General features: G+C 47.3%; 1 protein-coding gene across 2 annotated transcripts; it reads right to left on the bottom strand.

Moving 5' to 3' along the window:
- Positions 1-213,986: 213,986 nt before the first annotated feature.
- KCNJ4 (potassium inwardly rectifying channel subfamily J member 4) lies at positions 213,987-527,292 on the bottom strand. Of its 2 annotated transcripts, XM_073644274.1 has the most exons (3): positions 526,728-527,290; positions 383,476-384,068; positions 213,994-215,770 (listed from the first exon to the last, which is right to left on the bottom strand). In XM_073644274.1, the coding sequence occupies exons 2-3, from the start codon at positions 383,499-383,501 to the stop codon at positions 214,468-214,470; spliced, it is 1,329 nt and encodes a 442-aa protein (XP_073500375.1). In that variant the 5' UTR covers positions 383,502-384,068; positions 526,728-527,290; the 3' UTR covers positions 213,994-214,467. The 2 variants fall into 2 exon arrangements, with proteins under 2 accessions (XP_073500376.1, XP_073500375.1); XM_073644275.1 differs by lacking the exon at positions 383,476-384,068 and having other exon boundaries at positions 213,987-215,770; positions 526,728-527,292.
- Positions 527,293-576,716: the final 49,424 nt, after the last annotated feature.

Raw genomic sequence — 576,716 nt, 5'->3', positions numbered from 1 at the left:
GCACCCCTATTAATCTTAAGCTTAATGTTTTTTAAAAATTGGTGTTTTTGCAACAGCTATTTCAGTTTGATATATGTAATTACAGTTGGACACAGTAATGTTTCTGCCTTGAAATTAGGTTTATTGTACTAACAGAAAGTGTGCAATCTGCATTCAAACCAAATTTGACAGGTGCATAAGTATGGGCACCCTTATCATTTTCTTGTTTCAAATACTCCTACCTACTTTTTACTGACGTACTAAAGCACTTTTTTTGGTTTTGTAACCTCATTGATCTTTGAACTTCATAGCCAGGTGTATGCAATCATGAGAAAAGCTACTTAAAGTGGCCACTTGCAAGTTGTTCTCCTGTTTGAATCTCCTCTGAAGAGTGGCATCATGGGCTCCTCAAAACAACTGTCAAATGATCTGAAAACAAAGATTATTCAACATAGTTGTTCAGGGGAAGGATACAAAAAGATGTCTCAGAGATTTAACCTGTCAGTTTCCACTGTGAGGAACATAGTAAGGAAATGGAAGAACACAGGGACAGTTCTTGTTAAGGCCAGAAGTAGCAGGCCAAGAAAAACATCAGAAAGGCTGAGAAGAAGAATGGTGAGATCAGTCAAGGACAATCCTCAGACCACCTCCAGAGAGCTGCAGCATCAACTTGCTGCAGATGGTGTCACTGTGCATCGGTCAACTATACAACGCACTTTGCACAAGGAGAAGCTGTATGGGAGAGTGATGCGAAAGAAGCCGTTTCTGCAAGCACGCCACAAACAGACTCGGCTGAGGTATGCAAAAGCACATTTGGAGAAGCCAATTTCTTTTTGGAAGAAGGTCCTGTGGACTGATGAAACCAAGATTGAGTTGTTTGGTCATACAAAAAGGTGTTATGCATGGCGGTAAAAAAACACAGCATTCCAAGAAAAACACTTGCTACCCACAGTAAAATTTGGTGGAGGTTCCATCATGATTTGGGGCTGTGTGGCCAATGCCGGCACCAGGAATCTTGTTAAAGTTGAGGGACGCATGGATTCCACTCAGTATCAGCAGATTCTTGACAATAATGTTCAAGAATCAGTGACAAAGTTGAAGTTACGCAAGGGATGGATCTTTCAGCAATACAATGATCCAAAACACCGCTCCAAATCTACTCAGGCATTCATGCAGTGGAACAATTACAATGTTCTGGAAAGGCCATCCCAGTCCCCAGACCTGAATATCATTGAACATCTATGGGATCTTTTGAAGAGGGCTGTCCATGCTCAGCGACCATCAAACTTAACTGAACTGGAATTGTTTTGTAAAGAGGAATGGTCAAAAATACCTTCATCCAGGATCCAGGAACTCATTAAAAGCTACAGGAAGTGATTAGAGGCTGTTATTTTTGCAAAAGGAGGATCTACTAAATATTAATGTCACTTTTCTGGTGAGGTGCCCATACTTATGCACCTGTCAAATTTTGTTTGAATGCAGATTGCACATTTTCTGTTAGTACAATAAACCTCATTTCAAGGCAGAAACATTACTGTGTCCAACAGTTATTACATATATCAAACTGAAATAGCTGCTGCAAAAACACCAATTTTTAAAAAACATTAAGCTTAAGATTAATAGGGGTGCCCAAACTTTTTCATATAACTGTATGTACTCTATAGCCATAATGCATGATCCAGTTCGCCCCAAAAGCACTAATCATTCCCTCCTGATCCACATTGTATATCCACTCGATCAAACATTCAGAAAAGAACTTTATGCAACCTTGGGCTTTCTCACTTTTCTCCCCTTCTCCATCTTGTATACTACTGTGTGCACTTGATGTGTTGCTGGAATTAAAAGAGAATATTTTTGTGGGTCTCTATGCAGTAGCTGTGGATAACGTTGGCAGGTTACTACAGAGGGTAGTCTACATTTTGGGATAAGGTTCACTTCAGAGTAAACTTTGTTTGGTCTTAGTGAGGGGAAATTTTCAAAATGCTTCCTTGCAATGTTATAAAAAGAAGGAAATGTCCCACTGTCAGATTCAATCTTTACAGAGGTATCCGTCTTTACAAAAGTTCTCCCCTATCTACAAAAATTAGCCTGTATCGATTGATTATCTGATGTTACATCTGTATGAATCCCATTGGGATCCCCCACCAATGTAGTTTATTTTGCCATGATTTTCATTACATAAGCAAAATGATGGTATTTCTAAAAAAAAGGGAAAAAAAGTTGTAATTTTGCTGCAATTACAAAAAATGTAACAAAAAACTGGACAAAAAATGAACTCATGCAAATACATTCTAAGCTGGAAACAAAATTCTAGAAATGTCATAAATTTAAAACTAGCAATTAACAAAGAGAATAAATAAAAAACAAAAAAGAACAGGTGTCCATAAAACTTGTGTAAAGGTGTAAAGACAAGGGTAGTAGTTGCTTTGTATATTTAAAATGCTGTGTAAACAGGTGAGTACACAGAGGGCCTGAATACATGATACACTACTTGTTTGAGCTCATGACTAAGACGAAAAAGCAAAAGGAACATGTTGCACTATTACACAAGGCTGTAAGTTACATGACCTACTGATATCACACAGTTGCAATTAAATTGGAGAGAAGTGACAATATGTAATCTTATATGTCTATATCTATATAATAGATAGTATTATGGTTTATCCATGCAGAGCTTTACATAAGTAGAGCAGCAAAGCTCTGAATCAAGAAAAGGGACTAAATAATGTGAATATGCTCACACAATATTTTAAGTTTTTTTTAGCTTACATTTTTATGAAATTGATGGCAGTGACTCTACGATACTGTATCTGTATCTTGCGGATTTTGTTTTTATACAATTTATTGTATTTTTTATCTGTGTTCCTTCTTTTGTTTTTGCTGTTGTTTTATTGTGTCTTTTTCAATTCTATATTTTCCAACAATTTTTTTTTTAATAAAAAAGCTTTAAAGGGGCTGTCCAGGATTATCACAGAAGTCTGCAGTCACTCTATGTGACTGCAGACTCGTGAATCCTCACATCCGGTGGTGGCAGCGAGACCAAGTGGTCATGTACCTGCGAGTATGTGATATGTATATGTGAACAGGTTACTGGGATGCAACACGCAGATAAGGATGAGGCGGAAGGAACCAACTAAAGCTATTTATTTTCCTACCACAGAAATGAAAATGTGAATTCTGGAAATAGTCAGCTGTTTGGGTACAGGAAAACAAACCACACAATATTGGCAATAATGGCAATAACAACAGTGCAACAATTTCAGTATCTTATTCTATGTTCTCTCTAGCTATTTCTCAGTGTGAACGGCGTTTTATGTTCTTCTACTGTAACTCCATGGGTGTCAAGCACATTAGAACCGTCACTGCAATATGTCCTTCAGGCTCTTCTGATTATTATATTGGCACTAGCAGGAGGTCACCAGTATTTCCCGCTAGTCTGCAAATCCTTAGTAATAAGTCACTTAGAACCCTATGTGTGTTCCTCAGACTAGCTGTCCCCTGTCTCTTCTGCAACCCAGTGCAAGCCACCGCACCCTGCACCATACATCTATGCTGGAAGTAGAGGCCTTGTTCACTTGGGTCTCCTGGTGACCACGGCAGACGTCCGGTCCTACACGAGGATCAGTGTTTGACCTTTGGTGTTTGACCTGCGGTGTCTGGATATCGGGTCTTAACTGGTGAAGACTGGACTTTGGGTGTAGTCTGGGCCTCACGTCTTGACGGGCATAGTCTGGGCTTTGGTGCTTGACTCTTGATGTCCCGCTTGTCTCAGTCTCCATCCACTCTTCGGTCGCTCTGCATCTGAGTTCCACCGTCCTTTCTATTTCACTTATTGGCACCAACTGACTTCCCGCCTTATCACTCCGGCCTTTTATATTTGATAACTGCGATACAGCTACCACCTGACCTGGTGTCCCCTTCTAGTTCATCCCTCCAGAAATGATCCCTCCATCTTCTAGTTCCACCTTATTCAGCGTGGTCAGCAGATGGCAACCACATCTTCAGCTCCCCAACCCCATACACTTTTGGCCGCATTCTGACTAGACGTGCATGGCCTCGCTCGCATCTAGTCGGAATATGGCTGGGAGTATGCATATCGCATACTCAAGGTCACATGACCACTTGGTCTTGCCTCCGGCACCGGAGACTCCTCACAGCGCGTGCTGCGTGCAATGTGAGGATTCACAAGTCTGCAGTCCCTTAGAGTGCCTGCAGACTTTTGTGATAACCCCGGACAATCCCTTTAATGTAAAATAAAATATGATTGTCCCACATTCATGGTCTGATTTGGGACCACGATATTCGGACCAGCCCTGTGTCTCCTGATGTGATCTTTTGAGTTCGATTCAGGAGACCTGCGGCCAGTCTGGATGTCTGTACTTGGATCGTGAATGATGGACATGTGAAACTGGCCTTATTCTGGGCTTACGTGTATTGACTGTGGCTGTTAAATGACTGCCGATTGCCTACATGCAAGCTGTTTGGCGGTCGTTTAATTACTTGATTAGACTGACTGACCGAACGTCCAAGTGCACAAAATAATCACAAATATTATGGTTCTGTATACACAGAATATAATTTTTCTTGGCAGCACATGTCAAGTTTACATACCTCACAACTGTAGCAATAAAAATGTTATGGCTCTTGGAAAAAAGGCAGAAAATAAGATCAAAAATCAAAAACAAAAAATCACCTTGTACTTAAGGGGTTAACCCACACAGCAGGTCAGACCTGACATATTCTGTGTGAGACATGTAATGATGCACAGCACTGCACTCCTCACTGATCTCACTGCGGGCATCTACTGTGATTCCAGATCCCCTCTCATAGGCGGATTATAATGAGGGCAATCTGGGCTACCACCCGGGGCCCCGGGGCTCCAGGGGGTCCATGGCCAGATTGCCCTCATTATAATATGTGCGGTGCTGCGGCACATACTGGCAGTCAGAGGCGGGGGGCCCCCGGACCGCTCCCCCCAGCAGCAGCGCAGGGCCGCTACTTCTTCATCGACCGGGCCAAAACTGCACCTGTTAACTTCCCTGTGTGCTGGCCCGGCCGCGTCACAGCTAGGAGACACGGCCCTGTGCGCGGCCGTGTCTGCTAGTGTGATGTCACGCAGTGCGCGCCCTGCACTGCTGCACTGGAGAGGAGCTGGAGGACTGGAGCCGAGCCGGGGGATGGTGAGTGTGTGTGTGTGTGAGAGTGAGTGTGTGTGTGTGAAAAGGCAGATATCATTGTGTAATGTCTGTTTATATGTATTTTTGTGTTTCATATGCGTGTATGTATATATGTCTGTATATGTTTGTGTGTGTGCGTGACTGCGTGCGGCCTCCTGCTGTGTAAAGATGGCACCGTGCGGCCTCCTTCTGTGTATAGATGGCTATGTGCGGCCTCCTGCTGTGTATAGATGGCTATGTGCGGCCTCCTGCTGTGTATAGATGGCTATGTGCGGCCCCCTGCTGTGTATAGATGGCTACGTGCAGCCTCCTGCTGTGTATAGATGGCTACGTGCGGCCTCCTGCTGTGTATAGATGGCTACGTGTGGCCTCCTGCTGTGTATAGATGGCTACGTGCGGCCTCCCGCTGTGTATACATGGCTATATGCGGCCTCCTGCTGTGCATAGATGGCACCGTGCGGCCTCCCGCTGTGTACAGATGGCTACGTGCGGCCTCCCGCTGTTTATAGATGGCTACGTGCGGCCCCTGCTGTGTATAGATGGCTACGTGCGGCCTCCCACTGTGTATAGATGGCTACGTGTGGCTTCCCGCTGTGTATAGAAGACTACATGTGGCCTCCTGCTGTGTATTGATGGCACCGTGCGGCCTCCTGCTGTGTATAGATGGCTACGTGCGGCCTCCTGCTGTGTATAGATGGCTATGTGCGGCCTCCTGCTGTGTATAGATAGCTATGTGTGGCCCCCTGCTGTGTATAGATGGCTACGTGCAGCCTCCTGCTGTGTATAGATGGCTACGTGCGGCCTCCTGCTGTGTATAGATGGCTACGTGTGGCCTCCTGCTGTGTATAGATGGCTACGTGTGGCCTCCCGCTGTGTATACATGGCTATGTGCGGCCTCCTGCTGTGTATAGATGGCACCGTGCGGCCTCCCGCTGTGTATAGATGGCTACGTGCGGCCTCCCGCTGTTTATAGATGGCTACGTGAGGCCACTGCTGTGTATAGATGGCTACGTGCGGCCTCCCACTGTGTATAGATGGCTACGTGCGGCCTCCCGCTATGTATTGAAGACTACATGTGGCCTCCTGCTGTGTATTGGTGGCACCGTGCGGCCTCCTGCTGTGTATAGATGGCTACGTGCGGCCTCCTGCTGTGTATAGATGGCTATGTGCGGCCTCCTGCTGTGTATAGATGGCTACGTGCGGCCTCCTGCTGTGTATAGATGGCTACGTGCGGCCTCCCACTGTGTATAGAAGACTACGTGTGGCCTCCTGCTGTGTATAGATGGCTACGTGCGGCCTCCCGCTGTGTATAGATGGCTACGTTCGGCCTCCTGCTGTGTATAGATGGCTACGTGTGGCCTCCTGCTGTGTATAAATGGCACCATGCGGCCTCCCGCTGTATATAGATGGCTATGTGCGGCCTCCTACTGTGTATAGATGGCTATGTGCGGCCTCCCGCTGTGTATAGATGGCGCCATGCGGCCTCCTGCTCTGTATAGATGGCTACGTGTGCTCAATATTAAGTCATACAATCAATGTAAGGCTATGTGCCCACGATGCAGAAATGCTTGGGATTTTTTTTGAGCGTTTCTGCTCTCCCTGGCAGAAAAAATGCATACGGATTGTACATGCGGATTGTACATGCGTTTTTCCTGCCAGGGACAAGCGGATGTGAAGCGTTCTTCACATGCATTTCCGCATGCGGGTTGTCAAGCGCTTGTGAAAGCGATTTTAGCATCACTTGGAAAGTACTTGACAACTTGGTCACACTATATAAATCCATGCAACTGGCATGGATTTATATAGTTTGACAGTAAAAGAATGGTAAAAATTAAAAAATAAATATATACTTACCTTCTGATGGCCTGCCGATGTCAGCGGCCGAGTGACCCGTCACATGACTAAATGACGTCACCACAGGTCCTTTAGTCTACCGCGAGCTGCCGGCAAGGCAGGACGCATCGGATAAAGACACCAGGGGCCATCAGAAGGTAAGTATAATATTTATTTTTTATTTTATTCTTTTTTTTACAGGTTCTATGGTACCCGGGTCCGGAGGAGAGTCTCCTCTTCTCCAGACCCGGGTACCATCCGCACATTGAACCGCATGGATTCCATGTACAGATGCAGTGATGCGGATTCCATGCGTTCCAATGCAAGTCAATGGCGGCGAAAACGCCGCGCTTCCGCAAAATAATTGGTAGTGCGGATTTTTCCACAATGATAACCCGCAGCGGAAATTTCCGCAGCATGTGCACAGCACATGCGGATTATCATTGGGGAACATGGCAGACCTTCTACCAAGCGTTTTTTTAAGCATTTCTGCAGCGGAATTGCCGCTGCGGAAACGCTTAAAAAACGCATAGTGGGCACACAGTCTAAAAAAAATTATTATAATTAATATATTAATATTGTGGCAAATTAATTTCACGTGAACTATCACATGATATATCACATGGGATTATGTGACATGTGATACATCAGGTGTGTGTGTGTGCGTGGGGGAGGGGGGGTGCGCCTTCTAAACTGCCCGGGTCCCTTGCTACTCTTAATCCACCCCTGTCCCCTCTCACTGCTGTGCCAGTGTGGGAGGAATAGAGCAGGGCTGTGTGTCATTACAAACACTTCTTGCAGCTCTCCTCTCACAACTTTGTCAGCTCTGCTGTACTCCCCTTTCCACCACACTGACAATGCAGTGAGAGGATATCTGCAAGATGAGTTTGTAGTGACTCCTGAAACAGCGGATTAGACCAGAGTGGATCGAGCGTTCCAGAAGGTTAGAGATGAAGGGGAGATTAGAGACAGGTCTGAAGTGGGCAACACAGTTCTGGTCGAGGGATTTTTTTTTTTTAGTAATGGGATTATGTTGGTGTGTTTGAAGGAGGACGGAAAGATACTGGATGAAAGAAAGTTAAATATTTCAGTTAGGTGGGTGGGGAGAGATACTGGAGGAGGTCAGAGGGAATAGGGTCACTGGTGCAAGTAGTAGAGTGAAAAAAAGTGAGGAGTAACTTCTTCTGTGATCGGTTCAAAGATGGAAAGTGAAGAGAATTTCCTGAATAATTTCTTTGAAATTTGGCGTTGAGGTTGGTGACAGGGGCCCGAACTTTAGGACTGAGGAGGGAGTGAAAAATGTCAAACAGTGGTTTTGGATCATTGGATAGAGAAGTGTAGTGAAGTCACTTGTTTGGAGTGATGAGGGACAGAGTTATTGGAGAGATGAAGGGCAGAGTTATAAGTTTTGAACATAAACTCATAATGGATGAAGTGTACTGTTATAAGTTATTTTCTCCACAGATGTTCAGCACACCTAAAGCACCATTGGACAAAAAAACCTATTTCCTGTGTGCCAGGGTTGCCGTCATCTGAAGCGGGTCGTTCTGCATGTAGGGGATGCTACTTCATCAAGAGTACTTTCCAGAGTCTTATTATAATGCGCTAAAGCTAAGTCAGGCCATGAGAGGGAGGAGATTGGGGCCAAGATCACTGTAAATTCTTCATAGGTTTGATGTTTGGTATTGGTGGCCTTCGTCAGGGGGTACCCCAAGGCAGGTTCAAAACGCGTCGGGGTGGCAGCATTGGGGCGCCCGCATGTGTAACTGTCCATATCAGGTAATGAAATTTTGAGTACGCTTTATGCCATATACTTTACCACATATATCTGTATGGTGAACCTTGCTTCCATTGAGAGACATGTAGTGTTTATGACTCGACCCCTGGGCCGTGGGGTACCCGGAACCGGGCCTTCTGGTGTACGGTGCTGATGGGGGTAGTAGTGGCAACCTGGTCCCGTGGCTCAGGGTGGTCAGACCAAATGCTGTGGCAGTCTATTTATAGAATTCTGAATATCCGACTATACCACCCGTGGATTGCGGTCAGAGATAACTGCCGCTGCGAGGCAGACCGCTGAGGCTGGTGTTGGTGTGCAGCACAGGGATAGGATAACTCCCCACGGGAAGAGTGTAGCCTCAGGGCAGTGTAAGTGGATGCTGGGGGTGATGGTGCAGGCGCAGCAGAAATCACACAGAGTCTAATGATGCAGTCCAGGGTCTTTTGCCCACAGTTGTTATCCAAGTCACTTCGTCCACCAGGCGAGGAGCTCGGTCAACCCCCAGGCAATTCAGGAGTATGGCACAGGACCCCCTTCTGTCCTTTCTCTGGCCTCTCGTGCCCCACCAGTGTCCTGACTTCTGTCCGGCTACCGCGGACCGTGTCGGGTAAGCGTTGGCCTTCACTTCCCGCTATCCTATATGGTGCCTTCCTAGCAGGTTTAGCGGGGGGTCGCACCAATAAATGGTCACAACCTCCGGTTCTTGGCTGAGGGTAGATTCGCCTCCACCAACTTAGGGATCCGGTACCTTTCCACAGCCTGACCCTTCCACCCGATATAATGGGGTATGCAACGGTTGCTGGCCGTTCTGCACTCTTAGGGTCCCTTCTGCCTTCTTGTTTCTGGAGCCCTTCCACTCCTCTGTCTCTACTCCTTCCTTCCTTCTCCTTCTTCACTTCTCCTCTCTGGCCCCAGCCTTCTCTCTAGGCCTGCCTCGTGGAGCTGAGCTCAGGCTGAGCCTCGGCTCCCTGTCAGCTCTCTCTCCCTCCTGCTCTGACTGACTGGACTGAACTGAACTCTCTGACTAAGATGGCTCCCACCTTTTATCTGCTTCTCTGTGTCTGAGCTCAGGTGACCTGCACCCAATGAGCTCCTTCCTGTGCTCCAGAAACTGCCCCCTATCTGCTCCTACACCACTGGGTTCTCTTCCCCCCTCCCCACTCCAGCCAGGGACATGGTCAGTTGTGCCCACAGCTGGGAGCACCGTCGAGCTGTCCCCCGGAAATGGGGTGAGTGTATGTGTGTGCAGATAACTGAGTCCTGGTCCACACTCCATCCTTACCTGGGAGTGGAATATCACACCTCTGGTTGAGGTGCAATACCCCTGTAGCAACCGAACCCTCGGGGCGCTACATTTATACTATGATATTCACTATCATTTGTGATATTATTATGGACACTTGCCACATTTGGCCTTGCCACTTCCTTGCGCACCTTGTTTTCTTGTTTGCTTGTCAAGCTTTTACATGTGTTTTCCCCCCTCCCCCCATCCTATTTTTTACCATTGTCAATATCAAATATTTTGGACTCTTTGATCGACACTTCCCTGCGGGGTTTCTTTTTGTACTGAGCAGAATCCGTAGAAGATCAGATCCAATGTGTTCCCACCATAAGCAAGCAGTACGATGCTGTCTGCTTATGCTAGGCCTACACCATGCAGGGGGAAAAGCAGAGGTGTATCTAGGTCTTCTAGCACCCGGGGCAAGAATTCAGTTTGGCCCCACCTCCCCCGCTCCTTCCCCAGCACATACGATTTGCACACTAAGACCACGGCCCCACTATCAGTATTCGGTCAGTATTTTTTCTCAGGAGTGGAAGCCAAAACCAGGAGTGGGTGATAAATGCAGAATTGGTGACTTGTTTCTATTATACCTTTTCTCTGATTGTTCCTCATCTGGTTTTGGCTCCCACTCCTGAGAAAAAATACTGACCAAATACTGATAGTGGGGCCGTGGTCTTAGTCACATGCCGACAAGCTGCACTTCCTAATTCTCTCTGAGAGAAGCAGGAAAAGAAGCTCGTTGTTACGTGACCGTAAGTATGAAAATCGCATATGAGTGAAGTGGCCAAATGATGACTGATGGAACCTGCAAGCAGAGCTGAATCCTGAGAGTCAGGATATTACACGCTGTTAGGATTGGCTGCTATAGGGCTTTATTTTATAATTAAAGATATCATCCAGGTTTGAGATGAAAGTCTGCAGTCACTGTATGTGACTGCAGGCTTCTGAATTCTCACAGCGCATGCACTGCACACATTTAGGATTCTCCCTTTCCGTTCTAAAAGTGGATGGTCATGTCACCACAAGTATGTGATTTGTATACTTCTGGCCACATTCCGACTAGACATGTCCTTCCTCGCTCAATTAATTTTCATTGAGTGAGGCCATGCATGTCTAGTCAGCACGTGACTGCATGTATACAAATCGCCGGCACGAGAGAATCCTGACAGTATGCAGTGCGCACAGTGGGAAGTCAGGAGTCTGCTGTCACATAGAATGACTGCAGACTCACCACAAACGTGGACAACATCTTTAATGCCCCTAACATAAATAATAAAAAAAAAATGTCAGCATCATAAAAAACATTTACATCCAGGCACCTGATAGATTACATTGTCTCTTTCTTTTCTTCCTCTTGTCCAGACGCCATGATGACTTTTCCCATCCACAGCCCGTCTCTGCAGACTTCCATCTTCTCCGGTCTTCTGCAGCACATCCTCACACTATGCCCTTAAAGATGGCAGAGTTATTATAATGCTCCTAAATAAAAATATCTGCCCTACACTGAGCCCCTGAATAAATAATCGACCCTCACTATATTCCCTGCACAAAATCTCACCCCCACACTGTCCCTCTTATGGCACATGCTCTCCACACTGCCCTCTCCTTTCCATACTGGGCCCCCTCCTCACAATGTCCTCACACTGTGTCCCCACTATAGGGCCCAGTCTCTGTACTGTGCCCCCTCATCACACTCCCCTCCTTAGCATACTGTTCCCTCCTGGCTGTGACCTTACACTGTCCCCCCATGCTACCCCCCACCCATTACTCAGTCTCTATTCTGTGCCCACTCACACTTTTCTTCTCCCATGCTGTCTCCTCACACTATTCCCCTCAATAGTCTCCATACACGTTTCCCCCTACCTCCTCATATTACCCACTCACACATCTCCCCAACTCCCCATACTGTGTCCGCACACATCCCATCACCCTTATTTCCCATACTGTGTCCGCACACATTTCCCCCTCGCTACCAATAATGTGTCTGCACCCACCCCCCACAGATTAAACATCTCCCCTCCACAATGAATAAATCCCCCCTCCACACTGAATAAATATGCCCCCTGCACAATGAATAAATATGCCCCCTTGCACAATTCGTAAATATCCCACCTGCCCAATTAGTAAATAGCCCCCCCTGCAAAATTAATAAATAGCCCCCGCACAATGAATAAATCCCCCCCTGCTCAATTAATAAATAGCCCTCTGAACAATGAATAGCCCCCTGCACAATTAATACAGAGCTCCCTGCACAATGAATAAATAGCCCCCCTGCACAATGAATAGCCCCCCTGCACAATTAATAATTTGCTGCCCTGCACAATTAATAATTAGCCCCCCTGCACAATTAATAGCCCCCTGCACAATTAATAATTAGCCCCCCCTGCACAATTAATAATTGCCTCCCCTGCACAATTAATAATTAGCCCCCTGCACAATTAATAGCCCCTGCACAATTAATAGCCCCTCCCTGGGCGGAACTTTCGGTGTCCTCAGCTCCATAGCCACAGGAGCACTTACCACCTAGGCTCTGCTCTCTCCTGTGGGCGCCGGCGAGTGACTTCAGCAGCATGATCACATGACCTGATCACGCTGCTGACATCGCTCTAAGCCGACAGAGAGAGCTTCAATTGCGTCAGCAAGATGCAAGTACAATCACTGGGAGCCGGCACACCGCAGCTTCTCTGAGCGGGCTGTCAGCTTGACAGCCCACTCAGAGAACGGCCGAATCCCGTTCCGCGGGGCGGCAGAATGCAGCCACCGGGGACACCTCAGACCGCAGAATTAGGCGGCCCGACAGCGCCCCCCGGCCTGCCCCTCCCTAGATACGCCCCTGTGGAAAAGTAACCGTCCCCAGAGATGAATTTTTGCTAACGCCCCATTGGTTTAAAGGGAAATTAGAATTCAAACTTTACAAGCCAAGGGTATGTGCACACGTTGCATTTTTGTTGTGTTTTTTTTCCACACAGATTTCATGCAGAAAATAAAGTACCAGCAAAGAGAATAAGAATTGTGAAGTCTGATGCACACGTTGCTTATTTTTTTCCTTGTAGATTTTCAGCAGATTTAAACCTGAATCATGTCAATTCTTGCAGGGTATTTCCCCCAAACTAATGAGATGGGAAAAATATGCAACAAAAACACATGTAAAAAACATACATTTGTTACACAGCATTTTTCCTGCCAACCCATCAGGATTTGCAGCAGAATTTTCTACTGCAAATCCTGAATGTGTGCACATGGCCTATATCTCCTCAATGGAGAGGAGAAATAAAAAAAAATCAAACTAAGTTTTACTAAGCTTTGCAGCAGTTTACCATGCTCAGACTGTTAAAGGTCCTTTTTTAATAAAGTCAGAAAGGAAATAAATAAGAAATGTGGTATTTGTACAGTGACTGGAAATATGTTACGCAATGAACATAAATCCCCCACAATGTTCACTTACTTTGCAAAAGAAAGTTGTTTTTTTGCAAAATACATAATCTAAAATAATGATCATGTACAAAGAAAACTTACATTAACATCAGTCCAGAATTCATGATGGGTCCTTTGTTTCTCAGGATATAAGCAGCCGCAAGTGGTGTCATAGGGCATGTGTATAAGGGATTTGAGAAGAACAGCAGTCCCCAGAACAGCACCTGCCAGTCAGGTATTGGAGATGTATTACTCCACTAGCAACCTTACCAAACTCAGAGAAACTGAAATTTTAGTGCGTCAGACAATTGCCATTAATTATTCCCCATTAGTTACATTGCACCAGCATATTCTACAGAGCTGTACAAATAGATGCCCAGTACCTAACATTAAAGGGAAGATTTACTATGCACTAAGTTTAGCAGCGCCATCTAGTGGCAGAACCTGTGCAACTGTCCCAAAGCACATATAAGGATTTTCCCACTATATACAGTTATTGCTCCCGTTTCCACAGGAGAGGCTACAGTGCGTGGATGCAGGGGCATACATAGAAATCATGGGCCCCCATAGCAGATGTTCTAATAGGGCCCCCCCCAAAAATAATTAATATTTGACTGCGTCACAGAAGAGCATATCTGACAACTTTGCAATCTTTACAAAGTAATTTCCCTCCTACTGAAGCCCTAGATTCCCCTTCCAATGCACCTGTAAAGTATGATGCCGACAAAAGTGCCCCACAAACACTATATCATACCCCCACAGCGAATTCCTAAACAGTACCCTCCACATGCACAGTATGATGACCCTACAGTACACCATCTCAACTCCCCCGGCAAAGTATGGTGACCCCAACATAGTATGATCCTCCAACCATGACACCCACACAGCTCTCCATGCTGTATAATGGACCTACATACAATATAATGGGTTCACACTTTTCTACACTGTATAATGTCCCGCATTATCCCTCCAAACAGTATAATCACCGCCACACAGCCAGTAACACATTATGATGGACCCCACACAAACCTCCACACTGTATAACTGCTAGCATACAGTATAATCACCACCATATAGCCCTCCATAAAGTATAAAGGCTTCCACATAGCCCTCCAAATATTATAATGACCCCCACATAGCCTACCATGTAATATAATTGGCCTCACATAGCCCTCCATATAATACACTGGGCCCTACATTGCCTTCCATATAGTATAATGCACCCCATAGTCCCCCATACAGTATAAGGCACCCCTCATAGTTCCCCGTACAGAAAATGCACTCCCCATGGTCCGTCATACTGTATAATGAACTCCCCTTAGTCCTTCATATAGTATAATTCATTCCCTATAGTCCTCCATACAGAATAATGCATTTCCAATAGTCCTCCATGCAGTATAATGCACTTCCTATAGTCCTCCATACAGTATAATGCAATTCCCATAGTCATCCATACAATATAATGCACTTCCCATAGTCCTCCATATAGTAGAATGCACTCCCCAGTATAATGCACTCCCCATAGTCCTCCATACAGTATAATGCACTCCACCTAGAAGCATGGGCTTTATTAATGTTTTAAAGACCGGTGAACAAGCCCCAAAGCATATGTCTTGGATATTGTACTGATACAGCACCTCAGCTATATAATGTACCTGGATACATGTTATAGGGAAAATCAGTAGTGTAAGACCTACAACTTGCTACATACTATTACTAAACTTACTCCACTATATCAAATCCAATATTACAACAAATAACAATATATAATTGCCAAATAATATCACCAGACCATGGCCACGTGTTACCACCACATAGATTGAATAATACCACAATACTGTTGATGAAAATCATGCTATACAAATACCATTATTACTACCATGTAGTGTCCATATAGTGCTACACACAAGTTCTACGCAAACCATATAAGTGAATAAAATCCATCCATCTTTTGTGGCGCTTTCTCTGAAGTCATCCAATTTCCTCATTCTTTTCCATCTGGTTGAGACTGTCATGAAGATTTCATCTAGTCTTGACTTTGTTCTGTAAAACTTGCCACGCAGCCATGTTTGGCTCATTGCTTTTATAGCACAAGGTCTCCATTCACTTAATCATCCACAGTGCCACCTATGGGAATATTTTCCCAGAAGGTAATCGTAGCCCCCTGTGTGGCATACTCAGTAATAGTACCCCCTGTTTGTGCCACTTTTAGGCTGTGTGCCCACTATGCGTTTTTTAAGCGTTTCCGCAGCGGCAATTTTACTGCAGAAACGCTTAAAAAATGTATTGTAGAAGGCCTGCAATGTTCCCCAATGCTGTGCACATGCTGCAGAAATTTCCGCTGCGGATTATCATTGCGGAAAAATCCGAAACACTACCAATTATTTTGCGGAAGCGCTGCGTTTTCGCCGCCATTGACTTGCATTGGAACACATGGAATCCGCATCACTGGATCTGTACATGAGGAATCCATGCGTTTTAATGTGCGGATGATACCTGGGTCTGGAGAAGAGGAGACTCTCCTCCGGACCCGGGTACCATAGTACCTGTAAAAAAAAGAGTAAAATAAAAAGTAAATATTATACTTACCTTCTGATGGCCCCCGGTGTGCTTGTCTTGGCTTGCCGGCAGCTCGCGGTGGACTCAAGGACCTGTGGTGACGTCATTTAGTCATGTGACGGGTTACGCGACCGCTGACGTCGGCAGGTCCTTTAGTCTACAGATCCTTGTGGTCACCACTGTGACCCACTGCAGCAATGGCCAGGCTTACCCTGGAGGAGCGAAACTAAGTGACTATCTGGTCTTCACAAGAGCCTTTGATGGTGAGGATAGGCTTGGGCCGCTAGGGTAGTTACCAGGTACCACTCCAGAGTAGTCCGCGGACCTGCAGCATCTGATCTGCGAGTCAGGGCACAGATACGAAGTACAGAATGTGAAGACAGATACGTGGTCAAACAATCCAAGAACAAGGCGGACAGCACAGGTTCTAAGTACAAGTCCGGGGTCAGAAGCGGAGAGGACAGACAAATGAGTAAAATGCCGGGTTAGTAACAGGAGAGTAAACACAATAATGCACCTTTTCAGGAACCTATTAACAAACTGCAGGTAGGACCTTAAGCTCAGGCAAGGTGTAGAAGGAGGAGCTACCTAATATATCCACTGCTGGAAGGGGATAGGCCAGGAAAGCTAAACTCTGCAGGACACAGCGGTTTTAAATTCCTGCAGAATCTGGCTGCGCCTCCCAATAGCCGGATGGAGACTCTCCAGCAACAGGAGGATGTAGCAGTGCTTGAAGTACTGCATAAGGTAGCTGAGCGAGATGTTCTGATGCTGGGAGGGGCAGAGCGGTTCACGCAGTGAATAGGACGGCGCTGACAAACAACGCAAGTCACGAGCATGACACTCACTTCTGACTTTATCCCATTTAGTGAATGTACAAGTTACAACGACTCTCTGTTTCCTGTCCGATAACCATTTTTTTTACCCATGTGCATATAATGTCCCCTAGTGTCACGGGTGTGCCAGGTGTAATAGACAGTCACTCTGGATCTGGCTGTAGAAGGTCACTGCGCTTGATATTGCAGACACCTTCTTACTCCTTCTTCCTTTAAGACCCAGCGACGACCTCCCTCCTGCTGCTGGTTGACCCACCCTTGCATGGGAGTTAAAAACTCTCAGTTTGCTCCAGGCAATCGCCGGTGATACTTCTACGTACCTTTGTGCATGCTTGGAGCACTAGCTGTTGGCGGGCTTCTTCTCTGGTGCCCTTGGAGGACAGCTGGCTTTACTCTTCTGGTGTCTGCTCAAGCTAAACTTATCCCCTTTGTCTACCTTGTTGTCTTTAGTTTGTAGTGGGGTCTGACCAGTGCTCACCCCTCACCCTCCCTATCTAGGGCCAAGCTCTAGGGACATACAGGGTTTAGGGTCCTGCTTTGTGATAAGTGTGGAACTTATATAGGGACGGTAGGGTAGGCAGGGTGCAGGGTGTTATTAGATCTGCCTAGGGGTCTCCACTCCCCCTTTCCCTAGTATTTGGGCTTCCTCCCTCTCTTCCCTTCGTGTTGCACTTAGTCTTTCCCACACCTTGCGTGACACCTAGTCCCTGCTTCAAGAAGTTCAGTATAAGGCTGTTATACGGTACAGTTTCAAATGCCTTTACAAAGTCCAGATAAATCACATCAGCCGCATTACTAACATCCAGATTTGCACTTACCTCCTCATAGAACATGTTGGATAGACAACTTTTCTTTCATGAATCTATGCTGGTTGTATGTTATTATATTCTCTGCAATATAGTTTTGCAGGTCAACCCTTATAAATTCCTCAAAAATTTTGATACCACTGATGTCAAATTTACTGGATGGTAGATGCCTGTGTGGCGCCCTGCTGCGCATTGGTGCCACAGAACCCAGAAGGGTGCATGGATGGACTTCTCCACAAGAGGCCCTCACTACATTCACACACCTCCACCCTACCACCTCAGACCAGCAGAAGGAGCCCGTTAGGGATATATATAGGGAGGGTGGAGCCAGGCAGCTCAGTCTAGTTCTAGTTTAGAGTTTAGTGTGCTCAGTGAGAGAGCAGCACGCACGCTGCTGTGTGAGGCAAGTTGAGGCCTACAGCACGCACTGAAGCCTAGTGAGGGCCCCGAGTGTGGCCGAAGGCGAGAGGAGAAGGAAGAAGTAGCAAGGGGGTAGAGGAGCATACCAGGCTCACCCCAATATATATACCGGACACCGGGTCTGCGCCTACAGGGACCCTTTACACCCAGTAGGAACCACCGGAACCCCTGGAGGACTACAGGTCCCAGGTTCACCAAACGCTGATTACAGTACCAGGGCTAGGAGTCACGGAGGCCCCAGCGTCCAGGGAGAGTGATCTCCAAAAGAAAGCCCTACCACCAGGTCAGCAGATGCAAAGAGAGACAGTAACCAAGCTAGGCCTAGTTCCAGGCAGGCCAGAAGCTTAGTGAGTAAAGCCACGGATCAGGATCAGGAGGTCCTATACCCGCTCACTCGGGAGAGTCCAAAAGTGCGCCCTTCGTCCGGAGTACCCTGGACCGTGCCTGCACCATCACCAGTAAAGGTACTGAAGCTTACCCCCGTGTGAGTGTCCGTCTTTCCTCCGGGACCGTCCTGCCATCTCTCCCCTGCACCACCATCCATTACACCCCACGCTGCCCTGGAGCTAGCTCTACCTGTGGAGAGCCACACCATCCCTGCTGCCGTAACACCAGCTCCAGAGGACTGCTCCGCAGCGGCGGCACCCCTTAGCCGCATTCCACAGGTGGCGTCATGAACACTTTAAATCCCTTATAAATATTCCCCTTTCTACTGACCGCCCTGGGTCACGGACCGGGCCAGCTACCGTGATATCCCCCAGCAACCAGAGGCCCGGCTGCCGACTACCCCACGGCCCAGGGGGCGCGTCACCTGGATCCACTGTCTTACCTTTCTTAAAGGGAACCTGTCTTTTCCCAAAACCCCAAAACGCTATTAAGCTGCATAACTGGGGTTAATCTGCAGGTTAAGCTGCATGGTAGCAGTACCGAAGGCCCAGCTACCAAGAAGAAATTAACTTTATTCCTGTAGTGAGATCAGAACTAAGGTTCACATGTGAGATAATAGGGCCAATTATGCTAATGACGCTCGGCTCAAACTGTCAGAGTTTGAACCGAGTGTTATCTGAGTGTGATCTGATTCTCTCGCATGCGAGAATCATAGCACAGGTGTGGAAAAGACAGAGAAATTAATTTCTCCTTCTTCACCATTGTCTGTGTGCGCGTACGTTGGACTGTACTCAGATGACATCCAGTTCAATGTTTCACACACACCCATAGACTTGTATGGATGCGCATGGTCTGATAACTGGATGAGCTCACAGCATGCTGCGATTGTTTTCTGAGGCCGAATAGGCACAAGAAAAAAATTGCAGATCTGCACTGCCCCATAGTATAACATTGGGCCGAGTACTATCCGATAAAACACTGTGTTATATGGCAGTGTAAGAGACCTCTTACACAGTACAGCAGAAGTGAACTTTATCCCATTACAAGCACATTTGCAACTGTAATTGTCCTCTCATAGTACATTCATTTTATAGACAGGCAGCATGGGGGGATGGTCAGTTCAGCAGAGCTGACAGCACTGTGAGAATAGAGCTGCAAATGCATTTGTAATGTGCCAAAATTCACTTCTGGTGTACTGTGTTAGTTCTAATCTCATTACAGAATAGAATGCCGAATAGAAATGACAGATGTTTAGGTATTAAAGTTGCGCAAAGATAGAGCTAGATAGATATGGGGTAGATAGGTAGATATCAATGAGATTTAACCCCTTCGCAACCCTGGGATTTTCCGTTTTTGCATTTTCGTTTTTTGCTCCCCTTGTTCCCAAAGCCATAGCGTTTTTATCTTTTGGTCAATGTGGCCATGTGAGAGCTTATTTTGTTTTGCGGGACGAGTTGTACTTTTGAACGACATTACTGGTTTTACCATATCTTCTACGGGAAAACGGAAAAAAAATTCCAAGTGCGGTGAAATTGCAAAAAAAGTGCAATACCACAGAGGTTTTTTTTTTTTTTTTTTACCACGTTCACTGAATGCTAAAACTAACCTGCCATTATTATTCTCCAGGTCATTACGAGTTCGTAGACACCAAACATGTATAGGTTCTTTTTTATTTAAGTGTTGAAAAAAAATTCCAAAGTTTGCTAAAAAAAAAAAAAAAAATGGCGCCTTTTCCGAGACCTGTAGCGTCTCCATATTTCAGGATCTGGGGCCGGGTGAGAGCTTATTTTTTGCGCGCCAAGCTGAAGTTTTTATTGATATCATTTCGGGATAGATCCGATGTTTTGATTGCCCATTATTGCATTTTATTGCAATGTTGGGGCAACCAAAAAAAACGTAATTCTGGCGTTTAGAATTTTTTTCTCGTTACGCAGTTTACCGATCGGAATATTTTTTGTTTATATTGATAGATCGGGTGATTCTGAAAGCGGCGATACCAAATATGTGTATGGTGTTTGATTTTTTAAAAATTATTTTATTTTGAATGGGGCGAGAGGGGGGTGATTTAAACTTTTATATTTTTTAAAATTTTTAAAATATTTTTAAAACCATTTTTTTTCACTTTTTGCTTGCTTCTATAGTCTCCATAGGAGGCTAGAAGCAGCACTTGTCTGATCGCCTCTGCCACATACAGATGATCAACAGATCACCTCTATGGAGCAGAAATGCTCCTGTGCTATGAGCGCCGACCACTAGGTGGCGCTCATAGCGATCAGCTCATGACAACCACAGGGGTCTGCTGCAGACTCCGGGTTGTCATGCCCACGCATTGGTGACCCGCGATCACGTGACGGGGTCACCGATGGGCGGGGCTAAGGCCGCGCTTCCGGCGCGGTGATGTTAAATGCCGCTGTCAGAGATTGACAGCGGTATTTACCATGTTAACAGCCATGGATGGATCGCGATTCCACCCGCGGCTGTTGCGGGCACATGTCAGCTGTAAGTATCAGCTGACATGTGCCCGGTTCAGTGCAGGCTCAGCGCCGGAGCCCTCACTGAACCGGGAGTTACAGCCTGGTGCGTACTAATACGTCACAGGCTGTAAAGTGGATATAATTAGTGACACGCTGCTTTCTGTGAGACTCAGCGACGCTGATGAGCGTTATTGTTACTGCTATTCACACTCACCGGATTCAGGGAACTCTGCGCTATGTCGGACCTGCATGGGAACATTTTTTCTAATAAATTGGTAAATCAGAGACAGTGTATTGTTTTTATTTCTTCTCTCTTTTTGTGTTTTTTCAGGTATCCATTTGTGGACCAAGTCAGATTGCCAGGACTACGTGAGACCTGCATAGGTTTTTTTTTTAAATAAATTGGTGAACCAGTGAAAGTGTGGAGCAGTGTTTATTCAAATAAAGTATTTTTTGATGTGTGTGTATTTTTTTTTATTACTGGGTTAGTAAGGGTGGTGTCTCATAGACACCTCTCCATTACTAACACCAGAGCTTGATGTCAGTTGTGATTCTTGACAAATCTCAGCTGACATCAACCCCAACAACCATTACCTAAATTGCCAGATCAACTGGCAAGAGCCGCGCAAAGCACCAGAATTAGCACATCTAATGTATGTGTCACATGTCGGACACAGAGATGTCACACTTTACGTCATCCGTGTGCTCGTGGGCAGGACGTATTGACATCCATGCTGCCGGAAAAAAAAAAAGATGATTATCAAAAAGTCATATAGAAAAATAATGGTATCACTGAAAACGTAATCTTCTCCCGCAAAGAATGCGGCCCTTTATATTCAATTTTTTTCTATGTGAGGCCCATATACCCGGTTGAATTTGAGATCCCTGGCCTAGTATATGCTATATTTCCAAGAAGCCACAGCAGACCCTAAAAACTGTGATTCATATTCATTATTCAGTTTACTCCTTTGTTGATGTAAGAAAACGTTGCAAGTTGCTTACAAAGTAGCATTTTGAGAAAACATTTTTTTTAAATTTACGCTCATAAAAAGTGATTTTATGGTGATTTTATGGCTAATGCTATGGTTTATTGTAATCCCTTTTATGTGAAGTAATGGCAGAATAGGCAGCTGAGCAAAGATAAGTTACAGTGGGCCAGCCATACAGTTGTGAGTTGTTTTAGGAGCAAAAGGGGATGCTTCCTTGGTTAGAAAATGAATTACTGCATTGCAAATTGTACCGTATATACAACAGACTGTAATTGTAGTGCATGTTTCGTATGCTGGGCACAGTAGAGTAAGATTTTGGCACCATCTGCTGCTTGTTTTTGGTACTTGAGGCATGGTTCAGCAAATAAAGAGGACTTTTCACCAAAGTTTTCATGATGAACTCAACATACAATGTAATAGTGGCTGCAGAATGGAATAAAACATTTTTTTTACATTTTGCCTCTCCATTGCAGAGATATTAGCAACCAAAGTATTTGGCATGTAATTAATTAATCTGTGTTAAGTTCAAGTGGGTGTTTCAGATATTTTTGACTGGAAGCGTGTCTTTCTTCCTCCTGTATGAATTGCCCAATCATAAGTAAGCAGCAACACAACAGAAAAAGAACACACCCTTACTATAGCTTAGGTTTCCTAGTGTGTGAGATGTAATGATACAAGTCTGATCTTCTAGTCTAACAACGAACATAACTAGAAAGTGCAGGGAGATTACAGCACAGATGACTCGCACCTTTCAGTTTGTATCCTAGACATGGCTGGAACATCCTTGATGCCGTAGAAAGTGAAGCAGATAGAATGGAGAGCTCAACTGCAGCCTGGTATGGCAGAGAGCCTAGGAAGGTACGGTTGTTGGTTTGTGGGGACCCTGAGACAGCAAAGGCTAAGTTTTGAGGCTGAGGCAATGTATAGGCTACACCTGGAAGTTTTAGTGAAGGAATACTGGACTTACAAAGTTGGGTCATGATTGCTGTGCAGAGGAGGGTGGTGATCAAAGGAAAGATAGCTGAAATGGAGAATCCAAGTCATCTATGTCGTATAACTTAATTGCTTTTTAAAATATGTGCCACTACATGTGACTGTGCCTCCGTTGAAAACAGAACATGTAATTAATAAGTTTTTCACCTGCTACTGATTGTATGTAAGTTCCATCAAGTTCATCAGTAAATCCAGTTTATTTTTATAACATAGGCTGAATTTTTACTTGTCTATGCATTACATGTGGGATTCCTACGTCATCTGATAGTATGCGGCCATAGAGTGAAACATCTGCACAGGTTAATAACATACACACAACCTGAGGAACCCATTTCCCTGGTGTCTAGGGTTTCAGTACAACTCGGCCCGTGTGACCTTACATGTCATATTTCAGATGCATAAAGGTGAAATAAAGAAATGAGAGAAAATTCTTGTTACAATCTATGGCAGCTGATAGGTAGAATACATTTTATTTTCTGACTTTTGGTCAGTCTTAAATGTGCCATATTTCTTCATGGGCTGCATTCACATTAGCTCTGGAGGGATCTAATCTTATTTCCATTATTGGCAACAAAAACGCGCACAGATTCTACAAATCAATAATATTATAAACTTTGCAAAGCGACCCTACTATTCTATAAAAAGAATTCCCTCTTCGGTAAAAAACTTCCAGTCCTTCATAAAAACTAATGGAACAAAAAGCAGATCAGCAAAATAGGTGAAAGGTCCTCTTTAAAAGCGACTTTTAAGAAATTTGTCTCAAATCACTCTGATTTTTTAAAGGGGTTTTCTACTACTGTGATATTGAAAGCCCGATTTAGTGGAACATCATCACTCTGTCCCAATTTTAGTGGTCACTCCTGGAAACCGCTGCTCAGCTCCTATTCAGATGGGGCTAGTCTACAACCCCCAACAGTGTCCATTAAACACTGTATACTGGTTACATCCAGTCATTGCCAGATCTGGTAATCGCTGATTGTTGAGGATTTTGGGTGTCACACCTCCTCCAATCTGATATTGATGGCTTAAAGGTAGGTGATCAATATCTTAGCAGTGTACAGCCCCTTTAAGACAGACTCATGAGTCGCAATCTCTATAAATGTGGGCTTATGTTTAAAAAATATAGGCTGAGAATACGATTCTCTGGCTCAGTGGTTAGCACAGTTGCTTTGTGGTGCTGGGGTCCTGGGTTCAAATCCAACCAAGGACAAAATCTGCAAGGAGTTTGTATATTCTCTCTGTATTTGTGTGGGTTTCCTCTAGTTTCCTTCCACACTGTGAAGACAGTAATAGGTAATTGAGATTGTGAGCCCAAATGGGGACAGTGATAGTAATGTCTATAAAGCATTGAGAAACTAATGGTACTGTATAAGTGAGTAAAATATACATTTTTTTCTATAGCTGTGACACAACTCAGTCACAAGGGGGCATAAGTGAATTGCAAAACATTTATTTTCAGTATTAGGTAATTGGATTACAAACTGACAATTTCCTGCAGACCTCTGAATTGGACGACAAAATATATATTCTTTATTTTAAAGAATGCCAAAAATTTTACATCAGGATAATAAAGGAGTTATCAAGCTCTTTAAAATTCATGGCCTATATATACTCAATATAGGTCTTCAATACTAAATTGGTGGGGATCAGATTCTCAACAGTCTGACCAATTGGCGTTTTGAAGTGTCTGCAGCACTTGGTGCAAGTGCTGAGGTCCGCCATCACGGCATTACTGCCCTTACTGCTGTATGGAGCTGGGTGAACAGCAGTAAAGAGCAGGGGCCCGGTCCAGGGTCCCCCCTCTTGTGCTTCTGCTCATCGGGCCGCGGAATATTGCGTGCTGGCATGCCGACGCCGGCGTCGTATATCTCGGCGCAGGGAACTTCTGCCTTGGAGCTCTCACGGCTGAATGGGACTCCCTCCGCCTCCTCTGTGAAGCGCTGGAGTCAGCGCGCACTACCCACTGACATCAAGTGCCAGGATGCCGGTCCGGAAGTGGAGCTGCAGGGATCGTATGAGAGGTAAGTATGAAATCTTTTTTTTAAATAGAATTAATTAAATGATCTTGAGGGGAGGGGAGCATATGATGAACTGGGACTGGGGAGTGGGCAGAGCATATGATGAACTGGGAGTGGGAGATAAGGAGACTATATGATGAACTGGGACTGGGGAGTGGGCAGGGCATATGATGAACTGGGGAGTGGGCACAGTTTATGATGAACTGGGAGTGGGGAATGGGCACTGCATATGATGGACTGGGACTAGGGAGTAGGCAGAGCATATGATGAACTGGGACTGTGGAGTGAGCAGAGCATATGATGGACTGGGGAGTGGGCACAGTATATGATGAACTGGGAGTGGGGAATGGGCAATGCATATGATGGACCGGGACTAGGTAGTAGGCAGAGCATATGATGGACTGGGACTGGGGAGTGGGCAGAGCATATGATGAACTAGAAGTGGGGAGAGCATATGATGGACTGGGAGTGGGGGTGCGGAGAGTGGGGAGAGCAAATGATGAACTGGGACTGAGGAGAGCATATGATAAACTGGGGCTGGGGAGAGGGCAGAGCATATAATGAACTGGGACTGAGGAGTGGGCAGAGCATATGATGAACTGGAAGTGGGGGGTGTGGAGAGCAAATAATGAACTGGGAGTGGGGAGTGGGCAGAGCATATGATGAACTGGGAGTTGGGGTGAGGAGAGCATATGTTGGACTGGGAATGGGGGATGAGGAGAGCATATGATGAACTGGGGAGTGGGCAGAGCATATGAAGGACTGGGACTGCAGAGTGTGCAGAGCATATGATGAACTGGAAGTGGGGAGAGCATATGATGGACTGGGAGTGGGGGGTGCGAAGAGTGGGGAGAGCAAATGATGAACTGGGACTGGGGAGAGCATATGATGGACTGGGACTGGGGAGAGGGCAGAGCATATGATAAACTGGGGCTGGGGAGAGGGCAGAGCATATAATGAACTGGGACTGAGGAGTGGGCAGAGCATATGATGAACTGGAAGTGGGGGTGTGGAGAGCAAATAATGAACTGGGAGTGGGCAGAGCATATGATAAACTGGGAGTCGGGGGTGTGGAGAGCATATGTTGGACTGGGAGTGGGGTATGAGGAGAGCATATGATGAACTGGGGAGTGGGCAGAGCATATGATGGACTAGGACTGGGGAGTGGGCAGAGCATATGATGGACTGGGGAGTGGGCAGAGCATATGATGAACTGGGGCTGGGGAGAGGGCAGAGCATGTAATGATCTAGGACTATGGGGTGGGGAGAGCAAATGATGAATTGGGAGTGGGGGAAGGGGAGAGCAATTTAATTTGGAGTGGGGATGGGGAGAGCAAAATAATGAATTGAGGGTGGGGTAGTGCAAATAATGATGAATTGAGCGTGGGGGTGGGGAGAGCAGATGATAATGAATTGAGGGTGGGGGACAACAAATGATGATGGATTGGGGGTGGGGGAGAGTAAATGATGATGCAGTGGGGGTGGGCGAGAAAGAGAGGACATGACAAAATGAATTGGGGCGGAGGAGGGCATGTAAATATAATGAATTGGGAGAGGGGGAGTTGAGGGTGACGGAGTGTGACTGGTAATGAATTGGGGGAAAGAGTACAGGTTCTAATTAATTTATATATTTATTAGGTGGGGAAAGTGGCTATTTATAGTTAATGGGGACGCAGTAGTAGATTACAATTTATATTTGGAATGGTGAGTTGCATAATAACTATATATTAATGTAGCGCCCCGAGGGTTCGGTTGCTACAGGGGTATTGCACCTCAACCAGAGGTGTGATATTCCACTCCCAGGTAAGAATGGAGTGTGGATCAGGGCTCAGTTAGCTGCACACATACATACACACACTCCTCATTTCCGGGGGACAGCTCGACGGTGCTCCCATTTATATATATGCAGGCACAACTGACTATGTCCCTGGCTGGGGTGGGGAGGGGGGAGAGAACCCAGTGATGTAGGAGCAGAAGGGGACGGTTTCTGGAGCATAGGAAGGAGCTCATTGGGTGCAGGTCACCTGAGCTCAGCACAGAGAAGCAGATAAAAGGTGGGGGCCATCTTAGGAGAGTGTTCAGTCAGCCAGAGCAGCAGAGAGAGAGAGCTGACAGGGAGCTGAGGCTCAGTCTGAGCTCAGCTCCACGAGGCAGGCCTAGGGTGAAGGCCGGAGCCAGAAGGGAGAAGAGGAGAAGGAGAAGGAAGGAAGAAAGGTGGAGAGAAAGAGGAGTAGAAAGGCTCCAGAAACAAGAAGGCAGAAGGGACCCTAAGAACCCACGAGATATCGGGTGAAGGGTCAGGCAGAATAAGGGTACCGGATTCCTAAGTTGGTGAAGGTAAATTATCCCTCAGCCAAAGACCGGAGGTCGTGATCATCTATTGGTGCGACCCCCTGCTACACCCACTAGGAAGGCACCACATAGGGTCAGGGAAACCGGCAACAGGTTTCACCAAGAGAAGGCCCGAGGCAGCTGGACAGAAGTATGGTCACTGGTGGGACACGAGAGGCCAGAGAAAGGATAAAAGGGGGTCCTGTGCCATACTCCTGAATTGCCTGGGGGTTGACCGAGCTCCTCACCTGGTGGACGCAGCACGGCTCGGGCAGTCATTGCCGGCAGAAGTGACTCGGATAACAACTGTGAGTAAAAGACCCTGGACTGCATCACTGACTCTGTGTGATTTATGCTGCGCCTGCACCATCACCCCCAGCATCCTTCTACCCTGCCCTGGGGCTACACTCTTCCCGTGGGGAGTTATACTATCTCAGCTGCACACACCATCAGCCTCAGTGTACTGCCTTGCAGCGGCAGTTCATAATAGCCACAATCCACGGGTGGCGTAGTCGGACATTAAATCATAAAAATCCTAAAAAAGACTGCCACTGGTTTGACCACCGTGAGCCACGGGATCGGGTTGCTACTACTACCCCCAGCATCGCACAGAAGCCTGGTTCCGGGTGCCCCACGGCCCAGGGGGCGCGTCAACTTTGGCGTAGTTGGCAGGATTGTGACCAACCCGCCACAAACGGGTATTGCGTGCCTGAAAAGAGACTGTTTCACTGAACTAAAAAATGGCGCCCGCCCCAGAAGAACGGACGCCATAATGTGCGCGCCAAAAGACAACAGGAAGCCACCTCCCATCGTGGGCCAGGTCCCAGAATGGTGCCAAAGAAGGAGCCCACCCCAACAGCCATGAGTGCGGCTGTAGAGATGTCCATCAAGGTGGGGGGGCTGCCCCTGAGAGTGATTGTCAGCAGATTGCCCCAGGACCACCCCCAACAGGGGCGGAAAGAGAAGAAAACCGCGGGGCAGGGTGTGGTTTGGATCAGTCTCGCCAGATCACACCCGGAGATGGAGAGCAGCGCCGGCTCCAGCACCCTGGCAAGCGGCCTGCTGCAGGCCGAGGCGTCCCCGTACCGCCTCACGGAGCTGATGGCTCAGCTCCCCGCAGAAGACCCTGAGTTCCTGCAGACTGCGCTGGAGGAGCTGGACCGGAGGATGGTCCGAGCGCAGAGGGACGTCATCGCCGGGTGGAGAGAGGAGATGGCCCGGCGGGTTGCGACCCGGCGGCAAGAGACGCTGCCAGCACCCGGCAGCGCGCTTGCCCCCGAGGACGGAGAGAGGAGGCCGAGGACGACGCTGCAGAGGAGGCAAGTAAGGCGGACGCCCCTGCCCCGCGTCCTGACGCCGTAGCCTTACCCCTAGATCCCGCCGCGGAGCCAGAAGTCCCGGGAGCCGCTGCAGCTTCCACGCTCCCGCCGCAAACACCTGGGCCTCAAGCCGCGAGCACCCGCCGAAACCCCCAGGCAGCATGCGGTCCTAAAACAGCTGGGACTGTGGTGAAGTTTCACCAGGCGAAAGGGTGGGGGTTCATTCGGGACTTTGCCACCGCCACAGACATCCATGTTGACAGGAGGGATGTGGAGGGTCACCTGCCAGCGGGTCACCCGAAGCGGGAGTTGTTCTCGGGAGATCGGGTAATATACACCTGACATCGAGGCCTGAAAGGATGGTATGCCCTCAATGTCCAGAGGGTGGAGGAGGAACAGTACCAGGAGCATTGCTACCCAGATGACCCGGACGGGTCTGAAGATCAGTATGAGGAGGAAGAAGGAGCAGCAGGAGGATACCGCTACTAGTGAGTGGCAGAGTACCTGTGTACATAGTTGCCCGTCAGGGTAAAAGGAACTGTTTGTGTGATATCACGTTGATGTGTGATGCAAAGTTGATCTTGATTGAACTGTCACCTGGCTGAGGACTGAGAGCAGCCATTCCCCTTTACAACCAGCCGAGGACTGGGAGCGGCCAATTCCCTGTAAATAGTTGCGTTTCTTAAAGCGCCCCCTACTGGTTTCATAAAAGTACAGCAACATCTACCTCTGGACAGAGTGTCCCACATGCTTGAAAGGTTGCTGAAGTTTTGCACTTAATAGAAAAATGGACACCTGGTCGCAAGTTGCACAGTGGCCAGTGAAGAAGAGAATCTACTAAAAGAATGTTTTACTTGAAAAGTTTATATGCTGCTAAAAGAGTTTTATGGTGTTTTATATGTGTGAAGAAAGTCTTATAATACTTGTTAAAAGAGAAAAATGTGCCTCCCATAAAGGGATGAGTTAAATGGTTATAGTCTTATATGCGAATGCATTCTAAAAATTTTGCATGTTTCTGAATTGTCTTTTGCTTTGTTCCAGCCCGAGGACGTGCTGTGGTTTACCAGGGGGGAATGTAGTGCCCCGAGGGTTCGGTTGCTAAAGGGGTATTGCACCTCAACCAGAGGTGTGATATTCCACTCCCAGGTAAGGATGGAGTGTGGATCAGGGCTCAGTTAGCTGCACACATACATACACACACTCCTCATTTCCGGGGGACAGCTCGACGGTGCTCCCATTTATATATATGCAGGCACAACTGAATATGTCCCTGGCTGGAGGGGGGAGAGAACCCAGTGATGTAGGAGCAGAAGGGGACGGTTTCTGGAGCATAGGAAGGAGCTCACTGGGTGCAGGTCACCTGAGCTCAGCACAGAGAAGCAGATAAAAGGTGGGGGCCATCTTAGGAGAGTGTTCAGTCAGTCAGAGCAGCAGAGAGAGAGAGCTGACAGGGAGCTGAGGCTCAGTCTGAGCTCAGCTCCACGAGGCAGGCCTAGGGTGAAGGCCGGAGCCAGAAGGGAGAAGAGGAGAAGGAGAAGGAAGGAAGAAAGGTGGAGAGAAACAGGAGTAGAAAGGCTCCAGAAACAAGAAGTCAGAAGGGACCCTAAGAACCCACGAGATATCGGGTGAGGGGTCAGGCAGTATAAGGGTACCGGATTCCCAAGTTGGTGGAGGTAAATTATCCCTCAGTCAAAGACCGGAGGTCGTGATCATCTATTGGTGCGACCCCCTGCTACACCCACTAGGAAGGCACCACATAGGGTCAGGGAAACTGGCGACAGGTTTCACCAAGAGAAGGCCCGAGGCAGCTGGACAGAAGTGTGGTCACTGGTGGGGCACGAGAGGCCAGAGAAAGGATAAAAGGGGGTCCTGTGCCATACTCCTGAATTGCCTGGGGGTTGACCGAGCTCCTCACCTGGTGGACGCAGCACGGCTCGGGCAGTCATTGTCGGCAGAAGTGACTCGGATAACAACTGTGAGTAAAAGACCCTGGACTGCATCACTGACTCTGCGTGATTTATGCTGCGCCTGCACCATCACCCCCAGCATCCTACTACCCTGCCCTGGGGCTACACTCTTCCTGTGGGGAGTTATACTATCTCAGCTGCACACACCATCAGCCTCAGTGTACTGCCTTGCAGCGGCGGTTCATAATAGCCGCAATCCACGGGTGGCGTAGTCGGACATTAAATCATAAAAACCCTAAAAAAGACTGCCACTGGTTTGACCACCATGAGCCACGGGATCGGGTTGCCACTACTACCCCCAGCATCGCACAGAAGCCTGGTTCCGGGTGCCCCACGGCCCAGGGGGCGCGTCAACTTTGGCGTAGTTGGCAGGATTGTGACCAACTCGCCACAAACGGGTATTGCGTGCCTGAAAAGAGACTGTTTCACTGAATTAAAAAATATCACCCGCCCCAGAATAACGGACGCCATAATGTGCGCGCCAAAAGACAACAGGAAGCCACCTCCCATCGTGGGCCAGGTCCCAGAATGGTGCCAAAGAAGGAGCCCATCCCCAACAGCCATGAGTGCGGCTGTAGAGATGTCCATCAAGGTGGGGGGGCTGCCCCTGAGAGTGATTGTCAGCAGATTGCCCCAGGACCACCCCCAACAGGGGCGGAAAGAGAAGAAAACCGCGGGGCAGGGTGTGGTTTGGATCAGTCTCGCCAGATCACACCCGGAGATGGAGAGCACCCTGGCAAGCGGCCTGCTGCAGGCCGAGGCGTCCCCGTACCGCCTCATGGAGCTGATGGCTCAGCTCCCCGCAGAAGACCCTGAGTTCCTGCGGACTGCGCAGGAGGAGCTGGACCGGAGGATGGTCCGAGCGCAGAGGGACGTCATCGCTGGGTGGAGAGAGGAGATGGCCCGGCGGGTCGCGACCCGGCGGCAAGAGACGCTGCCAGCACCCGGCAGCGCGCTTGCCCCCGGGGACGGAGAGAGGAGGCCTTGCAGCGGCGGTTCATAATAGTCGCAATCCACGGATGGCATAGTCGGACATTAAATCATAAAAACCCTAAAAAAGACTGCCACTGGTTTGACCACCATGAGCCTCAGGATCAGGTTGCCACTACTACCCCCAGCATCGCACAGAAGCCCGGTTCCGGGTGCCCCACGGCCCAGGGGGCGCGTCATTAATGGTGGGTGCACGTCTGTATTCAGCTGTGTAGTGTACAAGTTGGGGAATGTACTCTAGATAACTGTGTGTTATTTTATGCAGAGACGAGTCCTGACTGTAAGAAGTGATGGCAGTCTGCGCTGATGAAAGAAAAAAGCGAAGATGAAGGACTTCAACTAGAGACATCACTGGTGAGTCAGTGTGTTATCTGTACACTGACACTATACACTATATACTATGTACAGAGCTCCTGTGTATAATATCACTGGTGATCCCTGTATTACCTGTACACTGACACTATACACTGTATACTGTGTACAGAGCTCCTGTGTATAATGGCACTTATGGTAATATTGTGTTTTTTTTTATTAATGATCAGTATTGTAGTATTCGGTCACTATGTGGTGGTAATATGTGGTCTAGTCATGGTGTGGCGGTATTCCTTGTATGTAGTATTATTCGGTCACTATGTGGTGGTAATATGTGGTGCGGCTATGGTGCGATGGTATTTGTCTTTTGTATGTGATATTATTGGTCATTTTAAAACATTTATGTGACACGTTCCCTTAAAGAAAAATAAATAAAAATATACCTAAAAAGATTACTGGATATTTTAAAAATTTTTAATAGGTTAGAGTAGAGTATGCCCCTACTGGAAGAGTCTACCTTGTCCTGGTGGCGGCTTAAAAAATCTTTTGGCCAAAACAAAAGTTGCTGGTTATATATGTGATATTGTGTTCGATGGGAACTGTTAATGGGTGAGAATGTGGTGCAGAAGTGGAGTTTTTCCAAGAGTGGGCGGTGTGACTGTGGAAGGTTCGAGGCATAGAGGCAGAGTTGGGGTGGAGGCGGTGTCTCAACGGGGCCCGAAAATTTTGCCAGTATGGGGCTCTGAAATTCCTGGTAGCTGCCGTGCAAGTGCTGCTGTATTTATTCACTTAGAACACAGCTGCAATACCAAGTACAGGTACTAGAATAACCCCTCTAACATACTGTGACAAAATTAACTCTTGGGATCACCACTTTGTGGAATAAATAGTTGGCCTAAAATGGACTTTTTAATTTAAAACTATTCCCAATCAGCTCTATTTTCTCATATATGGCAAAGTACAAAAAAATCTTAGGCCATTTGGCTGCCTACTAGTCATAATAATTATTTATAATTATATTATTTATATTCATATGGGGTCACCTGGTTAGGTAGATTCTCTAAGCCTAAACTCTAGGTCTGGGTGGGCATCATGGACTAAAGGCGATGGTGCAACGGAGTGACTCCTGACAGATGACACTTGGATCAGCAAGAACGAGGATGGCAGGGTATGAAGAACAGCAGACAATCAAGTGGAGCAGGTAGCACAGATGATGCAGAGCCGCATGGGAAACGTAACATTATAAGAAACTGGTATCTTCTGGCAGAGAAGCAGTGAGTCACAGGAATCCAGTTTGGTATCTCCCGACAGGACAATGGTTAAACATAGGAAAATATTAGAAATAAATGCAGTCTCTTATCTTCCAGCAGGGCGATATTTAATAGCAGCAATGTAACTGAGAAGTGAATGCAAACTGTCGACACGCTTGGAGAAATGCATAATCTTGATTGCAGAGGTGTGGTGTGAACAGGACTTAGAACAAATTTGGTGTGTTGAGTGGCGGCGAGAAACCTGGCCGAGATTAGTGCAATGAGAGTCAGCCATAGGAAAAGAGAGCAAAGCCCGGCACTGGAGCCAGAACAAGAATAAAATGTAACCACTCTCACCTGTTTCAACTGAAACGGCTAATCCTGGCACAAGTAAACTGCAGTAGAGAAAATGTAGAATGAATAGATGAAAATACAGTACATGAGGTAACAGTACAATACATATAGCACTCTACTATACCTCACATGGATCTGTCAGTGCAAACAGTGTAATACAGTGCCAGGCAATTCTCTCTACTAGACCCCAATGTCATGCACCCATTCAAAGGCATTTTTTTCCAGTTAAATACACATGTTAATTTGCAGGCCTAAATCAGCATTGTCTGTATCACTTGTGTCAAAAGAGGGTTGTGAAGAAGATTGGAGATATAATTCCATGTCAATCATTGTATCCAATTTGGCAGAGGATTATAGAGCCCCTTCAGTGTGCAGTTGCAACAGGACACAGAGCAGCTGCAGGAGGAAGGGGGGGGGGGGTCAAGAGACTGTGAGTGACAAATATCACACCGCGAGCCAACTCAACTCAGAATAAAAGGACTAGCATGACATGTGGTCCCAAGCCATGTGGGTTTTCTTTAGTTGGACAGATAGGAGTTCCATATTGAGTTATGAAAATACTATACATCCTAGGCATACCTCGAATAGTTTCTTGAAATCCCCACGACATGGTGGATGTCCACCTGGGTCTCGACCCAGTCTAGCACATAGGGTTTAGGAGATACATGACACAGCCATTTGGAAACCCCTAGGGCCCCTGTGTTTAGTCTCCATGCGTAGCCGGGGCCCGACTGGATCTGATGACACCAGAACCGGCTCCCTAGGACCGTCCCATTCAGGAGTTATGACCCATCTTAGTTTCTGGAGTTTCTAGCTGCCAGGGGTGGAGATTTGGGTCCAGCCCAGGTGTCAGAAGGGGGGTGACTCAGAGGGGTTAAAAAGCCCCTGCAGCTTTTGGCCGATCGCTTTTTCTCTGGGAGGTCGCGACGACACATCGTGTGAGAGAAGTCATACAACAGAGGAAACCACAAACCTCCTATGTGGCAGCCCTTCCCCCGCAAGCCAGGCCTTTCATCTGACTGGTAACTGACTCTTAATATCTGCATACTTTTGTACCACTACGATTGTGTTTGCATCTCTGACCATTATGTATGTATAACCCTTATGTATATAGTGTATTGTCTAGTGTGCCCTTACGGCAATTAAATATATAATTTAACCTTGGGCTGCTCTTTTATCTCCATCCACGAATCCACATATCAGTTGTTTGGTTCAACTCACATGCTACCGGGGATGGTTTCTGGCCCAATATAATTCCGGTTATGGACCAGGGCTTATGTCCAATAGGAACTAGTGGCAGCTCTACTGGGCTGATAAGGGGACCTCGCAGCCTGTCAGTGGTGTAAGCGAGTGTGGTGCCACGTCAGTGACTGAGTGGTTCACCTCTTTTCACTCCTGGTACCTTCCTGAACCCGTGAGGACAGGGGATGTCTGTGTAGAACTGTACCAATCTGACCTTACGAGTCCCCGAGGGGGTTTGGAATGTCACGTTGTTGCAAAGTGCGGATCCGTATCACGTGATCAGTCTGACCTAATAACGATGTCAGGCCGGAGGCGCGGTGGGGATCCTTCACATGTGGTGGCAGCGGTGGGATTCTGCGGGATCGCTCTGGTGCCATTTGTCACAGGGGTTTAAAGTTATGATGACTGGCGAAAAACCAGCCTAAGGCTGTGTGCCCACGATGCGTTTTTTAAGCGTTTCCGCAGCGGCAATAACGCTGCAGAAACGCTTAAAAAACGCTTGGTAGAAGGCCAGCCATGTTCCCCAATGATAATCTGCATGTGCTGTGCAGATGCTGCGGATTATCATTGCGGAAAAAAACGCAGCACTACCAATTATTTTGCGGAAGCGCTGCGTTTTCGCCGCCATTGACTTGCATTGGAACGCATGGAGTACGCATCACTGCATCTGTAGACGCGGAATCCATGCGCTTCAATGTGCGGATGGTACCCGGGTCTGGAGGAGAGTTGACTCTCCTCCAGACCCAGGTACCATAGAAACTGTAAAAAAAAAAGAATAAAATAAAAAATAAATATTATATTTACCTTCTGATGGCCCGCGGTGCGCTTGTCTTCGCTTGCTGGCAGATCGCGGTGGAGTGAAGGACCTGCGCTGACGTCATTTAGTCATGTGACGGGTCACGCGACCGCTGACTTCGGCAGGTCCTTCAGTGTACCGCGAGCTGCCAGCAAGACAGGACGGATGGAATAAAGACTCCGGGGGCCATCAGAAGGTAAGTATATATTTATTTTTTACCATTCTTTAAAGTCACACTATATAAATCCATGCCGTTTGCATGGATTTATATAGTGTGACCAAGTTGTCAAGCACTTTCCAAGTGATGCTAAAATCGCTTGGAAAGCGCTTGACAACCCGCATGCGGAAATGCATGTGAAGAACGCTTCACATCCGCATGTCCCTGGCAGGAAAAACGCATGTACAATCCGCATGTACAATCCGCATGTACAATCCGCATGTACAATTCGCATTTACAATCCGCATGTACAATCCGCATGTACAATCCACATGCGTTTTTTCTGCCAGGGAGATGCAGAAACGGTCAGGAAAAAATCCGGAGCATTTCTGCATCGTGGGCACATAGCCTAAGGAATAGCTTACTATACAATGCATAGTGTATATGTCTACATTATAATGTAGTTCGCTTAAACACAATGTACAGTCATGATGACAAACAGCGTAATTAGAAGTCCTAGCACTGATAATGTATGGCGCTCCAACAGCGGACTCATCATGCAAAGAAGAAACCAAAATGTGCATCTGTTTCTTCTCAGTTTTTTTAAATAATGGATCTGTTACAAATGAATGAGAACTGTATATGTGAACAGAGCCTTACATTTCACTCACTTTTCTTTTATTTGCAGACAAGTGGTATATTCAGTGAAAATTATAAAATAGGATGAGATAATATCAGGGTAACTAATTGTATTTTTTTTTTTAATCAAAGTGGCATTGTCATATGGAAACAAATGTTACAATTAGCAACTAGAAAATGAAACTAGCCAGCACTTGAATTCCTGCATTGTTTTCAGTAGGCAGACTTAGATTACTTTTGCAAAGAAAGAACATTATGGCTTTGTACTTCATAATTAAAAACTTATAATAGAGGAAAAATATAAATTTAGAATTCACTGAAACATTAGATCTTTTAAAAAGGACATCTAATGTTAGTAAAAAGATAATGCTCATACTTCAAAGCATTCACATTTAATAAATCAACATGAAAAGGTTGAAAAAAGATACAAGTTCATCAAATCTTATAATTTCACTACAAATATTTGAAATCATTATTACAACTGTGGTCAACATTGATGTCTCCCATGAATATTAAAGGGAATATGTTATTAAATTCATGGTTCCCAGACAGAGGGAAACATGACCAAAGCCTGGCTGTGTGTTTGCAGCCAGGTATGTTTTATTCTGAAATGCGTTAGCCTATTTTCACATGTCCAGTAATAATCAGTTAGAACGGATTCAGCAGGAAGCTGGGAGGCACTAAGTATATACGGCACGCTCCCTAGTAGGGAGGTGCCTGAGCAACGTTCTCCATTTAGTAGTATTGTGCAAGTAGTGAGTTGCCAGGTCCCTGTATCCTGTGTTGTATGAGTCTGAACCTTTTCCTTTATCCCGTGTTGTATAGTCCTGAACCCTGAAGCTGCACCTGCGGTATCTGAACCCTCAACCCACATCTGTGGTACCTGAAACCTGAAGCCACACCTGTGGTACCTGTACACTGAAGCCACGCTTGCGGTATCTGAATCCTGACACTGCACCTGCGGTACCTGAGCCTGACACTGCACCTGCGGTACCTGAGCCTGACACCGCTCCTGCGGTACCTGAACCCAGAAGCCGCTCTGGCTGTACCTGAGCCTGACACAGCTCCCTCAGTCCCTGAACCCAGAAGCCACTACAGCGGTACCTGAGTCTGGTACTGCTCCTGCAGTACCTGAGCCTGACACAGCTCCCTCAGTCCCTGAACCCAGAAGCCCTTCCAGCGGTACCTGAGTCTGGTACTGCTCCTGCGGTACCTGAGCCTGACACTGCTCCACTGGTACCTGAGCCTTACCGCACTCCAGCGGTACCTGAGTCAGACACAGGTTTTGCGGCACCAGAATCCTGAAGCCACTCAGCGGTACCTGAGCCTGAAACTGCTCCCGTGGTATCTGAGCCTGACACCGCTCCTGCTGTACCTGAACCCTGAAGCTGCTCAGGTGGTAACTGAGCCTAAAGCCGCTCCTGCAGTACCTGAGCCTGAGGCCGCATCAGTGATACTTGAACCTGAAACTGCTCCCACAGTACCTGCATCTATAACCATTCTGATGGTACTAGAATCAGCACCAGTGTCTGTCCTCATTAGCATTCCAGAGTCTGTACTGTCGGAGCCTGTTCCAGTGTCCGAATCCCGTCCTGCCTGTGACTCTGAGTCTGTGTCCGTTCTGCGTGGTGACCCAGAACACATGTTGTCTGAATATTGTCCGAATCCTCTCCTGCCAGAGACTCTGACCGTGTCTGCCTAGGAGTGGTACCTGGCGGCAACCTGCAGCTCAAGTCTAACTCCACCATCAGGAGCTCTAGCAAAAACCAAGTAGTCACTCAGCTACGCCCCTCCTAGGTAAGCCGAGCCTGTGGCACAGAGGGTCTACGATCCAAGTGTGTGACAACTAATTTCAACTGGATCTGTTTTTTTAACATTGAAGTTTATCGATTTTTTTTCACCACTTTTGAAAAGGATCCGTTTTTTGCTCACGGGATCAGTTTTAAATAGATGATTACTTGAAAATTCACATGTCCAGTAGTATATGTGTAGTATATGTTAAATATGTATTTTTTACCTCTTTTAAGCAAAAAACGGATCCTTTTCAAAAACAGATGGCTGTTTAAAGGATCCGATTTCTATAGACTTCAGTGTTAAAAAAAGGGATACAGCTGAAGTCAGTTTTTACAGGTGGACAAAAAAGTTGTGTCTGCACAACTTTTTTGTCAACGGATTGCTGCTTGATCCATTCTAACTGAGAATTACTGGACAAGTGAACATAACCTAACTTTGAAGAGGCGGCAGGGGACTATGTGCACCGGCTGCCTAGTCTGAAGTGTTCCCCGGCTGGCTTCTCCCTGCCTCGATCCTTTTGACTGACAGACCTCTCTCTATGTACACACGTAGTGAGAGATCCGTCAGTCAACTGGAGCCGGGTGGGAAGAAGCTGGTCTGAGATCGCAGTAACCTACCATATTTTTCGGACTATAAGACGCACTGGACCATAAGAAGCACCTAGGTTTTAAAGGAGGAAAATAGGAAAAAAATTGAAGCAAAAAATGTGGTCATGATGCACTGTTCTGAGCAGGACATTACATTTAGAAAGCTTCCCAAGGTTCATGTGTCCAGAGTTCAGGACCCATTTCTTTGCCTGCCCTTATTCACTCAGGTCATTTCTGACACATGGTAAGGTTTTAATATTAGACAGTGTAGAACCGTCCCGAATATAGTCACCTTGCCAGGGTGGGATGACTTTTATGCTATTTTTGATCAAAAACAGTGTTACTAAGAACCCTGTGTTATTTAAATGCATTTTTGCTTTTTACTTATTTAATTACAGCAGGGTTTGTGTTCATTTTGTTTCTTGTAGGTTTTGTCTGTTTTATGGCCAATGTGAACATGCATTTATATGTTGCATGTCTACCAACTCAAACTCCAGCTCAATGTGTGTGTTTATTCTACACATTACCATAACACATTACATAGGGATTATACACATACACATAAAAAAAGCATAACACTATTCACATTACACATATGCATTATGGCGGTTATCTTCAGGGTAGGTACGGTGTAAGACAGCACACATGCTCACATTCCTCACCTCTTTGCACATGGTCGTCCTCGACCATCTGGAAACCTGCAAGGCAACCACCCAGCTCTAATGCATTAATACATTTCAACACAAAGTCTTAGTAACCTCTCTTCCTGAGGTAGATAGTCTCCATGGTCAGCCCACTGACCCCCAGGATAAAGAAGACAGTCATAATCCAGGGCCAATTGTCCATGGGCACATCTCGAGTCCTCCTTCTGTACTTTTGTTTGAACAAGAGCGGTCTCTTGGTCAGAATAGCACAACTGGTGTCCATGGGTACCTACAACAAGCGCCTTTTTGAGGCGCTTGCACAGATCCCCCAGCTTGCTCCATAACGACAGCATGTCTCAAGGTAAAATACCTTTATACTGATGACTTGCTATGACCGTTAGTCGATGATTTATTAGAAAGACGCTTATGTGCTCCCTCTAGTCTGCTTACTTATAATAGCAGTTAATAAGGAAAAAAATCTATACACCTTTTGAACTTTTGAATCATATAGGCGCCTATGTACTCTTTGTCATCCAGATTTGCCTATTATTAGCATTAATTGTATACATGCTGTCCCTTTAAACCTTCTGGAGAACATTGCTAGGGATCCTATGTGTCTTCCACTATTATGGGCATTTATTGCCTATTATTTTCTATAGCAATTTTATCAGTTTGTCTTATCTCACCTTTTATGTTTTTCATTTATGTGATAATATATTTCAAATAACATTTATTATACTTTTCATAAAACTGATCCCTCAGTTTTTTGATTTTTCGATTTTCTGTTTATAGGTGGCGCTATAGAGTTCAAATCCTCTTTTTCTCTGAAGAGGCAATTTGCATATCTGTTTATCTTTAAAACGACTACAATAACCCTTCAATATTCAATTATATAAATACTATCTTGGGATTTGTTAGTCAGGTTATATTTCACAGATAAAATCGTTTTTCTCTTTTTTTGGTCTAGAGTAAACAATGGCCTTTAGGTCCACACAATATTGTCTGATCAGTCCATGAGCACAGTCCATACGGTCCCACATCTGTCCTTTAGAACAGGGGTACAATTAACACATTCTATTGAGGAATACAATATACAAAAAGAATACAGTCGGTACTCAATTCACTTGAGTCCTCTGTGGTGCACGTGGAAGGTGGAAATCCAGCAGAAAATAAATGAATCCCGTGACTCACGTGAAAGTAGTTAATTCATTTATTCCGCCAATCTCGAGGTCCCAGGCCCGATGAATGGATCTGCATAGAGGAGTTGTATGGCAATCCACTGCCCTGAGTGATAGGCCTATGTGGGCCCTAGCAGCCCACTGCACTTGAACTCCGCAAAGAACTTGCTTAAACCTTCCACTACTACTATCCACACATAACCAGGAAGTACCTCTCCTTTTATTAACACTATTCCCCTCCCATCTGTGGGCCTGTACCTAATATTAATTATTCCTTATCTATTTCCTATCTCTGCAGTATATAACTAAAAATCATTGCTCCTTTTATCAAAAAAACACTTATCTTTATACATTATTATGAGGTTTCCACATTTGCCCCGCTATTCCACACATTACCATCACACATTTCATAGGGATTATACACATACACATTAAATGCATAAAACTCATAACATTGGTCACATTACACATATACATACTGCGGTTGTCTTCAGGGTAGGGACGGGTAAGACAGTCCACATCGTCACATCATTGTGCCAGGGCATGCAGAGTCCTAACGTGATGACTTTATCATGACACCTTCACCCGCCATGTCCGTGTGTCTCACTGCTTTTCTGTAGACCGCAGTCTTAAATCGACCTGCAGTCTACAAAACGTGGAGCGGGAGTGTAGGCCTGCTCCACCGCAGAGTTTAACTGTATCAGCAAGCTGCGCACTCCAATATAGTTTAGAGTGGCTATAGCACCGGGTGGGACCCTCTGAGTGCAGGGCCTGGGGCGATTCTAACGAAGGAAACAGCACTGTTTCCGAAATGCGTAAAGGAAAGTACCGCATCTCCAGGCATCCGTACCTTGTGAAGATTGTGACGTCCCACACCATCTGCTTCGGCACGCATATTCTAGTGTCAGGTTAGTCACCGGCCTGGACTCCCTGAACACTGCAGTGTACACCCACGCTTGGTGGCTGCAGCACAGACTAATTCTCAGGTGTTCTCCACTACAGTGGTTATCTACACCGGTCTGTACGTCAGTGAGTTCATAACGGACGGTTGTCACAAAAAGCGTTGATGTAATTCATGTCTGTTGAAACGGAACACTTGCAAAGCGCTTGGATATTCTTGTAATCCGAATGCTGGTACTATGTATACCAATCACGTTGTGTTTTTTCATTTTTTTATCCTCACTTTACTGGTTTTTAAATGTGGTTAACCTGGTTGTTTTTTTTCTTTATTTGAATCTAACAGTCCTGCATTGACTGATATTGTTTCTCTATACGTCAAATAATTCACTGCTATTTGTGGTTTACTGAGGGAGCGATCACAATTTACAAATTCATCACCACTTTTCTATCAATGTTTCGTGGTGAGTTGCTCGCCCCTTGGTGTCCACTTGAGCAGCTTCGGAGAGCCTGTAGTCATTTATGACTGGCCTTTTAGTGCAGTGGAATTTGTTTAATTACTTATGGTTTACCTAGCGAGCACACTGTGAACAGAAGTGTTTTTCTCTACTCGCAGCTTTAAGGAATTTTTCCATATTGAGGAAGCACGGGTGTCTCATACTATACTGACTGTGTCATTCAAACCTTAACAAAACAATTGCTACTCATTTAACAGATAAGAACCTTCCAGGATGTGGAGGAAAGAGAAGGATTAGTGAGAGAACCCTCCAAATTTTTGTTCAAAGTATGGCAAAGAAGGCTCGTACAACATCCAAAGAACTGTAACTGAGCTGGCGACATTTGAAGTAATGGTTTAAACCCATACCTTATGCCACACACTTAACAAAACAGGGTTCTATGGGCGAAGGCCAAGGAGGACACCACTGCTTAAAGAACGACACAAGTAAAAGTGACTGAACTTTACCAAAAGTTACAAAGGCAAACGACAAACCTTCTGGGAAAATGTTCTATAGTTAAATGATGTCAAACTAGAGCTCTTTAGCAATGCATACATACCAGTGTTATGTTAGAGACAACAAAATGTAGCCTATAAAGAAAAGTGCACCCTACCTACAGTGAAACGTGATGGAGGATGCATAATGTTGTGTGGCTGCTTAGTTGTTTCTTGGATTGAAGAGCTTGAGTGTATTACAGGATCAATAAAATCAAATAATTATTGGAGCATTTTGCAGCAAAATGTACTCACAAGTGTAAGAAAACTAGTTTTGGGTATAGCAAAATTGGATTTACAACAGGATAATGACACAAAGCACACATCCACAAGAATGGTTAAGAATGAAAAAATGGACTGTTGTAAACGGGGCAGCAATGAGTCCTGAACTCAATCCAATTGAAATTCTTTGGAAAGAACTGATATTGACTTTTGGGGAAAGAAACTCTGCAAATATTATCCTCTTCACACATCCAATATACTTGTAAGGTGCAGTGGCTATGGAGTTCCCACAAAGTTATGTACATGTACTATGCATGAGCAGAGCAGCAAGTGTCAGCTTTATATTATAGCTGACACCATTTAACCCTTTAAATTCTACGGTCAATAGCGACTGTGGCATCTAGATGGTTTTGAAAGGGAGGGCGCTTCCTTTTTCACTCCAACGGCACCCCTCCCTGATTGTGAATCCTAGCCAAACAATGGACTTCATATCTGGCAGCCATAGTGGTCTACTCGACTCTGCCATAAACACAAGTGTAAGGGTTTGCTTGCTGTCATGATTCCACTTTTTGTGTATCTGAATGCAGTGAATTTCTGTCTGCTGTTCAATCAGGGGCATGCTGAGCTGTCAGTCTTTGATGGACAGCTCAGCTGCCCAATCAGATTCTGGGCCGTGCTGAGCTGTCAGTGTCTTGAATGACAATTTAGCCATCTAATCGGAGTTAGGGTGTTGCCTGAGCTTCATCCATGTGTCCCCTTTTCGGATAATTACCTGGCTATTTAGCCAGATCTCTGCCTCAGACTTGTGCCAATTGTAGCTTTTTGCTCACTGGTGTATGTTTGCCTTGTTGCTCTGTGCTCTGATTTACTGCTGCCTCACCTTGGACCTCATTCTGACCATACGTTTGCTTTGACCCTTTGCTTGATCCACTGTCTTCCTGGTATTTCGACCCCTGGACCGTGACTTGACTATTCTTTTGTATCACCCCTCTGTCTGTAACGTATCCTCCTGGCTTCTGACCTCGGACCTTTCTGATTATCCAGGGTCTCAGCTTGTCCGTGAGTAGTGTCTAGCGCCACACTCGCACTGGTGAGTAGCCAGAGTATAACTCGGACGAGTGCTATCCGATGTTTCATCGCATTCATTCCAATGTTATACTATGGAGCAGTGCGGACTAGCGTTTTTTTTTCTCATGCCAAGTCGGAAAATGTTTTGCCAAAAGTAAAGAAAAAAGTACAATAATTCTCATCACCATGTCCAGGATGATTCGATCTGTAAAATTGTCTAGGTAATTAATCTGTATGGTGAACACTGTACACTGTAAAAAAAAAAAAAAAAAAAAGACAAAAATGTAGTTTCTTCATCACACTGATAGACAAAAATTGAATAAATAAATCAAAGGTTTTGGAATGGCGACAAGGCTCCCAAAATCCAATCTAGGAAAATCCATGCCCCCACAGCCAAATGGCCCCCCGTTCTGAGCCCTGCACTGTGCCCAAAATGCAGTTAATGTCGACATGTATGGCATTGCTTCAGAAGGGAAAACCAACATAAAGGGGTTGTCCAGGATCTAATGATTGATAACCCAACTAATGGTCTGGCACTCCCACAGATGAGCTGAAATCTGCCCCAGTAGCAATTGGAATGAAGCAATGCACTGGGGGGATGGGGGGGGGGGGGGCGGGGGACACAGTAGCCCTGTACATTGCTCAGTGGTGGCTGCTGAGTACTACAGTCTAACTAACACTGAAGTCAATGAACTGCAGTATTCGGCAGTGATCACTATGCAATCCATGGGCTGCTGTGTTCTACCCATACATTGTTACTAACATTCGGTAGAAATTGTGTAACAAACTGGTGCATCCATTTTGTCCTTTTACCCCTTGTGAAAATGAAAAATTTGGACCCAAACCACATTTAACTGGAAAATACTGTATGTATTTTTTTTATTTTCACAACCCAATGACATAAAATTATGTGAAACACCTGTGGGGTAAAATGCTCACCATCCCTCTAGATATATTCAATGAGGGGTGTGTAACATGGCATGGGGTGATAGCCTCAGGTGAGGCACCAGTCTTCCTAGCAGAAAGCAGTTACTCTTCCTGACACTATCCCCTCCCACTCTTCCTGACACTATCCCCTCCCACTATGGACTAGTCCCAAACATTAACCCTGAACTTACCCTAAAGTCAACTACCGCATTTTTTTGGACTATAAGATGCACCGGGCCATAAGACGCACCCCAAATTTTGGGGTGGAAAATAGGAAAAAGTATTTTTTTATAAGATGGGGGGCCATCTTATAGTCCAAATACGTATGTTACTTGGGGAGCAGCGGTGGCGGTGCAACTACGGTCACAGAAGGCATGGTCCCTCTGGAAGCCAGCAGAAGTGGAGCAATGCTGCAGGCCCTGGGTGGTAGAAGGGTGTGCCTCAACCGCGGGAGGTTGCAGCGGTGGTGGATCATAATAGCTACAGAAGCGGTGAGATGCTATGGGCCTGGTGTCGGCGGTGAGACAGAGAGCAGTGCACTCCTTTTCCGGCGGCCATCTTTCAGAAGCCATGGTCTACAGGTAAATGGCCGCCCAAGCCAGAGCATGTGCAGACTGAAATCTTGGCGGCCATTTCCCTTAGGTCCACGACTTCAGGAAGATGGCCGCTGGAGGCAGCGCATGCGCTGTTGAGATCTCGGCTGGGCCGAGATTCCAGTCTGCGCATGTGGTCCACGGCTTCAGGAAAATGGCTGCCATTAAAGATCTGCCTGGCCGCCAATACGGGTCAGCAGCATCTCACCGCTTCTGCCGCCGCTGGGCTCCTGAGGGAGGAACCCTGCTTCCTGTGATCCCACTCCACCACCGCCATAACTCCCAGGTAAGCTACATTTGGACCTTAAGACACCCCTCCCCCATTTTCCTCCCAAATTTAGGGGAAAAAAGTGCATCTTATGGTCCGAAAAATATGGTATATACTGTACATGATACACTATACATTGCATTACATTACTTATCTTACATTACTACATACTATACTAACAATAATTATTACAATACATTACAATTCACACGACACAATTTATACAAAAGATGCAAGACATTATTCACATTACAACACATATTGGTGTCTTCAGGGATAGGAATGTGACAGCAATTTTCCACCATCCTTACAGGTGCAATTTCCAAAATGGGGACACTTTATTTTTTTTTGCTACCCTGGCACCTCAGGGGTTCTGCAAATGTTACATGGCATCCTAAATCGATTCCTGACAAATTTGTGATCTAAAAATAAAATAACGCTCCTTCGATTCAGAGCCCTGCTATGTGACAAAACTATGGGTTCTGACCACATATGGGGTGTTGACAAACTTGAGAAATTGTGCAACAAATTTTTTGACCATTTTCTTCTATCAACCGTATGTGCAAATGAGAAATTTGAGGCTAAAGCCATAATTTATTATTTATTTATAAAATCCAGTCAAATTGAAAACTCACACACCGTATTTTTTGGATTATAAGAACCACTTTCCCTCCCCAAATTTGGGAGGAAAATGGGGTTGCGTCTTATAATCCAAATGTAGCTTACCGATGGGGGGTGGCTGCAGTGGAGCGGGGTCCCACGAGTCAGGGTGAGGCTATGCTGTGGGCCCTGGGCTGGGAGGAGGGGGTGTTCGGCGGTGCGAGACTGCAGCGAGCCCCAGGCTTTCACAAAATGTCTTCTGAGTCCCCGCACTTCCATCGTTTCCACTGCGGTGGACTCTGGCAAAATGGCCGCTAGAGGCAGTGCATTCGCAGATTGAGATCTCGTCTCCCAAGATCTTGTCTCCTGCCATCTCAAACTGCACATGCGTCGCCTCTGGCGGCCGTTTTCCCAAAGTCCACTCCAGTGAAAACTATGGAAGTGCTGGGACTCCGCCCAATATTTTCTGAAAGCCCAGAGCCCGCCGCGGCCTCGCACCGCCGAACACCCCCTCCTCCCAGTCCGGGGCTCGCAGCATAGCCCCACTCCTGCTGCCTCCAGCTTCCTGCAGCAGTGGCCCTGCCTCCTGGGACCCTGATCCACTGCAGCCGCCCTCCACGGTAAGCTACCACAAAAGTAGACTATAAGACACACCACCATTTTATTAAAAAAAAAAAATCATATTTTCCTCCCCAGAATTTAGGGGGCGTCTTATGGTCCGATGCTTCTTATAATCCGCAAAATACGGTAATTATACAGAAAATACGTACACTTACAACTTAAAAAAAAAATTATATGTTCTCCATAATCAACCCACCACCCATACCCCTTCCTTCCTTTCTTTTTTATCTTGTGGTATTCATTGCTGTTTTTTTGCGACAAATTACTTAAAATGGCGCACACTGTTCATGAATTTTGTGAGTCATTTTTTGTCTTTAACGTCCTTTGCCATATTCGGACGTTTTGTAAAATGTTGCAAAAATTGCACCAAAATATATGGTGTACATAAAATCACTTCAAGGGGGAATAGAACACATTTCTGACAAATTTTGCGACTTTTTGAATCAGAAGAAAGCATCTGGCGAACATTAGAAACAACTGGCAAACACATACAAAATAAACTTAAAAAAGGCTTACATTAACAGAAGAATAGAATATGGTGGGAAGAAGTGGTTAAATGTTCGGTGGGCTGAATATGCCCTTAGCAGCAGAGCAAAGCTCTGTTTGCTAAGATGTGTAGGACAAGCCCATAAATTCCATTACATGGAAAGTCCATTCCTCAGTGCTAGAATTGATATGCAAATAAGGCTGAAGGGCTATTTGTAGATCTGAAGCCTAGGTCACTCCAGCTCTATTCCCAGCCCAGTACCACCTCCTCCTGCTTGTCAGACACCTCTATGCTGTGTGACTTCAGGCAAAGGAGGAGGAAGGAATAGAACTGGAGTGATAGAGGCTTCAGATCTACAAACAGTTCTTCAGCCTCATTTGAATATCTTTTCAAAATGCTGATTTTTCAGTAATGGAGGAACGGACTGGCCATGTAAAGGTATTGCTGGACTTGTCTTTGAAAGAGTTATATGCCTATATAGATTGGGGTATGAAATCCTGTTGACAGATTACCTTTAAGAAATGAAAGCCGAAGAAGGATTGGCTGTTATGAGCAACAAGGATATTTTTTTTGTAGACAGTTTTGATAAATGAAGCCCATTATATTTTCAAATAAGCGTCTATTTATCAATGCTGTATCACTAGGATATTTTAATAGCCTGTTTAAATTGAACAAAAAGGTTGATGTGTCAACATACATGCAGTCATTAAAAAATAGAAATAAAGAAGAAATGTAGAGCCTGATTCATTATTGCATTCCTTTTTTTGTCTAGTTTTGGTGTTTGTCCCTTGATTTTCTAATTATACAAAGTTTTAAAGGGGCTGTCCACTACTTTGAAAACCCCTTTTTAATCCCTATGTTCCCCCCCCCCAGTAAAACAATAATACTTATACTATCTCCTGTACTGGCGCCATACCAGTGGTGTCGGCACTGGCTCTCCAGGGGATCCCATGATATTGACTGAAGGGATTGCGTGACATAACCATCAGCAGTGGCTTCACTCTCTTCTCCTACAAACGTAATTGACATCCTGAAGAGGTGAGAGAACAGCAGCAGCTCTCACTTCCTTCAGTTGTCTGATTTGTCTAGGCAGCAAGGATCACGTGACATAACAATGTCATGCGATCTCCGAGAGAGCCAGTGCTGACACCGCTGGAACGATGCTGGCACCGGAGGTGAGTATAAGTGTTACAACTTTACTGAGGTGAACATAGGGATTGAAAAGGAGTTTTCCGACTAGTGGACAACATCATCAAGTTGTACTGTGTGAGAAGAACAAAGAAACATATTCTATTTTAAAAAATAAGACAGATGCAATCAAAGTTATTCAGCTTCCATTGCAAATCAGGTTTATTAGAAAAATGTACCAACTTTTTGCTGTTTGCAATAAACCAATGGAACAAAAACAGTTTAAAGGGGTTGTCGATATAATCTAATGAAGAAGTATGAATACACTCACTGTGCGCTGCGGGAATTCGCTGGTTTCTGAGCTGGAAACGGCAGTGATGTATGTGTTATTCCTGGGCTGAAGCCGTCTAGTGACGTGGCCGTCCAGTGGTCGTGACCTGGCTCCATACAAGTGTATGGAGCGAGGTCGTGTCTATTAGACGGGCTCTGGCCAGGAGTATGTGTAGTGGTGTCCAAAGAACACAGCAAGGCAGGATTAACGTACGGCACAGCAGACGAGAAGGCTGAAACAAAAATTCCGGCTTCATTATGTACATTATGTTCCTGGTGTAACCGAGCAGTATTACGTCAATCGAGACCTTTGCTTTGTATATTGGATCTCTTTCTTCTGCAGTCAGGCAAACCTTGCTTCACTTTCACTGAGGTAAGATGGCTGGTACTCTGTGTTTTGTGTTACCTCATGTCAGCAGCCTTCAGGGAAAACGTTCTTCAAAAAGGGATGGATTTCTCTACTCTTGACACAGTCCTGACAACAAATCTTGATAAAGTCCACCTCTCTTATCTTTCCAGAGATTTACAGTTTCTTTTTTTAGCCTCTCTTTATCATGAACAGACAGGAACCTCTGCTCCCTCAGACACACACACACACACACACGCACGCACGCACGCACGCACGCACACACACGGGTGCCTCTGCTTCCTGGTTCATTTCCCTCTCTCAGCACAGACCAAGAAGTGGGAAGGGGGGGCGACTAGTCCACAAACAGAACAGCTAGAGGGTGGCATGTGACCCGCCCTCAGGGCAATGGGGTACTCGGCAGCTGGGCCTATGGATACTGGTGGGGGATATCACGGTGGCTGGCCCGATTCGTGGCCCAGGGCGGTCAACCAAAAAGGAGATTGGAACTTGGATAGAGATAAAAATAAAATAGTTTGTGACGCCACCTGTGGTACCTGGTAAGGATTACCAACGCTGCTGCAGACCTCCGGGGGGTGATGGGATGGCAGCTGGGATGTTTCTGCTCCCCACAGGTGGAGCGGGCCCCCGGGGCAGTGTGGAGTTTGATTGTGGGTGGTGATGCTGGGGTTTGTAGTGCAGGCGGGATGGCGCAGCAGGAGTAACTGACAGAGACAGGGGATTCGCTTCAATACCTTTACTGGTGCGGATGTCAGGTACGGTCCAGGGTGCTCAGTAGGACGGGTGCACTTCAGGACTTCTCCCCAGTGAGCGGGTATAAGGCCTCCTGGTCCGTGTCTGCCTCTCTGTAAGCTCCTGGCCGGCCTGCAACTGGGCCTAGCTTATGTGTCGTGCTGTTCCTTCTCCTGTCGCTCGGTAGTAGGACCTTCTGCTCCCTTTCTTCTTCTGCTGGTAACCACTCTCCCTAGATGCTGGGGCCTTGTGGTTCCTGGTCCTGTAATGGGTCTAGCTTCAGGTCTGCCAGGGACTTGTAGTCTTCCTGGAATGCCGGTGATCCCTACTGGGTATAAAGGGACCCTGTAGGCGCGGACCCGGTGTCCGGTTTGTATATCGGGGTGAGCTTATGATGCTCCTCTGCCCCCTCAACTCCTCTCTCCTTTCTCCTGTTGCCTTCGGCTACACTCGGGGCCCTCAGAACTCAGCAGCAGACGCGCTGCGTCTTCGCTGCTCTCAGCGTCAGCACGCTCTCAGACTCTGTCTCACTCTGACTAAGCTCTAAAACTGACTGACTGCCTGGCTCCACCCTCCATATATATATCCCTATCAGGGCTCCCTCTGGTGGTATGAGGTGGAAGGGCGGAGGTGTTTGTATGTAATGAGGGCCTCTTGTGGAGAAGTCCGTCCATGCACCCTGGGTCCTGTGGTACCTGTGCACAGCAGGGTGCCACCACATTCCCCCCTAGTACAATTCAGTACTCCTGGACTGAAGCATTTTTGTAACAGGTTAAAAACAATAATTATAATAATAACAACAAGTATAATAACATAAATTTACAACATTAACATTAAGTTACAGTAAGTCCCGTAACCTGGTGTCCATTTCACCGATGAAAGAACATGAGGGACCCGCCTGAAAACCCTCAACGTAGGCCCTGGACGTGGCTACAGGGCATAAGTGATCCAGGTGCTGGACCACGTCTTCGGCCACGCCAAACAGGTTTTTGTTCTGTAGTCAATTAAGGGGCACTTTGATAAGTGCAACTATTTATATGGACAGTTTTTGACTGCTCACAGTCCTCGGCCTACAAGTCTTTATACCCTGACAGGTAACTAAATGCACACATAAATTTCAGTTTATGCAACAAACAATAGTAGACAACACCCAACTGGGTAACTATTTATATGGTAGACACTTCATGCTTATTCCCTAAACCGGGCCGGGATTTGTCCTTGTGATCTGCGTGTGGACCTTCGTAGCACTGGGGTGTCACTAGTGTCTATGCATGCCCTCTCTATTAATCTAGCAGGTGTACATGCTGGTAGATTATAGAACTGCCTTAATCTCTCTATGGGACTGGCAAGTGCACTGTTCAATGGGCCTTCAGGCTCTGCTTCAACGGGTGATTCTCCTCTTACTGGGGACTCTTCCTGTTCCTGAGCAGGCTCTTCCAGGAAGCTTACAGGTTCTTCTGGTTGTTGATAGAAGTGTATCACCAGTACTATAACTGCTCCATCCAGTTGAGGCCAGTCCGCAGGGAAATTTCCTAGTACTGTGTGAAGCACTTCTTCCTTGGGTTCCTCTGGTGCTATAGGAGGCACTTCTTCCGTTGTTTTCAGTAGACTTGGGCACACTTTCAGATGGTCTCTTGAGACTGTTGCAGTTGTTTTACCTCCATCTTTGCTAATCAGGCAAGTTTTACTGTTGTCAAATCTGGAGTTCAGCACTCTGTAGGGCTCTCTTTCCCACTGGTCATCGAGCTTGTGACTTCTTCTCTTCCGCTTTAGCACTATGTCTCCAGGTGCCAAGGGTTCTGCTGGTGCATGTTTATTGTACTGTTCTTCCTGCCTCTCTCTTACTTGGTTCAGACTGTCTTCGACACAGGCCTGTACTCTCCTGTACTGCTCTTGCCGATTTGTATCCCAGTCTTCAGTGGACATATCTGCTTCAGGTTCTACCACTCCGAGTTCCAGGTCCATGGGCAACTTTCCGGGTCTTGCTCTCATGAGGTACGCTGGAGTACAATTAGTAGAACTCACAGGTATGTGATTGTACAGATCTACCAGGTCAGGTAGTTTGTCTGGCCACTGATTTCTTTCTTCCAAGGGTAAGGTTTTCAGCAGGTCTATGACGATGTTGTTCATTTTCTCACACAAACCATTGGTCTGAGGGTGGTATGGCGTAGTCCGGATCTTTTTGCATCCGTACAGGTGGCAGAATTCTTTAAACAGCTCGGCTTCAAAGGCAGGGCCTTGATCCATCAGCACTTTATCCGGGTATCCATGGGGTCTGCAGAAGTAGGCTTGGAACGTCCTTGCTGCAGTTTCTGCTGTCAGATCCTTGACAGGGGCTACTACCAGGAACCGGGAATAATGATCCACCATGGTCAGTGCATAGGAATAGCCTGACCTGCTGGGTGACAACTTGACGTGATCCAGAGTGACGATCTCCAGGGGCTGGGTTGTTTTGATGGACTGCAAGGGTGCTTTCTGGCTGCCGTAGTCTTTCCATCTGAGGCCACAGGGCCCACAATTCCGGCACCACCTCTCTATGGAGCTCCGCATTCCAACCCAGTAGAACCAGTCCTTCAGCAGGGTTTCCAGCTTCTTCCAGCCAAAGTGACCTGCTTGATCGTGGTAGGCTTCCAACACCATCTGGATATCTGTCCTGGGTACAACAATCTGCCACACCATTTCATGGGTCTTGGGGTTGACATATCTTCTGCACAGCTTCTCTCGGTAGATGAACAACCGGCTTCTTTCATTCCACAGTTGCTTGGCATGTGGAGGAGCATCCTTCTCCAGGTGAGAACCTTCCTGGGTGATCAGTCTTTTGATAAGGCTGACAACCGGGTCACTATCCTGGGTCTCCTTCCAACTGTCGTGGGGCAGATGATTCAGCGTCCTTCCCTGACGTCTTCTGGTGACGTGTTGCTCATGGACCACTCCGCTTCGGTGGAAAGCAGGTAATTTAACTTCCTCTAAATCATCCACTTCATCCTCGGTGTCTAACTGATGAGGCATCCTTGACAGGGCATCAGCATTGGTATTCTTGTGACCTGCCCGGTACTTGATGGTGAACTGATAATTTGACAGTCTGGCCACCCAACGCTGTTCCATGGCTCCCAACCTGGCTGTCTCCAGGTGTGTCAAGGGATTGTTGTCAGTAAAAGCTGTAAACTTAATTGAGGCTAGGTAATGCTTGAGCCTTTCAGTGATAGCCCAGACCAAGGCCAGGAACTCCATCTTAAAGGAACTGTAGTTTTCCAGGTTCCTCTCGGTAGGGCGTAGCTTCCTGCTGGCATACGCAATTACCTTCTCTCTTCCATTTTGCTTCTGGGACAACACAGCTCCCAGTCCCTCGTTGCTGGCGTCGGTGTGCAGCAGGAAAGGCTGGCTGTAGTCAGGGTAAGCCAGGATTTCTTCACCAGTCAGGATTTCCTTCATCACTGCAAAGGATTCGGCTTGTTCTTTGCCCCACTGGAATGGGGGACTCTTTCCTCTTTTGGACTGTCCTACCAGGAGGTCTTGTAGTGGTGCTACGTTTTTGGTATAGTCCTTTATGAACCTCCTGTAGTACCCGACCAGTCCCAGGAATTGCTGTACTTCTTTGATGCTTCTCGGCTCAGGCCACTTCTGGATGGCAGTGACCTTCTCCGGGTCTGGTGCTACTCCCTCCGAGCTGACTACGTGCCCCAGGTACTGAACCTTCTGCTTGAGCAAGTGGCACTTAGAAGGCTTTAGTTTCATCCCATACCGCCAGGTGCTTCAGGGGATTCGCTTCAATACCTTTACTGGTGCGGATGTCAGGTACGGTCCAGGGTACTCAGTAGGATGGGTGCACTTCAGGACTTCTCCCCAGTGAGCGGTTATAAGGCCTCCTGGTCCGTGTCTGCCTCTCTGTATGCTCCTGGCCAGCCTGCAACTGGGCCTAGCTTATGTGTCGTGCTGTTCCTTCACCTGTCGCTCGGTAGTAGGACCTTCTGCTGGAAACCACTCTCCCCAGATGCTGGGGCCTTGTGGTTCCTGGTCCTGTAATGGGTCTAGCTTCAGGCCTGCCAGGGACTTGTAGTCCTCCTGAAATGCCGGTGATCCCTACTGGGTATAAAGGAACCCTGTAGGCGCGGACCGGGTGTCCGGTTTGTATATCGGGGTGAGCCTAAGATGCTCCTCTGCCCCCTCAACTCCTCTCTCCTTTCTCCTCTTGCCTTCGGCCACACTCGGGGCCCTCAGAACTCAGCAGCAGATGCGCTGCGTCTTCGCTGCTCTCAGCGTCAGCACGCTCTCAGACTCTCTCTCAGTCTGACTAAACTTTAAAACTAACTGACTGCCTGGCTCCACCCTCCATATATATATCCCTATCAGGGCTCCCTCTGGTGGTATGATGGTGGAGGTGTTTGTATGTAATGAGGGCCTCTTGTGGAGAAGTCCGTCCATGCACCCTGGGTCCTGTGGTACCTGTGCACAGCAGGGTGCCACACATGGTTTCTTAAAGCCACAGTGTATTCAATGTCCGGCAAAGGCTGATCCCCTACATATGCATAACGCGTACATCACTGCTGAGAAAACAATGATTTTATCAAAATGACAGCAAGCAGCCCATTAAGTCAAACATCGCTGGAATCAGGGTGTCTGAACCCTACATTATACTGCACTCAGATGGAGCAGCAAAAACCTGGTGATAGATTCCCTTTAAAAGTTGCATTTTATCTTGAATTTGGAGAAACTACTTATATTAGTTGTATTGAGCTATTTCAATTGTTCTTGTTTGAATAGTTTATTGCAAATTTTGCTAATAAACCGAATATTAATGGGATTTGAATAATTTTGATAGCATCTTATCTGCATGCCTTATTAAACAGGTGTCAGCACGGTGGTTCAGTGGTTAGCACTGTAACTTTGCAGCGCTGGTCCTGGGTTCAAATCTCAACAAGGACAACATCTGCAAGGAGTTTGTATGTTCTCCACGTGTTTGGGTGGGTTTCCTCTGGTTTCCTCCCACACTTTAAGTTGTGTGCCCGAATTGGGACAGTGATGATAATGACTGTGAATCACTGTGGAAATTATTGGCGCTATACAAGTGTGCAAAATAAATAGAAGTTGCCGTTAGAACAAATCTAAATCTGATGAAGTAAATTACAATAAATGGCCATGGGTTGGGTGAATACAGAACCAGGGGACTTTTGGGCTAGTTGGCTCCATACGTATTTAACTTATCTAATAGACATTCAATTATTTCTTTGGTACTATCTGTGCAGGGGCGGAACTACCGCCCGTGCAGCCGGTTCATTGAACGGGGGCCCCGAGGGAGAGGGGGCCCCTTCAGCCTCCAGCAGGGCCGCCATCAGGGCATGACTGCCCTGACTCCAGTATGGGGCCCAGCCGGTAGGGGCCCCCTTGGGGGCCCCCCTCTTGTGCGTCTCTCTCCTCATGGGGCCCCCGGCCCCATGCTAAGCGCCGGGGCCGGGACATCTCAGCGCTGCGCTGCTGCGGCAGCGCTTTCATGATTCCCCTGACTTCCGGTCATGTGACGGCACCGTCACATGACCGGAAGTCAGGAGAACCTGGTGTCAGCGATTTGGACGAGCGCCAGGATTCTGCAGGGATCGCATGGGGGTAAGTATAACAAGTTTTTTTTTTTTTTTAAATACAATTTACTAGGAGTGGGGGGAATGGGAGATGCACATGTGGTGGAGGGGGATGAGAGAGGTGCACATGTGGGGGAGGGGGATGAGAGAGGTGCACATGTGGGGGAGGGGAATGAGAGAGGTGCACATGTGGGGGAGGGGGATGAGAGAGGTGCACATGTGGGGGAGGGGAATGAGAGAAGTGCACATGTGGGGGAGGGGGATGAGAGATGTGCACATGTGGGGGAGGGGGATGAGAGATGTGCACATGGGGGGGATGAGAGAGGGGCACATGTGGGGGAGGGGAATGAGAGAGGTGCACATGTGGGGGAGGGGGATGAGAGAGGTGCACATGTGGGGGAGGGGGATGAGAGAGGTGCACATGGGGAGGGGGATGAGAGAGGTGCACATGTGGGGGAGGGGAATGAGAGAGGTGCACATGTGGGGGAGGGGGATGAGAGAGGTGCACATGTGGGGGAGGGGGATGAGAGAGGTGCACATGTGGGGGAGGGGGATGAGAGAGGTGCACATGTGGGGGAGGGGGATGAGAGAGGTGCACATGTGGGGGAGGGGAATGAGAGAGGTGCACATGTGGGGGAGGGGGATGAGAGAGGTGCACATGTGGGGGAGGGGAATGAGAGAGGTGCACATGTGGGGGAGGGGGATGAGAGAGGTGCACATGTGGGGGAGGGGGATGAGAGAGGTGAACATGTGGGGGAGGGGGATGAGAGAGGTGCACATGGGGGGATGAGAGAGGGGCACATGTGGGGGAGGGGGATGAGAGATGTGCACATGGAGGGGTGAGAGCTGCACATGGGGGAATTGGGAGAAAATGAGCTGCACATGGGGGAATTGGGGGTAGGGGGATAATGAGCTGCACATAATGAATGTGGGGTGGGGGACAGTAAATGATAAATGATGATGGGGTGGATGGGGTGGGGAGAGCAGGACATGATATAATGAATTGGGGCAGGGGGTGCATGTAAATAATGAATGCGGGGAGCAGGAAGTATAGAGTAGGGGGCGTTGCGGATGCAGGAGTGTAACTGGTAACAAATTGGCGGAAAGAGTAGAGGTTCTAATTAAATTATATATTAAGTGCCTATTTACAGTTAATGGGGGCACCGTGGTGGATTACAATTTATATTTGGAATGGTAGGTTGTATAATAACTAACCATATATTGATGGTGGATGCACGACTGTATTCAGCTGCGTAATGTAGAAGTTGGGGAATGTGCTCTAGATAACTGTGTTATTTTATGCAGAGACGAGTCCTGGCTGGAAGACGTAATGGTGGTCTGTGCTGGATGAAGGAGAAAAGCGTAGCTGAAGGACTTCACCTAGAGACGTCACCAGTGAGTCAGTGTATTACATGTACACTTACACTATATACTATGTACCGGGCTCCTGTGTATAATGTCACTGGTGATCACTGTATTACCTGTACACTGACACTATATACAGAGCTCCTGTGTATAATGTCACTGGTGATCACTAGATTACCTGGACACTTACATTATACATACCATGTATAGAGCTCCCGTGCATAATGACACTTATGGTAATATTAGTAATGTGGTGGTAATATTAGTAATGTGGTGGTAATATGTGGTCTGGTCATGGTGTGGCAGTTTTTCCCCCTTCTGTGTGGTATTATTCGGTCACTATGTTGTGGTAATATGTGGTCTGGTCATGGTGTGGCGGTATTCCCTGTATGTGGTATTATTGGTCATTTTAAAAAAAAATGTATATGACACATTCCCTTAAAGAAAACTAAATAAAAATATATCTAAAAAGAGTATTGGATATTTTAAGAAAATTTTAATAGGTTAGAGTAGGGCCCTGCCAGAAGAGTCTACCTTATCGTGGTGGCGGCTTTAAAAATCTTTTGGCCAAAACAAAAGCTGATGGCTATGTATGTGGCGCCGTCACATGGCCGAACGTCAGGAGAACCTGGTGGCAGCGACGTGGACGAGCGCCAGGATTCTGCAGGGATCGCATGGGGGTAAGTATAACAAGTTTTATTTGTTTTAAATACAAGTAGTTAACTAGGAGTGGGGGGGATGAGAGATGCACATGGGGGGGGATGAGAGATGCACATGGGGGGGATGAGAGATGCACATGGGGGGGATGAGAGATGCACATGGGGGGGGATGAGAGATGCACATGGGGGGGATGAGAGATGCACGGGGGGGATGGGAGATGCACGGGGGGGATGAGAGCTGCACATGGGGGGGATGAGAGCTGCACATGGGGCGGATGAGAGCTGCACATGGGGGGGATGAGAGCTGCACATGGGGGGGCGAGAGATGCACATGGGGGGGTTATGTTTAGATAACTTTGTTGCCTTATGAAGCGCAGGGGGGGGGCCCAAAAAATTTCTTGCACAGGGGCCCACTACAGTCTGTGTCCGCCCCTGTATCTGTGTACACATTTTCTCTGCTTATTGTAGATGTACCTAAAGCCATTACAAGTAGCCATAACTTGAGACATGTAGTAGGTGTAAGTAGGTCTCTGACCGCCTTGTTTCCCACATAGACAGTGAGCCGAGGCATGCTTACACTGCTTCTGTCCTGACACATGTCCTTTTGCGTCATATGGATGGCAGCCAGTCACTTAACAAGCATGGTTCCTATCACCCATATGTCTGAGCAGTGTTTGTTTCATGTCATTATTTGATTCTGGTTTGATAAAGAATTTGTTCTAATATTTCTTAGTTCCCACCGCATTTCTTTCATTTTCTTTTTCCCTCACTCCACTATTTCCTCCTGCTAGCCCCTCCCCCATTTTTGGACCCTCCATCACGACATAGTGGCTTCTCTGTGATAGCGTCTAATCAATATTTTTCTTCTGATATTACAAATATGTTAATACCGCACTTATAGTAGAAAACATTTCCACTAAACCTCCAGATGTCTCTTCTTATCCTTTTTTTTCTTTAGTAAGACATTTTCTCTACTTCACGTTCTATTTTGCTTCTGTTCTCTTTTTCTCTGTACTTACTTCCTCTTCTGTGTTGTAACTTATGGTTAATATGTATTTTTTGCTGCAATAATTAATGGAGTTCTCCGGCCTTAGGCTACAAGTCTGCAGTCATTCTATGTGACTGCAGACTTGTGAACCCTCACATCACGTGCACTATGCACTGTGAGGATTCTCCGGTGCTGGTGCCAGGAGCAACAGGCGCATGAACACAAGAACGTAATACATGTGCCGACTAGATGGGCACGTGTCTATTTGCATACTTTCAGTCCCATGACTGCCCACTCCCAGTGTCGGCAGGGAAGAATTATGACACCGCGCACTGTGCATTCTGCGAGGATTCACAAGTCTGCAGTCACATAGAGTGAATATAGACTTGAACCCCAAGCCTGGGCAACCCCTTTAACTCAAGCTTTATATTCTTTAAGGTAAGTTATCACACTTACTGACCCATAAGATTAAATATTAACCAAACTGAAATCAACTTTTGGATGTTACATCTAAAATAAAAGGATGACACTTTATATTCCACAAATCATAACACATAGTAGACCAGATGTCTACTGTACATTCTCAACCTTCCCATATCTGCCCATGTAGCGTGTGTGATCAGTCCTTGCCCAAGTAATTTGTACCATCATCATTCCTGTGTCTTTGCAAAAAGCCTTCACTTCCCTTAGACAAAGTTAATATTTAACTGCTTCTTACTTTTCTGCCTCAAACACACAAATGTCCCTGTTCCTCTGCTCTCTTGTCTTAAAAAATGCTGTGGATTAGTGAACATATATTTAATAGGGTTCAAAAGCCAGCTCTTTTTGGTGAATGGAGCCGAATGATCCAGATCACTAAAAGAGCTTCTATGGATTTACCCCTCAGATCTATTTTTGCATATTCTGCTGTTGTCTCTTAAAGGGAATCTGTCAGGAGGTTTTTGTTACCTGACAGATCAGCATGTAGGCAAAGAGACCCTGAATCTAATGATGTATCACTTAGTTTTCTCCAGCCTGTGAGAGTCAGAGCAGGCCATGTTCTCATTCATTTTGCAAATCAGACTCTGCCATTAAAGTCTATGGGGATCCATAGAAAGCGGATGACACACTGAAGACAGACTGTGTACTTCAGAGTTCCATCTGTGTTTCATCAGTTTTTCACTGATCCGTTGTGAAGAATCAATGGATAAATAAAGCTCTTATTAGAGAAACAGCAGTATGGAACATTTGAGGAAACAGCGTTGCATAGTTAAGCAGTTTCTGTAAGGCTACAATAAGTTCACATTTATACAGTACTCTATGATGAGCGCTTTGTCAAGCTTCCCATCTAAATCCATGAAAAACATAATTCAGAGCAAACCACACTGGATCCATAATAATAATGGGCCAGACTGAGTCACTTTGGACTCCATTTGGCTTCAGTTCTGATGCTTTCATATTTTTAGGGGGTGACAAAAGCATAGTCTACCACGGAATCGTGTCAACCTAATTAATATGGACACTACTAGAATGAAGGCCAAGTGAAGTCTAAAGTGAATATAACTCTGAAGGGCTCTGTTAGAGGTTTTCATCTCAATCCCATTTTTCGATGGAAAGCCCAATGCAAGTGCTCAGCATAAAGCACTGCATAATTCTATGCCTGATCCTTTCCATCTCTAGCTACTGCATATAGACCAGTATAGGCATCTGAGCCCAGAATGGCTGAGATGGGAATACGCCTTTAAATTCCATAATAGTGTCTTTTTCTATGTGTATAAGTGGAATTGGAGTTGTGTGTCAGAAAAATAGATCAAAACCCTATTAATTTATGATAAAAAATACTGAAGATAGAATCTCTTTAGATAAAAAAATGAACACATTGGATCTCAAAGATGGACATTCCTATTATCTCCCAATGGATTAAGTAAAATCTCAGATCAAAGCAGTTAAAAGACTATTCAAGTGTGATGAGAAATGTGGTAAGTGGTCCATCTGCAAGGGTGTACAAATATAAGCTTCCTCTAAATTATTATAAGAATTAAGATTACTTTATTTCTCTTCTGTTCTCCTGAGAGGTATAGTAAAATAATTTGTATTTGCTAATGTTTATAATTAGTAATTTTACTGTATCTCTCAGAAGTACAGAAAACTCTAAGAAAACCATGTAAACCAGGAGGGCTAGAGGAAGTAACTAAACAATTAAAAGTGGCCAGATTAAGAGGGGCGAAATGACCGTGGTCGCAGAGGTCACAAACGGGCTTGTGAGGGTGAGGGGCCCGTCGACCCCAGCATGATCTTCAACTGGATGTGCATTCTCAGATGCACATTCAGCTGAAGTTTGTTGTGGCGCAGATGACGCGCCCCCTGGGCCATGGGGTACTCGGTAGCCGGGCCGGTTGGTGCTGGGGATGTCACGGTGGCAGTGACCCGGTCCGTGACCCAGGGCAGTCAATAAAAGGGGAAAAGTAAAAGGGAATAAAGTTTTTAGAGATAATGTTCATGATTCCACCTGTGGTATGCGGCTATATGGGGCCGTCACGGCGGTGCAGGTCCTCTGGAGCTGATGGTGACGCAGCAGAGTTGGTTCAGCTCTCCACAGGCAGAGCTTAGCTCCGGGGCAGGATATAGGGGTTTTATGAGGTATATGTTGCTGGTGCTGTGTAGTGCAGGGCTGGTGAAGGTGCAGCAATAATTCTAGGACACAGTGGGGAGCAGTTTTCAAGGTTTTACTCACAGTTATGACGCTGCTCCTGGTTACAACTGCCAGATTATAACCACCCACGTCGTCCTGCGTTCACCAAGGAAGGGGTTCAGCAGCTCTCAAGTATTTCAGGAGTACTTAAACGGAACCCCGTTCTATGTTCCTTTCTCGGTCGTCTTCCTACGCTGGCTCTCACCCTCCTGCCCTGCGCCTCACAATTAGTGTCCCAAGCCAGTAGCCTCGAACTTGTCGGGCGACCTGCAGTCCCCTGGACCCTATGCGGCCACCTTTTCCGCGATATAAATATGGTAGTGGGCAGCTGCACCTTGAAAGTACAGTAGCCTCCGGTTATCTAGCTGAGCCTGATTCTTCTCCACTAGTTTAGGGGCCAATCCCCTCTGTGGCCTGATCTCTCCACATCCGTGTAGATTCGGGCGCACAGGTGGCTTCCTGCACTCACTGTGCTCCTGGGATCCCCTCTGTTTCTGGAGCCTTCCCTCTGCTCCCGTCCTCTTCTCTCAGTCTTTCCGGGGCCTCTCAGACTAGGCCCGCACTCCTCTCTCCTGAGCGTAGCTCCTTCTGAACTCCCACTCCAGCTCTCTCTCCTCACACTGCACTCCTGCTCCGAGCACTGGAACAGGAGACTGGCTTCTTCTAGAACCTTCTACCTTCTTTTTATACTCCTTCCTGATGGTGCTCCCCTGACCTACTTCCTCCACCCACACCCACTACATGGTTCCCCCTCTCTCGTTTCCCCCCACTTCCAACCAGGGACAGGGCTCAGCATTGTACACTTGCATCTTGCCCCGCCTGCTGGTCTGGAATGGTGTAGTGTTGGATGCAGGTGGGTGGGTCCCGGGCAGTACTCCATCCTTACCTGAGAGTGGGGCACCACACCTCTGGATGAGATGCAGTACCTCTGTGGTGACTGAACCCGCAGGGGCGCCACACAGAGACCCGCCATGTCCATGAGGCCAGCAACTGACATCGGAGTGCACGTGACTAGGGTGCACGGCAGTGACGTCATGCGCTCCTGTTGCTTGCATTCTGAAGTCAGCTGCCTGCTTCAAAAGAGGACGCCGTGGGAAGCGGAGGGAAGGTGAGTATAATTGTTTTTTTCTATACATTAAAGAACAACGAGAGAATGGGGGACATATATATATAAACCAAGATGGGGAATATATATACCAGGATGGGGCCCAGAATGGGGGACATATACCAGGATGAGGGATATATATATACAAGAAAGGGGAACATACATATTAGCATGGGGGATATATATACCAGGATGGAGCTGTAACGGGTCTGGGAGGCGGAACCTCTGAGCTACTATACAAGGGGGCGGTCCTTGTAAGGGAGCGGGTGGCGACCAGGCAGGCAGTCACAGCAGGTGACCGGGACAGTCTCTAGAAGAACGGGCAGGAGGTCACGGCAAGTGACCGGGGCAGTCTCTGGATGAACGGGCAGATGGTCACGGCAAGTGACCGGGGCAGTCTCTGGGTGAACGGGCAGATGGTCACGGCAAGTGACCGGGGCAGTCTCTGGGTAAAGGGTTGGTACGACCTGTGGCGGCTGATGGTAGACGTGAGCTCCCAGGTGAGCAGGCGAGAGTCTCTGGATAAACGGGTGGTCACAGCATGTGACGGCGGAGCCTCCAGGAAGACCAACAGACAGGCGGCAGATGAGCGCTCCCAGGTGAGCGGGCAGAAGTCTCTGGACAGGCGGGTGGTCACAGCACGTGACGGCAGAGCCTCCAGGTAGGCTAGCAGACAGGCAGCAGATGAGCGCTCCCAGGTGAGCGGGCAGGAGTCACTGGACAGGCAGGTGGTCACAGCACATGACGGCGGAGCCTCCAGGTAAGCTAGCAGGCAGGTAGCAGATGTGCGCTCCCAGGTGAGCGGGCAAGCTGGTCCTTAGACAGACTGACAGGAGTTGTAAGGCAGACCGTCGGACCTCAGGCTAGCAGGCAGGTAGCAGAATATCAGGCAGGAATAAGACAGCAAGCTGGCAGGAATCTGGCAGGTATCTGGCAGGTAACTGGCAACGGGACCTGAGGGCTGAAGCAGAGTAGTGAACAGTGCAACAACATTGCTCGGGCACCTCCATTTTGGAGGAGGTGCCTTATATATGGTGAAGTCCTCCGGCCATTGGCCGGGGACTCCTTAGGACGGCGCGCGCAGCCCCTTTAAGAGGGAGGGAGAGCGCGCGCGCGCCCTAAGCACAGTGGCCGGGAAGGAGCGCGCGCTGCCAGCAGAGCGGGAGGAGGACGCCGGGCACGGAGCAGAGAGGTGAGGGGAACAGCGTCCCTGCCTAGCAGAGGGCAGGGACGCCGGCGCTACAGGAGCCCAGTATAAGGGACATATATATGAGGATGGGGGACATATACCAGGATGGGGGATATATATACCAGAATGGGGAACATACATACCAGCATGGGGGATATATATACCAGGATGGGGAACATGCATACCAGGATGGGGGGATATATATCAGGATGGGACCCAGGATAAGGGATATACAGTGGGTACGGAAAGTATTCAGATCCTTTTATTTTTTTCACTCTTTGTTTCATTGCAGCCATTTTAGTAAATTCTAAAAAGTTCATTTTTTTCTCATTAAAGTACACTCTGCACCCCATCTTGACTGAAAAAAACAGAAATGTAGACATTTTAGCAAATTTATTAAAAAAGAAAAACTGAAATATCACATGATCATAAGTATTCAGACCCTTTTTTCATACACTCATATTTAAGTCACATGCTGTCCATTTCCTTGTGATCCTCCTTGAGATGGTTCTACTCCTTCATTGGAGTCCAGCTATGTTTAATTAAACTGATAGGACTAGATTTGGAAAGGCACACACCTGTCTATATAAGACCTCACAGCTCACAGTGCATGTCAGACCAAATGAGAATCATGAGCTCAAATGAAGTGCCCAAGGAGCTCAGAGACAGAATTGTAGCAAGGCACAGATCTGGCCAAGGTTACAAAAGAATTTCTGAATTACTCAAGGTTCATAAGAGCACAGTGGCCTCCATAATCCTTAAATGGAAGAAGTTTGGGACCACCAGAAGTCTTCCTAGACCTGGCCGTCTAGCCAAACTGAGCAATCGTAGGAGAAGAGCCTTGGTGAGAGAGGTAAAGAAGAACTCCAAGACCACTGTGGCTGAGCTCCAGAAATGTAGTAGGGAGATGGGAGCAAGTTCCACAAAGTCAACTATCACTGCAGCCCTCCACCAGTCGGGCCTTTATGGCAGAGTGGCCCGACAAAAGCCTCTCCTCAGTGCAAGACATATGAAAGCCAGCATAGAATTTACTCAAAAACACATGAAGGACTCCCAGACTATGATAAATAAGATTCTCTGGTATGATGAGACGTAGATAGAACTTTTTGGTGATAATTCTAAGCGGTATGTGTGGAGAAAACCAGACACTTCTCATCACCTGGTGGTGGCAGCATCATGCTATGGGGGTCTTTTTCAGCTGCAGGGACAGGACGACTGGTTGCAATTGAAGGAAACATGAATCCGGCCAAGTACAGAGATATCCTGGTTGAAAACCTCTTTCAGAGTGCTCTGGACCTCAGACTTGGCCGAATGTTTACCTTCCAACAAGACAATGACCCTAACCACACAACTAAAATAACAAAGGAGTGTCTTCAGAACAACTCTGTGACCATTCTTGACTGGCCAAGCCAGAGCCCTGACCTAAACCCAATTGAGCATCTCTGGACAGACCTGAAAATGGCTGTCCACCAACGTTCACCATCCAACCTGACAGAACTGGAGAGGATCTGCACGGAAGAATGGCAGAGGATCCCCAAATCCATGTGTGAAAAACTTGTTGCATCATTTCCAAGAAGACTCATGGCTGTACTAGCTCAAAAGGGTGCTTCTACTCAATACTGAGCAAAGGGTCTGAATACTTATAACCATGTGATATTTCAGTTTTTCTTTTTTAATAAATTTGCAAAAAATTCTACATTTCTGTTTTTTTTCAGTCAAGATGGGGTGCAAAGTGTACTTTAATGAGAAAAAAATGAACTTTTTAGAATTTACCAAATGGCTGCAATGAAAGAAAGAGTGAAAAATTAAAAGGGGTCTGAATACTTTCTGTACCCACTGTATATACCAGGATGGGGCCCAGGATAAGGGACATATACACCAGGATGAAGGATATATACACAAGAATGGGACCCAGGATAAGGGACATATATACCAGGATGGGGAATATATATGTAGCACCCTGAGGATTCGGCTGCTACAGGGGTATTGCACCTCAACCCAGAGGTGTGGTATTCCACTCCCGGGTAAGGATGGAGTGTGGAACTGAGCTCAGAAAGCTGCATGCACTACACACATCCCATTTCCGAGGAACAGACCAACGGTACTCCCACTTAGAAATGTGCAGGTACGACCGAGTCTGTTCCTGGCTGGAGTGGGAGGGGGGTGGTACATCCCAGTAGTGTAGGGGCAGATAGGGGGAGCAGCCTGGGTAAAGATAGGAGCTCATTGGGTGCTGGTCACCTGAGCTCACACATAGAGGGAGTATTTAAGGTGGGCACCATCTAAGATCAGGGTCAGTCAGCCACAGTCAGTCTGTGAGAAGTCAGAGGAAGAGAGCAGAAGAGGAGCAGAGCAGCCCCAGAGAGAGTGAGAGTGGAGCAAGAAAGACCCAGAGGGGGAGACAGAAGGAACTCTGAGAACCCGAGTACAACCCTAGGGTGAAGAGTTGGCAAAAGGGTACCGGATCCCAAACTGGTGGGGGCTAAAGCATACCTCAGCCAGAGACCGGAGGCCGTGGGCAGGATCTGCCACGGCCACCCACCACATCCACCCTGAAGGCAAACCACGTGTAGGGTCAGGGAACCCAAGGCCAAGGGTCTCCCAACAGAAGGCCCGAGGGAGCTGGACCTAGGTGGATCCCTGGTGGGGACGGCCAGAAGAAAGGACAAGAAGGAGGGCTCAGGGACACGCTCCGGACTTGCTTGGGGGTTGGCTGAATCCAGGACCTGGTGGACGCAGCACGGCTCGGGTGGTCACTCAAGGCCGGAGTGACCGGAATATCTGCAGTAAGTAAACACCCTGAACTGCACAACCCGACTCTGTCTTTAATTATCATCTACGCTGCACCACCACAACCCCCATCCTCTGCACCTGACCCCCTGAGGCCATACCCCTCCCGTTGGGGGTTATACTATCTAAAGCTGCACCAACACCATCAGCCTCAGCGGACCCTGCTGCAGCGGCGGCCGTAGTGACCGCAATACAACGGGTGGCGTAGTCGACATAAAGAACTTTGTAACATCTGTAGGACTGCCACATACTCTGAGCTTGACACCCTGGGCACGGACCGGGTCACAGCCACTCGGAGACTACAACCCCCATCTGATCCGGCTCCGGGTATTCCCCTAAAGAATATGGCCCAGGGGGTGCGTCAACTTTGGCGTAGTCGGCAGGATCTCGTGCCCGCAACACCCGGGTACTGCGTGCCTGAAGAAAAGAACAAGTTTACCTCAAAAAGAAGTCTCCTGCCGGTTCCGGAGGGTCCCCGCCATCGGACCCCATCACAGGTCGTTTCCCGCCGGTTGTCCGCCATTAACAGCTTTTTCCCGCCATCTGCAGAGTTTCCCGCCACTGGGAGACGATTCCCGCCATTTCCAAAGGTTTCCCGCCTTGGAAGAGCGGACGCCATTATGGGCGTGCCAGAGGGTGGCAAGAGGCCACCTCCCATCGTGGGCCAGGACCGAAAATGGCGCCAAAAGTGGAAACCGCCCCCACCAACAGAGACTGTGATGCTAGAGGTGTCTGTCAGCGTGAAAGAACTGCCCCTGGAGCTGACAATCACCAAGTGGCCCCGGAACCGCCCTCGAAGTGGGAGGACTGAGAAGAAGAGAGCAAAGATGGGTGTCGCCTGGAGCAGTCTGGAGAGAGCGCACCCGGAGACAAGAAGCCTGGAGCAGAGTCCAGAAAGAGCCTACCCGGAGATGGAGGGAGAGCCAGGCAGCACCGACCCAGCGGTCAGGAGCCTGATGCGGGCCGCCACTCCAGGCAGCACCGACCCAGTGGTCAGGAGCCTGTTGCCGGTCGCCACTCCAGAAGGCCTGCTGGAGACAACGGGAGGAGAGCAGAGCAGCACCGACCCGTTGGTCAGGAGCCTGCTAGAAGCAACGACCCCACTAGGCTTAGTGGAGGTCCTGGCACAGCTCCCCCGAGATCGGGAGTGTGCACAGACTGCGCTGGAGGGCCTCGCACGGAGGATGGCCCGGGTGCAGCGAGAGACGTTGGCGGAGTGGAGCCGTGAGATGGCCCAGCAGACAAGAACCCGTCAGCGGAGCACGCCACCCGAGACGAGGAGACAGACCGCCTCTGAGGATGGCGCAGGAGGACTGAAGGCCGGAGACGGCGCCGAGAAGGGAGCCGAACGAAAGGAGGCAGGTAAAGGGGACGTCTCTACCCCAAACCGGGAAACCGCGTACCTGCCCCAGCTCCCCGTCGCAGAGCCCGAAGTATCCCCTGCCGTGCCCGTAACCGCAACGTCACCGCCACAGACTAGGCCTCAACCAGAAGCCGCAGCCGCGACCCCTGTGACGTCACACGCCTCGACCCCGAGCGTGACCAAGCAGGAAGTACCACCAGCCTGGTCGCAAGGCCTAGTACCCCCGGGCGCCGCAATACCAACAGCGCCCCCTACCTCCGCGGAGCCACCGGCCTGGTCGCAGGGCCAAGTAACACAGGGCGCCGCCGTCCTTACGGTGCCCTTTACTTTCAAAGTGCCCCAAGCCTGGTCGCAAGGCCTGGTCGACCCGGGCGCCACTACCATCAACGCGCCCTCAACATCTAGAGTGCCGCACCTGGGTGAAAATCTATTTGCCCAGCATACGTGCCCGAACGGGTCTGAAACTGAAACTGTCCACAAAGAAAGAGCAGGAGGACGTCGTCGTTGAGTACAGCAGAGTAGAAGCTGTATATAGTTGCCCGTCGGGGCACAGTGAACCGTTGCTGCTAATATAGTCCCCGTTGGGACCAGAGAATTGAACTGTTACCCGTATTTCCCTTAATCCCTCTGACCGAGGACTGAGAGTGGCCATATCCCCTTGCATATAGTTGCGCTTCCTAAAGCGCCCCCTACCGGTTTTATAGGAAAACCATTTTTCTAGAGAAACTGTTGCATTTTTCCCGGGCACACGTTGCACAGTGTCCGGAGGAGGAGCTAGAAGCAAGAGAAGTCTACGAGAATGTTATTTATGAAAAAAAAAAAAAGTTTTATTGCTGATATATATGTTTTATATGTTTTTATTATGTTGTTTATGCAAAAATTGTATGTTTTGGTGTTTTTATATCTTACAGCCCGAGGACGTGCTGTGATTTACCAGGGGGGAATGTAGCACCCTGAGGATTCGGCTGCTACAGGGGTATTGCACCTCAACCCAGAGGTGTGGTATTCCACTCCCGGGTAAGGATGGAGTGTGGAACTGAGCTCAGAAAGCTGCATGCACTACACACATCCCATTTCCGAGGAACAGACCAACGGTACTCCCACTTAGAAATGTGCAGGTACGACCGAGTCTGTTCCTGGCTGGAGTGGGAGGGGGGTGGTACATCCCAGTAGTGTAGGGGCAGATAGGGGGAGCAGCCTGGGTAAAGATAGGAGCTCATTGGGTGCTGGTCACCTGAGCTCACACATAGAGGGAGTATTTAAGGTGGGCACCATCTAAGATCAGGGTCAGTCAGCCACAGTCAGTCTGTGAGAAGTCAGAGGAAGAGAGCAGAAGAGGAGCAGAGCAGCCCCAGAGAGAGTGAGAGTGGAGCAAGAAAGACCCAGAGGGGGAGACAGAAGGAACTCTGAGAACCCGAGTACAACCCTAGGGTGAAGAGTTGGCAAAAGGGTACCGGATCCCAAACTGGTGGGGGCTAAAGCATACCTCAGCCAGAGACCGGAGGCCGTGGGCAGGATCTGCCACGGCCACCCACCACATCCACCCTGAAGGCAAACCACGTGTAGGGTCAGGGAACCCAAGGCCAAGGGTCTCCCAACAGAAGGCCCGAGGGAGCTGGACCTAGGTGGATCCCTGGTGGGGACGGCCAGAAGAAAGGACAAGAAGGAGGGCTCAGGGACACGCTCCGGACTTGCTTGGGGGTTGGCTGAATCCAGGACCTGGTGGACGCAGCACGGCTCGGGTGGTCACTCAAGGCCGGAGTGACCGGAATATCTGCAGTAAGTAAACACCCTGAACTGCACAACCCGACTCTGTCTTTAATTATCATCTACGCTGCACCACCACAACCCCCATCCTCTGCCCCTGACCCCCTGAGGCCATACCCCTCCCGTTGGGGGTTATACTATCTAAAGCTGCACCAACACCATCAGCCTCAGCGGACCCTGCTGCAGCGGCGGCCGTAGTGACCGCAATACAACGGGTGGCGTAGTCGACATAAAGAACTTTGTAACATCTGTAGGACTGCCACATACTCTGAGCTTGACACCCTGGGCACGGACCGGGTCACAGCCACTCGGAGACTACAACCCCCATCTGATCCGGCTCCGGGTATTCCCCTAAAGAATATGGCCCAGGGGGTGCGTCATATACATATAGCAGGATGGGGGATATTTATACGTATATATACCAGGATGGGGAACATATATACCAGGATGGGCCCCAGGATAAGGGATATATATCAGGACATATATACCAAGATGGGGCCAAGGATAAGGGACATATATACTAGGATGGGGGATATATACCAGGATGGGGCCAGGATGATAGTGATAGGTGATATGTACTAGGATGGAGGGTATATATATATATATATATATATATATATATATATATACACACACACATGTATATGTATATATATATATCAGGATGAGAGACGTATATACCAGGATGGGGGGTGGTGGAGCCCGGCCCATCGGATTCTAACCACGCCACTGCAGATTACAGTAGATAGGTGTTCCTTAATTTTTGGTAATGATATTTTTTTTCTTTTATCATTCTAACATGAGACAGCTTTCCAATCCAAGGCTTTCCCAATCCATGCCTCTAGAAACAGGCAAAGGCATCACTGCTGGAACTCTGAATATTGACCGAAATCCTTAATGTGTCTTCTGTCAATAAACACTGGAAAAAGTCTTTGACAAGGTCCTCTGGGGTTTCCTCCATGATATTTTGAAGAGCGATGGAATTAGGTGGATATAAGTTGTAGAAGATAATGGCACTTCAAGGTAGACCTTCATCCAAGGTTAAATTTAACAGCTCAGCATCTGCCCCATTAATAACTGGATGTGACTGGAATGATCTCAGACTTGCCTTAGTCATTGCACATCTAGTATTTTCAGTATTCTCCAAATACTTTGTTTGAATTATCCGAACAGGGGCTTTGCTAGTACATCACAAATACAGATGGTCCTTACATTATCAATGAATTTGAAGAAATAAACTATTTTTATATTTCATACGCACTTGGAATATTCCCCTCCGCTAATTGGTAAGGAGAGTTGGGTAAGCTTGGAGGAGGGAAAGAAATTCAGTAAAATGTTTCAGCAGGAAAAAAATGTTTTATATCCACATAGAAGAACAGTGCAAGATAGATATGTGTCAGTGCTCTCCACTTGCCATAGTGTGGCGCCCAGGGGATGGGGACTACTCGGCGCCCGGGCCTTGATGCCTGGTCTTGGGGGATGTCGCGGTGGTCGGCTCCCGGGCCCGTACCCTGGGGTCTCTCTTAAAAAGGGGGAATAGAAATATCAAAGTTTGTGACGCCACCTGTGGTGTCTGGTGAGGGTCACCAGCGCTGCGGCAGTCCGCTGAGGCCGGTGTTGTGGCAGCTTAGATGGTATTGCTCCCCACAGGTGGAGCAGGGCCTCAGGGCAGCGTAGGAGGGGGGATGCAGGACAGAGGGGACCCAGCCGGGTCAGAGCAAGAATGGGAGCACACAAGAAAGTCACTTCTGTACCTTTACTGGAATTAGTTCAGGGACACTCCGGAGCACTGTAGGGTGAGGGGTGCACGTCTGGATTCTCCCCAGTGAGCGGGTGTACGGCCTCCTGTTTCTTGCCTCATTGTAGTAAGTTTCTGACCTGCCTGGAGCTAGGCCTAACTTGGTTTCTGTCCTGCACCGGCTGACCTTGTGGTAGGGCCTTCTTTTGGAGAGCACTCTCCCAGCTTGCGGGGCCTGCGTGAGTCCTGGCTCTGGTATGTATCAGCTCTTGGGTGATCCTGGGACCTGAAGTCTTCCAGGGGTCTCCGGTTGTCTCTACAGGGGGATATACGGCTCTGCAGACGTGGACCCGGTGTCTGGCATATGTTTTCTGGGGTGAGCTGGTAAAGCTCCTCTGCCCCCCAATGCTATTCACTCCTCTAGCCTTTGGCCTGCTCGGGCCTTCACTAGGCTATACACACTGGGAGTTAGCTGGCTGCCTCTTCTGCCGCTCTCTGAGCGTCGGCAACGCTCCTGGCTCACTAACCTGAGCTGCTTGAGTCTAGACTAGCAGGAGCCTCGTGCTCCACTGCTGAACTATAGCTGTGTTCTCTAGACTGCTAACTGAAACTAGACTGAGCTCCACTGCAGACTGACCTGTTTCTGTGTCTCACTCTGCAGGAACTCGCTCTGTTCCCTAAGCCGACTTTGTTCCTCTCTGCCTGTCAGCAGGAACTGAACTGAAACTGAAAACTGAACTGAACTGCCTAACTCCACTCTCCATATTTATATCCCTATCCGGGCTCCCTCTGGTGGTCTGAGGTAGGGTGGAGGTGTGTGTATGCTGTGAGCGACCTCTTGTGGAGAAATCCTTTAATGCGCCCCTCTAGGATCTGTGGCACTCATGCACAGCAGGGCGTCACATTCCCCCCTAGTTAAACTCAGCACTCCGGGGCTGAAGCATATTTTGTAAACAATAATAAACAGTAACAATCTTTCCTTTATGGGAGGTTAGGACACTTTGAACGTTGCATAACCAAAACATGAATAAATATATATATACATTGCAAAAGCAGTTGGCAGTGAGCAACCAGAAAGTCCAAGTCTCTTCCGGAGTGGTTGCTCAAAGGGGCACTCCAGGGAATGCAAATATGTACAAGAAAGTCTTTGGGCCGCACATAGTCCTCAGCCACAGAGTGCTTAGATACCCATAGGGTAATGGAAAACAAATAAGCAAAGTGTCCATATCACTTGAATTGTCCATTCAGGAAAAAGACATAAATTAGATGCATATTTAAAGGCAATACACAGTATAATATACAATATACAATACACCATAATACCCCAGGGGTAACTATCTAAATTTGTCAGAGTTTTAACTATTCACTATACCTGACAGGGGGTTGACCTCTCGTGCTACGTGTTGATCTGTGTAGTGCGGTGGTCTGTGAGGTATCAGTGTCTGTATTATCAGTTACCCTGTCTGCTCTTCGTGTGGGTAAGTTGTAAAATTGCCTTAACCTCTCTATAGGACTGGCAAGTGTACCATTGGCTGGGCCTTCCTGCTCTACTCCTGCCGGGGATCCTTCGTCCGGGGATTCTTCTTGAGCTGGCTCTTCTGCGGCACTAGGCTCTTCTGCAGCACTTACAGGTTCAACTTGCTGTGGAGCGTCTTCTGGCTGTTGGAAGAAGTGGAGTACTGGGATTATGACTGCTCCTCCAATTTGAGGCCAATCTACCGGGAAATCTCCTAAATCAGCATGGATTACTGCTTCTTCAGGTTCCTCCTGGATAATGAGAGGCATTTCTTCTTGGGGTTTTAGCAGATCTGGACACAACTTCAGATGGTCCGTAGATACTGTTGCAGTTGTTCTTCCTCCATCTTTGCTGATCAAACACGTCTTCCTGTTATCAAACCTTGAATTCAACACAGTGTATTGTTCTCTCTCCCACTGGTCATCAAGTTTGTGGTTTCTCCTCTTTCTTTTTAGCACTACTTCACCAGGTGTGAAGGGTTCTGCTTGGGCACCTCTGTTGTATTGAGCTTCCTGTTTATCCCTCACCTGAGTGAGACTGTCTTCGACACAGTCTTGTACTCTTCTGTACTGCTCCTGTCTGGTCGTGTCCCAGTCTTCAGTGGTCACGTCTGCTTCTGGTTCTACAACACCAAGCTCCAGGTCCATGGGCAGCTTTCCTGGTCTTGCCCGCATGAGATATGCCGGAGTGCAGTTGGTGGAACTTACTGGTATGTGATTGTACAGATCTACTAGGTCAGGTAGTAGGACTGGCCACTGGTTTCTCTCCTCTAGTGGTATGGTCTTCAGCAGGTCGATGATGATGTTATTCATCTTTTCACAGAGACCGTTGGTTTGTGGGTGGTACGGTGTAGTTCTTATCTTCCTACACCCGTACAAATGGCAGAACTCTTTGAACAACTCAGCCTCAAAGGCCGGGCCTTGGTCCGTCAGCACCTGTTCAGGGTATCCATGGGGTCTGCAGAAACACGCCTGGAACATTTTTGCTGTTGTCTCTGCCGTTAGGTCTTTGATGGGGGCGACCACCAGGAACCTGGAGTAGTGATCCACCATGGTCAGAGCATAGGAGTACCCTGACCTGCTGGGGTACAGCTTGACATGGTCCAGTGCCACGATCTCCAGGGGTCGAGTCGTCTTGATGGGTTGCAGGGGTGCCTTCTGGCTGCTGTAGTCTTTTCTTCTGAGGCTACAGGGTCCACAGTTTCGGCACCACCGCTCAATGGAGCTGCGCATTCCTACCCAGTAGAATCGACACTTCAGCAGGGTCTCTAGCTTCTTCCAGCCAAAGTGCCCTGCCTGATCGTGGTAGGCCTCCAACACCATTTGGATGTCTGTCTTGGGGACCACTATCTGCCATACCATCGTATGGGTTTTTGGATTGACGTACCTCCGGCACAGCTTCTCACGGTAGATAAACAGCCGGCTTCTCTCGCTTGCAGAGACGCTTCCTTCCCCAGGGAGGAACCTTCTTGGGTTATCAGCTCCTTAATACGGCTGACAACCGGGTCGCTGTCCTGGGTCTCTTTCCAGCTGTGGTGAGGCAGGGGGTTTAACGTCTTCCCACGCTGCCTCCTGCAGGCTCGTTGCTCGTGGATCATCCCATTCCGGTGAAAGGCAGGTAGCTCAATCTCCTCCAGGTCATCCACTTCTTCTTCTGTGTCTGACTGGTGAGGCATCCTGGACAGGGCATCGGCGTTGGCGTTCTTGCGGCCCGCCCGGTACTTAATTGTGAATTGGTAGTTTGACAGCCGAGCCATCCATCGTTGCTCCAAGGCTCCCAACTTGGCTGTCTCAAGATGGGTCAAGGGGTTGTTATCAGTGAAGGCAGTAAACTTACTGGAGGCTAGGTAGTGCTTGAACCTTTCAGTCATGGCCCAGACCAGGGCCAGGAACTCCAACTTGAAGCTGCTATAGTTCTCTGGGTTCCTCTCGGTCGGGCGGAGCTTCCTGCTTGCGTATGCGATCACTTTCTCTTGGCCATTCTCCTTCATTGCTGGCATCAGTATACAGCAGGAACGGTTGGCTGTAGTCAGGGTAGGCTAGGATCTCATCGCCTGTCAGGATCTCCTTCATCTCCTGAAATGACTCGGCTTGCTCCTTACCCCAGTGGAACGGGGGATTTCTGCCTTTGGGGGACTGTCCTACCAGGAGGTCTTGCAGAGGGGCTGCTTTCTTAGTGTAGTCTTTTACAAACCTCCGGTAGTATCCTATCAGTCCCAGGAACTGACGCACCTCCTTGAGGTTCTTCGGCTCTGGCCATTTCTGCATGGCAGTGACCTTCTCCGGGTTTGGTGCTACCCCTTCTGGACTGACAATGTGCCCCAGGTACTGTACCTTTTTCTTGAGCAGGTGGCACTTTGAGGGCTTCAACTTCATCCCATACTGGGACAGTGACTCAAATACCTCCGCCAGGTGCTTCAAGTGGTCCTCATATGTCTTGGAGTACACTATCACATCATCCAGGTATAGTAACACAGTCTCGAAGTTGCAGTGTCCCAGGCAGCACTCCATCAATCTCTGGAACGTTCCGGGGGCATTGCAGAATCCAAACGGCATACTGTTGAACTCGCAGAGTCCCATTGGGGTGGTGAAGGCCGTCTTCTCCCGATCCTCCTCAGCCACAGCTACTTGCCAGTACCCACTAGTGAGGTCAAGGGTGGAAAAGTAATTTGCAGACTTTAAGGCAGCCAGGGATTCCTCTATATGTGGTAAAGGGTATGCATCTTTATGTGTAATGTGATTTACTTGTCTGTAATCTACACACATTCTCATGCTTCCATCCTTTTTCCTGACTAAAACTAGGGGAGCTGCCCAGGGACTACAACTATCCCTTACTACCCCTGCCTTCTTCATGTCGTGCAACATCTCCTTGGCTTTCTGGTAGTGTGCTGGAGGTATAGGCCTGTACCGTTCCTTGATGGGGGGATGGTTGCCTGTGGGGATGTGATGTTGTACCCCCTTAATCCTCCCAAAGTCAAGTGGGTATTTGCTGAATACCTGCGCGTATTCCTGAACCACCCGGTGTACCCCCTGTTTCTGGTGGGCCGGAGTGGTGTCTGTCCCAACATGGAGCTGTTGACACCAATCCTCCACCTGGGTTGCCGAGTCATTATCCTCCACTTCGTCTGGTGAGGTTAAGGACTCCGCCGTGTGAATGGAGTTGTTATTTACAGCATGTAACTTGACAACAGTGGCGTAGCATGGTAATCTGACCTCGTCTTCCCCATAGTTGAGAAGACGGACGGGCACCCTCCCATTGCGTACATCCACTACCCCTCTGGCAGTTAACAGTGTAGGTCTGTGCTCTGAGCTAAGGGGTTCTACTACCGCCTGGTAGCTCTGTCCTTTAAGACCTATTGCTGCTCTGCACCAGATAAGCATTTCACTCATTGGGGGAATCACAATGGGTATGGGGTCTGTTACCCGCACATTACCAATCTCACCACCAGTTAGCTTTACTTGCTGCTGGTACATCAGGGCTCGGATCTCCTTCTGGATCGCTCTTCTCTGCCCTGGTCTGGCGGCGTTAGCGAGCTGTTGGAGCAAAAACACCACTTCCTCCAAACAGTTACCAACAGTGTTAGTGCCTAGTACCATATTCAGTCCATTTTCCTCATTAGCAGTCTCTACTACAATGAGTCCCTGGTCCTTCAACTCCACTCTCCCCCACCTTGACCGCCACATTCTTAACCCCGACTAGGTTAAGAGGGAGGCCGTTAGAGGCATATACTGAAAAATCTGAGTTTGGGGGTGGGAGACTGTCCATGGACCAGTATCTTTTGTAAAGGACATCAGGCATAATTGTTACCTGAGATCCAGTGTCCAGCAGGGCAGGTATCGCAATGCCGTCCAGGATTATGGACAGGAAAGGTCTTCCTCCCACGAGCCTGCTGTGCCAGTCTGAGGGGCCTGCTGAGTCTATTCCTGGGTGTTGGCCCTCGGACCCAGGGTTTGCTCGTTTAAAGGACACTTGTGCACTGTGTGGCCTGCCTTCTGGCAGCGGTGGCAGACAAACTCTCGTTGAGGATGGCGCTGGTTGTTGGTCCTTCCACGGGGTGGCGTTGTCCTCCTCTGGGGCGGCGTTGTCCTCCTCCGGGGCGGCGACGTTCTCCTCTTTCCTCTCATCCAGGGGACATCCTCAGGGCAGTCGGCTAGCAGGATCTTTCCCTCCGTCTCTGGCTCCGTCCGTAGCTGCAGGGCACTCATTACAGTGGCCAGGTTTTTGGTCAGCTGGCGCACTTCTGAGCACAGACAGTCCAGCTCAGTAGGGGGCGCTGCTTGCACTTTGGCTTCAGCAGCCAGCGGGGAAAAGGTGGGTGCTGCTGGCGTTGGAGTGGCCTCACCCTGGTAACGTTGGATTGCAGTATCTGCTGTCTCCAGGGGTTGCAGTCCCCTTACAGCCATGTCCTTAAGGGTGTCAAAGGTAGCATCTGGATGATCCAAGGACCACCAACGCACAGTCCTGCTCTCCGCTTGGGACCTCAGCCCCCGGACAAATTGTTCTTTTAGCATTTTACTTTCATCAGTTATGCTAGTTGGACTAACCTGTTTTAGAGCTCGCAGGGCCCCTTGTAAACGGCAGGCATAATCCCGAACGCTGTCCTCCGGTTTCTGAGAGCATTGCTAGAACCTCATCCGGAGGTCTGCCTCAGTGCGGTCCTCAAAGGCAGTCTGTAACTTTTTGAAAATTGCGGACACTGACTCCTGGTCCGCGGCAGACCAAGTCTCTACTTCTCTCTCCGCAGCACCTGTCAATTGTCCCACAACAACTGCAGCTTTTTGTTTGCCCGTCATAGAATACATGTCCAGTATGCTGCATATTTTGCGCTTGAATCCAGACAGGGTGTCTGGCTTGCCGCTGTACTGGGGGAGCCACTTTGCTCCGGGCATGTACGGTAAAGTCAATGGTACAATAGGGGCTACAGGCCCTGGTGATGGAGCGGCTGTTCCGTCCTGCGCGGCGGCGTCCGCCGATGCATCATCGGGGCTGTCAGCCTGGGCCGCGGCGTGGGGCTGTTGCTGCAACATCTTGGCGCCCCCCCTAGTGAACCGGGGCCTACCTTCTTTCTGTAGGCCGAAGCTCCGCAGGTGACGGACTCCTTGTAGGACCTTGCGTCGCTTGCGTTCCACGTCAGAGTGTGCGTTGGGGCCTCTGCCAGGACCTGACTCTGCGTCAGTGCGTGGGGCGTGCCCTGGGTTTCGCGCGGTTACGCCCTTCTTCTTTCCACGAAGCAACAGGAAAAATGGCGGACAATGGTGGGAAACCTCCGAAATGGCGGGAAATCTTCACCACAGTAAGTTTTACGGTCTTTTAAGGCGCACAGTACCCGGTGGCAACAGGCACAACTCTTTCCGTTGCCGCGGGCACACAATCCTGTTCGTGATGCCAGTTGGAGAGATGTGGCGCCCAGGGGATGGGGACTACTCGGCGCCCGGGCCTTGTTGTCTGGTCTTGGGGGATGTCGTGGTGGTCGGCTCCCGGGCCCGTACCCTGGGGTCTCTCTTAAAAAGGGGGAATAGAAATGTCAAAGTTCGTGATGCCACCTGTGGTGTCTGGTGAGGGTCACCAGCTCTGCGGCAGTCCGCTGAGGCCGGTGTTGTGGCAGCTTAGATGGTATTGCTCCCCACAGGTGGAGCAGGACCTCAGGGCAGCATAGGAGGGGGGATGCAGGACAGAGGGGACCCAGCCGGGTCAGAGCAAGAATGGGAGCACACAAGAAAGTCACTTCTGTACCTTTACTGGAATTAGTTCAGGGACACTCCGGAGCACTGTAGGGTGAGGGGTGCACGTCTGGATTCTCCCCAGTGAGCGGGTGTACGGCCTCCTGTTTCTTGCCTCATTGTAGTAAGTTTCTGACCTGCCTGGAGCTAGGCCTAACTTGGTTTCTGTCCTGCAGCGGCTGACCTTGTGATAGGGCCTTCTTTTGGAGAGCACTCTCCCAGCTTGCGGGGCCTGCGTGACTCCTGGCTCTGGTACGTATCAGCTCTTGGGTGATCCTGGTACCTGAAGTCTTCCAGGGGTCTCTGGTTGTCTCTACAGGGGGATATACGGCTCTGTAGATGCGGACCCGGTGTCCGGCATATGTTTTCTGGGGTGAGCTGGTAAAGCTCCTCTGCCCCCAAATACTATTCACTCATCTAGCCTTCGGCCTACTCGGGCCCTCACTAGGCTATACACACTGGCAGTTAGCTGGCTGCCTCTTCTGCCGCTCTCTGAGCGTCGGCAACGCTCCTGGCTCACTAACCTGAGCTGCTTGAGTCTAGACTAGCAGGAGCCACGTGCTCCACTGCTGAACTATAGCTGTGTTCTCTAAACTGCAACCTGAAACTAGACTGAGCTGCACTGCAGACTGACCTGTTTCTGTGTCTTACTCTGCAGGAACTCGCTCTGTTTCCTAAGCAGACTTTGTTCCTTTCTGCCTGTCAGCAGGAACTGAACTGAAACTGAAAACTGAACTGAACTGCCTAACTCTACCCTCCGTATTTATATCCCTATCCGGGCTCCCTCTGGTGGTCTGAGGTAGGGTGGAGGTGTGTGCATGCTGTGAGCGGCCTCTTGTGGAGAAATCCTTTAATGCACCCCTCTAGGATCTGTGGCACTCATGCACAGCAGGGCGTCACAATAGTATACTCCTTTCCTATTAGGATACAAAGCCCACCTAGCACGGTTCAATATTCCAGCAATTCTCAATTGAAAATCTTCAGTAATGAAGAGACCGCTCCTTCTACAAAGCCCTGGTTGGCACTAAGTAGTGGGTGAGAATTATTTTTTTTTCACTTATTCCAATTCAAAATAATTATTTTTTCTTAGCTTTTCCTTCTAAAGCACATTGCTCTACATGGATGTCTGCTACTAGACTCTATTGTCAAAGCTAAGAAGATGCAATTCTGGTGAAGGCTAGAGAGATAACCCTGCGATTTTGGAAAAACAAAAATGTTCTTTAACCCTGTAAAATTAGATGAACCACTCAACCATTTCACAAAAAATGGATGCCTTAACTTCATCAAAAACTACAATGTCTTATTTAAATCCACAGGGCTTGTCTGAAAGGTCGACAGTATAAGGAATTGTATCTACCAAGGTACAATCCAAATGTATAGAAATGTGGCTCTTACTAAAGGATTAAAACCTTGACCTTTATTATAATCCAAAGCAATGCATTGCATAAGGGAAGGCTGTTTCCTTGCAGCCCGCTGTCTTTCTATGTTCTGTGCTGTATTGCACATAAAAAAGTTCTATATTTTAATCTTTGATCAGAGCCGCACGTCTAAACTAATGGATGTACTTTGAGAAGACGCTTCTATTTTGCTGAGCACTACTCTATCTCTGTGGTGCCTTCTTTACTCTGCGGCTCTCTGGTTGCTACACTTGAGAAGGAGCGCAGACCATTTGCTCGCCAGGTACATTTATCACTTCTAAAATTAGTTTTAGAAATGTCCCTAAACCCATTTTTCTAAAGCGGTGGGTAGAAAAAAGCCTTCATCTTTTTCATTGCATCATTGTGACGCGCCCCTGGGCCTGCTGTGTCGTGCGGCATCGCGCGCACGGGGGCTTACCCGGAGCCGGATCAGATGGGGGTAGTAGTCTTGTGGCGGTGACCCGGTCCGTGCCCAGGGAGTCAAACTGAGCGGCAGTATTTAGCAGTAGATGTTAGAATGTTCGACTACGCCACCCGTGGATTGCGGTCACGGAACCGCCGCTGCACGGCAGTCCGCCGAGGCCGGTGTTGTTTGTGCAGCTGAGAATGAGATGACTCCCCACGGGAGGAGTATTGCCTCAGGGCAGATCTGTTAGAGATGATGATGGGAGTGATGGTGCGGGTGTCCCAGTGCTGAGGGTGCAGGTGTGACGGCAGGAACACAGAGGCGGGAAGTGCAGTTTCAAAAGCTTTACTCACAGTTCTTTATCAGATCCTTGTGCACAGTAGGACCACCCGAGCCGTGCTGCGTCCACCAGGTCAGGGACTCGGCCAACTCCCAGGCGATTCCAGAGCGTGGTCCAGAGCTCCCCTCTCTTCCTTCCTACTGGCCGTCCTCACCAGGGACCCACCTATGTCCGGCTTCCTCGGGCCTTATGGGGCAAAACCTCTCTCCGGCTTTCCTGACCCTATGTGGCGTGCCTTCCTGGTGGATGTGGCGAGGGGTCGTGCCAAAGCTTGACCACGCCCTCCGGTTCCTGGCTAAGGATGATTGACCTCCACCAGTTTGGGATCCGGTACCCTTCTCTGCCAACCCTTCACCCGTTTTAGCTCACTCGTGGGATCTCAGGGTTCCTTCTGCTTGCGTCTCTGGGCCTTTCCTTGTGTTTTCTCTTCTTCCTTCCCTCTCTTTGCTTCAGGCCTGGCTCTGGAGCTGGGCCCAGACGGAGCCACAGCTCCCCCTCAGCCCTCTCTGGCTGAGCTCCTTTCTCCACTCCTCCAGGCTGAACAGACCCTGTCTAAAGATGGTGCCCATCTTATATACTCCCTCTGACACCCGAGCCCAGGTGACTAGCACCCAATGGGCTCCTACCTATGCCCAGAGTCCCTCCCCTATCTGCTCCTACACTACTGGGATGTTCCTCCCCCCCCCCCACTCCAGCCAGGGACAGACGCTGTCGTACCTGCACATCTATCTGGTGGGAGTACCGTTGTTCTGTCCCCCGGAAATGGGGTGAGTGTAGTGCATGCAGCTATCTGAGCTCTGTCCCACACTCCATCCTTACCCGGGAGTGGAATACCACACCTCTGGTTTGAGGTGCAATACTCCTGTAGCAGCCGAGTCCTCGGGGTGCTACATTCCCCCCTGGTAAACCACAGCACGTCCTCGGGCTGGAAAAGAGCATAACATTATAAAACATACAAAATTTTTTTAAAGTACACACTAACATATAAAACATTATAAAAAACATTATCAGAAAATATAACATTACAGGTAACTTCTTATATTATAATCTTAGCAGCATAAACTTTCAATATAAAACTCCTTCATATAAAACGTTCTTGTTCTTCCGGCCACGGTGCAACTTGTGACCGGGTAAAGTGCAACAGTCACTAATAGAAAAAAAAAAAACAGTTCCTTATAAAACCAGTAGGGGGCGCCTGAAGAAGCGCAACTATTTACAGGGTATGGCCGCTCTCAGTCCTCAGCTAGTGGGAATAGGAGAACGGCTGCTCACAGTCCTCAGCCTGATTGAGGATAGGGGCACACAGGAAATAGTTCCTTTAAACAGTTCCACACTAGTCCCAACGGGGACCACACTTCACTTAGCATATCGAATACCCATACGGGTAACTTATTTACAGTACTTTGCTTATGCTACTCCCCTTTAGTAGCGATGTCCTCCCCTTGTCCCCTCCTGAGGGTAGTCTTCAGACCCGTCCGGGTCCTCTTGATCTTCCTCATCCTGTATCTCCTCCTCCGTCAACCGGTGCACGTGAAGGGCGTATGGTCCTTTGGCACACTGGTGCCGGGTGAAGGTGACCTCATCACCTGAGTAAAGGTCACGTCCTCGGTGTCCCTCCGGCAAGTGAGACTCGACATCCCTGCGGGTGACAAAGACGTCGCCGGGGGTTCGGTGATCCCGGATAAAGCCCCAGCCATTCTCCAGCTGAAACTTTATCACAGTCCCAGTGGCGCGGGGACCGTGGGCCGTACGGGGGTTTCGTCGGGCCCGGCGTTTCTGCTCCGCGCTTTGGACCTGCAGCCGTTCCTCGCGGATCCGCCTCTCTCGCCGTTCTCTCCCGAAGACCTCTAACTGCTGACGGCAGCATTCCTCACGCCGGGCTGCGTCCGCCCGGGTCTCCTGGGTGAACCCCATGAGGTTTTCACCGGTGGGGTCCCATGCAAATTGGGCCTCCTCCAGCGGGAGCGGAACAATTTTGGCGGGTGCCGGAGCCGGGATCAGAGGCTCACACAGAGGCCATTCCTTCCGGAGTCGGGGGTTGACGTACTCCGGTGGCCAAACGAAAGGCAGCCCGTCCGGGCTAGTATGCTGTGCGAACAGATCTTCACCCAGGGGTGGCACGGTGGAGGTAGAGGGCGCTGTAGGGGCAGCGGCGCCCGGGGGCGCTCGGCCTTGCGTCCAGGCCGTAGGCATCCTGTCTGGATTCAGGTATGGCGCCTTCCGGGAGGAGGGCGCTGTGGGGACCGCGGCGCCCGGGGGCGCTCGGCCTTGCGATCAGGCCGGGGGCACTTCCTCTTTTGCCGCGCTCAGGGTCCAGGGGCGTGGCGTAACAGAGGGCGCGACCGCGGCTCCTGCCGTTTGAGGCCTAGTTGGTAGCAGCGGCGGTGCGGCAACGGGCGCGGTGAGTGGAACTTCGGGCTCTGCGACGGGGAGCTGGGGCAGGCTTACGGCTACTGGGCTCGGGGTGATGACGTCCCCATTACCTGCTTCCATCCCTGCGGCTCCCTCCGCGGCGTCGTCTCCGGCCTTCGTCCCTCCTGCACCATCCTCAGGGGCAGACATGCTCCACGATGCGGGTGGCGTCCTCTGCTGGCGGGTTCCAGCCTGCTGGACCATCTCCCTTCTCCACTCGGCCAGTGCTTCCTGCTGTACCTGGGCCATCTTCCGGGCCAGGGCTTCCAGCGCAGTCTGTGCACGCTCCCGATCTCTGGGGAGCTGTGCCAGGATCTCCACCAGGCCTTCTGGGGTGGCAGCCTGCAACAGGTTCCGGACCACAGGGTCAGTGCTGCTCGACTCTTCCTCCATCTCCGGGTGCGATCTGTCCAGACTCCTCCAGGCCGCACCCATCTTCTCTGTTTTGTTCTCTATCCGCCCCCCTTGAGGGTGGTCCCGGGGCAACTTGGTGACAGTCAGTTCCAGGGGCAGCCCCCTCACGCTGATGGACATCTCTATCATTGCAGTCTCTGCTGGTGGGGGCGGTTTCCGCTTTTGGCGCCATTCTTGGACCTGGCCCACGATGGGAGGTGGCCTCTTGCCACCCTCTGGCACGCCCATAATGGAGTCCGCTCTGCCAGGGCGGGAAATCGTCTCAGATGGCGGGAATCGTCTCCTTATGGCGGGAAACTCCGTGGATGGCGGGAAAAGGCTGCAGATGGCGGGCAAACGGTGGGAAACGACCCGAGATGGCGTCCGATGGCGGGAACCCTCTGGAATTGGCGGGAGACTCCTTTTTACGGTAAATGTGAACTTTTCTTCAGGCACGCAGTACCCGTCGGTTGCGGGCACGAAATCCTGCCGACTACGCCAAAGTTGACGCGCCCCTGGGCCTGCTGTGTCGTGCGGCATCGCGCGCACGGGGGCTTACCCGGAGCCGGATCAGATGGGGGTAGTAGTCTTGTGGCGGTGACCCGGTCCGTGCCCAGGGAGTCAAACTGAGTGGCAGTATTTAGCAGTAGATGTTAGAATGTTCGACTACGCCACCCATGGATTGCGGTCACGGAACCGCCGCTGCACGGCAGTCCGCCGAGGCCGGTGTTGTTTGTGCAGCTGAGAATGAGATGACTCCCCATGGGAGGAGTATGGCCTCAGGGCAGATCTGTTAGAGATGATGATGGGAGTGATGGTGCGGGTGTCCCAGTGCTGAGGGTGCAGGTGTGACGGCAGGAACACAGAGGCGGGAAGTGCAGTTTCAAAAGCTTTACTCACAGTTCTTTATCAGATCCTTGTGCACAGTAGGACCACCCGAGCCGTGCTGCGTCCACCAGGTCATGGACTCGGCCAACTCCCAGGCGATTCCAGAGCGTGGTCCAGAGCTCCCCTCTCTTCCTTCCTACTGGCCGTCCTCACCAGGGACCCACCTATGTCCGGCTTCCTCGGGCCTTATGGGGCAAAACCTCTCTCCGGCTTTCCTGACCCTATGTGGCGTGCCTTCCTGGTGGATGTGGCGAGGGGTCGTGCCAAAGCTTGACCACGACCTCCGGTTCCTGGCTAAGGATGATTGACCTCCACCAGTTTGGGATCCGGTACCCTTCTCTGCCAACCCTTCACCCGTTTTAGTTCACTCGTGGGATCTCAGGGTTCCTTCTGCTTGCGTCTCTGGGCCTTTCCTTGTGTTCCTCTTCTTCCTTCCCTCTCTTTGCTTCAGGCCTGGCTCTGGAGCTGGGCCCAGACGGAGCCACAGCTCCCCCTCAGCCCTCTCTGGCTGAGCTCCTTTCTCCACTCCTCCAGGCTGAACAGACCCTGTCTAAAGATGGTGCCCACCTTATATACTCCCTCTGACACCCGAGCCCAGGTGACTAGCACCCAATGGGCTCCTACCTATGCCCAGAGTCCCTCCCCTATCTGCTCCTACACTACTGGGATGTTCCTCCCCCCCCCACTCCAGCCAGGGACAGACGCTGTCGTACCTGCACATCTATCTGGTGGTGGTACCGTTGTTCTGTCCCCCGGAAATGGGGTGAGTGTAGTGCATGCAGCTATCTGAGCTCTGTCCCACACTCCATCCTTACCCGGGAGTGGAATACCACACCTCTGGTTTGAGGTGCAATACTCCTGTAGCAGCCGAGTCCTCGGGGTGCTACAATTGCATATTGTGTAGAGTATATGCAGTTAGTTTTCATATATTTGCTGAGAGCTACAGTGTGCAGCTTTATAAACCGTGTTCCACTCATTACTTGCTATAACATCAGATATTTCATGTCTTGTTGACGAGCACTTTTATCACTTCAATGTTGTAACGTTATAATGGAGAACCTCATAGTGTCCAGATTGAATGTATTCTAAGTCCATATAGTAAAAAAAGCTTTTAGATGATGAGAAACAGATCAAATTTTCCATCTATGAAGAATGAGGAAACAGTAGTGATGAGTGAGCACTAAAATTCTCGGGTGCTCGTTGCTCGGGTCGAGCACATTGGAATACTCGGGTGCTCAGTCCGAGCAAGGAGCCAAATGTAAGTCTATGGGAAACTCGAGCATTTTTCAGGCGGCTCCCCCCGGCCGTCTGCAGAGGGCCTAAAAATTGCCCAAATCGATGGGAACAGTGCTCAAATTACATGGAAACAGCATGGGGAAGACCCCTTGAAGCATTTCTGACTCCCAGGTCACCGCTGTCAACAACGTTGTCAGAGGTATTACGCCACTTTTATGGACTCACAATAAAACATACAAAAACGAAACCAAAATGGATTTTCCTGGGAAAAATGTTAAGGAACATCCTTTCCAGGGTAATGACTTGTATATAAGGCAAAATAAATAACCAAAAACAAAACTACTCCTCAACACCTTGGGCTATGTTCACACGTAATGTTTTTGATGCACTTTTGCATTGCTTTCAATGGTGAAAAATACATTCACCGGTAAATGTCATTTTAACATTTTACTACCTTATCTGGCCATGTGGTGTGTGACACATCATCAGACAAATCCTGTTTCATTTATGAAGGAGGGACTCTGAAAGTCACAAAGCCTATTTTTATAGGGCCATCAGGCGGCCCTTGCTATTCTTAAAAAGCCAGCAGTCGGCTATGCTTTGTTGTCCCCATTAATGAGTGGGTCTCCTATACTGTTATTGCGTATGCAGTGACTGCAAGGGCTGCCAAAAATTTGGACGCACCCCAATACTCCTTTGAAGAGACATAGAGGAGGGCCTCAGTAAAAAAAATGTTCCCATTATAAAGGAGTGGGTCTCCTATAGTGGTAATGCCCATGCTGTGACTGCAAGGGCTGCCAAAATTTGGAAAAAACCCAATACCAATTTAAAGACACATAGAGGTGGGCCTCAGTAACAACATGTTCCCATTAGAAAGGAGCGGTTCTGGTATACAGTTATAGGGTATGCAGTGAGTCCAACGGCTGCCAAAATTTGGAAAAAACCCCAATAACAATTTAAAGACACATAGAGCTGGGTCTCAGTAATGACATCTTCCCATTAGAAAGGAGCGGTTCTGTTATACAGTTATAGGGTATGCAGTGAGTACAACGGCTGCCAAAATTTTGGAAAAACAAAACAAAACAATTTAAAGACACATAGAGCTGGGCCTCAGTAACAACATGTTCCCATTAGAAAGGAGTGGTTCTGCTATACAGTTATAGGGTATGCAGTGACTGCAATGGCTGCCAAAAATTTGGAAGCACTCCAATGCCCCTTGGAAGAGACGTAGAGGTTGGAGGGCCTCATGAAAAAATGTTCCCATTATTAGGAAGTGGGTCTGACGCGCCCCCTTGGCCGTGTGTGTGTGGGGATACCCGGAACCGGACCTATTGTGGATGCTGGGGGTTGCAGTCTCCGTGACGGCGACCTGGTCCGTGCCCAGGGCGGTCAAACCAAACGGCAGTCTATATGCTGAATGTCTGACTACGCCACCCGTGGATTGCGGTCAGAGTGAACCGCCGCTGCAGGGCAGACCGCTGAGGCTGGTGTTGTGGGTGCAGCAGAGGGTAGTATAACTCCCCACGGGAGGAGTATAGCCTTAGGGCAGTAAATAAGGATGTTGGTGGTGATGGTGCGCGGGAGCAGCAGTAACCACACGGAGTCTGTCATGCAATTCAGGGCCTTTACTGTTAGTGATATTAAGGGACTCGTCCGGAATACAGGTTAACAATGGAGGCCTGGTCAGTCTGAGAGCAACTGGCAATCCCGCTGGTCAGGGGGAGTTTGTAGGCCTACCGTGCTGACTTCACTCTTCCTTGGCTATCCCACTGTAGTGTGGTCGTAGCCCACGTCTCTGAGTGTACCGTGTTGTTCTCGCCCGTATGACTGGTGACTCGGGCCTTCCGTACTTCTAACCCCTCCGGGGCAGTAGTGGTCCCTCTCGTGTGGCTGAGCCTCCGGGCTTCCTTGGGCCAGAGGACTTGAAGTCCCCTGAGTGGTGGTTTTCTGCTGCTGGGCTTATAACCCTCACAGCCTCGGACTCCAGTGTCCGGCTTTGTAAGTCTCTAGCCAGGATGAGCTCTGCTAGCTCCCCTCCTGGCCTCGTGTTCCTCCTCTGCCTACAGGGACTCCTCAGCCTGCTGCTGACCTGTCCCTATCTGCAACTTCACTGGAACTTGTCTCTAACTTCTCTCTCTAACCCCACCCCAGATCCAGTTTATAAAGGGCAGGCTTCTCCCCTCCCTGGACTGAGGCAGGAGGTGCTGCATGCTAATTGTCCCCAACCAGGGAACCTCCCACCTGCTCTCAGACATGACATTGCTGCCACTGTGGCGACCAGACTTGGAGTGCCACATTCCCCCCTAGTGAAATTTAGTACTCAGGGACTAAACACATTTTGCAAAAACACAACAGGTAGTAACAATACAGTAACATATATACAAGAAGTTTAGTCTTTTTAGGTCACGGCGCTCCCGTAACCAGATGTCCTTGTCACCCAAGATGCACTTTGAGGGACCCGTCCCAAACCCTCCACGTAGGCCCTGGGGTGGCTACAGGGCTTTGATGATCCGGAGTTGGACCACGTCTTCAGCCACCTCCACGGGTTTTGTGTTCTGTGGTCGTCTTCAAAAGAGGGCACCTTACCAGGTGCAACTATGTACAAGGTACAGTTCCGGCTACTCATTGTCCATAACCTGTTAGTCCATTGAACTAGAAAAACATAATTAGTAACCAGGTAACACAGACATTAAACATTTCCAACTTTTGCATCTATACAGGTAAATACGACATATTAGATTCTCCAGCGAGCGGGTACCTGACCTTTAGTGCTCCTGCTGGACCTACGTAACCCACTATCTGGTGGTACTCTATTTGGGTCCCCTGTTTCTACCCCCTGTGTACTGGGTGTGCTCGTGTCTGCACTAGAGGTGTTTGCAGATGTCACGGGTAGGTTGGGCAGCTTTCTGCGTACTCTTTGGCTCACCACGGGCATGGCAGGTTCACTACTAGCAGAGGGTTGATTCTCCTGAGCTGCTGGTATGTACTCTTCTGCCTCCGGGGCCACTTGCTCTTCCAACACTACTTGCTCTTCTGCAGGCCCTTGAGGGGCTGGCTGGAGAAAGGTAAGGACGGGTACCACTATAGCGTTGTTGATTTGTGTCCAGGACCAGGGAAATTCTCCGAGCACTGTACTGACCATTTCTTCCCTTTTCTCTGTGGGTTGGGGGCTATCTTGGTCTTCATCAACGCTTTGCAGCTGCTCGGGACACTTCTTCAGGTGGTCTCTGGAGACAGTGGCTGTGGTCTCTCCTCCATCCTTAGTGATAACACATACCTTTGGGTTTTCATGGCTTGAGGGCAGTACGGTGTACGGGTCTTTCTCCCACTGGTCATCCAACTTGTGGACCCGTCTCTTCCTCTTCAAGACCTGCTCTCCAGGTGCCAGGGGAGCAGCAGGAGCATGCTGGTTGTAATTCCTCTCTTGCTTCTCTCTTGCTTGAGACAGACTTCGCTCCACACTCTCCTGTACTTTCCGGTACTGCTGCTGTCGTTCTGTGTCCCAGTCTGCTTCTGGTGAGGTGTCCTCGGGTGTCAGGACTCCCATCTCCAGGTCAATTGGCAGCTTACCAGGTCTTGCTCTCATTAGGTAAGCCGGGGTGCAGTTGGTAGAATTCACTGGGATATGGTTATACAAGTCCACCAGATCCGGCAATTTCTCAGGCCACAGGCTGTGTTCCTCCAGGAGCAACGTCTTGAGCAGGTCTAGTACTACCTGGTTCATTTTCTCACACATCCCGTTGGTTTGGGGGTGGTAAGGCGTTGTCCCTATCTTCTTGCAGCCATACAGGTTGCAGAATTCCTGGAAGACTTCAGCTTCGAACGCTGGACCTTGATCAGTCAACACTTGCTCTGGATACCCGTGTGGGCGGCAGAAATGCTGCTGAAAGGCTCTGGCGGCCGTCTGACCTGTTAAGTCTTTGACAGGGACCACCACTAGGAACCGGGAGTAGTGATCTACGATTGTGAGGGCGTAGACGTATCCCGATCTGCTTGGAGCCAGCTTTACGTGGTCCAGGGCCACCAGCTCAAGGGGCTGCTTTGTGATGATGGGCCGCAGGGGAGTCTTCTGGCTGGCGCGGTCCTTCCTCCTTAGGTTGCACGGGCCACAGTCTCTGCACCATCTCTCTATAGCCCCTCTCATGCCTACCCAGAAGAACCGCTCACGCAACAGGAACTCCAGCTTCTTCCACCCAAAGTGCCCTGCTCCGTCATGGTATGCTTCTAGGACCATAGCTGCATCCCGCCTTGGGACCACTACCTGCCAGGTCAACTCATGTGTTCGAGAGTTGACGGTTCTGAGGCACAGCCTCCCCTCACAGCTGTTTGGCCTCTTCTGGAGCATCTGGATCAAGGTGGGCATCAGCCTGGGTCAGCATCTCTTTTACCAGGCGGACTGCGGGGTCACTATCTTGTGTCTCTGCCCAGCCGTGGTGGGGTAAGGGATTGAACGTAGCGGAGGCAGAGCACCTCTCCTTTACGCAGTGGGAACACTGGGTGATCCCATGACGGTGGAATGCAGGGAGTTCAATTTCTTCCAGTTCTTCTGAATCCTCTCCCCCGTCCTGCAAGTGAGGCATTCTGGACAATGCATCTGCGTTGGCATTTGTGCGCCCTGTCCGGTATTTGATAGTAAATTCATAATTGGACAGCCGGGCCATCCATCTCTGCTCTAGGGCACCAAGTCTTGCAGTGTCCAGGTGTGTCAATGGGTTGTTGTCCGTGTACACAGTGAACTTAGAAGAAGCCAGGTAATGCTTGAAGCGTTCGGTGACTGCCCACACCACTGCCAGGAACTCTAGCTTGAAGGAGCTATAATTCTCAGGGTTTCTCTCTGTGGGTCTCAGCTTTCTGCTAGCATAAGCAATTACCCGTTCTCTGCCCTGCTGGATCTGGGGCAGTACGGCTCCTAGCCCCACGTTACTGGCGTCGGTGTGGAGGATAAAAGGCTGGCCGTAATCAGGGTAGGCAGGATCTCATCCCTCATGAGGGCCATCTTCAGCTGGCGGAAAGACTCCTCCTCCAGCTTGTCCCACTTAAAGAGCGGCTTCTGACTTTTAGTCTTTGACTGACCTAACAGGAGGTCCTGCATAGGGGCTGCCATTTTGGTGAACCCAGAGATGAATCTTCGGTAGTAGCCTACCAACCCGAGGAACTGCCGCACTTCCTTTATGCTGGAGGGTCTTGGCCAGTCCTTAATCACCGTGATCTTGTCAGGGTCGGGGGCTACTCCGTCAGCACTCACCACGTGTCCCAGGTACTGTACTTTTGGCTTCAGTGGATGACACTTGGAGGGTTTCACCTTTAGGCCGTAGCCTGCCAGGGCATCGAACACCTCTGCCAGGTGCTTTAGATGGTCCTCATAGGTCTTGGAATACACAATGACATCGTCCAGGTAGAGTAGGACCGTCTCGAAATTTCTGTGCCCCAGACAGCACTCCATCAGCCTCTGGAAGGTCCCTGGTGTGTTGCAGAGTCCGAACGGCATACAGTTGAATTCACTGAGACCCATCGGGGTGGTGAAGGCGGTCTTCTCCTTGTCTGACTCTGCTACAGGAACTTGCCAGTACCCACTAGTGAGATCCAAAGTAGAGAAGAAGGTAGCAGATTTTAATGCAGCCAAAGACTCCTCTATCCTAGGTAACGGGTACGCATCTTTGTGTGTTATTCTGTTGACCTTTCTATAATCTACACACATCCTCATCGTGCCATCTTTCTTTTTTACAAGAACTAGAGGAGCTGCCCAGGGGCTACAGCTATCCCTGATCACCCCAGCCTCCTTCATTTCTCGTAACATACCCTTGGCATTCTGATAGTGTGCAAGGGGTACAGGCTGGTATCTCTCTTTTATGGGTGGATGGTCTCCTGTGGGGATTTGGTGTTCCACCCCCTTTACTTGCCCAAAGTCTAGCGGGTGTTTGCTAAAGACTCTTTCGTACTCCTGAAAGTGGAGTCAGTGCCCACGTGCAGCTTCTGGCACCAGCCCTCCATTTGCTTTTTAGAGCCGTTACCTTCCTCTGGGGGAGATGGAGGCAAGGGTTCCACGGCTTTTACAGAGTTTTGGTTAACGGTGAACAATTTGGCTAGAGTGGCATACCGCATCCTAAATTTCCCCAATATTTAGGATGCGGACGGGTACCCTCCCATGGCGGACATCAACCACCCCCCGTTCTGTCAAAATGGTGGGCCTACTGTCTGAGTAAACGGGTTCTACCATAGCTTGGTAGTCTCTACCTCTTAACCCGATTGCAGTCCGGCACCAGATCATCATTTCGCTTTTTGGGGGCATGGCGATAGGGAACGGGTCACTCATCCTAACGCTACCAATCTCACCACCAGACAGTTCTACCTGTTGCCACTTCATCAGGGCTCTGATCTCTTTTTGTAAGACACGCTGCTGGCTGGAGCTGGCATTCATTGCAACCTGCTGTAATATAACAATTATCTCTGAAAGACAATTTTCAATAACGTTAGTACCCAAGGTTATTTTAGGGTGACTTTCACGACGGTCAATGTCCACAATAATCAGTCCTTGCGCCGGCAGTTCAACTTTACCAATTTTGATGGTCACCTCTTTGAACCCCACCTGCGGCACGGGCTGACCATTGCTGGCGATGATGCTCAAGTCATTATCTGGGTAGTGGGTAAAATCCGTGTCATTCCAGTACCGCTTGAAAAGTACATAGGGGATGGTGGTTACCTGTGACCCGGTGTCCAACAGTGCACTCATGGGAATGCCATCCAGTACCACAGGCAAGACCGATCGTCCCCCCACATACTTGTCACGCCAGTTTGACGGGCTTGATGATCTTACGCCTGGGGGTTGGCCCTCTGCCCCAGGTTGGGCTCGTTTAAATTACAGTACCTCGCAATATGTCCTAGCTGGCTGCAGCGGCGGCAGATGGGTTGTCTATCCTGGTCGTAGCGGTCCGTCGGCTTCCCTCTGGACGGTGGGATCCTTTTCTGTCGGCGCCACGGGACGTCCTCCGGACTGGTAGCCAGCTGGATCTTTCCTGGAGAAGATACCTGCAACGACCGCACAGTCCTGGTTAGTGCGGCAACGCTTTTGGTCAGTTCTTGGACCTGATGGTGCAGGTCTGTAGACGGGGTACTATTCGTAGTCTGTGCATTGGCTCCTGCAGGTTCTATAGACTGGGGCGCCGCCTCCTGGTAATAAGTGATAGCAGGGCGCCTGGAAGCCGCAACGCCACCGGGTGCGGGTTCTCGGAGTACCCGGATGGCTCTGGCCTTAAACTGTGCAAAGTCTAACTCAGGGTTCTGCAGGGCCATTAGGCGTAACTGGGTTCGGTGGGCGCTGGCCAGCAGACCCTCAATGAATTGTTCAGTCAGCAGTTTATCTGCATTCTGCACACTGTCAGGGTCTGCCTGCTTAATGGCTCTCAGGGCCTCTTGCAAATTAAAAGCATAGTCTCTTATACTGTCTTGGGCCCGCTGCTTGCACCAGAAAATCTCATTTTGATCTCTGCTGAGGTGCGGGTATCAAAAGTGTCCTTTAGACGGGCTAAAATCTCCTTCACGGTCCCCTTGTCCCTGACTGACCAGGACTTTACTTCTCGTTGGGCCGCGCCGGTTAACTGGCCTATCAGTATGCTCACTTTTTGTTCCTCCGTCAGGGGGTATACTTTGAATAGGCTATACAGTCTCTCTTTAAAGTCGCTCAGGGTATGCGACTCCCCTGAGTACTGGGGAAACCAGGCCGCTCCGGGGATATAAGGCATCGTGAACGGCATTACTGCGGTAGCGGCCGCGCTGGCGGAGGCAGTTCCCTCCGCTTCCGACATCTTCTTCCCCCCTAGTCAACCGTGGCCTACCTTCCGTTGCTTTTCTTCTGTAGGCTGCGGCTCCGCAGGCAACCGTCGGGATTGAGGACCTTGCGTCGCGTCCTGGTGACGTCAGCATCCGCTCGGCTCCTTTCAGGACCTTGCGCAGCGTCTGTGCGTAAGGCGGGGCTCCAGTTCTCGCGCGCTTTCGTCATCCACGCCCCTCTTCTTCCCACGCGGCGTCCCAAAGATGGCGCCCGATGGCGGGAAAATGGCTGCGGATGGCGGGAAACTCCACCAAGGTAAGTATTACAGTCTTTCTTCAGGCACGCGGTACCCGTTGGTGGCGGGCACGAAATCCTGCCGACTACGCCAAAGTTGATGTGCCCCCTGGGCCGTGTGTGTGTGGGGATACCCGTAACCGGACCTTTTGTGGATGCTGGGGGTTGTAGTCTTCGTGGCGGCGACCCAGTCCGTGTCCAGGGTGGCCAAACCAAATGGCAGTCTATATGCCGAATGTCTGACTACGCCACCCGTGGATTGCGGTCAGAGTGAACCGCCGCTGCAGGGCAGACCGCTGAGGCTGGTGTTGTGGGTGCAGCAGAGGGTAGTATAACTCCCCACGGGAGGAGTATAGCCTCAGGGCAGTAAATAAGGATGTTGGTGGTGATGGTGCGCGGGAGCAGCAGTAACCACATGGAGTCTGTCATGCAATTCAGGGCCTTTACTGTTGGTGGTATTAAGGGAGCCGTCCGGAATACAGGTTAACAATGGAGGCCTGGTCAGTCTGAGAGCAACTGGGCAATCCCGCTGGTCAGGGGGAGTTTGTAGGCTTACCGTGCTGACTTCACTCTTCCTTGGCTATCCCACTGTAGTGTGGTGGTAGCCCACATCTCTGAGTGTACCATGTTGTTCTCGCCCGTATGACTGGCGACTCGGGCCTTCCGTACTTCTCACCCTTCCGGGGCAGTAGTGGTCCCTCTCGTGTGGCTGAGCCTCCGGGCTTCCTTGGGCCAGAGGACTTGAAGTCCCCTGCGTGGTGGATTTCTGCTGCTGAGCTTATAACCCTCACAGCCTCGGACTCCAGTGTCCGGCTTTGTAAGTCTCTAGCCAGGATGAGCTCTGCTAGCTCCCCTCCTGGCCTCGTGCTCCTCCTCTGCCTACAGGGACTCCTCAGCCTGCTGCTGACCTGTCCCTATCTGCAACTTCACTGGAACTTGTCTCTAACTTCTCTCTAACCACACCCCAGATCCAGTTTATAAAGGGCAGGCTTCTCCCCTCCCTGGACTGAGGCAGGAGGTGCTGCATGCTAATTGTCCCCAACCAGGGAACCTCCCACCTGCTCTCAGACATGACATTGCTGCCACTGTGGCGACCAGACCTGGGGTGCCACAGGTCTCCCATACTGTTTGCCTATGCAGTGAATGCAACGGCTGCCAAAAATTTGGAGGCACTCCAATGCCCCTTGCAAGAGATGTAGAGGTCGGAGGGCCTCATGAAAAAAATGTCCCCATTATTAGGAAGTGGGTCTCCCATACTTTTTGCCTATGCAGTGAATGCAATGGCTGCCAAAAAATTGTAGGCTCTCCAATGCCCCTTGTAAGAGACGTAGATATGGTGATATGGTAGATATGGTGGTGTAGGATGAGGATGAGGAGAAGGAGGTGGACAAGATCAAATAGACAAAATCAGGAAGCATATACCCATGTCTGGGTGTGAAGAGAGAGGTGCATGGGAATGGAGTTAGACCTTCCAACAAAAAAATACTGCATTTGAGTTTATGTTACGCTGCTATCATTCGGTGTTGAGAAGTCTGGCCCAATCCAGCCCTTGTTCATTTTTATAAGAGTCAGCCTGTCAGCATTTTCAGTTGACAGGCGGATGCGCCTCTCAGTTATAAGTCCCCTAGCGGCACTAAAAACCCGCTCTGACAAAACGCTAGCGGCAGGGCAGGCCAGGACCTCCAAGGCGAGGAGAGCCAGTTCATGACACATGTCCAGCTTGGATACCCAATAATTATAAGGCACAGAGGAATCACGGGGGACATTGGTACGGTCGGAAAGGTACTTCTTCAGCATCTTCCCAAACTTTTCCCTCCTTGTGAGACTACCCTGCGCATCAGGGCTTGTGCGATGGTAGGGTCTGAGAAAATTGTACCAGAACTTTGACAGTGTTCCTCTGCCTCTGCTGGATCGGATTTGTGTCTATTTCCCCTGTACTCCTTGGTTGTCCAACAAACTGTAACCTCTGCCACAAGCGTTTTCAGATGGGAATTTTTTTAATAGTTCCGCAACAAGAGCCCTCTGGTACTGCCCCATTTTAGCAGACCTGTCCACCATGGGAATAAGAGATAGAAAGTTCTCCTTGTAGCGTGGGTCTAAAAGTGTCACCAACCAGTAATGACCGTCACCCAAAATTTGGAGAACACGGGGGTCACGGGAAAGGCAGCGTAATATAAACTCAGCCATGTGTTCCAGACTGCTGACAGGCAAGACTTCCATGTCCTCACCAAGAGGACGACTGACCATGCTCTCCTCCTCCCTCTCCTCAGGCCATCCACGCTGAACAGACGGTATGACAGTTGTGCGGGTAGTACCGTCTATAGCTCAGGAAACTAGCTCCTGTTCTTCCTCCTCATCCTTCTGTTCGTCCTCATTGTGACCCAATCCACGTTGGGATGAGATGAGACTGGGCTGTATGGAATCACCCTGTATGGTTTCTTGCTCCATCTCATCATGCTCTGCCTGCAATGCCTCCTCTTTAATTGTGAGCAGCAAGCGTTTCAGAAGATAGAGAAGCGGGATGGTGATGCTAAATATGGCATCATCGCCGCTCACTATCTTGGTGGAATCATCAAAGTTTTGGAGGATGGCACTGATGTCTGACATCCATGCCCACTCCTGAGGTCTTATGTCTGGAGGCTGACCTGAATACCGACGGCCGTGTTGATGCTGGTAGTCAACAACTGCCCTCTGCTGCTCACAAATCCTTTCCAACATCTGCAACGTTGAGTTCCAACACGTGTGGACATCACACACCAGTCGTAAGCTGGAAGCTGCAAATGCTGCTGAAGCACGGCAAGGGCGGCGGAAGCTGTAGTTGACTTTCCAAAATGGGCACACACGCGGCGTACTTTGACAAGCAGATCCGGCAGATCCGGGTAGGTTTTGAGAAACCGCTGAAACACGAGGTTAAGTACATGGGCCAGGCGTGGTACATGTATGACCCCGCCTCGCTTCAGAACTGCCACCTAGTTCCGGCCATTGTCACACACGACCATGCCTAGCTGTAAGTTCAGCGGTGTCAGCCACAGATCTGCTCTTTCAGAGCTGTCCCCAACTCTTGAGCGGTGTGCGGTTTGTCACCTAAGTATATTAGCTTCAGCCCACCTCTTGCCACTTGGCCGAGGCAGTGCTGCAGTACTTCCAGCTTGTGACTGATGTGGTCAGATGGAGGCTGAAGTGGAGGAAGTGCAAGAGCTGTAGAATGTGGGGGCAACCCTGATTGCCCCAGGGCCCGCAATCCTCGGCGTCAGGAGGATGTGTTCCGTCCCAAGGTCCGACTGTGTCCCGGCTTCCACTATATTAACCAGTGTGCTGTCAGCGAGATGTACCATCCCTGCCCACAAGCATTTGTCCACGTGTCCGTGGTTAGGTGGACTTTCCCAGTAACTGCGTTGTTGAGGGCACGGCTAATGTTGTGGAACACGTGCTTGTGTAATACGGGGACGACCCACTGGGAGAAATAGTGGGGGCTGGGGACCGAGTACCGAGGGATGGCCGCCGCCATCAGGTTGTAGAAAGCTTCCATCTCCACGAGCCTAAAAGACAACATTTACAGTAGAGCGCAAGCATTCGCAAAATGTGTGAATTTAGTCGTGTGGCCTGTGGGGCGTTGGCTGCGTATTTGCGCTTGCGTTCCAAGGACTGAGGTAGGGACAACTGAAAAAAGACAGCAACAAATTTAGTAAGGGAATTTGTGGATCTCATATGTAATAGAGGGTACATCACTCAATTAGTTCAATAGACTCAAAAGAACAAAAAGTGTTTATAGTACCCAAAGTAAATATGGGAGGAGACCATGTGTTTATATGCAATTTACAAAATGTTTAATAATTATTAATACAAAAAGAAAAACACAGGATCCAAACCATAATACGTACAAAGTTACATAGAACAGACAGGGCAATTAGGGGGAATAAGACACAGATGGTGCCATTGTAAACCATCACAATCCATGGGTTAATCTACAAATGTGATACGCTTCACAGTACTAATATTGTCATGGAAAATAACAAAGTTTCATAAGTCTCACATGTTGGAGTAATATAACATTTTTGATGAGAGAGTAGCCCATATTCTTACAAACTTCAAATTCCAAACAAAGTACAATAGTGATATTTGTAAAGAATGGTGCTGTACCAGTAAACCAAAGGAGACAATTTACAAAATATTCCAAATAACTGTAGTGAACCAGGCAACCAGTATTAAAGTATTGCAATCATACCCAATAGATTGTGTGGCAGCACCAACAGTGTCAGGGAGGAGCCCCAACACGTGTTTCCGCACTTCCTCAGGGAGCTGTGGTGTGGTGTATGAGATAGGGTAACCCTTATATGGGGATCAAATGGATCAAATATGAGCACTGACTGATAATGACACATAACGCTGCATGCCGCTGGGCAGCGGTAACCATGGCACGGTCTCAAGAGGTGTCCCGGAAGGAGGAATTCCTCCATTGACGTCACATGATCCAGGACGCCGCCCCTTCGAGACCGCGTCATTGTCACATGACCGCGGCACCCCGCGCATGCGTACTAGTCACTCTCGAGTGAAGGGCAGACCGAGAAGAACTCAGAACCGCCAATAGTACAGGAAAGAGCAAGAAGTTAACGCCTTCTGTTCACTCAGGAGAATTACACAGCACACAGTTGGTCAAAAAATACTAGAAGTGGAAAGTATAGAGGCAAAGAAAGCACAAACAAGTGTATGTAATGGACCGGGCACAGAATAAAGTAAAGTATAAGGGAGACATTCAAAATGTAAAAGGCCAACCATATTAAGATAAAATGTCCATAGCAACAATATTATAGTCCATATCGTGGTGTCCTATATTTGCACAGAGAAAGCTCTGTTAAGTCCCAGTCCATGAAAAAGGCTTCTTTGCTCCACAGTGAGAAATGGGTCCACATCTGCAGGAAACCAGAACAAAGTGCAGAACAACTAAAATGAAAAATGAAAAACACACACATGTTAAAAATCAGACTAGACGAAAGGGCGGCATAATTGAACAGAACCAAAAAAAGGACTCAGTAGGACACACAATGAAGTAGGCGGAGAGCAAGAGCGGCGTCCAGACATGATTTACTCTCATCAAAACCGCCGCCAAAATTGGCAGTCCAGCCTGTGGTGAGGTTCATTTCTACATTTAATAATCAATGGCACGCCATCAGAGGCATCCTCGACAAGCACTGGCAGGTTTTAAAAACAGATCCAATCCTTCAAGAGGTTCTCCCAGAACACCCCTCAATGACAGCAACATATACTTGTTTGTGCTTTGTTTGCCTCTATACTTTCCACTTCTAGAGTTTTTGACCAACTGTGTGCTGTGTAATTCTCCTGAGTGAACAGAAGGCGTTAACTTCTCGCTCCTTCCTGTACTATTGGTGGTTCCGAGTTCTTCTCAGTCCGCCCTTCACCCTAGAGTGACCAGTACGCATGCTTGGGGTGCCACGGTCATGTGACGATGATGCGGTCTCAAAGGGGCGGCGTCCCGGATCATGACACGTCAATGTGTGACGTCAATGGAGGAATTCCTCCTTCCGGGACACCTCTTGAGACAGCGTCATGGTTAACACTGCCCAGCAGCTTGCAGCGTTATGCGTCATTACTGATCAGTGCTCATATTTGGTCCCCATATAAGGGTCACCCTATCCCATACATCACACCATAGCCCCCTGAGGAAGTACGGAAACACATGTCGGGGCTCCTCCCTGACACTGTTGGTGCTGCCACACAATCGATTGGGTATGATTGCAATACTTTAATACTGGTTGCCTGGTTCACAACTGTTATTTGGAATATTTTGTAAATTGTCTCCTTTGGTTTACTGTAACAGCCCATTTTTTGCAAATATCACAAATTGAGGTTTGTAAGAGTATGGGCTGCTCTCTTATCAAAAATGTTATATTACTCCACCATGTGAGACTTGTGAAACTTGTGAAACTTTGTTCTTTTCCATGACAATTAAATACTGTGAAGCGTGTCACATTTGTAGCTTAACCCATGGATTGTGATGGTTTACACATCTGTGTCTTAACTCCCCTAATTGCCCTGTCTGTCCTATGTAAATTTGTAAGTGACGCGCCCCCTGGGCCGTGTGTGGGGGAACCCGGAGCCGGGCCTGTATATGGCTGGGAGTTGTAGTCACCGTGGCGGCGACCCGGTCCGTGACCCAGGGTGGTCAAACCAGTGGCGGATCTGTTTACTTGGTTTTTAATGTTTAAATGTCTGACTACGCCACCCATGGATTGCGGTTACTGAGAACCGCCGCTGCGGGGCAGACCGCTGAGGCTGATGTTGTGTGTGCAGCAGAGGGTAGTATAACTCCCCACGGGAGGAGTATGGCCTCAGGGCAGCATGTCTAGATGATGGGGGTGATGGTGCGCGGGAGCAACAGTAATGACTCAGAGTCCAGTGATGCAGTCCAGGGTCTTTACTCACAGTTTTACAATCCAAGCCACTTCTGCAGGTAATGGCTGCCCACGTCGTACTGTGCTCACCAGGTGAGGGGCTCGGCCAACTCCCAGGTACCTTTGGAATGCATTTCAGGACCCCCTTCGTGTGTCCTTTCTCTGGCCCGTCGTACCCCACATTTGACCACATTTCTGTCCAGCTGCCTCGGGCCTTGGCGGGCAAATCATAGAATCATAGAATCATAGAATGGTAGAGTTGGAAGGGACCTCCTGGGTCATCTGGTCCAACCCCCTGCTCAAAGCAGGATTCACTAAATCATCTCAGACAGATGTCTGTCCAGCCTCTGTTTGAAGACGTCCATTGAAGGGGAACTCACCACCTCTCGTGGCAGCCTGTTCCACTCATTAATCACCCTAACTGTCAAAAAGTTTTTTCTAATATCTAATCTGTGTCTCCTCCCATTTAGTTTCATCCCATTGCTTCTAGTCTTTCCTTGTGCAAATGAGAATAAAGATGATCCTTCTACAATGTGACAGCCCTTGACATATTTGTAGACAGCTATTAAGTCTCCTCTCAGTCTTCTTTTTTGCAAGCTAAACATTCCCAAATCCTGCAACCGTTCCTCATAGGACATGGTTTGCAGACCAGTCACCATTCTGGTCGCTCTTCTCTGAACTTGCTCCAGTTTGTCTATGTCTTTTTTAAAATGTGGTGCCCAAAACTGTACACAGTATTCCAGATGAGGTCTGACCAAAGAGGAGTAAAGACCAATAATGACTTCACGTGATCTAGACTGTATGCTTCTGTTAATACATCCCAGAATTGTATTTGCCTTTTTTGCTGCTGCATCACACTGTTGACTCATGTTCAGTCTATGATCTATTAGTATACCTAAGTCTTTTTCACATGTACTGTTGCTTAGCTCTATTCCTCCCATTCTGTATATGCTTTTTTCATTTTTATTGCCCAGATGTAGTACTTTGCATTTTTCCCTGTTAAAAACCATTCTGTTGGTTGCTGCCCACTGCTCCAGTTTATTTAGGTCTTTTTGAATCCTCTCTCTCTCTTCTCTAGTATTAGCTATCCCTCCTAGCTTTGTGTCATCAGCAAATTTAATCAGTTTACCCTCAATTCCTTCATCTAAATCATTGATAAAGATGTTGAACAATACAGGTCCCAGGACGGAGCCCTGTGGTACCCCACTTGAGACATTCATCCAGCTGGATGTGAAGCCATTTACAATCACCCTTTGAGTTCGATCACTAAGCCAGTTATGAATCCACCTAACAGTTGCCTGGTCCATTGCATACTTGTCATTTTTTCAATAAGGATGGTGTGAGATACTTTGTCAAATGCTTTGCTGAAGTCAAGATATACTATATCTACAGCATTTCCCTGATCCACCCAGTCAGTGATTCTGTCATAGAAGGAAATTAAATTAGTCTGACATGACTTGTTAGTTATAAACCCATGCTGACTCTGGTTAATCACTTCATTCTTATCCAGGTACTTACATACATGTTGTTTAATAATTTGTTCAAAGATCTTTCCTGGTATAGAAGTCAGACTCACCGGCCTATAGTTCCCTGGGTCCACCTTCTTCCCCTTTTTGAAGATAGGAACAACATTTGCTCTTCTCCAGTCTTCTGGGACTTCTCCTGTTCTCCAAGAATTTTCAAAGATTATGGAGAGTGGTTCTAAAATTTCTTCTACGATCTCCTTCAGTACTCTGGGGTGTAATTCATCTGGACCTGGAGACTTGAACTCATTTATGTTAGCTAAATATTCCCTCACAATCTTTCTGTTTACAGATAACTTGGATTCTTCTATTCCTTTAAAAGGACAGTGAAGATCAGTTGATGTTACATTTTCTTTCTGAGAGAAAACAGATGCAAAATAGGAATTAAAAAGTTTGGCCTTCTCAACATCCTCTCTTACCATTTCTCCATTTTCATCCTGTAAAAATCCTATAGCATCTTTGACTTTTCTTTTACTTTTGACATACCCCCAAAATCCTTTTTTATTGCTTTTGACATCTCTTGCAAGCCTTAATTCATTGTCAGCTTTAGCTAACCTGATACATGCCCTGCAGGATCTGCAAACTGCATTATAATATTCTTTAGATATGCCTCCCTCTTTCCATTTAATAAACATTTCTTTCTTTCTTTTTAGCATGTGTTTAAGTTCTGTGTTCATCCATCCTGGTTTCCTTAAATGCTTCCCATTCTTCCTACTTTTCGGGATTGTTAACGATTGTGCTTTGAGAATCTCATTTTTAAAAATTTCCCATCCTTCCTGGACATTTTTGTCCTTACGGACATCCAGCCATTGGATCCCTCCTATTCTCTTTCTGAGTCTCTTAAAATCTGCCTTTCTAAAATCTAACCTTGAAGTTTGAGTCTTCACATGTCTTCCTCCTCTAGTTATCCAAAATTCTATAATAGCATGATCGCTGCCTCCTAGGGTCCCAGCCACTTTTACCTCCTCAACCCTTTCCTCCTTGTTTATAAGGATTAGATCCAAAGTAGCAAATCCCCTTGTTTTCTCCCCTACCTTTTGGAAGATAAAGTTGTCAGCAAGAGAGGATAAGAATTTGCTTGACCTGTTAGTTTTACTTGAGAGAGATTCCCAACAAATGTCTGGATAGTTGAAATCTCCCATGACCACTACGTCATATTTTTTTGAGAACTTGGTCATTTGATACATAAAGAGTTCATCCATATCTTCAGCTTGCCCAGGTGGCCTGTAGTAAATGCCTACAATGGTGTCCTTTCCGTTGTTCTCTCCTTGTATTCTTACCCAAACAGTTTCCACAGAACTCCCAGTCTCTGAAGCTTCAATCTCTGTGCAGATATACACTTTTCTAACATACAATGCGACACCTGTATGTTCCGTTTCCCTGGGCCCTATATGGTGCCTTCCTAAGGGGTGTAGTGAGGGGCCGTAACACGTGCAATGCCACGGCCTCCGGTTACTAGCTGAGAGTAGTTGCTCTCCTCCAATAGATGAGGGATCCGGTTCTCTTTCTTGGCCTGACCCCCCTACTCTGGTAGCGGCGGGCGTACGGTGGCGACTGGCCGGTCCGCACCCCTGGGGTCCCTTCACTCCACTCCTGGAGCCTCCTCCGTTTCTCTCCTTCTGTTTTCTCTCTCCAGGCTCAGGCCTTGAGACTTGGCCTGCCTGCGGAGCAGAGCCCGCGCAGAGCCCATGCTCCCTGCCTTCTCCTCTCCCTGCTCTCCCCTCTCTCATCTCTCTGACTCCAAGATGGTGCCCACCTTATATACTCCCCTTTTCAGTGCACCCAGAATCTACTCTCCCCACACACTATCGGGTTCCCCCTTTCTAGGTGTTCCCTCCCCCCACTCCAGCCAGGGACAGGGGCAGTTGTGCTCACTCTTGAGAGCATTGTCACCCTGTCCCCCGGAAATGTGGTGTAGTGCATGTGGGTGTTAGGGTTCTGAGCCACACGCCATCCTTACCTGGAAGTGAGATATCACACCTCTGGGTGAGATGCAATACCTCTGTAGCGACCGAACCCTCGGGGCGCCACACACCCCCCTGGTAAATCACAGCACGTCCGCGGGCTGGAACAGAGCAAAAGACAATTGATTTCAAGACATGCAGAATTAAAGTTTTTTTTTTGTTTGTTTTTTTAACGCTACTTGTCATAAAACTTTTCTCTTTTCAAAAATATTATAATACTTTTTTCACATACATAAGACATTATAAAACTCTTTTCACTTGCATAAACACATTTGTCACATATAAAACATTTCTTTAAGTAGAAAATATAAAACATTATCAGCAATATTTCAACAGCGAAGTCTCTTTAACAGGCCACAGTCCTTGCCGCGACCAGGTGTCCATGTCACCCAACAAGGTGCAATTTTGCTAAGTGCAAACTTTCAAACACCTTCAGGTGTCTGTTGAGGTATGAGTTTATAAAACCAATAAGGGGCACTTTAAGAAGTGCAACTATTTACAAGGGTTGGCTGCTCCCAGTCCTCAGCCGGATAGAAAGGGTTGGCTGCTCCCAGTCCTCAGCCGGATAGAAAGGGTTGGCTGCTCCTAGTCCTCAGCCGGATAGTTCACAGACCCTTTTCGGGTAACTTGAACAAATAAATGGACAACAATCCCAAACCGGGTGAACTTTTTATAATCCGCAAACGGGCGTGACTCTTCCTCTTCCACCCTGACGGGTAACTATTTACAGTTTCTGCTGCTGCTTTCTAGTAGCGGTGTCCCCCTTGTGGACGTTCCTGCTCCTCATATTCTTCAGACCCGTCCGGGTCCTCCGCGTAGCAGGATTCAGGGTAGCGGTGTTCTTCTTCCCGCCAAACGTTGAGGACGTACCACCCCCGCAGACCTCTGTGTCGGGTGTATGACACCTGATCCCCCGGGAACAGATCCCGTTTCGGGTGACCTGCGGGTAGGCGACTCTCCACATCCCTCCAGTTAACAAAGAGGTCTGTGTTTGTCGTCGGGTCCCGAATGAACCCCCACCCCTTCTCCTGGTGGAACCTGACCACAATCTCGGTGACTTTGAGACCGCGTGCAGCCAGGGGGTCTCGGCGGGTTCGGGTCTTTTCCTCCGCGCTCCGGGCCTGTAGCTGCTCCTGCTTTTGGCGCCGTGCCTGCTTCTTCTTCTCCAGCTGCGCTATCTCCCGGCGGCAGAATTCTCGCCTACGGGCTGCGTCCGCCCGCGTCTCTTGCGAGAACCCCATCAAGTCCTCCCCGGTCTGATCCCACTCTATTTGGACCTCTTCATCCGGGAGTTGGGGAATGGTGAATGGCTGCGGAGCGGGCAGGAGCGGAGGAAGCGGGGCTTTTGCCTCCGCGGACGTGTCCCTCCGGTGGCAAGGGCAAACCCATCCGCGTAGCAGGGGGACCGGCTCCCCATCAGGACGGGTAAGCTGACTATACAAGTCCGTGCCCAGGGGTGGTAACGTTGGGACCGGGGGCGCTAGTTGGGGGAAGGCGCCCGGGGGCATCAATCCTTGCGACCAGGCTTGGGGCGGGCCGCTTCCGGCCGCACCCGGGATCAAGGGGCACAGCGTGGGACGTTGTTCGGCGGCTGCACTCGGGACTTGGGGCCTAGGTGTAGGCGGCGGGAGCGGGAGAGGTGCAGTGACTTCCGGGGCTATCGGCTCCGCGACTGGGTTCAGGGGCAGGCTAGTGGCGCCAGGGCTTGTAGCAGGGGCGTCCCCCTTACATGCTCCCGTTGCAGCGCTGCTCTCAGCCTCCGGTGGTCTCTCCCTGTCCTCAGGGGCAGGCACGCTGTCGGGTGGTTGCGGCGCCACCTGCTGCCGGGTCGCGACCCGCCGGTCCATCTCCTCTTTCCACCCCGCGATGGCCTCCCGCTGTGCCTGGACCATTCTTCTGTCCAAATCCTCCAGCCCAGCCCGGAGGAATTCAGGGTCCTCTCCGGGGAGCTGGGCCATCAGCTCCGTGAGGCTGTATGGTGCCGCTTCGGCCTGCAGCAGGCCACTCGTGAGGGTACCGGGGCTGGCGCTCCTCGCCATCTCCGGGTGTGGTCCGCCAAGACTGATCCAAACCACACCCTGCCCTTCGGTTTTCTTTCCCCTCCGCCCCTGTTGGGGGTGGTCCCGGGGCAATCTGCTGACAATCACTCTCAGGGGCAGCCCCCCCACGTTGATGGACATATCTGCAGCCGCACTCATGGCTGATGGGGGTGGGCTCCGTCTTTGGCGCCATTCTGGGACCTGGACCAAGATGGGAGGTGGCTTCTTGTTGTCTTTTGGCGCGCACATAATGGCGGCCGTTCTTCTGGGGCGGGCGCCACATTCAACACAGTGAAACAGTCTCTAGGCACACAATACCCGATGATAACGGGTTGGTTTCGATCCTGCCGACTACACCAAAGTTGATGCGCCCCCTGAGCTGTGTGTGGGGGAACCCGGAGCCAGGCCTGTATATGGCTGGGAGTTGTAGTCACCGTGGCGCGACCCGGTCCGTGACCCAGGGTGGTCAAACCAGTGGCGGATCTGTTTACTTGGTTTTTAATGTTTAAATGTCCGACTACGCCACCCGTGGACTGCGGTCACTGAGAACCGCCGCTGCGGGGCAGACCGCTGAGGCTGATGTGTGCGCAGCAGAGGGTAGTATAACTCCCTACGGGAGGAGTATGGCCTCAGGGCAGCATGTGTAGATGATGGGGGTGATGGTGCGCGGGAGCAACAGTAATGACTCAGAGTCCAGTGATGCAGTCCAGGGTCTTTACTCACAGTTTTACATTCCAAGCCACTTCTGCGCGTAATAGCTGCCCATGTCGTACTGTGCTCACCAGGTGAGGGGCTCGGCCAACTCCCAGGTACCTTTGGAATGCTTTTCAGGACCCCCTTCGTGTGTCCTTTATCTGGCCCGTCATAGCCCACAATTGACCACGTTTCTGTCCAGCTGCCTCGGGCCTTGGCGGGCAAATGTATGTTCCGTTTCCCTGGGCCCTATATGGTGCCTTCCTAACGGGTGTAGTGAGGGGCCGTAACACGTGCAATGCCACGGCCTCCAGTTACTAGCTGAGGGTAGTTGCTCTCCTCCACTAGATGAGGGATCCGGTTCCCTTTCTTGGCCTGACCCCCCTACTCTGGTAGCGGCGGGCGTACGGTGGCGACTGGCCGGTCCGCACCCCTGGGGTCCCTTCACTCCACTCCTGGAGCCTTCTCCGTTTCTCTCCTTCTGTTTTCTCTCTCCAGGCTCAGGCCTTGAGACTTGGCCTGCCTGCGGAGCAGAGCCCGCGCAGAGCCCATGCTCCCAGCCTTCTCCTCTCCCTGCTCACCCCTCTCTCTTCTCTCTGACTCCAAGATGGTGCCCACCTTATATACTCCCCTTTTCAGTGCACCCAGAATCTACTCTCCCCACCCACACACTACCGGGTTCCCCCTTTCTAGGTGTTCCCTCCCCCCACTCCAGCCAGGGACAGGGGCAGTTGTGCTCACTCTTGGGAGCATTGTCGCCCTGTCCCCCCGAAATGTGGTGTAGTGCATGTGGGTGTTAGTGTCCTGAGCCACACTCCATCCTTACCTGGAAGTGAGATATCACACCTCTGGGTGAGATGCAATACCTCTGTAGCGACCGAACCCTCGGGGCGCTACATAAGTATTATGGTTTGGATCCTGTGTTTTTCTTTTTGTATTAGTAATTATTAAACATTTTGTAATTTGCATATAAACACATGGTCTCCTCCCATATTTACTTTGGGTACTATAAACACTTTTTGTTCTTTTGAGTCTACTGGTACAAGGACGTGGACATGGTTTCTTATGGTGCTAGCTGAGAGTGTGCAATGACAGGTGCAGGGCAGGAAGCCTCTTCGCATGCGCCATGGACAGGAGATTGCCGTGTACGCACAACAGCGGACCCATAGACACTGTTTATGGAGCCTGGCGTTCGGCCCACCTAGTTGGTTACTTTGCTGTCATGTGACTGATCATGCTGGTGGTGGTCAAGCTGCTAGTTTTGCTACCGCTGCTGATGCTGGCCTAGCAGATGGTAGAAATGGCCCTTTTGGGGTTATTTGCAGAGTCTTTAAAAAAGAACCAGACTCGGGAAGACCTAACAGTTATACTGGCAACTTCCGCCGTGTTGGTGTTACGGGGAACACTTGCCCGCCTTGTGTCTGCGGCCACCACACTGCTTCTTCCTGCCTGTTGTGGTGCTATGCCTCCCTCCCCCTGTGTGCTGCTGTCCTCGCTCTTGCATGTCCCCCTGCCAGGTTGGGTCAGTGACTATATCGTCCACCACTTCGTCTTCCTTTTCCGCACCCTGGTCCTCCTCCTGACTTTCTGGCAATTGTGTCTCATCATCATCCACCTCTTGCAACAATAATTGCACTTTCCCACTGTCGCCTTCGTGTGACCGTGGCTGCTCAAATATTTGGGCATCACTACACGCGTTCTCCTCTTGCCCCACTTGAAGCTGGCCGGGCGAGAGGCCCGAATCTAAAAATGGAAAAGTGAACATCTCTTCGGAGTCTCCAAGTGTGGGATCAGTTGTCTCCGGGCACTCAGCATGGTAGGAGGAAGGAAGATCAGGGTGAGGAATATGCGGTCCAGACTCATTGCTACTGAGACTTGACCATGTGTAAGACAGGGTGGTGGTAGTCGTGGCTAAGTGACTGGAAGCATTATCTGCTATCCAACCAACAACCCTTTCACACTGCTCTGTGTTCAATAGTGGTGTTCTGCGGTCCCCTACTAATTGGGACAGGAAGGTCGGGGACAAGATGTGGGTGTTTGTTGTGGCACAATTTCAGCTTGTCCATGGCCTTGGCCTGGGTCTCTGCATGCTCCATCACCATCACATCCACTTCCTCTTCCTTGCCACGCGCCTTGCCCATTTTAAAGGGAACCTGTCACATCCTATCTACTATCTACACTGCCCCCATTGCTTTGTTAGTGATGCAATGGGACATAGGGATATGCCAATAGCCCTTCGTCAGGTCAAGGGTGGTGATATACCTCGCTGGTCCCAGCCTCTCGATGAACTCGTCGCGGGGGATCGGGTATGCGTCGCACTTGGACACCTCATTCAGCCGGCGGTAGTCGTTACAAAACCTCCACTCTCCGTTGGGTTTTGGCACAAGGATGATTGGGCTCGACCAGCCACTCTTTGACTCCTCTATCACACTGAGGTCTAACATCCTCTTCACCTCATTCAAAATCACTTCCCTGCATGCTTCGGGTATCCGGTTCAGCTTCAGATTCACTCTTACATGTGGCTCTGTTAGCACGTCATGCTCTACCACCTGAGTATGCCCCGGCAACTCTGAGAACAGGTCACGATTCCACTGTAGCAGATCTCGACACTGTTGCTTCTGGGCCGGGGATAGAGTCTCTGCTATAGTTACCTCTTCCACCTGGCCTTTGGGAGCGGCTCTCAGGCAAGGAGTTTCCAAAAGGTTCCTGGTCCCACCATGGCTTGAGCAAGTTCACATGATACACTTGGTGCCGCTTTCTTCAGCCAGGCTGGTGGACTTTATAATTAACTTCGCTGACTTTCTCCACCACCTCATATGGACCTTGCCATTTGGCTAGGAACTTCCTCTCGACTGTGGGGATTAGCACCAACACATGGTCCCCAGGCTGGAACTGCCTCAGCCTCGCCGATCGTTTATAGACCCTTGCCTTGGCTTCCTGCGCCTTGACGATATGCGTCTTCATGATCGGTATCACTTTCGCTATTCTTTCCTGCATCTGGACGACATGTTTAGTGATGCTCCAGTGTGGCGTAACCTCGGCTTCCCAGGTTTCCTTAGCGATATCCAGGAGCCCTCGCGGATGTTGTCCATACAGTAGCTCAAACGGAGAAAAGCCAGTAGAGGCTTGTGGATCTGGAACCTTCCTTACCAAGAAGAGCAGGAATGGCAGCAAGTAGTCCCAGTCGCGTCCATCCTTCTCTACGACCTTCTTGAGCTTCGCTTTCAGGGTCTTATTAAAGCGCTCTACTAGGCCGTCTGTCTGCGGATGCTAAACAGAGGTTCGCAGCTGGTTAATCTGGAGGACCTTGCACAGCTCTTTCATTACCTTTCTCATGAATGGGGTCCCTTGATCCATTAGGATTTCCTTCGGAAGACCGGTCCTGGCAAATATATCGACAAGTTCCCTGGCTATGCATTTGCTCGATGAGTTCCTGAGCGGTACCGCTTCTGGATACTGGGTCACATCAGAATGTATTGGTGGCCTCGGGCTGATTTGACTAAGGGCCCTTCTAGGTCCATAGCAATCCTCTCAAAGGGGACCTCTATCACCGGTAGTGGAACTAATGGACTATGGAAGTGGGAAGAGGGAGCTGTTATTTGGCAGGTGGGGCAGGACCTACAATAGTCTAGAATTTCTCGGTAACACCCTGGCCAATAAAACCTTCTCAATATCCTCCCCTGAGTTTTTTCGACCCCTAGGTGTCCCCCCAGAACATGTGAATGGGCCATATCTAGTACCCTCCGTCTGTTTGGCCCTGACACTAGAAGCTGTTCCACTATCTCACCACCCCTTAGTTTGGCCACCCGATATAACAACTCCCTCTGAACTGCAAAGTGGGGGAACCTGGTGTCTGCCCCCGTCTCTTGAGCAACCCCATTACATACAGTGACCTGGTCAAACGCCCCCTTTAAGGACAGGTCCCGAACTTGAGCAGTCCCAAAGTTCTCTCCGGACACATCTAACTCAGGAGGGTCGGCCTCCTTGGTCACCGTCTTGCCCTCATTGGATGCAGAGGGAACTCATCCACTAGAGACTGCATTGGGGGTTCTTCCACAGGGACCTGGCTTTTTCCCACGCTACTTAGTCCAGTTCCCTTTCCCCACAAGTCCCAAAACAAAGCGAAATCATGGCCCAGTATGACGGGATGTATCAGGTCCTTAACCACCCCGACCTCCTGGGACTGGGAACCACAGTCTGTTCCCACTGTCACTATGGCCAGGGGGTGGTCCTTGGCATCCTCATAGATGCACCGAACACCCACAATTTTGGAAGGGACCAACTGGTGGGGAAAGGTAGCTCTGATTAAGGTCACCAGACTTCCAGAGTCTAACAGTCCAAGCACCTTTACTCCATTAATGGATACGGCACACACTTGCGGCCCCTCGCCGGGTCGACAGTCCACATTGCAGGCTGGATAAGCATAATAGGAACATTGTCTGCCTAGGCTGCAGTCCATGGGCTCAGGGGACATATGACACCGGCCGGCTACGTGTCCAGGGTTGTGACATCTCCAACAGGCTATATCCTTAACAACGGTCCTTGCGGCACATTCAGTGGAAGTGGGACGCCCCCCAGTTATGGCTCTAAACCCCTTCTGTGGTGATCCTGGCCCCTTTTGGGTATCCCAGTATGGGGAAGTGACTATATCCAGTTTCCCCAGGGATTTCTCCACCACCTGGTACCTCTCTTTCATGCCAATGAATGTCGTCTGCATTCTGGGGATCGCACTGGGCAACCCAAGTCTGTACGACTTGGGAAGGGAGTGCATGAATCTATCAATCACCACCTGCTCGACCATTTGGGCCAGAGTGGAAGATTCTGGCTGCAAACACTTCTGTATGAGATGCAGTAGGTTAAACATCTGCGAGCGAGAGGTTTGTCGCCGGCATACGCCCAGTGGTGGACTTGATGGGCACTCCCAGGCGTGCCAAGATCTCTGTCTTTAGTTTGGCATATTACTTGGCATCCTGCAATGCCAAGTCATAATATGCCTTTTGGGGTTCACCCGACAAATATGGTGCCAGTACTTCCGCCCACTGTTCTGCTGGAAATCTCTCCCGATCAGCCACCCTCTCAAAGACTGTCAAAAAGGCTTCTACATCATCCCCGGGGGTCATCTTCTGCATGGCCCGTCTGACTGCCTTCCTGACGTGTGAGTCATCAGTAGGCCCTGGGGGTGGGGTGGTTGCTCTGCCCTGGATGGCATCCACCAGAAGCTGTATCTGCTTTGCTGCTCCTGCTGGTGTTGCTGCTGCGCCTTTTGCTGCAACTGGATCTGTTGCAGCAACAGTTTGGCCGTTTCCTGTTGAGCTTGCTGCTGCTGCAGGATCTGATGCTGTAGCTCCTGGTATTGCTGTAGCTGCTCCCGATGCTGCTGCTGGCTCAGCAAGTGTTGCTCGTGCTGCGCTTGTTGGCTTTGAAGCAGGTGTTTGAGGAACTCCTCCATGCTGCTGGACATCTCTGGCTGGCTGACAGCCTTCACCCAGGACATCCACCATTCTCTGTGGCAGGTTCACGTGTTCCTGGAATCTTGCCCGCATTCTCCACCAACTGTGATAAAGCGACTTGCTCGGCTCTCCCAGAGGCAGACACAGGACACACATCTCGTGTTAACTTCCTGCTGGTTTATTTAGATAGCATAAGCTCCAGCAGGGTTCCACAAAAATAAACAGGCCGTCTCCAGAGCAATGGAAAAACAAAACATAAAGTATAACAGAGTCTATTAGCGAGCGAGACATTGCCCTCTCCGGGTAGCACAGTGAAGTCTCACTGATCACCAGTCCTTCGGTGTTACTCTCTGGCTTCACCAAATACAGCCTGGAGACTTCTCTCTTCAGACCACACACTACAGAAAAAAAACAGTGACTGACCATTTAAAATCGCTGAGACACACCCTGAGGGGAGGTAGTGTGAATTGCTTCCCACCCTAGTTGCTATTCACAAAAAAACACACCCTTTAAGTGAGTTAACCCCCAGCATATAACATGCTGGCAGAAAGTTTGTAGGTATCAGTTCACACAGGCTAGCATCCGGAGTGACACATACCTCCCCTCGTATATAACATGTGACTCTGTCACACAGGATTAAGATCCCAAAAAAATTAGCCCTGGCCCCTGATATCTGGGGCTATGTCTCCAAATATCTGTAACAACAGCAGCAGATAGAACGTGCAATGGACCCTCTTGTGCTGCATATTCTGCCACAAACCCTGCCTGCCTTGCTTTTTAAGCAAATAATCAGGATTAAGATAAAAAAAAATATCCCTGGCCCTTGATATCTGGGGCTATGTCTACAAATATCTGTAACAGCAGCAGCAGACAGAACGTGCAATGGACCCTCTTGTGCTGTATACACTGCCACACACCCTGCCTGTCTAGCTCCTGCTATCACCACTGAATATATGCAGCTGGATTAGTCCTCAGAAGGACTGTTAGTTTAGATGGATATATAGCTGTGGAATACATCACTAAAACAAGCACCAATTCTATCCCTCACTCAGCAGCACCTCTTCCTACTCTGCCTGTTTCCAGGGTAGGCTGTAATGAGCCTAGTATCACCAGGTCTTAAATAGACCCGATGACGCTATGCAGCCAGCCAATCAATGTAATGCCACAAACAACATGACTACGGTATTACACTGCGTGGCAGGCAATCCCTGCATGTTCACTGGCTCTCTAAAGAGCGCCAAACATGCAGGGCGGGGACCAGAGCACCCGCCGAGCAACCCAAGAAATACTCGCTGAGTGCCGAGCATGTCGAGCACAGTGATGCTTGGGCGAATACCGAGTAGTGGCGAGCAGGGAGTAGTGGCGAGCAGGTTCGCTCATCACTAGGAAACAGCATTAATTCCCATAATGATGGAAAGTGACACTTTAGTATGAGCTGTTTTGTATAAATATTAAATGTTGATATATATATATATATATATATATATATATATCAGTTTCTTCTCACTTCAGACCAGAGCTGAATTTCCAGCTACACTGCTCAGTACTTTGTCTTGCATGCTGCAGTTGGTTCTCTTGGTGTGTTACAAATTAATAGAAGAGCATAATCTCCTTTTTTCATGTGAGCAGCATATAAGGGACAGCAAAGTGATAGCTGTGACCACATTCAGTGCAAATAATGCTGAGAGGTCAGAATATTTTGCCCATATAGAGCCATATATTGCCCAGACAAAAAGTGGTCTACATTGCATCCTTCTCTTTGGACCTTATCTCTATCACCTCTTTTCTTATGCTTTAAATGTTTTCTAAAATTTTCTGCCTCGTTACATATTACATAGTTAGCACACTTGGAAAAAAAATATTGTAACATCTGTGCTGGTTCCTGTCCCTTTTGTTCCTGCTTTAGCCAATAGGCGGTGCCGTGCTTTTGTAGCGGGTGATGCGTGACATCATCGGTCATGTTTAATTTCTGGGACTTTTGGTGCAGCTAAGTCATAGAGCTATGGGATTGTCTGGCTTTTGATGACCCCTTTCTGAGAGCTTTGGGCAGCGCTGTCTGCTATTTAAACTCCTGGGTCTCTGACTTCCACAGCCAGCCAATTAGTTCTGCTACATGCCTTGTGTGCTAGTCCTTGCTTTTGCTGGTTTCCCCGATTGCTCCTTTTTCTGATCTCAGCATGAATTTTGACGATCCTCTTGTCGTACAGTTCTGTTCCTGATGTGACCTCTTGGCTCCGAATACACAACATCTAAACATTACTTTAATAAGCTACCCAATTTATTATTATATAGAAGCACAGGTAAATTTATGAATGAGGGTAATATGTAATATTTGCATGTAACTGAATAGTAGGCTCCCAGAGTCAGGGTTACAAGTTGGCCCTTGTCTCCCCAGTCCGACACTGGGGAGAGACCATGATTCCAGTGATGTGTCACTAACTTTACTGTTTTCTTTATTTCTGTAGTTTTCTTTAAATCTCTGTTTTATCTGCTGCAGATCTACTAGTTGCTCTGAATGCTGAACTCTATATAACCCCGCCCACACCACCGATTGACAGGTTTCTTTATATACTGTGCATAGGCAGAAAACTGCTAATAGATGGTGGGGGCATTTTTGGACTACATGGCAGTAGGTTTACTAGTCCTCTAGGGATAATCTTCTGCTGATAAAACAGTGATTTTATAAAAACTATAGGAAGCAGCCCAGTAAATGACACATTGCTGAAATCAAGGTCTCTGCCCCTACATTATGCTGCTCTCAGCGGCAAAAACCCTTCAAAGAAAGTGAAGCTCCTGGAGTATTAACCAAATTTTTACTTATTTTCATGGATACACCGGGATTGCAGCATATGAATAAGTATCGAGGGCAACAACCTCTTACAGGACATAATTCACAACAGTCGAGTATAACAGCACAACTTAAAGAGGTTGTCCACTACTATACATATTGCCCCCATGGATTTAAAGAGTGGAAAGAAGTGTTTTTGTAATTACCTTCTGTTGTCATTCTTGCCTGTGCGCGGCGCTATTGCTATAGCTCAATGGGGGCATTATGTATAGTAGTGGACAACCTCCTTAAGCAGATGAGCAGGTTAAATCTGCACCTATACGGCCCTGCTTTAGTGGTAATGCAGGGGAGGCACAGTCACTTTAATTTTTCCTTGATTTGTATTCTTGCAGAAATTTAATGGAAACATCTTTCAAAATATTTATTAATAACACTTTGGTCGAAGTTAAACTGAATGTTCTGTTTAGTGAGTACGTGGTACCTTTTTGAATCTCCAGAATATGGCCAGTAGTGCAATCTAAATTTTGATGTGTCTGTGGAACAGAGAACAATATGTTAAAGGGTTGCCCACACCTCTAGTGTTACTGGATTGTTTTTCTCCTATAATTGTTTTCCTACCATTGTTCATATTAAAGGGGTAATCCCATCCCCAAGATCGTATTCCAATATATAGTAGGTGTAATAATAATAATATTAGCAAATACCTCCAATTAGAAATGTAGTATAGTTCTTCTGATTTGCTATGTCTCTTACTCCATGTGCAGGGCATTGCAGTAGCTTAGTACGGCCACTAGTAACTAACTAACTGTTGCTATATGAGTGCTCATAACCATGGATACCTAAGCTACTGCAATGCCCTTCATATGGGATAAGCGACATAGTGAATCAGAAGAACTGTACTACATTTTTAATTGCATATGTTTTACTTTGAAATGTTACGGCATTTCAAAAAGACATATATAGAAAAGGAGCTAGGAAAGGGAAAACCAGGTATCTAGGTGGGTCCCCATCAGATTGCCCTCATCCAAAACAGCTTGGTTGACATGTCCTGAGGATAGGCCATCAATATAAAAGTGTCAGACAAGACTTTTAATCCGGCAATAAATGTATGAATTTTTGATTTTCACAATTTATAATTTTAGTGTTTTGGTTTTTTATTTTTCATTTATTGGTTCTCTATGGAATTAAATGTCTGACAATTTATCATAGTATTTAGATTCTTTCCTCTCACATGGATTAATCAATAAAGGTTAAGTTGTATATATAGTCTGCACATGCTGTCTTGACATTTGCTCAGTCAGAGGCTTTTTACCTGAGCAGTACAGAACAAGTTTTTTTCCTTTCTTGTGTCATACAGGAAAAAATTATTGATCGTCACCGGGACACCGGGAAACGAAGGAAGTGCAAACCCTGCTCCAAAATAAAAAATTCTATTTTGTTATAGAAACTATTGTGATACAGAATTGCCTTCTTATCACTTTCCTCATACAGACTTTCCCATTGGTGTATCAGTATTTGTCTAGAACAAGGGTCTCAAACTTGGCTGGGTATCTGGGCCGCACATAGAAAAACGTTGAATTTCACGGTCTACATTCTTTGCAGGATGAGAAGACATTTTTACTGATACCATTTTTTTTTTCTATACACCTTTCGATAATTTTTCTTCAACACTTTTGTTGTGTTTTTTATTTTATTCTTTTCAACAGCATTAATTGTATAGGTTATGGTACAGTTTTATAGCTTGGGTCATTACGGATGCGGAGATTACAAATGTGCACTTTTTTGTTCACTTTAGTTTGTACATAAAACAGCATTTCTAGTGGCAAAATAATTTTTCAGACTTTATTTTGAATTTTTTTTTTTACAATTTTTTTTTACCATTTTTTGTCCTTCAGTTGGCCCCATACAGTAATATTGTCTTACAATTAGCACCATATAGTGATTCTAGTTAACATATTGTAGTAATGTCCCCTATCCTGGTTCTTATCTTGTGGTTATTTCCTTATCCCGGTTCCCATCTTATAGTTATGACCACATTCTTGTCTCAGTCCTGTATTAATTAGAGTTGAGCGCACATGCTCGACACTGCTCGGTACTCGCCCGAGCATCACGCTACTCGGGATGTTCGGCGAGCACCGAGCATTTCCGGGTTACTCGGGCTGGAGCTCGGGTCTCCGCCCTGCATGTTTGGCGCTCTTTACAGAGCCAATGAACATGCAGGGATTGCCAGCCAGTCACGGTAATGCTGCAGCCATGTTGGTTGTGGGCATTACAGTGATTGGCTGGCCGCACAGCGTCACCTCGAGTATTTAAAACGGGGCGCCGCCATCTTGGACACAGTCGCTCCGGATTAGACAGTGTAGGGACAGCGCTGCTGATTTAGGGAGAGATATAAACTGCGAAATAGTTAGTGTAGGGTCTGTAAAGGCTGCCAGAACAAACAAACAGTCCTTTTCAGGACTAATATCCATCCCAGATACCAGGCAGGCAGGCAGGCTGTATAGGAGACACAGTGGTTATACCAGCAAACGCTGAATTACAGTCCTGTGTGCTCCTGTTGCTGAAATTGCTGGACTTAGCACCAGGTGTCGGGGGCCAGGAAAAATCCTTTTTTTTTCATCTAAATCCTCCATTTTTTTTCCTCCTTCACACTTTACAAATACCCGTCTTATTAACCTTTTGGTGCGTCCCCCCCCCCCCAAAAAAAAGCGTGTCTCTGATTTTTCAGACACAAATATAACTGTTGAAAATAGTCTGGTGAAGGCTAGAGAAACAGAAGTGTTGTTTTGCACTTCCACGGTTCAAACCTCTGTATTATCCATTTTGGGCCATATGTATCTAAAAAAAAAAACAGTTTGAGTGTGTCACTCACTGTTCAGCCGCAAATATCTCTATTTAAAAAAGTGTGGTATACCCCAGTAAACAATAACTGTGGTTTTGCCATCCCACGGTAAAAAATCTCTATTATTCAGCTTTTGGTAGTTTTTTCCGTAAAGAAAAACAGTAGTGTCTCCTGACTGTTGTGACACAAAAATATATCTGTTGAAAATAGTCTTGTGTAGGCCCGACATCCCAGTGTGGTTCCGCAGTTCCACGGGTCAAATCGCTGTACTATCCAGTTTTGGCCTTTGGTATCTAAAAAAAAGCAGTTTGAGTGTGTCGCTCACTGTTCAGCCGCAAATATCTCTATTTAAAAAAGTGTGGTATACCCCAGTAAACAATAACTGTGGTTTTGCCATCCCACGCTAAAAAATCTCTATTATTCAGCTTTTGGTAGTTTTTTCCGTAAAGAAAAACAGTAGTGTCTCCTGACTGTTGTGACACCAAAATATATCTGTTGAAAATAGTCTTGTGTAGGCCCGACATCCCAGTGTGGTTTCGCAGTTCCACGGCTCAAATCGCTGTACTATCCAGTTTTGGGCCTTTGGTATCTAAAAAAAAAGCAGTTTGAGTGTGTCGCTCACTGTTCAGCCGCAAATATCTCTATTTAAAAAAGTGTGGTATACCCCAGTAAACAATAACTGTGGTTTTGCCTTCCCATGGTAAAAAATCTCTATTATTCAGCTTTTGGTAGTTTTTTCCGTAAAGAAAAACAGTAGTGTCTCCTGACTGTTGTGACACCAAAATATATCTGTTGAAAATAGTCTTGTGTAGGCCCGACATCCCAGTGTGGTTTCGCAGTTCCACGGGTCAAATCGCTGTACTATCCAGTTTTGGGCCTTTGGTATCTAAAAAAAAAGCAGTTTGAGTGTGTCGCTCACTGTTCAGCCGCAAATATCTCTATTTAAAAAAGTGTGGTATACCCCAGTAAACAATAACTGTGGTTTTGCCATCCCACGCTAAAAAATCTCTATTATTCAGCTTTTGGTAGTTTTTTTCGTAAAGAAAAACAGTAGTGTCTCCTGACTGTTGTGACACAAAAATATATCTGTTGAAAATAGTCTTGTGTAGGCCCAACATCCCAGTGTGGTTTCGCAGTTCCACGGGTCAAATCGCTGTACTATCCAGTTTTGGGCCTTTGATATCTAAAAAAAAAGCAGTTGAGTGTGTCGCTCACTGTTCAGCCGCAAATATCTCTATTTAAAAAAGTGTGGTATACCCCAGTAAACAATAACTGTGGTTTTGCCATCCCACGCTAAAAAATCTCTATTATTCAGGTTTTGGTATTTTTTTCCGTAAAGAAAAACAGTAGTGTCTCCTGACTGTTGTGACACAAAAATATATCTGTTGAAAATAGTCTTGTGTAGGCCCGACATCCCAGTGTGGTTTCGCAGTTCCACGGGTCAAATCGCTGTACTATCCAGTTTTGGGCATTTGGTGTCTAAAAAAAAAGCAGTTTGAGTGTGTCGCTCACTGTTCAGCCGCAAATATCTCTATTTAAAAACGTGTGGTATACCCCAGTAAACAATAACTGTGGTTTTGCCATCCCACGCTAAAAAATCTCTATTATTCAGGTTTTGGTAGTTTTTTCCGTAAAGAAAAACAGTAGTGTCTCCTGACTGTTGTGACACAAAAATATATCTGTTGAAAATAGTCTTGTGTAGGCCCGACATCCCAGTGTGGTTTCGCAGTTCCACGGGTCAAATCGCTGTACTATCCAGTTTTGGGCCTTTGGTATCTAAAAAAAAAGCAGTTTGAGTGTGTCGCTCACTGTTCAGCCGCAAATATCTCTATTTAAAAAAGTGTGGTATAACCCAGTAAACAATAACTGTGGTTTTGCCATCCCACGCTAAAAAATCTCTATTATTCAGGTTTTGGTAGTTTTTTCCGTAAAGAAAAACAGTAGTGTCTCCTGACTGTTGTGACACAAAAATATATCTGTTGAAAATAGTCTTGTGTAGGCCCGACATCCCAGTGTGGTTTCGCAGTTCCACGGGTCAAATCGCTGTACTATCCAGTTTTGGGCCTTTGGTATTTAAAAAAAAAGCAGTTTGAGTGTGTCGCTCACTGTTCAGCCGCAAATATCTCTATTTAAAAAAGTGTGGTATACCCCAGTAAACAATAACTGTGGTTTTGCCATCCCACGCTAAAAAATCTCTATTATTCAGCTTTTGGTAGTTTTTTCCGTAAAGAAAAACAGTAGTGTCTCCTGACTGTTGTGACACAAAAATATATCTGTTGAAAATAGTCTTGTGTAGGCCCGACATCCCAGTGTGGTTTCGCAGTTCCACGGGTCAAATCGCTGTACTATCCAGTTTTGGGCCTTTGGTATCTCAAAAAAATGCAGTTTGAGTGTGTCGCTCACTGTTCAGCCGCAAATATCTCTATTTAAAAAAGTGTGGTATACCCCAGTAAACAATAACTGTGGTTTTGCCATCCCACGGTAAAAAATCTCTATTATTCAGCTTTTGGTAGTTTTTTCCGTAAAGAAAAACAGTAGTGTCTCCTGACTGTTGTGACACAAAAATATATCTGTTGAAAATAGTCTTGTGTAGGCCCGACATCCCAGTGTGGTTTCGCAGTTCCACGGGTCAAATCGCTGTACTATCCAGTTTTGGGCGTTTGGTGTCTAAAAAAAAAGCAGTTTGAGTGTGTCGCTCACTGTTCAGCCGCAAATATCTCTATTTAAAAAAGTGTGGTATACCCCAGTAAACAATTGTGGTTTTGCCATCCCACACTAAAAAATCTCTATTATTCAGGTTTTGGTAGTTTTTTCCGTAAAGAAAAACAGTAGTGTCTCCTGACTGTTGTGACACCAAAATATATCTGTTGAAAATAGTCTTGTGTAGGCCCGACATCCCAGTGTGGTTTCGCAGTTCCACGGCTCAAATCGCTGTACTATCCAGTTTTGGGCCTTTGGTATCTAAAAAAAAAGCAGTTTGAGTGTGTCGCTCACTGTTCAGCCGCAAATATCTCTATTTAAAAAAGTGTGGTATACCCCAGTAAACAATAACTGTGGTTTTGCCTTCCCATGGTAAAAAATCTCTATTATTCAGCTTTTGGTAGTTTTTTCCGTAAAGAAAAACAGTAGTGTCTCCTGACTGTTGTGACACCAAAATATATCTGTTGAAAATAGTCTTGTGTAGGCCCGACATCCCAGTGTGGTTTCGCAGTTCCACGGGTCAAATCGCTGTACTATCCAGTTTTGGGCCTTTGGTATCTAAAAAAAAAGCAGTTTGAGTGTGTCGCTCACTGTTCAGCCGCAAATATCTCTATTTAAAAAAGTGTGGTATACCCCAGTAAACAATAACTGTGGTTTTGCCATCCCACGCTAAAAAATCTCTATTATTCAGCTTTTGGTAGTTTTTTTCGTAAAGAAAAACAGTAGTGTCTCCTGACTGTTGTGACACAAAAATATATCTGTTGAAAATAGTCTTGTGTAGGCCCAACATCCCAGTGTGGTTTCGCAGTTCCACGGGTCAAATCGCTGTACTATCCAGTTTTGGGCCTTTGATATCTAAAAAAAAAGCAGTTGAGTGTGTCGCTCACTGTTCAGCCGCAAATATCTCTATTTAAAAAAGTGTGGTATACCCCAGTAAACAATAACTGTGGTTTTGCCATCCCACGCTAAAAAATCTCTATTATTCAGGTTTTGGTATTTTTTTCCGTAAAGAAAAACAGTAGTGTCTCCTGACTGTTGTGACACAAAAATATATCTGTTGAAAATAGTCTTGTGTAGGCCCGACATCCCAGTGTGGTTTCGCAGTTCCACGGGTCAAATCGCTGTACTATCCAGTTTTGGGCATTTGGTGTCTAAAAAAAAAGCAGTTTGAGTGTGTCGCTCACTGTTCAGCCGCAAATATCTCTATTTAAAAACGTGTGGTATACCCCAGTAAACAATAACTGTGGTTTTGCCATCCCACGCTAAAAAATCTCTATTTTTCAGGTTTTGGTAGTTTTTTCCGTAAAGAAAAACAGTAGTGTCTCCTGACTGTTGTGACACAAAAATATATCTGTTGAAAATAGTCTTGTGTAGGCCCGACATCCCAGTGTGGTTTCGCAGTTCCACGGGTCAAATCGCTGTACTATCCAGTTTTGGGCCTTTGGTATCTAAAAAAAAAGCAGTTTGAGTGTGTCGCTCACTGTTCAGCCGCAAATATCTCTATTTAAAAAAGTGTGGTATAACCCAGTAAACAATAACTGTGGTTTTGCCATCCCACGCTAAAAAATCTCTATTATTCAGGTTTTGGTAGTTTTTTCCGTAAAGAAAAACAGTAGTGTCTCCTGACTGTTGTGACACAAAAATATATCTGTTGAAAATAGTCTTGTGTAGGCCCGACATCCCAGTGTGGTTTCGCAGTTCCACGGGTCAAATCGCTGTACTATCCAGTTTTGGGCCTTTGGTATTTAAAAAAAAAGCAGTTTGAGTGTGTCGCTCACTGTTCAGCCGCAAATATCTCTATTTAAAAAAGTGTGGTATACCCCAGTAAACAATAACTGTGGTTTTGCCATCCCACGCTAAAAAATCTCTATTATTCAGCTTTTGGTAGTTTTTTCCGTAAAGAAAAACAGTAGTGTCTCCTGACTGTTGTGACACAAAAATATATCTGTTGAAAATAGTCTTGTGTAAGCCCGACATCCCAGTGTGGTTTCGCAGTTCCACGGGTCAAATCGCTGTACTATCCAGTTTTGGGCCTTTGGTATCTCAAAAAAATGCAGTTTGAGTGTGTCGCTCACTGTTCAGCCGCAAATATCTCTATTTAAAAAAGTGTGGTATACCCCAGTAAACAATAACTGTGGTTTTGCCATCCCACGGTAAAAAATCTCTATTACTCAGCTTTTGGTAGTTTTTTCCGTAAAGAAAAACAGTAGTGTCTCCTGACTGTTGTGACACAAAAATATATCTGTTGAAAATAGTCTTGTGTAGGCCCGACATCCCAGTGTGGTTTCGCAGTTCCACGGGTCAAATCGCTGTACTATCCAGTTTTGGGCGTTTGGTGTCTAAAAAAAAAGCAGTTTGAGTGTGTCGCTCACTGTTCAGCCGCAAATATCTCTATTTAAAAAAGTGTGGTATACCCCAGTAAACAATTGTGGTTTTGCCATCCCACACTAAAAAATCTCTATTATTCAGGTTTTGGTAGTTTTTTCCGTAAAGAAAAACAGTAGTGTCTCCTGACTGTTGTGACACAAAAATATATCTGTTGAAAATAGTCTTGTGTAGGCCCGACATCCCAGTGTGGTTTCGCAGTTCCACGGGTCAAATCGCTGTACTATCCAGTTTTGAGCCTTTGGTATCTAAAAAAAAAGCAGTTTGAGTGTGTCGCTCACTGTTCAGCCGCAAATATCTCTATTTAAAAAAGTGTGGTATACCCCAGTAAACAATAACTGTGGTTTTGCCATCCTACGGTAAAAAATCTCTATTATTCAGCTTTTGGTAGTTTTTTCCGTAAAGAAAAACAGTAGTGTCTCCTGACTGTTGTGACACAAAAATATATCTGTTGAAAATAGTCTGGTGTAGGCCCGACATCCCAGTGTGGTTTCGCAGTTCCACGGGTCAAATCGCTGTACTATCCAGTTTTGGGCCTTTGGTATCTAAAAAAAAAGCAGTTTGAGTTTGTCGCTCACTGTTCAGCCACAAATATCTCTATTTAAAAAAGTGTGGTATACCCCAGTAAACAATAACTGTGGTTTTGCCATCCCACGCTAAAAAATCTCTATTATTCAGCTTTTGGTAGTTTTTTCCGTAAAGAAAAACAGTGGTGTCTCCTGAATGTTGCGACACAAAAATATATCTGTTGAAAATAGTCTTGTGTAGGCCCGACATCCCAGTGTGGTTTCGCAGTTCCACGGGTCAAATCGCTGTACTATCCAGTTTTGGGCCTTTGTTATCTAAAAAAAAAGCAGTTTGAGTGTGTCGCTCACTGTTCAGCCGCAAATATCTCTATTTAAAAAAGTGTGGTATACCCCAGTAAACAATAACTGTGGTTTTGCCATCCCACGGTAGAAAATCTCTATTATTCAGCTTTTGGTAGTTTTTTCCGTAAAGAAAAACAGTAGTGTCTCCTGACTGTTGTGACACAAAAATATATCTGTTGAAAATAGTCTGGTGTAGGCCCGACATCCCAGTGTGGTTTCGCAGTTCCACGGGTCAAATCGCTGTACTATCCAGTTTTGGGCCTTTGGTATCTAAAAAAAAAGCAGTTTGAGTTTGTCGCTCACTGTTCAGCCGCAAATATCTCTATTTAAAAAAGTGTGGTATACCCCAGTAAACAATAACTGTGGTTTTGCCATCCCACGCTAAAAAATCTCTATTATTCAGCTTTTGGTAGTTTTTTCCGTAAAGAAAAACAGTGGTGTCTCCTGAATGTTGCGACACAAAAATATATCTGTTGAAAATAGTCTTGTGTAGGCCCGACATCCCAGTGTGGTTTCGCAGTTCCACGGGTCAAATCGCTGTACTATCCGGTTTTGGGCCTTTGGTATCTAAAAAAAAAGCAGTTTGAGTGTGTCGCTCACTGTTCAGCCGCAAATATCTCTATTTCAAAAAGTGTGGTATACCCCAGTAAACAATAACTGTGGTTTTGCCATCCCACGGTAAAAAATCTCTATTATTCAGCTTTTGGTAGTTTTTTCCGTAAAGAAAAACAGTAGTGTCTCCTGACTGTTGTGACACAAAAATATATCTGTTCAAAATAGTCTTGTGAAGGCCCGACATCCCAGTGTGGTTTCGCAGTTCCACGGGTCAAATCGCTGTACTATCCAGTTTTGAGCCTTTGGTATCTAAAAAAAAAGCAGTTTGAGTGTGTCGCTCACTGTTCAGCCGCAAATATCTCTTTTTAAAAAAGTGTGGTATACCCCAGTAAACAATAACTGTGGTTTTGCCATCCCACGGTAAAAAATCTCTATTATTCAGCTTTTGGTAGTTTTTTCCGTAAAGAAAAACAGTAGTGTCTCCTGACTGTTGTGACACAAAAATATATCTGTTGAAAATAGTCTTGTGTAGGCCCGACATCCCAGTGTGGTTTCGCAGTTCCACGGGTCAAATCGCTGTACTATCCAGTTTTGGGCCTTTGGTATCTAAAAAAAAAGCAGTTTGAGTGTGTCGCTCACTGTTCAGCCGCAAATATCTCTATTTAAAAAAGTGTGGTATACCCAAGTAAACAATAACTGTGGTTTTGCCATCCCACGGTAAAAATCTCTATTATTCAGGTTTTGGTATTTTTTTCCGTAAAGAAAAACAGTAGTGTCTCCTGACTGTTGTGACACAAAAATATATCTGTTGAAAATAGTCTTGTGTAGGCCCGACATCCCAGTGTGGTTTTGCAGTTCCACGGGTCAAATCGCTGTACTATCCAGTTTTGGGCGTTTGGTGTCTAAAAAAAAAGCAGTTTGAGTGTGTCGCTCACTGTTCAGCCGCAAATATCTCTATTTAAAAAAGTGTGGTATACCCCAGTAAACAATTGTGGTTTTGCCATCCCACGCTAAAAAATCTCTATTATTCAGGTTTTGGTAGTTTTTTCCGTAAAGAAAAACAGTAGTGTCTCCTGACTGTTGTGACACAAAAATATATCTGTTGAAAATAGTCTTGTGTAGGCCCGACATCCCAGTGTGGTTTCGCAGTTCCACGGGTCAAATCGCTGTACTATCCAGTTTTGGGCCTTTGGCATCTAAAAAAAAAGCAGTTTGAGTGTGTCGCTCACTGTTCAGCCGCAAATATCTCTATTTAAAAAAGCGTGGTATACCCCAGTAAACAATAACTGTGGTTTTGCCATCCTACGGTAAAAAATCTCTATTATTCAGCTTTTGGTAGTTTTTTCCGTAAAGAAAAACAGTAGTGTCTCCTGACTGTTGTGACACAAAAATATATCTGTTGAAAATAGTCTTGTGTAGGCCCGACATCCCAGTGTGGTTTCGCAGTTCCACAGGTCAAATCGCTGTACTATCCAGTTTTGGGCCTTTGGTATCTAAAAAAAAAGCAGTTTGAGTGTGTCGCTCACTGTTCAGCCGCAAATATCTCTATTTAAAAAAGTGTGGTATACCCCAGTAAACAATAACTGTGGTTTTGCCATCCCACGGTAGAAAATCTCTATTATTCAGCTTTTGGTAGTTTTTTCCGTAAAGAAAAACAGTAGTGTCTCCTGACTGTTGTGACACAAAAATATATCTGTTGAAAATAGTCTTGTGTAGGCCCGACATCCCAGTGTGGTTTCGCAGTTCCACGGGTCAAATCGCTGTACTATCCAGTTTTGGGTCTTTGGTATCTAAAAAAAAAGCAGTTTGAGTTTGTCGCTCACTGTTCAGCCGCAAATATCTCTATTTAAAAAAGTGTGGTATACCCCAGTAAACAATAACTGTGGTTTTGCCATCCCACGCTAAAAAATCTCTATTATTCAGCTTTTGGTAGTTTTTTCCGTAAAGAAAAACAGTGGTGTCTCCTGAATGTTGCGACACAAAAATATATCTGTTGAAAATAGTCTTGTGTAGGCCCGACATCCCAGTGTGGTTTCGCAGTTCCACGGGTCAAATCGCTGTACTATCCAGTTTTGGGCCTTTGGCATCTAAAAAAAAGCAGTTTGAGTGTGTCGCTCACTGTTCAGCCGCAAATATCTCTATTTAAAAAAGTGTGGTATACCCCAGTAAACAATAACTGTGGTTTTGCCATCCCACGCTAAAAAATCTCTATTATTCAGCTTTTGGTAGTTTTTTCCGTAAAGAAAAACAGTAGTGTCTCCTGACTGTTGTGACACCAAAATATATCTGTTGAAAATAGTCTTGTGTAGGCCCGACATCCCAGTGTGGTTTCGCAGTTCCACGGGTCAAATCGCTGTACTATCCAGTTTTGGGCCTTTGGTATCTAAAAAAAAAGCAGTTGAGTGTGTCGCTCACTGTTCAGCCGCAAATATCTCTATTTAAAAAAGTGTGGTATACCCCAGTAAACAATAACTGTGGTTTTGCCATCCCACGCTAAAAAATCTCTATTATTCAGCTTTTGGTAGTTTTTTCTGTAAAGAAAAACAGTAGTGTCTCCTGACTGTTGTGACACAAAAATATATCTGTTGAAAATAGTCTTGTGTAGGCCCGACATCCCAGTGTGGTTTCGCAGTTCCACGGGTCAAATCGCTGTACTATCCAGTTTTGGGCCTTTGGTATCTAAAAAAAAAGCAGTTTGAGTGTGTCGCTCACTGTTCAGCCGCAAATATCTCTATTTAAAAAAGTGTGGTATACCCCAGTAAACAATAACTGTGGTTTTGCCATCCCACGCTAAAAAATCTCTATTATTCAGCTTTTGGTAGTTTTTTCCGTAAAGGAAAACAGTAGTGTCTTCTGACTGTTGTGACACAAAAATATATCTGTTGAAAATAGTCTTGTGTAGGCCCGACATCCCAGTGTGGTTTCGCAGTTCCACGGGTCAAATCGCTGTACTATCCAGTTTTGGGCCTTTGGTATCTAAAAAAAAAGCAGTTGAGTGTGTCGCTCACTGTTCAGCTGCAAATATCTCTATTTAAAAAAGTGTGGTATACCCCAGTAAACAATAACTGTGGTTTTGCCATCCCACGCTAAAAAATCTCTATTATTCAGGTTTTGGTAGTTTTTTCCATAAAGAAAAACAGTAGTGTCTCCTGACTGTTGTGACACAAAAATATATCTGTTGAAAATAGTCTTGTGTAGGCCCGACATCCCAGTGTGGTTTCGCAGTTCCACGGGTCAAATCGCTGTACTATCCAGTTTTGGGCCTTTGGTATCTAAAAAAAAAGCAGTTTGAGTGTGTCGCTCACTGTTCAGCCGCAAATATCTCTATTTAAAAAAGTGTGGTATACCCCAGTAAACAATAACTGTGGTTTTGCCATCCCACGCTAAAAAATCTCTATTATTCAGCTTTTGGTAGTTTTTTCCGTAAAGAAAAACAGTAGTGTCTCCTGACTGTTGTGACACAAAAATATATCTGTTGAAAATAGTCTTGTGTAGGCCCGACATCCCAGTGTGGTTTCGCAGTTCCACGGGTCAAATCGCTGTACTATCCAGTTTTGGGCCTTTGGTATCTAAAAAAAAGCAGTTTGAGTGTGTCGCTCACTGTTCAGCCGCAAATATCTCTATTTAAAAAAGTGTGGTATACCCCAGTAAACAATAACTGTGGTTTTGCCATCCCACGCTAAAAAATCTCTATTATTCAGCTTTTGGTAGTTTTTTCCGTAAAGAAAAACAGTAGTGTCTCCTGACTGTTGTGACACCAAAATATATCTGTTGAAAATAGTCTTGTGTAGGCCCGACATCCCAGTGTGGTTTCGCAGTTCCACGGGTCAAATCGCTGTACTATCCAGTTTTGGGCCTTTGGTATCTAAAAAAAAAGCAGTTGAGTGTGTCGCTCACTGTTCAGCCGCAAATATCTCTATTTTAAAAAGTGTGGTATACCCCAGTAAACAATAACTGTGGTTTTGCCATCCCACGCTAAAAAATCTCTATTATTCAGCTTTTGGAAGATTTTTCCGTAAAGGAAAACAGTAGTGTCTCCTGACTGTTGTGACACAAAAATATATCTGTTGAAAATAGTCTTGTGTAGGCCCGACATCCCAGTGTGGTTTCGCAGTTCCACGGGTCAAATCGCTGTACTATCCAGTTTTGGGCCTTTGGTATCTAAAAAAAAAGCAGTTTGAGTGTGTCGCTCACTGTTCAGCCGCAAATATCTCTATTTCAAAAAGTGTGGTATACCCCAGTAAACAATAACTGTGGTTTTGCCATCCCACGCTAAAAAATCTCTATTATTCAGCTTTTGGTAGTTTTTTCCGTAAAGAAAAACAGTAGTGTCTCCTGACTGTTGTGACACAAAAATATATCTGTTGAAAATAGTCTTGTGTAGGCCCGACATCCCAGTGTGGTTTCGCAGTTCCACGGGTCAAATCGCTGTACTATCCAGTTTTGGGCCTTTGGTATTTAAAAAAAAAGCAGTTTGAGTGTGTCGCTCACTGTTCAGCCGCAAATATCTCTATTTAAAAAAGTGTGGTATACCCCAGTAAACAATAACTGTGGTTTTGCCATCCCACGCTAAAAAATCTCTATTATTCAGCTTTTGGTAGTTTTTTCCGTAAAGAAAAACAGTAGTGTCTCCTGACTGTTGTGACACAAAAATATATCTGTTGAAAATAGTCTTGTGTAGGCCCGACATCCCAGTGTGGTTTCGCAGTTCCACGGGTCAAATCGCTGTACTATCCAGTTTTGGGCCTTTGGTATCTCAAAAAAATGCAGTTTGAGTGTGTCGCTCACTGTTCAGCCGCAAATATCTCTATTTAAAAAAGTGTGGTATACCCCAGTAAACAATAACTGTGGTTTTGCCATCCCACGGTAAAAAATCTCTATTATTCAGCTTTTGGTAGTTTTTTCCGTAAAGAAAAACAGTAGTGTCTCCTGACTGTTGTGACACAAAAATATATCTGTTGAAAATAGTCTTGTGTAGGCCCGACATCCCAGTGTGGTTTCGCAGTTTCACGGGTCAAATCGCTGTACTATCCAGTTTTGGGCGTTTGGTGTCTAAAAAAAAAGCAGTTTGAGTGTGTCGCTCACTGTTCAGCCGCAAATATCTCTATTTAAAAAAGTGTGGTATACCCCAGTAAACAATTGTGGTTTTGCCATCCCACACTAAAAAATCTCTATTATTCAGGTTTTGGTAGTTTTTTCCGTAAAGAAAAACAGTAGTGTCTCCTGACTGTTGTGACACCAAAATATATCTGTTGAAAATAGTCTTGTGTAGGCCCGACATCCCAGTGTGGTTTCGCAGTTCCACGGCTCAAATCGCTGTACTATCCAGTTTTGGGCCTTTGGTATCTAAAAAAAAAGCAGTTTGAGTGTGTCGCTCACTGTTCAGCCGCAAATATCTCTATTTAAAAAAGTGTGGTATACCCCAGTAAACAATAACTGTGGTTTTGCCTTCCCATGGTAAAAAATCTCTATTATTCAGCTTTTGGTAGTTTTTTCCGTAAAGAAAAACAGTAGTGTCTCCTGACTGTTGTGACACCAAAATATATCTGTTGAAAATAGTCTTGTGTAGGCCCGACATCCCAGTGTGGTTTCGCAGTTCCACGGGTCAAATCGCTGTACTATCCAGTTTTGGGCCTTTGGTATCTAAAAAAAAAGCAGTTTGAGTGTGTCGCTCACTGTTCAGCCGCAAATATCTCTATTTAAAAAAGTGTGGTATACCCCAGTAAACAATAACTGTGGTTTTGCCATCCCACGCTAAAAAATCTCTATTATTCAGCTTTTGGTAGTTTTTTTCGTAAAGAAAAACAGTAGTGTCTCCTGACTGTTGTGACACAAAAATATATCTGTTGAAAATAGTCTTGTGTAGGCCCAACATCCCAGTGTGGTTTCGCAGTTCCACGGGTCAAATCGCTGTACTATCCAGTTTTGGGCCTTTGATATCTAAAAAAAAAGCAGTTGAGTGTGTCGCTCACTGTTCAGCCGCAAATATCTCTATTTAAAAAAGTGTGGTATACCCCAGTAAACAATAACTGTGGTTTTGCCATCCCACGCTAAAAAATCTCTATTATTCAGGTTTTGGTATTTTTTTCCGTAAAGAAAAACAGTAGTGTCTCCTGACTGTTGTGACACAAAAATATATCTGTTGAAAATAGTCTTGTGTAGGCCCGACATCCCAGTGTGGTTTCGCAGTTCCACGGGTCAAATCGCTGTACTATCCAGTTTTGGGCATTTGGTGTCTAAAAAAAAAGCAGTTTGAGTGTGTCGCTCACTGTTCAGCCGCAAATATCTCTATTTAAAAACGTGTGGTATACCCCAGTAAACAATAACTGTGGTTTTGCCATCCCACGCTAAAAAATCTCTATTTTTCAGGTTTTGGTAGTTTTTTCCGTAAAGAAAAACAGTAGTGTCTCCTGACTGTTGTGACACAAAAATATATCTGTTGAAAATAGTCTTGTGTAGGCCCGACATCCCAGTGTGGTTTCGCAGTTCCACGGGTCAAATCGCTGTACTATCCAGTTTTGGGCCTTTGGTATCTAAAAAAAAAGCAGTTTGAGTGTGTCGCTCACTGTTCAGCCGCAAATATCTCTATTTAAAAAAGTGTGGTATAACCCAGTAAACAATAACTGTGGTTTTGCCATCCCACGCTAAAAAATCTCTATTATTCAGGTTTTGGTAGTTTTTTCCGTAAAGAAAAACAGTAGTGTCTCCTGACTGTTGTGACACAAAAATATATCTGTTGAAAATAGTCTTGTGTAGGCCCGACATCCCAGTGTGGTTTCGCAGTTCCACGGGTCAAATCGCTGTACTATCCAGTTTTGGGCCTTTGGTATTTAAAAAAAAAGCAGTTTGAGTGTGTCGCTCACTGTTCAGCCGCAAATATCTCTATTTAAAAAAGTGTGGTATACCCCAGTAAACAATAACTGTGGTTTTGCCATCCCACGCTAAAAAATCTCTATTATTCAGCTTTTGGTAGTTTTTTCCGTAAAGAAAAACAGTAGTGTCTCCTGACTGTTGTGACACAAAAATATATCTGTTGAAAATAGTCTTGTGTAGGCCCGACATCCCAGTGTGGTTTCGCAGTTCCACGGGTCAAATCGCTGTACTATCCAGTTTTGGGCCTTTGGTATCTCAAAAAAATGCAGTTTGAGTGTGTCGCTCACTGTTCAGCCGCAAATATCTCTATTTAAAAAAGTGTGGTATACCCCAGTAAACAATAACTGTGGTTTTGCCATCCCACGGTAAAAAATCTCTATTATTCAGCTTTTGGTAGTTTTTTCCGTAAAGAAAAACAGTAGTGTCTCCTGACTGTTGTGACACAAAAATATATCTGTTGAAAATAGTCTTGTGTAGGCCCGACATCCCAGTGTGGTTTCGCAGTTCCACGGGTCAAATCGCTGTACTATCCAGTTTTGGGCGTTTGGTGTCTAAAAAAAAAGCAGTTTGAGTGTGTCGCTCACTGTTCAGCCGCAAATATCTCTATTTAAAAAAGTGTGGTATACCCCAGTAAACAATTGTGGTTTTGCCATCCCACACTAAAAAATCTCTATTATTCAGGTTTTGGTAGTTTTTTCCGTAAAGAAAAACAGTAGTGTCTCCTGACTGTTGTGACACAAAAATATATCTGTTGAAAATAGTCTTGTGTAGGCCCGACATCCCAGTGTGGTTTCGCAGTTCCACGGGTCAAATCGCTGTACTATCCAGTTTTGAGCCTTTGGTATCTAAAAAAAAAGCAGTTTGAGTGTGTCGCTCACTGTTCAGCCGCAAATATCTCTATTTAAAAAAGTGTGGTATACCCCAGTAAACAATAACTGTGGTTTTGCCATCCTACGGTAAAAAATCTCTATTATTCAGCTTTTGGTAGTTTTTTCCGTAAAGAAAAACAGTAGTGTCTCCTGACTGTTGTGACACAAAAATATATCTGTTGAAAATAGTCTGGTGTAGGCCCGACATCCCAGTGTGGTTTCGCAGTTCCACGGGTCAAATCGCTGTACTATCCAGTTTTGGGCCTTTGGTATCTAAAAAAAAAGCAGTTTGAGTTTGTCGCTCACTGTTCAGCCACAAATATCTCTATTTAAAAAAGTGTGGTATACCCCAGTAAACAATAACTGTGGTTTTGCCATCCCACGCTAAAAAATCTCTATTATTCAGCTTTTGGTAGTTTTTTCCGTAAAGAAAAACAGTGGTGTCTCCTGAATGTTGCGACACAAAAATATATCTGTTGAAAATAGTCTTGTGTAGGCCCGACATCCCAGTGTGGTTTCGCAGTTCCACGGGTCAAATCGCTGTACTATCCAGTTTTGGGCCTTTGTTATCTAAAAAAAAAGCAGTTTGAGTGTGTCGCTCACTGTTCAGCCGCAAATATCTCTATTTAAAAAAGTGTGGTATACCCCAGTAAACAATAACTGTGGTTTTGCCATCCCACGGTAGAAAATCTCTATTATTCAGCTTTTGGTAGTTTTTTCCGTAAAGAAAAACAGTAGTGTCTCCTGACTGTTGTGACACAAAAATATATCTGTTGAAAATAGTCTGGTGTAGGCCCGACATCCCAGTGTGGTTTCGCAGTTCCACGGGTCAAATCGCTGTACTATCCAGTTTTGGGCCTTTGGTATCTAAAAAAAAAGCAGTTTGAGTTTGTCGCTCACTGTTCAGCCGCAAATATCTCTATTTAAAAAAGTGTGGTATACCCCAGTAAACAATAACTGTGGTTTTGCCATCCCACGCTAAAAAATCTCTATTATTCAGCTTTTGGTAGTTTTTTCCGTAAAGAAAAACAGTGGTGTCTCCTGAATGTTGCGACACAAAAATATATCTGTTGAAAATAGTCTTGTGTAGGCCCGACATCCCAGTGTGGTTTCGCAGTTCCACGGGTCAAATCGCTGTACTATCCGGTTTTGGGCCTTTGGTATCTAAAAAAAAAGCAGTTTGAGTGTGTCGCTCACTGTTCAGCCGCAAATATCTCTATTTCAAAAAGTGTGGTATACCCCAGTAAACAATAACTGTGGTTTTGCCATCCCACGGTAAAAAATCTCTATTATTCAGCTTTTGGTAGTTTTTTCCGTAAAGAAAAACAGTAGTGTCTCCTGACTGTTGTGACACAAAAATATATCTGTTCAAAATAGTCTTGTGAAGGCCCGACATCCCAGTGTGGTTTCGCAGTTCCACGGGTCAAATCGCTGTACTATCCAGTTTTGAGCCTTTGGTATCTAAAAAAAAAGCAGTTTGAGTGTGTCGCTCACTGTTCAGCCGCAAATATCTCTTTTTAAAAAAGTGTGGTATACCCCAGTAAACAATAACTGTGGTTTTGCCATCCCACGGTAAAAAATCTCTATTATTCAGCTTTTGGTAGTTTTTTCCGTAAAGAAAAACAGTAGTGTCTCCTGACTGTTGTGACACAAAAATATATCTGTTGAAAATAGTCTTGTGTAGGCCCGACATCCCAGTGTGGTTTCGCAGTTCCACGGGTCAAATCGCTGTACTATCCAGTTTTGGGCCTTTGGTATCTAAAAAAAAAGCAGTTTGAGTGTGTCGCTCACTGTTCAGCCGCAAATATCTCTATTTAAAAAAGTGTGGTATACCCAAGTAAACAATAACTGTGGTTTTGCCATCCCACGGTAAAAATCTCTATTATTCAGGTTTTGGTATTTTTTTCCGTAAAGAAAAACAGTAGTGTCTCCTGACTGTTGTGACACAAAAATATATCTGTTGAAAATAGTCTTGTGTAGGCCCGACATCCCAGTGTGGTTTTGCAGTTCCACGGGTCAAATCGCTGTACTATCCAGTTTTGGGCGTTTGGTGTCTAAAAAAAAAGCAGTTTGAGTGTGTCGCTCACTGTTCAGCCGCAAATATCTCTATTTAAAAAAGTGTGGTATACCCCAGTAAACAATTGTGGTTTTGCCATCCCACGCTAAAAAATCTCTATTATTCAGGTTTTGGTAGTTTTTTCCGTAAAGAAAAACAGTAGTGTCTCCTGACTGTTGTGACACAAAAATATATCTGTTGAAAATAGTCTTGTGTAGGCCCGACATCCCAGTGTGGTTTCGCAGTTCCACGGGTCAAATCGCTGTACTATCCAGTTTTGGGCCTTTGGCATCTAAAAAAAAAGCAGTTTGAGTGTGTCGCTCACTGTTCAGCCGCAAATATCTCTATTTAAAAAAGCGTGGTATACCCCAGTAAACAATAACTGTGGTTTTGCCATCCTACGGTAAAAAATCTCTATTATTCAGCTTTTGGTAGTTTTTTCCGTAAAGAAAAACAGTAGTGTCTCCTGACTGTTGTGACACAAAAATATATCTGTTGAAAATAGTCTTGTGTAGGCCCGACATCCCAGTGTGGTTTCGCAGTTCCACAGGTCAAATCGCTGTACTATCCAGTTTTGGGCCTTTGGTATCTAAAAAAAAAGCAGTTTGAGTGTGTCGCTCACTGTTCAGCCGCAAATATCTCTATTTAAAAAAGTGTGGTATACCCCAGTAAACAATAACTGTGGTTTTGCCATCCCACGGTAGAAAATCTCTATTATTCAGCTTTTGGTAGTTTTTTCCGTAAAGAAAAACAGTAGTGTCTCCTGACTGTTGTGACACAAAAATATATCTGTTGAAAATAGTCTTGTGTAGGCCCGACATCCCAGTGTGGTTTCGCAGTTCCACGGGTCAAATCGCTGTACTATCCAGTTTTGGGTCTTTGGTATCTAAAAAAAAAGCAGTTTGAGTTTGTCGCTCACTGTTCAGCCGCAAATATCTCTATTTAAAAAAGTGTGGTATACCCCAGTAAACAATAACTGTGGTTTTGCCATCCCACGCTAAAAAATCTCTATTATTCAGCTTTTGGTAGTTTTTTCCGTAAAGAAAAACAGTGGTGTCTCCTGAATGTTGCGACACAAAAATATATCTGTTGAAAATAGTCTTGTGTAGGCCCGACATCCCAGTGTGGTTTCGCAGTTCCACGGGTCAAATCGCTGTACTATCCAGTTTTGGGCCTTTGGCATCTAAAAAAAAGCAGTTTGAGTGTGTCGCTCACTGTTCAGCCGCAAATATCTCTATTTAAAAAAGTGTGGTATACCCCAGTAAACAATAACTGTGGTTTTGCCATCCCACGCTAAAAAATCTCTATTATTCAGCTTTTGGTAGTTTTTTCCGTAAAGAAAAACAGTAGTGTCTCCTGACTGTTGTGACACCAAAATATATCTGTTGAAAATAGTCTTGTGTAGGCCCGACATCCCAGTGTGGTTTCGCAGTTCCACGGGTCAAATCGCTGTACTATCCAGTTTTGGGCCTTTGGTATCTAAAAAAAAAGCAGTTGAGTGTGTCGCTCACTGTTCAGCCGCAAATATCTCTATTTAAAAAAGTGTGGTATACCCCAGTAAACAATAACTGTGGTTTTGCCATCCCACGCTAAAAAATCTCTATTATTCAGCTTTTGGTAGTTTTTTCTGTAAAGAAAAACAGTAGTGTCTCCTGACTGTTGTGACACAAAAATATATCTGTTGAAAATAGTCTTGTGTAGGCCCGACATCCCAGTGTGGTTTCGCAGTTCCACGGGTCAAATCGCTGTACTATCCAGTTTTGGGCCTTTGGTATCTAAAAAAAAAGCAGTTTGAGTGTGTCGCTCACTGTTCAGCCGCAAATATCTCTATTTAAAAAAGTGTGGTATACCCCAGTAAACAATAACTGTGGTTTTGCCATCCCACGCTAAAAAATCTCTATTATTCAGCTTTTGGTAGTTTTTTCCGTAAAGGAAAACAGTAGTGTCTTCTGACTGTTGTGACACAAAAATATATCTGTTGAAAATAGTCTTGTGTAGGCCCGACATCCCAGTGTGGTTTCGCAGTTCCACGGGTCAAATCGCTGTACTATCCAGTTTTGGGCCTTTGGTATCTAAAAAAAAAGCAGTTGAGTGTGTCGCTCACTGTTCAGCTGCAAATATCTCTATTTAAAAAAGTGTGGTATACCCCAGTAAACAATAACTGTGGTTTTGCCATCCCACGCTAAAAAATCTCTATTATTCAGGTTTTGGTAGTTTTTTCCATAAAGAAAAACAGTAGTGTCTCCTGACTGTTGTGACACAAAAATATATCTGTTGAAAATAGTCTTGTGTAGGCCCGACATCCCAGTGTGGTTTCGCAGTTCCACGGGTCAAATCGCTGTACTATCCAGTTTTGGGCCTTTGGTATCTAAAAAAAAAGCAGTTTGAGTGTGTCGCTCACTGTTCAGCCGCAAATATCTCTATTTAAAAAAGTGTGGTATACCCCAGTAAACAATAACTGTGGTTTTGCCATCCCACGCTAAAAAATCTCTATTATTCAGCTTTTGGTAGTTTTTTCCGTAAAGAAAAACAGTAGTGTCTCCTGACTGTTGTGACACAAAAATATATCTGTTGAAAATAGTCTTGTGTAGGCCCGACATCCCAGTGTGGTTTCGCAGTTCCACGGGTCAAATCGCTGTACTATCCAGTTTTGGGCCTTTGGTATCTAAAAAAAAGCAGTTTGAGTGTGTCGCTCACTGTTCAGCCGCAAATATCTCTATTTAAAAAAGTGTGGTATACCCCAGTAAACAATAACTGTGGTTTTGCCATCCCACGCTAAAAAATCTCTATTATTCAGCTTTTGGTAGTTTTTTCCGTAAAGAAAAACAGTAGTGTCTCCTGACTGTTGTGACACCAAAATATATCTGTTGAAAATAGTCTTGTGTAGGCCCGACATCCCAGTGTGGTTTCGCAGTTCCACGGGTCAAATCGCTGTACTATCCAGTTTTGGGCCTTTGGTATCTAAAAAAAAAGCAGTTGAGTGTGTCGCTCACTGTTCAGCCGCAAATATCTCTATTTTAAAAAGTGTGGTATACCCCAGTAAACAATAACTGTGGTTTTGCCATCCCACGCTAAAAAATCTCTATTATTCAGCTTTTGGAAGATTTTTCCGTAAAGGAAAACAGTAGTGTCTCCTGACTGTTGTGACACAAAAATATATCTGTTGAAAATAGTCTTGTGTAGGCCCGACATCCCAGTGTGGTTTCGCAGTTCCACGGGTCAAATCGCTGTACTATCCAGTTTTGGGCCTTTGGTATCTAAAAAAAAAGCAGTTTGAGTGTGTCGCTCACTGTTCAGCCGCAAATATCTCTATTTCAAAAAGTGTGGTATACCCCAGTAAACAATAACTGTGGTTTTGCCATCCCACGCTAAAAAATCTCTATTATTCAGCTTTTGGTAGTTTTTTCCGTAAAGAAAAACAGTAGTGTCTCCTGACTGTTGTGACACAAAAATATATCTGTTCAAAATAGTCTTGTGAAGGCCCGACATCCCAGTGTGGTTTCGCAGTTCCACGGGTCAAATCGCTGTACTATCCAGTTTTGAGCCTTTGGTATCTAAAAAAAAAGCAGTTGAGTGTGTCGCTCACTGTTCAGCCGCAAATATCTCTATTTAAAAAAGTGTGGTATACCCAAGTAAACAATAACTGTGGTTTTGCCATTCCACGCTAAAAAATCTCTATTATTCAGCTTTTGGTAGTTTTTTCCGTAAAGAAAAACAGTAGTGTCTCCTGACTGTTGTGACACCAAAATATATCTGTTGAAAATAGTCTTGTGTAGGCCCGACATCCCAGTGTGGTTTCGCAGTTCCACGGGTCAAATCGCTGTACTATCCAGTTTTGGGCCTTTGGTATCTAAAAAAAAAGCAGTTGAGTGTGTCGCTCACTGTTCAGCCGCAAATATCTCTATGTAAAAAAGTGTGGTATACCCCAGTAAACAATAACTGTGGTTTTGCCATCCCACGCTAAAAAATCTCTATTATTCAGCTTTTGGTAGTTTTTTCTGTAAAGAAAAACAGTAGTGTCTCCTGACTGTTGTGACACAAAAATATATCTGTTGAAAATAGTCTTGTGTAGGCCCAACATCCCAGTGTGGTTTCGCAGTTCCACGGGTCAAATCGCTGTACTATCCAGTTTTGGGCCTTTGGTATCTAAAAAAAAAGCAGTTTGAGTGTGTCGCTCACTGTTCAGCCGCAAATATCTCTATTTCAAAAAGTGTGGTATACCCCAGTAAACAATAACTGTGGTTTTGCCATCCCACGCTAAAAAATCTCTATTATTCAGCTTTTGGTAGTTTTTTCCGTAAAGAAAAACAGTAGTGTCTCCTGACTGTTGTGACACAAAAATATATCTGTTGAAAATAGTCTTGTGTAGGCCCGACATCCCAGTGTGGTTTCGCAGTTCCACGGGTCAAATCGCTGTACTATCCAGTTTTGGGCCTTTGGTATCTAAAAAAAAGCATTTTGAGTGTGTCGCTCACTGTTCAGCCGCAAATATCTCTATTTAAAAAAGTGTGGTATACCCCAGTAAACAATAACTGTGGTTTTGCCATCCCACGCTAAAAAATCTCTATTATTCAACTTTTGGTAGTTTTTTCCGTAAAGAAAAACAGTAGTGTCTCCTGACTGTTGTGACACCAAAATATATCTGTTGAAAATAGTCTTGTGTAGGCCCGACATCCCAGTGTTGTTTCGCAGTTCCACGGGTCAAATCGCTGTGCTATCCAGTTTTGGGCCTTTGGTATCTAAAAAAAATGCAGTTTGAGTGTGTCGCTCACTGTTCAGCCACAAATATTTCTATTTAAAAAAGTGTGGTATACCCCAGTAAACAATAACTGTGGTTTTCCTCTTCCACGGTTCTAATCTACTCTTTATTACCCTTTTTCCATTGATAGTGCAAGTGTAAGCAATTTTACTTCATTTACAATGGGCAAGGCACGTGGCAAGGGACGTGGAAGTGAACGTTCTGGTGATGGTTCGTGCAGAGGACGGGCCCGTGGCCAAGGTGAAAATGTGCCACAACCAACAGCCACATCTTCTCGCTCCCACTTCTTGACCGAATTACTAGGGAAGCACAGAACAACACCAGTATTGAGAACTGATCAGTGTGAACAGGTTATTAATTGGATAGCAGATAATACTTCCAGTTACCTGGGCACCACCACCTCCGGTCTTTCTTCCACACGGTCAACTCTTAGTAGCCATGAGTCTCGACCGCATACTCCTCCTCACCCTGATGCTCCTTCCTCCCACCATGCCGAGTGTCGTCAGACAGCAAGTGATCCCACACTTGGACACTCTGAAGAGCTGTTCACTGGTCCATTTCCATATTTGGGCCCCTCGCCTGATACGCTTGAAGTGGTGGAAGAGGAGATCCCATGTTGCGATGCCCAAATATTTGAACAGCTACGGCCACAGGAAGTCGACGTTGGCAATCTGTCACAAGAGGTGGACGATGACGAGACACAATTGCCAGGAAGTGAGGAGGAGGATCGTGGTGCGCAAGTGGAAGAGGAGGAGGTGGTGGTGGATGATCTAGTAACTGACCCAACGTGGAAGGAGGACATGCAGAGTGAGGCCAGCAGCACACAGGGGGAGGGAGGCAGAGTACCCCAACAGGCAGGAAGAAGCAGTGTGGTGGCCGCAGACAGAAGGCAGGCAACCGTTCCCCGTAACACCAACACGAGGGACGTTGCCAGTACAAGCGGTAGGTCTTCCAGAGTCTGGAATTTTTTTAAAGACTCTGCTGATAACCCCAAAAAGGCCATATGTTCCACCTGCCATGCCAGCATCAGCAGGGGTGACAAAACTACCAGCCTGACCACCACCAGCATGATCAGGCACATGGCAGCAAAGCACCCGACTTTGTGGGGCGAAACCCAGGGTCCACGACCAGTGTCAGCGGGTGTCACCACTGCTTCTTCCACTGTTGTGCGTGCAATAGAACCCCCTGTTGTGTGTGCAAGGCAATCCCCTGTCCATATTGCATGTAAAGATGCCCCCTCCTCTCAGTCTTCACTTGTTATGGCAGTTTCTCAAGAAACAGCATCAACGTCCACGTCCACGTCCCACCGCAGCGTTCAATTGTCCATATCCCAGACCTTTGAACGAAAGCGGAAATTCGCAGCTAACGCCCCACAGGCCACAGTCCTAAATTCGCACATTTCACGACTGCTTGCATTGGAAATGCTGCCTTTTAGGCTGGTGGAGACGGAATCCTTCCGCAATCTTATGGCGGTGGCCGTCCCTCGGTACTCGGTCCCCAGCCGACACTATTTTGCCCGGTGTGCCATCCCCGCACTACACAAGCACGTGTCCCAAAGCATCTGCCGTGCCCTCAACAACGCAGTTACTGGGAGAGTCCACCTGACAACGGACACGTGGACAAGTGCTTGTGGCCAGGGACGGTACATCTCTCTGACGGCACACTGGGTAAACATAGTGGAAGCCGGGACCCAGTCGGACCTTGGGACGGAACACATCCTCCCCACACCGAGGATTGCGGGCCCTATGTCAGTCAGAGTTGCCCCCACAGTGTACAGCTCCTGCGCATCATCCTCCTCCTCCTCCTCATGTTCAGCCTCCATCTCAGATATCACCACATCAGTTACAAGCTGAAAGCATTGCAGTGCTGCCTCCGCCAAGCGGCAACAGGCTGTGCTGAAACTCATAAGCTTAGGTGATAAACCTCACACTGCTTGTGAGTTGTGGACAGCTGTGAAAGAGCAGGCAGATCTGTGGCTGAGACCGCTGAACCTACATCCCGGCATGGTCGTGTGTGACAATGGCCGTAACCTGGTGGCGGCTCTGAGGCGAGGTGAGATCACACACGTACCATGCCTGGCTCATGTGCTTAACCTCGTGGCTCAGCGGTTTCTTAAATCGTACCCCGAGTTGCCAGATCTGCTCGTGAAAGTACGCCGCTTGTCAGCTCATTTTCGCAAGTCGGCTACAGCTTCCGCCGCCCTTGCTGTGTTGCAGCAGCGTTTGCAGCTTCCGGCACACCGACTGGTGTGTGATGTCCCCACACGTTGGAACTCTACCCTCCACATGTTGCAAAGGATTTGTGAGCAGAAGAGAGCAGTTGTGGAGTACCAGTTGCAACAAGGCCGTCGATATTCAGGTCAGACTCCACACATAAGACCTCAGGAGTGGACCTGGATGTCTGACATATGTACCATCCTGACAAACTTTGAGGAGGCCACCAAGATGGTGAGTGGCGATGATGCCATCATTAGTGTCAGCATCCCACTTGTCTGTCTTTTGCAACGCTCTCTGCAGAGAATTAAAGAGGAGGCATTGCAGCCAGAGTATGATGAGATGGATCAAGAAGCCGTAGCGGGCGATTACACACAGCCCAGCCTCATCTCATCCCAACGTGCATTGGGGGACAATGAAGGAGAGGAGGAGGAGGAGGAGGAAGAACAGGAGCTGCTATCATGCGTTGTAGACGGTAGTACCTGTACAAGTGTCATACCGTCGGTTCAGTGTGGGTGGCCTGAGGACAGGGGGGAGGAGGAAGAGGAGGAGGAGGAGGAGAGCATGGTCAGTCGTCATCTTGGTGAAGACATGGAAATCTTGCCCGTTACCAGTCTGGCACGCATGGCTGACTTTATGTTACGCTGCCTTAACCGTGACCCTCGCGTTGTCAAAATGTTGGGTGACAGTCATTACTGGTTGGTGACACTTGTAGACCACCGCTACAAGGAGAACTTTCACTCTCTTATTCCTGAGGTAGAGAGGTCTACAAAAATGGGGCAATACCAGAAGGCCCTTGCTGCAGAACTCTTAAAAAAATTCCCATCTGAACACGCTAGCGGCTGAGGTCACAGTTCGTTGCCCAGCCAAGGCGTATAGGCGAGAGAGATGCAACTCCAATCCAGCAGAGGCAGGGGAACACTGTCAACGTTCTGGGACAGTTTTCTGACACCCGCCCAGCTTACAGGCCCTAAGGCGCGGGGTACTCTCACAAGGAGTGGAAAGTTTCAAAAGATGGTGAGGGAGTACCTTGCCGATCGTACCAGCGTCCTCCGTGATTCCTCTGTGCCTTTTAATTATTGGGTATCCAAGCTGGACACTTGGAATGAACTCGCTCTGTACGCCTTGGAGGTCCTGGCCTGCCCTGCCGCTAGCGTGTTATCGGAGCGTGTTTTTAGTGCCGCTGGGGGAATTATAACTGATAAGCGCACTCGCCTGTCAACTGACAATGCTGACAAGCTGAACCTTATCAAAATGAACAAGGGCTGGATTGGGCCAGACTTCTCATCACCACCAAATGACAGCAGAGTAACATAAAGTCAAATCCACTGTGTTATTTCGGGAGGTGTATTCACATCCACCGCTTCACACTCACACATGGGTATACACTTCCTCGTTTCGGCTGTTTAATCTTCTTCTCCTTATCCCCAGCCTCCACCACCACTATACCACCAGGGTGCCAGCATTGCAAGTTCCTCCGTCCTTATTTTTGGCAGCTTTTGCTTGCAAGGCATAAGCAACTACTATGGGACACCCACTCCCCAATAATGGGACTTATGTTTGTAATATGCTGTACTGCATGGCTCTTGTAAGGGGCATTGCAAGTTGCTCCGTCCTAATTTTTGGCAGCTTTTGCTAGGAAAGCATAAGCAAATACTATGGGACACCCACTCCCCAATAATGGGACTTATGTTTGTAATATGCTGTACTGCATGGCTCTTGTAAGGGGCATTGCAAGTCGCTCCATCCTAATTTTTGGCAGCTTTTGCTGGGAAAGCATAAGCAAATACTATGGGACACCCACTCCCCAATAATGGGACTTATGTTTGTAATATGCTGTACTGCATGGCTCTTGTAAGGGGCATTGCAAGTTGCTCCGTCCTAATTTTTGGCAGCTTTTGCTTGGAGAGCATAAGCAAATACTATGGGACACCCACTCCCCAATAATGGGACTTATGTTTGTAATATGCTGTACTGCATGGCTCTTGTAAGGGGCATTGCAAGTTGCTCCGTCCTAATTTTTGGCAGCTTCTGCTGGGAAAGCATAAGCAAATACTATGGGACACCCACTCCCCAATAATGGGACTTATGTTTGTAATATGCTGTACTGCATGGCTCTTGTAAGGGGCATTGCAAGTTGCTCCGTCCTAATTTTTGGCAGCTTTTGCTGGGAAAGCATAAGCAAATACTATGGGACACCCACTCCCCAATAATGGGACTTATGTTTGTAATATGCTGTACTGCATGGCTCTTGTAAGGGGCATTGCAAGTTGCTCCGTCCTAATTTTTGCCAGCTTTTGCTGGGAAAGCATAAGCAAATACTATGGGAAACCCACTCCCCAATAATGGGACTTATGTTTGTAATATGCTGTACTGCATGGCTCTTGTAAGGGGCATTGCAAGTTGCTACGTCCTAATTTTTGGCAGCTTTTGCTGGGAAAGCATAAGCAAATACTATGGGACACCCACTCCCCAATAATGTGACTTATGTTTGTAATATGCTGTACTGCATGGCTCTTGTAAGGGGCATTGCAAGTTGCTCCGTCCTAATTTTTGGCAGCTTTTGCTGGGAAAGCATAAGCAAATACTATGGGACACCCACTCCCCAATAATGGGACTTATGTTTGTAATATGCTGTACTGCATGGATCTTGTAAGGGGCATTGCAAGTTGCTCCGTCCTAATTTTTGGCAGCTTTTGCTGGGAAAGCATAAGCAAATACTATGGGACACCCACTCCCCAATAATGGGACTTATGTTTGTAATATGCTGTACTGCATGGCTCTTGTAAGGGGCATTGCAAGTTGCTCCGTCCTAATTTTTGGCAGCTTTTGCTGGGAAAGCATAAGCAAATACCATGGGACACCCACTCCCCAATAATGGGACTTATGTTTGTAATATGCTGTACTGCATGGCTCTTGTAAGGGGCATTGCCAGTTGCTCCGTCCTAATTTTGGCAGCTTTTGCTGGGAAAGCATAAGCAAATACCATGGGACACCCACTCCCCAATAATGGGACTTATGTTTGTAATATGCTGTACTGCATGACTCTTGTAAGGGGCATTGCAAGTTGCTCCATCCTAATTTTTGGCAGCTTTTGCTTGGAAAGCATAAGCAAATACCATGGGACACCCACTCCCCAATAATGGGACTTATGTTTGTAATATGCTGTACTGCATGTGACGCGCCCCCTGGGCCGTGTGTGTACACGTGTGTGGGATACCCGGTGCCGGGTCTCTGGGGTCTGTAGTCTCCGTGGCGGTGACCCGGTCCCGTGGCTCAGGCTGGTCAAACCAGTGGCAGTCTTTCTTAGGTTTTGAGGTTAATTGTCCGACTGCGCCACCCATGGATTGCGGTCAGGGAGTACCACCGCTGCGAGGCAGACCGCTGAGGCTGGTGTTGTGTGCGCAGCATAGAATGGGATAACTCGGGAGGAGTATAGCCTCAGGGCAGTGAGTGTGGATGATGGGGGTGATGGTGCAGCAGGAATGACTCAGAGTCTTTGCAGTGCAGTTCAGGGTCTTTACTGATGATTATAAGGTAGACCCTCCCGGGAGTACTGGCTAGCATAAGAGGCCTGGTCAGTCTGTGAGCAAGCAGGAGTTCCCCTGGCCAGGTGGAGTTGTAGGCCTTCCCGTCTGTCTGCACTCTTCCTGGCTACCTTGCTGTAAGCGGGTAGAAGTAGCCCACGTCCCTGAGTGTACCGTGTAGTGCTCACCCGTATGGCTGGTGACTTGGGGCCTTCTGTTAGCCTCCGCTCCACGACGGCGGTGCTGGTCCCTTGCTTGTGACTGAGCCTCCGGGCTTCTATGGCCAGAGGACCTGAAATCCCCTGCCGGCTGGTTTCTGCTGCTGGATATATAAGTCCTCACAGCTTCGGACTCCTGTGTCCGGTTCCTATTGTCTTCTGCCAGGGCGAGCTCTGCTCAGCTTCCAGCCCCTGGTCTTAACTCCTAGCTCCTACAGAGCTCCTTGCTGTTACTTTCCCTTGCTCTCACTCTGACTCTGACTGTTCTCTGACTCACTCAACCCCGCCCCAGATCCAGTTTATAAGGGCAGAATTCTCCCCTCCCAGGATTGGGGCAGGAGGATGTTGCATGTTTAAGGGATCCTGACCAGGAAACCTCCCACTTGCTCTCCGACGTAATATCTCTATTACTGTGGTGACCAGACCCCTGGGGTGCCACACATGGCTCTAGTAAGGGGCATTGCAGTTCCTCATAATTTTTGGAAAGCCTTCCATTCACTGCTTAGGCCAACAGTGCACGGGAGACCCAGTTGCTATAAATGGAAAAAAAGGTTTAGTTAACGCCCTCTGACCTCCATGTCATTTCCAAGGGGCATTGGAGTGGCTCGAAATTTTTGGTAGGCATTGCACTCACTGTATGCCCTATAACTGTGTAGCCAAACCGCTCCTTTTGTTACAGAAACATATCCTACAAGACATATCTGGTTGACTGGCCTGATATTGATGTGAATGGTCCCTGTTCCTCCTGCTCTTTCTCCTTTGCCACTACCTCATCCATCATTTATCACCTGAAGCTTTGTTTTAATGGGAGTCATAGAACTTGGATAGTAGCAGGAAAACATCCAGCAATCCTCGGAGGAGGTAGGATATGCGCCAAAACGCTGACCACCTCAGGCCTAGCCGCTACTACATACATGCGCTTGCATTACAACAAAACAAAGCAGATGCTAACTTCTATCATCCTCATCATGCTCCTCACCTTGGCACTCTCAACTCCCCTGATGGGGAAGCCAGGGCCCACCGGAGGAGTCTGATAGTCCGGTGGGCTCGGCCAATGCTGCCCTAAAGCAGGCCAGGCTAATAAAAGTGTGGGAAAGGTTACCGGGACAAATAGGGGTGGCTGGGGACCGAGTACGGACACCCGGCCACCCCCTGGAGGCTGGGGAGCAAGCGGGGACACCCGGCCACCAGGCGGTTGGGGACTGAGTATGGATACCAGGCCGCCGACACAGCCATTGCGTGGTGGCCAGATTCCGCCTTCACATGCCTAAAAGGCCCAATTTAAAGTGCAAGCAAGCAAGCAGTATGGTATTGCAGCCTGGGGGTGGGTGGGTGGCAGGCTGCATACTTGCGCTTGCATTGCAAGGAATGGGAGAGGTACAATTGAACACTGCCCTGGGACAAGGACTTGAGTGGGGATAGTTGCAAGTCTGCAACGACAGGTGCAAGGTGGGAGGCATCTTCGCATGTACCATGAACAGGGGTTTGGCATGCACACACTACAGCGGAATAGGCTCTCCTTCCCACTAAATGCACTGGGGAGGGCACAGGTAATGTTTTGGTATGCACGCTTAATCTTATGTATAAGGCACACCAGGACAAATATGGGCGGCTGGGGACTGAGTATGGATACCTCGCTGCCGAAGCAGCCATGAGGTAGTGGCCAGCTTCGGCCTCCTCCAAACTAAAAGGCCCCATTTCAAGTGCAAGCTAGCAGAATGGAATTGCAGTCTGGGGGTGGGTGGGTGGCAGGCTGCACACTTACACTTGCATTAAAAGAAAACATAGCAGATGCTAACTTCTGTCATCATCATCATGCTCCTCACCTTGGCACTCTCAACTCCACCGATGGAGAAGTCAGGGCCCACCGGAGGAGTCTGGTTCTCTGGTGGGCTCGTCCAATGCTGCCTAAAGCAGGCCGGGCTAAGAAAAGTGTGTAGGGGGATGTTCCAAGGAGAAATAGGGGCGGCTGGGGACCGTTTATGGACACCCGGCTGCCCCCAGGCGGCTGGGGACCGTGTGTGGACACCCAGCCGCGGGGCGGCTGGGGACCGAGTATGGACACCCGGCCGCCGGGCGGCTGGGGACTGAGTATGGATTCCAGGCCGCCAACACAGCCAAGACGTGGTGGCCAGATTCCGCCTCCACATGCCTAAAAGGCCCAATTTCAAGTTCAAGCAAGCAAGCAGTATGGTATTGCAGCCTGGGGGTGGGTGGGTGGCAGGCTGCATACTTGAGCTTGTATTGCAAGGAATGGGGGAGGTACAATTGAACACTGCCCTGGGACTAGAACTTGCATGGGGATAGTTGCAAGTCTGCATCTTCTGATGCGGTAAGGATCACTGCATGTGTCACACAGCACATGGCCAGATAAGGTTGTAAAATGTTAAAATGACATTTCACGGTGAATGCATTTGTCATAGTTGAAAGCAATACAAAAGTGCAAAAACGCATAAAAAATGCTACTTGTGAACATAGCCGAAGGTGTGGAGGAGTATTTTTGTTTTTGGTCATTTATTTTAACTTATACACAAGTCTTTACCCTGGAAAGGATGTTCCTTAACATATTTCACAGGAAAAAAGTTTCACTTTCGTTTTTGAACGTTTTATTGTGAGCCTGTAAAAGTGGCTTAATACCTCTGACCACGTTGTTGACAGCAGTGACCTGGGGGTCAGAAATGCTTCCTGGGGCGATCCCCATGCTGTCCCCATGTCATTTGAGCACTGTCACTATCGTTTTGGGAACTTGTTAGGCTTTTAAAAGACTGCCGGGGGTGCCACCGCAAAAATGCTCGAGTCTCCCATAGACTAACATTGGGCTCGTTGCTCGGGTCGAGCACCCGAGTATCACGGCGAGCTCGGCCCGAGCTTCGAGCACCCGAGCATTTTAGTGCTCGCTCAACACTAGTAGTAATATCCCCCATCCTGATCCCTATATTGCAGTAATGTCCCACATCCTTGTTCCTGTATTGTAGTAATAATAATGTCCCCCTTCCTGGTTCCCCTATTGCAGTAATGTCTTCCATCCTGGACCAATATTGCAGTAATGTCCTCCATCCTGGACCCCATATTGCAGTAATGTCCCCCATCCTGGTCTCCATATTGCAGTAATGGCCCCATCCTGGTCCCCCTATTGCAGTAATGTCCTCCATCCTGGTCCCCCTATTGCAGTAATGTCCCCCATCCTGGTCCCCCTATTGTAGTAACGTCCTCCATGCTCGTCTCAATATTGCAGTAATGTCCTCCATCCTGGTTTACATATTGCAGTAATGTCCCCCATCATGGTCTCCATATTGTAGTAATGACCCTATGCTGGTCATGATATTGCAGTTATGTTGCCATCCTGTAGTAATGTCCTCAACCTGGTCCCTATACTGCAGTAATGTCCCCATCCTGGTCCCCTTATTGTCGTAATGTCCCCCATCCTGGTCCCAATACTGCAGTAATGTCCTCATCCTGGTCCCAATATTGCAGTAATGTCCTCATCCTGGTCCCTATATTTCAGAAATGTCCTCATTCTGATCCCCATCTTGTAATATTAATCCCCTTTGTGCAGCTCTTCACATACACATTAAAAAAAATCCTTCTCACCTGTCCTCCGTGTCCTCTTCTCCTCCACAGCGGGGGCAGCGCATGGCAATGACGTCATATGCTGCCCGCGCCGACATGCCGAAGTCAGCTGCTGGCCTCTGATTGACCGGTGGCTGATATTGGTATTGCGGCACAGAGACCATCTCTCTGCGCCGTGAAACCTCAGACACACATTCAGTTGAAGAGAAGGGCTGGTGTCAGCGCCCCCTGGACTGGGCCACATCGTTACGGGAGCTCACGTGCATGCAGGTCCCATGAAGCAGCCTCAGGGCCCACATGCGGCCCGTGGGCCGTGAGTTTGAGACCCCTGGTCTAGATCATGGAGTAATTACAAGGCTTTGTATTATATGTTTTTTTTCTTCTCTACTCTGGCCTTGACTGATCAATACTGATGCAGAATACTGACCAAAATAAAAGGGTTTTTCACAATCTGAAATTAGTAAGTGGCAGCTGTCCTGTGATTGTCACTGGAACACATTGACAACATTTATTGACCAATGTATATGGAGACAAGCTGGCCTATGAAATACAGAGGAAATATGAGAATGATGGGAACTTGATATGTGCAGATCAAGCAGGAGAAATTCTGCTAATAACTGTAAATTCAGGATTTAAGATAATGCTGTTCCTTCTAATGTTAGACCACGAAAATGAGCCGTAACACATGTTGGTATAAGTGCAATGTGTAGGTGCACATTCACACTCTGCCAGTTTGACAGACAGAACCTTTTTTGCTGAAAAGTACCCTATGTTATTTATATGTACTATGACTATTTACTGTGCTAATTTATTACTATTAATTATTAATTAATTAATTAATAATTAATTGTTTAATTATAATTAATGTATTTATTACAGGGTATTTGCTCATTTCGTTTTCATCTTGGGTTCCTTCTAATGTTAGCCTATGTAGCTGCAAAATGAATCTGAAGGAAATATGGGAAACTGTTGCTGGTTTTGCAGTCATGCATGTATTACTGGAAAAAAGGTCATCTCTCTCACCCAATCTCTTGTTAATTTTGTTCTTTGACAAAATTTGGACAGATACGTATGAATCGTATTTGAACGGTGTGCAATACAGATGGCAATAATCATTTTTGTGCCTGGACGTGTATGTAGCATTGTGTCCGGCATGTAGAAAATCAAGTAGGGCTGAATCCAGAAACCATCCTCTATAAGCGTTCATTCAATATAATGCTATGTACATCCGTATTATGCCGGCTAGATCCGCACAGCAGGACCCTTTGACCCTATTCCACACAGATCTACCTTGAAAAAGGCCTTATACAGCCGAAATGTTGGGCTTAATCGGTCTGCTTATGGGTCAGTTTCATTGAATAAAATGACGTTCCTCATATACAACTTGAGTGCCAAAGTTTTTTTCCATAGATTTGAAGACTATGTCTTACTTCTGAGCACCTACTCCACGATACAGTAGAGTGAACCTATTTGTTATATACAACTTATGAGCCTGTTATATTCTATGTGTAGATGCAACGTCATCGGTGTCACTCACCTCCCATTGTGGAATTGGGGAGCATCTAACAATCTCTTAATGCTTGGAATGAGCAACATTATGGATGTTCCTCTATTTTAAAACTTGTGACTATGTTTTCTGACCTGAGAAAAACTTACTATAATAATCAAGCAAGCCTTTAGCAGAGATGTCTCACCTTTCAGTACTGATATTTCTGTAGTGAGTTAAGATACATTTAAATTAAACAAAACCTAAAATGTTTGATTGCAATAAACTAATTAACACTTGCCATTGGTGAAGGAACCATTTAAGTACATTCACCATATGTTGAGGCTTGTTTGTTTAAATATTTTCATTCTATTGTGGATAATTAGCTAGAAAGTGTTACAACTGAATTAATTTAGATTAATAATGAAACAAGGACACAATCTCTCCAAATTAGGATGGGTTGCCATTCTGAAGCCAAAACCCTGCTCACATGTGGTGGGCCATGGCTGCATTAAATTGGAAAGTGAAACCTCGGTTTTACCCAAAATATAAATCAGCCATTTTCCACTGCACGTGGTGTGGTGTTGGCCACAAACAGTTGTCGCTGCATGAAAACCAAGCCTAAGGGCTCGCTCTCACTTGCGATTAAATCGGACGAATGCAATCCAATAAAAAATCGGATGGCATTCGTACCAATTTAATTCTATGATGGTGTGCTCAGTGGTGCTTTTTTTCCCCAGCTCCGATTGCATTGCAATCGGGCTGGAAAAAAATCACAGCATGCTGCGATTGCATGCTGGGTTCGGCTTGCACGCACCCATATAAGCCTATGGGTGCGTGTGACAGATCGGACTTGTGAAGCCCAGCTGTGCTTGGTATCACAACTCCTAGAAGGGTGTATTGAAGGATTCCTGCCCAAGAGGCTCCCATAACCATTCACACATCTCCACCTTCCACCTCAGACCACCAGAGGGAGCCCGTTAGGGAGATATAAAAGGGAAGGTGGAGCCAGGCAGCAGTTAGTCTAAGTGAGAGTCTAAGTTGGAGTCAGAGTCTAGTCTATTCTGGTATAGCAGTGAGTCCAGTACAGCCTGAGAAGAGTTACCTCAGAGGACAAAAGCCTGTTCCAGCTCCTGCAATTGCTATCCTGCAGTGGAACTTATCCATATCAAGACTCGGTGTAGCTCAGTGAGGTGAGCTTTAGGTGTGCCGGCGCCATAAGATCGGTGAAGAGCGGCACGCTGCCGTTAGTGTGAGTAGCCTATTGAGGGTCCGAGTAGGCCGAAGGCGAAAGAGAGAGAGAGTTAGTTCATAGGGGGCAGAGGAGCTTAACTAGCTCACCCCAAAGAAGCAGTTACCGGGCACCGGGTCCGAAGCTTACCGGGATCTCCACGACCCAGTAAGATAAACCGGAATCCCTGGAGAACTACAAGTCCCAGGATCGCTAAAGTGCTGATACGTACCAGAGCCAGGAGACACATAGGCCCCGTAGGTCGGGAGCGTGCACTCCAAGAGAAGGCCCTACCACAAGGTCAGCCAGCGCAGGACAGAGACAAAGTTAGGCCTAGCTCCAGGCAGGTCAGAAACTTATTACGCAGCAGCAAGAACCAGGAGGCCCAAAACCTGCTCATTGGGGAGGATCCGGACATACACCCTTCACCCTACAGTGCTCCGGGGAGTGCCTGAATTTCCATCAGTAAAAGGTACTGAAGTGACTATTGTGTCCGTCCCTGTTCTTGCTCCGACTCAGCTGAGTCTCTCCGTCCTGCTTTCCCCGTCCTTATACTGCCCTGAGGCCCAGCTCCACCTGTGGGGAGCTATACCATCAAGCTGCCTTATCATCAGCCTCAGTGGACTGCGCAGCGCTGGTGAATCTCATCAGAAACCATAGGTGGCGTCACGAACATTTTTAGAAACTTAACATCTATCAACACCTTTTCAAAGAGTGACCCCAGAGTACGGGCCCGGGAGCCGACCACCGCAACATTTCTAAAGGCCAGGCTAAAGGCCCGGGTAACCGAGTCATCCCCCATCCCCTGGGCTAGTCATCTCTTCTGGCGTCATGAACAGGATTGCGTGCCCGCTGCAACGACAAAGTGTTTTGCCCGTTGCCACCGGGTACTGTGCGCCTTTATTTTGAACTGTGTGCGTAAAGTTGTGGTGAAGGTTGCCGCCATTGTTGGGCCGTTGAGCAAGAAGAAGGGCGTAACCGCGGGAAAATAAAGGGCGTACCTGCAAAAGAGCGCGAAGCTTCGGACACGCCCCACGCCTCTACGTCAAATCAGGAAGCGCCAGGTCCTGTGCGGAGCGTTGCTGAACCCCCTGACGTAGGACGCAAGCGACGCAAGGTCCTGAAGATAACCGTCACCTGCGGAGCTGCGGCCTACCAGAAGAAAAACCAGATGGGGGCGCTAAGATGTCCGACGAGCAGCAGAACGCCGACCTGCCAGTCAACGTCCCAGAAGTCCAACCCGCACCCGATGATGAGCAGGCCGAAGCCGCCGCTCCACCAGCAGCGCCTGTAACACCCGTTATCCCTATGACTTTACCGTACAGCCCTGGAGCAAAGTGGCTCCCCCAGTACAACGGCAAACCAGATACCCTGTCTGGATTCAAATGGAAGATATGTGGTATCCTGGACATGTACTCTATGACCGGCAAAAAAAGAGCTGCCGTTGTATTAGGACAACTGACCGGTGCTGTGGAGCGGGAAGTGGAAACATGGTCAGCCGCAGACCAGGAGTCAGTGTCCGCAATATTCCAAAAACTACAGACTGTATGTGAGGATCTTACTGAGGCGGGCCTCCGGATGAGGTTCTACAGCTGCTCCCAACAACCAGAGGACAATGTTCGGGACTACGCCTGGCGTCTCCAAGGGGCCCTGCGGGCTCTGAACCAGGTTAGTCCAACCAGCGTTGAGAATGAGAACAAAATGCTGAAGGAACAGTTTGTCCGGGGACGGAAGCCCCCAGAGGAGAGCAGGACTGTGCGTTGGTGGTCCCTGGATCATCCGGATGCCACCTTTGACCATCTTAAGGACATGGCTATTAAAGGACTGCAGCCCCTGGAAACAAATGCCATCCAACGTTACCAGGGTGGGGCTACTCCAGTGCCTGCTACACCCACCTTATCCCCAGTGGCTGCTGAAGTTAAAGTCCCAGCAACGTCCCCTAAAGAACTGGACAGTCTGCGCTCTGAGGTGCGTCAGTTGAGCAAAACCCTGACCACCGAGCTGGGTGCCCTGCAGCTGCGGACGGAGCCTGAGGAAGGAGGGAAGATCCTGCTAGCCGACAGCCCTGAGGATGTCCCCTGGATGCGGAGGAGGAGGCCAACACCACCCTCGCCAAGGACCAGTGACCAGCGCCGCCCACTGAGGGAACCAACCTGCTACCGATGCCGTAAGACCGGACACCTCGCCCAGAAGTGTCCTTTAAACGAGAAAACCCTGGGTCCGAGGGCCGACACCCAGGAGTAGACTCACCAGGCCCATCAGACTGGTACAACAGGTTCGTCAGAGGAAGACCTTTCCTGTCCATTGTACTGGACGGGATCCCGACGCATGCCCTGCTGGACACAGGATCTCAGGTAACCATCATGCCTGAAGTTCTCTACAAGAGGTTCTGGTCCATGGACGATCTACGTCCGCCAGCTCCAAATTTGTCTGTATATGCTTCAAATGGACTCCCCCTTAACCTACTCGGGGTTAAGAATGTGACTGTAAAGGAGGGGAGAGTGGAGCTGAAGGACCAGGGACTAATTGTAGTGGAGACTAACCCTGATGACAGCAACCCATATATGGTACTAGGCACTAATGTAGTTGGTAACTGTTTGGGGGAGGTTGTGTTCTTACTCCAACAGATCGCTGACACTGCCAGACCGGGACAGAGGAGGGCACTGCAGAAGGAGATCCGCGTCCTGATGTATCAACAGCAAGTAAGGCTGACAGATGGTGAAATCGGTAACGTGAGGGTAACAGACCCCATACCCATTGTCATCCCCCCAATGAGTGAAATGCTCATCTGGTGTAGAGCTGCCATAGGTCTTAGAGGACAGAGCTATCAGGCGGTAGTAGAACCCCTTTGCTCCGAGCATAGACCCACGCTCTTAACCGCCAGGGGAGTGGTAGATGTACGTAATGGGAGGGTGCCTGTCCATCTTCTTAACCTCGGGGAAGATGAGGTTAAACTGCCACGTTATGCCACTGTTGCCAAACTATATGCTGTCAACAATAACTGCATCCATGAGGAGGAGTCCTTAACCTCACCAGATGAAGTAGAGGATAATGACCCTGCAACCCAGGTGGAGGATTGGTGTCAACAGCTCCATGTTGGGACAGACACCACTCCTGCCCATCAAAAATAGGGTGTACACCGGGTGGTTCAAGAGTACTCGCAGGTTTTCAGTAAACATCCACTAGACTTCGGGAGTATTAAGGGGGTCCAACATCATATCCCCACAGGCAGTCATTCCCCAATCAAAGAACGCTATAGGCCTATACCCCCAGCTCACTACCAGAAGGCAAAAGAAATGCTGCATGACATGAGGAAGGCGGGAGTGATAAGGGATAGTTGTAGTCCCTGGACAGCTCCCCTAGTGCTAGTTAGGAAAAAGGACGGAAGCATGAGAATGTGTGTAGATTACCGTCAAGTAAATCGCATTACACATAAAGATGCATACCCTTTACCACGCATAGAGGAGTCCCTAGCTGCCTTAAAGTCTGCAAATTACTTTTCCACCCTTGACCTCACTAGTGGATACTGGCAAGTAGCTGTGGCTGAGGAGGATCAGGAGAAGACGGCCTTCACCACCCCGATGGGACTCTGCGAGTTCAACAGCATGCCGTTTGGACTCTGCAATGCCCCCGAAACATTCCAGAGATTGATGGAGTGCTGCCTGGGACACCGCAACTTCGAGACTATGTTACTTTACCTGGATGACGTAATTGTGTACTCCAGAACGTACGAGGACCACTTGAAACACCTGGCAGAGGTATTTGAGTCACTGTCTCATGCTGCACATAACACTTCTGCATCTCTGGCTGCTATGGGCATAAAAGGGGACAAACTTATGGTGTGGCACCCATGCTCCCCTGACCTCAACCCCATTGAGAACCTCTGGAGCATCATCAAAAGGAGTGTCTATGATGGCGGGAGGCAGTTCACATCTAAGCAACAGCTCTGGGAGGGTATTCTGTCCTCATGCAAAACAATTAAAGCAGAAACCATCCAAAACCTGACAAATTCAATGGACGAGAGAGTTCAGAAGCTCCTTTCGAACAAGGGGTCCTATGTGCAAATGTAACATCACCTAGAATAAAGTTTTGAGTTGAAAACTGTTTGATTTCAGTTTGTAATAACCTGCTAATGCTTATAATTTCAAAAATGACCATTTTTTTGTTCTTTATTAAAATGAAAAGGTTGAAAACTCTGCTGTGCATAATAATTTGGAACATGCATTTTGAGTGCAGTTTGAGTTTTTTATTTTTTTTTAAATATACTGTTATCATAGGCAGTTTGTACAAAAACCTTTCAATTGTACTCTAATAGTTATTTGATTGGAAAATTACAATGACAGCAATTCATATAGGTAATTTGGGAAAATCTGAGAAAATATTATTTACATAATAATTTGGAACACAGTGTAAAATTGTGTCCACATCTACTAAGAACTCAGGAAGAATTGTCTCTCACAACCCAGGAAGAACCTAAAGAAGCGGTGATACACACTGACCTAGGAGACTTCCCAGCGGATTGGCCTCAAGTAGGAGGTGCAGTAATCATTCCAGTACTCCAATTCTATGCACAGCCAGAAAACCCTCCACAGCAAGTTGAATCTGTAAGTGCTGCAGAAGAGCCAGCTCAAGAAGCATCCCCGGATGAAAGATCCCCGGCAGAAGCGGAGCAAGAGGGCCCAGCCAATGGTAGACTTGCCAGTCCAAGAGAGAGGTTAAGGCAGTTTTACAACATGGTTACACGTAGAACTGGTAGAGTAACTGAGGATATAGACACTGACACCCCACCACCTATTGCACTACGTAGATCAGTACGCAGCACAAGAGGTAAACCTCCTGCTACGTACACTGAGTGAAGTAGCAAAATTTCAGAGAGTGTAGATAGTTACCCCTGGGGTATTGTATATTAAATTGTGATGTATTGCATAGTTGTATGATTTCATGCATGCTTATTAATTTGTGCTTTTCCTATTAATTCTTTATTTAATGAACTGTGTGGCTGAGGACTGTGTGCAGCCCAAAAAACTGCTATTGTATATAATTGCGCTCCCTGGAGTGCCCTTTAGGTGACCTCAGAAGAAAAACCTGTATGGAGTGGCTCTCTTGGAGGTCTAACTCGGGATCTTCATGCCCTGCAGCCACCCCAGGGCCTACGTAGAGGGTTTAAGACAGGTCCCTCAAAAACCACCAAAGTACTCTACCTTGTGAGATGGACATACTGTATGGGAACCTCACCACAAGAGACTTGGACTCTGAGGACACTCTGTAATTATTATGGTTATGCAACGTTTAAGATTCGTGCCTCCCATAAAGGGAAGAATGTTTTTATATTGCTTATGTTCCTATTGTTACTGTTTTTATAAAATGTACTTCAGCCCGGGAGTGCTGAGTTTAACTAGGGGGGAATGTGAAGCCCAGCTGTGCTTGGTATCACAACTCCTAGAAGGGTGTATTGAAGGATTCCTCCACAAGAGGCCCCCATAACCATTCACACATCTCCACCTTCCACCTCAGACCACCAGAGGGAGCCCGTTAGGGAGATATAAAAGGGAAGGTGGAGCCAGGCAGCAGTTAGTCTAAGTGAGAGTCTAAGTTGGAGTCAGAGTCTAGTCTATTCTGGTATAGCAGTGAGTCCAGTACAGCCTGAGAAGAGTTACCTCAGAGGACAAAAGCCTGTTCCAGCTCCTGCAATTGCTATCCTGCAGTGGAACTTATCCATATCAAGACTCGGTGTAGCTCAGTGAGGTGAGCTTTAGGTGTGCCAGCGCCATAAGATCGGTGAAGAGCGGCACGCTGCCGTTAGTGTGAGTAGCCTATTGAGGGTCCGAGTAGGCCGAAGGCGAAAGAGAGAGAGAGTTAGTTCATAGGGGGCAGAGGAGCTTAACTAGCTCACCCCGAAGAAGCAGTTACCGGGCACCGGGTCCGAAGCTTACCGGGATCTCCACGACCCAGTAAGATAAACCGGAATCCCTGGAGAACTACAAGTCCCAGGATCGCTAAAGTGCTGATACGTACCAGAGCCAGGAGACACATAGGCCCCGTAGGTCGGGAGCGTGCACTCCAAGAGAAGGCCCTACCACAAGGTCAGCCAGCGCAGGACAGAGACAAAGTTAGGCCTAGCTCCAGGCAGGTCAAAAACTTATTATGCAGCAGCAAGAACCAGGAGGCCCAAAACCTGCTCATTGGGGAGGATCCGGACATACACCCTTCACCCTACAGTGCTCCGGGGAGTGCCTGAATTTCCATTAGTAAAAGGTACTGAAGTGACTATTGTATCCATCCCTGTTCTTGCTCCGACTCGGCTGAGTCTCTCCGTCCTGCTTTCCCCGTCCTTATACTGCCCTGAGGCCCAGTTCCACCTGTGGGGAGCTATACCATCAAGCTGCCTTATCATCAGCCTCAGTGGACTGCGCAGCGCTGGTGAATCTCATCAGAAACCATAGGTGGTGTCAGGAACATTTTTATAAACTTAACATCTATCAACGCCTTTTTAAAGAGAGACCCCAGAGTACGGGCCCGGGAGCCGACCACCGCGACCTCCTTAAGTCTAAAGGCCCGGGTAACTGAGTCATCCCTCATCCCCTGGGCTAGTCACTTGGGTTAGATAAATCAGGAAGACAGTTCTAACACCACAAATCACCATAAGGAAAGAAGTCAAGATCCTGAGACAGATTGGAGAGTGTGAACAGAAAGAGAAACTGTCTTATATGAACTTGTTGCACCAGATCGATGCAGGCTTACAGAAAGGCTACCAGCCAGATGAGATTGTTGAGGGGGTGGTGAAAGCGATCAGCCCAGGACTGAACCTCCATAGTATGCTAGAAATGAACAGTCAATTGACCTTGCAACAGCTGAAGATGATTTTAAAAGGGCACTATAAAGAAGATAGTACTTCAAAATTGTTCCACCGACTCATTAACCTCTCACAGAAAAATAATGAATCACCCCAAAGTTTCTCGTTCAGAGCAATTGAACTGAAGGATAGACTGTTGTTTGCATCCAGAGATGTAGAAGCGGAAGAGAAGTTTGATGCTGGACTAGTCCAAAAGAAGTTCTTGAGATCATTGGGAACGGGGTTAATCAGCAAAGACATCAAGTTGCAGCTGAAACAGTACCTAGAAGATCCTGGCATTCTGGACGAAGTCCTAATTGAAAAACTGAATGAGGCAGCTAGTTTGGAGTCAGAGAGCGAATAGAAGTTAAAGAAAGGCTCTGCTTCTAAAATCACCAAAATTAGTCAGCTGAAGTTGGAGACCCCCGGTGGCCAGTCCGAAGATCATCATGGAGATCCTCCAGAGCCACCTCCGAGAGGGAACCTTAAATCATCAACAAAAGAGAGGACCGCCAGCGCTGACTGGGAGAAAGTAATAGGGGAACTGCGAGCCGCGTTGATTGAGGTAAAAAAGTTGATTCGTTCCAGGCCAGAACCTGTATCCCTCAAACCCAGGTGTGGGTTCCAAAACAGAAGAAACCCAGCTTATGAAGCGTGCCGTTCATCAAATCAGAGTATGGTGTGTGTCCACTGCCTAAGATGTGGTGAGGAAGGACATTATGCCAAGGAATGACAATAGTCACGGTAATTTGGGTTAAAAGACAGGAGGTTGCCAGTGCAGGGCGACTGGTAACCTCGACACGGAGGAGGCCCCAAAAGCAAATCCAAATCTCACCAAACACCAGAATGGCGCATGAGGTAAAACGGCTGCATCAGTACCATCCCCAAGTGTGTTCCCATCTACAACAGCTACAAGAGAGACAGGGGCATCAGTTACTTAATGCCCAGTGTGAAGCTAAAACAGTGTACTCCTGGGAGGAGGATTCCTCGATCAGTAAAGAGAGCCTCATCAGCCTAATCTGTGAAAGGTGCTTTATACAGTGCCAGCTAGATGGACTCCTGGTAAAAGCACTGTGGGACACAGGAGCCCAAGTGAATGTAGAATGGAGAAGGCTTTTAAATGAAGAATGGAGAAGGCGCTACCTGCCACAGACCTTCCTTCGGTCGCTAAAAGAACTCTTACGATCAGTGGAACTCCACGGCATAGCTGACAACCAGACCGAAATCCCTTTCATGGGCTGGGTGGAAGTGACTTTCCAACTGAGGGCCACGAAGAACAGCAACACCATTGAGCTTTTGGTACTTTTTCTCGTGACCAGTGATCAGAAAGTGGCAGAGGATCCTATCCTGGGTTACAGTGGCATGTAAAAGTTTGGGCACCCCTGGTCAAAGTTAGTGTTATTGTGAACAGTTAAGCAAGTTGAAGATGAAATGATCTCTAAAAGGCCTGAAGTTAAAGATAACAGATTTCCTTTGTATTTTAGGCAAAAAATATATGTTTTTTTATCTTTTACATTTTAAAAATGACGAAAAAGGAAAATGGACCAATGCAAAAGTTTGGGCATCCTGCATGGTTAGTACCTAGTAGCACCAACTTTTGAAAGTATCACAGCTTGTAAAAGCTTTTTGTAGCAAGAAAAGAGTCTTTCAATTCTTGTTTGAGGGATTTTCATCCATTCTTCCTTGGAAAATCCTTCCAGTTCTGTGAGATTCCTTGGTCATCTTGCATGCACTGCTATTTTGAGGTCTAGCCACAGATTTTCATTGATGTTCAGAAGAGGGGACTGTGAGGGCCATTGTAAAACCTTCAACTTGCACCTTTTGAGGTAGCCTATTGTGTATTTTGATGTTTGTTTTAGGATCATTAACCATTTGTTGAAGCCATCCTCTTTTCAACTTCAGCTTTTTTACAGATGATGTTATGTTTGCATCAAGAATTTGTTGAAATTTCATTGAATCCATTGTTCCCTCTACCCGTGAAATGTCCCCTGTACCATTGGCTGCAACACAACCCCAAAGCATGACTGATCCACCCCCATGCTTAATAGTTGGCGAGATGTTATTTTCCTGAAATTTGGTGGCCTTTTTTCTCCACACATACCTTTGATCATTGTGGCCAAAGACTTCTATTTTAACCTTTTTGGTCGACAGAACTTGTTTCCAAAATGTATCAGGCTTGTTTAGATGTTTTTTTGCATACTTCTGATGCTGAATTTTATGGTGAGGCTGCAGGAGAGGTTTTCTTCTGATGACTCTTCCATGGAGGTCATGTTTGTGCAGGTGTCTCTGAACAGTAGAACAATGAACCACAAAGCTAGAGTCTGTTAAATCTTTCTGTAGGTCTTTTGAGGTCAAGCGGGGGTTCTGATTTCCCTCTCTAGCAATCATACGAACAGCTCTCACTGAAATTTTGCTTGGTCTTCCAGACCTTATCTTGACCGTCACTGTTCCTGTTAACTGCCATTTCTTAATTACATTTCAAACTGAGGAAAGGGCAACTTGAAAACACTTTGCTATCTTCTTATAGCCTTCTCCTGTTTTATGGGCCTCCACCATTTTCATTTTCAGAGTGCTAGGCAGCTGCTTAGAAGAACCAGGGGAGGAGTCCTGAGGAGATAATTTGCATATTTCCACTGCATTTTGGGGTAAGTGAAGAGTCTCCGCGAGCTCAAAGAACACTGGATTTTGGCTGTTGGAGCTGAAAAGAGGACATCGGTAAACCAGGGGAGGAGTCCTGAGGAGATAATTTGCATATTTCCACTGCATTTTGGGGTAAGTGAAGAGTCTCCGCGAGCTCAAAGAACACTGGATTTTGGCTGTTGGAGCTGAAAAGAGGACATCGGTAAACCAGGGGAGGAGTCCTGAGGAGATAATTTGCATATTTCCACTGCATTTTGGGGTAAGTGAAGAGTCTCCGCGAGCTCAAAGAACACTGGATTTTGGCTGTTGGAGCTGAAAAGAGGACATCGGTAAACCAGGGGAGGAGTCCTGAGGAGATAATTTGCATATTTCCACTGCATTTTGGGGTAAGTGAAGAGTCTCCGCGAGCTCAAAGAACACTGGATTTTGGCTGTTGGAGCTGAAAAGAGGACATCGGTAAACCAGGGGAGGAGTCCTGAGGAGATAATTTGCATATTTCCACTGCATTTTGGGGTAAGTGAAGAGTCTCCGCGAGCTCAAAGAACACTGGATTTTGGCTGTTGGAGCTGAAAAGAGGACATCGGTAAACCAGGGGAGGAGTCCTGAGGAGATAATTTGCATATTTCCACTGCATTTTGGGGTAAATGAAGAGTCTCCGCGAGCTCAAAGAACACTGGATTTTGGCTGTTGGAGCTGAAAAGAGGACATCGGTAAACCAGGGGAGGAGTCCTGAGGAGATAATTTGCATATTTCCACTGCATTTTGGGGTAAGTGCATTTTGAGGCGTTTTTCACTGTTTTCAGAATATTAACAGTAAGAACATGGAAGAGTCCAGGAGCCATTTGGTGAGCTGCATATCCTGCTACATGTTCACAGACTTGCCAGTGGAAAAGCCAAACTTCACATGCCAGAAATGCAAGCTTGTGTCCCTGTTGGAGGAAAAGTTGCGAAATCTAGAAGAGAGGTTAACTACCTTGAAAATCATTAAGGAAGGTGAAGAGTTCTTAGACAGAGCAGAATTATCTCTTCATGATTCAGAAAGAGAAGAAATTCGAACTGCACCTGACGAAACAGAGGAATGGAAGCATGTGACCCACAGAAGCAGGAGGATCGAGAGGCAGTCAGCACCCATACTGCTCAGGAACCAGTACCAGGCTCTCACGCAGGAGAACCTTGAAGAAATACAGCAAGATAAGACTTTGCCAGCAATGAATAACCTTGTAAGTCCTCAGAATCCTCCTGGATGGAGAAAGAAGAATGTTGTGAAGAAAAAACGAAGAGTGGTGGTCATGGGGGATTCCCTGTTAAGAGGAACAGAGGCCGCTATCTGCAGACCAGACATAACCTCAAGAGAAATGTGCTGTCTTCCTGGAGCAAAAATTAAAGATGTGTCTGACAGGATATCAAGACTCTTCAGACCTACAGATCACTACCCATTCCTGCTAATACATGTGGGGACAAATGACACCGCAAGAAAGGACCTGGAAACCATCTGCAGTGACTTTGAAGACTTAGGCAAGAAAGTGAAAGAATTGGGAGCGCAGGTGGTCTTCTCATCCATCCTCCCAGTGGATGACCATGGAACAATGAGGTGGAATAAGATTCTACAGGTGAACAACTGGCTACGTCGATGGTGCCGTCAACAAGGATTTGGATTTCTGGATCACGGGATGAATTACCTATACGATGGACTACTTGTTAGAGATGGGGTGCACCTTACGAAGACTGGAAAACATGTATTTGGAAGTCGCCTTGCTACACTCATCAGGAGAGCTTTAAACTAGAACAATGTGGGAAGGGAAGCAAAAGGCCAGAAAAAGCCATACAGCTGACAAATACTATTGAGATCTCTGCTACTGGAAGTGGAAAGAAAGAACAAAGACAAAAAAATCTAAATAAAAATATGGGAGGAAGAGAAACCAATCACAAACTAAAATGTTTTTATACAAATGCACAAAGCATGGGCAACAAACAAGGAGAATTGGAACTACTAACGCAGGAAAAGGAATATGATGTCATTGGAATCACTGAAACTTGGTGGGACGATACACATGATTGGAATAAAAGGCTAAAAGGATACAACTTATTTGCAAGAAACAGAATTGATAAACGAGGAGGAGGTGTCGCATTGTATGTTAGAAAAGCGTATATCTGCACAGAGATTGAAGCTTCAGAGACTGGGAGTTCTGTGGAAACTGTTTGGGTAAGAATACAAGGAGAGAACAACGGAAAGGACACCATTGTAGGCATTTACTACAGGCCACCTGGGCAAGCTGAAGATATGGATGAACTCTTTATGTATCAAATGACCAAGTTCTCCAAAAAATATGACGTAGTGGTCATGGGAGATTTCAACTATCCAGACATTTGTTGGGAATCTCTCTCAAGTAAAACTAACAGGTCAAGCAAATTCTTATCCTCTCTTGCTGACAACTTTATCTTCCAAAAGGTAGGGGAGAAAACAAGGGGATCTGCTACTTTGGATCTAATCCTTATAAACAGGGAGGAAATGGTTGAGGAGGTAAAGGTGGCTGGGACCCTAGGAGGCAGCGATCATGCTATTATAGAATTTTGGATAACTAGAGGAGGAAGACATGTGAAGACTCAAACTTCAAGGTTAGATTTTAGAAAGGCAGATTTTAAGAGACTCAGAAAGAGAATAGGAGGGATCCAATGGCTGGATGTCCTTAAGGACAAAAATGTCCAGGAAGGATGGGAAATTTTTAAAAATGAGATTCTCAAAGCACAATCGTTAACAATCCCGAAAAGTAGGAAGAATGGGAAGCATTTAAGGAAACCAGGATGGATGAACACAGAACTTAAACACATGCTAAAAAGAAAGAAAGAAATGTTTATTAAATGGAAAGAGGGAGGCATATCTAAAGAAGATTATAATGCAGTCTGCAGATCCTGCAGGGCACGTATCAGGTTAGCTAAAGCTGACAATGAATTAAGGCTTGCAAGAGATGTCAAAAGCAATAAAAAAGGATTTTGGGGGTATGTCAAAAGTAAAAGAAAAGTCAAAGATGCTATAGGATTTTTACAGGATGAAAATGGAGAAATGGTAAGAGAGGATGTTGAGAAGGCCGAACTTTTTAATTCCTATTTTGCATCTGTTTTCTCTCAGAAAGAAAATGTAACATCAACTGATTTTCACTGTCCTTTTAAAGGAATAGAAGAATCCAAGTTATCTGTAAACAGAAAGATTGTGAGGGAATATTTAGCTAACATAAATGAGTTCAAGTCTCCAGGTCCAGATGAATTACACCCCAGAGTACTGAAGGAGATCGTAGAAGAAATTTTAGAACCACTCTCCATAATCTTTGAAAATTCTTGGAGAACAGGAGAAGTCCCAGACGACTGGAGAAGAGCAAATGTTGTTCCTATCTTCAAAAAGGGGAAGAAGGTGGACCCAGGGAACTATAGGCCGGTGAGTCTGACTTCTATACCAGGAAAGATCTTTGAACAAATTATTAAACATCATGTATGTAAGTACCTGGATAAGAATGAAGTGATTAACCAGAGTCAGCATGGGTTTGTAACTAACAAGTCATGTCAGACTAACTTAATTTCCTTCTATGACAGAATCACTGACTGGGTGGATCAGGGAAATGCTGTAGATATAGTATATCTTGACTTCAGCAAAGCATTTGACAAAGTATCTCACACCATCCTTATTGAAAAAATGACCAAGTATGCAATGGACCAGGCAACTGTTAGGTGGATTCATAACTGGCTTAGTGATCGGACTCAAAGGGTGGTTGTAAATGGCTTCACATCCAGCTGGATGAATGTCTCAAGTGGGATACCACAGGGCTCTGTCCTGGGACCTGTATTGTTCAACATCTTCATCAATGATTTAGATGAAGGAATTGAGGGTAAACTGATTAAATTTGCTGATGACACAAAGCTAGGAGGGATAGCTAATACTAGAGAAGAGAGAGAGAGGATTCAAAAAGACCTAAATAAACTGGAGCAGTGGGCAGCAACCAACAGAATGGTTTTTAACAGGGAAAAATGCAAAGTACTACATCTGGGCAATAAAAATGAAAAAAGCATATACAGAATGGGAGGAATAGAGCTAAGCAACAGTACATGTGAAAAAGACTTAGGTATACTAATAGATCATAGACTGAACATGAGTCAACAGTGTGATGCAGCAGCAAAAAAGGCAAATACAATTCTGGGATGTATTAACAGAAGCATACAGTCTAGATCACGTGAAGTCATTATCGGTCTTTACTCCTCTTTGGTCAGACCTCATCTGGAATACTGTGTACAGTTTTGGGCACCACCTTTTAAAAAAGACATAGACAAACTGGAACAAGTTCAGAGAAGAGCGACCAGAATGGTGACTGGTCTGCAAACCATGTCCTATGAGGAACGGTTGCAGGATTTGGGAATGTTTAGCTTGCAAAAAAGAAGACTGAGAGGAGACTTAATAGCTGTCTACAAATATGTTAAGGGCTGTCACATTGTAGAAGGATCATCTTTATTCTCATTTGCACAGGGAAAGACTAGAAGCAACGGGATGAAACTAAATGGGAGGAGACACAGATTAGATATTAGAAAAAACTTTTTGACAGTTAGGGTGATTAATGAGTGGAACAGGCTGCCACGAGAGGTGGTGAGTTCCCCTTCAATGGACGTCTTCAAACAGAGGCTGGACAGACATCTGTCTGAGATGATTTAGTGAATCCTGCTTTGAGCAGGGTGTTGGACCAGATGACCCAGGAGGTCCCTTCCAACTCTACCATTCTATGATTCTATGATTCTAACCCATGGCTGCTGTTTTTTTGGCATAAAGTTAGAGGAGGCTTGGTTTTTATAAAGCTGGGAAATTTTCATCACCTGGCATTTCCTAACGATGGTAGTGAACAAGCCATAACCCTAACAGGCTAATTAAGGTCAGAAACCTTGGTCAAAATTATCAAAGCACACAAATCTCCAACGGTGCCCAAACTTTTGCATAGGCCCATTTCCCTTATTGTAATTTTTTACAATGAAAAAAAAGACCATCTATATACTTATTTGCCTAAAATACAACTGAAAGATGTCATCTTTAACAATATGCCTTTAAGAGATCATTTCATCTTCAACTTGCTTAACTGTTCACAATAACAGTGATTTTGACCAGGGGTGCCCAAACTTTTACATCCCACTGTATAATGTAATCAGTGAGGTTATCACGAAACACAAGTCAGGGACGCTGGTGGTGGGTGCAATTGCAAAATCACTTGCCATGGCGGAAAATGTGATTCAAAGAGTAAAAAAAGCACAGAATACAATGGACCTAAAAGAAGTCAAGGTAGGCTGGCGCCCAACCATTATCCCTGCAAACGAAATGGTGGGGGTGAGGTGTGGAGTCCGGGTAGAACCGTGAAAAAAAGTCCAGAAAAGACTGTTCGTGCCAAAAGACTCCTCAGAACTTCTGGAAGGCCTACTTCAAGGTGAGACTGTGCTTACGATTCCTACTGGTGGGTTTGCTTGAGTGACAGTACCGGTGATGAATACTACGAAACATGAAATTAAACTGGATACAAAGACTGTGTTAGGTCATATTGAAACCGTTAAAACGGTATATCCAGCCAGTGTGAGACCCACCCAGGGGTCTACCGTGAATTCAGTCTCCCTACCAAGGAACAGGAGTTGCCATGGGAGGAAATTGCACGACCCACCTCAGGGTCCTGGGATCCCCCAGTATCCCTGGAACACTTGAGTGCTGAAGATCTAGTGGTAGCGAAACAGATGCTGAGAGAAGAGTGTCATGCATTCTCTAAAGATGACTCTGATATAGTCTGTATCCCATAGTTGCAATTGAAAATCAATTTGAAAGACACAACCCCAGTTACCAGAAGTTACATGTGTGGCGCCCCTGCGGGTTCAGTCGCCACAGAGGTACTGCATCTCACCCAGAGGAGTAGTATCTCACTCTCAGGTAAGGATGGAGTACAGCCCGGGACCCTAACACCTGCATTCATTACACCACACTTCAGAGGGCAGGGCGAGATTGCTCCTACGGGCCTAGTCAGTGAGGCCCAAGTCTGAAGAGAGAGAGAGAGAAGAGCGGGAGGAAGGCTCCAGAAGAAAAGAAGGGATCCCAGGGGTACGGGAAGTGCTGGAGGCCACCCGTACGCCCGAATCTGCCAGGCAGTGGAGGGACCGGCCCCTTAACTAGTGGAGAACTACAAGGCTCAGCTAGAAACCGGAGGCTGCTGTACTTGCAAGGTGCAGTGACCACATCCGCAATTAAATCGTCGAGTACCCCACGGCCCAGGGGGCGCGTCACATGTCTGTGCCAAAACCATTATGTGGCACCCCAGGGGTCTGGTTTTCCACAGTAACAGCAATGTTATGTCTGAGAGCAGGTGGGAGGTCTCTTGGTCAGGGATCCTATGCATGCCACACCTCCTGCCCAGTCCTGGGAGGGGAAGAACTTCCCCTATATAAACCTAGGGCTGAGGCAGGGTGAGTGAGTAGAGAAGAAGCAGAGAAAAGAAGCAAATATAGGAAGAAACAACAGGAGCTCTGTGGGAGCAGTGTTACAAGGAGTCAGGGGCTGGCAGCTGCAGAGCTCGCCCTGACTGAGAAGTTATCACCGGACCCGGAGTCCGAGGCTGTGGGGACTAACTCCTATCCAGCAGCAGAAACCGACCGGCAGGGGATTGCAGGTCCTCTGGCCCAGAAACCCGAAGGCCCCGAGTCACCGGCCATACGGGTGAGCACCACACGGTACACTCAGGGACGTGGGCTACTTATACCCGCCTCTAGCAAGGTAGCCAGAAGAGTATCGTTAGTTTGGGAGGCCTACAACTCCGCCTGGCCAGGGGAGATCCCATCTGCTCAAGGACTGACCAGGCCCCAATCGCTAGCCAGTACTCCGGGAGGGTCTATCTTTGTCACCAGTAAAGACCCTGAACTACACAGTACCGTCTCCGAGTGGTTCCTGCTACCCCATCATCCACGTCGGCTGCCCTGAGGCCATACCCCTCCCGTTGGGGGTTATACTATCACGCTGCACAATCCTACCACCGGCCTCAGCGGTCTGCCCTGCAGCAGCAGCTCCCTGGCTGCACTCAACGGGTGGCGTAGTCGTCCAACATCTACCGCTAAAACAGCGCCACTTAGTCTGACTCCCTGGGCACGGACCGGATCACCGCCACGAGACTACAACCCTCAACAGATCCGGCTCCGGGTAAGCTCCCGCGTGCGCAACGCAGCGCGACACAGGCCCAGGGGCGCGTCAACTTTTGGTGTAGTCGGCAGGATCTCGTGCCCGCAACCACCGGGTACTGCGTGCCTGAAAAAGACTGTGAAAACTTACCCGTGGTGAAGATTCCCGCCATCCGGCGCCATCTTCCGCTTTCTTCCCGCCATCGGTGGAGTTTTCCCGCCATCCGGCGCCATCTTCGGCCTTCTTCCCGCCATCCGTGGAGTTTTCCCGCCATTGGACGCCATCTTGAGGACGCCGCGCGGGAAGAAGAGGGGCGTGGACTCCGAAAACGCGCGAGAACTGAAGCCCCGCCTCACGTCCGGACGTTGCGTAAGGTCCTGGAAGGAGCCCAGCAGACGCCGACGTCACAGGAGCGCGACGGAAGGTCCTCAACCCTGACGATCCACTGCGGAGCCGCGGCCTACGGAAGAGGATCATCGCAAGGTAGGCCACGGTCCACTAGGGGGGAGAAGGATGTCGGATACGGAGGAGAGCTTCACCGCTCCAACCCCCGCCAGCGCCACCGCTGTTGCGGTCATGCCTTTCACCATGCCCTATATCCCGGGGGCAGCCTGGCTACCCCAGTACTCAGGGGAGTCACATACCCTGCAGGACTTTAGAGAAAAACTGGATAGCCTCTTCCAGGTGTACCCCCTCACAGAAGAGCAAAAAGTAAGCATCCTGGTGGCCCAATTAACCGGGGCAGCCCAAAGGGAGGTAAAGTCCTGGCCACCTGGGGGGAGGACTGTCGCAGGGATACTAACCCGGCTGAGGGACACCTTTGATACCCGCACCTCAGCCGAGATCAAGCTTAGATTCTACGGGTGCAAACAGCGGGCACATGAGAGTATAAGGGACTATGCCCTGAACCTACAAGAGGCCCTGAGAGCCATTAAGCAGACCGACCCTGACGGCGTGGGAGACGAGGACAGGCTGTTAACTGAACAATTTATAGAGGGTTTATATTGCAATGCCTACCGAACCCAGTTGCGGGCAATGGCCTTACAGGACCCTCATCTGGGATTTGCACAGTTCAAGGACAGAGCCATCCGGGTGCTCCGAGAACCGGCACCAGGTGGCGTTGTGACCCACAGACGCCCCACTACCACCTACCACCAGGAGGCGGCGCCCTTGTCGGCAGGGCCTGTGGGAGCTGATGCGCAGGCTTTGAACAATGACTCGGCTCCAGACCTGCACCATCAGGTCCAAGAGCTAGCTAAAAGCGTTGCTGCGCTAACCCGAACTGTGCAGTCTTTACAGGTTTCCACTCCAGGGAAGATCCAGCTGGCATCCGGACCGGAGGACATCCCGTGGAGTCGACCAAGGAGGACCCCACCGGCCAGAGGAAGACCCAGCGACCGATACAACGAGGACGGACGACCCATCTGCCGCCGCTGTAATCAACCCGGACATATGGCAAGGTACTGTCCTTTAAACTGGCACAACCTAGGGTAGAGGGCCAACCCCTAGGAAAAAGATCATCAGGCCCATCAAACTGGCGCGACAAATATGTGGGAGGACGTCCAGTCTTGCCTGTGGTACTGGATGGCATTCCTATGAGTGCCCTACTGGACACCGGGTCACAGGTCACCACCATCCCGTACGTGCTCTTCAAGCAGTACTGGAATGACTCGGATATTACCCGCTACCCTGACGACGACTTGAGTATCATCGCCAGCAATGGTCAGCCCGTGCCACAGATCGGATTTAAAGAGGTGACCATTAAAATTGGTAGAGTTGAACTGGCAGCACAGGGACTGATCATTGTAGACATTGACAAACACGAGAGTCACCCAAAGATAACTCTAGGAACTAATGTAATTGAAAATTGTCTTGCAGAGGTGATTTTCCTTTTACAGCAGGTTGCCAAGAACGCCAGCTCCGGCGAGCAGCGAGTGCTCCAAAAAGAGATCCGGGCACTGATGCGACGGCAACAGGTGGAACTCTCCGGCGGTGAGATTGGTAGCGTGAGAATGTGTGACCCTTTCCCTATTGCCATGCCCCCAAAAAGTGAAATGATGATTTGGTGCCGGGCAGCTATTGGTCTGAGAGGTAGAGATTACCAGGCAATGGTAGAACCAGTTTACTCAGACAGTAGGCCCACCATCTTGACAGCACGGGGGGTGGTTAATGTACGCCATGGGAGGGTGCCCGTTCGCATAATCAATATCGGGAAGAGGGAAGTGTACCTGCCCCGGTATGCCACGCTAGCCAAATTATATACCATTAACCAAAATGCTATACAATCTGTGGAACCCTTGCCTCCATCTCACCCGGAGGAAGGTAACGGCTCTAAGAAAACAATGGAGGACTGGTGTCAGCAACTACATTTGGGTACTGACTCCACTCCTTCACATCAGAAACAGGGAGTCTATCGGGTGGTTCAAGAGTACGAGAGAGTGTTTAGTAAACACCCGTTAGACTTCGGGCGAGTCAAGGGGGTAGAACACCACATCCCCACGGGGACCATCCTCCCATAAAAGAGAGGTATCGACCCGTACCCCCTGCACACTACCAACACGCCAAGGGGATGCTTAGAGACATGAAGGAGGCTGGGGTGATCAGGGATAGCTGTAGCCCCTGGGCAGCTCCACTAGTCTTAGTCAAAAAGAAAGACAACACCATGAGGATGTGTGTAGATTACCGGAAAATCAACCGTATCACACACAAGGATGCGTACCCCTTACCAAGGATAGAGGAGTCTTTGGCTGCTTTAAGATCTGCTAACTTCTTCTCTACCTTGGATCTCACTAGTGGGTACTGGCAGGTTCCTGTAGCAGAGGCGGACCGGGAGAAGACCGCATTCACCACCCCGATGGGACTTAGCGAGTTTACCTGCATGCCGTTCGGACTCTGCAACGCACCAGGAACCTTCCAACGATTAATGGAGTGCTGTCTGGGCCATAGAAACTTCGAGACTGTCCTGTTGTACCTGGACGATGTCATCGTATATTCTAAGACTTATGAGGACCACCTGAAACACCTGGCGGAAGTGTTCGAAGCTCTGGCAAGCTACGGCCTAAAGGTGAAACCCTCCAAGTGTCACCTCCTGAAACCAAAGGTGCAGTACCTGGGACACGTGGTGAGCGCTGACAGAGTGGCTCCCGACCCTGATAAGATCACCGCAATTAAGGAATGGCCAAGTCCCTCCAGTGTAAAGGAAGTGCGTCAGTTCCTCGGGTTGGTAGGCTACTACCGCAGGTTCATCCCCGGTTTCACCAAAAAGGCAGCTCCTATGCAGGACCTCCTGATAGGCCAGTCCCGGAAGGCCAAGAACCAGAAGCCGCCCTTCAGATGGGAGAAGTTGGAAGAGGAGTCCTTCCGCCAGCTGAAGATGGCCCTCACGGGGGATGAAATCCTGGCGTACCCGGATTACAGCCAGCCCTTTATCCTCTACACCGACGCAAGTAACATCGGGCTAGGAGCCGTGCTGTCCCAGATCCAGCAGGGGAAAGAACGAGTAATCGCTTACGCCAGCCGAAAACTGCGACCCACCGAGAGAAACCCTGAGAATTACAGCTCATTTAAGCTAGAGTTCCTGGCAGTGGTGTGGGCAGTCACCGAACGCTTTAAGCACTACCTCGCTTCTTCCCGGTTCGTCGTGTACACGGATAACAACCCGTTGACACACCTGGACACAGCAAGACTCGGTGCCCTAGAGCAGAGATGGATGGCCCGTCTGTCCAACTACGAGTTCACAATCAAATACCGGGCAGGACGCTCCAATACCAACGCGGACGCCCTGTCCAGGATGCCAAACCTACCGGACGTAGGAGAAGATCCAGAGGGACTGGAAGAAGTCGAACTCCCTGCGTTCCACCGGCATGGGACTATCCAGTATTCCCACCGGGTAAGGAGTAAGCAAGCCGCTACGTTTAACCCCTTGCCTCACTACAACTGGGAGGAAACGCAAGACAGTGACCCTGCCGTCCGACTGGTGAAGGAGATGCTGACTCGGCCAGAGGCTCGCCTTGACCCAGACGCTCCGGAGGAAGCCAAGCAACTGTGGGCTGAGAAGAGTCGACTGTTCCTTTATAAGGGGAAGTTGTGCCGCAGAATGGTTAACTCCCGGACGCATGAACTAATCTGGCAAGTAGTGGTGCCACGAAGAGACGCAGCCATGGTGATGGAGGCATACCACGACGGGGCTGGACACTTCGGATGGAAGAAGCTGGAGTTCCTGCTGCGCGAGCGGTTCCACTGGGTAGGCATGAGGGGAACCATCGAGAGGTGGTGCAGAGACTGTGGCCCGTGCAACCTAAGAAGGAAGGACCGTGCCAGCCAGAAGACTCCCCTGCAGTCCATCGTCACCCGGCAGCCGTTGGAACTGGTAGCCTTGGATCATGTAAAACTGACCCCAAGCAGAAGTGGCTACGTCTACGCACTAACCATCGTGGATCACTACTCCCGGTTCTTGGTTGTCGTCCCCGTCAAGGACTTAACAGCTCGAACAGCAGCGAGAGCCTTCCAGCAGCATTTCTGCCGTCCACACGGGTACCCGGACCAAGTGTTGACAGACCAGGGACCTGCCTTTGAAGCGGAGGTCTTCCAAGAATTCTGCACTCTGTATGGCTGCCGGAAGATAAGGACGACACCCTATCATCCGCAAACTAATGGACTTTGTGAGAAAATGAACCAGGTGGTAATGGATCTTCTGAAAACGTTGCCCCTGGAAGAACGCAGTCTGTGGCCTGAGAAGCTGCCCGATCTGGTGGACCTATACAACCACATCCCGGTAGGTTCCACCAACTGTACCCTGGCTTACCTAATGAGGGCGAGACCTGGTAAGTTACCTGTTGACCTGGAAATGGGAGTCCTGACACCTGAGGACACTTCACCAGAAGCAGACTGGGACACAGAGAGGCAGCAGCAGTACCGGAGAGTACAGGAGAGCGTGGAGCGAAGTCTCTGTCAGGCTAGGGAAAGACAAGAGAAAACTTACAACCAGTATGCTCCCGCTGTTCCCCTGGTACCCGGAGAGCAGGTCTTGAAGAGAAAAAGACGGCTCCACAAGTTGGACGACCAGTGGGAGAAGGACCCGTACACCATACTGCCCTCAAGCCACGACAACCCAAAGGTCTGTACCATCAGTAAAGACGGAGGGGAAACCACAACCATTGTATCCCGGGATCACCTGAAGAAGTGTCCCGAACAGCTACGGAACCCTGAAGAGGAACAAGAAGACCCTCGACCCGTAGAGGAAAGGGAAGACATGGTTAATACTGTGCTCGGAGACTTCCCTCGGTCTTGGACTCAAGTCAATGGTGCAGTTGTGGTACCCGTACTCACCTTCCTCCAACCAGCATCCCAAGCACCTACGGAGCAACAGGTAGAGCTGGAAGAACAGCCGGTCCAGGAGGTAGAAGACCCCACACCAGCAGACCAGGAGGATCAACCCTCTGCTTGCAGTGAGCCTGCCATATCCCTAGTGAGCCAAAGGGCCCGTAGACCGCTGCCCAGTTTACCCTTAACAGCTCCTACACCCTGTAGTTCAGGGCCAGACAGTCAGCTCCGTAGGTCCACTAGGGCCACTAGGGGCCAGTTACCCGCACGTTGGAGGATTTGAAGTGTATAAATTGTTTTATTTGTGGTTACCTGTTTATTGTTGCTTGTGTATAATTATGTGTTTCTAGTTATTTTTAGGAGTCCTTGGTGGATTTACCGGGAATCCTTTGTACATAGTTGGAGCGTAACCCAGGACGGACTAAAGACTGTTAAGGACTCGGGGCAGGACAGACCCCTACCTGGTTACGTCTCCCTGTTTTGGTGAAATGGACACCTTGCTTTCTTCAAAGACTGCACCCGGTTACGGACATGCCGTGACCACCTTTATGTGTTTCTTTATTGTTATTGTTATATCTTGTTATGTTTTTCTAAAATATGTTTAGTCCCGGAGTACTAAATTTCACTAGGGGGGAATGTGGCACCCCAGGGGTCTGGTTTTCCACAGTAACAGCAATGTTATGTCTGAGAGCAGGTGGGAGGTCTCTTGGTCAGGGATCCTATGCATGCCACACCTCCTGCCCAGTCCTGGGAGGGGAAGAACTTCCCCTATATAAACCTAGGGCTGAGGCAGGGTGAGTGAGTAGAGAAGAAGCAGAGAAAAGAAGCAAATATAGGAAGAAACAACAGGAGCTCTGTGGGAGCAGTGTTACAAGGAGTCAGGGGCTGGCAGCTGCAGAGCTCGCCCTGACTGAGAAGTTATCACCGGACCCGGAGTCCGAGGCTGTGGGGACTAACTCCTATCCAGCAGCAGAAACCGACCGGCAGGGGATTGCAGGTCCTCTGGCCCAGAAACCCGAAGGCCCCGAGTCACCGGCCATACGGGTGAGCACCACACGGTACACTCAGGGACGTGGGCTACTTATACCCGCCTCTAGCAAGGTAGCCAGAAGAGTATCGTTAGTTTGGGAGGCCTACAACTCCGCCTGGCCAGGGGAGATCCCATCTGCTCAAGGACTGACCAGGCCCCAATCGCTAGCCAGTACTCCGGGAGGGTCTATCTTTGTCACCAGTAAAGACCCTGAACTACACAGTACCATCTCCGAGTGGTTCCTGCTACCCCATCATCCACGTCGGCTGCCCTGAGGCCATACCCCTCCCGTTGGGGGTTATACTATCACGCTGCACAATCCTACCACCGGCCTCAGCGGTCTGCCCTGCAGCAGCAGCTCCCTGGCTGCACTCAACGGGTGGCGTAGTCGTCCAACATCTACCGCTAAAACAGCGCCACTTAGTCTGACTCCCTGGGCACGGACCGGATCACCGCCACGAGACTACAACCCTCAACAGATCCGGCTCCGGGTAAGCTCCCGCGTGCGCAACGCAGCGCGACACAGGCCCAGGGGCGCGTCAACTTTTGGTGTAGTCGGCAGGATCTCGTGCCCGCAACCACCGGGTACTGCGTGCCTGAAAAAGACTGTGAAAACTTACCCGTGGTGAAGATTCCCGCCATCCGGCGCCATCTTCCGCTTTCTTCCCGCCATCGGTGGAGTTTTCCCGCCATCCGGCGCCATCTTCGGCCTTCTTCCCGCCATCCGTGGAGTTTTCCCGCCATTGGACGCCATCTTGAGGACGCCGCGCGGGAAGAAGAGGGGCGTGGACTCCGAAAACGCGCGAGAACTGAAGCCCCGCCTCACGTCCGGACGTTGCGTAAGGTCCTGGAAGGAGCCCAGCAGACGCCGACGTCACAGGAGCGCGACGGAAGGTCCTCAACCCTGACGATCCACTGCGGAGCCGCGGCCTACGGAAGAGGATCATCGCAAGGTAGGCCACGGTCCACTAGGGGGGAGAAGGATGTCGGATACGGAGGAGAGCTTCACCGCTCCAACCCCCGCCAGCGCCACCGCTGTTGCGGTCATGCCTTTCACCATGCCCTATATCCCGGGGGCAGCCTGGCTACCCCAGTACTCAGGGGAGTCACATACCCTGCAGGACTTTAGAGAAAAACTGGATAGCCTCTTCCAGGTGTACCCCCTCACAGAAGAGCAAAAAGTAAGCATCCTGGTGGCCCAATTAACCGGGGCAGCCCAAAGGGAGGTAAAGTCCTGGCCACCTGGGGGGAGGACTGTCGCAGGGATACTAACCCGGCTGAGGGACACCTTTGATACCCGCACCTCAGCCGAGATCAAGCTTAGATTCTACGGGTGCAAACAGCGGGCACATGAGAGTATAAGGGACTATGCCCTGAACCTACAAGAGGCCCTGAGAGCCATTAAGCAGACCGACCCTGACGGCGTGGGAGACGAGGACAGGCTGTTAACTGAACAATTTATAGAGGGTTTATATTGCAATGCCTACCGAACCCAGTTGCGGGCAATGGCCTTACAGGACCCTCATCTGGGATTTGCACAGTTCAAGGACAGAGCCATCCGGGTGCTCCGAGAACCGGCACCAGGTGGCGTTGTGACCCACAGACGCCCCACTACCACCTACCACCAGGAGGCGGCGCCCTTGTCGGCAGGGCCTGTGGGAGCTGATGCGCAGGCTTTGAACAATGACTCGGCTCCAGACCTGCACCATCAGGTCCAAGAGCTAGCTAAAAGCGTTGCTGCGCTAACCCGAACTGTGCAGTCTTTACAGGTTTCCACTCCAGGGAAGATCCAGCTGGCATCCGGACCGGAGGACATCCCGTGGAGTCGACCAAGGAGGACCCCACCGGCCAGAGGAAGACCCAGCGACCGATACAACGAGGACGGACGACCCATCTGCCGCCGCTGTAATCAACCCGGACATATGGCAAGGTACTGTCCTTTAAACTGGCACAACCTAGGGTAGAGGGCCAACCCCTAGGAAAAAGATCATCAGGCCCATCAAACTGGCGCGACAAATATGTGGGAGGACGTCCAGTCTTGCCTGTGGTACTGGATGGCATTCCTATGAGTGCCCTACTGGACACCGGGTCACAGGTCACCACCATCCCGTACGTGCTCTTCAAGCAGTACTGGAATGACTCGGATATTACCCGCTACCCTGACGACGACTTGAGTATCATCGCCAGCAATGGTCAGCCCGTGCCACAGATCGGATTTAAAGAGGTGACCATTAAAATTGGTAGAGTTGAACTGGCAGCACAGGGACTGATCATTGTAGACATTGACAAACACGAGAGTCACCCAAAGATAACTCTAGGAACTAATGTAATTGAAAATTGTCTTGCAGAGGTGATTTTCCTTTTACAGCAGGTTGCCAAGAACGCCAGCTCCGGCGAGCAGCGAGTGCTCCAAAAAGAGATCCGGGCACTGATGCGACGGCAACAGGTGGAACTCTCCGGCGGTGAGATTGGTAGCGTGAGAATGTGTGACCCTTTCCCTATTGCCATGCCCCCAAAAAGTGAAATGATGATTTGGTGCCGGGCAGCTATTGGTCTGAGAGGTAGAGATTACCAGGCAATGGTAGAACCAGTTTACTCAGACAGTAGGCCCACCATCTTGACAGCACGGGGGGTGGTTAATGTACGCCATGGGAGGGTGCCCGTTCGCATAATCAATATCGGGAAGAGGGAAGTGTACCTGCCCCGGTATGCCACGCTAGCCAAATTATATACCATTAACCAAAATGCTATACAATCTGTGGAACCCTTGCCTCCATCTCACCCGGAGGAAGGTAACGGCTCTAAGAAAACAATGGAGGACTGGTGTCAGCAACTACATTTGGGTACTGACTCCACTCCTTCACATCAGAAACAGGGAGTCTATCGGGTGGTTCAAGAGTACGAGAGAGTGTTTAGTAAACACCCGTTAGACTTCGGGCGAGTCAAGGGGGTAGAACACCACATCCCCACGGGGACCATCCTCCCATAAAAGAGAGGTATCGACCCGTACCCCCTGCACACTACCAACACGCCAAGGGGATGCTTAGAGACATGAAGGAGGCTGGGGTGATCAGGGATAGCTGTAGCCCCTGGGCAGCTCCACTAGTCTTAGTCAAAAAGAAAGACAACACCATGAGGATGTGTGTAGATTACCGGAAAATCAACCGTATCACACACAAGGATGCGTACCCCTTACCAAGGATAGAGGAGTCTTTGGCTGCTTTAAGATCTGCTAACTTCTTCTCTACCTTGGATCTCACTAGTGGGTACTGGCAGGTTCCTGTAGCAGAGGCGGACCGGGAGAAGACCGCATTCACCACCCCGATGGGACTTAGCGAGTTTACCTGCATGCCGTTCGGACTCTGCAACGCACCAGGAACCTTCCAACGATTAATGGAGTGCTGTCTGGGCCATAGAAACTTCGAGACTGTCCTGTTGTACCTGGACGATGTCATCGTATATTCTAAGACTTATGAGGACCACCTGAAACACCTGGCGGAAGTGTTCGAAGCTCTGGCAAGCTACGGCCTAAAGGTGAAACCCTCCAAGTGTCACCTCCTGAAACCAAAGGTGCAGTACCTGGGACACGTGGTGAGCGCTGACAGAGTGGCTCCCGACCCTGATAAGATCACCGCAATTAAGGAATGGCCAAGTCCCTCCAGTGTAAAGGAAGTGCGTCAGTTCCTCGGGTTGGTAGGCTACTACCGCAGGTTCATCCCCGGTTTCACCAAAAAGGCAGCTCCTATGCAGGACCTCCTGATAGGCCAGTCCCGGAAGGCCAAGAACCAGAAGCCGCCCTTCAGATGGGAGAAGTTGGAAGAGGAGTCCTTCCGCCAGCTGAAGATGGCCCTCACGGGGGATGAAATCCTGGCGTACCCGGATTACAGCCAGCCCTTTATCCTCTACACCGACGCAAGTAACATCGGGCTAGGAGCCGTGCTGTCCCAGATCCAGCAGGGGAAAGAACGAGTAATCGCTTACGCCAGCCGAAAACTGCGACCCACCGAGAGAAACCCTGAGAATTACAGCTCATTTAAGCTAGAGTTCCTGGCAGTGGTGTGGGCAGTCACCGAACGCTTTAAGCACTACCTCGCTTCTTCCCGGTTCGTCGTGTACACGGATAACAACCCGTTGACACACCTGGACACAGCAAGACTCGGTGCCCTAGAGCAGAGATGGATGGCCCGTCTGTCCAACTACGAGTTCACAATCAAATACCGGGCAGGACGCTCCAATACCAACGCGGACGCCCTGTCCAGGATGCCAAACCTACCGGACGTAGGAGAAGATCCAGAGGGACTGGAAGAAGTCGAACTCCCTGCGTTCCACCGGCATGGGACTATCCAGTATTCCCACCGGGTAAGGAGTAAGCAAGCCGCTACGTTTAACCCCTTGCCTCACTACAACTGGGAGGAAACGCAAGACAGTGACCCTGCCGTCCGACTGGTGAAGGAGATGCTGACTCGGCCAGAGGCTCGCCTTGACCCAGACGCTCCGGAGGAAGCCAAGCAACTGTGGGCTGAGAAGAGTCGACTGTTCCTTTATAAGGGGAAGTTGTGCCGCAGAATGGTTAACTCCCGGACGCATGAACTAATCTGGCAAGTAGTGGTGCCACGAAGAGACGCAGCCATGGTGATGGAGGCATACCACGACGGGGCTGGACACTTCGGATGGAAGAAGCTGGAGTTCCTGCTGCGCGAGCGGTTCCACTGGGTAGGCATGAGGGGAACCATCGAGAGGTGGTGCAGAGACTGTGGCCCGTGCAACCTAAGAAGGAAGGACCGTGCCAGCCAGAAGACTCCCCTGCAGTCCATCGTCACCCGGCAGCCGTTGGAACTGGTAGCCTTGGATCATGTAAAACTGACCCCAAGCAGAAGTGGCTACGTCTACGCACTAACCATCGTGGATCACTACTCCCGGTTCTTGGTTGTCGTCCCCGTCAAGGACTTAACAGCTCGAACAGCAGCGAGAGCCTTCCAGCAGCATTTCTGCCGTCCACACGGGTACCCGGACCAAGTGTTGACAGACCAGGGACCTGCCTTTGAAGCGGAGGTCTTCCAAGAATTCTGCACTCTGTATGGCTGCCGGAAGATAAGGACGACACCCTATCATCCGCAAACTAATGGACTTTGTGAGAAAATGAACCAGGTGGTAATGGATCTTCTGAAAACGTTGCCCCTGGAAGAACGCAGTCTGTGGCCTGAGAAGCTGCCCGATCTGGTGGACCTATACAACCACATCCCGGTAGGTTCCACCAACTGTACCCTGGCTTACCTAATGAGGGCGAGACCTGGTAAGTTACCTGTTGACCTGGAAATGGGAGTCCTGACACCTGAGGACACTTCACCAGAAGCAGACTGGGACACAGAGAGGCAGCAGCAGTACCGGAGAGTACAGGAGAGCGTGGAGCGAAGTCTCTGTCAGGCTAGGGAAAGACAAGAGAAAACTTACAACCAGTATGCTCCCGCTGTTCCCCTGGTACCCGGAGAGCAGGTCTTGAAGAGAAAAAGACGGCTCCACAAGTTGGACGACCAGTGGGAGAAGGACCCGTACACCATACTGCCCTCAAGCCACGACAACCCAAAGGTCTGTACCATCAGTAAAGACGGAGGGGAAACCACAACCATTGTATCCCGGGATCACCTGAAGAAGTGTCCCGAACAGCTACGGAACCCTGAAGAGGAACAAGAAGACCCTCGACCCGTAGAGGAAAGGGAAGACATGGTTAATACTGTGCTCGGAGACTTCCCTCGGTCTTGGACTCAAGTCAATGGTGCAGTTGTGGTACCCGTACTCACCTTCCTCCAACCAGCATCCCAAGCACCTACGGAGCAACAGGTAGAGCTGGAAGAACAGCCGGTCCAGGAGGTAGAAGACCCCACACCAGCAGACCAGGAGGATCAACCCTCTGCTTGCAGTGAGCCTGCCATATCCCTAGTGAGCCAAAGGGCCCGTAGACCGCTGCCCAGTTTACCCTTAACAGCTCCTACACCCTGTAGTTCAGGGCCAGACAGTCAGCTCCGTAGGTCCACTAGGGCCACTAGGGGCCAGTTACCCGCACGTTGGAGGATTTGAAGTGTATAAATTGTTTTATTTGTGGTTACCTGTTTATTGTTGCTTGTGTATAATTATGTGTTTCTAGTTATTTTTAGGAGTCCTTGGTGGATTTACCGGGAATCCTTTGTACATAGTTGGAGCGTAACCCAGGACGGACTAAAGACTGTTAAGGACTCGGGGCAGGACAGACCCCTACCTGGTTACGTCTCCCTGTTTTGGTGAAATGGACACCTTGCTTTCTTCAAAGACTGCACCCGGTTACGGACATGCCGTGACCACCTTTATGTGTTTCTTTATTGTTATTGTTATATCTTGTTATGTTTTTCTAAAATATGTTTAGTCCCGGAGTACTAAATTTCACTAGGGGGGAATGTGGCACCCCAGGGGTCTGGTTTTCCACAGTAACAGCAATGTTATGTCTGAGAGCAGGTGGGAGGTCTCTTGGTCAGGGATCCTATGCATGCCACACCTCCTGCCCAGTCCTGGGAGGGGAAGAACTTCCCCTATATAAACCTAGGGCTGAGGCAGGGTGAGTGAGTAGAGAAGAAGCAGAGAAAAGAAGCAAATATAGGAAGAAACAACAGGAGCTCTGTGGGAGCAGTGTTACAAGGAGTCAGGGGCTGGCAGCTGCAGAGCTCGCCCTGACTGAGAAGTTATCACCGGACCCGGAGTCCGAGGCTGTGGGGACTAACTCCTATCCAGCAGCAGAAACCGACCGGCAGGGGATTGCAGGTCCTCTGGCCCAGAAACCCGAAGGCCCCGAGTCACCGGCCATACGGGTGAGCACCACACGGTACACTCAGGGACGTGGGCTACTTATACCCGCCTCTAGCAAGGTAGCCAGAAGAGTATCGTTAGTTTGGGAGGCCTACAACTCCGCCTGGCCAGGGGAGATCCCATCTGCTCAAGGACTGACCAGGCCCCAATCGCTAGCCAGTACTCCGGGAGGGTCTATCTTTGTCACCAGTAAAGACCCTGAACTACACAGTACCGTCTCCGAGTGGTTCCTGCTACCCCATCATCCACGTCGGCTGCCCTGAGGCCATACCCCTCCCGTTGGGGGTTATACTATCACGCTGCACAATCCTACCACCGGCCTCAGCGGTCTGCCCTGCAGCAGCAGCTCCCTGGCTGCACTCAACGGGTGGCGTAGTCGTCCAACATCTACCGCTAAAACAGCGCCACTTAGTCTGACTCCCTGGGCACGGACCGGATCACCGCCACGAGACTACAACCCTCAACAGATCCGGCTCCGGGTAAGCTCCCGCGTGCGCAACGCAGCGCGACACAGGCCCAGGGGCGCGTCAACTTTTGGTGTAGTCGGCAGGATCTCGTGCCCGCAACCACCGGGTACTGCGTGCCTGAAAAAGACTGTGAAAACTTACCCGTGGTGAAGATTCCCGCCATCCGGCGCCATCTTCCGCTTTCTTCCCGCCATCGGTGGAGTTTTCCCGCCATCCGGCGCCATCTTCGGCCTTCTTCCCGCCATCCGTGGAGTTTTCCCGCCATTGGACGCCATCTTGAGGACGCCGCGCGGGAAGAAGAGGGGCGTGGACTCCGAAAACGCGCGAGAACTGAAGCCCCGCCTCACGTCCGGACGTTGCGTAAGGTCCTGGAAGGAGCCCAGCAGACGCCGACGTCACAGGAGCGCGACGGAAGGTCCTCAACCCTGACGATCCACTGCGGAGCCGCGGCCTACGGAAGAGGATCATCGCAAGGTAGGCCACGGTCCACTAGGGGGGAGAAGGATGTCGGATACGGAGGAGAGCTTCACCGCTCCAACCCCCGCCAGCGCCACCGCTGTTGCGGTCATGCCTTTCACCATGCCCTATATCCCGGGGGCAGCCTGGCTACCCCAGTACTCAGGGGAGTCACATACCCTGCAGGACTTTAGAGAAAAACTGGATAGCCTCTTCCAGGTGTACCCCCTCACAGAAGAGCAAAAAGTAAGCATCCTGGTGGCCCAATTAACCGGGGCAGCCCAAAGGGAGGTAAAGTCCTGGCCACCTGGGGGGAGGACTGTCGCAGGGATACTAACCCGGCTGAGGGACACCTTTGATACCCGCACCTCAGCCGAGATCAAGCTTAGATTCTACGGGTGCAAACAGCGGGCACATGAGAGTATAAGGGACTATGCCCTGAACCTACAAGAGGCCCTGAGAGCCATTAAGCAGACCGACCCTGACGGCGTGGGAGACGAGGACAGGCTGTTAACTGAACAATTTATAGAGGGTTTATATTGCAATGCCTACCGAACCCAGTTGCGGGCAATGGCCTTACAGGACCCTCATCTGGGATTTGCACAGTTCAAGGACAGAGCCATCCGGGTGCTCCGAGAACCGGCACCAGGTGGCGTTGTGACCCACAGACGCCCCACTACCACCTACCACCAGGAGGCGGCGCCCTTGTCGGCAGGGCCTGTGGGAGCTGATGCGCAGGCTTTGAACAATGACTCGGCTCCAGACCTGCACCATCAGGTCCAAGAGCTAGCTAAAAGCGTTGCTGCGCTAACCCGAACTGTGCAGTCTTTACAGGTTTCCACTCCAGGGAAGATCCAGCTGGCATCCGGACCGGAGGACATCCCGTGGAGTCGACCAAGGAGGACCCCACCGGCCAGAGGAAGACCCAGCGACCGATACAACGAGGACGGACGACCCATCTGCCGCCGCTGTAATCAACCCGGACATATGGCAAGGTACTGTCCTTTAAACTGGCACAACCTAGGGTAGAGGGCCAACCCCTAGGAAAAAGATCATCAGGCCCATCAAACTGGCGCGACAAATATGTGGGAGGACGTCCAGTCTTGCCTGTGGTACTGGATGGCATTCCTATGAGTGCCCTACTGGACACCGGGTCACAGGTCACCACCATCCCGTACGTGCTCTTCAAGCAGTACTGGAATGACTCGGATATTACCCGCTACCCTGACGACGACTTGAGTATCATCGCCAGCAATGGTCAGCCCGTGCCACAGATCGGATTTAAAGAGGTGACCATTAAAATTGGTAGAGTTGAACTGGCAGCACAGGGACTGATCATTGTAGACATTGACAAACACGAGAGTCACCCAAAGATAACTCTAGGAACTAATGTAATTGAAAATTGTCTTGCAGAGGTGATTTTCCTTTTACAGCAGGTTGCCAAGAACGCCAGCTCCGGCGAGCAGCGAGTGCTCCAAAAAGAGATCCGGGCACTGATGCGACGGCAACAGGTGGAACTCTCCGGCGGTGAGATTGGTAGCGTGAGAATGTGTGACCCTTTCCCTATTGCCATGCCCCCAAAAAGTGAAATGATGATTTGGTGCCGGGCAGCTATTGGTCTGAGAGGTAGAGATTACCAGGCAATGGTAGAACCAGTTTACTCAGACAGTAGGCCCACCATCTTGACAGCACGGGGGGTGGTTAATGTACGCCATGGGAGGGTGCCCGTTCGCATAATCAATATCGGGAAGAGGGAAGTGTACCTGCCCCGGTATGCCACGCTAGCCAAATTATATACCATTAACCAAAATGCTATACAATCTGTGGAACCCTTGCCTCCATCTCACCCGGAGGAAGGTAACGGCTCTAAGAAAACAATGGAGGACTGGTGTCAGCAACTACATTTGGGTACTGACTCCACTCCTTCACATCAGAAACAGGGAGTCTATCGGGTGGTTCAAGAGTACGAGAGAGTGTTTAGTAAACACCCGTTAGACTTCGGGCGAGTCAAGGGGGTAGAACACCACATCCCCACGGGGACCATCCTCCCATAAAAGAGAGGTATCGACCCGTACCCCCTGCACACTACCAACACGCCAAGGGGATGCTTAGAGACATGAAGGAGGCTGGGGTGATCAGGGATAGCTGTAGCCCCTGGGCAGCTCCACTAGTCTTAGTCAAAAAGAAAGACAACACCATGAGGATGTGTGTAGATTACCGGAAAATCAACCGTATCACACACAAGGATGCGTACCCCTTACCAAGGATAGAGGAGTCTTTGGCTGCTTTAAGATCTGCTAACTTCTTCTCTACCTTGGATCTCACTAGTGGGTACTGGCAGGTTCCTGTAGCAGAGGCGGACCGGGAGAAGACCGCATTCACCACCCCGATGGGACTTAGCGAGTTTACCTGCATGCCGTTCGGACTCTGCAACGCACCAGGAACCTTCCAACGATTAATGGAGTGCTGTCTGGGCCATAGAAACTTCGAGACTGTCCTGTTGTACCTGGACGATGTCATCGTATATTCTAAGACTTATGAGGACCACCTGAAACACCTGGCGGAAGTGTTCGAAGCTCTGGCAAGCTACGGCCTAAAGGTGAAACCCTCCAAGTGTCACCTCCTGAAACCAAAGGTGCAGTACCTGGGACACGTGGTGAGCGCTGACAGAGTGGCTCCCGACCCTGATAAGATCACCGCAATTAAGGAATGGCCAAGTCCCTCCAGTGTAAAGGAAGTGCGTCAGTTCCTCGGGTTGGTAGGCTACTACCGCAGGTTCATCCCCGGTTTCACCAAAAAGGCAGCTCCTATGCAGGACCTCCTGATAGGCCAGTCCCGGAAGGCCAAGAACCAGAAGCCGCCCTTCAGATGGGAGAAGTTGGAAGAGGAGTCCTTCCGCCAGCTGAAGATGGCCCTCACGGGGGATGAAATCCTGGCGTACCCGGATTACAGCCAGCCCTTTATCCTCTACACCGACGCAAGTAACATCGGGCTAGGAGCCGTGCTGTCCCAGATCCAGCAGGGGAAAGAACGAGTAATCGCTTACGCCAGCCGAAAACTGCGACCCACCGAGAGAAACCCTGAGAATTACAGCTCATTTAAGCTAGAGTTCCTGGCAGTGGTGTGGGCAGTCACCGAACGCTTTAAGCACTACCTCGCTTCTTCCCGGTTCGTCGTGTACACGGATAACAACCCGTTGACACACCTGGACACAGCAAGACTCGGTGCCCTAGAGCAGAGATGGATGGCCCGTCTGTCCAACTACGAGTTCACAATCAAATACCGGGCAGGACGCTCCAATACCAACGCGGACGCCCTGTCCAGGATGCCAAACCTACCGGACGTAGGAGAAGATCCAGAGGGACTGGAAGAAGTCGAACTCCCTGCGTTCCACCGGCATGGGACTATCCAGTATTCCCACCGGGTAAGGAGTAAGCAAGCCGCTACGTTTAACCCCTTGCCTCACTACAACTGGGAGGAAACGCAAGACAGTGACCCTGCCGTCCGACTGGTGAAGGAGATGCTGACTCGGCCAGAGGCTCGCCTTGACCCAGACGCTCCGGAGGAAGCCAAGCAACTGTGGGCTGAGAAGAGTCGACTGTTCCTTTATAAGGGGAAGTTGTGCCGCAGAATGGTTAACTCCCGGACGCATGAACTAATCTGGCAAGTAGTGGTGCCACGAAGAGACGCAGCCATGGTGATGGAGGCATACCACGACGGGGCTGGACACTTCGGATGGAAGAAGCTGGAGTTCCTGCTGCGCGAGCGGTTCCACTGGGTAGGCATGAGGGGAACCATCGAGAGGTGGTGCAGAGACTGTGGCCCGTGCAACCTAAGAAGGAAGGACCGTGCCAGCCAGAAGACTCCCCTGCAGTCCATCGTCACCCGGCAGCCGTTGGAACTGGTAGCCTTGGATCATGTAAAACTGACCCCAAGCAGAAGTGGCTACGTCTACGCACTAACCATCGTGGATCACTACTCCCGGTTCTTGGTTGTCGTCCCCGTCAAGGACTTAACAGCTCGAACAGCAGCGAGAGCCTTCCAGCAGCATTTCTGCCGTCCACACGGGTACCCGGACCAAGTGTTGACAGACCAGGGACCTGCCTTTGAAGCGGAGGTCTTCCAAGAATTCTGCACTCTGTATGGCTGCCGGAAGATAAGGACGACACCCTATCATCCGCAAACTAATGGACTTTGTGAGAAAATGAACCAGGTGGTAATGGATCTTCTGAAAACGTTGCCCCTGGAAGAACGCAGTCTGTGGCCTGAGAAGCTGCCCGATCTGGTGGACCTATACAACCACATCCCGGTAGGTTCCACCAACTGTACCCTGGCTTACCTAATGAGGGCGAGACCTGGTAAGTTACCTGTTGACCTGGAAATGGGAGTCCTGACACCTGAGGACACTTCACCAGAAGCAGACTGGGACACAGAGAGGCAGCAGCAGTACCGGAGAGTACAGGAGAGCGTGGAGCGAAGTCTCTGTCAGGCTAGGGAAAGACAAGAGAAAACTTACAACCAGTATGCTCCCGCTGTTCCCCTGGTACCCGGAGAGCAGGTCTTGAAGAGAAAAAGACGGCTCCACAAGTTGGACGACCAGTGGGAGAAGGACCCGTACACCATACTGCCCTCAAGCCACGACAACCCAAAGGTCTGTACCATCAGTAAAGACGGAGGGGAAACCACAACCATTGTATCCCGGGATCACCTGAAGAAGTGTCCCGAACAGCTACGGAACCCTGAAGAGGAACAAGAAGACCCTCGACCCGTAGAGGAAAGGGAAGACATGGTTAATACTGTGCTCGGAGACTTCCCTCGGTCTTGGACTCAAGTCAATGGTGCAGTTGTGGTACCCGTACTCACCTTCCTCCAACCAGCATCCCAAGCACCTACGGAGCAACAGGTAGAGCTGGAAGAACAGCCGGTCCAGGAGGTAGAAGACCCCACACCAGCAGACCAGGAGGATCAACCCTCTGCTTGCAGTGAGCCTGCCATATCCCTAGTGAGCCAAAGGGCCCGTAGACCGCTGCCCAGTTTACCCTTAACAGCTCCTACACCCTGTAGTTCAGGGCCAGACAGTCAGCTCCGTAGGTCCACTAGGGCCACTAGGGGCCAGTTACCCGCACGTTGGAGGATTTGAAGTGTATAAATTGTTTTATTTGTGGTTACCTGTTTATTGTTGCTTGTGTATAATTATGTGTTTCTAGTTATTTTTAGGAGTCCTTGGTGGATTTACCGGGAATCCTTTGTACATAGTTGGAGCGTAACCCAGGACGGACTAAAGACTGTTAAGGACTCGGGGCAGGACAGACCCCTACCTGGTTACGTCTCCCTGTTTTGGTGAAATGGACACCTTGCTTTCTTCAAAGACTGCACCCGGTTACGGACATGCCGTGACCACCTTTATGTGTTTCTTTATTGTTATTGTTATATCTTGTTATGTTTTTCTAAAATATGTTTAGTCCCGGAGTACTAAATTTCACTAGGGGGGAATGTGGCACCCCAGGGGTCTGGTTTTCCACAGTAACAGCAATGTTATGTCTGAGAGCAGGTGGGAGGTCTCTTGGTCAGGGATCCTATGCATGCCACACCTCCTGCCCAGTCCTGGGAGGGGAAGAACTTCCCCTATATAAACCTAGGGCTGAGGCAGGGTGAGTGAGTAGAGAAGAAGCAGAGAAAAGAAGCAAATATAGGAAGAAACAACAGGAGCTCTGTGGGAGCAGTGTTACAAGGAGTCAGGGGCTGGCAGCTGCAGAGCTCGCCCTGACTGAGAAGTTATCACCGGACCCGGAGTCCGAGGCTGTGGGGACTAACTCCTATCCAGCAGCAGAAACCGACCGGCAGGGGATTGCAGGTCCTCTGGCCCAGAAACCCGAAGGCCCCGAGTCACCGGCCATACGGGTGAGCACCACACGGTACACTCAGGGACGTGGGCTACTTATACCCGCCTCTAGCAAGGTAGCCAGAAGAGTATCGTTAGTTTGGGAGGCCTACAACTCCGCCTGGCCAGGGGAGATCCCATCTGCTCAAGGACTGACCAGGCCCCAATCGCTAGCCAGTACTCCGGGAGGGTCTATCTTTGTCACCAGTAAAGACCCTGAACTACACAGTACCGTCTCCGAGTGGTTCCTGCTACCCCCATCATCCACGTCGGCTGCCCTGAGGCCATACCCCTCCCGTTGGGGGTTATACTATCACGCTGCACAATCCTACCACCGGCCTCAGCGGTCTGCCCTGCAGCAGCAGCTCCCTGGCTGCACTCAACGGGTGGCGTAGTCGTCCAACATCTACCGCTAAAACAGCGCCACTTAGTCTGACTCCCTGGGCACGGACCGGATCACCGCCACGAGACTACAACCCTCAACAGATCCGGCTCCGGGTAAGCTCCCGCGTGCGCAATGCAGCGCGACACAGGCCCAGGGGCGCGTCAATTACACCGTGAAGTGAAAGAGTATTTACAAGATCTAATCAACAGAGGTTGAGTCCAAAAGTCAAAGTCGTCTTAAACTCTTGGAGAGGCCAGATTTGGACCCTCAGGTCTCCTGGTCTTGTACCTCGATGGACTGCTAGCTTCCTAAGCTTTCCGTTACCTCCTCTCTGTGGGGTCCGGCAGAAGCGGGGGGCCACTGGTTGAGGTAGTTGGCCCTGGAAGTCTCCAAAGTTGCGGCTGTTCTATCCCAGGCGGGTGGAACAGAAGGGTGAGACTATGTAATGTTGTACCATCTTTGGCATTTGCTGGGACTGTTCTATATGTTTATTGTCTGCTTTGTGGTTCAATAAAGTATTGCCTCACTGTTTTACCCTCACCCTGTGTTGTCTGAGTAGCGTTACACCCACAGAAGACCCCGGGTCTTCACACTGACGTATGAGACACTTGGTGACCCGAGTCAAGTGCCAAGGATTGTTGACTGGAAACAGGTATCTCTGCCTACGGACCAGGTAAGCCAACTGGAGTTGTTTTCACCTCCGAGAGGCAGTATAGAAGATGTTGCCTGGTTGAAAGACTTGTTTTCATGCTTTGATTTTCCTTAAAAGACTTTGTAGAAACAAAGAACTGTTAAGGCCTAGTGAGAGAGAGAGCTGGTTGAAGACATATGAAAAGCTCCAGCTGAAGAGACGCTGATTGTGTTGTCTATTTCTTACAGGAGTACTACAGGAAAAAGGTAGTAGAATAGGTTGTTATAAATGTTTATAAATGTTATGCCAATTTGTATATAAAGTTACTCAACTTTCACCACTGTCTCAGAATTGGTCAGATTGACCAATTAAGACGAATGTCGAGGACGACATTCAAAAAGGAGGGAAGAGTGTGACATGCAGAAGTAGTGCTGTTGCTTCAAAAGCATCCAGCAACTGTTACAAATAACACAAGCACAGGAGACAGGAAGTGTTGTGCTTCAGAAGCATCCAGCAACTAGAGGGGTTAACACAGTCACAGGAGAAGGGGAGTGTTTTAGCAGCTGCAGCCTATGGTCGCCCTGAGTATCGGTTCCCCCAGGATTCCAAAGAATTCATGAAACCCGTCTCACTCTATCTCAACCCAGCGGCATGCGTGTAACAGTATACCTGATCATCCACAATGCCATTCAGACTTGGCTATGCAGAGCCTGTTCTTGGGATTATTGGAGGTACCAGCAGTTAAGCAATCAGTAAGTTACTCCTTATACTATGTGTAATTTTCTTTTTTGGGAAAGTGTGTTTAATGCCTACATTCAACAGAGCTCAAAGGGACCCTGCTGATAATGTTTAGGCAGAAGCAGATTGAGGGTAGCAAAGGTCCTGGGCAGTTTAGAGTATGTGGGCCCACCATGGGGACCCAATATATCATTTGACAAGTCACATGACATTTTTGGGAGGTATCACATGATGGACACACAAGAGCTCTGGTGCACATTTATAGATGTAAGGAGATAGAGGGAGCTGTACCTGTAGTGCGCCGCAACAAATTTTTCCTTTATGTACTTTATGCACTAGACATAGCAATAAAGAATACTATGTAATAAGGGATGAAGGCCTGGCAGAGCATCAAAAAAGAGGAAACACAGCGTCTGGTGATGTCCATAAGTTCAAGACTTCAGGCAGTCATTGCCAACAAAGGGTTTTCAACCAAGTACTAGAAATGAACATTTTATTTACAATTATTTAATCTGTCCAATTACTTTTGGTCCCTTTAAAAACAGGGTGGCACATGTTAAGGAGCTGAAACTCCTAAACCCTTCATCCAATTTTAATGTGGATACCCTCAAATGAAAGCTGAAAGTCTGAACTTCAACTGCATCTGAATTGTTTTGTTTAAAATTCATTGTGGTAATGTCTAGAACCAAAATTAGAAAAATGTTGTCTCTGTCCAAATATATATGGACCTAACTGTACATAGATCATCAGGTAGATGTATAATACTGTTTGGGTCACTGTGAAGGTCTCATAATGTGTGTAGTAGAACTGTGGGTAGAGCCAGAGTTTGGAGGTGACAATCTGATAAATTGCCCAGCGACCCCATACCTAAAAGGGCCCTGGAGTAACAATAGTGGTCATGGGAGCTGCCCGTGAAGAACGGAGGCTCATGGGTGCAAGCACTATATTCAGCTGGATGTTCATCCTTGGACGCACATTTAGTGGAAAAGTGTCACGGGTGTGTTGCCACGAAGATCGTCACGAGTACACAGCCTGACTTCTCGCAGCTGACTTGTTGGTGCTTTGTGTTTTTTCGGCAGTGAAGGAGTTAATTCTCTCTCTCTCTGGGCTAGCTGAGGTCCAGCCTCGCCCAGCTGCAATCAATGCTTCTTTAGTGAGACTCCTTCATATTCCTGCAGGTCTGTTTGGGAGGTGTCGGTGAAAGCTTTTCATTCAGACTTACAGAGCGGATCGTGGTGTTTGGAGTTGCTGAGATAAGTGTATTTGGAAGTGTTTTTTCCCTTTCCTCGCTTTATCATTTATCTCCTTTCCCGTTGGTGTTCCCTCTGTTGTAGTTGTGTAGAAGTTGTATGCAAGGTGGTTTTGGTTTTTCCCTTGTACTGTCTCGTTCGTCTAAATACTGTGTGTGGGCATATTATTTCTGGTTCCCAATTGTTGTGATCGGGGTCCTTCTCAGGACTAGATTACTGAGGTGCAGGGATCCTCAGGAGGTAGGGGTTACGCTGGCGGCCTGGACCTCTGTACCTTTAACAGTACCTCCAGGTTGAGGGATTAGTCAGGGCCCCAGCTTAGGGTCAGCTTAGGCCCCCTACCTCCAGTATTCTGTGACAGTGACATTTTCACCGACCAACTTAGTTTTTCTCCAGCTACCATGGATCCAGTAGCCGGTCTAGCTCGGCAGTTGCAGAGTTTGTCCATGGGGCTGGCGGACGTTAGGTCCAAGGTTTTGCATCCTCTGGAGCAAGCCGGACCAGAACCTAAAGTAGCTCTCCCTGACAGGTTCACTGGGGGGCGGGACAAGTTTTTTGTTTTCCGGGAGGCATGCAAATTGTACTTTCGGCTGCGGCCTCGGTTATCGGGCAGCGAAGAACAAAGGGTGGGAATTGTCATCTCGCTCCTACAAGGGGACCCACAATCTTGGGCGTTCTCTCTTCCCCCAAGCTCCCCGGTTCTCCAGTCAGTGGATAGGTTTTTTGCTGCTCTGGGACTCGTATATGATGACCCAGATCGGATCTCCCTTGCTGAGTCTAAGTTACGTAGGATTCAGCAGGGAGATCGTCCGGCGGAGGAATTCTGTTCGGAGTTCCGTAGGTGGGCCACGGACACCCAGTGGAATGACCCGGCTCTTAGGAGCCAGTTTTGTCATGGTTTATCCGACAAATTACAGGATGTGTTGGCACAGTATGACTCTCCCGCGTCACTGGAAGCCGCTATGGCCCTTGCCATTCGCGTTGACAGACGGCTTCGGGAGAGGTGCGGGATAACTCTACCCCCTGTAATGTCTCCACCTCCTTCAAGGTCCCCTCATATGGTGGTTCCCCTGGTCAGTCCGGAGGAGCCTATGCAATTAGGAGGGACATCATTTCGGGGAAGGGGACCGGTGGAGCGCCATAAGACAGGAAGGTGTTTCCTCTGCGGGAAAAAGGGACATTTTATTGGGGGGTGTCCATCCCGTCCCTTGCAGAGTAAAGAGTCGTCGAAAAAACTGTTGATCCCAGGTTGTGTGGTGGACGGCAATCTGGGAGTAGGTATTTCGTCCCTAGGTTCGTCTCAGTTTCTCGTACCGGCGGAGGTGGTGGTGGGTGCGAGAACTGAGAGGATATCTGTTCTTCTGGATAGTGGGGCCGGGGCTAATCTGGTTGATGCTCGGTTTGCCCGGGTTCAAGGTATGCGATTGAGTGAGTTGGCTAAACCCATCCCCATATTCTCGATCGATGCCAGGCCTCTCGGTCAGGGAAGTTTTTTGCAAGCTGTGCATGGCGTAAAACTTCAAGTGGGGGCAATACATAAAGAACTGTTGTCTTGCTACGTGTTGGAGGGTCTTCCCACTCCTATAGTGTTGGGCCTTCCTTGGTTAGCTAAGCATAACCCGGTTATTAATTGGCAAACCAGAGAGATAAGCCAATGGAGTAAATTCTGTAATAAAAACTGCATGAACACGGTCATCGGTGCGGTTACTCCTTGGGTCTTACCTCCATTTCTGGCGGACTTTGAGGATGTATTCTCGGAGAATGGGTGTCAGGAACTACCACCTCATCGCGAGTATGACTGTTCTGTAAAACTGCTCCCTGAGGCCAAGTTACCTAAAGCTAGGTTGTATAACCTTTCTGGTCCTGAGAGGCAGGCCATGAAGGATTATATTTCTGAAAGTCTGGCTAAGGGGCATATTAGACCTTCATCTTCACCGGTGGCCGCGGGGTTCTTCTTTGTTAAGAAGAAAGATGGAGGCCTACGCCCTTGCCTGGATTTCCGTGAACTTAATCGGATTACGGTCCGAGATCCGTATCCGCTCCCACTTATTCCCGATCTCTTTAATCAGATCGTGGGCGCCAAATGGTTCTCTAAGTTGGATCTCAGGGGGGCGTACAATCTGATTAGGATGAAGGAGGGGGATGAGTGGAAGACGGCTTTTAACACTCCGGAGGGGCATTATGAGAACCTTGTCATGCCATTCGGTCTGACTAATGCCCCGGCGGTGTTTCAACACTTTGTTAATGATATTTTTCGCCACCTGGTGGGACAGTTTGTTGTCATATATCTGGATGATATCTTAATTTACTCGCCGGATCTGGTGTCTCATCAGGAGCACGTTAGACAGGTGTTACAGATCTTGCGGGATAATAAACTGTATGCCAAGTGGGAAAAGTGTGTGTTCGCTGTACAGGAACTCCAGTTTTTAGGCTTCCTGGTTTCAGCGTCCGGTTTTCGTATGGACCCTGGGAAAGTGCGGGCAGTTCTTGAGTGGGATCGGCCGGAGAATCTTAAGGCACTACAACGTTTCCTGGGGTTTGCTAACTATTACCGGAAGTTCATTCGTAATTTCTCGTCCATGGTTAAGCCTCTCACAGACATGACTAAAAAGGGGACGGATTTTTCTAGGTGGTCTGACAAGGCTTGTCAAGCATTCTCCTCCTTGAAAAAATGTTTTGCCTCGGCACCCATACTCATTCAACCTGATGCGTCTCAGCCATTCTTTGTAGAGGTAGACGCTTCCGAGGTAGGGGTGGGAGCAGTATTGTCACAGGGTTCGTCCCCTGGTAAGTGGCATCCGTGCGCCTTTTTCTCTAAAAAATTGTCGTCCGCTGAGAGGAATTACGATGTCGGCAATAGGGAACTCTTGGCCATTAAGTTAGCTTTTGAGGAGTGGCGCCATTTTTTGGAGGGGGCAGTTCATCCGGTCACCGTCATCACCGATCACAAGAACCTGCTATATCTGGAGTCCGCTAAACGTCTGAATCCCAGACAAGCTAGGTGGTCATTGTTTTTTACCAGGTTTAATTTCGTCGTTACATATCGTCCTGGGTCTAAAAATGTAAAGGCGGATGCCTTATCTCGTAGTTTCCCTGGGGCCGGGAATACGGACGACCCGATTCCTATTCTTCAGGAGGGGGTGGTGGTTTCGGCAGTATGCTCTGAGCTGGAGGAGGAGATATTGGAGGCTCAGGGGGACGCCCCTGTTGGACCTCCGGGGAGACTGTTCGTTCCAGATCAGTTGCGACAAAAGGTGATCGAGGCACACCATAACTCAGTTTTTGCAGGACACCCGGGGAGTAAAGCAACTGTGGATCTCCTCTCGCGTCGGTTTTGGTGGCCTAACTTACATAAAGAGGTGGTAACTTTTGTCGCGTCCTGTGGGGTTTGTGCGCGCTCTAAGACCTCACATACCCGTCCGTCTGGGGCCCTTTTACCTTTGAAGATCCCGGAGCGTCCTTGGACTCATCTGTCTATGGACTTTATTACGGACCTCCCTCCGTCTTCGGGTAAAACGGTCATACTCGTTGTAGTGGACAGGTTCAGCAAGATGGCACATTTTATCGCTCTTCCGGCTCTCCCTAATGCTAAAACTCTTGCGCAGGTGTTCATTGGGGAGATTGTGAGGCTTCACGGGGTACCCTCCGAGGTGGTGTCTGATCGGGGGTCTCAGTTTGTGTCCAAGTTCTGGAAGGCGTTTTGTGCACGGCGGGGGATGCATTTGTCATTCTCGTCGGCTTTTCATCCTCAGACCAATGGTCAGACGGAACGTATGAACCAGAGCTTGGAGACATATCTTCGGTGTTTTGTGTCAGAGAACCAGGAGGACTGGGCTTCTTTCCTACCTCTGGCAGAGTTTGCTCTCAATAATAGGCGGAGCGAGTCCACTGGTAAGTCCCCGTTTTTTGGGGCATATGGTTTTCACCCCCAGTTTTGTACTTTCAGTAGGGGGGGCTCTTCGGGGGTTCCGGAGGAGGAACGATTTTCCTCATCTCTCGCTTCAGTATGGAGAGGGGTGCTGAAGAATCTGAATACTATGGGGAACCGATACAAACGTATGGCTGATAGGAGGAGAGTGTCTGGTCCGGACCTAAGTGTGAACGATCAGGTATGGTTGTCTACCAGGAATATTAAACTTAAGGTTCCCTCCTGGAAACTGGGTCCCAGGTTCATCGGGCCGTACAGAATCAGAGAATCAGTTCTATTATTAATCCGGTGGCATTCCGTCTTGACCTCCCCCCTACGTTTAAAATTCACAACGTGTTTCACAGATCATTGCTTAAGAGGTATGTGGCGCCGGTGGTACCGTCACTTTTACCTCCCCCTCCTGTGGTTGTCAATGGTAACTTGGAGTTCCAGGTATCGAGGGTCATTGATTCACGCTTTAATCGCCGGTCCCTTCAGTACTTGGTTCATTGGAAGGGGTATGGTCCTGAGGAGAGGATGTGGGTTCCTGCGTCGGATATTAACGCAGACCGATTAGTTCGGGCCTTCCACACGACTCACCCGAATAAACCTGGCCCTGAGGGTCCGGAGGCCCCTCGTAGAAGGGGGGGTACTGTCACGGGTGTGTTGCCACGAAGATCGTCACGAGTACACAGCCTGACTTCTCGCAGCTGACTTGTTGGTGCTTTGTGTTTTTTCGGCAGTGAAGGAGTTAATTCTCTCTCTCTCTGGGCTAGCTGAGGTCCAGCCTCGCCCAGCTGCAATCAATGCTTCTTTAGTGAGACTCCTTCATATTCCTGCAGGTCTGTTTGGGAGGTGTCGGTGAAAGCTTTTCATTCAGACTTACAGAGCGGATCGTGGTGTTTGGAGTTGCTGAGATAAGTGTATTTGGAAGTGTTTTTTCCCTTTCCTCGCTTTATCATTTATCTCCTTTCCCGTTGGTGTTCCCTCTGTTGTAGTTGTGTAGAAGTTGTATGCAAGGTGGTTTTGGTTTTTCCCTTGTACTGTCTCGTTCGTCTAAATACTGTGTGTGGGCATATTATTTCTGGTTCCCAATTGTTGTGATCGGGGTCCTTCTCAGGACTAGATTACTGAGGTGCAGGGATCCTCAGGAGGTAGGGGTTACGCTGGCGGCCTGGACCTCTGTACCTTTAACAGTACCTCCAGGTTGAGGGATTAGTCAGGGCCCCAGCTTAGGGTCAGCTTAGGCCCCCTACCTCCAGTATTCTGTGACAGTGACAAAAAGTATCACGGAGCAGAGAGCCAGTGGCTCCCTGCAATGCAATACCTATACAAGCCATTGGCCTGGCAAAGGCTGGCTGCTGACGTCGGCGTCTTATTACAGCTGATTGCAGGTTATTATGTCACTGTATTGCGCCACCCACCTGCACCAACTATGGAAGAGGAATAGGACACGGCTTTTCTATGTTTAGAATTGTTGACATTATTAATTACAGTATTTGGGTAAATTGGGCATATTATTACAGTATTGGGGGAATAATGGGGACATTATTACAGCATTGGGGCCAGAAAGGGGATATTATTACAGTATTTGGGCCAGAATGGAGGACTTTGTTACTATATAGGGCCAATTGGGGACATATTACTCTATAGGGCCAATTGGAAGACATACTTACTGTATATTGCTAATTGGGGGAAATAATTACTACATAGGGCCAATTAGTGAACATTCTTACTATGTAGGACCAATTGGAGGACATTATTACTATATAGAGACAATTGTGGGACATTATTACTTTATAGGTCCCATTGGGAGGCATTATTATTGTATTGGGCCAATTGGGATACATACTATATAAAAGTGAAAATAGCGGCACTTCCATAGGTAAAATAAAAGACTATTTAATTTCTTTATACCATAAAACCCGACATACAAAGATAAAAAATTGACGCATTTCCGGCGTCCTAGATGCCCTTAATCATACCATGCTGATGATTAAGGGCGTCTAGGATGCCAGAAACGTGTCAGTTTTTTACCTTTATATGTCGGGTTTTGTAGTATAAAGAAATAAAATAGGGCTTTTACTTTACTTGTGGAAATGCCGCTCTTTTGACTTTTCCATTGTTGCTGAGCCACACAAGCTGGAGTCATGGCACCCACTGGTTTTCCTCCCATGGATTTCCAACTCAAAAAGCGTGGTAAGGTCTGATTCCTTTTTTCTAGATACTATATAGGGCCAGTTGGGGAAAATTATTACTAATTGGGGCTAATTTGTGGACATTATTACTGTTTGGATCCAATTGGTGGACATAATTACTATATTGGGCCATTTGGGGGACATTATTACTATAAAGGACCAATTGGGGGACATTTTCACTGTATGGGGCTAATTAGGGGATATTACTATATTGAGCCAATTGGGGACATTATTATTGTACTGGGTCATTTGAGAGACATTATTATGATATAGGGCCAATTGGTTGACATCATTACTACATAGGCCAGTTGGAGGACATTATTACTAAATAGGTCCAATTGGGGACATTATTACTGTTAATTGCCAATTGGGTGGCAACATTACTGTATTGTAGCCCATTGGGGGACATTATTACTGTATTGGGTCAGAATGGGGTCATTAATAATATATTATTATTATTACTTTACAGAGCCAAAATTTGGGACATTCCAATGGTATGAATGCATAAAAGGTGGGCGCTATTACTATATTGCTGCCACTAAGGAAGGAGACATTACTGCTGTACTTGAGCACAAATAGAGATATTACGACTGTAAGGGGCACAAATAGGAAATTTTCTATTGTTTGGGGGCCATAAAAGGGGACATAAGCATTGGTTCTGTATGGGAGTTACAGGGTAAAACATTTCTACATGACTGCTGTAATATATTTTATTTTGGAAGATATTGTTACTGTGTAAGTACCAGGCAGCAGTTTTGGAACTTTTCTTCTTCATCCGACTAAGTGTAGAAGTGGAAGAAAAAGTTAGGCGGGTGCGCTAGAAGTGATCAGCCATAAATGTCTGTGTGTTACTTTCTGTATAGAACAGTCATGGCTAGAAGAAGTCATAGTGGTCTGTGCTGGAAAGAGAAGAAAAATGTATAGAAAAATATGTTCATCTCAGTATACAAATCTAAATATGTGTATACCGTGATATGGGTTACTTCGATTTTACATCTGAATTAGTAAGTTAATCAGCTCAGTATCTGAATTGAGCCAAGTATACTAATCAGAATCTATGTATACTGTGATGAGGGATACCCCGACTTAGTATGGGGACTGGTTTCTGTTATACAGGCTAGTCTTACGTTGGATCTCTGGTTACTGACAGGTCACCAATATAAATGTGGAGTTAACGTTATCTATGAAGGGGTGATATTGTAAATCACATGGGATGATATTGTAAAGTATATGAGAAAATAAGTATGTGGGATTCTCACCTTATCGAGTTGTGAACAGTGACAACTAGCATTATCGTTAGTACACACAGTAGTTACAGCTCCATCAGCAGCATTTCCAGGATCCTCATCAACAATGCCAAAGTTCACGGTGTGGAATATAGTGACAAAACTAAATTATTTGCATTATTAGACCAATAATGCAAATAAAAATCTGAAGTTCTAGCGCTTGCATAAATAAAAAGTATATACACAAATAGGCAATAAAGCATCCTATCTATGCATGCAAGCGCTAGGACTTCTCTTTGTTTTTTTTTATTATTATTATTTGGCTATTCATACAAATAACTTAGTCTTCTCAAAATTCAAAAATAAGGATTTTGTTTTATTCTATTTATTTTTTATATGAAAGGAAGAGCAGATTTATGGGTGCTTGGTCGTGTCTAAAATGACAGCTTTCCAGTCTTTTACTATTGGGTCCTCATCTGCCAGAACATAGTGATGCCTGGACCTCACTATGGGTCGTATTATACACCAACATTTAAAAAGTGTACTTTGATTTAATTAAATGGTAATTCACCAAAAATAAGCTATCCCCTATCCCCCTATCCATATTATAGGGGATATCTTGCTAGTCGCTGGGGGTCCAACTGCTTGGACACTCTCAGCGATCCCCAGAATGGGAGTTGACAGCCCTAACTTGAACAGAGTGGACGTGAGTATGTTCCTTCTCAGCAACATTCATTTTCAATAGGGCTTCTGGAAGTAGGTAAGATCCCAGAGACAATGCCTTGATCAAAGGACCCCCAGTGATCAGAAAGTTATCCCCTACCGTATGGATAAGGGTTAACTTGATTATTTGGGAATAATACTTTAATTTACCTTCTCCAGTAGAAGATTAAAATAACTGCAAAAGATAGATTAGTGCATCCTAAAGAAAGGCATGTTAGGCAATTAACACCAAATCACATCTACTATATAATCGGCTTATCGCGTCTGTCTGTCCTTCCAGGAAATCCCGGGTCGCTGATTGGTCCGGCCGACGGTAGCCGCATGGAGGTCAGCGGCGATGCAGCCGGGAGATGACCGCCGCTCCCCGGTCCTCACTAACACGGTTCGCTGATTGGTCGCGGCCGGTGGCCGCATACATATTCTAGGATACCCAATGCGTTAGAATCGGGCCACCATCTAGTTTCTCATAATAGCCCCCACAACTGCACCTCACCAACGACTGGGGGGCACCACACCAGTGAGGCCTGCCTTATACACTGTGTTCAGAATTATTAGGCAAATGAGTATTTTGATCACATGATACTTTTTATACATGTTGTCCTACTCCAAGCTGCATAGGCTTGAGAGCCAACTACCAATCAAGTAAATCTGGTGATGTGCATCTCTGTAATGAGGAGGGGTGTTGACTAATGACATCAACACCCTATATAAGGTGTGCTTAATTATTAGGCAACTTCCTTTCCTTTGGCAAAATGGGTCAGAAGAGAGTTTTGACGTGTTCTGAAAAGTCCAAAATTGTGAGATGTCTTGCAGAGGGATGCAGCAGTCTTGAAATTTCCAAACTTTTGAAGCGTGATCACCGAACAATCAAGCGTTTCATGGAAAATAGCCAACAAGGTCGCAAGAAGCGTGTTGGCCAAAAAAGGCACAAAATAACTGCCCATGAATTGAGGAAAATCAAGCGTGAAGCTGCCAAGATGCCGTTCGCCACCAGTTTTGCCATATTTCAGAGCTGCAACGTTACTGGAGTATCAAAAAGCACAAGGTGTGCAATACTCAGGGACATGGCCAAGGTAAGGAAGGCTGAAAAACGACCACCTTTGAACAAGAAACATAAGATAAAACTTCAAGAATGGTTCAAGAAATATCTTAAGACTGATTTCTCAAAGGTTTTATGGACTGATGAAATGAGAGTGACTCGTGATGGGCCAGAGGCTGGATCAGTAAAGGGCAGAGAGCTCCACTCCGACTCAGAAGCCAGCAAGGTGGAGGTGGGGTACTGGTATGAGCTGGTATCATCAAAGATGAACTTGTGGGACCTTTTCGGGTTGAGGATGGAGTGAAGCTCAACTCCCAGACCTACTGCCAGTTTCTGGAAGACAACTTCTTCAAGCAGTGATACAGGAAGAAGTCAATATCATTCAATTTTCATGCAGGACAATGCGCCATCACATGCATCCAACTACTCCACAGCGTGGCTGGCCAGTAAAGGTCTAAAAGAAGAAAAAATAATGACATGGACCCCTTGTTCACCTGATCTGAACCCCATAGAGAACCTATGGTCCATCATAAAATGTGAGATCTACAGGGAGGGAAAACAATACACCTCTCGGAACAGTGTCTGGGAGGCTGTGGTGGCTGCTGCACGCAATGTTGATCGAAAACAGATCAAGAAACTGACAGAATCTATGGATGGAAGGCTGTTGAGTGTCATCATAAAGAAAGGTGGCTATATTGATCACTAATTATTTTGGTTTTTGTTTTTGCATGTCAGAAATGTTTATTTCTAAATTTTGTGCACTGATATCGGTTTACCTGGTGAAAATAAACAAGTGAGATGGGATTATATTTGTTTTCTATGAAGTTGCCTAATAATTCGGGACAGTAATAGTTACCTGCACAAACAGATATCCTCCTAAGATAGCCAAATCTAAAAAAAAACCCACTCCAACTTCCAAAAATATTAAGCTTGGATATTTATGAGTCTTTTGGGTTGATTGAGAACATAGTTGTTGATCAATAATAAAAATAATCCTCTAAAATACTGTGGCACCCCAGGGGTCTGGTTTCCACAGTAATAGCAATATTACGTCTGTGAGCAGGTGGGAGGTCTCCTGGGCAGGGATCCTAAGCATGCCACACCTCCTGCCCAGTCCTGGGAGGGGAAGAACTTCCCCTACATAAACTGGGGCTGAGGCAGGGTTAGGAGAGAGGAGTTCCAGACAGAGACGGAGTCTGGTCTGGACACGCAGAAACAGGGACAGATAGACATCAGGAGCTCTGTAGGAGCCAAGGAGAAGCGCCAGGGGCTGGAGCTGTGCAGAGCTCGCCCTGGGAGAAGGTACTAAAACCGGACACAGGAGTCCGAGGCTGTGGGGACTAAGATATACCCAGCAGCAGAATCCATCCGGCAGGGGATTCCAGGTCCTCTGGCCATAAAAGCCCGGAGGCTCAGTCACAACGAAGGGACCAGCACCGCCATCCCGGAGCGGAGGCTAACAGGAGGCCCCAGGTCACCAGCCATACGGGTGAGCACCACACGGTATACCCAGGGACGTGGGCTACTTGTAACCGCCGAAAGCAGGGTAGCCAGGAAGGGTACAGACTAACGGGAAGGCCTACAACTCCACCTGGCCAGAGAACTCCGGCTTACTCGCAGACTAACCAGGCCCCAACTACTAGCCAGTACTCCCGGGGGAATTTGCCTTGTACCATCAGTAAAGACCCTGAACTGTACCCTCGCGTCTCCGTGCTTCCTTGTCGCACCATTAGTGCTGGGACATCCACACCATCACTCCCAATATCAACCTCATCCTCTGCCCTGAGGCCATACCCCTCCCGTTGGGGGTTATGCCATCCACGCTGCACATCCGTACCACCGGCCTCGGCGGACTGCCCTGCAGCGGCGGCTTCATAGCCGCATTCAACGGGTGGCGTAGTCGGACACTAATACCATCATACCAATAACTGCCACTTAGTTTGACCACCCTGGGCACGGACCGGGTCACCGCCACACGAAGACTACTACCCCCATCGGATCCGGCTCCGGGTATTCCCCGCGCGCACGCGCGCCGCACTACAGCACTGGCCCAGGGGGCGCGTCAACTTTGGCGTAGTCGGCAGGATTACGTGCCCGCAACCACCGGGTACTGCGTGCCTGAAAAAAGAGACTTTTATACTTACCTGTGGTGAAGTTTCCCGCCGTCCGGAGTCGTTTCCCGCCATCTGGAGCCGATTCCCGCCATCCGACGCCATCTTCTGCCTTCTTCCCGCCATCCGTGGAGTTTTCCCGCCATTGGACGCCATCTTGAGGGCGCCGCACGGGAAGAAGAGGGGCGTGAACTCCGAAAGCCCGCGAGAACTGAAGCCCCGCCTCAAGTCCGGACGTTGCGTAAAGTCCTGGAAGGAGCCCAGCAGACGCCGACGACACAAGAGCGCGACGGAAGGTCCTCAACCCTGACGATCCACTGCGGAGCCGCGGCCTACGGAAGAGGATCATCGCAAGGTAGGCCACGGTCCACTAGGGGGGAGGAGGATGTCGGATACGGAGGAGAGCTTCACCGCCACAGCCGCCGCCAGCGCCACCGCTGCTGCGGTCATGCCTTTCACCATGCCCTATATCCCGGGGGCAGCCTGGCTACCCCAGTACTCAGGGGAGTCACATACCCTAAATGACTTCAGAGAAAGGCTGGATAGCCTCTTCCAGGTGTATCCCCTCACGGAGGCGCAAAAAGTGAGCATCCTGGTGGCCCAATTAATCGGGGCAGCCCAAAGGGAGGTAAAGTCCTGGCCACCTGGGAGGAAGAGGACTGTCAGAGACATACTAACCCGGCTGAAAGACACATTTGACACCCGCACCTCAGCCGAAATAAAACTAAGATTTTATGGGTGCAAACAACGGGCACATGAGAGTATAAGAGACTATGCTCTAAACCTACAAGAGGCCCTGAGAGCCATTAAGCAGGCAGACCCTGACAGCGTGGGAAATGAAGATAAGCTGTTAACTGAACAATTCATTGAGGGTCTACTGTGCAATGCCCACCGAACCCAGTTGCGGGCAATGGCCTTACAGGACCCTGACCTGGACTTTGCACAGTTCAAGGACAGAGCCATCCGGGTGCTCCGAGAACCGGCACCAGGTGGCGCTGTGACCCACAGGCGCCCTGCTATCACTTATCACCAGGAGACGGCGCCCTTGTCTGCAGGGCCTGTGGGAGCTGATGCGCAGGCTTTAAACAATGACCCAGCTACAGACCTGCACCATCAGGTCCAAGAGCTAACTAAAAGCGTTGCCGCGCTAACCCGAACTGTGCAGTCTTTACAGGTCTCTTCTCCAGGAAAGATCCAGCTGGCATCCGGACCGGAGGACGTCCCGTGGCGCCGACTGAGGAGGACCCCACCGGCCAGAGGAAGACCCAGCGACAGATACAACGAGGACGGACGACCCATCTGCCGCCGCTGCAATCAACCCGGACATGTGGCAAGGTACTGTCATTTAAACGGGCACAACCTGGGGTAGAGGGCCAACCCCCAGGCACAAGACCATCAGGCCCATCAAACTGGCGTGATAAATACGTAGGGGGACGTCCAATCTTGCCTGTGGTACTGGATGGCATTCCTATGAGTGCCCTACTAGACACTGGGTCACAGGTGACCACCATCCCGTACGTGCTCTTTAAACAGTACTGGAATGACTCGGGCATAACCCGCTACCCAGATGACGACCTGAGTATCGTCGCCAGCAATGGTCAGCCCGTGCCGCAGGTGGGATTCAAGGAGGTGACCATTAAAATCGGTAAAGTCGAACTAGCGGCACAAGGACTGATTATAGTGGACATCGACCGTCATGAGAGTCACCCTAGAATCACCCTGGGAACCAATGTAATTGAAAATTGTCTTGCAGAGGTGATTCTCATTTTACAGCAGGTTGCCAAGAACGCCAGTTCCGGCCAGCAGCGTGTGCTCCAAAAAGAGATCCGGGCACTGATGAAGCGGCAACAGGTGGAACTATCTGGTGGTGAGATAGGTAGCGTGAGAATGTGTGACCCGTTCCCTATTGCCATGCCCCCAAAAAGTGAGATGATGATTTGGTGCCGGGCAGCTATTGGTCTAAGAGGTAGAGACTACCAAGCAATGGTAGAACCCGTCTACTCAGACAGTAGGCCCACCATTTTGACAGCACGGGGGGTGGTCGATGTACACCATGGGAGGGTGCCTGTTCGCATCATAAATATCGGTGAGAGAGAAGTACACCTGCCCCGGTATGCCACGCTAGCTAAATTGTTCACCATAAACCAGAATTCTGTACAGGCCGTGGAACCCTTGCCTCCATCTCAACCAGAGGAAGGTAACGGCTCTAAGAAACCAATGGAGGACTGGTGTCAGCAACTACATCTGGGTACTGACTCCACTCCCTCACACCAGAAACAAGGAGTCTATCGGGTGGTTCAAGAGTACGAGAGAGTGTTTAGTAAACACCCGTTAGACTTCGGGCGAGTAAAGGGGGTAGAACACCACATCCCCATGGGAGACCATCCTCCCATAAAGGAGAGATACCGACCCGTACCCCCTGCACACTACCAACACGCCAAGGGGATGCTTAGAGACATGAAGGAGGCTGGGGTAATCAGGGACAGCTGTAGCCCCTGGGCAGCTCCACTAGTCTTAGTGAAAAAGAAGGACAACACTATGAGAATGTGTGTAGACTACAGGAAGGTCAACCGTATCACACACAAAGATGCGTACCCGTTACCAAGGATAGAAGAGTCCTTAGCTGCATTAAAATCTGCTAACTTCTTCTCTACTTTGGATCTCACTAGCGGGTACTGGCAGGTTCCTGTAGCAGAGGCAGACCGGGAGAAGACCGCATTCACCACCCCGATGGGTCTCAGCGAATTTAACTATATGCCGTTCGGGCTCTGCAACGCACCAGGAACCTTCCAACGGTTGATGGAATGCTGTCTGGGACACCGGAACTTCGAGACGGTCCTATTATACCTGGACGATGTCATCGTCTATTCCAAGACCTACGAGGACCACCTGAAACACCTGGCAGAAGTGTTCGAAGCTCTGGCAAACTACGGCCTAAAGGTGAAACCCTCCAAGTGTCACCTCCTGAAACCAAAGGTGCAATACCTGGGACACGTGGTGAGTGCTGACGGAGTGGCTCCTGACCCTGATAAGATCACCGTGATTAAGGACTGGCCAAGACCCTCCAGCATAAAGGAAGTGCGGCAGTTCCTCGGGTTGGTAGGCTACTACCGAAGATTCATTCCCAGTTTCACCAAAATGGCAGCCCCTATGCAGGACCTCCTGATAGGTCAATCTCGAAAAGCCAAAAACCAGAAGCCGCCCTTCAGGTGGGAAAAGCTGGAAGAGGAGTCCTTTTGCCAGCTGAAGATGGCCCTCACGGGGGATGAAATCCTGGCATATCCAGACTACAGCCAGCCCTTTATCCTCCACACGGACGCAAGCAACATCGGGCTAGGAGCCGTGCTGTCCCAGATCCAGCAAGGAAAAGAACGGGTAATCGCTTACGCTAGCCGAAAGCTACGACCCACCGAGAGGAACCCTGAGAATTATAGCTCATTCAAGCTGGAGTTCCTGGCAGTAGTGTGGGCAGTGACCGAACGTTTCAAGCATTACCTTGCCTCCTCCAAATTCATTGTGTACACGGATAACAACCCGTTGACACACCTGGACACTGCAAGGCTCGGTGCTCTGGAACAGAGATGGATGGCTCGCCTGTCCAACTTTGAATTCACCATCAAATACCGGGCAGGACGCTCCAATGCCAACGCGGATGCCCTGTCTAGAATGCCGAACTTACCGGACGTAGGGGAAGATCCAGAAGATCTGGAAGAAGTTGAGCTCCCTGCGTTCCACCGTCATGGGATTACCCTGTATTCCCACCGTGTGAAGGGCAGGCGCTCCGCGACGTTCAATCCCTTGCCCCACTACAACTGGGCGGAGACGCAAGACAGTGATCCCGCAGACCGTCTGGTGAAGGAAATGCTGACCCAAGCCGATGCCAGTCTGGACCCAGATGCCCCAGAGGAGACTAAGCAACTGTGGAAGGAGAAAAGTAGGCTGTTCCTCTACAGGGAGAAGTTGTGCCGGAGAATGGTTAACTCTCGAACACATGAGTTGACCTGGCAGGTAGTGGTCCCCAGACGAGACGCGGCTATGATTCTGGAGGCGTACCACAACGGAGCAGGACATTTCGGGTGGAAGAAGCTGGAGTTCTTGTTGCGTGAACGGTTCTACTGGGTAGGCATGAGAGGAGCCATCGAGAGGTGGTGCAGAGACTGTGGACCATGCCACCTAAGAAGGAAGGACCGTGCCAGCCAGAAGACTCCCTTGCAGCCCATCATCACCCGACAGCCACTGGAACTGGTAGCCCTGGACCATGTGAAACTGGCTCCAAGCAGATCTGGGTATGTCTACGCCCTCACAATCGTAGATCATTACTCCCGGTTCCTGGTGGTGGTCCCGGTCAAGGACTTAATGGCTCAAACAGCAGCTAGAGCCTTCCAGCAGCACTTCTGCCGTCCACACGGGTACCCGGACCAAGTGCTGACAGACCAAGGGCCAGCCTTCGAAGCGGAAGTCTTCCAGGAGTTCTGCAACCTGTATGGCTGCACGAAGATAAGAACAACGCCCTATCACCCTCAAACCAATAGACTCTGCGAGAAGATGAACCAGGTGGTGATAGACCTCCTGAAAGCATTGCCCCTGGAAGAACGCAGTATGTGGCCTGAGAAGCTGCCTGATCTGGTGGACCTATACAACCACATCCCTGTAGGTTCTACCAACTGTACCCCGGCTTACCTAATGAGAGCGAGACCTGGTAAGCTGCCTATCGACCTGGATATGGGAGTCCTGACGCCCGAGGACACCTCGCCAGAGGCAGACTGGGATACAGAACAGCAGCAGCAGTATCGGAAAGTACAGGAGAGCGTCGAGCGAAGTCTGTCTCAAGCTAGAGAAAGGCAAGAGAGGGCTTATAATCAGTATGCTCCCGCTGTTCCCCTGGTACCTGGAGAGCAGGTCTTGAAGAGGAAAAGACGGCTCCACAAGTTGGACGACCAGTGGGAGAAGGACCCGTACACCGTACTGCCATCAAGCCATGAGAACCCAAAATTTTGCGTGATCAGTAAGGATGGAGGAGAAACCACAGCCGTTGTCTCCAGAGACCACCTGAAGAAGTGTCCCGAGCAGCTGCAAAACCCTGAAGAAGAAGATCAAGAAAACCCTCGACCCGCAGAGGAAAGGGAACAAATGATCAGGACTGTACTCGGAGACTTCCCCCGGTCTTGGACACAAGTAAACGGTGCTGTCGTGGTACCCGTCCTCACCTTTCTCCAGCCAGCCCCGCAAGTGCCTACAGAGGAACCGGAAGAGCTGGAAAAGCAGCCGGCCCAAGAGGCAGAAGAGTCCACACCAGCAGTACAGGAGGATCAACCCTCTGCTAGTAGTGAGCCTGCCATGCCCCTAGTGAGCCAAAGAGTGCGCAGAAAGCTGCCCAGCTTGCCCATAACACCTCCTACACCCTGTAGTGCAGGACCAGTGAGTGAGCTCCGTAGGTCCACTAGGGTTACCAGAGGCCAGATGCCCGTACGTTGGAGAATCTAAGTTGGCTAATTGCTTTAACTATTTTATGTTTACCTGTTTTGTTGTAGCCGTTGCTAATTATGTTTTTCAGTTACAGATTTCTTTATATGGACTGACAGGTTATGGACAGTGAGTAACCGGAACTCTGCTGTAAATATGTTTGGAGCGTAACCCAGGAATGGACTAAAGACTGTTAAAGACTCGGGGCAGGACAGACCCCTACCTGGTTACGGCTCCCTGTTCTTTGGTGAAATGGACACCGTTATTGCTTCCCGATTACGGACACGCCGTGACCATCTCATGTATTTAATTGTTCCTGTTTATACCCTGTTATGTTTTTGAAAAAAATATATGTTTAGTCCGGGAGTACTAAATTTCACTAGGGGGGAATGTGGCACCCCAGGGGTCTGGTTTCCACAGTAATAGCAATATTACGTCTGTGAGCAGGTGGGAGGTCTCCTGGGCAGGGATCCTAAGCATGCCACACCTCCTGCCCAGTCCTGGGAGGGGAAGAACTTCCCCTACATAAACTGGGGCTGAGGCAGGGTTAGGAGAGAGGAGTTCCAGACAGAGACGGAGTCTGGTCTGGACACGCAGAAACAGGGACAGATAGACATCAGGAGCTCTGTAGGAGCCAAGGAGAAGCGCCAGGGGCTGGAGCTGTGCAGAGCTCGCCCTGGGAGAAGGTACTAAAACCGGACACAGGAGTCCGAGGCTGTGGGGACTAAGATATACCCAGCAGCAGAATCCATCCGGCAGGGGATTCCAGGTCCTCTGGCCATAAAAGCCCGGAGGCTCAGTCACAACGAAGGGACCAGCACCGCCATCCCGGAGCGGAGGCTAACAGGAGGCCCCAGGTCACCAGCCATACGGGTGAGCACCACACGGTATACCCAGGGACGTGGGCTACTTGTAACCGCCGAAAGCAGGGTAGCCAGGAAGGGTACAGACTAACGGGAAGGCCTACAACTCCACCTGGCCAGGGGAACTCCGGCTTACTCGCAGACTAACCAGGCCCCAACTACTAGCCAATACTCCCGGGGGAATTTGCCTTGTACCATCAGTAAAGACCCTGAACTGTACCCTCGCGTCTCCGTGCTTCCTTGTCGCACCATTAGTGCTGGGACATCCACACCATCACTCCCAATATCAACCTCATCCTCTGCCCTGAGGCCATACCCCTCCCGTTGGGGGTTATGCCATCCACGCTGCACATCCGTACCACCGGCCTCGGCGGACTGCCCTGCAGCGGCGGCTTCATAGCCGCATTCAACGGGTGGCGTAGTCGGACACTAATACCATCATACCAATAACTGCCACTTAGTTTGACCACCCTGGGCACGGACCGGGTCACCGCCACACGAAGACTACTACCCCCATCGGATCCGGCTCCGGGTATTCCCCGCGCGCACGCGCGCCGCACTACAGCACTGGCCCAGGGGGCGCGTCAATACAACTTGCCTAATAATTCAGAACACAGTGTAGTGTGAGAAGTACTGGTTCAAATGATATTGTGATTTTATTATTTACACCAAGAAATCCGCCATTTGTTTGCATGTTTAGTCCCAGTGAACAATAAAAACTGAAAATGAAAAGGAATATCGATTGCAAAGTATCAACATTGTATCGACATCAAATAAAAGAATGGACAAAACTTGCCTTCTCCAGAGGGTATTTTCAGACATTTTCCTCAAGAAGACTATTCACAATAAATGTTTCATTGATTTTACGTTTTAAGTTTATGCAAATTCTACAGTTACTTTACTTGCTACTTTATTTGTGCCGGTTATTAACATCACCTGGAACTTTTTTGCCATAAATGAAAGATAATTGTAATGTTATTGTCTTATTTTAAATTAAATTATAATTTCCTATCATTTCACAACCTGTTACTTGTACGAATGTTGTAAATTTTAACTTACCTTATATTTTGTGTGAACCATTTTGGCTGATCGGCATCGAGCTCGGCAGGTACTGGTTTGCGGAGATCGGAGAGGAGCACAGCTGGTGTTCCCCCGATACGATATAATCCTGAGGAGTATGTGTTACATATGAGTGGTACGAAACCATTTGTTGGGACGCCAAATTGTAAGTGGGGTGGAGTGTAACATGTTGACATGTCTTTCTAGTAATGAGCTCATATTTATGACAGTGTAAATTTCTCCTGCAATGACTTAGTCCGGCCATTAGGGGTCAGCAAGAAACAAGTAAAGAAAAAGCCCAGGGATCTGTAAAAAAGCCCGGGAAAGATAGATCCAGGAAGTCCTCTGAGAAGGCGACATGCGTCTGATGCTGATTGACGTTGGAGAGCTTGTACAGACTGCAGCCAGACGGTGTGTCCAAGAAGAAGCTGTGCCTTGTGAGTAACTGAGATATGTGACTGGTCACCAACTGTGTAGTCAGTTAGGGAAAGCTAGTTAGTGATTCCAGTAGTGCTGAGAACTGCCTGGTGTATACCACTGCTGATGGACTGAGCAGGCTTGATCCAGAGATTGTGAGGGATCTGACATACTAAGACTGTGCACGTGGGTACTACAACGGAGCCCTGTTGTGAACTACACTTTGAGACTGAGATTGATTCTAATTCCTGCTTACACCTGGATGTGCTGGAGAGCTTGGTGAGAAGGAAAAGCAGATCAAACCCTGTGGCCGGAGATCAGGGTCTAGTTAAAGGTTTAGTTTGTTAACTGTTTGTATATGTATTAAGTCTGAGAGATTTCTCTTTGCTCATGTAAGAAGAGAAACTGTACACTGTATAGGTAACGCGTTGGTAAAATATATATGAGTGTTCTCTAAGGGGAAAACAAGGGTACCCAGATCCCATTGTATTAGTGTGGGAGGGGGGTGTAAGGTTATATTCCTGGGAGGACCACGTGCCACCTCCGCGGTAACATCCTGGGTAGGCCCTGTACTGAATAAGGGTGGGAGCGGCATAGCCCAGGGGTAGTTTGGCTCATTCCCGTGAGATTGGCACTTGGGCTCTCTCGGGCTGCATAACTTGTATTTTGTGTTAGTGGCTGTTGTGGCCCATATTTTGTAGAATTGTTTAACCCTGTCATTTTTGTGACCAGTATAAAGAAAGTTATTTGCCACTATACAAGGTCGGAGTCATTCATAGCAGCACCGTATTCCTCATACACATTCGAGCGGTGTTCCGGTCGTTACACATGCATGCTCACGCTGCTGTCACTCACCGAGATGTAGCACCACCCCTACCAGTGATATGCGCTGCTCAGTTTGTCCGATTCTGTGGTCCAGACCGGAAGTAACAGAAGTAGCAGAGACAGAATCACAACAGAAGGATATATGACCCTCAGAGAGATGAGCTTACAGGAGTAGAGCAGATAATAGAAGTATATTAGAAAACTGATAGTTAGAAAGAGTTAGGACATATGAAAATGGGGGGGGGAATTAGAAGTAGAAAACCTCTTAAACATTTTTTCAATGATGATTATAACATGGTATAAAAAAATACTCTTTCTAAGTTTGGTATTGAAAAGTTTGTGGATCCATGCAGATGTCCATGCAAGTCCTAAACTACTAGCGGTGGGCTGACTTTTGGCACATGTCTGTACGTAGCCATTGGTGCTCATTAATGGGCAGAATTCGGCCTGTCTAACTGGGTTTTTAGTATTCAGGGTCTGTTCAGCTCATAATATTGCAATATTATCTTAAAGGAAATCTGTCACCAGGATTTTCTTACCCCATCTCAAAGCAGCATAATATAGGGGCAAAGACCCTGATTCCAGCGATGTGTCACTTACTGGGCTGCTTGCCACAGTTTGGCTAAAATCACAGTTTCATCTGCTGCAGATCTATCAGTTCTCTGAATGCTGAGCCCTGTATAACCAACAACATAGATTGGCAGCTTTCTGTGTACACTAGGTATGGACAGAAAGCTGCCAATCAGTGGTGGTGGCATGGTTGGACTACCTGGTTGCAGGATTACTTGTCATCAAGTGATAGGTTCACTTTAACTTCATTGCAACATGGATTCAGAGACATTAAGCGGTAAGAATAGGACATTAGTGTAAGGAAACACTGCATTTTGTACTGCATTACAAATTCGCTATGCCGGCTAAATACTGTCATCACTGAAATTAGATAAAGAAGAAATTTACCTTAAGCTGATACTTATCTTAGAGAAAATCACATGTTACTATGAAAGAGTTGCCACTTACTGTCTCCACATAAGACAGGTTTTTTTAATCGTAATTGAAGCTTTTAAAACAAAGATCCAAAGAGTTTTACCTTAAAGGGGATGTCTGTTGTGCCCGGCGCCATTCATCGCCGTCACAAAGTTTACAATTAGTCAAATGGACCTAAATTAGTAATTTTACACATCAGGGGCAATAATGGAACTTTGAAAAACTTATTAATGGCCTGTACTTAGGATAGGCTTTCAATATTTGGTGGATGTTAAACATCTGGGAACCCTGTTGATAAGAAATATGAAGGGGCTGTGCCTTGTACTGCTGCAAGCATGTTCCTACGGGCAGCTGTGCCTGGTATTCCAGTACAGTCCCATTTGGTTGCTTAGAACCCTACATTGTGGTGATTGGTGATAAGAAGGCCAAACATATAGGATAGGGAGTTAATATTTAAAGGGAACCTGTCATCAGGGTTTCCCCATATAAAGTACGGCCAGCATTTTTCATCCCTCTGTTACAGCATTCTAGTATGCTGTATGTCTGTCCCCAATCCTCTATGCAAGGCACAAAAAAGAGCTTTTATTCTACACACAGGCGGTGTGGTATCATCCGATGGGCGTCTCTGGTCTTAGAATCATAGAATCATAGAATGGTAGAGTTGGAAGGGACCTCCTGGGTCATCTGGTCCAACCCCCTGCTCAAAGCAGGATTCACTAGATCATCTCAGACAGATGTCTGTCCAGCCTCTGTTTGAAGACGTCCATTGAAGGGGAACTCACCACCTCTCGTGGCAGCCTGTTCCACTCATTAATCACCCTAACTGTCAAAAAGTTTTTTCTAATATCTAATCTGTGTCTCCTCCCATTTAGTTTCATCCCATTGCTTCTAGTCTTTCCTTGTGCAAATGAGAATAAAGATGATCCTTCTACAATGTGACAGCCCTTGACATATTTGTAGACAGCTATTAAGTCTCCTCTCAGTCTTCTTTTTTGCAAGCTAAACATTCCCAAATCCTGCAACCGTTCCTCATAGGACATGGTTTGCAGACCAGTCACCATTCTGGTCGCTCTTCTCTGAACTTGCTCCAGTTTGTCTATGTCTTTTTTAAAATGTGGTGCCCAAAACTGTACACAGTATTCCAGATGAGGTCTGACCAAAGAGGAGTAAAGACCGATAATGACTTCACGTGATCTAGACTGTATGCTTCTGTTAATACATCCCAGAATTGTATTTGCCTTTTTTGCTGCTGCATCACACTGTTGACTCATGTTCAGTCTATGATCTATTAGTATACCTAAGTCTTTTTCACATGTACTGTTGCTTAGCTCTATTCCTCCCATTCTGTATATGCTTTTTTCATTTTTATTGCCCAGATGTAGTACTTTGCATTTTTTCCTGTTAAAAACCATTCTGTTGGTTGCTGCCCACTGCTCCAGTTTATTTAGGTCTTTTTGAATCCTCTCTCTCTCTTCTCTAGTATTAGCTATCCCTCCTAGCTTTGTGTCATCAGCAAATTTAATCAGCTTACCCTCAATTCCTTCATCTAAATCATTGATAAAGATGTTGAACAATACAGGTCCCAGGACGGAGCCCTGTGGTACCCCACTTGAGACATTCATCCAGCTGGATGTGAAGCCATTTACAACCACCCTTTGAGTCCGATCACTAAGCCAGTTATGAATCCACCTAACAGTTGACTGGTCCATTGCATACTTGGTCATTTTTTCAATAAGGATGGTGTGAGATACTTTTTCAAATGCTTTGCTGAAGTCAAGATATACTATATCTACAGCATTTCCCTGATCCACCCAGTCAGTGATTCTGTCATAGAAGGAAATTAAGTTAGTCTGACATGACTTGTTAGTTACAAACCCATGCTGACTCTGGTTAATCACTTCATTCTTATCCATGTACTTACATACATGTTGTTTAATAATTTGTTCAAAGATCTTTCCTGGTATAGAAGTCAGACTCACCGGCCTATAGTTCCCTGGGTCCACCTTCTTCCCCTTTTTGAAGATAGGAACAACATTTGCTCTTCTCCAGTCTTCTGGGACTTCTCCTGTTCTCCAAGAATTTTCAAAGATTATGGAGAGTGGTTCTAAAATTTCTTCTACGATCTCCTTCAGTACTCTGGGGTGTAATTCATCTGGACCTGGAGACTTGAACTCATTTATGTTAGCTAAATATTCCCTCACAATCTTTCGGTTTACAGATAACTTGGATTCCTCTATTCCTTTAAAAGGACAGTGAAGATCAGTTGATGTTACATTTTCTTTCTGAGAGAAAACAGATGCAAAATAGGAATTAAAAAGTTCGGCCTTCTCAACATCCTCTCTTACCATTTCTCCATTTTCATCCTGTAAAAATCCTATAGCATCTTTGACTTTTCTTTTACTTTTCACATACCCCCAAAATCCTTTTTTATTGCTTTTGACATCTCTTGCAAGCCTTAATTCATTGTCAGCTTTAGCTAACCTGATACGTGCCCTGCAGGATCTGCAGACTGCATTATAATCTTCTTTAGATATGCCTCCCTCTTTCCATTTAATAAACATTTCTTTCTTTCTTGATTCAGTCCCTCCTCTCTTCTTGCAATCACCGTCCTCCTTCCCTGCTTCATGTAGATGACACGTCCTGCGTCATCCACACAGTGTGCCCATTGCGCTCCTGCGCAGGTGCACTTCTTTCTGCCCTGCCGAGGGTAGACCAAAGCACTGTAGTGTTCATGCACAGGCTTTACCTATGGGTCATTGGCGCTCTTTGGCCTTTCCTGGCGCATGAGCACTATAGTCCTTTGCTCTGCCCTCAACAGGGCAGAAAGAAGTGCACCGGCGCAGGAGTGCGATGGCGGACACTGTCGATGACGTAGGACGAGTCATCCACATGAAAAAGGGAAGGAGGACGGCGATTATAAGAAGAGAGGAAGCGCTGGATCAAGACAAGAAACACCCATTGGACCAGATCTATGGATCTATGGTCTATGAATATAAAAAAACTATTTTTTCTGCTTTGCAGAGGGGGACTGGGGACAGACATACAGCATACCAGAATGCTGTAACAGAGGGATGAAAGATGCTGGCCTTACTATATATGGGGAAATCCTGGTGATAGGTTCCATTTAGGTACTGGAAAATTCCTTTAAACCTAGTTGGCAAATTTTACACATGGTGCCTGATGGACCTCGTTGACTTATAATGGGTTCAGTTGTGATTTTCATGAATACAGGACGCTATTTTTCCTTTAAATCTTCCGACACTGTCAAGTATGAAAGTATGAACAGAGCCTAGCAGAACATAAAAGTGGTATTTTGTAAAGTTACTGTATGCACATTTGGTAAATATCTCAGAAGATGTGGATTTCGAAGAGCACAGATTAAAGGTTTATTTCTCACTTGCGTCTGTACAAAATACTTCTATACACTGAACATTCCCGCTCTGTCTCCCCACAAGAAAGAAATGGCAAATAAGCTCAACATACAGAGCATACTTTTATAATTGTAAAACTCTCTGCTGGAAAAGTCAATGTCTTTCCAACTAAATATGTTGCATTTTAAAAGGTCATTATATGGTATAGAGTCTTCAGACACACAAAGTATAGCCACACCATAATCCTGATAGACATTGTCGTAGGGAATTACTGCAATTCCTAGCCGTCATATGGCTGATTCTCTTCTGTATGAAATATTGTCTAGTGCCATGGAGGCTTGAAGACGATCTAGTTCTAGATGACTTCCCATAACATGGATGACCCCTTCATCGGGGCCACCGCCGACAGCTTCTTCATCCTCATCTTCCTCCTGGCTTAGGAGAGCCAGCTCATTTTCATAGCAGAAGGCACTTGGGGAAGGCAAAGCGGTTATGCGACTCTCATGAAGTTCACGTGCGCTGCACACAGGGGTTCCTGGCACCTGGTATGTTTTATGAAAGTGAGAATAGTCAACTTTATAATGATTCTTTTCCTCAAATACAACAGGCTCAAATCTGTGCCCCCAACGAATCTCACTCGCTAGATATGAGCTGCGGGCTTGTGTTGTCATAGCTGTGGCCTCAACCATACCTTCCAAAATTACAACAATTTCAAAGTCCTCCCCCTCCAGCTGCTCCTTTCCCATTGAATATAACGGGCTCTCCTCATCAATCTCATGGACTATAATTATAGGGGAAACTAGAAATATACGATCCAGTCCACTGTCATAACCTACATTCAGGTCTCGTTGATCAACAGGGAGGTACTCACCCTCTTGAGTAACATATGGGCGGATCAGTTGGGCTCTTACATGAGCTTCTACAATGTGACTTTTGCGCAAATTACCAACCCTCCACATTAAGCAGAGTTTACCATCTCTTAGGGCAATTACAGCGTGATGACTGAAGAGTAGAGTTTGAGCCCGTTTTTTTGGTCTAGCCATTTTGGCCATTATTGTTCCAATCATAAAAGAGTCAATGAGGCATCCAAGGATTGATTGTGCCACAACGGCTAGAATGGCTAAAGGGCATTCATCAGTAACACAACGGAATCCATACCCTATAGTGGTCTGTGTCTCTACAGAGAAAAGAAAAGCTTCCACAAAGCTGTTGACATGCATTAGGCATGGTTTTGGTGGGCCTGATCTTCCAGCAGGAATTGCACCAACACCTAAATCCCCATGGAGGAAAGCAATGCACCAGAACAGGAAGGCGAAGAAAAGCCAAGAAGCTAAAAAAGCGGCAGAAAAGATGAGCAGCATGTAGCGCCAACGAGTATCCACGCATGTGGTGAAAATGTCAGCCATGTAGCGTTGGGATTTGTTGCTGAGATTGGCAAAGTAGACATTACATTGACCATTCTTTTTAACAAAGCGATTACGTCGTTTCCGTCTTGAATGAGGGTGGTGGAGTGATGAGGCCCAGTGACCATTGAGACCCATCGATGGCATGCGGAGACCTTCTTCATCTGTTGACACAATGCTGTACCTACTGTAGAAGACAAAAAGAAAGTTAATTCAACTATTTTAAATTATTTATAAGTTCATTAATAATTAACCTTAAATGTAATTTTACTTTCAAAATTTCTACGTTTGTATTGATTTCATTTGTTCGATTTTTACTTACCCAAACTAACAAGGACATCTTTCATGTTAGCACACTACTCAAAGTATTAGGATAACTTCTGGCCTAGAACAGTTCTAGGTTTAGACATTTATGAAATATGCACAAGATATGATAGAAATGCTAGATGGCAGTCCTGTACTTTACCTCCTCAAGAAAATTTGTAAAAATTTTATGAAATTAAAAGAACATGATTACATGAAACATCAAAACCCAGAAGTGGATTGAGGAGTCAATCAATTAAAGCTGCCTTTGTCTGACTAAGGATCAAGTACTTGACCCTTAACCAGACCAGGCTTGTGTAATGGACGTGTGACACTTTTTTCCTAACTCCTATTAGTTTCTATGAGAGTGAAGGAAACTACAAAGCACATATCCCCACCTCCTGTGGGGGGTGCCTGGATGTAGTGATATCCATCTCATCCATGAAAAGCTGTGATGGAATAAATCTTCAATGTAATTGAAGAAAAATTAAGGGTCGACATTCTGTTATCTCAGCCTTATATTGCTTTAGATTAAATATACTGTATACGGTAAACATAGTAACGTAGGCTGAATAAAGACCTAGGTCCATCAAGTTCAACCTTTCTCCCCCAATTGTACTCCCTACACTAACACTACACTAACTTACTGGGACTTAGCCTCACAAGGTATTATTATTACTATTTTTATTATTGCCGCCTTATTACAATTACAAATTAACACGTTTATAATTTTTTAAATTAGTTTTATATTTTGTATTACTCTTATGATTCTAATAATGGTATTACTAAAATCCATATGCCTAAATCTGTTGATCCAGAAGAAGGCAAAAACCCCAGGATACATTCAACCAATTTGCATCACGGGGAAAAATTCCTTCTTGACCCCGAGAAAAGGCGATCAGTCCTAGAACCCTGGATCAAACCTAATTATGATACTAGTTATGTAATTACTATTACCGTACTAAATGTACTACTATAGGTGTAACATTTTGTCTAATTTAACTGTAACTCACAATGTTATGTGTATCAAGGAAATCGTCCAGCGCTTTTTTGAAAGCTGTTATAGTGTCGGCCATTACTACCTCTTGTGGTCAGCATTTGTGGCACCCCAGGGGTCTGGTTGCCACAGTAATAGAAATATTATGTCTGAGAGCAAGTGGGAGGTCTCCTGGTCAGGGGCCCTCAAGCATGCCACACCTCCTGCCCCAGTCCTGGGAAGGGAGGAATCTGCCCTATATAAACTGGGTCTGGGGCGGGGTTAGAGGGAGAGTGAAGTCCCAGACAGAGACGCAGTCTGGTCTGGAGGATAGCAGACACAGGGAAAGCAAGAACTAGGAGCTCTGTAGGAGTAGGAGCGAGTGCCAGGGGCTGGAAGCCAGATAGCTCGCCCTGGCTAAAGACACTAAGATTGGACACGGAGTCCGAGGCTGTGGGGACATCCAGGTCCAGCAGCAGAATCCAACCGGCAGGGGATTTCAGGTCCTCTGGCCATAGAAGCCCGGAAGCACGGTCACAAGCAAGGGACCAGCACCGCCATCGTGGAGCGGAGGCTAACAGAAGGCCCCAAGTCACCGGCCATACGGGTGAGCACCACACGGTACACTCAGGGACGTGGGCTACTTCTACCCGCATACAGCAAGGTAGCCAGGAAGAGTGCAGATAGACGGGGCGGCCTACAACTCCACCTGGCCAGGGGAGATCCTGCTTGCTCACAGACTGACCAGGCTTCTACTGCTAACCAGTACTCCCGGGAGGGTCTGCTTTATAACACCAGTAAAGACCCTGAACTGCACTGCACAGACTCTGAGTTGTTCCTGCTGCGCTCGTACACCATCACTCCCATCATCCACACCAACTGCCCTGAGGCTATACTTCTCCCGTGGGGAGTCATCCCATTCTTAGCTGCACACACAACACCGGCCTCAGCGGTTTGCCTTGCAGCGGCGGTCCCCACTGACCACAATCCACGGGTGGTGTAGTCGGACCATTATCATACTAATAACCCTGCCACTGATTTGACCACCCTGGGCACGGACCGGGTCATCGCCACGGAGACTACAACCCCCAGCGATCCGGCTCCGGGTATTCCCCGCACACACGTGCACGCACAACACAGGCCCAGGGGGCGAGTCACATTCCACAGCCCGACTGCTCTGACTGTAAAGAACCCTTTCCTGTTTAGGTGCCGGAATCGCCTTTCTTCCCCCATAATGAGGCCCTCTGGTTCTTAGTATGGTCTTTGGAAGGAATAAATCATGTGCTAGACCTTTGTACTAACCACACATATACATGTAAATGATATCCCATCCTTTGTTTAAAGGCTATGTAAACCTTCTCAGCTACCTTTTTTATTATCTGAATACCAAAAAATGAAGATAGCACTCCTATTAGAAATCCAGTGATTTAATTGCTCAAGGGGAGCAAAGGCAATGTTTTGCCTCTATGTTTGAGCCTTTCTCAAGCCTTTTTTATTATCTGAATACATTTAACTCTTTAAAGGGAATTTGCCACTAGGTTTTTGCTACCCCATATGAGAGCAGCATGACAAACAGGCAGGTGCTTTTCTACAAAGGAGACAAGACGACAGCACCATATTGAAGTGGGGATGGATGTGGTCATGTATCGCAAGATTTTGGCCAACAACCTCCTTCCCTCCGTAAGAGCATTGAAGATGGGTCGTAGCTTGGTCTTCCAGCATGACAATGACCTGAAACACACAGCCAGGGCACCTAAGCTCTGTAAGAAGCATTTCAAGGTACTGGAGTAAAAATTAAAGGTAAAAATTAAAAAGGTAAAAATTAAAAATCTCAATAATCTAAATTTGGAGTCATTATCCCTGGGCCACCAGCATTTATAAGACACCGGTCAATGACAACAGATAATTAGTTTTCCAACTTTTCCACTAAAGCCTTTCAATGTATCTATAGGAATAATAAGATCCAATTAGATCAACATGTAAACCTTCAATCTTCAAACAAATTTGATAATCCTCACTTCTGAACCAACTGTATCAAGTACCTTAGAAACGTATCCCCTCTCCTATGACAGGCAAGTTTTTAAAGCTAATCATGGCGGCTCAGTGGTTAGCACTGATGCTTTGAGGTATTGGGGTCCTGGCTTCAAATCCCACCAAGGACAACATCTGTAAGGAGTTTGTATGTTCTCCCCGTGTTTGCGTGGGTTTCCTCTGAGTTCTCCGGTTTCCTCCCACACTCCAAGGACATACTGATAGAGAGTTTAGATTGTGGGCCCCAATGGGTACAGCGATACTGATGACTATAAAGTGCTATGGATTTAATGGCGCTATATACGCGAGTTAAATAAATAAATCAGTTTACTACCAGAAATTGAAAACTCCATTTCTGACCCTACTCATCGGGTTTTGTAGGCTTCCAATGTATATCATACTGTATATAGTAGGACTGACCATCAACTTCAAAGGATTAAAAAACGCCTTTGTTTATAAAAAAAAAATTGTATGCTTTCCATAGAGTTAGAAAGCATTACACACCACTCACTGAGTCACTTGGAATTGTAATGTTTCATCTACACCACCAGGGGCGTGAAAGCTCAGAACTCAGCAACGGTACCAACTATGAACAGAGCTGCTGTGTTCTACCCCATACATCAGTTACATATGGCCACTGCTGGAGCAGTTTTTATCTGATCAGTGGGGATGCAGGGTGTTGTACACTCACCAAGATAATATTGACGACCTATTTTTATGGATAGGTCATTAATTGTTCAGTCCCAGACAACCCCTTTAAAGTTTTGCTACTAATGGGCTTGCCTGTTTTTCTCTGATGTGGAGAATTTAAAAAAGAAAGAAAAAAAAGTTTCTATATCCTCTTAATTCAGTCTGTCCGTGAATATCAGGTGGCACCGAGTGTGGTCCGATGTTTTCCACAGTCCCATAGACATGCATGGAAGATATCGGAGGCAATTCGTGCATGCTGTGTTTATTTTCCTTGGACCAATCGTGCATTGCATCATTGAATAACATTTGTCCAAGTGCGATCCGATGGTATGACGGATCGCACTCAAACCAAAACTATGGTTGTCTGCACAAGCCCTAATGGTGAGGCTGAGAGGGAGTGCCTGCAGGCAGGCAGCAAGTATCTGCAGAAAACTGAGCATGGTGAGGGCTGAGATGAATAAAGTTTATGGCATAAAGATGACGAGAACTGGGTACACACTGTTTATATGTAAAATCATCAACCCTAAAAGATAAATAGTAAGAGTGGATGCAGCATAATAAGGTCTTTACTGCAGTTGAAGGAAAGTCTAGCTAAGTGTCTGTTCTCACCACTCAACCATAAGTGAGTTAACCTTTAAGCTATGGCTACATGGCAACTTTGACCCCGATACCTGTCTCACGGGTAAAGTTTGCTAGATGTCGCTACTGCATCTCAGCATAATGAAAGTGAATGATGTTGCACTCTACACTGCTCAAAAGAATAAAGGGAACACTCAAATAACACATCCTAGATCTGAATGAATGAAATATTCTCATTGAATACTTTGTTCTGTACAGAGTTGAATGTGCTGACAACAAAATCACACAAAAATCATCAATGGAAATCAAATTTATTAACCAATGGAGGCCAGGATTTGGAGTCACCCCCAAAATTAAAGTGGAAAAACACACTACAGGCTGATCCAACTTTGTTGTAATGTCCTTAAAACAATTCAAAATGAGTCTCAGTATTGTGTGTGGCCTCCACGTGCCTGTATGACCTCCCTACAACGCCTGGGCATGCTCCTGATGAGGTTGCGGATGGTCTCTTGTGGGATCTCCTCCCAGACCTGGACTAAAGCATCCTCCAACTCCTGGACAGTCTGTGGTGCAACGTGACGTTGGTGGATGGAGCGAGACATGATGTCCCAGATGTGCTCAATCAGATTCAGGTCTGGGGAACGGGCGGGCCAGTCCATAGCTTCAATGCCTTCATCTTGCAGGAACTGCTGACACACTCCAGCCACATGAGGTCTGGCATGAGGATGTTGCAGGCAGCAGATCGCTCTCCATGGCGTCTCCAGACTCTGTCACGTCTGTCACATGTGCTCAGTGTGAACCTGCTTTCATCTGTGAAGAGCACAGGGCGCCAGTGGTGACTTTGCCAATCCTGGTGTTCTGTGGCAAATGCTAAGCGTCCTGCACGGTGTTGGGTAGTGAGCACAACCCCCATCTGTGGACGTCGGGCCCTCATACCACCCTCATGGAGTCGGTTTCTAACCGTTTGTGCAGACACATGCACATTTGTAGCCTGCTGGAGGTCATTTTGTAGGGCTCTGGCAGTGCTCCTCCTGTTCCTCCTTGCACAAAGACGGAGGTAGCGGTCCTGCTGCTGGGTTGTTGCCCTCCTACGGCCCCCTCCACATCTCCTGGTGTACTGGCCTGTCTCCTGGTAGCGCCTCCAGCCTCTGGACAATACGCTGACTGACACAGCAAACCTTCTTGCCACAGCTCGCATTGGTGTGCCATCCTGGATGAGCTGCACTACCTGAGAAACTTCTGTGGGTTGTAGAGTCCATCTCATGCTACCACGAGTGTGAAAGCACAACCAACATTCAAAAGTGACCAAAACATCAGCCAGAAAGCATTGGTACTGAGATGTCGTCTGTGGTCCCTACCTGCGGAACCACTCCTTTATTGAGAATAATTGCCAATAATTTCCATCTATTGTCTATTCCATTTGCACAACAGCATGTGAAATTGATTGTTAATCAGTGTTGCTTCCTAAGTGGACAGTTTGATTTCACAGAAGTTTGATTTACTTGGAGTTATATTGTGTTGTTTAAGTGTTCACTTTATTTTTTTGAGCAGTGTAAATCTGAGGATACTGAGACCGGACAAGCAAGTTGCAAGAAGTCCAACTGCGTCAGATTTTTTTGCAACAGTCGCAGTGCCCTCAGGGTCACAATGCAACCCCATTTACTTGTAGTGTGCTGCGATGTAGCAGCGACATCTAGAACACTTTAGTAGTGAGACAGGAATTACATCCAAAGTTGCTGTGTGCCCCTAGTCTTAACCAGGCTTGCCTCGTTAGCAGCGGTTTAACCCCTGGCACATATAGCAGATGTGCACAAGTCATTTATGAAGTGGGTTTTTCAGCGCAGCTCACTCCATTCATGTGGGTACTGGCTGAGTTATATAACTACCAATAGGAGCGCACAATCAAAGGGATCCTGATGGATTGTCATGGCAGCTAGGGGCCTTATGAAGGCCCCTCAATTTACTATATTTGTACTCCTAATAATCCCTTCCACAGCTGATTGATAAAATTACAATATGTGGCATATCAAGCATTGAAGTGTATTGTATTCGCAATCAAGCAGGTTCAAGTACTCTAGTAGGACCTAAACAAAATAAAAAAAGATGAAAAAATATAAAAACATAATTAAAAGCCTTTTATTCAGCTCTCAAGCTCTATATCATTTTAAGAAACATAGCATAATTTACTCATTTGGATTGCTCCTCTGCTCTGGTGCCCACTGGGGTGCTAACAACCACTATGAAACAGATGCTATTCCACAGTTGAAAACATGGGTGGGGACCCACTAAAATGGATTTGGTCCCCCTGTGTTAAACCTCTAATGTACTCATGGGATTGTGTTTCAATCAGTCAGTCAGGGCTGGTGTTAGGGGAGAACAAACTGGGCAATTACCCATCCCCAAAAGAGGCCCCCTATAAAACCTTTCACAGCTGAAGTTTCGGTGCACCAATCAGTCCATGGGTCTCCTGCCTTTACAAATTAGAAACTCCACTAAATTACTACATTTGCCAGCTCTTCATTAGCAGTGTAGTTTCTGAGAGTGGAAGGACCTCTGTTGACATCGTGGTCACCCTTCTTGAATCTGGAGGAGCTGAAAAGGAGGAAGGAGCCTTGTATGTCCTCTGGGTTGAGAGTAAAATAGAGTTTCTAGAAGTAGGTTCCCCCTCTGAAGTCAGTATTGTAGTATCTACCATGTCCTTTACACTCCCCTGTGTATGTAGCATAGAGAGTGCCATCAACTTACAGTGTGTAACATAGAGAGTGTGTATAACATACAGTGGGGAAAATAAGTATTTGATACACTGTTAATTTTGCAAGTTTTCCCACCTACAAGGAATGGAGAGGTCTGTAATTTTTATTGTAGGTACACTTTAACTGTGAGAGACAGAATCTAATAAATACCAGAAAATCTCATTGTATGATTTTGAAATAATTTAATTGCATTTTATTGCATGAAATAAGTATTTGATCACCTACCAACCAGCAAGAATCCTGGCTCTCACAGACCTGTTAGTTTTTCTGTAAGAAGCCCTCCTACTCGGCACTCATTACCTGTATTAATTGTACCTGTTTGAACTCGTTACCTGTATAAAAGATACCTGTCCACACACTCAATCAATCCAACTCCAACGTCTCCACCATGGCCAAGACCAAAGAGCTGTCTAAGGAAACCAGGGACAAAATTGTAGACCTGCACAAAGCTGGGATGGGCTACAGGACAATAGGCAAGCAGCTTGTTGAGAAGGCAACAACTGTTGGCGCAATTATTAGAAAATGGGGCTTCATGCAAGATCTTGCCTCGTGGAGTAAGGATGATTCTGAGAAAGGTCAGGAATCAGCCCAGAACTACATGGGAGGACCTGGTCAATGACCTGAAGAGAGCTGGGATCACAGTCTCAAACATTACATGGCATGGGAGAAGGTCATGATGTCAGATGAGACCAAAATAGAACTTTTTGGTATCAACTTCACTCGCCATATTTAGAGGAATAAGAAGGATAAGTACAACCCCAACAACACCGTCCCAACTGTGAAGCATGGTGGGGGAAAAATCATACCTTGAGGGTGCTTTTCTGCAAAGGGGACAGGACGACAGCACAGTATTGAAGGGAGAATGGATGGGGTCATGTATCGCGGGATTTTGGCAAACAACCTCTTCCCTCAGTAAGAGCATTGAATGAGTCGTGGCTGAGTCTTCCAGCATGAAAATGACCCAAGTGTCTGGACAGGTGTCTTTTATACAGGTAATGAGTTCAAACAGGTGCAATTAATAGAGGTAATGAGTGCAGAGTAGGAGGGCTTCTTAAAGAAAAATGTGGCACCCCAGGGGTCTGGTCTCCACAGTAATAGCAATGTTATGTCTGAGAGCAGGTGGGAGGTCTCTTGGTCAGGAATCCTATGCATGCCACACCTCCTGCCCAGTCCTGGGAGGGGAAGAACTTCCCCTATATAAAGCTGGGGCTGAGGCAGGGTTAGTGAGAAGAGAAGAGTTGAGAAGAAGAGAAGCAGCATAGGAAAGAAAGATCAGGAGCTCTGTGGGAGCAGGCTAAAAGGAATCAGGGGCTGGCAGCTGAAGAGCTCGCCCTGATTGAAGAGTTACTACCGGACCCGGAGTCCGAGGCTGTGGGGATTAACCCAGACCCAGCAGCAGAAACCGCCCGGCAGGGGATTTCAGGTCCTCTGGCCAAGAAACCCGAAGGCACGGTCACACGCGTGGGACCAGCACCGCCGTCGTGGAGCGGAAGCCACTAGAAGGCCCCGAGTCACCGGCCATACGGGTGAGCACCACACGGTACACTCAGGGACGTGGGCTACTTTTATCCGCCTCTAGCAAGGTAGCCAGAAGAGTACGATTAGTTGGGGAGGCCTACAACTCCGCCTGGCCAAGGGGGATCCCATCTGCTCAAGGACTGACCAGGCCCCGACCGCTAGCCAGTACTCCGGGAGGGTCTATCTTTGTCACCAGTAAAGACCCTGAACTACACCGCATCGTCTCTGAGTGGTTCCTGCTACCCCCATCATCCACGTCGGCTGCCCTGAGGCCATACCCCTCCCGTTGGGGGTTATACCATCCACGCTGCACCATCCTTCCACCGGCCTCAGCGGTCTGCCCTGCAGCGGCAGCTCCATAGCTGCATTCAACGGGTGGCGTAGTCGTCCTACATCTACTGCTAATATACCGCCACTTAGTCTGACTCCCTGGGCACGGACCGGGTCACCGCCACGAGACTACTACCCCTATCAGATCCGGCTCCGGGTAGTCCCTGCGTGCGCAACGCTACATCACATAGGCCCAGGGCGCGTCAACTTTTGGCGTAGTCGGCAGGATTTCGTGCCCGCAACCACCGGGTACTGCGTGCCTGAAAAAGACTGTTCAAACTTACCAGTGGTGAAGATTCCCACCATCCGGCGCCATCTTCAGCCTTCTTCCCGCCATCCGTGAAGATTCCCGCCATCCGGCGCCATCTTTTGCCTTCTTCCCGCCATCCGTGGAGTTTTCCCGCCGTTGGACGCCATCTTGAAGACGGCGCGCGGGAAGAAGAGGGGCGTGGACTCCGAAAGCGCGCGAGAACTGAAGCTCCGCCTCACGTCCAGACGTCGCGTAAGGTCCTGGAAGGAGCCCAGCAGACGCTGACGTCACAGGAGCGCGACGGAAGGTCCTCAACCCTGACGATCCACTGCGGAGCCGCGGCCTACGGAAGAGGATCATCGCAAGGTAGGCCACGGTCCACTAGGGGGGAGGAAGATGTCGGATACGGAGGAGAGCTTCACTGCCTCAACCCCCGCCAGCGCCACCGCTGCTGCAGTCATGCCTTTCACCATGCCCTATATCCCGGGAGCGGCCTGGCTACCCCAGTACTCAGGGGAGTCACATACTCTGCATGACTTTAGAGAAAAGCTGGATAGCCTCTTCCAGGTGTACCCCCTCACAGAAGAGCAAAAAGTGAGCATCCTGGTGGCCCAATTAACTGGGGCAGCCCAAAGGGAGGTAAAGTCCTGGCCACCTGGGGGGAGGACTGTCGCAGGGATACTAACCCGGCTGAAGGACACCTTTGATACCCGCACCTCAGCCGAGATCAAGCTTAGATTCTACGGGTGCAAGCAGCGAGCACAAGAGAGTATAAGGGACTATGCACTAAACCTACAAGAGGCCCTGAGAGCCATTAAGCAGACTGACCCTGACGGCGTGGGAGACGAGGACCGGCTGTTGACTGAACAATTTATAGAGGGTTTATATTGCAATGCCCACCGAACCCAGTTGCGGGCAATGGCCTTACAGGACCCTCATCTGGGATTTGCACAGTTCAAGGACAGAGCCATCCGGGTGCTCCGAGAACCGGCACCAGGTGGCGTTGTGACCCACAGACGCCCCACTACCACTTACCACCAGGAGGCGGCGCCCTTGTCGGCAGGGCCTGTGGGAGCTGATGCGCAGGCTTTGAACAATGACCCGGCTCCTGACCTGCACCATCAGGTCCAAGAGCTAGCTAAAAGCGTTGCTGCGCTAACCCGAACTGTGCAGTCTTTACAGGTTTCTACTCCAGGGAAGATCCAGCTGGCATCCGGACCGGAGGACATCCCGTGGCGCCGACCAAGGAGGACCCCACCGGCCAGAGGAAGACCCAGCGACCGATACAACGAGGACGGACAACCTATCTGCCGCCGCTGCAATCAACCCGGACATATGGCAAGGTACTGTCCTTTAAACTGGCACAACCTAGGGTAGAGGGCCAACCCCTAGGAAAAAGATCATCAGGCCCATCAAACTGGCGTGACAAATATGTGGGAGGATGTCCAGTCTTGCCTGTGGTACTGGATGGCATTCCTATGAGTGCCCTACTGGACACTGGGTCACAGGTCACCACCATCCCGTACGTGCTCTTCAAGCAGTACTGGAATGACTCGGATATAACCCGCTACCCTGACGACGACTTGAGTATCATCGCCGCAATGGTCAGCCCGTGCCACAGATCGGATTTAAAGAGGTGACCATTAAAATCGGTAGAGTCGAGCTGGCAGCCCAGGGACTGATCATTGTAGACATTGACAAGCGCGAGAGTCACCCCAAGATAACGCTAGGAACTAATGTGATTGAAAATTGTCTTGCAGAGGTGATTTTCATTTTACAGCAGGTTGCCAAGAACGCCAGCTCCGGCCAGCAGCGAGTGCTCCAGAAAGAGATCCGGGCACTGATGCGACGGCAACAAGTGGAACTCTCCGGCGGTGAGATTGGTAGCGTAAGAATGTGTGACCCTTTCCCTATTGCCATACCCCCGAAAAGTGAAATGATGATTTGGTGCCGGGCAGCTATTGGTCTGAGAGGTAGAGATTACCAGGCCATGGTAGAGCCAGTCTACTCAGACAGTAGGCCCACCATTTTGACAGCCCGGGGGGTAGTTGATGTACGCCATGGGAGGGTACCCGTTCGCATAATAAATATCGGGAAAAGGGAAGTATACCTGCCCCGGTATGCTACGCTAGCCAAATTATATACTATCAACCAAAATTCTATACAGTCTGTGGAACCCTTGCCTCCATCTCACCCGGAGGAAGGTAACGGCTCTACGAAAATAATGGAGGACTGGTGTCAGCAACTACATTTGGGTACTGACTCCACTCCCTCCCACCAGAAACAGGGAGTCTACCGGGTGGTTCAAGAGTACGAGAGAGTGTTTAGTAAACACCCGTTAGACTTCGGGCGAGTCAAGGGGGTAGAACACCACATCCCCACGGGAGACCATCCTCCCATAAAAGAGAGGTATCGACCCGTACCCCCTGCACACTACCAACACGCCAAGGGGATGCTTAGAGACATGAAGGAGGCTGGGGTAATCAGGGATAGCTGTAGCCCCTGGGCAGCTCCACTAGTCTTGGTCAAAAAGAAAGACAACACCATGAGAATGTGTGTAGATTACCGGAAAATTAACCGTATCACACACAAAGATGCGTACCCCTTACCAAGAATAGAGGAGTCTTTGGCTGCTTTAAAATCTGCTAACTTCTTCTCCACCTTGGATCTCACTAGCGGGTACTGGCAGGTTCCTGTAGCAGAGGCGGACCGGGAGAAGACCGCATTCACCACCCCGATGGGACTTAGCGAGTTTACCTGCATGCCGTTTGGACTCTGCAACGCACCAGGAACCTTCCAGCGACTGATGGAGTGCTGTCTGGGACACCGGAACTTTGAGACGGTCCTGTTATACCTGGACGATGTCATCGTCTACTCCAAGACCTACGAGGACCACCTGAAACACCTGGCGGAAGTGTTCGAAGCTCTGGCAAGTTACGGCCTAAAGGTGAAACCCTCCAAGTGTCACCTCCTGAAGCCAAAGGTGCAGTACCTGGGACACGTGGTGAGTGCTGACGGAGTGGCTCCCGACCCTGATAAGATCACCGCAATTAAGGAATGGCCAAGCCCCTCCAGCGTAAAGGAAGTGAGGCAGTTCCTCGGGTTGGTAGGCTACTACCGAAGGTTCATACTCGGTTTCACCAAAAAGGCAGCTCCTATGCAGGACCTCCTGATAGGCCAGTCCAGGAAGGCCAAGAACCAGAAGCCACCCTTCAGATGGGAGAAGCTGGAAGAAGAGTCCTTCCGCCAGCTGAAGATGGCCCTCACGGGGGATGAAATCCTGGCGTACCCGGATTACAGCCAGCCCTTTATCCTCTACACCGACGCTAGTAACATCGGGCTAGGAGCCGTACTGTCCCAGATCCAGCAGGGGAAAGAACGGGTAATTGCTTATGCCAGCCGAAAACTGCGACCCACCGAAAGAAACCCTGAGAATTACAGCTCATTTAAGCTAGAGTTCCTGGCAGTGGTGTGGGCAGTCACCGAACGCTTTAAGCACTACCTTGCTGCTTCCCGGTTCACCGTGTACACGGATAACAACCCGTTGACACACCTGGACAGTGCAAGACTCGGTGCCCTAGAGCAGAGATGGATGGCCCGCTTGTCCAACTATGAGTTTACAATCAAATACCGGGCAGGACGCTCCAATACCAACGCGGACGCCCTGTCCAGGATGCCGAACCTACCGGACGTAGGGGAAGATTCAGAGGAACTGGAAGAAGTTGAACTCCCCGCGTTCCACCGTCATGGGACTATCCAGTATTCCCACCGTGTAAGGAGTAAGCAATCCGCTACGTTCAACCCGTTACCTCATTACAACTGGGCGGAGACGCAAGACAGTGACCCTGCCGTCCGACTGGTAAAGGAGATGCTGACTCGGCCAGATGCACGCCTTGACCCAGACGCTCCGGAGGAAGCCAAGCAACTGTGGGCTGAGAAGGGTCGACTGTTCCTTTACAAGGGGAAGTTGTGCCGCAGAATGGTTAACTCCCGGACGCATGAACTAATCTGGCAAGTAGTGGTGCCCAGAAGAGACGCAGCTATGGTGATGGAGGCATACCACGACGGAGCTGGGCACTTCGGATGGAAGAAGCTGGAGTTCCTGCTGCGCGGGCGGTTCCATTGGGTAGGCATGAGAGGGACCATCGAGAGGTGGTGCAGAGACTGTGGCCCATGCAACTTAAGAAGGAGGGACCGTGCCAGCCAGAAGACTCCCCTGCGGTCCATCATCACCAGACAGCCGTTGGAACTGGTAGCCTTGGATCATGTAAAGCTGACCCCAAGCAGAAGTGGCTACGTCTACGCGTTAACCATCGTGGATCACTACTCCCGGTTCTTGGTTGTCGTCCCCGTCAAGGATTTAACGGCTCACACAGCAGCTAGAGCCTTCCAGCAGCACTTCTGCCGTCCGCATGGATACCCGGAGCAGGTGCTGACGGACCAGGGGCCTGCCTTTGAAGCGGAGGTCTTCCAGGAGTTCTGCACCCTGTATGGATGCCGGAAGATTAGAACAACACCCTATCACCCGCAAACTAATGGACTTTGTGAGAAAATGAACCAGGTGGTGATAGATCTCCTGAAAACATTGCCCCTGGAGGAACGCAGTCTGTGGCCTGAAAAGCTGCCCGACCTGGTGGACCTATACAACCACATCCCTGTAGGTTCCACCAACTGTACCCCGGCTTACCTAATGAGGGCAAGACCTGGTAAGCTTCCTGTTGATCTGGAGATGGGAGTCCTGACACCCGAGGACACTTCACCAGAAGCAGACTGGGACACAGAGAGGCAGCAGCAGTACCGGAAAGTACAGGAGAGCGTGGAGCGAAGTCTCTGTCAAGCTAGGGAAAGACAAGAGAAAACTTACAACCAGTATGCTCCCGCTGTTCCCCTGGTGCCCGGAGAGCAGGTCTTGAAGAGGAAAAGACGGCTCCACAAGTTGGACGACCAGTGGGAGAAGGACCCGTACACCGTACTGCCCTCAAGCCACGACAACCCAAAGATATATACAATCAGTAAAGACGGAGGGGAAACCACAGCCATTGTATCCCGGGATCACCTAAAGAAGTGTCCCGAACAGCTACGGAACCCTGAAGAGGAACAAGAGGACCCTCGACCCGTAGAGGAAAGGGAAGATATGGTTAGTACTGTGCTCGGAGACTTCCCTCGGTCTTGGACTCAAGTCAATGGTGCTGTTGTGGTACCCATCCTCACGTTCCTCCAACCAGCATCCCAAGTGCCTACGGAGACACAGGTAGAACTGGAAGAACAGCCGGTCCAGGAGGCAGAAGACCCTACACAAGCAGACCCGGAGAATCAACCCTCTGCTTATAGTGAGCCTGCCATACCCCTAGTGAGCCAAAGAGTCTGTAGACGGCTGCCCAGTTTACCCTTGACAGCTCCTATACCCTGTAGCTCAGGACCAGTCAGCCAGCTCCGTAGGTCCACTAGGGTCACTAGAGGCCAGTTACCCATACGGTGGAGGATCTAAAATGTTCAAGCTATTTTATTAATGTTTCCCTGTTTATTGTTGCTTGTATATAATTATGTGTTTCTAGTTATTTATAGGAGTCTCTGGTGGATTTACCGGGAATCCTTTGTGTACATATGTTGGAGCATAACCAGGAATGGACTAAAGACTGTTAAGGACTCGGGGTAGGGCAGACCCCTACCTGGTTACGGCTCCCGGTCTCTTGGTGAAATGGACACCTTTGTTTTCTTCAAAGACTGCACCCGGTTGCAGACACGCCGTGACCATCATAATGTGTTTTTCTTTGTTATGCTGTTTTTGTTTATAACTTGTTATGTTACAAAAGTATGTTTAGTCCCGGAGTACTAAATTTCACTAGGGGGGAATGTGGCACCCCAGGGGTCTGGTCTCCACAGTAATAGCAATGTTATGTCTGAGAGCAGGTGGGAGGTCTCTTGGTCAGGAATCCTATGCATGCCACACCTCCTGCCCAGTCCTGGGAGGGGAAGAACTTCCCCTATATAAAGCTGGGGCTGAGGCAGGGTTAGTGAGAAGAGAAGAGTTGAGAAGAAGAGAAGCAGCATAGGAAAGAAAGATCAGGAGCTCTGTGGGAGCAGGCTAAAAGGAATCAGGGGCTGGCAGCTGAAGAGCTCGCCCTGATTGAAGAGTTACTACCGGACCCGGAGTCCGAGGCTGTGGGGATTAACCCAGACCCAGCAGCAGAAACCGCCCGGCAGGGGATTTCAGGTCCTCTGGCCAAGAAACCCGAAGGCACGGTCACACGCGTGGGACCAGCACCGCCGTCGTGGAGCGGAAGCCACTAGAAGGCCCCGAGTCACCGGCCATACGGGTGAGCACCACACGGTACACTCAGGGACGTGGGCTACTTTTACCCGCCTCTAGCAAGGTAGCCAGAAGAGTACGATTAGTTGGGGAGGCCTACAACTCCGCCTGGCCAAGGGGGATCCCATCTGCTCAAGGACTGACCAGGCCCCGACCGCTAGCCAGTACTCCGGGAGGGTCTATCTTTGTCACCAGTAAAGACCCTGAACTACACCGCATCGTCTCTGAGTGGTTCCTGCTACCCCCATCATCCACGTCGGCTGCCCTGAGGCCATACCCCTCCCGTTGGGGGTTATACCATCCACGCTGCACCATCCTTCCACCGGCCTCAGCGGTCTGCCCTGCAGCGGCAGCTCCATAGCTGCATTCAACGGGTGGCGTAGTCGTCCTACATCTACTGCTAATATACCGCCACTTAGTCTGACTCCCTGGGCACGGACCGGGTCACCGCCACGAGACTACTACCCCTATCAGATCCGGCTCCGGGTAGTCCCTGCGTGCGCAACGCTACATCACATAGGCCCAGGGCGCGTCAAAAACTAACAGGTCTGTGAGAGCCAGAATTTCTGCTGGTTGGTAGGTGATCAAATAAAATGCAATTTAATTATTTAAAAATCTTGCAATGTGATTTTCTGGATTCAAACTCTGGATCAAACTCTGCTGCAAGCGTGAGCCAAGTGTCATGCTACTGTGATCTTCTCGCATGCGAAAACCAGATAACAGGTGAAGGCATTCCTTGCATCAGCGTATATCGGACTGCAATCTGATGACATCTGAGTGCAGTCCCATATTTTACACGCACCCATTGACTTGAATGGGTGCGCACCGTGCGAGATACGCTGCCAATCGCAGCATGTTGCGATTTTTTTCTCATGCTGAATCGGCATGAGAAAAAGTTTGCAGATCTCCTCTGCCTCATTGAATAACACTGGTCAGAGTGCAATGCGAGATTTTCTCGCATTGCACTCCTCCGTATTATACGCCAGTTTGAGTGAGCCCTAAAACTGGCCCCGCCGACATTGTGTCTCTCGGATCAGAAAAGGAAGAGAATCCTCTGCACTACACAATTCTTCCAAAGAGTAACATGGTTTTAAAAAGACAAATACTCCCAGGATAAGCTAGATGGTTGGAAAATAATTTCTTTTTTTAATTAATTAGCTTCCTCCACGGATTCTAAATTAAATATGGAATGAAATAATTGCTCACAGTTCTCACAATAGAATAATTGCTCCAGTATCACATTTAAGTCCAATATTGCCTAATTCATACATAGTGAAAGTTAGACTAGACAGTGTCAAAATGTGACAGATTCACAGTGGCTCATGCTGTTTTGATAAATCTGGCACATCTTCATACTTTGTAGTGCAAGTGTACATCACTTACAGTGGTTTGTGAAAGCATTCACCCCTCTTGGCACTAAAAACTTAAGTGTGCATAACTATTCACCCCCCCCCTAAAGTCAGTACTTTCAAGAGCCTCCTTTTGTGGCAATTACAGCTGCGAGTTGCTTTGGATAAGACTCTATGAGCTTTCCACATCTTGCCACTGGGATTTCAGCCCATTCCTCAAGGGAAAACTGCTCCAGCGCCTTCAAATTAGATGGTTTCCTCTGACGAACAGCAATCTTCAAGTCTGGGCTTTGACTAGTCCACTCCAAATTTATACGTTTCCCCTTAAACCACTCAAGTGTTGCTTTAGCAGTATGCTTTGGGTCATTGTCTTGTTGGAAGGTGAACCTCCGTCCCAGCCTCAAATCACTGACAGACTGAAACAGGTTTTTCTTAAGAATATCCTTGTATTTCGCACCATCCATGTTGCCCTTGAGTCGGACCATTTTCCCTGTCCCTGCTGCCGAAAAACACCCCCACAGCATGATGCTGCCATCACCATGTTTCACTGTGGGGATGGTGTTCTTGGGGTGATGAGCTATGTTGGTTTGCTGCTAGACATAGCGTTTAACTTGGTGGCCAAAAAGTTCAATTTTGATATTATCTGACCACAGCACCTTCCTCCATACATTTGGGGAGTCTCCCACATATCTTTTGGCAAACTCAAAATGAGCCTTACAATTTTTGAGTGTAAGTAAAGGCTTTTTTTCTGCCCACTCTTCCATAAAGGTCACCTCTATGGAGTGTATGGCTTATGGTGGTCATAGGGACAGATACTATAGTCTCTGCTTGGGATCCCTGCAGCTATATTAGGGTTACCTTTGGTCTCTGTGCTGCCTCTCTGATTAATGCCCTCCTTGCCCGGACTGAGAGTTTTAGTGGGCGGCCCTCTCTTGGCAGATTTGTTGTGATACCATGTTCTTTCCATTTGATGATAATGGATTTGATGGTGCTCCGGGGATCATCAGGGATTGGGATGTTACTGTAAAAGTCAGAAGGCCGGTAAAACCTAGGATTTACCGGTCAATCTGGACATTTACCGAGGCAGTCGGTAAAAGCTCAAAATGAAAAGTAAAATTGGACTTTTATCTGTGAAGTCTTGGTAAATGTTAACATTTACCGTCGAGCGTGGTAAAAGTCATAAATATCAGGTGTGAAGATGGAACATCTGACTTTAACCAAGCGCAGTTGGTAAATGTGCACTGAGAAGGGTGTAAGCGCAGTTTTACCAACACATGCTGGTAGTTACTTTTACCAACACATGCTGGTAAATGTAAAGATTTACCAATTCGCCCAGGTAAAAGTCCAAAATCGTTCGTTTATATGGAATACATCTGACTTTTACCAACGCTGTTGAGAAATGTTAAGATTTACCAACACTACACCACTCCTGTCCTGTAGGGGGCCTAAATGCACCAGGGTGCTGCCCCGGCCCGGGATAGAGGAGATGGGGGGGAACCAAGGATAGGGGGAACCAGGTAGTGGGTGAGGGTGGAGGACACACTTACAGGAAGCACATATAGAATCTATATAATTCACGGCCATCTTAAGTTCAAGGTCTTTTGATTGTGGTCTTCTGTCAGGGTCCAGCAAGAGTCTGCAGCTGGCTGAAGATACACGGTCCTCGTACTCTGGCCTTGAGACGAGGAGCGGGTCTGAGTTAACCATTCTCTCTACCCGTTCAGAGTCCTGTTCTAAGAAGGCCTTGGAGGGGAGCAGAGGAGATAGGCTCCACAGGCAAAAGGATCCCAGGGGGATATGGACGAAGCGGAGTCGCCACCTGTATTCTTTACTCTGGCTTAGCCAGAGGGACTCTGCTGCAAGAGGGGTGACCAGCCCCCGATATCTGACTGTGTACTTCACGTCACTGTTGGAAAAGCCCGGCGGCTTAGTGGATCCCAGGGAGGAACACAAGCGGGAGGAGATAAGAAGGAGAGGAACACACCAGCGGGGTCTTGACAGGTGCTCCGGATCTACCTGGGAAGTGCTGAACCCACTACCTGATGGCCGCAGTACGACGTGTGTAGCAGAGAGAAGCTTTGCGGCTGAAAGTTCATCTAAAGTGAGTAAAGACCCGGATGACTTCATTCACCGCCTCCGCTTGTTTATTCCTGCGCGGCACTGCACCCACCATTCCTCCACACAGTTCATCTATCACTGCCCTGAGGCCTGTGGGGAGTAGAACCAACCGAGCTGCCAGAACAACAGCCTCAGAGGACTGTTGCAGCGCTGGTGGCCTTCACCAGAAACCACAGGTGGCGTAGTCGAACAACCACTTATCCAGAAGCCCAATTTTTTATGTGACAGCCCTGGGCACGGAACGGGTCTAGGCCACGACTGCATCCCCGCAACATCCGCAAGGACCCGGCTCCGAGTATCCCCCAATTTGCTCAGGGAGGGCGTCTCATATGTCGCGTTCCAGCTCTATACACTGTGCATTCGGCAGCTATGGCACCAAATATGAACTGATGGCTGTTGGATTGTCATCAATCAGATACAGATGACCTATCTAGAGAATGGTTGATTGATATCAGTCTTGGGAAATCCCTTAAAGCAGTTGCTTTTTTTGGTTTTAAAGTTCCTTTGAAGAAAACCTGTTAAAACAATTTTACAATGCAAAGTAAAGACATAGCTGTAATGGCTCTGTAATACAGATTAAATTGATACCTTTGGTGAAGAAATCAGCTTTGTGGTTCTTTTTTAACCCTTTACTAGCATATGACGTACTGGTATGTCATATGCCGGCTCCCTGACTTTGAAGTGGACTTGCACACGGATCCCGCATTTTTCCCGGCACACAATGACTGATTTAATCAGTCATCATGTGCCTCTAACAGGTGTGGGTATGGCAGAGCTACACCCACAGTTGTTAACCTGTTAAATCCCGCTTGTTAAGTCCCAATGTCTTGACAGCGGCATTTAACAAGCGCCAGGAAGGGGATGTGCCATTCCACCCACCCATCGGCGCGCCCGTGATGTCATCAGATGGTGCTGATGTCATGACAGTTGGGGATCTACTGAAGACCCCCGTGCCTGTGATTACGATCCTTCTATGAAAGCCAGCATTTAGCGATAAAAACATTGTATCTACCACAAAATGGTATCAGTAAAAACATCAGCTTAGGGCTCAAAAAAAAAGCCCCCGGTCTGTGATTGACAGGTCACTGCTGAGATTTCAAACAGAGGAGGCAGGTCATTTTTAGACCGGAGGCAGACAGAGGGGCTGGGGAATCACAGACAGGAAAGAGAAGACCCAGTGCACAGTCCAGCCCCCATGTACCAAAATCTAATTAACAGAAAACTTCAAATAATGATTAAAGAAAAACCACAAGGCGTATTTCTTCACCAAAGGTATCAATTTAGTAAGTATTACAGCGCCATTACAGCCAAGTCTTTACTTTACATTACAAAATAGTGCTGACAGGTTCTCTTTTACAGATCATTAATATATAATTCATTTTCCCCATGCTGCAATGTTGCGTAACAACAACAATAGCACATCTGGCCCATATTACGTTTATTAATATGATGTCTCACATCACACGTGATTCACTGTCCATGGGCTCAGGCTTCATATTCATGTCTGCAGGACTAGGTGTTTTGCATAAGTGCACAGACATGGAGCACTGACCAAATTTTCTAACTAGTATATTGCTTATTTTGCGATTTACTTATAGCACTGTATGATGTAAAGCATACACAGAGTTCTGCACCAAAAAATATCATGCATACAATTGAGAGAGATTTATGTGCTAGAATGTGCCAGTATTCTGGTTCAATTTTCCCCCAGAAAACTAAAGTAAATATTTTGCACTACCTTTAGTATGTGGTTTTGAAAGTTTTTGCACATTACATGACAAGTGTTCCTTGCTTAGTGGAAAAAAAAGAATGGCTTAGTAAGGGACGACTATATAACATAAGCGACTAAAAATACATTTTGCACATATTAAAATTTCATGTTATGTAAAATTCTACAGCTTAGCCACACTACTAAACCTTCCCTTTTTGTGTGCCCATATGGAAGTTAATGTTGCACAGCTTCTGGATCTCCACAGTTGCAGTAGAAACTTCACAGAGCAGATTACAAGTGATAACAAGCTTTTACTTCTCAGAACATGAGGTAAAGGAAAAAATGCAGTCACACAGTACTGCACCAGGAAGTAAGAAGAAAACAGAAAATATAAGAGAGACCTTTTTTCTTTTTATAATACAGTAAACAAGGAAACTTTACACAAGATCGCCATCTACTGTCAGATCAGTCCTCCTTCACACAAACAAAGAAGTCCACAAGTGTTGCATATACCAACACCCTTTCTCAACAGTAAGGACTTATTCCGTCAAACCCAATTTCTTCATTAGTCTCTGATGCTTTTCAGCATTCAATGCCTTTGTGAAAATGTCTACTGTCATATCTTCAGTTGGACAATATTCTAATTTCAGGATTCCTTGTTCCTGATGGTCCCTCAAGAAATGATACTTCACATCAATGTGCTTGGTTCTTGGGTTAACTCTTTCCATCTGAGCAAGAACAAGACATCCCTAATTGTCCTCATTTATTTTTGTTGGTTCCAACTGTGCTTGTCCTAGGTCTGTTAGCAATTGTCTTAACCACAGAACTTCTTGACTCACATGTGCTGCTGCAACATATTCTGCTTCTGTTGACGACAGTGTTACTACTGATTGTTTTTTACTAGTCCAACTAATTGGTCCACCTGAGAGAAAGAAAAGATAACCACTGGTAGATTTTCTGTCAGTTGGATCTCCAGCCCAATCTGCATCAACGTATCCAGTTAAAATGCATTTATCACTTGTAGGCAGTTTCAGTTTAACATTGCTGGTTCCTTTCAAATAACGTATTATTCTCTCCATTCCAATCCGCTTTATTTGGCTTGAACACTTTTCTACTCAGAATTTCTACTGCTGCTGCAATGTCTGGCCTTGTAACAGTCGCTAGATACAGTAATTTTCCTATCGCCATTCTGTACTCTTCATTATTTGGCAACACATTTTTCTCACTACTCATCTCTTTAAGATAATTAGTTTCCATTGGAGACTTTGCTGGTTTTGCATCCTTCAATCCAAATGTTTTGGTTATGTCTTGAATCATGTGATTTTGATTAAGTAGGAAAATTCCAGCTTCTTCTATTTCTATCTGTTTTCCTAAGTACTGTTTCACATTTCCCAAGTCTTTGATCTCGAAATGTTGATTCAGGATTTTTAGTATGTCCTCTTTATCCCTTTCTTTTTCAAAACAAACTAAAATGTCATCAACATATATGAGTACATAGATCCATCTGTCCATTAGTCTTTTTATGTAAAGGCAAGGATCAGATTTGCTTATTTTAAATTTTTCATTTGTGAGCACCTCCGTGATTTTATCATTCCACATTTTAGCAGCTTGTTTTAAACCGTATATACTTTTCTGTAATTTGCAAACCATGTTTGGGTTACTTTCATCTTTGAATCCTGGAGGTTGATCTATGTAAATATCTTCTGTTAAACTTCCATTCAAAAATGCTGTCTTTACATCCAGGTGTTTCAGTTCCATTTGTTTCATTGCTGCAACTGCAAACAAAGTTCTTATTGTATTATGTTTGACAACTGGAGCAAATGTTTCATCATAGTCGTCTCTATATTTTTGAGAATAACCTTTAGCTACGAGTCTTGCTCGGTGTCGTTCAGCTGTGCCATCTGTTCGGTACTTTACTTTAAAAACCCATTTACATCCCATAGCTTTTCTTCCTTCTGGTAATTCTGTTAGTGTCCATGTTTTTGAGTCATGCATGGATTTTATTTCTATTTCTGTTGCCTCTGTCCATTTATTGGCTTCTTCTTCAGGAAGTCGAGATATGTCTTCCCAAGAGGTAGGCTCACAAATTTTACTTGTACTTGCCTTGTATGAAAGACGTATTGGTGGTTTTCCTTTGTTTTCTCTTATTGAACGTCTTGGTTCTGTGTCTGATTGTAGTTGTTTCTCTTCACTTTCAGTATTCTGTTTTTTATTAATTTCAATTTCTTTTTCATCAGATATTCCTTCAGCTATATCATTTCTGTTTTTCTCATTTTTTGTTTCCAATGAAATCACAGTGTCTTCATTTAGATCCTCAATGAATGTCACACTGTTACTCACCATAACTCTGTCTGTTTTGGGATCTAGGATTCCATATCCTTTGCAATTTTCACTATATCCAACAAATATTCCTTCCATGGACATATTTTGAAGTCTGGAACGTTTTTCTGTTGGAATGAATGTAAAAACTTTACAACCAAAAACTCTTAAATGATTTACACTTGGTTTCATACCTTGCCACAGTTCATATGTTTTTTTTTTCAGTTTTCTAGAAAAAATTCAGTTCTGTAGATATGTAGCTGTCATTGCTGCTTCACCCCAATATATCTCTGATAGTTTGGAATCTGTCAGCATACACCTTATCATTTCAGTCAGAGTTCTGTTTTTCCTTTCTGCTACTCCATTTTGTTCAGGTGTGTAAGGAACAGTCTTTTGATGCTCTATACCAATTTTTCTTAAGTAGTTTTCTATTTGGTGTCCTGTGAATTCACCTCCATTATCACTTCTAATGACAATTGGCTTCCTCTGAAATTTGTTATTCGACTTTGTCACGTAGTCTTCTACTTTATTGAAAACTTCGCTTTTGTTCTTGATCAAGTATGTGACTGTGTATCTTGAGTAGTCATCTATAAAAGTCCCCATATATCTATTGCCTCCTGATGTAGTCACTTTCATGGGTTCACATACGTCAGTAAGCACCAAATCAAGTGGTCTTGTGCTTTTCGTTTCACTTTCTTTAGGAATAGATATCCTTGTGGCTTTTGATTTTATACAACATTCACATCTTACGGTAATTGAGCAATCAGATATCAATAGATCCTTTGTCAATTCTTTCCTTTGTAGCTCCATTATACTTTCAGGATGTCTGTGTCCTAGACGTCTATGTCACATGTGAATACAATTCTTGTGATCATATGAACACAACTTCATCTGTTCCTTTAATGTGTCTAGATGATATAATTGTTAGTGATGAGCGAGCATATTTGCAAGTACTCGGTACTCGCCTGAGCATCTCAGTACTCGAGATGCTCGGAGCTCGCCGCGTACTTGTGAGATGCTCGGGCGGATGCTCGGGTCCCCTTCCTGCATGTTTGGCGCTCTTTAGAGTGCCAATCAACATACAGGGAGTGCCTGCCACTCATTGTAATGCCGCAGCCATGGTGGTTGTGGAATTACAGTGATTGGATGGCCACACATCGTCATCAGGTCTATATCAGACCTGGCACTGCCATGCTCGTCACAATCACTTCCGAATCAGGCAGAGTAAGGAGAGCTGCTGCTGCTTCAGGGAGAGATTTGCTTGTGTATTAGGTAGTGTAGGGAGAAAAAATGTACATTACACATATCCATCTTAACAAACAGTCCTTTTGAGGACTAACTAATCCATCTGCAGAGATATCAGGCAGGCAGTGTATATAGGCAGGCAGGCAGTGTATATGGCAGACTGCAGTGCATATAGCACAAGAGGCTCCATTCCAATTCTGCCTTCTGCTGCTGTTAGATATTTCTAGACAAAGGCCCAGGTCTCAGGGGCCAGGAATACTTTTTTTTATCTTAATCCTCATTATTTGCTTAAAAAGCAATCCAGAGAACACCGTTTTTCTGCGCCATTTGCTTGTTGGCACTGCAGAATACAGCCAGGTCTTTTCCATATTACAGCGCTAGAAATCCAGCTATTTAAAACTGTGTTTTCTCCGTGACACAGATCACATATAATTGTCAGAAAATACTGGCATTTCTGGCCTCCATTAAAAATCTCTTTCAGTGTGTCAGTGAAGCAATTCACACCAGTTTGCTGTTCAAACTAGTTACCTACAGGCCAGGTATTTAAAACTCTGTTTTCTCTGTCACACGGATCACATACCGTATTTTTCAGACCATAAGTCGCACTTTTTTCCCCCCAAATTTGGGAGGAAAATGGGGGGGTGCCTCTTATGGTCCAAACGCAACTTACCGGTGGTGGTGGAGCGGGATCGCAGGGCGGTGGCGGAAGAAGAGGTGAGGCGGGCCTGTATCTGGCTGGGGGCCGGGCCTGGCCGGGTACCGGGGCTGGTGTATTGCTGTGAGCAGAGTGGCAGAGCAGAGTGAGCGGCTTCCGGTGGCCGCGGCCATGTTCCTGAAGCTGTGCTCTACAGGAAAATGGCCGCCGGACCCGGCGCATGCGCTCTGCCGAGTTGGCGTTCATTTTCCTGTAGAGCACAGCTTCAGAAAGATGGCCGCAGCCACCGGAAGCCGCCGATCCCGCTCCACCACCACAGCAATACACCGGCCCCGGCACCAGGCCCCCAGCACCCCGGCCCCCCAGCACCCCAAGTACGAGGCCACCAGGACCAGGGCACCAGACCACCAGCACTCCAGGTACCAGGCCCCCAGGTACCAGGCCACCGGCCCCCAGCACCCCAAGTACCAGGCAGCAGCACCCCAGGTACCAGGCTCCCAGCACCCCAGGTACCAGGCAGCAGCATCCAGGTACCAGGCCACCAGCACCAGGCCACCAGTACCCCAGGCACCAGCACTCCAGGTACCAGGCCATCAGCACCCCGGCCCCCAGGCACCAGAACCAGGCCACCAGCACCCCAGGTACCAGGTCACCAGCACCCCGGCCCTCAGCACCCCAGGTACCAGCACCCCAGGTACCAGACCCCCAGCACCCCGGCCCCCAGCACCCCAGGTACCAGGCCTCCAGCACCCCGGCCCCCAGCACCCCAGGCCACCAGCACCAGGCCACCAGCACCCCGGGTACCAGGCCAACAGCACCCCGGCTCCCAGCACGCCAGGTACCAGCACCCCAGGCACCAGGCTCCCAGCACCCCGGGTACCAGGCCCCCAGCACTCCAGGTACCAGGCCCCCAGCACCCCGGCCCCCAGCACAATAGGCCACCAGCACCAGACCACCAGCACCTGGCTCCCAGCACCCCAGGTACCAGGCCACCAGCACCCCAGGTACTTGGCACCAGTCCACCGGCACCCAAGGTACCAGGCCACCAGCACCCTGGCCCCCAGCGCCAGGGTGGCCCCCAGCGCGAGGCACCAGCACCAGGCCACCAGCACCCCAGGCACCTGGCCACCAGTACCCCAGGTACCAGGCCACCAGCACCCCGGCCCCCAGTACCCCAGGTACCAGGCCCCCAGTACTCCAGGTACCAGGCTGCCAGCACCCCAGCCCCCAGCACCCTAGGCCACCAGCACCAGACCACCAGCACCCCGGCTCCCAGCACCCCAGGTACCAGGCCACCAGCACCCCAGGTACTAGGCACCAGTCCACCGGCACCCCAGGTACCAGGCCACCAGCACCCTGGCCCCCAGCGCCAGGCACCAGCACCAGGCCACCAGCACCCCGGCCCCCAGTACCCCAGGTACCAGGCCCCCAGCACTCCAGGTGCCAGGCCCCCAGCACCCCAGGTACCAGGGCACCAGGCCCCCAGGTACTAGGACACCAAGCCTCCAGCGCTAGGCCCCCAGCCACCAGGTACCAGCATGCCTTCACTTCCGCCGGCTTCCTGAAGGACCCTGCCTCCTGTGACCCCAGCTCCACCGCCCTCCCTGGTAAGATACCTATTCAGACTATAAGACGGACCCCCATCTTATACAAAATATTTTTTTTCCTATTTTCCACCCTAAAATTTGGGGTGCGTCTTATGGTCCAGTGTGTCTTATAGTCCGAAAAATAGGGTATACGTTGTCAGAAAATACTGCCATTTCTGGCCTTTATTAAAAAATTCCTTTAGTGTGTCAGTGAAGCAATTCACACCAGTTTGCTGTTCAAACTAGTTACCTACAGGCCAGGTATTTAAAACTCTGTTTTCTCCGTCACACTGATCACATATACGTTGTCAGAAAATAGTGACATTTCTGGCCTCCATTAAAAATTTCTTTCAGTGTGTCAGTGAAGCAATTCACACCAGTTTGCTGTTCAAACTAGTTACCTACAGGCCAGGTATTTAAAACTCTGTTTTCTCCGTCACATGGATCACATATAACTTCGCTCCAAACTCAAGTCATTTGTGGTGAGCATGGAAGATACTATCCTCCATTTAAAATGGGCAAGGCACGTGGCAAGGGACAGGGAACTGGACGTAATGGTGATGGTGCATGCAGAGGCTGAGGGCAAGGCCGTGGGCAAGCTGAAATTGTGCCACAACAAACACCCACATCTTCTCGCCCAACCTTCCTGTCCCAATTCCTAGTGGACCGCAGCACACCACTATTGAATCCAGAGCAATGTCAAAAGGTTGTTGGGTGGATAGGGCTTCCTGTCTCTTAGCCACCACCACCACCACCACTTCCACATAGTCAAGTCTCTGTAGCCGTGAGTCTGGACCGCATATTCCTCACCCTGATCCTCCTTCTTCCCACCATGCCGAGTGCCCGGAGACAACTGATCCCACACTTGGACACGCTGAAGAGCTGGTCACTTTTTCATTTATAGATTCGGGCATGTAGCGATGCCCAAATATTTGAGCAGCCATGGTCACACGAAGGCAACGGTGGGAAATTGTCACAAGAGGTGGACGATGATGAGACACAATTGCCAGAAAGTCAGGAGGAGAACCAGTGTGCAGAAGTGGAAGATGAGGTGGTGGATGATATAGTAACTGACCCAACCTGGCAGGAGGACATGCAGAGCGAGGACAGCAGCACACAGGGGGAGGGAGGCAGAGCACCCCAACAGGCAGGAAGAAGCAGTGTGGTGGCTGCAGACAGAAGGCAGGCAACCGTTCCCCGTAACACTAACATGAAGGAAGTTGCCAGTACAACTGTTAGGTCTTCCCGAGTCTGGCTGTTTTTCAAAGACTCTGCCGATAACCCCAAAAAGGTCATTTGCACCACCTGCCAGGCCAGCATCAGCAGGGGTGGCAAAAAGACCAGCTTGACCACCACCAGCATGATCAGGCACATGGCAGCAAAGCACCCAACTTTGTGGGCTGAACCCCAGGGTCAAGGAACAGTGTCTGCGGGTGGCACTATTGCTTCTTCCGCTGTTGTGCATGCAAGCCAATCCACTGTCCATGGTGCATACGAAGATGCCTCCTGCCCTGCACCTGTCGTTGCACACTCTCAAGTAGCAGCATCAGGAAGCACGTCTATGTCCTTGTCCTAGTGCAGCGTTCAGTTGTATATACCCCAGTCCTTGGAACGCAAGCCCAAATATGCAGCCAACGCCCCACAGGCCACACTACTAAATTCTCACATTTCACGACTGTTTGCGCTCGAAATGTTGCCTTTTAGGTTCGTGGAGATGGAAGCATTCCGCAACCTTATTATGGCGGCCGTCCCTCTGTACTTGGTCCCCAGCCGCCACTATTTCTCCCGGTGTGCCGTCCCCGCATTACACAAGCATGTGTCCCAAAACATTAGCTGTGCCCTCAACAACGCAGTTACCAGGAAAGTCCACCTAACCAAGGACACGTGGACAAATGCTTGTGGGCAGGGACGGTACATCTCGCTGACCGCACACTGGGTTAACATAGTGGAAGCCGGGACCCAGTTGGACCTTGGGACAGAACACGTCCTCCCGACGCCAAGGATTGCGGGCCCTAGGTAAATAAGGGTTGCCCCCACGGTCTACAGCTCCTGCACCTCATCCTCCTCAGCCTACTCCTCCTCTTCAGCCTCCATCTCCGAAATGACCACATCATTCACAAGCTGGAATCACTTCAGTACTGCCTTGGCCAAGCGGCAACAGGTTGTGCTGAAGCTAATATGCTTAGGTGACAAACCACACAATGCTGAAGAGTTATGGACAGCTCTAAAAGAGCAGGCAGATCTGTGGCTCACACCGCTGAACCTACAGCCAGGCATGGTCGTGTGTGACAATGGCCGGAACCTGGTGACAGCTCTGAGGCGAGGCGAGCTCACATATGTACCATGCCTGGCCCATGTACTTAACCTCGTGGTTCAGCGGTTTCTCAAATCCTACCCGGAGCTGCTGGATCTGCTTGTTAAAGTACGCCGCTTGTGTGCCCATTTTAGAAAGTCACCTACAGCTTCCGCCGCCCTTGCCGTGTTTCAGCAGCGTTTGCAGCTTCTGGCTCACAGACTGGTGTGTGATGTCCCCACGCATTTGAACTCTACACTGCAGATGTTGGGAAAGATTTGTGAGCAGAAGAGGGCAGTTGTTGAGTACCAGCATCAACAAGGCTGTCGATATTCACACACTTATACCTCAGGAGAGAACATGGATGTCAGACATATGTACCATCCTCCAAAACTTTGAGGATTCCACCAAGATGGTGAGCGGCGATGACGCCATAATTAGCATCACTATCCCGATTCTCTGACTTCTGATACACTCTCTGCTCACAATCAAAGAGGATGCATTGCGGGCGGAGCACGATGAGATGGAGCAAGGAACCATACATTGTGATTACACACAGCCCAGCCTCATCTCATCCCATTGGGTGACAATGAGGAAGAGGAGGAGGAGGAAGGACAGGAGCTAGTTTCATGCGCTATAGATGGTACTACCTGCACAGCTGTCATACCGTCTGTTCAGCATGGATGGCCAGAGGACAGAGAGGACGATGAGGAGGAGGAGAGCATGGTCAGTCATCCTCTTTGTGAGGACACGGAAGTCTTGCCTGTTAGTAGTCTGGCACGCGTTCTCAAAATTTTGGGTGACAGTCATTACTGGTTGGTGACACTTCTAGACCCACGCTACAAAAAGAACTTTATATCTCTTATTCCTGAGGTGGACAGGTCTACAAAAATGGGGCTGTACCAGAAGGCCCTTGTTGCGAAACTATTAAAAAAATTCCCATCTGAAAACTGTGGCGGCAGAGGGCACACTTCGCTGGACAACCAAGGAGTACAGGCGAGAGAGACACAACTTCAATCCAGCAGAGGCAGCGGAACACTGTCAAAGTTCTGGGAGAGCTTTCTCAGCCCCTCCCATCGCAAACCATCAAATTTTAGCAGTGTAACATAAACTCAAATCCAGTGTCTTTTCTTGGGAGGTGTATTCCCATGCACCTTTTCACACCCAGACATGGGTATACGCTTCCTGATTTTGGCTATTTGCTCTTGTCCTCCTCCTCCTCATCCTCCACCAATCACCAGAGTGACGGTGGTCCGTGATGCAACACCCACATAATTTTTTTAAAGGGTGTTTATGATGCCCGTAAAATTTTTTTTTTATACAGTATGTTCATGTATACCCCCCAGGGGTAAATGTTTGTCAGCCCATACACTTAGTGCATGGGCATTACAAGTATAGGAGGCCCGCTCCTTTCTAATGGGAGCATTTTTTTTATAAGGCCCTCCTCCACGTCTCTTCCAAGGGGCATTGGAGTGCCTCCAAATTTTTGGCAACCCTTGCATTCACTGCATAGGCCAGCACTATGGGAGACCCACTTCCTAATAATGGGAACATTGTTTTGAGGAGGCCCTCTGACCTCCACGTCTTTTCCAAGGGGCATTGAAGTGCCTCCAAATTTTTGGCAACCCTTGCATTCACTGCATAGGTGAACACTATGGGAGACTCACTTCCTAATAATGGGAACATTGTTTTGTGGAGGCCCTCTGACCTCCATGTCTCATCGTAGGGGCATTAAAGTGCCTCCAAATTTTTGGCAACCCTTGCATTCACTGCATAGGCCAGCACTATGGGAGGCCCACTTCCTAATAATGAGAGCATTGTTTTGAGGAGGCCCTCTGACCTCCATGTCTCTTCCAAGGGGCATTGAAGTGCCTCCAAATTTTTGGCAACCCTTGCATTCACTGCATAGGAAAACACAATGGGAGACCTACTTCCTAATAATGGGAACCTTGTTTTCAGGAGGCCCTCCTCTAAGTCTCTTCAAAGGGGTATTGGGGTGCATCCAAATTTTCAAAGTGGTATTGGGGTGCGTCCAAATTTTGGACAGCCCTGGCACTCACTGCATACGCAATAACAGTATAGGATACCCACTCTTTAGTAATGGGAACAATAAAACATAGCCGGCTGATGGCTCTCTAAGAATAGTGAGGGCCGATTGCTGGTCCTTTAAGAATAGTAAGGGCCGCCTGATGGCCCTATAAAAATAGGCTTTGTGACTTTCAGAGTCCCTCCTTCATAAATGAAACACGATGTGTCTGATGATATCTCACACACCACATGGCCAGATAAGGTTGTAAAATGTTAAAATTACATTTCCCGGTGAATGCATTTGTCACGGTTGAAAGCAATGCAAAAGTGAAAAAAACGCATCAAAAACGCTACGTGTGAACATAGCCCAAGGTGTGGAGAAGCATTTTTGTTTTTGGTTATTTATTTTGCTTTATATACAAGTCATTAACCTGGAAAGGATGTTCATGAAAATATTTCCCAGGAAAATCCATTTTGGTTTCGTTTTGGTATGTTTTATTGTGAGTCTATAAAAGTAGTACCTCTGACAATGTTGTTGACAGCAGTGATCTGGGAGTCAGAGATGCTTCCAGGGGTCTTCCCCATGCTGTCCCCATGTCATTTGAGTACTGTTCCCATCGATTTTGGCAAATTTTAGGCCCTCTGCAGACCGCCGGGGGGAGCCGCCTGAAAAATGCTCGAGTTTCCCATAGACTTATATTGGGCTCGTTGCTCGGGTCGAGCACCCGAGTATTCCAATGTGCTTGACCCGAGCATCGAGCACCCGAGCATTTTAGTGCTCGCTTATCACTAATAATTGTTGATTTGCCTTGACATTGGTTATTACCTTGTTTCCTGCTAGGATTGTACACTCATCATCTTTGAATTTTACAGTAAGTCCTTTATATGTTAGACGTTTTACAGATAGCAATCCTTCTAATCCTGGAACATATAACACATCCTGTACAAGTATTTTTGAATCATGCCCAAGCTTGTTAGAACAGTTTAGCATTCCTTGTCCAACGCCTTCTGCAGTTATTTTGCTTCCATCTGCAAGATAAATGGCTTTCTTCTTATTTAATTTAACTGACTTGTGACTTGTTGCTCCTGAGTCAATAAACAAACCCAATGTTGATTTCTTATCAGTCACTTTAAATGTGCCATTCCAATTATTTTCACATGAATCAGAAATTGTGTTTTTCACCTTCTGTGTATTCTCTTTATGATGTAATTTCTGGTGTTTTGCTTTCCATATAGTACAGTCTTTCTTTAAATGTCCTTTTTTCTTACATGTGAAACATTCTCTTGTCTCTTTATTATAGGGTCTTTTTGATTCTGTAGCTTTAAGAGCATTTCCATTATCTTTTTCAGTAGAAGAATCATTTGTTTGTTCTTTCATTCTTTGATATTCATCTATGAGTCTGGTCTTCACAAACTCTAATGTAATGTATGTTTCAGGTCTTGTCTCTAGCGCATTTATCAAAGCAGTATATGAATCCGGTAAACTGCACAATAATATTGCTGCTACATGGCTTTCCTTAATATCTTCACCAATTGATCTCAGCTGTGATATCACTTCCATAATAGAGAATATATGCTTCTGCATGTCATTGTCTGCACTTAGTCTCATACTGTAAAGCTTTCTTAGCAGAAATAACTTGTGATTTAAGCTGGGTGTTTCATGTAGCTTTCTTAGTGCTTCCCACATTCCTTTTGCTGTATCCTCATTCCTTATGTGGATTAATTGAGCATCATCCACTAATAGGCTAATGGTAGCTCTTGCTTGTCTATTTTTCTTATGCCATGTTTGATTATCCTCATCAGGTCTATCTGTAGTGATTACTTCCCATAAATCATCTTTAGACAATAACATTTCTACTTTGAACTTCCATAACTGATAATTCTCATTATTCAACTTAGCTACTGTGAGTTTTAGCTCTGTGCTACTTGTCATCTTTAACTTGTCTTACTTCTTTGGAGAAAATTGTACTGAAGAATTCTTCTGCATTCACCAGGGTCTTGCTGAGAGTTACGGTGTTCTGGGTGTTTGGGGTCCTCGGTGCCTGGGCCCATAACCTGTTGCACAGCTTCTGGATACCCACAGTTGCGATAGAAACTTCACAGAACAGATTACATGGGATAACAAGCTTTTACTTCTCAGAGCATGAGGTAAAGGAAAAGAACACACAGTCAAACAGTACTGCACCAGGAAGTAAGAAGAAAACAGAAAATACAATACAGTAAACAAGGAAACTTTACACAACATCGCCATCTACTGTCAGATCAGCATAAAGCCCTCCTTCACACAAACAAAGAAGTCCTCAACTGTTGCATATACCAACAGTTATGTAGCACACAGTTTTATAACAGTTTTATGGACCCCGCGCAGTATGACGTCCTCACATCACCAGAGATGATTAGCTACGTGATTGGCTGCAGCAATGATTTGCGCTATAGTCATAACGTCACCACTGCAGTCAATAAGCAAAGACTGGAGCAGCGGCAGAGAGGCAGCACTGGACTTGAGTAGGGTTAGTGACAGTTCATTTTATTATTTTAACCAAATGCAGGCTGGTGAGTAAAGAAATTTTTTACTGGAAAACCACTTTAACAACAATAAGAATAAAACCTTTTTGGAAAATAAATGTTTACTGAGTTGCTGATTAATTTTACAAAAAAATACTACAAAATATAAAGCTATAAAAAGGCTAAATTTCTTTTTATGAAATGTCAATTAGATGCTAAAGTTGCTGAAGCAACCATAAATTTGTCTAATTAACATGCCATAAAAATGTTGCATGTGAAAACCTCTTTAACGCAATAAGGACCGGTCGATTTCTTGTTTTTGCACTTTTATTTTTTCATCTTCTTTCAAGAGCAATTGCAAAACAAAACACAATTCTGCATTGTTTTTTTTCAGTTTTGTTTTTGTGGTGTTCATTATGCAGTAAAAATGACCTGCCAATATGATTCCACAGGTCACTACAATTACGTTAATACCAAACTTGCATAGCTTTTTTAATTTAAGTGTTGAAAAAAATTCAGAAATTTGTAAAAAAAATTGCTTGTGTCACCAACGTTTTCATGTTGCGGTTGATGGATGTGTGTGAGGGATCGTTTTTGCAGGACGATCTGATGCTTTTTTTTATCCTATTTTGGGGTAGACACAATGTTTACATCACTTGTTATTGCATTTTTCTGAGGAGTCATGGCTACAAAAAAAACCCACGCAATTTTAGAGTTTCAATTACTTTCTCTCTTTAAAGCATTTACCGATCGAGTTAATTAATTTTATATTTTAATAGGTCAGACTTTTATAGATGCAGCAATACCACATGTGTATTTTTTTAAATCTTTATCCTAAATGGAAGAAAGAGGGTGATTCAAATTTTTGTATCTTTAGAAATGTATTTAATATTTTTTAAACCCTTTGTTCTCACTTGTTATTGTATTTTTTAGTCCCATTAGGGGACTTGAACCTGCAATCATTAGACTGTGTGCACTATTTACAGCAATATCGCAGTATTGCGGTTTATAGCACTAATCGCTGCCTCATGAATGCCAGCCAGAAGCTGGCGTTCACAGGAGTACCATTGTGACAGGCATGTAGACCTTCAGTTGACCATCGGCTGTTTTGGCAACCTATTGACACCCTGTGATAGCGTCATAGGGGCGCCGATAACTGGTTAGAACAGTGCACTGCGGACCCCCATGGACGCGATCTGTAAATGCCACTGCCAGAGAATGATAGCAGCATTTAACAGGCTAACAACCGCTGGCGGAGCTTCACTCAGCTTGTGGATGTTAGAGGCAGATGATGGCTGAATGACACAGCCATCATTTGTTGGGAATGGGGCAGGCACTTCTCCTGAGCCCTATATGCAACGTCTGCTGATGAATACTCTACATTAGTGTTGAGCGAGCAGTAAAATGCTCGGGTGCTCGAAGCTCGGGCCGAGCTCACCGTGATACTCGGGTGGTCGACCCGAGTAACAAGCCCAATGTTAGTCTATGGGAGACCCGAGCATTTTTGCGGCGGCACCCCCGGCAGTCTGTAGAAAGCCTAAAAAGTGCCCAAAACGATAGTGACAGTGTTCAAATGACATGGGGACAGCATGGGGATCGCCCCAGGAAGCATTTCTGACCCCCAGGTCACTGCTGTCAACAACGTGGTCAGAGGTATTAAACCACTTTTACGGGCTCACAATACAACGTTCAAAAACGAAACTGAAACGGTTTTCCTGTGAAATATGTTAAGGAACTTCCTTTCCAGGGTAAAAACTTGTGTATAAGGTAAAATAAATAACCAAAAACAAAAATACTCCTCCACACCTTGGGCTATGTTCATAAGTAGCATTTTTTATGTGTTTTTGCACTTTTGTATTGCTTTCAACCGTGACAAATGCCTTCACCTGGAAATGTCATTTTAACAGTTTACAATCTCATCTGGCCATGTGCTGTGTGACACATGCATACAGTGCTGAAAAGACATGGGAACAGCATGGGGTAGACCAATGGAGGCATCTCTGACACCCAGGTCACTGCCTAAAAGTGTGCCCATCAGAAGTGATCCTTGCCGCATCAGAAGATGCAGACTTGCAACTATCCCCGTGCAAGTCCTTGTCCCAGGGCAGTGTTCAATTGTACCTCCCCCATTCCTTGCAGTGCAAGTATGCAGCCTGCCACCCACCCACCCCCAGGCTGCAATACCATACTGCTAACTTGCTTTCACTTGAAATTGGGCCTTTTCGGCATGTGGAGGCAGACGCCGGCGACCATGTCATGGCTGCGTCGGCGGCCTGGTATCCATACTCAGTCCCCAGCCGCCCGGCGGCCGGGTGTCCATGCTCGGTCCCCAGACGCCAGGGGGCGGCCGGGTGTCCATATTCGGTCTCCAGCCGCCCCGCGGCTGGGTGTCCACACACGGTTCCCAGCCGCCCGGGGGCGGCCAGGTGTCCATAAAAGGTCCCCAGCTGCCCCTATTTCTCCTGTGAACTTCCTCCACACTTTTCATAGCCTGACCTGCTTTAGGGCAGCATTGGACGAGCCCACCAGAGAACAAGACTCCTCCGGTGGGCCCTGGCTTCTCCATCAGGGGAGTTGAGTGTGCCAAGGTGAGGAGCATGATGATGATAATAGAAGTTATTATCTGCTTTGTTTTCTTGGAATGCGAGCGCATGTATGTAGTAGCGGCTAGGCCTGAGGTGGTCAGCGTTTTGGCGCATATCCTACCTCCACCGAGGATTGCTGGATGTTTTCCTGCTACTATCCCAGTTCTATGACTCCCGTTAAAACAAAGCTTCAGGTGATGAATGATGGATGAGGTGGTGGCAAAGGAGAAAGAGCAGGAGGAACAGCGACCATTCACATCAATATCAGGCCAGTCAACCACACATGTCTTGTAGGATATGTTTCTGTACCAAAAGGAGCGGTTCGGCTACACAGTTATAGGGCATACAGTGAGTGCAATGCCTACCAAAAATTTCGAGGCACTCCAATGCCCCTTGGAAGTGACATGGAGGACAGAGGGCCTTAACTAAACCGTTTTTTCCATTTATAGCAACTGGGTCTCCTGTGCACTGTTGGCCTAAGCAGTGAATGGAAGGCTTTCCAAAAATTATGAGGAACTGCAATGCCCCTTGAAACAGACGTGGATTACAGCATACTAAAAACCTTCTAGCCATTATTGGGGAGTGGGTCTCCCTTAGTGTTCGCCTATGCATTGAAAAGCAAAAGCTGACTAAAATTAGGAGGAAATGCAATGCCCGTTGGAAGAGTCGTGGAGGTTAGAGTTAATTAAAAACAACATTTCAATGCCCCTTGGAAGAGCTGTGGAGTTCAGAGTGGTTTAACAAGACGCTTTTAATGCCCCTTGGAAGAGACGTGGAGGTCGCAGTAGCTTAACAAGACGGTTTTAATGCCCCTTGGAAAAGTGGTGGAGGTCGCAGTAGCTTAACAAGACAGTTTTAATGCCCCTTGGAAGAGACGTGGAGGTCGCAGTATCTTAACAAGATGGTTTTAATGCCCCTTGGAAGAATGGTGGAGGTCGCAGTAGCATTACAAGACGGTTTTATTGCCCCTTGGAAGAGACGTGGAAGTCGCAGTATCTTAACAAGACAGTTTTAATGCCCCTTGGAAGAGACGTGGAGGTCTCAGTAGCTTAACAAGACGGTTTTAATGCCCCTTGGAAGAATGGTGGAGGTCGCAGTAGCTTAACAAGACTGTTTTAATGCCCCTTGGAAGAGACGTGGAAGTCGCAGTAGCTTAACAAGACTGTTTTAATGCCCCTTGGAAGAGACGTGGAGGTTGCTGTATCTTAACAAGACGGTTTTAATGCCCCTTGGAAGGGACGTGGAGGTCGCAGTAGCTTAACAAGACGGTTTTAATTCCCCTTGGAAGAATGGTGGAGGTCGCAGTAGCTTAACAAGACGGTTTTAATGCCCCTTGGAAGAGACGTGGAGGTCGCAGTAGCTTAACAAGACGGTTTTAATGCCCCTTGGAAGAATGGTGGAGGTCGCAGTAGCTTAACAAGACGGTTTTATTGCCCCTTGGAAGAGACGTGGAGGTCGCAGTATCTTAACAAGACGGTTTTAATGCCCCTTGGAAGAGACGTGGAGGTCGCAGTAGCTTAACAAGACGGTTTTAATGCCCCTTGGAAGAATGGTGGAAATCGCAGTAGCTTAACAAGACGGGTTTAATGCCCCTTGGAAGAGACGTGGAGGTTGCAGTAGCTTAACAAGACGGTTTTAATGCCCCTTGGAAGAGACGTGGAGGTTGCAGCAGCTTAACAAGATGGTTTTAGTGCCCCTTGGAAGAATGGTGGAGGTCGCAGTGGAATAAAAAGACAATATCAATGCCCCTTGAAAAAGTGGTGGAGGTCGCAGTAGCTTAACAAGACGGTTTTAATGCCCCTTGGAAGAGACGTGGAGGTCGCAGTAGCTTAACAAGACTGTTTTAATGCCCCTTGGAAAAGTGGTGGAGGTCGCAGTAGCTTAACAAGACGTTTTAATGCTCCTTGGAAGAGACATGGAGGTCGCAGTAGCTTTACAATATGGCTTTAATGCCTCTTGGAAGAGACGTGGAGGTTGCAGTAGCTTAACGAGGCAGTTTTAATGCCCCTTGGAAGAGACGTGGAGGTCGCAGTAGCTTAAGAAGACAATTTTAATGCCCCTTACAAGAGCCATGCAGTACAGCATATTAAAAACATTATTCCCATTATTGTGGAGTGGGTCTCCCATAGTCTTTGCCTATGCCTTCCAAGCAAAAGCTGACAAAAATTAGGACGGAGGAACTTGCAATGCTGGCAACACAGACCACGGTCACCCTGGTGGTATAGTGGTGGTGGAGGCTGAGGATAAGGAGAAGAGCAAAACACAGCCGAAATGAGGAAGCGTATACCCATGTGTGGGTGTGAAGCGGTGCATGGGAATACATCTCCCGAAATAACACAGTGGATTTGACTTTATGTTACTCTGTTGTCATTTGGTGGTGATGAGAAGTCTGGCCCAATCCAGCCCTTGTTCATTTTGATAAGGGTCAGCTTGTCAGCATTGTCAGTTGACAGGCGAGTGCGCTTATCAGTTATAATTCCCCCAGCGGCACTAAAAACACGCTCCGATAACACGCTAGCGGCAGGGCAGGCCAGGACCTCCAAGGCATACAGAGAGAGTTCATTCCAAGTTTCCAGCTTGGATACCCAATAATTAAAAGGCACAGAGGAATCACGGAGGACGCTGGTACGGTCGGCAAGGTACTCCCTCACCATCTTTTGAAACTTTCCACTCCTTGTGAGAGTAGCCCACGCCTCAGGGCCTGTAAGCTGGGCGGGTCTCAGAAAACTGTCCCAGAATGTTGACAGTGTTCCCCTGCCTCTGCTGGATTGGAGTTGCATCTCTCTCGCCTGTACGCCTTGGTTGGTCAACGAACTGTGACCTCTGCCGCTAGCGTGTTCAAATGGGAATTTTTTTAACAGTTCTGCAGCAAGGGCCTTCTGGTACTGCCACATTTTTGTAGACCTCTCCACCTCAGGAATAAGAGAGTGAAAGTTCTCCTTGTAGCGGGGGTCTAAAAGTGTCACTAACCAGTAATGACTGTCACCCAACATTTTGACAACGCGAGGGTCACGGTTAAGGCAGAGTAGCATAAAGTCAGCCATGCGTGCCAGACTGGTAACGGGCAAGACTTCCGTGTCCTCACCAAGATGACAACTGACCATGCTCTTCTCCTCCTCCTCCTCCCCCCTGTCCTCAGGCTACCCACGCTGAACCGACTGTATGACAGTTGTACAGGTACTACCGTCTACAGCGCATGATACAAGCTCCTGTTCTTCCTCCTCCTCCTCCTCCTCTCTCTCTCATTGTCCCTCAGTGCATGTTGGGATGAGATGAGGCTTGGCTGTGTGTAATCGCCCATTACGGCTTCTTGATCGATCTCATCATACTCTGGCTGCAATGCCTCCTCTTTAATTCTCTGCAGAGAGCGTTGCAAAAAACAGACAAGTGGGATGCTGACGCTAATGATGGCGTCATCGCCACTCACTATCTTGGTGGACTCCTCAAAGTTTGTCAGGATGGTACATATGTCAGACATCCAGGTCCACTCCCGAGGTCTTATGTGTGGAGTCTGACCTGAATATTGACGGCCTTGTTGCAGCTGGTACTCCACAATTGCTCTCTTCTGCTCACAAATCCTTTGTAACATGTGGAGGGTAGAGTTCCAATGTGTGGGGACATCACACACCAGTCGGTGTGCTGGAAGCTGCAAACGCTGCTGCAACACAGCAAGGGCGGCGGGAGCTGTAGCCGACTTGCGAAAATGAGCTGACAGGCAGTGTAGTTTGACGAGCAGATCTGGCAACTCGGGGTACGATTTAAGAAACCGCTGAACCACGAGGTTAAGCACACCAGCCAGGCATTTTACGTTTGTGATCTCGCCTCGCCTCAGAACCGCCACCAGGTTACGGCCATTGTCATACACGACCATGCCTGGATGTAGGTTCAGCGGTCTCAGCCACAGATCTGCCTGCTCTTTCACAGCTGTCCACAACTCACAAGCATTGTGAGGTTTATCACCTAAGCTTATAAGTTTCAGCACAGCCTGTTGCCGCTTGGCTGAGGCAGTACTGCAGTGCTTCCAGCTTGCAACTGATGTGGTGATATCTGAGATGGAGGCTGAACATGAGGAGGAGGAGGAGGAGGATGCGCAGGAGCTGTACACTGTGGGGGCAACTCTGACTGACATAGGGCCCGCAATCCACATTAAAATTGGATGAAGGGTTTAGGAGTTTCAGCTCCTTAACATGTGCCACCCTGTTTTTAAAGGGACCAAAAGTAATTGGACGATTGACTCCAAGGCTATTTCATGGACAGGTGTGGGCAATCCCTTCATTATGTCATTCTCAATTAAGCAGATAAAAGGCCTGGAGTTGATTTGAAGTGTGGTGCTTGCATTTGGAAGGTTTTGCTGTGAAGTAAACATGCGGTCAAAGGAGCTCTCCATGCAGGTGAAACAAGCCATCCTTAAGCTGCAAAAACTGAAAAAACCCATCCAAGAAATTGCTACAATATTAGGAGTGGCAAAATCTACAGTTTGGTACATCCTGAGAAAGAAAGAAAGCACTGGTGAACTCATCAATGCTAAAAGACCTGGGCGCCCACAGAAGACAATAGTGGTGGATGATCGCAGAATAATCTCCATGGTGAAGAGAAACCCATTCACAACAGGCAACCAAGTGAACAACACTGTCCAGGAGGTAGGCGTATCAATATCCAAATCTACCATAAAGAGAAGACTGCATGAAAGTAAATACAGAGGGTTCACTGCACGGTGCAAGCCACTCATAAGCATCAAGAATAAAAAGCCTAGACTGGACTTTGCTAAAAAACATCTATAAAAGCCAGCACAGTTCTGGAAGAACATTCTTTGGACAAATGAAACCAAGATCAACCTCTACCAGAATGATGGAAAGAGAAAAGTATGGCGAGGGCGTGGTACAGCTCAAGATCCAAAGCATACCACATCATCTGTAAAACACGGCGGAGGCAGTGTGATGGCTTGGGCATGCATGGCTGCCAGTGGCACTGGGTCACTAGTGTTTATTGATGATGTGACACAGGACAGAAGCAGCCGAATGAATTCTGATGTATTCAGAGCCATACTGTGTGCTCAGATCCAGCAAAATGCAGCCAAACTGATTGGTCGTCGTTTCATACTACAGATGGACAATGACCCAAAACATAAAGCCAAAGCAACCCAGGAGTTTATTAAAGCAAAGAAGTGGAATATTCTTGAATGGCCAAGTCAGTCACCTGATCTCAACCCAATTGAGCATGCATTTCACTTGTTAAAGACTAAACTTCAGACAGAAAGGCCCACAAACAAACAGCACCTGAAAACCACCGCAGTGAAGGCCTGGCAGAGCATCAAAAAGGAGGAAACACATCGTCTGGTGATGTCCATGAGTTCAAGACTTCAGGCAGTCATTGCCAACAAAGGGTTTTCAACCAAGTACTAGAACTAAACATTTTATTTACAATTATTTAATCTGTCCAATTACTTTTGGTCCCTTTAAAAACAGGGTGGCACATGTTAAGGAGCTGAAACTCCTAAACCCTTCATCCAATTTTAATGTGGATACCCTCAAATGAAAGCTGAATGTCTGAACTTCAACTGCATCTGAATTGTTTTGTGTAAAATTCATTGTGGTAATGTCTAGAAGGAAAATTAGAAAAATGTTGTCTCTGTCCATATATATATGGACCTAACTGTATATTGGTGTCTGAACAGTCAGGGAGACACTATTACAGTTTTTTTACGGCAAAAAATGCCAAAAGCAGGATAATACAGAGATTTGACCCGTGGAACTGCAAAACCACAGTTCTATTTCTCTGGCCTACACCAGACTCTTTTAAACAGATATATTTGTGTCTGAACAGTCAGGGAGACACTATTGCATTTTTTTTTTACGGAAAAAATGGCAAAAGCCGGATAATACAGAGATTTGACAGGTGGAACTGCAAAACCTCAGTTCTATTTCTCTGGCCTACACCAGACTCTTCTAAACAGATATATTTGTGTGTGAACAGTCAGGGAGACACTATTACTATTTTTTTTTTACGGAAAAAATGCCAAAAGCAGGATAATACAGAGATTTGACCCATTGAACTGCAAAACCACAGTTCTGTTTCTCTGGCCTACAACAGACTCTTTTAAACAGATACATTGGTGTCTAAACAGTCAGGGAGACACTATTACTGTTTTTTTTACGGCAAAATATGGCAAAAGCAGGATAATGCAGAGATTTGACCCATGAACTGCAAAACCACAGTTCTATTTCTCTGGCCTACACTAGAGTCTTTTAAACAGATATATTGGTGTCTGAACAGTCAGGGAGACACTATTACTGTTTTTTTTTATGGAAAAAATGCCAAAAGCAGGATAATGCAGAGATTTGACCCCTGGAACTGCAAAACCACAGTTCTATTTCTCTGGCCTACACCAGACTCTTTTAAACAGATATATTGGTGTCTGAACAGTCAGGGAGACAGTATTACAGTTTTTTTATGGCAAAAAATGCCAAAAGCAGGATAATATAGAGATTTGACCCGTGGAACTGCAAAACCAAAGTTCTATTTCTCTGGCCTACACCAGACTCTTTTAAACAGATATATTTGTGTCTGAACAGTCAGGGAGACACTATTACTGTTTTTTTTTACGGAAAAAATGCCAAAAGCAGGATAATACAGAGATTTGACCCGTGGAACTGCAAAACCACAGATCTATTTCTCTGGCCTACACCAGACTGTTCTAAACAGATATATTTGTGTCTGAACAGTCAGGGAGACACTATTACTATTTTTTTTTTATGGAAAAAATGCCAAAAGCAGGATAATACAGAGATTTGACCCATGGAACTGCAAAACCACAGTTCTATTTCTCTGGCCTACAACAGACTCTTTTAAACAGATACAATGGTGTCTGAACAGTCAGGGAGACACTATTACTGTTTTTTTTACGGAAAAATGCCAAAAGCAGGATAATACAGAGATTTGACCCGTGGAACTGCAAAACCACAGTTCTATTTCTCTGGCCTACACCAGACTGTTATAAACAGATATATTTGTGTCTGAACAGTCAGGGAGACACTATTACTATTTTTTTTTTATGGAAAAAATGCCAAAAGCAGGATAATACAGAGATTTTACCCATGGAACTGCAAAACCACAGTTCTATTTCTCTGGCCTACAACAGACTCTTTTAAACAGATACATTGGTGTCTGAACAGTCAGGGAGACACTATTACTGTTTTTTTTTACGGAAAAAATGCCAAAAGCAGGATAATACAGAGATTTGACCCGTGGAACTGCAAAACCACAGTTCTATTTCTCTGGCCTACACCAGACTCTTTTAAACAGATATATTGGTGTCTGAACAGTCAGGGAGACACTATTAATGTTTTTCTTACGGCAAAAAATGCCAAAAGCAGGATAATACAGAGATTTGACCCGTGGAACTGCAAAACCATAGTTCTATTTCTCTGGCCTACACCAGACTCTTTTAAACAGATATATTTGTGTCTGAACAGTCAGGGAGACACTATTACTGTTTTTTTTACGGAAAAAATGCCAAAAGCAGGATAATACAGAGATTTGAACCGTGGAACTGCAAAACCACAGTTCTATTTCTTTGGGCTACACCAGACTCTTTTAAACAGATATATTTGTGTCTGAACAGTCAGGGAGACATTATTACAGTTTTTTTTACGGAAAATTGCCAAAAACAGGATAATACAGAGATTTGAACCATGGAACTGCAAAACCAGAGTTCTATTTCTCTGGCCTACACCAGACTCTTTTAAACTGATATATTTGTGTCTGAACAGTCAGGGAAACACTATTACTGTTTATTTTTACGGAAAAAATGCCAAAAGCAGGATAATACAGAGATTTGACCCGTGGAACAGCAAAACCACAATTCTAGCTATCTGGCCTACACCAGACTCTTTTAAACAGATATATTGGTGTCTGAACAGTCACTGACATACTCAATTTTTTTTTTGGGGGGGGGGGGGGAAATACCAAAAGGTTAATAAGACGCGTATTTGTACAGTCTGACTGAGGAAAAAAAATACAGGATTTAGATAAAACAAAAGGATTTTTCATGGCCCCTGAGACTGGGGGATAAGTCTAGCAATTTGACCAACAGGAGCACACAGGACTGTAATGCAGCGTTTGCTGGTATAACCACTGCGTCTCCTATACAGCCTGCCTGCCTGATATCTGGGATGGATATTAGTCCTGAGAAAGACTGTTTGTTTGATTTGGCAGGCTTTAGAGACCCTACACTACCTATTTTGTACTATATATCTCTCCCTATCTCAGCAGCACTCTCCCTACACTGTCTGATCCGGAACGACTGTGTCCAAGATGGCAGTGCCCGGTTTTAAATACTCGAGGTGACGCTGTGCGGCCAGCCAATCACTGTAATGCCCACAACCAACATGGCTGCAGCATTACAGTGACTGGCTGGCAATCCCTGCATGTTGATTGGCTCTGTAAAGAGCGCCAAACGTGCAGGGCGGAGACCCTAGCTCCCACCCGAAAAACCCGGAAATGCTCGGTGCTCGCCGAACATCCCGAGTAGTGAGATGCTCGGGCGAGTACCGAGCAGTGTCGAGCACGCTCGCTCAACACTACTCTACATGTATGTCGCTGGTTGTTAGGGGGATAAGGGTCTGTGCACATGGCATCTTTTAGACGCCGGCGGACCCTCTGAGTTTTTTAAGGAAAAATCAGGCAGTGTTTTCTCTGAAGCGTTTTCTTGAATGTCTTTTGTAAAGGTTATGCCGCATGTCTGAGATGCTTTAGTGAATCCTGCATTGAGCAGGGGGTTGGACCAAATGACCCTGGAGGTCCCTTTCAACTCTATGTTATGCACACGCCCGGGCTGAGCGGCGTGTGCGTGTGATTGTAGTGATTCCACTGGACCATGAACCGGAGAGTGCCTGGAGGGGCGTGACTAAGTATCTGGCCGATCCGACCAAGATGGCACAACGGCATACGACGCCAGTGCACCAGGGAGAAACCGGGCAGAGGGACCAGGTGCTACTCCAGGTCAAACTCCGGACACGGGGGTTGACCCACACAGGGATTACTGGATCAGGCTGGTTAGGCTGGCGCACAGACTGGAGGGTATAGGCAGGCACGACTGGTATGCAGGCAGGCGGGTAAAGGCAAGCGCAGCTAGAGTGCAGACAGGGAGGCACTAGCAGGTAGGAACACAGGCGGGATAGGACCCAGTACACACTGGGACTCAGGAACAATACAGGTAGAGGGGTACAGGCAAGCACAGCTAGAGTGCAGACAGGGAGGCACTAGCAGGTAGGAACACAGGCGGGATAGGACCCAGTACACACTGGGACTCAGGAACAGGCAGGTTAGGCTGGCACAGACTGGTGGATATAAGCAAACACGGCAGGTATGCAGATGGGTGGATACAGGCGAGTATGCAAGCAGGGAGGTACTGGCCGAAAGGACGGGCTGGAGCACAGAAAGGTTAAGACCCAGTACAGACTGGGTCACAGAACCGCAGATGCGGTAGACAACCACAGCAGAGAGGGAACGCCCGAAGCGGTGGGCAAGAACAGAGCAGGACGGGGCTGCAGGAGCAGCGAGCACAAGCAGGGCAGGACAGGACTGCCGGAGCAGCGGGCAGAAGCAGGGCAGGACAGGACTGCCGGAGCAGCGGGCAGAAGCAGGGCAGGACAGGACTGCCGGAGCAGCGGGCAGAAGCAGGGCAGGACAGGACTGCCGGAGCAGCGGGCAGAAGCAGGGCAGGACAGGACTGCCGGAGCAGCGGGCAGAAGCAGGGCAGGACAGGACTGCCGGAGCAGCGGGCAGAAGCAGGGCAGGACAGGACTGCCGGAGCAGCGGGCAGAAGCAGGGCAGGACAGGACTGCCGGAGCAGTGAGCAAGGAGTCAGAGCAGGCTAGAACCGCCGGAGCGGTAAGCAAAGGAGTCAGAGCAGACTAGAACCGCCGGAGCGGTGAGCAAAGGAGTCAGAGCAGGCTAGAACCGCCGGAGCGGTGAGCAAAGGAGTCAGAGCAGGCTAGAACCGCCGGAGCGGTGAGCAAAGGAGTCAGAGCAGGCTAGAACCGCCGGAGCGGTGAGCAAAGGAGTCAGAGCAGGCTAGAACCGCCGGAGCGGTGAGCAAAGGAGTCAGAGCAGGCTAGGCTGAGTAGGGGGGACAGGGCTCTGTTCACACGGAACAGACAGGAAGGGAAAGGCAGAGCCAGACACCCACAGGGTACTTGCAGTGAAGTAGCGAGTGGACCACAAACTCACAAACGGGAGTACAGAGACAACAAGCAGGAGTTAGGTACGAGTTCAGACTCTGCAGAAAAAGGAAGGGAACGGACATAGAGGCAAAACAGGTAAAGGATAGGAGAGAGTTCAGACTGGAACTGAGTGTACGGAGGAGACCGACACTGCAGCGGAATACAGGAGCGGGTCTGGGAATACGGCCCCCAGAGAGGCAGGACGAACAGGCAAGGAGCGTGTTCAGACAGGACAGACAAGATACAGGAGCGGGTCTAGGTAATCAGCCCCTAGAAGGCGAGAGGAACAGGCTAGGAGCGTGTTCAGACAGGTCAGACAAGATACAGGAACAGGTCTAGGTAATCGGCCCCTAGAAGGCAGGAGGAACAGGCTAGGAGCGTGTTCAGACAGGCCTGGAAATACAGCCTCCAGGATAGGCAGACAAGAGAACACAGAACGGGACCTGGCACCTTCAGAGTGCAAGCACACACTGAATGAAACACTATGCTCAGGCAGGGATAGATGGGCGCAGCTGAGCTATATACCAGGTGACAGACAGCAATAGGCTGAGGACGCACAAGAGGTGTGACCCACAGCAGGTACAAAAAGCAGGAAGTGATCGGGCGCCGCCCTTAAGCAGCAGAAACAGACACAAACAGACAGCATGGAGGGAAGCCAGAGAGACATTCTGGACAGGAGATCAAGTGCGCGCTCTTGCACAGTGGGAGATGGACCACTATGCAAGGACGCCGCCAGGTATGTTACAGTACCCCCCCCCTTACGCCCCCTCTTCTTCAGGCCTGCCAGAATCTTCCGCAGGGAATTCGAGGGCCAATTCTTCACTTCGAAGAGATCACTTCCCCTGTCCACCGGAAAAACTGGTCTCCTCTGGGTAGCTAGGATGCTACCTCCCATCCAGCCACCCTTAGCAACAGATGAAACGGGTGGAGTACCAGGAACAGCACACAAGGAAGTCTCTCTCCACATATTTTCAGGTGGCACCCCAGAGGGTACAGGAGACAACTGGAAGTCCTCCACCGGGTTGGAGGGGGACAGAGACTTGGGGGTAATCTCTGCTTCGAGGTACATCTTGTCAAGCTCACAGGAAGAAATAGACGGGTTATCAGGTACATAATGAGGAAAAGTCACTGTCTCTTTGTTTTCTGGTGGTACCCCGGAGGATTCAGGAAACAACTGGAGGTCCTCCGCCGGGTCAGAAGAGTGCAGAGGCTCAGAGAAAACATCTGCTTCAGAGTACACTAGGTCGGACTCACTGGACGAAGCAGGCGAGGTATCGGGTACCGAGTATAGGAAAGTCTCTGTCCATTCTCCACCAGGTGGCACCCCGAAGGGTTCTGGAGACAACTGGCGGTCCTCCGCCTGGTCAGAGGGGTGTAGAGACTCACGGGTAACCTCTGCTTCAGAGTACACTAGGTCGGACTCACTGGACGAAGCAAGCGAGGTATCAGATCCAGGATATAGGAAAGTCTCTGTCCATTTACCACCAGGTGGCACCCCGAAGGGTTCTGGAGACAACTGGAGGTCCTCCGCCTGGTCAGAGGAGTGTAGAGACTCGGGAGTAACCACTGCTTCAGAGTACACTAGGTTGGACTCACTGGACGAAGCGAGCGAGGTATCAGGTACAGAGTATAGGAGAGTCTCTGTCCTTTCGCTACCAGGTAGCACCCCGAAGGGTTCAGGAGACAACTGGAGGTCCTCCGCCTGGTCGGAGGGGTGTAGAGACTCGGGGGTAACTACCACTTTGGGGTACCCATTGTCAGGCTCACAGGACGAAGCGGACAAAGTATCGAGTACCGGGTGTAGAGAATTCTCTCTCCATTTGTCATCGAGTGGTATCCCGGAGGATTCAGGAGGCAACAGGGGGTCCTCCGCCAGGTAGTAGAGGTGCACAGACTCTGAGGTAACCACAGCTTTGGAGCATCCTTGGACATGCACACCGGTTAAAGTGGGTGAAGCATCTGATGCCGGGTGCAGGAAGTTCTCCTGTGTGGAGTCTGGATGGGCAGAAGTCTCTTCGGGCAGGAGAACTGGTGCACTACCCACGCACATTACCCGTTGGGGCTTCTCCGGGATACAGGGAGATGAAGCTTCAGTAGGGACTTCAAGGTTGGGGTCAGGAGGTCTCAGGGAGGACAGACCCTGGCGTGACGGCTTGCCTCTACGTCTAGCACGTCTGGACTGCCTCTTGAGGTTGGGAGAAGTATTCCGGAAAGCGTAGTCACCCTGTGAGGATTCTGGGTGGGCAGTAGTCTCATTGGGCTGGAGGACTATTGCGCTACCCACACACATTACCCATTGGGGCTGCTCCGGGATATTGGGAAGTGAAGCTTCAGCAGGAGCCTCCGGGTTAGGATCATCGAAGACCATTAGAAAGGCCACCAGGAAGGCCATTAGGTCCAGGAGGATCGGATCCTGTGTTTCATATAGGGGGTTGATCCATTCCAAGGCATCACCCGCCAGGTAAGACATAATGAATGCCACCTTAACCCGATCGGTGGGAAAACATAGAGGGTAGAACTTGAAGTGTAGCATGCATTGCTCCACAAATGCACGACTTTGTCTAGGATCCCCATAATAACGTAGCGGATCCGCGGGAACGAGAGCAGATAGATCCATCTGGACGGGTGCGTAATTCGCCTGGAACTCAGCTAAAGGAAAAAAAAAATATTTATTTATTTATTTTAATGCATGTATTCGCTGGAAAACTTCTCAGAGAGCGAAGGCCGTGGGGCTCAACGGGAACCATGGCCTGAGCATGCTGTTATGCACACGCCCGGGCTGAGCGGCGTGTGCGTGTGATTGTAGTGATTCCACTGGACCATGAACCGGAGAGTGCCTGGAGGGGCGTGACTAAGTATCTGGCCGATCCGACCAAGATGGCACGACGGCATACGACGCCAGTGCACCAGGGAGAAACCGGGCAGAGGGACCAGGTGCTACTCCAGGTCAAACTCCGGACACGGGGGTTGACCCACACAGGGATTACTGGATCAGGCTGGTTAGGCTGGCGCACAGACTGGAGGGTATAGGCAGGCACGACTGGTATGCAGGCAGGCGGGTAAAGGCAAGCGCAGCTAGAGTGCAGACAGGGAGGCACTAGCAGGTAGGAACACAGGCGGGATAGGACCCAGTACACACTGGGACTCAGGAACAATACAGGTAGAGGGGTACAGGCAAGCACAGCTAGAGTGCAGACAGGGAGGCACTAGCAGGTAGGAACACAGGCGGGATAGGACCCAGTACACACTGGGACTCAGGAACAGGCAGGTTAGGCTGGCACAGACTGGTGGATATAAGCAAACACGGCAGGTATGCAGATGGGTGGATACAGGCGAGTATGCAAGCAGGGAGGTACTGGCCGAAAGGACGGGCTGGAGCACAGAAAGGTTAAGACCCAGTACAGACTGGGTCACAGAACCGCAGATGCGGTAGACAACCACAGCAGAGAGGGAACGCCCGAAGCGGTGGGCAAGAACAGAGCAGGACGGGGCTGCAGGAGCAGCGAGCACAAGCAGGGCAGGACAGGACTGCCGGAGCAGCGGGCAGAAGCAGGGCAGGACAGGACTGCCGGAGCAGCGGGCAGAAGCAGGGCAGGACAGGACTGCCGGAGCAGCGGGCAGAAGCAGGGCAGGACAGGACTGCCGGAGCAGCGGGCAGAAGCAGGGCAGGACAGGACTGCCGGAGCAGCGGGCAGAAGCAGGGCAGGACAGGACTGCCGGAGCAGCGGGCAGAAGCAGGGCAGGACAGGACTGCCGGAGCAGCGGGCAGAAGCAGGGCAGGACAGGACTGCCGGAGCAGTGAGCAAGGAGTCAGAGCAGGCTAGAACCGCCGGAGCGGTAAGCAAAGGAGTCAGAGCAGACTAGAACCGCCGGAGCGGTGAGCAAAGGAGTCAGAGCAGGCTAGAACCGCCGGAGCGGTGAGCAAAGGAGTCAGAGCAGGCTAGAACCGCCGGAGCGGTGAGCAAAGGAGTCAGAGCAGGCTAGAACCGCCGGAGCGGTGAGCAAAGGAGTCAGAGCAGGCTAGAACCGCCGGAGCGGTGAGCAAAGGAGTCAGAGCAGGCTAGGCTGAGTAGGGGGGACAGGGCTCTGTTCACACGGAACAGACAGGAAGGGAAAGGCAGAGCCAGACACCCACAGGGTACTTGCAGTGAAGTAGCGAGTGGACCACAAACTCACAAACGGGAGTACAGAGACAACAAGCAGGAGTTAGGTACGAGTTCAGACTCTGCAGAAAAAGGAAGGGAACGGACATAGAGGCAAAACAGGTAAAGGATAGGAGAGAGTTCAGACTGGAACTGAGTGTACGGAGGAGACCGACACTGCAGCGGAATACAGGAGCGGGTCTGGGAATACGGCCCCCAGAGAGGCAGGACGAACAGGCAAGGAGCGTGTTCAGACAGGACAGACAAGATACAGGAGCGGGTCTAGGTAATCAGCCCCTAGAAGGCGAGAGGAACAGGCTAGGAGCGTGTTCAGACAGGTCAGACAAGATACAGGAACAGGTCTAGGTAATCGGCCCCTAGAAGGCAGGAGGAACAGGCTAGGAGCGTGTTCAGACAGGCCTGGAAATACAGCCTCCAGGATAGGCAGACAAGAGAACACAGAACGGGACCTGGCACCTTCAGAGTGCAAGCACACACTGAATGAAACACTATGCTCAGGCAGGGATAGATGGGCGCAGCTGAGCTATATACCAGGTGACAGACAGCAATAGGCTGAGGACGCACAAGAGGTGTGACCCACAGCAGGTACAAAAAGCAGGAAGTGATCGGGCGCCGCCCTTAAGCAGCAGAAACAGACACAAACAGACAGCATGGAGGGAAGCCAGAGAGACATTCTGGACAGGAGATCAAGTGCGCGCTCTTGCACAGTGGGAGATGGACCACTATGCAAGGACGCCGCCAGGTATGTTACACTCTACCTTTCTATGTTTCTATGTGTCTTCTCTTTACATTTTTTATATAAAATTGTGGTGGCTCCAAGTGGAAGCCACCAGAAGAATGGATCGGTCAACATATCCACAGAAAGTCATTTTGACGTTGCTCTCCGTATGTTCATTATTTTTCACATTTTAGTGCTTTTTCAGGTGGGTTCAAGGTTGTATCCTCCTGAAAAGATTTCATGTGCACATACCCTAAAAGGAATGTTTGGTCACATGATACTGATGATCTATTTTAGTTCAGCTAGATCATGTATATCAGATCGGTGGGGATCTGACACCCAGTACCCCAATTGATCAGCTATTGCAAGCTTTGGTGGCAGCTAAATGTATATGTAAGAGGGTGTGCCGCAGAAGATGAAATCCCTCAGAGCCATACGGCATTTGTGATCAAAACTGCCACCTACTGTCCAACCCGGACCTTGCAGAACCAACAAGAAAGGGAAGTGTTTAGAGAAGGATGAGTTTAGATGGAGCCCCAGGTCAAGTGACTTCCATGACGCTGTTCCCCGATATAAAAGGCCAGAGAGCAAAGGTGGGAGAGGATTTGGTGCCAAAGAGAGAGAGCAGCAGGACGTGTTATCGGGGGTACGTTATGGCTTAGGTGCAAGGCCGCACCCGACAGACCAGACCGATGGGCAGCTGTGTGCATGTGACTGAGATCCCGACTGCGCCAGGCATGATCTATAGACCAGACCATGCCAGTTAAGACATAAGGCCCAGTCCTGCACCAGTCAAGATCCAGAGACCGGACTGTGCCAGGCAAAATACGAGGTCCAGCCCTCATCCATCTGGACTCTACAGACGTCCGTTGCAGGTCAAGCCCCGAAGATCTGATGGGGACCCTAATCCAGAGGTGAACGCCTGCTGTAGTGACCAGTAGACGTGAGTGAAGCGGGCCATTACTTCCGACATTGATGTACAGTACAGGTAACAGTCTGGAGTGGTGCAACAGATGGGGGCCAACTAGAGTGCGGGAGGCCCAGATAGTATTGATTGACTTTGTAAAAAGGACTTGCGGCCTAGAAGGAAGACCTGGAGACCCTCGCTAGAGCCTGGAAGATAAAGGGGATCGTTAAAGAGATATACTCATTACTGTGAACTTTTGTCACGTTGTGACGTACTCAAGTAAGGGAGAGGGGCCTAAAACTGTCTTTGGAACTGGGACCCTAACTATCACTGTCCCAGGGATACTCTTCATGGTAGAGAGGCCTCCGTCTCCAACCTTACTATGCTCCTGTTAAACCCTAATCTGTCCCCTCTCCCATCCCATGAGGCATGGGACGGAAATGTAAGGGAAAGAAGACACAAAGACAGACAGGGATAATTGAATACCACTAACATACAACAGCACTCACCAAAAATAGGGAGGAGGCAGGGAAAGGGAGGAACAACAAACTAAATAGGAAAAGGACTAGGAGATAAACACTCAGGTACTACAGCACACTACAGATTGTGACAACTAGAACTCCAACTACACAACTTAGCACAGGAAGAAGAATCTTTCACCGGCAAGATAGAAATGCCCAGAGCTAGTATATGTAGGGAGTGGAAGCAGCAACAGTTATGAGCACAAAGCTAAATGTTCCCAGCCAGCATGGAAAGAGTCCTTAACCGCTTCAGTGCTGATGGAAGTAAAATCCATTTAAAATAGGACACAAATCACACCGTCTCTAAAGAGGACCTGCGATTCATTACCCTTTGTGACCTTCTAACTCCAGGTCTCCCAGGGTGATGTGACACCCTCATGACAACATTGTTCTCATTAGAAACTAGATATATCTTACACAGTGACGCCACGCTAAAATAGTGTGCTGATAATAACCGTGATATTATTGTATATTGGACATTGTACCCTGCAAATAGCCTGTTATTCACGAATCACACTTTGTTCCAAACACCACCTTCCCGTATTCACACTTAGAGAATAAATAGTTAAGCCAGTTACTTCCGCCTTGTCCTTGTCTGTGTGTGGAATCCAATGACCTGCCTATACAATACATTGAATGGAGTTATGTGGCTCCCTGCTGTGCACAGGTACCACAGGACCCAGGGTGCATGGACGGACTTCTCCACAAGAGGCCCTCATTACATACAAACACCTCCACTCTTCCACCTCACACCACCAGAGGGAGCCCGTTAGGGATATATGTATGGAAGGTGGAGCCAGGCAGCTCAGTTTTAGCCAGAGAGTCTGAGAGCGTGCTGACGCTGAGAGCAGCGAAGAGGCAGCATGCTGGCTGCTGCGCTTAGGCAAGCCAAGGCCTACAGCACGAGTTGAGTTCTGAGAGCCCCGAGTGTGGCCGATGGCAAAGAGGAGAAAGGAGAGAGGAGTTGAGGGGGCAGAGGAGCATTGTAGGCTCACCCCAGTATACAAACCGGACACCGGGTCCACGCCTACAGGGTCCCTTTATACCCAGCAGGGATAACCGGCATCCCAGGAGAACTACAAGTCCCTGGCTGAGCTGAAGCTAGACCCATTACAGGACCAGGAACAAGGCCCCAGTGTCCAGGGAGAGTGGTTGCCAACAGAAGGTCCTACTACTGAGCGACAGGTGAAGGAACAGCACGACACATAAGCTAGGCCCAGTTGCAGGCTGGCCAAGAGCATACAGAGAGGTAGACACGGACCAGGAGGCCTTATACCCACTCACTGCGGAGAAGTCCTGAAGTGCACCTGTGGCACCCCAGGGGTCTGGTTTCCACAGTAACGGCAATGTTATGTCTGAGAGCAGGTGGGAGGTCTCTTGGTCAGGGATCCTATGCATGCCACACCTCCTGCCCAGTCCTGGGAGGGGAAGAACTTCCCCTATATAAACCTAGGGCTGAGGCAGGGTTAGTGTGTAGAGAAGAGAAGCAGATATAGGAAAAGAACATCAGGAGCTCTGTGGGAGCAGTGCTATAAGGAGTCAGGGGCTGGCAGCTGCAGAGCTCGCCCTGACTGGGAAGCTATCACCGGACCCGGAGTCCGAGGCTGTGGGGACTAACTTCTACCCAGCAGCAGAAACCGACCGGCAGGGGATTTCAGGTCCTCCGGCCAAGAAACCCGAAGGCACGGTCACACGCGTGGGACCAGCACCGCCGTCGTGGAGCGGAAGCTACTAGAAGGCCCCGAGTCACCGGCCATACGGGTGAGCACCACACGGTACACTCAGGGACGTGGGCTACTTATACCCGCCTCTAGCAAGGTAGCCAGAAGAGTACAGTCAGTTTGGGAGGCCTACAACTCCGCCTGGCCAGGGGAGATCCCATCTGCTCAAGGACTGACCAGGCCCCGATCGCTAGCCAGTACTCCGGGAGGGTCTATCTTTATCACCAGTAAAGACCCTGAACTACACCGCATCGTCTCTGAGTGATTCCTGCTACCCCCATCATCCACGTCGGCTGCCCTGAGGCCATACCCCTCCCGTTGGGGGCGATACTATCACGCTGCACAATCCTACCACCGGCCTCAGCGGTCTGCCCTGCAGCGGCAGCTCCTTCGCTGCATTCAACGGGTGGCGTAGTCGTCCAACATCTACCGCTAATACAACGCCACTTAGTCTGACTCCCTGGGCACGGACCGGGTCACCGCCACGAGACTACAACCCTCAACAGATCCGGCTCCGGGTAAGCTCCTGCATGCGCAACGCTGTGCGACACAGGCCCAGGGGTGCGTCAACTTTTGGCGTAGTCGGCAGGATCTCGTGCCCGCAACCACCGGGTACTGCGTGCCTGAAAAAGACTGTTCAAACTTACCAGTGGTGAAGATTCCCGCCATCCGACGCCATCTTGAAGACGCCGCGCGGGAAGAAGAGGGGCGTGGACTCCGAAAGCGCGCGAGAACTGAAGCCCCGCCTCACGTCCGGACGTTGCCTAAGGTCCTGGAAGGAGCCCAGCAGACGCCGACGTCACAGGAGCGCGACGGAAGGTCCTCAACCCTGACGATCCACTGCGGAGCCGCGGCCTACGGAAGAGGATCATCGCAAGGTAGGCCACGGTCCACTAGGGGGGAGAAGGATGTCGGATACGGAGGAGAGCTTCACCGCTTCAACCCCCGCCAGCGCCACCGCTGTTGCGGTCATGCCTTTCACCATGCCCTATATCCCGGGGGCAGCCTGGCTACCCCAGTACTCAGGGGAGTCACATACCCTGCATGACTTTAGAGAAAAGCTGGATAGCCTCTTCCAGGTGTACCCCCTCACAGAGGAGCAAAAAGTGAGCATCCTGGTGGCCCAATTAACCGGGGCAGCCCAAAGGGAGGTAAAGTCCTGGCCACCTGGGAGGAGGACTGTCGCAGAGATACTAACCCAGCTAACCGAGGAGGAGCTGCAGTACTACCAATACGAGGAAAGCCAAGAGGACCCGGACGGGTCTGAGGACTACCCTCAGGAGGGAGCACAAAGAGGACATAGCTACTGAAGGGAAGTAGCGTGAATAAAGAGCTGTAAATAGTTACCCGTAAGGGTACAAGGACTGCTGCTAATTAAAATATGGTCCCCGTTGGGATTAGTGAATTGTTCCCCATGTGCCCCTATCTTAAACCAGGCTGAGGACTGTGAGCAGCCATTCCTTATCCCCACTGGCCGAGGACTGAGAGCGGCCATATCCTGTAAATAATTATGTGTTTCTAGTAATTTATGGGAGTCTTTGGTGGATTTACCGGGAATCCTTTGTACATGGTTGGAGCGTAACCCAGGAATGGACTAAAGACTGTTAAGGACTCGGGGCAGGACAGACCCCTACCTGGTTACGTCTCCCTGTTTTGGTGAAATGGACACCTTGCTTTTCTTCAAAAACTGCACCCGGTTGCGGACACGCCGTGACCATCTTTATGTGTTTTTCTTATTGTATTATTATTGTTTATACCTTGTTATGTTTTTCTAAAAATATGTTTAGTCCCGGAGTACTAAATTTCACTAGGGGGGAATGTGGCACCCCAGGGGTCTGGTTTCCACAGTAACGGCAATGTTATGTCTGAGAGCAGGTAGGAGGTCTCTTGGTCAGGGATCCTATGCATGCCACACCTCCTGCCCAGTCCTGGGAGGGGAAGAACTTCCCCTATATAAACCTAGGGCTGAGGCAGGGTTAGTGTGTAGAGAAGAGAAGCAGATATAGGAAAAGAACATCAGGAGCTCTGTGGGAGCAGTGCTATAAGGAGTCAGGGGCTGGCAGCTGCAGAGCGCGCCCTGACTGGGAAGCTATCACCGGACCCTGAGTCCGAGGCTGTGGGGACTAACTTCTACCCAGCAGCAGAAACCGACCGGCAGGGGATTTCAGGTCCTCCGGCCAAGAAACCCGAAGGCACGGTCACACGCGTGGGACCAGCACCGCCGTCGTGGAGCAGAAGCTACTAGAAGGCCCCGAGTCACCGGCCATACGGGTGAGCACCACACGGTACACTCAGGGACGTGGGCTACTTATACCCGCCTCTAGCAAGGTAGCCAGAAGAGTACAGTCAGTTTGGGAGGCCTACAACTCCGCCTGGCCAGGGGAGATCCCATCTGCTCAAGGACTGACCAGGCCCCGATCGCTAGCCAGTACTCCGGGAGGGTCTATCTTTATCACCAGTAAAGACCCTGAACTACACCGCATCGTCTCTGAGTGATTCCTGCTACCCCCATCATCCACGTCGGCTGCCCTGAGGCCATACCCCTCCCGTTGGGGGTGATACTATCACGCTGCACAATCCTACCACCGGCCTCAGCGGTCTGCCCTGCAGCGGCAGCTCCTTCGCTGCATTCAACGGGTGGCGTAGTCGTCCAACATCTACCGCTAATACAACGCCACTTAGTCTGACTCCCTGGGCACGGACCGGGTCACCGCCACGAGACTACAACCCTCAACAGATCCGGCTCCGGGTAAGCTCCTGCATGCGCAACGCTGTGCGACACAGGCCCAGGGGTGCGTCACACCCATCCTACTGAGTACCCTGGACCGTACCTGACATCCGCACCAGTAAAGGTATTGAAGCGAATCCCCTGTCTCTGTCAGTTACTCCTGCTGCGCCATCCACCTGCACTACAAGTCCCAGCATCACCACCATCAAACTTCACACTGCCCCGGGGGCCCGCTCCACCTGTGGGGAGCAGAAACACCTCAGCTGCCATCCCATCACCCCCGGGAGGTCTGCAGCAGCGCTGGTAATCCTTACCAAGTACCACAGGTGGCGTCACAAACTATTTATTCTAGTTTTCCTATCCAAGTTACAAATCCCCCTTTTGGGTTGACCGCCCTGGGCCACGGACCGGGCCAGCCACCGTGATATCCCCCACCAGCATCCAAAGGCCCGGCTGCCGAGTACCCCATTGCCCCGGGGGCGCGTCAGTTACACTGCAGCTCGATTCAATGTGCAGCTGCCGGGTACTGCATATCAGCTCCTATTCTGTTGAGTAAGAGCTGATGTGCAGTACTTAGCAGCAGTCTATACTCATTGAGCTGAGCTGCATCCTGTCACATGATATTGATGACCTAAGGATCCGTCATCAATATATTCTGACCAGAAAATTACTTTAATATAAAATCCCACTATGAGAATTCTAGGTGTTCTGGTTATATCAGCAGACATTTTTATGTGTCATTTTTGTCTTAATGTGATATAGTTGTCCAGGTATAACATTCTTCTTCTAGTCTGTTGGTTTTGTTTCTGGTGGGTCTTTATGTGGGTCTTTACCATCAATGTGGCATTTTTTGATTCCTCACACTGTGACAGGACACAATTGAAGGACACTAATGACTTTTCTGAGATCTACATATTATATAACACAGGATCCTATTTTTTGCTCTCAGAGGCTTTATCAAGAACCATCTGTGACTATTCTACACTCAGCACAACTCAGTTACCACGGCAACCTGCGGCCTTCGTGGCGTCTAACAGGAGCTCAGGGCTGTAATTTCGACATCAGATGCAGGCAGGGACACGGCGGGGGACCCAAATGCACCTTCTTCTATAACATCCCTCAACTTCCTGGTCCCACGCAAACCTGACTCACCATTATCTATAGGCAATGTGAGAAGAGAGTGATGTCACCTCATGACATCATGGTGTGAAAATAGTGAGTGAGAATCATGACTAGTATTTCTTGCCTGTTACTTATGCTACAAAAAGTGTCCCATATATGGGATACATAAATATATACACAAGCCTCAACATTGAAATTGCAACAGCAAGAAAGAAAAGTTGTGAAATTAGAGTTCACAGAATGGATAGACATGTTAGTGATCTGCAAATGATGAAAAAAAAATGTTTCAAAACATCTTGATTTACTCAGTATAGAGTATGGGTGCCACATATAGAAATTCCTGCACTTGCACATCTTATTAATGGATGTCTGAGGAATGTTCTATCTCGATGACTGCACCTGGGCAGGAAATCATCAAGATCCGCTGCTGGCAGCTCATTTGCACTTGCCAACTAATGATGTCCCAGATGTGGTCAATGGGAGATAAGTCCGGAGACGCTGTAGGCCATGATAACACGTTTAGGCCATGTTAACACATTTAGGCCAGTAGCGCGAGCAACAAGCAGCCTAGTATTGTCATGCCGAAAAGTAACTCTTGGGACATTTTGGAGAAATGGCCGTAACACTAGATCCTTGACCAAATCAAAGTAACACTAAGCTGTTAGTGTACTGGGAATGAAGACTAGAGAAGTCTGACTACTGTACGTTATGTCACCCCTCATCATAATCCTTGGAGTAGGATTATCACTGAAGAGGATAGACCTCCATTCCAGCTATCTTGCTCTGCAGCATGACAGCCTTTGAGATCGATGACGTGAGATAAATGGAACACGTGTAGCTGAACGTCTGACTCATATCACAATGTTGTGCAAATGCCCACTCATGGTTTGTGTAGACGTTGTTTGGTGCCTTAGGTTTCTTATGTTGTATATTGTTTCACTTATAGTACAGCATGGATCAATCGTGGAACCACTGGTATGGCCATTTCAACTTGACACAGTCAGCTCGCTTGTTGCTCGTGCTGCTATGAGCAACCTGTGCGGCTTGAACGTGCTACCATGGCCTGCAGCGTCTCCAGACTTGTCTCCCACGAGCAGATCTGGGACATCATTGGTCGGCAATTGCAAAGGGAGCAGCCAGCAGTGACTTTTGCTGATTTCTGTGCCCAATTACATTCAGCGTAGCAGCAAATTCTTCAGACAACCATTGATAACTTAATTGATATTAATCAAAACGAAGCCCAAATTTCTTATCGATGGATAGTTACTCCTTAATAAATAGAAACTTAGAATTAAGAGAGACTATTCAAAAATATTCTAGCATTCAATAATCTTTATTATATCATAATAAACATGATTCTTAAAATTTAAAAAAGAACAAGGGCAAATTATACTGGAAGGGAAAGAAAGTCCTGTTGTACATCTAGTTGGTTTGTAATAGAACCAAATCAAAAAGATTTTAAAGTGCAAAGTGCTTAAAATTGGTATAGTTTTGGAGAACCCCCTTAATTCAAATAAATCCAAGTGGAAGCCAGGCTGTGATAACTAGAAAAAGAGGCTAGTTAGACTGCATGAAACCCAGTCTCCAAAATACAGTGCTGATAACATATAAAAGAATCACCATAGTTACAATAAATCCAAGTGGAAGACAATAGTCAAATCAGAAATAAATTACAACCATTTTATTACAAAAATGGGAGAGAGACAGGACAGATAGGTTTACCAGAGTAAATGTAATACAACAAGGACCACCCTAAGGTGCATTTTGAGTTAGTTTCATCAAAGAAAATACTAACACAAAACGCAAGTTAGGGGTGGTCCTTGTTGTATTACATTTACTTTGGAAAATATAATGAAGACTCTTGAATTTTAGAATAATTTGGCATAGTCCTTGTTTATAAGCTTATAGTAACCTCATGTATAGCATGATAAGATGTGTAAGTCCAGAGATGTCTGCCAATGGCGCTTATACTCAATACTGAATAAATAGAGATGTTTTGAAAATGTTGTTTAATTTTTTCACATAATTATTATTTACATTAATCCTGTGATTTCTATCCCTCCATGACTTTTCTATCTTGGTGTTGCAATTTCAATGTTGAATATTTTACATTTGTACTCTAAATACTTTTGTTTTATAAGTATCTAATAAATAAATAATAATAATAATAATTAAAAAAAATATATATATATATATATATATATATACACAGTACAGACCAAAAGTTTGGACACACCTTCTCATTTAAAGATTTTTCTGTATTTTCATGACTTTGAAAATTGTACATTCACACTGAAGGCATCAAAACTATGAATTAACACATGTGGAATTATATACTTAACAAAAAAGTGTGAAACAATTGAAAATATGTCTTATGTTCAAGGTTCTTCAAAGTAGCCACCTTTGGCTTTGATGACTGCTTTGCACACTCTTGGCATTCTCTTGATGAGCTTCAAGAGGTAGTCATCGGAAATGGTTTTCACTTCACAGGTGTTCCCTGTCAGGTTTAATAAGTGGGACTTCTTGCCTTATAAATGGGGTTGGGACCATCAGATGTGTTGTGCAGAAGTCTGGTGGATACACAGCTGATAGTCCTACTGAATAGACTGTTAGAATTTGTATTATGGCAAGAAAAAAGCAGCTAAGTAAAGAAAAACAAGTGGCCATCATTACTTTAAGAAATGAAGGTCAGTCAGTGCGAAAAATTGGGCAAACTTTGAAAGTGTCCCCAAGTGCAATTGCAAAAACCATCAAGCGCTACAAAGAAACTGGCTCACATGAGGACTTCCCCAGGAAATTAAGACCAAGAGTCACCTCTGCTTCTGAGGATAAGTTTATCCAAGTCACCAGCCTCAGAAATCGCAGGTTAACAGCAGCTCAGATTAGAGACCAGGTCAATGCCACACAGAGTTCTAGCAGCAGACACATCTCTACAACAACTGCTAAGAGGCAGCAGGCCTTCATGGTAAAATAGCTGCTAGGAAACCACTGCTAAGGACAGGCAACAAGCAGAAGAGACTTGTTTGGGCTAAAGAACACAAGGAATGGACTTTAGACCAGTGGAAATCTGTGCTTTGGTCTGATGAGTCCAAATTTGAGATCTTTGGTTCCAACCACCGTGTCTTTGTGAGACGCAGAAAAGGTGAACGGATGGACTCTACATGCCTGGTTCCCGCCGTGAAGCATGGAGGAGGAGGTGTGATGGTGTGGGGTGCTTTGCAGGTGACACTATTGGGGATTTATTCAAAATTGAAGGCATACTGAACCAGCATGGCTACCACAGCATCTTGCAGCGGCATGCTATTCCATCCGGTTTGCGTTTAGTTGGACCATCATTTATTTTTCAACAGGACAATGACCCCAAACACACCTCCAGGCTGTGTAAGGGCTATTTGACCAAGAAGGAGTGTGATGGGGTGCTACGCCAGATGACCTGGCCTCCAGAGTCACCAGACCTGAACCCAATCGAGATGGTTTGGGGTGAGCTGGACCGCAGAGTGAAGGCATAAGGGCCAACAAGTGCTAAGCATCTCTGGGAACTCTTTCAAGATTGTTGGAAGACCATTTCCGGTGACTACCTCTTGAAGCTCATCAAGAGAATGCCAAGAGTGTGCAAAGCAGTCATCAAAGCAAAAGGTGGCTACTTTGAAGAACCTAGAATATAAGACATATTTTCAGTTGTTTCACACTTTTTTGTTAAGTATATAATTCCACATGTGTTAATTCATAGTTTTGATGCCTTCAGTGTGAATGTACAATTTTCATAGTCATGAAAATACAGAAAAATCCTTAAATGAGAAGGTGTGTCCAAACTTTTGGTCTGTACTGTATATAAATGCTAGAGGGGGCATTTACACTTCAAGATAACTGTGAAAGAACATTGTTAAAACCTCTAATTTTACAAGTATCTTGCCATGTAAACAGGCTATCGATCACCCTATGAACGAGCAAGATGCTCGTTTGTCGGGTGAAATCTTTTATGCAGTGCAAAAAAATAATTGTTCTCAGCCTTGCATAGTCCTGTGTACAAGGACTTGCATTGCCAAGAACAATGGCAGCCTATGTGCACTGAGCGATCTAGTATACATCACTCAGTGCGCATCGTTTACCTTGGTCTGCCAGTGTAAACAGGAATTTGAACAACCGCAGATCGGTAAAAATTTACCGGTTGGCAGTCGTTTTGTGCCACTGGTTGGTCTGTGTAAACCAAACCAGTGTTTCCCAAATTTCAGTCCTCATGGCCCCCAGCAGGTCATGTTTTCAGGATTTCCTTAGTATTGCACAGGGGGTGGAATTATCATCAAGGCATCAGGAATTCTCTCACATGTACAATACTATGGAAATCCTGGAAACATGAACTGTGGGGGGCCGCGAGGACTGGTGTTTGGGAAACACTGGTGTAGACAGACCTTCAGAGTGTCCTGTGTTGGTTCGTAGCTGAATTACGGCCATCATGTGGTTGGATGACCACATGACACACTAACACATTTATATATGAGGACTAGTGATGAGCGAGCGTGCTCATTTAACCCTTTCGCCAAGCATGCTCGGGTGCTTTCCGAGTATCTTCGGCGCGCTTGTATATTAAGTTAGAGTCCTTGCGTTTGCATGATTTATGGCTGTTTGGCAGCCTCAACACATGTAGAGATTGGCTGTTTGTTAGGGAATCCTCACATGTGTTGAGGCTGACTAAATCATGCAGACGCAGGGACTCGAACTTAATATACGAGCACGCCGAAGATACTCGGAAAGCACCCGAGCGTGCTCGGCGAAAGGGTTAAACGAGCCCGCTCGCTCATCACTAATGAGGACAAATTGAGGAGGACTTGACACCTTCTTGATTATACTGTAGAGGAATCTGTGACCGGCACTCAGTAGCTGGTTGGGTGCTGGTGAGGGGAGAACGATGCTGTGTAACCCAGCCACCAGTGTAGCAGAAATCGGCTCCTGCTACACTCATAGTCCATGACCACATCAAAGCGCTGTACAGGAATGTTCAGCACTTTGGGAGAGACAGTCATGTCTGCTCTCCTTCTATATATGCTGGCTATGCTGGTAATGCCAGCTATAGTTAGTTTATCCTGGTCTGGAGAGGTGGACACATCTTGGTTAACTGATGGTTATTCCAAACTTGTTGCGAGCGGTGTTTGGTGAAGCCTTTCCTTTTATCTTGGTGTCTTTATGTTACTTTGTTGCCTCATCGGCTTTACACTTTTGTTCCTTAGTGTTTTTCTCTGTGAAAGTGCTGTGTGACTGTGCTTTTGTTTTGCCCTGTGTGTCCTGTTTGTGTTCTCCCCATACACTTAACAGATTAGTGCTACTCAGGAGCATAGTGAAGAATGAGACACAGGCGTCCCCACCTTTAGGAGTAATCCTGGGAACAGGGATAGCTAGGCACCCCTAGCCTGAGGGACAGTATAGGAGCCCATTTGCTACTCCACAGTCACACCGTAACAGGTGGATCGGAGGTGGGCAAGAACTCAGCCCTTAAATGGATGCATTTTCTATTACAAGTATAGTATTTTATATGGCAGTAATACAGTTTAAAGTTCACGTTTTCACTGTTTGCTGCTGCACTCTGTTTTGAATATAATATGGTCACAGCAGCTTCCACCTGTTCACACTTCATTGTGTTAGAAGGTACTGGTAATTTTCTTTGTTTCTTTGTAGTATATATTTGGAGGTAGCGATGGCCTACTTCGGTGTTCAAAAGTGTTCAGTGATTGTTCTTTTATGAGTCCCGCTGCTCCCCTGAGTTTTCTGTTAATTTGTGTTTTTAAAATCCACCATAAGGTTCCAGAGATATGGGCCTTTAAATATAGTAATAATTTTGCCAGTCTTTACAAAAGTTGCCTGGCTAACAGGATTATTTGTGGGTTTCTTTAGACTGCTCTGCATTATTACCCTGTATGCACCGCCCCTTGTAAAAAATAAAAATTATCACTAAATAAAAGGACCCCTTTTTTTGGAACCGTATGGTGGATTGTACAAATAAAACCCCAGATATTCATAGGAGCAGCTGGAATAAAATAAGAGGAAAAACTGGTCTCTTATCACCTAGTGACAGGTGCTATTTAAATTGGTAGGCTTTTCGCTTGGGAGAGGCATGTTGGATAGAAATGGTTACGGTCCCATTAGAGAAAGATCACCTTGTCGAAGAGCCCCAGCTGAAAGGAGCAGAGGTCTATCAGGAGCAGAGGTCTATCATTCATTCTAATCAGTAAAGAATATCTCCTGTGTACATCGCCCTCTTCAGATCAACCCACAGATTTTCAATTGGATTCAGGTCAGGGCCCTGGCTGGGCCATTACACAACTTTGATCTTCTTCTGGTAAAGCCATTTTTTTGTTGATTTGGAGGTATACTTAGGGTTGTTATCCTGCTTCAGCTTTTTAGCAAAGGACTTTTGATGCAAAATTGACTGATATTTGGAACTGTTCATAATCTTCTCCACCTTGACTAAAGCCCCATTTCAAGTGGCCGACAAACAGCCGCAAAGCATAATGGTGTCTCCATCATGCTTTAATGTAGGTATGGTGTGAAATAAACAACAAATAGGACAAAAGAACTGAAAACTTCAGTGTGCGCAACTATGCATCCCCCCTAAAGTCAGTGATACAGATTTTTACATCAAGGTCACCCAAGGAGACCACCCACCCAAGGAGACCACCCAGCATATAAGAGACTGCATCTCTACACACAAATCCACGATTCGGTGAAAAAATCTGATGCTGCCCATTCCACACCATTTCCACAGTGTTGGACACACTATAGCTCAATTAAAGTATCAAGTGATTAAGCAAATCACACAACTAAGACGTAGAGGGGATCTTCATTTGACACTAAAAAGACGAGAGGCCTATTTGATACATGAGCTTCAAGCATGAGCACCTAGAGGTCTCAACAGAGATTACGATTTGCAATCATTTCTATAACCATGTAGTTAGGCCCTTTATTCCCACTTAATGACATCTTGTATGTGTGACATTATTAATGTAACCATTTTTTTTATATGAATTTTTGATTCATTATATGGTGGGCTCCACAGCTGTACAGGAATTCTATTAATGTGGATGGGTTACCCTTTGAATACATTCCATTTTTCTGTGTTGTGACATGGGATGGAAAAATAGTATTTACTTGTTGGAAATATTTTTCTAATACTCCTCTTTTTCTTATAGAACCGTAATCTATGAAGTTCCTATTTGTTTGATACGGTCTTCATCCTGGGACAAGTGATACTCACCTGCACACCACGTTTTCCGTTAAGAAACTGGGAGAACATGAGACTTTATTTCCTATGGCTGTCATATAGGTCTCACATCCTATGTCATTCCATTGCATTGTTGCATATTTTTTGGGGCCCCAATAGCCGAAACACCACATTCGCTCTAATTACCACTATCCTTGGATGCGGATTCATTCTAACCCCAGACTTCCTAGCACTCTCATTGCAGCACTAGTGTCAGCATGATTCCTGGGCCAGAAACCACTCTTCTCTAGGTTACATCATTGACTCTACCTCTGGGGACAGCATTTGCCTGGCCCTCAAAGACGTCACCAGCACAAGTACTCGGATCTGCGACTATACCTCAGAACGTCATCAGAGACCGCGCCCCTTGACATTCTATTGGTCGGCTTGATTCACGCCCCTGTCTTTCCCAGGTGATTTAAACGCGGTCTATACCCTGCGCATCCTCACATAGCGGTGGATACTGCTTAGCCTCACCTTGCGCTGTAGCATGCAGGGTTTCTCCTATCCAGCTGGTACATATGTGATACATTCCCTACAGTTGTATTTCTTTATCCATCACTATATAGCTTATGACCTTTTATTACAAATGGGCACTTCAGAACTTGTTATTCTCCTTGGGCTTATATATGGGTTAATAGGAGATGCTCCCTGGTCAGGCACCATACAATTTATTCTCCAGTGTCTTGATCTCTGTCTTCCTAAATCCGCATATGCTGATACCTTATTTTCTTAGCGGTGTTATTGTGATACAGATTACACATACTATGCTTTTTTTATTAGATTCTAGCACAATTTTTGATCTCTGTCTGTCTAGGTCACTGTATGCTGACAAGTGATGCACTTAATTGTTTTTTCTGTGATACACTATGCATGTTCTGTATGATCTATACAGTGAAGTGAAAAAGTGTTTGCCCCTTCCTGTGGCAATGTGATTGCCCCTAAACCTAATAACTGGTTGGGCCACCCTTAGGAGCAACAACTGCAATCAAGCGTTTGCGATAGCTGGCAATGAGTCTTTTACAGCGCTCTGGAGGAATTTTGGCCCACTCATCTTTGAAAAATTGTTGTAATTCAGCCACATTGAACGGTTTCCGGGCATGAACTGCCTTTTTAAGGTCATACCACAGCATCTCATTTGGATTAAAGTCAAGAATTTGACTAGGCCACTCCAAAGTCTTAATTAAATTTTTCTTAAGCCATTCAGAGGTGGACTTGCTTATGTGTTTTGGATCATTGTACTGCTGCATAACCCAAGTTCACTTCAGCTTAAGGTCACAAACAGATGGCCGGACGTTTTCCATCAGTATTTTTTGTTAGAGAGCATAATTCATGGTTAAATTTAGCACAGCAAGTGTTCCAGGTCCTGAAGCAGCAAAACAGCCCCAGACCATCACACTACCACCACCATATTTTACTGTTGGTATGATGTTGCTTTTCTGAAATGCTGTGTTACTTCCACGCCAGATTTACTGTAATGGGACATACTGTATACCTTCCAAAAAGTTCAACTTTTGTCTCGTCAGTCCACAGAGTATTCTCCCAAAATTCTTGGTGATCATCAAGATGTTTCTGGCAAAACTGAGACAAGCCTTTATGCTCTTTTTGCTCAGCAGTGGTTTTCGTCTTGGAACTCTGACATGCATGCCATTTTTGCCCAGTCTCTTTCTTATGGTGGAGTCTTGAATACTGACCTTAACTGAGGCAAGTGAATTCTGCAGTTCTTTGGATGTTGTTGTGGGGTCTTTGGTGACCTCTTGGGGTAATTTTGGTTTGCAGGCCACTCCTGAAAAGGTTCATTACTGTTACATGTTTTCAACATTTGTGGATAATGGCTCTCACCATGGTTCGCTGGAGTCCCAAAGATTTATAAAGGGCTTTATAACCTTTTCCAGACTGATAGATCCCAATTACTTTGTTTCTCATTTGTTCCTGAATTTCCTTGGATCGCAGCATGATGTCTAGCTTCTGAGGATCTTTTGGTCTACTTCACTTTGTCAGGCAGGTCCTATTTAAGTGATTTCTTGGTTGAGAAGAGGTGTGGCAGTAATCAGGCCTGTGTGTGTCTAGGGAAATTGAACTCAGCTTCCCAAGGATGTGATAAATCACAGTTAATTTATGTTTTAGGGAGGCAATCACTTTTTCACACAGGGCCCTGTAGGTTTGGATTTCTTTTTCCTTTAATAATAAAGACCTTCATTTAAAAACTGCATTTTGTGTTTACTTGTGTTATCTTTGTCTAATATTTAAATTTGTTTTGTGATCTGAAAGATTTAAGTATGACAAACATGCAAAAGAATAAGAAATCAAGAAGGTGGCAAACACTTTTTCTCACCACTGCATATATATGTATATATATATTTTTCTGTGCCGCGGAATATGATTTTTCTTATATTTGACATTGATGTAGGAGTACTCCTTTGATTACTGATTAATTATTGAATATTCATTTGATTGTACTACAATTCGGACATGTTTATTTGGTGATTTTTCTCATTGCTTCTTTGACTTACTTTGCATGTTTTTGTATATTGTAGGGCGGCGGTGTTCACACCGTGTAGTAACTGAGGCAGTGACCCAAGTAAGTCCAACATAAGCAGCTTTTATTCAGCAGACTCACGGGTAAACAGAAAAGTCCTCCGGTTCGCAGCCAGGTTAACACAAGTCCATAACAACGGTTGCCGGGGGCAACGGCCACGCCGGGCCGCTCAGAGCCTGACGGGTACAGAGCCTTCCCAGGCGTGGGTTCAGCTACTCACATGTCCGCCGAGCTTTCCTGCTATGCTCCTAGCAGGTCCCAACACTGAACAACACTAACCCTTAATGCAGGGTTTTTAAAGGACCTGTGGCAAGAGCCACTGGAAAACCCAGGTTGGAGGGAGGAGGCCGCCCCACTACCTTCCTGTAGCCTCCTCCAAGAAATGAAGGCCCTGCCAGGTTTTACTTAATCTGCCTTAGCCAGATAGCCTGACCAGGTCAATGCTCACCTTCATTCTTGTATTGCAACCACAGCTGTGTCTGTGACTGCAATGCACACCAATGGGTTTAATAGGTCTCTGTACACATTCTGGGGGATATATAACATCCCTCGTATACGATCTCAGTCACTGCCTCACAATATATTCTTTTCTTATTAGACTGACGAGGTCACAATTTGACCGAAATGTTTCACGTTTTTGACTAAATATTTCTGCAATAAAATTAATTCAATTTGATTCATCACACCATTTTGAACGTCAAGTTTCTTTTCATTATCATTGATGGGCTTTGGATCCTACTTGAGCACCACCTCTTAACCAGAAGTGCCATGTTTCTCTTCTACCATTCATTCTAATGGCAGCGCCGAAAATCAGCCAAATGCAGCGCTTGTCAATCTTCGGCAATACCATTTGAATGAATGGAGCGACTGCGCATGATCGACCTGTGCTCCAATCACCCGGGGCTCTGAAGAACCACGGTTCTCGTTATCACTGGAGGCGGTCGGACCCACAGCAATCAGAAAGTTATCCTCAATTCCGTGGATAGGTGATAACTTTCAAACTTGAGTACACCCTCTTAAGAGCTATCTTCAGCATAAAGAAGAATAAAGAGTCCTGGAAGAACTGATATGATCCCATAAGAGCCCTGATCTCAACATTATCAAGTCTGTGTGGGATTATATGAAGAGACAGAGGGGTTTGTACAAGCCTCATACACAGAAGATCTGTGGTTAGTTCTCCAAGATGCTGGAGCAACGTCCCTGCTGAGTCCCTTCAAAAACGGTGTACAAGTATACCAAGAAGAGTGGTCACACCAAATATTAATCTGAGTTAGATTTCTCTTTTGTTCATTCACTTTGGATCTTCTCAATTGGCAAAAATAAACAATTAGAATTTCTATTTTTGTATTTTTGAAAGTGTAAATTCTTACCTTACAACATTTTTTCACACCTGCCTTAATAGGAATTTATACAATATTCTTAATTAGTCCTTTTGTGGGATTGCATCGTGCTTCAAAATGTAGCCTTTTTTGTATAATAGGATGCAAATTTACGCTAACTATATATTCTTTTTTCATGGATCTATAAAAAATGGTATACAGTTAGTGTCTTTCATTTTAGGAAACAGGAAGCTTTACATGTATTTTGAATATGCTTTTTAACAATTCTTTTTTTATTGAAATGGGTCTGAAACATGGAGGCAGTACAAATTTTGATCCACTCTTGGTTTTGGCTTAAAGATGCTGATGCACAATACCGACCACACTACTTACCAATACTGCTGTAAATGTGGCCTAAAGATAGTGTTTTTCCTTTATCATTATTGCCACCCAAGCATTTTCTGCAGCACAGGTGATGTGTAAAAGGGCTTTTTTAATTTGAGCTATCCTCTCAGCATGGCAAGTAAACTATATACACATCTGCTGGAGCACAGGACTCAGAAAGGTGGCTCAGACATCCAGGGCCGCCATCAGGGCATTACTGCCCTTACTGCTGTATGAGGACCGGTGAGCAGAAGTACAGAGCTTCTGCTCACTGGGCCCCAGGGTGTAACAAAATGCCGTGTGCCGGGGCGCCGCCACACATGCCATCGCTAGGAGCTTTCTAGGAGCTCCACGGCCGTCAAACCTGAATGACTGCGCAGCTCCAGCTTCCTCCGCCTTTTACGGACTTCTGGTCAGGTGACTGCACATACGCAATCATGTCATCGCATACGCGCCATCATGTACACACGCCACTGGCAGTTGCCAGGACACCAGAAGCGGATTTTATGATGATTTTTGAGGGTGGGGAAGTAAATGATGTACTGAGACTCGGGGATGGGGGACAGTAAATGATGATGAATTGAGGGTGGGGGGCAACAATTGATGATGAATTGGGGGTGAGGCAGCAAATAATGATAAACTGAGGGTGAGGAAGAGTAAATGATGTATTGAATGTGAGGGAGAGTAGTTGATAATGAATAGAGAGTGGAGGTGAGAGAGAGGACATGACATAATTAATTGGGGCAGAGGGGGGCATGTAAATATAATGAATCGGGGGAGCGGGAGTTCCAGAGTGGGGGGCATTGAGGATGCAGGAATGTGACTGGTATTGAATGAGGAAAAGAGTACAGGTGTTAATTAATTTATATATTTATTAAGTGGGGAAAGTGGCTATTTATAGTTAGTGGGGGCTCAGTGGTGGATTACAAGATATATTTAGAATGGTGGGTTGCATAATAACTAATTATATATTAATTGTGGGTCCACGTCTGTATTCAGCTGTGTAGAAGAAGGGAAAAAAGTGGGCAATGTGATCAGGAAGCGGTGCTCTAGATAATTGTGTGTTATTTTCTGCAGAGACGAGTCCTAGCTGGAGGAAGTTATATGTGCGTTGGATTGAAAAAAGCGATGATGAATATCTTCAACTAGAGATGTCACCGTTGAGTTAGTGTATTATCTGTACACTTACACTATATACAGAGCTCCTATGTATAATGTCACTGGTGCTCAAAGTATTACCTGTACACTATACACTATATACAGAGCTCCTGTGTATAATGTCAACAGTGATCACTGTATTACCTGTATACTGACATTATATACAGAGCTCCTGTGTATAATGGCACTTAGTATTGCGTTTTTTTTATTAATGATCAGTATTGTAATATTCGGTCACTATGTGGTGGTAATATGTGGTCTGGTGATGGTGTGGCTGTATTTGTTACTTGTATGCGGTATTATTTGGTTACTATGTGGTGGTAATATGTGGTCTGGTCATGGTGTGGTGGTATTTGTTCCTTGTATGTGGTATTATTCAGTCACTATGTGGTGATAATATGTGGTCTGGTCATGGCGTGGCAGTATTTGTCCCTTGTATGTGGTATTATTCAGTCACTAAGTGGTGATAATATGTGGTCTGGTCATGGTGTGACAGTATTTGTCCCTTGTATGTGGTATTATTCAGTCACTATGTGGTGATATTATGTGGTCTGGTCATAGTGTGACAGTATTTGTTCCTTGTATGTGGTATAATGCAGTCACTAAGTGGTGGTATTATGTGATCTGGTCATGGTGTGGCGGTATTTGTTCCTTGTATGTGATATTATTCAGTCACTATGTGTTGGTAATATATGGTTTGGCCATGGTGTGACTGTATTTGTCCCTTGTATGTGTTATTATTAGGTCACTATGTGGTGATATTATGTAGTCTGGCCATGGTGTGGCAGTATTTGTTGCCTGTATGAGGTATTATTCGGTCACTATGTGGTGGTAATATGTGGTCTGGCCATGATGTAGCTGTTTTTTCCCTTGTATGTGGTATTATTAGGTCCCTATGTGGTGGTAATATATGGGCTGGCCATGGTGTGACGGTATTTGTCCCTTGTATGTGGTATTATTGGTCATTTTAAAAAATGTATGTGACACATTCCCTTAAAGAAAAATAAATAAAATATACCTAAAAAGAGTATTGGATATTTTAAGAAATGTTTAATAGGTTAGAGTAGTGTAGGGCCCGGCCAGAAGAGTCTACCTTGTTGTGGTGGCGGCTTAAAAAATCTTTTGGCCAAAACAGAAGCTGATGGCTATGTATGTGATAGGTGGGGAAAGTGGCTATTTATAGTTAGTGGGGGTGCAGTGGTGGATTACAAGATATATTTAGAATGGTGGGTTGCATAATAACTAATTATATATTAATTGTGGGTTCACGTCTGTATTCAGCTGTGTAGAAGAAGGGAAAAAGTGGGCAATGTGCTCTGGAAGCGGTGCTCTAGATAATTGTGTGTTATTTTCTGCAGAGACGAGTCCTAGCTGGAGGAAGATATCTATGCGTTGGACTGAAAAAAGCGAAGATGAATATCTTCAACTAGAGATCTCACTGGTGAGTTAGTGTATTATCTGTACACTTACACTATATTCAGAGCTCCTGTGTATAATGTCACTGGTGTTCAAAGTATTACCTGTACACTATACACTATATACAGAGCTCCTGTGTATAATGTCAACGGTGATCACTGTATTACCTGTATACTGACATTATATACAGAGCTCCTGTGTATAATGGCACTTAGTATTGCGTTTTTTTTTATTAATGAGCAGTATTGTAATATTCGGTCACTATGTTGTGGTAATATGTGGTCTGGTGATGGTGTGGCTGTATTTGTTCCTTGTATGCGGTATTATTTGATTACTATGTGGTGGTAATATGTGGTCTGGTCATGGTGTGGTGGTTTTTGTTCCTAGTATGTGGTATTATTCAGTCACTATGTGTTGGTAATATATGGTTTGGCCATGGTGTGACTGTATTTGTCCCTTGTATGTGGTATTATTAGGTCACTATGTGGTGATAATATGTAGATGTAGTCTGGCCATGGTGTGTCAGTATTTGTTCCCTGTATGAGGTATTATTCGGTCACTATGTGGTGGTAATATGTGGTCTGGCCATGATGTAGCGGGTTTTTTCCCTTGTATGTGGTATTATTAGGTCCCTATGTGGTGGTAATATGTGGGCTGGCCATGGTGTGACTGTATTTGTCCCTTGTATGTGGTATTATTGGTCATTTTAAAAAATGTATGTGACACATTCCCTTAAAGAAAAATAAATAAAAATATACCTAAAAAGAGTATTGGATATTTTAAGAAATGTTTAATAGGTTAGAGTAGTGTAGGGCCTGGCCAGAAGAGTCTACCTTGTTCTGGTGGCGGCTTAAAAAATCTTTTGGCCAAAACGTAAGCTGATGGCTATGTATGTGATATGGTAACATGGTAACATAGTAACATAGCTTTTAAGGTTGAAGGAAGACTATGTCCATCTAGTTCAACCCATAGCCTAACATGTTGATCCAGAGGAAGGCAAAACAAAACCATGTGGCAAACACTAAGCTCCACATTGGGGAAAAAAATTCCTTCCTGACTCCACATACGGCAATCAGACTAGTTCCCTGGATCAACGCCCTATCAAGGAATCTAGTATATATAACCTGTAATATTATACTTTTCAAGAAAGGCATCCAGGCCCTTCTTAAATTTTAGTGGTGAATCACTCATTACAAGATCATGCGGCAGAGAGTTCCATAGTCTCACTGCTCTCACAGTAAAGAATCCGCGTCTGTGATTATGATTAAACTCTCTTTCCTCCAGACGTAGAAGATGCCACCTTGTCCCCGTCTCAGGCCTCAGAGTAAAAAGATCAGTAGAAAGGTCTTTGTACTGTCCCCTCATATACTTGTACATAGTAATAAGATCACCCCTAAGCCTTCGTTTTTCCAAACTAAATAACCCCAAGTGTAATAACCTGTCTTGGTATTGCAGACCCCCCAGTTCTCTAATAACCTGGGTCGCTCTTCTCTGCACCCGCTCTAGTTCAGCTATGTCTTTCTTATACACCGGAGACCAGAACTGTACACAGTATTCTAAGTGTGGTCGCACTAATGACTTGTATAGAGGTAAAATTCTGTTCTCCTCATGAGCATCTATGCCTCTTTTAATGCATCCCATTATTTTATTTGCCTTTGCAGCAGCTGCCTGACACTGGCCACCAAACGTGAGCTTGTCGTCCACCAATACACCCAGGTCTTTTTCAGGTACAGTTTTGCCCAGTGTTTTACAATTAAGTATATAATTATACATTTTATTACCTCAGCCCAAGTGCATTACCTTACATTTATCCCCATTAAAGCTCATTTGCCATTTATCAGCCCGAGCTTCTAGTTTACATAGATCCTCCTGTATTCTAAAATTGTTACCATGGTGTTCAATGGAAACTGTTTGTTATGATCTGAAACATGTACTAAGGAAAGATAAGAGAAAACTGTCCCTACAGTAAAACTAAGCTGAATTCCTTCGATGTAGCGGGCTGCCTGTTCCTAGCGAACAGACCCGCCTCAGTCCTCGGCTAGTCTGAACGAAGACCTATAGCATAAGGGGAGGGGTCCCTAAAAGAACTAAGGACTGGGACAAAAATGGGACACCTCCTAAACAGAGAAGTTGCTGCAGAACACAAAAAGACAAACAGACAAAAAAGTACTAGAGGTCCCAGAAGGACCAAACGAACTGACAGAGAAAGGCACAGAGCACCTGGCTAGAGAAACAGTCAAACACTGAAGTCCAGCACAGCCAAAAGGGCAGAGCTGGAATATAAAGGCAGATGGTCACGTGACCGCAAAACACAAGATGGAAAAAACAAACAGGAGGGTTCTAACACTGTTAATGTGTGATTGGTGAGGACGTGGTGCAGAATGGAGTTTTTCCAAGAGTGAGCGGTGGGACTGTGGAAGGTTCTGAGGCGGAGTTGGGGTGGAGCCTGTGCGGAGTCTCAAGGTGGCCCGAAAATTTTGCCAGTATGGGTCCCTGAAATTCCTGATGGCAGCCCTGTAGACATCTAATTCTGGTTATATAGATGTGCTCTAGCAAAACACGGACTGCAGTGTTGACACATTATTCACCGCTGCAATCACTGATTAGATGGACTAGTCACATGACACACCACCATAAGACAAGGCTCAAAAATATTCAGAGCTCAGCATAAAAGAGAATATCTCACTGAACAGGAGAGCAATTTCTAAAATATTGACAAGACTGAGTTTCATAGAATAATTTTTAACCCATACCATGAAAGTAAGGTTCGTTTAACTTTCAATACAAAATCTTCAGTTTTACTCAAATTAGTTGATGCAAAACTGAGTATACTCCACATCAAAACTACTACATTTAGTATTTTGTATGACCTCCATGATTTTTAAGGACTGCACCATGTCTTCTAGGCATGTAATGAAGAGGTTGGCAACATATTGCAACATTTATCTTTCCCCATTCTTCAAGAATGACCTCTTTTAGAGTCTGGATGCTGGATGGAGAGTAATGCTCAACTTGTCTCTTCAGAATTCACTACAGGTGTTCGACTGGGTTCAGATCAGGAGACACTTATATACTGAATCACTTTCACACTGTTATTCTTCAGAAATGCAACAGTGGCCTTAGAAGTGTTTTTCGGATCATTGTCATGTTGGAAAAGTCCATGTTTAACAAGGAACGGAGTTATGGTAGCACCTTCTCTTTCAATATAGAGCAGTACATCTGTGATGGGTTCATACCACTGGCGGGCACAGACACAAAAAGGGCCCCTGTGCAAGAACAATATATGGGCTCTTTGCAACCCAAGAGGTCCTAAAAATGCAATATTGCACCTGCTTTGGAGGTAGAAATGGGCCCCATTACCTCTTGGGCCCCTGTGCACCCGCACAGTTTGCACCAATGATATGTCCGCTCCTGCATCACACCATCAATAAAATGTAGCTTCCCAACACCAGTAGCACTCATGCACCACATAACGACACTACCATCACCATGTTTCAGTGTAGGCACCATGCACTGAAGCCATCAGTTCCAAAGATGCTCCAGAGTTCATAGAATCCTAGTAGTCTTCATATGTTTCAGTATTGGTTCTGGAAAATTGCAGGTGGGCTTTTTGTGTATGGGCTTTAGGAGTGTGTATAGTACCCACACAAGCTATTTGTCAGAATTCCTGTTGTCCTTCTACAGTTCGAATACTAGTGACTGCTATTATTCACCTTAATAATTGTGCTACAATCCCACTCCTTACCACTGGAGGCTGCTGTTGTGTTCTGCAATTGCCCTTTACTAAGATGGCAGATTCTGAACCTGTGGGATCCATCTTGTTTCCTGTTTGGGCCTACTTAAAGCCGCATGGATCTCTCACTCATTGCTTGAGTATTGTGTCTGTTAGCCTAGTTCCAGTCTCCAGCTCCTGAAAATTCTTACCCAGACTGTTCTCACCTATCTACAGATTGTTTCCTACAACTCCTTTGCTAACTCCAAGAACTTCTACTACCGCTTGCTGTACCTGTTCGTACTCCTTCGGCCACTGGTTTCCAACAGTACTATGTCAGTATCATAACACTATTCCTCTGCAGTGTACGCCATATTGTACCATGGAAAACACTCATCCCAGTTTGGCTTTTTATTTTAGCTAACTGCAGTAACTTGCTGTTATGAATATAACACACACTCACTCACAGGTAAAGGAAAAAGGGAAGACCTACTACAGGTAGATGCTGCATTAAAACACAACTGGTCCCTGTACAGACTAGAAAGGCCCTTGCCACACAACTCAAAAACACCACTTTGAACCTGGCTCCCTAAAAAGTGATTGAGGGGTTTCTTGTACCTTCTGAGGAATCAGAGGGGAGGATGCAACACACTGCAAACAAGAAGAGAGGAAAGTGTGCAGGAAGATGCAAAACCCAGGGTGAGAAAATTAAAACATGTTCATATAAGGTAGAGAGGGAAAGCTAAGGAAATCTAAAAGTAAACGGAGCCAGTATAACCTCCCAGAAACCTAAAGACGTGAAAAAAAATGGAACTGGGAAGGCAAACAAACAGACTCACTGCAGGAATTCAACTGGTGTTTACCATGCAAGATAACCTCCCTAGGGCTGGAACGCCTAAACCCAAGTCCACCTAGAGAGATAGCCAGCAAGGAAGTGCATGAAGGATGAACATATAAAACTCAACCAAGAATGTGATAGGGCAGTCCAAAACAGGGAAAATGGAAAACACCTGAGAGGAGCAAACCAAGAGGGAAGAAAAAAGACAATTCGAACTATCGACATTTGGAAAGGGAAGAAAAGGCAATAGCTCAGCAGACAAAGGAGCCAACCACGCAGTAACAGGTCAGCGTATCAAATCCCCAAACCGAGCCATGACATTTGCATGTCGATTTTCTTCAACCATACTAATCAGAAGATGCCCCTGTAAGGCTATGTGCCCACGTTGCGGAACTGAAGCATATTTTTTACGCTTCTCCCTGGCGGGAAAATCACATGCGGATTTTACATGCGGTTTTCCCGCCAGGTAGAAGCGTTTGTGAGGCGTCTTTGCAGCGTATTTGCATGCATTTCCGCATGCGGGTTATCAAGCACTTCTCCAAGTGATTTAAGCATCACTTGGAAAAGTGCTTGACAACTTGTTCACACTATATAAATCCATGCAACCGGCATGGATTTATATAGTGTGACCAAGTAATAGTTAAAAAAAAAGAATCAGAATGGTAAAAAATAAAAAAATAAAGTTTATACTCACCTTCTGATGCATTCTCTGCCCCGTCCGGAGTCTTGAGCTGCTCACGCTGTTGTATGCAGGACCTGAGGTGAAGTCATTGAGTCATGTGATGGGTCACATGACTCATGACGTGGCAGGTCCTTCACACAGCAGCGCGACGGCGGGAAAACATCAGAAGATAAGTATAAACTTTATTTTATTCTTTTTTTTACACGTTCTTTGGTACCCAGGTCTGGATGAGAGTCTCCTCTCCTCCAGACTTGGGTACCATCCGCACATTGATTTCGCATGCGGAAACGCAAAATTAATGAACATGCTGCGGATTTTTGACCGCAGCATATACGCTGCGGAAAAATCCGCAGCATGGGCATTGACATTGCGGAATGCCAATGGGGACCATGGGGTGCAGATATACATGCGTTTTACAAGCGTTTACGCTGCGGAAATTCCGCAGCATATAGGCTTGTAATACGCAACGTGGGCACACAGCCTTAAGATATTAACTTCCATGGACAGCCTAGTTGTCTCTGTGAGATGATTGCAGTTTCATCTTTGTTAAATTTTGTATCACTTTTGCTACAGTATTCTGACTGATAAGTAAAACTTTACTGATTTTCTGGTAGCCTAAATCTTCCTTGTATAAGAAAATATTTTCTCTCAGGTCTTGTGACATTTCTCTTCCATATGGTGCGATTGCTGACAGCAGGAAATGGGAAGGATTTTCTTTGCTAAGTAACGCCCTTTTATTGTCAACTGTCTGCTGGACACTAGTTTAATGAATAATAAGATCTACCTGTGGTTGAATTCTTGCTAATTAGAATTTTGTAGTCTAAACTTTATAACCTTGTACCTAAGGCTGTGTGCCCACTATGCGTTTTTCAAGCTTTTTTGTCGCGGAATTTCCGCAGCGAAAACGCTTAAAAAACGCTTGGTAATACATGCCCCATGGTCCCCAATGATAATCCGCATGCTGTGCACATGCTGCGGAAATTTCCGCTGCGGATTTACATTGTGGAAAAATACGCAGCATGTCCATTAATTTTAGCATAATGGCTGCATCTGCACATGCGGATATCACACGGTTCAATGTGCGAATGGTACCCGGGTCTGGAGAAGAGGAGACTCTCCTCAAGACCCGGGTACCATAGAACCTGTTAAAAAAGAATTTAAAATAAAAAATAAAGATTATACTCAACTTCCGATGTCCCCCGGTCTCCTCAGCGATGCGTCCGGTCTGTTTTATGGGTCGTGGTGGTGTGAAGGACCTGCCATGACGTCATTTAGTCATGTGACAGGTCACGCGACCGCTGACGTCGGCGATAGCGTGACCTGTCACATGACTACATGACGTCATGGCAGGTCCTTAAACACCACGGCGACCCATATAACAGACCGGACGCAGCGGAGAAAATACCGGGGGCCATCGGAAGGTAAGTATAATCTTTATTTTTTATTTTTCTCCATTCTTATTCTTTTTTTAACTATCACTTGGTCACACTATATAAATCCATGCCGGTTGCATGGATTTATATAGTGTGACCAAGTTGTCAAGCACTTTTCCAAGTGATGCTAAAATCGCTTGGAAAAACGCTTGATAACCCGCATGCAAAAATGCATGTGAAGAATGCTTGACAAACGCTTCTACCTGGCAGGAAAAACGCATGTAAAATCCACATGCGTTTTTTCCTGCCAGGGAGAAGCAGAACAAATATGCAGCATTTCTGCATTGTGGGCACTTAGCCTCAGACTTTCATTGGGGTGTACTCATTTTTGCAACATGGTCTTGAATGAATTTGTTAAAAACATTATTTTATGGGGGTGTGCAAAATAACAAATTTTGTTTGTAATCAATGGCCCTCATTTGTTTGAGTATTTTATAGTATGATATCCCATAGAAAATGTTGATTTTGAAGATATTCTAAATGTTTTCTTACAAATCTGTTAGAGTGTATTCATTTATGCTGAGCACTGTATATATATATATATATATATATATATATATATATATATATACAGTGGATATAAAAAGTATACAGATGCCTATTAAAATGGCGGGTTTTTGTTACGTAAAAAATCATTCAAAGTAGAATAATATCAGAACTTTTCCTACTTTTAACATCTCCCATAATCTGTACTATTCAACTGAAAATCAAGCTGAAATCTTGTTCAGTGGAAAAATATAAATAACAAACTAAACCAATATGGTTGCATAATACCCTTAAACTAATACTTTGTTGAAGTACCCTTTGATTTTAAGACAGAATTCAGTCTTTTTGGGAATGAGCCTATCTGCATGGCACATCTAGAATTGGCAATCTTAGCTCACTTTTCCTTGCAGAAGCTCCAAATCTGTGTGTTTGCGAGAATATCTCCAGTGTATATCGCCATCTACAGATCAAGCCACAGGTTTCCAATTGGATTCAGTTCAGGGCCCTGCCTGGGCCATTACACAACTTTGATCTTTTTCTGGTAAAGCCATTCTTTTGTTGATTTGGAGGTATACTTAGGGTTGTTATCCTGCTTCAGCCTTTTAGCAAAGGATTTTTGAGGCAAAATTGACTGATATTTGGAATTGTTCATAATTTTCTCCACCTTGACTAAAGCCCCAGTTCAAGTGGTCGAAAAACAGCCGCAAAGCATAATGGTGTCTCCACCATGCTTTACTGTAGGTAAGGTGTTTTTTTTGTGATATGCACTGTTAGCTTTGTACCAGCATATCATACCTTTTGGAATCATGGCCAAAAAGTTCAACCTTGGTCTCATCAGACCATAACATGTATTCCCACAAGCTTTTCGCAGACTCTAATGTAGATTTTTACAAAACATACAGTGGCTTGCGAAAGTATTCACCCACCATTGGCATTTTTAGTGTTTTGCTACCTCACAATCTAGAATTTCACAGTTTTTTTAGGGTTTGATCCGCACTCGCTGTTTTATACTTTCCCCCCTCCTTTACACCATATTCGTGCACACATCCAGCAGCCGCCGAGCGTTGATCAGTGACGCACTTCACTGATCCGCACTCGTGCTCGCTGTTTGTACCACCTACGGTTGTTCCTTTTTTTTATCTTTTTCTTTCAGAAAAAAAAAGTTTACACTAAGCACACTGACACACACACTCTGAATAAAGTACTGACACACACTCACCATATACATAAAAAAAAATGTCCCGCTCATACCAAACCAGCTATTCATTGGAGGAGGCATACGCTTTCCTTGCCTCTGACACTGACAGTGAGGGAGAGAATCCCACCTTTCTTTAATTTTCTGACTCCTCGTCCTCGTCCTCCTCTTCAGGTGCTGCTGAACCGCTACGCACACGCCCCAGGAGAGAAGATGAACCAGTGCCCCACTTACTGGCCCCGTATGGACCTCGCCCTCCAAAAATTATGAGCCTCTGATTCCTGATTTTGTAGCGGAATCAGGAATCAAGTTTGACACCAACGACCTCATAGAAACAGACTTTTTCAAAGTTTTTTTCTCTGATGATTTTGTAAACCTCATGGTGGGCTAAACTAATTTGTATGCTCAACAATTTTTGACACAAAACCGCTCATCATTTTCTAACTGGTCTTCTGTAGACGCAGCAGAAATGATGAAGTTTTGGGGCCTGGTCCTTCATATGGGGATCCTGAAGAAACCAGAAATTCGACAATACTGGAGTGTTGACATTTTGTATAACACTCCAGTGTTCCAAATGGCAATGACCCGGACACGTTTTGAGGCCATCCACAAGTTTTGCATTACAACGATAATGCAAGGTTTCCTGCACAAAATGACCCCAACTTTGATAGTCTTTTCAAAATTTGGCCGGTCATCGAGCACTTCAACAACAAGTTTGCTGAAGTGTACGTGCCCCAAAGGGAAATATGCGTTGATGAGTCCCTAATTCATTTTAAGGGAGGCTTGGATTCTGGCAGTACCTGCCCAGTAAGAGGGCCATGAAGGGAATTAAGCTCTATGAACTGTGTGAGAGTACCTCAGGGTACACTCACAAGTTTAGAGTTTATGAAGGGAAGGACTCCCGGATTGAACCCCCTGAATGACCCCCTGTTCCGGGAGTGAGTGTGAAAATTGTGTGGAATTTGGTGCACCCACTTCTGGATAAAGGTTATCATCTCTACATGGATACATTTTATGCCAGCATCCCACTCCTCAAGTTCCTCTCTGCGCGAGGTACCGCAGACTGCGGTACTGTCCGCAAAAATCAGAGAGGCCTCCCGAAGACGCTAATTGGGCAGATGCTCAAAAGGGGTGACAGCAGAGCCTAATGTAGCGCGGTCAACGACGAGAGGGATGTCCTTCTCTTGACCACTATACATTTTGATGGCAGAACCCTCAGCACTGTACGAGGTTCCTCTACACAGGTCATCAAACCAGACTGTGTAGTGGAGTACAACAAGTACATGGGGGGAGTTGATCTCTCTGATCAAGTCCTCCAGCCACACAGTGCTTTGAGAAAGGCCAAGGTGTGGTACAAGAAGCTGGCCATGCACATCACCATGTAGATATGGCAATGCACAACGCTTTCCTTGTATCACGATGTGCAGGCCAGACTTTTACGTCGTACCTTCGGTTCCAGGAGGTAGTGCTCAAGACCCTGATATTTGACAGTGGTGACGGAGCCGGCCCCAGTACTTCTGGAACTGAAGGATCTTGAATCGTACCAGGCCAGCATTTCCCGGGGGAGGTCCCTCAAACAGAAAAAAAAGGTAAGTCACAAAAGAGGTGCCGAGTGTGTTGCAAAAGGGGAATATGCAAGGTCACCACTTATCAATGCGACACCTGCCCTGACAAACCTGGCCTGTGCATGAAAGAATGCTTCAGTAGGTACCATACTTCCATGCACTACTAAATTAATTTCTGATGTATGACAACCTGACGAACACTACACAACTGACATAGTGTTCGTCAGGTTGTCCTACGTCAGTTGTGTAGTGTTCGTCAGATTGTGCTATGTGAACACCCAGGGTTTTCCGTGGGCGTAACACTACTCAGACAGCACAGGGTGAGGGTAAAACAACGTGGCAATACTTTATTGAACCACAAAGCGAACAATAAACACATAGAACAGTCCCAGCAAATACCCAAGATGGTACAGCATTACACAGTCTCACCCTTTCTTCTCCGCCTACCTGGGATAGAACAGCTGCGACTTTGGAGACTTCCAGGGTTGACTACTTCAACCAGTGGCCCCCCGCTTCTGGCGGGCCCCCACAAAGAGAAGGTAGCGGCAAGCTTAGGAAGCTAGTAGTCCATCGATTTAGAAGGCCAGGAGACATGAAGGTCCCACTCTGGCCTATCCGAGCGTTTCCATGGGGCCAGATGACCGGCGGGTCACAATCTGGCTTCTACAAATGTCTCCATGGGTTGCAGGCGACTAGAGGGTCCCTCCTGACAACCCCAAAAAACATATCCATAGGGCCAGGTGACTTCATCGTCCCAACCAGGTCTCCCCAAAAGTATCCATGGTCTCTCTGATGGTCAATGGAGCAGATCCGCATCTTTCCAGTCAGGGCTGTACCCTTAGGCCGGAATCATGTAGAATCTAAATCTGTGTCTCTTTGGGATGCCATGCTATCCATATACTTTCCTGAAGGATGTCTCTCATTCTCCTTGTAAAGTCTTTCTTATTCTCCTTGATTCTGCTTGCAGCACTACAGACATCCCTGTTTATCTTTACATCTGTGTAAGGTCATCAGTCACAGGTTGGGGGGAGAGGGCAGCCTCATGTCTCATTGTTTGAGCTAATCCATTTACATAGTTGGTATAGTAGGGGGTTCTTGCAAATAAACCTCCTTGTTTCAGAATCAAAGAGCAGATAACATTCATGGTTATACAAATAATAGTCTGTTTTAATCAACTAAAGAAGAACACAGATTAAAAAGTCAACATAAAAATAAAGGTATACTGCTCTTGCCATCAGAAATTATGTCTCACATAATTAAGATTTTACGCTGTATCATTACATCTTACACAACTGACATATGACACTACATTATAAAATTCACATATGAAGAACAGTAGATCAGTTCCATAAAGGGGGCACTTGTTGGGCATTTTCACTGTTTAGGCACATGAGGGGCTTTGCAAACGCGACATGACACCCATACACCATTCCAAGTCTGCATTCCAAAGTGTCACTCCTTCCCTTCTGAGCCCTGACGCGTGCCCAAACAGTAGTTTTCTCCCACACATGGGCTATCAGCGCACTCAGGAGAAATTGCATAACAACTATTGGGGTCCAATTTCTCCTGTTACCCTCGTAAAAATAAAAAAATTGTGGCTAAAAGATTGCTTTTGAGGGAAAAAAATATTTTTTTTTCAAGGCTCTACGTTATAAACTTTTGTGAAACATTTGGGGGTTCAAAGTTCTCACCACACATCTGAATGAGTTCCTTACTGTAGCGTTGGCGTCCCTGCCTCCTGCTAGGCAGGGACGCTGTTCCCCTCACCTCTCCGCTCTGTGCCCGGCGTCTTCCTCCCGCTCTGCTGGCAGTACGCGCTGCTTCCCAGCCACGGTGCTTAGGGCGTCCTAAGGAGTCCCCGGCCAATGTCCGGAGGACTTCACCATATATAAGGCACCTCCTCCAAAATGGAGGTGCCCGAGCAATGTTGTTGCAAAGCCTTCACTCTGCTCCAGCCCTCAGGTCCTGTTTCCAGTTACCTGCCAGTTACCTGCCAGATTCCTGCCAGTTACCTGCCAGTCACCTGCCAGATTCCTGCCTGTTACCTGCCAGTCACCTGACAGATTCCTGCCTGTTACCTGCCAGATTCCTGCCTGTTACCTGCCAGTCACCTGCCAGATTCCTGCTTGATACCTGCCAGATATCCGTTTACCTGCTTGCAAGCCTGCGGTCCGACGGTCTGCCTTCCGACACCTGTCAGTCTGTCTATGGACCAGCCTGCCCGCTCACCTGGGAGCGCTTATCTGCTACCTGCTTGCTAGCCTACCTGGAGGCTCCGCCGTCACTTGCCGTGACCACCTGCCTGTCCAGAGACTCTTGTCTGCTCACCTGGGAGCGCTCATCTGCTACCTACCTGCTAGCCTACCTGGAGGCTCCGCCGTCACTTGCCGTGACCACCTGCCTGTCCAGAGACTCCTGTCTGCTCACCTGGGAGCGCTCATCTGCTACCTGCCTGCTAGCCTACCTGGAGGCTCCGCCGTCACTTGCCGTGACCACCTGCCTGTCCAGAGACTCTCGCCTGCTCACCTAGGAGCGCTCACCTGCTACCTGCCTGCTAGCCTATCTGGAGGCTCTGCCGTCACTAGCCGTGACCACCTGCCTGTCCAGAGACTGTCCCTGTCACTTGCCGTGAGTACCCGTCCTTCTACCCAGAGACTGTCCCTGTCACTTGCCGAGACTACCTGCCCTTCTACCCAGAGACTGTCCCTGTCACTTGCCGTGACTACCTGCCCTTCTACCCAGAGACTGTCCCTGTCACTTGCCGTGACTACCTGCCCTTCTACCCAGAGACTGTCCCTGTCACTTGCCGTGATTACCTGCCCGTCTTCCCTGGGAGCCACCCGCTTCCTTACAAGGATTGCCCCCTTGTATAGTTGCTCAGAGGTTCCGCCTCCCAGACCCGTTACAGTTTGCTCGGGCCATGGAATCCGGTGGCACCCAAGCTCCCTCGCTCTCGGACCTATGTCATGAACTGTCCCGTCAGAGGTCCCAACAGGAGTCCATCCTGAGTCACCTGCGGAGTGTCAACTCTCGCCTGGACACTCTGTCTGCTCCACCTGCAACCACCGCTAGTGTCATGACTCGCAACCCGGCAGCGCCGCTGCCCACCAATACCATGGTATCCTGTCCCGGACCCCGGTTTTCTGCACCTCCTCGTTTCAGAGGTGACTCCGCTCAAGCTCGGGGCTTCATAAACCAGTGCACCCTGCACTTTGAACTCTTGTCCCACCAGTTTATCTCCGACCGGTCCAAAGTAGCCTTTATCATGTCCCACCTCACGGGGGAGGCTCTGGCTTGGCTAAATCCTCTGTGGGAGAGAGGAGATCCCCTGATGTCCGACCTGCCAGCCTTTCTCACGGCTTTCCGGAAAGTCTTCGACGAACCCGGACGGAAGACCTCGTCCGCATCGTCTCTGCTACGCCTCCGTCAAGGAGATCTCACCGTGGGCCAATATGCCATACGGTTCCGTACCCTTGCTTCGGAGCTGGCCTGGGATAACGACGCTCTGGTGTCTGTCTTCTGGGAGGGTCTGTCCGGCCGTATTAAAGATGAACTCACCGGTCGGGACATTCCTACCACTCTCGACGACTTAATAACACTTGCCACCCGGATTGACATCCGATTCCAGGAGCGCGCCAAAGAGGTTACCCGTGAGAGGAGGTTTCCACGTCTAGCCCCCACCTTCCAGAAACCCGTCACTCCCTCCGTTACTCCCCAGGCACACTCACCTGAGCCTATGCAGGTCGACCAGACCAAGATGGTCAAAACCCGTCAAGACTTACGCCGTGCCGAGGGGAGCTGCTTCTACTGTGGCAGTAAGGAGCACCGGATCCGTTCCTGCCCAGAGAGGTCGGGAAACGCCTGTGTCTAGGATCGCTCAGAGAGGTCGCCCTAGACAAAAGTAAACCCTCTCCATCTCTGATGCTGTCAGTCTCTATCACCTGCGGAGAGAACCGCTATTTCGAACTGGCTCAACTTGACCCAGGAGCTGCTGGAAATCTCATTTCTCAGTCTCTGGTAGAGAAATACCGCATTCCCACCAAACCTCTGGCTGTACCTTTATCTGTCGCCGCCATGGATGGGGGCCTCTTACCACATCCCATCCAACTCATCACCGAATCCATAACTCTGCAGGTGGGAATGCTGCATTCTGAGAGCATCTCCTTTCATGTTCTGCCTGGACTCTCTCACGCACTCTTGTTAGGCCTACCTTGGCTCCAGAAACATGCACCCGTGCTTGACTGGCAGACTGGAGAAGTCCTTCGCTGGGGACAGGACTGCCATAGGACTTGTCTAGTTCCCGTTCATCCTGCTCGTCCTTCTCCTACTCCAGTCAGTCTACCCGGTCTACCGGTTCCCTATTGGTCTTATGCGGATGTCTTCAATAAAAAAGAAGCAGAGACATTACCCCCTCATAGACCATACGATTGTCCAATCGACCTGATTCCCGGCTCTACTCCTCCCCGTGGGCGTATCTACCCTTTGTCCGCAGCGGAGACCCGGTCCATGTCAGAATATATTGAGGAGAATCTGGCCCGGGGATTTATCCGGAAATCTACCTTCCCGGCGGGAGCAGGCTTCTTCTTCGTCAAAAAGAAGGACGGCTCACTCCGTCCATGTATAGATTATAGAGGCCTTAACCAGATTACAGTGAAGAATAAATACCCCCTCCCGCTCATTCCTGAATTATTTGACCGCCTGAGGGGGGCTAGAATCTTCACCAAACTGGATCTCCGTGGGGCGTATAACCTGGTCCGTATCCGTCAGGGGGATGAGTGGAAGACGGCATTCAACACCCGGGACGGCCACTATGAGTACCTTGTAATGCCCTTCAGTCTCTGTAACGCTCCTGCCGTCTTTCAAGAGTTGGTCAATGACATCTTCCGTGACCTTCTCTACTCCTGCGTGGTGGTGTACCTGGACGACATCTTGGTCTTCTCTCCGGACCTTCCTACTCACCGGAGGGATGTTCGTCAGGTCCTGCTCAGACTCAGGCAGAACCACCTCTACGCTAAATATGAGAAGTGCATCTTTGAGCAGACCTCTCTTCCATTTCTGGGCTACATAATCTCTCAGACCGGCCTACAAATGGATCCTGAGAAACTGTCTGCCATCCAGAAGTGGCCCCGACCAGAGGGGTTGAAGGCTATTCAGCGGTTCCTGGGCTTCGCCAACTATTACCGCCTCTTCATACCGCATTTCTCTTCCCGGACTGCCCCTATCTCTGCGCTCACCCGTAAGGGTACTAATCCCAGAAGATGGCCGCCCGAAGCTGAGGAGGCCTTTCTTTCCTTAAAACAGGCCTTCTCCTCCGCCCCGGTGCTGCATCGTCCGGACGGCAACAAACAATTCTTCCTAGAAGTTGACGCTTCCTCCTCCGGAGCCGGGGCGGTACTTACCCAAAAGTCATCTTCCGGGAGAATGGTAACCTGCGGTTTTTTCTCCAAACTCTTCTCCTCTTCTGAGCGCAACTATTCTATTGGAGACTGTGAATTGTTAGCCATTAAGCTGGCACTGGAGGAGTGGCGTTACCTGCTCGAGGGGGCTCTTCACCCGGTAATAATTTACACGGACCACAAGAACTTGGCTTACCTTCAGAGCCTCCAGAGACTTAACCCGCGCCAAGCCCGGTGGTCCTTGTTTTTTGCCCGCTTTGATTTTGTTCTTCATTTTCGCCCGGCAGACAAAAACATCAAAGCTGACGCCTTGTCCCGATCCTTCCTGGTGTCTGATCTAGAGGAGGAACCTAAGCACATCATTGATCCCGCCAGAGTAATGCGAGTGGCTCCCGTGAATCTAAATCGTCTCCCTCCCGGTAAGACGTTTGTAACTGTACCTGATCGGAAGAAGGTCCTACACTGGGGTCATTCGTCTAAGCTAGCTGGCCACGCCGGTCAGAAAAAGACCCTCCAGCTCATTACCCGGCATTACTGGTGGCCTACCCTTCACAAGGATGTAATAGACTTTGTTTCTGCCTGTGTGTCCTGCGCCCGCAACAAAGTTCCGAGACACCTGCCAGCCGGTCGCCTTCTTCCTCTTCCAGTACCTGCTGCCCCGTGGCAGCATATTGCTATGGACTTTATAACGGATCTTCCTGTCTCTGCCGGTTGTACGGTCATTTGGGTGGTCGCTGATCGCTTCTCCAAGATGGCGCACTTCATTCCCCTGCCGGGTCTCCCGTCTGCACCCGAACTGGCTAAAGACTTTATCCGCCACATCTTCCGTCTCCGTGGCCTGCCCCTCCACATCGTGTCAGATCGTGGGGTTCAGTTCACCTCACGCTTCTGGAGAGCCACATGTAAGTTGCTTGACGTCACTCTGGACTTCTCCTCCGCTTACCATCCACAGTCCAATGGTCAAGTGGAGCGGATCAATCAGAACCTGACCAGTTACCTCCGGCACTTCGTTAATGCCCACCATTCGGACTGGGTGGATCTCCTACCATTGGCCGAGTTCTCTTACAATAATCACGAGAGCGAATCTTCCTCCAAATCCCCGTTTTTTGTAGTCTTCGGTCAGCATCCTCGGATCCCGTTTCCCGTCTCCACCTCGGTGGACAATCCGGCTGCGGAATCTCTCGTTCGCGAATTCTCCTCCATTTGGGAGAGTACCCGATCCGCACTCCTTCAGTCGTCCGAACGGATGAAAAAACACGCTGACAAGAAACGCCTGGATCCTCCACAATTCCGTCCTGGAGATAAAGTCTGGCTCTCGTCCAAATATGTCCGGCTCAAGATTCCCTCCTACAAGTTAGGGCCTCGGTTCATCGGCCCACTGGAAGTTATCAAACAGATCAACCCGGTGGCCTATAAATTAAATCTCCCGGCCAACTTACGGATCCCTAACTCCTTCCATGTATCTCTCCTCAAACCTGTGGTACTTAACTCTTTTTCCAAGTCTACAGGTACGCCTCCTGCTCCGGTTTCCGCTGAGAACGAGTTTGAGGTAGACAACATTCTGGCCACCAAAAGGGTAAGAGGAAAAACCTTTTTTCTGGTAGATTGGAAGGGGTTTGGTCCTGAGGAGAGAACGTGGGAGCCCCGGGAGAACATCCATGCCCCTCTCATCCTTGATAAATTTCTCTCTGGCCTAAAAAAGGGGGGGCCTAAAGGGAGGGGTACTGTAGCGTCGGCGTCCCTGCCTCCTGCTAGGCAGGGACGCTGTTCCCCTCACCTCTCCGCTCTGTGCCCGACGTCTTCCTCCCGCTCTGCTGGCAGCGCGGAATGCTTCCCGGCCATGGTGCTTAGGGCGCGCGCGCGCTCCTCCTCTCTTAAAGGGGCTGCGCGCGCCGTCCTAAGGAGTCCCCGGCCAATGGCTGGAGGACTTCACCATATATAAGGCACCTCCTCCAAAATGGAGGTGCCCGAGCAATGTTGTTGCAAAGCCTTCACTTTGCTTCAGCCCTCAGGTCCTGTTTCCAGTTACCTGCCAGTCACCTGCCAGATTCCTGCCAGTTACCTGCCAGTCACCTGCCAGATTCCTGCCTGTTACCTGCCAGTCACCTGACAGATTCCTGCCTGTTACCTGCCAGTCACCTGCCAGATTCCTGCCTGTTACCTGCCAGTCACCTGCCAGATTCCTGCTTGATACCTGCCAGATATCCGTTTACCTGCTTGCAAGCCTGCGGTCCGACGGTCTGCCTTCCGACACCTGTCAGTCTGTCTATGGACCAGCCTGCCCGCTCACCTGGGAGCGCTTGTCTGCTACCTGCCTGCTAGCCTACCCGGAGGCTCCGCCGTCACTTGCCGTGACCACCTGCCTGTCCAGGGACTCTTGTCTGCTCACCTGGGAGCGCTCATCTGCTACCTACCTGCTAGCCTACCTGGAGGCTCCGCCGTCACTTGCCGTGACCACCTGCCTGTCCAGAGACTCCTGTCTGCTCACCTGGGAGCGCTCATCTGCTACCTGCCTGCTAGCCTACCTGGAGGCTCCGCCGTCACTTGCCGTGACCACCTGCCTGTCCAGAGACTCTCGCCTGCTCACCTAGGAGCGCTCACCTGCTACCTGCCTGCTAGCCTATCTGGAGGCTCTGCCGTCACTAGCCGTGACCACCTGACTGTCCAGAGACTGTCCCTGTCACTTGCCGTGAGTACCCGTCCTTCTACCCAGAGACTGTCCCTGTCACTTGCCGAGACTACCTGCCCTTCTACCCAGAGACTGTCCCTGTCACTTGCCGTGACTACCTGCCCTTCTACCCAGAGACTGTCCCTGTCACTTGCCGTGACTACCTGCCCTTCTACCCAGAGACTGTCCCTGTCACTTGCCGTGATTACCTTCCCGTCTTCCCTGGGAGCCACCCGCTTCCTTACAAGGACCGCCCCCTTGTATAGTTGCTCAGAGGTTCCGCCTCCCAGACCCGTTACACTTACTGGGTATAGTTTCTAAAATGGGGTCATTTGTGGGGGGTTTCCACTGTTTAGGCACATTAGGAGCTCTTCAAATGCGACATGGTGTCCGCTGTCAATTCCAGCGAGTTTTGCATTGAAAACCTCAAAGGCTGCTCCTTCCCTTCTGAGCCCTGCTGTGTGCCCAAACTATGGCTTTCCCCCATATATGGCGTATCAACGTGCGTCTAAAGTAAAATTTTAATCAAAAAAGTTAAATGTTCATTTTTTCCTTTCACATTCGATTAATTGATATGAAGCATGTGAAGGGTTAATAAACTTCTTGAATGTGGTTTTGAGCACCTTGAGGGGTGTAGTTTTTATAATGGTGTCACTTTTGCGTATTTTCTGTCATATAGACCCCTCAAAGTGACTTCAAATGTGGTGTGGTCCCTAAAAAAAATGGTTTTGTAAATTTTGTTGTAAAAATGAGAAATTGCTGGTCAACTTTTAACCCTTATAACTCCCTAACAAAAAATCTGAAGTAGACATGTGGAAAATGTTATTTATTCACTATTTTGTGTGACATAACTCTTTGATTTAAGGGTATGAAAATTAAAATTTTGAAATTGCAAAATTTTCTACATTTTCGTCAAATTTGAGATTTTTTCACAAATAAACGCCGGTCATATCAAATAAATTTTACCACTATCATGAAGTATAATATGTCACAGTGGTCAGAATTGTAAAAATTGGCCTGGTCATTAATGTGCAAACCACCTTCAAGATTAAAGCGGTTAAAAAGGCTGCGTTTGCATTACACAGCTCAAAACAGGTTAAATTGACTCCAAACGGTACTCTGAGTGTTATGACCATATTAATTGTTTTTCAGGCAATTAGAGGCTTTATTGCTATCCGATTTCCATCTTTTGGGAAATTTTGTCAAAGCTGACGAATTAGAACTTCAAAAGATCTGCCCAGCTGTAATATACAATATACACTGCTCAAAAAAATAAAGGGAACACTTAAACAACAGTATATAACTCCAAGTAAATGAAACTTCTGTGAAATCAAACTGTCCACTTAGGAAGCAACACTGATTGACAATCAAATGAAATAGAAAATAGATGGAAATTATTGGCAATTATCAAGACACCCTCAATAAAGGAGCGATTCTGCAGGTGGGGACCACAGACCACATCTCAGTGCCAATGCTTTCTGGCTGATTTTTTGGTCACTATTGAATGTTGGTTGTGCTTTCACACTCGTGGTAGCATGAGACGGACTCTACAACCAACAGAAGTTGCTCAGGTAGTGCAGCTCATCCAGGATGGCACATCAATGCGAGCTGTGGCAAGAAGGTTTGCTGTGTCTGTCAGCATAGTGTCCAGAGGCTGGAGGCGCTACCAGGAGACAGGCCAATACACCAGGAGATGTGGAGGGGGCCATAGGAGGGCAACAACCCAGCACCAGGACCACTACCTCCGCCTTTGTGCAAGGAGGAACAGGAGGAGCACTGCCAGAGCCCTGCAAAATGACCTCCAGCAGGCCACAAATGTGCATGTGTCTGCACAAACGGTTAGAAACCGACTCCATGAGGGTGGTATGAGGGCCCAACGTCCACAGATGGGGGTTGTGCTCACAGCCCTACACCGTGCAGGACTCTTGGCATTTGCCACAGAACACCAGGATTGGCAAAGTCACCACTAGCGTCCTGTGCTCTTCACAGATGAAAGCAGGTTTACACTGGTCACATGTGACTGACGTGACAGAGTCTGGACACGCCGTGGAGAGCGATCTGCTGCCTGCAACATCCTGCATCATGACCAGTTTGGCAGTGGGTCAGTAATGGTATGGGTTGGCATTTCTTTGGAGGGCCGCACAGCCCTCCATGTGCTTGCCAGAGGTAGCATGACTGCCATTAGGTACCGAGATGAGATCCTCAGACCCCTTGTGAGACCATATGCTGGTGCGGTTGGCCCTGGGTTACTCCTAATGCAGGACAATGCCAGACCTCATGTGGCTGGAGTGTGTCAGCAGTTCCTGCCAGATGAAGGCATTGAAGCTATGAACTGGCCCGCCCGTTCCCCAGACCGGAATCCGATTGAGCACGTCTGGGACATCATGTCTCGCTCCATCCACCTACCTACATGCCTTCAGTGTGAATGTACAATTTTCATAGTCAAGAAAATACAGAAAAATCTTTAAATGAGAAGGTGTGGCCAAACTTTTGGTCTGTACTGTATATATATATAATAATATCGTCTTTCCACAATATACAGTACAGACCAAAAGTTTGGACACACCTTCTCATTGTACATTCACACTGAAGGCATCAAAACTGTGAATTAACACATTTGGAATTATATACTTAACAAAAAAGTGTGAAACAACTGAAAATATGTCTTATATTCTAGGTTCTTCAAAGTATCCACCTCTTGCTTTGATGACTGCTTTGCACACTCTTGGCATTCTCTTGATGAGCTTCAAGAGGTAGTCACCGGAAATGGTCTTCCAACAATCTTGAAGGAGTTCCCAGAGATGCTTAGCACTTGTTGGCCCTTTTGCCTTCACTCTGCGGTCCAGCTCACCCCAAACCATCTCGATTGGGTTCAGGTCTGGTGACTGTGGAGGCCAGGTCATTTGGCGTAGCACCCCATCACTCTCCTGCTTGGTCAAATAGCCCTTACACAGCCGGGAGGTGTGTTTGGGGTCATTGTCCTGTTGAAAAATAAATGATGGTCCTACTAAACGCAAACTGGATGGAATAGTATGCCGCCTGCTGCAAGATGCTGTGGTAGCCATGCTGGTTCAGTATGCCTTCAATTTTGAATAAATCCCCAACAGTGTCACCAGCAAAGCACCCCCACACCATCACACCTCCTCGTCCATGCTTCACAATGGGAACCAGGCATGTAGAGCCCATCCGTTCACCTTTTCTGCGTCGCACAAAGACACGGTGGTTGGAACCAAAGATCTCAAATTTGGACTCCTCAGACCAAAGCACAGATTTCCACTAGTCTAATGTCCATTCCTTGTGCTCTTTAGTCCAAACAAGTCTCTTCTGTTTGTTGCCTGTCCTTAGCAGTGGTTTCCTATCAGCTATTTTACCATGAAGGCCTGCTGCACAAAGTCTCCTCTTAACAGTTATTGAAGAGATGTGTCTGCTGCTAGAACTCTGTGTAGCATTGACCTGGTCTCTAATCTGAGCTGCTGTTAACCTGCGATTTCTTAGGCTGGTGACTCAGATAAACTTATCCTCAGAAGCAGAGGTGACTCTTGGTCTTCCTTTCCTGGGGCGGTCCTCATGTGAGCCAGTTTCTTTGTAGCGCTTGATGGTTTTTGCAACTGCACTTGGGGACACTTTCAAAGTTTTCCCAATTTTTCGGACTGACTGACCTTCATTTCTTAAAGTAATGATGGCCACTCGTTTTTCTTTACTTAGCTGCTTTTTTCTTGCCATAATACAAATTCTAACAGTCTATTCAGTAGGACTATCAGCTGTGTATCCACCAGACTTCTGCACAACACAACTGATGGTCCCAACCCCATTTATAAGGCAAGAAATTCCACTTATTAAACCTGACAGGGCACACCCGTGAAGTGAAAACCATTTCCTGTGATTACCTCTTGAAGCTCATCAAGAGAATGCCAAGAGTGTGCAAAGCAATCATCAAAGCAAAAGGTGGCTACTTTGAAGAACCTAGAATATAAGGCATATTTTCAGTTTTTCAGTTGTTTCACATTTTTTTGTTAAGTATATAATTTCACATGTGTTAATTCATAGTTTTGATGCCTTCAGTGTGAATGTACAATTTTCATAGTCATGAAAATACAGAAAAATCTTTAAATGAGAAGGTGTGTCCAAACTTTTGGTCTGTACTGTATATACAATGAAGGAAATAATTATTTGATCCCTTGCTGTTTTTGTAAGTTTGCCCACTGACAAAGACATGAACAGGCTATAACTTTAAGGGTAGGTTAATTTTATCATTGAGAGATAGAATATCTAAAAAAAAATCAAGAAAATCACATTGTATAAATTAGATACATTTATTTGCATTTTGTAGTGAGAAATAAGTATTTGATTCCTATGGCAAACAACACTTAATACTTGGTGGCAAAACCCTTGTTGGCAAGCACAGCAGTCAGATGTTTTTTGTAGTTGATGATGACGGTTGAGCACGTCAGGAGAAATTTGGCAAGATATCCAGACTTGACAGCCATAGCTCAGGAAGGAGCTGAAGGCTGGACTATAACCGGTGTGGGCGAACCGCGCACACACATATGGACTGTGCTATCGTTTATCTTTGGTTTGTTGTTTTGCTAGTAAGGCCGTGTTTACTTTGCTGGAGCTGCAAGGCTTTATGCCATACAATAAAGCCTGCAGAGAAAACCCGGGTTCCTGAGTCTACTTCCGGAAGCGGCCGAGTGAGTCATCTTGCCATAGTTGGTGTGAGAGTGATGGCAAGATTCCAGGAACACATGTACCTGCCACAGAGAATGGTGGATGTCTTGGGTGAAGGCAGTCAGCCAGCCAGAGATGTCCAGAAACATGGAGGACCTGCTTAAGCATCTATTGCAGGCACAGCAGGCGCAACAAATGCAGCACCAGCATCAGCAAGCGCAGTTCCAGCAGCAGCTGCAGCAACAGCAGGCGCAGTACCAGCAGCAGCACCTGCAGAGTCAACAGAGCAAGCAGCAGCAGCACCAGGAGACGACCAAACTGTTGCTACAACAGATCCAGCTGAAGCAAAAGGCACAGCAGCAGCACCAGCAGGAGCAGCAACAGCAGATACAGCTTCTGGCGGATGCCATCTAGGGCAGGGCAACCGCCCCACCCCCAGGGCTGACTGATAACTCCCATGTCAGGAAGACGGTAAGACGGGCCATACAGAAGATGACCCCCGGGGATGATGTAGAAGCTTTTCTGACAGTCTTTGAGAGGGTGGCTGATCGAGAGAGACTTTCACCAGAACAGTGGGCAGAGTTCTGGCGCCATATTTGTCGGGTGAACTCCAAAAGGCATATTATGACTTGGCACTGCAGGATACCAAGGAAAAGACAGAGATCTTGGCACGCTTGGGAGTGAATATGGCGGTGAGAGCCCAACGAGTCCACCACTGGGTGTATGCCAGCGACAAATCCCCTCGCTCGCAGATGTTTGATCTACTGCATCTGGTACAGAAGTGGCTGCAGCCAGAGTCCTCCGCTCCGGCCCAGATGGTCGAGCAGGTGGTGATTGATAGATTCATGCATTCCCTTCCCAAGTTTGTACAGACTTAGGTTGCCCAGGGTGATCCCCAGAACGCAGATGACTTCATCGGCGTGGTAGAAAGGTACCAGGTGGTTGAGAAATCCCTTGGGAAACCAGATATAGTCACGTCCCCATACTGGGATACCCAAAAGGGGGCGGGTTCACCACGGAAGGGGTCTAGAGCCACCACTGGGGGGCATCCCACGCCCACTGAAAATGCCGCAAAAACTGTTGTGAAGGATATAGTCTGTTGGCGTTGTCACATGTCCGGTGTCATATGTCCCCTGAGCCTATGGACTGCAGCCTAGGTAGACAGTGTTCCTATTATGCTTAGCCAGCCTGCAGTGTGGTGAGGGGCTGCAGGCATGTGCCGTGTCCATTAGTGGAGTAAAGGTGCTTGGACTGTTGGAGTCTGGGAGTCTGGTGACCTTAATCAAAGCTACCCTTCCCCACCAGTTGATCCCTTCCAAAACTGTGGGCGTTCGGTGCATCCATGGTGACGCCAAGGACTATCCCGTGGCCACAGTGACAGTGGTAACAGACTGTGGTGCCTAGTCCCATGAGGTTGGGGTGGTTAAGGACCTGATACATCTCGTCATACTGGGCCGTGATTTTTCTTTATTTTGGGACTTGTGGGGGAAGGGAACCGGACTATGTAGCGTGGGGAAAAGCCAGGTCCCTGGAGAAGAACCCCTGATGAAGTCTCAAGTGGATGAGTTCCCACTGTGCGTTCTTGCCGGCAATGAGGGCGAGACGGTGACTGAGGAGGTCAACCTCCCTGAGTCAGATGTATCTGGAGAGAACTTTGGGACTGCTTAAGTTCGGGACGTAACCTTAAAGGGGGCGTTTGACCAGTTTACTGTATGTAATGGGGTTGCCCAAGAGCTGGGGGCCGATACCAGGTTCCCCCACTTTGCAGTTCAGGGGGAGTTGCTATATCGGGTGGCTAAACTAAGGGGCGGTGAGACGGTGGAACAACTGTTAGTGGCGGGGCCATACAGATGGAGGATACTGGATATGGCCCACTCACATATTCTGGGGGGACACCTAGGGATTGAAAAAAACCAGGAAAGAATAGTGAGGAGGTTTTATTGGCCAGGATATTACCGGGAGATCTTAAGCTATTGTAGGTCCTGCCCCACCTGCAAGATAACCGCGCCCATCTCCCACTTCTGTAGTCCCTTAGTTCCACTACCTGTGATAGAAGTTCCCTTTGAGAGGATTGCCATGGACCTCGTGGGCCCCTTAGTTAAATCGGCCCGGGGCCACTAAAACATCTTGGTCATCATGGACTATGCGACCCGGTACCCCGAAACAGTACCCTTAAGGAACTCGTCCAGTAGGAGCATAGCCCAGGTACTTGTCCACATCTTCACCAGGACCGGCCTGCCGAAGGAAATCCTGATGGACCAAAGAACCCCATTCATGAGCAAGGTGATGAAGGAGCTGTGTAAAGTGCTTCAAATTACCTAGCTGCGAACCTCCGTTTAGCATCCGCAGACCGATGGCCTGGTGGAGCACTTTAATAAGACTCTGAAAGCGATGCTAAAAATGGTCATCGAGAAGGATGGTCTAGACTGGGACTACCTGCTTCAGTTTCTACTTTTTTCCATCAGGGAAGTTCCCCAAGCCTCCACTGGCTTCTCTCCGTTAGAGCTTCTATATGGCCGGCATCCAAGGGGTCTCATAGACGTCGCCAAGGAAACCTGGGAGGCCGAGGTCACACCCCACTGGAGCATCATGGAACATGTCACCCAGTTACAGGAAAGAATGGTGAAAGTGATGCCCATCGTGAAGGAACGCTGATGCCCTTTCTAGAATTCCCTGTCTGGTATCGGAAGGTGCTCAAACCCTCGGCTTTGGGCAGAGGGGGGCGAATATGTGACAGAGTCACTGGTATAATTTATGAGGGGAGATATGTATCACATAGGTTGCTAGACTGTGAGAACTGAAACCAATAAACTTTCTGCCAGCATGTTATATTCTAGGGGGTTAACTCGCTTAAAGAGTGTGGTTTAATGGGAATGACATAGAGATGGGAGGAAAGTCATTCCCCATACCTCCACCTCAGGGTGTGGCTGAGCAAGGTTTAAATGCTCAGTCACCATTTTTTTTTCTGTTGTAGTGTTTGGAGAGGCAAGGTTTCCAGACTGGACAGCCATAGCTCAGGAAGGAGCTGAATGCTGGACTATAACCGGTGTGGGCGAACCGCACACAAACATATGGACTGTGCTCTCATTTATCTTTTGTTTGTTGTTTTGCTAGTAAGGCCGTGTTTATTTGCAAGGCTTTATGCCATACAATAAAGCCTGCAGAGAAAACCCAGGTTCCTGAGTCTACTTCCAGAAGCGGCCGACTGAGTCGTCTCACCACAACATATATACAGTGAAGGAATGCAAATAAATTTATCTAATTTATACAATGTGATTTTCTTGATTTTTTTGGAGATATTCTATCTCTCAATGTTAAAATTAACCTACCCTTAAAATAATAGACTGTTCATGTCTTTGTCAGTGGGCAAACTTGCAAAAACAGCAAGGGATCCAATAATTATTTACTTCACTGTATATGTATATATATATATATACATATATATACAGTAGAGACCAAAAGTTTGGACACACCTTCTCATTTAAAGATTTTTCTGTATTTTCTTGACTATGAAAATTGTACATTCACACTGAAGGCATCAAAACTATGAATTAACACATGTGGAGATATATACTTAACAAAAAAGTGTGAAACAACTGAAAATATGTCTTATATTCTAGGTTCTTCAAAGTAGCCACCTTTTGCTTTGATGACTGCTTTGCACACTCTTGGCATTATCTTGATGAGCTTCAAGAGGTAGTCACCAGAAATGGTCTTCCAACAATCTTGGAGGAGTTCCCAGAGATGCTTAGCACTTGTTGGCCCTCTTGCCTTCACTCTGCGGTCCAGCTCACCCCAAACCATCTCGATTGGGTTCAGGTCTGGTGACTGTGGAGGCCAGGTCATCTGGCGTAGCACCCCATCACTCTCCTTCTTGGTCAAATAGCCCTTACACAGCCTGGAGGTATGTTTGGGGTCATTGTCCTGTTGAAAAATAAATGATGGTCCAACTAAACGCAAACTGGAAGGAATAGCATGCCGCCGCAAGATGCTGTGGTTGCCATGCTGGTTCAGTATGTCTTCAATTTTGAATAAATCCCCAACAGTGTCACCAGCAAAGCACCCCCACACCATCACACCTCCTCCTCCATGCTTCACGGTGGGAACCAGGCATGTAGAGTCCATCCGTTCACCTTTTCTGCATTGCACAAAGACACGGTGGTTGGAACCAAAGATCTCAAATTTGGACTCATCAGTAGTGCTGAGCGATACCTTCCGATATCAGGAAATATCGTATCGGATTGGATCGGACCGATACCCAAAAAGTATCGGATATCGCCGATTCCGATACCGGAAACCAATGCAAGTCAATGGGACACAAATATCGGAATGAAAATAAACCCTTTCTTTCCTTGTAGGTTAATTCTACATGAAGTAAAACAACTAAGAATAATGTAGAATGTATTACACGAAAAGCCGGCAATTCATCAGCGGTACCCGACAATTTAGAACAGAAAGAATAGAGCATCACACATAGATTAGATAGATAGAAACATGTCAGTCACATATATATGAAGTACAGTGACAGTGTTGATTATTGTACTTGTCATTTAGCGTAAAGGACTTATAAAAAAAAATAATAGTGTTTTCATGCACCGTCTCTTTAAAAAAGCCGGCCGGCAATTCAGCATCTGTACCCGACAATTTAGAATAGAAGGAATAGAGAATCACACATAGATTAGATAGATAGAAACATGTCAGTCACATATATATGAAGTACAGTGATAGTGTTGGTTACTGTACTTGTCATTTAGTGTTAAAATAAAGGATTTATTTAAAAAAAAATTGGCGTGCGGTTCCCCGTAATTTTAGGCTCTAGCGGAGGTTAAGCAGACGGCTGGGGCAGATGTTTGAAGCCTGGGAAGGGGGTAATACCCACGGAGCTTCCCAGGCTACTAATATCAGCCCCCAGCTGAATACCTAGCCTTTACTAGCTATTAAAATGGGGGACCCCCCAAAAAAATTACGTGGGGTCCCCCCTAATTTAATAGCTAGCAAAGGCTAGGCAGACAGCTGGGGGCTGATATTAATAGCCCAGGAAGGGTGCCATGAATATTGGCCCCCTCCCAGGCTAGAAACACCAGCCGTCAGCCGCCCCAGAAATGGCGCATCCATAGGATGCGCCAATTCTGGCACTTAGCCTCGCTCTTCCCACTGCCCTGTAGCGGTGGCAGTGGGGTAATAGGGTTGGGGTTGATGTCAGCTTATAATGCCAGCTGACATCAAGCCCAGGTTAGTAATGGAGAGGCATCTATAAGACACCCCCATTACTAACCCCATAGTCAAAGTTAAAAAAAAACACAAACACCCTGAATAAAGTCCTTTAATTGAAATAAACACACAATTCTTTATTGTTCTAAATTAAACCATACTTACCATCACACCCATTCCAGCTGAAGCCAACGATCTCCTGCAATAAAAGAAAAATAATAAAGCAACATCATCCTTACCTTTCCATGGTTCCCAGGACAGCTTCAGCTCTGCTACATCGAGATGACAGGCTGGACCTTAGCAGAAAGCTGCCATCCAGCCTGTCATCCCGCAGACACTGAGAAGCGCAGGCTTGCTTGCGCTCCTCAGTGTCTCTCTGTGACGGCATCCAGATGAGCCGACAATGAACTCGGCTCACCTCATGCACGTCACTGACAGCGTGGGAGAGCCAATTCTGGCACTTAGCCTCGCTCTTCCACGCTGCCCTGGTGCGGTGGCAGGGGGTAATAGTGGTGGGGTTCATATCAGCGCCAGCTGCCATGAAGCCCAGGTTAGTAATGATGGGCGTCTATAAGACACCCCCATTACTAACCTACAAAGTGTTAAAAATAAAAAACACACTACACCCAGAAAAAAATAATTTATTTGAAATAAAGCACACCATTTTATTTAATTCTTAGTTTACTAAAAAAAAAATAGTTACCTGTCCACGTTCCTGCGCTGATCTCCCATGCACAGCTGTCACATCTGGAGATGTGACAGCTGTCATTGCTGCTGTAAGCTCACGCTGCCGGGAACACGTCCGCTCCTGGCAGCGGGAGCCCCTGACTGAGGTCACCGGAGTGCATTCAGTCAGCGCTGCTCCGGAGACCTCCTTTACGGCACTGCTGTACCGTGGGAATTTCTCACGGTACAGCGGGGCCGTAAAGCAGCTAACCGGAGTAGCGCTGCCTGAACTCCGGCGAACCCGCTTATGCAATGACGGGGCTGCTTTACGGCCCCATCATTCTAGCGGCGGCAGCGGTTCAGAGCGGTCACATTCTATGTGGCTGCTCTAAACTGGAGATCTTCGTGGGACACTCGTGGACTACTACGGAGGGGTAAGGATAAGGTTGTGGTTTATTATTTTATATTTTATTACAGGAGATCGATGGCTTCGGGGAATTAGGTGTCTAGGTGAGTATAGGTGTAGTTTTTTATTTTTTACTTTATTTTAGGTGGCGATCGGCGGGGACAGGTAATGTATAAACTAATTTATTGTAGGTAACCACTGGCCACCAATGACATGTATTTAAAATTTATTGGGGACACAGTAGGGCAATTTAAATAGCAGGATCAGGCTGATGGGAACTACTGCTCCCATCGAGCTGATCCTGCTGGCACGAGTGGACGGGGGACAGACATAGGCCGATGGGAGTAGTAGTGTCACATCGGTCTATGTTTGCCTGCACGCACACACCCGCAGACATCGCGCACACCCGCACACACCCACAGACATCGCACAGACACTGCGCACACCCGCACACACCCGCAGACATCGCACACACCCGCACACATCGCACAGACACCCACATACACCAATCATGATGGGTCTGATCGTCTGGGAGGTGAGGCTGACCTGTGCGGCCGTGGGAAAGTTCATGTGAGTTCATGCAATGCAGTCAAGCATGAACTCACATGAACCCTCCGAGGGCACCGTGGCTACTTCAAATGAACAGCTGATCGGCATCACCTGATACCTCAGCTGTTCATTTGAAATAACCGGCGGGAAAGCGCAGCACAGAACGGGAAAGCCGGCGGTGAAGTCTTTTCACTGCCGGCTTCCCCGCCCGGGTCCTTCGCTCCCCGCTCCTTGGTGCTGTGCTCCCCGCCCGGTCCTAACTTACGATCGGGATGGGAGGTGGCGAGGGGAGCGGAGGATCGGGGTGGGAGGCTGCGGGGAAGCAGTATGGGGCCGTGTGATTGTTTAAAAGCCGGCGACTTTTTACCGCCCGCCGGCTTTTAAACAATCAGGAGATTTCTCTCACGCTGGGATGGCATTCTGATGACAGGCTGGATCGCAACTGATCGCTGCCACCCAGCTTGTCATCCTTCAGAGACACTGAAGAGCGCAGGCATTATGGGAACTTCCGATTCCGGTATTCGATATTGTAAAAGTATCGGAATTAAGTATCGGAATTTCGATACCGCGAATATCGGCCGATACCCGATATTTCAGTATCGGAATGCTCAACACTACTCATCAGACCAAAGCACAGATTTCCACTGGTCTAATGTCCATTCCTTGTGTTCTTTAGCCCAAACAAGTCTCTTGTGCTTGTTGCCTGTCCTTAGCAGTGGTTTCCTAGCAGCTATTTTACCATGAAGACCTGCAGCACAAAGTCTCCTCTTAACAGTTGTTAAAGAGATGTGTTTGCTGCTAGAACTCTGTGTGGCATTGACCTGGTCTCTAATCTGAGCTGCTGTTAACCTGCGATTTCTGAGGCTGGTGACTCGGATAAACTTATCCTCAGAAGCAGAGGTGACTCTTGGTCTTCCTTTCCTGGGGCGGTCCTCATGTGAGCCAGTTTCTTTGTAGCGTTTGATGGTTTTTGCAACTGCACTTGGGGACACTTTCAAAGTTTTCCCAATTTTTCGCACTGACTGACCTTCATTTCTTAAAGTAATGATGGCCACTCGTTTTTCTTTACTTAGCTGCTTTTTTCTTGCCATAATACAAATTCTAACAGTCTATTCAGTAGGACTATCAGCTGTGTATCCACCAGACTTCTGCACAACACAACTGATGGTCCCAACCCCATTTATAAGGCAAGAAATCCCACTTATTAAACCTGACAGGCCACACCTGTGAAGTGAAAACCATTTCCGGTGACTACCTCTTGAAGCTCATCAAGAGAATGCCAAGAGTGTGCAAAGCAGTCATCAAAGCAAAAGGTGGCTACTTTGAAGAACCTAGAATATAAGACATATTTTCAGTTGTTTCACACTTTTTTGTTAACTATGTAATTCCACATGTGTTCATTCATAGTTTTGATGCCGTCAGTGTGAATGTACAATTTAATACAGAAAAATATTTAAATGAGAAGGAGTGTCAAAACTTTTGGTCTGTACTGTATGTAAATATATCTTGGAAGGGGTTATGCTGAGGAGTTTGATAGAATGAAAAGGTACTGAACAAAACTTCTAATATAATACCAAAATAATTTTTTTTCCCCAATATATCAGTATTTTATCATTTAAAAATTGGCAAACCAAGAGCTCAGATTTCAATTCTTAGGCCCCTTTGCTCTGTTTTGCAAATTATACATGTATTTTGGGTTGTCAAAATAGTGCAAACATATAAAAAAACTGTGTCTGAAAAAAGTATATGCAATAAAAACATATGTACTAAATTTAATTACATTCTTTTAGCATTAATTAATTGTTAATATTTTAAATCTGGGAGAAAGTAGCTTGTTTAATGAAAATCAGCAAAAAAAAACAAAAAACAAAAACAGATTTACTTGTACCAAAATTATACCCTTGACATATTGCAGCATGTCCATTTATCTATTTTTACAGGTATGTCATCAACCCGCTTTCCAACTGTATATGTCATCACCCACCTTTCCAATTGTGTAAAAAAAATCCTACCTCCTGTGTTCACTAACTCTGTATGTTTGTATGTGGACCTTGTATGACCCCTGCTCACCACTTTTCTTTATGACCAACCTGATTTTACTTTGCCTGTAATTTGTAATTATCTGATTAAGATGGATCAGAGTCCTCTCCCCTCTGCTCCAACTGAATGCATTGGCTAGCATATATATTGTGAGTCTGCTGACGTAGTCTGCCACCGTGTATCACCAACTGTGTATCACACAAGTGTGTTAAACTGGATTAGACCTGAATTGAACCTGATGGAAACTGATTACCCAGGCAAAGTAAACAATGCTTCTGTTTGTTTTCACTCTCTCCCCTATAATTCTAAATATAAATATGGAATATAAATCCCTGTAGAATGTAAGCCCGCAAGGGCAGGGTCCTCTTCCCTCTATACCAGTCTATATTGTTAGTTTGTTTACTGTAAGTGATATCTGTATTTGGTATGTAACCCCTTCTTATGTACAGCACCATGGAATCAATGGCGCTATATAAATGAATAATAATAATAATTCTCCACTTCCTACTAATCCCCCTAATTCCTACACCTAGTAATGAACTCTTTATCTCTCCCTCAGTCCTCCCCATCCATCTCACCTCCTTCTCAGAACTATTTCTCAACTTTCAATCCTGTGTCTCCAAGCACAGACAGCCACCTCATGCTCTCTCCTGCTCCCACCTGCTAACACTTTCTCTGCTCCTCCTCACTGCCGACAATACCTTCCCAAATCCTGGCCCTACTCAGCACATCCCCACAGTCACTTCTACCTCTCATCCACGATCTATCACAAACTCTCGCCCAGCCCTGTTTCCCCAGTCCCACTAACAGGAGTTCTCTAGAACGCTCGCTCTGTCTCCAACACAACAAACTTTCCTACATTCATTATCTTTTCATTATTAACAAACTTTCCTTCGTCGGTATCACCGAAACCTGGCTCACCCCCCTGACACGGCCTCTCAAGCTGCACTCTAGTACGGTGGATTCCACCTTTCCCACACCTCACGCCACAGCGGAAAGCATGGTGGAAGGGTAGGTTTTCTCCTGTTAGATATTTGCTCCTTTACCCAAATCCCATTGCCACCCTCCGTTACACTCCCCTCTTTTGAGGTGCAATGTGTGCGCATCTACTCCCCCTCCAACCTCCAGCTTGCTGTCATTTACCAGCCCCCAGGGTCAGCCACCACATCTTCAACCACTTCACCACCTGGCTACTTCACTTCCTTTCCGCTGACATCCCCACTATCATCATGGGCGACTTCAACATCCCCATTTACACTTCAGACTCATCTGACTCTAAGCTTCTATCCCTCATTTCCTCCTTCGGCCCTACTCAATGGTCTTACGTAGCCACTCACATAGATGACCACACACTAGATTTCATCTTCACCCGCCTCTGCTCCCTATCTAACCTCTCTAACTCACCTCTCCCTCTTTCTGACCACAACTAGCTTACATTCTCTACCCTTTCCTCTCCAGGTCCACAACCCCACTCCACAAACTTGCACTCCCTTGCAGAAATCTTATACACCTTGACCTACACTCACTCTCTGAATCCCTTCTCCCTCTTACATACATTAGTTCCTTATATGATGCAGATGTTGCTGCCGCTTTATATAACACCACAATAGCTGCAGCTCTTAGTTCGGTCACCCCCTCACACATACCAAAGCTCGCACAATCAACAGGCAAGCCTGGCACACCAACCAGGCTAAAGAACTAAGGCCGGCATCCAGGGGTGCTGAGTGGAGATGGAAAAGGTCCCATTCCAATGAGCACTTTATCGCATTCAAACAGTCCCTCACTACTTTCAAGTCCACACTCACTGCAGCAAAACAAACATATGTCTCATCTCCCATATCCTCCCTGTCTCACAACCCTAAACAGCTATTCAACACTTTCAATTCTCTCCCTTGTCCCCCGGCACCTCCTCCCTCTCCTCTCATTTTAGCTGAAGACTTTGCTTCATTCTTCATACAGAAGATTGACACCATCAGACAACGCTTTTGCCTAAAGTCCCCATAGCCCCTCCTCATATCTACCCAACCCTCCTCCCAGATCAGCTTCTCCACCATTACAGGAGATCAACTTTCCTCTTTACTCTCCAAATAACACCTCACCACCTGTGAACTTGACCCACTTCCGTTCCACCTTATCCTTAATCTTACCACAGTCTTCATTCTATCCCTAACCCACCTCTACGATCTATCACTAACAACTGGTGTCTTCCCCTTATGCTTCAAACATGCCTCGATCACACCCATCCTCAAAAAGCCCTCCCTTGACCCATCCTCTGTGTCTAGCTATCGCCCTATATCACTTCTCCCCTATGCTTTAAAACTACTGGAAGAACACGTCCATTTTAAACTGTCCCCCCACCTCTCCTGCTCCCTCTTTGACCACTTACCATCTGGCTTCCGACCGAATCATTCTACTGAAACTGCACTGACTAAAGTCACCAATGACCTACTAACCGCCAAATCCTGGACCTGTCATCTGCCTTCAACACAGTGGACTGTTCCCTCTTACTACAGACTCTCTCATCTCTCAGCATCACAGACTTGGCTCTATCTTGGATCTCTTCATACCCAACAGACAGGATATTCAGTGTCTCCCACTCACACACCACCTCTTATCTCACCCCATATGTGTCGGTGACCCCTAAGGTTTAGTCCTAGGACCCTTGCTCTTCTCCATTTACACTTTTGGCCTGAGACAGCTTATAGATTCTCATGGCTTTCAGTATCACCTCTATGCTGATGACACACAGATCTACCTCTCTAGACCTGATATTAGCTCCTTACTAACCAGAATCCCACAATGTCTGTCTGCTATTTCATCCTTCTTCTTTGCTAGATTTCTAAAATTTAACATGGATAAAACAGAATTCATCATCTTTCCACCATCTTACTCAACCCCCCCTTCTAACCTTTCTATCAAAGTCAATGGCTGTCCACTCTCCCCAGTCCCACAAGCTTGCTGCCTCTGGGTAACCCTGGACTTTAATCTCTCCTGCAAACCGAGTGCTCAGATTTCAATTCTTAGGCCCCTTTGCTCTGTTTTGCAAATTATACATGTATTTTGGGTTGTCAAAAGAGTGCAAACATATAAAAAAACTGTGTCTGAAAAAAGTACAGTTAGGTCCATATATATTTGGACAGAGACAACATTTTTCGAATTTTGGTTCTAGACATTACCACAATGAATTTTAAGCAAAACAATTCAGATGCAGTAGAAGTTCAGACTTTCAGCTTTCATTTGAGGGTATCCACATTAAAATTGGATGAAGTGTTTAGAAGTTTCAGCTCCTTAACATGTGCCACCCTGTTTTTAAAGGGACCAAAAGTAATTGGACAATTGACTCCAAGGCTATTTCATGGACAGGTGTGGGCAATCCCTTCTTTATATCATTCTCAATTAAGCAGATAAAAGACCTGGAGTTGATTTGAGGTTTGTGCTTGCATTTCGAAGGTTTTGCTGTGAAGTAAACATGCGGCCAAAGGAGCTCTCTATGCAGGTGAAATAAGCCATCCTTAAGCTGCAAAAACAGAAAAAACCCATCCGAGAAATTGCTACAATATTATGAGTGGAAAAATCTACAGTTTGGTACATCCTGAGAAAGAAAGAAAGCACTGGTGAACTCATCAATGGAAAAAGACCTGGGCGCCCACGGAAGACAACAGTGGTGGATGATCACAGAATAATCTCCATGGTGAAGAGAAACCCCTTCACAACAGCCAACCAAGTGAACAACACTCTCCAGGAGGTAGGCGTATCAATATCCAAATCTACCATAAAGAGAAGACTGCATGAAAGTAAATACAGAGGGTTCACTGCACGGTGCAAGCCACTCATAAGCATCAAGAATAAAAAGGCTAGACTGGACTTTGCTTAAAAAACATCTAAAAAAAGCCAGCACAGTTCTGGAAGAACATTCTTTGGACAGATGAAACCAAGATCAACCTCTACCAGAATGATGGAAAGAGAAAAGTATGGCGAAGGCGTGGTACATCTCATGATCCAAAGCATACCACATCATCTGTAAAACACGGCGGAGGCAGTGCGATGGCTTGGGCATGCATGGCTGCCAGTGGCACTGGGTCACTAGTGTTTATTGATGATGTGACACAGGACAGAAGCAGTTGAATGAATTCTGATGTATTCAGAGCCATACTGTGTGCTCAAATCCAGCCAAATGCAGCCAAACTGATTGGTCGTCTTTTGATACTACTGATGGACAATGACCCAAAACATAAAGCCAAAGCAACCCAGGAGTTTATTAAAGCAAAGAAGTGGAATATTCTTGAATGGCCAAGTCAGTCACCTAATCTCAACCCAACTGAGCATGCATTTCACTTGTTAAAGAATAAACTTCAGACAGAAAGGCCCACAAACAAACAGCAACTGAAAACCACCGCAGTGAAGGTCTGGCAGAGCATCAAAAAGGAGGAAACACAGCGTCTGGTGATGTCCATGAGTTCAAGACTTCAGGCAGTCATTGCCAACAAAGGGTTTTCAACCAAGTACTAGAAATGAACATTTTATTTACAATTATTTAATCTGTCCAATTACTTTTGGTCCCTTTAAAAACAGGGTGGCACATGTTAAGGAGCTGAAACTCCTAAACCCTTCATCCAATTTTAATGTGAATACCCTCAAATGAAAGCTGAAAGTCTGAACTTCAACTGCATCTGAATTATTTTGTTTAAAATTCATTGTGGTAATGTCTAGAACCAAAATAAGAAAAATGTTGTCTCTGTCCAAATATATATGGACCTAACTGTATATGCAATAAAAACATATGGACTAAATTTAATTACATTCTTTCAGCATTAATTAATTGTTAATATTTTAAATCTGGGAGAAAGTAGCTTGTTTAATGAAAATCAGCAAAAAAAAAACAAAAAACAAAAACAGATTTACTTGTACCAAAATGATACCCTTGACTTATTGCAGCATGTCCATTTATCTATTTTTACAGGTATGTCATCAACCAGCTTTCCAACTGTATATGTCACCACCCACCTTCGACACAGTGGACTGTTCCCTCTTACTACAGACTTTCTCATCTCTCAGCATCACAGACTTGGCCCTATCTTGGATCTCTTCATACCCAACAGACAGGATATTCAGTGTCTCCCACTCACACACCACCTCTTATCTCACCCCCTATGTGTCGGTGACCCCTAAGGTTTAGTCCTAGGACCCCTGCTCTTCTCCATTTACACTTTTGGCCTGAGACAGCTTATAGATTCTCATGGCTTTCAGTATCACCTCTATGCTGATGACACACAGATCTACCTCTCTGGACCTAATATTAGCTCCTTACTAACCAGAATCCTACAATGTCTGTCTGCTATTTCATCCTTCTCTGCTAGATTTCTAAAATTTAACATGGATAAAACAAAATTCATCATCTTTCCACCATCTTACTCAACCCTCCCTTCTAACCTTTCTATCAAAGTCAATGGCTGTCCACTCTCCCCAGTCCCACAAGCTCGCTGCCTCTGGGTAACCCTGGACTTTAATCTCTCCTGCAAACCTCATATCCAAGCCCTTTCCACTTCCTGCCGACTCCAACTCAATATCTCCTGGATCCGCACATTCCTCAACCATGAATCTGCAATAACAGTAGTGCATGCCCTTACCATCTCCCGCCTTGACTACTGCAACCTTCTGCTCTGTGGCCTCCCTTCTAGCACTCTTGCACCCCTCCAATCTATTCTAAACTCTGCAGCATGACTAATCCACCGCCCCCCCCACAATTCCCCGGCCTCTCCTCTCTGTCAATCCCTTTACTGGCTCCCCATTGCCCAGAGACTCCAGTTCAAAACCTTAACCATGGCATACAAAGGCATACACAACCTGTCTCCTCCATACATCAGTGACCTAGTCTCCCGGGACTTACCTCCGATCCTCACAAGATCTCTTTCTCTACTCCCCTCTTATCTCCTTTTCCCACAATAGCATACAAGTTTTCCTCCCTACCAAGGAACTCTCTATCCCAACATATTAGACTCTCGCCTACAATGGAAACCTTCAAAAGGAACCTGAAGACCCACTTCTTTCGACAAGCGTACAACCTGCAGTAACCACCGCTCCACCATACCGCTGCACGACCAGCTCTACCCTCACCTACTGTATCCTCACCCATCCCCTGTAGATTGTGAGCCCTTGCGGGCAGGGTCCTCTCTCCTCCTGTACCAGTCGCCATCGCGTTTTTGTTCAAGATTATTGTAATTGTTTTTGCTATGTATACCCCCATTTTCACTAGTAAAGCGCCATGGAATAAATGGCTATAATAATAAATAATAATAATTGCACAAACATACTGTACCCTTACTACTAAAATTACCAGTTTGCGGAGATAAAGTTCCCACTGTAAGGACAGGTTCAGATGACCATATTTTCCGTCCAAGTGCAATTCGACAAATACAATATTAGTCTATGGGGCTATGCACATGTCCGATTTTTTCCTCAGACAGAGTCTGCATGCCCGAGTTTGATTCACATTGCACTCGGCCATGTGAGTAAATGAGCCTGTGGAAACCATCGGACTGCACTCGGATGACATCTGAGTGCACTCCGATTTCCATGGACTGACACAATGGAGAAGATGGAGAAAATATTTTCAGAATGAGATAGGCATAATAGACCAGATTCTCTCGGGTGAGAGAATGTACGGCCGTCTACACCTGCCATGAGGGTGAATTTACTACTCGATATTAAAGTGTTAATTGACCGCTGATCAGTCAATATTTACCAATCAGTTGTCGTGTAATAACCTGATTGGAGAGGCCGACCTCTCTTCTGATGCAAACTGAATGATCTGTAATAGATCGTTCTCTGTGCATAGGCTGCCATTGTTCTCAGTAACACTGTTGTTTATGCAGGATGATGTGCTGCCAAAAGTGATGATCTTTTGTGCAGAGCAAATGATCATTTTGTTTTGGTCTATTGTTGGGTGATCGACAGCTTGCTTAGATTGCATAAAACAAGTGTTTCTAAGACGATAATTGCGCAGTGTAAATGGACCTTAAGGGATGGGGTGAAGTAAGCGAAAATTGGTGATAATGAATTACTTTACTGAGAGAAAGCTTTCGGCCTAACAATCATTCAGCTCTTTTTGTGTGTGGGCAACTTAAAGGGATTGTCTCATGTTCATAAATGGGTAAAATAGCAAAGTGCTTGTAAAAATAAGCAATTTTGCAATTTACCCCTTATTAAATATCCTCGCTATTATCAAGTACAGAGGGATTTTTAATTTTACATTGTACAGACCCTGCAGTCCTAGTGACGCGCCCCCTGGGCCATATTCTTTAGGGGGAATATCCGGAGCCGGATCAGATGGGAGTTGTAGTCTTCCGAGTGGCTGTGACCCGGTCCGTGCCCAGGGTGTCAAACTCAGTTGTATGTGGCAGTCCTACAGATGTTACTAAGTTCTTTTTGTCGACTACGCCACCCGTTGTATTGCGGTCACTATGGCCGCCGCTGCAGCAGGGTCCGCTGAGGCTGATGGTGTAGGTGCAGCTTGGGATGGTATAACCCCCAACGGGTGGGGTATAGCCTCAGGGGGATCAGGTGCAGAGGATGGGAGTTGTGGTGATGCAGTGTAGACGGCAATCAGAGACAGAGTTGGGTTATGCAGTTTAGGATGTTTACTCACTGCTGATGTTCTGGTCACTCCAGCTTCGAGTGACCTCCCGAGCCGTGCTGCGCCCACCAGGTTCTGGATCCAGCCAACTCCCAAATAAGTCCGGAGCGTGACCCTGAGCTCTCCTTCTGTCCTTTCTCTGGCCGTCCCCACTATTGATCCACCCAGGTCCAGCTCCCTCGGGCCTTCTGTTGGGAGACCCTTGGCCTTGGGTTCCCTGACCCTCCTCGTGGTATGCCTTCGTGGTGGATGTGGTGGGTGACCGTGGCAAACGCTGCCCACGGTCTCCGGTCTCTGGCTGGGGTGTGTTTTTGCCCCCCACCAGCTTGGGTTCCGGTACCCTGATGCGACTCTTCACCCGGGGATTTAAGTTGGGTTTTTGGAGTCCTTTTCTTCTGTTTCCCCCTCTGGGTCTCTCTCTCTCTTCTCCTCTCTCACTCTCTTGGGCTGCTCTGCTCCTCTTCCTCTCTGCAACTGACCCTGTTCTTAGTTGGTGCCCACCTTTTATACACCCTCTATGTGTGAGCTCAGGTGACCAGCACCCAATGAGCTCCTATCTTTACCCAGGCTGCTCCCCCTATCTGCCCCTACACTACTTGGGATGTACCACCCCCCTCCCACTCCAGCCAGGAACAGACTCGGTCGTACCTGCACATTTCTAAGTGGGAGTACCGTCGGTCTGCTCCTCGGAAATGGGATGTGTGTAGTGCATGCAGCCTACCGAGCTCAGTTTCACACTCCTTCCCTACCCGGGAGTGGAATATCACACCTCTGGGTTGAGGTGCAATACCCCTGTAGCAGCCGAATCCTCAGGGTGCTACATTCCCCCCTGGTAAATCACAGCACGTCCTCGGGCTGTAAGACATAACACCAGAAACATACAAAATTTTTCATAAACATATAAAATATATAAAACATTATATATATAAAACTTTCTCGTCGCCTCTGGCTCCTCCTCCGGTCACTGTGCAACGTGTGACCGGGTAACGTGCGACAGTCTTTCTAGAAAAATGGTTTTCCTATAAAACCGGTAGGGGGCGCTTTAGGACGCGCAACTATATACAAGGATATGGCCGCTCTCAGTCCTCGGCCAGTTAAGGAGGGAAAGGGAATGGCTGCTCACAGTCCTCAGCCTGTGGGATTAAGGGTAAACGGGTGAACAGTTCACTCAGCTGGTCCCAACGGGGACTATATTTGCAGTAACAGTTTCTTTATACCCCGATCGGGTAACTATTTACAGCACCTGCTCCGCTGTACTCAACAGCGTCTTCCTCCTGCTCCTTCTTTGGGGATCTCAGCTTCAGACCCGTCCGGATCCTCTTGCTCTTCCTCCTCACATCGCAGCTCCTCCTCTGTCAGGCGATGCACATGGAGGGCGTAAGGTCCTTTGGCACACTTGTGCCGGGTAAAGGTGACCTCGTCCCCGATATAAAGGTCACGACCTCTGTGCCCCTCCGGCAGATGGGACTCCACATCTCTGCGCGTGACAAAGACGTCGCCGGGGGTGTTGTTGTCTCTGATGAAGCTCCACCCATGCTGCAGGTTAAACTTTATTACAGTCCCGGTGGTGCAGGGACTGTGCGCTGCACGGGGGTCCCTCCTGGTTCGGCTCTTCTGCTCGGCGCTCCTTATTTGGGCCTGTTGTTCCCGGACCCGCCTCTCTCTCCGCTCCCTCGCAAACTCCTCGAGCTGCTGTCGGCAACACTCAGCACGCTCCGCTGCAGCTGCCCTGGTTTCCTGAGTGAACCCCATTAGGTCTTCTCCGGTGGGGTCCCACTCAAATTGGGTCTCTTCAAGCGGGGGCGAGATCCTTATCACGGGCTTCGGAACCGGAATCAGGGGTGCACACATGGCCCCAACTCTCCTCTGGTGCTCCAGTTCATAATACCTCTGGGGCCAGATGAAAGGCTGCCCGTCCGGCCACGTGTGCTGGGCAAACAAGTCCTCTCCCAGACGCGGCACCCTTGGTTTTACGGGTGCGGGCGCGGTGGTGGTGGCGCCCGGGTTGCCCAGGCCTTGCGGCCAGGCCTGGGGCACCTGGAAGGTGAAGGGCACCGTTAGGACGGCGGCGCCCTGGGCTACCTGGCCTTGCGGCCAGGCCGGAGGCTCCGCGGAGGTAGGGGGCGCTGTTGGTGATTCGACGCCCGGGAATTCTAGGCCCTGCGACCAGGCTGGTGTTACTTCCTGTTCTGCCACGCTCGGGGTCGGTGCGTGTGACGTCACAGGGGTCGCGGCGGCGGCTTCCGGTTGAGGCCTAGTCTGCGTCGGTGACATGGCGTTTTCGGGCACAGCAGGGGGACTTTCGGGCTCTGCGACGGGGAGCTGGGGCAGGTAAGCGGTGTCCTTGTTTGAGGTATAGACGTCCCCTTTACCTGCCTCCACTCGTTCGGCTCCCGTCTCGGCGCCGTCTCCGGCCTTGGGTCCTCCCGCGCCATCCTCAGAGGCGGTCTGTCTCCTCATCTTGGCTGGCGTGCTCCGGGTCTTGGTTTGCTGGGCCATCTCTCGGCTCCACTCCGCCAATGTCTCTCGCTGTACCCGGGCCATCCTCCGTGCGAGGCCCTCCAGGGCAGTCTGTGCACACTCCCGGTCTCGGGGGAGCTGTGCAAGGACCTCCACTAGGCCTAGTGGGGTCGTGGTTTCTAGCAGGCTCCTGACCAACGGGTCGGTGCTGCTCTGCTCTTCTTCCAGCAGGCTCCTGGCCAGCGGGCCGGTGCTGCTCTGCTCTCTCGCCATCTCCGGGTGAGCTTCTCTGCTACTCCTCTCCAGGCTTCCTGCCTCCGGGTGCGCTCGCTCCAGACTGCTCCAGGCGGCACCCATCTTCGTTCTTTTCTTTCGTCTCCTCCCCCTCTGAGGGCGGTCCCGAGGCCACTTGGTGATTGTCAGCTCCAGGGGCGGTTCTTTCACGCTGACCGACACCTCTAGCATCACAGTCTCTGTTGGTGGGGGCGGTTTCCACTTTTGGCGCCATTTTCGGTCCTGGCCCACGATGGGAGGTGGCCTCTCGCCACCCTCTGGCACGCCCATAATGGCGTCCGCTCTTCCAAGGCGGGAAACCTTTGGAAATGGCGGGAATCGCTTCCCAGTGGCGGGAAACTCTGCAGATGGCGGAAAAACGCTGTTAATGGCGGACAACCGGCTGGAATCGACTGGTGATGGGGTCCGATGGCGGGGACCCTCCGGAACCGGCAGGAGACTTCTTTTTGAGGTAAACTTGCACTTTTCTTCAGGCACGCAGTACCCGGGTGTTGCGGGCACGTAATCCTGCCGACTACGCCAAAGTTGACGCGCCCCCTGGGCCATATTCTTTAGGGGGAATATCCGGAGCCGGATCAGATGGGAGTTGTAGTCTTCCGAGTGGCTGTGACCCGGTCCGTGCCCAGGGTGTCAAACTCAGTTGTATGTGGCAGTCCTACAGATGTTACTAAGTTCTTTTTGTCGACTACGCCACCCGTTGTATTGCGGTCACTATGGCCGCCGCTGCAGCAGGGTCCGCTGAGGCTGATGGTGTAGGTGCAGCTTGGGATGGTATAACCCCCAACGGGTGGGGTATAGCCTCAGGGGGATCAGGTGCAGAGGATGGGAGTTGTGGTGATGCAGTGTAGACGGCAATCAGAGACAGAGTCGGGTTATGCAGTTTAGGATGTTTACTCACTGCTGATGTTCTGGTCACTCCAGCTTCGAGTGACCTCCCGAGCCGTGCTGCGCCCACCAGGTTCTGGATCCAGCCAACTCCCAAATAAGTCCGGAGCGTGACCCTGAGCTCTCCTTCTGTCCTTTCTCTGGCCGTCCCCACTATTGATCCACCCAGGTCCAGCTCCCTCGGGCCTTCTGTTGGGAGACCCTTGGCCTTGGGTTCCCTGACCCTCCTCGTGGTATGCCTTCGTGGTGGATGTGGTGGGTGACCGTGGCAAACGCTGCCCACGGTCTCCGGTCTCTGGCTGGGGTGTGTTTTTGCCCCCCACCAGCTTGGGTTCCGGTACCCTGATGCCGACTCTTCACCCGGGGATTTAAGTTGGGTTCTTGGAGTCCTTTTCTTCTGTTTCCCCCTCTGGGTCTCTCTCTCTCTTCTCCTCTCTCACTCTCTTGGGCTGCTCTGCTCCTCTTCCTCTCTGCAACTGACCCTGTTCTTAGTTGGTGCCCACCTTTTATACACCCTCTATGTGTGAGCTCAGGTGACCAGCACCCAATGAGCTCCTATCTTTACCCAGGCTGCTCCCCCTATCTGCCCCTACACTACTTGGGATGTACCACCCCCCTCCCACTCCAGCCAGGAACAGACTCGGTCGTACCTGCACATTTCTAAGTGGGAGTACCGTCGGTCTGCTCCTCGGAAATGGGATGTGTGTAGTGCATGCAGCCTACCGAGCTCAGTTTCACACTCCTTCCCTACCCGGGAGTGGAATATCACACCTCTGGGTTGAGGTGCAATACCCCTGTAGCAGCCGAATCCTCAGGGTGCTACACTAGCATGGACGGTTTCCTAGGGTAGGAGCCTAGGGAAGAGCAGGCGTTATGTTTTACAGATTGCTCAAGCTGCTCTGAAGCTGGCTAGATCACTAGATCCGACAAGCTTCAGTCCCCTTGCGCTTCTCCTATGCTCCAGAAATAAAACTGCCTCTGCTAGCACCCTAGGAGAACACTACTATGCCAAAGATCTGAACTTCTTTTTCCCCCTCTGTGAATGGGCAGGGTAGTGGACATAGGGGCCTAATATGGGGAAGCATAGGGGAACAGGACAGGGGGTACATAGGGGTCCAGGACGGGGGGACATAGGGGCCTAGAAAGGGTGACATAGGGGCCCAGGATGAGGCAACATATGGGCCCAGGACGGGGGGACATAGGGGCCGGGGATGGAGGAATGTAGGACCTTGGGATGGAGGAACATAGGGGCCCGGGATGGGACAACATAGGGGCCTAGGATGGGTGACATTGGGGCCCAGGATGGGGTGACATAGGAGCCCAGGATGGAGGAATATAGGGGCCCAGGATAGGAGACACTATTAAATAAAGAGACCAAGGATGGAGACATTATTAAATAAAGGGGCCTAGGATCTGGGACATAATTAAATAAAGGGGCCCAGGATCTTGAATATTAATAAATAAAGGGTCCCAGGATGGAGACATTATTAAATACCCGTGTTTGTGTGGGTTTCCTCCAGGTTCTCCGATTTCCTCCCACACTCCAAAGACATACTGATAGGGAATGCAGATTGTGAGTCCCAATGGGGACAGTGCTGATAATGTCTGTAAAATTGTCTGAATTGTAAAGCAAATATTTTGGCGCTATATAAATAAAAAGATTATTATTATTATAAAGTGGCCCAGGATTTGGACATTATTAAATAAAGGGGCCCAGGATAGAGATACAGTTAGGTCCATATACAGTACAGACCAAAAGTTTGGACACACCTTCTCATTTAAAGATTTTTCTGTATTTTCATGACTATGAAAATTGTACATTCACACTGAAGGCATCAAAACTATGAATTAACACATGTGGAATTATACACTTAACAAAAAAGTGTGAAACAACTGAAAATATGTCTTATATTCTAGATTCTTCAAAGTAGCCACCTTTTGCTTCGATATGTAAAGAGAGGAGAGAACAAGGCGCATTGGGTGACTCAGTATTGCAATTGTTAGAGGGGTGTGGGAATGGCTACTAACCTTGTGAAGTTGTGCACCTCTGCCCAACCCCAGTGTAAAGCTCCACAAGCTCCGCTCTGTTGGTGGCTGTCATCTATTTCCAGTGGCGTTCACAGATCCTGATCTCGCGGTGGTGGATCACGTGGTCAGGTTAGTAGCATGTAACGCCGAGATGGACGCCCAGCTTCACCAACACCCCCGGCAGCGTTCCGGAGGGGTTAGGGCAGCGCAGCTTGGAAAACCAGGGTAGTAATTCTAATTAAATTGCTCCCACAGGTGAAAGAACAATAGATTAAAGGCAGCTCTACCGCACCCCAACAGGGGGAAAGGGACAATCAGTGAATATGAATAGCGGTACCAGAGCGCCAATAACAGGGCAAAAATATTAAAAGGACTGATTTATTAATACACACAACGCGTTTCGGTGGACACAGCCACCTTCATCAGGTGTGACAAGCAGCAAACAATTGATCCTTATATACATTTGACTAGGTAGTAGTGTTGAGCCACCCCCGTAGTGTTCGAGTTCGGTTCGGTTCGTCGAACACCCGTGTGTTCGCCGAACTGTTCGTCGAACTGTTCGTCGAACACCTTCGAACACCGTTAAAACCAATGGCAGGCAAACAAAAACACATAGAAACACATAGAAAACACCTTCAAAGGTGTCCAAAAGCTGACAAACTGCTCAGAAGACATAACTAACACATGGAAAAGTGACAAGTACATATAGTCATGCGAAAATAAAAGAGGTGGAGGAGTAAAAGGAGGGGGAGACACAGATATAGGCATGTCATGCCCTTCTAAAATCCAAAAAGTGAGAAGCCGACACGGCCAGTCCGCTCCTGCCCGTGCCACCTCCGTGTCGCCGGGTTTGTGCCAGAGCCGAGGTGAACCCTGACGGCCAGCCCCCCTCTCCCAATACTGGTGCCTGTCCGCTGGTGGGTCGAGCGAGCCCCCCTGTGGTGGAGGCAGCTCTAAGCTTTTTAATTTAAATTGTCTCTCTAATTTGAATGAATACACTTTAAATCCATTTACAAGGATCTATTGGAGGGCAAGTCTCATGCCAGCAGCCGCGGTAATTCCAGCTCCAGTAGCGTCCACTAAAGCTGCTGCAGTTAAAAAGCTTTTATAAGGATCGAGCTCGGCTGTCCACCGCAAGGCATCCTACTGCCAGTCCCAGCCCCTATGCCTTGGGGTGCCTCCTGATGCTCTTCACTAAGTATCCCATGGTCCCGAAGCATTTCCTTTGAAAAAATTAAGTGTCTAAACTACAGGTGGTGTAGCTTGCTTAACAGCCGGGATAATCCGCTGACTAGCAGACACTGCTACTAGGCACAAAGTAGTTCCTGGGCTAGATGCAGTTAAAAATTTGTAATTAGATACTCTCGTTGGATGCTGAGAAAGCATTCCATAGAGTCTCCTGGCACGCCATATATGATTCTCTTAAAAAGCTTGGGGTAGAGGTCTAGGGGACCCTTTTATAGCCAAAATCACGGCCCTGTATCGCAATACGTCACCTAGGCTGAAGATAAATGGAACTGTAGCACCCTGAGGGCTCGGTTGCTACAGACGTATTGCACCTCACCCAGAGGTGTGATATCTCACTCTCAGGTAAGGATGGAGTGTGGATCAGGACCCGACACCTGCATGCATTACACCACATTGCCGTGGGGCAGGGCGACCAATATGCCCCTGAGATGGGCACGACAGTCCCTGTCCCTGGCTGGAGTGGGGGGAGGGAACACTGAGGAAGGGGAACCCTGTAGTGCAGGAGCAGGGAGGAAGCAGTTCCTGGGTGCATTGAGAAGGGAGTATAAAAGGTGGGCACCATCTTAGTTCAGTGCAGAGAAGTCTGAGCAGAAGTGGCAGGGAGCAGGGGCTCTGCATGAGCTCTGCTCCGGAGGCGGGCCTAGTAACAGAGGCCCAGGCCTGGAAGAGGGAGAAGGAAGGAAGAGGAGCGGAGAAGGCTCCAGGAACGAGGAATGAAGGGATCCCAGGGGTGCGGACGGGCGAGTCGCCACCGCACGCCCGAATCCACCTGCGTGGAGGGGTCAGGCCAAAGGGGGAGACCGGTCCCCGAACTAGTGGAGGCAGGAAACGACCCTCAGCTAGAAACCGGAGGCTCTGACATTTTATGTGGCGCAGCCCCTCGCTACACCCGCTTGGAAGGCACCACATAGGGTCAGGGAAACTGGCGCCAAGTTTACCAAGAGGAGGCCCGAGGCAGCCGGACAGAAGTGTTGGTAAGAAAGGCCAGACAAAGGACACACAAAGGGGGTCCTGTGAAGTGCTCCAAAGTTATCTGGGAGTTGTCTGAGCCCCTCACCTGGTGAGCACAGTACGACGTGGGCAGCCGTTACCTGCAGACGTGGTCTGGATAATAAGAACTGTGAGTAAAGGCCCTGGACTGCATCACTGACTCCGTGTCGTTACTGCTGCTGCCCTGCACCATCACCCCCATCCTCCGCATACACTGCCCTGAGGCTATACTCCTCCCGTGGGGAGTTATGCTACGCTCTGCTGCACCCACAACACCAGCCTCAGCGGTCTGCCCTGTAGCGGCGGTTCACTCTGACCGCAATCCACGGGTGGCGTAGTCGGACATTTAAACATCAAAACCACATAAATAGTTCCGCCACTGGTTTGACCGCCCTGAGCCACGGAACCGGGTCGCCGCCACGAAGACTACAACCACCAGCATCCACCAAAAAGGGTCCGGCTCCGGGTGTCCCAAGGCCCAGGGGGTGCGTCAGAACATTTTCATCACCTTTCACAATCACCAATGGGACAAGGCAGGGATGTCCTCTGTCCCCTCTCTTATACATCCTAGTGACGGAGCACCTGCTCTCATCAATTCGCCATAACCCCAATATTAGGTGGATTGAGGTGGGAGGCACCGAGTACAAGTGCTCTCTATTTGCTGATGATGTCCTAGTATATATCACTCAATCACATATATCCATCCCTGCTGTTATGGCTGAAATATATCACTTTGTTACATGGTAAAATTTTAAAATCAATTCAGCGAAGTCTGAGGCCCTCGATGTCTCCCTCCCCAAATCCATATAGGATTCCATCCAGTCCAACTTTCCCTTTGCCTGGCCCTCACAGGGTATCAAATACTTAGGAATTCCTATTCATAGAGACCTCTCCCATCTATGTTATCTTAATTTTGGGCCCTTTATTGAACAATTCCATACAGACCACGGTTGGCAAGTTAGAACTGTAAGATTCACTACGTGAACCACTGGTGTTTTGTGGAAAAGCACATGTACACTGCGTTCCAAATTATTATGCAAAAAGTGTTTAGGAGTGATAAGGGAAGAATTTGTTTGACAGTTAAACTCATTGATGGTGATGTGTGTCAGGGCTCTTTATATCACTGTAAGCAATTGCAGACACCTGTGCTAATTAGTTTGGCAGGTGTGTCCAATGAAAGGCAAGACTACTTAAGAAGGCTCTCTCACATTATTAAGCAGCCTACATTTTCTGCCAAAATGGGAAAGAAAAAGGATGTGTCGGCTGCTGAGAAGCAACAAATTGTGGAGTGTTTAGGTCAAGGCATGACTACAATCAACATTGTGCGATGATCAGGATGAAGTGTCTTGGCAATCAAGAAGTATGTAGCTGATTCACAGTACACACGTGTGCGTGCTGATAAGGGCAAATTGAGGACTCTTTCCTACAGGCAATTACGTCAGGTTGAAAGAGCAGCGGCAAAAAAGCCTTGTCATAGCAGCAGACAAGTTTTTGAAGCTGCTTGTGCCTCCAACGTCCCCCGAACAACAAGATGCAGGGTCCTTCAGAGATTTGCAGCTGTGCATACACCATCCTGTCGACCTCCTCTATCCACTTCACACAAGCAGAAACGGCTCCAGTGGGCCAAACATTACATGAAGACTGATTTCAAAACTGTTTTGTTCACGGATGAGTGCCGTGCAGCGCTCGATGGTCCAGATGGATGGAGTGGAGGATGGCTGGTTGATGGACACCCCACGCAAACACGGCTACAGCGCCAACAAGGAGGAGGTGGAGTAATGTTTTGGGCTGGAATCATGGGGAGAGAGATTGTCGGCCCCTTTAGGATCCCTGAAGGCGCTAAAGATGAACTCCATAATGTATGTGGATTTTCTCAAACAGCACTTCCTGCCATGGTTCAAGAAGAAGAACCGTGTATTTCACAGCAAGATCATTTTTCTGCATGATAATGCACCATCTCATGCTGCACATAAAACATCTGCATCTCTGGCTGATATGGGCATAAAAGGGGACAAACTTATGGTGTGACCCCCATGCTCCCCTGACCTCTACCCCATTCAGAACCTTTGGAGCATCATTAAAAGGAGTGTCTATGATGGCGGGAGGCAGTTCACATCTAAGCAACAGCTCTGGGAGGGTATTCTGTCCTCATGCAAAACAATTGAAGCAGAAACCATCCAAAACCTGACAAATTCAATGGACGAGAGAGTTCAGAAGCTCCTTTCGAACAAGGGGTCCTATGTGAAAATGTAACATCACCTAGAATAAAGTTTTGAGTTGAAAACTGTTTGATTTCAGTTTCTAACAACCTGCTAATGCTTATAATTTCAAAAATGACAATTTTTTTGGTCTTTATTAAAATGAAAAGGTTGATCGAAAAGTTTGGGGGATCTAAGAGTGTGGCAACCCAGTAGTCATGATTACTTCGAATTCTGACAATATGAGGGTCATGCTGCAGGTAGTGCAGCAAGAAGGCACTTATGTGTCTTGCGCATCTCGGAGCCCCAAAATTATTTTCCGGGCTAGATGCAGCTAAAAATTATTATTAATTTTAAATCTGGTGGAGCTTAGTATAGATGGCCTAATAGGATCAGTGCTGCACATGTAGCACCCCGAGGGCTCGGCTGCTACAGGGGTATTGCACCTCGAACCAGAGGTGTGGTATTCCACTCCCGGGTAAGGATGGAGTGTGGACTGGAACTCTGTTAGCTGCATGCACCACATACATCCCATTTCCGGGGGACAGATCAACGGTACTCCCACCAGATAGATGTGCAGGTACGACAGCGTCTGTCCCTGGCTGGAGTGGGAGGGGGGGAGGAATATCCCAGTGGTGCAGGAGCAGAGAGGGGACGGACTCTGGGCATAGGAAGGAGCCCATTGGTGGCTAGTCACCTGGGCTCGGGTGTCAGAGGGAGTATAAAAGGTGGGCACCATCTTAGGAGAGAGTTCAGTCAGACAGAAGAAGAGGAGAAGAGTAGTGACAGGGAGCAGCAGCCCTGTCTGGGTGCTGCTCCTGAAGGGAGCAAGAGAGAGAAAGACAAGAGGAAAGGAACAAGGAACAAGGAAGGAATGGAACCTGGAGAAAGGCCCAGAGACATGAAGGAAGAGGGAACCCGAACACGCTAGGAGTCAGCGGGTGAAGGGTTGGCAGATCAGGGTACCGGATCCCGAACTGGTGGAGGCCACTTATCCTCAGCCAGGAACCGGAGGTCGTGGCCACGTCTTGGCGCGACCACTCACTACACTCACCACGAAGGCACGCCACATAGGGTCAGGGAAACCGGAGATAGGTTTCGCCACCAGAAGGCCTGAGGAAGCTGGACATGGGTGGGTCCCTAGTGGGGACGGCCAGAGAAAGGAACGGAGAAAGGAGTTCAAGGTCACACTCTGGAACTGCCTGGGGGTTGGTCGAGCCCCGTACCTGGTGGACGCAGCACGGCTCGGGTCGTCATCACCTGCAGGACTGACACTGATAACATCTGTGAGTAAAGCATTGAAAACTGCCATCAGTCTCTGTGTTCCATCGTACTACCAGCACTAAAGGTACCGGGACGCCCTTTCTATCACTCCCTTCACCCGCACCAGTTGCCCTGAGGCCATACCTCTCCCGTTGGGGGTTATACCACCATTGCTGCACACATACCACCGGCCTCAGCGGACTGTTCTGCAGCGGCGGCCTTGCGGCCGCAAATCAACGGGTGGCGTAGTCGACACTTAAACAACATCTACTGCCATAGACTGCCATTTAGTTTGACACCCTGGGCACGGACCGGGTCCCCGCCACTCGGAGACTACTACCCCCATCGGATCCGGCTCCGGGTATTCCCCCGCGCACACGTGCGCCGCACTACAGCACTGGCCCAGGGGGCGCGTCACACACTGCTACAAAGCCCAAATTATTTTCCAGTCAAGATACAGATAAACATGATTAGTAATTTTAAATCTGGTGGAGCTTAGTATAGATGGCCTAATAGAATCAGTGCTGCACACTGCTACAAAGCCCAAATTATTTTCCAGCCAAGATACAGATAAACATGATTAGTAATTTGAAAGCTTAAAACGGTTGGTAGGGTGATTTTAACCGATCATCAAGCTTTTACTCTCCCCAGGATGACACAGGGGTAGAAAAGTCGTTTCGGATCCATGATTTGTTCATCTTTATGAACGTGAGTCTGTCTACATTATCAGTGGAGAGCCGCGTGCGCTTATCTGTCAGCACACCACCAGCAGCGCTGAACACACGTTCAGACAGAACGCTGGCTGCGGGGCATGACAAGATCTCCAAGGCGTAAGTGGCTAGCTCCGGCCATTTATCCAGATTGGAAGCCCAAAAAGAGCAAGGGTCCAGTGACACAGTCATGGCTTCAATGTTTACTTGGAGATACTCCTGTACCATCGTCTCTAGGCGTTGACTATGTGTCAGACTTCTTGTCTCCTGTGGCCTTACAAAGGATGGGCTAAAAAAGTGGTGAAATGATTCCGCAAAATTGATGTTACCAGCAGATACTGTGGTTCTGTTACGGTTTGAGTGCTGAACACTTGACGGTCCCACGGTTGGCAAGTTGGAACTGTGAGATTCACTACGTGCACCACTGGTGTTTTGTGGAAAAGCACATGTAAGATTCTGCAACAGTCTCTGCTGATACTCCTGCATGCGTGCATCCCTTTCTATGGCAGGAATAATTTCTGCAAATTTACTTTTGTACCGGGGATCTAACAGTGTGGCAACCCAGTAGTCAGGATTATTTCTAATTCTCACAATTCGAGGGTCATGTTGCAGGTAGTGCAGCAAGAAGGCACTCATGTGTGTTGCGCATCCAGGAGCACCAAGTCCCTGTTGTGTTGGTGGCGAGGTAACAATCATGCTTCCTTCTTCTGTCCTCTCCCCCCAACCTTGCACAACAGAAATGTGATCAAGGTCTCCCTCATCTGATGAGTCTTCCATCAGTTCGTCCTCCACTTCTTCCTGGGCTCCTGCACCTTCCTCACTAGTTTGGCTGCTACCATGCGCCCTGGTAAAACCATCTCCCCCACCCTCACATGCCTGCCGCCTTGGTGCTGCCGACCGTCTGGACCTTGCAGATGTTAGCCCTTCCGCATACAACTCCTCCTCCTCTACTTCCTCCACCTCCTCTTGTGCCACCACCTGACTCCGAATTCTGTTTAACATGTGCTCCAGCATGTAAATAACCGGAATAGTCATGCTGATAATGGCATCGTCAGCACTAAACATCTTCGTCGCCATTTCAAAACTGTGCAGAAGGGTGCATAGGTCCCTGATCTGAGACCACTCCTCCAGCGTGATTTGCCCCACCTCTGGATCTCGTTGGCCCAGGCTATACGTCAGAACGTATTGCACCAGGGCTTGTCGGTGCTGCCACAGTCGCTGCAACATGTGCAGAGTTGAATTCCACCGGGTAGGCACATCGCATTTTAGCCGGTGAAGTGGCAGGCCCAACGACTTCTGTAGAGATGTAAGTCGCTGAGCTGCGGGATGCGAACGGCGGAAGTGAGCACACAGCGACCGTGCCCTCTGCAGAAGGCCATCTAGTCTGGGATAGTGGGCTAAAAATTGCTGGACAACCAGGTTCAACACGTGAGCCATACAAGGCACGTGTGTGACATTGCCCCGGCGAAGGGCCGCACCCAGGTTTGCAGCATTGTCGCACACGGCCTTCCCTGGTTTCAGGTCCAGTGGAGACAGCCATTCATGAAATTGGTTCTCCAGAGCTGACCACAACTCCTCAGCTGTGTGACTCACATTTCCCAGACATTTCAAAGTAAAAACCGCCTGATGACGTTGAGCCCTACTGCCAGCATAGTAAGGAGGTGTGCAGGATCCCTTCTGCGCAGTTAGAAAGCTTGTGGCATGACCAGACAGGCTTTGGGTGCAGGTGGAAGACCGAGAGGAGGTTGAGGAGGCAGAAGCAGTGGAGGAACTTTGACATAAAGAGGATTGACGCACAACTCGTGGGGACGGCAAGACTTGGACAGCAGCCCCTTGTCCTGCTGTCACCATAGTTACCCAGTGCCCAGTCAGCGACATGTAACGCCCCTGTCCATGCCTACTCGTCCAAGTGTCTGTGGTGAAATGCACCCTGTCACACACAGAGTTTCTCAAAGAAGCGGTGATGTTGTGTGCGACATGCTGGTGGAGCGCAGGCACACCTTTCTTTGAGAAGTAGTGCCGACTGGGCATCTGGTACTGGGGCACTGCGACGGACATAAGGTCTCGAAAATCCTCTGTGTCCACCAGGCGGAAAGGCAGCATTTCTGTAGCCAAGAGCTTGCAGATGGTGAAATTCAACCTCTTAGCTTTCTCATGGCTAGGAGGAAATGGTCTTTTACTTGTCCACATCTGAGGGACCGAGGGCTGGCTATTGTGCTTAGACGGGGTTGATAAGGGTGTCCCCGGCAAACTGCCGGTCTGTGAGGAAGATGCAGGCGGACATGTTAGGTTGCCTTGATCCAAAGGTGGTGCTATCGATGTCGGACAGCGCTCAACACCAGCTGGTGTTACCACCTCCAAAGAAAATGATGACCTGCCAATCACGCTGGCTGTTGCGGGTAAAGAGGTGGCAGGTCTGCGCCCCAAAACAGGTGTGACTGCTGTCCCCCCAGTCACAGAGGATGAAGAGGCCGCGGATGCACAAGATATGGCAGACGGTGGTTGGCCCGGCCGGCTAGGCCGCATTGTAGCACACTGAGCTTCCCACTGCAACTTATGCTTCATGTCCATGTGCCGGTTCATGCATGAAGTACTCAAACTATGTATTTTTTGGCCTCTACTTAGCTTTTGCTGACAAATGTTACAGATAACACGAGTTGGGTCATCTTTATCGATCTGAAAAAATGCCCAGGCTATGCAAGGCTTAGCACCCATGCGACCTGAAGAGCCACCACGACTTGTGGTGAGAGGCAGAGTTGTGTTTGAGGATGCAGTTGTTGACGTGCTTCCAGTACTACGTCTCTGTCCAGGAAGGCGCAACCTGACCTCGTCGTCACTAGCATCTTCCTCCACCTCCTCTGCTGACCTCATCTCTTGGCTGACTGTGGGTTGACAGTGACGCACCCCTGGGCCTGTGTCGCGCAGCGTTGCGCACGCGGGAGCTTACCCGGAGCCGGATCTGTTGAGGGTTGTAGTCTCGTGGCGGTGACCCGGTCCGTGCCCAGGGAGTCAGACTAAGTGGCGCTGTATTAGTGGTAGATGTTGTACGACTACGCCACCCGTTGAATGCAGCGAAGGAGCTACCGCTGCAGGGCAGACCGCTGAGGCCGGTGGTAGGATTGTGCAGCGTGATAGTATCACCCCCAACGGGAGGGGTATGGCCTCAGGGCAGCCGACGTGGATGATGGGGGTAGCAGGAACCACTCGGAGACGGTACGGTGTAGTTCAGGGTCTTTACTGGTGACAAAGATAGACCCTCCCGGAGTACTGGCTAGCGATTGGGGCCTGGTCAGTCCTTGAGCAGATGGGATCTCCCCTGGCCAGGCGGAGTTGTAGGCCTCCCAAACTAACTGTACTCTTCTGGCTACCTGGCTAGAGGCGGGTATAAGTAGCCCACGTCCCTGAGTGTACCGTGTGGTGCTCACCCGTATGGCCGGTGACTCGGGGCCTTCTAGTAGCTTCCGCTCCACGACGGCGGTGCTGGTCCCACGCGTGTGACTGTGCCTTCGGGTTTCTTGGCCAGAGGACCTGAAATCCCCTGCCGGTCGGTTTCTGCTGCTGGATAGGAGTTAGTCCCCACAGCCTCGGACTCCGGGTCCGGTGATAGCTTCTCAGTCAGGGCGAGCTCTGCAGCTGCCAGCCCCTGACTCTTTGTAGTACTGCTCCCACAGAGCTCCTGTTGTTTCTTCCTATGCTGCTTCTCTTCTCTGTCTCTACTTCTTCTCTACTCACTAACCCTGCCTCAGCCCTAGGTTTATACAGAGGAAGTTCTTCCCCTCCCAGGACTGGGCAGGAGGTGTGGCATGCACAGGATCCCTGACCAAGAGACCTCCCACCTGCTCTCAGACATAACATTGCCGTTACTGTGGAAACCAGACCCCTGGGGTGCCACATTCCCCCCTAGTGAAATTTAGTACTCCGGGACTAAACATATTTTTAGAAAAACATAACAAGGTATAAACAATAATAATACAATAAGAAAAACATATAAAGATGGTTACGGCATGTCCGCAACCGGGTGCAGTCTTTGAAGAAAAGCAAGGTGTCCATTTCACCAAAACCAGGTAGGGGTCTGTCCTGCCCCGAGTCCTTAACAGTCTTTAGTCCATTCCTAGGTTACGCTCCAACCATGTACAAGGATTCCCGGTAAATCCACCAAGGACTCCTATAAATAACTAGAAACACATAATTATACACAAGCAACAAGAAAAACAGGTAACCACAAATAAAACAATTTATACACTTCAAATCCTCCAACGTGCGGGTAACTGGCCTCTAGTGGCCCTAGTGGACCTACGGAGCTGACTGTCTAGCCCTGAACTACAGGGTGTAGGAGCTGTCAAGGGTAAACTGGGCAGCTGTCTACCGGCTCTTTGGCTCACTAGGGGTACGGCAGGCTCACTATAAGCAGAGGGTTGATCCTCCTGTTCTGCTTGTGTGGAGTCTTCTGCCTCCTGGACCGGCTGCTCTTCCAGCTCTACCTGTTGCTCCGTAGGCACTTGGGATGCTGGTTGGAGGAACGTGAGGACGGGTACCACAACTGCACCATTGACTTGAGTCCAGGACCGAGGGAAGTCTCCGAGCACAGTACTAACCATATCCTCCCTTTCCTCTACGGGTCGATGGTCTTCTTGTTCCTCTTCAGGGTTCCGTAGCTGTTCAGGACATTTCTTCAGGTGATCCCGGGATACAATGGCTATGGTCTCCCCTCCGTCTTTACTGATGGTACAGACTTTCGGGTTCTCGTGGCTTGAGGGCAGTACGGTGTACGGGTCCTTCTCCCACTGGTCGTCCAACTTGTGGAGCCGTCTTTTCCTCTTCAAGACCTGCTCTCCGGGTACCAGGGGAACAGCGGGAGCATACTGATTGTAAGTTTTCTCTTGTCTTTCCCTAGCCTGACAGAGACTTCGCTCCACGCTCTCCTGTACTTTCCGGTACTGCTGCTGCCTCTCTGTGTCCCAGTCTGCTTCTGGTGAAGTGTCCTCGGGTGTCAGGACTCCCATTTCCAGGTCAACAGGTAACTTACCAGGTCTCGCCCTCATTAGGTAAGCCGGGGTACAGTTGGTGGAACCTACCGGGATGTGGTTGTATAGGTCCACCAGATCGGGCAGCTTCTCAGGCCACAGACTGCGTTCTTCCAGGGGCAACGTTTTCAGGAGATCCATTACCACCTGGTTCATTTTCTCACAAAGTCCATTAGTTTGCGGATGATAGGGTGTCGTCCTTATCTTCCGGCAGCCATACAGATTGCAGAATTCCTGGAAGACCTCCGCTTCAAAGGCAGGTCCCTGGTCCGTAAGCACTTGGTCCGGGTACTCGTGTGGACGGCAGAAGTGCTGCTGGAAGGCTCTAGCTGCTGTTTGAGCCGTTAAGTCCTTAACGGGGACGACAACCAAGAACCGGGAGTAATGATCCACAATGGTTAACGCGTAGACGTAGCCACTTCTGCTTGGGGTCAGTTTTACATGATCCAAGGCTACCAGTTCCAACGGCTGCCGGGTGACGATGGACTGCAGGGGAGTCTTCTGGCTGGCACGGTCCTTCCTTCTTAGGTTGCACGGGCCACAGTCTCTGCACCACCTCTCGATGGTTCCCCTCATGCCTACCCAGTGGAACCGCCCACGCAGCAGGAACTCCAGCTTCTTCCATCCGAAGTGTCCAGCCCCGTCGTGGTATGCCTCCATCACCATGGCTGCGTCTCTCCGTGGCACCACTACTTGCCAGATTAGTTCATGCGTCCGGGAGTTAACCATTCTGCGGCACAACTTCCCCTTGTAAAGGAACAGTCGACTCTTCTCAGCCCACAGTTGCTTGGCTTCCTCCGGAGCGTCTGGGTCAAGGCGTGCATCTGGCCGAGTCAGCATCTCCTTTACCAGCCGGACGGCAGGGTCACTGTCTTGCGTTTCCTCCCAGTTGTAGTGAGGCAAGGGGTTAAACGTAGCGGCTTGCTTACTCCTTACCCGATGGGAATACTGGATAGTCCCAAGACGGTGGAACGCAGGGAGTTCGACTTCTTCCAGTCCCTCTGGATCTTCTCCTACGTCCGGTAGGTTTAGCATCCTGGACAGGGCGTCCGCGTTGGTATTGGAGCGTCCTGCCCGGTATTTGATTGTGAACTCGTAGTTGGACAGACGGGCCATCCATCTCTGCTCTAGGGCACCGAGTCTTGCCGTGTCCAGGTGTGTCAACGGGTTGTTATCCATGTACACGGTGAACCGGGAAGAAGCGAGGTAGTGCTTAAAGCGTTCGGTGACTGCCCACACCACTGCCAGGAACTCTAGCTTAAATGAGCTGTAATTCTCAGGGTTTCTTTCGGTGGGTCGCAGTTTTCGGCTAGCGTAAGCGATTACTCGTTCTTTCCCCTGCTGGATCTGGGACAGTACGGCTCCTAGCCCGATGTTACTTGCGTCGGTGTAGAGGATAAAGGGCTGGCTGTAATCAGGGTACGCCAGGATTTCATCCCCCGTGAGGGCCATCTTCAGCTGGCGGAAGGACTCTTCTTCTAACTTCTCCCATTTGAAGGGCGGCTTCTGGTTCTTGGCCTTCCGGGACTGGCCTATCAGGAGGTCCTGCATAGGAGCTGCCTTTTTGGTGAAACCGGGGATGAATCTGCGGTAATAGCCTACCAACCCGAGGAACTGCCGCACTTCCTTTACACTGGAGGGACTTGGCCATTCCTTAATTGCGGTGATCTTATCAGGGTCGGGAGCCACTCCGTCAGCGCTCACCACGTGTCCCAGGTACTGCACCTTTGGTTTCAAGAGCTGACACTTGGAGGGTTTTACCTTTAAGCCGTAGCTTGCCAGAGCTTCGAACACTTCCGCCAGGTGTTTCAGGTGGTCCTCATAAGTCTTGGAATATACGATGACATCGTCCAGGTACAACAGGACCGTCTCGAAGTTTCTGTGGCCCAGACAGCACTCCATTAATCGTTGGAAGGTTCCCGGTGCGTTGCAGAGTCCGAACGGCATACAGGTAAACTCGCTAAGTCCCATCGGGGTGGTGAATGCGGTCTTCTCCCGGTCCGCCTCTGCTACAGGAACCTGCCAGTACCCGCTAGTGAGATCCAAGGTAGAGAAGAAGTTAGCAGATCTTAAAGCAGCCAAAGACTCCTCTATCCTTGGTAAGGGGTACGCATCCTTGTGTGTGATACGGTTAATTTTCCGGTAATCTACACACATCCTCATGGTGTTGTCTTTCTTTTTGACTAAGACTAGTGGAGCTGCCCAGGGGCAACAGCTATCCCTGATCACCCCAGCCTCCTTCATGTCCCTAAGCATCCCCTTGGCGTGTTGGTAGTGTGCAGGGGGTACGGGTCGATACCTCTCTTTTATGGGAAGATGGTCTCCCGTGGGGATGTGGTGTTCTACCCCCTTGACTCGCCCGAAGTCTAACGGGTGTTTACTAAACACTCTCTCGTACTCTTGAACCACCCGATAGACTCCCTGTTTCTGGTGTGAGGGAGTGGAGTCAGTACCCAAATGTAGTTGCTGACACCAGTCCTCCATTGTTTCCTTAGAGCCGTTACCTTCCTCCGGGGAAGATGGAGGCAAGGGTTCTACGGACTGTATGGAATTTTGATTGATGGTATACAATTTGGCTAGCGTGGCATACCGGGGCAGGTACACTTCCCTCTTCCCGATATTTATTATGCAAACGGGCACCCTCCCATGGCGTACATTGACCACCCCCCGTGCTGTCAAAATGGTGGGCCTACTGTCTGAGTAAACTGGTTCTACCATTGCCTGGTAATCTCTACCTCTCAGACCAATAGCTGCCCGGCACCAAATCATCATTTCACTTTTTGGGGGCATGGCAATAGGGAAAGGGTCACACATTCTTACGCTACCAATCTCACCACCGGAGAGTTCTATCTGTTGCCGTCGCATCAGTGCCCGGATCTCTTTCTGGAGCACTCGCTGCTGGCCGGAGCTGGCGTTCTTGGCAACCTGTTGTAAAAGGAAAATCACCTCTGCAAGACAATTTTCAATTACATTAGTTCCTAGAGTTATCTTTGGGTGACTCTCGTGTTTGTCAATGTCTACAATGATCAGTCCCTGTGCTGCCAGTTCGACTCTACCGATTTTAATGGTCACCTCTTTAAATCCAATCTGTGGCACGGGCTGACCATTGCTGGCGATGATACTCAAGTCGTCGTCAGGGTAGCGGGTGATATCCGAGTCATTCCAGTACTGCTTGAAGAGCACGTACGGGATAGTGGTAACCTGTGACCCGGTGTCCAGTAGGGCACTCATGGGGATGCCATCCAGTACCACGGGCAAGACTGGACGTCCTCCCACATATCTGTCGCGCCAGTTCGATGGGCCTGATGATCTTTTTCCTGGGGGTTGGCCCTCTACCCCAGGTTGTGCCAGTTTAAAGGACAGTACCTTGCCATATGTCCGGGTTGATTGCAGCGGCGGCAGATGGGTCGTCCGTCCTCGTTGTATCGGTCGCTGGGTCTTCCTCTGGCCGGTGGGGTCCTCCTTGGTCGACGCCACGGGATGTCCTCCGGTCCGGATGCCAGCTGGATCTTCCCTGGAGTGGAAACCTGTAAAGACTGCACAGTTCGGGTTAGCGCAGCAACGCTTTTAGCTAGCTCTTGGACCTGATGGTGCAGGTCTGGAGCCGGGTCATTGTTCAAAGCCTGCGCATCAGCTCCCACAGGCCCTGCCGACAAGGGCGCCGCCTCCTGGTGGTAAGTGGTAGTGGGGCGTCTGTGGGTCACAACGCCACCTGGTGCTGGTTCTCGGAGCACCCGGATGGCTCTGTCCTTGAACTGTGCAAATCCCAGATGAGGGTCCTGTAAGGCCATTGCCCGCAACTGGGTTCGGTGGGCATTGCAATATAAACCCTCTATAAATTGTTCAGTCAACAGCCTGTCCTCATCTCCCACGCCGTCAGGGTCGGTCTGCTTAATGGCTCTCAGGGCCTCTTGTAGGTTCAGGGTATAGTCCCTTATACTCTCATGTGCCCGCTGTTTGCACCCGTAGAATCTAAGCTTGATCTCGGCTGAGGTGCGGGTATCAAAGGTGTCCCTCAGCCGGGTTAGTATCCCTGCGACAGTCCTCCCCCCAGGTGGCCAGGACTTTACCTCCCTTTGGGCTGCCCCGGTTAATTGGGCCACCAGGATGCTCACTTTTTGCTCCTCTGTGAGGGGGTACACCTGGAAGAGGCTATCCAGCTTTTCTCTAAAGTCATGCAGGGTATGTGACTCCCCTGAGTACTGGGGTAGCCAGGCTGCCCCCGGGATATAGGGCATGGTGAAAGGCATGACCGCAACAGCGGTGGCGCTGGCGGGGGTTGAAGCGGTGAAGCTCTCCTCCGTATCCGACATCCTTCTCCCCCCTAGTGGACCGTGGCCTACCTTGCGATGATCCTCTTCCGTGGGCCGCGGCTCCGCAGTGGATCGTCAGGGTTGAGGACCTTCCGTCGCGCTCCTGTGACGTCGGCGTCTGCTGGGCTCCTTCCAGGACCTTATGCAACGTCCGGACGTGAGGCGGGGCTTCAGTTCTCGCGCGCTTTCGGAGTCCACGCCCCTCTTCTTCCCGCGCGGCGTCCTCAAGATGGCGTCCAATGGCGGGAAAACTCCACGTATGGCGGGAAGAAGGCCGAAGATGGCGCCGGATGGCGGGAAAACTCCACCGATGGCGGGAAGGAAGCGGAAGATGGCGCCGGATGGCGGGAATCTTCACCACAGGTAAGTTTGAACAGTCTTTTTCAGGCACGCAGTACCCGGTGGTTGCGGGCACGAAATCCTGCCGACTACGCCAAAAGTTGACGCACCCCTGGGCCTGTGTCGCGCAGCGTTGCGCACGCGGGAGCTTACCCGGAGCCGGATCTGTTGAGGGTTGTAGTCTCGTGGCGGTGACCCGGTCCGTGCCCAGGGAGTCAGACTAAGTGGCGCTGTATTAGTGGTAGATGTTGTACGACTACGCCACCCGTTGAATGCAGCGAAGGAGCTGCCGCTGCAGGGCAGACCGCTGAGGCCGGTGGTAGGATTGTGCAGCGTGATAGTATCACCCCCAACGGGAGGGGTATGGCCTCAGGGCAGCCGACGTGGATGATGGGGGTAGCAGGAACCACTCGGAGACGGTACGGTGTAGTTCAGGGTCTTTACTGGTGACAAAGATAGACCCTCCCGGAGTACTGGCTAGCGATTGGGGCCTGGTCAGTCCTTGAGCAGATGGGATCTCCCCTGGCCAGGCGGAGTTGTAGGCCTCCCAAACTAACTGTACTCTTCTGGCTACCTGGCTAGAGGCGGGTATAAGTAGCCCACGTCCCTGTGTGTACCGTGTGGTGCTCACCCGTATGGCCGGTGACTCGGGGCCTTCTAGTAGCTTCCGCTCCACGACGGCGGTGCTGGTCCCACGCGTGTGACTGTGTCTTCGGGTTTCTTGGCCAGAGGACCTGAAATCCCCTGCCGGTCGGTTTCTGCTGCTGGATAGGAGTTAGTCCCCACAGCCTCGGACTCCGGGTCCGGTGATAGCTTCTCAGTCAGGGCGAACTCTGCAGCTGCCAGCCCCTGACTCTTTGTAGTACTGCTCCCACAGAGCTCCTGTTGTTTCTTCCTATGCTGCTTCTCTTCTGTGTCTCTACTTCTTCTCTACTCACTGACCCTGCCTCAGCCCTAGGTTTATACAGAGGAAGTTCTTCCCTTCCCAGGACTGGGCAGGAGGTGTGGCATGCACAGGATCCCTGACCAAGAGACCTCCCACCTGCTCTCAGACATAACATTGCCGTTACTGTGGAAACCAGACCCCTGGGGTGCCACAACAGTAAGTGGGATCTCCAACCTCATCATCATCACCCTGTGTGTTATCACACCCGTCGTCCTCAGAGCCAACCTGTTCCTGCCCTGACAAAAAACTAAAGTTGTCGCTCCAATCAGGTATTTGAGTCTTATCATCGTCTTCCTCATTGTCTCCACCAACAGGAGTTACAGTTTGGGAATGAGGGTCTACATTATGGTCAGAACCTTCTGCGTCTGGTCCTGGATCCGACTCATAAAGATTCTGGGCATCAGTTCAGATCATTTCCTCGTCTGGATTCACAGAAGCGCTGGAGTCGACCTCTGATTCCCAGGCTATAGTATGAGTAAACAGCTCTGCAGACTCAACCATCTGTTCTACCTCATACTCAGACGGGCAGCTGGAGATTTGGGAGCTGTGAGGAAGCAAGTGCGATTTGGGTGACACCTTTGAGGACTGGAGTATTTGTGATGTTGAAGTTGATGTGGAGGAGAGCCCACTTAAAGGAGCACTTGATATCCGTTGAAGCACCTGCTGTTTTTGTGCCTCATCTGGAATTTGTAGCGATTGGCGTGGCCGTAAGAAAGGGATCTTATCACATTGTCCGCTAAAAGAAGTAGACATTTTAGTTTGGCTGGAAGATGGTCTTTCTTCTGCAGATGTTACTGTTGCTTTAACACCTACCCCACGGACACAACCTTTTTTCCCCTTCCCAACACGCCTATTCCCCTTTCCACCAGCAGCAGGCCTTTTTCCACTCATTTTGGTGGTTAACTAATTCACAACTCTGGAGTTGTTTGCACAAAAAAACAATGGATGGTAACCGAGCAGAGCTGAGTGGCCAAACTGTGGTATTAGGCCAAAACTATTGGCTGGGTTAGATGCAGAAAAAAATTATATTCAATTTGCAACCTGATGGAGGTCAGTATAGATGGACTAATACAACAAGTCCCACACACAGCTAGAAGCCCAATATTTTTTCAGAGGTAGATGCAGAAAAAAATATATTCAGTTTGCAACCTGATGGAGGTCAGTATAGATGGACTAATACAACAAGTCCCACACACAGCTAGAAGCCCAATATTTTTTCAGAGGTAGATGCAGAAAAAAATTATATTCAGTTTGCAACCTGATGGAGGTCTGTATAGATGGATTAATAGAACAAGACCCACACACAGCTAGAAGCCCAATATTTTTTCAGAGGTAGATGCAGAAAAAAATATATTCAGTTTGCAACCTGATGGAGGTCAGTATAGATGGACTAATACAACAAGTCCCACACACAGCTAGAAGCCCAAATATTTTTTCAGAGGTACTGTAGATGCAGATAAAAATTATTTTTAATTTGCAACCTGATGGAGGTCAGTATAGATGGATTAATAGAGAAAGTCCGACACACTGCTAGAAGGCCAAATATTTTTTCAGAGCTAGATGCAGAAAAAAATTAGATTCAGTTTGCAACCTGATGGAGGTCAGTATAGATGGACTAACAGAGAATGTCCCACACACTGCTAGAAGGCCAAATATTTTTTCAGAGCTAGATGCATACAAAAAATTATTTTGAATTTGCAACCTGATGGAGGTCAGTATAGGTGGACTAATAGAACAAGTCCCACACACTGCTAGAAGGCCAAATATTTTTTCAGAGCTAGATGCAGAAAAAAATTATATTCAGTTTGCAACCTGATGGAGGTCTGTATAGATGGATTAATAGAACAAGACCCACACACAGCTAGAAGCCCAATATTTTTTCAGAGGTAGATGCAGAAAAAAATATATTCAGTTTGCAACCTGATGGAGGTCAGTATAGATGGACTAATACAACAAGTCCCACACACAGCTAGAAGCCCAATATTTTTTCAGAGGTAGATGCAGAAAAAAATATATTCAGTTTGCAACCTGATGGAGGTCAGTATAGATGGACTAATACAACAAGTCCCACACACAGCTAGAAGCCCAAATATTTTTTCAGAGGTACTGTAGATGCAGATAAAAATTATTTTTAATTTGCAACCTGATGGAGGTCAGTATAGATGGACTAATAGAGAAAGTCCGACACACTACTAGAAGGCCAAATATTTTTTCAGAGCTAGATGCAGAAAAAAATTATATTCAGTTTGCAACCTGATGGAGGTCAGTATAGATGGATTAATAGAACAAGACCCACACACAGCTAGAAGCCCAATATTTTTTCAGAGGTAGATGCAGAAAAAAATATATTCAGTTTGCAACCTGATGGAGGTCAGTATAGATGGACTAACAGAGAAAGTCCCACACACTACTAGAAGGCCAAATATTTTTTCAGAGCTAGATGCAGAAAAAAATTATATTCAGTTTGCAACCTGATGGAGGTCTGTATAGATGGATTAATAGAACAAGACCCACACACAGCTAGAAGCCCAATATTTTTTCAGAGGTAGATGCAGAAAAAAATATATTCAGTTTGCAACCTGATGGAGGTCAGTATAGATGGACTAATACAACAAGTTCCACACACAGCTAGAAGCCCAATATTTTTTCAGAGGTAGATGCAGAAAAAAATATATTCAGTTTGCAACCTGATGGAGGTCAGTATAGGTGGACTAATAGAACAAGTCCCACACACTGCTAGAAGGCCAAATATTTTTTCAGAGCTAGATGCAGAAAAAAATTAGATTCAGTTTGCAACCTGATGGAGGTCAGTATAGATGGACTAATAGAATGATGCTATGCCCAAAAGATTTTACTTCACTAGGTGCAGTAAAAAAATTGGTATTCTATACACAGGTGGTATATCTTGCAACACAGATAGGCTACTCCACTGACTAACACACTCTGCAATAGGCCAAAAAGGATTAGCTTTGCTAGATTCAGCCAAATGCTGTGAAAAAAACTTGCACAGCACTGGCACAGACCTGCCTGGCAAAAACTGATAGGAACTGATGTAACCTAGTCCTGAAAAGGACTCCAATTACAATTAGTCTTTACTCCCACAACCTATCTATTTAAGAGCACAGACCTGCCTGATAAAAGTCGTAGGAAATGCTGTAACCTAGTCCTTAAAAGGACTGCAATCACAACTATTCCCTACTCCCAAGCTATCTGTATATTTGTGCGAAAATTGGCTTGAAATTAACAAGGTATAGCGCACACAGCAACAGCGGTGCCGTCTAACACGCAGCTGCAGCAGTGAGAAAATGGTGGCGACGGGGAAAATGGCTTGGTCTTATAGGGCAAGGACATGTGACATACACTGCCAATGACACATGCCCTTGCTTGTGTGATAAAAAGCACTTCGCTCCGTGTGTGCGCTGCTGATAGGCTGACAGATTGCACCTCCCCACTGTAAATGCGGGAAAGAGAAAAAAAAATGGAGATCTTCATTGTTCCTGCAGAGATCCATCCCCTGCCCCTCCCCCCACCCCGCTGTACACTCAAACTGCGTATTAACATTAATTTTCATCATTACTGAGAAAAAATCCAGTTATGATTTTGGTGCACGAACAGTTATCGAACATAACCTCGAACAGCCGAATTTTTCTCAAATTGTTCGTGTTCGCCGAACGGCTCGAACACCGCCCAAAACAGCTCGAATTTGAGATTGGCGAACAGTTCGAGTAGAACAACGCTCATCTCTACTAGGTAGTTGACGCACCCCCTGGGCCTGTGCTGTGCAGGGGATACCCAGAGCCGGATCGCTGGGGGTTGTAGTCCTCCGTCGCTGTGACCCGGTCCGTGCCCAGGGCGGTCAAACCAGTGACAGTCTTAATGTTGTAACAAGTGTCCGACTACGCCACCCGTGGATTGCGGTCAGTGGGGACCGCCGCTGCACTGCAGACCGCTGAGGCTGATGTTATGTGTGCAGCTTAGAATGGGATGACTCCCCACGGGAGGAGTATAGCCTCAGGGCAGTTAGTGTAGAAGATGGTGGGAGTGATGGTGCACGGGCGTCCCAGCACTGGTAGTGCTGGTGCGGCAAAGAAGCACAGAGACGTGTGGTTGCAGTTTCCAATGCTTTACTCACAGTTCTTTACTGGTCCTAGTCACCTCGGTACCGGCGGTGACTGCCCAAGCCGTGCTGCGTCCACCAGGCAAGGGGCTCGACCAACTCCCAGGCAATTCCAGAGCGTGGCACAGGGCTCCCTTCTCTTCCTTTCTCTGGCCGTGCCCAACCAGTGACTCTACGTTTGTCCGGCTGCCTCGGGCCTTCTCTGGGCACACTGATCTCTGCGTCCCTATGTGGTGAGCCATCCTGGTAGGTGTAGTGAGGGGTCGCACCGAGATATAGTCACGACCGCCGGTCTTTGGCTGAGGATTAGCCGCCTCCACCAATTTGGGATCCGGTACCCGGTTCTGCCAACCCGTCACCCGCAATCTCCTGGGCCTATGGGGTTCCTTCTTCCTTCGTGTCTCTGGGCCTCTCTTAATGTGCTGTTCCTTATCTCCTTTCTGTTCCAGTTCCAGTTCCTACTTCTCCTTCTCCTCTCAGGCTCCGGCCTCTTCTCTAGGCCTGCCTCTGGAGAAGCACCCAGCCTGAGCTGCTGCTCCCTGTCTGCTCTCCTCACAGACTGCACAGAACTGGACTGAACTCTGTCCTAAGATGTGCCCACCTTATATACCTCCCTTATGTGTGAGCCCAGGTGACTAGCAACCAATGGGGTCCTACCTATGCCCAGAGACCCACCCGTATCTGCTCCTACACCACTGGGTTTTCCTCCCCCTACCCACTCCAGTCAGGGACAGATGCTGTCGTGCCTGCACTTCTGTCTCGTGGGAGCACCGTTGAGGTGTCCCTCGGAAATGGGGTGTGTATGGTGCATGCAGCTAAACGAGTCCTGGTCCACACTCCATCCTTACCCGGGAGTGGAATATCACACCTCTGGTTTGAGGTGCAATACCTCTGTAGCAGCCGAGCCCTCGGGGTGCTACATATACAATTACTTCAAAGGGGCGGGGCCAGATACAGAGTAATACCTCTATATTAACCCCTTGAGTTCATATATGCTCAATAGAGTAAAAAGGATTGTTAGAAATTAATACCTAATGAAGCATATAGGGTTCTTATAAAAAGGATTCGCTGTATAAAAACTTGTGAATCCTATAATCATAATACTTAATAGGATATATTGTCATCTACCACCCTATATTTTATATTATAAAAAAAAATAATAATAATTTTTACATACAACATAAAACAATGTATAAATATAAAGTTATAAAATTACAATCAGTTTCTATCATTATAATTAGGGAAAAGTAGACGAAGAAAGGAAAGAGAAAAAAAAAAAAATAAATAAATAAAAAAAAATTATTTTTTTTTACATTTTTTCTCTTTTCTTTCTCTCCTCCCTCCTCCCCTCCCTCTCTCCTTTCCCCTCTTCCCTCCTTCTCTCTCTCCTCCCCCCTCCTCCCCCATATAAAAGATATATATAATAAATTTGCTAAAATATAAAAACAATTATTTAAAAAGTTGTCTTCTCTATATTAAGGTTCAAACCTTCAGGAGACAAGGTTCCCATTTTGAAAATCCAATAATTTTCACGTGTAATGAGACGATTTAGTCTATCAGGGTGTGTATCAACTATATGATCAATGATAGTTAGTTTTAGGTTATTAGGATTTTTTTTATGTTCTTTTAAGAAATGATTAGGAACACTGTGTAGGGGAAAGCCGTTTCTAATATTTTGGCGATGTTTATTTAATCTGGAGTGCATTTCCTGGATAGTGCGGCCAATGTATTGCAGGCCGTAGGTGCACTGGAGCAAATATATCACATATGAGGACTGACATGTAAGTCTAAAGCGAATGGGATATATCTCTCCAGTGACCACAGAGATGAATGTTTTAGCTCCGTTATCAATGGATTGACAGCATAAGTGTGGCACCCCAGGGGTCTGGTTTCCACAGTAACAAGCAATGTTATGTCTGAGAGCAGGTGGGAGGTCTCTTGGTCAGGGATCCTGTGCATGCCACACCTCCTGCCCAGTCCTGGGAGGGGAAGAACTTCCCCTATATAAACCTAGGGCTGAGGCAGGGTTAGTGAGTAGAGAAGAAGTAGAGACAGAGAAGCAGATATAGGAAAAGAACATCAGGAGCTCTGTGGGAGCAGTACTACAAGGAGTCAGGGGCTGGCAGCTGCAGAACTCGCCCTGACTGAAAAGTTATCACCGGACCCGGAGTCCGAGGCTGTGGGGACTAACTCCTATCCAGCAGCAGAAACTGACCGGCAGGGGATTGCAGGTCCTCTGGCCCAGAAACCCGAAGGCACGGTCACACGCGTGGGACCAGCACCGCCGTCGTGGAGCGGAAGCTACTAGAAGGCCCCGAGTCACCGGCCATACGGGTGAGCACCACACGGTACACTCAGGGACGTGGGCTACTTATACCCGCCTCTAGCAAGGTAGCCGGAAGAGTATCGTTAGTTTGGGAGGCCTACAACTCCGCCTGGCCAGGGGAGATCCCATCTGCTCAAGGACTGACCAGGCCCCAATCGCTAGCCAGTACTCCGGGAGAGTCTATCTTTGTCACCAGTAAAGACCCTGAACTACACCGTACCGTCTCCGAGTGGTTCCTGCTACCCCCATCATCCACGTCGGCTGCCCTGAGACCATACCCCTCCCGTTGGGGGTTATAATATCACGCTGCACAATCCTACCACCGGCCTCAGCGGTCTGCCCTGCAGCGGCAGCTCCTTAGCTGTATTCAACGGGTGGCGTAGTCGTCCAACATCTACCGCTAATACAGCTCCACTTAGTCTGACTCCCTGGGCACGGACCGGATCACCGCCACGAGACTACAACCCTCAAGAGATCCGGCTCCGGGTAAGCTCCCACGTGCGCAACGCAGCGCGACACAGGCCCAGGGGCGCGTCAACTTTTGGCGTAGTCGGCAGGATTTCGTGCCCGCAACCACCGGGTACTGCGTGCCTGGAAAAAAAAAAAAAAAAAGAGACTTTTAAACTTACCATCGGTGAAGATTTCCGCCATCCGGCGCCATCTTCAGCCTTCTTCCCGCCATCGGTGAAGATTCCCGCCATCCGGCGCCATTTTCAGCCTTCTTCCCGCCTTCCGTGGAGTTTTCCCGCCGTTGGACGCCATCTTGAAGACGCCGCGCGGGAAGAAGAGGGGCGTGGACTCCGAAAGCGCGCGAGAACTGAAGCCCCGCCTCACGTCCGGACGTTGCGTAAGGTCCTGGAAGGAGCCCAGCAGACGCCGATGTCACAGGAGCGCGACGGAAGGTCCTCAACCCTGACGATCCACTGCGGAGCCGCGGCCTACGGAAGAGGATCATCGCAAGGTAGGCCACGGTCCACTAGGGGGGAGAAGGATGTCGGATACGGAGGAGAGCTTCACCGCTTCAACCCCCGCCAGCGCCACCGCTGTTGCGGTCATGCCTTTCACCATGCCCTATATCCCGGGGGCAGCCTGGCTACCCCAGTACTCAGGGGAGTCACATACCCTGCATGACTTTAGAGAAAAGCTGGATAGCCTCTTCCAGGTGTACCCCCTCACAGAGGAGCAAAAAGTGAGCATCCTGGTGGCCCAATTAACCGGGGCAGCCCAAAGGGAGGTAAAGTCCTGGCCACCTGGAGGGAGGACTGTCGCAGGGATACTAACCCGGCTGAGGGACACCTTTGATACCAGCACCTCAGCCGAGATCAAGCTTAGATTCTACGGGTGCAAACAGCGGGCACATGAGAGTATAAGGGACTATGCCCTGAACCTACAAAAGGCCCTGAGAGCCATTAAGCAGACCGACCCTGACGGCGTGGGAGACGAGGACAGGCTGTTGACTGAACAATTTATAGAGGGTTTATATTGCAATGCCCACCGAACCCAGTTGCGGGCAATGGCCTTACAGGACCTTCATCTGGGATTTGCACAGTTCAAGGACAGAGCCATCCGGGTGCTTCGAGAACCGGCACCAGGTGGCGTTGTGACCCCCAGACGCCCCACTGCCACTTACCACCAGGAGGCGGCGCCCTTGTCGGCAGGGCCTGTGGGGGCTGATGCGCAGGCTTTGAACAATGACCCGGCTCCAGACCTGCACCATCAGGTCCAAGAGCTAGCTAAAAGCGTTGCTGCGCTAACCCGAACTGTGCAGTCTTTACAGGTTTCCACTCCAGGGAAGATCCAGCTGGCATCCGGACCGGAGGACATCCCGTGGCGTCGACCAAGGAGGACCCCACCGGCCAGAGGAAGACCCAGCGACCGATACAACGAGGACGGACGACCCATCTGCCGCCGCTGCAATCAACCCGGACATATGGCAAGGTACTGTCCTTTAAACTGGCACAACCTGGGGTAGAGGGCCAACCCCCAGGAAAAAGATCACCAGGCCCATCGAACTGGCGCGACAAATATGTGGGAGGACGTCCAGTCTTACCCGTGGTACTGGATGGCATTCCTATGAGTGCCCTACTGGACACCGGGTCACAGGTCACCACCATCCCATACGTGCTCTTCAAGCAGTACTGGAATGACTCGGATATCACCCGCTACCCTGACGACGACTTGAGTATCATCGCCAGCAATGGTCAGCCCGTGCCACAGATTGGATTTAAAGAGGTGACCATTAAAATCGGTAGAGTCGAACTGGCAGCACAGGGACTGACCATTGTAGACATTGACAAACACGAGAGTCACCCAAAGATAACTCTAGGAACGCCAGCTCCGGCCAGCAGCGAGTGCTCCAGAAAGAGATCCGGGCACTGATGCGACGGCAACAGCTAGAACTCTCCGGTGGTGAGATTGGTAGCGTGCGAATGTGTGACCCTTTCCCTATTGCCATGCCCCCGAAAAGTGAAATGATGATTTGGTGCCGGGCAGCTATTGGTCTGAGAGGTAGAGATTACCAGGCAATGGTAGAACCAGTTTACTCAGACAGTAGGCCCACCATTTTGACAGCACGGGGGGTGGTCAATGTACGCCATGGGAGGGTGCCCGTTCGCATAATAAATATCGGGAAGAGGGAAGTGTACCTGCCCCGGTATGCCACGCTAGCCAAATTGTATACCATCAATCAAGATTCCATACAGTCCGTAGAACCCTTGCCTCCATCTTCCCCGGAGGAAGGTAACGGCTCTCAGAAAACAATGGAGGACTGGTGTCAGCAACTAAATTTGGGTACTGACTCCACTCCCTCACACCAGAAACAGGGAGTCTATCGGGTGGTTCAAGAGTACGAGAGAGTGTTTAGTAAACACCCGTTAGACTTCGGGCGAGTCAAGGGGGTAGAACACCACATCCCCACGGGAGACCATCCTCCCATAAAAGAGAGGTATCGACCCGTACCCCCTGCACACTACCAACACGCCAAGGGGATGCTTAGAGACATGAAGGAGGCTGGGGTGATCAGGGATAGCTGTAGCCCCTGGGCAGCTCCACTAGTCTTAGTCAAAAAGAAAGACAACACCATGAGGATGTGTGTAGATTACCGGAGAATCAACCGTATCACACACAAGGATGCGTACCCCTTATCAAGGATAGAGGAGTCTTTGGCTGCTTTAAGATCTGCTAACTTCTTCTCTACCTTGGATCTCACTAGTGGGTACTGGCAGGTTCCTGTAGCAGAGGCGGACCGGGAGAAGACCGCATTCACCACCCCGATGGGACTTAGCGAGTTTACCTGCATGCCGTTCGGACTCTGCAACGCACCAGGAACCTTCCAACGATTAATGGAGTGCTGTCTGGGCCACAGAAACTTCGAGACGGTCCTGCTGTACCTGGACGATGTCATCGTATATTCCAAGACGTATGAGGACCACCTGAAACACCTGGCGGAAGTGTTCGAAGCTCTGGCAAGCTACGGCCTAAAGGTGAAACCCTCCAAGTGTCACCTCCTGAAACCAAAGGTGCAGTACCTGGGACACGTGGTGAGCGCTGATGGAGTGGCTCCCGACCCTGATAAGATCACCGCAATTAAGGAATGGCCAAGTCCCTCCAGTGTAAAGGAAGTGCGGCAGTTCCTCGGGTTGGTAGGCTATTACCGCAGATTCATCCCCGGTTTCACCAAAAAGGCAGCTCCTATGCAGGACCTCCTGATAGGCCAGTCCCGGAAGGCCAAGAACCAGAAGCCGCCCTTCAAATGGGAAAAGTTAGAAGAAGAGTCCTTCCGCCAGCTGAAGATGGCCCTCACGGGGGATGAAATCCTGGCGTACCCTGATTACAGCCAGCCCTTTATCCTCTACACCGACGCAAGTAACATCGGGCTAGGAGCCGTACTGTCCCAGATCCAGCAGGGGAAAGAACGAGTAATCGCTTACGCTAGCCGAAAACTGCGACCCACCGAAAGAAACCCTGAGAATTACAGCTCATTTAAGCTAGAGTTCCTGGCAGTGGTGTGGGCAGTCACCGAACGCTTTAAGCACTACCTCGCTTCTTCCCGGTTCACCGTGTACACGGATAACAACCCGTTGACACACCTGGACACGGCAAGACTCGGTGCCCTAGAGCAGAGATGGATGGCCCGTCTGTCCAACTACGAGTTCACAATCAAATACCGGGCAGGACGCTCCAATACCAACGCGGACGCCCTGTCCAGGATGCCAAACCTACCGGACGAAGGAGAAGATCCAGAGGGACTGGAAGAAGTCGAACTCCCCGCGTTCCACCGTCATGGGACTATCCAGTATTCCCATCGGGTAAGGAGTAAGCAAGCCGCTACGTTTAACCCCTTGCCTCACTACAACTGGGAGGAAACGCAAGACAGTGACCCTGCCGTCCGGCTGGTGAAGGAGATGCTGACTCGGCCAGAGGCTCGCCTTGACCCAGACGCTCCGGAGGAAGCCAAGCAACTGTGGGCTGAGAAGAGTCGACTGTTCCTTTACAAGGGGAAGTTGTGCCGCAGAATGGTTAACTCCCGGACGCATGAACTAATCTGGCAAGTAGTGGTGCCACGGAGAGACGCAGCCATGGTGATGGAAGCATACCACGATGGGGCTGGACACTTCAGATGGAAGAAGCTGGAGTTCCTGCTGCGTGGGCGGTTCCACTGGGTAGGCATGAGGGGAACCATCGAGAGGTGGTGCAGAGACTGTGGCCCGTGCAACCTAAGAAGGAAGGACCGTGCCAGCCAGAAGACTCCCCTGCAGTCCATCGTCACCCGGCAGCTGTTGGAACTGGTAGCCTTGGATCATGTAAAACTGACCCCAAGCAGAAGTGGCTACGTCTACGCGTTAACCATTGTGGATCATTACTCCCGGTTCTTGGTTGTCGTCCCCGTTAAGGACTTAACGGCTCAAACAGCAGCTAGAGCCTTCCAGCAGCACTTCTGCCGTCCACACGGATACCCGGACCAAGTGCTGACGGACCAGGGACCTGCCTTTGAAGCGGAGATCTTCCAAGAATTCTGCAATCTGTATGGCTGCCGGAAGATAAGGACGACACCCTATCATCCGCAAACTAATGAACTTTGTGAGAAAATGAACCAGGTGGTAATGGATCTCCTGAAAACGTTGCCCCTGGAAGAACGCAGTCTGTGGCCTGAGAAGCTGCCCGATCTGGTGGACCTATACAACCACATCCCGGTAGGTTCCACCAACTGTACCCCGGCTTACCTAATGAGGGCGAGACCTGGTAAGTTACCTGTTGACCTGGAAATGGGAGTCATGACACCCGAGGACACTTCACCGGAAACAGACTGGGACACAGAGAGGCAGCAGCAGTACCGGAATGTACAGGAGAGCGTGGAGCGAAGTCTCTGTCTCGCTAGGGAAAGACAAGAGAAAAATTACAACCAGTATGCTCCCGCTGTTCCCCTGGTACCCGGAGAGCAGGTCTTGAAGAGGAAGAGACGGCTCCACAAGTTGGACGACCAGTGGGAGAAGGAACCGTACACCGTACTGCCCTCAAGCCACGACAACCCAAAGGTTTGTACCATCAGTAAAGACGGAGGGGAAACCACAGCCATTGTATCCCGGGATCACCTGAAGAAGTGTCCCGAACAGCTACGGAACCCAGAAGGAGAGCAAGAAGACCCTCGACCCGTAGAAGAAAGGGAAGATATGGTTAGTACTGTGCTCGGAGACTTCCCTCGATCCTGGACTCAAGTCAATGGTGCAGTTGTGGTACCCGTCCTCACGTTCCTCCAACCAGCATCCCAAGTGCCTACGGAGCAACAGGTAGAGCTGGAAGAGCAGCCGGTCCAGGAGGCAGCAGACTCCACACAAGCAGAACAGGAGGATCAACCCTCTGCTCATAGTGAGCCTGCCATACCCCTAGTGAGCCAAAGAGCCCGTAGACAGCTGCCCAGTTTATCCTTGATAGCTCCTACACCCTGTAGTTCAGGGCCAGACAGTCAGCTCCGTAGGTCCACTAGGGCCACTAGAGGCCAGTTACCCGCACGTTGGAGGATTTGAAGTGTTTAAATTGTTTTATTTGTGGTCACCTGTCTGTTACTTGTAAATAATTATGTGTTTCTAGTTATTTTTAGGAGTCCTTGGTGGATTTACCGGGAATCCTTGTACAATTGGTTGGAGCGTAACCCAGGAATGGACTAAAAGACTGTTAAGGACTCGGGGCAGGACAGACCCCTACCTGGTTACGTCTCCCTGTTTTGGTGAAATGGACACCTTTGTTTTCTTCAAAGACTGCACCCGGTTGCGGACACGCCGTAACCATCTTTATGTGTTTTTCTTATTGTATTATTATTGTTTATACCTTGTTATGTTTTTCTAAAAATATGTTTAGTCCCGGAGTACTAAATTTCACTAGGGGGGAATGTGGCACCCCAGGGGTCTGGTTTCCACAGTAACAAGCAATGTTATGTCTGAGAGCAGGTGGGAGGTCTCTTGGTCAGGGATCCTGTGCATGCCACACCTCCTGCCCAGTCCTGGGAGGGGAAGAACTTCCCCTATATAAACCTAGGGCTGAGGCAGGGTTAGTGAGTAGAGAAGAAGTAGAGACAGAGAAGCAGATATAGGAAAAGAACATCAGGAGCTCTGTGGGAGCAGTACTACAAGGAGTCAGGGGCTGGCAGCTGCAGAGCTCGCCCTGACTGAAAAGTTATCACCGGACCCGGAGTCCGAGGCTGTGGGGACTAACTCCTATCCAGCAGCAGAAACCGACCGGCAGGGGATTGCAGGTCCTCTGGCCCAGAAACCCGAAGGCACGGTCACACGCGTGGGACCAGCACCGCCGTCGTGGAGCGGAAGCTACTAGAAGGCCCCGAGTCACCGGCCATACGGGTGAGCACCACACGGTACACTCAGGGACGTGGGCTACTTATACCCGCCTCTAGCAAGGTAGCCGGAAGAGTATCGTTAGTTTGGGAGGCCTACAACTCCGCCTGGCCAGGGGAGATCCCATCTGCTCAAGGACTGACCAGGCCCCAATCGCTAGCCAGTACTCCGGGAGGGTCTATCTTTGTCACCAGTAAAGACCCTGAACTACACCGTACCGTCTCCGAGTGGTTCCTGCTACCCCCATCATCCACGTCGGCTGCCCTGAGGCCATACCCCTCCCATTGGGGGTTATACTATCACGCTGCACAATCCTACCACCGGCCTCAGCGGTCTGCCCTGCAGCGGCAGCTCCTTAGCTGTACTCAACGGGTGGCGTAGTCGTCCAACATCTACCGCTAATACAGCGCCACTTAGTCTGACTCCCTGGGCACGGACCGGATCACCGCCACGAGACTACAACCCTCAAGAGATCCGGCTCCGGGTAAGCTCCCGCGTGCGCAACGCAGCGCGACACAGGCCCAGGGGCGCGTCATAAGCATTTAGGGACGTTATATTTATAACATCCATTATTGCTAATAGGAGCTGAATTTAAATGGTTCGGTCTTCTACCAATTGCTGTATTGCTAGGGGCTATATAGTTTCCTAGATTTTTACTCCTCCGATATATGACATGAGGAAATTCCGGTAAATGACCAGTTAATATTGGATCATTACTTAAAATGAACCAGTATTTTTTTAATAAACTGGATAACACTTGCGTAGGTTTACCATAAGTAGTAATCAGATTTAAACTGAAATCATTGTATGGCTCTTGGCTGGTATTCTTGGATTTGTTGATACACAAGTTCTGTGATAGGGATCTAGTTTTGGAGAAAGCATCCTTTAATAATTTCTGGGGGTATCCCTTAGCTCTAAAACGTTTTTGTAAAACCTTAGATTCCAGAAAAAAATCCGAATCATGTGTACAATTTTTTCTGACACGCCAATATTGACCATATGGAATATTTCTAATCCAGCTGGGTAGATGGCCACTGTCAAATTCAAGATAGCTATTTACATCTGTAGCACCCCGAGGGCTCGGCTGCTACAGGGTTATTGCACCTCAAACCAGAGGTGTGATATTCCACTCCCAGGTAAGGATGGAGTGTGGACCAGGACTCGGGAAGCTGCATGCACCAAGCACACCCCATTTCCGAGGGACAGCTCAACGGTGCTCCCACAGAAGTGCAGGCACGACAGCTTCTGTCCCTGGCTGGAGTGGGGAGGGGGAGGAAAACCCAGTGGTGTAGGAGCAGATAGGGGTGGGTCTCTGGGCATAGGTAGGAGCCCATTGGTTGCTAGTCACCTGGGCTCACACATAGAGGGAGGTATATAAGGTGGGCACCATCTTAGAACAGTGTTCAGTCTGAGGAGGAGTGACAAGGAGCAGAGCTGCTGCATGGGCTCTGCTCCCCAGGCAGGCCTTGTCAGGAGGCCGGGGCCAGAGAGAGAGAGAGAGAAGAAGGAACAGAAAGGAAAGTAAGAAAGGAACAAGAACATCAAGAAAGGCCCAGAGACACAAGGACAGAGGGAACCCTAAGGACCCAGGAGATTGCGGGTGACGGGTTGGCAGAGCAGGGTACCAGAACCCAAATTGGTGGAGGCAACAAATTCCTCAGCCAAAGACCGGAGGTTGTGACCACATCTTGGTGCAACCCCTCACTACATCCACCAGGAAAGCATACCATATAGGGTCAGGGAAACCAGAGATAGGTTTCGCCAATAGAAGGCCCGAAGAAGCTGGACAAAGGTGGGTCACTGGTGGGGACGGCCAGAGAAAGGAAGAGAAGGGAGTCCTGTGCCACGCTCTGGAATTGCCTGGGAGTTGGTCGAGTCCCCTGCCTGGTGGACGCAGCACGGCTTGGGCAGTCATCGCCTGCAGGATTGACATGAATAACAACTGTGAGTAAAGCATTGGAAACTGCAACCCCACGTCTCTGTGTTTCATCGCCGCACCAGCACCATCAGCACTGGGACACTCACACCATCACTCCCATCATCCATCCTAGCTGCCCTGAGGCTATACTCCTCCCATACTTGGCTGCGCCTATAACATCAGCCTCAGCGGCCTGCAGCGCAGCGGCAGTCCCCACTGACCGCAATCCACGGGTGGCGTAGTCGGACATTTGTTATTACACTAAGACTGACACTGGTTTGACCATCCTGAGCCACGGACCGGGTCGCCGCCACACTGAGACTACCACCCCCAGCATCCCACCAGAGGCCCGGTTCCGGGTTCCCCACGCGGCCCAGGGGGCGCGTCACATCCACTTCCTTAAAGTGGGTAGATGTGGATATTTTACCCGAATTGTCTATATTTATCTGAAGGTCAAGATATTGAATATTACTCTCAGATATGGTAGAGGTAAAGGAAAGACCCCAGTCGTTAGAGTTTAATTCATCAATAAATTTGGCAGCCTCCACAGTATTTCCCCTCCATATGATAAACAGATCATCTATAAAGCGGCGGTACATAACGATGGATTTATCGGCGCCGAGGGATTGCGTGATGTGGATAGACTCGAATGCCCACATATATAGATTTGCATAACTAGGGGCAAACCTCGTCCCCATCGCGCAGCCCCTCAGCTGCCGATACATCACCCCCTCAAAAGAAAATACATTGTTCTCAAGAATGAAAGTTATACCCCTCAATAAAAAGTTTTTTTGAGGATCTTGTAAGTTAGGGTCCTCATCTAGGAATTGTTTAATTGCCTGTAAACCCAATACATGTGTGATATTGGAATAAAGAGAGCTTATGTCGAGTGTAATAAGAAGACAGCCTGGAAGAGGGGGTAATTCTCTCAATAGTCTAATTAAATGTGTGGAATCCTTTAAATGAGAATCTAGGGATAAAACCTACTTCTGTAAAAAAAGATCAATATAGTGGGATAAGTTGGATGTGATAGAATTGATACCAGAAATAATAGGACGTCCAGGGGGATTAAATTTATCTTTATGAATTTTGGGTAAAAAATAAAAATAAGGGACTTTGAATTTTTTAATGTCTAAAAAGGATTTTTCTTTTTTATTGAGGAAGCCAGCTGTAGAGGCCCCTGCTACAAGTCCTTTGTACTCCAAAAAAATGGTTACAGATGGGTCTGCTTCTAATTTCATGTAGTAGTTTGAGTCGTCTAAGATTCTGAGGCCCTCCTTGATGTACCAGCCTCTGTTCATTATCACAGTCCCCCCTCCCTTATCTGCTCTCTTTATAATTATTTCTTTATTATCCTGAATGGTTTTTAATGCACATTTCTCCTGGTAGCTCAAGTTATTAACTTTTTTAAAAATTGGGGGGAATGTCCTAAGGTCCCTCAAAATTAATTATTGGAAAGTTTCAAGGTGTGAACCTTTATGATGTAATGGATAAAAATTATTTTTCCCCTTCACATTTACATGAGTGAAAGGGTCCAGTAATGGGGGGCCTGGTATATTAGATTCTTGAATGGAGGGGGATACTGTTGAGCATGAACTAATAGGATGTGATTTTCTCTTATCTTCCAATAGAAAATGTCTTTCTAGTGTCAATTTCCTTATAAATTCATTTAAATCACAGAACAAAGTGAAATTATTAAATGGGACAGCTGGACAGAAAGATAATCCTCGACCTAACAAGGATCGTTCAGCTTCAGATAGCACATAGCTAGAAATATTAAAAATACCCCCACAACCGATAGGGGTTTCTATCTGCAGGGAATTTGTATTCTGGTTCATTGGCAAGATTTCATTTTCTTTATATTTGGATTGTGTCTCAATTTCGGCATTTGGACTATTTTTGTTGTTGAGACCTCGGGTTTTTCCACTCCCTCTACATCCCCTAAATTTCTTTTTCGTTTTGGACAACGTCCGGGGACCACGTGAAAAAAATGTGTAATTTTCGTTTTATTAGTTTGGGATGCAACTGCATTCTGTGTTTGAGGATTTATCAAGATACTATTTTCATTCAAAATCGGAGATAATTCCAAGGATGTCATTCTGTTTATAGGGGGTTTTATGTGGTTTATACCACTTGTTTTATCAGAAGGTCTCCCTTGATTTAAAATATTCAGTGTATCCGCTATCGGGATCTGTCCAGATGACTCCCCAGCAATAGGAGTCTGTATTGCACTAGAAAGCTCTGAGATATTAGATCCACTAAGGCATATCTCCTGTGTATTAATATGTAATGTGAAGTTCAGTTCATCAATATCTGCTACTTGTGTGGAAATAGTAGGCGGATTAGCAATAAATTCTACATCTGCTGCTTGTGTGGATAAAATAGGTGGATCCAACTTATCCCACTATATTGATCTTTTTTTACAGAAGTACGTTTTATCCCTAGATTCTCATTTAAAGGATTCCACACATTTAATTAGACTATTGAGAGAATTACCCCCTCTTCCAGGCTGTCTTCTTATTACACTCGACATAAGCTCTCTTTATTCCAATATCACACATGTATTGGGTTTACAGGCAATTAAACAATTCCTAGATGAGGACCCTAATTTACAAGATCCTCAAAAAAACTTTTTATTGAGGGGTATAACTTTCATTCTTGAGAACAATGTATTTTCTTTTGAGGGGGTGATGTATCGGCAGCTGAGGGGCTGCGCGATGGGGAAGAGGTTTGCCCCCAGTTATGCAAATCTATATATGGGGGCATTCGAGTCTATCCACATCGCGCAATCCCTCGGCGCCGATAAATCCATCGTTATGTACCGCCGCTTTATAGATGATCTGTTTATCATATGGAGGGGAAATACTGTGGAGGCTGCCAAATTTATTGATGAATTAAACTCTAACGACTGGGGTCTTTCCTTTACCTCTACCATATCTGAGAGTAATATTCAATATCTTGACCTTCAGATAAATATAGACAATTCGGGTAAAATATCCACATCTACCCACTTTAAGGAAGTGGATGTAAATAGCTATCTTGAATTTGACAGTGGCCATCTACCCAGCTGGATTAGAAATATTCCATACGGTCAATATTGGCGTGTCAGAAAAAATTGTACACATGATTCGGATTTTTTTCTGGAATCTAAGGTTTTACAAAAACGTTTTAGAGCTAAGGGATACCGCCAGAAATTATTAAAGGATGCTTTCTCCAAAACTAGATCCCTATCACAGAACTTGTGTATCAACAAATCCAAGAATACCAGCCAAGAGCCATACAATGATTTCAGTTTAAATCTGATTACTACTTATGGTAAACCTACGCAAGTGTTATCCAGTTTATTAAAAAAATACTGGTTCATTTTAAGTAATGATCCAATATTAACTGGTCATTTACCGGAATTTCCTCATGTCATATATCGGAGGAGTAAAAATCTAGGAAACTATATAGCCCCTAGCAATACAACAATTGGTAGAAGACCGAACCATTTAAATTCAGCTCCTATTAGCAATAATGGATGTTATAAATGTAACGTCCCTAAATGCTTATGCTGTCAATCTATTGATAACGGAGCTAAAACATTCATCTCTGTGGTCACTGGAGAGATATATCCCATTCGCTTTAGACTTACATGTCAGTCCTCATATGTGATCTATCTGCTCCAGTGCACCTGCGGCCTGCAATACATTGGCCGCACTATCCAGGAAATGCACTCCAGATTAAATAAACATCGCCAAAATATTAGAAACGGCTTTCCCCTACACAGTGTTCCTAATCATTTCTTAAAAGAACATAAAAAAAATCCTAATAACCTAAAACTAACTATCATTGATCATATAGTTGATACACATCATGATAGACTAAATCGTCTCATTACACGTGAAAATTATTGGATTTTCAAAATGGAAACCTTGTCTCCTGAAGGTTTGAACCTTAATATAGAGAAGACAACTTTTTAAATAATTGTTTTTATATTTTAGCAAATTTATTATATATATATTTTATATGGGGGAGGAGGGGGGAGGTGAGAGAGAAGGAGGGAAGAGGGGAAAGGAGAGAGGGAAGAGGGGAAAGGAGAGAGGGAGGGGAGGAGGGAGGAGAGAAAGAAAAGAGAAAAAATTAAAAGCATTTTTTTTTTTTTTGGAAAATTTTTTTTTTTCTTCTCTTTCCTTTCTTCGTCTACTTTTCCCTAATTATAATGATAGAAACTGATTGTAATTTTATAACTTTATATTTATACATTGTTTTATGTTGTATGTAAAAATTATTATTATTTTTTTTTTATAATATAAAATATAGGGTGGTAGATGACAATATATCCTATTAAGTATTATGATTATAGGATTCACAAGTTTTTATACAGCGAATCCTTTTTATAAGAACCCTATATGCTTCATTAGGTATTAATTTATAACAATCCTTTTTACTCTATTGAGCATATATGAACTCAAGGGGTTAATATAGAGGTATTACTCTGTATCTGGCCCCGCCCCTTTTAAGTAATTGTATACCTAGTCAAATGTATATAAGGATCAATTGTTTGCTGCTTGTCACACCTGATGAAGGTGGCTGTGTCCACCGAAACGCGTTGTGTGTATTAATAAACCAGTCCTTTTAATATTTTTGCCCTGTTATTGGCGCTCTGGTACCGCTATTCATATTCACTGATTGTACCTTTTGCTTCGATGACTGCTTTGCACACTCTTGGCATTTTCCTGATGAGCTTCAAGAGGTAGTCACCGGAAATGGTTTTCACATCACAGGTGTGCCCTGTCAGGTTTAAGAAGTGGGATTTCTTGCCTTATAAATAGGGTTGGGACCATCAGTTGTGTTGTGCAGAAGTCTGGTGGATACACAGCTGATAGTCCTACTGAATAGACTGTTAGAATTTGTATTATGGCAAGAAAAAAGCAGCTAAGTAAAGAAAATGAGTGGCCATCATTACGTTAAGAAATGAAGGTCAGTCAGTGCGAAAAATTGGGAAAACTTTGAAAGTGTCCCCAAGTGCAGTTGCAAAAACCATCAAGCGCTGCAAAGAAACTGGCTCACATGAGGACCGCCCCAGGAAAGGAAGACCAAGAGTCACCTCTGTTTCTGAGGATAAGTTTATCCGAGTCACCAGCCTCAGAAATCGCAGGTTAACAGCAGCTCAGATTAGAGACCAGGTCAATGCCACACAGAGTTCTAGCAGCAGACACATCTCTACAACAACTGTTAAGAGGAGACTTTGTGCAGCAGGCCTTCGTGGTAAAATAGCTGCTAGGAAACCACTGCTAAGGACAGGCAACAAGCAGAAGAGACTTGTTTGGATAAAGAACACAAGGAATGGACATTAGACCAGTGGAAATCTGTGCTTTGGTCTGATGAGTCCAAATTTGAGATCTTTGGATCCAACCACCATGTCTTTGTGCGACACAGAAAAGGTGAACGGATGGACTCTACATGCCTGGTTCCCACCGTGAAGCATGGAGGAGGAGGTGTGATGGTGTGGGGGTGCTTTGCTGGTGACACTGTTGGGGATTTATTCAAAATTGAAGGCATACTGAACCAGCATGGCTACCACAGCATCTTGCAGCGGCATGCTATTCCATCCGGTTTGCGCTTAGTTGGACCATCATTTATTTTTCAACAGGACAATTACCCCAAACACACCTCCAGGCTGTGTAAGGGCCATTTGACCAAGAAGGAGAGTGATGGGGTGCTACGCCAGATGACCTGGCCTCCACAGTCACCAGACCTGAACCCAATCAAAATGGTTTGGGGTGAGCTGGACCGCAGAGTGAAGGCAAAAGGGCCAACAAGTGCTAAGCATCTCTGGGAACTCCTTCAAGATTGTTGGAAGACCATTTCCGGTGACTACCTCTTGAAGCTCATCAAGAGAATGCCAAGAGTGTGCAAAGCAGTCATCAAAGCAAAAGGTGGCTACTTTGAAGAACCTAGAATATAAGACATATTTTCAGCAGTTTCACACTTTTTTGTTAAGTATATAATCCCACATGTGTTAATTCATAGTTCTGATGCCTTCAGTGTGAATGTACAATTTTCATAGTCATGAAAATACAGAACAATCTTTAAATGAGAAGGTGTGTCCAAACTTTTGGTCTGTACTGTATATTTGGACAGAGACAACATTTTTCTAATTTTGGTTCTAGACATTGCCACAATGAATTTTAAGCAAAACAATTCAGATGGCGTTGAAGTTCAGACTTTCAGCTTTCATTTGAGGGTATCCACATTAAAATTGGATGAAGTGTTTAGAAGTTTCAGCTCCTTAACATGTGCCACCCTGTTTTTAAAGGGACGAAAAGTAATTGGACAATTGACTCCAAGGCTATTTCATGGACAGGTGTGGGCAATCCCTTCGTTATGTCATTCTCAATTAAGCAGATAAAAGGCCTGGAGTTGATTTGAGGTGTGGTGCTTGCATTTGGAAGGTTTTGCTGTGAAGTAAACATGCGGCCTAAGGAGCTCTCCATACAGGTGAAATAAGCCATCCTTAAGCTGCAAAAACAGAAAAAACCCATCCGAGAAATTGCTACAATATTAGGAGTGGCAAAATCTACAGTTTGGTACATCCTGAGAAAGAAAGAAAGCACTCGTGAACTCATCAATGCAAAAAGACCTGGGCGCCCACGGAAGACAACAGTGGTGGATGATCGCAGAATAATCTCCATGGTGAAGAGAAACCCCTTCACAACAGCCAACCAAGTGAACAACACTCTCCAGGAGGTAGGCGTATCAATATCCAAATCTACCACAAAGAGAAGACTGCATGAAAGTAAATACAGAGGGTTCACTGCACGGTGCAAGCCACTCATAAGCATCAAGAATAAAAAGGCTAGACTGGACTTCGCTAAAAAACATCTATAAAAGCCAGCACAGTACTGGAAGAACATTCTTTGGACAGATGAAACCAAGATCAACCTCTACCAGAATGACGGAAAGAGAAAAGTATGGCGAAGGCGTGGTACAGCTCATGATCCAAAGCATACCACATCATCTGTAAAACACGGCGGAGGCAGTGTGATGGCTTGGGCATGCATGGCTGCCAGTGGCACTGGGTCACTAGTGTTTATTGATGATGTGACACAGGACAGAAGCAGCCGAATGAATTCTGATGTATTCAGAGCCATACTGTGTGCTCAGATCCTGCCAAATGCAGCCAAACTGATTGGTCGTCTTTTCATACTACTGATGGACAATGACCCAAAACATAAAGCCAAAGCAACCCAGGAGTTTATTAAAGCAAAGAAGTGGAATATTCTTGAATGGCCAAGTCAGTCACATGATCTCAACCCAACTGAGCATGCATGTCTGGTGATGTCCATGAGTTCAAGACTTCAGGCAGTCATTACCAACAAAGGGTTTTCAACCAAGTACTAGAAATGAACATTTTATTTACAATTATTTAACCTGTCCAATTACTTTTGGTCCCTTTAAAAACAGGGTGGCACATGTTAAGGAGCTGAAACTCCTAAACCCTTCATCCAATTTTAATGTGGATACCCTCAAATGAAAGCTGAAAGTCTGAACTTCAACTGCATCTGAATTGTTTTGTTTAAAATTCATTGTGGTAATGTCTAGAACCAAAATTAGAAAAATGTTGTCTCTGTCCAAATATATATGGACCTAAGTGTATTACTAAATAAATGGGACATTATTAAATAAAGGGGTGCCAGGATGGGTGACATAATTACTTTATGGGAGCCAGGATGGGTGACATAATTACTTTACAGGGGCCAGAATGAGGAACATACATTATTGGTTTATGGTGGCAGGAGAGGAGCATAATTACTGTAGGGCCAATAAGGGGACATTATTACTGCTGTAATATAATTTACTTTTTAAGATACTATCTTCCATGGGGGGAACAAAAGGGAGGGCCTGTTACTCTGCAAGGTGGCACTATGTCGCTTTTTTTCTTCATCTGACGTAGTGTAGAAGTCGGGGAAAAAGGGGGGAATGTGATCTAGAAGCAATCAGCTATTGATAACTGTGTGTTATTTTCTGCAGAGACGAGTCCTGGCTGGAAGACGTGATGGTGGTCTGCGGCAGATGAAGAAGAAAGGCAAAGATGAATGACTTCAACTAGAGACGTCAGTGGTAATTCAGTGTGGTACTTGTACACTTACACTATACACTATAAACTATATACTACCCTATCAGAGGCTATATACTATATAGTATATATACTATATACTATAACTATATACTATCAGAGCTCCTATGTATAATGTCACTGCTGATCACTGTATTACCTGTACACTGACACTATATACAGAGGCTCTGTGTATAATGTCACTGGTGATCCCTGTATTACCTGTACACTGACACTATATACAGAGCTCCGGTGTATAATGTCACTTGTAATCACTGTATTACCTGCACACTATATACAGAGCTCCGGTGTATAATGCCACTGGTAATCACTGTATTACCTGTACACTGACACTATATACAGAGCTCCTGTGTACAATGTCACTGCTGATCACTGTATTACCTGTACACTGACACTATATACAGAGCTCCTGTGTATAATGTCACTGGTGATCCCTGTATTACCTGTACACTGACACTATATACAGAGCTCCTGTGTATAATGTCACCGGTGATCCCTGTATTACCTGTACACTATATACCGAGCACCCGTGTAGAATGTCACTGATGATCCCTGTATTACCTGTACACTGACACTATATACAGAGCTCCTGTGTATAATGTCACCGGTGATCCCTGTATTACCTGTACACTATATACCGAGCACCCGTGTAGAATGTCACTGATGATCCCTGTATTACCTGTACACTGACACTATATACAGAGCTCCTGTGTAAAATGTCACTGGTGATCACTGTATTACCTGTACACTGACACTATATACAGAGCTCCTGTGTATAATGTCACTGGTGATCCCTGTATTACCTGTACACTGACATTATATACGGAGCTCCTGTGTATAATGTCACTTGTGAGCACTGTATTTCCTGTACACTGACACTATATACAGAGCTCCTGTGTATAATGTCACTGGTGATTCTTATATTACCTGTACACTGACATTATATACAGAGCTCCTGTGTATAATGTCACTGGTGATCCCTGTATTACCTGTACACTGACACTATATACAGAGCTCCTGTGTATAATGTCACTAGTGATCACTATATTACCTGTACACTATATACTATATACATAGCTCCTGTGTATAATGTCACTAGTGATCCCTGTATTACCTGTACATTATATACAGAGCTCCTGTGTATAATGTCACTGCTGATCACTGTATTACCTGTGCACTATACACTATATACTATATACAGAGCTCCTGTGTATAATGTCACTGCTGATCACTGTATTACCTGTACACTGATACTGTATAGAGAGCTCCTGTGTATAATGTCACCAGTGGTAATATTAGTGTTATGAGGTATTATTTGTCTTGGTATAGTGGATTGTGTTGTGTATGGAGGTCACTTGTTCTCTCTGATATCAATAAGAGATTAAATACTTGGACGTTTAACCCCTCCCTGTCCTGTGACTATTACACAGCAGCAAATATGCACTTGCGGAGGTTCTCTGGTGAAAACAAGTAATCACCTATCCTAATGCCCTGTTCACATGTTTAGTATTTGGTCAGTATTTTACATCAGTATTTGTAAACCAAAACCAGGAGTGGGTGATAAATACAGAAGTGGTGACGTGTTTCTATTACACTTTTCCTCTGATTGTTCCTCTCCTGGTTTTGGCTTACAAATACTGAGGTAAAATACTGACCGAATACTGAACGTGTGAACGTGGCCCAAGGATAAGTGATAAGTTATTGATTGGTGGGGGTCTGACTGCTGGCACCCGCAGTGATCGGCAGAATGTGGAACTTTTATCCCCATTAGTATGGAGCGGCATGTACGACTCGACCGCTGATCCATTCATTCCATAAGGGGCTGCACTTGGCTTTTTCTGGAAGCGCCAAAGAGGATGAATGGAGCTGTGGTCAGATATCCCATCTGCCGCTCCATTTTAAAATGGGGATAAAAGTGTCCTGTCAGGGATAAAAGATCCCCATTCCCCAGTTTCCAATGCTCGGATTCCACTGATTAATAAGTTATCACTTATCTAATCTGTGGATCGGTGATGACTAGTGTTGAGCATTCCGATACTGAAATATCGGGTATCGGCCGATATTCGCGGTATCGGAATTCCGATACTTAATTCCGATACTTTTACAATATCGAATACCGGAATCGGAAGTTCCCATAATGCCTGCGCTCTTCAGTGTCTCTGAAGGATGACAAGCTGGGTGGCAGCGCTCAGCTGCGATCCAGCCTGTCATCAGAATGCCATCCCGGCGTGGGAGAATTCTCTTGATTGTTTAAAAGCTGGCGGGCGGTAAAAAGCCGCCGGCTTTTAAACAATCACACAGCCCCATACTGCTTCCCCGCAGCCTTCCACCCCGATCCTCCGCTCCCCTCTCCACCTCCAATCCCGATCGTAAGTTAGGACCGGGCGGGGAGCGGGCGGGGAGCGCAGCACCAAGGAGAGGGGAGCGAAGGACCCGGGCGGGGAAGCCGGCAGTGAAAAGACTTCACCGCCGGCTTTCCCGTTCTGTGCTGCGCTTTCCCGCCGGTTATTTCAAATGAACAGCTGAGGTATCAGGTGATGCCGATCAGCTGTTCATTTGAAGTAGCCGCGGTACCCTCAGAGGGTTCACGTGAGTTCATGCTTGACTGCATGAACTCACATGAACTTTCCCACGGTCGCACAGGTCAGCCTCACCTCCCAGACCCGTCATGATTGGTGTGTGTGGGTGTCTGTGCGATGTGTGCGGGTGTGCGCGATGTCTGTGCGATGTGTGCGGTGTCTGTGCGATGTCTGCGGGTGTGTGTGCGCGGTGTCTGTGCGATGTCTGGGGGTGTGTGCGGGTGTGCGCTGTGTCTGTGCGATGTGTGCGGGTGTGCGCGGTGTCTGTGCGATGTCTGCGGGTGTGTGTGCGCGGTGTCTGTGCGATGTGTGCGGGTGTGTGCGTGCAGGCAGACATAGGCCGATGTGACACTACTACTCCCATCGGCCTATGTCTGTCCCCCGTCCACTCGTGCCAGCAGGATCAGCTCGATGGGAGCAGTAGTTCCCATCAGCCTGATCCTGCTATATAAATTGCCCTACTGTGTCCCCAATAAATTTTAAATACATGTCATTGGTGGCCAGTGGTTACCTACAATAAATTAGTTCATACATTACCTGTCCCCGCCGATCGCCACCTAAAATAAAGTAAAAAATAAAAAACTACACCTATACTCACCTAGACACCTAATTCCCCGAAGCCATCGATCTCCTGTAATAAAATATAAAATAATAAACCACAACCTTATCCTTACCCCTCCGTAGTAGTCCACGAGTGTCCCACGAAGATCTCCAGTTCAGAGCAGCCACATAGAATGTGACCGCTCTGAACCGCTGCCGCCGCTAGAATGACGGGGCCGTAAAGCAGCCCCGTCATTGCATAAGCGGGTTCACCGGAGTTCAGGCAGCGCTGCTCCGGTCAACTCCTTTACGGCCCTGCTGTATCGTGAGAAATTCCCACGGTACAGCAGTGGCGTAAAGGAGGTCTCCGGAGCAGCGCTGACGGAATGCACTCCGGTGACCTCAGTCAGTGGCTCCCGCTGCCGGGAGCGGACGTGTTCCCGGCAGCGTGAGCTTACAGCAGCCATGCACAGCTGTCACCATCTCCAGATGTGACAGCTGTGCATGGGAGATCAGCGCAGGAACGTGGACAGGTAACTATTTTTTTTTAGTAAACTAAGAATTAAATAAAATGGTGTGTTTTATTTCAAATAAATTATTTTTTTCTGGGTGTAGTGTGTTTTTTCTTTTTAACACTTTGTAGGTTAGTAATGGGGGTGTCTTATAGACGCCCATCATTACTAACCTGGGCTTCATGGCAGCTGGTGCTGACATGAACCCCAGCCCTATTACCCCCTGCCACCGCACCAGGGCAGCGTGGAAGAGCGAGGCTAAGTGCCAGAATTGGCGCATCCTATGGATGCGCCATTTCTGGGGCGGCTGACGGCTGGTGTTTCTAGCCTGGGAGGGGGCCAATATTCATGCCACCCTTCCTGGGCTATTAATATCAGCCCCCAGCTGTCTGCCTAGCCTTTGCTAGCTATTAAATTAGGGGGGACCCCACGTCATTTTTTTTGGGGGGTCCCCCATTTTAATAGCTAGTAAAGGCTAGGTATTCAGCTGGGGGCTGATATTAGTAGTCTGGGAAGATCCGTGGGTATTACCCCCTTCCCAGGCTTCAAACGTCTTCCCCAGCCGTCTGCTTAACCTCCGCTAGAGACTAAAATTATGGGGGATCCCACGCCAATTTTTTTTTTAAATAAATCCTTTATTTTAACACTAAATGACATTTGAGGAGTTAATAAAGATGCAGTCCTTAAATTATTATTTATTTTTTAATTAATTTTTCCCAAAAATTTTGACGTGGGCTTTGCCATATTTTTGTATGCCAGCCAGGTACAGCATCCAGCTTCTATGAACGCGCCATTTTCCGGGGCGGCTGCGGACTGCAATTTGCAGCGGGGGGGGGCAGAAAGCTTGGGCCTCCCTGCGCTGCGGATTCCAGCCGCCAGCTGCCTAGTTGTACCTGGCTGGACACAAAAATAGGGAGAAGCCCCACGAATTTTTTTTTTAATTATTTCATGAAATTCATGAAATAATAAAGAAAAAAAGGGCTTCCCTATATTGTTGTGTCCAGCCAGGTACAAATAGGCAGCTGGTGGTTGGGGGCAGCCCGTTCCTGCCTGCTGTATCTGGCTGGACACAAATATAGTGCGAAGCTCCACGTCAATTTTTTTTTAATTATTTCAGGAAATTCATGAAATAATTTAAAAAAAATTGATGTGGGGCTTCGTCCTATATTTGTGTCCAGCCAGATACAGCAGGCAGGAACGGGCTGCCCCCAACCACCAGCTGCCTATTTGTACCTGGCCGGACACAACAATATAGGGAAGCCCTTTTTTTAAAAAATTATTTCATGAAATAATTAAAAAAAAATTGACGTGGAGCTTCGCACTATATTTGTGTCCAGCCAGGTACAGCAGGCAGGGACGGGCTGCCCCCAACCACCAGCTGCCTATTTGTACCTGGTTGGACACAACAATATAGGGAAGCCCTTTTTTTCTTAATTATTCCATGAATTTCATGAAATAATTAAAAAAAAAAACACGTGGGGCTTCGCCCTACTTTTGTGTCCAGCCAGGTACAACTAGGCAGCTGGGGGCTGGAATCCGCAGCGCAGGGAGGCCCAAGCTTTCTGGGCCCCACCCGCTGCAAATTGCAGTCCGCAGCCGCCCCGGAAAATGGCGCCTTCATAGAAGCGCCATCTTCTGGTGCTGTACCCAACTCATCCAGGGCCCTGGTGCGGTGGCTCACTGGGTAATAAAGGGGTTAAGGCCAGCTTGGCATTATCAGCTGGCCCTAAGCCCGAAATTCATAGGGTCACGCCAATATTAGACATGACCACCATGAATTTCTAGTAAAGTATTTAAAAAAAACACAACACCCAGAATAAAGTCCTTTAATTGAAATAAAGACACAATTCTTTATTGTTCTAAATTAAACTATACTTACCATCACGCCCATTCCAGCTGAAGCCAACGATCTCCTGCAATAAAAGAAAAATAATAAACCAACCTCATCCTTACCTTCCCATGGATCCCACGACAGCTTCAGCTCTGCTACATCGAGATGACAAGCTGGACCGCAGCAGAACGCTGCCATCTAGCCTGTCATCCCGCAAACACTGAGAAGCGCAGGCATGCTTGCGCTCCTCAGTGTCTCTCTGTGACGGCATAAAGATGAGCCGAGTTCATGTCCAATGAACTCAGCTCACCTCATGCACGTCACTGACAGCGTGGGAAAATTCTCCTGCACTCAGCGCTTCAGCGTGAGAATTCTCCCACGCTGTCAGTGACGTACATGAAGTGAGCTGAGTTCATTGGACATGAGCTCACCTCATGCACATCACTGACAGCGTGGGGAAATTCTCACGCTGAAGCGCTGAGTGCAGGAGAATTTTCCCACGCTGTCAGTGACGTGCATGAGGTGAGGTCATGTCCAATGAACTCGGCTCACCTCATGCACGTCACTGACAGCGTGGGAAAATTCTCCTGCACTCAGCGCTTCAGCGTGAGAATTCTCCCACGCTGTCAGTGACGTGCATGAGGTGAGCCGAGTTCATTGGACATGAACTCGTCTCATCTTTATGCCGTCACAGCCAGACACTGCAGAGCGCAAGCATGCCTGCGCTTCTCAGTGTCTGCGGGATGACAGGCTGGATGGCAGCGTTCTGCTGCGGTCCAGCCTGTCATCTCAATGTAGCAGAGCTGGAGCCGTCGTGGGAACCATGGAAAGGTAAGGATGAGGTTGCTTTATTATTTTTCTTTTATTGCAGAAGATCGTTGGCTTCAGCTGGAATGGGCGTGACGGTAAGTATGGTTTAATTTAGAACAATAAAGAATTGTGTCTTTATTTCAATTAAAGGACTTTATTCTGGGTGTTTGTGTTTTTTTTTTAACTTTCACTATGGGGTTAGTAATGGGGGTGTCTTATAGACGCCTCTCCATTACTAACCTGGGCTTGATGTCAGCTGGCATTATAAGCTGACATCAACCCCAGCCCTATTACCCCACTGCCACCACTACAGGGCAGTGGAAAGAGCGAGGCTAAGTGCCAGAATTGGCGCATCCTATGGATGCGCCATTTCTGGGGCGGCTGACGGCTGGTGTTTCTAGCCTGGGAGGGGGCCAATATTCATGGCACCCTTCCTGGGCTATTAATATCAGCCCCCAGCTGTCTGCCTAGCCTTTGCTAGCTATTAAAATAGGGGGGACCCCACGTCATTTTTTTGGGGGGGTCCCCCATTTTAATAGCTAGTAAGGGCTAGGTATTCAGCTGGGGGCTGATATTAGTAGCCTGGGAAGCTCCGTGGGTATTACCCCCTTCCCAGGCTTCAAACATCTGCCCCAGCTGTCTGCTTAACCTCCGCTAGAGACTAAAATTAAGGGGAACCCCACGCCAATTTTTTTTTAAATAAATCCTTTATTTTAACACTAAATGACAAGTACAGTAATCAACACTGTCACTGTACTTCTTATATATGTGACTGACATGTTTCTATCTATCTAATCTATGTGTGATCCTCTATTCTTTCTATTCTAAATTGTCGGGTACCACTGCTGAATTGCCGGCCGGCTTTCTTAAAGAGACGGTGCATGAAAACACTATTATTTTTTTAAATAAATCCTTTACACTAAATGACAAGTACAGTAAGCAACACTGTCACAGTACTTCATATATATGTGACTGACATGGTTCTATCTATCTAATCTATGTGTGAAGCTCTATTCTTTCTGTTGTAAATTGTCGGGTACCGGTGTATGCGCTGATGAATGGCCGGCTTTTCGCATAATACATTCTACATTATTCTTAGTTGTTTTACTTCATGTAGAATTAACATACAAGGAAAGAAAGGGTTTATTTTCATTCCGATATTAGTGTCCCATTGACTTGCATTGGTTTCCGGTATCGGAATCGGAGATATCCGATACTTTTTGAGTATCGGTCCGATCCAATCCGATACGATATTTCCTGATATCGGAAGGTATCGCTCAACACTAGTGATGACTTGTTTTCATCAAAGAACCCCTTTAATGCAAACTACCGGAATTCTGTGTACATCCCAGTTATAGTATGTGCACAGTAGATGTGCAGGAGCCGCCTGTGTTTTACAGTCGACGCACCACTATTACAAGGATAACGGCTAACAGGTATGTGCATATAGCTGTAGGGTGGGCCCCTAGGGTCAGTTTCCCCTGTGGGCCCCAGACACCCCAGTCCGACCCAGGGTCCAGTTGCCGAAGTACCTAACCTCAATAGATAAATGAGGCCAGGAATCATGTCTGTTTTTTATGTGATGTTAATGTGATCTTATGATAATGCCAAAAATGAACACACCAAAGATAACCTTAACGGATACATCAGAGGGAAAACAGCTGAAACATTAAGTTCTATATGTATTTGTACCCATAGGGAATTCTTAAAGAGCACCTATCGCCAGGTCAAAAGTTGCCAGTTTTTGCATTTATTTTATTCCCTCTGCTCCGCTGAGGATTCCAGTTTTTTTAAAAAATCCTCCATACGGTGGGCCTTTTTATTAGCGCTAATTTTTATGGTCTTTATCCAGGGAGCATGGCTAACAGGATCCTCTGGTGGCATGTCTTTAGACTGTTTTGCATTATTGCCTTTTGAGCACTATCCCCTTTGTAAAGACCATAAAAAGTAGCCTGAAATTAAAAGACCCATATCTCTGGAATTGTTTGGCTGATTTAAAAATATATATATTGAATACTCAAGGGAACAGCTATAATAAAATGCAAAAACTGAGCATTTTTGACCTTTTGATATGCCCTTTTTAAGAGGTCCATATTGGCATGAATACAGAGAGAAATTAATTTTTCAGCTTTTTTTTTCCCACTGATGTATCCAATGTTGCGGGATAAAAAACAGTTCTCATACACGACCATACGGAGATTTTCACAGGTCTATTATACAGAAAGATTATTTTTCAATGTCTATTGTCTTATGTGGAGGAAAATGATTTTTTTTAGTAGGCAGCACAGGAAAGCACATGAAAGCTTCATGGGATAAGTAGAAAGATCAATACAATATGGAACTGGTACAGATCTGTAATATGATTTTAGGGAGGCCTTAGGTTGTGTACATGACTAAAACTGAATTGCTTTTGCAGGATAACTGACTACGCCCTAGCACATACTAATTATAAGAATCATTGATAATATAACAAAAACTCCAAACTTTTAGGGAAAAAGGGCCATGCATCATTTATTCACCCATACCCTTGTACATAAAAAGGATCCACATTCATTTTCACTGAAAAGGTAGAGTGCTGCCTTAGTTTTGGAAATATACCTATACATTTTTATACAGACAAAAGTATATTCATATATTATGTTAAACAATATATTTGTTGCATTGAGGAATACTAGAACATAAGCTTTTTTAAAAGTAGGAAAATGTTATTGTTTTAAAAATCATATCTTAGTGATTACCTATAAATAAAAAAATTGTACAAAGTTTATTCCTCAGACGGCACGATATGCAGTTCGCAGCCTCAGATTTTTCACTTGGGGTAGTCTTTCTCACACTAATATAAACTGGATTTGAGGCGTATGCGTATTTAGGATGTAGAAGTCTTCAGTAGCTATTATATAGACACAGCTTCTATCCTGCACTTATTTCCTCTTCATGTGATTTCTCCCTTTTCTATAGCCTGTGTTCTTTGCCCTTTCTGAGATACTTTCTCCCCTCTCCATGCTACTACAAATCTGTGTACAACCCCTTTCTCCGGCCTGCTGCTATCTCTAACACTAGGAGAAGGAGAAGGGAGCGAAAGAGCAGAGATCCGATAAAACCAAGAGCAGGAGCTCTGACAGATTTGTAACATTTTTGTAAAAGCAAACATCTAGATCAATGATTCCCAAACTCTAGACATCATAGCCCCCAACAGATCATGTTTTCATGTCCCTAGTATTGCACAAGTGAGAGAATCTGTGGCAATTTCTGATATGTTAATAATTCCATCACTTGTGCAATTCTAAAGAAATCCTGAAAACATGACCTGTTGGGGGTCGTGAGGACTGGAGTTTGGGAAACTCTGCTCCAGATAAAGGACTTACAACCAATCTGCAGGAGCATTTTTTTTTTAATAAAGGCTAGTTAGAAAGTGAGTGAAGAATTTAGAAATTGCATGTACTTAGCCACAAATATGGGGGTCACTAGTAAGGTCTCATTCAAATATCAGCGATTTTATCGTACAAGAAAATTGGTCCAAATTTCATTAGTGATTTTTTTATCAGAGTTCCATCAGAGTCTGGTCCGAGTTTCATCAGTTTTTATCAGATGAAAAAGCAGGAAAAAAAAAGTTTTTCTATGTTTTCCTATCTAGCAGTCTGTGAAAAACAGACAGCACTTGGATGGCATCCGAGTACGGTCCGATTTTTTCACGGACCCATGGAATTCCATTGGCGATTTCGATCCCACACTTGGATAAATATCAAACATGCCTCTGCGATATTGCACAGACCGCTCAGTCTGCGAAAGATCACAGACATGTGAACAGCCCCCACAGTCTTTCATGGCTACGAGTGTCATCTGTGAAAAACACAGATAGGCTGTGTGTGCACTCATAATCTTTTTAAGGCCTCATACAGATGTCAGTTTTTCTTGTACGAGTGCTATCATTCTAGCCCATGACTTGCCTAGGGGATATCACCATTCATTGGGGGGTGGATGGGTGGGGTAGAGGGAGTAAACACTTTCCTATTCCCCATCTTGAATCTAATTAAAATTTAGCAATATAACTTATACAGATGGAAAACAGCTTTATATGCTGGGTAATCAGGGGCAGACAGCATGGGTTCTTTGATTTTTTTTTTTAATGCTGTGATCTTACCTGCTGCGGATAGTATCCATCGTCATCTCTATAGCTTTATCCCAGGAGACAAATCTAGAAATCTGTGTGTAGAGTAGACTTGTCCTTAGCTCAGGCCATCTTGGGTGACCATCCAATGCCCATTTAAATGCATCGTGGCAGCTTGGAAACCTTGGCACAGTCTTAAAGAAGTAACATATCTACCATATCTGGATGTTTGTGGTCAAATAGAATGTTATCCTTGATAGTCCTCAATATAACACAGCGGCGTGAAGACAAAAGTAGGAACTTGAAGTCTCTTTTTCTATTCAGTTTTGCTCATCTATTCCATACAATCCCGACTTTACGAACTTTTGATGAAAGCTTTAGATATGAGAGATGGCATCCTATAATTGGCATCATCACCTCTGTAGCATTATTATAAGAAATACTTCATTTTAAGATCTTTTGATGGTATAACCAGTGGGATATTCACAGCTTCTTTTTCACCACAGTATTCTTTGTGACCCGTATCACAATCCTGACATGGATGATCTCTGGTAATGTGAAAAGATGGCACATTACCTGGCAGCACAATCTCGGACCACCTCCTTGGTTGATAAACCACGTTCTCACTGTTGGGAAAAGAAAAAAGAAAAATAGCAACAGATAAAAGAAGAAGCAAGCCAAATCTTTCTGAAAACCATCTGCTGTAATGTGCACAGTGGAGAACGAGGGTTATTTTTATCTGTTTCTTCATCTTCCAGTTGCATAATAATTCTTGATAGACATTGCTGCATATGGATATGGGTGTTTAAGACTGAAAGGGAATGAAAAAGTTTAGTTTAATGTATAGCTGTTAATAGTTGATAAGGGGGTTCTATAATTTAGCATCAACAGGACAAAAGAATTACCGTATTCTCAACATGTTGTTCCCGGTGAAAAGCTATGCACAAGGTGAAACGTGAAGAAACTGCTGTATTGTCACCAAGAAATCCTCTGCGTATTTGTCACTGTGCATTTTCGTCTGCAGGTGGTCCACAGTGGAAATTCCCTCAAGGAAATATATACTTAAAGGTGTTTTCTGTGTATGAGCTTTTTATGTTAATTGGCTTGCGGTAACTGGAAATAGAAAAATCAGCTTTTACTTATCCTGCTGTCCTCCAGCAATGCCTCTCTGCAGCTGTTCTAGTTTTTGCTGACATGCTGCAGCGGTGACAACACGACTATGGAGCATGTGACTTCTGCAGCCATTAGCTGGGCTCAACGGTGAGTTGCTAAACCCAGTGATTGACAAACCCCAAGAAAAAAGCAAAATGAGCATATACCCTGTAGGACGTAAATAAGTAAATAGTAACAGTGCATATAAATAACATAGGCTACTTAGTTAACGCTATTTTGAACACAAAAACATAAAAGCCATCCCACTGCGACAAGATGTACCCAATAGGGACAATTCTAGCCTGTCTCTAGTATTAAAACCTCACATTGTGTCAGCCGACCTCAATGTAGATAAAGTCAGAGCAAGACAGGGGCCTAACTGTTCAGACACCGGCCTACGGGAAACTATATACGGTAGATAAATGTCTAGCTCAAAAAGCGGGGTCACATTGTAAAAAGTACAAGAAACTACAGCAAAACCAAAAAAATGAGCAGGTGCATAAGTTGCCATACATGCAATGTGTAGGTGAACGTTCACACTGCTGCAATTTCGCAGACAAAACCCAAGAAAAAAAAAAATAAGCATATACCCTGTAGTAAGTAAATGAGTAAATAGTAATAGCACATAAATAACATAGCTACAGTGTGAATGCTTGAATTAAAAAAAGTTATGGCTATTTGAAATATGAGAGGAATAAAAGGAAAACGCCAAAAAAACAAAAATTCACTGTTTAAGGTAGTGTCTGTCACATAAAGACAACTATTTTTGATACTACAACTGTTTAAAAACTACAAAAAATGGGGCCCTCAGCGAGCAGTCATATCTAAGCAAACTTTAAGTAACATTACATGGCAGTCCTCTGAAGTGGTTATCCGGGACTACTTTAATTTTTTTTCTTATGGGCCTAAGAACTGTTTTGTCACAGAACGCTCCTGCCATTGATTCTGCTACTTCCGGTGACATCACATGGACAGAGGGGCAGCTTCTCTTCTGCTCTGCTCTGTCGACAGGGCGTGACTGCCAATGTCATGCTGATTGACAAGATCCGTGCTGCCTAGCTGCGCACTGACGTCCTGTCAATAGAGCAGTCCAGAAGAGGTAGAGCTGCTCTGCTGACGTGAAGTCAAATGAAGCACCAGGAGTGGTCCGCGACCGCTCTGAGGGCACCGGCAAGAATGGGCAGATAGTTAGCAACTGCTGTCAACTCTTAGCACCATGAGAAAAAAATTAAATAGTCCTGGATAACCCCTCCAAACAAAGCTGACATGCTAATAACCAAACGAAATGGCAAAGAACAAACACACAATTGATATGCTAAGAAGACTCAGTGATGCTCATAGTAGCTAATCAGGTTTAATATGACTTAATGACGACACACTGAGTCTAATTATCAAAAGATGCCCTGGGAATGATGGCGGGTAGAGAGATGTTCATAGCGCTCTGGTCCTGCAGCCACCGCCTCCCGATGTGGCCAGTGGACCAGAGTCCTGTGAATCATTTTGCTCAACTTTAATTTATAGTACATCCTCAGGGTATGCCATAAATGTATTACAGATGGGGGCCCCTTCTGTTTGGAGAATGGGGCTTGTCATGTGCACTGTCAGTGGAGAGATCTCGCACGAGCTTCCCTCTTCATTTATTTGTATGGCAGCTCCAAAAATTGCTGAGAAAGAGGGAAAGAGCCAAAAGACCGATTGTATCTTACAAACTCTATTAGTATAGCTTGGGCACCAATTAAGTTTATTAAAGCAGCCATCTGACGCAAATTGCTTAAAGTGCCATGGCGTGCGACAACCGTGTTTAGCCAAAAATTGTTTGTTTAGCACTTGCCAAAGCTTTATACACAAGGGGTAAAGTCTATATTACCCAATGATTCACGTTACAGATTTATGTTTGTGTTGGTGTGATATGTCATTTGTTACAATAAACTCTGAGAGCAGCTCAGTAATTATGTTTTGTGACAGCAGTAAAATTGTTATTATCAGTAAGATCACAGAGCACTTTCTTTTATGATTAAACTTGATGGTAAACATTTTAAAATTGACACTTTCCATTACAGTGTGACTTGAAACAAATCCCTAACTTCTTCAAGATGACACATGCTAAAATCTCCAGCTGACGCAGGTAGAAGGGTACCATCTGGTGGCAGCTTACTTTTTGATGACAAATGTACACTTGGGTCTATGACTGTAATGACACACATCAAGTAAGAGGATTTTTGTATCAAGAGAAGGGAGGGCGGCTGGGAACATTGACTTGCAGCCTCTGCTTTGGGGTACTGTTAAATTTCCTTCTTTTAATGGCTTATAGCTTACATTATAATTTTCTTTTTTTATAAAACATTTGTAACATTGGTTATACTTGTAATTATAAATGCTTAATATAATACAATGTGATTTTATTCTCTTATTTTGGAAAATAAGGGTGATCTTTTGCCCATACAATATCAGACAGTACATTGGGCAGGCTCGAACTGGCCCACAGGAGAACAGGACAATCCTCCGGTGGGCCCCTATGCAAGAGTAAGTCTTTTACTCCCAACATGAGCAGTAGGTGGCCAATACATTAATTCCCTATGTACAGACAAACGCAGTATCTCATCATTGATTCAACAAATTACCTAGCTTATTTTTATATAGAAGCAGAAGTAAATTTGTGAAAGAGGGTAATATAATATTTGCATGAAGCTGAACAGTGGGCCCTCCAAGTCAATGTTACTGGTGGGCCTTTGCAACCACAGTCTGACACTGTATGTACAATTAGTTTTTGTTAGAGTAGGTGGGAATCAATTTGCACATCCTAATCCATCAGCTACAACAGTTGTCAGTGGTCTCTGCATGTGACAGGACGTACCACTTCTGACCTGCTGACATCTGCAGCTCTACTTTTGATTAGCCGGCCTGGTGCAATGTCATTGTTGCGCCCTGATACACATGCCATGTCTCGCCAAGAGGGCTTCAAAAGAGCTGCAGATGCTGTCAAGTCTGAACGGGTCTCTCTCTCCCGTACAGGAGCTACAGACCAATGTCGTGGCCTGTGGAATGAGATGGGCAAATAAATTCACACTCTACTATTTTTCCATTTTTTTTATTTTATAAAAAAGCAACCCTCACACAATTAAAGAAATCAAAGCAAGCCCCTAGCTGAGTAATCTCCAGTCAAAGATTTTTGTGTTACGTGTATTTTTTTAAAAATATATTTTTTAGCAATGTTCTTTTTTTTCATAAAATAAAATGATTAACTTTGCAATTTTCACACTGGCCACTAGGGACGTTTTATATTCATCCTTCCTGCCCTTGAAGGAATAGTTTTCAGCAGTTTCATTATTATCAGAGGCAGGATTACAACTTTAGTTGATAACACAGGATCTTCCAATCACATTAGGTGATGTCACAGCTGACCCTGCTCCTCCTCCCTTCACAGTGACCATTGCCGCGCTCATTAGACTCTTCAATACAAAAGATAGGTCTGAGTCTTTTCATAGCCATTAACGTACATGTGGATGTATTTTTTTTTTTAATAAGGATTGTGATATGGAAAAAAACTATCGGGAATAATTAAAACAAATACATTTATCACATAAACCTGATAGTTCATTTTCTGATGAAAAATTCTATGTATTTTCCACTCTACTGTAGTTGATATTGTCAACTCACATTGTGTATGACGCGCCCCTGGGCCTGTGTCGCGCTGCGTTGCGCACGCGGGAGCTTACCCGGAGCCGGATCTCTTGAGGGTTGTAGTCTCGTGGCGGTGATCCGGTCCGTGCCCAGGGAGTCAGACTAAGTGGCGCTGGATTAGCGGTAGATGTTGGATGACTACGCCACCCGTTGAATGCAGCTTTGGAGCTGCCGCTGCAGGGCAGACCGCTGAGGCCGGTGGAAGGATGGTGCAGCGGGGATGGTATAACCCCCAACGGGAGGGGTATGGCCTCAGGGCAGCCGACGTGGATGATGGGGGTAGCAGGAACCACTCAGAGACGATGCGTGTAGTTCAGGGTCTTTACTGGTGACAAAGATAGACCCTCCCGGAGTACTTGCTAGCGATCGGGGCCTGGTCAGTCCTTGAGCAGATGGGATCTCCCCTGGCCAGGCGGAGTTGTAGGCCTCCCAAACTAACGATACTCTTCTGGCTACCTTGCTAGAAGCGAGTATAAGTAGCCCACGTCCCTGAGTGTACCGTCTGGTGCTCACCCGTATGGCCGGTGACTCGGGGCCTTCTAGTAGCTTCCGCTCCACGACGGCGGTGCTGGTCCCATGCGTGTGACCGTGCCTTCGGGTTTCTTGGCCAGAGGACCTGAAATCCCCTGCCTGACGGATTCTGCTGCTGGGTAGGAGTTAGTCCCCACAGCCTCGGACTCCGGGTCCGGTAAGAAATCTTCTCAGTCAGGGCGAGCTCTGCAGCTGCCAGCCCCTGACTCCTTGTAACACTGCTCCCACAGAGCTCCTGTTGTTTCTTCCCATAGTTGCTTCTTTTCTCTGTCTCTACTTCTGGCATGGCCCAGGAGCTGGGCCCAGCCGGAGCCACAGCTCCCTGTCAGCCCTCCTGGCTGAACTCTCCCTCTCAACTCTCTAACCCTGCCTCAGCCCCAGGTTTATATAGGGGAAGTTCTTCCCCTCCCAGGACTGGGCAGGAGGTGTGGCATGCATAGGATTCCTGACCAAGAGACCTCCCACCTGCTCTCAGACATAACATTGCTGTTACTGTGGAAACCAGACCCCTGGGGTGCCACATGTACCATTTAGACCTTCTGCTAAGTACCAAGATGTATGGTAAAATTTGGCAATTAAAGAGTCACAAGATATTCATGACCTATCCACAGGATAAGGCCTCATTCAGACGTCCATTTATCGCTAGTACGAGAAAAACAGTTTTTCTCGAATGTGGAGAAAAAAATACAGTTTTTCCACCTTCTCCTTTCTGCAACTCTATGAAAATCGGATGTCATCTGAGTGCGGTCCGAATTTTTCACGGACCCACAGTCTTAAATTGCAGATTTTGATTCAACCCTCAGATCAAAATTGGATATGTCTCTGTGACTTTCCACGGACCACTGAAAAATCATGGACATGTGAATGTTCCGTAGACTATCACAGGTACGAATGTTATCCGTGAAAACCATGGATAGCACTCGTAGATGAAAAACAGATGCCTGAATAAGGCCTAAGTCATCAACATCAGATTGGTGAAGTCTGACACCTGTCACCCTCACTGATCAGCTGTAATAGGCTCCAGTGTCTTCATGAGAAAAGAAGCTGATGTGAAGTACCTACCAGCAATTGCTAAACATTGAATGGAGATGTGCAGTGTCTGTAACAGCTGAGTAGCCAGGGCCCCTGGCAGTTTAGGGTGCATGGGCCCCCCAGCACACGATGTATCACGTGACATGCCACATGATATTTTTGGAAGGTCATGTGACAGGTCACATGATGATGAACTTATAGGTGCTCTGGTGCACAATAGAGGATACCATGTAATAAGGAGCAGGGCTATACATAACAAGAGAGGATGGTATGTAATAAGGGACAGGGCTATACATAGCAAGAGGGGATGCTATGTAATAAGGGACGGGGCTATACATAACAAGAGAGGATGCTATGTAATAAGGGACAGGGCTACACATAACAAGAGGGGATACTATGTAATAAGGGACAGGGCTATACATAACGAGAGGATGCTATGTAATAAGGGACGGGGCTATACATAACAAGATGGGATCCTATGTAATAAGGGACGGGGCTATACATAACAAGAGGGGGTGCTATGTAATAAGAGACAGGGCTATAAATAACAAGAGGGGATGCTATGTAATAAGGGACGGGGCTATACATAAAGAGGTGATTCTATGGAAGCGCTGAACATAACAAGGGAAAACCCTATATGCTAAGTGACGGTGCTTTACATAATAAGGGAGTTTTTTTTGCAAACAAAAGTATTACTTCAAACATCTCTGCAAATAAAGCTGCATTTACACTGAAAGATAATCAATGAAGGAGCGTTCTTATGATATATCCTTCCAGTGTAAACAGGCTGCCAATCACCCGATGAATAAGCAAAACGCTCGTTCATCAGGTGAAATGACTTTTTGTGCAGCACAAAAGATCATCGTCCTCTGTAAACAGGACTCGCATTGCCGGGAACAATAATCATGGTTTATCAATCAGTGGTCATTTAGTGCCGCTGATCACTATGTAAATCTTTGAATGGTGCAGATACAGAATAAATATTTGCAGCGAGTAACTTATGATGTCTCATCTAATTACAGCCATTTTCTTAGTTTCTTCTCCGTCTAATCAAACCTTCTTGTTGACGTCCTAAAGCTGTGATGTGGCCACTGCAGAGTTGGCCACACTGTTCACCGCGACCCTAAAAATAAAAACGTCACATATCTATGTCCCTCATTATACATATACACACATTTGTTTCCTGAAAAAAGAATCCCCCACACTGTGCGGCTGAATACAGACATGCACCCACCATTAATATATGCTTGTAATTAATTAGCCATTGTGCAACCCACCATTCAAAATATAAATACACCACCACTTTGACCCCCAGTAACTATAATTAGTCAATGTTTCCCCGCCCAATAGAATATAAATTAATTAGCCCCTGTGCTCTTTCTCCGAATTCATTACCAGTCACTCTCTTGAGTCCTCAACCCCCCACTGTGCTCCTCCAGCTCCCCCAATTCATTATAATTACATGTCCTGTCCCCAATTCATTCTAATTATATACCCCAAAATTAAAATTACATACTACTGATTCATTATAGTCACATACCCCCAAATTCATTATAGTCACATACCCCCCTCTCACCCATATTCATTATAACATACTGTGCAGTGATCTCACCCATCCTCCCACCCCAATTTACTATCACATACTGTGCAGTGCTCTCACCCAGCTTCTCACCCCAATTCATTATCACATACTGTGCAGTGCTCTTACCCAGCTTCTCACCCCAATTCATTATCACATACTGTGCAATGTTGTCACCCATCCTCCCACCCCAATTCATTCACTTAAAAAAAAAAAGAATACCTCACCTCTCCTAGCGATCCCCTGCAGCTCTTCCTTCCTTCCTCTTCTAGCGTACATGGTAAACGACACAGCAGCGCGATTACATCATCGCTCCGGCTGAGTCATAGAGAAGGTGACAGCGGCAGCTACGCTCCGTCTCTCTCCAGCAGCGGAGCAAGAGGAGCGCTCCCTTCTGACGATAAGCATCATCGATGTTGGCGCAAAAAATATTATAATGAGAGCAATCTGGTCATGGGCCCCCCTGGAGCTTCGGGCCCCGGGCGGTAGCCCAGATTGAGATCATTATAATCCTCTTATGCCTATAGTACCGAAGGACAGGTTTTACTATCTTAAAACCGGACCACCTGTCTATATTAAAAATATATATATAATATACTTAAAAAAAAACAACTATTGCCACATACCTCTCTGTGCCTTTTTGTTTCCAACATATAGAAGTTTGATTAAATATTATGATAGTTTTAAATCTTTTGGACAGTGTACACTTACCTATTTAAAGAATTCTGCACCGCATTCCAAATTATTATGCAAATGCTATTTTTCTCTCATCTTCTTAAATGATCGATGCAAATGAGTCAGTATAATGTTCAAATCATCAACCATTGGAGTACAAATCAAATTTTATTGGACGAACCTCCTAATGATAACAGGAGCTCGCCGAGTACTTGCGACTTGCTCGGGTGGATGCTTGGGTCCCTTCCCTGCATGTTTGGCGCTCTCGGTTCCCAGCCGCCACTATTTCTCCTGGTGTGCCGTCCCCGCATTACACAAGCACGCGTTCCAAAACATTAGCCGTGCCCTCAACAATGCAGTTACTGGAAAATTCCACCTAACCACGGACACGTGGACAAGTGCTTGTGGGCAGGGACGGTACATCTCGCTGACGGCACACTGGATTAACATAGTGGAAGCCGGGACCCAGTCGGACCTTGGGACGGAACATGTCCTCCCGACGCCAAGGATTGCGGGTCCTAGGTCAATCAGAGCTGCCCCCACAGTCTACAGATCCTGCACCTCCTCCTCAGCCTCCTCCTCCTCTTTAGCCTCCATCTCTGAAATGACCACATCAGTCACAAGCTGGAAGCACTGCAGCACTGCTTTGGCCAAGCGGCAGCAGGCTGTGCTGAAGCTAATATGCTTAGGTGACAAACCGCACATTGCTGAAGAGTTGTGGACAGCTCTGAAAGAGCAGGCAGATCTGTGGCTCACACCGCTGAACTTACAGCCAGGCATGGTCGTGTGTGACAATGGCCGGAACCTGGTGGCGGCTCTGAGGCGAGGCGAGCTCACACACGTACCATGCCTGGCCCATGTGCTTAACCTCGTGGTTCAGTGGTTTCTCAAATCCTACTCAGAGCTGCTGGATCTGCTTGTTAAAGTACGCCGCCTGTGTGCCATTTTAGAAAATCACCTACAGCTTCCGCCACCCTTGCCGTGTTTCAGCAGCATTTGCAGCTCCGGCTTACAGACTGGTGTGTGATGTCCCCACGCGTTGGAACTCTACACTGCAGATGTTGGGAAGGATTTGTGAGCAGAAGAGGGCAGTTGTTGAGTACCAGCATCAACAAGGCTGTCGGTATTCACACACTTATCCCTCAGGAGTGAACATGGATGTCAGACATATGTACCATCCTCCAAAACTTTGAGGATTCCACCAAGATCGTGAGCGGCGATGACGCCATAATTAGCATCACCATCCCGCTTCTCTGTCTTCTGAAATGCTCTCTGCGCACAACCAAAGAGGATGCATTGCAGGCAGAACACGATGAGATGTAGCAAGGAACCATACAGGGTGATTACACACAGCCCAGTCTCATCTCATCCCAACGTGGATTGAGTGACAATGAAGAAGAGGAGGAGGAGGAAGAACAGGAGCTAGTTTCATGCGCTATAGACTGTACTACCTGCACTACCTGTACTATCTGTTCAGCGTGGATGGCCAGAGAACAGAGAGGAGGAGGAGGAGAGCATGGTCAGTCATCCTCTTGGTGAGGGCACGGAAGTCTTGCCTGTTAGCAGTCTGGCACACATGGCTGAGTTTATGCTACGCTGCCTTTCCCATGACCCTCGCGTTCTCAAAATTTTTGGTGACAGTCATTACTGGTTGGTGACACTTCTAGACCCACGCTACAAGGAGAACTTCATATCTCTTATTCCTGAGATGGACAGGTCTACAAAAATGGGGCAGTACCAGAAGGCCCTTGTTGCGGAACTATTAAAAAAATTCCCATCTGAAAACGCTGGCGGCAGAGGTCACAATTTGTTGGACAACCAAGGAGTACAGGCGAGAGAGACACAAATTCAGTCCAGCAGAGGCAGGGGAACACTGTCAAAGTTCTGGGAGAATTTTCTCAGCCCCTCCCATTGCACAGGCCCTGAGGCGCGGGGTACTTTCACAAGGAGTGCAAAGTTTGGGAAGATGTTGAGGGAGTACCTTGCCGACTGTACCAACGTCCTCCGTGATTCCTCTGTGCCTTATAATTATTGGGTATCCAAGCTGGATACGTGGAATGAACAGGCTCTCTACGCCTTGGAGGTCCTGGCGTACCCTGCCATCAGCGTTTTATCAGAGCGGGTTTTTAGTGTCACTGGTGGAATTATAACTGATAAGCACATCCTCCTGTCAACTGAAAATGCTGACAGGCTGACTCTTATAAAAATGAACAAGTGCTGGATTGGGCCAGACTTCTCACCACTAGAGATGAGCGTTGTTCTACTCGAACTGTTCGCCAATCTCAAATTCGAGCTGTTTTGGGCGGTGTTCGAGCCGTTCGGCGAACACGAACGATTTGAGAAAAATTCGGCTGTTCGAGGTTATGTTCGATAACTGTTCGTGCACCAAAATCATAACTGGATTTTTTCTCAGTAATGATGAAAATTAATGTTAATACGCAGTTTGAGTGTACAGCGGGGTGGGGGGAGGGGCAGGGGATGGATCTCTGCAGGAATAATGAAGATCTCCATTTTTTTTTCTCTTTCCCGCATTTACAGTGGGGAGGTGCAATCTGTCAGCCTATCAGCAGCGCACACACGGAGCGAAGTGCTTTTTTCACACAAGCAAGGGCATGTGTCATTGGCAGTGTATGTCACATGTCCTTGCCCTATAAGACCAAGCCATTTTCCCCGTCGCCACCATTTTCTCACTGCTGCAGCTGCGTGTTAGACGGCACCGCTGTTGCTGTGTGCGCTATACCTTGTTAATTTCAAGCCAATTTTCGCACAAATCTACAGATAGCTTGGGAGTAGGGAATAGTTGTGATTGCAGTCCTTTTAAGGACTAGGTTACAGCATTTCCTACGACTTTTATCAGGCAGGTCTGTGCTCTTAAATAGATAGATTGTGGGAGTAAAGACTAATTGTAATTGCAGTCCTTTTCAGGACTAGGTTACATCAGTTCCTATCAGTTTTTGCCAGGCAGGTCTGTGCCAGTGCTGTGCAAGTTTTTTTCACAGCATTTGGCTGAATCTAGCAAAGCTAATCCTTTTTGGCCTATTGCAGAGTGTGTTAGTCAGTGGAGTAGCCTATCTGTGTTGCAAGATATACCACCGTGTATAGAATACCAATTTTTTTACTGCACCTAGTGAAGTAAAATCTTTTGGGCATAGCATCATTCTATTAGTCCATCTATACTGACCTCCATCAGGTTGCAAATTGAATATAATTTTTTTCTGCATCTAGCTCTGAAAAAATATTTGGGCTTCTAGCAGTGTGTGGGACTTGTTCTATTAGTCCATCTATACTGACCTCCATCAGGTTGCAAACTGAATATAATTTTTTTCTGCATCTAGCTCTGAAAAAATATTTGGCCTTCTAGCAGTGTGTGGGACTTTCTCTATTAGTCCATCTATACTGACCTCCATCAGGTTGCAAACTGAATATATTTTTTTTCTGCATCTACCTCTGAAAAAATATTGGGCTTCTAGCTGTGTGTGGGACTTGTTCTATTAATCCATCTATACAGACCTCTATCAGGTTGCAAACTGAATATAATTTTTTTCTGCATCTACCTCTGAAAAAATATTTGGGCTTCTAGCAGTGTGTGGGACTTGTTCTATTAGTCCATCTATACTGACCTCCATCAGGTTGCAAACTGAATATATTTTTTTTCTGCATCTACCTCTGAAAAAATATTGGGCTTCTAGCTGTGTGTGGGACTTGTTCTATTAATCCATCTATACAGACCTCCATCAGGTTGCAAACTGAATATAATTTTTATCTGCATCTACCTCTGAAAAAATATTTGGGCTTCTAGCTGTGTGTGGGACTTGTTCTATTAGTCCATCTATACTGACTTCCATCAGGTTGCAAACTGAATATAATTTTTTTCTGCATCTAGCTCTGAAAAAATATTTGGCCTTCTAGCAGTGTGTGGGACTTTCTCTATTAGTCCATCTATACTGACCTCCATCAGGTTGCAAATTAAAAATAATTTTTATCTGCATCCAGCTCTGAAAAAATATTTGGCCTTCTAGCAGTGTGTGGGACTTTCTCTATTAGTCCATCTATACTGACCTTCATCAGGTTGCAAATTAAAAATAATTTTTATCTGCATCCAGCTCTGAAAAAATATTTGGCCTTCTAGCAGTGTGTGGGACTTTCTCTATTAGTCCATCTATACTGACCTCCATCAGGTTGCAAATTAAAAATAATTTTTTGTCTGCATCTACCTCTGAAAAAATATTTGGCCTTCTAGCAGTGTGTGGGACTTTCTCTATTAGTCCATCTATACTGACCTCCATCAGGTTGCAAACTGAATATATTTTTTTTCTGCATCTACCTCTGAAAAAATATTTGGGCTTCTAGCTGTGTGTGGGACTTTCTCTATTAGTCCATCTATACTGACCTCCATCAGGTTGCAAATTGAATATAATTTTTTTCTGCATCTAACCCAGCCAATAGTTTTGGCCTAATACCACAGTTTGGCCACTCAGCTCTGCTCGGTTCCCATCCATTGTTTTTTTGTGCAAACAACTCCAGAGTTGTGAATTAGTTAACCACCAAAATGAGTGGAAAAAAGCCTGCTGCTGGTGGAAAGGGGAATAGGCGTGTTGGGAAGGGGAAAAAAGGTTGTGTCCGTGGGGTAGGTGTTAAAGCAACAGTAACATCTGCAGAAGAAAGACCATCTTCCAGCCAAACTAAAATGTCTACTTCTTTTAGCGGACAATGTGATAAGATCCCTTTCTTACGGCCACGCCAATCGCTACAAATTCCAGATGAGGCACAAAAACAGCAGGTGCTTCAACGGATATCAAGTGCTCCTTTAAGTGGGCTCTCCTCCACATCAACTTCAACATCACAAATACTCCAGTCCTCAAAGGTGTCACCCCAATCGCACTTGCTTCCTCACAGCTCCCAAATCTCCAGCTGCCCGTCTGAGTATGAGGTAGAACAGATGGTTGAGTCTGCAGAGCTGTTTACTCATACTATAGCCTGGGAATCAGAGGTCGACTCCAGCGCTTCTGTGAATCCAGACGAGGAAATGATCTGCACTGATGCCAAGAATCTTTATGAATCGGATCCAGGACCAGACGCAGAAGGTTCTGACCATAATGTAGACCCTCATTCCCAAACTGTAACTCCTGTTGGTGGAGACAATGAGGAAGACGATGTTGAGACTCAAATACCTGATTGGAGCGACAACTTTAGTTTTTTGTCAGGGCAGGAACAGGTTGGCTCTGAGGACGACGGGTGTGATAACGCACAGGGTGATGATGATGAGGTTGGAGATCCCACTTACTGTCAACCCACAGTCAGCCAAGAGATGAGGTCAGCAGAGGAGGTGGAGGAAGATGCTAGTGACGACGAGGTCAGGTTGTGCCTTCCTGGACAGAGACGTAGTACTGGAAGCACGTCAACAACTGCATCCTCAAACACAACTCTGCCTCTCGCCACAAGTCGTGGTGGCTCTTCAGGTCGCATGGGTGCTAAGCCTTGCATAGCCTGGGCATTTTTTCAGATCGATAAAGATGACCCAACTCGTGTTATCTGTAACATTTGTCAGCAAAAGCTAAGTAGAGGCCAAAAAATACATAGTTTGAGTACTTCATGCATGAACCGGCACATGGACATGAAGCATAAGTTGCAGTGGGAAGCTCAGTGTGCTACAATGCGGCCTAGCCGGCCGGGCCAACCACCGTCTGCCATATCTTGTGCATCCGCGGCCTCTTCATCCTCTGTGACTGGGGGGACAGCAGTCACACCTGTTTTGGGGCGCAGACCTGCCACCTCTTTACCCGCAACAGCCAGCGTGATTGGCAGGTCATCATTTTCTTTGGAGGTGGTAACACCAGCTGGTGTTGAGCTCTGTCCGACATCGATAGCACCACCTTTGGATCAAGGCAACCTAACATGTCCGCCTGCATCTTCCTCACAGACCGGCAGTTTGCCGGGGACACCCTTATCAACCCGGTCTAAGCACAATAGCCAGCCCTCGGTCCCTCAGATGTGGACAAGTAAAAGACCATTTCCTCCTAGCCATGAGAAAGCTAAGAGGTTGAATTTCACCATCTGCAAGCTCTTGGCTACAGAAATGCTGCCTTTCCGCCTGGTGGACACAGAGGATTTTCGAGACCTTATGTCCGTCGCAGTGCCCCAGTACCAGATGCCCAGTCGGCACTGCTTCTCAAAGAAAGGTGTGCCTGCGCTCCACCAGCATGTCGCACACAACATCACCGCTTCTTTGAGAAACTCTGTGTGTGACAGGGTGCATTTCACCACAGACACTTGGACGAGTAGGCATGGACAGGGGCGTTACATGTCGCTGACTGGGCACTGGGTAACTATGGTGACAGCAGGACAAGGGGCTGCTGTCCAAGTCTTGCCGTCCCCACGAGTTGTGCGTCAATCCTCTTTATGTCAAAGTTCCTCCACTGCTTCTGCCTCCTCAACCTCCTCTCGGTCTTCCACCTGCACCTAAAGCCTGTCTGGTCATGCCACAAGCTTTCTAACTGCGCAGAAGGGATCCTGCACACCTCCTTACTATGCTGGCAGTAGGGCTCAACGTCATCAGGTGGTTTTTACTTTGAAATGTCTGGGAAATGTGAGTCACACAGCTGAGGAGTTGTGGTCAGCTCTGGAGAACCAATTTCATGAATGGTTGTCTCCACTGGACCTGAAACCAGGGAAGGCCGTGTGCGACAATGCTGCAAACCTGGGTGCGGCCCTTCGCCGGGGCAATGTCACACACGTGCCTTGTATGGCTCACGTGTTGAACCTGGTTGTCCAGCAATTTTTAGCCCACTATCCCAGACTAGATGGCCTTCTGCAGAGGGCACGGTCGCTGTGTGCTCACTTCCGCCGTTCGCATCCCGCAGCTCAGCGACTTCCATCTCTACAGAAGTCGTTGGGCCTGCCACTTCACCGGCTAAAATGCGATGTGCCTACCCGGTGGAATTCAACTCTGCACATGTTGCAGCGACTGTGGCAGCACCGACAAGCCCTGGTGCAATACGTTCTGACGTATAGCCTGGGCCAACGAGATCCGGAGGTGGGGCAAATCACGCTGGAGGAGTGGTCTCAGATCAGGGACCTATGCACCCTTCTGCACAGTTTTGAAATGGCGACGAAGATGTTTAGTGCTGACGATGCCATTATCAGCATGACTATTCCGGTGATTTACATGCTGGAGCACATGTTAAACAGAATTCGGAGTCAGGTGGTGGCACAAGAGGAGGTGGAGGAAGTAGAGGAGGAGGAGTTGTATGCGGAAGGGCTAACATCTGCAAGGTCCAGACGGTTGGCAGCACCAAGGCGGCAGGCATGTGAGGGTGGGGGAGATGGTTTTACCAGGGCGCATGGTAGCAGCCAAACTAGTGAGGAAGGTGCAGGAGCCCAGGAAGAAGTGGAGGACGAACTGATGGAAGATTCATCAGATGAGGGAGACCTTGATCACATTTCTGTTGTGCGAGGTTGGGGGTAGAGGACAGAGGAAGGAAGCATGATTGTTACCTCGCCACCAACACAACAGGGACTTGGTGCTCCTGGATGCGCAACACACATGAGTGCCTTCTTGCTGCACTACCTGCAACATGACCCTCGAATTGTGAGAATTAGAAATAATCCTGACTACTGGGTTGCCACACTGTTAGATCCCCGGTACAAAAGTAAATTTGCAGAAATTATTCCTGCCATAGAAAGGGATGCACGCATGCAGGAGTATCAGCAGAGACTGTTGCAGAATCTTACATGTGCTTTTCCACAAAACACCAGTGGTGCACGTAGTGAATCTCACAGTTCCAACTTGCCAACCGTGGGACCATCAAGTGTTCAGCACTCAAACCGTAACAGAACCACAGTATCTGCTGGTAACATCAATTTTGCGGAATCATTTCACCACTTTTTTAGCTCATCCTTTGCAAGGCCACAGGAGACAAGAAGTCTGACACATAGTCAACGCCTAGAGACGATGGTACAGGAGTATCTCCAAGTAAACATTGAAGCCATGACTGTGTCACTGGACCCTTGCTCTTTTTGGGCTTCCAATCTGGATAAATGGCCGGAGCTAGCCACTTACGCCTTGGAGATCTTGTCATGCCCCGCAGCCAGCGTTCTGTCTGAACGTGTGTTCAGCGCTGCTGGTGGTGTGCTGACAGATAAGCGCACGCGGCTCTCCACTGATAATGTAGACAGACTCACGTTCATAAAGATGAACAAATCATGGATCCGAAACGACTTTTCTACCCCTGTGTCATCCTGGGGAGAGTAAAAGCTTGATGATTGTTTAAAATCACCCTACCAACCGTTTTAAGCTTTCAAATTACTAATCATGTTTATCTGTATCTTGACTGGAAAATAATTTGGGCTTTGTAGCAGTGTGCAGCACTGATCCTATTAGCCCATCTATACTAAGCTCCACCAGATTTAAAATTAATAATAATTTTTAGCTGCATCTAGCCCGGAAAATAATTTTGGGGCTCCGAGATGCGCAAGACACATAAGTGCCTTCTTGCTGCACTACCTGCAACATGACCCTCATATTGTCAGAATTCGAAGTAATCATGACTACTGGGTTGCCACACTCTTAGATCCCCCAAACTTTTCGATCAACCTTTTCATTTTAATAAAGACCAAAAAAATGGTCATTTTTGAAATTATAAGCATTAGCAGGTTATTAGAAACTGAAATCAAACAGTTTTCAACTCAAAACTTTATTCTAGGTGATGTTACATTTTCACATAGGACCCCTTGTTCGAAAGGAGCTTCTGAACTCTCTCGTCCATTGAATTTGTCAGGTTTTGGATGGTTTCTGCTTCAATTGTTTTGCATGAGGACAGAATACCCTCCCAGAGCTGTTGCTTAGATGTGAACTGCCTCCCGCCATCATAGACACTCCTTTTGATGATGCTCCAGAGGTTCTGAATGGGGTAGAGGTCAGGGGAGCATGGGGGTCACACCATAAGTTTGTCCCCTTTTATGACCATATCAGCCAGAGATGCAGATGTTTTATGTGCAGCATGAGATGGTGCATTATCATGCAAAAAAATGGTCTTGCTGTGAAATACATGGTTCTTCTTCTTGAACCATGGCAGGAAGTGCTGTTTGAGAAAATCCACATACATTATGGAGTTCATCTTTAGCGCCTTCAGGGATCCTAAAGGGGCCGACAATCTCTCTCCCCATGATTCCAGCCCAAAACATTACTCCACCTCCTCCTTGTTGGCGCTGTAGCCGTGTTTGCGTGGGGTGTCCATCAACCAGCCATCCTCCACTCCATCCATCTGGACCATTGAGCGCTGCACGGCACTCATCCGTGAACAAAAGTTTTGAAATCAGTCTTCATGTAATGTTTGGCCCACTGGAGCCGTTTCTGCTTGTGTGAAGTGGATAGAGGAGGTCGACAGGATGGCATATGCACAGCTGCAAACCTCTGAAGGACCCTGCATCTTGTTGTTCGGGGGACGTTGGAGGCACCAGCAGCTTCAAAAACTTGTCTGCTGCTATGACAAGGCTTTTTTGCCGCTGCTCTTTTAACCTGACGTAATTGCCTGTAGGAAAGAGTCCTCAATTTACCCTTATCAGCACGCACACGTGTGTACTGTGAATCAGCTACATACTTCTTGATTGCCGAGACACTTCATCCTGATCATCGCACAATGTTGATTGTAGTCATGCCTTGACCTAAACACTCCACAATTTGTTGCTTCTCAGCAGCCGACACATCCTTTTTCTTTCCCATTTTGGCAGAAAATGTAGGCTGCTTAATAATGTGAGACAGCCTTCTTAAGTAGTCTTGCCTTTCATTGGACACACCTGCCAAACTAATTAGCACAGGTGTCTGCAATTGCTTACAGTGATATAAAGAGCCCTGACACACATCACCATCAATGAGTTTAACTGTCAAACAAATTCTTCCCTTATCACTCCTAAACACTTTTTGCATAATAATTTGGAACACAGTGTACATGTGCTTTTCCACAAAACACCAGTGGTTCACGTAGTGAATCTTACAGTTCTAACTTGCCAACCGTGGTCTGTATGGAGTTGTTCAATAAAGGGCCCAAAATTAAGATAACATAGATGGGAGAGGTCTCTATGAATAGGAATTCCTAAGTATTTGATACCCTGTGAGGGCCAGGCAAAGGGAAAGTTGGACTGGATGGAATCCTATATGGATTTGGGGAGGGAGACATCGAGGGCCTCAGACTTCGCTGCATTGATTTTAAAATTTGACCATGTAACAAAGTGATCTATTTCAGCCATAACAGCATGGATGGATATATGTGATTGAGTGATATATACTAGGACATCATCAGCAAATAGAGAGCACTTGTACTCGGTGCCTCCCACCTCAATCCACCTAATATTGGGGTTATGGCGAATTGATGAGAGCAGGTGCTCCGTCACTAGGATGTATAAGAGAGGGGACAGAGGACATCCCTGCCTTGTCCCATTGGTGATTGTGAAAGGTGATGAAAATGTTCTGATGCACCCCCTGGGCCTTGGGACACCCGGAGCCGGACCCTTTTTGGTGGATGCTGGTGGTTGTAGTCTTCGTGGCGGCGACCCGGTTCCGTGGCTCAGGGTGGTCAAACCAGTGGCGGAACTATTTATGTGGTTTTGATGTTTAAATGTCCGACTACGCCACCCGTGGATTGCGGTCAGAGTGAACCGCCGCTGCAGGGCAGACCGCTGAGGCTGGTGTTGTGGGTGCAGCAGAGCGTAGCATAACTCCCCACGGGAGGAGTATAGCCTCAGGGAAGTGTATGCGGAGGATGGGGGTGATGGTGCAGGGCAGCAGCAGTAACGACACGGAGTCAGTGATGCAGTCCAGGGCCTTTACTCACAGTTCTTATTATCCAGACCACGTCTGCAGGTAACGGCTGCCCACGTCGTACTATGCTCACCAGGTGAGGGGCTCAGACAACTCCCAGATAACTTTGGAGCGCTTCACAGGACCCCCTTTGTCTGGCCTTTCTTACCAACCCTTCTGTCCGGCTGCCTCGGGCCTCCTCTTGGTAAACTTGGCGCCAGTTTCCCTGACCCTATGTACTGCCCTCCTAGCGGGTGTAGCGAGGGGCTGCGCCACATAAAATGTCACAGCCTCCGGTTTCTAGCTGAGGGTCGTTTCCTGCCTCCACTAGTTTCGGGGACCGGTCTCCCCCTTTGGCCTGACCCCTCCATGCAGGTGGATTCGGGCGTGCGGTGGCGACTCGCCCGTCCGCACCCCTGGGATCCCTTCGTTCCTCGTTCCTGGAGCCTTCTCCGCTCCTCTTCCTTCCTTCTCCCTCTTCCAGGACTGGGCCTCTGTTACTAGGCCCGCCTCCGGAGCAGAGCTCATGCAGAGCCCCTGCTCCCTGCCACTTCTGCTCAGACTTCTCTGCACTGAACTAAGATGGTGCCCACCTTTTATACTCCCTTCTCAATGCACCCAGGAACTGCTTCCTCCCTGCTCCTGTACTACAGGGTTCCCCTTCCTCAGTGTTCCCTCCCCCCACTCCAGCCAGGGACAGGGACTGTCGTGCCCATCTCAGGGGCATATTGGTCGCCCTGCCCCACGGCAATGTGGTGTAATGCATGCAGGTGTCGGGTCCTGATCCACACTCCATCCATACCTGAGAGTGAGATATCACACCTCTGGGTGAGGTGCAATACCTCTGTAGCAACCGAGCCCTCAGGGTGCTACAGTTCCATCTATCTTCAGCCTAGGTGACGTATTGCGATACAGGGCCGTGATTTTGGCTATAAAAGGGTCCCCTAGACCCCTACCCCAAGCTTTTTAAGAGAATCATATATGGCGTGCCAGGAGACTCTATGGAATGCTTTCTCGCATCCAACGAGAGTATCTAATTACAAATTTTTAACTGCATCTAGCCCAGGAAATACTTTGTGCCTAGTAGCAGTGTCTGCTAGTCAGCAGATTATCCCGGCTGTTAAGCAAGCTACACCACCTGTAGTTTAGACACTTAATTTTTTCAAAGGAAATGCTTCGGGACCACGGGATACTCAGTGAAGAGCATCAGGAGGCACCCCAAGGCATAGGGGCTGGGACTGGCAGTAGGATGCCTTGCGGTGGACAGCCGAGCACGATCCTTATAAAAGCTTTTTAACTGCAGCAGCTTTAGTGGACGCTACTGGAGCTGGAATTACGCGGCTGCTGGCATGAGACTTGCCCTCCAATAGATCCTTGTAAATGGATTTAAAGTGTATTCATTCAAATTAGAGAGACAATTTAAATTAAAAAGCTTAGAGCTGCCTCCACCACAGGGGGGCTCGCTCGACCCACCAGCGGACAGGCACCAGTATTGGGAGAGGGGGGCTGGCCGTCAGGGTTCACCGCGGCTCTGGCACAAACCCGGCGACACGGAGGTGGCACGGGCAGTAGCGGACTGAACGTGTCGGCTTCTCACTTTTTGGATTTTAGAAGGGCATGACATGCCTATATCTGTGTCTCCCCCTCCTTTTACTCCTCCACCTCTTTTCTTTTCTCATGACTATATGTACTTGTCACTTTTCCATGTGTTAGTTGTGTCTTCTGAGCAGTTTGTCAGCTTTTGGACACCTTTGAAGGTGTTTTCTATGTGTTTCTATGTGTTTTTGTTTGCCTGCCATTGGTTTTAACGGTGTTCGAAGGTGTTCGACGAACAGTTCGACGAACAGTTCGGCGAACACACGGGTGTTCGACGAACCGAACCGAACTCGAACACTACGGGGGTGGCTCAACACTACTCACCACCACCGAATAATAGTAGCATAACATAAACTCAAATCCAGTGTCTTTTTTTGGGAGGTGTATTCCCATGCACCTCTTCACACCCACACATGGGTATACGTTTCCTGATTATGGCTATTTGCTCTTGTCCTCCTCCTTCTCCTCATCCTCATCCTCCACCACCATATCACCAGAGTGACCGTGGTCTGTGATACAACACCCACATAATTTTTTTAAAGTGTGTTTATGATGCCCGTAAAAAAAAAAATTATACAGTATGTTCATGTATACCCCCCAGGGGTAAATGTTTGTCAGCCCATACACTTAGTGCATGGGCATTACAAGTATAGGAGACCCGCTCCTTTCTAATGGGAACATTTTTTATGAGGCCCTCCTCCACGTATCTTCCAAGGGGCATTGGAGTGCCTCCAAATTTTTGGCAACCCTTGCATTCACTGCATAGGCAAACACAATGGGAGACCCACTTCCTAATACTGGGAACATTGTTTACAGGAGGCACTCTGACCTTCACGTCTCTTCCGAGGGGCATTGGAGTGCCTCCAAATTTTTGGCAACCCTTGCATTCACTGCATAGGCAAACACAATGGGAGACCTACTTCCTAATAATGGGAACATTGTTTTCAGGAGGCCCTCCTCTAAGTCTCTTCAAAGGGGTATTGGGGTGCGTCCAAATTTTCAAAGTGGTATTGGGGTGCATCCAAATTTTGGGCAGCCCTGCCACTCACTGCATACGCAATAACAGTATAGGAGACCCATTCTTTCGTAATGGGAACAATAAAACATAGCCAGCTGATGGCTCTCTAAGAATAGTGAGGGCCAACTGCTGGCCCTTTAAGAATAGCAAAGGCTGCCTGATGGCCCTATAAAAATAGGCTTTGTTACTTTCAGAGTTCCTCCTTCATAAATGAAACACAATGTATCTGATGATATCTCACACACCACATGGCCAGATAAGGTTGTAAAATGTTAAAATGACATTTCCAAATGCATTGCATTTGTCACGGTTGAAAGCAATACAAAAGTGCAAAAACACATCAAAAACGCTACGTGGGAACATAGCCCAAGATGTGGAGGAGTATTTTTGTTTTTGGTTATTTATTTTGCTTTATATACAAGTCATTACCCTGGAAAGGATGTTCCTTAACATATTTCCCAGGAAAATCCATTTTGGTTTTGTTTTTGTATGTTTTATTGTGAGTCCATAAAAGTGGCGTAATACTTCTGACAACGTTGTTGACAGAAGTGACCTGGGAGTCAGAAATGCTTCCAGGGGTCTTCTCCATGCTGTTTCCATGTCATTTGAGCACTGTTCCCATTGATTTGGGCAATTTTTAGGCCCTATGTGGACCGCCTGAAAAATGCTCGAATTTCCCATAGACTTACATTGGGCTCGTTGCTTGGGTTGAGCACCCGAGTATTCCAATGTGCTCGACACGAGCATCGAGCGCCCGAGCATTTTAGTGCTCGCCCATCACTAATAATTATCCTACATTACTATGTGTCACCCTGGCCTGGATGCCACAAGTGTAATTAAAGCTGTGTCTGAGAGCAAGGGGGAGGTTCTCTAGTCAGGGGAACATTAGCATGCAATGCCTCCTGTCTCAGGCCAGTAGGGGGAGCAGGCTGCCCCTATAAAAGCTGGTGCTGGGGGCAGGGTTAGGGAGAACTTGATGGCCTGTCTCAGCACTGAGACTTGTCCCAGAGCAGAGCAGGGACAGACAGTTGCACTGCACCTAAGAGGAAGTGTGGCAGGAGGAGAGCCACAAGCCAGAGACAAGAGGCGAAGCAAGCCTGTCTTGGCAGATAAGAGACTGACTTTACCAGACTTTGGTGTCTGAGGCTGGGAGGATTCTACATCCTCCAGCAGAGAACCAGTCCGCAAGGGACTGTATATTCCTTAGCCTAAGAAGCCTGGAGGCCCTGCCACAACAGAAGGGACCAGCAAAGCCGTACAAGGCTGGGAGCAGAAAGGAACCCACGTCGCAGGCCATACAGGCGAGAATACACGGAAAGCTTGGAAACGTGGGCTGTTACCCTATAACGAGGAGATAGCCAGAAGGAGCGCAGAAAGCACGGTAGGCCTACACCCTCACCCTGACCAGGGCCAATTTCCCCGTTGCTCTCAGACATCCAGGTCCCCTCCTAGCTGGGACTGTTTATGGGTCAGTTTACCTGTTTCAGTAAAGACCCTGGACTGCAACCTATTGTCTGTGTGCTCCTTCGCGCCTCCAGCACTACCGGTACTGGGACTCTCACCACCATCACTCCCACCATCCACTACACTGCCCTGGGGTCGCACTCTTCCCGTGGGGAGTCACACCATCCCAGCTGCACACCTCATCAGCTCCAGCAGTCTGCCTTGCAGCGGCGGTACCTAATGACCGCAAATCCACGGGTGGTGTAGTCGGACATTATCAATAGCACATAACGGACTACCACTGGCCTGACCACCCTGAGCCACGGAACCGGGTTGCCACTACTACTCCCATCGTTCCCCCTATTGCCCGGATCCGAGTGCCCCACGGCCCAGGGGGCGAGTCAACTATACACTGTAATACCTTACATTATCACACCCTACATTATACCTTACTAACATTACACTACAACACAGTGCAACAGAATTAACATGACACAATATATACAAAAGACGCATGACATAATAAACACAACGCAATTGGTGTCTACAGGGGCAGGAATGAGAAAGTACAATCCACCACCCTTACACCATCACACTGCCTCCACTATGTTTTACTCAGGATGTAGAATGCTTTGGACCATGGGCCATTCCAGGCCTTCTCCATACTTTCTTTTCCCCATCATTCTGGTACAGATTGATCTTAGTTTCATCTGGCCAAAGAATGCTTTTCCAGAACTGGGCTGGCTTCTTTAGGTTTTTTCTGGCAAAGTTTAACTGGCCTTTCTATTTTTAAGGCTGATTAATGGTTTGCTCCTTCTGGTGAACCCTCTGCATTTGCTCACATTAAGTCTTCTCTTTATGGTAGACTTAGATACTGATACATCTACTTCCTGGAGAGTTTTCTTCACTTGGGTGGATTGTGAATGGGGTTTTCTTATGCATGGAAAGGATTCTGCGATCATACACCACTGTTGTCTTCCATGGACGTCCAGGTCTTTTTGAGTTCCCAAGCTCACGAGCGCGCTCTTTGTTTTTGTATAGTGTACCAAACTGTTGATTTGGCCAGTCCTAACATTTCTGCTATCTCTTTAATGAATTTCTTTTTTTTCAGCCTAATGATGGTCTGTTTCATCCACTGAGAGCTCCTTTAACTGCATGTTGTGGATTCACAGCAACAGCTTCCAAATGCAAATGCTACATATGGAATAAGCTCCATATTTTGATATGACAGATTGAAAAAGCATGATCAGAAATGTTTACAAAATACACTTATCATGAAACGCAGATTTAAAAATAAGGTAATCTTCTCTTAACACATTTCCTTCATTCATCACTATTTCTTTGCCCTATAACATAGATGTCACTTTGTAAACATTATACATGGTAAAAGCTGTTACAAGTGGAAAAAAAAATCATATTAAAAACATGACTTAGTGAAATGTATTTTGCCCTTGTCTTTTTCGGCAGCAATATAGGTTTTGCTATAGTGCCAAGGTCTAGAAACACTAGAACAATAGTGCACAATTGCATCTGGTGCTGCCAACCAGAGGTCTATCTAGGTCGTCTAGCACCCGCTGCAAGAATTCAGTTTGGCGCTTCCCCCCTCCCCAGCACATATGTGATTTGCACACTAAGGCCACAGCCCCACTATCAGTATTTGGTCAGTAAATGCAGAATTGGTGCACTTGTTTCTATTATTCCGTTTGTCTGATTGTTCCTCATCTGGTTTTGGCTCCCACTCCTGAAAAAAAAATACTGACCGAATACTGACCAAATACTGATAGTGGGGCCGTGGCCTTAGTGACATGCCGACAAGCTGCACTTCCTAATTCTCTCTGCAAAAAGCAGGAAGAAAAGCTAGTTGTTACGTGACCGTAAGTATGAAAATCGCATATGAGTGAAGTGGCCAAATGATGACTGATGGAACCTGCAAGCAGAGCTGAATCCTGACAGTGAGGATATTACATGCTGTCAGGATTGGCTGCTATAGGGCTTTATTTTATAATTAAAGGGCTTGTCCAGGCTTGAGATGAAAGTCTGCCGTCACTGTATGTGACTGCAGGCTTCTGAATTATCACAGCGTATGCACTACACACTTTTAGGATTCTCCCTTGCTGTGGTAAGAGTGAACGGTCATGTGAGCATGAGTATGAGATTTGTATACTTCTGGCCACACTCCGACTAGGCATGTCCGGCTTTGCTCGATTCATTTTCATTGAGTGAGGCCACACAGGTCTAGTCGGCATGTGAACGCATTTATGTAAATCGCCGGCATCAGAGAATCCTGACAGCGTGCAGTGCACACTGAGAATTCAGAAGTCTGCAGTCACATAGTATGACTGCAGACTCATCACAAACGTGGGCAACACCTTTAACGCTCCTAACATAAAAAAAATATAAAAATTTCAGCATCATAAAAAACATTTACATCCAGGTACTTATAGATGACTTTTTCTCTGGAGTCGTTCTCTTTCTTTTCTTCCTCTTATCCAGACGCCATGATGAGTTTTCTCATCCACAGCTCATCTCTGCAGACTTCCATCTTCTCTGGTCCTCTGCTGCAAATCCCCACACGATGCCCTTAAAGATAGCAGAGTCATTATAATGCTCCTGAATAAAAATATCTACCCTACACTGAGCCCCTGAATAAATAATTGCCCCTCACTAAATTCCCTGCCCAAAATATCACCACCACACTGTCCCTCTTATGGTACATGCTCTCCGCACTGCCCTCTCCTTTCCATACTGGGCCCCCTCTTCACACTGTCTCTCACAGTGTCCCCCCTATAGGGTCCAGTCTCTATACTGTGCCCACTCATCACACTTCCCCTCCTTAGCATACTGTCCCCTCCTGGCTGTGCCCTTACACTGTCCCCCCATGCTATCCCCCACCCACTACTCAGTCTCTATTCTGTGCTCACTCACACTTTTTTCCCCCATACTGTCTCCTCACACTATTCCCCTCAATAATCTCCTTACACATTTCCCCCTACCTCCTCATATTAACCACTCACACATCTCCCCAACTCCCCATACTGTGTCCGCACACATCCCATCACCCTCGCTCTCTATACTGAGTCCGCACACATCCCATCACACTCGCTTTCCATACTGTGTCCGCACACATTTTTTCCCTCGCTTCCCATAATGTGTCTGCTCCCACCCCCCACTTGCACCCCACAGATTAAATCTCCCCCCTCCGCACAGAACAAATCTCCCCCAACCACACTGAATAAATCCTCCTTCTTCACTGAATAAATATCCCCCCTGCACAATGAATAAAAATCACCCCCTGCACATTGAATAAATTGCCCCCCCCCACACTGAATAAATAGCCCCCCTGCACATACCATCCAGCCCCTTTCTCCTCCCATACATGTGTCTGGATTCTGCACCCATCCAGCCTCCTTCCTCCTCCATACATGTGTCTGCACCCATCCAGCCTCCTTTCTACTCCCATACATGTGTCTGCACCCATCCAGCCTCCTTTCTCCCTCATACATGTCTGAACCCATCCAGCCTCCTTTCTCCCTCATACATGTCTGAACCCATCCAGCCTCCTTTCTCTCTCAAACATGTCTGAACCCCCCACTCCTACTGTTTTCTTTCACGTACTCCACCATTTCCCCCTTGCTCCTCACATTGCTTGTGAGCGCAAATTACATCCATCACTTCCCAGCCCTCCAAAGTATGTCTTTAAAATGTCCAGCTTTATATCTTCGGTGTCTTCAGCTCCATTTGAGAGGCTGGAGGCCTGGAGCACTTACCACCAAAGCCGGCACTGTCTATCCTGTCCTCTTCGCCTCTGCAGAGTTGGCAAGTGACGTCAGCAGCGTGATCACATGTGCTGATCATGCTGCTGATGCCGCCCTGACCAGGAAGTGTTGGCGGTCAGGGCTGCAAGAGTACTCTGTACACTAGTACTATTGCACCCTGGGAGCCGGCATGCTGCTTTTTCTCTGCGCTGGCTGTCAGCTTGACAGCAAACACAGAGAACAACCTAATCCCAGTGCAGGGGCCGGCAGAATGCAGCCACCGGGGAGATACCTCGGACCGCCGCATCAGGCGACCCGATGGCGCCCCCCTCCCGGCTTCACCCGGGGCAGTTGCCCCGCCTGCCCCCCCTCTGGATACGCCTCTGCTGCCAACTGCTGAAAAGCCACTTGCAGGTAGCCTTAAGAGCAGCATGTAGCTCCTCAGCCATTGCAGTAAAATAGTTAATTTCTAGTAAAAAAATATATTGTCTTTCTTTTGTTTCTGTTATGGGATTTCTGTATCTTTGTGATAATATTTGCACTTGCATTATTATCACTTGCTTTATTGAGGTTACACCCTGTGTAAATTATTTAAATTATATCTTGTACTAAAAGGTGGTAGGTTTAAAAGCCAGTCAAACATATGCCTCTTTTATTACACAGGACCTGGCCCACTTCTCTCTACCTTTTATCTCCTGAGACGAATGACGTAAAAATATCTCGATTATCCAAAATAATATCAAAGTAAAGGTTTATTTCGCCAACGCAGGCTCAGAGCAAGCTGTCATCAACGTATGTTCCCCCCAGCAAAACCAGGAGGAGAGTGAGTGGAGGAGAACAAATTTAACTGTTTTCCCACTGGTGGGTGCTGCCTGGCTGTGTATGTTTAGCACTCGGCAGGGAGTAAAGCTATTATATTTCTGACACAGAGCACCAGTATACCCATTTCACATAAAGTTTGTTTTGTCTGTGAAACTCATACTATGACCCCTTTTTCTAGCCTCTTGGACCTACAGGCAACTACACAATCAGTTACAAGAAATGGTATGAATGAATCCTGTTCTTCATTCTTCCTTGTAAGAACAAGTGTGTGACATATATTATTAATCTTTTACAAATTTATGTTATATTATACTTTCACTAGTAATATATATCCCAAAAAATAATTAAAATAGTATGGACAGAACATTTTTTTACTAATGCAAATCAGTGCACCAAGTCAAAATACAGCTTCAATTCTTTACAGATGTACAATACCTTCTTCCGTTGACAGATGCATAGATGCAATTATAGCCTCATGTAAAACTGATATTTACTTTACTTGCATTCAAAAATTGAAAATCTAGGTATGGTATGGTGCACTTAATTACAGGGAAACCATAAATCCAAAGAATACTCTAAAACAAATGTTTATATTTCAAACCTAATGTTTTCATAAACATGAAAATGCTAAGTTGTTGGGTTGCGCCAGTTCACGTGCTGCCCAGGTCAAGTATCTACAGAAGTTCTGGCAAGTGTCTATTTCCTTCCATACAGGCAATATTTGCTATACTGAGCAAGGATGTTGATAGACCGTTTTGGCCTACAGTCTGCGTTTTGGGCCCCGGCTGATTGATGGTCGGGAGACATGTCTAACGCATTGTCCTCTCTGAGATAAGCTACCAGCTGATGTGTTGGTTGGCGGCTTTCTCATAGAGAACACAGGAGCACTCGTCTTTGGGAGTGTCAGCTGGGATGGCTGTTAGCTGAAGAATTGTTCAGCCAACAGCCATCTAACGTGATTCAACCTAAATATGGCCAAACAAATTGATAGGCACTTCCATAAGTACCAGCAACCTATAACAAATTGGAAGTAAATGCCATCATATCAAAAAACAAGTCAATCTTTGTTAATTATGTATTAAAACAACACTCATTACAAAATACTTATGGGGAAAGAACTACTAAAATAAATTCATCCACAGATCATATATAAATATATTATTTAACAATGGGGAGCTCCTGCTCCATTTTAAATGACAGATGTAGATTCCTACTAAGGCTTACATACATAGAGGCAAATCAACAGGTTCAATAGGACAAAGCTCAATCCCTACAAAGGGAGAATAGTATACTCCTCATTGACCATATTCAAAATTAATGTCATAGTGACTGCACGATTAGAGCGGGGTTTGTATGATAATATCAGAAAGTGCCTTCCATAGTGCAAAGTAGCAGAATCCCATACATCAGACAGAGGCAGATATCCATAAAGTGTTATAGTGAGAGATGAATCAGGTAAACAGAAGTAATATACATGAGCTGTAAGGACGAATCACTGGCCCCGACGCGCGTTTTGCAGTAGCTTCTTCCAGGGGTAGTAGTCAAAGAATACTCTTAAACAGATGTTTATATTTCAAATCTAATGTTTTCATAAACATGAAAATGCTAAGTTGTTGGATTGCGTCGGTTCACATCAAGTGTTGCCCAGGTCAAGCGGCTACAGAAATTCTGGCTATTTCCCTCCATACAGGCAATATTTGCTATACCGATCAAGCAAGTTGATAGAGAATATAGGGAAAGTAAAGGCCCTCATACACATTAGACTAAAGTCGGATGAACTCATCAATATCGACCGTTTTGGCCTACCGTCTATTGCGTTTTGGGCGCCGGCTCACTGATGACTGGGAGAGATGTCAAACGCATTGTTCTCTCTGAGATAAGCTACCAGCAAATAAGATAAAAAAAAAATTGTCCTGGCCCCTGATATCTGGTTGCTATGTCTACAAATATCTGTAATTATTACAGCACAGACGTTCAATGGACCCTCTGTGCGCTATATGCACTGCAGTCTGCCACATACACTGCCTGCCTGCCTTTATTTCCTGCCTACCACTGATTATATGCAGCTAGATTAGTCCTCAGAAGGAGTGTTAGTTCAGTTGGATATATATATATATATATATATATATATATGCTGTGGAATACCTATACTAACTATAAACAAGCAAATCTCTCCCTGACTAAGCAGCACCTCTCCCTACTCTGCCTGATCCCGGGGTAGACTGTGACGAGCACAGCGGCGCCAGGTCTTATATAATATATATAATCACTGTAATGCCAACACCCAACATTGCTACTGCATTACAGTGCATGTTTATTGGCTCTCTAAAGTGCGCCAAACATGAAACATGAAACTAAAGAGCGCCAAACATGCAGGGCAGGGACCCAAGTTCCCGCCCGAGCAACCCGGAAATACTCGCCAAGTTAAGCACCGTGATGCTCGGGTGAGTACCGAGCAGTGGCGAGCATGTTCGCTCATCACTAATAATGATTTTAAACAATGAAAATTCTACTTAAAACCACCTACAAAGTTCAAAAACTACACCAAAAAATGATTAAAAATATCAAAAGTCAAGGCAAGGTATTACATTTATTTCTGAAGAGTCCACAAATGTGTTTGCTGTAGGGTCAGTTACAAGTTGTAATATAATTTCAAATGAAAATTATTTGACAGGCAGCTGCTAACTTTCACTATAAATTTATTAGGATTATTTCATATGACCGAGATGTTCTCTTTTTATGCACCGACCCCAACAGATCAGAACATGCACTGTTTCTGTATCTCATTCAGATGTAAATGGAAGGTAGGTGAACAGCAAAGTACAGTCAGCTACGTAGTTTCACATGAAGCTGCGTACGAAAAATGCACAGAAAAAAAACGCTGCAAATTCTCAACGTGTGAACAAGCCCTTAGAAAGTTTTATAAATTAATCATAGTTTATTTACATGAAATTGTTCTTATACTTTCATCATTATTTACATACTGGAAAAAAACTCCTCAAGTTGATAAGTACGAAATTATAAAAATGGGAATATGAACTGACAAGTGAGGAGTCTCAATCCTGGAATGCTCAGTGATTAAAAGAATTTAAAGGGGTTGTCCTATACAGAGTGTACACAAAAAGCAGCCAATCAGGAGTGTGGGCGGGGTTATACAGAGCTCAACATTCAGAGAACTGCTAGATCAGGGAAACAGGTATTTTATCAAAACTGCACCAAGCAGCCCAGCAAGTGACACTTTGCTGAAATCATGGGCTCTGCTCTTACATCATGCTGCTCTCAGATTACAGTTGTGCTCAAAAGTTTACATACCCCAGCAGAATTTTTCTTTTCTTGGCCTTGTTTCAGAGAATATGAATGATAACAAAAAAACTTTTTCTCCACTCATGGTTACCGGTTGGGTGAAGCCATTTAGTGTCAAACTACTGTGTTTTCTCTTTTTAAATCTTAATGATAACCAAAAACATCCAAATGACCCTGATGAAAAGTTCACATACCCTGGTGATTTTGGCCTGATAACATGCACAGAATTTGACACAGATGGGTTTGAATGGCTACTAAGGGTAACATCCTTACCTGTGACCTATTTGCTTGTAATCAGTGTGTGTGCATAAAAGCTGAATGAGTTTCTGGGATCCAGACAGACTCTTGCATCTTTCATCCAGCCACTGACGTTTCTGGATTGTGAGTCATGGGGAAAACAAAAGAATTGTCAACGGATCTATGGGAAAAGGTAGTTGAACTGTAAAACACAGGAAAGGGATACAAAAAAATATCCAAGGAATTGATAATGGAAGTCAGCAGCGTTCAAACTGTGATTAACAAATGGAAAATCAGGGGCTCTGTAAAAGCCAAATCATGGTCAGGTAGACCAACCAAAATTTTGGCCACAACTGCCAGGAAAATTGTTCGGGATGCAAAGGAAAACCCACAAATAACATCAGCTGAAATTCAGGACTCTCGTGTGGCTTTTTCGAGATGCACAATAAGGAGGCACTTGAAGAAAAATGGACTACATGGTCGAGTCGCCATAAGAAAGCCATTACTGCACAAATGCCACAAAGTATCTCGCCTACAATACGCCAAACAGCACAGAGACAAGCCTTAAAACTTCTGGAAGAAGGTAATTTGGAGTGACGAGACCAAAATTGAACTTTTTGGCCACAACCATAAACGTTACATTTGGAGAGAGGTCAACAAGGCCTATGATGAAAGGAACACCATTCCTACAGTAAAGCACGGAGGTGGATCGCTGATATTTTGGGGCTATGTGAGCTACAAAGGCATAAGAAACTTGGTAAAAGTTGAAGGAAAGATGAATGCAGAACGTTATCAGCAAATACTGGAGGCAAATATGCACTCATCAGCCCAGAAGCTGCGCATGGGACTGTAGCACCCTGAGGATTCGGCTGCTACAGGGGTATTACACCTCAAGCCAGAGGTGTGGTATTCCACTCCCGGGTAAGGATGGAGTGTGGAACTGAGCTCAGTAGGCTGCATGCACTACACACATCCCATTTCCGGGGGACAGATCAATGGTACTCCCACTAGAGAAATGTGCAGGTACGACAGTGTCTGTCCCTGGCTGGAGTGGGAGGGGGGTGGAACATCCCAGTAGTGTAGGGGCAGATAGGGGGAGCAGTCTGGGTAATGCTAGGAGCTCATTGGGTGCTGGTCACCTGAGCTCACACATAGAGGGAGTATATAAGGTGGGAACCATCTTAGAACAGAGTCTTTTGTAGAGGGTCAGTCAGTCTGTCAGTCTTTTGTAGAGTGAGTCAGAGGAAGAGAGCAGAGGAGAAGAGCAGCTCCAAGGCCCAGAGAGAGAGAGAGGAGAAAGAAGGACCCAGAGGGGGAGAAGAGAGAACTCCAAGAACCCAAGATTAGATCAGCGGGTGAAGAGTTGGCACAAGGGTACCGGATCCCAAGCTGGTGGAGGGCCCTAATCCTTAGCCAGAGACCGGAGGTCGTGGGCAGGATCTGCCACGACCACCCACTAAATCCACCCGGAAGGCAGACCAGGAATAGGGTCAGGGAACCCAGAGACAAGGGTTTACCAACAAGAGGCCCGAGGGAGCCGGACTTAGGTGGATCCCTGGTGGGGAAGGCCAGAGAGAAGGAACGTCAGAAAGGGAGCTCAGGATCACGCTCCAGAATTACTTGGGAGTTGGCCGAGTCCAGGACCTGGTGGACGCAGCACGGCTCGGGCGGTCACTCAAGGCCTGAGTGACCAGCATAACAGCAGTAAGTAAAGACCCTGAACTGCACAGCCCGACTCTGAGTCTCATTACCATCCTCACTGCACCTCCACAACCACCATCCTCTACACCTGACCCCCTGAGGCTATACCCCTCCCGTTGGGGGTTATACTACCTGAGCTGCACACACATCACCAGCCTCAGCGGACCCTGCTGCAGCGGCGGCCGTATTGACCGCAATTCAACGGGTGGCGTAGTCGACATAAAAGAACATCTAGTAACATCTATAAGGACTGCCACACACTGAGCTTGACACCCTGGGCACGGACCGGGTCACCGCCACTCGGAGACTACAACCCCCCCCTATCTGATTCGGCTCCGGGTAATCCCCCAAACAACACTGGCCCAGGGGGCGCGTCAACTTTGGCGTAGTCGGCAGGATCACGTGCCCGCAACAACCGGGTACTGCGTGCCTGAAGAAAAGTTCATCGTTACCTTAAAAAGAAGTCTCCCGCCGGTTCCGGAGGGTCCCCGCCAACGGACCCCATCACAGGTCGTTTCCCGCCGGTTGTCCGCCATTTGCAGCTTTTTCCCGCCATCCATGGAGTTTCCCGCCACTGGGAGACGATTCCCGCCATTTCCAAAGATTTCCCGCCTTGGAAGAGCGGACGCCATTATGGGCGTGCCAGAGGGTGGCAAGAGGCCGCCTCCCATCGTGGGCCAGGTCGAAGAATGGCGCCAAAAGCGGAAACCGCGCCCACCAACAGAGACTGTGATGCTGGAAGTGTCCATCAGCGTAAGAGAACTGCCCCTGGAACTGACAATCACAAAGTTGCCCCGGGACCACCCTCGATGTGGGCGGAGACAGAACAAGAGAGAGAAGATGGGTGTCGCCTGGAGCAGTCTGGAGAGAGCGCACCCGGAGACAAGAAGTCTGGAGAGGAGTCCAGAGAGAGCCTACCCGGAGATGGAGGGAGAGTCAGGCAGCACCGACCCAGTGGTCAGGAGCCTGCTACAAGCCACAACCCCACTAGGCTTAGTGGAGGTCCTGGCACAGCTCCCCCGAGACCGGGAGTGTGCACAGACTGCGCTGGAGAGCCTCGCACGGAGGATGGCCCGGGTACAGCGAGAGACGTTGGCGGAGTGGAGCCGAGAGATGGCCCAGCAGACCGAAACCCGACAGCGGAGCACGCCACCCGAGACGAGGAGACAGACCGCCTCTGAGGATGGTGCAGGAGGACTGAAGGCCGGAGACGGCGCCGAGAAGGGAGCTGAACGGACGGAGGCAGGTAAAGGGGACGTCTCTACCCCGAGCCGGGAAACCGCGTGCCTGCCCCAGCTCCCCGTCGCAGAGCCCGAAGTTCCCCCTGCCGTGCCCGTCGCTGCATCGTCACCGCCGCCGACTAGGCCTCAACCGGAAACCGCGGCCGCGACCCGTGTGACGTCACACGCCTCGACCTCGAGCGTGGCCAAGCAGGAAATACCATCAGCCTGGTCGCAAGGCCTAGTACCCCCGGGCGCCGCAATTCCAACAGCGCCCCCTACCTCCGCGGAGCCACCGGCCTGGTCGCAGGGCCGAGTAACCCAGGGCGCCGCCGTTCTTACGGTGCCCTTTGCCTTTAGGGTGCCCCAAGCCTGGTCGCAAGGCCTGGTCAACCCGGGCGCCGCTACCATCAACGCGCCCTCAACATCTAGAGTGCCGCACCTGGGCGAAGATCTATTTGCCCAGCACACGTGCCCGGATGGGCAGCCCTTTGTATGGCCCCAGGAGTACATTCAGCTGGAACTCCAGAGAGCAAGGCCCATGTGCGAGCCCCTGATTCCGGCTCCGAAGCCTGTAAAGAGGACCTCACCCCCGCTGGAGGAGGCACAGTTTGAGTGGGACCCCACCGGAGAAGACCTCATGGGGTTCACTCAGGAGACTCGGGCGGCCGCAGCGGAGCGTGCAGAGTGCTGCCGGCAGCAGCTCGAAGTCTTCGAGAGGGAGCGGAGAGAGAGGCGGGTCCGGGAACAGCAAGCACAGATAAGGAGCGCGGAGCAGAAGAGCCGGACCAGGAGGAATCCCTGTGCAGCTCATGGTCCCCCTTCCACCGGGACTGTGATAAAATTCAACATGCAGCATGGGTGGGGCTTCATTAGAGACCATCATACCCCCGGCGACGTCTTTGTCACACGCAGAGACGTAGAAAGCCATCTGCCGGAGGGACACAGAGGTCGTGACCTGTACGTAGGGGACGAGGTCACCTTCACCCGGCACAAGTGTGCCAAAGGGCCCTACGCCCTCCATGTGCATTGCCTGACGGAGGAGGAGCTGCGGTGTGAGGAGGAGCAAGAGGACCCGGACGGGTCTGAAACTGAAACCAACCAACAAGAAAGAGCAGGAGGACGCCGTCGTTGAAGTACGGTAGAGAGAGACTGTATAAAGTTGCCCGTCGGGGTACCAAGAACTGTTACTTATTTAAAATATGTTCCCCGTTGGGACAAAGTGTGAACTGATGCCCGTGTGTCCCTAGTTCCTAATAGCTGGCCGAGGACTGAGAGCGGCCATATCCCCTTTGTATATAGTTGCGCTTCCTAAAGCGCCCCCTACTGGTTTTATGGGAAAACCATTTTTCTTCAAGAGACTGTTGCACTTTACCCGGTCACAAGTTGCACCGTGACCGGAGGAACCAGCGACAGGAATGTTTACAAGAATGTTATTTATGAAAACGTTTTATTGCTGATATATATATGATGTTTTATATGTTTATATGTTGATGTTTATGAAAAATAATTATATGTTTTGGATGTTTTTATCTTTAACAGCCCGAGGACGTGCTGTGATTTACCAGGGGGGAATGTAGCACCCTGAGGATTCGGCTGCTACAGGGGTATTACACCTCAAGCCAGAGGTGTGGTATTCCACTCCCGGGTAAGGATGGAGTGTGGAACTGAGCTCAGTAGGCTGCATGCACTACACACATCCCATTTCCGGGGGACAGATCAATGGTACTCCCACTAGAGAAATGTGCAGGTACGACAGTGTCTGTCCCTGGCTGGAGTGGGAGGGGGGTGGAACATCCCAGTAGTGTAGGGGCAGATAGGGGGAGCAGTCTGGGTAATGCTAGGAGCTCATTGGGTGCTGGTCACCTGAGCTCACACATAGAGGGAGTATATAAGGTGGGAACCATCTTAGAACAGAGTCTTTTGTAGAGGGTCAGTCAGTCTGTCAGTCTTTTGTAGAGTGAGTCAGAGGAAGAGAGCAGAGGAGAAGAGCAGCTCCAAGGCCCAGAGAGAGAGAGAGGAGAAAGAAGGACCCAGAGGGGGAGAAGAGAGAACTCCAAGAACCCAAGATTAGATCAGCGGGTGAAGAGTTGGCACAAGGGTACCGGATCCCAAGCTGGTGGAGGGCCCTAATCCTTAGCCAGAGACCGGAGGTCGTGGGCAGGATCTGCCACGACCACCCACTAAATCCACCCGGAAGGCAGACCAGGAATAGGGTCAGGGAACCCAGAGACAAGGGTTTACCAACAAGAGGCCCGAGGGAGCCGGACTTAGGTGGATCCCTGGTGGGGAAGGCCAGAGAGAAGGAACGTCAGAAAGGGAGCTCAGGATCACGCTCCAGAATTACTTGGGAGTTGGCCGAGTCCAGGACCTGGTGGACGCAGCACGGCTCGGGCGGTCACTCAAGGCCGGAGTGACCAGCATAACAGCAGTAAGTAAAGACCCTGAACTGCACAGCCCGACTCTGAGTCTCATTACCATCCTCACTGCACCTCCACAACCACCATCCTTTACACCTGACCCCCTGAGGCTATACCCCTCCCGTTGGGGGTTATACTACCTGAGCTGCACACACATCACCAGCCTCAGCGGACCCTGCTGCAGCGGCGGCCGTATTGACCGCAATTCAACGGGTGGCGTAGTCGACATAAAAGAACATCTAGTAACATCTATAAGGACTGCCACACACTGAGCTTGACACCCTGGGCACGGACCGGGTCACCGCCACTCGGAGACTACAACCCCCCCCCCTATCTGATTCGGCTCCGGGTAATCCCCCAAACAACACTGGCCCAGGGGGCGCGTCAGGACGTTGGGATGTTCCAACATGACAACGATCGAAAACACAAGGACAAGTTAACCTGTCATTGGCTACAGCAGAACAAAGTGAAGGTTCTGGAGTGGCCATCTCAGTCTCCTGACCTCAATATCATTGAGCCACTCTGGGGAGATCTCAAGCGCGCAGTTCAGCTAGACAGCCCAGGAATTTACAGGAACTGGAGGCTTTTTGCCAAGAAGAATGTGCAGCTTTACCATCTGAGAAATTAGAGAACCTCATCCACAACTACCACATAAGACTTCAAGATGTCATTGGTGTTAGAGGGGGCAATACATGGTATTAAGAACTAGGGTATGTGAACTTTTGATCAGGGTCATTTGGATGTTTTTGGTTGTCATTAAGGCTGTGTGCCCACGTAGCATTTTACAAGCGTTTATGCTGCGGAATTTCCGCAGCATAAACGCTTAGGAAACGCTTGGTAATCCGCCCCCCATGGTCCCCAATGACAAGCCGCACTTTCAATGCCCATGTTGCGGATTTTTCCGCAGCGTTTATGCTGCACTCAAAAATCCGCAGCATGTCCATTAATTTTGCAGACACGCAGCGTAATCGCCGCCATTGACTTGCATTGAAACGCATAATATCCGTGTCAGTACATTTGTACATACGGATATTATGCGTTTGTATGTGCGGATGGTACCCAAGTATGGAGGAGACAAGACTCTCATCCAGACCTGAGTACAATAGAAACTGTAAAAAAAAGAATTTAAAATAAAAAATAAAGTTTATACTCACCTTCCGATGTCTTCCCGGTGTTTTGTCTACTCTGTCCAGTGTCTCGCAATGTTCACGTTGATGTGAAGGACCTGCCATGACGTCACTGAGTCATGTGACCCATCACATCGCTCAATGACGTCACCGCAGGTCCTTCACACCACCGCAAGCAGTGCAAGACACTGGACGGAGCAGACAAAACACCGGGAACACATCGGAAGGTGAGTATAAACGTTATTTTTTTCATTTTTCACCATTCTTATTCCTTTTTTTAACTAACTTGGTCACACTACTATAAATCCATGCCGGTTGCATGGATTTATATAGTGTGAACAAGTTGTCAAGCACTTTTCCAAGTGATAGTAAAATCGCTTGGAAAAGCGCTTGATAACCCGCATGCAGAAATGCAAGTGAAGAACGCTTGACAAACGCTTCTACCTGGCGGGAAAACCGCATGTAAAATCCGCATGCGTTTTTCCTGCCAGGGAGAAGTGTAAAAAATATGCTTCATTTCCACAACGTGGGCACATAGCCTAAGATTTAAAAAGAGAAAACACAGAAGTTTGACAATAAATGGCTTCACCCAACCAATAACCATGAGTGGAGAAAAAGTTTTTTGTTATCATTCATATTCTCTGAAACAAAGCCAAGAAAGGAAAAATTCTGCTGGGGTATGTAAACTTTTGAGCACAACTGTACATAGCAAAATCTGTGTGGTAGATAAAAAAATTAAAATCAGACTCGTCTTGGCTATTAGATTCCAGCCCATATTGTATAATGGTATTACTCATCAAGAATAAATCTATGAATAATGTAACCCCTTCCCGTCGCAGTCAGTTTTGGCCTTCCAGCCAGAGCCTCATTTGTCAAATTTGACATATATCACTTTTCGTGGTAATAATATTGGAAATGCTTCTCCTGATCTCAGGGATTCTGGGAATGTTTTTTTGTTACACATTGTATTTTATGTTATTGGTAATTTTTATTCAATATATTTTTTTCATTATTTGTCTACATATCCAAAATTTGTCACAAATTAGGAAAAATAGCAATCTTCAAACTTTTGTTATGGCTTTAAACCAGATAATTAATAAACAAGATTTGCCATATATTTTATTTAGGTTAACATAATTTTTTAAACATATATATATATATATATATATACATATATATATATATATATATATATATATATATAGGATATTAGAAGATTTTAAGAAATGTAGCAGCAATTCATCACATTTAGAAAAAAGTTTTAGAAGGTATTTTGATAGGAATGAATTCAATATTGCACTTTGAGTGGTCTATATATTAGTAACTAGTGTTGAGCATTCCGATACTGAAATATTGGGTATCGGCCGATATTCGCGGTATCGGAATTCCGATACTTAATTCCGATACTTTTATAATATCGAATACCGGAATCGGAAGTTCCCATAATGCCTGCGCTCTGCAGTGTCTCTGAAGGATGACAAGCTGGATGGCAGCGCTCAGCTGCGATCCAGCCTGTCATCAGAATGCCATCCCAGCGTGAGAGAATTCTCCTGATTGTTTAAAAGTCAGCGGGCGGTAAAAAGCTGCCGGCTTTTAAACAATCACACAGCCCCATACTGCTTCCCCGCAGCCTCCCACCCCGATCCTCCGCTCCCCTCGCCACCTCCCATCCCGATCGTAAGTTAGGACCGGGCGGGGAGCGCAGCACCAAGGAGCGGGGAGCGAAGGACCCGGGCGGGGAAGCCGGCAGTGAAAAGACTTCAACGTCGGCTTTCCCGTTCTGTGCTGCGCTTTCCCGCCAGTTATTTCAAATGAACAGCTGAGGTATCAGCTGATGCCGATCAGCTGTTCATTTGAAATAGCCGCGGTGCCCTCAGAGGGTTCATGTGAGTTCATGCTTGACTGCATGAACTCACATGAACTTTCCCACAGCCGCACAGGTCAGCCTCACCTCCCAGACCGGTCATGATTGGTGTGTGTGGGTGTCTGTGCGATGTGTGCGGGTGTGCGCGCAGTGTGTGTGCGGTGTCTGTGCGATGTGTGCGGGTGTGCACGATGTCTGTGTGATGTCTGCGGGTGTGTGCGTGCAGGCAAACATAGGCCGATGTGACACTACTACTCCCATCGGCCTATGTCTGTCCCCCGTCCACTTGTGCCAGCAGGATCAGCTTGATGGGAGCAATAGTTCCCATCAGCCTGATCCTGCTATTTAAACTACCCCATATGTTATTTTGGCCCTATACATGTTTTATTTTTTTAGGCCCCCATATATTTTTTTTGCTTTTGGTCCCCAATAAATTTTAAATACATGTCATTGGTGGCCAGTGGTCACCTAAAATAAATTAGTTTATACATTACCTGTCCCCGCCGATCGCCACCTAAAATAAAGTAAAAAATAAAAAAATACACCTATACTCACCTAGACACCTAATTCCCCGAAGCCATCGATCTCCTGTAATAAAATATAAAATAATAAACCACAACCTTATCCTTACCCCTCCGTAGTAGTCCACGAGTGTCCCACGATGATCTCCAGTTTAGAGCAGCCACATAGAATGTGACCGCTCTGAACCGCTGCCGCCGCTAGAATGACGGGGCCGTAAAGCAGCTCCGTCATTGCATAAGCGGGTTCGCCGGAGTTCAGGCAGCGCTGCTCCGGTTAGCTGCTTTACGGCCCCGCTGTACCGTGAGAAATTCCCACGGTACAGCAGTGGCGTAAAGGAGGTCTCCGGAGCTGCGCTGACGGAATGCACTCCGGTGACCTCAGTCAGTGGCTCCCGCTGCCGGGAGCGGACGTGTTCCCGGCAGTGTGAGCTTACAGCAGCCATGCACAGCTGTCACCATCTCCAGATGTGACAGCTGTGCATGGGAGATCAGCGCAGGAACGTGGACAGGTAACTATTTTTTTTTTTAGTAAACTAAGAATTAAATAAAATGGTGTGTTTTATTTCAAATAAATTATTTTTTTTCTGGGTGTAGTGTGTTTTTTATTTTTAACACTTTGTAGGTTAGTAATGGGGGAGTCTTATAGACGCCTATCATCACTAACCTGGGCTTCATGGCAGCTGGCGCTGACATGAACCCCACCACTATTACCCCCTGCCACCGCACCAGGGCAGCGTGGAAGAGCGAGGCTAAGTGCCAGAATTGGCGCATCCTGTGGATGCGCCATTTCTGGGGCGGCTGACGGCTGGTGTTTCTAGCTTGGGAGGGGGCCAATATTCATGGCACCCTTCCTGGGTTATTAATATCAGCCCCCAGCTGCCTGCCTAGCCTTTGCTAGCTATTAAAATAGGGGGGACCCCACATCATTTTTTTGGGGGGTCTCCCATTTTAATAGCTAGTAAAGGCTAGGTATTCAGCTGGGGGCTGATATTAGTAGTCTGGGAAGCTCCGTGGGTATTACCCCCTTCCCAGGCTTCAAACATCTGCCCCAGCCATCTGCTTAACCTCCGCTAGAGACTAAAATTATGGGGAACCCCACGCCAATTTTTTTTTAAATAAATCCTTTATTTTAACACTAAATGACAAGTACAGTAATCAACAGTGTCACTGTACTTCATATATATGTGACTGACATGTTTCTATCTATCTAATCTATGTGTGAAGCTCTATTCTGTCTGTTATAAATTGTCGGGTACCACTGCTGAATTGCCGGCCGGCTTTTTTAAAGAGACGGTGCATGAAAACACTATTATTTTTTTTAATAAATCCTTTACACTAAATGACAAGTACAGTAAGCAACACTGTCACTATACTTCATATATATGTGACTGACATGTTTCTATCTATCTAATCTATGTGTGAAGCTCTATTCTTTCTGTTGTAAATTGTCGGGTACCGGTGTGTGCCGCTGCTGAATTGCCGGCTTTTAGCGTAATACATTCTACATTATTCTTAGTTGTTTTCCTTCATGTAGAATTAACCTACAAGGAAAGAAAGGGTTTATTTTCATTCCGATATTTGTGTCCCATTGACTTGCATTGGTTTCCGGTATCGGAATCGGCGATATCCGATACTTTTTGGGTATCGGTCTGATCCAATCCGATACGATATTTCCTGATATCGGAAGGTATCGCTCAACACTATTAGTAACCCTTCATAAACTACCATGTTTTACAATGGGCACCCTTCAAAGTTTTCAAAACTTTATTCAGAAACTTTATTCACAACAGGTACTTCACAGAAGTTAACGCAAAGTGGAAGAACAAAATGACAAATTCCATGCATAGAGCTGCATATCCATTGGGCGTGTCGCTTTTGCCAGCAGCCCACGTGCTATCTTAGTATGTTCTTTCATCTCAGCCACTTGTGAAAGTGAGATCAAGGCTCAGGAGCAGATAAAACATCACATTTTGTCACAATTAATTGAACTAAGCTGATATTAAATGTGTCTCCATATGAAAAGTTTGAAACTTACACTAACCTGCAAATAAATATTCTTTAATTGAAAAAATCAAGGTAGGAGTGTGTTATGTCATCTATTTTAATTATTTGATTTTTGGAAGGCAAATTTTGCTAGAATAGTTTTTGCTCAACTTGTCGCATTTCCGGAGCCCCTGAAATATTAGTACTGTTAAAAAAAAACAGAAGTGACAATTTTTGCATTGTCCTTTAATGAGAGCCATAGTTTTTTGTCAGACCATTTTACATTTATGCTGGTACCATTTTGGTGTATATGTGACTTTTTGATCACATTTTATACAATTTTTTTGAATGCCAGTTTGATTTAAAAAAAACCCTGCATTTTATGCTATATTTTATAGATTGTGTCATTTCAAATCTATCAATTTTACAGTGATACATGGTCTAATAGTCCCCCTTAGGCAGACCCACTGGTTGAGTCGTGGGGGTGTTGATGAGGTGAAACGGAGCCCCCTCCATTTCTCAATCACCTAGATGCTGTGGTTGCTACTAAGAGAGGCACATTGGGAATTAAACATTCAGTGCCCGTCTGATCACCATGATGTACATCATTTTATGGCAATTCCTCCCAACCATGACATTATTGTATGGCATTATAGTAAAAAACTAATAGAAAAAAGAAAATGTGAGCAGGTGCAAGCTGCTATGACTCCATAATATACAAACCAAAGAATACAGCAGCGCACTGGGGTGCACTTAGATAGTGCTGGGCAGCCTGCCTAATCGAATAGTATGGGCGTTACCAATAGGCTGTAAGTGCATTACCCCTGTAATAGGCTGTGGTGCATTACCCTTGTGTGACCAGTGCCCTATACAAGCCTCTTTTTGTGTGCAATTTTAATACTAAGCAATCACCCTTTCCATGAACTTATAGGTTGTGAGTGATTGTCTCATCAGTTCTTTGCACCTGTGTTGCCGCCATCTTTAATATATGGGTTTGCTGCATCCTGGTTGTACATTACTTATGAGACCTGGGCAGGTAAACACTGTCGCCCTTTTTTGCTCTGTTTTTCTTGAATCTTGGGGGAATTTTAATTACTAGCAAATATGGTGTGAATCTGCAGGTAAATAGTGTTAAAATCCTTGGCTGCCTTACTGGAGCAGCAGCTACAGGAAGAAATTAACTTATATCCTCTCTGCATTTAGTCATGGGGCAGTGCACAGAGCGATTACAGTTTTGGTTCACTATAGTGTAAGCGTAGGTAAATTATTAAGTAGTGTAATGGGGTATAGAGTGGCACACACATAGGGCAGCTAGTATTGCTACCTAACCATTGGCAGCATGAAATCGCAATAGGCTCTTTCATTATAAAATACTACATTTTGTATAGCTCTGTGCTGTTAAAGAAGGGTCGCTAGGAAGCAGAGGGAGGAAAGTTTACAGGCCAGAGTTGGGCGACCTAGATTGAGTAAAAGAGACTGGGTGTGAGAGAGAAACTACATGGAGAGACACTAAGAGTGATTACTGCCATCACAATGCCAAACGGTTAGATAATGCGAACCACACCAGCAACTGTATTGATTACAGCCAATGGAAATGGTTCCATAAAAAACACTAAGGATTGTGCCAATATACTATTAAGTGGCAGTTTGTGTTCCTCAACCTTCCATATACCAGTGATTGTCTGTCCACTGTCTCTAACATCATATCCCCTCTCTGTCTGAAACCAAATATTTTCAGTACTGAACTCCTTGTGTTTCCACCATCTACTAACCTAGCTAAACCTAATATTTCCATTTCCTTATCTGATACTACCACATCTCCCAGGATGTATGCCCACTGTCTAGTAGTTATATTTAACTCAGATCTTTCCTTCACTCCTGTATCCAATCACTCACTCGCTCATGTCACATGTGTGGCACCCCTGAGGGTTCGGTCGCCACAGAGGTACTGCATCTCACCCAGAGGTGTGGTATCTCACTCTCAGGTAAGGAAGGAGTACAGCTCGGGACCCTAACACCTGCATCCAACACATACCCAGTGGGGTTAGGGCGAGATTGATCCTAAGAGAGAGCACAGACCCGGGTCCCTAGCTGTGGGAGGGGCTATGTAGTGGGTGTGGGTGGAGAAAGTAGCTTAGGGGAGCACATGGAAGAAAGGTATAAATAGAGAAGCCATCTTGTTTAGAGAGATCAGTCCAGATCAGAACAGTGAGCAGTGAGTGAGAACAGTCTACAGTGAGAGGAGTGGAGCAGGGCTCTGCAGAAGCTCTGCTCAGGCAGAGGGCCTGAGGAGAGGCCCAGGACTGAAGAAAGAGGTGAGGGAGCAGGAAGGGCTCCAGGAACGGAAGAAGAGACCCCATGGGTAAGGGCAGTGCTGGAGGCCACCCGTATGCCCGAATCTACCGGGAGGTGGAGGTGTCAGACCACACAAAGGGGACCGGTCCCTCAACTAGCAGAGAACTTTATGATTCAACTAGAAACCGGAGGCTGCAGTATTTCAATTCCTGCAGCCAACAGTCCATATCAGTCTCACCAAGAAGGTAGCTATAGAGCAGGGTTCCCCAACTCCAGTCCTCAAGGCCCACCAACAGGTCATGTTTTCAGGATTTCCTTAGTATTGCACAGGTGATAATTCCATCATCAGCACAGGCAATAGTTACATCACCTGTGCAATACTAAGGAAATCCTGAAAACATGACCTGTTGGTGGGCCTTGAGGACTGGAGTTGGGGAACCCTGCTATAGAGGACCCAGGAGACGGAACAGACGTTGCCCGACAAGGCCCGCAGGTACTGGATTGGGACACTTGGTATGAGGTGCAGGGAGACGGCCAGAGAAAGGACACAGAAGGGGGTCCCGTTAAGTACTCTGGAGATATCTGAGGGTGGACTGAACCCCTTCCTGAGTAAGCGCAGCACGATGAGGGAAGTTACACTGGTACCTGTAACTTGGACTGCAATAACCGTGAGTAAAGACACTGAGGACTGCACCCCCCCGTCTCTGTGATTATTATCTGCGCCATCACCCCTGCACTACAACGCCCAGCACAACCTATTACTTCTACACTGCCCTGGAGCTAAGCTCTACCTGTGGAGAACCACACCAGCTTTGCTGCACTAACATCAGCTCCAGAGGATCTGCTCCGCAGCGGCGGCTCCCTTTAGCCGCATACCACAGGTGGCGTCACGAACTTTGTACATAAAAACTATAAAATCCCCTTTTTACTGACCACCCTGGGTCACGGATCGGGTCACCGCCACTGTGACATCTCCCCTAGCAACGACCGGCCCAGCACCGAGTACCCCATGGCCCAGGGGGCGCGTCACATGCACCTCAAAAACATCTCCAGGATCAGACATTTTCTGACATTTTCTTACCTTCAAAACTGCTAAAACTCTCTGGTTGCTGTGATTCATTCTCATCTTGACTACTCTGCTAATCAGTCTTCCTCTCACTAAACCCTCCAATCTATCATGAATGCAAAAGCCAGGCTCATATTTTTGTCCAGCCACTAAATAGATCCTCTACCCTGTGCAAGTCATTGCACTGGTAATCTATCCCCTATAAAATACATATAAACTTATTCTCAGCTACAAAGCTCTTCACAGTGTTGCACCACCCTAAATATCTGTCTATCTTCCTACCCGTGCTCTCCATTCTGATAATGATCTAAGATTAACCTCCTCCACAATCCAAATCTCGATCTTCTGTCTACAAGACTTTTCTCGTGCTGCGCCAGTACTCTGGAATGCACTACCCCAGACCATCAAGTTAGTTCTTTGTGTCCACAGATTTAAGCCCTAAAAGCACGCCTTTTTAAGCAGGCCTATCTCTTCACCTCAATAATCTATTTTCTCAGTTCTCCTTTCCTACATTCTTCCTTTCTATCATCTGTTTCGCACATACCCCATACACTCAGTATCACTTTGTATCTGAACATACACATATTCTGACTGATGAATGCCTCATGCAGTCTTACTTGAATGCCCTTATTTGTTATGATGATGACTGGACCATACAATAAATGCACTTTTTAACTCTTGTGTAACAACTATTTATAGATTATTAACTTGCGAGCAGGGACTTTACTTTTCTTGGTTTATTTGCTGAATTATAATTTACTCTGTAATGTCACATAGTCTTTGTCCATAATACCCACTGAATTGCAAAGTGCTGCGGAATATGTTGTTGCTATATAAATAAAATTATTAATGCATTGCAACTTCTACAACTAAAGGACTGTGCCTCTGTGGAGAACCACTAAGCTTTTTGCTCTCAGTTGTGAGAGTAACCTTAAACAGTTGTCCTGCAGTTACAAGTAACTACCAAGCTTGTACTTCTGAGAGAGACATCAAAGAATTGAGCTTTGCTTGCACCAAAAATTATTGTTACGTTTCTGGGGGGGACAGTACCATACACCAAATCCTCATCACTTGCCCATTTAATAACGGCACACAATGCTACCTGAGTATCCCCCAAAAAGATTTGCTGCTGACAAGTGCAACCAGGCGTTATAGACAATAACCTTTTGAAATGTGGATTTTTAGGATAAAATATAGCACTCCAAATATTTTATGAAGAATCAATTTGGAGACCTATATATTTTTGATATAATCCATGTCAGAGTTACAATAACTATGATATATTAATGCATAGCATATATTCACTATGTCCCTTCCAGAGCTGAAAATACAGAGAAAAATGTAGAATTTGGGTGCTGTAGCTTAATCAAGTCATTGGCATAACATTCATATTTTTAAGAATTTGCCCATTCGCTTATTCTGGTTTCGAGTGTAATTCAGCTTGACAAAACCAATACATTAGGGCAAAAGTAAATAACTACAAAGCAGTTGGGTCTGTAATTGACTTTTCATATCTAATAAACTTTAACAAATGTATCATTACTTTAGCGTTTAGGAAATCTGGCTTACAGAAGGTTAATCATCTCTTTAAAGCCGCAGCCGGCACAGCCTGACTCAGAGATATTCATAGCTCCTACAACCAGCTGTGTCGTCAACTCAGGGGTTCAGGCATATTATTATATCAATTAGCATCTTAATGAAGTGAGCAGCATCGTTTTATAGTTGTGCTGCCGAGAAGGGCTATGGGTGCAGGCTTCCACATACGAGACAAGTTACTTAAAACTAATCAACTTGGGTGGCCTTTTTAGGATAACATCCTGTGATCCAGGGTGGTGGCCTCATTCAGTATAGAAGACAATGTTCAGATACATAATCTCCCCAACTAAATTACTTTATAGATATCATATATACATTATATAGTTATGGCCAAAAGTGTTGGCCCCCTTGAAATTGTTCCAGAAAATTAAGTATTTCTCCAAGAAATTTATTGCAATTACACATGTTTTGTTATACACATGTTTATTTCCCTTGGGTGTATTGGAACAACACAAAAAAAAACAGAGAAAAAAAAGGCAAATTGGACATAATTTCACACAAAACCCCCAAAATGGGCCGGAGAAAATTGTTGACACCCTCAACTTAATATTTAGTTGCACACCCTTTAGAATATATAACTGCAATGAAGCTCTTCCTATAACTATCAACAAGCGTATTACACCTCTCAACTGGAATTTTGGCCCACTCTTCTTTTGTAAACTGCTCCAACAGAAATTTTAAAATCTCTCCACAGGTGTTCAAGTCTTCAATGGGATTTAGATCCGGACTCATTGCTGGTCACTACAGAACACGCCAGCGCTTTGTTTCCATCAATTTCTGGATGCTTCTTGAAGTATGTTTGGGATCATTGTCTTGCTGGAAGACCCATGACCTAGGATGAAAACCCAGCTTTCTGACACTGCAGACTACATTGCGAACCAAAATCCTTTGGTAATCTTAAGATTTCATGATGCCTTGCACATGCTGCGTGTTATGCAGCGTCAAATCCACAGCGGCCTGATGTTATAGTATAGTGGATGGGATTTCTGGAAATCCCATGTCCACTATGCGTCTCCGTGCACCTGTGGATCACCCGCGGAAACTGACATGCGGCGCGTCTATGAGAAAAGTCCACATGTGAAAAAAAATAAATAAATAAAAAATGGCGCTGCTCATTTGCATAATGAGTGGAAGCCATGAGGCTATTCCGCAGTGTCGGGGCCTCAGGCGGCTTCTGACCATATGCACATACCCTACAAGTTGTGGTACAGTTACAAGTACCTACCAAGCTTGTAATTCTGAGAGAGATTTTAACATTTTTGTTGGGAGAAGGCGCCTTTAAATATGAGAGAACTGGAGCAGTTTACAAAAGAAGATTGTCCTGCTGGAAGACCCACGACCTAGGACGCAAACCCTGCTTTATGCCACTGCAGACTACATTGCGAACCAAAATCCTTTGGTAATCTTAAGATTTCATGATGCCTTGCACATAGTCATGGCACCCAGTGCCAGGGGCAGCAAAACATCCCCAAAACATCTTTGAACCGCCACCATATTTGATTGTAGGATTGTGTTCTTTTCTTTGTACCGTTTTCGGTAAAACAGAATGATGTGCTTTACCAAGAACCTCTATCTTGGTCTCATCTGTCAACAAGATGCTTTCCCAGAAGGATTTTAGCTTACTCATGTCCTTCGCCCATAGCGTTTCATTACATTAAAATTTTGACGGATAGTTCGCGCTGACACTGATGCACCCCGAGCTTGCAGGACATCTAGAATTTCTTTGGAATTTTTCTCTTCCATCCACATCCAGGGAGATTAGCTACAGTGCCATGGGTTTTGAACTTCTTGATTATGTTGCGCACTGTGGACAAATGAACATCGAGATCTCTGGAGATGGATTTGTAACCTTGAGATTGTTGATATTTATCAACAATTTTGGTTCCCAAATACTCAGACAGTTCTCTTCTCTTCTTTTTGTTCTCCATGCTTAGTGTGGCACACACAGACACACAATGCAAAAATTGAGTCAACTTCTCCCCTTTTTATCTGGTTTCAGGTGTTTCAAATTGCCCACACTTGTTACTTGCCACAGGTGAGTTTGAACGAGCATCACATGCTTGAAACAAAGTTGTTTACCCACAATTTTGGAAAGATGCCAACAATTTTGTCCAGCCCATTTTTGGGATTTTGTGTGAAGTTATATACAATTTGCCTTTTTTCTCTGTTTTTTTATCTTGTTCCAATACACACAAAGGAAATACATATATTTGTAACAAAACATGTGTAATTGCAATAATTTTCTGGGAGAAATACTTAATTTTCTGGATTAATTTCAAGGGTGCCAACACTTTCGGCCATGACTCTATATACTTTTTAATACTTTTCTGTTTAATGGCCATGTGTAAACATGCTCTTACATGCTGCATGCACACCAATTCACATTCCAGTTCAGTTCTTCAGGTTTTTTCAGTCTAATGTTCACAAGTGCATATAAGGGTGTGGCTGCCCTTTCACTGAGCTGGAAAGTTTATTCATCTTGCTTCCCAGGTATCTGCTTCCACTAGTGGTTCAGTCTCTCTGCCCTTATCTTACATGTATGATGTCACTTGACAAACGGTAAGGTTTTAAATATTAGAGTTAGGACTGTCCCATAAGGGTCGCCGTGACCAGGTTGGATGGCTTTCGCATTATTTTGTTCAAAATTATGTTAACTAAGTACCCTTTATTATTTTCATGCACTATTGCGGTTTATTCATTTATTGCAGGGTATTTGTGTATTGTGTTTTAGTCTTCGTTTATTTCTGTTTAATGGCCATGTGTGAACATGTTCTTACATGCTGCATGCACACCAATTCATATTCCAGATCAGTTCTTCAGGTTATATATATATATATATATATATATATATATATATATATATATACTAGCTATTGAACCCGTTCTATGCCCGGGTGGCGAACATTTTTATTGGTATATGGTCTCCCATGCTGGTATGTGCTGCCCCCCTCCTTGTATTTGTGCTGCCCCCATCCTGTCTCCTATCCTGGTATGCATGGCACCTCTCACCCCCTATCCTGGTATGCATGGCACTCCTCACCCCCAATCCTGGTATGCGTGGCACCACTCACCCCCAATCCTGGTATGCGTGGCACCCCTCACCCCCAATCCTGGTATGCGTGGCACCCCTCATCCCCAATCCTGGTATGCGTGGCAACCCTCATCCCTATCCTGGTATGCGTGGCAACCCTCATCCCTATCCTGGTATGCTTGGTACCCCATCCCTCATCCCTATCCTGGTATGTATGGTATCCCTCATTCTGGTATGCATGGTACCCTATCCCTCATCCCTATCCTGGTATGTATGGTATCCCTCATCCTGGTATGCATGGCACCCCATCCCTCATCCCCAATCCCGGTATGCATGGCACCCCTCATCCCCAATCCCGGTATGCATGGCACCCCTCATCCCCAATCCCGGTATGCATGGCACCCCTCATCCCCAATCCCAGTATGCGTGGCACCCCTCATCCCCAATCCCGGTATGCGTGGCACTCCTCATCCCCAATCCTGGTATGCGTAGCACCCCTCATCCATTTCCTGGAATGCATGGTACCCCATCCCTCATCCCTGTCCTGGTATGTATGGTATCCCTCAACCTGGTATGAATGGTACCCCATCCCTAATCCCTATCCAGGAGCGTATGGTATTCCTCATCCTGGTATGCATGGCACCCCATCCCTCATCCCCAATCCCGGTATGCGTGGCACCCCTCATCCCCAATCCCGGTATGCGTGGCACCCCTCATCCCCAATCCCGGTATGCGTGGCACCCCTCATCCCCAATCCCGGTATGCGTGGCACGCCTCATCCCCAATCCCGGTATGCGTGGCACCCCTCATCCCCAATCCCGGTATGTGTGGCACCCCTCATCCCCAATCCCGATATGCGTGGCACCCCTCATCCCCAATCCCGGTATGTGTGGCACCCCTCATCCCCAATCCCGATATGCGTGGCACCCCTCATCCCCAATCCCGGTATGCGTGGCACCCCTCATTCCCAATCCCGGTATGCGTGACACCCCTCATCCCCAATCCCGGAATGTGTGGCACCCCTCATCCCCAATCCCGATATGCGTGGCACCCTTTATCCCCAATCCCGGTATGTGTGGCACCCCTCATCACTAATCCCGGTATGTGTGGCACCCTTCATCACCAATCCTGGTATGCGTGGCACCCCTCATCCCCAATCCCGGTATACGTGGCACCCCTCAACCCCAATCCCGATATGCGTGGCATCCCTCATCCCCAATCTCGGTATGCATGACTCCCTCATTCCCAATCCTGGTATGCGTGGCACCCCTCACCCCCAATCCCGGTATGCGTGGCACCCCTCATCCCCAATCCCGATATGCGTGGCATCCCTCATCCCCAATCCCGGTATGCATGGCTCCCTCATCCCCAATCCCGGTATGCGTGGCACCCGTCATCCCCAATCCCGGTATGCGTGGCACCTCTCTTACCAATCCTGGTATGCGTGGCACCCCTCACCCCCCAATCCTGGTATGCGTGGTACCCCTCACCCCCCAATCCTGGTATGTGTGGTACCCCTCACCTCTCAATCCTGGTATGTGTGGCACCCCTCACCCCCAATCCTGATATGCATGGTCCCCTCACCCCCCAATCCTGGTATGCGTGGTACCCCTCACCCCCTAATCCTGGTATGCGTGGTACCCCTCACCCCCCAATCCTGGTATGTGTGGTACCCCTCACCCCCCAATCCTGGTATGTGTAGTACCCCTCACCTCACAATCCTGGTATGTGTGGCACCCCTCATCCCCCAATCCTGGTATGCTTGGTCCCCTCATCCCTTTCACACTGTACACACATGCAAAAAAAATAAACAGTTATACTCACCTTTCTTGTCTGTACTCCAGCACTGCTGCGTCCTGTTCTGCCGGAGGCCGGGGGAGGAGTGCGGCGCCGGAACACCGCGCAGTCCGGCGCCATTTTGCTGAAGACACACTGTAAATGTGTCTTCAGTAAAATGGCGCCGGATAGCGCTATGCGAACGCGCCGATCTGACGCCTCACTCCTGCCCCGGTCTCCTGCGAAGAGAGGCGCCACGGCAGCGCTCCTCCCGGTCAGGTAAGTATGCAAGTATGGCGCCGGAGATCGCGGTATGCGTTCAGTGCCTACGCATACCGCGATCTCCGGCGCCATACTCATCCTCTTACCTGTAACGGCTCCATGTGTGCTTCTGTCTGGAGCCAGACTGCGCGTCACGCATGCGCAGTCTATCAAGGCTTCAGACAGAGGGACGCATCCCCGGTTATATTATAGATATATATGTATACATATATATATTTGTATATGCACAATTATATACATTTTATAGATAATTTAGGTCCTCAAACTTTTACTATATAAATTTTGTACATTTTGTATTAACACTTTCATTCAATGATCATCTTCTGATTTCTAAAAGATCAGCTACCTTAAATGATTGCTACAAATCCAAACTATAATCAATGAATAATAAGGCGGATAATTTATATTATTTCTTGTTTTATTTTTAAACATATGTCTCCAAATTAAATCTTTGACTTTCTCCTTGTGTGTAATCATTGTGTGCAGTTATTCCTCTTGTAACACCAGCCATTTGCACTTTAAACTTCTGGTGCCTTCAGATTCAGACACACGCAGAAGCTTCTTACAGCCATATTAAATAGGAAACAAAGGGTGGTTATTAATGGAACACACTCAGACTGGGTCTCAGTTAACAGTGGGGTACCACAGGGGTCAGTATTGGGCCCGCTGCTTTTTAACATATTTATTAATGACCTTGTAGGGGGCATACAGAGTAATATTTCAATATTTGCAGATGACACTAAACTCTGCAGGGTAATCAATACAGAGGAGGACAATTTTATATTACAGGAAGATCTATGTAAACTAGAAGCTTGGGCTGATAAATGGCAAATGAGCTTTAATGGGGATAAATGTAAGGTAATGCACTTGGGCAGAGGAAATAAAATGTATAATTATATGCTTAATTGTAAAACACTGGGCAAAACTGTAACTGAAAAAGACCTGGGTGTAGTGGTTGACGACAAGCTCACGTTTAGTGGCCAGTGTCAGGCAGCTGCTGCAAAGGCAAATAAAATAATGGGATGCATTAAAAGAGGCATAGATGCTCATGAGGAGAACATAATTTTACCTTTATACAAGTCACTAGTGCGATCACACTTAGAATACTGTGTACAGTTCTGGTCTCCGGTGTATAAGAAAGACATAGCTGAACTAGAGCAGGAACAGAGAAGAGCAATCAAGGTTATTAGAGGACTGGGGGGTCTGCAATACCAAGACAGGTTATTACACTTGGGGTTATTTACTTTGGAAAAACGAAGGCTTAGGGGTGATCTTATTACTATGTACAAGTATATGAGGGGACAGTACAAAGACCTTTCTACTGATCTTTTTACTCTGAGGCCTGAGACGGGGACAAGGGGGCATCTTCTACGTCTGGAGGAAAGAAGGTTTAATCATAATCACAGACGCGGATTCTTTACTGTAAGAGCAGTGAGACTATGGAACTCTCTGCCGCATGATGTTGTAATGAGTGATTCACTACTAAAATTTAAGAAGGGCATGGATGCCTTTCTTGAAAAGTATAATATTGCTGGTTATAAATACTAGATTCCTTGATAGGGCGTTGATCCAGGGAACTAGTCTGATTGTCGTATGGAGTCAGGAAGGAATTTTTTCCCCAATGTGGAGCTTGGTGTTTGTCACATGGTTTTTTTTTTTGCCTTCCTCTGGATCAACATGTTAGACTATAGGTTGAACTAGATGGACTTAGTCTTCCTTCAACCTTAAAAACTATGTTACTATGTTACTAAATCTCTGTGTTGACTGGGACCAAGTCTACATTTGATATAGTCACTCTTAGCTCCTACTTTCCAAACTTTTCTAAGTTTTCCACCAGAGTGGTTAGGAGTTTTGCTTTTCTTTAATTAGTCTTACCCCCTTTTATAAACCACAAATCTTCCCCCATCTCCATTTTGACCCCATTCAGTCAGCATTCCAACATCGTGAGCAGAAAACAATTAGAGAACACTACTTTCTCAGACACTTCTGTGGCACCATGAAGATTTGCCAACTATTACGAAAATCAGGGTGGTCTCCTCTTTTTAGGAGCCTCCTGGACTTTTCTAGGAGTGTTTAGAAGTATAATATAGTTTAGCTTCTCCTCTTACATTGCTCAAAAACTAATCACTGTGTGACTGCCACCTCTCTTTATTGTGCAAAAACATTCCCAAGGCATCATGCACATGCCCGGACCTATACATCAATGAACTTAAGGTCACCATACACACTAGACAACTTTTGGCCAACAGTCTAATGTGTATGGAGGCCCAGACAACTGATTGTTGTGGCAGATGTTGATCTGGCATGTCCGATTTTGGACTACTGATCACTTTTTTCTACCAGAGTTAAGTCACCGGCAGACATATATTGCAATGGCTCTCTCATAGAGAACACAAGAGTGCTGGCCGAATGAGAATTCCTGTCTATGGGAGAGCCGGCCGAGATAGCTGCCAGTCAACTGATCAGCCGAAACATAATTTGGCTAACAGCCATCTAAAGTGTATAGCAAGCAAAAAACGTTGGCACTGCTGTCACACCCAGGGTCCTGTTGGCTGCCATATGTACAAAGATATATTGCCCTGGAAGAATACCGCTACTGGGCAGTTATCAAACATCAGTAGGGGCACATGAATGGCAGGGGAGTTATTAGGTAAGCAATAACTCTTTTGTGAACAATAGATACAAGTAGGAGAAACTATGGCACTGCTTGACACACCCAATTGGACATGGGAACAACCTAATAAATCAATGAATCAAGAGTATATGCCCAGATCATGGGGTGCTCAGTAGGGATGATCGGACCCGTGGAAGTTCAGGTTCTGGTACCTGACCAAACTGTAGTCCAAAGTTCGGTTCGGGTACCAGAACTGTACCCAAACTTCAACCAGGACCTGAATTCTATTGAAAACAATGAGGACCCAAACTTTGGAGCTGGAAAAAAATTCTCTCTCTCCTTCCCCCAGAACTCCGAACATTAAAACGGACTTCCTGGAGAAGTCTGTGTTCGGAGTTTAGCACCAGACACTAAGTGTCTGTTACGAACCTGAACTTTTAAGTTCGGGTTTGATCATCTCTAGTGCTCAGCTTAAAAATAGATCCAATTTGAAAACTTGTAAATTGGAGCATAGAAAACATATAAAACGGCACTCACCACTAGCATTTACTGTGCAAATAGTTTTATTAGGTCACTGGATATTTAACTCAGACACAAAGAAAATGAGCAACAGCTGTTTCGCGTAGGTAGACACTTTTTCCTGCTCCAGTCCCTTAGTTGCAGTGTTTGGCAGGAGTCCAATGCGTCTAGGATCATACATTGATGGGCTATCAGGAGTTTAAATCATCAATGCAAAAATTTGGGACACCCTCTTAGTTTATAATCTACCTAACAATATAGCATGTATGTAACACTTGTAACTGCTTAGACTAGATGCTTTGATAGATGACTGCACTGTCAGTAGATTTCTTCATGCCACATAATGAAGCAAATCTCAAGCTTGTGGGTGTAGCTGCTATAATACACTTGTACACATCCAAAATCGTGTTCTGAATCTGCCATTGTTGTGAAAGTTATATCAGCAAGAGGGAAGGAATAAATTGTACCTAACAGCAAATGTTGAAACCTATATTTAGCAAAGACTGTACCTACCCTCGTTATTCAGTATTCAGCACATTTCCGCCCAGATATGAGCACGGATCAATCTGTTCTCTGTATTTTTTAAAATCTGACATGGAAACAGTTCTCAAGAGATAGAGGATCATCACAATGGAAAACCTGTGAGAATGTTCCTCTCTCTCTTTTCTGGGACCTGTTCATTATAAAACAAAGACTTTACGGTTACTGTCTCACGTCTGGGGAACGTTAGATGTCCTATTTGCATGGTCCTTGATTGGAATTATGTAGGCTAGCCTCTGGATATGGACTTTTACAGGTAGGATATCACAAAGCATGGGCATGAAAACCGCAGCTACAGTGCTATGAGCTACAAATAAAATGTATTATGTAGCAATGTGCACATATGATTTAAAGGGCACGACATTTATCAATGTATTATGTAACAATGTGCACATATGATTTAAAGGGCACGATACTTATCCCCAACAAAAGTTTTGATTGGTGAAGATTAGTGATGAGCAAGCATGCTCATTACTCGAGATTTACAAGCATGCTCAGGTGTTTTCCGAGTATCTTCGGTGTGCTCGAATGTTATGTTTGAGTCACTGTGTCTGCATGATTTGTGACTGTTTGACAGCTTTAATACATGTGAGGAATATCTGTTTGTTAGGCATTCCTCACATGTATTAAAGCTGTCAAACAGTTGCAAATCATGCACATACAATGACTCAAACATAACATTCGAGAACGCCGCAAATACTCAGTGAGCACCCAAGCATGCTCGCCGAAAAGGTTAACAGAACACGCTCGCTCATAACTAGTGAAGATCCAGGTGCTGAAACAACAAATATCAAAATTGACAAAATCAATTGACAAAAGCCTGCAAGGGGCTGAAAAGTTTTGTGTAGTTTTCCTACATGCGGAATAAATGAATTGATCGTATACACGTGAGTGCCGGGATCTTTCTACTTTGCTTGCAATATACTTGTTTCACTAAACCTTTCTCAAAGTGTCTAGAACACACAATAAATATGGTGCAAGACAATTTTTAGAGCAAATTGTACCAGAACTCATTTACCATATTCAAATTCCCCCTATATCATCTATGTTCTTATTTAAGGATCATTTGTTTTATTAGACAATTGACCATATATTGAAACGTTAGAGACAAATAAGGAATGATATCTGTAGGCTGTAAATAATCATATTTCATGTATTTTTTATTTCATGCCCAATCTTACCAACATAGACATTTATACTACAGTAGAAAAGTAGAAGTCAGAGTAATAGCCAAAGTTTATTTTCTTACTTACAGAGCTATTGCCATTTTCTGGTTTAGTTGTGGTGACTATAACTATCATGATGTGCAGTCACGTTGGTTTTTATTTTTGCTGTAGTTATTCAGAAAACAATTTTAACTGCAATATTGTTAGTATTTGTATGTTCACTTAATACCAAGGTTAACAATTAATATCTGTTCAGAAGCTGATTAAAAAATGAAAAACAATGTAACTGCATCTCTTGTTGTCACTTCTGCAAAAAAGTGCTCAGTAAAAGAAAAAGAAAGGCTAAATTCTCACAATGAGTATTTGGTGAGTTTTTGATGTGCAGATTTTCTGCAGAATTTTTGCACCTATTTGCTAACTTCATTTACTTGCGTTTTTTCATTGCGATTTTGAGTGCTTTTTTAACATGCATTTTTATAGCATTTTTTGACGCTGTGTTTTTTGTCTCTTGTTGCTATGTCATGTTTTAAATTAAGCTGCTTTGCTTTTGATACTTCCTAATATTTGGTTTTGACAAATTTTTATTAATTATCATGTGCAGATTACATGTGATTTAGTGGAAACGCATTAAAAACTCATTTGCATTTTACCTGCAGATTTTCCCTTTCTTTTTTCAATCAGATAATTTTTTATTGTGAAAGATATCAAGATACATTCACATTTTAATTTGTTTTTAGAAACAATCAAAGCTAAATAAAACAAACACACAAATAAAAAACATATACCGTATTTTTTGGACTAAATAATAACACAAAACAAGGATAACAAAGGGATAATATTTCCGGAGATGGTGTAACTTAATCTGGATAGAATTTTTTTTTTTTTACATTAGTAGTATCTATGTAAAATATTACTACTCCAACCAGAATAATGGACCAAAGTAAGCCAGGGGGACAGTCGGGAAAGAACAGACGATAAACAAGGAAAGAAAAAGAACCGACCATAGAGTCCCAAATATCCAATAGGGTGAAAAAATATATTTATTTATTGATTACAGGTGACAACAGATGGATAGCAGACCAAATACATGATAAAGTAAAACCATCTAAAAACAGGGGCGCATGTCCGGGTTATATACAGAATCAAAAAGAAAATAAATCTAATCAATAAACCACAATTGTAGATGTGCATTGATATAAGTAACCGACACTCAAGAAACAATTGTACGAGGGTGTGCATAAATATAAGTAACCGACACTCAAGAAATAAATATACAGAAGGTAGTATATAGTATAAAGTGCAAATGCATATAATATCTCTCCCTCTCACCCCAAAGAAATATACAGAGTTTATGGTGTATATGGTGTATAGTACTTCCTCATACAATGTAAGCTTGCGAGCAGGGCCCTCACTCCTTTCGATATGAGATATGCTTATTCTGTATTGTCTGTATAAGTCCTCCCTAAAATTTGTAAAGTGCTGCAGAATATGTTGGCGCTATAAAAATAAAAATTATTATTATTATAGTATATCACCCTTAATATCTCTACATATGTGCAAAATTGTATATCTCTCACTCATGTAATGGAGAGGAGGGGAGGAAAAACCATGCGGTGACCAATAACCACAGGAAAGCAGTCAAAAAATCATATGTGATAAAATGAAGATCAGTGCAACAATGTGCATAAGGAATATTCCTTAATCATTGGATCACATGGTTGGCATATATCAATAGATTGTTCCAAACCCGGACAGTGTCCACCCCGACGCAAGTTTCGGCAAGCGTCTTCGTCAGGGGGCAAGCGAAGGCGCTTGCCGAAACGCGCGTTGGGGTGGACGTTGTCCGGGTTTGGAACAGGCAGCCCGCTACATCGTAGGGATTCAGCTTAGTCTCACTGTAGGGATAGCTTTCCCCTTTCTTTCCTTAGTACTTGTTTCAGATCATAACAGTAAGTCCAGCCCAAAAAAAACTAAAAGGAAAGAAATTCGGGGATCAGTATGGCTTCCGTCTAGGATTTGGCTCAACGCTTGCAGGGATTGTCTCTGGAGGTGGCCAAGCTCCAGCAACACGTGAGTAGCTGTTCTGGAGCACATTTTGTGGAACCCAAGGTAGGACTGCCTGATGTTTTTTATGGTAAACAGCAAGATTTTTTTTCCTTTAAAAATGCTTGTTTGTTATATTTTCATTTGAGACCAAGGTCCTCTTTGAATGAATCACAGCGCATTGGTTTATTATGTCACTTTTGCGCAATGAACCACAAGGGTGGGCCTTTTCGCTCCAACCTAATGATCCATGCTTAAGGTCGGTAGAAGAATTTTTTTCTGCTATGGGTCTATTATATGACAATCCTGATCGAATCTCATCTGCTGAGGCAGAACTCAGGTGTCTGAATCAGGGGTCAGGTGATGTTGAAAATTATTGCACACACTTCATAAGGTGGGCTTCAGAAGTCAAACGGAATGATCCTGCTCTGAAATGTCTATTTCTTGCTGGTCTGAGTGAAAGGGTTAAGGATTTGCTAATTGCATTCCCCGCACCTGAGACTCAGCAGGATGCCATGCAATTAGCTGTTCGTGTGGATAGGAGGATGCAATCTAGGCAGAATGAGGTAAAGACTCCTGTAATGCCAGGTCCTAGTCCCCAGAAAATCTGCTCAGACGGCGTAGAACCAATGGAAGTTGGGGCGATGTTGCTCCACTCTCAGGAAAGAGACCGAAGGTTCGCCTAGGGATTGTGTCTTTATTGTGGTAAAGCTGACCATTAAGTTTTGTGAGCTTCGTTTAAGTAAAGAAAAAAAAAAAGTCAGGTACGCCCGTATAGCTTGTTTACGCTCTGCAGGAGTATTTCTTTCAGGGAGTACTACTTTGCAGGAAAATTTGATTGAATTTCAGGTATTTGTGGATTGTGGTTCAACACTTAATGTGATTGATAAAGGGTTTTTGGAAAAACTTAAATTGAAATCCAAACCTTTGTCATCACCTATTTCTGTGATTGCAATTGATAACACTCCCTTGAAATGTATTACTCACAAGGTTGCTGCATTTCCCCTTATTATCAATGGTCTTCACCAAGAAATTTTGGACTTCGTTGTATTAAATAATTTACCCTCTCCGGTCGTTCTAGGATTGCCTTGGTTAAAACGGTACAATCCTTTGCTGGACTGGTCTACTAATATGATAAAGTCTTGGAGTCTGAAGTGCTATCATAAATGTTGTAATGGTCGCATTGCGGCTGTGGAAAAAGGGGAATTACCTGTACCTATTCAAGATTTTTGGAGGTTTTTTTCGGAGGAGGAGAAGCAAGTTTTACCTCCTCATAGGGATTATGATTGCGCCATTGAGTTTGTTCCGGGAGCTACTCTTCCCAAGAGTCGCTTGTTTAATCTGACTATCCCTGAAATAAAGGCCTTGGAGGAGTACATACAGACAAGCCTGGCTGCTAGTCACATTAGACCTTCTAAGTCGCCTGTGGCAGTTGGATTTTTCTTTGTTAAAAAAAAGGACGGGGGTTTACGTCCATGTCTGGATTTTCGTGAAATTAATAAGATTACCATACGCAATTCCTACACATTGCCGTTAATTCCTGACTAGTTTAACCAGTTAGTGTGGACCAAGTTGTTCTCTAAGATTGATCTCCGGGGGGCATACAATTTGTTACGAGTGAAGGAGGGTGATGAATGGAAAACTGCTTTTAACACTCCGGTAGGTCATTTTGAGAATCTGGTGATGCCTTTTGGTCTTACCAATGCACCTGCATTTTTTTCAGAACCTTATTAATGACATCCTGAGACCTTTGATTGGTAAGAATGTGGTTGTGTATTTGGATGACATTTTGATTTACTCACCAGATCTAGAGTCCCATTGGCAGAATGTACGTGAAGTTTTGCAGTTATTGAGTGATAATTCACTCTTTGCTAAGCTGGAGAAATGTGAGTTCGCTGTGCAGAAAATTACCTTTTTGGGCTACATTGTCTCCAGCGAGGGCTTTGAGATGGACCCGGTGAAGGTTCAGGCTGTGCAGAATGGCCTAGGCCTATTGGTTTGAAATCTATACAGAGATTTTGGGGTTTTGCCAATTATTACAGGAAATTCATTAAGAATTTTTCTGTAATTGTTAAGCCTCTAACCGATCTCACCAGGAAAGGTGCGAATACGGTCCAGTGGACTACTGAGGCCATTCAAGCGTTTAAGTATCTCAAAGAGAGGTTCAGTTCTGCCCCTATCCTTATGCAGCCTGATGAGACCAAGCCATTTTTGGTCGAGGTCGATGCTTCATCGGTGGGGGTCGGAGCAGTTTTGTCTCAGGAGAACAGGGATGGAGTACATCCTTGAGCCTTCTTTTCGAAAAAATTTTCGGAAACCGAACTGAATTATGATGTTGGAAATCGGGAGTTGCTGGCTATTAAACTCGCGTTTGAACATTGGCATCATTATTTGGAAGGCGCTAGATTTCCTATTCAGGTTTTCACAGATCATAAGAATTTTATCTATCTGGATGCTGCCAAGCGCTTGAATGCCCGTCAAGCTAGGTGGGCACTTTTTTTTTCTCGGTTTCATTTTTCTGTTACCTATATCCCTAGTACTAAGAATGTTAAGGCCGATGCTTTATCTCGCAGCCTCTCTCCTACAGTCGGTGCCGAGGAGGAGGAGAGCATTTTACAGAAAGGAGTTGTGGTGGCGGCATTGGACTCCGTTTTGGAGAATGGGATTCTGAAAGCTCAAGATGATGCTCCATCTAACACTCCCCATGGGAGGTTGTTCGTGCCTAGAACCTTTAGGAGAGATTTGCTTGTGGAGTGTCATGAGTCTCGAATGGCAGGTCGTCCAGGAATTTTTGAGACTAAGACACTTAACAGTCACAGTTTTTGGTGGCCTGGATGGCAGAAAGAAGTCATCAAGTGGGTGCGTCAATGTACTGTTGTACTGTGTGTGCTAGGTCAAAGGCTTCACATACTCCTGCTGCGGGGTTGCTTTGCCCTCTGGAGGTTCCTAGTGCGCCTTGGACGCATCTCACAATGGATTTTATCACTGATCTGCCTGTGTCCGAGGGTTTTATTGTCATCTGGGTGGTCGTGGACCGTTTTAGTAAGATGTGTCATTTGGTTCCATTCATTAAGTTGCCCTGTGCCAAGACACTCGCTAAGGCGTTTGTTAAGGAGATTGTCAAGCTTCATGGTGTTCCCATGGATATTGTTTCTGATAGAGGACCTCAGTTTGTGGCTCGCTTTTGGCGTGCTTTTTGTGACAGGTTGGGAGTCCATTTGTCATTTTCGTCATCCTGAGTCTAATGGACAGTCTGAAAGAAAGAACCAGGATGTAGAACAGTTTTTGCGTTGTTTTGTGGCGGAAAATCAAGAGGTATGGTCTGAGTTTCTGCCTCTCGCAGAATTTGCTCTTAACAATCATACATCCTCCTCAGCTGGGTGTTCTCCTTTTTTTTGTTGTACTGGGAGACATCCGTCTTTTGGTTTGTTCTCCAAATTGGGGTCGGCGGTGCCGGAGGAGGAGAATTTTTCCAGGGATTTGGAGAGTTTGGACTAATGTACGTTGCAACCTTCAAGAGACTAACAAGAAGTCCAAGAAGTATTTTGACAGGAAACGTAAGGAAGTTTTGTTTACTGTGGGTGACATGGTTTGGTTGTCCTCAAGGAACTTGTGGTTGAGGATTCCCTCTAAAAAAACTGGGTCCTAAGTTTGTGGGTCCATTTAAAGTGCTTCAAGTTGTTAACCCATCTGCGGTTAGGTTGGATGTCCCTACTTCCTGGAAGATTAATCCTGTGTTTCATGTTTCCTTGTTGAAAAAGGCTGATGTATCAGATAGGGATGCCACTGTCACAGTTCCTCCTGTGGTGAAAGACGGCGAATATGAAATTTCTCGTATCTCGAATTCTAGATGGCAAAGAGGGAGATTACAGTATCTCGTCTCCTGAAAGGGTTTCGGTTCCGAAGATAACTCCTGGGTAAGTGCGGATAATGTCTCTGCTCCTAGGCTTGTTAGAGCTTTCCACAAGAGGTTTCCGGATAGGCCTGGGGGATCCTCATAAAAGAGGAGGTACTGTTAGAACCCTCCTGTTTGTTTTTTCCATCTTGTATTTTGTGGTCACGTAACCATCTGCCTATATATTCCAGCTCCGCCCTTTTGGCTGTGCTGGACTTCAGTGTTGTTTGACTGTTTTGCTAGCCAGGTGCTTCTGTGCCTATCTCTGTCAGTTTGATTGGTCCCACTGGGACCTCTAGTACCTTTTTGCCAGTTTATCTTTTTGTGTTCTGCAACAACCTTCTCTGTTCAGAAGGTGTCCCATTTTTTGTTCCAGTCCTTAGTTCTTTTAGGGACCCCTTCCTTTATGCTATAGGTCTTCGTTCAGACTAGCCGAGGACTAAGGCGGGTCTGTTCGCAAGGAACAGGCAGCCCGCTACATTGTAGGGATTCAGCTTAGTCTTACTGTAGGGATAGATTTCCCCTTTCTTTCCTTAGTACTTGTTGCAGATCATAACAGTATCCTGTATGGAGCATTTTTTGGGGACCAGAATCCTGTATGGAGCATTGTATGGGGACCAGTATCCTGTATGGAGCGTTATAAGGGGACCAGTATCCTGTATGGAGCATTAAATGGGGACCAGTATTCTGCATGGAGCAATATATGGGGCCCATAATACTGTATGGAGGACTATACCGTCTGGTCTGCACTGTGCATTGCGAGAATTCTCCGATTTCTGATCTATTGTAGAATTTACAATAGATATCGCTCATGTAATGTAAGAAGTGAAATCTTTGCATTATACTATATATATATTTCTCTGCCGTATCTGTGGATCATGAATCGTGGTATGTGTTAAATGGGCCCACTGAGACTCTTTCGCCCAGGGCCCACAAAAACCTGGAGCCGGCCCTGCTCCTGTGCACCGCTCATCGCCTGCTGTCGCTCCCCCCACACCAGGCACAAGCATAGGTATATAGTACGGGGCACAGTTTGGACTATAAGACACACCCCCCACTTTCCTCCAAAATTTTGGAGGAAAAAAGTGCGTCTTATAGTCCGAAAAATATGGTAAGTCAACCAAATACAAACTGATTCATATTAGCGTTCATTGTAGGTATTATCATTTGCTTACTACAATTTACATAGATGAATACAAATATAAATGAATACCATCTGACTGCTTGTGTATTGCAATAAAATACAGAGAATTGCAGCATTTACGTGTAATTATTTATGACCTTTTTGTTTTCTAAGATCTAACACTTTGGGTGTGTAAGTTAGGGACTTGAGATGAGTTAGGGGATTCTACAGGTTTATGACAAGGAAATGTACAGACGGTGTATCATAGTGTTTCTGAGAAGGCTTTCCGATGCAATTGCTGGAGTAGTTAACCATTGTTCCCATAGCTTTATAAATGTTTTGAGGGCTTTTCTTTTAATATATGTTCCCCTGTCCATACATAAGACATTATTTAGTTTGGATTTCAATTCTTCTATCATTTGGGGGGGTTTTCTTTCCAGTGTAATGCTAAAAAATTTCCTAGCTTGAAATAGTACTCAGGAGATAGCTATAGCTATAGGGGAATCCGAATTCAGCCCCTCCTCCAACAGACCAAGTATGCAGATTTTGTGTTCCAGTTGTATATGGATTCCAAACACAGATTTTATTAAGTCAACTACCGCCTTCCAATTGTTCCCTATGTACTGTATAAACACTCCCACATCATGTGCATTAAATGAGCATCGTATTTCCCCCATCTTGGACACAGGTTGTCCACTCTAAGGCTGAGTGCCCACGATGTGGATTTAATGCATTTTCTCTGCCGCATTTCCGTCGCGGAAACGCATTAAAATAGCTTGTTAAGAGGTCTCGGATGTATCCCAATGATAATCCGCATGTGCTGTGCACATGCTGCAGAAATTTCCGCTGCAGATTATCATTGCGGAAAAATCCGCAGCACAACCATTTATTGTGACATTTCGCGGCGAAATCGCGCCCATTGACTTGCATTGAACCGCATAATATCCACATGTATACATGCGCATGTTATGCGGTCTGGAGAAGAGGAGACTCTCATCCAAACGGGTACCATAGTACCTACAAGTAAAAAGAGAATTATAAAGTAAATAATAAAAAAATTATTCATATTCACCTCTCCGGCGTCCCCCGGTCTCCTCCCGGCAGTGATCCTCTCTCCTCGGCGTCCTGCAGTGTTCTGGCAGGACCTGCGGGGACGTCATTTAGTCAGCTGATTGTCACGCGACCGCTGATGTCAGAGGTCCGGTGATGGTCACATGACATGTTCTGCTACATATTTTCAGTTTAATTACCGTAGTTCAATTTTCTAATATTATATTTATATATATATATAATTTTCTAGTATCATTTTAGGTGTTCTCATCTCAAAGAGAGTTTACTCTATGTGGATTTATATCCACTGTCATTACAGGTCTCCTGACAACCATTTTATTATTTATGACCGTATTAATACTTACATAGTTCTATAGTATTATAGCGGCGATTTATGTGTTTTTATGGTCAGGTTTACAATTTTTTTTCCATTTATTTATTTTTATATCTATCAATAAATATGTGGGTATTATACACTGCTCAAAAAATAAAGGGAACACTCAAATAACCCATCCTAGATCTGAATGAATGAAATATTCTCATTGAATAATACTTTGTGCTGTACAAAGTTGAATGTGCTGACAACAAAATCACACAAAAATCATCAATGGAAATCAAATTTATTAACCAATGAAGGCCTGGATTTGGAGTCACCCCCAAAATTAAAGTGGAAAAACACACTACAAGCTGATCCAACTTTGATGTAATGTCCTTAAAACATGTCAAAATGAGGCTCAGTATTGTGTGTGGCCTCCACGTGCCTGTATGAGCTCCCTACAATGCCTGGGCATGCTCCTGATAAGGTTGCGGATGGTCTCCTGTGGGATCTCCTCCCAGACCTGGACTAAAGCATCCGCCAACTCCTGGACAGTCTGTGGTGCAACGTGACGTTGGTGGATGGAGCGAGACATGATGTCCCAGATGTGCTCAATCGGATTCAGGTCTGGGGAACAGGCGGGCCAATCCATAGCTTCAATGCCTTCATCTTGCAGGAACTGCTGACACACTCCAGCCACATGAGGTCTGGCATTGTCCTGCATTAGGAGGAACCCAGGGACAACCGCACCAGCATATGGTCTCACATGGGGTCGGAGGATCTCATCTCGGTACCTAATGGCAATCAGGCTACATCTGGCAAGCACATGGAGGGCTGTGCAGCCCTCCAAAGAAATGCCACCCCACACCATTACTAACCCACTGCCAAACCGGTCATGCTGAAGGATGTTGCAGGCAGCAGATCGCTCTCCACGGCATCTCCAGACTCTGTCACATGTGCTCAGTGTGAACCTGCTTTCATCTGTGAAGAGCACAGGGCGCCAGTGGTGACTTTGCCAATCCTGGTGCTCTGTGGCAAATGCCAAGCGTCCTGCACAGTGTTGGGCTGTGAGGACAACCCCCATCTGTGGACGTCGGGCCCTCATACCACCCTCATGGAGTCAGTTTCTAACCGTTTGTGCAGACACATGTACATTTGTGGCCTGCTGGAGGTCATTTTGCAGGGCTCTGGCAGTGCTCCTCCTGTTCCTCCTTGCACAAAGGCGGAGGTAGCGGTCCTGCTGCTGGGTTGTTGCCCTCCTACGGCCCGCTCCACGTCTTCTGGTGTACTGGTCTGTCTCCCGGTAGCGCCTCCAGCCTCTGGACACTACGCTGACATACAAAGCAAACCTTCTTGCCACAGCTCGCATTGATGTGCCATCCTGGATGAGCTGCACTACCTGAGCAACTTCTGTCAGTTGTAGAGTCCGTCTCATACTACCACGAGTGTGAAAGCACAACCAACATTCAAAAGTGACCAAAACATCAGCCAGAAAGCATTGGTACTGAGATGTGGTCTGTGGTCCCCACCTGCAGAGCCACTCCTTTATTGAGGGTGTCTTGATAATTGCCAATAATTTCCATCTATTGTCTACTCCATTTGCACAACAGCATGTGAAATTGATTGTCAATCAGTGTTGCTTCCTAACGCTATGTGCCCACGATGCAGAAATGCTCAGGATTTTTTCCTGAGCATTTCTGCATCTCCCTGGCAGAAAAAATGCATGCGGATTTTCCATGCGTTTTTCCTGCCAGGGACAAGCGAATGTGAAGCATTCTTCACATGCATTTCCGAGCAATTTTAGCATCACTTGGAAAGTGCTTGACAACTTGATCACACTATATAAATCCATGCAAACGGCATGGATTTATATAGTGTGACCTTAAAGAATGGTAAAAAATAAAAAAATAAATCTATACTTACCTTCGGATGGCCCCCGTAGTCTTTATTCTCTCCGTCCTGGCTTGCCGGCAGCTCACGGTACACTGAAGGACCTGCCGTCACATGACTAAATGACGTCAGCGCAGGTCCTTCAGTCCACCGCGATCTGCCGGCAAGCGAAGACAAGGAGACCGGGGGCCATCAGAAGGTAAAAATAATATTTATTTTTTATTTTATTCTTTTTTTACAGTTTCTATGGTACCCGGGTCCGGAGGAGAGTCTCCTCTTCTCCAGACCCGGGTACCATCCGCACATTGAAACGCTTGGATTCCGCATGTACAGATGCAGTGATGCGGATTCCATGCGGTCTAATGCAAGTCAATGGCGGCGAAAACGCAGCGCTTCCACAAAATAATTGGAAGTGCTGCGTTTTTTTTCTTAATGATAACCCGCAGCGGAAATTTCAGCAGCATGTGCACAGCACATGTGGATTATCATAGGGGAACATGGCAGGCCTTCTACCATGCGTTTTTTAAGCGTTTCTGCAGCGTTTTTTCCACTGCGGAAACGCTTAAAAAATGCATAGTGGGCACACAGTCTAAGTGGACAGTTTGATTTCACAGAAGTTTGATTTGCTTGGAGTTATATTCTGTTGTTTAAGTGTTCCCTTTATTTTTTTGAGCAGTGTAGTATTGTTTGATACAGCTCTATTTATCCTGTCTAACTTCACAATAGTAATATTAGCTTTCAAACAATACTTCCCTTCTACATACTTACTGAAACTAATATTAGAGTGTACTTGTCATTTTACAAAATGTTTCACAGTTTAATTCAATTGGAGTAATATATAAAAAATAACTTTTATTAAATCATTTAAAATCTGTCTAGTGTTTAAAATTCAATAGCCAATATTTTAGGATTAGGACTATAGTATCTGATATTTGATTTATATCGTTGACTCCCCACTGATGTGTGTTGCATTCATAGAGTGCCAGTAATTGATGAAAATTCAATAGGATATCTTTTTATCAATCCCTTTTTAAGTTTATCCCTGGCTAGTCTTAAAGTTGCCACCTCATTTTCTCATAATTGATCTAAAATCTAATTGTGGTGACAATATTATTAATAATACTACATCTTGTGCTTATATTTTCTTTGCGGCTAAGCCACATTGCCTTTTTGCACAGGTTTAGTAATTATATCTCCTGGTCTAGGAATGTTTTACTTAAATAGCCATTGCGATTCAATCCATATAGTCCTATGTTCTATCTGTGTTAATGCTCAGCCCTACGCGTTTCATCATTTTTATATGAGACTGTTATGATCATCAGGGGCTCACAGTCTATGATGTCTCTTAATATGATAGTACAATAGTTTTTCGATAAACTTATCAGCAGGGTTGCCGGCCGTGTCTGGCGGTTAAACCAGCACATCTTTATAGGAAGGTTAGTAGCACCCCTTGTGCGCCAATGTAGCACCCCGAGGGCTCGGCTGCTACAGGGGTATTGCACCTCAAACCAGAGATGTGATATTACACTCCTGGGTAAGGATGGTGTGTGGACTAGGGCTCGTTAGGCTGCATGCACCACACACACCCCATTTCCGAGGGACAGCTCAACGGTGCTCCCACAGAAGTGCAGGCACGACAGCTTCTGTCCCTGGCTGGAGTGGGTAGGGGGAGGAAAACCCAGTGGTGTAGGAGCAGATAGGGGTGGGTCTCTGGGCATAGGTAGGAGCCCATTGGTTGCTAGTCACCTGGGCTCGGGTGTTAGAAGGAGGTATATAAGGTGGGAACCATCTTAGAGTAGAGAGTCCAGTCCAGTCCAGTCAGGAGAAAGAAAAAGAAGTTGAGTCTGAGAGAAGTGACAGGGAGCAGAGCTGCTGCATGGGCTCTGCTCCACGGGCAGGCCTTGTCAGGAGGCCGGGGCCTGAGAGAGAGAGAGAGGAGAAGGAACAGCAAAGGAAGTAAGAAAGGAAACAAGGAACTGGAACACAGAGAAAAGCCCAGAGACATGAAGGCAGAAGGAACCCCAAAGGCCCAGGAGATTGCGGGTGAAGGGTTGGCAGAGCAGGGTACCGGGACCCAAATTGGTGGAGGCAACAGATTCCTCAGCCAAGGACCGGAGGTTGTGCCCACATCTTGGTATGTCCCCTCACTACATCCACCAGGAAAGCATACCACGTAGGGTCAGGGAAACCAGAGATAGGTTTCACCAAGAGAAGGCCCGAGGAAGCTGGACAAAGGTGGGTCACTGGTGAGGACGGCCAGAGAAGGGAAGAGAAGGGAGCCCTGTGCCACGCTCTGGAATTGCCTGGGAGTTGGTCGAGCCCCTTGCCTGGTGAACGCAGCACAGCTCAGGCGGTCCTTCATGTGCACATGTGACCTGGATGAGAACTGTGAGTAAAGCATTGGAAACTGCACCACACGTCTCTGTGTTTCATCGCCGCACCAGTACCATTAGTACTGGGACGCTCACACCATCACTCCTATCATCCACAATAGCTGCCCTGAGGCAATACTTTTCCCGTGGGGAGTTATCCCATACTCGGCTGCGCAAACAACATCAGCCTCAGCGGTCTGCAGCGCAGCGGCGGTCCCCACTGACCGCAATCCACGGGTGGCGTAGTCGGACATTTGTTATTACACTAAGACTGCCACTGGTTTGACCACCCTGGGCACGGATCGGGTCAGCGCCATGGAGACAACAACCCCCAGCGATCCGGCTCCGGGTATCCAGTGCACAACACAGGCCCAGGGGGCGCGTCAACTTTTTGGCGTAGTCGGCAGGATTCAAACCAACCCGCCACCAACGGGTATTGCGTGCCTGAAGAAGATTGTACATGTACCTTGAAAAGAAGTCTCCCGCCATTTCCAGAAGTTTCCCGCCGTCCGGAGTCGTTTCTCGCCATCCGGAGCCGATTCCCGCCATCAGACGCCATCTTGGACCGTTTCCCGCCATCTTCATCCGTTTTTCCCGCCCTGGCAGAGCTGACGCCATTATGTGCGCACCAAAAGACAGCAGGAAGCCGCCTCCCATCGTGGGCCAGGTCCCAGAGTGGCGCCAAAGAAGGGGCCTGCCCCCAGCAACTATGAGTGCAGCAGTGGAAATGTCCATCAACTTGGGGGGGCTGCCCCTAAGAGTGATTGTCAGCAGATGCCCCCAAGACCACCCCCCATGGGGGCGGATAGGAAAGAAAACTGTGGGGCCGGGCGCGGCCTGGATCAGTCTGGACCTACTGCACCCGGAGATGGAGGGAGCAGCGAACCCCACCAGCACCCTGGCCCGCAGCCTGCTGCAAGCTGAGCCACCCTGCAGCCTGACGGAATTGCTTGCCCAGCTGCCTAGAGACCCAGACTGCGCGCGTGCGGCGCTGGAAGACCTGAACAGAAGGATGGTCCGGGCGCAGCGGGATGTGTTTGCCGGGTGGAGAGAGGAGTTGGCCCGGCAGCACGAAGATAGCCAGCAGAGGACCCCGCAAGGACCGAGTAGCGCGCTTGCCGCTGGGCGCGGAGAAGAGGGACCGGCGGTGGCAGACGACGCCGCGGAGGAGGCTGTCAAGACCAAGGCAGGTAACGGGGACGACACCACCCCAAGCCCTGAGGCCGCAAGCCTGCCCCCACCCTCCGTTGCGGGACCCGAAGCCCCGGGGACCGTACCTGAGACCACACCTCCACCGCCACCAGCTAGGCCTCAGGCAGCAAGCACCGTCGTCACGCCCCGCCCCGCGCTGTGCCCTCTGAACCCGGGCGCCGCTGCCTCACCAGCGCCCCCTACCTTGGCAGTGCCACCCCTGGGCGCGGACCTCTATGTGCAACATACCAGCCCGGACGGGCAGCCCTTCGAGTGGCCACCGGAGTTCGTCAACCCCCGTCTCCGGAGAGAACAACCCCTGAGCGAGCCTCTGATCCCGGCCCCGGAGCTCGCCAAAATCTCTCCACCCCTGCTGGAGGATGCCCAGTTTGCATGGGATCCCACCGGCGAGAGTCTCATGGGGTTCACCCAGGAGACCCGGGCGGAAGCAGCCCGTCGCCTATATTGGTGCCGTCAACAGCTGGCCACCTTTGAAAGGGAGCGGCGGCAGAGGCGCATCAGGGAGGAGCGACTCCAAGCCCGGAGCGCGGAGCAGAAGAGGAGGGCCCGACAAGACCCCCACGCCATCCGCGGTCCCCGAGCCACCGGGACCGTAGTAAAGTTCCAGCTGGAGCATGGCTGGGGCTTCATCAGAGACCCGGAGGCTGACACCGACGTCTTCGTCACCAGGAGAGACGTAGAAAGCCACCTGCCGGAGGGACATCACGGACGTGACCTGTACCCCGGTGACGTGGTCACCTACACCCGGCACAAGGGCACAAAGGGACTGAACGCCCTCCATGTCCACCGTCTAACGGAGGAGGAACTGCGGTACCGCCCAGACATGGACTACCCTGAGGGCCCGGACGGGTCTGAAGATTACGAGGAAGGAGCATCAGGAGGACACCGTTATTAATGAACGGTAAATGGAACTGTATATAGTTACCCGTCAGGGGTATGAGAACTGTTACTGATTGGAGTGTGGTCCCCGTTGGGACTAGTGTGGAACTGTTAAAGGAATGTTACCTGTGTGCCCCTAATCCCTAACCAGGCTGAGGACTGTGAGCAGCCATTCCCCTATCCCTACTGGCCGAGGACTGAGAGCGGCCACCCTTGTAAATAGTTGTGCTTCTTAAAGCGCCCCCTACTGGTTTTATACAAAAACTGCACGTCTACCTCAAGATTAACTGGACTGTTGCACCGTTACCTGGTCGCAAGTTGCACAGCGGCCAGAACTCAAGAATATGTTTTGAAAATGTTTTACTTGCAAATGTCCTAATGTGAAAAGTCTATGTGCTGCTAAAATAGAAATGCCAAAGTTTTATATAGTGTTTTTGCAAAAAGAGTTCCGGTGGCATTAGCAAAATGTTTTATAATGATTATACCAGTAACGTTAAAAAGAAAAGAGTATCTCCCATAAAGTGATGAGTTTTTGGTTAATGTCTTATATGCGAGTGCACTTTAAAAATTTGTATGTTTTAAATTGTTTTGCTCTTTTCCAGCCCGAGGACGTGCTGTGGTTTACCAGGGGGGAATGTAGCACCCTGAGGGCTCGGCTGCTACAAGGGTATTGCACCTCAAACCAGAGGTGTGATATTCCACTCCCGGGTAAGGATGGTGTGTGGACTAGGGCTCGTTAGGCTGCATGCACCACACACACCCCATTTCCGAGGGACAGCTCAACGGTGCTCCCACAGAAGTGCAGGCACGACAGCTTCTGTCCCTGGTTGGAGTGGGGAGGGGGAGGAAAACCCAGTGGTGTAGGAGCAGATAGGGGTGGGTCTCTGGGCATAGGTAGGAGCCCATTGGTTGCTAGTCACCTGGGCTCGGGTGTTAGAAGGAGGTATATAAGGTGGGAACCATCTTAGAGTAGAGAGTCCAGTCAGGAGAAAGAAGAAGTTGAGTCTGAGAGAAGTGACAGGGAGCAGAGCTGCTGCATGGGCTCTGCTCCACGGGCAGGCCTTGTCAGGAGGCCGGGGCCTGAGAGAGAGAGAGAGGAGAAGGAACAGCAAAGGAAGTAAGAAAGGAAACAAGGAACTGGAACACAGAGAAAGGCCCAGAGACACGAAGGCAGTAGGAACCCCAAAGGCCCAGGAGATTGAATGGTTGGCAGAGGAGGGTACCGGGACCCAAATTGGTGGAGGCAACAGATTCCTCAGCCAAGGACCGGCGGTTGTGACCACATCTTGGTGCGACCCCTCACTACATCCACCAGGAAAGCATACCACGTAGGGTCAGGGAAACCGGAGATAGGTTTCGCCAAGAGAAGGCCCGAGGAAGCTGGACAAAGGTGGGTCACTGGTGAGGACGGCCAGAGAAGGGAAGAGAAGGGAGCCCTGTGCCACGCTCTGGAATTGCCTGGGAGTTGGTCGAGCCCCTTGCCTGGTGAACGCAGCACGGCTCAGGCGGTCCTTCATGTGCACAAGTGACCTGGATGAGAACTGTGAGTAAAGCATCGGAAACTGCACCACACATCTCTGTGTTTCATCGCCGCACCAGTACCATTAGTACTGGGACGCTCACACCATCACTCCCATCATCCACACTAGCTGCCCTGAGGCAATACTTCTCCCGTGGGGAGTTATCCCATACTCGGCTGCGCAAACAACATCAGCCTCAGCGGTCTGCAGCGCAGCGGCGGTCCCCACTGACCGCAATCCACGGGTGGCGTAGTCGGACATTTGTTATTACACTAAGACTGCCACTGGTTTGACCACCCTGGGCACGGATCGGGTCAGCGCCACGGAGACTACAACCCCCAGCGATCCGGCTCCGGGTATCCCCTGCACAACACAGGCCCAGGGGGCGCGTCACCTACACCTTCTATTCTCCAATCAATCGACTGGAGTATGTGTATTGAGGACACCTCCTATTGTGATCATGTGATCATGCGGGGGCTCGTCTCGTCTATCCAATGAATTCTTCTTCTCCATGCCGAGCCGTCTTGGTAGTATAGCGATCTCATGATATTAGTGCATTCCTTATTTACAAACACTGGTATATTAAATTGTTTCTTCTAAAATAGCCTCTATAGGTTTGTAAATTTAATATTATGTAGGTTAATAATTATTAATTTTTTCCGCAGATGATGATATTGTCTTTGCGGACAGATCTCCCTGTTTCATGCATTGCCTCATAATACTTATATTTAGACTAGATGGAGGCCCGATGCTATTGCATCGGGAGGGCAGTAATGTCACGATGGGGGGCAGACTTTGCAGCGTTGAGAATCTCTCCCCCCATGTGCTCACCCACCTATCCACTCTCTCTTTCACCCATGTGCTGACTTCTCCCGTCTGTGCTCTCTTCTTTGACCTGTCTACTCCATGTGCTATCCCCCTTGTCTGCTGTCTCTCTACTTCCTGTGTTGTTTTCTCCCCTCATGTGCTGTCCCGTTTGAGCTGTCTCCCCCTGTGCTCTGTCTCTCTCCTACCTGTGCGCTTTCTCTCTCCCCCATCTGCTGTCTTCTCCTCTCATGTGATCTCCTCTTTGACCGGTCTACCCCATGTGCTCTCCCCCTTTTCTGCTCTCTCTCTCCACCCCTGTGTTGTCTTCTTCCCTCATGTGTTCTCTCGTTTGAGCTGTCTCCCCCCTGTGTGTCCTCTCTTTCCTATGTGCACTCACCCCAGACTGCCGCCATCTTTGTGCAGGCAGATAGCGGCATTAAAACTGCGCATGCGCTCCTCCAGTACAAAGATGGTGGCGGTCAGTGAATCATTCGGCTGATCCCGGCGGCGGGGTGTGCGGCGTGTGCGGTGTGGTCGCTATGGTTTTCTGATGGTGGTACCGCGCAAGAGGCATACCACCAGCAGTTTCCATATTGAGACACCCATCACTTGGGTGTCCCAATATGGCAGTCGACGAACTTTCATTGCTTGGAATTCTGGGATCCAGACACATCTGGACGGAACAGGATGTGAAGACATTACAATGTAAGTGTATATTAGATGGGTAGAGGACGTTTTTAGCTATAATTCATTTTTATGTTTAATTGTGTTAGTGTGTCCAAATTGGAAAAGAAAGAAAGGAAAAGCGCGCTGTCTGAAGGACCTGGTGGACCAATTCAATTGAGGACTGCCAAAAGGCCACTCACCTACTGGAGTTGTGCACCCCTGCACAACCCCGGTGACTGCCAAGTGGAGTGGTGGTGGCTCTCGCCACACAGTGCGGGTCGGTATGCTCACCACGTGCTGCGGACCACTGTCTGTGACCGCTGCTTCCGGGTTCCTGGTGGCGGACCACGTGACTGGCCGCAGATCACGTGACTCAGGGCTGGGTGCGCGTCACCGCAGGTCCTGTTGGTTTAGGAAGGGCGGCTCCGGTACCGCAGGTCTTCAATTGATTAGATGGGGAATTGTAGGGATAATTTAGCACGTGATCAATCGCTGCTCCTGCCGCTAACCCTCTGGGAGGGAATAAAAATAGCAATATATGAGGAGAACAAGAGCGGTCTATGGAGCGCTGGATTGATCACTAGAAAACAGAATTAGGGCTAAAACCATTTAATAAGCCCTCTCCACAACGCGTTTCGATAGCCAAACTATCTTCATCAGGTGGTGAAGATAGTTTTGGCTATCGAAACACATTGTGGAGATGGCTTATTAAATGGTTTTAGCCCCAATTCTGTTTTCTAGTGATCAATCCAGCACTCCATAGACCGCTCTTGTTCTCCTCATATATTGCTAGTGTGTCGAAATTGGTAGATGTTGGAGTGGATCCATTATAATATAAAGGCAAAAAGGGGGTGGGGAGGGGGTTTTCAATAGAACTTTCCTCGTTATTATTGGGGTAAATAACTTTTATTCAAGGGGTCTTGCAGTTACTTTAGGGCAAGGTAGTTTAACAATCATCTTGGCACTACAGAACGCTGATTTAATAGTTACATGGATCAATATCTATTATGAAGGACATAGGCTGGATTCTATAGGTTTATAGGCTGTTCTAGTTCTAATGTAACAAAGAAAGTTCTATTGAAACCCCCCCCCCTTTTCGCCTTTATATTATAATGGATCCACTCCTAGATATACCAATTTGGACACACTAAACACAATTAAACATAAAAATTAATTATAGCTAAAAATGTACTCTACTCATGTAAATATAAGTATTATGAGGCAATGCATGAAACAGGAAGTTCTGTCCGCAAAGACAATATCATCATCTGCGGCAAAAATTAATAATTATTAACCTACATCATATTACCATATTTTTCGGACTATAAGACGCACTTTTTTCCTCCAAAATTTTGGATGAAAATGGGGGGTGCGTCTTATAGTCCGAATGTTGGGGGGGTTGTTTATATATGCGGGGTGTGGGGGGAGCGGTCGAGGAGAGGGGCACAGAAGGCAGCAGCCGCCAGCTGCAGCCTACACTGTCCTCGCTGCTAAAGAAAATGAATATTCACTGCTCCCCATGGGGCGTGGGGAGCACTGAATATTCATGCTCCTTAATAGCAGCACACAGTGTAGCGGCAGCGCGGCTCCTGCTGCTGCCGGAATCACCTGTGCCCGCTGTTAAAGGACATGAATATTCAACCTCTCTCCACGCCCATGGGAGTGGAGAGGGGTGAATATTCATGCCCTTTAATAAGCGGGCACACGCGATAGCCCGGCAGCAGCAGGAGCGGCAGCGCGGCTACGCTGTGTGCCGGCTATGAAGGAGCATGAAGTCATTGCTCCCCGCGCACACAGTCCCGACGTGGGGAGCAGTGACTTCCGGCAGCTGATCTCTCCATGTGAGCCGCGCATGACGTCACCGCCATGCGCGGCTCACATGGAGATATCAGTGCGGGCAGACCGGACGCAGTGCTGGAGGAGAGAAGAAAGGTGAGTAGAAGTGTTTATTTTTTTATGTGCAGCCTGATGGGGATTAGGGGGACCATGCATACTAGGATAAGGATGAGGGGGCCATACATACCAACATGGGCGCACCCACCGTGGGGCAGGGGGGGACACCTGCCCCCCCCCAGAAGCAGGGACGCACTCTGCACACCAGGGCCGGCGTCAGCACCCGGCGCACTCAGGCAAATGCCGGGGCCCTGAGCAGGCGACGGGGGCCCTCACCGTCAGCGCCCGCTCCCCCCCCCCGCTTGCTCAGGGCCCCGGCACCCGGCAGAATACTTACCCCTCCCCGTGCCTCCACAGCAGCTCCTGCATCCTCCGCGGCTGCTGCACTGTGACGTCTCAGGTCAGAGGGCGTGGTGACGTCTTTACACCGCGCTCTCTCCTGTCTAGTCACAGCGCAGAGCGGGATGAGGCCAGCGATGCTGGAGTCCAGAGCAGCAGGTGAGACGTGAGGTGAGTATTTGATTTTTTTTTTTTTTACAGTATGGAGGCCTGTGGCAGTATAAGGGAGGCAGGGTGAGGTGGGGGTGTGTGACATCCTGCATGGGGCATTATAAGGGGGGGTGACATCCTGCATGGGGCATTATAAGGGAGGGGGGTGACATCCTGCATAGGGGATTATAAGGGAGGGGGTGTGTGTGACATCCGGGATGGGGCATTATAAGGGAGGGGGGAATGTTTGACATCCTGCATGGGGCATTATAAGGGGGGTGACATCCTGCATGGGGCATTATAAGGGAGGGGGGGTGTCACATCCTCCATGGGGCATTATAAGGGAGGGGGGGTGTGTGTGACATCTTGCATGGGGCATTATAAGGGAGGGGGGGTGTGTGACATCCTGCATGGGACATTAAAAGGGAGGGGGGTGTGACATCCTGCATGGGGCATTATAAGGGAGGGGTGTGTGTGACATCCTGCATGGGGCATTATAAGGGAGGGGGGGTGTGACATCCTGCATGGGGCATTATAAGGGAGGGGTAGTGTCTGACATCCTGCATGGGGCATTATAAGGGAGGGGGTGTGTGTGTGACATCCTGCATGGGGCATTATAAGGGAGGGGGTGTGTGACATCCTGCATGGGGCATTATAAGGGAGGGGTGTGTGTGACATCCTGCATGGAGCATTATAAGGGAGGGGGTGTGTGACATCCTGCATGGGGCATTATAAGGGAGGGGGTGTGTGTGTGACATCCTGCATGGGGCATTATAAGGGAGGGGGGGTGACATCCTGCATGGGGCATTATAAGGGAGGGGTGACATCCTGCATGGGGCATTATAAGGGAGGGGGGGTGTGTGTGACATCCTGCATGGGGCATTATAAGGGAGGGGGGGTGTGACATCCTGCATGGGGCATTATAAGGGGGGTGACATCCTACATGGGGAATTATATGGGGGGGAACAGCCTGCATGGGGCATTATGTGGGGGGAACAGCCTGCGTGGGGCATTATGGGTGGGGGAACAGCCTGCATGGAGCGTTATATGGGGGCCAGTATTCTGTATGGAGCGTTATATGGGGGCCAGTATTCTGTATGGAGCGTTATATGGGGGCCAGTATTCTGTATGGAGCGTTATATGGGGGCCAGTATCCTGAATGGAGCGTTATATGGGGGCCAGTATCCTGCATGGAGCGTTATATGGGGGCCAGTATTCTGTATGGAGCTTTATATGGGGGCCAGTATCCTGTATGGAGCGTTATATGGGGGCCAGTATTCTGTATGGAGCGTTATATGGTGGCCAGTATCCTGTATGGAGTGTTATATGTGGGCAAGTATTCCGTATGGAGCGTTATATGGGGGCCAGTATCCTGTATGGAGCGTTATATGGGGACCAGTATCCTGTATGGGGCATTTTATGGGGGCCAGTCTCCTGTATGGAGCGTTATATGGGGGCCAGTATATTGTGTGGAGCGATTCGCCGGTTTCTGAGCTATTGTGGAATTTACAATAGATATCACTCATGTAATGTAAGAAGTGAAATCTTTGCATTGTACTATATATATTTCTCTTTGGTATCTGTGACCATGGCTTGCCCCCCCCCCCCCCCCTAGTTTTGATCCTGGGTACGCCCATGCATACCAGGATAAGGATTAGGGGTGCCATGCATACCAGGATAGGGATTAGGGGTGCCATGCATACCAGGACAGGGATGAGGGGTGCCATGCATACCAGGACAGGGATGAGGGGTGCCATGCATATCAGGATAGGGATTGCTGTGCCATGCATACCAGGATAGGGATTAGGGCTGCCATGCATACCAGGATAGGGATTAGGGGTGCCATGCATACCAGGATAGGGATTAGGGGTGCCATGCATACCAGGACAGGGATGAGGGGTGCCATGCATACCAGGACAGGGATGAGGGGTGCCATGCATACCAGGACAGGAATAAGGGGTGCCATGCATACCAGGATAGGGATGAGGGGTGCCATGCATACCAGGATAGGGATGAGGGGTGCCATGCATACCAGGATAAGGATGAGGGGTGCCATGCATACCAGGATGGAGGGGTTCCATGCATACCAGGATGGAGGGATGCCAGGCATACCAGGATGGGGATGGGGACCACATATAAAATGAAGGGCGGGGCATATATACCAGAATGGGGGATATTGTCAGAATTGGGTGACATTACCCCTATACCAGTGTCAGCAGAAGACCCCCTCCCCCTTAAAAGTGCATCATGAACACATTTTTTGCTTACATTTTTTTTTTTTAATTTTCCTCCTCTAAAACCTAGGTGCGTCTTATGGTCCGGTGCGTCTTATAGCCTGAAAAATACGGTAAATTTACAAACCTATAGAGGCTATTTTAGAAGAAACAATTTTATATACCAGTGTTTGTAAATAAGGAATGCACTAATATCATGAGATCGCTATACTACCAAGATGGCTCGGCATGGAGAAGAAGAATTCATTGGATAGACGAGACGAGCCCCCGCATGATCACAATAGGAGGTGTCCTCAATACACATACTCCAGTCGATTGATTGGAGAATAGAAGGTGTAGGCGCGCAAGGGGTGGTACTAACCTTCCTATAAAGATACGCTGGTTTAGCCGCCAGACACGGCTGGCAACCCTGCTGATAAGTTTATCGAAAAACTATTGTACTATCATATTAAGAGACATCATAGACTGTGAGCCCCTGATGATCATAAGTCTCATATAAAAATGATGAAACGCATAGGGCTGAGCATTAACACAGATAGAACATAGGACTATATGGATTGAATCGCAATGGTTATTTAAGTAAAACATTCCTAGACCAGGAGATATAATTACTAAACCTGTGCAAGAAGGCATTGTGGCTTAGCCGCAAAGAAAATATAAGCACAAGACGTAGTATTATTAATAATATTGTCACCACAATTAAATTTTAGATCAATTATGAGAAAATGAGGTGGCAACTTTAAGACTAGCCAGGGATAAACTTAAAAAGGGATTGATAAAAAGATATCCTATTGAATTTTCAGCAATTACTGGCACTCTATGAATGCAACACACATCAGTGGGGAGTCAGCGATATATACATCAAATATCAGATACTATAGTCCTAATCCTAAAATATTGGCTATTGAATTTTAAACACTAGACAGATTTTAAATGATTTAATAAAAGTTATTTTTTATATATTACTCCAATTGGATTAGACTGTGAAACATTTTGTAATTATTTTGGAGCATATTTAAACTACATAAAGCAGTGAAGTGTACTTGTTATTTTACCTCCAACCAGAATAAAAACATGGTTTTGTTGCACCCATCATCCATAATGCAACAAAACAAGTAAAAATTTTGGTGCACATACCAGTCTAATGTGTTCAGGAACTGTCCTCATTCCGCTCTTTATCTTGCCATCCACTCTTTTTGAATGGACGGTTCCTCATCAGCATTCTGCCAGCATTATGGGTGCTGGAATTCTCTTTCCCATACTTTCCAGCATGCATTGTGCCTGCTATTATCCAACGGTTTGCCTTCTATGAAATGAAATTCTGCTTCTGTTATGCTTGTATGTAGTATGAAGGCAGAGAGACAAAGACCCACCCTTACTTCCCTGTAATCTGTCTCAGTTTGTAAGCTGCAAGAGACGGATTATACTTTACAACAGGCATTGGATAACAAGTTACACAGATGGGAGATGACTAGTGGCCAGCACTTTAGAGCAATTTTTCAGACTGCAACATCATTTTAGGTAAAGTATTCTCGAGTTTTGTTAGTCTTTGCATCAGTCATGAGATGAGTCTATGTCTATTGAATCTATTTTGACCATTTAAATATATGATGCATTTTTTTTGCAAAAATTGCAAAACTATCAAACTAATCTCTATTGACTCCACTGTATACTATTCTGGACAACATCAACCGCTGTACATCCTGATGCATAATATACATACTGCTCTATTCTCCTCTCTTTGGGGTCTTTATGACCCTTCAGCTTTCCAAAGGTAAAAGATTTATCCTAAATAGTAACCCTATTAAGCAATCTTCTTCATATTCTGTTTAGTGTACCACACTGCTCCATAAACCCCATACACCCCTGGCACTAGAAACAATATTAACATCTTATTTTAAGAGGATTATGACGCCACTGAGCATCTGTTGAAGAAACTGGTCTCCTTCTCCCACATGTGTGAGAATAATTGAACTTCATCCTACCAGCTATAAATAGTCTATAGAAGATCTGCTGCTGCTGCCGCTGTTGTTGTTTTACTACCCCACTTAAAACCACCTTTTCCATATTATCTTGTGCAGGTTTTACAGTATCAATGTGGAAAAAGACTTCTGCTAATGTACATTTCAGGGCTGGAAATATGACAACGCCACTAAATGTTCAAAACTTTTATAATAAAAAAAGAAAAGATAATACTGCCTACAAAGATAAAAAAAGGACAGGATAAACTAAATGGAGAATAGACGGATGAGGTAAAAGTGGTAACACTACCATTACCACTACAAGAACTCCCCGACTTACAAACATACAACTTATGTACGACCTCTAGTTACAAATGTCAAATGATAAAAAAAAACTAAAATACTCACTTCAACGCTGACCTCTCCATCCGCCATCTGGTCCTCTTTTTTCTTCCATCTCCAGCCTCTTCAGTTTAGGCCAGGCTCCTGGCAACGTTCCGGCCAAAGCTCATTGTGTGTCATAAAGTTATGTCGTCATCGCAACTTTATGATGCACAGTAAGCTCTGGCGTGGATGTGGCCGGAAATCGTAGCCGATGGTGAAGAGGCCAGAGACTTGGTGTTCCCAATGACGAAAAAGAGGACCGGATCATGAGGTGAATGTTGATTAAAAAGAAACTAATACTCACCTCTCCAGCCGCCCCACTGCTCGCCGTTTGGTCTTCTTCTTTCCATCCTCACCCGCCACAACTATTACACTTCTGGCCATGTCCGGGCCCCAGAGGTCACTGCACATTATAAGTTCACAACATTGACGTAGCGACCTTATGACGCACAGTAACCTCTGATGCCTGGTCACGGATATAAGTCCTGGCTTTTAGGAAAGAGGCCGGAGATACAGCACGCCCGTTGATGGAAAGTAGAGGACCAGACGGCAAGCATAGGGTTGGTCGCAGAGGAGAGGATTGGTTAAAAAAACATAATATTTACCTCTTCAGCGGTTCCGCTGCTTGCCATCCGGTCCTTTTCTTTCTTCAGTTGCATACTGCATCTCTAAGACTTCCGGCTTCATTCAGACCCGAGAAGTCACTGAACATCATAAGGTCGCAAATAGCACCATATTTTAGCTGCTTCCAAAACGCAGCGTTCTAACCACGCAGGTAAATCCGCATGTGTTCAGTGAAGCATGTGGAGTTACCACATCCAATACATTCTGTTGGGGAAATTTCTGTTGCGGAGACTAGCATCCAAGCTACAGAAATTGACATGCTGCGGCTCGTAAACCCGCGCCACGGGTGAGTTTACGCAGCGTCAAAAAGAAGCACAGTGGGCACAGGATTTTTAAAAATCCCATCCACTGTGCTTGTATTGTAAAGCGTTTTGGACGCAGTGCAAGTGAGCTACATCCAAAATACTGCTATTCCTGATCGTGGGCACACAGACTTAGCTCTGGCCTATAGAGAAGAGGCCAGGAGAAGCGCCGCGTCCGTCAACAGAAAAACAGGACCGGGTGGCAAGCAACAGGGCAGATGGAACGTTTAGGTGATTATTAGTTTTTTTTTTCCTGGCCCTGATCCAACATGCATACATATCCAGATTATGAACAAGGCTACAGAAGATATCTGGTTCATAACCAGGGGTCTGCCTGTACATAGTGAATACATTATATTACCATACCTCTAGAGAACAAAACACACTGTACAAAGCCTAGTATTACCAAAATTACTGTTATAGAAGGCCCAAATAATACTGCTACATGATGACCACTATATTTACCACTAGTTAGTGAATATGACACGCCCCCTGGGCCGTGTGTGGGGGAATACCCGGAGCAGAGTCTCTGTGTAATGCTGGGGGTTGTAGTCTCCGTGGCGGCGACCCGGTCCCGTGGCTCAGGGTGGTCAAACCAGTGATGGATCTGTTTATTTGGTTTTCAATGTTTAAATGTCCAACTACGCCACCCGTGGATTGCGGTCACTAAGAACCGCCGCTGCGGGGCAGACCGCTGAGGCTGATGTTGTGTGCGCAGCAGAGAGTAGTATAACTCCCCACGGGAGGAGTATAGCCTCAGGGCAGCATGTATAGATGGTGAGGGTCGTGGTGCATGGGCGCAGCAGAAATGACTCAGAGTCCGTGCAGTGCAGTTCAGGGTCTTTACTGTTGGTAATGAAGAAGGCCCTGCCGGGAGTACTGGCTAACATTGGAGGCCTGGTCAGGTGGAGTTGTAGGCCTTCCCGTCTGACTGCACTCTTCCTGGCTACCTTGCTGTAGTCGTGTAGTAGCCCACGTCCCTAAGTGTACCGTGTGGTGCTCACCCGTATGGCTGGTGACTTGGGGCCTTTGGTACCTTCCGCTCCTCGATCGCGGTGCCGGTCCCTTGCGTGTGACTGAGCCTCCGGGCTTTCTATGGCCAGAGGACCTGAAATCCCCTGCCGTGTGGTTTCTGCTGCTGGATGTATAATCCCCACAGCCTCGGACTCCGGTGTCCGGTTCTCTGCGTCTTCTGCCAGGATGAGCTCTATCAGCTCCAATCCCTGGCTCTCTGCTCCGGTGTCCTACAGAGCTCCTTGCTGCTCTGTCCCTTCCTAGACTCTGACTCTTCTCTGACCAAGTAACCCCGCCCCAGACCCAGTTTATAAAGGGCAGGTTCCTCCCCTTCCTGGACTGGGGCAGGAGGTGTTGAATGCTAAAGTGCTCCTGACCAGGAAAACCCATGCTCGCTCTCAGACATGGTATTTCTACCACTGTGGCAACCAGACCCCTGGGGTGCCACAAATACATAATATTACCATAATACTACAGAACAAAACACACTATACAAAAACTAATAGTAACAATAATATGACTGAACACCTACCACCAGGGACATAACTATAATGGGTGTTAGGGGATGCAGACACACCCAGGCTCTGGAGCCTAAGAGGGCCTAAAAGGTCCCTTTGTCTCATAAGAGAATACTAATACTGTTAAAGATCTGTGATAGTTGTGTGTCTTGTTGGAGATTTTGACTTGGGGCTCACGAGCTTCAAGTTACACCACTGCCTACCACTATGGCTGAATTGCACCACCAAACTGCTACTAAATAAAAGAAACACTATAAAAAAGAGCAATGTTACCACCATATAGTGACCATATAGTGGTAGGTACCAGTCCTACCATGTGTAGAAGTGATTACAGTATAGTTATATACAGTATAGTGACTTGCAGGTGACGTTCTTTCTGATTGGGGTCATTCATTTTTCCCGTCATTTACATCTGGCCCATACTGACATGACAACTTCCTACACTCACGACTTGTCTGCTGAGTTTATAAAAAATACACTTTTCACTTCTCACATTTCCAGCACCATCCCCACCTATTCCCAACCTACCCATCATGCTGCTACCTACAATTTTATGCCTCAACAGTATGTTTTCCAGCTGAGAAAAATGGTTCGATTATGCTAATCAGATACTGATCACAGTGGGATCTATTTTTCTCACATGTGAAGAATTCTGTCCATGAAAATTGGACCGCACTCAGATGTCAACCGAATGCGCTCTATCATTTTCTGTGGTCCTATAGACATGAATGGGCGAGCTTGATCAGAGGCAAATCGTGCATGCTGCATTTTTTTGTCCTTGGACCACTCAAAATAAAAGAAATTGCTAGAATTACACCTCACCACAAACAATGCTACACCTCACCACAAAAAATACCTACATAGACACTGTACCAGATAGATAGTGCTCTTAAAAATAAGTGTCCCATAGAAAGTAATAATGCCCACACTGTGCTACCTAGAAAGTAATGTCATCCTTTTTGCCCCTTGCTCTTTTGATGGTTATAATGCACTAAGTGCACCCTTCAAGTAATAATGACCTCTTAGTGTCCACTTGATGTAGCAATGCCACCTTAAAAAGTAATAATACCCAGAGTCCCCCTTTAAAAACTAATAATGCCCCCTGAGTGCTGTCACAAATAATAATGCCTCCATTTACAACTATTCAGGTCTCATAAGTAGGTCCTCCAGAACTAATAATGCCCCTGAGTGCCTATAAATAAAGTATAAGCATTTACTTACCTAATCCTGACTCCCGGTCTTCCACAGTCTCTGTGTCTTCTGTCTTGTAGAAACAGAGGTGCGGTGCAATTCAGTGACGTCATTGTGCCTTCTGCACCAAGATACTCATGTCTGCAGGCCTACAGCAACCTGCGTCCAAAAGAGGGAGAATGGTAGTGAAGGGAGCTTGTGGCTTCTTACCATATACAGTTGAAACCAGAAGTTTCCGTACACTATATAAAGAGACACATATGCATGTTTTTCTCAATATCTGACATGAAATCAGACTAAATCTTTCCCGTTTTAGGTCAATTAGGATTACCATAATTTTTAATATTCGCCAAATTCCAGAATAATGAGAGAGAGAGAATGTTTTAAGGCATTTTTATTACTTACTGCAAAGTCAAATGTTTACATACATTTCATTAGTATTTGGTACCATTGCCCTTAAACTGAATGATTTGGGTCAAACGTTTGGGAAATCCTTCCACAAGCTTTTCACAATAGTTGGTCGGAATTTGGGCCCATTCCTCCTGACAAAACTGGTGTAACTGATCCAGGTTTGTAGGTCCCCTTGCTCGCACCAGCCTTTTCAGCTTTGTCCATAAAATTTCAATAGGATTGAGATCAGGGATTTGTGATGAACACTCCAAAACACTGACTTTGTTATCCTTAAGCCACTTTGTTACCATTTTGGCAGTATGCTTCGGGTCATTGTCCATGTGGAAGACCCATTTCCACTCAAGCTTTAACTTCCTGGCTGATGTCTTGAGATGTTGCTTCAGTATTGCCACATAATCTTCTTTTCTCATGATGCCATCTATTTTGTGAAGTGCACCAGTCCCTCCTGCAGCAAAACAGCCCCACAACATGATGTTGCCACCCCCATGTTTCACAGTTGGGATGATGTTTTTAGGCTTCCAAGCTTCTCCCTTTTTCCTCCAAACATAACGATGATCATTATGCCCAAAAAGTTCAATTTTTGTTTCATCAGACCACAGGACGTCTCCAAAAATTAAGGTCTTTGTTCCTGTGTGCATTTGCAAACAGTAATCTGGCTTTTTATGCTTCTTTAGGAGTAATGGCTTCTTCCTGGCAGAGTGGCCTTTCAGCCCATGTTAATACAATACTCGTTTCACTGTGGATATTGACTAGAGATGAGCGGTGTTCGACTTGAACTGTTCGCCAATCTCAAATTCGAGCTGTTTTGGGCGGTGTTCGAGTTGTTCGACGAACCCGAACGATTTGCAAAAAATTCGGCTGTTCGAGGTTATGTTCGATAACTGTTCGTGCACCAAAAGCGTGTCCTGCATGTCTGGCGCTATTTAGAGCACCAATCATGCAGGGATTGTCTGCCACTCACTGTAATGCCACAGCCATGGTGGTTGTGGCATTACAGTGATTGCCCAAATCGATGGGAACAGTGCCAACAGTGAAACATGAAAAGCCGGCAATTCAGCAGCGGCATACACCGGTACCCGACAATTTAGAACCGAAAGAATAGAGCTTCACACATAGATTAGATAGATATAAACATGTCAGCCACATATATACGAAGTACAGTGAAAGTGCTGCTTACTGTACTTGTCATTTAGCGTAAAGGATTTATCAAAAAAAATAATAGTGTTTTCATGCACCGTCTCTTTAAAAAAGCCGGCCGGCAATTCAGCAGCGGTACCCGACAATTTAGAATAGAAGGAATAGAGAATCACACATAGATTAGATAGATAGAAACATGTCAGTCACATATATAAGAAGTGCAGTGACAGTGTTGATTACTGTACTTGTCATTTAGTGTAAAGGATTTATTTAAAAAAATAATAGTGTTTTCATGCACTGTCTCTTTAAAAAAGCCGGCCGGCAATTCAGCAGCGGTACCCGACAATTTATAACAGACAGAATAGAGCATCATACATAGATTAGATAGATAGAAACATGTCAGCCACATATATACGAAGTACAGTGACAGTGTTGCTTACTGTACTTGTCATTTAGCGTAAAGGATTTATCAAAAAAAATAATAGTGTTTTCATGCACCGTCTCTTTAAAAAAGCCGGCCTGCAATTCAGCAGCGGTACCCGACAATTTATAACAGACAGAATAGAGCTTCACACATAGATTAGATAGATAGAAACATGTCAGTCACATATATATGAAGTACAGTGATAGTGTTGGTTACTGTACTTGTCATTTAGCATTAAAATAAAGGATTTATTATTAAAAAAATTGGCGTGGGGTTCCCCTTAATTTTAGGCTCTAGCGGAGGTTAAGCAGACGGCTGGGGCAGATGTTTGAAGCCTGGGAAGGGGGTAATACCCACGGAGCTTCCCAGGCTACTAATATCAGCCCCCAGCTGAATACATAGCCTTTACTAGCTATTAAAATGGGGGACCCCCCAAAAGAAATGACGTGGGGTCCCCCCTAATTTAATAGCTAGCAAAGGCTAGGCAGACAGCTGGGGGCTGATATTAATAGCCCAGGAAGGGAGCCATGAATATTGGCCCCCTCCCAGGCTAGAAACACCAGCCGTCAGCCGCCCCAGAAATGGCGCATTCATAGGATGCGCCAATTCTGGCACTTAGCCTCGCTCTTCCACGCTGCCCTGGTGCGGTGGCAGGGGGTAATAGGGTTGGGGTTGATGTCAGCTTATAATGCCAGCTGACATCAAGCCCAGGTTAGTAATGGAGAGGCGTCTATAAGACACCCCCATTACTAACCCCGTAGTCAAAGTTAAAAAAAACACAAAAACCCAGAATAAAGTCCTTTAATTGAAATAAAGACACAATCCTTTATTGTTCTAAATTAAACCATACTTACCGTCACGCCCATTCCAGCTGAAGCCAACGATCTCCTGCAATAAAAGAAAAATAATAAAGCAACCTCATCCTTACCTTTCCATGGTTCCCATGACAGCTTCAGCTCTGCTACATCGAGATGACAGGCTGGACCGCAGCAGAACGCTGCCATCCAGCCTCTCATCCCGCAGACACTGAGAAGCGCAGGCTTGCTTGCGCTGCTCAGCGTCTCTCTGTGACGACATCCAGATGAGCCGAGTTCATGTCCAATGAACTCGGCTCACCTCATGCACGTCACTGACAGCGTGGGAAAATTCTCAAGCTGAAGCGGTGAGTGCAGGAGAATTCTCCCACGCTGTCAGTGACGTGCAGGAGGTGAGCTGAGTTCATTGGACATGAGCTCACCTTATGCACGTCACTGACAGCGTGGGAGAATTCTCCTGCACTCAGCGCTTCAGCGTGAGAATTCTCCCGCTGAAGCGCTGAGTGCAGGAGAATTTTCCCACGCTGTCAGTGACGTGCATAAGGTGAGCTCATGTCCAATGAACTCAGCTCACCTCCTGCACGTCACTGACAGCGTGGGAGAATTCTCCTGCACTCAGCGCTTCAGTGTGAGAATTCTCCCACGCTGAAGCGCTGAGTGCAGGAGAATTTTCCCACGCTGTCAGTGACGTGCATGAGGTGAGCCGAGTTCATTGGACATTAACTCGGCTCATCTGGATGCCCTCACAGAGAGACACTGTGGAGCGCAAGCAAGCCTGCGCTTCTCAGTGTCTGCGGGAAGACAGGCTGGATGGCAGCGTTCTGCTGCGGTCCAGCCTGTCATCTCGATGTAGCAGAGCTGAAGCTGTCATGGGAACCATGGAAAGGTAAGGATGATGTTGCTTTATTATTTTTCTTTTATTTCAGGAGATCGTTGGCTTCAGCTGGAATGGGCGTGATGGTAAGTATGGTTTAATTTAGAACAATAAAGAATTGTGTGTTTATTTCAATTAAAGGACTTTTTTCTGGGTGTTGTGTTTTTTTTAAATACTTTACTAGAAATTCATGGTGGTCATGTCTAATATTGGCGTGACCCCATGAATTTCGGGCTTAGGGCCAGCTGATAATGCCAAGCTGGCCCTAACCCCTTTATTACCCAGTGAGCCACCGCATCAGGGCCCTGGATGAGTTGGGTACAGCGCCAGAAGATGGCGCTTCTATGAAAGCGCCATTTTCCGGGGTGGCTGCGGACTGCAATTTGCAGCGGGGGTGGCCCAGAAAGCTTGGGCCTCCCTGCGCTGCGGATTCCAGCCCCCAGCTGCCTAGTTGTACCTGGCTGGACACAAAAACAGGGCGAAGCCCCACGTCAATTTTCTTTAAATTATTTCATGAAATAATTAAGAAAAAAAGGGCTTCCCTATATTGTTGTGTCCGGCCAGGTACAAATAGGCAGCTGGTGGTTGGGGGCAGCCCGTTCCTGCCTGCTGTACCTGGCTGGACACAAATATAGTGCGAAGCCCCACGTCAATTTTTTTTAAATTATTTCATGAATTTCCTGAAATAATTTAAAAAAATTGAAGTGGGGCTTCGCACTATATTTGTGTCCAGCCAGGTACAGCAGGCAGGAACGGGCTGCCCCCATCCACCAGCTGCCTATTTGTACCTGGCCGGACACAACAATATAGGGAAGCCCTTTTTTTCTTAATTATTTCATGAATTTCATGAAATAATTAAAAAAAATTGAAGTGGGGCTTCGCACTATATTTGTGTCCAGCCAGGTACAGCAGGCAGGAACGGGCTGCCCCCAACCACCAGCTGCCTATTTGTACCTGGCCGGACACAACAATATAGGGAAGGCCTTTTTTTCTTAATTATTTCATGAATTTCATGAAATAATTAAAAAAAAAGTACGTGGGGCTTCGCCCTATTTTTGTGTCCAGCCAGGTACAACTAGGCAGCTGGGGGCTGGAATCTGCAGCGCAGGGAGGCCCAAGCTTTCTGGGCCCCCCCCCGCTACAAATTGCAGTCCGCAGCCACCCCGGAAAATGGCGCGTTCATAGAAGCGCCATCTTCTGGCACTGTACCCAACTCATCCAGGGCCCTGGTGCGGTGGCTCACTGGGTAATGAAGGGGTTAGGGCCAGCTTGGTATTATCAGCTGGCCCCAAGCCCAAAATTCATGGGGTCACGCCAGTATTAGACATGACCGCCATGAATTTCTAGTAAAGTATTTAAAAAAAACACAACACCCAGAATAAAGTCCTTTAATTGAAATAAAGACACAATTCTTTATTGTTCTAAATTAAACCATACTTACCATCACACCCATTCCAGCTGAAGCCAACGATCTCCTGCAATAAAAGAAAAATAATAAACCAACCTCATCCTTACCTTTCCATGGTTCCCACGACAGCTTCAGCTCTGCTACATCGAGATGACTGGCTGGACCGCAGCAGAACGCTGCCATCCAGTCTGTCATCCCGCAGACACTGAGAAGCGCAGGCATGCTTGCGCTCCTCACTGTCTCGCTGTGACGGCATCCAGATGAGCCGAGGTCATGTCCAATGAACTCGGCTCACCTCATGCACGTCACTGACAGCGTGGGAAAATTCTCACGCTGAAGTGCTGAGTGCAGGAGAATTCTCCCACGCTGTCAGTGATGTGCATGAGGTGAGCTCATGTCCAATGAACTCAGCTCACCTCCTGCACGTCACTGACAGCGTGGGAAAATTCTCCTGCAATCAGCGCTTCAGCGTGAGAATTTTCCCACGCTGTCAGTGACGTGCATGAGGTGAGCCGAGTTCATTGGACATGAACTCGGCTCATCTGGATGTCGTCACAGAGAGACGCTGAGCAGCGCAAGCAAGCCTGCGCTTCTCAGTGTCTGCGGGATGACAGGCTGGATGGCAGCGTTCTGCTGCGGTCCAGCCTGTCATCTCGATGTAGCAGAGCTGAAGCTGTCGTGGGAACCATGGAAAGGTAAGGATGAGGTTGCTTTATTATTTTTCTTTTATTGCAGGAGATCGTTGGCTTCAGCTGGAATGGGCGTGATGGTAAGTATGGTTTAATTTAGAACAATAAAGGATTGTGTGTTTATTTCAATTAAAGGACTTTATTCTGGGTGTTTGTGTTTTTTTTAACTTTGACTATGGGGTTAGTAATGGGGGTGTCTTATAGACGCCTCTCCATTACTAACCTGGGCTTGATGTCAGCTGGCATTATAAGCTGACATCAACCCCAACCCTATTACCCCCTGCCACCGCACCAGGGCAGCGTGGAAGAGCGAGGCTAAGTGCCAGAATTGGCGCATCCTATGAATGCGCCATTTCTGGGGCGGCTGACGGCTGGTGTTTCTAGCCTGGGAGGGGGCCAATATTCATGGCTCCCTTCCTGGGCTATTAATATCAGCCCCCAGCTGTCTGCCTAGCCTTTGCTAGCTATTAAATTAGGGGGGACCCCACATCATTTTTTTTGGGGGGTCCCCCATTTTAATAGCTAGTAAAGGCTATGTATTCAGCTGGGGGCTGATATTAGTAGCCTGGGAAGCTCCGTGGGTATTACCCCCTTCCCAGGCTTCAAACATCTGCCCCAGCCGTCTGCTTAACCTCCGCTAGAGCCTAAAATTAAGGGGAACCCCACGCCAATTTTTTTAATAATAAATCCTTTATTTTAATACTAAATGACAAGTACAGTAACCAACACTATCACTGTACTTCATATATATGTGACTGACATGTTTCTATCTATCTAATCTATGTGTGATGCTCTATCTTTCTGTTCTAAATTGTCGGGTACCGCTGCTGAATTGCCGGCCGGCTTTTTTAAAGAGACAGTGCATGAAAACACTATTATTTTTTTAAATAAATCCTTTACACTAAATGACAAGTACAGTAAGCAACACTATCACTGTACTTATTATATATGTGACTGACATGTTTCTATCTATCTAATCTATGTGTGAAGCTCTATTCTTTCTGTTCTAAATTGTCGGGTACAGATGCTGAATTGCCGGCCGGCTTTTTTAAAGAGACGGTGCATGAAAACACTAATATTTTTTTTAATAAATCCTTTACACTAAATGACAAGTGCAGTAACCAACACTGTCACTGTGCTTCTTATATGTGTGACTGACATGTTTCTATCTATCTAATCTATGTGTGATGCTCTATTCCTTCTTGTCTAAATTGTCGGGTACCGGTGTATGCCGCTGCTGAATTTGCCGGCCGGCTTTTTTAAAGAGAGTGTCTTCTGGGCAGTTTGTCAGCTTTTGGACACCTTTGCAGGTGTTTTCTATGTGTTTCTATGTGTTTTTGTTTGCCTGCCATTGGTTTTAACGGTGTTCGACGGTGTTCTAAGGTGTTCGACGAACAGTTCCTCGAACATCCCGGTGTTCGACGAACCGAACCGAACCCGAACACTACGGGGGTGGCTCAACACTAATATTGACACAATCTTACCAACTTCCGCCATTATCTTCCCAAGGTCTTTTGCTGTTGTCCTAGAGTTGATATGCACATGTCGGACCAAAGCACGTTCATCTCTGGGACACAGAACCCGTCTCCTTCCTGAGCGGTATCATGGCTGGACATTCCCATCTTGTTGCGTATAATTGTTTGTACAGATGAACGAGGTACCTTGTAATTGTACGCAAGGATGAGCCAGACTTGTGCAAGTTCACAATTCTCTTCCTGATATCTTGGTTGATTTTTTTAGACTTTCCCATGATGCTACACAAAGAAGAAGTATTTCAGGTGTGCATTAAAATGCATCTATAGGTGTGTCTCTAATTAACTCAGATGTCAAAAAAACAGAAGCTTCCAAACACATGACATCATCATATGGGCAGTCCAGAATTGTTTAAATGCATAGTAATTTCGACATATGTAAACTTTTGACTTTGCAGTAAGTAATAAAAATGCCTTAAAACATTCTGTCTCTCTCATTATTCTGGTATTTGGAAAATATTAAAAATTACTGTAATCCTAATTGACCTAAAACAGGAAAGATTTATTCTGATTTCATGTCAGATATTGAGAAAAACATGCAGATGTATTTTTTATATAGTGTATGTAAACTTCTGGTTTCAACTGTATAACATATCTAACATGGGATTGAACTGTCTTGTTGACATGTTAACATTGGCACTGTCCAGAGAGGTCCTGGCTGGAGATTCTGGGCACCGGGCAAGAAGTTGTGGGCTGTAGCGCCACAGATTTGACACAACCGATGCCAATGGTGTGGCGTTGTAATATTATGGTCAGTTTAATATAAAATATTTCATCACCATACCTCCCAATATTCCATTCCCTAACCAATGCCAATTTTTAAAATCTGCACACAGTTTGAGTACTGCATCATGGAACTACATGTTGCCTTGTGCTTTCAATTTGTAATCACTGAAAAAACTGGGCAAAAACGCAGAGTGTGAACAAGCCCTATAACTCACTACCCTAAAAAAATGAAATCTAAATCTCAAGCAACTGAAGATTTTATACAGACTTTACAAGTTATCATTGTAACCAATAGACTACCCCACTCCGCTCTAAAAAAAACCCCGCTAACATTATAATGCCTTTGTAATTTATACATTCAGTCCCTATGCAGGAAAATTTGTGGCTGTATAGACATATTTCAGCACATTTATCAAAACAGTCTAATAGAAAAACTTGTCCTTTGTTGCCTAAAGCGACCAATCACAGTGCTGCTTTGATTTTACCAGAGCAGTTTAGGAAATGAAAGCTGAGTTGTGATTGGTTGCTATAGGCAACAAAGGCACATTTTCTTTTAGATACTTCTGTCCGCTGTGTCCATTGCCACTTTTCTACCAATCAGCCAGAGATCTTATACTACATTTGTGGCACTACACAAGATTTAGACACTTGATGCCAGATTCCTTCTGCAGATTAGGGCTACATTCACACATCCGTGTGCTGTGCATTTTTTTCTCATATAGAGATTCATTCATCCATACACATATGAGATTTAAAAAACAGATCAGTGTCTCTGGTCCATGAGACTCAGAGCAGGTTCTAGTCTTATTTGTTTTACTGAGCAAACTTGGTCATTAAACTCTATGGGTATCCTCGTAAATCAGATGACACGCTACAGTAAGACTGTGCTCTTCAGTTTTCCATCTGAGTCTCATCCGATATTAACTAATCCATTGTTAAAGGGGTGGTCTGAAACCAATATTGATTTTCATCCTAGTTGTATATCTACTTATTGTAAAAATGTAATTGCTTTTCTAATATGGTTTAATTAAAAAGTCCCTACCATTCCCTCTCTAATCTATCTATTTGCTTTATTTTATTTTTTTACCTACTTCCGTACTGATGATGTTTCATTTGAGAATTCCCAATGCATGCTGGTATACTCAAACAGGACGTCATCAGAGGGCAGAGGCACTGCTGCAGTCTCTACCCCCTTCCTGAAACGAAGTGTCATCAGTGATATCTGTTTCAGGGGCTGGGCTAGTCCCATCTCTACTGAGCATGCGTCGGTTGTCAATTCCAATGTATGCTCAATATGATCTTGTCGCTGTGCAATATTCTTGTTAATGCACAGTGACATGTGCTCCTTCGCTGGCTCTGATGAGAAATAATGAGACGATAAGAGAGAGCACTGTCAATGCAAATTGTAAGGAAAGAACACTGTAAACAGAGACCAGCCCCACCCCCAAAAGTAACATTTTTTTCAGGGATGGTACTGGTCTCTGCTCGCCACCTCTCTCCTTACAGTGTGCACTGACAGTGCTCTCTCATCAGCTGACCACTTCTCATCAGATCCAGCGAAGGAGAGCACTGTCACTCTGCATTAAAAAGAATATTGCACAGTGACAAGATCCTACCAAGAATATGTCAGAATTGACAACCGACACATGCTCAGTATAGCTGGGACTATGCCAACACCTGAAACGGATGTCACTGATGACGCTTCATTTCAGGGAGGCCCCGATGATGTCCTGTTTGAATATCCCAGAATACACTTGGGATTCTCAAATGAAACATCATCAAAACGGAAGTAGGTAAAAAAAAATATTGGGCTGTTAGAGATAGTAGAGAGGGAATGGTATGGACTTTTTAGTTAAAGCATATTAGAAAAGCTATTAAATTATTACAATATATAGAAAAACATTTAGGATGAAAAATCATTATTAGTTTCAGACCACCTGTTTAACAGTCCATGGATGTAAAAAGTTTAGGCAGTCTACCTGATTCAGTAAAAAAAAAGGAGAACAAAATGGTTGCAACTAGGATGATGAAGTAAGGTAATTGTCACATCATTAAACAGCGGTTATCCATAGGAATCCAAGGGAGTGTTCTTGGAAGACTGAAGTGCTTTCAGTTGCAAATTGTAAGAGAAATGCTTCCAGTAAACAGGTCCACTTGAATAAAAATTACATTTTGTATTGATTAAGGGCAAACGTTCAAAACGTCTGCGATTTTTATTGGTGATGTGTACTTACAACTTTAAAATACAAAATTTTGTATCCAAGTAGACCTGTTTGATGGAAGCATTTTTCCTTCTGCAACTAGGATGAAACTTGAAAGAAAATTGGACCATTTCTCTCAGATGGTTACACTCAAATAGAAATGTGAATGTAGCCTAAAACTGATTCCTTTGGGTGCCTGCAATATCATACTCTATGATGAGTTAATTTTCCTAGGACCCCTCTTCAAAATAAGAAAAATTGGCAGACTACCCTTACAAAGGTTTTATTCAAACTAGACATCTCCTTTCTATTGGGTCACATGGAAGTTATAGGCATCTGCTTCTGTTAGGGTACAATAGGCATCTCCTGTCTATTAGGGAACCTGGACGTTTTAGGCATCTCCAGCTTATTAGGCCACATGGACATCTTAGGCTTTTCCTGGTTATTAAGGCACATGGACATCTTAGGAATCTTCTGCCTATTAGGGTACATGGACGTGTTAGGCGTCTCCTCTCTATTAGGGCACATGAACGTCTTAGGCATCTCCTGGCTATTAGGTCACATGGATGTCTTTGGCATCTACTGTCCATTAGGTCACATGGATGTGTAGCACCCCGAGGACTCGGCTGCTACAGGGGTATTGCACCTCGAACCAGAGGTGTGGTATTCCACTCCCGGGTAAGGATGGAGTGTGGAACAGAGCTCAGTAAGCTGCATGCACCACATACACCCCATTTCCGGGGGACAGAACAACGGTACTCCCACCAGATAGTTGTGCAGGTACGACAGCGTCTGTCCCTGGCTGGAGTGGGGGGGGGGAGGAACATCCCAGTGGTGTAGGAGCAGAAAGGGGAGGGACTCTGGGCATAGGTAGGAGCCCATTGGTTGCATTGTCACCAGGGCTCGGATGTCAGAGGGAGTATAAAAGGTGGGCACCATCTTGGATCAGAGTGAGTTCAGAGAGGAGCTCAGCCAGAGAGGGCTGACAGGGAGCTGTGGCTCAGTCTGGGCCCAGCTCCAGAGCCAGGCCTGGGGTGGAGGCCTGAAGCTGAGAGAGGGAGAGAGAGAGAAGGAAGAAGAAGAAGGAACAGAAAGGAGCAGGAACACAAAGAAAGGCCCAGAGACGCAAGCATAGAGGGAACCCTGAGATCCCACAAGAGAACGAAAACGGGTGAAGGGTTGGCAGAACAGGGTACCGGATCCCAAACTGGTGGAGGCCAACTATCCTTAGCCAGGAACCGGAGGTCGTGGTCAAGTCTTGGCACGACCCCTCACCACATCCACCAGGAAGGCACACCACGTATAGGGTCAGGGAAGCCGGGAAAGGTTTCACCACCAGAAGGCCCGAGGGAGCCGGACAAAGGTGGATCCCTGGTGGGGACGGCCAGTAGGAAGGAGGAGAGGGGAGCTCAGGACCACGCTCCGGAACTGCCTGGGAGTTGGCCGAGTCCCGTACCTGGTGGACGCAGCACGGCTCGGGTGGTCACTGCTGGCCAAAGTGACCGGAGCAACAACTGTGAGTAAAGCTTTTGAAACTGCACTACCAGACTCCGTGTTTCGTCGTCGCACCTGCACCACCAGTACTGGGACATCCGCACCATCACTTGCCTCGTCATCTTTACTATAGCTGCCCTGAGGCAATACTCCTCCCGTGGGGAGTCATCCCATCTTCAGCTGCACAAACAACACCAGCCTCAGCGGTCTGCCCTGCAGCGGCGGTTTCATAACCGCAATCCACGGGTGGCATAGTCGAACATTCTAACATCTACTGCTAAATACTGCCACTCAGTTTGACTCCCTGGGCACGGACCGGGTCACCGCCACGAGACTACTACCCCTATCTGATCCGGCTCCGGGTAAGCCCCCGTGCGCGCGATGCCGCACGACTCAGGCCCAGGGGCGCGTCAACTTTGGCGTAGTCGGCAGGATCACGTGCCCACAACCACCGGGTACTGCGTGCCTGAAGAAAAGTTCACATGTACCGTAAGAAGAAGTCTCCCGCCAATTCCAGAGGGTCCCCGCCATCGGACGCCATCTCGGGTCGTTTCCCGCCGTTTGCCCGCCATCTGCAGCCTTTGCCCGCCATCCACGGAGTTTCCCGCCATAAGGAGACGATTCCCGCCATCTGAGACGATTTCCCGCCCTGGCAGAGCGGACGCCATTATGGGCGTGCCAGAGGGTGGCAAAAGACCACCTCCCATCGTGGGCCAGGTCCAAGAATGGCGCCAAAAGCGGAAACCGCCCCCACCAGCAGAGACTGCAATGATAGAAATGTCCATCAGCGTGAGGGGGCTGCCCCTGGAACTGACTGTCACTAAGTTGCCCCGGGACCACCCTCAATGGGGGCGGATAGGGAACAAAACAGAGAGGATGGGTGCGGCCTGGAGGAGTCTGGACAGATCGCACCCGGAGATGGAGGGAGAGTCGAGCAGCACCGACCCTGTGGTCCGGAACCTGTTGCAGGCTGCCACCCCAGAAGGCCTGGTGGAGATCCTGGCACAGCTCCCCAGAGATCGGGAGCGTGCACAGACCGCGCTGGAGGCCTTGGCCCGGAAGATGGCCCGAGTGCAGCAAGAAGCACTGGCCGAGTGGAGAAGGGAGATGGTCCAGCAGGCTGGAACCCGCCAGCAGAGGACGCCACCCGCAACGTGGAGTATGTCTGCCCCTGAGGATGGTGCAGGAGGGACGAAGGCCGGAGACGACGCCGCGGAGGGAGCCGCAGGGATGGAAGCAGGTAATGGGGACGTCATCACCCCGTGCCCAGTAGCCGTAAGCCTGCCCCGGCTCCCCGTCGCAGAGCACGAAGTCCCACCTACCGCGCCCGTCGCTGCACCGCCACTGCTTCCAGCTAGGCCTCAAGCGGCAGGAGCCGCGGCCACGCCCCCTGTCACGTCACGCGCCTCAACCCTGAGCGCGGCGAAGCAGGAAGTACCACCGGCCTGGTCTCAGGGCCGAGTACCCCCGGGCGCCGCCGTCTCCACAGCGCCCTCTACCTCCACAGCGCCACCGGCCTGGTCGCAAGGCCTGGTGAATCCGGGCGCCGCTGCCCCTCCAGCGCCCTCTTCCCCAAAAGTGCCATACCTGGATCCAAAGAGGATGCCTCCGGCCTGGACGCAAGGCCAAGTACCTCCGGGCGCCGCTGCCCCCACAGCGCCCTCAACCTCCACAGTGCTGCCCCTGGGCGAAGATTTGTTTGCACAACATACCAGCCCGGACGGGCTGCCCTTCGTGTGGCCACCGGAGTACGTCAACCCCCGACTCCGGAAGGAACGACCCCTGTGCGAACCATTGATCCCGGCACCGGCACCCGCCAACATTGTCCCGCTCCCGTTGGAGGAGGCCCAATTTGCATGGGACCCCACCGGTGAAAACCTCATGGGGTTCACCCAAGAGACCCGGGCGGCCGCAGCCCAGCGTGAGGAATGCTGCCGTCAACAGCTAGAGGTCTTTGGGAGAAAACGGCGAGAGAGGCGGATCCGCGAGGAGCGGCTGCAGGTCCAAAGCGCGGAGCAGAAACGCCGGGCCCGACGAAACCCCCGTGCGGCCCACGGTCCACACGCCAACGGGACCGTAATAAAGTTCCAGTTGGAGCACGGCTGGGGCTTTATACGAGACCACCGGACCCCCGGCGACGTCTTTGTTACCCGCAGGGATGTCGAGAGCCACCTGCCGGAGGGACACCGTGGTCGTGACCTCTACCCGGGTGATGAGGTCACCTTCACCCGGCATCAGTGTGCCAAAGGACCGTACGCCCTCCACGTACACCGGCTGACTGAGGAGGAGATACGGTATGAGGAAGATCAAGAGGACCCGGACGGGTCTGAAGACTACCCTCAGGAAGGAGCACGAAGAGGACACCGCTACTGAAGGGAAGTAGCATAAACAAAGGAGCTGTATATAGTTACCCGTCAGGGTACCAGAACTGTTACAAGAACTGTTATGTGAACTGCTGCTAATTGAAGTGTGGTCCCCGTTGGGACTAGTGTGGAGTTATCAAAAGGAACTGTTACCTGTGTGCCCCTATTCCTAATCAGGCTGAGGACTGTGAGCAGCCACTTCCTTATCCCCACTGGCCGAGGACTGAGAGCGGTCACCCTGTAAATAGTTGCGCTTCTTGAAGCGCCCCCTACTGGTTTTATAAGGAACTGTTTTTTCTACTACAAGATTAGTGACTGTTGCCCTTTACCTGGTCATAAGTTGCACGGTGACCAGAGATCAAGAACGTGTTGGTCAAGAATGTTTTATATGAAAAAGTTTTATATTATGCTAACAGAGTTTATAGTATTTTATAAGTGTGAAGAAAGTCTAATAATGTTTCCGTAATGTTTATACCTGTAACGTTAAAAGAAGAACAGAGTACCTCCCATAAAGGGATGAGTTCATAGTTAATATGTCTTACATGTGAGTGTACACTTTAAAAATTTTTGTATGTCTTAATTTGCTTTTGCTCTTTTCCAGCCCGAGGACGTGCTGTGATTTACCAGGGGGGAATGTAGCACCCCGAGGACTCGGCTGCTACAGGGGTATTGCACCTCGAACCAGAGGTGTGGTATTCCACTCCCGGGTAAGGATGGAGTGTGGAACAGAGCTCAGTAAGCTGCATGCACCACATACACCCCATTTCCGGGGGACAGAACAACGGTACTCCCACCAGATAGTTGTGCAGGTACGACAGCGTCTGTCCCTGGCTGGAGTGGGGGGGGGGGGGGAACATCCCAGTGGTGTAGGAGCAGACAGGGGAGGGACTCTGGGCATAGGTAGGAGCCCATTGGTTGCATTGTCACCAGGGCTCGGGTGTCAGAGGGAGTATAAAAGGTGGGCACCATCTTGGATCAGAGTGAGTTCAGAGAGGAGCTCAGCCAGAGAGGGCTGACAGGGAGCTGTGGCTCAGTCTGGGCCCAGCTCCAGAGCCAGGCCTGGGGTGGAGGCCTGAAGCTGAGAGAGGGAGAGAGAGAGAAGGAAGAAGAAGAAGGAACAGAAAGGAGCAGGAACACAAAGAAAGGCCCAGAGACGCAAGCATAGAGGGAACCCTGAGATCCCACAAGAGAACGAAAACGGGTGAAGGGTTGGCAGAACAGGGTACCGGATCCCAAACTGGTGGAGGCCAACTATCCTTAGCCAGGAACCGGAGGTCGTGGTCAAGTCTTGGCACGACCCCTCACCACATGCACCAGGAAGGCACACCACGTATAGGGTCAGGGAAGCCGGGAAAGGTTTCACCACCAGAAGGCCCGAGGGAGCCGGACAAAGGTGGATCCCTGGTGGGGATGGCCAGTAGGAAGGAGGAGAGGGGAGCTCAGGACCACGCTCCGGAACTGCCTGGGAGTTGGCCGAGTCCCGTACCTGGTGGACGCAGCACGGCTCGGGTGGTCACTGCTGGCCAAAGTGACCGGAGCAACAACTGTGAGTAAAGCTTTTGAAACTGCACTACCAGACTCCGTGTTTCGTCGTCGCACCTGCACCACCAGTACTGGGACATCCGCACCATCACTTGCCTTGTCATCTTTACTATAGCTGCCCTGAGGCAATACTCCTCCCGTGGGGAGTCATCCCATCTTCAGCTGCACAAACAACACCAGCCTCAGCGGTCTGCCCTGCAGCGGCGGTTTCATAACCGCAATCCACGGGTGGCGTAGTCGAACATTCTAACATCTACTGCTAAATACTGCCACTCAGTTTGACTCCCTGGGCACGGACCGGGTCACCGCCACGAGACTACTACCCCTATCTGATCCGGCTCCGGGTAAGCCCCCGTGCGCGCGATGCCGCACGACTCAGGCCCAGGGGCGCGTCAGATGTCTTAGGCATCTCCTGTTTATTAGGATGGATTAATGACATAGGCATCTCCTGTCTATTAGGGCACATGGACGTCTTAGGCATCCGCATCTCCCGTCTATAGGGTACATGGACATCTTAGGCATCTCCTGTCTATTAGGGCACATGGACATCTTAGGCATCTCCTGTCTATTATGGCACATGGACATCTTAGGCATCTCCTGTCTATTAGGGCACATGGACATCTTAGGCATCTCCTGTCTATTAGGGCACATGGACATCTTAGGCATCTCCTGTCTATCTGTCTATTAGGGCACATGGACATCAAAGGCCTCTCTTGTCTGTTAGGGCAAATTAACGTTATAGGCATCTCCTGCTTATTAGGGCACATGGACATCATAGGCTTCTCCTGGTTATTAGGAAACATGGATGTCTTAGGCATCTCATGTCTATTAGGGTACATGGACATGTTAGGCATCTCCTGTCTATTAGGGCACGTGGTCATCAAAGGTATCTCCTATCTATTAGAGTTCATGGACACCACAGGCATCTCCTGTCTATTAGGGTACATGGACATCACAGGTGTGAGTCACAGCGGTGACCTCCTCTATTAGCCAAGCTGGAGAGTGGATGGAAGGTAGTAGACTGTAAAGGGTGGAGTGCAATGGATGAGCAGATCATCCGAGGTTTCAGGAGCCACAATTGCAGCAAATAGATAATTGCTGCTTCTTCTTGATGAGAGGTTGTCCAGTTATGAACTTTAGATAATTTGCTTACACTTTACAAAAAAAAAGTGTCAGTGACTTTTGTAAATCATTAACTGCACTGTCTCCTTTTTCATTAGTTAGATAGATAGATAAATAGATAGATAATGGATGGACTACGAAATAAAATATGTAACTGCACAAGCAAGTTTGTTATGAATGAGTTTACATAGATTATGAAAATCTTTTTTTAGACAGTTACCATAGAAACACTAAAACAGTGAATTGGAATTGAAATCAACCTTACATTTTTTTCAAGGAATATTTATAGATATCTATATGATGAGTTTTCATGCTGTTATTAAACAAAACAGAGGTAACACATACTGTATACAGATAGATTCACAAAAAAATAAAATTAAGTTTTGCTATACAAATGTTTATTTCCTTTGTGTGTATTGGAACAACACAAAAGAAACAGAGTAAAAAAGTCAAATTGGACACCATTTCACACAAAACCCCAAAAAATGGCCAGGACAAAATTGTTGGCACCTTTTCAAAATTGTGGGTAAACAACTTGTCTTGAGGACAGATAACACCAAGATAGAGCTCTTTGGTAAAGCACATCATTCTGTTACCGAGAACTGATTGAGGCCTCCAAAGAAAAGAACACAGTACCTACAGTCAAAAATGGTGGAGGTTCAAAGATGTTTTGGAGTTATTTTGCTGCCTCTGGTAGTGGGGTGCTTTGACTGTGTGCAAGGCATAATTAAATCAGAAGATTATCAAAGGATTTTGTGTAGTATTTCAAATGCACACATATGGGCCTTGCATAGGACACCAGTCACACAGATGCATGTGATGCACAGTGTCAGGCTCACAGCCTATTGATGATGCCCATACTATTAGATCAGGTGGGCTGCCCAGCACTATATACATGCACCCCACAAGACAGATGCCCCAATTTACCCAACCAACACTAAAGAGCCTGGCTACATCCTGCAAAAAAATGGAAAATGTGCAATAAAAAGATGAAAAATAATGTAGAAGATAAATACATTACATGAGGTATTGGTCGATACTTTGGCCAAAATATGCAAGCTTGCAAACTGCGTCAAGAGTCTTCATACTTGCGAGTCCCTATGGCATGGGCATTTGTAATACTACACAGTCATCCCCTCCATGAATTGGTAGGTTAGTGAGTGGATGTCGCATCACTATTTTTGCGCCTGTGCTGCCCCCACCTTTATTGTGGGGGCCTGCTGCATCCTGATAGTGCATTGGTAATCTGACCTGGTGTTAGTAAGGCTGGTTTCTTTTTTGTGATGTTTTTTGAATTTATGTCCTTTTCTGTGAGCTGAAGTCTGATCTACTGCTGCCTGACCTTTGGACCATGTTCTGACTACCATTTTGTTTTTGCCTCTTGACTTAGTTCCGCAATTTCTCTGGTATTCTGACCCTGGACTGTGACCTGACTTAAGCATTTGTTTTTTTCCCTTAGTTTACTACGTGCTCTTTTGGTACTGATGCCAGAACGTCTGACTTCTCTGCCTCACGGCCTGTCCATGAGTAGTGACTACCGTCACAGCTAGTGCCCACACAAGCTTCGTACCGTCTCTCCTATGTGGATGAGCTGAGGAGGGGAATTAGGAGGAAGAGAAGGAGACGATGGAAAGTCGTCATCATGGTGGAGACAGGGTAGTGTTGGCTGTAGGGAGCTTGGCACATATGGCCGACTTTATGTATCGCTGCCTTTTTCGTGACCCTCATGTTACATTCATCTTGGCCAAAAAAGAGTGCTTTTTGTTCAACCTGCTAGACCCACGCTACAAGGAGAACCTTGCATCTCTCCTTCCTGAGGCGGAGAGGTCTACAAAAATGGTGCCAGATCCTGAACCATCTGGGTCAGATTTGCCACCTGATCACAGAGTGTATGAACTGGATCTATTGGTGAGGGGAAAAAAAGTATATGGCCACTCAAAATGTAACGCTAGTTACTAATCACGGACAGGCTGTGAAGCAGAGAAGTAAGATGTTCCGGGACAGTACCAAGAGAGCACGTAGTAAACTAAGGGAAAAGACGAAGACGTAGGTCAGGTCACAGTCCGGGGTCAGAATACCAGAGAAATAGCCGATCTAAGCAAAGGGGCAAAAACAAATGGGTAGTCAGAACATGGTCCAAAGGTCAGGCAGCAGTAGATCAGAACTCACAACACAGAAATCAGGTAAACACACACCAGAGAGCAGACAATTTTGACTGGCAGTGATCTGGGCCAGACAACTCACCTAAATAGTAGGGCAATTACTAAAAACAGAGAGCACCTGGAGAAATCTCTGCACCTCCCAGTCTTAGATAGGTCAACTGAGCTGTCAATCAAAGCACCAACAGCTCAGCATGCCCCAGCACAGGATAGGATGACAGAGCTGTCCATTACTGAGTCCCAGACTCCGAGAGGAGGAATTGTGACAAAAACATATGTAATTGCAATAATTTTTTCTAAGGAGGAATACTTAATTTTCTGGAATAATTTCAAGGGTGCAACACTTTCAGCCATGACTATACATATATATATACATATACAGTATATATATACATATACAGTACAGACCAAAAGTTTGGACACACCTTCTCATTTAAAGATTTTTCTGTATTTTCATGACTATGAAAATTGTACATTCACACTGAACGTATCAAAACTGTGAATTAACACATGTGGAATTATATACTTAACAAAAAAGTGTGAAACAACTGAAGATATGTCTTATATTCTAGGTTCTTCAAAGTAGCCACCTTTTGCTTTGATGACTGCTTTGCACACTCTTGGCATTCTGAGCTTCAAGAGGCAGTCACCAGAAATGGATTTCACTTCACAGGTGTGCCCTGGTAGGTTTAATAAGTGGGATTTCTTGCCTTATAAATGGGGTTGGGACCATCAGTTGTGTTGTGCAGAAGTCTGGTGGATATACAGATGATAGTCCTACTGAATAGACTGTTAGAATTTGTATTATGGCAAGAAAAAAGCAGCTAAGTAAAGAAAGTGAGTGGCCATCATTACGTTAAGAAATGAAGGTCAGTCAGTGCGAAAAATTGGGAACACTTTGAAAGTGTCCCCCAAGTGCAGTAGCAAAAACCATCAAGCGCTACAAAGAAACTGGCTCACATGAGGACCGCCCCAGGAAAGGAAGACCAAGAGTCACCTCTGCTTCTGAGGATAAGTTTATCCGAGTCACCAGCCTCAGAAATCGCAGGTTAACAGTAGCTCAGATTAGAGACCAGGTCAATGCCACACAGAGTTCTAGCAGCAGACACATCTCTACAACAACTGTTAAGAGTAGACTTTGTGCAGCAGGCCTTCATGTAAAATAGCTGCTAGGAAACCACTGCTAAGGACAGGCAACAAGCAGAAGAGACTTGTTTGGGCTAAAGAACACAAGGAATGGACATTAGACCAGTGGAAATCTGTGCTTTTGTCTGATGAGTCCAAATTTGAGATCTTTGGGTCCAACCACAGTGTCTTTGTGCGACGCAGAAAAGGCGAACGAATGGACTCTACATGCCTGGTTCCCACCGTGACGCATGGAGGAGGAGGTGTGATGGTGTGGGGGTGCTTTGCTGGTGACACTGTTGGGGATTTATTCAAAATTGAAGGCATACTGAACCAGCATGGCTACCACAGCATCTTGCAGCGGCATGCTATTCCATCCGGTTTGCGTTTAGTTGGACCATCATTTATTTTTCAACAGGACAATGACCTCAAACACACCTCCAGGCTGTGTAAGGGCTATTTGACCAAGAAGGAGAATGATGGGGTGCTACGCCAGATGACCTGGCCTCCACAGTCACCAGACCTGAACCCAATCGAGATGGTTTGGGGTTAGCTGGACTGCAGATTGAAGGCAAAAGGGCCAACAAGTGTTAAGCATCTCTGGGAACTCCTTCAAGATTGTTGGAAGACCATTTCCGGTGACTACCTCTTGAAGCTCATCAAGAGAATGCCAACAGTGTGAAAAGCAGTCATCAAAGCAAAAGGTGGCTACTTTGAAGAACCTAGAATATAAGACATATTTTCAGTTGTTTCACACTTTTTTGTTAAGTATATAATTCCACATGTGTTAATTCATAGTTTTGATGCCTTCAGTGTGAATGTACAATTTTCATAGTCATGAAAATACAGAAAAATCTTTAAATGAGAAGGTGTGTCCAAACTTTTGGTCTGTAATATATATATATATATATATATATATATATATATATATATATATATATATAAATACTTACAGACAGACATATACACTGCTCAAAAAAATAAAGGGAACACTTAAACAACAGAATATAACTCCAAGTGAATCAAACTTCTGTGAAATCAAACTGTCCACTTAGGAAGCAACACTGATTGACAATCAATTTCACATGCTGTTGTGCAAATGGAATAGACAATAGATGGAAATTATTGGCAATTATCAAGACACCCTCAATAAAGGAGTGGTTCTGCAGGTGAGGACCACAGACCACATCTCAGTACCAATGCTTTCTGGCTGATGTTTTGGTTACTTTTGAATTTTGGTTGTGCTTTCACACTCATGGTAGCATGAGACGGACTCTACAACCCACAGAAGTTGCTCAGGTAGTGCAACTCATCCAGGATGGCACATCAATGCGAGCTGTGGCAAGAAGGTTTGTTTTATGATCTGCAACAAAAACTAAGGAAAGATAGGGGAAAACTGTCCCTACAATAAGACTAAGCTGAATCCCTACGATGTAGCGGGCTGCCTGTTCCTTGTGAACAGACCCGCCTTCGTCCTCGGCTAGTCTGAACGAAGACCTATAGAATTAAGGGAGGGGTCCCTAAATGAACTAAGGACTGGGACAAAAATGGGACACCTCCGAAACAGAAGTTGTTGCAGAGCACAAAAGACAAACTAACAAAAAGTACTAGAGGTCCCAGATGACCAAGCGAACTAGACAGAGATAGGCACCGAAGCACCTGGCTAGAGAGACAGTCAAACAACACTGAAGTCCAGCAAAGCCAGAAGGGCGGAGCTGGAATATATAGGCAGATGGTCACGTGACCACAAAACACAAGATAGCAAAAACTAACAGGAGGGTTCTAACAGTACCCCCTCTTCTATGAGAATCCTCCGGGTCCTCCAGGCCCAGGCCTATCAGGATACCTCCTGTGGAAAGGTTTAACAAGCCTAGGAGCAGAGACATCATCCGTCCTTACCCAGGAGTTGTGTCCGGGACCGAAACCCTTCCAGGAGACAAGATACTGTAATTTCCCTCTATGCAATCTAGAATTCAAAATACAAGAAATTTCATATTCGCCGTCTTCCACCACAGGAGGAACTGTGACAGTGGCGTCCCTATTAGATACGTCAGCCTTTTTCAACAAGGAAACATGAAACACAGGATTAATCTTCCAGGAAGTAGAGACATCCAACCTAACAGCAGACGGGTTAACAACCTGAAGCACTTTAAATGGACCCACAAACTTAGGACCCAGTATTTTAGAGGGAATCATCAACCGCAGGTTCTTCGAGGACAACCAAACCATGTCACTCACAGTAAACAAAACCTCTTTACGTTTCCTGTCAAAATACTTCTTGGACTTCTTGTTAGCCTCTTGCAGGTTACAACGTACATTAGTCCAAACTCTCTCTAAATCACCGGAAAAATTCTCCTGAAGTGTGTGCAATAATTTTCAACATCATCTGACCCCTGATTCAAACGTCTAAGTTCTGATTCAGCAGATGAGATTCGATCAGGATCGTCATATAATAGCCCCATAGCAGAAAAAAATTCTTCAACAAAACTTAAACACGGATCATTAGGTTGGAGAGAAAAGGCCCACCCCTGTGGTTCTTTGTGCAAAAGTGACATAATAAAACCAATGCGCTGTGATTCATTCCCAGAGGATCTTGGTCTCAAACGAAAATATAACAAACAAGCATTTTTAAAGGAAAAAAAATCTTGCTGTTTACCATAAAAAACATCAGACAGTCCTACCTTGGGTTCGACAAAATGCGCTCCAGGACAGCTACTCACGTGTTGCTGAAGCTCGGCCACCTCCAGAGACAATCCCTGCAGGCGTTGAGCCAACTCCTAGACGGAAACCATACTGATCCCCGAATTTCTTTTCTAGTTTTTTTGGGCTGGACTTACTGTTATGATCTGCAACAAAAACTAAGGAAAGATAGGGGAAAACTGTCCCTACAATAAGACTAAGCTGAATCCCTACGATGTAGCGGGCTGCCTGTTCCTTGTGAACAGACCCGCCTTCGTCCTCGGCTAGTCTGAACGAAGACCTATAGAATTAAGGGAGGGGTCCCTAAATGAAGTAAGGACTGGGACAAAAATGTGACACCTCCTAAGCAGAAGTTGTTGCAGAGCACAAAAGACAAACTGACAAAAAGTACTAGAGGTCCCAGAGGACCAAGCGAACTAGACAGAGATAGGCACCGAAGCACCTGGCTAGAGAGACAGTCAAACAACACTGAAGTCCAGCAAAGCCAGAAGGGCGGAGCTGGAATATATAGGCAGATGGTCACGTGACCGCAAAAACTAACAGGAGGGTTCTAACAGTTTGCTGTGTCTGTCAGCGTAGTGTCCAGAGGCTGGAGGCGCTACCAGGAGACAGGCCAGTACACCAGAAGACATGGAGGGGGCCGTAGGAGGGCAACAACCCAGCAGCAGGACCGGTACCTCCACCTTTGTGCAAGGAGGAACAGGAGGAGCACTGCCAGAGCCCTGCAAAATGACCTCCAGCAGGGCACAAATGTGCATGTGTCTGCACAAACGGTTAGAAACCGACTCCATGAGGGTGGTATGAGGGCCCGATGTCCACAGATGGGGGTTGTGCTCACAGCCCAACACCGTGAAGGACGCTTGGCATTTGCCACAGAACACCAAGATTGGCAAAGTCGCCACTGGCTCCCTGTGCTCTTCACAGATGAAAGCAGGTTCACACTGAGCACATGTGACAGATGTGACAGAGTCTGAAGATGCCATGGAGAGTGATCTGCTGCCTGCAACATCCTTCAGCATGACCGGTTTGGCAGTGGGTCAGTAATGGTGTCGGGTGGCATTTCTTTGGAGGGCCGCACAGCCCTCCATGTGCTTCCCAGAGGTAGCCTGACTGCCATTAGGAACCGAGATGAGATCCTCAGACCCCTTGTCAGGTCATATGCTGGTGCGGTTGGCCCTGGGTTCCTCCTAATGCAGAACAATGCCAGACCTCATGTGACTGGAGTGTGTCAGCAGTTCCTGCAAGATGAAGGCATTGAAGCTATGGACTGGCCCGCCCGTTCCCCAGACCTGAATCAGATTGAGCACATCTGGGACATCATGTCTCGCTCCATCCACCAACGCCACGTTGCACCACAGACTGTTCAGCAGTTGGTGGATGCTTTAGTCCAGGTCTGGGAAGAGATCCCACAGGAGACCATCCACAACCTCATCAGGAGCATGCCCAGGCATTGTAGGGAGGTCATACAGGCACATGGAGGCCACACACAATACTGAGCCTCATTTTGATTTGTTTTAAGGACATTACATCAAAGTTGGATCAGCCTGTAGTGTTTTTCCACTTTAATTTTGGGGGTGACTCCAAATCCAGGCCTCCATTGGTTAATAAATTTGATTTCCTTTGATGATTTTTGTGTGAATTTGTTTTCCGCACATTCAACTTTGTACATAAAGTATTCAATGAGAATATTTCATTCATTCAGATCTAGGATGTGTTATTTGAGTGTTCCCTTTATTTTTTTGAGCAGTGTATATTAAAATGTAGATGTCTTCAGTATACATGCGTATTCACTGTTTTGACACCATGCTGGCTATTGCTTTAGCTTTTTGCTTTGTGCATTAGCCTCTAGATCTGTTGTGCTGACCCAGCAGTGGTTGCTGACACATGGAGGCATCCTTTCATTTATGTATATAAGTCAATACTCAGTTCCTCAAATGTAAGTGTCCCTCTGCTCTCTGGCCATTTGCAGTCCATCGTTCTCTCTCCATCTGAAGTGCAAGGCTTGGGACTGCCAGCATTGATGGAAAATTAATAGCGTCAGCCTATTGATTCCATCCATGTTACTATGTTGTTATAGCCCCAAGAAAAAAGAGAGACATCAAGAGGCAAAGTGACAGGGGAGACAGAGATTGAAGCTGAATATTGTAGAAATAATGGAAGAACTGCATCAAGAAATAGTAATGCAGCTAAAGAAAACACCAGTATCTGTCAAGGAATACAAAGATAAAGATAGGAATTGGAATCAAATCCATGATGTAGAATGAGAACCTGGAAACATGGATATAGGATAAGTGTACACATATGATGTGAACGTGTCTATATTACCAAGACATTACGTTTGTGAAGAGGCTTTAAATTAAGTGTAAATACAATAGGGCCTCCTTGGTGAGATGTGAATATGATCATCTACAGGTCATTGGTTGACTGTCCAATTCTAAGTCATGCAAATGAAATGTTATCCAGTTTAGGGATGTCTGCTCCGAACATTCACTGCAGTATTCTGCCCTTGTACTCATTCATTATAATTTCTTTCACTTTCCGGGATTAGTTCCCATGATACATAATAGCTGCTATCTTGTATGGTAACACAGGGGACTGCCATATAGATTTTTTGGTAGTGGGAAATATACAGCGGAAAAATCAGCACCGAATGTGTGGATTTTGTTGTGGATTAAATTTTGCAAATGCTGTGGATTTGAAGCAGATGTAAATTGACATGCTGCAGATTAAAAGTTTGCACCACAGATCAATTTGCAGATTATTTACACATTGTGGATGAGATTTTGTAAAATCTGTTATGGATCACAATGCGGGTAATGTCACACACTGCAGATTTCCTGCCTAAGGGTATGGATACTGCTGCATAAATTGGAGCCTTGTAGGTATATGTTAGGAAATACTCATGATACCATTGACAGGAGGTTTCAGCATGCTGGCAGAAAAATCATCACACGTTAGCCGGGTAATTAAGGGTTTACACTGGCCGATAGACAGAAACGAGGGTTCCTAAGCTGATTATCGGCTTGTCTACATGTCTACTTGGATCATTAGTCTGGTCTCAGAGCCCTAGCTATATGTTGCCACAGATAATGCGTAGATAGAGAAGGGGGCTGGCTGAGCTATTAAAAAACAGTCAGTTACCCCTTTCAAACACTACTCTGGTGAGTTGCTGACACAGTATTGGAACGAAATGGGTTGGGACGCTGAATGGAGCAGCCAGCAGCGGAACAGGGAACCAGAATTAGTGGAATTAGTGGAATCATAGTACTAAGTAATATAACTGGAAGAACCCATTAATAGAGGGATAATGTTCAGAACTGTGTAATACATAGTTTTCTCTTTGGTGGGACTGGAGGGAAATTTAACGAATGCCCAATTTTACCAAATATTCTAGGTTTTTTTATTTTGCTATTTCTATGGGTTTTTGCAGGCGGCTGTAGATTCTCTCATCCGAGTGAATGGGGCTGATTATGCATATGACACTCTGATGAAACTCTGACCAGATAGATTCACAGAAGAGTTTGATCAGTGTCAGAATAGTGTGATCCGATTTTCTCAGATGAGAGAATAGGATCATACTGTGAGGAGAAGATAGAGAACAAAATTTCTCCATCTTCTCCATTGTGTCAGTGGCGGAATTCAGACTGCACTCAGATGTCATCTGACTTGACTTGAATATCGGATCAAACCCAGACATGCAGCAAGCCCATAGACTAACATTGGTCTTGGTGCGATCTGATCTTTTGCTGGATTGCACTCGAACAGGTAATACGATCGTCTGTACGAACCCTTAAACTTACTTACAGTTGAACATTAGGGGTCACACCAGGGGAATAGATTACAATCTGCTTATTGTCAAAGGACCCATGTTACAAATAAGCTGAGACCTCCTTTAAATTGTTAGCAGCACAGAATGACTGTTCCAACCAACAGGCGCTGGGCCCACCCAGTGTGAGTCATGTAATGACTGACAGTCTCCTCTCTTGATGCCCCCTTTAGTTTAAAATAATCTCTGGGGGAAGATTCTCAGGGAGATCTATGTCCAGCCCATACATCTTAACAGCTCATTTACATATTAAGAAAAGAAAAACATGTTTTTCTCAGATAATGTCTGTAAAGCGCTATATAAGTGAGTAAAATAAATAACTACATTTCTCAGGAATAAGACATCAGATCGCAGATATCAAGGTTTTGTTTTATTCAGCTTCCTATGACCTACATGCCCATATAGACGGCTTAGGAGGGCTGATCCTACTGACAGATTCCCTTTAATGGTCCTCCATAATGTACAGTGAGGTTTATATTTAACATTGCTGCAATTAAATTTGACTTGGTTCAGCTAGCTAAGTCTAACTGTTATTCATGGTCAAATAGTTGATAGCATGCCTAATAGGAGCAGTTGTTTTTACACGGATGGTTTAATGTTCAAATACATCTAACAAGAAGCAATTTGGCAATTTTTTTTTTATTAAAACATTTCTATACTTTTATAGTCTACAGTCCTCTTTATGATGTTTTACTTTTCATATGAAAATGTACATGGAATCGCTAATATTTGCTGAAAAATAGATATTAACTTTTTCATTGTTTCATATTAGATAAATAAAGTATTTATCTAATATGAAACAATGAAAAAGTTAATATCTATTTTTCAGCAAATATTAGCTATGAAACTGAAACATGAAACTATGAAAATCTGAAAATGTTTTTAAAAAGTAACTCAATTGAAGCTTTGCATTTTCATTCCATCTCTTCATTAAGGCTAACTAAAAAAACTGAACATCTAAGATCATTGTGCAGAACAGTGTAGAAGAAGGAGATAAGATATATGATTAAGAGAAATAAGAAAATGATGTTTTGCTGCCTATAGCTAATAGATGGTAAAATGTATAGCAGCTACCCCACCAGCATTGTCTATTATTCCACTTATAGGAAATCAATAGACCAATTTATGGTGAATGGTATAGTACTATAACCATGACAGCCCCTCATGTTGACCTCTGTTGTTGTCACTAAAGTGCTACTATATATAAACCACTACACACTAGAATGCACACTGTACAAACTTTGCCGTTCCCCTATTCAGCCGTAGTTCCATTTGATCATTGAAATACATGAGGCTGGAAAGTGGAAAGGATCTAGATAGAGTGTTACACCTAGACTTTTATCGCTCACTATAGAAATTGCTGCAATATTTATAAGAATGCAATAAGTACATAAAAGATTTCTACAAAATTGCTCAACTCCAACGATTTACCAGTAGAGATGAGCGGATCAGGCAAAATTCGAAATTCGCTTGTTTGCGCTTATTTTCCCAGAAAATTTGATTTGGAGAGAAGTTATTCTCTGAGAGTTTAAAGTCCCTTATTATGTTTTGGGGTCTCTCCAGACCCCATAGTATAATATATGTAAGTTATAAAAAAAACAACCTTATATTCACATGATCATTTTCAGCTGTATACACCTAGTTGAGACGGGCAGCAAAATGTTGCCAACTACATGTTAGTGCCCGACTCCAAGCTCCAATGGGCGTATACACTCACAAATTATGGACGACAGCTCACTGTGACTCTGTATGGGTTATAACTATTATTGTCAATGCCTCTTTGGCACATACTCCTGAGTCCCGTTTTGCGTGGGTTCGGAGCAAAGCCCCGATGGAGCCACTGAACGTAGTGGCTATGTGAACCCAGCCCAAGTAGTGGCCACATCAATATACTTTTCATTAAGTCATTTAATAGGCTACACTCACATTAGCTTTGGAGGGATCTATTCTTCGTTCCATTATTAGCAAAAAAAAATGGGAACAGATCCTACCAATAGCAAATATCCTAAACTTTTCAACACCGCTATCCTATAAGGCGGTTACCCATAAATCCCTTTTCGGTAGAAGATTTCAGTCCTTGCTACAAAAGAAATGTAAATTCATATTGAGAAGCGTGGTCAATACTGGGAACCCCCTGACCCATCATCTGTAGTGCTGCAGCCAATCGCTGGGCTCTGCAGCTTGTGCCGCCTACATTGCTGAGCCCAGTGATTGGCTGCAGCACTGTTGTCACTAATGCAGTGCTGTTGTCGCCGCTGCAGCCGACAAACAATCACCAGAGCAGTGGTAGAGACACAGTGCTGGACCTGAGGATGGTGGTGAGTACTGGCGGTTTCTATTATTTTTAGCACAGACATATAGTATATGTTGCTGGTTTGTATTATAGACAAATTGGCAGTCTCTATGCAGCCAAATGGTTCCCCTCATGTATGCAATGCATAGGAAGAAGGAACAACGTATTTCTATGAGAAATAAGCCTCTGTGTAAAATGTGATGCACATAAAGGGAGAATAATGGACTATAGCAGTCTATGGAAACCATAATACATATGTGTGCATGAAGCCTGACTCATTACAGCCCAGTGTCTTCAGTGGGACCTCCAGTGGTATTACTTGGACTTAATCTTTATCTTAGGAGTGTCTATTTAAAAAATTAAAAATAAATATTTCAACATCCCTTTAAGTCGTGATTCTATTTAATAATTTATCATAATATGACATAGGCCAGTTTTCTCCAACTCCAATCCTCAAGATCCACCAACAGATCATGTTTTTAGGATTTCCTTAGTATGGAATTATCACCTGGGCAATACTAATGAAATTCTGAAAATATGATCTGTTGGCGGCTCTTGAAGACTGGGGGTGTCATGCAAGCTGAGGGAAGGCACAAGTGTACAATGACGGGAAGGGGGGGGGGTCCAACAACTAAGGAAAGGGGGAGTGGAGAACCCTAGGTAGATCTAATATCACCCTGCCTACCCTATCGTCCCTATATAGGTTCCACACCTATCGCCGAACTGAAACCTAAGCCCTGAATGTTCCTAGAGCTTTGCCCTAGATAGTGAGTTGACGGGGTGAGCACTAGTCAACCCCACTACAAACTAAGAGCAACAAGGTAAACAAACAAAGTGGATAGACTTAGCTTGAGGAGACACCAGAGAGATAACACCAACTGTCCTCCAAGGGCACCAAAGAAAAAACTAGCCAACTACTAGTGCTCCAAGCCTGCACAGAGGTACATAGAACTATAACTGGCGACTCTCTGGAGAAACTGAGAGTTTTTAACTACCAAGCAAGGGTGTGTCAATTAGCAGCAGAAGGTGGAGGTCGCTGCTGGGTACTAAAGGAATAAGGATATAACTATACTACAGAGATGAGAGGATCAAGAAGGCGTCTACAATGCCAAGCGCAGTGATCTTCTACAGCCGGATGCAGAGTGACTGTCTGTCACACCTGACACACCCGTGACAGGAGGTGGGGGAACACTGACATAGACAAACCTGTATCTCTCACCTTGAGGCCTCATTCACACATCTGTATTTAAACACATACGTGAAAAAATGGTGTCAGTGTCATCAGTGTGTCATCAGTGTGTCCGTTTTTACCATCAGTGTTTTTACGGATGGATAAAGAAATAAATTACAAATCTTCTCCTATACTTTGCGATATTAAACATGGACAGCACAGAGGTGACATAGGGACGCTATCTGTGTGCTGTACATGTTTTTCACGGACCTATATACTTGTATTGGCTCTTTTAATTGAGTGCTCCCTATGTAGCAGACATGTGAGCAGCACCATAGATTATAATGGGTTCATGTTGTATCTGTGAAAAAAATGGATACAACACGTACGTGCAATATAGACGTGTGAACGAAGCCTAAAGGCGCTGTCCAGACGATCAATATTTTTTATTTATTTAATTATTTTTTAAAGGCCTTAAGTGGCATAAAAAAGAGACTAAAAATGAATAGTTACCCCCTCAATCCTCCAGCCACTCTTGATCTGACACTGGCTCATGCTGACCTCAGAGCCTTTATTCTTTTAATTAAACAAAATATCAGCCTGACAATCCCTTTAAGAACAGCTTTAAATTTTGCCTGTGGAAAATATTACAATACTTTCTTTTTTAGAAGTGCTGACAGTTTAGTTTGGTGTTTATCGAGAAGTAGCATACGGCACAAACAAACACGCTCACGGTTACTTATAGCAACTTGTCTTATTTAATCCTTTTTTTCTCAGTGTTTTAAAAGGAATATATCACCAGATATTTGCTACGTCATTCATGAGCAGCATGATATAGGAGCAGAGACCCTGATTCCAGTGACGTGTCACCTACTGGACTGCTTGCTGTCATTTTAATAAAATCCATGTTTTCTTTGCTGTAGATCTATCAGTTCTCTGAATTCTCAACTCTGCATAACCCCACCCACACCACTGATTGGCAGATTTCTGTGTACACTGTGCATAGGCAGAAAGCTGAAAATAAGTGGTGGGGGTGGGGTTATACAGAACTCATGCATATAGAGGAGTACATGGCAGCAGGTTTATTGTACTCTAGTGATAATCTCCTCCTGAAAACAGTGTTTTAATCAAAACTACAGCAAGCAGCCCAGTATGTAACACAACACTGGAATAAGGGTTTCTGCCTCTACATTAAGTTGCTCTCAGATCAAGTGGTAAAAAGCTGATGACAGATTATCACAACTCCAAGTACTTAAACTATAAAGTTGAGGTGCACAACTTTTACAGTTCCATTCTACTATCAAAATGTACCACTTCCTTTGGTCACAGTAAAACTGAAAAGGTTATCCCCATCTGAAACACTAATGGTATATCAACAGTGCATGCCATATACATCTGATAGATTGGGATTTTACTTCTTGGACAGCTATCAATCTGGAGAATGGGGAGCTCCGCTTCCTTGTTTGCACCGAGAGAGGAGGAGATGAGTTAAATGCTCTTTATCTGAGCTCATGTGAGTTATGGAGGCTGATGAGCGGTTTTAAACTCCCGTAAACTACCATTGAGAAAGTCACAAGGAAACATGGCCACATCTTTCCCTTACCTCCTTCTCCTCTTTGTGGAGCCAAATATATAACATATTTAGAGAACAGGAGAATCCTCCGGTGGGCCGCGGTGCAGGAGTGGGCTACCACCCTCTTATATGAGCAGTACTTGGCACAATACACTTAAATCACTATGTACAAACAAAGGCAGCATCTTATTCATGTAACTGTAGCGCCCCGAGGGTTCGGCCGCTACAGGGGTATTGCACCTCACCCAGAGGTGTGGTATTCCACTCCCGGGTAAGGAGGGGGTGTGGACCAGGGCTCGTTTAGCTGCATGCATCACACACACCATTTCCGGGGGACAGCTCAACGGTGCTCCCACGAGACAGAAGTGCAGGCACGACAGCATCTGTCCCTGGCTGGAGTGGGGAGGGGGAAGCACACCCAGTGATGTAGGAGCAGATAGGGGTTGGGTTTCTGGGCATAGGTAGGAGCCCATTGGTTGCAAGTCACCTGGGCTCATACACAGAGAGGGAGGTATATAAGGTGGGCACCATCTTAGAAGTTCAGACAGTCAGAGGAGAGGAGTGAGAGAAGGAGTTCAGCCAGAGAGGGCTGACAGAGAGCTGTGGCTCAGTCAGGGCCCAGCTCCACGAGGCAGGCCTAGAGTGAAGGCCAGACCCAGAGGAGAAGGACAGTAACAACAAGGAACAGGAACAGAAAGGAACAGAAAGGAAAGAAAGAAAGGAACAGAACACCAAGAGAGGCCCAGAGACACGAAGGCAGAAGGAACCCCAAAGGCCCAGGAGATTGCGGGTGACGGGTTGGCAGAACAGGGTACCGGATCCCAAGTTGGTGGAGGTGACTAATCCTCAGCCAAGGACCGGCGGTCACGATCATATCTTGGTGCGACCCCTCACTACACCTACTAGAAAGACATACCACATAGGGCCAGGGCAGTGAGCATGAAGCCCTCCCAAGAGAAGGCCCGAGGCAGCTGGACAAAAGTAGTGTCACTGGTGGGGCACGGCCAGAGAAAGGAATAGAAGGGAGTCCTGGGCCACACTCCGGAATTACCTGGGGGTTGACCGAGCCCCCTGCCTGGTGGACGCAGCACGGCTCGGGCGGTCCTACCTGCGCACAAGTGACCTGGATGACAAACTGTGAGTAAAGCATTTGAACTGCAACACCTTGTCTCTGTGCTTTCTCACCGCGTCAGCACTATTTGTACTGGGACGCCTGCACCATCACTCCCATCATCCACATTCTCTGCCCTGGGGCTGCACTCCTCCCGTGGGGAGTCACACTACCTCAGCTGCATATTCCATCAGCCCCAGCGGTCTGCCTTGCAGCGGCGGTCCGCACTGACCGCAATCCACGGGTGGCGTAGTCGGACAATTAACTTAAAACCTTACAAATAGACTGCCACTGGTTTGACCACCCTGAGCCACGGGACCGTGTCACCGCCACAGAGACTACAAACCCCAGCATCCCCCAGAGACCTGGTTCCGGGTAACCCATTACACGTGTACGCGGGGCCCAGGGGGCGAGTCAACTTTTGGCGTAGTCGGCAGGATCGTTACCAGCCCGCCACAAACGGGTATTGCGCGCCTGAAAAGAGACTATTTTATTGTATTAAAGATGGCGCCCGCCCCAGAAGAACGAGCGCCATAATGTGCGCGCCAAAAGACAACAGGAAACCACCTCCCATCGTGGGCCAGGTCCCAGAATGGCGCCAAAGAAGGAGCCCACCCCCAACAGCCATGAGTGCGGCTGTGGAAATGTCCATCAACGTGGGGGGGGCTGCCCCTGAAGGTAATTGTCAGCAGGTGGTCCCAAGACCACCCCCCATGGGGGCGAACAGGAAAGAAAACTGTGGGGCAGGGTGCGGTCTGGATCTGTCTGGACACACCGCACCCAGAGATGGAAGGAGCCGCAAACCCCACCAGCACCCTGGCCCGCAGCCTGCTGCATGCCGAACCACCGTGCAGCCTGACGGAGTTGCTGGCGCAGCTGCCCAGAGACTCGGAGTGTGCGCGAGTAGCACTAGAAGATCTAAATCGGAGGATGGTCCGGGCGCAGCGAGATGTGTTTGCCGGATGGAAGGAGGAGTTGGCCCAGCAGCACGTAAACCGCCAGCAGGAGACAACACCAGGGCCGAGCAGCACGCCTGCCTCCGAGGGCGGTGAAGGTGAACCGGCAGCTGCGGACGACGCCGCGGAGGAGGCCACAGAGACTGAGGCAGGTAACGGGGACGTCATCCCCCCAAACCCTGAAGCCACCAGGCTGCCCCCACCTTCCGTTGCGGGACCCGAAGCCCCGGGGACCGTACCTGACACCACGCCTCCACCGCCGCCAGCTAGGCCTCAGGCTGCAAGCGTCGCTGTCACGCCCCGCCCCACACTGTGCCCTTTGAACCCGGGCGCAGTAAAGAGAGAGACATCACAGGCCGGGACGCAAGGCCTAGTGCACCCGGGCGCCACTGCCTCACCAGCCCCCCCTACCTTGACTGCGCCACTCCCGGGCACGACCAGCAGATGACCACCGGCCTGGTCGCAAGGCCGAGTGCCCCCGGGCGCTGCTCCCAGACTGAGGTGCCCTGCCATACCACCGCTGGGCGTGGACCTGTTTGCCCACCATACTGGTCCGGATGGACTGCCGCTGGAATGGCCGGCTGAACTGACCAGCGGTCAGCCCTGGAAAACCCAGCCCCCGCGCGAGCCTCTGATACCGGCTCCGGAGCCCGCAGAGAACACCCCGCTCCCGTTGGAAGACGCCCAATTTGAGTGGGACCCCACTGGCGAAAATCTAATGGGGTTCCCCCAAGAAACCCGAGCGGACGCAGCACGTCGCCTGGAGTCCTGCCATCAGCAGCTGGCCATCTTCGAGAGAGAGCGGCGGCAGAGACGCATCAGGGAGGAGCGACTCCAAGCCCGGAGCGCGGAACAAAAGCGGAGGGCCCGCCAGGGCTCCCAAGCCATTTGCAGTCCTCGAGCCACCGGGACCGTGGTAAAGTTCCAGCTGGAGCACGGCTGGGGCTTCATTAGAGACCCGGAGGCCGCAACCGACGTCTTCGTGACCAGGAGAGACGTTGAGAGTCACCTGCCAGAGGGACATTACGGACATGACCTGTACCCTGGTGACGTGGTCACTTACACCCGGCACAAGGGCGCCAAAGGACTGTACGCCCTCCATGTCCACCGCTTGACTGAGGACGAACTGCAGTACCGCCCAGACACTGAGTACCCAGAGGGTCCGGACGGATCCGAAGACTACCCGGAAGAGCAAGGAGCATCAGGAGGACACCGTTACCAGTGTACGGTAAAGTGGAACTGTAAATAGTTACCCGTCAGGGTATAAGAATTGATGTTGGAACTGTTATTGGATTGAAGTGTGGTCCCCGTTGGGACTAATGTGGACTGTTACCTGCCAAAGTTGCCCTCTATATCCCTAAGTTATCTGGCTGGGGACTGAGAACAGCCATACCCCCTTTTCTACCTGGCCGAGGACTGGGAACGGCCAATCCCCTGTAAATAGTTGCGCTTCTTAAAGCGCCCCCTACTGGTTTTATAAAAAGACTGCAACGTCTACCTCAGAGCAAATTAATTGGACTGTTGCACCTTTAAGAAGAGGGAACACCTGGTCGCAAGTTGCACCGCGGCCAGAACTCAAGTATGTGTTTTTGAAAAAAAATAAATAAAATTGTTTCACTTGAAAATGTTTTAAATGAAAAGGTTTTATATGCAGCTAGAGTAATAATGCAAATGTTTTATGTGATGTTTTATATGATAAAAGAGTTCCGGTAGTTTTGACCATAGCTAGTGAAAGAAGAATGTTAAAGAAAAGAAAAAGTGTATCAGTAACGGTAAAAAGAGAAAAGTGCCTCCCATAAAGGGAGGGGTTAAATAGTTAGTGTCTTATATGCGAATGCATTCTAAAAATTTTGTATGTTTTAAATTGTTTTTATTCTTTTCCAGCCCGAGGACGTGCTGTGGTTTACCAGGGGGGAATGTAGCGCCCCGAGGGTTCGGCCGCTACAGGGGTATTGCACCTCACCCAGAGGTGTGGTATTCCACTTCTTGGTAAGGAGGGGGTGTGGACCAGGGCTCGTTTAGCTGCATGCATCACACACACCATTTCCGGGGGACAGCTCAACGGTGCTCCCACGAGACAGAAGTGCAGGCACGACAGCATCTGTCCCTGGCTGGAGCGGGGAGGGGGAAGCACACCCAGTGATGTAGGAGCAGATAGGGGTTGGGTTTCTGGGCATAGGTAGGAGCCCATTGGTTGCAAGTCACCTGGGCTCATACACAGAGAGGGAGGTATATAAGGTGGGCACCATCTTAGAAGTTCAGACAGTCAGAGGAGAGAAGTGAGAGAAGGAGTTCAGCCAGAGAGGGCTGACAGAGAGCTGTGGCTCAGCCAGGGCCCAGCTCCACGAGGCAGGCCTAGAGTGAAGGCCAGAGCCAGAGGAGAAGGACAGTAACAACAAAGAACAGGAACAGAAAGGAACAGAAAGGAAAGAAAGAAAGGAACAGAACACCAAGAGAGGCCCAGAGACACGAAGGCAGAAGGAACCCCAAAGGCCCAGGAGATTGCGGGTGACGGGTTGGCAGAACGGGGTACCGGATCCCAAGTTGGTGGAGGCGACTAATCCTCAGCCAAGGACCGGCGGTCGCGATCATATCTTGGTGCGACCCCTCACTACACCTACTAGAAAGGCATACCACATAGGGCCAGGGCAGTGAGCACGAAGCCCTCCCAAGAGAAGGCCCGAGGCAGGTGGACAAAAGTAGTGTCACTGGTGGGGCACGGCCAGAGAAAGGAACAGAAGGGAGTCCTGGGCCACACTCCGGAATTACCTGGGGGTTGACCGAGCCCCTTGCCTGGTGGACGCAGCACGGCTCGGGCGGTCCTACCTGCGCACAAGTGACCTGGATGAGAACTGTGAGTAAAGCATTTGAACTGCAACACCTTGTCTCTGTGCTTTCTCACCGCGTCAGCACTATTTGTACTGGGACGCCCGCACCATCACTCCCATCATCCACATTCTCTGCCCTGGGGCTGCACTCCTCCCGTGGGGAGTCACACTACCTCAGCTGCATACCCCATCAGCCCCAGCGGTCTGCCTTGCAGCGGCGGTCCGCACTGACCGCAATCCACGGGTGGCGTAGTCGGACAATTAACTAAAAACCTTACAAATAGACTGCCACTGGTTTGACCACCCTGAGCCACGGGACCGTGTCACTGCCACGGAGACTACAAACCCCAGTATCCCCCAGAGACCTGGTTCCGGGTAACCCATTACACGTGTACGCGGGGCCCAGGGGGGTGAGTCATAACAATCTACCCAGATCATTGTTATATAAATTTGTGATCAAGGATAATGTCACATTTGCGTGTAGTTGAAAAGTGGGGCCGTGGAGTTGGTTACTGGTGGGCCCTTAGCACCCCAGTCCAACACTATTTATAGTATATCTGGTGTCTCAGATAAGAATACCACTTTAAAAGAAGAAACACTGTGTTTTACCTACTGCGGATCCTAATGCAGTGGTGCCTGACATAGGGATTTAAAGAGCAATAAAAAGAATACCAGTCATAGTCTGTACAGGGCAAAAACATGGAAACATGTTTGCCTGAATTATGGCTTTAATAGTGCAAGCCACACTGTAGCCCTTACAATGGTGCCGGACATATGTAAGCAGGTACTTGGATGCAACAGCGTAGACAATGAGGAGACAGTGGTACTTAACCAACACAACTTGACTAACACAGAAGGGAAATATATATATATAGTGTCGGACTGGCGTGTCTGGGGCCCACCTACAGCAATATGAAAATAACTGTTAGCCGATATCCCAGTTATAGTGGAGCATCGACTGTAAAACACAAGCGGCTTTTGCACATCTACTGTACACATGCTATAACTGGGATGTACTGTACAATTACGGTAGTTTGCATAAAAGGGGTTCTTTGGTTAAAACAAGTTATCACCGATCCATGGGATCCACAGGATCGGTGATAACTTATTGTTCGCTTGGGTCTGAACATTGGAAAACGCACCTATCGGAAGAATGGGGAAGTTTTATCCCTGACAGGACACTTATCCCCATTTTAAAATGCAGCGGCAGGTGGGATGTCTGACCGCAGCTCCAATCATTCTCTTTGGGGCTTCCTAAAAAAACAAGAACAGCCACTGAGGGAATGAATGGATCAGTGGTCAAGTCGCACATGAGCTCCAGTCCAATGGGGATAAAAGCTCCACATTCTACCAATCGGTGCAGGTTCCAGCAGTCAGACCCTCATTAATCAATAATTTATCACTTATCCTGTGGAGAGGTGATTAATTGTTTTTCCCAGAGAACCCCTGTAAGTGCATCTTGTTCCAAGTATTTAATCACTAATGGAAATAAAGAATCTTCTCCTAATTAATATATTATAGAGAACAAATGACCGCCATACACAACACAATCCACTATATGAACACCAATAGTACCACATACAAGAGAGAAATACTACCACACCATGACTGGACTACATATTACCACCACATAGTGACCGAATAATACTACTTACAAGGGAGAAATACCACAACACCATGACCAGACCACATATTGCCACCACATAGTGACTGAATAATACCACATACAAGGGAGAAATACCACCACACCATGACCAGACCACATATTACCACCACATAGTGACCGAATAATACTACATACAAGGGAGAAATACCACCACACCATGACCAGACCATATATTACCATCACATAGTGACTGAATAATACCACATACAAGGAAGAAATACCACCACACCATGAGCAGACCACATATTACCACCACATAGTGACTGTATAATACCACATACAAAGGATAAATACCACCACACCATGACCAGACCACATATTACCACCACATAGTGACTGAATAATACTACATACAAGGGAGAAATACCACCACACCATGACCAGACCATATATTACCATCACATAGTGACTGAATAATACCACATACAAGGGAGAAATACCACCACACCATGACCAGACCACATATTACCACTACATAGTGACTGAATGATACCACATACAAGGGAGAAATACCACCACACCGTGACCAGACCAGATATTAACAGCATATAGTGTCCAAATAATTCCCCATCATTTCTTTCCCCCACCTCCATCATTGCTCTCCCCCACCTCCTCCATCATTGCTCCCTCCCATCCCCATCATTGATCTCCCCCACCTTCTCCATAATTGCTCTCCTCCACCTTCTCCATCATTGCTCTCACACCTTATCCAACATTGTCATATTTACCCCACCTTCTCCATCATTGTAATATTTCCCCACCTCCTCCATCATTGTATATCTCCTTCATCATTGCCATATCTCTCCCACCTCCTCCATCATCATTGTCATACCTCCCGCACCTCCTCCATCATCATTGCCATATCTCCCTCCACCACCTCAATCATCATTGCCATATCTCCCCCCACCACCTCCTCCATCATCATTGCCATATCTCCCCCACCACCTCCTCCATCATTGCCATATCTCCCTCCACCACCTCCTCCATCATCATTGCCATATCTCCCCCCACCTCCTCGTCATCATTACCATATCTCCCCCACCTCCTCTGTCATCATTGCCATATCTCCTCCCACCTGCTCCATCATCATTGCCATATCTCCCCCACCTCCTCCATCTTCATTGCCATATCTCCCCCCTCCTCCATCACCAGTGTCATGTCATATTTCCCCCCACCTCCTCCATCACCATGCCATGCATATCTCCCCCACCTCCTCCATCACCATGCCATGCATATCTCCCCCAACCTCCTCCATTACCATGCCATGCATATCTCCCCCACCTCCTCCATCACCATGCCATGCATATCTCCCCCCACCTCCTCCATCACCATGCCATGCATATCTCCCCCCACCTCCTCCATCACCATGCCAGGCATATCTGCCTCCACCTCCTCCATCACCATGCCATGCATATGTGGCACCCCAGGGGTCTGGTTTCCACAGTAATAGCAATATTATGTCTGAGAGCAGGTGGGCGGTCTTCTGGTCAGGAATCCTATGCATGCCACACCTCCTGCCCAGTCCTGGGAGGGGAAGAACTTCCCCTATATAAAACTGGGGCTGAGGCAGGGTGAGTTAGTTAAGAAGAGGAGAAGCAGCTATAGGAAAGAGAGATCAGGAGCTCTGGGGAAGTCGTGCTAAAAGGAATCAGGGGCTGGCAGCTGAAGAGCTCACCCTGATTGAAGAGTTACCACCGGACCCGGAGTCCGAGGCTGTGGGGACTAATCCTTACCCAGCAGCAGAAACCGACCGGCAGGGGATTTCAGGTCCTCTGGCCAAGAAACCCGAAGGCACGGTCACACGCGTGGGACCAGCACCGCCGTCGTGGAGCGGAAGCCACTAGAAGGCCCCGAGTCACCGGCCATACGGGTGAGCACCACACGGTACACTCAGGGACGTGGGCTACTTTTACCCGCCTCTAGCAAGGTAGCCAGAAGAGTACAATTAGTTGGGGAGGCCTACAACTCCGCCTGGCCAGGGGAGATCCCATCTGCTCAAGGACTGACCAGGCCCCAATCGCTAGCCAGTACTCCGGGAGGGTCTATCTTTGTCACCAGTAAAGACCCTGAACTACACCGCATCGTCTCTGAGTGGTTCCTGCTACCCCCATCATCCACGTCGGCTGCCCTGAGGCCATACCCCTCCCGTTGGGGGTTATCCCATCCACGCTGCACAATCCTTCCACCGGCCTCAGCGGTCTGCCCTGCAGCGGCAGCTCCATAGCTGCATTCAACGGGTGGCGTAGTCGTCCAACATCTACTGCTAATACTCAGCCACACAGTTTGACTCCCTGGGCACGGACCGGGTCACCGCCACGAGACTACTACCCCCAACAGGCCCGGCTCCGGGTAGTCCCCGCGTGCGCAACGCTACACCAAGTAGGCCCAGGGGCGCGTCAACTTTTGGCGTAGTCGGCAGGATTTCGTGCCCGCAACCACCGGGTACTGCGTGCCTGAAAAAGACTGTTCAAACTTACCAGTGGTGAAGATTCCCGCCATCCGGCGCCATCTTCTACCTTCTTCCCGCCATCCGCGAAGTTTTCCCGCCATCCGGCGCCATCTTCTGCCTTCTTCCCGCCATCCGTGGAGTTTTCCCGCCGTTGGACGCCATCTTGAAGACGCCGCGCGGGAAGAAGAGGGGCGTGGACTCCGAAAGCGCGCGAGAACTGAAGCCCCGCCTCACGTCCGGACGTTGCGTAAAGGTCCTGGAAGGAGCCCAGCAGACGCCGACGTCACAGGAGCGCGACGGAAGGTCCTCAACCCTGACGATCCACTGCGGAGCCGTGGCCTACGGAAGAGGATCATCGCAAGGTAGGCCACGGTCCACTAGGGGGGGAGAAAGATGTCGGATACGGAGGAGAGCTTCACTGCCTCAACCCCCGCCAGCGCCACCGCTGCTGCAGTCATGCCTTTCACCATGCCCTATATCCCGGGAGCAGCCTGGCTACCCCAGTACTCAGGGGAGTCACATACCCTGAATGACTTTAAAGAAAAGCTGGATAGCCTCTTCCAGGTGTACCCCCTCACAGAAGAGCAAAAAGTGAGCATCCTGGTGGCCCAACTAACCGGGGCAGCCCAAAGGGAGGTAAAGTCCTGGCCACCTGGGAGGAGGACTGTCGCAGGGATACTAACCCGGCTGAGGGACACCTTTGATACCCGCACCTCAGCCGAGATTAAGCTTAGATTCTATGGGTGCAAGCAGCGAGCACATGAGAGTATAAGGGACTATGCACTAAACCTACAAGAGGCCCTGAGAGCCATTAAGCAGACCGACCCTGACAGCGTGGGAAACGAGGACAGGCTGTTGACCGAGCAATTTATAGAGGGACTATATTGCAATGTCCACCGAACCCAGTTGCGGGCCATAGCCTTACAGGATCCTCATCTGGACTTTGCACAGTTCAAGGACAGAGCCATCCGGGTGCTCCGAGAACCGACACCGGGTGGCGTTGTGACCCACAGGCGCCCAGCTATCACTTACCACCAGGAGGCGGCGCCCTTGTCGGCAGGGCCTGTGGGGGCTGATGCGCAGGCTTTGAACAATGACCCGGCTCCGGACCTGCACCATCAGGTCCAAGAGCTAGCTAAAAGCGTTGCTGCGCTAACCCGAACTGTGCAGTCTTTACAGGTTTCCACTCCAGGGAAGATCCAGCTGGCATCCGGACCGGAGGACATCCCGTGGCGTCGACCAAGGAGGACCCCACCGGCCAGAGGAAGACCCAGCGACCGGTACAACGAGGACGGACAACCTATCTGCCGCCGCTGCAATCAACCCGGACATATGGCAAGGTACTGTCCTTTAAACTGGCACAACCTGGGGTAGAGGGCCAACCCCCAGGAAAAAGATCACCAGGCCCATCGAACTGGCGCGACAAATATGTGGGAGGACGTCCAGTCTTGCCTGTGGTACTGGATGGCATCCCTATGAGTGCCCTACTGGACACCGGGTCACAGGTCACCACCATCCCGTACGTGCTCTTCAAGCAGTACTGGAATGACTCGGATATAACCCGCTATCCAGACGACGACTTGAGTATCATCGCCAGTAATGGTCAGCCCGTGCCACAGATCGGATTTAAAGAAATGACCATTAAAATCGGTAGAGTCGAACTGGCAGCACAGGGACTGATCATTGTAGACATTGACAAGCGCGAGAGTCACCCAAAGATAACTCTAGGAACTAATGTGATTGAAAATTGTCTTGCAGAGGTGATTTTCATTTTACAGCAGGTTGCCAAGAACGCCAGCTCCGGCCAGCAGCGAGTGCTCCAGAAAGAGATCCGGGCACTGATGCGACGGCAACAGGTGGAACTCTCCGGTGGTGAGATTAGTAGCGTAAGAATGTGTGACCCTTTCCCTATTGCCATGCCCCCGAAAAGTGAAATGATGATTTGGTGCCGGGCAGCTATTGGTCTGAGAGGTAGAGATTACCAGGCCATGGTAGAACCAGTCTACTCAGACAGTAGGCCCACCATTTTGACAGCACGGGGGGTAGTTGATGTACGCCATGGGAGGGTGCCCGTTCGTATAATAAATATCGGGAAAAGGGAAGTATACCTGCCCCGGTATGCTACGCTAGCCAAATTATATACTATCAACCAAAATTCTATACAGTCTGTGGAACCCTTGCCTCCATCTCACCCGGAGGAAGGTAACGGCTCTACGAAAATAATGGAGGATTGGTGTCAGCAACTACATTTGGGTACTGACTCCACTCCCTCCCACCAGAAACAGGGAGTCTACCGGGTGGTTCGAGAGTACGAGAGAGTGTTTAGTAAACACCCGTTAGACTTCGGGCGAGTCAAGGGGGTAGAACACCACATCCCCACGGGAGACCATCCTCCCATAAAAGAGAGGTATCGACCCGTACCCCCTGCACACTACCAACACGCCAAGGGGATGCTTAGAGACATGAAGGAGGCTGGGGTAATCAGGGATAGCTGTAGCCCCTGGGCAGCTCCACTAGTCTTGGTCAAAAAGAAAGACAACACCATGAGAATGTGTGTAGATTACCGGAAAATTAACCGTATCACACACAAAGATGCGTACCCCTTACCAAGAATAGAGGAGTCTTTGGCTGCTTTAAAATCTGCTAACTTCTTCTCCACCTTGGATCTCACTAGCGGGTACTGGCAGGTTCCTGTAGCAGAGGCGGACCGGGAGAAGACCGCATTCACCACCCCGATGGGACTTAGCGAGTTTACCTGCATGCCGTTCGGACTCTGCAACGCACCAGGAACCTTCCAGCGATTGATGGAATGCTGTCTGGGACACCGAAACTTTGAGACGGTCCTGTTATACCTGGACGATGTCATCGTCTATTCCAAGACCTACGAGGACCACCTGAAACACCTGGCGGAAGTGTTCGAAGCTCTGGCAAGTTACGGCCTAAAGGTGAAACCCTCCAAGTGTCACCTCCTGAAGCCAAAGGTGCAGTACCTGGGACACGTGGTGAGTGCTGACGGAGTGGCTCCCGACCCTGATAAGATCACCGCAATTAGGGAATGGCCAAGCCCCTCCAGCGTAAAGGAAGTGAGGCAGTTCCTCGGGTTGGTAGGCTACTACCGAAGGTTCATTCCCGGTTTCACCAAAAAGGCAGCTCCTATGCAGGACCTCCTGATAGGCCAGTCCAGGAAGGCCAAGAACCAGAAGCCACCCTTCAGATGGGAGAAGCTGGAAGAAGAGTCCTTCCGCCAGCTGAAGATGGCCCTCACGGGGGATGAAATCCTGGCGTACCCTGATTATAGCCAGCCCTTTATCCTCTACACCGACGCCAGTAACATCGGGCTAGGAGCCGTACTGTCCCAGATCCAGCAGGAGAAGGAACGGGTAATTGCTTACGCCAGCTGAAAACTGCGACCCACCGAAAGAAACCCTGAGAATTACAGCTCATTTAAGCTAGAGTTCCTGGCAGTGGTGTGGGCAGTCACCGAACGCTTTAAGCACTACCTCGCTGCTTCCCGGTTCACCGTGTACACGGATAACAACCCGTTGACACACCTGGACACTGCAAGACTCGGTGCCCTAGAGCAGAGATGGATGGCCCGCTTGTCCAATTATGAGTTTACAATCAAATACCGGGCAGGACGCTCCAATACCAACGCGGTAGCCCTGTCCAGGATGCCGAACCTACCGGACGTAGGGGAAGATTCAGAGGAACTGGAAGAAGTTGAACTCCCCGCGTTCCACCGTCATGGGACTATCCAGTATTCCCACCATGTAAGGAGTAAGCAATCCGCTACGTTCAACCCATTACCTCATTACAACTGGGCGGAGACGCAAGACAGTGACCCTGCCGTCCGACTGGTAAAGGAGATGCTGACTCGGCCAGATGCACGCCTTGACCCAGACGCTCCGGAGGAAGCCAAGCAACTGTGGGCTGAGAAGAGTCGACTGTTCCTTTACAAGGGGAAGTTGTGCCGCAGAATGGTTAACTCCCGGACGCATGAACTAATCTGGCAAGTAGTGGTGCCAAGAAGAGACGCAGCTATGGTGATGGAGGCATACCACGACGGAGCTGGGCACTTCGGATGGAAGAAGCTGGAGTTCCTGCTGCGCGGGCGGTTCCATTGGGTAGGCATGAGAGGAACCATCGAGAGGTGGTGCAGAGACTGTGGCCCATGCAACCTAAGAAGGAGGGACCGTGCCAGCCAGAAGACTCCCCTGCAGTCCATCATTACCAGACAGCCGTTGGAACTGGTAGCCTTGGATCATGTAAAACTGACCCCAAGCAGAAGTGGCTACGTCTACGCGTTAACCATCGTGGATCACTACTCCCGGTTCTTGGTTGTCGTCCCCGTCAAGGACTTAACGGCTCAAACAGCAGCTAGAGCCTTCCAGCAGCACTTCTGCCGTCCGCACGGATACCCGGAGCAGGTGCTGACGGACCAGGGGCCTGCCTTTGAAGCGGAAGTCTTCCAGGAGTTCTGCACCCTGTATGGCTGCCGGAAGATAAGAACAACACCCTACCACCCGCAAACTAATGGACTTTGTGAGAAAATGAACCAGGTGTTGATAGATCTTCTGAAAACATTGCCCCTGGAAGAACGTAGTCTGTGGCCTGAAAAGCTGCCCGACCTGGTGGACCTATACAACCACATCCCTGTAGGTTCCACCAACTGTACCCCGGCTTACCTAATGAGGGCAAGACCTGGTAAGCTTCCTGTTGATCTGGAGATGGGAGTCCTGACACCCGAGGACACTTCACCAGAAGCAGACTGGGACACAGAGAGGCAGCAGCAGTACCGGAAAGTACAGGAGCGCGTGGAGCGAAGTCTCTGTCAAGCTAGGGAAAGACAAGAGAAAACTTACAACCAGTATGCTCCCGCTGTTCCCCTGGTGCCCGGAGAGCAGGTCTTGAAGAGGAAAAGACGGCTCCACAAGTTGGACGACCAGTGGGAGAAGGACCCGTACACCGTACTGCCCTCAAGCCACGACAACCCAAAGATCTGTACAATCAGTAAAGACGGAGGGGAAACCACAGCCATTGTATCCCGGGATCACCTGAAGAAGTGTCCCGAACAGCTACGGAACCCTGAAGAGGAACAAGAAGACCCTCGACCCGTAGAGGAAAGGGAAGATATGGTTAGTACTGTGCTCGGAGACTTCCCTCGGTCTTGGACTCATGTCAATGGTGCTGTTGTGGTACCCGTCCTCACGTTCCTCCAACCAGCATCCCAAGTGCCTACGGAGACACAGGTAGAGCTGGAAGAACAGCCGGTCCAGGAGGCAGAAGACCCCACACAAGCAGACCAGGAGAATCAACCCTCTGCTTATAGTGAGCCTGCCATACCCCTAGTGAGCCAAAGAGTCCGTAGACGGCTGCCCAGTTTACCCTTGACAGCTCCTATACCCTGTAGCTCAGAACCAGTCAGCCAGCTCCGTAGGTCCACTAGGGTCACTAGAGGCCAGTTGCCCATACGGTGGAGGATCTAAATGTTCAAGCTATTTTATTAATGTTTACCTGTTTATTGTTGCTTGTGTATAACTTTGTGTTTCTAGTTATTTGTAGGAGTCTTTGGTGGATTTACCGGGAATCCTTTGTGCATATAGTTGGAGCGTAACCCAGGACGGACTAAAAGACTGTTAAGGACTCGGGGCAGGACAGACCCCTACCTGGTTACGGCTCCGGTCTCTTGGTGAAATGGACACCTTTGTTTTCTTCAAAAGTTACACCCGGTTACGGACACGCCGTGACCACCTTATGTGTTGTCTCTACCAGAACGTTATTGTTTATACCTTGTTATGTTTACAAAAGTATGTTTAGTCCCGGAGTACTAAATTTCACTAAGGGGGAATGTGGCACCCCAGGGGTCTGGTTTCCACAGTAATAGCAATATTATGTCTCAGAGCAGGTGGGAGGTCTTCTGGTCAGAAATCCTATGCATGCCACACCTCCTGCCCAGTCCTGGGAGGGGAAGAACTTCCCCTATATAAAACTGGGGCTGAGGCAGGGTGAGTTAGTTAAGAAGAGGAGAAGCAGCTATAGGAAAGAGAGATCAGGAGCTCTGGGGAAGTCGTGCTAAAAGGAATCAGGGGCTGGCAGCTGAAGAGCTCGCCCTGATTGAAGAGTTACCTCCGGACCCGGAGTCCGAGGCTGTGGGGACTAATCCTTACCCAGCAGCAGAAACCGACCGGCAGGGGATTTCAGGTCCTCTGGCCAAGAAACCCGAAGGCATGGTCACACGCGTGGGACCAGCACCGCCGTCGTGGAGCGGAAGCCACTAGAAGGCCCCGAGTCACCGGCCATACGGGTGAGCACCACACGGTACACTCAGGGACGTGGGCTACTTTTACCCGCCTCTAGCAAGGTAGCCAGAAGAGTACAATTAGTTGGGGAGGCCTACAACTCCGCCTGGCCAGGGGAGATCCCACCATCTGCTCAAGGACTGACCAGGCCCCAATCGCTAGCCAGTACTCCGGGAGGGTCTATCTTTGTCACCAGTAAAGACCCTGAACCACACCGCATCGTCTCTGAGTGGTTCCTGCTACCCCCATCATCCACGTCGGCTGCCCTGAGGCCATACCCCTCCCGTTGGGGGTTATCCCATCCACGCTGCACAATCCTTCCACCGGCCTCAGCGGTCTGCCCTGCAGCGGCAGCTCCATAGCTGTATTCAACGGGTGGCGTAGTCGTCCAACATCTACTGCTAATACTCAGCCACACAGTTTGACTCCCTGGGCACGGACCGGGTCACCGCCACGAGACTACTACCCCCAACAGGCCCGGCTCCGGGTAGTCCCCGCGTGCGCAACGCTACACCAAGTAGGCCCAGGGGCGCGTCACATATCTCTCCCACCTAACCCATTGCCATGCCATATCTCCCCCACTTCCTCCATCACCATTGCCAGGTCATATCTCCCCCCACCTCCTCCATCACAATGCCATATCTCCCCCCACCTCCTCCATCACAATGCCATATCTCCCCCCACCTCCTCCATCACCATTGCTCTCCTTCATCTCCCCCAACCTTCTCCATCACCATTGCTCTCCCTCATCTCCCCCCACCTCCTCCATCACCATTGCTCTCCCTCATCTCCCCCACCTCCTCCATCACCATTGCTGTCCTTATCTTCCCCCACCTCCTCCATCACTATTGCTCTCCCTCTTCTCCCCACACCTTCTCCATCACCATTTCTCTCCCTCATCTCCCTCCCCCACCCCCTCCTCCCCATTGCTGTCCCTTATCTCCCCCCACCTCCTCCATCACTATTGCTGTCCCTTATCTCCCCCCACCTCCTCCATCACCATTGCTGTCCCTTATCTCCCCCCACTTCCTCCATCACCATTACTCTCCCTCTTCTCCCCACACCTTCTCCATCAATATTTCTCTCCCTCATCTCCCCCCACCGCCTCCATCACCATTGCTCTCCGTCATCTCCCCCCACCTTCTCCATCACCATTGCTCTACCTCATCTCCCCCACCTCATCCATCACCAATGCTCTCCCTCTTCCCCCCTTCCTCATCCATCACCATTGCTCTCCCTCATCTCCCCCCACCTCCTCCATCACCATTGCTCTCCCTCATCTCCCCCCACCATCACCATTGCTCTCCCTGATCTCCCCTCACCTCCTCCATCACCATTGCTGTCCCCATTTCCCCTCATCTTCAATCCAGTGTATTAGTTTTAAAAAAAAAAAACACTTACCTCTCAACCCGCTCCCCCGCAGCCTTGTCCTCTGCTTCCTGCCCGGCATCTTTCTCCCTGACACAGGCTCGCTGTTATGCACACGCCCGGGCTGAGCGGCGTGTGCGTGTGATTGTAGTGATTCCACTGGACCGTGCCGGAGAGTGAATGCCTGGAGGGGCTTAACTAGGTATTCACCCGATCCGACCAGGGTCGCACGACGGCATACGACGCCAGTGCACCAAGGAGGAACCGAGCAAAGGGACCAGGTGCTACTCCAGGACAGACCCCGGACACGGCTGTTGACCCACACAGGGGAATACAGGAACAGACTGGTAGGCTGGCACACAGACTGGTGGGTATAGGCAGGCACGACTGGTATGCAGGCAGGCGGGTAAGCAGGCAGGGGGGTATAGGCAAGCACAGCTAGAGTGCAGACAGGGAGGCACTAGCAGGTAGGAACACAGGCGGGATAGGACCCAGTACACACTGGGACTCAGGAACAATACAGGCAGAGGGGTACAGGCAAGCACAGCTAGAGTGCAGACAGGGAGGCACTAGCAGGTAGGGACACTGGCGGGATAGGACCCAGTACACACTGGGACTCAGGAACAGAGCCACAGATGTGGCGGACAAACACAGCAGAGTGAGGCCGCCCAGAGAGGTGAGCGAGAACAGGGCAGGACAAGGCCGCCTGGAGTGGTGAGCAAGAGTAGAGCAGGACAAGGCCGCCAGGAGCGGTGAACAAAGGATCAAAGCTGAGCGAGACTGCTGGAGCAGTGAGCAAGAGTAAAGCAGGACGAGGCCGCCTGGAGCGGTGAGCAAGAGTGGAGCGAGACTGCCGGAGCAGCGAGCAAAAGGGTCAGAGCGGAGCAAGGCTGCCGGAGCAGTGAGCAAAGGAGTCAGAGCAGGCTAGAACCGCCGGAGCGGTAAGCAAAGGAGTCAGAGCAGACTAGAACCGCCAGAGCGGTGAGCAAAGGAGTCAGAGCAGGCTAGAACCGCCGGAGCGGTGAGCAAAGGAGTCAGAGCAGGCTAGAACCGCCGGAGCAGTGAGCAAAGGAGTCAGAGCAGGCAAGGCTGAGTAGGGGGGACAGGGCTCTGTTCACACGGAACAGACAGGAAGGGAAAGGCAGAGCCAGACACCCACAGGGTACTTGCAGTGAAGTAGCGAGTGGACCACAAACTCACAAACGGGAGCACAGAGACAACAGGCAGGAGTTAGGTACGAGTTCAGACTCTGCAGAAAAAGGAAAGGAACGGACATAGAGAAAAGACAGATGAAAGATAGGAGAGAGTACAGACTGGAACTGAGTGTACGGACGAGACCGACACAGGAGCGGGACACAGGAGCGGGTCTGGGAATACGGCCCCCAGAGAGGCGGGACGAACAGGCAAGGAGCGTGTTCAGACAGAACAGACAAGATACAGGAGCAGGTCTGGGTAATCGGCCCCCAGAGAGGCGGGACAAACAGGCAAGGAGCGTGTTCAGACAGGACAGACAAGATACAGGAACGGATCTAGGTAATCGGCCCCTAGAAGGCGGGAGGAACAGGCTAGGAGCGTGTTCAGACAGGACAGACAAGATACAGGAACGGATCTAGGTAATCGGCCCCTAGAAGGCGGGAGGAACAGGCTAGGAGCGTGTTCAGACAGGCCTGGAAATACAGCCTCCAGGAAAGGCAGCAGGCAAGAGTACACAGACAGGACTCAGTTCAGACACGGGAACTGATACCGCAAGGCAGGAGACAAAGACAGGACTCAGCTCAGACACGGGAACGGATACCGCAAGGCAGGAGACATAGACAGGACTCAGTTCAGACACGGGAACTGATACCGCAAGACAGGAGACAAAGAACGGGACCTGGCATCTTCAGAGTGAAAGCACACACTGAATGAAACACTATGCTCAGGCAGGGATAGATGGGAGCAGCTGAGCTATATACCAGGTGACAGACAGCAATAGGCTGAGGACGCACAAGGGGTGTGACCCACAGCAGGTACAAAAAGCAGGAAGTGATCGGGCGCCGCCCTTAAGCAGCAGAAACAGACACAAACAGACAGCATGGAGGGAAGCCAGAGAGACATTCTGGACTGGAGATCAAGTGCGCGCTCTTGCACAGTGGGAGATGGACCACCATGCAAGGACGCCGCCAGGTATGTTACACTCGCGCTGCATGATGACGTCATGAAGCAGCGCGAGCCTGTGTCAGGGAGGAAGCGCGGGGCAGGAAGCAGAGGGTGGAGCTGGAGGGTTCGCTCCCTGCCCGCCGCACATGATGAGGGCAATCTGGCCATGGGCCCCCCGGAGCCTGGTGGTCCGAGAAGCAGGCCAGATTGCCCTCATCAGCCGCACTGCAAGGGCCCTCCAGACCCTCCGGGCCCTTGCAGTGCGGAGCATCGGCGGCCATGTTAACCAGGGGCCCCCGTGCATTCTCTGGTGTCCCGGTGCCCCAGTCCGACCCTGTATATATATATATATATATATATATACATATATATATATATATATAAATATATATATATATATATATATATACAGTACAGACCAAAAGTTTGGACACACCTTCTCATTTAAAGATTTTTCTGTATTTTCATGACTTTGAAAATTGTACATTCACACTGAAGAAAACTATGAATTAACACATGTGGAATTATATACTTAACAAAAAAGTGTGAAACAACTGAAAATATGTCTTATATTCTAGGTTCTTCAAAGTAGCCACCTTTTGCTTTGATGACTGCTTTGCACACTCTTGGCATTCTCTTAATGAGCTTCAAGAGGTAGTCACCAAAAATGGTCTTCCAACAATCTTGAAGGAGTTCCCAGAGATGCTTAGCACTTGTTGGCCCTTTTGCCTTCACTCTGCGGTCAAGCTCACCCCAAACCATCTCGATTGGGTTCAGGTCTGGTGACTGTGGAGGCCAGGTCATCTGACGTAGCTCCCCATCACTCTCCTTCTTGGTCAAATAGCCCTTACACAGCCTGGAGGTGTGTTTGGGGTCATTGTCCTGTTGAAAAATAAATGATGGTCCAACTAAACACAAACCGGATGGAATAGCATGCCGCTGCAAGATGCTGTGGTAGCCATGCTGGTTCAGTATGCCTTCAATTTTGAATAAATCCCCAACAGTGTCACCAGCAAAGCACTCCCACACTATCAGACCTCCTCCTCCATGCTTCACGGTGGGAACCAGGCATGTAGAGTCCATCCGTTCACCTTTTCTGCGTCGCACAGAGACACGGTGGTTGGAACCAAAGATCTCAAATTTGGAGTCATCAGACCAAAGCACAGATTTCCACTGGTCTAATGTCCATTCCTTGTGTTCTTTAGCCCAAACAAGTCTCTTATGCTTGTTGCCTGTCCTTAGCAGTGGTTTCCTAGCAGCTATTTTACCATGAAGGCCTGCTGCACAAAGTCTCCTCTTAACAGTTGTTGTAAAGATGTGTCTGCTGCTAGAACTCTGTGTGGCATTGACCTGGTCTCTAATCTGAGCTGCTGTTAACCTGCGATTTCTGAGGCTGGTGACTAGGATAAACTTATCCTCAGAAGCAGAGGTGACTCTTGGTCTTCCTTTCCTGGGGCGGTCCTCATGTGAGCCAGTTTCTTTGTAGCGCTTAATGGTTTTTTCAACTGCACTTGGGGACACATTCAAAGTTTGCCCAATTTTTCGGACTGACTGACGTTCATTTATTAAAGTAATGATGGCCACTCATTTTTCTTGACTTAGAATTTGTATTATGGCAAGAAAAAAGCAGCTTACAGTCTATTCAGTAGGACTATCAGCTGTGTATCCACGTGACTTCTGCACAACACAACTGATGGTCCCAACCCCATTTATAAGGCAAGAAATCCCACTTATTAAACCTGACAGGGCACACCTGTGAAGTGAGAACCATTTCTGGTGACTACCTCTTGAAGCTCATCAAGAGAATGTCAAGAGTGTGCAAAGCAGTCATCAAGGCAAAAGGTGGCTACTTTGAAGAACCTAGAATATAAGACATATTTTCAGTTGTTTCACACTTTTTTGTTTCATTTGTTAAGTATATAATTCCACATGTGTTAATTCATAGTTTTGATGCCTTCAGTGTGAATGTACAATTTTCAAAGTCATGAAAATACAGAAAAATCTTTAAATGAGAAGGTGTGTCCAAACTTTTGGTCTGTACTGTATAAGCACTATATGATGGGTTACAGTAACAGGGCCAATACAGTATATTGTGACAATATACTATTATTGACAATGTACTATATTATGGCAATACGACTCAATACAATATCTATGCAATGTTCTATTACAGATGGGACTAACTCATTAAGAGGGGCGCTCCTCCATGAGTCTCGCCAGAAATGTTACTCCGTTCAGGGACTGCAGTACATCACTGCCATAACTTATGCCACAAAAGTGGTGTAACTTTAGAAGTATTTGTCAGGTGGACTTTGCCGCACCCCTCCCTCCCATGGTTCGCCCACTTGGGACTGTGACTGGAGTGAAAAAGGCAAATGTCGCAAAATGTGTTTTCAAAATGCTTTACAACAGAAATCCTGCAAAAATACTTTGATGAATTGGGAACTTTTACTTTAGTAATACCGAACTTGTATTCTGTGATATACTGTGCGAGCCATTGCATAAGCATTATGATGCACCAGCACTTTTATCCTTAACTCACATAATAATATATTTGGATTAGATTATTATTATTATTATTGATTGTGAATCTTATATTATCCTGATGCTTTGAATTTGAATATACCCTTAAATACTTGAATATAACTTTGTGAATTGTCACTTTATAATAACAATAAAATAGTTGTTTTATCATTATAATAGTGTTGAAGCTCTATATTTATGGCAGTGTGTATGAATGTAGGATTGTGTGGTCCCCAATAGGCACAACGTGACAGCATGAAATCATATTTAGCTACTAGGGAAACTAAAGGTTATGACAGATTGTGCAGTAGTGATTTTACCAAACTGTAGACGGTACAGATATAATAAGATATCAAATATTGTATATTCAAGATAGAAAACCTAAGATAGAAACAAAATTAACATACACCCTGCTGTTAGTAAATAAGTAAAAGCAATATTGTCTATAAATCACATTGGGTACTTAGCAAACAACTGTTTTTGATTTAAAAAAAAAAGACGTAAAAGCGATCCCACCCGCGCCAAGGTGTTCCCAAATTGGGATGGTCCTAAAAGGGTCGTAACAGGAGCCCACCGACGTCAGCAGAAACTTCAACTGGATGTGCGTCATCGGATGCACTTCCAGCTGAAGTGCATTGCACTGCACAGACCCATCAGGTACTGCATGAAAATACACGCTGCCGGCCAATCAGAGGCCAGCAGCTGATGTCAGCGTGCACGTGATGGGGCACATGGCAGTGGCGTCATACGCTCCCGTCGCACAACAAAGTCAGCTGCCGGCTTCACAAGAGAACGCCGCGCAGCAGGGGAGCGAAGGGAAGGTAAGTATTTATTTTTGTTTTTTTAAATCAGTGGCCATACTAGTACATGGATGACTATGGGGGTGCATTATACTTTATGGATGATTATGGGGGTGCATTATACTTTATGGATAACTATGGGCTGTGCATTATGCTTTATAATGGACTATGAGCTGTGCATTATACTACATGGATTACTATGGTATGTACATTATATTATATGAAGGATATTGACTGTGTATTATACTAATATGGATAATCATGGACTGTGCATTATACTACATGGATGACTGTGGGCTCTGCAGTATATTATATGGAGGACTATAGGCTGTGCATTATACTATATGGAGGACTATGCGGGGTGCATTATACTTCTTCTATGGAGCTCCATTACTTCTATGTGTGCCCCTGGTGTGTACAGCTGCAGAACGGGGGACATATACCAGGATGGGGGATATATATACCAGGATGGGGCCCAGGATAAGGGACATATACCAGGATGGGGGATATATATACCAGGATGGGGCCCAAGATAAGAGACATATACCAGGATGGGGAATATATATATACCAGGATGGGGCCCAGGATAAGGGACATATACCTGAATGAGTGATATATATACCAGGATGGGGCCAGGATGAGGGACATATATACCAGGATGAGGTACATATATACCAGAATGGAGGGCGCATATATATATTCAGCATGGGGGGGACCCGCTCCAAGTCTTGCACCGGGGCTCATCAGATTCTAGTTACGCCACTGGGTCCTAACCTCTGGTATTAAAACCTTACCATGTATCAAAGAGCCTCCATTTCTTTGAGCTGGACATTACATTTATATAGTTTCCCATTGCTGGGTGTACATTTTTGGGACCCAATCCTTCTCAGCCCTTATTCACATTGACGTCACTTTGACACATAATAAGGTTTTAATACTAAAGGTTAGGACTAGTGATGAGCGAGCATGCTCGTTACTCGAGATATATGAGCATGCTCGGGTGTTTTCCGAGTATCTTTGGCGTGCTCAAATGTTATGTTTGAGTCACTGTGTGTGCATGATTTCCAACTGTTTGACAGCTTTAATACATGTGAGAAATGCCTGTTTATTAGGCTTTCCTCACATGTATTAAAGCTGTCAGTCGGAAATCATGCACACAGAGTGACTCAAACATAACATTCGAGCACGCCGCAAATACTCGTAGAGCACCCGAGCATGCTCGCCGAAAGGGTTAACAGAACACGCTCGTTCATCACTAGTTAGGACCATCCTGATTTGGGTACACGCTGGTGTGATGGATTTTATGGTTTTTTTTTATCAAAAACGGTGTTTACTAAGTATCCTATTTATTTATATGCACTATTTCTTTTACTTATTTACTTACAGTAGGGTATATGTTTCTTTAGTTTCTATCTTAGGTTTTGTCTGTTTAATGGCTAGTGTGAACTTGCTCCTATATTTTGCATGAATACCAAATAATACTCAAGTTAATTTTTTTCGGTTTAGTTTTCTATTCAAGATATAGGATATTCCAGATATTGTACAGTCTGGATATAGTATAAACCAGAAATAATCCAGTGCTTCCATTTTTAGGAGGAAATTTGACCATAAGGTTGATAAGAAAAAAAGATTTGGAAGATATGGAGGGGGCATTTCTATGTCCCTGCCTTTGGCACCATGGAATGAAACTGATGATACTTCAGAAGCATCTAGAATTGCCTTACAATCTGAGATTACTTTTATTTTATTCTACATGTTAAAGTATTTTTTCAAATAATATTTTTGTCAAAGAAATAATGTCTGAATTGTCAGCTAAATATAAGAAACAGTAAGCAAAAACTTCTTTCAAAAGGTGATAAAAAAATGAAGCGATTGTGAACTGTATCGATAGATCTAAAAATATACAGAATCTAATAGAGGGTCAGAGATCAAATAGGGTGCGGATCTTTACAATAGACAAGAAAGGGTGAGTTAAGTGGCTCTTAGCAGACGTCAGATACTGTGTTTCTATGGAAATATCTCAGAAAAGGTTTCAAATATGGCTGCCAGATAACGTGTTTGACTTGGAGTTTATTATAATTGTATCCAGCGTTTGTATAAAACTAATTGATGTATCTGTCTGCTTTATCACTTTCCCTCTTCGGTAACTTCATTCTGACAAGTTAAAACAAAGAAATTGTTCCAAGTATTTTCTGATATGATAAATGATTTGCTGATAAAGTTCACAGGTCCACTACTTATGTAATAAAAAAAAAGATAAAAACAGTCCTTAATGCCAAATATATGAACATATGGATAACTTTTACATGTTATACAATCTCATATTCGTGACAGCAAGATACCTCCAAAGAAAGCTGAGTCTGCCATTTATAACTGTATAATATATACAGATACTGTATATTAGAGTTGCAGGTTTACAAAGAACCGCACATAAATAGAATCAGCTCACCCCAAAGTTATCAAGATACAGAAAAAAGACAGATACATGAAAAGTTACTATTCTTTAGTAAATTATGGATATGAAAATCTGTCTAACTATCTAGCTATTAACTATCCATCCAATATCAAGCTCACAACTATCTAGCAGACCCTTTAATACTTTAGCATTGACTTGCAATATTGCTGAATTAATAGAGTAAAGAAAATCTCACACAGATAATGGTAATCGTTATGCAGAAGAGAAACAGTTAAAGTACGTGTGTATATATATATATATATATATATATATATATATATATTATATTTATATATATATACATGCACACGGATGGATGCAGAAAGAGAAAGTGATGGTGCATGCACACAGAAACATGTGTGTATATATATATATATATATATATATATACACACGTATATTTGTGTGTGTGTATATATATATATATATATATATATATATATACACACACACATATGTATACTTATGTGTGCACATGTTTGTGTGTGTGTATGTACCTTCATTTTCTTTTCTACACACAAACATATAAATATATATTGACAATAAATGGATGAACAGATGCAGAAAAAGAAAGTGATGGTACGTACACACAAACATGCATGTGTGTATAATAAGTATATGTTTGTGTATGTAGCATCACTTTATTTTGTATATACACATAGAAACATGTGTGTATATGAATATATATATTTATTTATATATATATATGTCTATTTATAAATATATATAATTTTTTTCAGCATCTATTCTTCCATCTAACTCAATAATTAAAACAATATGTAATTGCTTTACAAAATTACTGAATCAATAAGCCATTGTGGAGTTGCCAGGTTATTAAACCTTGCCACACAAGTGGAATTAAGTTATAAGTGGAGACATAAACTAACACCTAACCAGATTACTTCAGACATCTGACATTCAGGCAGTTGACAAGTTGATGTAGTATCTCTGTATCTCTGCTATAAGGAGTGATACAATTAACAACATCCAATCATGTCTATTCCATGTAAAACTACCCAAGCCAAGATGACATAATCACTCCCTGGCCATGCAGTTATCTCTCATTACTGCAATGTCCTGTATGTTTTTGCATATTTGTAGATTATCTTGATATAATATGTATTTATAGACGAGACCCTGGATGCAACTATTTCTCATTTCCATCCTAGTTCAGCCCACATATACACAGGTCACTCCACTATAAAGTACCATAAAGTGTCCTTACATCACAGCATTGATCACTTGTCAGTGGCTTTGTAAGAGTTCAGATTGAATGGAAGCACTTCATCCACTATTTCACCTATTATTACAAGATCCCAGTAATATAATATAACTATGATCATTATAAAATAGGCCCACCATAAATACAGAAAGAGTTGTTACCTTATCAGGGTGTATGCAGGATATGAGTCCAGGTAGTGCTCACGTTTCGGCAGGTGTAGCTTCTTCCTCAGGCTCTATCCTGACACTTTCTTTCCTACTAACTTTAGTGTGTACAGCTGCTTTCTGAATCTTTTATACAATTTATGCTCCCTGTTTTCCCATGATATTTGTGTTTTTGTAGGTGCCCTGACCTCTTCCCAGTGCCATCCTAGGTTCTGCACCCCCTGCAATCTGTTGCTTCTATCACCACCCAGATACTTTACACTTTATAAAGTCTTTACCTGAGCCCTTTAAATCCTGCGCTGCTACTTAGTTCTCCTCAGTTGTGCCTGTGCCTGTATCTCTTTGCTGTCTCTGATGCCTCCTCGCTGAGTCTCTTCCCCCTCTCCTTCCTCTCTGTTCCTATGAGCAGTAGTTAGTGGTTGTGCACAGGAATCTGACAGCGCTGGGCTGGATGATCTCTTCTCTCCATGTGATCACAGCCTGGATTCACAATGCAGCCTCAGGACCTCAGGACCATGCACTGAAGCATATTGTGTCCTCTCTCTGAATCTGACATCCCTGCTGAACTGAATTAACTTACAAGGATTCGGATACTGGAGTTCACAAACAGATCTCATAATTTTTCAATTTTTCTTTCACCTTTAAATGAATTGATTTATTTCACATTTTATTCCTAATATTATAAATGTAGGCTAAAACGTGATTTATACATGTATTTCCCATAACTTATAAAACACCGTAAAGTCCCTGTCCCCAGTGGGACTGACAATCCATCTTTTCTATCAGTGTATTCTTACACACGTCCACAGATTATTAATAACAAAATAGATCAAATATAGCATTTTTTTTTATTTTAACTACCTTCAATTCGATCTTGAGCCATGTCGACTTAATGGATGAACGCTGTGTAGGTAGTGATGAGCAAGCACTAAAATGCTCGGGTACTCGTTGCGCGGGTGGAGCAAATTTTAATGGTCGAGTGCTCGGACCGAGTAACAAGCCCAATGTAAGTCAATGGGAGACTTGAACATTTTTCCGGTGGCCCCCCCAGGAGGTCTGGAGGGGGCCTATAAATTGGTCAAATCGATGGAAACAGTGCTCAAATGACATGGGAACAGCATGGGGAAGACCCCTGGAAGCATTTATGACTCCCAGGTCACTGCTGTGAACAATGTTGTCAGAGTATTGCGCCACTTTTACAGACTGACACTAAAACATACAAAAACAAAGCTAAAATGGATTTTCCTGGAAGAAATGTTAAGAAACATTCCTTCCAGGGTCATGACTTGTATATAAGGCAAAATAAATAACAAAAATGCTCCTCCACACCTTGGGCTATGTTCACACGTAGTATTTTGGATGCGTTTTTGCACTTTTGCATTTATTTTAATGGTGAAAAATAAGTTCACCAATAAATGTAATTTAACACCTTACCTGGCCATGTAGTGTGTGAGCAGGGCCGACGTCAGCACCCTGCGCACCCGGGCAAGTGCCGGACCCGTTACGGGACCTGTGAGCGGAGGAGAGCGGTGTCAGCGCCCGCTCCCCTCCTCTTGCTCAGGGCCCTGGCAGCCGGCATAATACTTACCTCTCCCCGTGCCTCCGCAGCAGCTCCGGTCTCTTCCGCGTCCTCTGATTGTGACGTCTCAGGTCAGAGGGCGCGGTGACGTATTTCCACCGCGCTCTCTCCTGAGCCATCAGAGCGCAGAGCAGGAAGATGCCGGCGACACTGAGGAGTCCAGAGCAGCGGCAGCAGGTGAGGAATGAGGTGAGTATTTGATTTTTTTTTTTTGATGTATGGAGGCATGGGGCATTATAAGGGAAGATGGTGTGTGACATCCTGCGTGGGGCATTAAAAGGGGGGGGGAGGTGACATCCTGCATGGGGCATTATATGGGAGGGAGTGACAACTTGCATGGGGCATTATATGGGGGGGAAGTGACATTCTACATGGGGCATTATAAGGGAGGGGGAGGTTTGACATCCTGCATGGGGCATTAAAAGGGGGGGGGAGTGACATCCTGCATGGGGCATTAAAAGGGGGGGAGAGGTGACATCCTGCATGGGGCATTATATGGGGGGGAAGTGAAAACCTGCATGGTGCATTATAAGGGAGGGGGGTGACATCCTTCATGGGGCATTAAAAGGGGGGGGAGTGACATCCTTCATGGGGCATTATATGGGGGGAAGGGGGGAAGTGACATCCTACATGGGGCATTATAAGGGGGGGTGACATCCTGCATGGGGCATTATATCGGAGGGGGGGGGAGTGACATCCTGCATGGGGCATTATATGGGGGGAAGTGACATCCTGCATGGGGCATTATAACGGAGGGGGGTGTGACATCCTGCATGGGGCATTATATGGGGGGGGAATGACATCCTGCATGGGGCATTATATAGGGGGAAGTGACATCCTGCATGGGGCATTATAAGGGAGGGAGGGGTGTGACATCCTGTATGGGGCATTTAAAGGGGAGGAAGTGACATTCTGCATGGGGCATTATATGGGGGAAAAGGGGGAAGTGACATCCTACATGGGGCATTATAAGGGGGGGTGACATCCTGCATGGGGCATTATAAGGGGGGAACAGCCTGCGTGGGGCATTATGTGGGGGGAACAGCCTGCATGAGGCATTATGTGGGGGGAACAGCCTGCATGGAGTATTATGTGCGGGCACAGCCTGCATGGAGCGTTATATGGGGGCCAGTATTCTGTATGGAGCGTTACATGGGGGCCAGTGTCCTTTATGGAGCGTTATATGGGGGCCAGTATCCTGTATGGAGCATTATATGGGGGCCAGTATTCTGTATGGAGCATTATATGGGGGTCAGCATCCTGTATGGAGCATTTTATGGGGGCCAGTATTCTGTATGGAGTGATTTGCCGGTTTCTGAGCTATTGTGTAATTTACAATAGATATCGGTCATGTAATGTAAGAAGTGAAATCTTTGGCCTTGTACTATATATATATATTTCTCTGTGGTATCTGTGCATCATGAATCGTGGTATGTGTTAAAGGGGCCCACTGAGACTCTTTCGCCCAGGGCCCACAAAAACCTGGAGCTGGCGCTGTGTGTGAGACATGATCAGACACATCCATACAGTGCTGAAATGACATGGGAACAACATGGGGAATACCCCAGGAAGCATCTCAGCATTCCAGGTCGCTGCCTAAAACCATAGTCTTCAGACATGATCCTATATTACTGCGGTAATAATACAGACATTTTTGGCAACGTGATAAATATTAAACTCCATTTAAAATGGGCAAGGCGCATGGCAAGGGACAGGAAAGTGGACGTAATGATGATAGTGCACGCAGAGGCCAAGGCCGTGGGCAAGATGACACTGTGCCTGCTGAGGGAGCACAATAAGCACCCACATCATGTCAATCTAGCTTCCTGTCCCACTTTCTAGGGGGCAATGGAATACCACTCTTGAAGCCAGACCAGTGTGAAAAGGTTGTTGGTTGGATAGCAGATAAATAATGCTTCCAGGCAGTTTGCAACCACCACCACCCTGTCTTCCACAATGTCCAGTCTCAGTATGTCACGGGTGTGTCAGGTTTGACAGACAGTCATACGGGGTCCGGCTGTAGAAGGTCGCTGCATTTGGCCTTGCAAACATCTTTCTGATCCTTTCATGATCCCTCTCTCTCTAGGATCCAGCAGTGATCCTCACCTTGCTTGGGGATTATACCTTTAGGACCCAGCAGTGATCCTCACCTTCTGCTGCTAATTACCACACCCTTGCTGTATCCTCAAATACACTCAGTTTCTCCAGAGAGTTGCTGGTGATATAATGTTCTTCCTCTATTCAGGCCTGGAATTATAGTAGTCGGAAAGAATTTCCTTGGAGTTCCTTTGTGGTTTGTTGTCATGTTCTCTCTGGTGTCATCTTAAAGCTAAGTGTATTCCCTAGTTTTGTTTCCCTTGTGTGTACTTTAGTTTGCAGCGGGGCTGACTAGTGCTAACACCTCCATACCTAGGGCCTAGCTTTAGGGTCAGCTAGGGCCAGGTTTCCTGTTCGGTGATAGGTGCAGAACCTATATAGGTTCAAAAGGGGAGTTAGGATTTGTCCTTTGAGCTGTTTAGGGGTCTCGACTCCCTCTTTCCCTACTTGTAGGGCACCCTTCCCCTTTCCTGTCGTTATACTCTGGGTTCTCGCCATACCCAGCGTGACACAGTAGTCGTGAGTCTGGACCACATTATTATTATTTATTATTATAGTGCCTTATATGTGAAAAAGGGGTATACATAGCAAAAACAATTACAACAATCTTGAACAAAAACATGACGTTGACTGTTACAGGAGGAGAGAGGACCCTGCCCGCGAGGGCTCACAGTCTACAAGGGATGGTTGAGGATACAGAAGATGAGGGTAGAGCTGGTTGTGCAGCGGTATGGTGGAGGGGTGGTGACTGCAGGTTGTAGGCTTGTTGAAAGAGGTAGGTCTTTAGGTTCCTTTTGAAGGTTTCCACCGTAGACGAGAACCTTATATGCTGTTGTAGAGGGTTCCATAGAAAGGGGATGCATGGGAGAAATCTTGTATGCGATTGTGGGAAGAGGAGATAAGAGGGGAGTAGAGAAGGAGATCTTATGAGAATCGGAAGTTGCGTGCAGGTAAGTACCGGGGGACTAGGTCACAGATGTATGGAGGAGACAGGTTGTCGATGGCTTTGTATGCCAAGATCAGTGTTTTGAACTGGAGTCACTGGGCAATGGAGAGCCTGTGAAGAGATTAACAGAGAGGCCGGGGAATAGCGGGGGAATAGGTGGATTAGTCGGGCACCAGAGTTTAGGCTAGATTGGAGGGGTGCGAGAGTACTAGAAGGGAGGCCACAGAGCAGGAGGTTGCAGTAGTCGAGGCAGAAGATGATGAGGACCTGCACAATTGTTTTTGCAGATTCTTGTTTAAGGAATGTGCAGATCTGGGAGATTTTTTTTACTTGGAGTCAGCATAGTCCTCCCCCTGATCCTGCTTTCTCCCACCATGCCGAGTACCCGGACACAACTGATCCCACACTTGGACACTCCGTAGAGCTGTTCTGTTCGTCTTTCCACTTATAGATTCTGGCCTCACACTCGGTCCAAATATTTGAGCAGCCATGGCCACATGAAGGTGACGGTGGGAAAGTGCAATTACTGTCGCACGAGGTGGATGGTGATGAGACACGTTGGACAGAAAGTCAGGAGGAGGACCAGGGTGCGGAAGTGTAAGACAAGGTGGTGGACGATGAAGTCACTGACCCAACCTGGTACGGTGACATGCATAGCGAGGACAGCAGCGCAGTGGGGGAGGGAGGCATATCACCACAACAGGCAGGAAGAAGCCGTGAGGTGGCCACAGACACAAGGCAGGCAACTGTTTCCCAAAACACCAATACCAGGGAAGTTGCTAGTTCAATTGCTGGGTCTTCCCGAGTCTGGCTCTTTTATAAAGACGGTCCAGTTAACCCAAAAACATCTGCCATGCCAGCATCAGCAGGGGCAGCAAAACTACCAGCCTGATTACCACCAGCATGCTCAGGCAAATAACAGCAAAGCACCCAAGTAGTTGAGGCGAATCCAGGGTCCAGAAACAGTGTCTTCGGGTGAGACCACTGCTCTTCCCCTGTTGTACATGCACGCAAAGCCTTCACCCATGATACAAGCAAAGATGCCTCCCACCCTGCACCTTTTGTTGCACACATAAGCAACTACGTCCACGTCCTTGTCCCAGCGTAGCGTTCAGTTGTCCCTACCACAGTCCTTTGAACGCAAGCGCAAATATGCAGCCACCCACCCACAGGCCACAATACTAAACTGCTTGCACTAGAAATGTTGCCTTTTAATCTTGTGGAGGCGGAAGCTTTCCGCAACCTCATGGCGGTACACGGTCCCCTGCCACCACTATTTCTTCCAGTGTGCCGTCCCCGACTTATAAAAGCACGGGTCCCAGAACATTATCTGTACCCTCACCAACCCAGTTACTGGGAAGGACCACCTAACCATGGACACGTGGACAAGTGCTTGTGGCCAGGGACGGTACATCTCACTGACGGCACACTGGGTTGATATTGCGGAAGCTGGGACCCTGGGACGAAACACATCCTCCCGATGCAGAGGATTGCAGGCCCTGGGTCAATCAGGGTTGCCCCCACATTCTACAGCTTCTGCACCTAGTCCTCCTCCTCTTCAGCCTCCATCTCCAAAATGATCACATCAGTCGCAAGCTGGAAGCACTGCAGCACTGCCTCGGCCAAACGGCAACAGGCTCTGCTGAAGCTTATCTAAGTAGGCGACAAGCCACACACCGCTGCAGCGTTGTTGTAAGCTGTAACAGAGCAGGCAGATCTGTGGCGCTCACAGCTAAACCTACAGCCAGGCATGGTCATGTGGGGAAAATGGCTGGAACCTGGTGGTGGCTCTGAGGCTTAGCAACCGTGCACACGTACAAGGCCTGGCCTATGTGCTCAACCTAGTAATTCAGTGGTTTCTCAAAACCTACCCACATCTGCCTGAGCTACTTGTGAAAGTACGCCACGTGTGTGCACATTTCATAAAGTCAGCTACAGCTTCCGCCGCCCTGGCAGTGCTTCAGCAGCGTTTGCACCTTCCAACTCACCGACTGGTGTGCGATGTGACCACACTTTGGAAATCAACGTTTCAGATGTTGGGAAGGATTTGTGAGCAGAAGAGGGCAGTTGTTGAGTACCGGCTTCAACACACCCATCGGAATTCTGGTCAGCCTCCACACATAAGAGCTGATGAGTGGGCATGGATGTCTGACATCCTGCCATCCTCCAAAACTTTGAGGACTCCACCAAGATGGTGAGCGGCGATTATTCCATAATTAGCGTCACTATCCTGCTTTTCTGTCTACTGAAATGCTCGCTACTCACAATTAAAGAGAAGGCATTGCAGGCGGAGCACGATGAGATGGAGAAAGGAACTATACAGGGTGATGCTACACAGCCCAGCCTCATCTCATCTCAACATGGATTCAGTGATAATGAGGAGGAGGAACAGAGGCTGTTTTCCTGCGCTACAGACGGTACTACCCATACCACATTCATACCCTTTGTTCAGCGTGGATGGCCTGATGAGAGGGAGAATGAAGGGAAGAACGAGGATAGAGCGGTGTCCTTGAGGCCTATAGAACAGAGCATAGTGAGGAGGAGCTGGTGATCTACAGTATCAAATGCGGCAGAGAGATCCAGGAGAAACAGCAGGGAGTAGTGCCAATTGGATTTAGCTGTTAGTAGATCATTACAGACTTTAGTGAGGGCAGTTTCAGTGGAGTGTAAGGAGCGGAAACCAGATTGTAGAGGGTCGAGAATAGTGTTATCTGAGAGATAGCGGATGAGACGGGAGTGGTCCAAGCGTTCCAGGAGTTTACAGATAAAAGGAAGATTAGAGACCGGTCTGTAGTTAGCAGTGCAGTTCTGGTCCAGGTATGACTTTTTAAGAAAAGGGGTTATGATTGCGTGTTTGAATGAAAAGGGAAAGATACCCGAAGAAATAGAGATGTTAAATATTTTAGTTAGGTGGGTAATGACAGCTGGGGAAAGGGACTGAAGGAGATGTGAGGGTATAGGGCCACTGTTGCAGGTTGTAGGGCGAGAAGAAACGAGGAGTCTGGTCACTTCTTTTTCTGTGACCGGCTCGAAGATGGAAAGTGACCTTGTGACCAGAAGGGAAGGGGATCCAGACTCTGAGGGGATTGTGCAAAAATGTCTTGAAGGATATGATTGATTTTTTGTAGGAAAAAAGTGGCAAGATTGTCAGCGCATAGACGGCGGTCTGTACTTTAGGACTCAGGAGGGAGCGGAAGGTTTCAAAGAGTCGTTTAGGATTGTTGGCTAGAAATGTGATGAGGATGGTAAAGTAGACTTGTTTAGCCAGATGGAGAGCAGAGTTATAAGTTTTGAGCATGAACTTATAGTGCATGAAGTCTTCCACAGACACTCAGCGCATCTTGAGCAGCGCTGGAGAAAACATGTTTGCATCGTGTGCCGGGGCTGCTGTCTATTAGTGTTGAGCCACCCCCGTAGTGTTCGGGTTCGGTTCGGTTCGTCGAACAACGGGATGTTCGAGGAACTGTTCGTCGAACTGTTCGTCAAACACCTTAGAACACCGTCGAACACCGTTAAAACCAATGGCAGGCAAACAAAAACACATAGAAACACATAGAAAACACCTTCAAAGGTGTCCAAAAGCTGACAAACTGCTCAGAAGACGCTTTCTTTAAAAAAGCCGGCCGGCAATTCAGCAGCGGCATACACCGGTACCCGACAATTTAGACAAGAAGGAATAGAGCCTCACACATAGATTAGATAGATAGAAACATGTCAGTCACACATATAAGAAGCACAGTGACAGTGTTGCTTACTGTACTTGTCATTTAGTGTAAAGGATTTATTAAAAAATATAATAGTGTTTTCATGCACTGTCTCTTTAAAAAAGCCAGCCGGCAATTCAGCATCTGTACCCGACAATTTATAACAGACAGAATAGAGCTTCACACATAGATTAGATAGATAGAAACATGTCAGTCACATATATATGAAGTACAGTGACAATGTTGCTTACTGTACTTGTCATTTAGTGTAAAGGATTTATTAAAAAAAATAATAGTGTTTTCATGCACTGTCTCTTTAAAAAAGTCGGCCGGCAATTCAGCATCTGTACCCGACAATTTATAACAGACAGAATAGAGCTTCACACATAGATTAGATAGATAGAAACATGTCAGTCACATATATATGAAGTACAGTGATAGTGTTGGTTACTGTACTTGTCATTTAGTATTAAAATAAAGGATTTATTATTAAAAAAAATTGGCGTGGGGTTCCCCTTAATTTTAGTCTCTAGCGGAGGTTAAGCAGACAGCTGGGGCAGATGTTTGAAGCCTGGGAAGGGGGTAATACCCACGGAGCTTCCCAGGCTACTAATATGAGCCCCCAGCTGAATACATAGCCTTTACTAGCTATTAAAATGGGGGACCCCCCCAAAAAAATGACGTGGGGTCCCCCCTAATTTAATAGCTAGCAAAGGCTAGGCAGACAGCTGGGGGCTGATATTAATAGCCCAGGAAGGGTGCCATGAATATTGGCCCCCTCCCAGGCTAGAAACACCAGCCGTCAGCCGCCCCAGAAATGGCGCATTCATAGGATGCGCCAATTCTGGCACTTAGCCTCGCTCTTCCACGCTGCCCTGTAGCGGTGGCAGGGGGTAATAGGGCTGGGGTTGATGTCAGCTTATAATGCCAGCTGACATCAAGCCCAGGTTAGTAATGGAGAGGCGTCTATAAGACACCCCCATTACTAACCCCATAGTCAAAGTTAAAAGAAAACACAAACACCCAGAATAAAGTCCTTTAATTGAAATAAAGACACAATCCTTTATTGTTCTAAATTAAACCATACTTACCATCACGCCCATTCTAGCTGAAGCCAACGATCTCCTGCAATAAAAGAAAAATAATAAAGCAACATCATCCTTACCTTTCCATGGTTCCCACGACAGCTTCAGCTCTGCTACATCGAGATGACAGGCTGGACCGCAGCAGAACGCTGCCATCCAGCCTGTCATCCCGCAGACACTGAGAAGCGCAGGCATGCTTGCGCTCCACATTGTCTCTCTGTGACGGCATAAAGATGAGCCGAGGTCATGTCCAATGAACTCAGCTCACCTCATGCACGTCACTGACAGCGTGGGAAAATTCTCACGCTGAAGCGCTGAGTGCAGGAGAATTCTCCCACGCTGTCAGTGACGTGCATAAGGTGAGCTCATGTCCAATGAACTCAGCTCACCTCCTGCACGTCACTGACAGCGTGGGAGAATTCTCCTGCACTCAGCGCTTCAGCGTGAGAATTCTCCCACGCTGAAGCGCTGAGTGCAGGAGAATTTTCCCACGCTGTCAGTGACGTGCATAAGGTGAGCTCATGTCCAATGAACTCAGCTCACCTCCTGCACGTCACTGACAGCGTGGGAGAATTCTCCTGCACTCAGCGCTTCAGTGTGAGAATTCTCCCACGCTGAAGCGCTGAGTGCAGGAGAATTTTCCCACGCTGTCAGTGACGTGCATGAGGTGAGCCGAGTTCATTGGACATTAACTCGGCTCATCTGGATGCCCTCACAGAGAGACACTGTGGAGCGCAAGCAAGCCTGCGCTTCTCAGTGTCTGCGGGATGACAGGCTGGATGGCAGCGTTCTGCTGCGGTCCAGCCTGTCATCTCGATGTAGCAGAGCTGAAGCTGTCATGGGAACCATGGAAAGGTAAGGATGATGTTGCTTTATTATTTTTCTTTTATTTCAGGAGATCGTTGGCTTCAGCTGGAATGGGCGTGACGGTAAGTATGGTTTAATTTAGAACAATAAAGAATTGTGTGTTTATTTCAATTAAAGGACTTTTTTCTGGGTGTTGTGTTTTTTTTAAATACTTTACTAGAAATTCATGGCGGTCATGTCTAATATTGGCGTGACCCCATGAATTTTGGGCTTAGGGCCAGCTGATAATGCCAAGCTGGCCCTAACCCCTTTATTACCCAGTGAGCCACCGCATCAGGGCCCTGGATGAGTTGGGTACAGCGCCAGAAGATGGCGCTTCTATGAACGCGCCATTTTCCGGGGTGGCTGCGGACTGCAATTTGCAGCGGGGGGGGCCCAGAAAGCTTGGGCCTCCCTGCGCTGCGGATTCCAGCCCCCAGCTGCATAGTTGTACCTGGCTGGACACAAAAACAGGGCGAAGCCCCACGTCAATTTTCTTTCAATTATTTCATGAAATAATTAAGAAAAAAAGGGCTTCCCTATATTGTTGTGTCCGGCCAGGTACAAATAGGCAGCTGGTGGTTGGGGGCAGCCCGTTCCTGCCTGCTGCACCTGACTGGACACAAATATAGTGCGAAGCCCCACGTCAATTTTTTTTTAATTATTTCATGAATTTCCTGAAATAATTTAAAAAAATTGAAGTGGGGCTTCGCACTATATTTGTGTCCAGCCAGGTACAGCAGGCAGGAATGGGCTGCCCCCAACCACCAGCTGCCTATTTGTACCTGGCCGGACACAACAATATAGGGAAGGCCTTTTTTTCTTAATTATTTCATGAATTTTATGAAATAATTAAAAAAAATTGAAGTGGGGCTTCGCACTATATTTGTGTCCAGCCAGGTACAGCAGGCAGGAACGGGCTGCCCCCAACCACCAGCTGACTATTTGTACCTGGCCGGACACAACAATATAGGGAAGGCCTTTTTTTCTTAATTATTTCATGAATTTCATGAAATAATTAAAAAAAAAATACGTGGGGCTTCGCCCTATTTTTGTGTCCAGCCAGGTACAACTAGGCAGCTGGGGGCTGGAATCTGCAGCGCAGGGAGGCCCAAGCTTTCTGGGCCCCCCCCGCTGCAAATTGCAGTCCGCAGCCACCCCGGAAAATGGCGCGTTCATAGAAGCGCCATCTTCTGGCGCTGTACCCAACTCATCCAGGGCCCTGGTGCGGTGGCTCACTGGGTAATAAAGGGGTTAGGGCCAGCTTGGTATTATCAGCTGGCCCCAAGCCCAAAATTCATGGGGTCACGCCAGTATTAGACATGACCGCCATGAATTTCTAGTAAAGTATTTAAAAAAAACACAACACCCAGAATAAAGTCCTTTAATTGAAATAAACACACAATTCTTTATTGTTCTAAATTAAACTATACTTACCATCACGCCCATTCCAGCTGAAGCCAACGATCTCCTGCAATAAAAGAAAAATAATAAACCAACCTCATCCTTACCTTTCCATGGTTCCCACGACAGCTTCAGCTCTGCTACATCGAGATGACAGGCTGGACCGCAGCAGAACGCTGCCATCCAGCCTGTCATGCCGCAGACACTGAGAAGTGCAGGCATGCTTGCGCTCCACATTGTCTCTCTGTGACGGCATAAAGATGAGCCGAGGTCATGTCCAATGAACTCAGCTCACCTCATGCACGTCACTGACAGCGTGGGAAAATTCTCACGCTGAAGTGCTGAGTGCAGGAAAATTTTCCCACGCTGTCAGTGACATGCATGAGGTGAGCCGAGTTCATTGGACATGACCTCGGCTCATCTTTATGCCGTCACAGAGAGACAATGTGGAGCGCAAGCATGCCTGCGCTTCTCAGTGTCTGCGGGATGACAGGCTGGATGGCAGCTTTCTGCTGCGGTCCAGTCTGTCATCTCGATGTAGCAGAGCTGAAGCTGTCGTGGGAACCATGGAAAGGTAAGGATGAGGTTGCTTTATTATTTTATTTTTATTACAGGAGATCGTTGGCTTCAGCTGGAATGGGCGTGACGGTAAGTATTGTTTAATTTAGAACAATAAAGAATTGTGTCTTTATTTCAATTAAAGGACTTTATTCTGGGTGTTTGTGTTTTTTTTAACTTTGACTATGGGGTTAGTAATGGGGGTGTCTTATAGACGCCTCTCCATTACTAACCTGGGCTTGATGTCAGCTGGCATTATAAGCTGACATCAACCCCAGCCCTATTACCCCCTGCCACCGCACCAGGGCAGCGTGGAAGAGCGAGGCTAAGTGCCAGAATTGGCGCATCCTATGAATGCGCCATTTCTGGGGCGGCTGACGGCTGGTGTTTCTAGCCTGGGAGGGGGCCAATATTCATGGCTCCCTTCCTGGGCTATTAATATCAGCCCCCAACTGTCTGCCTAGCCTTTGCTAGCTATTAAATTAGGGGGGACCCCACGTCATTTTTTTGGGGGGGTCCCCCATTTTAATAGCTAGTAAAGGCTAGGTATTCAGCTGGGGGCTGATATTAGTAGCCTGGGAAGCTCCGTGGGTATTACCCCCTTCCCAGGCTTCAAACATCTGCCCCAGCTGTCTGCTTAACCTCCGCTAGAGACTAAAATTAAGGGGAACCCCACGCCAATTTTTTTAATAATAAATCCTTTATTTTAATACTAAATGACAAGTACAGTAACCAACACTATCACTGTACTTCATATATATGTGACTGACATGTTTCTATCTATCTAATCTATGTGTGAAGCTCTATTCTGTCTGTTATAAATTGTCGGGTACAGATGCTGAATTGCCGGCCGGCTTTCTTAAAGAGACGGTGCATGAAAACACTATTATTTTTTTTAATAAATCCTTTACACTAAATGACAAGTACAGTAAGCAACACTGTCACTGTACTTCATATATATGTGACTGACATGTTTCTATCTATCTAATCTATGTGTGATTCTCTATTCCTTCTATTCTAAATTGTTGGGTACAGATGCTGAATTGCCGGCCGGCTTTTTTAAAGAGACGGTGCATGAAAACACTATTATTTTTTTTGATAAATCCTTTACACTAAATGACAAGTACAGTAATCAACACTGTCACTGTACTTCATATATATGTGACTGACATGTTTCTATCTATCTAATCTATGTGTGATTCTCTATTCCTTCTATTCTAAATTGTCGGGTACCGCTGCTGAATTGCCGGCCGGCTTTTTTAAAGAGACGGTGCATGAAAACACTATTATTTTTTTTGATAAATCCTTTACGCTAAATGACAAGTACAGCAAGCAACACTTTCACTGTACTTTGTATATATGTGGCTGACATGTTTATATCTATCTAATCTATGTGTGAAGCTCTATTCTTTCGGTTCTAAATTGTCGGGTACCGGTGTATGCCGCTGCTGAATTGCCGGCTTTTCATGTTTCACTGTTGGCACTGTTCCCATCGATTTGGGCAATCATTGTAATGCCACAACCACCATGGCTGTGGCATTACAGTGAGTGGCAGACAATCCCTGCATGATTGGTGCTCTAAATAGCACCAGACATGCAGGACACGCTTTTGGTGCACGAACAGTTATCGAACATAACCTCGAACAGCCGAATTTTTTGCAAATCGTTCGGGTTCGTCGAACAACTCGAACACCGCCCAAAACAGCTCGAATTTGAGATTGGCGAACAGTTCTAGTCGAACACCGCTCATCTCTACTGTCTATGCCAGGTCATTCTGCGTGTAGCACTTGCTGCTTCATCCAGGGCACTCTGCAATGTGTTGTTACAGTGTGACAATGCTGAGTCTGGACAGGAGAGGGAGAGGATGGGAGCTAAAAATGACTGTAGATTGTTCATAAGCTGCTGGGTATTGATGGCATGTAGATTTTTGTGTGTATTTTTCTCGACTCATGCTACAAGGAGAACTTCTAGACCCACGCTACAAGGAGAACTTCCTGAAGAGTTATTTAAAAAATTCCCATCTGACAACGCTGTCGGCAGAGGTCACAGTTCATTGGACAACCAAGGAGTACAGGCGAGGGAGACACAATCCAGATGCAGCAGAGGCAGGGGAACACTGACAAAGGTCTGGGACAGTTTTCTCAGACCCTCCCAGCGCCCAAGCCCTGATACGCGGGGTACTCTGACAAAGTGGGAAAAGTTCTGGAAGATGCTGAAGGACTACCTTGGCGACCGTACCAGAGTCCTCTGTGATTACAATGTACCTTACAACTATTGGGTATCCAAGTTGCACACGTGGCATGAACTGTTTCTCTACGCCTTGGAGGTCCTGGCCGCTAGCGTTTATGCAGAGATGTTTTTTTTTGCCGCTGGGGGCATTATAACTGATAGGCTCATTCGCCTGTCAACTGAAAATGCTGACAGGCTGACTCTTATCAAAATGAACAAGGGCTGGACTTTTCAACACCGCCGAATGATAACATCAGAACATAAACTCAAATCCAGTGGTTTTGTTTGGGGAGGGGGGTCTATTCCCATGCACACCTTCACACCCAGACATGGGTATACACTTCAGGATTTCTTCCATTTTATGTCGCCCTCCTCCTTCTTCTTCTCCTCATCTTCCACCACCATATCACCAGGGTGACCATCATGTAATGCCCACATAATTTTTTAAGGGTGTTTATGATGCGTGTAGGAACTATTTTTAGAGGCCTTCCTATAACTTGATATATAATATATATGTATACCCCCCAGGGGTCAATGTTTTTCAACCCATGCACTTAGTGCATGGGCATTACTAGTCTAGGAGACCCACTCCTTAATTATAGAAAATAAATTTTTAACTGAGGCCTCCGCTACATCTCTTCAAATGTGTATGGAGTGGGTCCTAATTTTTGTCAGCCCTTGAAGTTGCTGCATACGCAATGACAGTATAGGAGACCCACTCCTTAATAATTGGAAGGCAAATTCAAATAGATTCTATATTCTACAATATTACCTCTGTTATCTGAAATTCATTTACGGGTGAGCTATCGCAGTATGGATAGTGTATTACACCAATCCAGCCAGGTATTATTGCCTTATATTGCATGCTGCTGAAGCTGCAGAAAAAAAATTAAAACCTATTTTATTCCCTATTGATCCCTCTGTTCGCTGCATTTACAATAGAGACAGGTGCTAGGTGGTATCATCAGCTCGAGATGAGTGTTCATTCTGGTCGCATACATTTTCTTCCACAGTCCATAACTTGATTTTTTTTTCCATGCACTCATTGACCGATTCATAATTTTTACAGTGATTTGTAATCAAGGTTGACAGAAATTTATCATAGTTGACAGAAATTCATCAAAGTTGGCAGACATTTTTCACATTTGACAGAAATGAATCAAAGTTTAAAACATGTACTGATTTAATGTGTCCATTTGCAGTTTCTCTGTAGCTTCTGAATGTAAGATTTAGTGGTGGGAGACTTGAAGATATTGGACCTGGAATTACAACTACAGAACTCTCCAGTGCTTTATTTCCATCCATTTCTGGGTGCTTCTTGAAGACCAATGACCTAGGATGTAAACCCAGCTTTATTACACTGGGCACTACATTGCTACCCAAAATCCTTTGGGAATCTTCACATTTCATAGTCAAGGCACCCTGTGCCAGAGGCAGCAAAACAACCCCTAAATATCTTTGAAACTCCACCATATTGGACTGTAAGTGCTGTGTTCTTTTATTTGTAGGCCTCATTCCAATTACAGTAAACAGTTGAATGATGTGCTGCTTTACCAAAAAGCTCTATCTTGGTCTCATCTGTCCCCAAGACGCCTGCTGGCCCTCTAAAACTAGCGGCGGCCACCTTCTGTCACTCTATAAATGTTGAGGGCAGCCTGCTGGACATCCATAAATTGTGAGGGCCGCCTGATTGACATCAAAATTTCAAACTTGACAGAATATATATGAAAAAGAAAATGTGACCAACTCTCTCCTCCTGTACCAGTCGCTGACTAGTATTGCTCAAAATTATTGTAATTGTTTGAGCTATGTATACCCCTTTCATATGTAAAGCGCCATGGAATAAATGGCGCTATAATAATAAATAATAATAATACGTTATATTGCAGTAGCAATGTGCGGCTATGAAAAGCATAGCTAGTTGATGATCCTCTAAAAATAGTAAGGGCTGCCTGATGGCCCCGTAAAAATGGGTTTGTGACTTTCAGAGTCCCTCCTTCATAAATGAAACAGGATGTGTCTGATCATGTGTCACACACCACATGGCCAGATAAGGCAGTTAAATGTTAAAATTACATTTACTAGTGAATGTATTTTTCACTGTTGAAAGCAATACAAAAGTGCAAAAACGCATCAAAAATACTGTGTGAACATAGCCCAAGGTGTGGAGGAGCTTTTCTTTTGTTTTTGTTATTTATTTGGCCTTATATACAAGTCATGACACTGCAAAGAATATTTCTGAACATTTCTTCCAGGAAAATCCATTTTAGCTTCATTTTTGTATTTTTTATTGTGAGTCTGTAAAAGTGCCGCAATACCCTGACAACATTGTTCACAGATATTCTATTGGTCAGCGACCAAGTGTGAATAGGTTTGAACACACAACTGGCAGACTTTAAATGGAGTATGATGTTTGTCACGTTCCCAAAAATGTCAGCATTATTACCGCAGCAATGTAGGATCACGTCTGATGAACACGTTTTTAGGCCATGGCCCTATAGTATGGTATTGGTCAGCGACCAAGTGTGAATAGGTTTGAACAACACACAACTGGAAGACTTTAAATGGAGTGATGGTTTGGGGAGCCATGTCATCTGCTGGTGTAGGTCCATTGTGTTTTATCAAGACCAAAGTCAGCACAGCCATCTACCAGGAAATTTTAGAGCACTTCATGCTTCCCTGTGCCGACAAGCTTTTTGGAGATGGAAATTTCATTCTCCAGCAGGACTTGGCACCTGTCCACACTGCCTAAAGTACCAATTGTTGGCATATGCAACAGATTAGGACTTATTATAAGTGAAAAGAGGACTTTATACTAACCAGACAGCAGATGGCGATAGTGTGTAAAGTTATATGCTTGCTGTAGTGGTGGGAGGAAAGCTCTCAATTGTTGGTTGTTTTTACTTCCTGTGTTTTTTTCTTTCTTTCCTGAATGTGTTATGTCAGCAGCACACGGACTGTGTGACACTGAATTGTATCTCATGTTTAACCAGTATGAAGTAAATACTGTTTACTCAAGATATCTTGCTGATTGAAGCTCTCATAAGTACAGTGGTGACTGTAAGAAGATGCACTCTGCTACACCAATACCTGGTTTAAAAACAACAGTATCACTGTGCTTGATTGGCCAGCAAACTCGCCTGACCGTAACCCCATAGAGAATCTATGGGGTATTGTCAAGAGGAAGATGAGAGACCCCATACCCAACAATGCAGACGAGCTGAAGGCTGCTATCAAAGCAACCTGGGCTTCCATAACACCTCAGCAGAGCCACAGGCTGATCGCCTCCATGCCACACTGCATTGATGCAGTAATTGATGCAAAAGGAGCCAGACCAAGTATTGAGTGCATTTACTGAACATACATTTCAGTAGGCCAACATTTCGCATTTTGAAAACATTTTTCAAGCTGTTGTATAAAATATTCTAATTTACTGAGATAATGACTTTTGTATTTTCATTGGCTGTAAGCCATAATCATCAACATTAACAGAAATAAAGACTTGAAATAGATCACTCTGTTTGTAATGACTCTATATAATATATGGCTGTGTGCCCACGTAGCGTTTTTCAAGCGTTTTTGATGCGGAATTTCCGCAGCGGAAACGCTTGTAAAACGCTTGGTAACCCGCACCCCATGGTCCCCAATGGGATTCCGCAAGTTCTATGCACATGCTGCGGTTTTTTCCGCAGCGTTTATGCTGCGTTCAAAAATCCGCAGCATGTCAATTAATTTTGCGTTTCCGCAAGCAGAATTGCCATAGTCCAATGCATAAAAAACGCAAGGCAATTCCGCATGTGGAAAACGCGTGATAAACGCGCGAAAAACGCGCGATAAACGCGTGCGGAATTCCGCATGCGTTTTTCCGGGAGAGGACTTGCATTTATGCAGCAGAAATTTTCTGCTTCATAAATGCAACGTGGGCACATAGCCTATGAGTTTCACTTTTTGTATTGAAGAACTGAAATAAATGAACTTTTTGATGATATTCTAATTTTGTGAGATGCACCAGTATGCTATTGCAGAGCGCCCCCTATGGTCTTGATCTCAATAACCAATGCATGCGTTTTCCTATTTTGGACTTAAGATGGATGGACTAAATAAAGCCTTAGGTTTTTTACATGGACTTCTGGAGCTGGAAAAACTTTATTAGAAAGTCTGTGACAATATAAGTCGGGGGCTCAGGGGCAATGTCAATGTTTTGTATAGTTTGCAACTAAATTCATGTCCTGAGGATGTAGATACAGTCAAAAGCTGAACTTGTTAGCAATTCCACGTGTTGGTGCAGTTCTGGTCCAGAGACAATGGAGCCCCTACTGCCACAATCCTTACATCACTATGTAATCCCCAGTTTTCCATAATACATGAATTCTAAATGATGACAGGTTGCAGATGGGGTTACAGTCCTTCTCTTCATCCAGGAGTGAGGTTTAGGCTTCCAGTGGATGCTGCTATATCTACCTGAGCCCTTTAACTTCCGGCTGATTTGCATTGTTAGACAAGGGAAAGTAATTATTTTAAAAGCGCACATTTCAAAGTGATGTCATCATTTTTTTCCTCTACTTGATTTGTAAAAAAATAAAATGTATTTTAATTTCAGTTATTTGAGGTAGCTGGGTAAACATTCTCTGGTCATGATTACATAATTATTGCCAAGGATAAAATGAGGCAGGGCAGCATAAAGTATACAAAATATCCCAGATGATGATTAGTTCTTGTTGAGCATTAAAGGAAATCTATCTCCAGGTTTTTGCTACGCCATCTGAGAGCAGTGTGATGTGGGGGCAGAGACCCTGATTCCAGCAATGTATCACTTACTGGGCTGCTGGCTGCAAATTCGGTAAAATCCCTGTTTATGTGCTGCAGAATCGGTAAAATCCCTGTTTTATGTGCTGCAGATGTAGCATTTCTTTGAATGCTGAGCTCTGTATAACCCCGCCCACATCACAGAAAACAGCCAATCAATGGTGGGGGTGGAGCTCTTGAATATAGAGGACTTCATGACAGCAGATTTACTAGTCCTGTAGTGATAATCTCCTGCTGATAAAAGCTGATAAAACAGTAATTTTATAAAAACTACAGCAAGCAGCCCAGTCACACCACTGGAATCAGGGTCTCTGTCTACATATTATGCTACTCTCAAATTAGGTGGAAAAAAACATCATTTGCTGCCAGAGGTTAATCAGGAAATCAGTGATATTGTTCAGTTGTCCTTTAGCACCACCACAGAATGGATTTATTATACAGCGGTTATTCATATCGTGGATTGTCGGTTACTGCAGAGCATAACAGCCGTCCAGAGGCAAGACATGTTCTCTGTAACCACAAGAATCATGGACAAAGGACGCCCCTATATACCCTAGCTATATCAAAATATTTTGTTGTTTTTGTTGTTTAGCTGGAGAACCCCCAGAATTCAGACCACAAATTCTCACCCATTGGCAACAGACTTGTCTCTAATCACCCCTGTCTCACAATCAGCAGAATTACCCTCTATGGCTATGTTTCAACGGTGATTATTTGATGAGTTTTTGACACTGCAGATTTTCTGCAGCATTTCATGCTTCAATTAGCTATATTATGTTACTTATGCTTTTTTGTTTAATTTTTGAGTGTTTATTTTATGTGCTTTTATCGCATTTTTTTTTATTTCATTTTTGCTTTTGTTTCTTTCTGTATATCGTGTTTTAAATAAAACTGCTTTGTTTTGTAAACCTACTGTTTGCTGAGCTTTGATAAAGCTTAATTGATAATGTCGAGTGGATTACGTCCATTTTTGCTGCTGAAAAGCAATAGAAACATATATGCATTTTTTATATGCTGATTTTCTGCATCTCATTAAAGTCAATGGGGGAAACCCACAAATAAAACATATATTAACCTCAAGAGAAAGTGACCTGCTGCAGATTTCAACAACTCAATGCATTTCAAATTTTTCAGTGTTAAAAAAAAGGCACAGGGGCGTGAGATTTACAGACATGTCAGAAGCAAAACATGCAGTGATTAAGACATTTGTCTGAAACGCGTTTGCATAATTTTTGATGGTTTTTAAAGATGAAGTTGCAACTTTATTTATTTATTTTTGCACAATAAAGTATGACTTTTATTAGAAGATTCTGATGCTGGATCACTTTTTTTTGCTTCTGCCCAGTGTCTACCTCTCACCGCATTAAAAGTCACCGTGCAGTGGATCTTCTTATGGGTGAGCTGACTTTTTCTGCCTTTTTGATTATGTACATATCATCCACTTTGCTGGAACTGTAATTTGCTGTATTATGTTTTTTTGCCTGAAAATCTTCAGAAGATCTTAGCCTAAATGAGTGCGTCTCAAACTCAGATGCAGCAGCTGGTTGTAAGTGAGGTGAGGATAGGGAGGCCGTTATCATAGAAGGGATCATATGCTGCACAGTCTTTCTTGGGGAGGGTGAGGAAAGTACAGTTTGCTTGTTTTTAAAATGGCAACCAGGGGACAGGGGTTTTTGAAACCAGAAAACTCCTCTAACGCTGCAACATCTGCTGCTTGACTGCAACTCAAACTGTCAAATCAGTCAGTAAGGATTTAGGGCACTTTTACATGGTGATATTTTGCATCAGTATTTGTTAACAAACGTCAGGAGTGGATCAAAAACACCAGAAGAGGTGAAAGTGATTCAGTTATTATTTTTCTCTGTGTTTGTTCCTTTCTGGTTTTTAGCTTACAAATACCGATGTAAATTAATGCACAAAATACTCACTGTGTGAATGAGGCGAAGAAGCTGCTTGTAATACTGCTGTAATATAAGTCCTTATTCCAAGGATGAGTGCACACTCACAGGTGCTGTGCTGTAATGCTTGTCTTCTCTGCTCCATCATACTCCCCAGAACAGGGGCAACCCCTGGGGCAAAACTGCAGCTAGCAGATGTCTGGACGTATCACTCAGTGATATGTGAAAGACCCCGACTCTTAAACAAAATGAATCAGACAGAAGCATACAAAATACATGAAGCATTGCAATTAGGTGTCAAACGTTCTCAACTTTATTTAAATTTACATGATACCAAAAATAGCACAACCCTCGACTCACGAAGAGTCACCCTCCAGCACTCAGGAGAGGAAAACCCCCTGTGAAGGAAACCTCTAGGGAACCATGGCTGGAGGGATGCCCTTCCCTCAGGCTTAGAGAGTTAGTGCCAATATATAACAGATGTAGCTGCAGAATTTTACAATTTGTACATTTTACCAGATTTACAGAGAACAACATAACAAATATAGATTATAAATGTGATGTGGGAGAGATGTGGCTGCAATATCTGTCACCACGTTGACTGCTAGAATGAAATTAGCTGATCTGATTGCCCAGGTGGCTGTACCATTTCTCCCTTACAGATCCAGGTCCAAGTCTCAAGAGGTTGGACATTCAGTTGTAGTTCATTATGGATAACCCCTAATAGGATAAATACACCCTCCCAATTTATCACCCATTAAACTCATAGATCCGTCCATGAACTCCCAAAGTAGAGCAGCTCTTTGTACAGGGTAACAGAAGGGGTTTCTGTTCTGAGGACCCCCCTCTGTTATCTTCCCATGCCCTGGGGGCGTCTAAAGCAGACAACCCCTTTCCCTGCTAGAACCTCCAAATTACACCAGGTCGGCACAATACGTGGGGTGGTCAAGCTCAAGGTCCTCAGGCTCATCAATAATGGCACTGATTGTGGCAGCACGGCATTCTTTTATGGAATCTTCTTTATGACACTTGTTTATGACCTGTTGTCATGGTTACTACAGGGGCTATTACTGATGCAGGGCCCAAGTATTAACCCTTTCATCATTGGTAATTTGATTTCATTATAGAAGCAAGTACCAAGCAGGAGCCTTATCATTATGGCTTTCCTTAGGCACAATAAGAAATACAAATTACAGATTAAACATGCAAGTTTTTCAGGAGTGTTTTGCACTTTTTAGGTCCCAAGATTGGGTTTATAATTAGCACTTTACAAAGAAATTTTTTTTACAAATTTTGCTTGTAAAAATATATTATAGGGAATTTCATTTCAAGCATGTTCCTAATGTACTGTACTTGCTACATAGTTATATAGGTTGAAAAAAGACCTAGGACCATAAAGTTCAAACTATTATCAAAGTTATACATTTTCTACTGGTAGATTATTTATAACCCACAATGTCATGTTTTGTTAAAAAAGTATCCAGCCCTTTTTTAAATGTTTCATAGTGTCTGCCATTACTACCTCTTGTGGTCATCATTCCACATTCTGACTGCTCCAGCTGTAAAGAATCCTTTCCTATTTAGCTGCCAGAATGGACTTTCCTACATGTGTAACAAATGTTCCATTACCCTTTGTAAATTCCTGGAAAGTGGTAAGTCATGTGCCAGTACTATGCATAAACCACATGTGTTTTTATACATATAAATGAGATCTTATAATAATGTAATAATCTAGTTTCCGCCTTTGAACTGACTCTAAATTCCAAGAATCTTTTTTAACCCCATCACCACCTTGGGATTTTCTGTTTTTGGAGTTTTAGTTTTTGCTCATCACAGTCACTCCGGAATCAGACAGTGTAGGGAGAGATTTGCTTGTTTCTAGTTAGTGTGGGTATACCAAACTGTATTAGAGACATCTATCTATGTGAACAAACAGTCCTTCTGAGGACTAATCCTTCTGCAGAGATATCAGGCAGGCAGTGTATATAGGCAGGCAGGCAGGGTATATAGCAGACTGCAGTGCACATAGGACAAGAGGCTCCATTCCAGTTTTGTCTGCTGCTGCTGCTGTTAGATATTTCTAGAAATAGGCCCAGGTCTCAGTGGCCAGGAATAATTTTTTGGGGGATTTTAATCCTCATTATTTGCTTTAAAAGCAATCCAGAGAACACCAATTTTCTATGCCATTTGCTTGTTGGCACTGCAGAATACAGCCAGGTCCTTTCCATATTACAGCTCTAAAAATCCAGCTATTTAAAACTGTGGTTTGTCCGTCACACAGATCACATATAATTGCACTGAACATACTGCCATTTCTGGCCTCCATTAAAAATTTGTTTCAGTGTGTCAGTGAAGCTATTCACACCAGTTTGCTGTTCAAAATAGGTACCTAGAGGCCAGCTATTTAAAACTGCGTTTTCTCCGTCACACGGATCACATATACGTTTTCAGAAAATACTGCCATTTATGGCCTCCATTAAAAATTTGTTTCAGTGTGTCAGTGAAGTTATTGACACCAGTTTGCTGTTCAAAATAGTTACCTACAGGCCAGCTTATTAAAACTGTGTTTTCTCCGTCACACGGATCACATATACGTTTTCAGAAAATACTGCCATTTCTGGCCTCCATTAAAAATTTGTTTCAGTGTGTCAGTGAAGTTATTAAAACCAGTTTGCTGTTCAAAATAGTTACCTAGAGGCTAGGTATTTAAAACTGTGTTTTCTCCGTCACATGGATTACATATACGTTTTCAGAAAATACTGCCATTTCTGGCCTCCATTAAAAATTTGGTTCAGTGTTTCAGTGAAGCTATTCACACCAGTTTGCTGTTCAAAATAGGTACTTACAGGCCAGCTATTTAAAACTGCGTTTTCTCCATCACACGGATCACATATACGTTTTCAGAAAATACTGCCATTTAAAGCCTCCATTAAAAATTTGTTTCAGTGTGTCAGTGAAGTTATTGACACGAGTTTGCTGTTCAAAATAGGTACCTACAGGCCAGCTATTTAAAACTGTGTTTTCTCCGTCACACGGATCACATATACGTTTTCAGAAAATACTGCCATTTCTGGCCTCCATTAAAAATTTGTTTCAGTGTTTCAGTGAAGCTATTGACACCAGTTTGCTGTTCACAATAGTTACCTACAGGTCAGCTATTTAAAACTGTGTTTTCTCCGTCACTCAGATCACATATAAGTTTTCAGAAAACACTGCCATTTCTGGCCTCCATTAAAAATTTATTTCAGTGTTTCAGTGAAGCCATTGACACCAGTTTGCTGTTCAAAATAGTTACCTACAGGCCAGCTATTTAAAACTGTGTTTTCTCCATCACACGGATCACACATACGTTTTCCGAAAATGCTGCCATTTCTGACCTTCATTAAAAATTTGTTCCAGTGTGTCAGTAAAGCTATTGACACCAGTTTGCTGTTCAAAATAGTTACCTACAGGCCTGCTATTTAAAACTGTGTTTTCTCTGTCACATGGATCACATATACGTTTTCAGAAAATACTGCCATTTCTGGCCTCCATTAAAAAAATTTTCAGTGTGTCAGTAAAGCAATTGACACCAGTTTGCTGTTCAAAATAGTTACCTACAGGCCAGGTATTTAAAACTGTGGTTTGTCCGTCACACGGATCACATATAAGTTTGCTCCAAATTCAGCCATTTGTAGTGAGCGTGGAAGATATTGTCCTCCATTTAAAATGGGCAAGGCACGTGGCAAGGGACGGGGAACTGGACATGATGGTGATGGTGCATGCACAGGCCGAGGCCATGGGCAAGCTGAAATTGAGCCACAACAAACACCCACGTCTTCTTGCTCGACCTTCCTGTCCCAATTAATAGGGGACCACAGAACACCACTATTGAACACAGAGCAGTGTTAAAAGGTTATTGGTTGGTTAGCAGATAATGCTTCCAGTCACTAAGCCACCACCACCACCACCACCCAGTCTTCCACATGGTCTAGTCTCAGTAGCCGTGAGTCTGGACCGCATATTCCTAAGGTGGCGCCCAGCTGCGCTTGGTACCACAGATCCTAGAAGGGTGCATTAATGGAATCCTCCACAAGAGGCCCCCATAAACATTCACACATCTCCACCTTCCACCTCAGACCAGCAGAGGGAGCCCGTTAGGGATATAAATAGGGAAGGTGGAGCTAGGCAGTTCGGTTCCTCTGAAGAGTTCCTGCAGTAGAGAAGCCTGAAAGAGGTCTGTCTGCAGTGGAGCTCAGTCTAGTTTAGAGAACTCAGTTGTAGCTCAGTTAGAGCTCAGGGTGTGCCGGCGCCATAAGATCGGTGAAGAGCGGCAAGCTGCCGTTAGTGTGAGTAGCCTAGTGAGGGCCCGAGCATGGCCGAAGGCAAGTGGAAAGTGTGTAGGAGGGGGGGCAGAGGAGCTTACCCAGCTTACCCCGAAACATATACCGGACACCGGGTCCGAGCTTACCGGGATCTCCACGACCCAGTAAGGCATAACCGGAATCCCTGGAGAACTACAGGTCCCAGGTTCACCAGAGAGCTGATACGTAACAGAGCCAGGAGACACATAGGCCCTGAAAGCTGGGAGAGTGCACTCCAAGAGAAGGCCCGACCACAACGTCAGCCGGTGCAGGACAGAGATAAAGTTAGGCCTAGCTTCAGGCAGGTCAGAAACTTACTACGCAGAGGCAAGAAACAGGAGGCCCTACACCCACTCATTGGGGAGGATCCTGATATGCACCCTTCACCCTACAGTGCTCCGGGATGTGCCTGAACTACCACCAGTAAAAGGTACTGAAGTGACTACCGTGTCCGTCCCCGTTCTTGCTCTGACCCGGCTGGGTCTCGCCTGTCCTGCATCCCCCTCTCCGTACGCTGCCCTGGGGCCTAGCTCCACCTGTGGGGAGCTATACCATCGAGCTGCCTTATCACCGGCCTCAGTGGACTGCCGCAGCGCTGGTGATTCTCACCAGAAACCACAGGTGGCGTCACAAACTTTCATAGAGCTAACAAATAATCCCCTTTTTAAAGCTGACCCCAGGGTACGGGCCCGGGAGCCGACCACCGCAACATCCCCAAGGCCAGGCAAAGGCCCGGGTACCGAGTCGTCCCCATCCTCCTGGGCGAGTCACTAACCCTGAACCTCCTTCCTCCCACCATGCCGAGTGCCCAGAGACAACTGTTCCCACACTTGGACACTCCGAAGAGCTGTTCACTTTTCCATTTATAGATTCGGGCCTCTCGCCCGGTCCACTTGAAGCGGGACAAGAGGAGATCGCATGCAGCGATGCCCAAATATTTGAGCAGTCATGGTCACATGAAGGTGACTGAAGGAAAGTGTCACAAGAGGTGGACGATGATGATACACAATTTCCAGAAAGTCAGGAGGAAGACCAGGGTGCGGAAGTAGAAGACGAGGTGGTGGATGATATAGTAACTGACCCAACCTGGCAAGAGGACATGCAGAGCGAGGAGAGCAGCACACAGGGGGAGGGAGGCAGAGCACCTCAACAGGCAGGAAGAAGCAGTGTGGTGGTCGTAGAAAGAAGGCAGGCAACCGCTCCCCGTAACACCAACACAAAGGAAGTTGCCAGTACAACTGTTAGGTCTTCCCGAGTCTGTTTGTTTTTTAAAGACTCAGCCGATAACCTCAAAAAGGCCATTTGCACTACCTGCCAGGCCAGCATCAGAAGGGGTGGCAAAACTACCAGCCTGACCACCACCAGCATGATCAGGTACATGGCAGCAAGGCAACCGACTTTGTGGGCCGAACCCCAGAGTCCAGGAACAGTGTCTGCGGGTGGCACCACTGCTTCTTCCACTGTTGTGCATGCAAGCCAATCCCCTGTCCATGGTGCATGAGAAGATGCATCCTGCCCTGCACCTGTAATTGCACACTCTCAAGTAGCAGCATCAGGAAGCACGTCCACGTCCTTGTCCCAGCGCAGCTTTCAGTTGTCCATACCCCAGTCCTTGGAACGCAAGCGCAAATACGCAGCCAACGCCCCACAGGCCACACTACTAAATTCCCACATTTCGCGACTGCTTGCGCTCGAAATGTTGCCTTTTAGGCTCGAGGAGACAGAAGCATTCCGCAACCTGATGGCGGTGGCCATTACTGGGTACTCGGTCCCCAGCCGCCACTATTTCTCCTGGTGTGCCGTCCCCGCATTACACAAGCACGTGCCCCAAAACATTAGCCGTGCCCTCAACAACGCAGTTTCCGGGAAAGTCCACCTAACCACGGACACGTGGACAAGTGCTTGTGGTCAGGGACGATACATCTTGCTGACGGCACACTGGGTTAACATAGTGGAAGCGGGGACCCAGTCGGACCTTGGGATGGAACACGTCCTCCTGACGCCAAGGATTGCAGGCGTCAATCAGGGTAGCCCCCACAGTATACAGCTCCTGCACCTTATCCTCCTCAGCCTCCTCCTCCTCTTCAGCCTCCATCTCTGAAATGACCACATCATTCGCAAGCTGGAAGCACTGCAGCACTGCCTCAGCCAAGCGGCAACAGGCTGTGCTGAAGCTAATAAGCTTAGGTGACAAACCGCACAATGCTGAAGAGTTGTGGACAGCTCTGAAAGAGCAGGCAGATATGTGGCTCACACCGCTGAACCTTCAGCCAGGCATGGTCGTGTGTGACAATGGCCGGAACCTGGTTGCGGCTCTGAGGCGAGGCGAGCTCACACACGTACCATGCCTGGCCCATCTGCTTAACCTTGTGGTTCAGCGGTTTCTCAAATCCTACCCAGAGCTGCCGGATCTGCTTGTTAAAGTATGCCGCCTGTGTGCCCATTTTAGAAAGTCACCTACAGATTCCGAAGCCCTTGCCATGTTTTAGCAGCGTTTGCAGCTTCCGGCTCACAGACTGGTGTGTGATGTCCCCATGCATTGGAACTCTACACTGCAGATGTTGGGAAGGATTTGTGAGCAGAAGAGGGCAGTTGTTGAGTACCAGCATCAACAAGGCCGTCGGTATTCAGTTCAGACTCCACACATAAGACCTCAGGAGTGGACATGGATGTCAGACACATGTACCATCCTCCAAAACTTTGAGGACTCCACCAAGATGGTGAGCTGCGATGATGCCATAATTAGCGTCACCATCCCGCTTCTCTGTCTTCTGAAACTCTCTCTGGTCACAATCAAAGAGGATGCATTGCAAGCTGAGTATGATGAGATGGAGCAAGGTACCATACAGGGTGATTACACACAGCCCAGCCTCATCTCATCCCAACGTGGATTGGGTGACAATGAGGAAGAGGAGGAGGAGGAAGAACAGGAGCTAGTTTCATGCGCTATAGATGGTACTACCTGTACAACTGTCATACCATCTGTTCAGCGTGGGTGACTTGAGGACAAAGAGGAGGAGGAGGAGGAGAGCATGGTCACTAGTCCTCTTGGTGAGGACATGGAAGTCTTGCCTGTTAGCAGTCTGGCACGCATGGCTGAGTTTATGTTACGCTGCCTTCCCCATGACCCTCGCGTTCTCAAAATTTTGGATGACAGTCAATGCTGACAGGCTGACTCTTATAAAAATTAACAAGGGCTAGATTGGGCCAGACTTCTCAACACCACCACCACCGCAGCATAACATAAACTCAAATCCAGTGTCTTTTTTGGGAGGTGTATTTCCATGCACCTTTTCACACCCACACATGGGTGTACGCTTCCTGATTTTGGATATTTACTCTTGTCCTCCTCCTTCTCCTCATCCTCATCCTCCACCTCCATATCACCAGGCATGTGATGCAACACCCACATAATTTTTTTAAAGGGTCTTTATAATGCCCGTAAAAAAAAAATGTATACAGTATGTTCATGTATACCCACCATTGGTAAATATTTGTCAGCCCATACACTTAGTGCATGGGCATTACAAGTATAGGAGACCCGCTCCTTTCTAATGGGAACATTTTTTTTATGAGGCCCTCCTCCACGTCTCTTCCAAGGGGCATTGGCGTGCCTCCCAATTTTTGGCAGCCCTTGTATTCACTGCATAGGCCAACACTATGGGAGACCCACTTCCTAATAATGGGAACATTTTTTCATGAGGCCCTCTACGTCTCTTCCAAGGGGCAGTGGAGTGCCTCCCAATTTTTGGCAGCTTTTGCATTCACTGCATAGGCAAACACTATGGGAGACCCACTTCCTAATAATGAGAACATTGTTTTAGGAGGCTCTCCGACCTCTACGTATCTTCCAAGGGGAATTGGAATGCCTCCAAATTTTTAGCAGCTTATGCATTCACTGCATAGGCAAACACTATGGGAGACCCACTTCCTAATAATGGTAATGACTCGCCCCCAGGGCCGTGGGGTACTCGGCAGCCCGGCCTCTGGCTGCTTGCAGGGGATATCACGGTGGCTGGCCCGGTCCGTGACCCAGGGCGGTCAGTGAAATGGGGAAACTTCTATTATTTGGGGTTTTTAGAATTATTCGTGACGCCACCTGTGGTGTCTGGTGAGGATCACCAGCGCTGCAACAGTCCTCTGAGGCAGATGTCAGGGCAGCTAAAGATGGTACGGCTCCCTACAGGCGGAGCGGGCCTCAGGGCAGTGCAAAATAGATGAATGGTGCGCTGGGCGTTATAGTGCGGGGGAGGAAGAATGGCACCGGTGAAGAAACAGTCAGAGGCTGTTCGATGCAGTTATCCAAGTTTACTCACAGTTCCGTACAAGTTCCTCAGGTGTACAGTACTAGTGCAAGCCTCCCGCGTCGCACTGCGTTCACCGGCCAGGGGTTCAGTCCTTCCTCAGGCAGCTCGAGCGTACCTGGCGGAACCCCACTTTCTCGTGTTCCTACTTTGACCGTCTTCACACTTGGTCCTTCTCTCCGCTGCCCTACGCTGCCCACTCTCAATCCCGCTCGGGTATGCTGAAGTCCTTCCTGTACGTTGGATCCGGGACCAACCTGACCCCCTGGAGATTAGAATGAAGCAACCGATCCCTCCTGACACCTGGCAGGAGCGGGGCGTACGGGTGCAGTCTTGCACGCGCCATACCCCCTGGGATCCCTTCCTTAGAACGGAGCCTACTCCCTGCTCCCCTCCTGGGCCTCAGTCCCAGGCCCTTTGTAGTGGAGCAGAACTCCTAAATAGCCTCTGCTCCCTGACTGCTCTCCAACTACTGGGCTCTCTGTTCTAAAATGGCTTCCCTTTTATATCTACTGTATAAGTGCTTCCTGTATCTGCTTCCTCCACCCACACCCACTATTGGTTCCCCCTACCTTTGGGTTCCCCCCTACTCCAGCCAGCCCAGGGCTCAGCAGAAAACTACATTGCATCTTACCCCTCCTGCTGACCTGGAGCAGTGTGATGTTGATTGCAGGTGTTTTGGGGTTCCGTGCAGCACTCCCTCCTTACCTGAGTGAAGGGAGGCACCACACCTCTGAGTGAGGTGCAGTACCTCTGTGGCGACTGAACCCTCAGGGGTGCCACAGGAACATTATTTTTAGGAGGCTCTTCGACCTCTATGTCTCTTGCAAGGGGCATTGGAGTTCCTCCAAATTTTTGTCAGCCGTTGCTTCACTGCATAGGCAAACAGTATGGGAGACCCTCTCCTTTCTAATGGGAAATTGTCGTTACTGTGGCCCTGCTCTATGTGTCTTTAAATTGTTAGTGGGGTTTTTCCTAAATTTTGTCTGCCGTTGGACTCACTGCATACCCTATAACTGTATAGCACACCCACTCCTTTGTAATGGAAACATGTCATTACTGTGGCCCTGCTCTATGTGTCTGTAAATTGTTAGTGGAGTTTTTCCCAAATTTTGGCAGCCCTTGAAGTCACAGCATGGGTATTACCACTATAGGAGACCCGCTCCTTTATAATGGGAACATTTTTTTAACTGAGACCCTCCTCTATGTCTCTTCAAAGGGGTATTGGGTTGCGTCCAAAATTTTGGCAGCCCTTGCAGTCACTGCATAGGTAATAACAGTATAGGAGACCCACTCGTTAATAATGGGAATAGGAAAGCATAGCCAGCTGATGGCTCTCTAACAGTAGCGGGGGTCGACTGCTGGCCCTTTAAGAATAGTAAGGGCCGCCTGACGGCCCTATAAAAATAGGCTTTGTGACGTTCAGAGTCCCTCCATCATAAATGAAACAGGATGTGAGGATGTGTAAGATGATGTGTCACACACCACATGGCTAGATAAGTTTGTAAATTGTTAAAATGACACTTCCCGGTGAATGCATTTGTCTTAAAAAATAACATAAAAAAAGCAAAAAACAGTAGGATCTTCCTTTAGTATAAAAAATAGAGTCGCCAATGTAACCTCAATGTAAACACATTGTTCAGCTCCTGCACCTCCTCCTCCATCTCCAAAATGACGACATCAGTCACAAGCTGAAAGCACTGCAGCACGGCCTTGGCCATGCAGCAACAGGCTGTGCTGAAGATAACATGCTTAATGCTTAGGTGACAAACCGCCCAGCGCTGCAGAGTTGTTGAAAGCTGTAACACAGCAGCCTGATCTGTGTCTCTCACCGCTGAACATACAGCCAGGCATGGTCGTGTGTGACAATAGGTGGAACCTGGTGACGGAGAAATGACAGCTGGAGTAGATATGGTTTCCCTCTATGCCAGTCCTTTCACCGAACTAAAGAATATGGCTGTGGTGAAAAACATTGGGCCCACCAGAGCGTTTGATTCTGAGGGCTCACCTTTCTCCCCCACTCAAGAGCCCCATAGCTGCTGCAAAGTTTGCGCTATCATGAACTCTCCTGATGGAGAAGCCAGGGCCCACCCGAGGACTCTCTGGTGGAACTGTCCAACCCTGCCTAGAGGCAGTCCTGGCTAAGAAAAGTGTGTGGGAAGGTTCCTGGACACTCTACGGCTCCTTTTTTACTGAGGTGGAAACCCACGCAAACATGGGGAGAACATACAAAATCCTTGCAGACGTTGTCCCTGCTGGGATTTGAACCCAGGATCCCAGCGCTGCAAGGCTTCAGTGCTAACCACTGATCCAATGTGCTGCTGTTCACCCTGTGATATCTAACAGGCTGGAAAAGCTTGCACCTACTGCCACTCTATCTTCAGCTCCTTTGTGAGAAACTAATGTATTTGGGCAGTCTACCAAATAGAATTCCTGAGAAAGAAATTGGGGATGGCTTCGCTACTGGTACTCGGGGCAGTGCTAATACCATGGCGTCGTACCATAGCTCACTGGAAATATTACAGGCTGGTAGGAGGCAAGCAAATTCTCACAGAAAAGTACCAGTAGTAATGTTCAGGGACCCTTGCTTGTGGAAGGAGGATACGATACCGGGAGAAATAGTGGTGGCTCAGGACCGAGTATGGACACCCGGCCGCCGCCGGCATGAGGTTGTGAAAAGCTTCTGCCTCCACAAGCCTAAAAGGCCACATTTCAAGTGCAAGCAGCTTTAGAGGACTTCCTGGGAGATATGACAGCTGGAGTAGATACGGTTTCCCAAAAGTCAGTCCTTTCACCAAGCTAAAAAATATGGCTGTGGTGAAATACAACTCACCGACAAGTTGTGAACCGGCTTTGTACCGCCCCTGGCCACATTCACCTGTCCACGTGTTTGCTGTTAGGCGGTCCTTCCCAGTAAGTAAACTGGGGAGGGCACAGGTAATGTTGTGGGACCCGTTCTTGTGGAAGGCGGAGACGACACCGGGACAAATAGTGGCCGCTGAGGACCGAGTATGGATACCCGGTTGCTGTCGCCATAAGGTTGTGGACAGCTTCTGATGCGCCCCCTGGGCCATGGGGTACTCGGTGCCGGGCCGGTCGTTGCTAGGGGAGATGTCACAGTGGCGGTGACCTGGTCCGTGACCCAGGGCGGTCAATCAAAAAGGGGAATATTATTTACAGGGGATTTATTGTTTTTATATACCGTTCGTGACGCCACCTGTGGTATGCGGCTATGTGGAGCCACCGCTGCAGAGCAGGTCCTCTGGAGTTGGTGTGAATGTAGTGTCGTGCCCCCGGGGCCGTGGGGTACTCGGCACCGGGCCTTCAGAAGCTTGGGGGGTATCACGGTGGCTGGCCCGGCCCGTGGCCCAGGGTGGTTAACTAAAAGGGGGGTAGTTAGATGGATAGGGAATAGGAAAAAGGGGAATAGAAATGTCAAAGTTCGTGACGCCACCTGTGGTGTCTGGTGAGGATCACCAGCGCTGCGGCAGCCCACTGAGGCCGGTGTTAAGGCAGCTTGCGTGGTATAGCTCCCCACAGGTGGAGCTAGGCCTCAGGGCAGCGTAGATGAAAGGATGCAGGGACAGATGGGACCCAGCCGGGTCAGAGCTAGAACAGGGACAGACACGATAGTCACTTCAGTACCCTTTACTGATGGAAATTCAGGCACGTCCCGGAGCACTGTAGGGTGAGGGGTGCACGTCCAGATTCTTCCCAGTGAGCGGGTGTAGGGCCTCCTGTTTCTTGCCTTTGTGTGGTAAGTTTCTGACCTGCCTGGAGCAAGGCCTAACTTGGTTTCTGTTCTGCACCTGCTGACTTGGTGATAGGGCCTTCTGTTGGAGATCACTCTCCCTATTCTGTGGGGTCTCCGTGATTCCTGACCCTGGTACGTATCAGCTTTTGGTGATCCTGGGACATGTAGTTCGCCAGGGGTTCCGGTTGTTTTCTTCTGGTCATGAAGATCCACGTAGACTCGGACCGGGTGTCCGGTATATGCTTCTGGGGTGAGCTTGTAAAGCTCCTCTGTTACTTTCTTCCACTTGCCTTCGGCCCCGCTCGGGCCCTCACTAGGCTTCAGGGCTGCTGGAGGCCTAGCTTGCCTCACACAGCAGCCTGCGTGCAGCTACATCCTGTCTCTCTGCAGACTGAACACTGACTGAGCTGCCTGACTCCACATTCCCTTTATATATCCCTATCAGGGCTTCCTCTGCTGGTATGAGGTGGAAGGTGGAGGTGTTTGCATGTAGTGAGGGCCTCTTGTGGAGAAATTCGTTTATGCACCCCTCTAGGATCTGTGGCACTGATGCACAGCAGGGGCGCCACAGCAGCAGAGTTGGTTTAGCTCTTCACAGGTAGAGGTTAGCTCCAGGGCAGAGTAGATGTTGTTGGTATGAAGTAGCACTCATGGTGCAGTGTAGTGCAGGGAGTGATGACGCAGCAGCAATTATTAACAGAGACGGTGTGTTCCTTCTGGTCGTCTCCCTGCACCTCACACCTAGTGTCCCAATCCAGTGACCGCTGGCCTTGTCGGGCGACGTCTTCTCTGTCCCCTGGGTCCTCTATGGCTACCTTATTGGTGAGACAGATGTGAATTGTGGCTGCAGTACCTCAAAATACTACAGCCTCCGGTTTCCTAGTTGAGACTTGAAGAACTGTGCTAGTTTAGGGATCGGTCCCCTCTGTGCGACCAGACCCCTCCACCGCCTGACAGATTTGGGTGTACGGGTGGCCTCCAGCACTGCCCGTACCCCTGTGGTCCCTTCCACGTTCCTGGAGCCTCTCCTGCTCCTCACTCTCTTCAGTCTGTCCTGGGCCTCTCTCCAGGCCCTCTGTAGCACCCTGAGGACTCGGCTGCTACAGGGGTATTACACCTCAAGCCAGAGGTGTGGTATTCCACTCCCGGGTAAGGATGGAGTGTGGAACTGAGCTCAGATAGCTGCATACACTACATACATCCCATTTCTGGGGGACAGATCGACGGTACTCCCACCAATATATGTGCAGGTACGATAGTGTCTGTCCCTGGCTGGAGTGGGAGGGGGGGTGGAACATCCCAGTAGTGTAGGGGCAGATAGGGGGAGCAGTCTGGGTAATGCTAGGAGCTCATTGGGTGCTGGTCACCTGAGCTCACACATAGAGGGAGTATATAAGGTGGGCACCATCTTAGGACAGGGTCTTTTGTAGAGTGAGTCAGTCTGTCAGAGTTTAGCCTGAGGAGCAGAGCAGAGAAGCTCAGCCAGAGAGGAGAAGAGAAGGACCCAGAGGGGGAGAAGAAGGAACTCCAAGAACCCAGTATACAACCAGAAGGGTGAAGGGTTGGCACGCAAGGGAACCGGATCCCAAATTAGTGGAGGAGAGAAACTACTCTCAGCTAAGAACCGGAGGCTGCGACATTGCATGTGGAGCAGCCCCTCACCAAGTCCACTAAGAAGGCACACCGAGCATAGGGTCAGGGAAGCCAAAGAAGGTTCACCCAACAGTAGACCCGAGAGAGCCGGACACAAGTGGACCCCTGGTGGGAACGGCCAGTAGAAAGGACAGTCAGAAAGGAGCTCAGGACCACGCTCCAGAATTGCTTGGGGGTTGGCCGAGTCCAGGACCTGGTGGACGCAGCACGGCTCGGGTGGTCGCTTCAGGCCAGAGTGACCATAAGAACACCCGTAAGTAAAAACCCCTGAACTGCACAGCCCGACTCTGAGTCTTCTTGCTTGATCATCCTGCACCTTCACAACCACCATCCTCTACATCTGACCCCCTGAGACTATACCCCTCCCGTTGGGGGTTATACTACCACAGCTGCACACATACCACCAGCCTCAGCGGACCCTTCTGCAGCGGCGGCCTTTTGACCGCAAATCAACGGGTGGCGTAGTCGACACTAAGAACATCAATAACATCTATCAAGACTGCCACACACTGAGTTTGACACCCTGGGCACGGACCGGGTCGCCGCCACTCGGAGACTACAACCCCCATCTGATCCGGCTCCGGGTATCCCCCAAACAGCACTGGCCCAGGGGGCGCGTCACCTCCTCTTGAGCAGAGCTCCTACAGAGCTCCTGCTCTCTCTACTTCTCCTCTGACTGACTGGCTCTACTCAACTCACAAGATGGCTTCCCTCTTTATACTACTCCTAACAAGTGCTCCCTTGATTTACTTCCTCCACCCACACCCACTACATGGTTCCCCCTACTTTGGTTTCCCTCACTCCAGCCAGGGACAGGGCTCAGCAGGAAGCGTGACACATCTTGCCCTTCCAGCTGGTCTGGAGTAGTGTAGTGTTGGATGCAGGTGTTAGGGTCCCGGGCTGTACTCCTTCCTTACCTGAGAGTGAGATACCACACCTCTGTGTGAGATGCAGTACCTCTGTGGCGACCGAACCCTCAGGGGCGCCACACTTCCGCCTCCACAAGCCTAAAAGGCCACATTTCAAGTGCAAGCTGCTGTCAAAAATTTGGCAGTGTAGTATTGCAGCCTGTGGGTGGGTGGGTGGCTGGCTGCATACTTGCGCTTGCATTCCAAGGAATGGGGTAGGGACAACTGAATGCTGCACTGGGACAAGGACGTGGACGGTGATTGTTGCAAGTCTGCAATGACAGGTGCATGGCGGGAGGCATCTTTGCAAGCGCCAAGGATCACTTATGATGGGCACACTTTTAGCCAGTGACCTGGGAGTCAGAGATGCTTCCAGAGGTCTTCCCCATGCTGTTCCCATGTCTTTTCAGCACTGTATGCATGTGTCACACACCACATGGCCAGATAAGGCTGTAAAATGTTAAAATAACATTTCCCGGTGAATGCATTTGTCTTGGTTGAAAGCAATGCAAAAGTGCAAAATTGCATCAAAAACGCTACGTGTGAACATAGCCCAAGGTGTGGAGGAGCATTTTTGTTTTTGTATATTTATTTTGCCTTGTATACAAGTCATTACCCTGGAAAGGATGTTCCTTAACACATTTCCCAGAAAAATCCATTTTGGTTTCGTCTTTGTATGTTTTATTGTGAATCTGTAAAAGTGGCGTAATACCTCTGATAACGTTGTTGACAGCAGTGACCTGGGAGTCAGAGATGCTTCCAGGGGTCTTCCTCGTGCTGTTCCCATGTCATTTGAGCACTGTTCCCATCGATTTGGGCAATTTTTAGGCCCTCTGCAGACCGCCAGGGGGAGCTGCCTGAAAAATGCTCGCGTTTCCCATAAACTTACATTGGGCTCATTGCTCAGGTGGAGCACCCGAGTATTCTAATTTGCTCAACCCAAGCATCGAGCGCCCGAGCATTTTAGTGCTCGCCCATCACTAAACTCTACTGTTTCATGGAAGCTGCTGCATCTGGTTTTCAGGCTCTATAAGTGTTCTCACACAGCCTCATAAGGTGAGCGGTTCTATATTTAATTATTAACCTTTTAATGTAGATAAGACCCTATTGCGCTCTTGCATTTCTTTACATATCATTTATAGGGGTAATACATTTGGATCACAGAATTTATTTATTTTTTTATACACCCTAAAATCTTGTTTGCTTTTTCAGCTGCTGCCTGACATTGAGTACTGCTGCTCAGCTTACTTGTACCCAAAATACCCAAGTCCTTCTCCTGTTCTGTAATCTCTATTATATTTACATTTAATCTATATGCACCATTACGATTACTCCCGCCGTGGTGCATTACACTACATTTATTAACATTAAACTTCATCTGCCAAGTGTTTGCCCTTGCAGGAATCTTTTCCAGATCCTTTTATAATATTCCAATGTTAGAGGTTAATAATCAACATATGCAGTTTAGAGGGTGCCTTGATCCATTGGAAAAGGTAGGGATATCCAGACATTTTTTGGATAAAAAATGTAAGAAAATTTTTTATTAGTGGAATTGAATAAAAACAAAACATTTTGGAAAAGGTCACACATTTTTTTCTATAGTACTTGGAATCCTCTGTTTTTATTGAATTCTACTAATAAAACAGTTTTGAAATCTTTTATCTAAAAAATGGCTGGATATCCCTATCTTTTCCTATTGCTACCACCGAGCAGGAGTGGTTTTTCATCTGAGCTGAAGATTTGATGGCTAGTTGAACGTGGGTAGCTGGGTCACTGTCTTATTTATTACCTTGATCCATTACTTTTAGATTCAGAACAGCTGCAGAGTTAAAATAATTTTAACTTAAAGGGAATCTGTCAGCAGTTTTTTGCCATTTCATCTGGGAGCAGTATAACATAGGAATCCAATGATGTATAACTTAGTTTACTGGGTGCAGCCATTCTAACACAGATTTTTTAGATTTAGCAATGCAACAAAGCTGAGAAAGCTGATCCTGCCCACACTACAGCTAACCCCGCCCACACGAGGTTCTCATAGCTATAGACAGTGAGGTGCTGATCACAGAAGGGGGTGGAGTCGGACCAGGGCTCACAAGACCAGCTAGTCACAGCAATGTTAATCACAAGATGATTAAAGCTTCAGTCTAATAAACAACAGCACACAGCCGGATATGTGACACGTCATTGAGTTCAGTGTTTTAAGCCCTACCTCATGCTGTCCTCAGATTACATAGCAAAAACCTGCTGACAGATTCCCTTTAATTCTTACATCTCTGCTGCTTACTGCAGCCCACATTGCCCAAACAAACTATTAAGTGTCTCGTGGCAGTGAAGTGTGTGTGGGGGGGGGGGGGGCGTTTTTTGTTGGTTGGAATTGAGCTTGCTTAGCCCTGAAACCCCTCTTCTAAACAGGAATCTGAGTGGTGTGTGAGGTGCCGTGGGGTTCTTTCCTTACTCACTTGTAGTTTCGGAGTCGTAGTTACCTCCCATCAATGGGACCAGCTGCAGCTATAGATAAGACAGGAAACCATAGGTCCGGTTAAGCAGGTTCGGCTTTATTCTGTGTAGTTGCGGCACATAGAGTGAGACAGAATCCTCTCCAGATGATGTTCCCTTTGTCCAGTGTACTATCAATCCTTGACTCCGTTCTTCCTGACCTGCCCATGACTCAACATCTTCTGTTGATCCCATGAGCTTCCTATCTGGCATAACAGCTTCCCTCAGGACAACCATCTTTCCTGTAACCCAGATAACATCTTCCTCACAGGGGAGACAGAGACATGACACTCAATGTCTCTTCCAGGCCTTAGGCCCAAGACTGCCCTGGCATCCACACGAAGCTTAGGATGTGTCCTCATACTGTTTGGAGACTTGTACTAACAGAACCCTTTCGCCTCTGCTGCATTCGCTTTCTTAGAACACGTTGACTCCGTCATTATCTACTATCATCTTTGTGGTCATGTTCTGACTAGATTTTCATCTGTTTTACTCAACAGAACATTGAGAGAAGATGATGATGAGAATCTATTCAGCACCTAGCTGCAACTGTGGAAATCCCATAATTGCAGTTACATGTCAAAGCGGTGGAAGGCCACTTTAATGGCTGCAGTCGGCCAGTGTAAATGCACCTTTCTACTGTTCAAGATAATTGCTGAAGTCAGTATCTAGCAAAGATAACAGCCCATAGTCTGCAATGTTTACTGGTAATAAAATGGCGCTGTTATGTGCACACGATAAGTATTTGCTGCAGACATTTCTGCACCAAAAAGGAAAAAAAGAAAAATGCTTGGCAAGAAAATCGCCTTGATATTACTGCATTTTTTATGAGATTTTTTTCCCATTCTTTAGAATAGGTGAAAAATGCTGCAAAAATACTGAAAGCATAGACACTGCAGACATGAAATGGCTCCAAATCTGTAAGGAAAAAATAAGCTGCTTTTCCCTGAGATTTCAGACATCTCATTCACTTTTCTGGTACTATCAAACCAGGGCTGACGTCAGTACCCGGCGCACCCGGGCAAGTGCCGGGGCTCTGAGCAGGCGGGGGGGCCCACTCAACGTCGGGCACCCCACCGCGCTATGGGACCCGTGAGCGGAGGAGAGCGGTGTCAGCGCCCGCTCCTCCCGCTTGCTCAGGGCCCCGGCAGCCAGCGGCACAATACTTACCCCTCCCCATGCCTCTGCAGCAGCTCTGGTCTCTTCTGCAGCTGCTGCACTGTGACGTCTCAGGTCAGAGGGCGTGGTGACGCCTTTACACCGCGCTCTCTCCTGAGCCATCACAGGCAGCGAAGAGCGGGAAGACGCGGGCGACGCTGCAGTCTAGAGCAGCGGCAGCAGGTGAGAAGTGAGGTGAGTATTTGATTTTTTTTTTTTATGTATGGAGGCATGGGGCATTATAAGGGATGGGGAGGTGTGACATCCTGCATGGGGCATTAAAAGGGGGGGAAGTGACATCCTGCATGGGGCATTAAAAGGGGGGGAGTGACATCATGCATGGGGCATTAAAAGGGGGGGGAGTGACATCCTGCATGGGGCATTATATGGGGGGGATGTGACATCCTGCATGGGGCATTATAAGGGGGGGGTGACATCCTGCATGGGGCATTATATAGGGGGAACAGCCTGCATGGGGCATTATAAAGGGGGAACAGCCTTCATGGGGCATTATGTGATGGGAGCAGCCTGCATGGAGCATTATGTGGGGGCACAGCCTGCATGGAGCGTTATATGGAGGTCAGTATCCTGTATGGAGCGTTATATGGGGGCCAGTATCCTGTATGGAGCGTTATATGGGGGCCAGTATCCTGTATGGAGCTATTGTGGAATTTACAATAGATATCACTTATGTAATGTAAGAAGTGAAATCTTTGGCATTGTACTATATATATATATATTTCTCTGCGGTATCTGTGCATCATGAATCATGGTATGTGTTAAAGGGGCCCACTGAGACTCGTTCGCCCAGGGCCCACAAAAACCTGGAGCCGGCCCTGTATCAAACATAGCATTTTTGGGATCATGGAGCTATATATTAATATGTAATATAAAGAAATTAACATTTTCCTGGAGGGAAATTTGTATTCTACATTATGTCAATTCAGTTTTGTCTTTCGATGGTAAAGTGCAGTTTGCAGCAATTTTTATTTAAAAAATGTTACATATACTCAAATCAGCCATAACCCACAAGTGCACGAAAATATTTCACATTCACCACGCACTGGGTGGACCTGTGTGCTCTTAAATGCAAGGGCTGAGTTTCAGTTCCAGTGCGCCGCGGCATCTGTATAACATATATTGGCTATGTGACACAGCTATGTTGTCGTCCACACGATCATGATACTCCAGCTCAATACATTTTGCTACATTTAGTAATTCGGGGTGGCTTATCTAAAAGGGTTTTCCAAGATTATAAAACTTTTTTGCTATTTTTTTTTGCTAAAAGAAGGAAATATAACAAGATAACAAAGTAGCCTATACTCACTCATTATATCCCCTGCCACTCCAGTGCTCCCACCAGTCTTTGTTGACTTGGATGCAGTGATGATGTGCCTGTCTATACACATGACCACTGCAGCCAATCACTGGTCTCAGTAGTATTGTGCTGTAGACGGCTGAGCCCATTGATCACTGCAGGCAATTGTGGTTCATTCAGTTACATAGTTACATTGGTTGAATAAAGACCTAGGTCCATCAAGATCAACCTTCCACCCCCAATTGTACATTTTGTTACTAATTTAACTATAACCCACAATGTTATGTGTATCGAAGAAATCATCCAGCCCTTTTTTAAAACCTGTTATTATGACGCTAGTCACTACTCACGGACAAGCTGAGAAGCTGGGTAATCAAAAGATCCGAGATCAGAAGCCAGGAGGGTAAGTCAAAGGCAGAGGGGTGATACAAAAGAATAGTCAAGTCAGACAGTGGATCAAGCAAAGGGATAACAAAAACGGATGGTAAGAACACGGTCCTAGGTAAGGCAGCAGTAGATCAGAGTACCGAGGACAGAGCAACAAGGCAAACATACACCAATGAACAGAAGCTACAATTGGCACTCGTCTGAAGCAGAGAGTTGGCTATATAGCCAGGTAATTATCTGAACAGGAGACACATGGATGAAGCTCAAGCAATACCCTACTCCGATTGAATGGATAAACTGACAATCAAGACACTGACAGCTCAGCACACCCCAGCATCCGATTGGGCAGCTAAGCTGTCAATCAAAGAAAGCTCAGCATGCTCCTGCTCTAGATTGAAAGGCAGACAGTGAATTCACTGCATCCAAACACACAGAAAGGGAATCATGTCAGTTATAGTGTCTGCCATTACTTCCTCTTGTAATAAGGCATTCAACAGTCTGACTGCTGTGGTAGATCTGCTCACTCAGCTGCACATGGAGGTAAACACAGAACACTGTCTCTTTAAATTTTGTGTTGGTTTATTAAACGGCATAAACCAATGTAGAGTTCCTAAAAATAAACACAGCCCATCTGGCATAATGGCAAAACAAAATAAGAAAATATCCAGCATAGTCCTTGCACCGACTGGGGTCCGGCCACTCAGGATTAGCAGCACCACACAGTTCAGATTAACACAAAACATAAGCTCCTCTCTCTGGAGCTGGCCTTCAGATACTGAACCACACCAGAGTCAGCCCAGACCACACCCAGGGGTTGAGATATGGTGAATGGCCTCCCACCCGCACATTGGCCATTCACACAAAACCAGCCCTTCTAAAATGGTAGTTTAACCCTCTCAGCACTGAACATGCTGGAGAAGACTTCTTGGTTTTACATCACTGAGGCTAATAGCCTCAGTGAAACATATGTCCCGTATATCACTCTGTCAGTGACTTTGTCACACTGCTTTAACTGTAAAGAACGCTTTCCTATTTAGCTGCCGGAATCGCCTTCAATATCCTACATAGTTTGGTGTCGTCAACAAAGACTGACACATTACTCTCAATCCCATCCCCAAGGTTATTAATAAAGAGGTTAAAACGAATCGGTCCCAGCACAGATCCCTGCTGCACCTCACTGCTGACTATATCCCATTTAGGGAACGTACCATTTATGACGACTCTTTGTTTCCTATCATTTAGCCAATTCCTGACCCATCTACATATAGTTCCCCCAAGTCCTTGCTTCTGTAGTTTCAGTATAAGGCTGGTATGTGGTACAGTATCAAATGCCTTTGCAAAGTCCAGATAAATCACATCCACTGCATTACCAACATCCAGATTTGTACTTACCTCCTCATAGAACCCCAACATGTTAGTTAGACATTACCTATTTTTCATGAATCTGTGCTGATTATCATTTATTATATTATTCTCTGCAATATAACTCAGCAGGTCATCTGTTCTGATGCCCTCAAAAATTTTGCACACTATTGATGTCAGACTTACTGGGTGGTAGTTACCTGGATCCACCTTCTTACCTTTCTTAAATATTGGTACAACATCCGCTATCCTCCAATCCAGTGGCACTACCCCTGTTACAAGAGAGTCTAAGAATACGAGATGCAGCGGTTTATCAATTACTGAGCCCAATTCCCTCAGTATCTGTGGATGAATACCATCTGGGCCGGGGGATTTGTCAATGTTTAATTTGCTCAGATGCAGGCGTACTTCTTTTTGTGTTAAACTAGTTCTATCAGGTAGTGAACTTTGATTTTTTTTCCTTGTTGAAAAATACCTGGAACAAACGGTTTGTTGGTGAACAACACGGATGAAAAAGTGCCTGTTTAATATCTCAGTCTTTTCTTTGTCCTCCATAATTATCTTTTTTTGCATTGATGTAGTTATAAAAATTTTTAGGATTTATTTTAATGTCACTGGCAATTTGTTGCTCTGTAGATAATTTTGCTAGCTTGATTTCTTTTTTTCATTTCTTATTTAGATCTTTATACTCCTGAAAAGCTATTTCTGTATTCTCGGCCTTCAAGATTTTGAATGCCCTTTGTTTTTGTCTTATTATACTTTGTATTGTCTTATTTATCCATAATGGTTTCATTTTATTCCTGGACATTTTATTATCTGAGGGAATACATTTTCTACAGGATTCTAGTAGTATTTCCTTAAAGGGGTGGTCCACTACTTTAGACTACCCCCCAATGCATCCCCCCGGGGCCCTTAAGACTTTTTGGAAATACCTATCACTGGCCGCTCACAGGCATCACGTGACCCTCGGCTGCTGCTGGCTCTGACATCCGCTGATGTCACGACAAGTGCTGGCAGCAGCCGAGGGTCTTTTTCTTCTTGGTTCCACGGTGGATGCCAGGCTGTGGGCGGGGTTACTCCCCACGTCACACCCGACATCCACCGCGCGCTCTGCCTCTCCCCATTCATTGGGAAAGCGCACAGTGGATGCTGGGTGTGACACGGGGGATTACCCCGCCCACAACCCAGCAGCCACTGCAGGGACCCCAGCGCTGAGTCACGCCTCACTTGTCGTGATGTCAGCGCGGGGTCACGTGATACCAGTGAGCGGCCACTGATAGCGCCGCTCACAGGCATTATCTGCAACGGAAGGTATTTACAAAAAGTCTTAGAGGCCCCGGGGAGATACATTTGGGGGTAGTCTAAAGTAGCGCACAACTTTTTTAAACATGCCCCATTTACGTTCGGTATCCCCAGTTACCATGACATGGTCCCAGTCTACACGATTTAGCTCTTCCCTTAATTTGCTGATATCAGCTTTCCTAAAGTTTCAGGTTTTTACATTTCCCTTTTGAAATGTTTTATTGAATACTACATTGAAACTTACCATATTATGGTCGCTGTTTCCCAAATGATCCCGGACCTGTAGATCTGATATTGTATCTGGTCTATTTGACAGCACCTGATCCAGCAGATCACCTCCCCTGGTTGGTTCATCTACCAGCTGAGAGAGCTAATTGTCCTGAACTGTAGATAAGAACTTGCAGCTTTTAGCACAACTGGAAGATTCTATGTACCATTGAATGTCTGGATAGTTACAATCCCCCATAAGGACCCAATTATTATTTGATGCCTTTTTAATTTGTTGCAGCATTTCATCCGCTACCTGTTCACATATATTAGGAGGCTTGTAACAAACTCCAATTAGTAGCTTTCCATTATTGCCATCCCCATGTACATTTACCCATACTGACTCTACATTGTCGCAGTTTCTCCCAATGTCATCATTGAGCATATGTTTTAAGCTGGATTTTACGAAAATACACACCCTCCACCTTTTTTTTTCTTTCCTGTCCTTTCTGAATGTAGTGTATCCCTCTATGTTTGTCACCCAGTCATGGCTTTCATCCAGCCAGGTTTCCATAATACCTACCACATTGTATTCTGTGACCAACATTAGAGTCTCCAGTTCATTAATTTTGTTTGCAACACTTCTCGCATTTGCCAGCAGACATTTAATACTATTAGCAGATTTGTTATTCCTACTTTCCTTGCATATTCCAGCTCCCCTAAATCCTCATTAACTTCTACTGTCTCACTCTCTCTGTCTACTCTATCGATCCCCTTATTTGCATCTGTTAGACAGCCTCAACACATGTGAGGATTGTTGGTATATTATGTTCGAGTCCCTGCGTCTGCATGATTTGCGACTGTTCGGCAGCCTCAACACATGAGTATTCCCTAACAAGCAGGCAATCCCTGCACATGTTGAGGCTGTCTGACAGCCGCAAATCATGCAGACGCAGAGACTTGAACATAATATAAGAGCACGCCGAAGATGCTCGGTTAGCACCCGAGCATGCTCGGTTAACCCCTTATTCGAGCACTTCATTATTGCTGACACTTTCTACAGCAAATCCACAGAAAAATCAACAGTAGTAGAGCCATACAAAATTTCCTGACAGCTGGCAGCAGGGGTGGACAGTTACAGCCATATATTTCACATTGTGACTCATCAGTCCAGAGCATCCTCTGCCATTTTTCTGCATCCCAGTTGCTATGATTTTGTGCATAGTTGAGTCACTTAGCCTTGTTTCCATGTAGAAGGTATGGATATTGGCCGTAATTCTTCCATGAAAGCTACTTCTAGCCAGACTTCTCTGAACAATAGATGGGTCCCATTGGTTTCTGCCTGTACTGAGCTGATGGCACTGCTGAATATCTTACGATTTTGAACCAAAATAAGAATGATGTAATGATGTGTCTTTCATCCACTGCACTGTTTTGTTGGCTGACCAATGTATAAGTGATGATACAGTATGGTCCCGGCAGAGTACTGATCTCAACATCAGGTCTGTCTGAGATTACAAGAAGAGACAGAAGGATTTGCACAAGCGACAACGACAGAAGATCTGTGGTTAGTTTTGCAAGATGTTTGGAACAATTTCCTTGTAGAGTTCCTTCAAAACATATGTACAAGTGTACTGAGAAGAACTTGTGCTATTTTGAAGACAAAGGGTGATCACATCAAATATTGATTTGATTTACATTTCTCTTTTGTTCAGTCACTTTAAATTTTGTTAATTGATAACAAATAACCTAATTTTCACTTGTATTTTTTAAAGCATTCTTACTTTGCAGCATTTTTCCACACCTGAATAAAACATCCACAGAATTTTCGTAAAGTCAACACACCCTATTGAAACACTTTGGTGCTGCCATCATTTTATATAAGAAATAACACAAATGAATGCCCATATGATAAAGTGATACACTGCTCACTTAACAAATGTATACAGTACTCAAATAATATTGCTCAAATACCAGCAGTCAGTAGCAGACAGCTGACAACTCTTACATTTTTTGCTCCAGGTCATGCTGTGTCCTCTCACATAAAGTGATATAGTAGGTTGACCACCCCCTCTAATGTGCAGAGATATTTAACAGCACTTAACTGCTGGATGTCAGATGCTAAAAACATGCAGCAATTTCTCAAACATGGAAAGCTACAGTATATGAAGAAGTGCAGAATAAGGCAGTCTCAGTGTAACGAATAATGCATTTGTTTCAAAGAAAAATTTTACAATAATGCTCCTCATACCCCAGATTTATATTTTACATTTGGAAGATGCTGAGGAGGTGTAAAGATGCACCAAACACTTGGCCACACCAAAAGTGCACTGAAGCCTCCACATTTGCATACAAATTAAAAGTTATTTTCTCAGGAGCTGTACCAGTAACAGAAATGCACGTCAGGGTGCAGTCATTTTTAGTGCTGGTTTGGGTAACTATCTATTACATCACTGGTCATGTCTTATCTTATATACACTGCTCAAAAAATAAAGGGAACATTCAAATAATACATCCTAGATCTGAATGAATGAAATATTCTCATTGAATACTTTGTTCTGTACAAAGTTGAATGTGCTGACAACAAAATCACATAAAAATCATCAATGGAAATCAAATTTATTAACCAATGGAGGCCTGGATTTTGAGTCACCCCCAAAATTAAAGTGGAAAAACACACGACAGGCTGATCCAACTTTGATGTAATATCCTTAAAACAAGTCAAAATGAGGATCAGTATTGTGTGTGGCCTCCACATGCCTGTATGACCTCCCTACAACACCTGGGTATGCTCCTGATGAGGTTGCAGATGGTCTCCTGTGGGATCTCCTCCCAGACCTGGACTAAAGCATCCACCAACTCCTGGACAGTCTGTGGTGCAACGTGACGTTGGTGGACGGAGCGAGACATGATGTCCCAGATGTACTCAATCAGATTCAGGTCTGGGGAACGGGTGGGCCAGTCCATAGCTTCAATGCCTTCATCTTGTAGGAACTGCTGACACACTCCAGCCACATGAGCCATTGTCCTGCATTAGGAGGAACCCAGGGCCAACCACACCAGCATATGGTCTCACAAGGTGTCTGAGGATCTCATATTGGTACCTAATGGCAGTCAGGCTACCTCTGGCGAGCACATGGAGGGTTGTGCGGCCCTCCAAAGAAATGCCACCCCACACCATTACTGACCCACTGTCAAACCAGTCAAGCTCAAGGATGTTGCGGGCAGCTGATCGCTCTCCATGGCGTCTCCAGACTCTGTCACGTCTGTCACGTGTGCTCAGTGTGAACCTGCTTTCATCTGTAAAGAGCACAGGGCGCCAGTGGCGACTTTGCCAATCCTGGTGTTCTGTGGAAAATGCCAAGCGTCCTGCACGGTGTTAGGCTGTGACCACAACCCCCATCTGTGGATGTCGGTCCCTCATACCACCCTCATGGAGTCGGTTTCTACCTGTTTGTGCAGACACATGCACATTTGTGGCCTGCTGGAGGTCATTTTGCAGGGCTCTGGCAGTGCTCCTCCTGTTCCTCCTTGCACAAAGGCGGAGGTAGGGGTCCTGCTGCTGGGTTTTTGCCCTCCTACGGCCCCCTCCATGTTTCCTGGTGTACTGGCCTGTCTCCTGGCAGCGCCTCCAGCCTCTGGACACTACGCCGACAGACACAGAAAACCTTCTTGCCACAGCTCGCATTGATGTGCCATCCTGGATGAGCTGCATTACCTGAGCAACTTCTGTGGGTTGTAGAGTCCGTCTCATGCTACCATGAGTGTGAAAGCACAAACAACATTCAAAAGTGACCAAAACATCAGCCAGAAAGCATTGGTGCTGAGATGTGGTCTGTGGTCCCCACCTGCAGACCCACTCCTTTATTAAGGGTGTCTTGATAATTGGAAATAATTTCCATCTATTGTCTATTCCATTTGCTCAACAGCATGTGAAATTGATTGGCAATCAGTGTTGCTTCCTAAGTGGACAGTTTGATTTCACAGAAGTTTGATTTACTTGGAGTTATATTCTGTTGTTTAAGTGTTCCCTTTATTTTTTCAGCAGTGTATAATCATGTTTAGATATACAGGTGCTTCTCACAAAATTAGAATATCAAAAAGTTAATTTATTGCAGTTCTTCAATACAAAAAGCGAAGCTCATATATTATATAGAGTCATTACAAACAGAGAGATCTATTTAAAGTGTTTATTTCTGTTAATATTGATGATTATGGCTTACAACCAATGAAAACACAAAAGTTATTATCTCAGTAAGTTAGAATAATGATAAAAACACCTGCAAAGGCTTCCTATGCGTTTAAAAAGGTCCTTTAGTCTGTTTCTGTAGGCTCTACAATCATGAGGAAGACTGCTGACCTGACAGATGTCCAAAAGGCAGTCATTGACACACTCCACAAGGAGGGTAAGGCACAAAATCTCATTGCTAAAGAACCTGGCTGTTCACAGAGTGCTGTATCCAAGCATATTAATGGAAAGTTGAGTGGAAGGAAAAAGTGTGGTAGAAAAAGGTGCACAAGCAACTGGGATAACTGCAGCCTTGAAAGGATTGTTAAGAAAGGCCATTCAAAAATTTGGGAGAGATTCACAAGGAGTGGACTGCTGCTGGAGTCATTTCTTCAAGAGCCACCACACACAGATGTATCCAGGACATGGGCTACAAGTGTCGCATTCCTTGTGTCAAGCCACTCATGACCAATAGACAACGCCTGAAGCGTCTTACCTGGGCCAAGGAAAAAAAGACCTGGACTATTCCTCAGTGGTCCAAGGTGTAGTGTTGAGCGAGTATGTTCTATTAACCCTTTCGCCGAGTATGCTCGGGCCGAGCTCCGAGTATTTATAGCTGCTCGGTGATATGGTTGAATCGCTCCCGTGTGCATGATTTGCAACTGTTTGACAGCTTTATTACCTGTGAGGAATGTCTATTTCTTACACATTCCTCACATGTAATAAAACTGTCAAACAGTTGCAAATCATGCACACGGGAGTGATTCAACCATATCACCGAGCAGCTATAAATACTCGGTGCTCGGCCCGAGCATACTCGGACAGAACATACTCGCTCAACCCTACCAAGGTGATGTTTTCAGATGAAAGTAAATTTTACATTTCATTTGGAAATCAAGGTCCCAGAGAGTCTGGAGGAAGAGCAGAGAGGCCACAATCCAAGCTGCTTGAGGTCTAGGGTGAAGTTTCCACAATCATTGATGGTTTGGGGAGCCATGTCATCTGCTGGTGTAGGTCTACTGTGTTTTATCAAGACCAAAGTCAGCGCAGCCATCTACCAGGAAATTTTAGAGCACTTCATGCTTCCCTCTGCTGACAAGCTTTTTGGAGATGGAAATGTCATTCTCCAGCAGGACTTGGCACCTGTCCACACTGCCAAAAGTACCAACACCTGGTTTACAGACAACAGTATCACTGTGCTTGATTGGCCAGTAAACTCACCTGATCTTAACCCCATAGAGAATCTATGGGGTATTGTCACGAGGAAGATGAGAGACACCAGACCCAACAATGCAGACGAGTTGAAGGCTGCTATCAAAGCAACCTGGGCTTCCATAACACCTCAGCAGTGCCACAGGCTGATCGCCTCCATGCCACGCCGCATTGAGGCAGTAATTGATGCAAAAGGAGCCCC

Source organism: Phyllobates terribilis, unplaced genomic scaffold (genome assembly GCF_046119375.1).
Source record: "Phyllobates terribilis strain yellow unplaced genomic scaffold, ASM4611937v1 Scaffold_8__6_contigs__length_399053987, whole genome shotgun sequence".
NCBI classification, from domain to species: Eukaryota; Metazoa; Chordata; class Amphibia; order Anura; family Dendrobatidae; genus Phyllobates; species Phyllobates terribilis.
Note: the sequence above shows the minus strand (reverse complement) of the source record. Positions and strands in the feature narration are given on the sequence as shown.

Bases quoted from the DNA above. Each gene is read 5' to 3' on its own strand.
- KCNJ4 (XM_073644274.1), bottom strand. From the start codon at position 383,501: ATGACGATGGATACTATCCGCAGCAG. The intron at 215,771-383,475 runs GTAAGATCACAG...TGTCTTCTACAG, and splicing joins ATGGATACTATCCGCAGCAG to TAGGTACAGCATTGTGTCAA.